At 44.8% G+C, this 573,304-nt stretch overlaps 15 protein-coding genes, 1 long non-coding RNA gene and 1 pseudogene across 54 annotated transcripts in view; 8 read left to right on the top strand and 9 right to left on the bottom strand.

Moving 5' to 3' along the window:
- Positions 1-3,902, top strand: part of SHROOM1 (shroom family member 1) — a 9,471-nt gene extending 5,569 nt beyond the window's left edge. For 10 of the 11 annotated variants that reach the window (XM_008954665.6, XM_055112638.2, XM_055112636.2 and 7 more), the window contains 7 exons: positions 1-897; positions 987-1,042; positions 1,239-1,445; positions 1,641-2,210; positions 2,296-2,437; positions 2,538-2,810; positions 2,932-3,902. The exon at positions 1-897 is cut by the window's left edge and continues 123 nt beyond it. In XM_008954665.6, the coding sequence (XP_008952913.3) occupies positions 1-897; positions 987-1,042; positions 1,239-1,445; positions 1,641-2,210; positions 2,296-2,437; positions 2,538-2,810; positions 2,932-3,264 (2,478 nt within the window). In that variant the 3' untranslated portion in view covers positions 3,265-3,902. The remainder of the gene's footprint in view (positions 898-986; positions 1,043-1,238; positions 1,446-1,640; positions 2,211-2,295; positions 2,438-2,537; positions 2,811-2,931) is intronic. The other variant, XM_055112639.2, reaches the window with a different exon arrangement.
- Positions 3,903-9,250: 5,348 nt separating this feature from the next.
- Positions 9,251-13,014, bottom strand: SOWAHA (sosondowah ankyrin repeat domain family member A). The gene has a single exon (XM_024928949.5). The coding sequence runs from the start codon at positions 12,420-12,422 to the stop codon at positions 10,773-10,775; it is 1,650 nt and encodes a 549-aa protein (XP_024784717.2). The 5' UTR covers positions 12,423-13,014; the 3' UTR covers positions 9,251-10,772.
- A 35,143-nt stretch (positions 13,015-48,157) lies between these two features.
- On the top strand, positions 48,158-75,708 carry SEPTIN8 (septin 8). 11 transcript variants are annotated; one of them, XM_063604613.1, is made up of 10 exons: positions 48,158-48,272; positions 60,365-60,485; positions 61,475-61,670; positions 62,009-62,189; positions 63,248-63,409; positions 63,997-64,093; positions 64,267-64,435; positions 64,629-64,761; positions 64,902-65,092; positions 74,341-75,708. In XM_063604613.1, exons 3-10 carry the CDS (start codon positions 61,504-61,506, stop codon positions 74,504-74,506), a joined length of 1,266 nt encoding a protein of 421 aa, XP_063460683.1. In that variant the 5' UTR covers positions 48,158-48,272; positions 60,365-60,485; positions 61,475-61,503; the 3' UTR covers positions 74,507-75,708. The 11 variants fall into 11 exon arrangements, with proteins under 11 accessions (XP_063460683.1, XP_063460684.1, XP_063460682.1 ...); XM_063604614.1 differs by lacking the exon at positions 74,341-75,708 and adding an exon at positions 67,689-70,505; XM_063604612.1 differs by having other exon boundaries at positions 48,205-48,272; positions 62,003-62,189.
- A 132-nt stretch (positions 75,709-75,840) lies between these two features.
- On the bottom strand, positions 75,841-83,460 carry CCNI2 (cyclin I family member 2). Of its 2 annotated transcripts, none has more exons than XM_055112633.2 (3): positions 78,601-83,460; positions 78,050-78,181; positions 75,841-77,181 (listed from the first exon to the last, which is right to left on the bottom strand). In XM_055112633.2, the coding sequence occupies exons 1-3, from the start codon at positions 79,027-79,029 to the stop codon at positions 77,062-77,064; spliced, it is 681 nt and encodes a 226-aa protein (XP_054968608.1). In that variant the 5' UTR covers positions 79,030-83,460; the 3' UTR covers positions 75,841-77,061. The 2 variants fall into 2 exon arrangements, with proteins under 2 accessions (XP_054968608.1, XP_034816381.1); XM_034960490.3 differs by having other exon boundaries at positions 78,050-78,178.
- A 5,444-nt stretch (positions 83,461-88,904) lies between these two features.
- Positions 88,905-133,659, top strand: KIF3A (kinesin family member 3A). 3 transcript variants are annotated; one of them, XM_003829296.5, is made up of 18 exons: positions 88,905-89,139; positions 92,073-92,346; positions 100,190-100,334; positions 100,476-100,560; positions 105,937-106,042; positions 109,670-109,809; positions 110,212-110,409; positions 110,723-110,897; positions 115,566-115,664; positions 120,156-120,164; positions 123,000-123,156; positions 123,551-123,731; positions 123,948-124,058; positions 124,404-124,529; positions 125,586-125,639; positions 126,002-126,070; positions 126,990-127,114; positions 129,600-133,659. In XM_003829296.5, exons 1-18 carry the CDS (start codon positions 89,134-89,136, stop codon positions 129,646-129,648), a joined length of 2,109 nt encoding a protein of 702 aa, XP_003829344.1. In that variant the 5' UTR covers positions 88,905-89,133; the 3' UTR covers positions 129,649-133,659. The 3 variants fall into 3 exon arrangements, with proteins under 3 accessions (XP_003829344.1, XP_008952919.1, XP_008952920.1); XM_008954671.3 differs by lacking the exon at positions 120,156-120,164 and adding an exon at positions 117,642-117,713; XM_008954672.3 differs by lacking the exon at positions 120,156-120,164.
- A 9,882-nt stretch (positions 133,660-143,541) lies between these two features.
- IL4 (interleukin 4) lies at positions 143,542-152,083 on the bottom strand. Of its 3 annotated transcripts, none has more exons than XM_003829298.5 (4): positions 151,887-152,083; positions 151,566-151,613; positions 146,191-146,367; positions 143,542-143,734 (listed from the first exon to the last, which is right to left on the bottom strand). In XM_003829298.5, the coding sequence occupies exons 1-4, from the start codon at positions 152,019-152,021 to the stop codon at positions 143,633-143,635; spliced, it is 462 nt and encodes a 153-aa protein (XP_003829346.1). In that variant the 5' UTR covers positions 152,022-152,083; the 3' UTR covers positions 143,542-143,632. The 3 variants fall into 3 exon arrangements, with proteins under 3 accessions (XP_003829346.1, XP_003829347.1, XP_024784616.1); XM_024928848.4 differs by lacking the exon at positions 143,542-143,734 and adding an exon at positions 148,200-148,300 and having other exon boundaries at positions 145,776-146,367; positions 151,887-152,021; XM_003829299.4 differs by lacking the exon at positions 151,566-151,613.
- A 12,889-nt stretch (positions 152,084-164,972) lies between these two features.
- Positions 164,973-169,921, bottom strand: IL13 (interleukin 13). 5 transcript variants are annotated; one of them, XM_055112632.2, is made up of 5 exons: positions 169,444-169,844; positions 167,715-167,785; positions 166,604-166,657; positions 166,247-166,351; positions 164,973-165,897 (listed from the first exon to the last, which is right to left on the bottom strand). In XM_055112632.2, exons 3-5 carry the CDS (start codon positions 166,634-166,636, stop codon positions 165,793-165,795), a joined length of 243 nt encoding a protein of 80 aa, XP_054968607.1. In that variant the 5' UTR covers positions 166,637-166,657; positions 167,715-167,785; positions 169,444-169,844; the 3' UTR covers positions 164,973-165,792. The 5 variants fall into 5 exon arrangements, with proteins under 5 accessions (XP_054968607.1, XP_054968605.1, XP_054968606.1 ...); XM_055112631.3 differs by lacking the exon at positions 167,715-167,785 and adding an exon at positions 168,830-169,008 and having other exon boundaries at positions 164,976-165,900; positions 169,444-169,921; XM_008954673.5 differs by having other exon boundaries at positions 164,976-165,900; positions 169,444-169,837.
- Positions 169,922-183,509: 13,588 nt separating this feature from the next.
- RAD50 (RAD50 double strand break repair protein) lies at positions 183,510-270,745 on the bottom strand. 4 transcript variants are annotated; one of them, XM_034960466.3, is made up of 25 exons: positions 270,610-270,745; positions 267,710-267,793; positions 249,896-250,047; positions 246,345-246,530; positions 245,781-245,985; positions 238,180-238,308; positions 237,781-237,946; positions 236,988-237,181; positions 236,024-236,230; positions 234,455-234,637; positions 233,826-233,983; positions 230,824-230,999; positions 230,058-230,295; positions 222,386-222,575; positions 221,829-221,955; positions 220,879-221,072; positions 217,146-217,256; positions 216,662-216,754; positions 216,473-216,586; positions 209,702-209,829; positions 207,535-207,759; positions 188,860-188,945; positions 187,831-187,973; positions 185,252-185,385; positions 183,510-183,880 (listed from the first exon to the last, which is right to left on the bottom strand). In XM_034960466.3, exons 3-25 carry the CDS (start codon positions 249,961-249,963, stop codon positions 183,694-183,696), a joined length of 3,642 nt encoding a protein of 1,213 aa, XP_034816357.1. In that variant the 5' UTR covers positions 249,964-250,047; positions 267,710-267,793; positions 270,610-270,745; the 3' UTR covers positions 183,510-183,693. The 4 variants fall into 4 exon arrangements, with proteins under 4 accessions (XP_034816357.1, XP_003829350.1, XP_054968603.1 ...); XM_003829302.6 differs by lacking the exon at positions 270,610-270,745 and adding an exon at positions 269,623-270,251; XM_055112628.2 differs by lacking the exon at positions 270,610-270,745 and adding an exon at positions 270,067-270,094.
- Positions 270,281-285,670, top strand: IL5 (interleukin 5). The gene is made up of 6 exons (XM_034960481.3): positions 270,281-270,409; positions 282,014-282,220; positions 282,507-283,778; positions 283,989-284,021; positions 284,972-285,100; positions 285,206-285,670. Exons 3-6 carry the CDS (start codon positions 283,635-283,637, stop codon positions 285,302-285,304), a joined length of 405 nt encoding a protein of 134 aa, XP_034816372.1. The 5' UTR covers positions 270,281-270,409; positions 282,014-282,220; positions 282,507-283,634; the 3' UTR covers positions 285,305-285,670.
- Positions 285,671-330,209: 44,539 nt separating this feature from the next.
- Positions 330,210-337,996, top strand: IRF1 (interferon regulatory factor 1). The gene is made up of 10 exons (XM_003829304.7): positions 330,210-330,488; positions 331,543-331,634; positions 333,002-333,101; positions 333,897-334,073; positions 334,206-334,255; positions 334,364-334,493; positions 334,677-334,799; positions 335,359-335,408; positions 336,578-336,713; positions 337,000-337,996. The coding sequence occupies exons 2-10, from the start codon at positions 331,548-331,550 to the stop codon at positions 337,122-337,124; spliced, it is 978 nt and encodes a 325-aa protein (XP_003829352.1). The 5' UTR covers positions 330,210-330,488; positions 331,543-331,547; the 3' UTR covers positions 337,125-337,996.
- Positions 337,997-345,013: 7,017 nt separating this feature from the next.
- On the bottom strand, positions 345,014-411,932 carry IRF1-AS1 (IRF1 antisense RNA 1). Of its 3 annotated transcripts, none has more exons than XR_010112125.1 (3): positions 401,133-401,229; positions 371,314-371,353; positions 345,014-351,007 (listed from the first exon to the last, which is right to left on the bottom strand). XR_010112125.1 is itself a non-coding variant. In XM_034960479.3 (3 exons), exons 1-2 carry the CDS (start codon positions 410,487-410,489, stop codon positions 401,153-401,155), a joined length of 543 nt encoding a protein of 180 aa, XP_034816370.2. In that variant the 5' UTR covers positions 410,490-411,932; the 3' UTR covers positions 345,014-345,387; positions 401,133-401,152. The 3 variants fall into 3 exon arrangements, 1 of the variants encoding a protein (XP_034816370.2); XM_034960479.3 differs by lacking the exon at positions 371,314-371,353 and adding an exon at positions 410,045-411,932 and having other exon boundaries at positions 345,014-345,387; positions 401,133-401,250; XR_010112126.1 differs by lacking the exon at positions 345,014-351,007 and adding an exon at positions 362,905-364,050 and having other exon boundaries at positions 401,133-401,183.
- On the top strand, positions 394,237-401,657 carry LOC134730375 (uncharacterized). 2 transcript variants are annotated; one of them, XR_010112124.1, is made up of 2 exons: positions 394,237-394,782; positions 395,443-398,396. XR_010112124.1 is itself a non-coding variant. In XM_063604221.1 (2 exons), the coding sequence occupies exons 1-2, from the start codon at positions 394,586-394,588 to the stop codon at positions 401,535-401,537; spliced, it is 411 nt and encodes a 136-aa protein (XP_063460291.1). In that variant the 5' UTR covers positions 394,237-394,585; the 3' UTR covers positions 401,538-401,657. The 2 variants fall into 2 exon arrangements, 1 of the variants encoding a protein (XP_063460291.1); XM_063604221.1 differs by lacking the exon at positions 395,443-398,396 and adding an exon at positions 401,324-401,657.
- A 13,545-nt stretch (positions 411,933-425,477) lies between the features above and the next one.
- On the bottom strand, positions 425,478-451,380 carry SLC22A5 (solute carrier family 22 member 5). 2 transcript variants are annotated; one of them, XM_063604219.1, is made up of 11 exons: positions 450,724-451,370; positions 442,836-442,907; positions 442,590-442,693; positions 436,768-436,922; positions 435,570-435,741; positions 433,929-434,055; positions 432,059-432,159; positions 430,192-430,406; positions 428,481-428,663; positions 427,284-427,419; positions 425,478-426,910 (listed from the first exon to the last, which is right to left on the bottom strand). In XM_063604219.1, exons 1-11 carry the CDS (start codon positions 451,114-451,116, stop codon positions 426,823-426,825), a joined length of 1,746 nt encoding a protein of 581 aa, XP_063460289.1. In that variant the 5' UTR covers positions 451,117-451,370; the 3' UTR covers positions 425,478-426,822. The 2 variants fall into 2 exon arrangements, with proteins under 2 accessions (XP_063460289.1, XP_034816355.1); XM_034960464.3 differs by lacking the exon at positions 442,836-442,907 and having other exon boundaries at positions 450,724-451,380.
- Positions 450,648-475,376, top strand: LOC112439801 (uncharacterized). Its single transcript, XR_008625433.2, has 3 exons — positions 450,648-451,245; positions 454,308-461,004; positions 471,101-475,376. It is a non-coding gene; the product is annotated as an uncharacterized LOC112439801 (long non-coding RNA).
- A 1,208-nt stretch (positions 475,377-476,584) lies between these two features.
- Positions 476,585-529,580, bottom strand: SLC22A4 (solute carrier family 22 member 4). 2 transcript variants are annotated; one of them, XM_063604220.1, is made up of 10 exons: positions 525,693-529,580; positions 508,504-508,607; positions 507,000-507,154; positions 498,439-498,610; positions 493,373-493,499; positions 488,943-489,037; positions 485,876-486,057; positions 484,775-484,957; positions 480,069-480,204; positions 476,585-477,012 (listed from the first exon to the last, which is right to left on the bottom strand). In XM_063604220.1, the coding sequence occupies exons 1-10, from the start codon at positions 526,083-526,085 to the stop codon at positions 476,937-476,939; spliced, it is 1,623 nt and encodes a 540-aa protein (XP_063460290.1). In that variant the 5' UTR covers positions 526,086-529,580; the 3' UTR covers positions 476,585-476,936. The 2 variants fall into 2 exon arrangements, with proteins under 2 accessions (XP_063460290.1, XP_003829361.1); XM_003829313.6 differs by having other exon boundaries at positions 485,843-486,057; positions 525,693-529,576.
- Positions 529,581-529,923: 343 nt separating this feature from the next.
- LOC117980377 (short transmembrane mitochondrial protein 1-like) lies at positions 529,924-534,279 on the top strand (annotated as a pseudogene).
- A 12,930-nt stretch (positions 534,280-547,209) lies between these two features.
- PDLIM4 (PDZ and LIM domain 4) lies at positions 547,210-563,056 on the bottom strand. 2 transcript variants are annotated; one of them, XM_003829314.5, is made up of 7 exons: positions 562,870-563,056; positions 557,926-558,077; positions 554,135-554,216; positions 549,576-549,754; positions 549,203-549,366; positions 548,761-548,878; positions 547,210-548,644 (listed from the first exon to the last, which is right to left on the bottom strand). In XM_003829314.5, the coding sequence occupies exons 1-7, from the start codon at positions 562,960-562,962 to the stop codon at positions 548,440-548,442; spliced, it is 993 nt and encodes a 330-aa protein (XP_003829362.2). In that variant the 5' UTR covers positions 562,963-563,056; the 3' UTR covers positions 547,210-548,439. The 2 variants fall into 2 exon arrangements, with proteins under 2 accessions (XP_003829362.2, XP_063460288.1); XM_063604218.1 differs by having other exon boundaries at positions 547,210-549,366; positions 562,870-563,051.
- Between the last annotated feature and the right edge of the window lie 10,248 nt (positions 563,057-573,304).

Here is a 573,304-nt window from a genome sequence, read left to right as displayed (position 1 = left end):
CGCGCGGACTCGGCCTACAGCTCTTTCTCCGCAGCCTCCGGCGGCCCCGAGCCGCGCACGCAGTCGCCGGGGACAGACCTCCTTCCTTACCTAGACTGGGACTACGTGCGTGTGGTTTGGGGCGGCCCGGGCCCCGCCCCGCCCGACGCTGCCCTTTGCACATCCCCGCGGCCCCGGCCCGCGGTTGCAGCCCGCAGTGGGCCGCAGCCAACAGAGGTCCCGGGGACCCCGGGGCCACTGAACAGGCAGGCCACCCCGCTGCTGTACGCGCTGGCGGCCGAGGCGGAGGCCGCGGCGCAGGCTGCCGAGCCGCCCAGCCCGCCGGCCTCGAGGGCCGCCTACCGCCAGCGGCTTCAGGGCGCGCAGCGGCGAGTGCTTCGGGAGACGTCGTTCCAGCGCAAGGAGCTCCGCATGAGCCTGCCCGCCCGTCTGCGGCCCACTGTCCCAGCGCGGCCCCCGGCGACTCACCCGCGCTCCGCCTCGCTCAGCCACCCGGGCGGGGAGGGGGAGCCGGCGCGCTCCCGGGCTCCCGCGCCAGGAACTGCCGGCCGGGGTCCCCTCGCCAGCCAGCAGCGGAAGTGGTGCTTCTCAGAGCCAGGAAAGCTGGATCGTGTGGGTCGGCGCGGTGGGCCGGCGGGGGAATGCCTGGGTGAGGCCTGCTCCAGCTCTGGCCTCCCTGGGCCCGAGCCCTTGGAGTTCCAGCATCCGGCGCTGGCTAAGTTTGAAGATCACCAGGTCGGATGGCTGCCCGAGACGCAACCCCAAGGCTCCATGAACCTGGACTCCGGGTCCTTGAAGCTCGGTGATGCCTTCAGGCCCGCCAGTCGGAGTCGGAGCGCTTCAGGCGAAGTCTTGGGTTCCTGGGGAGGATCAGGAGGGACCATACCCATTGTCCAGGTATGGAAGTCAGGAGATGCAGGCTGGTGAGGGGAGCATCTGGGAAACAAAACTTGAGCCACATTTCAGTCGACTGTTCACCCTTCCAGGCTGTTCCCCAAGGAGCAGAAACCCCCAGACCATTGTTTCAGACCAAACTTTCCAGGTGAGAGACACGGACCACTCTGGACCAAGTTGGGGGGAAGCAGCTTGCATAGCTTTTGCCCAAAAAATGAAAGGGCTTCCTACCTACCCTCAGTCTGAGCCTTCTGGTTATTTTGCAAATACCCTACTGTCTCCCTGGTGCAACACCAAGAGCTTCCTTCCTTTCACTGTGGTCACTATGGGGTCCCTGCCTCCAGGTTCTTGCCTCAGAAAGAGGCTGCGGTGATGTATCCTGCAGAGTTACCCCAGAGCAGCCCTGCTGACGGTGAACAGAGGGTCTCAGAGACCTGCATTGTGCCTGCCTGGCTCCCCTCCCTTCCTGATGAAGTGTTCCTAGAAGAGGCCCCACTGGTCAGAATGAGATCACCACCAGACCCCCATGCCTCCCAGGGGCCCCCAGCCAGGTAATTCCCTCTTGCTTCCAAGCATCGTGAGGCACCCCCTGACACACACATCTACAAAACGCTAGAGGGGTGGGAATGCTCTCCTAGCTGGAGCCTGGGATTCCAGGTGATGGGGGTAGGGACAGATGGCCCTTGGAGGCCACCATTTGTTTGTGGCTGGAGCTTTTTCTGATTCAGTGTCTTTTCTGCTTCCAGTGTCCATGCCTCTGACCAGCCGTATGGAACTGGCTTAGGCCAAAGAACTGGCCAGGTTACAGTCCCCACAGAGTACCCGCTCCATGAGTGTCCAGGAACTGCAGGGGCAGATGACTGCTGGCAGGGGGTGAATGGTTCTGTAGGTATTTCCAGGCCCACAAGCCACACCCCCACTGGGACTGCAAATGATAACATCCCAACTATTGACCCCACTGGACTGACCACCAATCCCCCCACAGCTGCAGAGAGTGACCTCCTCAAACCTCTCCCAGCTGATGCCTTGGAACTTTCAGGCAATGATACTCCAGGTCCCTCTCACAATACTGCCCTAGCCAGGGGCACTGGCCAGCCTGGTTCCAGGCCCACATGGCCTAGTCAGTGCCTCGAGGAGCTGGTTCAGGAGCTGGCCAGATTAGATCCCTCTCTATGTGACCCTCTTGCTTCCCAGCCCAGCCCAGAGCCACCCCTGGGCCTGCTGGATGGACTGATTCCTTTAGCAGAGGTCCGGGCTGCAATGCGGCCTGCCTGTGGGGAGGCTGGAGAGGAGGCTGCCAGTACTTTTGAGCCAGGGTGAGTGAGGTGTACTAGGGATTCTGGACACTGAGCCCCTGAAGTTGGGGACAGGAAACCCAGGGAGCTCTGGTTTTGTTCCCAGGTCCTATCAGTTCAGCTTCACCCAGCTCCTGCCAGCTCCTCAGGAGGAGACAAGGCTTGAAAACCCTGCCACCCACCCAGTGCTTGACCAGCCATGTGGGCAGGGGCTCCCTGCACCAAACAACAGCATCCAGGGCAAGAAAGTGAGTGGAGAAGGGCTGGTGGAGGCTGGGGGTGGGTAGGAGTCCAGAGCCTGGGCAGGGAAGTCATGAGCCTGGCCCCAGCCTTGAGCCTTCCCTGTAGGTGGAGCTGGCTGCCCGCCTCCAAAAGATGCTTCAGGACCTTCACACGGAGCAGGAGCGGCTGCAGGGGGAGGCACAAGCGTGGGCCAGGCGCCAAGCGGCTCTGGAGGCTGCAGTGCGCCAGGCCTGTGCCCCTCAGGAGCTGGAGCGGTTCAGCCGGTTCATGGCCGACCTAGAGCGCGTGCTTGGCCTTCTGCTGCTGCTGGGCAGTCGCCTGGCGCGCGTGCGCCGCGCCCTGGCCCGGGCGGCCTCAGACAGCGACCCTGATGAGCAGGTAAAAGGGGTTCAGGTTGCAAGCGAGTAGGGCGGTGAGGGGCCTGCTGTCTCCGGCTGGAACCATTCCGGGAGCGGCGGCGCCCTCACCCGGCTCACGGCGCCTCTTCCTGCGGCTCAAGGCCTCCCTGCTGCAGCGACTCCGGCTCCTGCAGCGGCAGGAGGAGGACGCCAAGGAGCTGAAGGAGCACGTAGCGCGGCGCGAGCGGGCCGTGCGGGAGGTGCTGGTGCGAGCACTACCGGTGGAGGAGCTGCGCGTCTATTGCGCCCTGTTGGCGGGCAAGGCCGCCGTCCTGGCCCAGCAGCGCAACCTGGACGAGCGCATCCGCCTCCTTCAGGACCAACTGGACGCCATCAGGGACGACCTTGGCCATCATGCCCCGTCTCCCAGCCCGGCGCGGCCCCCAGGGACCTGTCCTCCAGTTCAGCCGCCCTTCCCTCTTCTCCTTACATAGTTATAGGTGGAGAGGGTGGGGTGCACCGCCCCTATCTCTCACCCACGTAAGTGGGGTGATGCTGATTTAGTCTCTGCTTTTCCCTTGAGGGATTGGGGAGGACCCAGTCCAGGCCTTTCTAAGATACTCCTCCAGCCGGGCGCGGTGGCTCACGCCTGTAATCCCAGCACTTTGGGAGGCCGAGGCGGGCGGATCACAAGGTCAGGAGATCGAGACCATCCTGGCTAACACGGTGAAACCCCGTCTCTACTAAAAATATAAAAAATTAGCCGGGCGTGGTGGCGGGCGCCTGTATTGCCAGCTACTCGGGAGGCTGAGGCAGGAGAATGGCGTGAACCTGGGAGGTGGAGCTTGCAGTGAGTGGAGATCGTGCCACTGCACTCCAGCCTGGGCGACAGAGCAAGACTCCGTCTCAAAAAAAAAAAAAAAAAAGATACTTCTCCAAAGTGTTCTCATGTGGCCTCACCCAGGTCTCGTGGATTATTTGGTAATTAATTTATGGATCTTAAAAACTGCAGTATTCCCCCATTTTGTGATGAGAGTGTGGGGCTGGCAGGGGTTGGTTGGAGGGAGGAGAGAAGACAGAGGAGCACTTAAGGTGCAAAGCAGCCTATTTTTTCTTCAATAAAAATTGTTAAGAGAAGTGTGTGTGTCATCTGCAGCACAGCTGTGGGAGGAGTGAGAGGGGTCTTGTTTACACAGTCACCAGCCCTGGCTGACTAGAGCAGAAGAGGGATTTGCTGGCAGAATATCAGTCAACCCTGCCAATGTCTAGTTAGTCTGGAGAACCTGGCTTGAAAACAGGAGGGACCAGGGGAATACTGCACTTTCAACTCCACTGTCACCAGTATTTCCTAACTGTTCCAGTGACTGTGTCACAGCCACAAAGGCCTAGGTCTGATTGGCTGAGTCCGGATTCTGTAGCTGGTTTCTAGCCAACATCTCAGCTTCAGTAGAGAAGTAGGAGTCCTGTCTCCTTTCAAGACTCAAGCTACTGAAATGGGCTCAGATGCTGTGCTGCCTAAATGCCCTGACAAATATTCAGAATACTTGGACATCTGGGGACATTCATTCCAAGACCCAGAAAGCACTTTCTTCTTCCAGTTATGTTATCAACACTGTTTATCCTCCTCTCCTTCAGAGATACCACTGGGTTAGCCAGGCCTGAGGCGGGCAGTCGAGGGTGGGAGCTGAAGGTGAGGGGTGGGAGACCTCAAGACCCTCCATGCTGGGACTAAGGACCTGGAGACATAGCAGTGGTTGTAATCTGAGGGTGGGCCATGGTTGGGCGTGGGCAGTTGGGGGCTGGAGTGGTATGACACATAGGACTCCTCAACTTGTGTATCCACCCCATGTATATAGAATCAAAGTTAGGTTCTCAGATATACACATTGAAATCTGCTTCAGCCTTTGTAGCTGCAAATGCTGGGGCCAACAACATTGTTCCACAAATATTCAGTGTATTTTTGGAAGTTGGGCACATTAAAAGGCATGTTTATGTGCATTTATAGCCAACTGACCCCCAAGTGAGAAATCTGTGCTCCTGGGCTTGTTTTCTGATGCGTATTGTCACCAAGTGCAACTGGTTGGGAATTTTAAATGGTTGTATTCATACCAAAAGCGTTTGTTATAACAGTTGTGCTATTGAGCACAGAACAATGCTCACATTATGCCTTTTTATAAAAAACATATGGGGCTCCTGCTGAGGCCTTTGCGGGTTCTAACATTATGCTTTGCTTTGCCCCTTTGAACACAGTGGGCAGGGCCTCTGCTCCAAGGTCTTTAGCCTAGTAAACACACCCAGAGACATGTTCTGGATGGAAGCTACTAATTTCTGCGTTTTGCCCTGTATGCACCCTACTGCATTATTCCGTTGTGGTATTCTTAGAAACACAGCTACTTGGGAGGCTGAGGTGGGAGGATCACTTGAGTCTGGGAGGTGAAGGTTGCAGTCAGCCGAGACCGCGCCCATACACTCCACCACTTCAGCCTGGGTGACAGAGTGAGACCCCTGTCTCAAAAACAAAAACAAAAAACAAAAAACAAAAAAAAAGAAGAGAAAAAAGAAACACAGCTAACATGTCCATTCAGCCAATGGGAATTGTGTATTTCAAACAAAGCATCCCCAGTCCGGCTGGGCGTGGGGAGCACAGGGGTAGGAGTAGGGGCATCTTCCATCTTCCCATTAAACTGGACGTTGGTTGTGCGCTGGGTTTTTCCGTGGGGAAATAAATATGAGGCTTTTGTGCTCGTCCTTGCCAGATCAGAAGAATCCCAAAAATAAGGCCACACCTCCTGCAATGGACCTGCTATCTTCCCTCGGTCTTCTTGCCCCAGTTTTCTCCCTTCCATATCGTTATTTCTCCAGAGGGCAAGAATGAGCTCACCACATTTGTTCCGTATCAGCACCGCAGACTTCAAGACTTTGCGGGGACCAGAAGCCCGGTGAACTGACCCTTCAGGATACTGCCAGCAGAGGGCGCTGTCCTCACGGTGAAAGCTGGTACCTACGCTTCGCCATTCGCAGCTTCTCCAGCTTACCAGGCCCTCTGGGCCAGCCACAGGGACTTTGACTTGCCCTGCTGAGCAGTTAGGCCCGAAAGCTGGAGCTGAGCCTTTTGCTTCTTTCAGAAAGAAACTGACCAGCCAGGCAGGGAAAGGCTGGCTGTCTTTGCCACTGGGCCTTTGTTGGAAAGTTGCTGGCCAATGAGAAGTGGGAGAGAGGGCAGTCGGGGGGAGGGGTGTGGGGGGATTTAAACGGTACACTGATTAAATCATATCCTCCTAATACGGATTTGATCAGTGCACTTTTTGATTTCGAACATAAGTATCAAAAAAAACAAAAAAAACCAAAAAAGCCTTGCGTAGTCTCCCAGGGTGAGAAAGCGGGTTGCATGGGTCCCTATAGGGGTTTCTGCGCCCCCATCTCCTTTAGCCGCCGGCACCCCTGCCCCATCCTCCTTCCTGGCTGCCTGCCGCGGTGCTTTCGGGCTTTTGGGGGAGCACAGGCTGCGGCTGGCATCGTTGCTGGGCAACAGGCAGCCCCGCGGCCGCCTCCCCAGCTCGCTTATTCCGCCCCCGCTGCTCCTCCTAACATGGATTTAATCAGTGTACTTTTTACCTTCAGGCTGTAAATTAGAAACGGAACAGGGAAGCCATGTTCGGCGGTACCCGAAACCGGCGCGCAGTCTGTCTTGAACATCCTGCTCGGCACAAAACTTACCCCTGAGAGCGGCTGGCGCAAACCTCAGGGCTCCTCATTGGAACAAATTGCCGTGCTGTGCATTCACATGTAAACCAGGAGCTCAGGAAATTTAGGTCCAATGTGTTTGAGGGCTGCAGAGAGAAACAGGTGAAAGGGGCATTTGGGGGCGCAGGAAGGCGGGAGGCGGCAATTGCTGAAGACCCCATAGTGTTGCTGTCAGCCTAGCTACAGCGTGGAAGGTCACAATGGACGTTTACCTGTTGTCTTTGATGTTTAAATCAGCACCCACTTCCCACGAGGAGGATTTTTTTTTTCTTTGAGGAGAGAATCTAGATCTCGATGTCTCTGCTTTCTTTTCTCTTCCCTGCAGGCACACCTGAGGCACCCCGGCCCCAGGTTGAAGTCCGGAGGTGTGGCAGTTCCAAACAGGTGAGGCGGGTTCAAGGCAAAAGGCTATCTGGAGAGCAAAAGAGAACCTAAGTATAGGCCAGGCGCCTATAAATACAGGGTGACTGTCGCCTGTAATCACAGCAGTTTGGGGGGCCGAGGCGGGCTAATTGCCTGAGCTGAGGAGTTCGAGACCAGCCTGGCCAACATGGTGAAACCCCCGTCTCTAACAAAAGATTAGCCAGGCGTGGTGGTGCACGCCTGTAATCCCAGCTGCTCGAGAAGCTGAGGCACGGAAATCGTTTCAAGCGAGAATCGCTTGAACCAGGGAGGCGGAGGTTGCAGTGAGCCGACATCCCACCATTGCACTCCAGCTCAGGTGGCTGAATAGCAGTGGTTAGGTCTGGAAGGTAGGAGTAGGAATGCTAGAGGAATGTGAGTTTAGAAAGACATTATTTCTATTTTAACTAAAGTGATATCATGTACAGAATATGGGATAATTTCCCTCTTGTGGGAATACATTTTTCCTAGTAGAGTCGATTATTACTTATGTATACAATCACCAACATGTTAAAAGAATGGTGATCATGGCAGGGCGCGGTGGCTCACGCCTGTAATCCCAGCACTTTGGGAGGCCAAAACAGGCAGATCACCTAAGATCAGGAGTTTGAGACCAGCCTGACCAACATGGCGAAACCCCATCTCTACTAAAAATTCAAAAAATTAGCCAGGCATGGTGGCACGTGCCCGTGATCTCAGCTACTTGGGAGGCTGAGGCAGGAGAATCGCTTGAAGCCGGGAGGCAGAGGTTGCAGTGAACTGAGATTGCACTACTGCACTCCAGCCTGGGTGACAGAGCGAGACTCCATCTCAAAAAAGAAAAAAAAAAAAAAAAAAAAGAATGATCATGTAAAGCAGATCCACAAATCAGAGCTATTTGGTTTTGGGATGCAGCCATTTACCCCCTGGAACCAAGTCGGCACCCCACATTGGTGTTGCAGTTCATAAAGAGCTCTATCCACTCATTCTACGTGCTCTTCCTTCCCTCACAGCCTGTGAAATAGGTACAGGAAGCCTTTTGTCCCATAGACAGGGAAGATGGAGTTTGGGGAGCTGGGTGACTTGCCCAAAGACACTAAATGAGTAAAAAGGGCTGAGATGAGCCCACCCTGCTTCCTGCAATAGGATAGCAGACAGTGTCATGAAAAAGAGCACCAGGAGACTATTCCAGCTCTGCATTTACTAGCTGTGAGGCCTAGACAAGTAACTTATGACTTCTCTAGGCTTCAGTTTCCTCACTTTAAAATCAAGATACAAATAGTACATACCTTATAAACTTGCGATTAATACCTGCAAAGTGTTTAGAATTGTGCCTGGCACTTAATCAGCACAGGTTATACAGTATATGCATTACCCTGGATCTCCATTAGGTAAGGGAGACATGCTTAAGAATAACCTCCAACCTCCATTAAAGGATATGTAAAACTTTACTTAAAAGCTTGCTATGGATATGACTCATACCCATCTACATCAACAATTCTCCCTCATTAAAAGGCGTGATTTCGTCCCTGTGACAATTCTTGTCAGCTAAATTGCCTTCACAATTATTTTCTGTTAGTGTTGAAAATACCCTTCTAACGGTGTGCCTCCTGCTAGGTGATATATGATTCTTAAAAACTTTCCCTATGCGTATGAAACTATAATTTCTTATCGGCTTACCTTATAGTTGCAGAAAGCTTTGGCCTGCAAGGAAAAGCAGTGTTTTCTAACACCTGAGCTTTAGGTATATTGATCCTAAACTCTTGCTAAATGTTTTACTTCACTTGGAAGGCTTGCAGCACACTCTTCTGAAACACATAGATTCTTCTGGCAGTTCAAATGACCCTCCTCTGATTTAAGTGTCCAATAAACATTAGTTATTGTTATTACTACTTTGCTGGTTTAAATGTTGTCTTTATCAAGGCAGGTCATACCTGTGTCTGTGACCTTTGTCTGAGGCCCTGTCTGAGTCAGGTGTCTCTTTTACCATGGAAAATCTCTAGTATTTTATTCTGTTTTCTAGACTGTCAGCTACTCCAATTGCTATAATTGTGTCTCCCACAATTTTTCGGCGAGGCAGAATATTTAATTTGCATTTTAAAATAATTTATGCAGAGTTCCAGGCAAGGAAGGTGGGAAGGTCACATCAGGGCCCACATTTATCTACAGTTCGCCATTACGATATCCATGTGTGGTTGACTCCTTTACTTTGCAGAGCAATCCAACTTCTTTCAATAACAGAATGCTTGAAAGAGGCAGAAGAATGAAGGAAAAGAAATTAGATAAAAAGAAAAGAAAAATACAATAGCAAAAACTGTAGAAGTTTTAAGGGAAGTACATCACCACTCAAGCAGAAACAAAATGGAGGACTGTTTATTTCATTGCTCAATCAAAACATTCCATGAAAGACTGCCTTAAGTAATTTCAAAGGCTTCACTGATACATATGGGGGTGGGGAGGGAAGCTCCACTACCCCATGCCACAAAACTATTTGATATAACTAATGACATGCAAACACAATTTGCAAAAGCAGAGCATTATCACAATATGACATTTAAAAAATTGGTTGAGTAAATAGATTTCATATCTTTAAAACAAAATAATTACACTGTATTGAGCCTGGGAAATCTTGGCAATATCTACAAACTTTCTCATTTACAGATAGGAACAAAGGCCCAGAGAAGTTAAGCCACTCATCCAAGCTCACTGAGCAGAGATTCTGCATTTGCTATTTTGGAATAAGTTGTCTACTTTCAAATGGTTTTTTAAAATGGGTATTACATACTTTTTGTTTGTACAGAACAGTCATATAAAATAGTTGCTCCTTAATTGTATCCATTACTATTTAATCGCTCATTTTTCTGTCATAATACTATTACTTTTTTCTTTTAATAGTCACCTATTTCACTGAAAGGCTCCACTGGATTTGAAAACCAGATTCAGAAACATGGCACAAAGGTGCAATTCACAAACCACAATTTTTAAAAAAAATTAAGTAGTCATGCCAAATCAAAACAGCCACCCACAAGTGCCAAACACGTTTATATTTCATGATGGAGACAACCACAAATTAAAAGTATCTGTCAAAATGTCTCTTTTCTCTAAGTCACCTTTACTTTCAAGATGTACTTGTTTGCAAATATTTAGCATTCACAGTACAACTGAAATTAGTTACATTCATAATGGTCACAATCGTTATTCTGTGTTCAAGACTCTCCAGAATCTTGATTGCCTAAAACGAGGTAGATAAACTTTTAAGTTTGTTGGTTGGGATTAATTTCCTTTAGATCTTGATCATCTATTTTTTAAATAGAATTCCAAAGTATTTAGCAAAAAAAAATTGAAAATGTCTAAGCACTTTGCCTAAAAGTGGAAAAATATAATTCCAAAAGGTTATTACGAAAGTTGCATTACCTCATTTCAATTTAAAAACAGAATAAAAGCATCAAATTACAAAACCACCACATATCTTAAAGCTGACAACCTAACATCTTTCAACATTTAAAGAGACCCTTGCTCTAGTTCTGTCTTGGGATTGTGTAGCTGCAGAGGCATCAGGTGAAGGCTTTCAGGGGCCAGACCAGCTGCTGCCCCTTAACCTTTGACCCTGGATTTCAAGTTCCCTCTAGAGTTCAGGCCTGTCTCCTGGAGTTCTTTATAGGAAGCTCTCACTGATTTCTCAAATCCCACCTCTGGAGATGGGTCATGCTTCAGAAAGAAGCTGGAGGTGCAGGCCCATCTGGGTAAAACAGGCTGCCCTGGACAAAGCTGGAAACAGAATGAGGCTCCAGGCGTTGATTGGGCTGCAGTCTTGGGCGGGTTTGGACTGCGACGAGCAGGCCACGATAAATCAACCAGGTGGTAGCCCCAGGGACCTTCAGGTTGTTGGAGGCAAACTGGGCACTAGACCAGCTAAAGGCCCCGGAGTAGGTCGACGAGAGATTTCTGAGAAGGCTGGCAGACCACCGCGGATCTTTGTCTTTTTACGTGGAGCCATGGGCGAGGCGCTCAAGAACTTGCTGAAGGAGCTCGACTTCTTCAAGCCTCGGGCCAGGTCCTGGAGCATGAGGTCGTCAGCCAGGACGCCCAGAAATGCACTGGTGGTGGAACTGAGGATGGTGGCGGCCACCTGTACGGGGCGCCTGGCAGCAAGACTGCCACTTCCACCACCGGTCGCATCTGGCTCCGTGGTGCCTCGCAGGCCTGGATCGCCAAGAAGGCGGCGCAGCGCGTACGAGGAGCCGGGCCGCAGGTACTGGTAGGCGCGACGCCCGCTGTGATCACGCACGTGCACCTGGGCACCCAGACGCACCACCAGCAGCACGGCAGCGTCCTCGTGGCCGTGCAGCGCAGCCAGGTGCAGCGGCGTGTAGCCGCCGTGGGAGCGTGCGTTCACGTCGACTGGTGCGCCACTGCGCCGCGCGACCTCCACCAGCTGCAGCGCCATCTCGCCGTCGCCGCTCTTGGCGGCCCAATGCAGGGCCGTGAAGCCAGACATGAAGTCGCGCTTGGCCGCCAGGCCGCGGTCGCGCAGCAGCAGCCCGTGCAGCTGGTGGGTCCAGCGGCCCCCGGCAGTCCGCACGAGCCACTCGTGCTCGGACGGCTCCAGGGGCACCGCGGACGGCGGCGGCGCGGCGGGCACCTCCTCGGCGTCAGGGCTCAGCAGACGCGGGCCGGCGCGCGACAGGCGCCTCAGGTGCGGGGAGCGGCCCGGGCCCAGGCCGAGGCCCAGACCGGACTCTTCCACCGAGAGCCGCCTCAGCAGCAGAGGGGAGCTCCGCGGGCTCGGCTCCTCCGACAGCTGCCGGCGCAGGCCCGGCTCCTCCGCCCGGAGGCGGAGCGTGGCGGGGGCCGGGACGCAGCGCACGGGCAGCATACAGGGCTTCTGCTGCGGCGGCCCTTTCGCTGCCCCGGGCCCGGGCTCCGCGTCTGGCGGATCAGAGCAGGGCGATGCCGCCTCAGAAGGGGCCCTAGGCGGTGGGGCCGCGTCTGCGGAGAGTCTCTCGGTGGCCTGGGCTAGCTCAAGGGCTGGAAGCGGTGGGTCGGCGGACCGCTCCCCGGGCGGCTGAGCGGGCTCGGAGGCCGGCCCCCCCGGGGTGTCCTGTGGCTCTGTTGGCAGACCCAGGTCCCCTGGCGGCTCCACTGGTCGCGGCACCGGGACCAAGGGCGGAGCTCCCGGGGCAGAGGCGCTCCGCGGCAAGACCGTCGAAGTGGGTTTCGACGGCTGGGCCGCTGCCCCCGGGGGGCCGAAGGGTGCGGGCTCGGGCTCCAGGGGCCGGGGCTTCTTCCTCAGCACCACGAACTTGACGCCGTCGACCTCCTTCACCACCGCCACGTTGTTGACGAACTGCTTGAAGCGGTCCCTGCGAGCGGCGCGGCCCCGCGGGTCGCCGGCATCGAGCAGCGGCTTGAAGCGACTCAGCAGCTCGGAGTTGCGCACCTTCCCCCCGTGCTCCTGCAGGAAGCCCAGCACCGCCGCCTGGCTCACCCCGGCAGCCGCAGCGGCGGCGGCGGCGGCCAGCGCCATGGTGGGGCCCTGGGTTCCTGGCTCCCGGGGCGGGTGGGCGCCGCGTCGCCGCGGGACGCGCGCGAGCGGGGTTCCGGGAGGCGCGGCCGCGCTCACCTGGTGCCTTCCCCGCGGCCAGCCGGGCGTGTCCCCGAAGCTGGACCTCGGTCGCGCCGGTGCCGCTGGGCCGGGGCGTCTCGGGGCGAAGGGCGCCGGGGGCCGCGGGGAGCGCCCACCCCCAGCGCCCCGCCGGGCCCCGGCTTTCGGGGTAGGTTTCTGCCTTTGTATTCTGTCCAATGGGCGCCTGCTTCCATCCCCCGCGCCGCGCTCGCCTTACAGGTGACAGCTGCCCCCGCGATGCAGAGGGAGCCGGAGCAGAAATTCCCGCCGCCCCCCGCCCGCCCCGGAATTAAAGGCGCAGCGCTCCAGCTCTGGTCTCGGTTGCTAGGTGGGTGTGTTCCCTAGGGACGCCGCGGTCCGCCAAGGAGGAATGGATTTTTATTCCTTTAATAAACATTTAACCACTGCAAAACACCAAGCGATGATTTCAGAACAATCTTTTTTTTTTAAAAGGTCGTCAATACCACTCCAGTTTTTTTTTTTTTTTTTTTTTTTTTTACTGTGTTTCATGCAGGAAAACGGCTTCATGAGATTTACAGCAAAACCAATTCACTCTGCGCGGCAATGCACGTTACTCTAGGTTTAGAGAGACGTTTTCAAAAGCAATTTTCTCATGGTAAGAGAATACATTTTCACGTAGGATTTGGGGTATAAAACCACAGGAAACATAAACATAACAGGAAAACATAGAGGAAAACATAAAGAAGGAAAAAAATCACTTGAAATCACCATTAACATTTTGAAATATCCTCTCCCTCTCTCCCATGTGTGTATGTATGTTTATGCTTTAAAGTAAGAAAGCAATGTGGAGTCATGCCATGGTTTTAAACCTTCGTTTGTTCCACAGATAGGTATTGAGCACGTAGTTTGTGCCAGGACTTTTTTTTTTTTTTTTTTGGCTAAGATGCATCAGTTAGCAAGACAGATTTAAAAACCCGTGACCTAGTGGGGCTCATATGTTGGAGGAGAACAGAAGCATATGGTGAATCCGAAAACTATATGATATACTAAATAAATGCTATGAAAAAAGCACAGCGGGGTAAAACGGATGAGGGTCAGGTTGCAATTTTGATCTGGGCAGTCAGGATAGTACTCGTTGTGAAAGTGACATTTAAACAAGGACTTGAAGGAGATCAGGGAGTTATGTAGATGGGGAAGAGGTTTCTAGTTGAGGGAACTGCCTGACAGAGGTAGAATCAGTTCCTTAATTTAAAATGCAGGCCGGGCGCGATGGCTCACGCCTCTAATCCCAGCACTTTGGGAGGCTGAGTTGGGCGGATGATCTGAGGTCAGGAGTTTGAGACCAGCCTGGCCATCATGGTGAAATCCGTCTCTACTTAAAAATACAAAAATTAGCTGGGTGTGATGGCACGCACCTGTAATCCCAGCTACTCCGGAGGCTGAGACAGGTGAATCGCTTGAACCCGGGAGGTGGAGGTTGCAGTGAGCTGAGATGGCGCCACTGCACTCCAGCCTGGATGACAAGAGCAAGCCCTGTCTCATAAATAAATAAATAATTGCAGTACTACAAATATATCTAACCAGAAGCAGCATATTGTAGTAGCTAAGAAAACAAGACTCTGGAGTCAACATTCTACACTTGAGTTCTGGCTCTACCTTGGGCAAATGCCTTGACTTCTCTGTGCCTCAGCTTTCTTGTCTGTGAAGGAATGATGAAAATAGTACTTACCTGCTCAGATGGTTGAGAGGATTAAGTGAGAAAATAAACACAAAAGACTTAGCATAATGCTTGGCTTACAGTAATCATTTGAATTATTATTAATAGTATAGTCACTACTATTAGTATTACTGAAAAGGAAAACAGAAGACTAAAATGTAAAGGGTCCCCTTTCCCCAATCCAATCCCCAGGGGCAATTTCTGAGTTCAGCCCTGTCCCCAAGATGCAAACAATTTAAACATTTCCCCCTCACTTTATATTGTGAGCATTCTTCCCAATGACAATAGCTAGTCTTCAAAAACATACAACTTTTAATGATAGCATCAAATAAATGTAGTATTATACTTTGTTTTCTTGTTCTTCATTGTTTATATTGTTTCTAGTTTTTAATTCTTATAAATGATGCTGTTGATATATAAGACTTTGTGCACCTTTCTGAGTAATTCCTTAGGATAGGCTCCTAGGAGTAGAATTCGTAGGGCACGCACCATCACACGCAACACCATCACACCCAGCTAATTTTATTTTTATATTGCCCAAGCTTGTCTCAAACCCTTGGCCTCAAGCGAGCCTTCCACCTCAGCCTCCAAAGATTACACGTGTGAGCCACTGCATCTAGCCTTACCCCCCCCCCCTTTTTCTTTTGAGATGGAGTTTTGCTTTTGTTGCCCAAGCTGGAGTGCAATGGCACAATCTTGGCTCACTGCAAGCTCCGCCTCCCGGGTTCAAGTAATTCTCTTGCCTCAGCCTCCCAAGTAGCTGGGATTATAGGCATGTGCCACCATGCCTGGCTAATTTTTTATTTTTAGTAGAGACGGAGTTTCACCATGTTGTCCAGGCTGGTGTCGAACTCCTGACCTCAGGTGATCCACTCACCTCAGCCTCCCAAAGTGCTGGGATTGCAGGCGTGAGCCACTGCGCCTGCCCTACCTTACCCATTCTTTAGACTCACCTCAAGGCCCGCCCCTGTAAAGCCTTCTGCAACTGCCTCAGGTGTATCGTGCTCTGCATTCCTCAATAATTTATTTCAACAAACATCTATTGGATATCTTTGGGTGCAAGGCTGTAAGCCAGATACTCTGGGTAGAAGATACAACCTGCCTTTGAAGAGCTTACTGCTTAGTGGAGAAGAGAAAAACATTAAGTACAATTAATTATGTGACATAGCCAAATGAAATGAATGCTCCAGGTACTTATCAGAGCACGTGGGGGATGGGGGGTGAAGGGGTGGGGAAGGATAGGGAAGAGGGAGGACTGGGACATCTCCAAGAGGCAGGCTATGAGAACAGGATAGGTGAAAGCTTGAAAGTGGGACTGTGGGCCGGGTGTGATGGCTCACACCTGTAATCCCAGTACTTTGGGAGGCCGAGGTGGGCAGATCATGAGGTCAGGAGATTGAGACCATCCTGGCTAACATGGTGAAACCCTGTCTCTACTAAAAATACAAAAAAAATTAGCCGGGCATGGTGGCGGGCACCTGTAGCCCCAGCTACTTGGGAGGCTGAGGCAGGAGAATGGTGTGAACCCGGGAGGCAGAACTTGCAGTGAGTCAAGATAGTGCCACTGCACTCCAGCCTGGGCAACAAAAAAAGAAAGTGGGACTGTGAAGGCTGAATTCAGGGTAAAGAGTGTCCAGTGTGTTTGAAGTTCAGGGTGTGTGCCAGGGATATAGAAAAATATAATGTTGGAAAAGTCATCTGGGGTGATGGGTGAAGGGCCTTAAATGGTAGTTTGGACTTTGCTCTGTTTGCAGTAGAATGTCATTGAGAGCTTGCTTTCTTCTTTTTAAAAAGTGGCTTTATTTTCTGATTATAGAATTAATAATAATGTTTTTTCCAATTCTCAATAGTTTCTAAAATATAAAAAGAATATGTCACATGTTAGAGAGCCACTTGATATTTTTTAGTTTATGCTGTGAGGAGTTTTTCTCTGTACATCCATAGATATATACACAACCATCTACACCATTTGGTACACATGGGATTAGACCGCATGTTGCTAAGAACCCATGTTACCTTAGTCAAGACTGGTGTGGCGAATGGGCATAAGAGGGGACCCTGGGGAGGTAGTGGCAGGGTCCAGTGGAAGACGGTAGGGCTTATCAAGCTCGGACAGTGGATGGGTGCCAAAGATACTTCAGAAACAGAACTTGCATTATATTGTCTTGTTTTCACTTTTAAAGTTATATTCCCTTTGTTTTAATTTTCATTTCAATAGCTACTTTTTATATTTTATTTTCCTACCTTTTTCTGGGCCAATTGTTGTGTTCCTTGAAAAGTCATTTCCATGATCTCATAGGTAGTGAAGCCTCAACTTGGACTTTTGTTACCATCTCTTGTCTCCAAGAAGAGAGATGAGGGAGAGCACTCTCTGTTAAAGATCATTATTGATTTATGTGGTTTGAACTAATTTTGACTATGATTGTAACCCCCCAATGGATTTATTTACCTTGCCCACTGCCTAGACAGAGCCAATTTATCAAGACAGGGGAATTGCAATGGAGAAAGAGTAATTCACACAGAGCTGGCTGTGCAAGAAGACCAGAGTTTTATTATTACTCAAATCAGTCTCCCTGAGAATTTAGGGACTGGAGTTTTTAAGGATAATTTGGTGGGTAGGGGGGCCAGTGAATTGGGGCTTCTGATTGGTCAGGTCAGAGATGAAATCACAGGGAGTTGAAGCTGTCCTCTTGCACTGAGTCAGCTCCTGGGTGGGGGCTACAAGACCAGATGTGCCAGTTTACCAGCCTGGGTGGTGCCAGCTGATCCATCAAGTACAGGGTCTGCAAAATATCTCAAGAACTGATCTTAGGCTTCACAATAGTGACGTTATCCCCGGGGCAATTTGGGGAGGTTTAGAATCTTGCAGCCTCCAGCTGCATGACTTCTAAACCATAATCTAATCTTTTGGCTAATTTGTTAATTCTACAAAGGCAGTCTAGTTCATTTTGGGAAAGGGCTGTTACCATCTTTGTTTCAAACTATAAACTAAGTTTCTCCCAAAGTTAATTTGGCCCATGCTCAGGAATGAACAAGGACAACTTGGAGGTTAGAAGCAAGATGGAGTTAGTAAGATCAGATCTCTTTCACTGTCTCAGTTATAATTTTGCAATGGTGGTTTCATGATCGCTAAGAGTAGACAAGGATTAAATACTGATTGAACAGGAATTGCTAGTACAAGCCGTTTATTGACAGTGCTTAACAGGCTTCAGGCTCTGAGCTACATAAGGAAACTTGGCCAAGGTCACAGTTAACAATTGGCTGAGCTCAAACTGGAACCCCAGGCTACCTGCCTATGCTCATTTACCATGCAAAGTTAGGTCACTGATGCTTTAAAATTGATGTTCTGAATGTTTAATAAATAAAGCAGGGAAAAACTCCTCACAAATACCTCACTTAAACTTTTATTTATGCTTGTGCTTCTGAACATACTCTGCTTTAATATTTTAAGTGATAAGTTTATAGTTTGAGCAAACATTACAGTGAGGATGCCAATGACATCCAGTTCCCCAGGCTGCTTTTCAGTTTTGATGCCCTGTTGCCAGTGAGGCCAGAGAATCAATTCTTCCAGTGACCCAGCAGTTTGCCCGCAACATTAGGAAAATCAAATATAAAATGTATATTTATAGCAAGGATAAAATTCCATGATGTGTCTTGAACATGGAGAATGAAATAGGAAGGCTATTTGTTCTTATCTCAGTATCTTAAATATGAAGCAGATCAGGGTAGAGGCCCTCTGTAATTTTTAAAGCTACAATATTTAAATATAAAATAAAATAATTTCATAATCTTATGCTATGTTACATTACATTTATATTATTATTATTTTTGAGACAAAGTCTCACTCTTGTCCCCTAGGCTGGAGTGCGATGGCACGATCTTGGCTCACTGCAACCTCTGCTTCCTGGGTTCAAGTGATTCTCCTGCCTCAGCCTCCTGAGTAGCTGGGATTACAGATGCCTGCCAATGGTATTTTTGTGTTTTTAGTAGAGACAGGGTTTCACCATGTTGTTCAGGCTGGTCTCAAACTCCTGACCTCAGGTGATCTGCCCACCTCGGCCTCCCAAAGTGCTGGGATTATAGGCGTGAGCCATCGCGCCTGGCCTATATTCTGTTCTGTTCTATTCCTTATTCCAATCCACACTACCCTCTGAACCCCATGCCTAGGCCCCACCAAGAGCTGTGGCGGATGCTTAATGTTTGTAAATGTCTTCTCCCCTACCATGGCAGTGCAAATCAGCTCCTTCCATTGCGTTTATCCAACGCAGCCTGCCACCTCTGCCCCCTGGTGTCTCACCAATACATCTCATCTGTAAAGAAGAGTTCCTCCGGTCCCAGGAGGCAGGAGCTCCAGGGACTTGAGGGGGATGGGCTGCCCAGCAGTGGCTGTAAAGGGACTTTGCCCAGATATCAAGCTTTTGCGGTCAACTTCCGGAACAAATCGTGCTTTGTTCTTGCTTCCAGCCCAGGGGAAGCAAAAGGGACCTCTCTCATGCCTGCAGCTTGTTAAGCCCACTTCTCTCTAAGGTCAAAAGAACTTTATTTCTAAATCTGAGTGAAAGTGTCAGCTCACGTGTTTCTGCTGTAGACTGAGTTTTTGACTCTGCAGTTCATTTTTCAGGCTGCTGCTTCTCTGATTGCTCAGACTATTGCTTGGTTGCTAAGTAGGGAGCCACAGACCTGGTCCACGGAGACTTGGAAAGCTGTGTCCTGGCTTCATGAATCTCCAGCAGTTGGTGCCCTTTGCTACCCATCTTTAATCATCCCTTTCAGTCCCTTGCCTTCTCAGGTATGAGGTGTTTTTTGTTTGTGGTTTTTTTGAGACGGAGTCTCGCTCTGTTGCCAGGCCGGAGTGCAGTGGCACAGTCTCGGCTCACTGCAACTTCTGCCTCCCGGGTTCAAGGGATTCTCCTGCCTCAGCCTCCGAGTAGTTAGGACTACAGGCGTGTACTACCATGCCCGGCTAATTTTTTGTATTTTAGTAGAGACGGGGGTTTCACCATGTTGGCCAGGATGGTCTTGAACTCCTGACCTCGTGATCCGCCTGCCTCGGCCTCCCAAAGTGCTGGGATTATAGGCGTGAGCCACCGTGCCTGGCCTGAGTTTTTATTTAAAAGAGTATACCTGATCCCCTACCCCTGGGACATTTGGGGGGTCAGTTTTTCTTTTTCTTTCTTTCTTTCTTTCTTTCTTTTTTTTTCTTTTAATGGGCAACACTTCATTCCATAAAATAGAATACGTGTTCCCTGGGGTCAGCTTTTCTTTCATGTGGGACACTGTCTGAATTAGGAAGGGCCTAATCTGAGAGGCCTGCAAAATGCTAGTCTTTTATTGTTGTTGTTGTTGTTGTTGTTGTTGTTGTTGTTTGAGACAGAGTCTTGCTATGTTGCCTGGGCTTGTCTGGAACTGCTGGGCTGAAGTGATCCCCTGCCTCAGCCTTCCGAGTTGCTGAGACGACAGGCAGCTGTCAATGTGCCTGGCTCAAAGTGCTGTTTATTTTTATTTTTATTTTTATTTTTTATACTTTAAGTTCTAGGGTACATGTGCACAACGTGCAGGTTTGTTACATAGGTATACATGTGTCATGTTGGTTTGCTGCACCCCTTAACTCGTCATTTACATTAGGTATTTCTCCTAATGCTATCCCTCCCCCTGTCCCCCACCCTCTGACAGGCCCCGGTATGTGATGTTCCCCACCCTGTGTCCAAGTGTTCTCATTGTTCAGTTTCCACCTGTGAGTGAGGACATGTGGTATTTGGTTTTCCGTCCTTGTGATAGTTTGCTCAGAATGATGGTTTCCAGCTTCATCCATGTCCCTGCAAAGGACATGAACGTATCCTTTTTTATGGCTGCATAGTATTCCATGGTGTATTTGTGCCACATTTTCTTAATCCAGTCTATCCTTGTTGGACATTTGGGTTGGTTCCAAGTCTTTGCTATTGTGAATAGTGTCGCAATAAACATACATGTGCATGTGTCTTTATAGTAGCATGATTTATAATCCTTTGGGTATATACCTAGTAATGGGATGGCTGGGTCAAATGGTATTTCTAGCTCTAGATCCTTGAGGAATCACCACACTGTCTTCCACAATGGGTGAACTAGTTTACACTCCCACCAACAGTGTAAAAGTGTTCCTATTTCTCCACATACTCTCCAGCATCTGTTGTTTCCTGACTTTATAATGATCGCCATTCTAACTGGCGTGAGATGGTATCTCATTGTGGTTTTGATTGGCATTTCTCTGATAACCAGCGATGATGAGCATTTTTTCATGTGTCTGTTGGCTGCATAAATGTCTTCTTTTGAGAAGTGTCTGTTCATATCCTTTGCTCACTTTTTGATGGGGTTGTTTTTTTCTTGTAAATTAAATTATTTGTAGATTCTGGATATTAGCCCTTTATCAGATGGGTAGATTGCAAAAATTTTCCCCATTCTGTAGGTTGCCTGTTCACTCTGATGGTAGTTTCTTTTGCCATGTAGAAGCTCTTTAGTTTAATTAGATCCCATTTGTCTATTTTGGTTTTTGTTGCCATTGCTTTTGGTGTTTTAGTCATGAAGTCCTTGCCATGCCTATGTCCTGAATGGTATTGCCTAGGTTTTCTTCTAGGGTTTTTATGGTTTTAGGTCTAACATTTAAGTCTTTAATCCATTTTGAATTAATTTTTGTATAAGGTGTAAGGAAGGGATCCAGTTTCATCTTTCTACATATGGCTAGCCAGTTTTTCCAGCACCATTTATTAAATAGGGAATCCTTTCCCCATTTCTGGTTTTTGTCAGGTTTGTCAAAAATCAGATGGCTGTAGATGTGTGGTGTTATTTCTGAGGGCTCTGTTCTGTTCCATTGGTCTATATCTCTGTTTTGGTACCAGTACCATGCTGTTTTGGTTACTGTAGCCTTGTAGTATAGTTTGAAGTCAGGTAGCATGATGCCTCCAGCTTTGTTTGTTTTGCTTAGGATTGTCTTGGCAATGTGGGCTCTTTTTTGGTTCCATATGAAGTTCAAAGTACTTTTTTCTAATTGTGTGAAGAAAGTCATTGTTAGCTTGATGGGGATGCCATTGAATCTATAGATTACCTTGGGCAGTATGGCCATTTTCACAATATTGATTCTCCTATCCATGAGCATGGAATATTCTTCCATTTTTTTGTGCCCTCCTTTATTTCATTGAGCAGTGGTTTGTAGTTCTCCTTGAAGAGGTCCTTCACATCCCTTGTAAGTTGGATTCCTAGATATTTTATTCTCTTTGTAGCAATTGTGAATGGGAGTTCACTCATGATTTGGCTCTCTGTTTGTCTGTTATTGGTGTATAGGAATGCTTGTGATTTTTGCACATTGATTTTGTATCCTGAGACTGCTGAAGTTGCTTACCAGTTAAAGGAGATTTTGGGCTGAGATGATAGGGTTTTCTAAATATACAATCATGTCATCTGCAAACAGGGACAATTTCACTTCCTCTTTTCCTAATTGAATACCCTTTATTTCTTTCTCTTGCCTGACGGTCCTGGCCAGAACTTCCAACACTATGTTGAATAGGAGTGGCAAGAGAGGGCATCCCTGTCTTGTGCCAGTTTTCAAAGGGAATGCTTCCAGTTTTTGCCCATTCAGTATGATATTGGCTGTGGGTTTGTCATAAACAGCTCTTATTATTTTGAGATACGTTCCATCAATACCTAGTTTATTGAGAGTTTTTAGCATGAAGCACTGTTGAATTTTGTTGAAGGCCTTTTCTGCATCTGTTGAGATAATCATGTGGTTTTTGTCATTGGTTCTGTTTATGTGATGGATTATGTTTATTGATTTGCATATGTTGAACCAGCCTTGCATCCCAGGGATGAAGCCGACTTGATCATGGTGGATAAGCTTTTTGATGTGCTGCTGGATTTGGTTTGCCAGTATTTTATTGAGGATTTTTCGCATCGATATTCATCAGGAATATTGGTCTAAAATTCTCTTTTTTTGTTGTGTCTCTGCCAGGCTTTGGTATCAGGATGATGCTGAGCCTCATAAAATGAGTTAGGGAGGATTCCCTCTTTTTCTATTGATTGGAATAGTTTCAGAAGGACTGGTACCAGCTCCTCTTTGTACCTCTGGTCCTCAGCAAATGTAAAAGAACAGAAATCGCAACAAACTGTCTCTCAGACCACAGTGCAATCAAATTAGAACTCAGGATTAAGAAATTCACTCAAAACCGCACAACTACATGGAAACTGGACAACCTGCTCCTGAATGACTACTGGATAAATAATGAAATGAAGGCAGAAATAAAGATATTCTTTGAAACCAATGAGAACAAAGACGCAATGTACCAGAATCTCTGGGACACATTTAAAGCAGTGTGTATAGGGAAGTTTATAGCACTAAATGCCCACAAGAGAAAGCAGGAAAGATCTAAAATCGACACCCTAACATCACAATTAGAAGAACTAGAGAAGCAAGAGCAAACAAATTCGAAAGCTAGCAGAAATAACTAAGATCAGAGCAGAACTGAAGAAGATAGAGACCCAAAAAACCCTTCAAAAAATCAATGAATCCAGGAGTTGGTTTTTTGAAATGATCAACAAAATTGATAGACCACTAGCAAGACTAATAAAGAAGAAAAGACATAAGAATCAAATAGACGCAATAAAAAATGATAAAAGGGATATCACCACCAATCCCACAGAAATCAAAGTGCTGTTTTAACCATTTCTTTAGTTATGAAATGGAGTCCCTGCTTGGTCAAGGTGGATGAATTAGCAACTCAGAGGTCAGACTTGTATTCCATGCAGCTTCCCATTGTATTAGTCTGTTATCACTCTGCTGATAAACACATACCCAAGACTGGGTAATTTATAAAGAAAAAGAAGTTTAATGGACTTACAGTTCCACGTGGCTAGGGAGGCCTCACAATCATGGTGGAAGGTAAAAGGCACGTCTCACCTGGAGGCAGGCAAGAGGAAACTTGTGCAAGGAAACACCCCTTTATAAAACTATCAGATCTTGCGAAACTAATTCACAATCACAAAAACAGCACAGGAAAGACCCACTCCCATGATTCAATTACCTCCCACGGGGTGCCTCCCATGACATGTGGGAATTTTGGGAGCTACAATTTAAGATGAGATTTGGGTGGGGACACAGCAAAACCATATCACCCATGCAGATGGGCTTGGAGATTACAGCACCAAATGTCTGGAAATGTGAAATCCACCAACAACATTCCTTGTTGAAACAACCTTGTCCTGGCTTTAGAGATGACAGGTAGAAATAACTCAATTATCCCCTAAACTCTTGTTGTACTAGTGTACCATGTTTGCTTGTCTTTAGAGATGGAATCTTACTATGTTGCCCAGGCTGGGTTTGGAACTCCTGGGCTCAAGTGATCCTCCGGCCTCAGCCTCTCAACTAGCTGGCACTACGGGCATGTGTCACTGCACCAGGCTTAGTATACCATGTTTAATTTGCCCTCTATTTAGCAACTTGGTTAAAGGTAGGAAAAAATCCTTAAACATCAGCTTATCGGGTTTCCTATTCAATGATTCCAAGAGCTAATTCACAGAGAGCTTAAAATAATTTGAAGTAAGCAGTAGTAAAAGACTGAATGTCAGGTGTTGATTGAGAATCTCCTTTCTAGAGGGGAGGTGTTTCGGGGAGGAGTCAAGCTAGGTCTGTGTGGTGGAGGGAGCAGGACATGAGGTGGGCGGCAGGGTGGGTAGGCAGCCAGATGGTCTAGAGATTCTCAGAAGATCTGCTTGCTTGCCACTTTGAGACCATCAGCTATGTAAATATTGGAGAGTTTTATTTACAGCCTTCAGAGGAATAATTTGTGATACTGAACAACGAGCAAGAAACAGGAAGGTGAACTCTACCTTTGAGGGTGTGTGGTCTGGGGAAGAAGTCATTGATAGTACTGATTTTACTTACCTAACTAAGCATCAGTGAAATATTGGCAATGCTAAATTAAAACAGGGATGAATACAGGTCTCCTTTCAGCTACCTATTCCCCGGGTGGCCCAAGTTCCAAAGAGTAAGAGTCTATGTCCTCATGAGTTGGGGTATGGCTCTAAATATTTGATAAATATTTACAATGATTAAATGGCAAGAATTTGTCACATAGTAGTGACTGTGGTCACTTTGAGTTTTTTTTTTTTTTTTTTCAGAATGAGGTCCCAGGTTACTGTCTATGTACCTTATGTTCAATAACTATTGATAATGACAAAACAGTAACAATTCTTCACATGGCAGTGACTCTCATTGTATCAGAAGGCAGCTAGGCACACCACTATAACCACTATAACCATTACACCACCAATGCCACTCTCATCACTTGGATTTTTCCTTTTCAAAGTGGGATCAGAGGTTACTGTCTACATACCTGACTCTCATCCTAGGGTGAGAGTCAATTAACACCTTGGATATGTTACAGTAGGTTGAAGTGGTTTGAGTCTCATGATTTCAGGAGCTAGAAGTGGGGCCGTGGAGAGGGATGTTTTTCTGGAAGTTTTCAGAATGTAAACTTCTGGTTACCTGTTACCTTCCCAGATGTTGATGAATGGAAGTAAGCGTAGCACAGTTAGCAGCACAAACATTTCCACTACTAACTTTAGGCAGGGAAGGTTTCTCCCCTAGAGCCCTCAGAGGGAGTGGGACCCTGTTGACACCTTAATTGGGGACCTCTGGTCTCCACAACTGTAACAGAGTAAGTTTCTGTTGTTTTAAGCTACTCGGTTTGCAGGAATTTATTATGGCAGCTACAGGACTTCAGTTCCAGATAAAAATGGCTGGAGCAAGAGCAAGGAACAGCAACAACAACAAAACACAGATTATGCTGGGGGCACTCAGCAGGAGGAAAGGCTCTGCTTCCCCCAGAATAAGTTTCTGTCTCTAAAACACAAGCTCTTGAGCATTTGTTTATTAGTGGTAAGAGGCTAGAGGCTGCAGCTTGGTTATTTATGCATGGCACTGTGTTTCTTCCTCTCTTCTTCCTTCTCCAATCTTTCTCTTCATTAGCAATGATGATAGAATTTCCTGGGCAAAATAATCCTTTATTTTTTAACTGGAAAATTTTGGCAAAATGTCACAATGTTCTAGTGTCCTAAAAGCTCAACATACTGGGGCTTAGGAACTTTCCAGGGGAGAGACAATAAGACCACAGTCTGCACAGAGCCTTCTGTGTGGCTGTGACAGCGAGGACAAAAACAATCACATTAATGTTGTTCGTTAGGATGGGGCTTTTTTGCTGCTGCTTTTTCGTGGTAGTTTTTCACTATTCAGTCTAAATTTGTAAAGGCCATTGTTTGTTTCCATTAAGAGAAACTGTTTATGTCTCAAAGTTAACCCATCCTAGGTACTATTTGTTATTTTCCATTCAGAAGATGTAGTGAGTTAGATGGTAGTCCCCTAAAGATATGTCTATGTCTTAGAACCTGTTAATGTGACCTTATTTGGAAAAAAGATCTTTGTAGATGTAATTAAATTAAGGATCTTGAGATAAGAATATCCTAGATTATCCAGGCAGGCCCTAAATCCAATGACAAGTGTCTTATAAGAGACAGAAGAGGAGGGCCAGGCACGGTGGCTCACACCTGTAATCCCAGCACTTTGGGAGGCCGAGGCAGGCAGATTATTTGAGGCCAGGAGTTTGAGACCAGCCTGGCTCACATGGTGGAACCCCGTCTCTACTAAGAATACAAAAATTAGCCGGGTGGTAGTGGCGCACGCCTGTAATCCCAGCTACTCAGGAGGCTGAGGCAGGAGAATCACTTGAGCCTGGGAGGTGGAGGTTGCAGTGAGCCGAGACTGCACCATTGCGCTCTAGCCTGGGCGACAGAGTGAGACCCTGTTTCAAAAGAAAAAAAAAAAAAAAAGAGGAGAAGACACAGTGGGAGAAACGGAGAAGGCCAAATGAAGATGGAGGCAGAGATGGGAGCGATGCTGCCAAGAAAGCCCAGGAACATCTGCAGCCACGTAAAGCTGGAAGTATTGAGGAGGGATTCTCCCCCAGAGCCTTCCGAGGGACCGAGACCCTGCTGATACCTTGATGTTGGACTCCTGGCCCCAGAACTGTGAGAGAATAATTTTCTGTTGTATTAAGTTACCCAGTTTGCAGTATTTTGTTATGGCAGCTACAGGAAACAAATACCGAAGGTTAGAAGGAAATGGTGGGTTTACTCAAATCTTGCTGGAATGGAAGATTCTATCCTGAAATATGAGTGGCATTCCTCAGGCCTTTGAACTCAGATGACCTGAGGCTGTGAGGAGATCTGGCCCAGGCATGTCTCAACTAAAGCTATGGCTTTGGCTGCATGTTGGAGAGTCTTGATGTGTGGATCACATTTTAGGAGCAAAACTTCCCTATAGCATAAAGGTATTCAGACTCCAAGGAAGGCTCCTCATTCTACAAGGTATTTGATGTGATAAGACAGGCCAGTAGTCACCTTTTTTTTTTTTTTTTCTGAGACAGAGTTTCACTTTTGTTGCCCAGGCTGGAATGCAATGGTGTGATCTCAGTTCACTGCAACCTCCGCCTCCCGGGTTCAAACGATTCTCCTGGATCAGCCTCCTGAGTAGCTGGGACTACAGGTGCATGCCACCACGTCCGGCTAATTTTTTGTGTTTTTAGTAGAGATGGGGGTTTCACTATGTTGGTCAGACTGGTCTCGAACTCCTGACCTCAGGTGATCCACCTGCCTCAGCCTCCCAGAGTTCTGGGATTACAGGCATGAGCCACCACACCCGGCCCAGCAGTCGCTTTTTACAGCCCTTGGGAGGGGTGTTTCTTGTTAGTTCCTTTGAAAAACTCCTGGTCCCTGCCTCCTCCTTCACCCATGCACTTTCTGGCACCCCACTACCACTCTGCATGGCCTGCATCTTTCTGGAATCATCTTCCATGTGGCATTCCAGGTAGCCATCACCAAGCTGATAGAGTTGACAAGATGAAACACCTTAGTACTTCCAGTTCAGAGCTAAAAATACAAAGGATAATAGGTGGCAGCTCTTGTTTTCTGTAAAACCATTTCCTGATGGAGAAGATACATATATAAACAGAGATCTGCGGGAAGATGTGCTCATGGATAGACAGTAGGGTTGGTGGGGGTGCAGTGGCTCACTCCTGTAATCCTGGCACTTTGGGAGGCCAAGGCAGGTGGATCACTTGAGGACAGGAGTTCGAGACCAGCCTGGCCAACATGGTGAAACCTCGTCTCTATTAAAAATATAAAACTTAGCTGGGCGTGGTGGTATGCACCTGTAATCCCAGCTACTTGGGAGGCTGAGGCAGGAGAATCGCTTGAACCTGGGAGGCAGAGGTTGCAGTGAGCTGAGATCACATCACTGTACTCCAGCCTGGGTGACAGAGCAAGACTCTGCCTCAAAAAAAAAAAAAAAAAAAAAAAAAGAAAAGAAAAAAAAAAGGATAGATGGGGGATCTTTTAGCTGTCTGGGACACCCAGAGAAGGAGCCCTTTTCCTTGGGAGAGTCTGAAAGCACTTTGAGAAGACATGACCTTGAAGCTGAGACCAGGAGCTCTGCAAGCTGAGATGGGGGAGGAAATCATTCCTGGCAGAGGAGCATAAGCAAAGGCATATAGTGTGTTTGTGGAACAGCGAGAAGTACAGGGTAACAGACCAGGGATGAGGACTGGGGGTGAGTGAGTGCAGAAACAGGTTGAAGAGGGTGGTTGGTGCCAGACCATTAAGGGCCTTACACATCCTTGATGACTCAAGCTGAACATGTCCCAGCTGAACTGGTTATCTTCTTCCCTAACCCTCCTTTCCCTCCCCCAGGGTTCCCCAGCTCAAAAAAAGGCACCATCACCCACCCAATCTGGGTCTGGCAGAGACCTGGGCATCTGTCATGATTCTTCTTCACCCTCTTTAGTACCTCCTGAATTCCTCCTGCTCTCTCCATTCTTATGCCAGGCCATAATCAACTCAGCCTGGACATCTGCTGCAGTCCTCCCTCCCCTCTCCCTGTTGTACCCAATCTCCTTGCTCCCAGTCTGGCTTGCCTCCACACTCTGTTTTCTGCTTACAGCCGGAGCATTCCATTTAGAAAACAGATTTAACCATATCACTTGGCTGTCTGTGTAAAACTCCGTAAGCTACTTTCAATGGCTCACAATGCCCTCTATGATATAGCTTCTGATCAAAACAATGCATTCACAGAGGAGCTTGGAATGAAAAGTGGTAGTGTCCTGACACTGTGATCCCCACTTCCAGGCTTCCTCTCCATAGTACTTCTTTTGGCCAGTTCTGTGTTTTAGTACTCCTGGTGATGATCTCCATATCCTCCAATAGTATACTTATACTGATGTTTGTTGATTTATCAACCTTGGATAGCCTACTCTAACAAATAAGGGTTTTTGTCTCCCCTTTTTTTTTTTTTTTTTTTTTTTTTTGAGAAGGGTCTCTCTCTGTCATCCAGGCTGGAGTGCAGTGGTGCAGTCAAGGCTCACTGCAACTTCAAACTCCTGGGCTCAAGTGTTCCTTCCCTGCCTCAGCCTCCCAAGTAGCTGATAGAGGCGCACATGATGATGCCTGGCTGATTTTTAAAATTTTTTTAGAGATGCTGTCTTGCTATGTTTTCCAGGCTGGTCTTCTCTGGCCTCAAGTGACCTTCCCACTTTGGCTTCCCAAAGTGTTGGGATTATATGCATGAGCTATCGTGCTTGGCTTTGTCTCTCCAGAGGATTCCTGGTTCCTCCTCAGGTCTCTTCTCAAATTTAAAAAAATATACTTAAACCTCAATGTCTGTCTTCATCAGTCTTGAACTTTTGACTTACCATTTTGTAAGATGGAAACTTTAGTGCTCCTACCCTCCCATCCACCTTCTGTGACCCAACCATTCCTTGTCTATATCTTGGCATACATTATGGAGTTCAATAACATTTACATTTCGTTTAGCTATAGTAAAATCCTCCGTAAGTTCTTCCTAAGTTGATTCTGAAAGAAAAAAAAGTTAACTTCGTAATAACCATGAAAAATGGTGTTGGCTGGGTACGGTGGCTCATGCCTGTAATCCCAGCACTTTGGGAGGCCAAGGCGGTGGATCACTTGAGGTCAAGGGTTCGAGACCAGCCTGGCTAACATGGTGAAACCCCTTCTCTACTAAAAATACAAAAATTAGCAGGGTGTGGTGGTGCATGCCTGCAGTCCCAGCTACTTGGGAGGCTGAGGCAGGAGAATCACTTGGACCCAGGAGACTGAGGTTGCGGTGAGCTGAGATCGCGCCACTGCACTCCAGCCTGGGCAACAGAGCAAGACTCCATCTAAAAAAAAAACAAAGAAAAGAAAAGAAAATTGGTGTTTACTCCAACGACCTCTGTGCTGTGTTTCGGTTTGCTTCATGTTTGGGTTTGGCCTTTCTTGTCTATTTTGTTTTTCTGGGAGTGCAATTAATTGCCTTTCTTCTTTTTTTGCATTCTATAAATTTGCCAGGCCATCAGTTGTACTATCTATTCTGTTGAATGCTCTGCCCCAACTCCTCACCTCTCTCCAAGAGCCTTGGAGACAGTCTGGCCTGGTTGCTCTCTTGACTTGCTGCACAGCTCTCAGCTCTCCTCCTGGGATTTCCTACAACTGCTGTCCTGGGTTGGATGCACTGTTTCTGAATGATGTATCTTTTTCTTTTGCTTTGGTAGCTTTAAAGCATGCTATCAAGTAACTTCCTAAGAAAAGGTCCTTAGGGAATAATTTTTTTTTAACCTTTTTGTTATAGAAAACTTCAGCCCAGGCACATCCCAGCACTTTGGGAGGCCAAGGCAGGAGGATCTCTTGAGCCCAGGAGTTTTTATTTTTTATTTTTCAGACCGAGTTTCGCTCTTGTTGCCCAGGCTGGAATGCAATGGCGTGATCTTGGCTCACCGCAACCTCTGCCTCCCAGGTTCAAGCAATTCTCCCACCTCAGCCTCCCGAGTAGCTGGGATTACAGGTATGCACCAACACACCTGGCTAATTTTGTATTTTTAGTAGAGATGAGGTTTCCCCATGTTGGTCAGGCTGGTCTTGAGCTCCAGACCTCAAGTGATCTGCCTGCCTCGGCCTTCCAAAGTGCTGGGATTACAAGTGTGAGCCACTGCGCCTGGCTGAGCCCAGGAGTTTGAGACCAGCCTAGGCAACATAGTGAGACCTCATCTTTACAGATAATTTAAAAATTAGCTGGGCATGGTGGCACGCACCTGTGGTCCCAGCTACTCAGGAGGCTGAGATGGAAGGATGGCTTAAGCCTGGGGGATGGAGGCTAAAGTGAGTTGTGATCGACCACTGCACTCCAGCCTGAGCAACAGAGTGAGACCCTGTCTTGAAAAAAACAAAAAAAGAATTTCAAACATCTATAAAAGGAGATAAAACTATACCATAATGAACCCTTATATATCTATCCACCATTCCAATAATTATCAACTCTCAGCCAACCTTATTTCACCCACACTCCTAGCCACTGCTCACCTCTCCTGGATTATTTTTTCCCCCAGATATCATATCACCAGAAAATATTTAAGTATATGTCCCAGAAAGATAAAGAGTCTTATAAAAAAACATAATAAATATACCATTAACACACCTAAAAATTCTCAATGATTTCTTAATGTCATCAAATAACTGATCAGTGTTCAAATTTCCCTGATATATATATAAACATTTGCTTGTGTGAATTGGAGCCAGTTGCAATTGTTCGATATGTCTCGAGTCTCTTTTAATTTATGGTTCCTTCATCTCATTTTTTCCCTTGCAGTTTATTTGTTGAAAGAAACTGGGTTTTTTTTGTTTTGTCTTGTAAAGTTTCCCAGAGTCTGGGTTTTGCTGATTGCATTCCTGCTGTGACATATGGCATAGTCCTTTATTCCCTATAGTTCCTGTGAGTTAACAATGATATCTATAGTATTGATCAGATTATGTTGTGTTATTTTGGGGGTACTTTCATAGGTAGTATTGTGTGCTCCCAAAAGGAGGCACATCATGTCTACTTCTCTGTTTTTTATGATGTGAGCAGCCATTGATTGTCCTTGTATAGATCCATTGTTTTATTAATGATTATGACATGGTGATGTTCTAGTTATGTTATCACTCATTTATTAGCTGCAGGATTCCTATGTTAGAGAGAAATTTCCCATTATTTACTATTTAGTTATCTTGAAGTCCCTATGGGAAAGGTAGAATAAATGCTTGATTCTTTCCCTTTATTTACCATTTTAAAAAATAATGAGTCCCTATCTCTTCCAAAGGCAAACTGTGAATTTTAAAATTTTTTCTCAATGTTTATCTCTTCTTTTGCCAGTGGAAACATTTTTTAGTTGACTCCAAGCCTCCTGCCTCAACTCTTCTTTGATATCTGAAACTTTAAGATGTCCCACTTCTATTTTTTATATTTTCCATTGTAGACCTGGAATAAAGTCATTGCTCTCATTTGTTTCTCATTGTTACTGGGTTCGTCATTTTTCTAGGCCTTTTCAGTAGACTGAGCTAGAAATGCATTTCTTTAAAGATAAGATATATCATTAACTCCTACAAAACTTCTAAATCAAATTGAAAACTAAGGAATTTTACTTAACCTCATGGATCTTATTTTTCTTTTCTCTCACACTCAAACATGAGGTAAGCTTTATACCTTTTAAGATGTCTGAGGAGGCTGGGCGCGGTGGCTCACACCTGCAATCCCAACACTCTAGGAGACCAAGCTGGGCGGATCACCTGAGGTCAGGAGTTTGAGACCAGCCTGGTCAACATGGTAAAACCCCATCTCTACTAAAAACACAAAAATTAGCTGGGTGTGGTGGCAAGTGCCTATAGTCCCAGCTGGTTGGGAGGCTGAGGTGGGAGAATCGCTTGAACCGAGGAGGCAGAGGTTGCAGTGAGCCGAGATCACCCCGTTGCACTCAGCCTGGACGACAGAGTGAGACATTGTCTCAAAAATAAAAATAATAATAATAATAATAATAAAATAAAATGTCCGAACATTTCATTATTCTCCCTTATGAATTGATGGCTTGGTGTAGAATTCTGGGTTGAAAATAGTTTTCTCTGGGAACTTTTAAACCATTGCTCCATTTTCTTCTAAGTAACCAATGTTACTAATGAGAAGTCTAATGCCATTCTGAGTTTTGTTTTTCTTGCATGTGGCCCCTTTTTTTTTGTTTTGTTTATTTCCACTTGAGGGAGCTTTTAGGATCTTCTATTTATCTTGCAGTTCTAAAATTTCACCATGGCATGTTTAGGTGTGGGCGTCTTAAAAATAACTGTGAGGCCAGGCTGGATACAGTGGTTCATACCTATAATCCTAGCAACTTTGGAGGCTGAGGTGGGAAGATTGCTTGAGCCTGGGAGGCAGTGGTTGCAGTGAGCTGAGATTGCACCACTATACTCCAGCCTGGGCGACAGAGAGAGACTCTGTCTCAAAATAAATACAAATAAATTAAAGAGCATTAACCCTGATCTACTCCTAGTTGGGGAGATATAAGGGGGAATATTCAATATGTGGGCAGTCAATTCACCTCTTTCTGTTCAGTCCCCTTCTGCTGCCGGGTCTCCATGGCATCTGTGATCTCTGCATACAGAGGGAGGGGTGTCTGAATGGGTGGATACAGCCCCTCTGTGAGGGTTCTGAGCTCCACCCAATCTGCTTTAACCATGAATAGTCACCTTTCCACTTTCTATCTCCTAGAATCCTGTTGTAATCCTTTATCTTCAGATCTCTTCTCTTCTTTTCTGTGCTATTGCAAAAAGGAATATACTTTAGAAGTTTTCCTAGCAATGTCTGTCATGGCATCTTGGAAAGACAGGAGATGATCCTGAGCTGGGAGGCCCTGGCCCTGTCTCTCAGTACTCATCCTCTACCCTTAGCTCTTCTCACTTCCTGGAATGGGTCTCCTTTTCTCTTACATTGGGACCTTCTCGAATTCTGTTCCTTCGTCTTGAAATAGTTCTCCTTTCCCACCTCCCATTCCATACAGACTTTGTGCCTGGTTAACGCCTGCTGCAGTCTGTGCCCCTTCTTCAAGGGGTCTCCTCTGAGCCTCCACTAGATCAAGTCCCTCCTTATGTGTGCTTCCATCACATTCTCTACTTTCCACATCACCATGCCTCCAGCTATTGCAGCTACTTGCTCAGTGCCTCTCTGCAGACTCTCAGCACCTTGAAGGCAGGATCTCACCTGCCTTGTTCAGGGCTATACTCCTGATTTGAAGGAGCTCTATGTAGTCAGCCAGGAGTCAATGTGTGGCTGACTCAGCTTCTAGGAAGCTCCTGGTGGCAATGTGGGTGATGAACAGGAGAGATCCATGTCAGGGAGACCTCTGAGGAAGTACTGCTGGAGTCCACAGGAGATGAAAAATTCCTGGATGAGGGTAGTGCCGGGAGGGGTGGGGGAGAGAAGAGAGCCTGGCTCAGGAGATGTTTCTAAGAGCACAATCAGGAGTTGGTGACCCTTCACAGATGGATGAGGGAAAGTGAGCATCCAAAAATGACTCCATAGTTTTTGTCTTGTGAGAAGAGGAAAACTGTTTCTGTTTGTCAAGATAGGAAAGATAAAAGAAGGAGAAGGTGCAAGCTGAATTTGGACAAGTTAAGTTTCTAAGGTAAGAGGGGTATTTGTGGATCACCTGAAAAGAAGCTGCCCATGAGGGTCTGGAGCTCAAGAGAGACATCTGGGCTGGAGCCAGGGGGAGTCCTGAGCTTTCAGTTGGTGGCCAACTAGGGGGAAGGTGTAGCAAGGGCCAGAAGGGACAGGAAGAACCCTGAGGAATCCCAGTCCCAAAAAGGCAGGCGAAGGAATAGCCATGGAGCAGAGGAGGAAGGAATGGGCCTCTGTAGAGGCAGAAAAGCCAAGGGAGGAAATAATTTCAAGATCTAAGGAAGGGCTAAACTGTGCTATGGCCACCCCTGCGGGACACATGAGGAAGAGCTGTATGTACTGACAAGGAGGAAAGTCCATGCATGAGGTTTTCTAAATAAACCCAGCAACTTCATTCATTTGCCTTATGTTTATTGAGGGCCTGCTAGTGCTGGGCACTGTTCTAGGCCCTGGGGATTTATTAGTGAGCAAAACAGCAAAATCCCTGTCCTCATGGAGCTCACAATATAGTAGGGAAGACAGAAATAAGATAAATAAATGAAATACACGGTACATTAGAAGGTGACAAGTGGTGGCCGGGCACAGTGGCTCACACCTGTCATCCCAGAACTTTGGGAGGCAAAGGTGGGCAGATCACCTGAGGTCAGGAGTTTGCTACCAGCTTGGCCAACATGGCGAAACCCTGTCTCTACTAAAAATACCAAAATTAACTGGGCATGTGATGTGTGCCTGTAATTCCAGCTACTCAGGAGGCTGAGGCAGGAGAATCACTTGAACTTGGGAGGCGAAGGCTGCAGTGAGCCGAGATCGTACCATTGCACTCCAGAGCAAGACTCTGTTTAAAAAAAAAAAAAAAAAAAAAGAAAGAAAAAGAAAAAGAAAAAAGGTGAAAGTGGTAAGGAGAAAAAAATAAAGCAAAGAAAAAAGATATGAAATGCAGGGAGGGTTGAGATTTCACATAGGGTGGCAGGGAAGGCCTCACTGAGAAGGTGACTTTTTTTTTTTTTTTTTTGAGACAGGGTCTTGCTCTGTTGCCCAGGCTGGAGTGCGGTGGTACAATTCTAGCTCACTGCAACCTCAACCTCCTGAGTTCAAGCAATCTTCCCACCTCAGCCTCCCGAGTAAGCTGGGACTACAGGTACGTGCCACCACACCTGGCTAATTTTTCTATTTTTTTTTTTTTTTAGAGAGGTGGGGTCTCACTGTGTTGCCCAGGCTGGTCTCAAACTCATGGGCTCAAGTGATCACCCACCTTGGCCATCCAAAGTGCTGGGATTATAGATGTGAGCCACTATGCCTCGCCTATAAAATTTTTTTAAAATTAGCTGAATGTGGTGGCATGCACCTGTGGTCCTAGCTACTCAAGAGGCTGAGGTAGGAGGATTGCTTGAGCCTAGGAGGTCAGGAGATTGAGGCTGAGGCTGCAGTGAGCTATGATTGCCCCACTAAACTATAGCCTGTGTGACAGAGTGAGACCCTGTCTCAAAAAAAAAAAAAAAAAAAGAATGAAAAAAGCCAGGATGAAGAGGTTATTTGTGACCTCAACAAAAACAGTTTCCTTGGAGTTGTGGAGACAAAAGAAAACTGACAACTGATAACTGACAAGCATCTTACATGAGAGAGTTGAAAGTAAATAACTGTTTCGATTAGGACAGGAAAGGGAAGGAGAGATAAGGAGGACCCATCAGGGGAGGAGGACTCCAGACTTTTTTAGATGGAGGATACTTGATGGTGTTGGCCAGATAAGAGGGTAACTGAAAGAGGAGAGAGAGTTATTAAGATGTGGCAAATAGAAAAAAAAAATCACTAAGGCTGTTAAAGGGAATGCCCAGGGAAAGAGTTGGGCACTTCTTGGAGCCCAGAGGGAAGGTTGTCCAGGCAGAGCTGTTGGCACTTGGCTGGGTGAGGGCTGGGGGAAGGGCTTTGGAGGCTGGCCAGTGCCCAGCGGCTTCAGTTACAGAGTAGCCAGCTTGTCCTGGTATCATGACCATCTGTACTTTTCTGAATTCCCACTATACTGTGAGGGCAAGAACCACACCTGATTTATCCCCCTGGTGCTAGCACACAGTAGGTCTTTAATGTTTTTTTGAACCAATAAATAGGTTTTCTTTGTAATAAAAGAGATCAAGGCCGGGTGCAGTGGCTCACACCTCTAATCCCAGCACTTTGGGAGGCTGAGGCAGGAGGATCATTTGAGGTCAGGGGTTCGAGACCAGTCTGGCCAACATGGCGAAATCGCATCTCTACTAAAAATTAGCTAGGCGTGATGGTGGGTGCCTTTAATCCCAGCTACTCAGGAGGCTGAGGCAGGATAATTGCTTCAACCCAGGAGGCAGAGGGTGCAGTGAGCTGAGATCGTGTCACTGCCCTCCAGCCTGGGCGACAGAGTGAGACTGTCTCAGAAAAAAAAAAAAAAAAAGAGAACAAAGCATCAGCTGAATGTGAAGGGGGCTGGAGGCAGGGAGAGTGGTTAATATTTGGGGCTGCTGCTGTGGAGAAGGGACAGGATGGTGGCCAGAAACAAGTGCAGGATTTCCAGGCAGCTCTGGGAGGCCTGCTGAGCAGGGAAGCATCAGGATGTAGTGCTGTCAGGCACCAGGGCTGGTGATACTTTTTTTTCCTCATGAAACTCTGGGCAGCTCAGGAGCATGCCGAGAAAGCAGATGGGTTTCGTGTAATGTGAGTTGACCTGCTGTCATTCTCTCAGTGGTGGCCTGGAAGAGCTAATGTAGCTCCCCAAGGCCCTGGCTTCATTCCTGGAGAGTGTCTTTGCCTTGGGTGGGCTCATCTTTTGTGTTTGAAACTGTTGCTGACCAGAGCAAATTAGTATTTAAGCCTCAGCTCAAATGTCATCTCCAGGGAAGATCTCCCTCCTCTCATTCTCCCCTGGATCCCTGGCAGGGGGTACCAGGCCAGTGTGCTTCCTGATTTGTGATGGTCTGGGTCCCACCAAGACAGCCTGGGCTGGGGGCGAAGCATTTGCTCGAGCAGAGCACACGCTGGGAGGGTGAGAGCCAGGTTGAGCCATCAGGTGTCCACCAGTATGCCTTCAGTAGGATTGCTGAGGCAAGGAGAGCAAGAACAATGGGGATGGCCAAGACACAGGGTTCTGGAGGCCAGCAGAAAACTAAAGGAATGTCACCCTGGGCAGGCAAGGTAAGTGAGGTGAGAACAAGGGAGAACTAGGTAAAAGTTGGCAGTGAGAGACCGCAGCGGGCTGATGGTACCAGGTGGCTCAGGATTTGGGCTTTGTAACGCTGGTATTTTGCCCTTTTATCTTATTCTTAGCATATTTTGCTTGACTGAAGGCAGATTTCTTAAAGGGGTGGTCAAGTTGGTCTGTGTATTATTATAATTAATACTTTTTATGTGTGCTTGCCTGTTGAACTCTGAACTCTGGCAGGCAGCATCCATGCCTTCTTTACCTTCATGCCCACGGCACACTGTAAGCGCTCAGTAAATCTTTGTTGTGTAAATGACCCCAGTGTTCAATTGTTGAGGAACTTCTATAGTCATAACCTGGGCCAGCAGGATCCTGAGAAGTGAACCAGCCCTTCCCCTCCCCTCCAAGTGGGACTTCACAGATAAGAACAAATTCTACAGGCCCCAAATCCATAATTCACCAGAAAAACAGACACTTTCCTTTATCTAAAATGAACTCAGCCTGCCTGACCTGGAGTCAGAAGGCCAGACTAAGTGAACTCTTGTGCCTTCAGGCACCTACCCAACAGCCATTCTCTTTCTTTTCTAACAGACTCCAGTTTTTTCAGATAGCAATGTGCCCAGCCCTAGAGGCAAATCATTGTTTTGTCATGTGGGAAATTATCTTAATGCAATGTAGCTTCCAAGTACCCTGTCAGGTAAGCTGTCTGGAGATCATGAACAGAAAGACTCACAGACCAATTTAAGATACTTAAGTCACCCTGCTTATTGATCCAATTTAAAGCGTACAGTGAGAAGCTAGGGGAAAGAGGTGGGGTAGGTTAACCCAGTTAGGGTATGGGGTAAGCAAGTTGGAGGGAGCACACTGCCTGAATCCTGTGTTCCAGGGTTCACATACTATCCCTCTATATCCCCCCCAACCCCTGTCTCTCTCTCTCTCTCTCTCTCTCTCTCCCCCATTATCTGTCTACACTGACAATGTGATTATGAAAACAAGAAAATAAGAGTTAGCTGGGTGCGGTGGCTCAAACCTGTTATCCCAGCACTTTGGCAGGCCGAGGTGGGAGGACTGCTTGGGCCCAGGAGTTAGAGACCAGCCTAGGCAACATGGTGAAACTTCCTCTCTACCAAAAAGATACAAATTAGCCAGGCCTGGTGCACACACCTGTAGTCCCAGCTACTTGGGAGGCTGAGAAGGGAGGATTGATTAAGCCCAGGAGGTCGAGTCTGCAGCAGTGAGCTGTGATCACATCACTGCACCCCAGCCTGGGCGACTGATGGAGACCCTGTCTGAAAAAAAATAAATAAATAAGTAAAGTGAGAAAGATAAAAGAAAACAAGAGTTAAGGTTGAACAAAGGGGCTCAGCAAACAAGGTGCCTAGAGCTAACAGGCTTTATCAAAGAAGCCTAGGGGCAAATACACTGGCTAGACCCATAGCATATAATTTACCTGCCAAGCAGCTGGGAAAGAGTACAGGAGGGACCAGGATGGGATCAAAGTGGGGGTCTCTAAGGGGACCAATTTGAGGATGACAGTTGTCCATCTGGAATTAGCATGATCCTTGCCTTATAACTGGCGGTTTCCATCCCTTTCTATCTCCAAGTAATACTCTTGTGTGTTCTATCCTTTTAAATCTAAGCCTGACACCCATATGTTTCATGTATTCTATGTCTCGCATGTCTCTCAAGTTACCAACTTACTATCTATTCTTAACACAGCTTTTGAATTTTGCCTACTGTTTTTTGTTTTTTCTTGCCTGCTACAGTAAATTTAAATATTCTCAGTAATACAGCCAACACACATTCCATTAGTCCAGGCCAACCTTTGGCAATCCTTTATATTCTGTGTGGTCAAATGACTCAGTTCTGGTCACTGAGATCTCAGGGGGCATTTTTAGTGGGGGATCTGGAAAGATTTTCTTCCTTGATGAAAGGAAGAGCAATGCAAGGAAGAAGACCTTTGTCCCCTTTCCTCTCTTCCTGTGTCTTCCACATCTGAACCAGTGGCTGGCACATAACAGACACTCAACAAATACTTTGTTGAGTGAGTGAATGATGGATGCTGGTGCCTAGTCTTAACAGCTGTGACATTGAACTTGTCCTTCATCTTCTGATCAAGCTTCATTTCTGGGTCCAGGGTTGGGAAGGTGAAAGCAGGGTGGTGGAAATAAATCTTGTGATGGTAATTTATAATAATAATAATAATAATAATAATATTAGCAGCAGTTAACATTTATTGAAAAGCTTCCTCTGTGTCAGAAATAGTTTTAAGCACTTCACATGTAATCCTCACAATAACCATATGAGGTAGAAATTATTATTGTCCTCATTTTGCACATGAGGAAACTGAGCACAGAATATAAGTTTACTTACCTGAGATCCCTCAGCTGGCAAGTGATGGCCCTGGAATTAGAATTCAGACAACTGAGTTCAGAGAGCACACCCTTAGACACAGTGCCATTTTTATTAGGGGTCTATTGCTGCCACAAACGTTGTGGCTTAAAACAGCACAAATTCATTGTCTTACAGTTCTGGAGGTCAGCAGTCCCACAGTCTTCCTGGGCTGAGATCGGGGTATTGGCAGGACTATGCTCCTTCTAGAGGCTGTAGGGTAGAATTCGTTTCCTTGCCATTTTCCGTTCTAGAAGCTGCCCAAATTCCTTGGCTGGTGGCTGCATCACTCTGATCTCTGCTTCTCTCATCACATCTCCTTCTCCGACTCTTCTGCTTCCCTATTATAACGCAGCCCTATTGCAAGGGCCCTTGGGATTTCACTGGGCCCACCTGAATAATCAGGGATAATCTCTCCATTTAAAAATCCTCAATTCAATCATATTTGCAAAATGCCCTTTGCCATGTAAGGTAAGATATTCACAGGCTGTGGGGATTAGGAAGTGGACGTCTTGTGGGGGGCCACTATTCTGACCACCATACCATCTTGCCTGTGGGTATGGGTCCCATAACCCATACCGCGCTAGGTCCTGGATCAACAAGTCCCAAGTCCTGCAGCAGAAGTTCTGCCATGAATGGAGGTGTATTCCCTTCAACCTTCTTCCACTTCCCCAAAGGCTTCTGCCTGGTTACCACTCCTTCACAATCCAGCCCCCCTGCTCCCCACCCCAGCAGGCAAGGAACACTTAATAAACAGGTGATATGAACCAAGCAGATGAGTGCTGGGCCTTGGCCTCTTGTTCAGGAGTTCATCTAGACTGGATTCTGTATGTTAATCAGGTCCTTAGCTTTCTCCATTTTCATTCCCCAGTCAGATGGCCTCAGCCTTGTGGTGTGTGTTTTCTTTATTGTGAATTTACCGTCATTTCTACTTCTAATTCAACTTAGAGTAATTTCTCTTAGCTCCCTTGAATCCTTTCTTCCAATCTCCCTGGCCAACCCCTTGGTTCTAGGTAAAACTCTACCTCTCAGCTGTCTGAACTCGGACTCAGTGGTTTCCCTGGATTCCTCCCAGCAGCAGCCTTTTCCAGACCCATTTTGTCTGTCTGAATACATTTCCCCCAGAGAGGTGGTTTGTCAGACTTATTTTTAGCTGCGGAAAAACCCTTTGTTGAAATGAAAGCCTTATATATGAAGCAGGCGGAATGGCGCTGTTTGGGGAGGTTGTAGAGCTCCACCAGATGAGTGTTTGTCCCCCATGGCCCCTTTTGACCCAGTTTGAAAAGCATTGCTCTGCAGACCCCTCTCGTTTTAAGTCTTGCCTTGCTGATTTGCCTGTCCTTAGTTAACTGTCTCCTTTCCTGATGGCTTCTTCTAGCGCCTTAAACAGCATGAAGCATTCTTTCTCTCTCTCCACTTCCCTCATGCCCTCTGAAGGTCACATTTTTCCAAAAAAGCAAAACACTTTAACTTCCTCATCTCTGCCTAGTGGTGTCACTATGTGGGGCTTCCTCTCACCTGCTTGTATCCCACCTGTTCATGGCTGCAGAGATGGAGACCATGCTGATATGAGCTGGAGCTGGGTGGCCTCTCTAATGGGAGCATCTTGAAATCCTCCACTTCTATAGATTGTAGCTGTTTGGTTACTGGACAGTTGACATATTTTTTTTCCAGATAATTTTTTTTCTTTTTAAGATGGAGTTTCACTCTGTCACCAGGCTGGAGTGCAGTGGCGGGATCCATGCTCACTGCAACCTCCACCTCCCAGGTTCAAGCAATTCTCCTGCCTCAGCCTCCAGAGTAGCTGGGATTACAGGTGCACACCACCATGCCCAGCTAATTTTGTATTTTTAGTAGAGATGGGGTTTTGCCATATTGGCCAAGCTGGTCCCAAACTCCCGATCTCAGGTGATCTGCCTACCTCAGCCTCCAGAAGTGCTGGGATTACATCCATGAGCCACCGTGCCCGCCCCCCCCCCCCCTTTTTTTTTTTTTTAAGAGACGGAGTCTCTGCTGGAGACTCTGCTGGAGTGCAGTGGCTTGATCATAGCTCACTTCCGTTTCAATCTCTCAGGCTCAAGTGATTCTCCTGCCTCAGCTTCTTGAGTAGCTGTGGCTACAGGAGTGCACCACTATACCCAGCTAATTTTTAAAATTTTTAGTAGAGATGAGATATCTTTATGTCTTCTGGGCTGGTCTAGAACTCCTGGGCTCAAGCCATCTTTCTGCCTTGGCCTCTGAAAGTGCTAGGATTACAAGTATGAGCCACTGCACCTGGCCCAGAGAATTCTTTTTGGCCACAACTATGTTAAAAGAGCAGAATGCTTCCACCTGGGAGAGGCCCAGGGTTCTAGGGGAGGCCATGGGCAGAATCTTTGAATAAGTTTTGTGGAGCTCCTTGTAAAGCTGCTGTCAATGCCCTGTCCTTAGACCCTCCGGGCCAGGCTTGGAGTGGGGTCTGCTCCCCTGCTGGCAGCTCTGGACCATAGAGTTGCTGCAGGGATCCCTGTGGACTCAGGGACTGGAGACCTGTGGGTGTCTCTGGCCCATTCCCTGAGGGCACCCTGGACCTCATGAAACTTGAGGCTTACATTTCCAGGTCACTCACTTGCTTGTGTCCCTTCTAAGTCCTGTTCTTTTCTCATTCTAAATAAGTAATTACATCCATATCTAATTTTGTCTTTATAACTGTGTATTCTTTTAAATTAAAAAAAATTTTTTTTGAGACAGGGTCTCGCTTTGCCACCCTGGCTGGAGTGCAGCGGCGAAATCTCAGCTTGCTGCAGCCTGGATCTCCTGGGCTCAAGTGATCCTCCCACCTCAGCCTCCCAAGTAGCTGGGGCTACAGACCTGTGCCACCACACCCGGCTAAGTTTTTAATTTTTCATAGAGATGGGGGTCTCACTATGTCACCCAGGCTGGTCTCGAACCCCTGGGCTCAAGCAGTCCTCCCACCATGGCATCCCAAAGTGCTGGGATTACACATGTGAGCCACCATGCCCTGCCAGTGTATTCTTTTCCTAAAAGAAAGGCTTCCAAATCCCACAAGCTTCAGGCTCCACAAAACCTGGCTGCATCCCTGAGAACCCTGGATTCAGGACTGTCTCAGGGAACCCAGGGACTCGTGGGCTAGGCGTGCCTCTTCTATGAAAAAAGGCAGAGATTCTCATCTCCAGGGCTTTCCAAGGTGTCCCTGGTGCTCTGTCTCCAGGACATCCATGCTAAATGCTCTGGTAGAAGGCAGGGAGGCATCCTGCAGCATGAGGGTACACTGTGGAATTCCGAGGCACAGGACAGCTATAAACCCATGAGGCCAGGGAAGGGCTGCTTTCTGCTGGCTGTTCCTTCTGTGCCACATGGCTCCCTGTACCCAGCCTCAGTACAAACTCTTGCCAATCTTTCTGGCAGGCATAAGAAAATGGTTCCTTCTCTCTAGGCTAACTTTTCCATCAGGCCAGGACTCCTGATCTAGGCCTCAACCTGGCAGCACTGCCATGAGACTGTAATTCCTCAATCTGGCTTTTAAGAATTCTGGTTTTCAAAATGGGAGAGTTTGCCTGCCAGCCGAGACATCTCGGGACTTTGGAATTCAGTAGGCTCTTCGAGTCTGTTCTTGTTTTGTATTGTTTCAGCAGTCATTGGGACAAGTCAGACCTCAAAGCCAGAAGTAACATGTGCTGCTTTAAAAATGTGCAGAAAGCCAGGCATGGTGGCTCACGCCTGTAATCCCAGCACTTTGGGAGGCCGAGGTGGGCAGATCACTTGAGATCAGGAGCTCAAGACCAGCCTGGTGAACATGGTGAAACCCCGTCTCTATTAAAAATACAAAAATTAGCTGGGCATGGTGGCGGGTGCCTGTAATCCCAGCTACTCGGGAGGCTGAGGCAGAAGAATTGCTTGAATCTGGGAGGCAGAGGTTGCAGTGAGCCGAGCTCAAGCCACTGCACTCCAGCCTGGGCAACAGAGCGAGACTCTGTCTCAATAAATAGATAAATAATAAAAATAAAAATGTGTAGGGACACTGCTGCTTACAGATTATGGATGAATGCTTCCCCACAGAACTTCTCTTTCTCAATTCCTAACAAAATCAAAGAAAGTAAATAAAACAAGGGAGTAAAATCTATTGCAACCAAACAATAAACTTCCAAACTGACATCTAAAGAAAGACATAGAGGATTCTGGAGTGGCAAGGAATGGCACCACACGTCTCTGCTCCCTACCCTGTCCCAAGTGCCCAGAAATGGACCAAAACCTGAACATTCTTCCTATGGCTCCTGAATCTGAAAGGAAGCAGATGTGAGTCATGCCCTGTCTTCTTCCTCTTCTGAATGAGCTGTATTAAAAAGCATGCCGGGGGGAGATGGGGAAGCAGGGAGCACGAGCCACCAAGCTGACTTGGCTGATGGAAATAAAGTCTCCAGAACAACACTCCCCATGGGGAAACTGATCCTGAGTTCTGCCCCTTCCTCAGAAAAGGTGTATAGAGTCCTGCTTTCCACCCCAATTAGGTGGCATGAGCCCGTACAGGACATTAAAAAGGCTCTCAGGACAGGAGCATGCTGAGGCATTCCAACAAAGACCGCAGGCTGCTTCAGCTCAGCTGTCCCATCCAGACTACCAAAAAGCGTAGAGAACCTAAATACTCAGCCTTCTGCTTAGCTCAGAGGGAAAAATAGGGTCTCAAACAGTGGGGAGACGTCAGTAAGCTCTTCTCCCTGCTGCTGTGTTACAGTGGCATAAAGAAGGTCTGGACAGAGCCAAACCAGAAAGAAAAGAAATGGATGTAAACACATGGCAGCAAAATATTAATGATAAATAAGGGGAAAAACAGAGAGTGAAAGATGAGGGCTCCTCCCCACCCCTAAAAAAATCTTAAAGAATTTCTTGCAACTGCTTCATATTATGAAATGACTTAAGAATGTGAATTTAATAAAGTGGGGGCTCAACGATAGGATGCTAGAACACAAGAATGGGATGGAAAGGCAACAAGTTGAGGACAAAAACATATTATTATAGACAAACAAATTAGAACTAACAAGAAAGAGAATGGGCCCCACTGAAACTCAAATTACTGAATTAGGGCAGCTAAACTAGGCAAAGAGATTAAAGCAATTAGAATTAGTAGAAATGAAAGACAGACAAAGCTGATCTGATATAAAAATTAATTAAAATCCCTGAAGAAGGAAAACCAGAAACAGAACCAAAAGAGAATTCCTTTAATGGAGAAACAAACGAGTAAATTTCAAAACTAAAGCTGCAGATTGAAAGAACACACTATATTCCAGAAAAGCTTGATTTGAAATGTTTACTACTAAGACATCTTAGTTAAGTTATTGAACCTAAAAAAAAAGATGAAGAATGACTTCTTTAGGCATTCAAGCAGAAAAAAATGTCTCCTATAAAGGGGAAAATTCAGGCTGGCCTCAGGCTTCTTCCCAGAAGAAAAAGAGGCAAAACCTACCACATTCAGTGGGAAAGATGAGACTCAAGGATATAATACCCAGCCAAGATATGGTTCCAGTATCGAGGCACAGACAGATACTGTTAAACATCGAAAATACTTCCTGGAAAAACAGCTTAACGATTAATTTAGTCCATGAAGAGATGAACAAAAATAAAGAACTTGCAAATGGAAAAAAAAGCCTTGGTAAGAAGACTAATGATGACCATTGAATTCATTTTAATTCAGAATATTTATCAACTAACTATGAAGTTATGTTTACAAAACATAATATGAGTGTTATAAACATGGATAATGTAACAATAATATGTAACTAAACTTAGGAAGCAGGTCAGTCAGAGATGGAAAGAATCATGAGAGCTAATTTTTCAAAGCAATGAACACACTGAACACACATACACACACACTCACACACTCATATGTCATTGAAATGTGCATTTTAAGAAAATAACTCTAGCCTGAGTGTTTTTTACAATTTTTGTTTAACCTCAGAGGTATCTTTTAGGAAGTAATATCTCTTGTGGTCAAGAAACATTCTTTGAAGTTCAACTCTTTCTTCAGTTTCAACTTCTTTGTCTTCTTTTAAATTCAAGTAAAATTAAGTACTTTTAATTTAAATAGCATCTGTATTATGGCCCAGATTCCTATAAAGTATCTCTATTATCTTTCCTCCTATCAGTAAATATACATAGAAAGTTTTCTGGAATGATATAAATGTAGTGTTCATGATGGTGATTTCTGAGTGGTGGGATTGGGATAATTTAAACTTCTCTGTATTGTTCAAATTATTTAAAATGTACATATATCACTTAAAAACATGAAATTTTTCTTTAAAAGGGGTGGAAGGCTAAGAAATTATCTGTGGCTGATTCTGTTGGTGTATGGCTGATTATTTTCTTGCTTGTCATTTTTTATATTTTAATTTTCTAATAAACAAGAATTTCATAGTATTAGAAAAAAAGATTTTCAGGCATCTCACTGGAATGGATAGTCCAGAAACAGACTTGGCAGAGATGGCTGCAGCCTCCCAACATCTGCTCTCCTCTAACATTTTATGGACTTTTTAGCTGTGCACATGATAGCCAGAATAAAGACCCCATTTTCCAGCTCTGGCCTATAGCATGTAAGCAGAAGTGCCACATGGCAGCTTCTGGAATCCTCTGAGAGTTGGCTCATTTGCACTGTATTACTATCATTGCCTCTTGCTGCCTGGAATGCAGATATCACCATATTGGACCATGAGAGCCAAGACCACGTAAGGCCAAGCAACAAGAAGAAAGTGTGCGTAGAGAGTCGCATAAGCCCTGGACTACCTACCTGGACAATGTAAGAAAGGAAGACATTTCTATCTTGTTGAAGCAGCTGAACATAATCCTAACTGATGCACAACCTGCACACACATACAGAAATGTCATCTGTGATACCATTTGCATTGTACATCAGAGGGGAAAGATGAAACAACTGGTTTGGCATACACATACACAAATTGCCTAGATGTGAAGGAGTTAAAAAAAAGTTTTTAAAGAAAATTTATTCTTTTCTCACAAACACAATATCTTTGTGAAGTTAGGGAAGGGTCTTTATTTTTAGAAGACAAAGTAAAAATAATAAATAAAATAACAAGTACACTTGACAACATCAAAAATTTAAACTTCTACATGACAAAAGAAAGTATAAACAAAAGTAAAAGACAAGCAAGAGGCCTGGAGGGCAGCATTTCCTGAAGCGAAGTCTTGTCATGTTCAAGTTCAGCGTGGTGCTGGGTATGGATGCAGGGTAGAGACAAGGGGCAACAAAGTGTGGGTAGAGCTGTATATTCCCCTTTCTTTTGCACAGAAAATGCATATTAGCTGATCAGAAGCTCTGAGGACTTCTACAGAACCCTGCCCGTGTATGGAACTCAGCATTCCCCAGTTATTTGACGGTGGGACCAATCTTTTTGTGGTAAAATCTATGAACTAACCTCTAGGTGTATACGAAACACTCAGAAATGCTGCCATAAGAAATAACACTTTGCCGTGTGAGAAATGATCGTTATATTCACCTTTTGAGCCCTCATAGATAATTCTCACTCTTTTATAAGTTCTGACCAGCAGCAGCATAAAATGAGAGAAATTTCGGCATTGTGGAATAGGAGGAAATTCTCCTGTTTACTCCTACAGAGCAGAGTGAATATATCCCAAAAGAAGGAAGTCACCTGTACTCTGAGATTTTCCTTCTGATAGCCACTGGCCGGGACTGTAAGAAGTACATGTTTTGAAATATTTCTGATTAGAGATAAAAGACCATTTTAAAGATAATTTAGGGCTAGTCCCAGACAGTTGTAAGGCAGAACTGCCATACGGATGGCAGTTGGTCGTGATTTCTTGTTAGTTATAGGGAAAGAAAAAGGAAACAGTAGATACAGTCTAGGATGATCAATTCAGTATTGACCACACATTCTCTGGGCTCTGACATTAAGGCCCTTGTAGTCTAGAGAGGGAGATTTTATTTAATATTATATTTTAAGTACAACTTAAAGCCCTTTACTTATGTTATTTAATCCTGTAACATAGGTGCTATACTTGTTCTCATTTTTAGGACCAGGGAAGTTAAGTAACTTGCCTAGCTAAGGTTAAAAAGCTAGCAGGATTCCACCAGGAAGGTTTGCCATAGATCCAGCTTCCCTAACCACTGCTCTGCTCTATTTCTTGTAGATAACTTTAATACAGCATGGGAAACAGCAACATAGAGAGAGGAGCAAAGTGAAAACATTGTCAGGAAGGTCCAGCGGGAAGTCAGTCCACCTTGGGGACAAGCTACAGTTTGCCTGGGAGAGTGAGGAGGGGAAAGCCAAATCAGGGTGACAAGGTCAAACAGCAGAGAGGGGGCTCCTCTTAAGCCAGGTGTGCTAAGTCGAACGTGGTCTTTAGGCACCTCCAGTCAGCACAAGTTTCTGAGTAGGAGAAACAGGTCAGGTTGCTTCTCAGCATACTGGGGTGAGGGGTGTGTGTGGAGGGTGGACCAACCTGGGATGAGGCCAGTGGGGGGTAGGGGGCAAACCTTGCCACATTCCCAGAAAGAGCAGAGAGAAAGGCAGAGGGAAGAGAAAGAAACGGGGTTTCAGAGGATTTGGGAGCTGCTTTTGTATAGATTGTCAGTGAGAAGGATACAGAACCTCCTGAGGCCTCCGACCCTGGCGTAAGTGTTAATTTTCTGAACGTTTTGAGCAGTGACATTAGCGGAGAGAACGTGAACGCATTGGGAGCGGTCATCCTCTTTGCACAATGGGGGGACTCCATTAAGACGTTGTCCCAAGCCCTTGGGACAGGCAGGGTGATGGACACTTGCAATCTGATGCCTTGACCGTCGAGCTCCGCTTTTCTATTGCAGGAATCCCAGCCTAAACTGCGCATCCAGCTCGTTGGTTGCACAAGGAGCCGAAGTCTGGTCCCTTGCCCGGGAAGGCCGCCTGGCCGGACGCGCGGGTCCCGCCGGCGTTCCCGCCCTGGCTCCGGTCGGAGCATCAGGTAGGGCCCAAGACACCCGCAGACTAGGCTGCCGCGGCCTCTCCCGGATTCGACGGGTCTCCCGCAGCTTGTCCACACTCTGGTTGGTGGTCCCAGCACATTTGCAGGCTCCAGCGGGTGGAGACGGCTTGGTGGAGGAGATCTCTAGGGCGCACGCCGTGCCCCACTTCCCCCTTACGGGAAAGGCTTCCCAGCGCGCGGACCCAGGAGACTCTCACCTAGGCTCGGCCCCAGGCTCCAGGGGACACGCAGAGGCCCGCCGGGCACCAGCCCCGAGCCCCCCGACACTGCCGTCCCGGTCCCCCAACGCGCGGACTACAAGTCCCAGCAGTCCCTGCAGCTGGCACCTCCCGCCTCGCCGCGGAGACCCCCGGCCGTCCAAGCGGCGGGGCTCCGGCTGCGCTCGTGGCCGGGCCGGGCGGGGAGGCCGGTCCCGCGGGCGGGGGCAGGGGCGGCTCCGCGGCTTCTCCCGCCGCCGCCGCCAAGGGGAGTTTCCAGGAAGTGGCCATATTGGATCCATTCAGCCGCAGCCGCCCGGGCGGAGCGCGTCCCGCAGCCGGCTGGTCCCTGTCGCTGCCCCTGCGCTCGTCCCAGCCCACCCGCCCGGTGCGGAGCTCGCCATGGCGGCCACCGACCTGGAGCGCTTCTCGGTGAGGGCCCCGCTGGGCCACGGCGCGCGCGGGAGGCGCGGGGCGCAGGAGGGGCCGCCCTGCAGCTGGCGGGGGGCGCGAAGCGGGCTGTCAGCGCCTCACGGCCGGGCCTCGACACCGGGCCAGCTCGAGGACTCCGGCGCGGGCTCTCGGCCGCGCTTTCGGGGGGTCCCGGAGCGTCGGGCGGCCTGCCTTGCCGGGCGGCTGGTCGGGGTCGCTTCCTGGGGCGCAGGCAAGGCAAACCCCTTTCGCGGGAAGGAGCAAAGACCCGCCTGGCTCCGGGCAGGTGCGAAGATAGAGTGGCGCCCGCGGGGCCGCAGGTGAGGGTCCGGGACACTCCGGACCCTATTGCCCAGGGTGTTTCTTTCTGCACACTTGGGGAAGAGTCCTAGCCGCACAGGTGCTGCGGGATAGGTACAGCCGGGGAGGATGGAGGCCCCAGGATCCGAGGGAGTCTCCCACACGAGCCCAGGACAGTTGCAGACTTGAGTCCTGAAGACCCTTGGCCTGCTTTTCCTTCCTCCCCCGCTCCCCTCTGCCCCACTCCCCACGCCGGAATCCTGGGTGCGACTCCAGGCAGGTCAGGCCTCAGTGGTCGGGTCTGCGGCAGCCATTCGCCAGGAGCTGGAGGGATTCCAGACTCAGCCCAGTGGGCGTTTATTTGGGCTCCAGTCCAGGTCCTCAGAAGGTTGACGTCCCTGGTGGTCCCTGCAGGGGTCTCACTGGGCCTGAGCCTGCCGACAGCCAACTTACTAAAGGTTTTCATAATTCACTCGCGGGAGGGAGGCCTTTGGGGGGTTGTATCTGGACATCCCCTGCTGTCTAAGGCTGGATCTGGGTGTGTCTGGGAGGCTAGGCTGTGACAGTGAAGGAAGCTGTGTCCTCTTGCCAGCATGTGAGGCCCTGGTCGGCTGGAAGGGGGAGGAGGGGGAGAAGGAGGAGGAGGAGGAGGGAGGCCCAGCGCTGTTGGAGGGAAGGGGGAATTCTGAATATGTGAACGATAACGAATTGGTTCTGGGGCTAAATAAGGGAGCCAGGACTTACGTAATTAATGCTATAAATACTGTCATCCCAATTTATATATGTAAATTTTCCATTTAATCTGAAAATACATTTCTTATTCTACTTTGGAAATGTGCATGACTAAAGCAGGAGCTCTTGGTTTCATAATTTCTAGACTTGGGTGTTTTATTCCCATTGGAGAGGGGGACGTATGTCAGTTAAGTAAGTTTAAATACATGAGGAACAGATTCAGAGGCTGGGCTACTCAGAGATTCACTTCGCCCCGTATTATAAATTGGAATTTATGTACCGGAGGAGGGCAGTGCCTGAATCCTAACAGACCTGCTGATTAGCTGGAGGCCAAGAGACCCGTGAGTGCCTGGGTGTCTCTGCATGTGTGTCTGTGTGCATTTTCTGTGCCCAGCTGACCAGAAAGTTATGTCTGGGTCTTGTCTGTGGCCAGAGGTTTAACAGTTGATCTTGCAGGTGGGAGAGGTATGTAGAGAAACCAGAATCAAACAGCCTGATAGGAATCCTAGACACTCCTTGTTGGCCATGTGACCTTGGGCAGGTTATTTAACCCCTTGGTGCTCTCATGCGTATAATGGGATAGAAATATTTCTTCCCTCATAGGGGTATTGTGAGGATTCAACAAGAGAATCCAGGGGAGGTACTTAGCCCTGTGTCTGGCACATGGTAAGGACACAATAAATAATATATGCTACCTATTGTCCACGTGGATGTGAGGACTGGCCCCCTATGTAAGAAGGGAGCAGAGGATGCATTTGCCCTGTTCATGGCACTCTCTGTAGAGCTTCCATCCCTGCTCGTCCAGAGATGGTCCTCAGAGGGTTAGCTGAGAGGCCAGGCTGTGGGCTGGTCAAGCCTTCCCCTGGGGTCCTATGTTTGCTCTCGGACCATTCCTGTGAGGAGTTTTGGTATTAGCTGCGGGGTGGCCAGGGCACAGAGAGGGGACTGACTCAGGCAAGGGCGTAGAGCCTGAGCGCAGGGCCTTGGTTGCTATGCCAGCTTCAGCTGGAGGGATGGACACCTTCCACACCCTCTGCACTTTGGGCTGTCAGCCTCCTGGAAGGGCTTGGATAGGGTTGGATTTGGGTGGAGACCTTGGGTGGAGTTTGGCCTGAATTTAAGTCTGGACTCCATTCACCCTTCCTGGCTTGTCATCTTGGGAAAATCATTTCTGCCTTTATCTTGCTGTAAAATGGGCAGAGCCACACTGGTTCCTCAGAGAGTTTATGGAGGGTTAATTGCAGTCCGTGGCATGTTTGGAAATATGCTGAGGTGTCTTGCAAGCCCCAGGATGTGATGGTGCCATGACAGGTCTACACTGTCCCTCTGGCCAGCTCAGTGGTCAGTCTAGCCCTGCAGGCCTGAGAATTGTCCTGACCTGGAGCTTAGACGGCATACAGAGTTGTAGTTTGAGATGGATGTGTGCTGGGTTCCTGTGTCCTCACATAGCATGGTGTACACACCACAGGCCAACAGCCTTGGCATCCTGACTGGGCTCTGCTCCACCCTAGATCAGTATTGGGGTAAGGGTTGGCATCCCCTGTGTGTGGGTGTGTGGAGCAGCCCTCTGAGGAGGGTGTGTTGCCCCTTGCCTTCCTCGGGCAGCCAGATTCCTGTCCACTCTTGCTGTGCCCCTCCTCCTAACTGGAACCTTGACTCTGGGGCTCAGCCCTTTCTTCCCCGAGGGCCAGCTCTGGTGTTTTCTCCTGCCAGAATCTCACAGGTTCAGACCCCGTGGTGAGCAACCCTTTAGGGCTTGGGGAAAGTGAAGCTGAGGGGGAGAGGAAGAAACGTGCAGCATGCAGCCTCACACTGGCGTTCTTCCCAGCCAGTCACTTACCCCCATCTCTGCTTTATCCCCAGCACCATCTGTCACTTCCGTTGTCACCCCCGCAATCTTGATACTTCCCCAAGAAGCGGGCTCTTCAGGGAGTACCTAGTCCCTCCTGAAGCAGGAATTGAGAGCCCGCACCCAAATGGGGCTCAAGGTCTCTGTCAGAGTGATATCTCCCCATCTTGTAAAAACGGCCAGTAGCCTCCTTGCTGAGCCATGCCGAAGAAAAACGGGAGCTGAGCAAGAGATGCCCGTGCAGCTCCCAGGGCACATGTGAGCACCACCTGCAGAACTGCAGCTCTGCCCTCTCCCCCAGGAGGTGAGTCTGCCTGCCCTCCCTCCCTCTTGGGCATCAGACCATGCTATGTGTGCCCACCTTAGGAAGGTCTCCTTGGGGTCTTGATTGCAGTGGGTCAGAGCTGCAGGGCTGATGGGAAGCATTGGGCATCCCAGGGAGCACATGCTAAAAGACTGACCATGATAGGAACAGAGAGGATGGCAAGGAGGAGACCAAGCTCAGGGCCAAGGAGGAGGGAGAATGGATGGAGCCTGGGAACCCAGGGTCTGACTTGTGTCAAAAACCTTGGATGGCAAGGAGGGCAGTGGGTGCTTTGAGCGCATTATCTTGTTGATGCCAACAGCCCAAGGTTGGGTGAGGATGCAGACTTTGGTCATTGGCTAGCAAAGGTAGGGGGAACAAGATCCAAATTCCAATACCAGAGATGACAGAGAGGGTGGATACCTTGGCGTTTTGAGCCCTCGGATGGGCTAGGTGGAAGCATATATTATATTTGGGGCAGTAACTACCACGAATGTCTCTGTGGCTCAAGTCCAGCTACCAGAGGCGAGCAGCTACAGGATGGTAGAGCAAAGGGCCTGAGGGCCAGCTGGCCTCTGTGTGTCCCTTGCAGCCTCCCCAGCCTTCCTGCCTCTGTGCTGCCAGCTTGGGTTTCAGGATCCCCAGGCATGGCCCCCAAGGCAAAAGCTTTGCCAGATAACCAGATGCAGAGCTATGCATGCAGGAGGGAGACACATCTGTCTGGGGAGGAGACGCCCTCCCAAGGTCTCCATGCCCTTGTGGTAGAGCTGGGGCACTCTGTTGGCTTCTTTTGGAGCCATCTGAACCTTCAGAGCTCCTGAAAGAACTGGCTGGGAAGAGGCAGCGGAGGACGGGGCAGGGGGCATCTTGGCTCTGCGTGCAGTTGCCCTACATGTTCTTGGGGCAAATTAGATATTCTCCTCAGGATACACGGCTTTCAGGTGTTCCCTATCCTAGAGGTCAGATTAGAGGGACAGAACCAGCAGAGGAAGGTACAGGGGCCCATGTCTGCTGGCAGGTGGCTGGCTGTTTTCTGAGGGGGCTCCAGGGCTTGGGCTGCCTGATGCTTGGGGTTCAGGAGGGGCTGTGGGTATGGACCCAAGCCCACTTGCCAGACATGGCTCTTGGGCCTGGGTACAAACCTGACATTCTGCCTGGTGTTGGAGTGAATGGACAAGCAGCAGAGAAGTATAGCAGTGCCACCCCCATACCTCTGCCAACCCGTATTGGTGCCCATGCATTCTTCCGTCCCTTTCCAGCACTGGCATCCCTCCTGGGGTTGGACAGAAGGCGGGGCACCTTTGCTGCCCACATTCTCCCTCCAAGGGTTTCATTTGCTGTGAAACAGAGGCTGCCTTCTCCTGCCAGTGATACCCAGACCACTCGTGGCTTTCCCTGTTACAAGGCAGTGGTGGCTGCCACTGGAGTCCCTGAGCTAAGTAAGAAAATATGAATGCCTGGAGTTCTAGTACATTCTGCAGCCCAGAGCACCTTCCCCATCTCCTCTGTGGTGGGATAGACCACTCCCTCTCAGGCAGCACAATAAAGGCCAAGAATGTGTCTGTCCTAGGCCTGGGGGTTGGGGTGGCGAGTACTGGCCCAGCTACCAGTAACTGTGCTCTTAGCTTCCTGAAAATCTGATTTTGATGGGAAAAGCTTGAAACACACTATCCCAAATTAATAAGCTCCAGCCTGGCTGGCTGTGTGCAGAAAGGAAAGACAGTGCCGCTTAGTGAGACAGAGAAACAGAGAGAATGGAGTATTGGGGTCAGGGGATGGTTTTGCTCCCAAAATTCCTTCTCTTCCCAGGATGGGTGGAGTAGGACTGGCCTTGTGAGGATGATTGGCTTCCTGTTACCTTGACTGCCATCATGTTGGGACCATGGCGGGTGATCCTTGCTTGAATCTTCTCTCAAATTTTCTGTTGCCACTGTAGGAGAAAGATGCTTTGGCTCCCAGGTGTCCTCTTGATTTGGGACAGGTATATCCTGCCTCTATTCTTCCTTCCTGGCCCTGGGTAGCAGCATCCCACCCCCACACTCCCACATATGTCTCCTTGGTTATTTCCCGTAACCTCTGACCTGGGCTTAGAGGCTTGCTGTGGAATCCTGGGACCAGAGCCGAAGCCTTTCCTGGGAAAATTCCTAGGATTCCTCTCAGGCTCAAGGACAGTTGTGCTTATGACCGCGACCACGGGTTCTGGCTAGAGGCCTCTGCTCTGGCTATTTAAGGCCCAGGATCCTGGGAGGAGCTGGAGCTGGGGCTAGCATAGTTTGTGCCAGGAACATGGGTGGAGAAAGCTTCCAGTGGTCCATTGACTCCTGGGTCCATTGCTCAGTTACTTAATAGGGCCACCCCCAGGGCTGGAGCTCCCCTGGGGAGTGGGCTTCCTGTCTGCCTGACTGGGTGTACAGGTGAGTGGGTGCTAGGCATGGGAGCCCAGAGGAAGAAAAGCATCCAAAGTCCAAGGCACTGGAGAACTCTGGAAGGCCTGAGGTCTGGGGGCTGCTCTTTGTCCATTACTCAGTAGCCAATCCACCTATGGTGGGGTATCCTTTCTACTCCCACTGCAACAACCAGCCTAGTTTGGGGGTTTGGATCACAGGGGTCTTTATTTACCCACAGCTTCCCCGGCTCTGTTGGTTTAGAGATTCAGTAGATTTCCAGTTCCTTCTGGATAAAAAACCTGTTTTTGTGTGTTGGCAACCATGAGATGCAGTTTCTTCCCAGATCCCACCTTGTTTCATGGTAAAAGGGACAGCTCCTCTTGGCTGGTGATGAGGGCTGCTCTAGGAGGCTCAGACAGAGCATTTCCTATCAGGAAAAGGGCGTTCTAGTTATCCACTGGGCTGCGTAACAAAATGCTGTTCTCTACTTTGCCTTGGACGGCCGGGCATGGAGGCACGCAGCCGGCCTGAGAAGTTATTATTTTGGTTGTTGTCTTTGATGTGCCAAAGAAATGATGACACAGAAGCCTGGGGCCTGGCTCAGGAGCCAAAAGCTTGTTAGTGATTAGAGAGGGGATAATGGCCCCATGGAGTTTCTCACTGCATATGTAGAGCTCAGAGCTGCCAACTCTCTCTATCCTGGGACTTTGAAGACATATACAACGCTCACCCCTGTGTGAGCACCTCAGGGAGCTGGGTGTGTGGAATGAGCCAGAGGCTTTGGGTCCACCTCTCTCTGGGGTCCAAGTTAAGTTGTCCTGCCTGAAGGCTCCTCCCCACAGAGCAGTCTGCCATGGGGCTTCCTGACTTGAGAATGGAGCCTGGCTGCAGGGTCCGTCCAGCTCACCCTCCCACCAGAGCCAGCTTACAGACCAGCAGGCCTTTGGCCCACACCAGCACCCTGACATGTTGTATTGGGCCCTCATGGTATTCTCAGTTTGTATTGGTTGTCAATCTTTAAAAATTACAGAATTTCACATAAAAATATAGATTTCTGGGCCAGGCATGGTGGCTTACACCTGTAATCCCAGCACTTTGGGAGGCCAACGCAGGTGGATCACCTGAGGTCAGGAGTTCAAGACCGACCTGGCCAACATAGTGAAACCCCGTCTCTACTAAAAATACAAAAATCAGCCAGGCGTGGTGGTTGTGTGCCTGTAATCCCAGCTACTGGGGAGTCTGAGGCATGAGAATTGCTTGTACCTAGGAGGCGGAGGTTACAGTGAGCTGAGATCACACCACTCCAGCCTGGGTGACAGCGCCAGACTGTGTCTCAAAAAATACATACATACATATATATACATATATATATATACACACACACACACACACACACACACACACATATATATGTGTATATATATATATATGTATATATATAGAGAGATTTTTGGGTTCTCTTTAAAAACGGGAAGATTTGGCAACACTAGATCTGTGTTCCCACAGTTGGCTGGCGTTGTGGAACTGCGGCCACCATGGATTGAGCATAAGCACAGGCTCTCCAGTTCTCTGCCATTCCCACCTCTCCCCAGGAACCCCCACGCTTGGCCAAGTTAGCGGCTGTCTTTCATCCAGCAGGCGGGGAGTGATGTGACTAGAAGTGTGGGTTTCACAGTCATGTTGTCTCCATTCAGATCCTGGCTTTGCTCTCCTGAGCAGTGTGGTCTTGGGCAAATTACACACTCTCTTGATGCCTCTATTGTCTCATCTAGACAATGGGGAGGCTGCTACGGCCTATGTCATAGGGCTGATGTGTGGACTAAATTAGATTAAATTAGGGTTGCGCAAAGCAAGCATGCAGTACATGTTAGTTATGTCTGTTGTTGTTGCCATTGTTATTAAGGTGCTGCTCCCCTTCACCTATATATGTTACCTGCCTGGCTTCTAAAGGCATTTGAGTTTAGGCTTAGCCCTCTGAGGTCAAGGATCTGATGTCCTCATCTTTTCATTGGCAGCCATCTCAGTTCCTGGCACACAGCAGACATGTCCAGTGCGTGTGTGTTGAGTGACTGAATGAATGAGTTGGAAGCCTGCTAAGAACAGGGGAGGCAATGTAGCAGAGTGGTTTGGGACAAGAGCTTGGTCTGTTCTCAGGTCCCTGCTCTGCCCTGGTTAGTTCCCTAGCTTCTGTGTGCTTCAGTTTCCTCCCCTGTAAAATGGGGATAATCATGGAGTCTGTCATCCACAGTGAGGAAGGACCAAGTGAGAGCCTGGGTGTAAATCACTTGGCTTAGTTCACACATGGTGGTCCTCAGTGAGGTGTTGGTATCATCCCAGACGTCCCTTCCTTCCTTTGGTTGTGAATACTGAGATGTTTTACCTTCCACACTGTCCCTCCTTTCCTGGCTCTCCTCGCTTTCTCCCTGTTCCTCTGCATCCAAAGAGTTTTACTTTGGATCCTATGGCACCGAAGATGTTTCAGTTGAAAGTAATAGATAATACCACTCAACTAGCCTCAGTAATAAAGAGGATATGGCCAGGGGGAAGGGGAAAAGCCCAGAGATAGGGTAGACTCTGGCTCCCTCTTTTCTCTGTGATTTTCTTGGCTCTGCCATCCTGTGAGTAGACTGCAGCCTTAGGCTAGCTCCCCTAATGGTCTCAAGATGGTCATAAAGGCTCAACCTGCGTCACTTGCCTGTACCTGCACCGATCATGGCATCACGCTGATGGGCTCCCACCCTGGGAGTTGGAGCTGTGGTCTCACCCACCAAATTGCAGGGCTGGTAGCCACTGGGACACCTGACTTTATTTCTGAGTCATGGTAGCTGAGATGTGCAGGAGGTCCTTCAGGGGCTGCTGGTTCCTCCTAGGTTGTAACCCCACTCAGGTTGGTAGAGATGCCTGGAGCAGGCACCCTGGAGTGAGCAATGCAACTTAGATCACATGTCGATGCCAAATCTATGATCAGGGAGTTGGCATTAGTGAGAGTTACCCCTCGGTAAAGCCTGGAGGTCAGATCAGTCTCCTGGGACCAGGTAACAACACTGCCTCCATCAGGGCCAGTGGCCATTCTGTGTGTGTACGTGTGTGTGTGCAGGCATGCTCCATAGACTCATACCCCTGACTGGTCCCCGGGGCTCCTAAACAGGTATTGCCCCAGATGTGTGGCCCCTGCGATAACAGAGTGTAGCCTGGGTAACAACTTAGGGATGATGACCTCCCTGTACCCCACACTTCCACAGAGAGAGCCAAGCTGTGTGAGAGGAGGCCACTCTGCAGTTGCTGTGTGTGGATAGGTGGTTTATGTGAGACCCACCCCAAGAACCCCCAGTGCTACACTTAGCCTCTGGAGCCTAGAACTGTAAGAAAGTGGGGGAAAACAGGAATGGAATGGCCTCTGCTTCTCAGTAAGTGCTCTGCAGCTGCGTGTGTGTGTGTGTGTGTGTGTGTGTGGTTTCCAGACACAGCTGACTTGGTGGGGTTTGGCGGCAGACTACAGGATGTTGGATTGCATCCTGATTGTGTCACCCCTTGGAAGAAGAGGATGAATAAACACATAGCCTTCTCTGCAAGCACAGCACGCCTTAAATTTTGGAGATTTTCAGTCTTGCCTGAAAAGAAAAAAGCTCTAGACCGACTGTTGTGTCCTCCATTTGATCCTCAAGCTGACACAAGGAGGTGGAACAGAGACTAAATAATGAAGCCCTGTGTAAGGTGGGCAGGTGCTCTGATGCCGTAGCAGTTGGAGGCTGTGTTCAGTAACTTATAAATGGTAGCATTGTCCAGCATGTTGGGCATAGTAATGGGAGGGAAGGAAGAATAGAAAACCTGACCTCCCCAACCTGCAGCCAACATCTAGAAGCTTATAGAATAGGTGGAGAATCAAGACGCATTAAAAAAGGATAACCAGTAGTACTAGGAAACAGGATAACTGCCAAGTGAGGGGTCTGGAACGTAAGTGCTTGGGGGCCAGGTGAGAGTGGGTGCCAAGGAAAAAGTAGAGTAGCTGTAGAGCCCAGGGGAGGGGCGGAGTTTGAAAAGAGAGCTCAGAGTTACCAGCTGGGCTGGAACCAGGCCAGTGAGGAAGGCCTGGAACACCATGCTAAGGGCTTTGGACCTGACCCAGCACCTCCTAGGCTTCATTAACTACTTTTATGTGGGCACCAATGAGAGGAAACTGCCTTTGGGACCTCCTTGTCCAATTATGTTTGCAGCCCTAAGGAGATCTGGGCTTGAGTGGGGAGATTGGGACATGATGCTTTGGGGCTAGGTGATGGGGAGAAAGGGTCAGCTATAAGAAAAGAGGCTCCGTTGAGAGAGAGTCATGGGAGAAAGCAGGTTTAGGGGTAGCCCTGACTTGTTTGAGGGGATGGTACAACTGCCCAGAGGGGCCATGTGGGGTCTAGGTTGCCAGCACCCACACTTGGGAGTCACTGATGCAAGGCTGCTGTGGGGAGGTAGACATCAGTTGTGCAGAAGGTTGGGTTTGAGTGCCAAGGTTCTCTGGTTGGGAGGGAAGGATGGCCAGAGGGGTTCAGGCCAAGGCAGTGGGCTGCGGCACAGGTCAGCTGCTCAGGTGCTGAGGAGATGCTTCTGTGGGGCAGGAGTCAGGGCCCCCTGTCCGTTCCTGACCCCGAGCCTGTATCCACATCTGCACAAGGGCTGCCACTGGCCCTATCTCCTGGGCTGTCCTTAGCTGGACCTGCTTCACCACCCTGCGGCTATGGGCGGGAGAGACTCTGAATCCGCTGCCCCTTCCTCTCCTTCCTCTTTCTAGCTGTCTCAGGGCAGTGGGGCTCAGGAATGGAGGAGGCATGACTCTGCACAACATGGAGCTGCCTAAGGTCTGCCCTCCAGAGGGGCTGAACCTGGGAACCTTCCCTCGGGCAGCATTTTACCCCATTCCAGGGAGTCAGAGAAACCAGCCACACAAGTTGGAGTGTGACCATGACCCTCTGCTTTGGGTCCTCGTGGTTTCTTTTTATAGAGCGGTGGGCCAGCTCCAGTGGCCCCAGCTCACTCGGGGCCTGCCGCTCAGCTCTCTGCTAAGGCCAGGCCTCCACATTCTTACCCGGAACCTTCTGTCTAGACAACCAGGGCTGAGATGGGGGTGGAAGGGTGGCAGGAGTCAGGAGCCAGGAGCTGGGGGTCTCTAGGGAATACCACTGAGGCAGAAGGGAGGAGGCCTCAGAGTCTCAGTCCCTTTGGAACCCACCCCTGAGCCCCACGGGGGGGTTGTGTGAGTGAGGGCCGGCTCCTTTAGCAGGGTCCATGCATGAGTCCCATACGTGGGTGTGTGAGGAGCAGGGGTGAACATGGAGGGCCACGAGCCCAGCTGATAGAGAAGGCTCCTCTGAGGGAGCATGCTTGTGAGGGGGTTGGACCAGACGTGGCCCTGCTTGAGTCCTGCCTCAGTGGGAGGGCCTGGGAGGACTAGGCAGGGGCAGCATCCCCCCTCTCCTAGAGCTGGCTGCAGGAACAGACACACTTTCCAATCTGGTCCTCTGGGACCATCTGGGGCCTCCTCCTGAGTAGGAAAACAGGTGGGCCCTTATGGGTAGCAACCACAGCCCCTGGGGCCACCTATGCCAGGAGACATGGAGCCCTCAGCCCAGGCATCCCTGGCCATCCCAGGTGGAGCAAAGCTACAGAGTGGAAGGGCCTTTCCCCCTGGGGGCATCGGGCTCCCTCTGGGGAAACTTGGCCTGGAGTTGGTGCTCGGGTGTACTCAGGGTGTGTCTGAGATTTGTTGAGAATTCAGACATCGGGTGGGGCTGCTTCACTGTTTTAACTCAGATTTAGCGCCCGCCCCGCAGCTTGACCTTTCTTCCCCAGTGGGCTCATGTCTTGCTTTATTTCTCTCTTGGCAGAATGCAGAGCCAGAGCCCCGGAGCCTCTCCCTGGGCGGCCATGTGGGTTTCGACAGCCTCCCCGACCAGCTGGTCAGCAAGTCGGTCACTCAGGGCTTCAGCTTCAACATCCTCTGTGTGGGTGAGTGTCAGGGCCTGGCCTCAGACAGAGGGTGGGTGAGAACCTCCTGGGAGAGGGGGTGCTTCTGGCCCCCTGTTGAGCTGCAAGGGGGCTTCCCAGGCAGAGTGAAACTTTGGGGGTGTCAGGACGAGGATTTGGTTGGTGTCTCTGCCAGAGTCAAGGATAGAGTTAGAGCCAGGGCCTGACACAGCATTATCATGAAGAGTAAACCGGATCGGGCACATGAAAGTGCTTTGTAAACTGTGGGTGTTTATCACAGAGATTTAGGTTCATTTATTCATTTGTTTGTTCATTTAAAAAACATGTACTCATTTACTGCTTCCCACCCTGTGTCAAGGACGTTATGGTAAACAGCTCTGCCCCTCATCACCTTATCCTATGGTAAGTGCTCCAGCACGCATGTGAACAAATAACAGCCCCAAGCAGAGAGGCTCTCGGAGGTTCCCTGGGACTCCCAGAAGGACACAAAGTGCTCTTCTGGTCCCTCTGCAGGTGCCCTTCGGGAAGCAGCCCATCCTGAGTTCCCCCAGCTAAAGCCATGTGGAGCTAGGGCTGTCCGGGGCGCATGAGTTGAGCCACTGGTGGCTTTAGACCCTGGCCCTCTTGGTCCCATGACCACCCTGGTCCCGGGAGGGGTGTTGTGTAGAGCAGGTTATGTGTGAGGTGATTGGGTCTGCAGTGGTGTCTACACAGCTGCCTGGCTCTGTCTCTTCCCTGCTCCCTGAGGAAATACATCACATATCACACACAGCTATGTCTTCTGTCCAAGTCCACCTTTTGGCTCTTCCTTCCACAGGTTATTTCTGAGGCCACAGGAAAAGATAGTTCCTGGGGAATGGGGGTGATGAGGGATGGGGTGGGCGGCCTGCCCCTTTCTCTTATCCAGGGGCCATGGATGCCTGAGCCCTGCCTGGCCTAGCCACCAGTCAAGGACAGCCCATTTCCAGCCTATGACACCCACTTCTTCCCCTCCTGTCCTCACTGCCCAGGGGAGACCGGCATTGGCAAATCCACACTGATGAACACACTCTTCAACACGACCTTCGAGACTGAGGAAGCCAGTCACCATGAGGCATGCGTACGCCTGCGGCCCCAGACCTACGACCTCCAGGAGAGCAACGTGCAGCTCAAGCTGACCATTGTGGATGCCGTGGGCTTTGGGGATCAGATCAATAAGGATGAGAGGCAAGAGGCGGGAAGGGCGGCCCCACCCAGCCTCCTCCCACCCCACCTACATTGGCCCCCATACCAGTAGCCCAGCCCTCACACTGCAGGGGGCCAGGGAGGGCCTCTTGGGGAATATCTGAGGCTCTGTGGTCACCAACAGACCAGTTACTCCTTTAGGTGTCTGGAGAAGGGGTCAGCTGCCTGTATCCAGTCAGGGATCTCAGGCAGAAGCTGTTCCCAGAAAGAAAAGGCCAGGGGGCAGCCTGGCTTGGCCCCGAGCCCTGAGCCCCCCCAAGCCCCAAGCCCCTGATCTCAGCTGGCAGCCTCCTGGGTGATGGAGCTGTCTGTAGTTACAGGCCCATAGTTGACTACATCGATGCGCAGTTTGAAAATTATCTGCAGGAGGAGCTGAAGATCCGCCGCTCGCTCTTCGACTACCATGACACAAGGATCCACGTTTGCCTCTACTTCATCACGCCCACAGGGCACTCCCTGAAGTCTCTAGATCTAGTGACCATGAAGAAACTAGACAGCAAGGTATCCCTGTCCCCACCTGCTGTCACAGGCTCCATAGTCTTCTGCTGCGATGCGATGTGGTGGCTGCCTCATGCCTGAACACCATGGTCCTCAGGGACCTGGTCGGGGGCTTGTGGGTGGCCCCCCATTGGCTCGGTCCTCTCTCTGTCTTGCGTCTGTCCCTCCTGCTCCAGTGGCCCCCAATGCTCTGGGCTCGTTCTCCAGAGTCCTGTGCCCTGGGTCTGACCCTGAGCCCCTTGCTTGCAGCTGAATCATTCTCATTCTCAGCCCCTCCCGCTCCCGATAGTGTTTGTTCCCCTTCGCTCCAGGGAACCTCCCTTCCCATCTCAGCCTCTTGTCTGCTCATTTTCTATCTCTCAATTCCTAATTTCTAGCTCCTCCTTTCACTTCCCCCTTCCTCCCTGACATAAATGTCCTTTGGCTCCTTCTGAGCCCATCAGGGAGAGGAGAGTTAAGGCCCAGAAATGGGATGTGAATGAGGGGTGGGTACTGTAGGGGTAGAGAAGGGAGGCAGCTTCATGGGAAGGACTGGAAGTGCTGTGCATCTTGAAGGCATGTGACCCCACATCCCTTGTCAGCTCTCACGTGACTGCCCTCCCATCTCAGGAGTTCATTTTTATTGTGAAAAACGGGATAGCCTGGGCCTGGGAGATTTTGGGATCTTCTTATGGCTACTGCTGATGGGTCCTTTTACCTGCTTAGTGGGAAGCATAGCCCCCCACCACTCCTTCTGTCAGGCCCCAGGCCAATTAGGACCTTCAAAGGATTCTGGGTCAAAGCTGGGTATGCCTAGGGGGACCAGTTTTGGGGCTGGATGGTGATTTGGGGGAACCAGGGCTGTAAGAAGCACTGCAGCCAATTGTTGAAACTCATCAGAATGGCCACAGGTGGCTGGGTTTGCACTATGGCTGCCCGTGGGAGTGGCTCCATCTCTCTGGCCTCCTTCCCCCTGCCCAGGGATATGGCCTGGGCATGGCTATCCATATCCTGGGCATGGCATGGGAACCACTGCTCAAAAGAGCCAACCAGCCTGCTGTCCCCTCCCCTGATCCTGGCAGGTGAACATTATTCCCATCATCGCCAAGGCTGACACCATCTCCAAGAGCGAGCTCCACAAGTTCAAGATCAAGATCATGGGCGAGTTGGTCAGCAACGGGGTCCAGATCTACCAGTTTCCCACGGATGACGAGGCTGTTGCAGAGATTAACGCAGTCATGAATGTGAGCGTTGGGCGAGGGCCTCAGGGCCCTGGGGCCAGAGGGCGAGGAGCCGGCACAGATCTGACACAGCCCCAGGAGACTCTTGTTCCCCAGGATTCCAGCCTTAGCTTCTCCAGGACAGAAGGGTGGGCATCTGGAGCTGGCCAGTCCTACATCTGTGGGCAGGGGACAGGAGGAATCTGATAGTGGGCCTACACTGGGGACCCCAGGTTTGGGTGTCATAAGATCTGGACTCATGGAGGAGCCTGGAAATGGAAGGAGTTGAGCAGGCTTAAGGGTTTGGGAACCTGGAAGGGAGCCAGGCTCACAGGTCCTTTCAGGAAGCTCTAATGGCCCCTGGGAGGCCCGAGTGCTGAAAGAACAGCTTGGAGAATCAGGAGCACCAGGGAGGGGGTTGAGGGTTCAGCCCACTCCCCTGTTTGGAGTTCTGGGACATTTCTCCAGAAGAGAGCCAGGAAGTAAGCATCTGGCCCTGGAGCCTTTGTTCAGGTCTGGCTGCCCCTCCCTAGGACCCAGGGGCAGGGAGGGAGAGTCTGCCATTAGTCTGTGTCAGCTCAGGGCTTATGCATACCCGGGCCCCTTTCCAGGCACATCTGCCCTTTGCCGTGGTGGGCAGCACCGAGGAGGTGAAGGTGGGGAACAAGCTGGTTCGAGCACGGCAGTACCCCTGGGGAGTGGTGCAGGGTGAGTGTGGACGGGAAATGCATCCTGGGGGTAGAACTGAGTTCCCTGGCCTGCCCTGCTGCCTGTAGTACCCTGTGCTGTTTCCTCCTCATGCCCACCTGCGTGCCTACCCTGACTCTGGAGTGTGCCCGCCTGCATGCCTGCCTGATACCCCACCGGCCCTCTGTTTTCAGTGGAGAATGAGAATCACTGCGACTTCGTGAAGCTGCGGGAGATGTTGATCCGGGTGAACATGGAAGACCTCCGCGAGCAGACCCACAGCCGGCACTACGAGCTCTACCGGCGCTGCAAGTTGGAGGAGATGGGCTTTCAGGACAGCGATGGTGACAGCCAGCCCTTCAGGTGACAGCCTGAGCCAGAGTGAGCCTGTCTTCACAGCTGTGGCCAGACACACCACCCTGGCATCTGTTCCCTGAGGGACCCCAGCATCCTCTTACCCCTCGTGCCCACATGATTCTACTTCTCTGGCTCTGCCCTGCCCTACCCCATTCCGTCATAATCCCATCCTTGGCCTCTCTTCTCTGGGTCTCCACAGCCTACAAGAGACATACGAGGCCAAGAGGAAGGAGTTCCTAAGTGAGCTGCAGAGGAAGGAGGAAGAGATGAGGCAGATGTTTGTCAACAAAGTGAAGGAGACAGAGCTGGAGCTGAAGGAGAAGGAAAGGGAGGTATGTGCCAGGCTGGGGGCTGGGATGGGGAAGCTGAGGGAGGGAAGGCCTGGCTGAGGGTAGAGGTGGGGGTGCCTTCCTGGCCCAGGCTCAAGCCCTCCTCTTGCTCCCCGCATCTTCTGCCCCCTTTCTGATGCCAGCTCCATGAGAAGTTTGAGCACCTGAAGCGGGTCCACCAGGAGGAGAAGCGCAAGGTGGAGGAAAAGCGCCGGGAACTGGAGGAGGAGACCAACGCCTTCAATCGCCGGAAGGCTGCGGTGGAGGCCCTGCAGTCGCAGGCCTTGCACGCCACCTCGCAGCAGCCCCTGAGGAAGGACAAGGACAAGAAGAAGTAGGTGGCAGGCCGTGCCTGCGCTGGCTCCTCTTGCTCCTGTGGGCTCTTGCTTTCGTTCTTGTCCCTCACTTCCCTTCTCGCTCTCTTGCTTGCCCTCTCTTACCCCTTTCCTGTTTGGTTTTCCCTCATCTTCAGTGGCTCTCCCCCCAGCTTTCTTGGTTGCCTTTCTTTTTCTTTCACTAGTGATCCAGTGTCTCGCCGTCTGGATTGCTCTGATACTCATGCAGTCTCACTTGCACAGGCAATCTTGTGCTCCCCCTCCCTCTCCCTTCTCCCTTTTTCTCTCCTTCTCTTCCCCCTTCTTCCTCTTCCCCCAACTTTCTTGCTCACCCATTCGCTCTCCCATAGCCCCCTTGGCAGCTGTGGCCCTGTTGCAGCGTGGTGAAGGTGGGGCTGCATGGGCGAGGAGCAGCGTGGAGAGGGCGAAGCTGCAGGGCTCTGGGAATGCTGGGAATGGTCTTTCAGGCCAGGGGCAGGACAGGACCTGGGAATGTCAGCATCTCCAGCCAGATTCCAAAAGCCGTGGTGGTTTCTGCTTGGATTCCAAAAGCCGTGGTGGTTTCTGCTTGGACAGCTGTGGCGCATCCCTCCTCAGTCTGTGGGGCAGTGGTGTGGAGCCCGTATTGGCTGGCAGGTGGTGATGGAGAACTGCGGGCACTCGCGCCAGCCAACACTGGCCTCCTGGAGACTGGTCACCACACAGCTATTCTGAAGGGCCCGCAGGGCTTAAGGGAGGAAAGCGGCTTCCCACAGGGGCTCTGTGGGTTCTTTTGGGGAGAAGAGCTGCCCCTCAAGTAGAGGCTGGAGTTGTTCCTGCAGAGTGGAGAGAGGAGAGAAAGACTGGATGGCAGGGAGGCCTTTCCCAGCACCAAGAGTGCAGTCAACGGAGTAGTCAGGTGGGGACAACTCTGAGTCACTTCTCCCTGGCGATCTTCATAGCCTGTTTCCACACCCTTAGCTGGAGTCCAGATGTCCTGGCTTCTTGGGCTCACCCTCGCCCACCCACCTCATTCACAGCCATGCTATGTCACACTGTGGGGATCCCATCCATCCCTGCTTCTCCCTGCCCCGGCCTATCTTGGGTACCATCCTTCTCTTGCCAACCTAGGAACTAAGCAGGTGAACCCAACCTGGCCGTCATTCTCGGGATCCATTTCCTCCTGGGATATTTGGGGATGTGTATGCCCAGGCCCTTCCTTCCTTGGTGGCAATGGAGCCTAGCCGTTAGGGCCATGAAGTGCATAGTTAGCTGTGGCCCTGGGCTGTTGCTTCTGGTGTTAGCCCTGCCCCTGCCTCACCCCCAATATGGCATTTCCTAACCACATGTGCACACACATGTGCACGCACACTGTCTTTCTGTCCTGTCCCATCTCACATACACAGTCTCAGGCACATATCTGCCAGCACACAGTACACACATGCACAGAGGCACACAAACACATACCAAGGAAAAAAAACTCAAAGGGCTTCTTGCTGGGGGAAACAGGGGGACAGAACCAGGTATTTCAGAACTGGTTGCCAAGTCTCACTCCTAAGGTCTGTCCTCTGCTTCAGGACAGACCCTCTTCCTTTTTGTAGTCTCTCTCATCCCGATGCCCAGTGGCCCCACCCCAGCTGACAGTGCTGGGACAGATGTGCCTCTGCCTGTCCCCAGGGAGGACCCCAGCCCCACACTCCCCTCAGCCATGAATTTCCCCTCTGCTCTGCGTTTGCCTCCAGTCCCGCTCCCACGCCCATCTTTCGTCTTGGTGAGCGTGGGGGCTCTGTGAGTTGGAACCTGTGTAGATTTCAAGCTGGCAACTCAGAAATCGGGATTTTCCTGGGACGGGGCGGGAGTCTGTGACCCAGGTACTGGCACCCAAAGTGACTTTGCCCTGCTTCCTGCCATCTTGTTAAAGAAAAGGTAGCCAGGATTCCCTAGGAAATAAGCTGTGGAGAAACCACTCAGCAACTGCAGACAGGGGTCTGTGGCCAGTTCAGGGTCTGAGGGCCGGTGAAGGTGGGTGCAGGCAGGCTGAAAGGACACCAGCACAGCCCTCGGGGTGGGGGCTTGTCACTGGTGTCTGGTCTCCCTGCTTTTCCCATGTGGCCCGGGCTCCATGATACGTTCTCCAGGCCTGGGCCTGGAAAACAGGTCTTTCCTGTTTTCTGGACCTGCTAGAAAGCTTCAGTCAGTTTGGTCCCTGGGAGAGAAAACGCTCTTCCCATGACGGCTCTGTGGAGGCCAGGAATGGGGTAGGTGGGTACTCCTTCCTGCCGCCCTGGTCAAGGGACTAGTGTGAGTCGGGAGTGCATTTTTGGAATGGGGGCAGGGGTGTTTTTCATGACCATTTATTTGAGTGGTTTTGATTGGTTATGCATACTCTTTAAATTTGAATCCAAATTTTTTGCAAAATTACTTCCCAATCAGATCTTGACCGTTAGCCTGGGACACCACAAACTGAGGTGAATTCTCTGCTTTGCTCGTCACAAATGCCAAACTGACTGCCCTTTCACGGTGTCCATCTTGCTGTCTTTTGCTTCTGTTTGATTTGGTCTGCATATCTTTTAATGTGTCTGTTTTTGTTTTGTTTGTTTTATTTTTATTTTTCAGTTAACGCACGCACAGACTTACATGTCAAGAGTGGACTTTAGACTTTCATGTGTTAAGTTGCTTGAGTTACACCTTGTGACCCTTCTCCCATAACATGGTGTGAGGACGGACTGGGAGCCGGTACAGACTCCAGTGTTTACAGCCTTGCTTTCCCCCAACCGACCCTGGCCCCAGGCTGCCCCGGGCCTGGCGGGCCACCCCTCTCTATGCAAACACGTAAAAGCCATGAATGCTGGAATCCAAAACTGACGAGGTTTATTTTTTTCAGAGCCAGTGGCTGGTCTTCCATTTACAGTGTCACTATTCCCTGATGGAGCTGTTATGTGCCGCTCTAGCGAAGGCCCCAGCCGGGATGCTAGGCCTAATTGTTCAGCGTGGAGATGGCAACTCACGTGGTGCCCTAGGTGCAGCTGCGTGGTCTGGTATACATGCTGCAAAATTCACCCAGTTCCCCTCATTTTAATTTTTCTAACCTACAGCTTAATTTTAATAACTTTAAAACACTTCTAAATATTTATTTTGGCACCAGCGTCAAGACAAATAATATCCTCTCCCATTATTTTCATAAGTAACACAGATTCCCTGATTTTTAAAAACTAAAAATACAGCTAAACCTTTCTTATGTATAAAGTATGCCTATCATATACAGGGAGAGGTGGGTAATAAACTTCCTGTAATGACAGTGTTTGGCATTTCTTTATGGATGGAATTGGAACATGAACAAGACCATGTCCAGCGTTTTTACTGTGAATGTAAATGGAACAGCAGCCCAAAGCTGTTGTCTGTGCCCCAGAGGTGCTACCTGTAGACAGGGACCAACTCCGTGTGTGTGTGTTAAGTGTTTGACTCCAATTAAGACTCCCAAGCGAATCCTGCATATTCCAAATGTAAAGAGTACTCAGTGGGAAAAAGGTTGTTACCTCAAAGTCATTGCTTCTTTCCTGGCTGGGTCACAGGGTGAAGAGATGAAGGTGTCTGATGTATATAGACAATTAGGGAAAAATGAGCGGCAAAGGAGCTTTCCCCTTCAGCTGCACTCTAAAGGGGAACATTTTAAGGAAGTACTAGCAGCTTTGATTCTTCTGTGCTCCTGTTGGTTTACAAGCCACCAAGAATGTCAGTGTTGAGAATATGGCCTGGTAAAATGGGAGATGTAAAATGACTAAATGAAAGGAAGGGTAGTTTTAATGTTGAAGCACCGTGCTGGGCACTGGAGCTACCCAGAGGAATGCACAACGCTCCCCTCAAGGAGCTCACAGTATAGCCTACTCCCTGGCTGGAAGCCTCAGGAAGACGTGCTAATTTATTGTGGAATTGGTAGTTTGCTTTTCATGCCCCTGTCTTCCTTCTCATGACCATTTCCCCCTTTCTGTCTGGCTTGCATTATTGATTTCCAGGACCAAGTCCTGGCTTCCTCCTGCCTTCCTGAGATGATGTTCTGCTCAGGGAGAAGCGGAGGGGTGAGCTGTGTGTGTCCACCGAGGCACGGCCAGGAAGAGGCAGCCTTTACCTGTGAGGGGCTCCATGCTCCAGCAGCAGAGCAGGTTCTAGTGACAATTCAACTTTTTATGCTATGACCAGGGGTGGATCTAAATTTTATGGGGCCGAAAGCTTGAATTATTTAGAAAGACTTCTTTAAGAAAAACAACGTTAATATAAAATTAGGTACAGGGTCTTGGAAGGGGCCCTGAAGATTAAGCTTCCTTAGCGTCACAATAAGTCCATATCTGGTTGCAATTGAAAACTGATGCTTCAGTGAGGGTATCTAAAAAGGTAAACTGGCATATCCAGGGCAAATGTGGGCTGCCAATGGCTCATCTCTAGGGTAATTTTATGTCTGAAAGTGTATGCAGTTGGGTCAGAGCATGACCTTTAAGATAGCCTCTCTCAGCTAACATATTTATGAAGATGAGGCCTGGTGACCCAGCAGGTTCATTGGATACATAAGAAATGAGAATTCCTGGTTCATGGGCCAACCTAGGACTCTGGAGTATGCAGACTTGGCCATTCGTCCATTGTGGCCTGCGGGTCGCACCCCGGGCATACTGAAAGGCCATACTCGTGGCTGGCTGCCTGTGGGCCTAAGCCTTCCCAGGATCTTCAGGGACACTTGACAGACTTGTGTTTTCTGGTCTGAGCTGCCTCCATAGGTCCCTCCAGCAAGCCTCACTGCACCTCTCCCCTGCTGTTTGTGTTTGGAATTTTGTCTTCTTTAGCTGAGACCAAATTAAACCTTGGTGCATAAAGTGGGCTTAAAACTTGCCACTGTTTAGTAAGTTAGCCCCCATAGAATGTGACCCTGTCTGCAGAGTCTCATTTACCCCTCTTTTTCTCATTGTCATTTGTTGGCGTTATTAGGGCTGTCTTACAGGATCATGTTGGCATTTACTATCATGTCTTTCATAAACCATGTTTGTTTGAGGTAGAAGAATCACCATATAATTTGTTGCCCAAACTGGGACTATTGAGAGAGAAAGGGGATGCTATTAATTACACCAGATCAAAAGGCATAAACCAGACCTGTCCCAGGCCAATGTGGAAATATGGTCTTTCTAGTTGTGGGTACCCTGATCTAGGTGGTTTGTAATTGTGCATACTGACTGCATATGTTTGTGTATGTGTAAATGTGGGCTCCGTTAAGTGGGGCTCATGGATACGAGGCCCGAGGAAGTGTGGCTTGCTAGTCTGTTACGTTAACATGCTTTTCTAAAATTGCTTCACGTGTTAATTCATTTACTCCTGCATTCATTGACTGTTTTTGTTCTTTTCCATTCACTTTGTACTTATTTTTTTCATTAAATTTTGCATTTATTTTGAGTTTTTGTGGTGTCTTTTTTGGGCAGTAGCTTTTCTGATTTAACAAGTTTCCTGAGCCCATTAATCTGCTACAACTGTGGTAAAATACAGCTTGTCTGTTCTTTGAATTTTGTGGAGGTTGATCTACTTCTGTAGGAATTGTTTTAATAGGAAACCCTGCTACAGGCATCTGTGAAAGGCTCTTGCATAGGTGGGGGATGGAGGGAAGAGTCACAGGAAAGTTACAGGAAGGTAAAGGGGCAGCCTGTGGTCCATGAATCTTTATTGGTTAACTGGGTGCAGGACATGAGAAAAGGGGCACCTGCCCTTGAGGAGTGTTCCTCCTTAGCAAAAAGGCTTGCCATGGGACTACTAATATTCGAGTGCCAGGACTGCTCGGAACCACATTACATGCATTAACTCCTCTAATCCTCATCCTAATCCTATGATTAGGGACCATTCATCCCCATTTTATAGCTGAAGCACAGAGGTTTAAGTAATTACCCAAGGTTACATGGCAAGTAACTGGAGAAGTTGAGATTTGAACGCTGGTAGTCTGTACCCTTAAATCCTGAGCTACACCTGCTCCTTGGCATCTCAATGGAATGATGGAAGAGTAGTGAAAGTGTGGCTAGTGTTAAAGTACGCAGCCTGATGGTGTGGGCTGGTGGACCTGAGACTGTTTTTTAGAGGTAGAAAGCCCTAGGGGACAGGCAAAAGTGGCTGAGGAAGAGCAGACTGGTGAAAAGAAGTGATAAAAAGTACGTGGGTTTGTTTTTTAAGGAGCTTTCTCCATTGAGCACTAGGTAGGTTTGGGAAGACCAAAATGAGAAAATGGGGACCCCTGCAGGGAGAGTGGTATGAACACATCCCTAATGCAGGCATAACTCAGCTCTACTTGTGGGAAGGCAGGCAGCAGGGAGGCAAAGTAAAGTATTCACCAAGTTTTGAAGGACAGAGACTCTCCAGGAAGCCAGGGGGAGGAGGGCCTCCTAGGTGGTGGAAACATCATCAAATGACTTGGCTCATTCATTTCAGGGAAGTACTGTTTGGACAAGTTTAAGACAGGTCTATGATGCTCCCCCTGCCCTGTTCCTCCCTGAGCCCACCTACCTTTCTTTCTGCCATAGCATCTGCCTCTGAGCTTTTTCCATCTCCATTTTCTTCAGCCTCATTCCTTCACCAATCCCTGCCTTTCAATAGGTGGGGTCAAAAGGAAAATGGATTGTATCCATATTTCTCCCAGAGAAATGTTTCCCAATCTCTGAGTTGAGGTGGGATAGGAGTTCCTAATGTCAGAAAAGAATATTAGAGGGAAGTAGGATGGGACCTGGGGCCCCACAGCAAGCTTGAAAAGCACATAAGATTTTTAAAAATCCACGAGTGGGACTTCGGCAATACAAAAGTGAGCTTCCCTATAGAAGAGTTCTATCATTTATAGAAAGCCAGAGCAGAAGGTTGTCTCTTACCCCAGTCCTAGGACTCACATGTCTACCCTCTGCTTTCTCCAAGAGGTTTGAGTTGGATCAGCTCTCAGAATCTAGCTCACATCCATAGCCACCTGGTTAAGCAGCAGATGTCTTCCAGCAGTTCCCCTAAAGCCTGGGATGCCTAAACTGGTATGAGCCCTCAGGATGTCCTTCTGCCTCATGCACTGTGGTCCCACTTACACTGGAAGGAAGGAGGCAGAGGGCACTCATGGCCACCACTGGAAGCTGTGAGCAGCATGGCCTCAGCATCTCCATCTGTAAAATGGGTTCTGGACTAGAGGAGAGTTCTTGATATGACCTAGGAGATAGTGTTCCAAATGTATCTGACTCTCGCAAGGCTAAATGCATGGTAGCTCAAAATAAGACTCATACAGGATCGGAAGCAATTAAAGTGTAATTTTAACGAAAGCACCAACAAGCAAAAGTGTGTCAAGAAAAAATACAGATGTATACTAACTCTATAATATAGACAATTATAGTATATCTGGCCCTTGACCACTTTGCACCTAGTAAATCTTTCCCCTCCCACCCCATGGCTTAGCACATTTACACAAACACACCAAAAAAAAAAAAAAAAAAAAAAAAAGAAAACCATAGTTCACAGTGGAAGACTTCACAAACCACCTCTGAATGTGTGGCTCAGTCATTCATACCCCCAACACAACTTACACAACCCCAGCTGGCATCTTTGTCAGCTGCACTCCCCTGCTTAGAGAATGGCTCTGTGGTAGCACAGCATGAGAGAGGCAGCCGGCTCCTCCTCCTGGCAGCACTGTGGTTGGAGCAGGCTTGGCCTCAGAACCTGCTCATCCCAACAGAAAGCATTCAGAGCTGTGCCTCCCATCACAGGTGTTAGCCTATAATACCCATTCATTAGCACAAAATCCCTCTAGTTAAACTAATAACTGAAACCACTTTGCTTAAGAGTAACAAAGGAAAGATATGCCTAAATCTTGCTCAAGTTACATTAAACAAAGCATACTTTATAATCCAGTCCTTGTAAAGGGAAGACATAAGTCATAGCCATGGTTGGGTAAATGCATTTGCAGAGACTGTCCCATGTGAGGAGTGGCAGGCAGGGTAGTTGGGACTGGAAGCACCACATATGTGTTTGGGATAAGCCTGGGAAGTTGGAAGGACCTGGCCAGCTCTGGCAGGTAGAGCAGCAAGAACTGGTCAGAACTAGCCCCAGCCCTTCAGCCCTGAGCCAGGCCTGCCTCTTGGTTTCATATTCCAGCGCTCCCAGGGGCCAATGCCAACCCTTGCTGGAGAAGGAAGGTAAAACAAGCTGCCATTTGAACATTCATTCATACTCCCTGGCTTCAGGCCCAGAGGAGAAAAAGGGAAGACAGGGTCATAGTCTATCAGACCACCCTGACCTCTACTGACCTCAGCCTGCCTTTCCCCTCTCCCCTTTATTTTTTTTCCAAGGGCTCAGTTGGGAACTTTTTCTCAGTTGCTCTTCCAGAGCCACCTTCCCTTTTTACAGGATTCATAACAAGCCAAAGAACTCATGGTAGTCCAAGCAAGGAGGTTTCACATTATGCTCTGAAAGCCCCGGGGTGGAGGCAGAGGGGCTAGTTGGCAGGTGACACAAAGTTGTCTGTGCAGGAGGATGACTGAAAACTTCTCAGTTGCTGCGTTACAAGTTCCTTGCAGCAGCTGTACTGCATATCACCAACCTGTATTAGAATAGAGTGGCCATCTTCAAGCAGAACCATCATACATTCTAAGAAATTGGCAATTGAGTGCCAAAATGTTAGCATGAAGCAAGTTCAGGAAGGTCCAACCACCCAACTAAGGACCACTAATCCTACCATCTCAGGGACATCCATTTCCAACCTCAGTAAAGTTGTCATTAGTCTAACTATGCATTCCATCCTAACCTATCTGTTCTGAGGGATTCTGACACACCCCTCTCCCCCTTGTGCCCCCACAATGCTTGCCTCATGGTACCCCTGTACCTGGTACCACACACTCATACAAAGGAGAGGTGAAGGAGTTTAGAATTTATGCTCCTCAGTATTAAGCTCAGGGTTGCTTCCTCCTAAGCCAGACATACCCCTGACTCCCCACAGTCCTCTTGGCTACAAGGGCTCCCATTGAGATAAAGATTCTCTCACTCTCAGAGACCACCCCCATTGGTCCAGTGAAGGGAACACATGTCCCATCTCAAGTGCATAGAGCATGACCAAGTGTGGAAAGCCTAGCCTTTGGGCAGACTCTTTCCAGGGTTATGGCCAGAACATTTTCCAGAGGCTGCAAGGGCAAAGGGTACCCCTTTGGGGTCAGAGTGCATCAGCTAAAGGGGCAAAACACAGAGCCTGGTCTGGGGCAAAGTTGATGTCTACCTGTGCTTTCTTTAGCAGATCAGATATAGGAGCACACCAGCCGGGCATGAGCCTCTCCAGCTCTAAGGTGATGATGACCAAGGCCAGTGTGGAGCCCTTGAACTGCAGCAGCTGGTGGCCCGCCATACAGTGCTGCAGCTGCCTGGTCAGGGATGCGACGTGGAGGGAAGGATTCCTCTGAGGCAGCAGCTCCAACACATGGGGCCAGCTCAGGACCACCAGGGCATGGAACTGGAGACCATGGTTTTTAATGTTAGAACAGAAAGCCCCATACTTTTCCTATATCAATGACCAAAAGTGCAAACAATTCAAATTTCCATCAGGGAACATCAAATGTTGCCCAACCCTTTTCATTCCTATCCATGGCTCCGTAAGGGGCTTGAGGCTTAATGCCCATCCTGTGGCCAAGCTGAGCTTCCACTCCGGGACAAAAAAAAAAAAAAAAAAAAGTCTGCTTTGTGACATCATCGTTATGAGCGGAAAGTACCTAGATGACAATGTTTCCATTCTAAAAAATAGAAACATACTATTCAAGACCAAGGTAGCAGAAAAGTTACTTGTATCTGCTTATCATAAGACGAAACTCTGCAACTTGGCAACGGTGGCCAGTTTTCATAATGAAACAGTCTTTAGTAATTTAATCTTCATGCTTCATAACAAACCAAAACCCCATGAGATTTCCACATTGCATAATTTTGCCTTACTAACAGAATCATATCCTTAAGGATGACCATCATTCCCCCAACTAAAACAAATACAAACTAATGTATGATATTTTTTTAAGTGCCAGATCAATATGGTCTAAAGCTTCAATAAGGATTGTGTGTAGGTGAATAAAGACAGCTAAGTGAATGTGTGTAAAGTGTAGCAAAAGCAGACAGATATTTATGTACAGTATTCATAGAATGGAAAGTTAAATATTTTTGCAGTGTGTATTTAAAAGAGAAACTCACCATAATAGTGCCGTCTAAAAATCTTTGTAAAGTTAATTTAATGTCCTTTAGAAGTGGGAGTCTGGTGGAACTGTGTTGGATTTAAGATACCTTTTCACTCTTCCGTATGTCATGAGCCTTGTGGGTCACCTCACTGTGGTGCATGTGCAAGGGCGTGTGCACGCCTGTGCTTTGCCATCCCATGTTGTAAACAGCTGTTCCAAAGGCACACACGAGTTTAGGGTAGACTCTGTAAACACCTCCTTACTCACTATAGTCAAGAAGTCCAGCGGCGTCCCAATATAGAGGTCCCAGTGCAGTCTGTCCAGAATAGCCAGCTCCATCCTCAGCAGCTCATTCGGGGAATAGTCAGAGCCATAGTGCTTTGTGAAGTCTTTTACTTGTGGAATAAACTGTAAAAAGAAAATAAAGAGGCCAAAGCCCTACATCATGTCATAGTAGCTTTTGTTTTCTTACCCATGGGGACTGGGCATTCATGACCTTAGTGGAGTTGTCTTCCTGTGGCCTGCCACAGAAAATGCTTCTGAAAGAAATACTAAACCAGATCTTGGCTATCTGTCAAATCCTCAGGTAGTTATGTAGTGAACATCACATGGTCCCCCTCTGAAACCGGGTCTTGATCCCCCAGCTGCATGCTAGCTCATACCCAAAGGTGCTTTGGAGGCTGGGGCTGTGCCATCTCCCCTGTTCAGCTGCAAGAACTCACCCCAAGCTTTCCAGGAGCCATGGGTTCTGCCTCTCCCTATTCCTGATCCCTACCATGGGTACTGGGCATAGAGAAAAAAAACTATGCTTTTGAGCTTCCTAGTCTGTACCAGACACATTGATAAAACCTCCTATGGGTTTTTTAGCATCGCAACTGCAAACACATTTCCTTCAACCTTGATTGAAGGTGGTTCAGTTCTGGAAAAACTATGGCTTTTCCCACAGAGGGACTAATGAGGCTTGTCTATGAGTAAACATTCGAGTACCAAGTACATTAAAGGCTTGATCCTATGTTTTTAGATAAACAGAAGTATTACTATAACCTCCAGAAAAAGGGTCACTTGATTTTTAGTTGGACAAAAGCAACTTGGGCATTAATTCTATTCTCATAAACAGGAGTTTAAAACATTTTTATTGAAGGTTTGGAACTGGACACACAACTTCTTCCCTGCCTCCTCAGACCCAGAGATCAGCTAAGGGTGACCCCTGTGGCAATGGCAGTGATTTCACCATCCCCAAACTGGGAGAAGTTGGAGGGAGGTAGGAAAGCTTGGAAAGGGTATTAGGAGATGATCTCCTCCTGAACAGATGCCACAGTGAAATTCAGCCATCCAGCCATGCCTGAAATGCTCATGGGCCCCTTGTACTTTACCCCCAGCACATGGCCCTCCTGTCCCTCTCAGGGGTCCCAGAGTTCCCAAGGACCAGCTTCATTGACACAGCCAAGTCCTCAAGTCTCAAGCAGCTTTCTTAGACATAATTGCTTGGGGTGGAATGTTAAGTCACATGGTTTGGGAGGCCTTTTTCCTTGCTCAACAGCAGATGCCCCTGTTTAGAGAGAGGTAGCATCTGTCATCAACCAGTGAGGCCAGATGTATCTGTCAAGAGTTCAGGTCTCTAGGTTTGGTGGGCCAGGACAGTTCAGCTGCTCTACTTGTTCATTTGTGGGGTCTCAAAGCCTGACAAGCCGATGGAAGGGATAGCAGAGATGCTGGCAAGTTGGTGACTTTTCCAAAACATCCACCATATCTAAGGGCACAGACCTATCAGGAAACTGGAGTCCTCCAATGTTACACCCCTATACCTCAAGTGCAGCCCAGTGTGGACTTCCAAGGATGCATACCTCCTCTTCTTCATTAACTTTTGCAGCAAGCCTCAAGGAAGTAATTGTGGCGCAATGCAGGTATTTCTCTTTTACCTGCAGTATGGAACAAACACATTTGAGCAGAATATGAATGCCAGAAACAAACTGAAAAGCATCTGTGTTTGTTTTCTTTTATATACTTTTTTGACATGGAGTCTCACTCTGTTGCCCAGGCTGGAGTGCAGTGGCATGATCTTGGCTCACTGCAACCTCCACCTCCTGATTTTGAGCGATTCTCCTGTCACAGCCTCCTGAGTAGCTAGGACTATAGGGGCGGGCCACCACACCTGGCTAATTTTTGTATTTTTAATAGAGACAGGGTTTCACCATGCTGGCCAGGATGGTCTCCAACTCCTGACCTCAAGTGATCCACACCCCTTGGCCTCCCAAATTGCTGGGATTACAGGCGTGAGCCATTGCACCCAGCCGTTTGTTTTAATAAGCTTTTTTTCCCCATTTTTAAAAGGCTCAATTTCTCCACAAGACAGAATGTTAGTGCCGTTTTTAGATCTGACCAACGAAGATGCTCCTGATTTCAGAACTGCAGATGACTGGGCAGTATTCCTTCATTTCGGGACTGGAGGTGGGAAATATGGCACCTTCTCAGGGAACCCAGTCTCATCCTAGCCTCAAGCTGCCCTCGACAGGTTAAGACAAGCACATCCTACCTCATTACACAGGAAGCCCTTTCCCAGCTAGGTCCTCTCACGCTCCCCAAGTCCAATCCTGATGACCACATGACCCTGAGACAGCCAGTGTAGGATGTGGAGAGGTTCCAACACCAGCTCTTCCACTCGGAGCAAGTTAGTTTATACACCTTGGTTTTGAGCATCTGGAAACTCTCACCTCTCAAGCAGGAATGGGGAGCAAAGGTTAGTTTCTTCTCTCACCATCTGCCACCGTCCCTCAGAGGCCTCCCTACCTTCACTGAAATCAGGAGGCGGCCGAAGATGGTGAGGGCCAGGTTAAAAGTGGACCGGGAGAAGTAAAAGGTGTTCTGAAGCCGCAGGAGCCACAACACGACTTCCTCGAAGGCGTCGCAGATTTCATCCTGCTAGGAAGAAGAGCAGGTGGGGCGAGGAAGGTCGCTAGCGGCCACTCCTGGTCCCCCAGCAGCAGGAGCCTCCTGCTTAAGGTGCGGGGGGTGGGGCAGTGAGAAGTCCCTTCCCCCGCATGCCCGCTGGGAGCAAGCGCCCCCCGGCGCAGCGGCTCACCCATCACCCCCACCCCTCGCGCCCGCTTTTCGTCGTAGGCTGAGTTCCTTGATTCAAACAGGCCCTCTTCCGAAGGCCCTGCTAGCAAGACGCCCTCCTAGAGAGAAGCTGGTGGATCTAGCCTCGTGCCTCTCGTGAGGGGCCACACCTGGGGAAGGGCCCGGCCTCCAGTTGCAGAACACCCCAGCGCGGGTGCAGGTGGAGGCTACATCGGCCTGCCGTGCACGCGCGAGGAGGGCCACGCGGCAGCGACGGGTACCTGGGGTTTGCCGCCCCGCCACAGGCGCGCCTCGCGGTCCTGGGCCAGCTGCAAGTGGCAGAGCAGCCGGCGCTCGTCCAGGTCGCCTTCCAGGTTGCGCGGCTTGCGGGACTGTGGAGCCGGCCGCGGAGCTTGCTCTGCGGCGGCGGCGGGGACCGGGTCTGCGGTTTTCCCGGCTGGCGCCGTACCGCGCCGGGGCCGCACGGGGACTGCTGCGGACGCCGCGTGGAGGGAGGCCGCTCCGGGCTGGCGGGTCCCAGGGCACCTGCTCCGGTTGCTCCGGGGCAGAGGGGCCTCCCCCGGAGACGGCGGGGGAGGAACGCCCAGGGCTGTTTCCTCCAGACCGGCGCCGGGACGCCCGCCTGGGCTCTGGACGGCGCTGACCTCTGAGCTCGACGGCTGCGGCGGGAGCTGAGCCCCCGAGGCCATGTCGTGAGCGGGATCCTAAGTCTGAGTTGCCGCTTACCCCGGCATTTTATAACCCAGCTCCCGGAACACTGCAGCCTGGAGCGCCGCCGGGGGAGGTGGGGAGGCGGGCACGGCGGGCCCCACCCACAACGCTCGCGGTGGAGCTACCTCTGGCGCACCGGGCCGCGCCTCGCCTCCTGGGCACTCGCCCCGCGGGTGGGCGGCGCGCACCCAGGATGCGGCAGGACTGGGCGCGCACAGGCGGGTGGCGGACCCCCCCCCTTCCCTCCATCCCCGCTGCTGCCTAGCGCACGCCTCTTCCCCCCTGCCGGCCGTGCTCCCTGAGCAGAGCCCCCAGCCAGGGGTGGGGCGGCTGGAGACTGCGCCCGCCTTGGGCCAGGACTCCCGGACACAGACCCCGGGTCTTACCTCACATTACACACTTGGGGACACAAGACCAGGTAAAGAAGCAGCGAGAGCGCCCTCCTCAGACAGGCTTGAAATGGAATTCCAGACGCGCTGTGTGATCTCATGCATGTGTCGTGACCTCTCAGAGCCTTGGCTACCTCTTCTCCAAAAACAAAAGTGATAATACCTCCCTCACAAGGTGATTCATTCATATATATATATGTTTATGTATCTATACATACATATATAGCTATAAACGTATAATAAGGAAAATCATACAAATCATATATATGTATACACATACATACATAAATTTTAGGGGTGGATCTTGCTATGTTGCCCAAGCTGGAGTGCAGTGGCTATTCTCAGGTGTGATCGCAGCACACTACAACCTCAAACTCCTGGACTCAAGCTACCCTCAACCTCAGCTTCTCAAGTAGCTGAGACTTACAGGTGCACACCACCACGCCTGGCTCCTAAATTATATTTTGTTTAAAAAATTCATTACATTAAATGTATATTAAAAATATATGGGAATACCAGAAGGACAAGAAAGAGAGGAACAGAAGAAATATTTGAAACAATAACGACTGAGAATGAATATTTCCAAATTAATGCCAAACACCAAACCACAATTCTAGGAAGCTCTGAGAACATTAAGCAAGATAAATGCCAAGAACTACACCTAGACATTCCTATTTAAACCGTAGAAAATCAAAAGAAACTATCAACAGAGTCAGCAGACAACCTATAGAGTGGGAGAAAAGTGTTAGCAAAGTAAGCATTCGACAAAGGTCTTAATATCCAGAATCTGTAAGGAATTTAATTAAACAAGCAAAAAACAACCCCATCAAAAAACAGGCAAAAAGACATGAACAGACTTCTCAAAGGGAGATATACAAGCGGTCAACAAACATGAAAAAATGCTCCACATCACTAATCATCAGAGTAATGCATCTCACACCAATCAGAATGGCTATTAAAAAGTCAAAAACCAACAGATGCTGGTGAGGCTGCAGGGAAAAGGGAATGCTTATACACTGCTGGTGGTAATGTAAATTAGTTCAGTCACTGTTGAAAGCAGTTTAGAGATTTCTCAAACAACTTAAAACAGTACTATTCAACCCAGCAGTCCCTTTACTGGGTATATACGCAAAAGGAAAATAAATTGTTCTACCATAAAGACACATACATTTGCATGTTCATCACAGTACTAGTCACAGTAGCAAAGACATGGAGTCAACCTAGGTGCCCTTCAGTGATGGACTGGATAAAGAAAATGTGGTACATATACAATATGGAATACTATGTAGTCATTAAAAAGAATGAAATCATGTCCTTTGTAGCAAACATGGATGTAGTTGGAAGCTATTATTCCAAGCAAATGAACACAGGAACAGAAAATCATATACTACATGCTCTCACTTTTAAGCGAGCATTGAGTACACATGGATGTAAAGATGGCAACAGTAGACACTGGAGGCTACCAGAGCGGGGAGGGAAGGAGGGGACAAGGGTTGGATAACTATGGGGTACTGTGCTCAGTACCTGGGTGACAGGATCATTCATACCCCAAATATCAGCATCACACAATATACCAGAATCTAAAATAAAAGTTGAAAAAAGCCTGCAGAAAATCAAGATTAAAAAAAAAAATCTCAAAAAAAGCTGGCCTGTAATCTCAGCACTTTGGGAGGCTGAGGTGGGCGGATCACTTGAGGTCAGGAGTTCAAGACCAGCCTGGCCAATATGGTGAAACCCTGTCTCTACTAAAAATACAAAATTAGCCAGGTGTGGTGGCACATGTCTGTAGTCCCTGCTACTCAGGAGGCTGAGGCACAAGAATCGCTTGAATCCAAGAGGTGGAGGTTGCAGTAAACTGAGATCATGCCACTGCACTCCAGCCTGGGTGACAGAGGGAGACTCCATCTAAAAAAAAAGAAAAGGAAAGAAAAGAAAAGAAAAAAGAAAGAAAGAAAGAGCAAGCAAAGCTGGGAGCAGGAGCAGGGTAGGATGAGGTGGAAATAAGATAAGGTGGGATAAGGATAAGAATCACATTGGACTTGTCTTCGGAAATCATGCAAGCAAGAAGAGAGTGGGGTGAAATATTTAAAATTTTGAGAGAAAACCCCCACCATCCTAGAATTCTGTATTCAGTGAAATTATCCTTCAGAAGTGAAAGAGAAATACTTTCACAAGCAAAATTGAAGGTATTTCTCACCAGTAGACCTGCTTTGCAAGAAATGTTAAAAGAAATTTTTCAGAGAGAAGGAAAATGATATAGGTCATAAATTTCGAGCTACATAAAGAAAGAACTTTAAGGAATAAGTGAAAGTAAAATAAAACTTTTGTTTTTCTTATTCCTAATTGATCTAATAATCATTTATTCAAAATAATAATAATGTATTTGATGATTGTAGGTTATGGATAAGTTGAATGAATGACAATAATGATACTAGCCATGAGAGGGAAGAGTTAAGAATACTTTGTTTTAAGTTACCTGCATTACCTGGAAAGCAGTATAATGTTACTCGAAAGTGGACTTGAATTAGTTATAAATGTATATTGCCAACTCTAGGGCAACCAGCAAAAAAAGTTTTTAAAAAGTATAATTCATATGCACTAAGAAAGGAGAGAAAATGGAATCATATAAAATGCTAATAACACCAGATGGTAACTTGAATCCACAGGAAACAAGGAAGAGAACGAGAAATAATAAGAAGATTAATATTACAAACTATAAATATAAACTTGGCTCTGTTTTCTTCTCTCGGCTACTTTGGAAGATTTAAAATACTTAAAATTTTATAACATAAAGTTATAACAAAGTATTGTTTGGTTTATAACATGTAAATGTAATCCATGTAACAATAATAGCACAAAAAGAGGAGGAGGGAATAGAGCTATACGGGAGTTACATTTATATATGTCACTGGAATTCAATTATTATAACTCTGAAGTATTATAGATTCTGATAAGATCTATATTGGAAGCCCTAGAGCTTTTTTTTTTTTTTTTTTTTTGAGACGCAGTTTCACTCTGTCACCCAGGCTGGAGTGCAGTGACGTGATCTCAGCTCACTGCAACCTCTGCCTCCCGGGTTCAAGTGATTCTCCTGCCTCAGCCTCCCAAGTAGCTGGGACTACAGGAGCCCACCACCATGCCCAGCTAATTTTGTATTTTTAGTAGAGACGGGGTTTCACCATATTGGCCAAGCTCGTCTTAGACTCCTGACCTTGTGATCCGCCCACTTTGGCCTCCCAAAGTGTTGGGATTACAGGCATGATCCACCGTGCCCGGCCTTTTTTTTTTTTTTTTTTTTTTTTTTTTGAGACGAAGTCTTGCTCTGTTGCCCAGGCTGGAGTGCAATGGTGCGATCTTGGCTCACTGCAACCTCCGCCTCCTGGGTTCAAGCGATTCTCCTGCCGCAGCCTCCTGAGTAGCTGGGATTACAGGTGTATGCCACTGTGTCTGGCTAATTTTTCTGTTATTTGTAGAAATGGGGTTTTTCTATGTTGGCAAGGCTGGTCTCGAACTCCTGACGTCAAGCGATTCACCTGCCTCTGTCTCCCAGAGTGCTGGGATTACAGGCATGAGCCACTGGGCCCGCCAAGAAAATAACTTTGAAAAATAGTAAACCAATAATTAAAGAAATTCAAATGTTAAACTATAAAAGATTCACATAATGAAAAACCATTGAAGGAGGAACAGAAGAACAGAAAGACAATATGATGTATTAAAAAACAAAAAGCAGGCTGGGCATGATGGCTCACTCCTGCAATCCCACCACTTTGGGAGGCTGAGGAGGGAGGACTGCTTGAGCCCAGCTGTTTGAGACCAGCCTGGGCAGCATAGAGAGACCTCGTCTCTACCAAAAAAAAGAAAAAGCAGGGTGTGGTGGCACACACCTGTGGTCCGAGCTACTTAGGAGGCTGAGGCAGGAGGATGGCTTGAGGCTTGAGCCCAGGAAGTTGAGGCTGCAGTGAGCCTTGTTTGTATCATTGCACTCCAGCCTGGGTGACAGAGTGAGGCCCCATCTCAAAAAAGGAAGGAAGAAAGGAGGGATGGAGGGAGGGAGGGAGGGAGGGAGGGAAGGAAGGAAGGAAGGAAGGAAGGAAGGAAGGAAGGAAGGAAGGAAGGAAGAAAGAAAGGAGGGATGGAGGGAGGGAGGGAAGGAAGGAAGGAAGAAAGGAGGGATGGAGGGAGGGAAGGAAGGAAGGAAGGGTGGAAGGGAAAGAGGGAGGGAGGAAGGAAGGGAAAACAAAAAGTAAAATGGGAGACTTAAATCTAATATTATCAATAATAACATTAAATGTGAATGGGCTAAATAATTGTATTAAGTCTGCTAGGGCTGTGTTATGGACGGAATGTTTGTGACCCTCCCAAATTCATATTTTTTTGTTTGTTTGTTTTTTGTTTTTGAGACGGAGTCTCATTCTGTCGTCCAGGCTGGAGTGCAGTGATGCCATCTCGGCTCACTGAAAGCTCTGCCTCTTGGGTTCAAGAGATTCTCCTGCCTCAGCCTCTCGAGTAGTTGGGACTACAGGCACATGCCACCATGCCCAGCTAATTTTTGTATTTTTAGTAGAGACAGGGTTTAGCCATGTTGGCCAGGCTGGCCTTGAACTCCTAACCTCAAGTGTTCCTCCCGTCTTAGCCTCCCAAAGTGCTGGGATTACAGTAGTGAACTACCACACCCTGTTGCAAATTCATATTTTGAAACCCTAACCTGCAATGTGATGGTATTTAGAGATGAGGCCTTTGGGAGGAAATTAGGACTCTCAGACGTCATGAGGGTGGGACCCTTGGGATGGAATTAGTGCCCTTCTAAGAAGAACTTGCTCCCTATCGCTCCCTATCCTCAGCTTATTCTGTGAGGCAAGTATCACCCTGATGCTCTAACCAAGAAAGAGAGAGAGAGACAGAGAGAGAGACAGAGAGACAGAGAGAGAGCCAGAAAAGAAAACAAGGTTGGTTTTAACATCTAAAAATCAATATGTATCTGATAAAGGACATAAACACATTATATCAGAAAAAGCATCTGACAAAATCTGACACTTTTTCATAATAAAAAACACTCCACAAACTAGAAAATGTTCCAGCGTAAAGGGCATTTATGAAAAACCTGCAGATAACATCAGACTTAATGGTAAATGAACAAATACTTTCCACCTGAAATCATCAATAAGACAAGAATGTCTGTGTTCACAGCTTCTGTTCAACAATGTACAGGAGAGTCCAGCTAGGGCAATTAGTCAAGAAAAAGAAAAAGCATCCAGGTTGGAAAGAAATCATATCATCTTTATTTGCAGATGATATGACTTTGTATATAGAAAATCTTAAGGAATCCACTAAAAAGAAAGTTCAGGAAAGTTGCAGAGTACAAGATCAATGTACTATAAAAGTCAACTTTATTTCTATACACTTTAATGAATAATCTGAAAATGAATTTTAAAAGAGTTTCATTTACAACAGCATAAAAAGAATAAAATATTTGTTACAAAAATTAGCCGGGTGTGGTGGCACGTGCCTGTAATCCCAGCTACTCGGGAGGATGAGGCAGGAGAATCGCTTGAACTCGGGAGGGAGGTGGAGGTTGCAGTAAGCCAAGATTATGCCATTGCACTCCAACCTGGGCCACAGATTGAGACTCCATCTCAGAAAACAAACAAACAAACAAAAATAAAGTATTTGGGAAAAATATTAATATAATCAAAAAATGTAAAACTTATACATTGAAAACTACAAAACATCACTAAAAGAAATTAAAGAAAACCTAAATAAATGGAAAGACATTCTGTGTTCATGGGTAGGAAGACTTAAATTGTTAAAATGGCAATACTCTCCAAATTAATCTACATATTTTGCATAATCCCTGTTAAACTTCCAGCTGTCTTTTTGCAGATATCGACAAAGTGTTCTTGAAATTCTTATAGCAATTCAAGGGATTCAAAATGGCCAAAACAATCTTGAAAAAGAAGAAAGTTGGAGGCCCCACACTATATAATTTCAAAACTTACTACAAACATGTAGTAGTCAGGACAGTGTGGTATTGGTATTAGGATGGACTATACATCAATGGACTAGAATTGAGAGTCTAGAAATCAATGCTCACATTTACGATCAGTTTAACAAAGGTGCCAGTTCAATGGGGTAAAGAATAGGTTTTTCAGACAAGATCAGGCTCTTTCAGGGTGGTATGGCTGTAGACAAGAATAGTCTTTTCAGCAAATGGTTCTGGGACAGCTGGATATTCACATGCAGAAGAATGAATTTGAGTCCCTCCATCACACTCTATACAAAAATAAAATAGTACCGGGCATGGTGGATCACGCCTGTAATCCCAGCACTTTGGGAGGCTGAGGCGGGTGGATCACCTGAGGTCGGGAGTTTGAGACTAGCCTAACCAACGTGGAGAAACCCTGTGTCTACTAAAAATACAAAATTAGCCGGGCATAGTGGCGCATGCCTGTAATCCCAGCTACTCAGGAGGCTGAGGCAGGAGAATTGCTTGAACCCGGGAGGCAGAGGTTGCGGTGAGCCAAGATCGCGCCACTGCACTCCAGCTTGGGTGACAGAACGAGACTCTGTCTCATAAACAAAAAACAAAAAGCAAAACAAAACAAAACAAACAAACAAAAAAACAAACCCCGGGCCGGGCACGGTGGCTCACGCCTGTAATCTCAGCACTTTGGGAGGCGGAGGCGGGCGGATCACGAGGTCAGGAGATTGAGACCATCCTGGCTAACACAATGAAACCCCGTCTTTACGAAAAATACAAAAAAAAAAAATTAGCCAGGCGTGGTGGCGGGCTCCTGTAGTCCCAGCTACTCAGGAGGCTGAGGCAGGAGAATGGGTGAACCCAGGAGGCGGAGCTTGCAGTGAGCCGAGATGGCACCACTGCACTCCAGCCTGGGCGACAGAGTGAGACTCCGTCTCAAAAACAAAAACAAAAAACCCTGAAAAATAGGTTATAGACCTGAATGTGACAGCTAAAACTATAAAACTCTAGGTAAATCTTCATAATCTTGGGTTAGGAAATGGTTTCTTACTTATCAAAAGCATAGTGACAAAAGAAAAAATATGTAAATTGGACTTGATCAAAATTTAAAACTTTTGTGCTTCAAAGGACGATATCAATAAAGTAAAAAGAAAACCCACAGAATGGGGGAAAATATTTGCATGTCATATACTTGAAAAGGGCTTTGCATTCAGATTATATAGAGAACTCTTACAGCTTAATAATGAAAAGGCAAATAAAATGGGTAAAGGGTTTGAATGGACATTTCTCCAAAGAAGTTATACAAATTGCAACAGCACATGAAAAAAAATGCTCAACATCATTATGATCAGGGAAATGAAAATAAATAACTACTCCAGCAAGATACTACTTTACACAAAAGTGAGTGTTGGCAAGGATGTGGAGAAATTGTAAACTTTACATGTTACTGGTGGGAATTTAAAATGGTGCACTACTGTGGAAAACAACTTGGCAGTTCCTCAAAATGTTAAACATTAGCATTACCAAATGATCCAGCAATTCTACTTCTACATATGTAACCAAGAGGAATGAAAACATAGGCTCATACAAAAACTTGTAGCAGCATTATTCACGATAGGCAAAAAGTAGAAACAACCCAAATATCCATCAATGACAAATAGGTAAAAAAACATGTTATAGCCATGCAATGGAATATTATTCAGCCATAAAAAGTAACAAATTGCTGATATATGCTATAATAGGGATACAGCTTGAAAACTTTGTAAGTGAAAGAAATTACTCACAAAAGGCTGCATATTGTGTAATTTCATTTATATGAAATGTCCAGAATAGGCAAATCCGTAGAGATAGAAAGTAGATTGGTGGGTTGTCTAGGTCTGGGATGTTGGGAGTGGGATGGGAGGAGGGTTGCAGAGAGCAAGGGGGAGTGGCTTATGAGTATAGAATGTGTTTTTGGAATGATAAAAATGTTCTAGGTTATGGTTGCACAACTCCATACATAGTAAGAACTATTGACTTGTACAATTTAAATCGGTGATTGTATGGTGTGGTGTGTAAATTATATCTCAGTAAAGCTTGTATGTGTGTATATATAAAATATTGAATGGTGATAGGTACTATGGAGAAATATAAAGTAGGGAGGGAAAAAAAGAAGAGTTTGGGCTGAAGGTTGAAATTTTAAATAAGGAAATCATGTTAGGGTTCACTGGGGTTATGTGAACAAAGACTTTCTGGAGGAGGTGAGTGGTCAGGTGGTTTTTTAGGGAAAGAGCTGTCTAGGCTGCCTGGGTTTGGACCTGGGCTCTGCCATTGTTTATATGTATGACCTTGGAAAAGTTATTTAATGGTCCTGTGCCTCAATTACTTTATCTGTAAAATAATAATAAATAGTATCTATTTCAAAAGGTTATTGTGTGGATTAAATGAATTAAAAAACGAAAGCATGTAGAACAGTACACTGGCACTATGTAAAATGCTTTATCGTTATTTCTATCAGTTCCTACTGCAAGCTCACAGCCCTTGCATGCTAAGATGGAAGCACGACGGGAATGTTGGATGAAGCAAGGAGGCCAGGTGGGGCTGGTGCAGAAGAAGCAAGAGGGAGGATTGTAGGGCTTGTGGCTTTAGCTTTGTAAGATGGGAAATCAATGGAGGGTTTTGAGCAGAGAAAAGAGAAGATCTGATTCATGTTTTAGCACCAGCACTCTGGCTCCTGTCCGGCACACTGAAAAGGGACAAGGACACAATCAAGGAAACCAGTTCTGAGCGATTGTAGTAATGCACGTGAGAGACGATGGTGGTGGTAGAAGTGGCCAAATTCTGGTTCCACTACAAAGATAGATACAACAGGCTGTATTTAAAGATAGAATATTGTGTATGAGAGAGACTGCAATTTTGACCTGAGCAGTTGTCGGAATTAAGCTCCCACATATTGAGATGAAGAAAGTCTGAGAGGGATGAGAGAGAGCCCTTTTACATTTTTTGATGGGGGTGGAGTGCGTAGTGGGGCGATTGATGGGGGATCAAAATTTCAATTCTGGACATGATTAACTTGAAATGCCCATTACACATTCAAGTGGACTAGAAAGAGGATGGACGGATCACTGGTTCTTTGACCAACACGTATAAAAATCCCACTCTGTGCCAGGCTCTGTGTGGGCTCTGGAGATACATGTGAGAATACTAACAATCTCCTTAAGAGCTCACTTTCTAATGGTAAGACAGGTCATGAGGAAGTTAGCAATCAAGCGAGGTCAGGTAGGTAAGGTCTTCAATTCTTCGGATGAGACAAAATGTACAATTGCTATTACTGATTTTAATATTCCGGGTATTGCAAGGGCCAGAAGACGGGCCTAAGAGCAGCTCCTCCTCCCAACCCCGGGCTGCCAGGTTATCTCCGCCTCAGTGCGTGCCACATTTCTAGCGCAGCAGAATGGCAGCATTGCGCACGCGCGGCCTCAGTCTGGCGTCCTAGGAGATGGACTCGGAAAGCCTCCGCGCAGGCGTAATTCAAGGGCCGAGAGAGCCTGAGACTGGGCTTGGGGCGGGGCGAGCTCGGAATGCGGCTGCGCACTGGGCGCTCTCGCCCGAGAAGCCGCAGTCTCGAGAGCGCCAACGAGGTGTTTCGGTAGTCTCTGGCCATCCTTTCTGCGCACCCGGTGTCGCTGGGCTGCACCCCGGGCGGGGACGTCCGCCGGGCACGGGAGGGGGCCAAGATGCCGGTGAGGAGAGTCGCTTCGCTTCTGGGGTTTCTTCTCATCCTAGCGGCCTGGCCCGGGGGCGCGGCCGTTGCCATGGAGGCGCGGAGCAGGCAGGCGGCCTGGGTGGGGCGGGGCAGGCTCGGTCGTGCGTTGGAGGTGGTTGGAGAGCCTGGCTGGTCAGCCCCGGGGCCGCGGGGGTCCGGCCGGCCTCGACAGGGACCTGGGGTCAGGCCCTGCCGCCCTCGTCGCTGCTGCATCCCGTGGGGCCTGCGCCGCTTATCAAAAAGGCGCTGTGCTGGAGGATGCGCTCTGGCTCGCAGCCCTTCCTGCTGAGCGGGGCGTCTGGGGGTGGCCACGGAGGGGCTCTTTGGATGCTGCACACCTGGTGAGGCCTTTGCGCCTCGGAGCAAGCGCAGGGAGGCAGCGGAGCGAAGGCTGCCTGCCCCTATTCCAGGCCCCATACTCCGAGTCTCCTAGCCTTGAGCTGTCATTGCTCTTGTGGCGCTTTAGCTTATGATGCAGAATGAAACCCGTAGGTGTCTTTGTGTGTGTGGCGGTGTTATGTTTATCTTCCAGGATTTCACAGATTGTTATCGTGAACTTAATAATGGGGCCTTCTAAGACCCCTTATTAGGGGTCATGGAGGAAAATTGAGCCATGGCCGCTTATTTAGTGGTTGTGAGGCCTCGGATATTTAATCTGTCTGGGTCCTTAGTTCCCATGTAAACTTTACCTTATGGGGTTGTTATCCGCGTGAAATAATACACAGGAGACTAGAAGGACAGTGCTTGACATTTAAGATTAAATGTTCTATATTTGTTCTGTTCACTGCTTTCAAGTTTTAATTCAGTAAATATTGGGCACCAGCCACATGCTAGGCCCTGAAGATACAACATTGAGCAAAACCAGTCAGGTTCTTGAACTTGGAAAGAGAGAGGCTTGCCTTCTTGGGCAGAGGTGAAAATCATACATATTTACAGACGTAAGACACAAAACCTTAATAATGAAGTGGGTGGGTATCCTACAATAGAGAGAAGTAGATTCTGGTGAATTGGAATGTATTGCCATGTAAGAATGATGGTCTGCAGATGATAACAGGTCATTTTTTTTCCTCCCAAGAAGAGACTTTAGAAATTATTTTTGTGAAATTTCTCAATTTTAGCAACTAATTCAAAAGCTCTTTAAATACTATGAACCAAACAAAAGAAATCTGTGGGCTGAATTCAGCCTCTTGACTACCTGTTTGCAACCTCTGGTGTAGACAGAAAGACATTAATCTAATAAGGAACAAGCAAAAGTAAAATTTGTGTCCAGGAAGGGGAGAGCAGGGTGCTCTCTGAGCCTATAAGAGTATTTGACCTAGTCAGGAAGTCTTCCCAGGTGAAGTGGCTGTTGAGTTCTGAAGGATAAGTAGATGTTAACTAAGTGAAGAGGGGATTGAAGATGGTTCTAGGTAGAAGGAACAGCACATGGAAAGGCCAGTGGTGAGGAGCATGGTGACAAGAAAAGGCCAAGCAGCTCAGTGTGGCTGTGGCATGGATGAGCCAGGCAGAATATCTTGTGAAATAAGCCCAGTGAAGCAGACATGGGTGGAAGCCAGACCTTACAGACCACCTTAAGGATTCTGGTTTTTGTTCTGAGATCTATGGGAAACCACTGAAGAATTTTTAAGTAGGAGAGTGACATGATTAGATGTGTGTTGACACTGACTGCTATTTGGAGAATAGGCAGTAGGGCAATCTGATTAGATTCAGGAGTATAGTTAGGAGGCAGTAATCCAGGGCCAAGATGATGGTGATTTAGACTAGGGTGATGAATAGATGAGATGAATAGGATGAGAGATAGATAGAAGTGTATTGTACTGATATAATCTGTTACTTGTCAGTGACAATGTCAGAGTCAATGACAATGACTCATATTTGTTTCTCTTCAATGCTTAGAAGAGAATCTGAAACAGTAGGAATTTAACAAGTATCTGTTCAACTAAACTGTCCTTTTTCACTTCAATAATAGGATTGTGTTTCATTGTATTTTCTTAATCATAAAATTTCAGAAATGACGGGGTGCGGTGGCACATGCCTGTAATCTCAGCACTTTGGGAGGCTGAGGTGGGTGGATCACTTGCGGTCAGGAGTTCGAGACCAGCCTGTCCAACATGATGAAATTCCGTCTCTACTAAAAATACAAAAATTAGCTGGGCATAGTGATGGACGCCTGTAATCCCAGCTGCTGGGGAGGCTGAGGCAGCAGAATCGCTTGAGCCTGGGAGGCAGAGGTTGCAGTGAGCCGAGATCACGCCACTGCACTCCAGCCTGGGTGACAGGGTGAGACTGTGCCTCATAAATAAGAAAAAAAAAAATTCAGAAATGGAAACTTTACATATACAAATGCTTATAAGGTTAGGTAATACTAAGGCATTTTTCTTTGCCATTAGACTTTCATTTCTGTCTTTATCTTATTATTGTCTTCTGTAGAGAAGATAAGCCATGTATGGATATATTACATGATAAAAACCATTTTACAGATGCGTGATAGGAAATAAAACTAAAGTCTCAGGGGAAACAAAGGACCTACTATTTTCTTGAGTTAAAGTTGTTAACCATGTTCACATGTGTTTTCCTACAGGCAGGAAACGCTGGGTCAGAGACTTTTGTGCAAAAAGACAATCTATAATATACTGGTTCAGTTTCTGCTTGTACAGCCTTTGCCACAAATGTGAACTAGCTCTTCTCTCCCTTTTACATTTTAAAAGAAACGATTTTCCTTTTTGTATCTTTTAATAAACTTTTCACCTATATGTAAGATCTTTAATTGCATTTAACAAATACCTGTGAAGTGTTTAATGTGTGCAAGGCACTGAGTTGGAAAAGTAGCCTTTTAAAATTTATAAATTTAATCTGTTGAGGGTAAAAATTAATGTTCTTTTCATTATTTATAAATATTATCTCCAACAGATCAATAAATCAGAGAAGCCAGAAAGCTGCGATAATGTGAAGGTTGTTGTTCGGTGCCGGCCCCTCAATGAGAGAGAGAAATCAATGTGCTACAAACAGGCTGTCAGTGTGGATGAGATGAGGGGAACTATCACTGTACATAAGACTGATTCTTCCAATGAACCTCCAAAGACATTTACTTTTGATACTGTTTTTGGACCAGAGAGTAAACAACTTGATGTTTATAACTTAACTGCAAGACCTATTATTGATTCTGTACTTGAAGGCTACAATGGTAAGTGAATCTTTACTTTTTAAAAAACTCCCTTATTGAGGCATAATTAATGTGCCATAAATTCACATATTGCAGCTGTGCAGTTTGATGAGTGTAGTAAATATATACAGTTGTGAAACCATCATCACAATCCAGCTTTAGAACACCCTTGTCATCCCCAAAATTTCCTTTATGCCCATTTGCAGACCCACCCCCAAGCAACTATTGATCTGCTTTCTGTCACTATAATTTTGCCTTTTCTTGAAATGTCATATAAATGATGTCATATAATATGTCACCTTTTTTTATCTGTTTTCTTTCACATCAAATAATGTTTTTGAAGTTTATCCTGCTAGGATTTTCATAGGGATTGTGTTGAATTGTCATTCTGACAATATTGAGTCTTCAGTCCATGAACATGATACTTCATTTAAAACGTTGAAACATTAATTAATTATGGACAGGGTCTTGCTCTGTTGCCCAGGCTGGAGTGCAGTGGTGCAGTCATAGCTTACTGCAGCCTTGAACCTGGACTGAAGCTATCCTCTCACTTCTGCCTCCTGAGTAATGAGAACTACAGCTGTGCACCACCACACCTGGCTCATTTTTTTGTTTTTGTAAAGACTGGGTCTTGCTGTGTTGCTCAGTCAGGTCTCGAACTCCTAGGCTCAAGCAATCTCCTACTGAGGCCTTTCAAAGCCCTGGGATTTCCCACGTCAGCTACCATGTCCAGCTTCTCTCCATTTATTTATATCTTAATTTTTCTCATCTGTATTTTGTAGCTTTTAGTGTACAAGTATTGCACTTGTTTTGATTAATTTATTCCTAAGTATTTTTTTGATGCTATTGTGAATAGGATTGCTTTCATAATTTCAATTTTGGATTGTGTGTTACTAATATATAGAGATGAAATTGATTAGGTAGCTTTTGTGATAAAATTCAAATATCAAATTTATGATTTTAACTATTTTACACTTTATAGTTCATAGGTACATTTACAATGTTGTACAGCTGTCACCGCTGTCTGTTTCCAGAACATTTCTGTCACTCCAAAAAGAAACCCTGTATCCATTAGCAGTCAGTCACTCCCAATCCATTACCACCTCCCTTCCCCCAACCCAGCAACTACTAATTTACTGTCTATATCTATTCTATGAGTTTGCCTATTCTGGACATTTTCTATAAATGGAATTATATGCTATGTGGCCTTTTGTGAATAACTTCTTTCACTTACAGTGTTTTCAAGCTTCATCCCTATTGTAACATATATATCAGCAATTCATTACTTTTTTTTTTTTTTTTTTGGAGACGGAGTCTCGCTCTGTCGCCCAGGCTGGATTGCAGTGGCGTGATCTTGGCTCACTGCAACTTCTGCCTCCTGGGTTCAAGTGATTCTCCTGCCTCAGCCTCCTGAGTAGCTGGGACTACAGGTGCCCACGACCATGCCCAGCTAATTTTTTTTTTTTTTTTTGAGACTGAGTTTCGCTCTGTTGCCCAGGCTGGAGTGCAGTGGCGCGATCTTGGCTCACTGCAAGCTCCGCCTCCTGGGTTCACACCATTCTCCTGCCTCAGCCTCCCGAGTAGCTGGGACTACAGGCGCCCGCCAATACACCCAGCTAATTTTTTGTGTTTTTATTAGAGACGGGGTTTCACCGTGTTAGCCAGGATGGTCTTGATCTCCTGACCTTGTGATCCGCCTGTCTCGGCCTCCGAAAGTGCTGGGATTACAGGCGTGAGCCACTGCACCTGGCTAATTTTTGTATTTTTAGTAGAGATGGGGTTTCACCATATTGGCCAGGCTGGTTTTGAACTCCTGATCTTGTGATCCACCCGCCTCGGCCTCCCAAAGTGCTGAGATTACAGGCATGAGCCACTGCACCAGGCCAGCAGTTCATTATTTTTTATGTCTGAATAATATTGTATAGATATATCATATTTTGTTTATCCATTTATTAGTTGGTGAACATTTGTTGTTTCTACTTTTTAGCTATTACAGATAATGTTACTTTGAACATTCTTTTACAGATTTTTGTGTGAACATATGTTTAGTTCCTCTTGGGTATATACCTAAGAGTGGAATTACTAGGTCACATGGTAACTTTGTTTAATGTTTTGAGGAGCTGCCAAACTTTTCTACAGTAGCTACACCATTTTATATTCCCATCAGCAATGTGTGAGGTTTCTGATTTCTTCACATCTTTGCCAGCACTTGTTACAGTCTTTTTGATGACTGCCCTCTTAGTACCCACAGTTGATTTTTGTATATTGACCTTGTATCCTGAAACTTTGCTAAACTTACTAATTCTAGTAGTTTTTTTATGTTTTGGGTTTTTTGTAAATTTTGTAGGATTTTCTACTCGTAAGAATATGTTGGCCAGGCACAGTGGCTCACGCCTGTAATCCCAGCACATTGGAGGCCGAGGCAGGCAGATCACGAGGTCGGGAGTTCGAGACTAGCCTGACCAACATGGTGAAACCCTGTCTCTACTAAAAATAAAAAAATTAGCCAGGCATGGTGGCACGTGCCTGTAATCCCAGCTACTCGGGAGGCTGGGGCAGGAGAATTGCCTGAACCCTGGAGGCGGAGGTTGCAGTGAACCAAGATCGTGCCATTGGGTGACAGGGCAAGACTGTGTCTCAAAAAAAAAAAAAATGTTGTTTGCAAGTAAAGACAGTTTTTACTTTGTCCTTTCCAATCTCCTTTAATTTATTTTTGTTACCTGATAGCACCTGGAGGCTAGAACCTCCAGTAAATTAGAAGTGGTGAGAGTGGACATTTTGGTCTTGTTCCTGATCTTAGGGAAAATGCATTCATTCTTTCACCAGTATGATGATGTCTCTAAATTTTAACAGATATCCTTTGTAGGTTTGAGGAAGTTCCCTTCTATTCTTAGTTCGCTGAGAGTTTTTGGATTGTATATTGGATTTTGTCAAATATAATTTTTTTCCTCACCTATTGAAATAATCTTTTTTTTAAGGTTTGTTAATATGGTCAATTACATTGATTGATTTTTGAATGTGAAACTAGCTTTGCCACTTGGTCATGATGCATTATTCTGTTCATGTATTGTTAGATTTATTTGCTAAATTAAAAAAACTTTGGCATCCATGTTCATGAGGGATGTAAGTATATCGTTTTCTTCTAATGCGTTTTTCTGGTTTGGGTATTGTGATAATGCTAGTTTCATAGAATGGGTTAGAAAGTATCCCCTTCTTTTCAGTTTTCTAGAAGAATTTGTCTAGAATTGGTATTATTTCTTAAATGTTTGGTAGAATTCATCAGTGAAGCCATCTGGGCTTGAAGTTTTCTTTGTGGGAAGGTTTTCAACTATTGATTCAATTTCTTTAATAGACATAAGACTATTCAGATTATGTATTTTTTCTTTTTCTCTTTAAATCAGGGTCTCACTCTGTTACCCAAGCTGGCGTACAGTGGCATAATCACAGCTCACTGCAGCCTCGACTTCCTGGGCTTAAGCAATCCTCCCACCTCAGCCTCCCCAGTAGCTGAGGCTACAGGTGTGTGCTACCACACCTGGCTAATTTTTTCTATTATTATTATTTTTTTCTTGAAACAGGGTCTCACTCTGTCGACCAGGCTGGAGTGCAGTGGTGTGATCATGGCTCACTTAGCCTCTACCTCCCGGGCTCAAGCGATCCTCCCACTTCAGCTCCCTGAGTAGGTGGGACTGTATGTGTGTGCCACCACACCATGCCCAGCTAATTTTAATTTTTTTTTGGTAGAGATAAGGGTCTCACTATGTTTTCTAAGCTGGTCTTGAACTCCTGGACTCAACCAGTCCTCCCACCTCAGCCTTGCAAAGCACTGGGATTACAGACATGAGCTACCGTGCCCGGCCAGGTTATCTATTTTTTCTTTTTTTTTTTTTTTGAGACAGAGTCTTGATCTGTTGCCCAGGCTGGAGTGCAGTGGCGCGATCTCGGCTCACTGTCTCCTCTGCTTCCCTGGGTTCCAGCGATTCTCTCGCCTCAGCCACCTGGGTAGCTGGGATTACAGGCACACGCCACCATGCCTGGCTCATTTTTGTATTTTTAGTAGGGACGGGTTTCACCGTATTGGCCAGGCTGGTCTCAAACTACTGACCTCAGGTGATCCGCCTGCCTTGGCCTCCCGGAGTGCTGGGATTACAGGCGTGAGCCACCGTGCCCGGCCAGTTTTTTCTTAAGTGAGGTTTGGTAGCTTGTCTTTCACGGAATTAGTCCGTTTCATCTAAGTTGTCAAATTCATTGGCAAAAGGTTGTTTATACTATTCCCTTATTATTCTTTTAGTATGTTGAATGTAGTGGTATAACTTTTCTCATTTTTGATATTGGTAACTTACATCTTTTCTTTTTTTCCTGATTAGTCTGACTAGAGGTTTATCTTATCGATCTTCTCAGAGAACCAGCTTTTGGTTTTATTAATTTTTCTTTCTGTTTTTATGTTTCCTATTTCATCTATTTCTGCTCTGATCTTTATTTTTTTTTCTTACTTACTTTGGGCTTAATTTCCTCTTTTCTTTCTACTTAAAATGGAAGCTGAGGCCATGGTTTGAGACCTTTTTTCCTTTCTAATATGGGAGTTTAATGCTATAAATTGCCACTGAGTACTGTTTTAGTGTCATCCCACAGATTTTGACATACTATGTTTTCATTTTCATGTAGTTCAAAATACTATTTTACCTCCTGATTTATTCTTTGATCCTGGGTTATTTAGAAATGTGTTATTTAGTTTCCAAATATTTTTAAATTCTCTAGAGATTTTTCGTTATTGGTTTCTAATTTAATCTCAATTTAGAGAACATATTTTTTATGCCTTGAATCTTTTTAAATTTATTAAGACTTGTTTTATGACCCAGAATATAGTTTTTTTGTTGTTGTTGTTTTTTGTTTGTTTTTGTTTTTTTCAAGACAAGGTCTCACCCTGTCACCCAGGCTGGGGTGCAGTGGCACTATAACGGCTCATTGCAGCCTCAGCCTCCTGGGCTCAAGTGATTCTCTCGCTTCAGCCTTCCCAGTAGCTGAGACTACAGGAGCATCCCACCATGTCTGGCTAATTTTTTTTTAAATTTAGTTTTAATTTCAATAAGTTTTTGGGGAACAGGTGGTGTTTAGTTACATGAATAAGTTCTTCAGTGGTGATTTCTGATATTTTGGTGCACCCATCACCCAAGCAGTGTACACTGTACCCAATGTGTAGTCTTTTATCTCTCACTCGCCTCCCACTCTTTCCCGAGTTCCCAAAGTCCGCTGTATCGTTCTTACGCCTTTGCACCCTCCTAGCTTAGCTCCTACTTGTAAGTGAGAACATACGATGTTTGATTTTCCGTTCCTGAGTTACTATTCTTAGAATAATAGTATCTAGTTCCATCCAGGTTGCTGCCAGTGCCATTATTTTGTTCCTTTTTATGCATGCCTGGCTAATTTTTAAAATTTTTTATAGAGATGGGGTCTCACTGTGTTGCCTAGGTGTTGCCTAGCTGGTCTTGAACTCCTGGGCTCAGGTGATTCTCCCACCTCAGCCTCTCAAAGTGCTGGGACTATAGCAGGAGCCACGGCACCCAGCCCAGAATATAGTTTATTATATTTATTTATTTATTTATTTATTTATTTATTTATTGTATTTTTTGAGACAGAGTCTCACTCTGTCACCCTGGCTGGAGTGCAGTGGTGCGATCTTGGCTCACTGCAGCCTTCGCCTCCCAGGTTCAAGCAATTCTTGTGCTTCACCTTCCCGAGTAGCTGGGACTACAGGCATGTGCCACCACACCCAGCTAATTTTTGTATTTTTAGTAGAGGTGGAGATTCACCATGTTGGCCAGGCTGGTCTCAAACTCCTGACCTCAAGTGATCTGCCCTCCTTGGCCTCCCAAAGTTCTGGGATTACAGGCATGAGCCACCCCGCCTGGCCATAGTTTATTATCTTTAAATAATAGTAATAATAATAAATAATGCCTATCTTTTAGGATTGGGGTGAAAGTTAAATAAGAATGCAAACATAGCTGGGAGGTGCACCTGTAATCCCAGCTATTTACAGGTGGATTACAGGCAGGAAGATTCTCCTGAGCCCAGGAGTTTGAGGCTGCAGTGAGCTATGATCGTGCCACTGCTCTCTAGTCTGAGTGACAGGGCAAGACCTCATCTCTTTAAAAAAAAGCATGTAAAGTACATGACCTAGCACATAGCAAATGATCAGTAAGTGACAGCTGATGTCCTTATAAAGCTTATTTTTTATTTAATAATTTAATGTGTCTATTCTGAAATGCAGTCTATGAGCTCATGATATTTTCCGCTTCAAGTGCAGTGTTATATTCCTAATAGCAGAGTTTGAAATACTTAGTCAGTTTGAAAAAATTAAGACTTTTTAATTCCCATGTGTAAAAAATGGCTTCTGGTATGATTCATTTATTTTCATGGAAAAGTCTGAAAAGTGTGTTATGGTTATTTTCACAAAAAAAAAGTCTGAGAAAAGTTGAGGTTAACTGAATAGAGTAGTAATAGTTGAGGAACCGTTTTCATATATGCCATCACATCCAAGGCAATCTTCTCTTACTACACTGTGTCCTGACCAACTACTCCAGCCCTCTGTTTGCCCACATCGACCCTTGGTTTTCTCCAATTCTTCATCCACAATATAGCCATAGTGATCATGATGTCACTCCTCTGATTGAAAAATCATTCTATGGCTTCATATTGCTTTTAGGATAAGGTCTGAAAAGTTTAATACCGTCCTTATTATACTGTGTGATTATGGCATTGTCAGTTTCTCTAGCTCTGCCTGCATCCATCTTCCCTTTCCATCTCTGTTTCTTCCATTCTGGTCTCATTTCAGTCCTCAAAATTTCCATTCTTTTTCTTGCCTCTTGCTGTCCACACTGTTCCTATCTGATTCTTACTTGTATTTCAGATCTAAACCTTACCTCTTCTGGAAAGTCCTCCCTGACCCCCTCTCCTTTTTCCCATTACAATTCCTGTGCCTAGTTGATGTCCCTGACTCCCATCTAGAACTCCCTGTTTCTCATTCTGAATACTCATCATCATGATAAACCCAAGATTATACACATCATAAGATTAGGGATTGTGTTTGTCTTGTCACTCTGTCTCTAGTGCCTAGCACAATGCCAAACTCAGGTGTGTGGTAAATGTTTGTTGAATGAATGAATTTGGGTATTTAGAAAGTTGAGATTTTATCTTTAGTTACCTGTAATAATTGTATTGTCATCTTTCTGTTAACTCTGTTTCTTACAGCTGTTACTTTAAAACAATTGTTTAAAAACACACTTATTTTAGGATTAAGAAAAAAGCTATCATTTTACTGATACTTTCTATGAGGTGTTGTGTTGGTCACTTGAAGGAAATTGTCTCATTTGGTTCTTACTATCAATGGCGAATTTTCTTATCCCCATTTTACGGTTAAGGAGACAGTCTCTAGGTAGATAACTTGTCCAAGGTCAGTGGCTAAAAAGTGGCAGATGTGGTTTGAGACAGGTCTTCCTGCTCTAGAGCCTGTATTCTTTTTCTGTGCTTATACTGCCTTCTCCAGTTTAATGTCCACAATAAGTACTTTATATACACATGACAAGAAATGTCTCATAATTAGATATACTGGAAGATTTTTGCATTTAGGGCTTGGGATGCTTTTTATTAATTCTTAGGGATATCTCTCATTGACTGCTGTAACAGTGCTTTGTGCTTGTACAGAGTACGCATTGTAATTGTTGATAATAAAGGTGAAACTTGTGCTAGAATAAATTTTGAATCCAGGGGAGAAATTACATCACAGTGTCAAAGGAATTAATTTTAAGAGCTATTGTTCTGTAGCATTAGACTTTAAGAAGTAACTGATTCTCTTCATCATTTTCAGGGACTATTTTTGCATATGGACAAACCGGAACAGGCAAAACTTTTACCATGGAAGGTGTTCGAGCTATTCCTGAACTTAGAGGAATAATTCCCAATTCATTTGCTCACATATTTGGTCATATTGCAAAAGCGGAGGGTGATACAAGGTAAAAGGGAATTCTTTTATTTTCTGATATTGAGAAGTACAAACACTGGAAAGGCACATAGGTATAAATTTTATAAACATGTTTTAAAACCATTCTTATGAATATTTCACTCTTTGACTTTTTAAAAATGATGTTTTATAGATTTTTGGTTCGAGTGTCTTATTTGGAAATATATAATGAAGAAGTTCGTGACCTTTTGGGCAAGGATCAGACACAAAGGTTAGAGGTAAGGATAATTGAAATTGGTGGAGTACTTTCTTCCAAAGCAATAGAATATTTACTAAATTAAGGTCCCCCTTCTTTTTTTAAACAAAAGTTGCTTTTTATATTTTAAGTAATCTCGTACATATATAATGTCGTACATCTGCAGACATATCTGGGGATAAATTACTGAAGCAGGATTGCTGAGTCAGGTGGTAAATGATTGGTAAATTTGATATTGCTGCATATTTTAATATTTTAAGATGTGAGACATACAGCAAGGAAAAGGTTAATACTGGAATTTTAGTTGGATTGCATCACCAGTAAAATAGAGGAGAATAATGTATGTAGAGTAACATGTAGAACAGCAGTAGCTGCCATTGTAGAATAATATAGAGCATTTGTAGAACAGCAGCCAGCATTACTGAGCTCTTGCAATGTGATATAGGCATTCAGTGCAGTAATTGATGGTTGTTGGTAGTAGTAAATAATTTATTTCATTTAATCTTCCCAGCAGTTCGATTTTACTGATGTGGGAACTGAAATTTAGAGGGGTTTCTTGACTTGCTCAAGGTCATATAGCAAGTGAATGGCAGTATCATCTAGGATTAAGAAGGTGGTTCTAGCAGTCTACCATCTTAGCTTGAATTCTGGCTCTGATCTTGAGCAAGTTACTTAATCTCTGTGAGTCTTGATTTGGTCATAAAAATGGAAATAATAATGGTATCCACTTCGTAGGATTATTACCAATACTAACAGATGAAAGTGTTTAAATCAATGCTTGACATAAAACAATAAATATTAGCTTTTTTTTCTTTTTAAGTTTACTGCATAAACTGAGTTTTTGGAGCAGTGTATTACAGTGTTAAGGATTGTTTGTGCTTGTTGGACCTCATGAAGCCTTATTCTCTGATACCATTTATATAGCAAATATAGAAACAAATTTCTTTGTTGCTGGTTTTCAACTTTAGTTCTGATTAATTCCGTGCTTTCATGTCCTAAAAAATTTGTTGTGTTATGCAAATTCTAGGAAAAAATCATTTGGAAAGAACATTTCCATTTTTGTACCAGTAATTGTAGATCAGATTTATTCTCAGGAACATTCTTGTCAATGGTTCTCAACTCTGTTAGACCCAGTGCTCCTTTTTTTTCTTTTATTTTAGGAAAGTTTTTTTTATTGTTGTTATAGTTTTTAGGATTTCTTATGTTCCATTGCTTTAATTTTAATTTAGGGGATTCCTGTTATGCCAGGGAGTTTTGAACCTCCATTGAAGATTGTAATCCCTTTCTTAGAATATATATATATATATAAAATTATACTTTAAGTTCTAGGGTACATGTACACAACGTGCAGGTTTGTTACATATGTATACATGTGCCATGTTGGTGTGCTGCACCCATTAACTCGTCATTTACATTAGGTGTATCTCCTAATGCTATCCCTCCCCACTCCTCCCACCCCACAACAGGCCCCAGTGTGTGATGTTCTCCTTCCTGTGTCCAAGTGTTCTCATTGTTCAGTTCTCACCTATAAGTGAGAACATGCGGTGTTTGGTTTTTTGTCCTTGTGATAGTTTGCTGAGAATGATGGTTTCCAGCTTCATCCATGTCCCTACAAAGGACATGAACTCATCATTTTTTATGGCTGCATAGTATTCCATGGTGTATATGTGCCACATTTTCTTAATCCAGTCTATCATTGTTGGACATTTGGGTTGGTTCCAAGTCTTTGCTATTGTGAGTAGTGCCGCAGTAAACACGTGTGCATGTGTCTTTATAGCAGCATGATTTATATTCCTTTGGATATATACCCAGTAATGGGATGGCTTGGTCAAATGGTATTTCTAGTTCTAAATCCCTGAGGAATCGCCACACTGACTTCCACAATGGTTGAACTAGTTTACACTCCCACCAATGGTGTAAAAGTGTTCCTGTTTCTCCACATCCTTTCCAACACCTGTTTCCTGACTTTTTAATGATCGCCATTCTAACTGGTGTGAGATGATATCTCATTGTGGTTTTGATTTGCGTTTCTCTGATGACCAGTGATGATGAGCATTTTTTCATGTGTCTGTTGGCTGCATAAATGTCTTCTTTTGAGAAGTGTCTGTTCATATCCTTCACCCACTTTTTGATGGGGTTGTTTGTTTTTTTCTTGTAAATTTGTTTGAGTTCTTTGTAGATTCTGGATATTAGCCCTTTGTCAGATGAGTAGATTGCAAAAATGTTCTCCCATTCTGTAGGTTGCCTGTTCACTCGGATGGTAGTTTCTTTTGCTGTGCAGAAGCTCTTTAGTTTAATTAGATCCCATTTGTCAATTTTGGCTTTTGTTGCCATTGCTTTTGGTGTTTTAGACATGAAGTCCTTGCCATGCCTATGTCCTGAATGGTATTGCCTAGGTTTTCTTCTAGGGTTTTTATGGTTTTAGGTCTAACATTTAAGTCTTTAATCCATCTTGAATTAATTTTTGTATAAGGTGTAAGGAAGGAATCCAGTTTCAGCTTTCTACATATGGCTAGCCAGTTTTCCCAGCACCATTTGTTAAATAGGGAATCCTTTCCCCATTTCTTGTTTTTGTCAGGTTTGTCAAAGATCAGATAGTTGTAAATGTGTGGCATTATTTCTGAGAGCTCTGTTCTGTTCCATTGATCTATATCTCTGTTTTGGTACCAGTACCATGCTGTTTTGGTTACTGTAGCCTTGTAGTATAGTTTGAAGTCAGGTAGCGTGATGCCTCCAGCTTTGTTCTTTTGGCTTAGAATTGACTTGGCAATGCGGGCTCTTTTTTGGTTCCATATGAACTTTAAAGTAGTTTTTCCAATTCTGTGAAGAAAGTCATTGGTAGCTTGATGGGGATGGTATTGAATCTATAAATTACCTTGAGCAGTATGGCCATTTTCACGATATTGATTCTTCCTATCCATGAGCATGGAATGTTCTTCCATTTGTTTGTATCCTCTTTTATTTCATTGAGCAGTGGTTTGTAGTTCTCCTTGAAGAGGTCCTTCACATCCCAACTCCTTTCTAAATAACATACGTTTTGTCCTGAAATAAAATTCATATGTGACATTAATAAAATCTACCTATACACATACTTTTAAAAAAATTCGTATACTACCCTACTGTAATATAAAGGAGAATACAAGTAATTAAATATAAATGCTAGTATTTAGATATGTAAACACTTAGATATGACCACACTTGATGACATAATAAAATAGAAGCATATAGAATCATCAAAATTGTAACAGCTACAAATGCAGTGTCAACAGGTATGTTGTATTGTTGATCTAAACCCCTTGATTGGTGTTATTGCCAATGACATGGTCTTTTACAATAGTGACTAGCTCTTGGTAGAGTTTGGAGCGAAATAAAGCACAATTCTTCCCTCAGTTTTTCTGTGTTCTCATATTATTGCTATATGGAAAAGCACTTTGTCTTTATATGTGAAATAAAGTTACATATGACAGGCTCAGATATAATTATCTGGGTCTAGACTCAAATAATTATAAGTAGTTTTTTTACCATGTGAATATCTGGTAGGACATTCAAAATTCTGTGGGACAGTTCTTCGTTGGGTGAGACTGTCCCACTTATTTCAGGATGTTTAGTATTCCTGGTCCCTGCCTATCAATAACTACAGTGTCCTCAAGTGAACCGGAAACTCTTGCGCAAATTTCTAAAATATTCTAGGACAAGAGGGTAACTGCTTCCATTCAGATCCATTGTTATAAACTGTGTTTGTCATAGATATTGAATTCCTGTGTTTTTTTTGATAAAAATTCTTTGGTAGCATTTCCATCCAGTTTTTTAACTTTCACACATTTGGAATTATATTTTCTTTCTTCATCTTTCATATCTAGTCAGTTATTAGTTGAATACACTTATTAATTGAATTTTGAATTAATAGCATGTTGTGATTGGAAGACCACTAGTTTGCAGACAGATGTCAGTTTGAAGAATGTCCATTTTCAGTCTGCGGTGAGAATGAACACAAAAACTGAGAGTAGTTGCTTAAAAACTTCCATAGCAATTTGACATTGCCAAGGCATCCAAGTGCATGATTTTTGTATTTTACAAAATTATCATATTACAAATATGTACATCCTTTATCAGAGATTTTTTGAGAAGCATTGATATAGACCAGTAATTTTCAAACCTTTTAAAAGGTGTAAAGCATTTCAACACTTTCATCAAACCAAACCTTATGTGGAAGCTCAATGTGTAAAATTCATGAAAGCGCCCTTCTCTTTAGAACTTCTCTGGGCCTGAAGACCCCTAAACTCCTACAGTGGCCGCCTCAGTGCCACCATGGACCCTCTAGGGCTTTTCAGAGCAAGGTCTGAAATCCACTGGCTTATAGAGATCATCACACTCTTTTTTTTTTTTTTTTTTTTTTACTACTAGTAGAATTAGGGCTTAATTTATATCCCATGACAGATAAAGGATTTTTCCTAATTTGTAAATTTATCTTATCAATTGTTATAAAAGGCGCATGCACACACACACAACATTGAAAATCAACGACTGGAATGTTGAGTGTCTACCTTTATAACGTTTTCCCCTGGAATGTTTATCAGATTTTCATTTGTCTTCGATGTCTATGAGGTCTTCCTACCCGTGGAATGGCTTTTCCCACTGGCAACCACAGGCCTCTGCTTCAGTTTCACTTTTTATTCTTTTGGTTTGTAGAGATGACTCTGAGCCTTCCAAAGTGAATTTTGTTTATACAGTGCCACTTGTATTTTAGGTAAATCCATCCTAAATACATTTTTCAAATTTGGTTAAAATTTCTCATAAGGTAATTCACAGAAAGATCATATTTTAATATTGATACTATAGATCTGATTATTTCCCTCAGTTGCTTGAAATTCTCTAAATTATTCTTACCATAAAGACCAAAAACTATTCTAAACTTGTCTCTGTCTTCCTATATAACCAGATATCTCACCTATTTTTCCCTGTTTCCTGCTCTCTCCAGCCACATTGTCTTTTTCGGTTTGTTATTTTTTTGTAAGTGCCTAGTTTTTTCTTATTTCAGGATTCTTGCACATTTTCTTCTTCTCCTACCTCAACTGACTAACTGCCTCCTTTTTATTTAAAGAAATTTTAGCTTAAACATCATCTTGGGGAATTTTATCCTATCTCCTTCACTAGCTTAGTAGTGTTCTGTACTTTTTCTGTATTTTTCTTCATGTCATCACAATTGAAATAAAATAATTTTTATGTGTAATTCTTCATTTGTATGTTCTTCCTATAGACATCTCCATGCGTGTAGGAACAGTGTCTATCTTATCAGTATATTCCCGCTATCTAGTAGAGTGTCCAACACATAGGAGATACTCAATAAATAATTGTGGAAGAGTTATTGATATAGTATAAAGTCTTAATTTTTTTTTAGGTTAAAGAAAGACCTGATGTGGGAGTTTATATCAAAGATTTATCAGCTTATGTGGTAAATAATGCTGATGATATGGATAGAATTATGACGCTAGGCCACAAAAATCGTAAGTATAGTGTGTAATTGTGATTAAGCATCTGTGTGTTGAGTAGGCTGGTTTAGAAGCAAATTTGGTATGGCACTTTACCCTGTAGAGACTGGATTTTTTAGAAAACCATTCCACTTTGATTATTTACCATGTAGAGAGCATATATGAATGAAAGATACCACAAATCATTTTCCATGCCAAGCAAAATTTTGTTTCTTTTTAGTAGCGCCAATCTATGCAACTCTCATACGGCTGTCTCTTGGTAGCTATAATAGTAAAATTGGTAATGTTTATTGAGCTCTTAGTGGAGAGTGCTTGTGCTAAGTGCTTCATAAAGATGCTCTCTTAGTCCTCACAGGAGACTAGGAAGACATTAAATTCTTACTTTATGAATGAAGAAAGTGAGACTTAGTTTAAGTAACTTGTCTAAGTACTATAACTACTAAGTGGTAGAGTGAGTGATCACACCTAAGCCATAGCCACGCACAGTGGCTCATGCCTGTAATCCCAGCAACTCGGGAGGCTGAACTGGGAGGATCATTTGAGGCCAGGAGTTTGAGACCAGCCTGGACAATAGGGAGCCCCTGTCCTAAAGAAACCCACCTGGAAGAAACCCAAAAAACCTAGGCCAGTAGTCTGCATTAACTAGGCACTGTAATGCTTCCCTTTTGTTGACAAGAAAAGCAAAACAAAATTTAAATTAAAAAATTGTATTCTTTTTAGTAATTGTGTCACGTTTTTAGTCTAAAGAGTAGGAAGCTTCAGCGATATTATACAGATGCCTCAAACCTAGTACTGGTGATGCAGCTAATAGCAATTAGAAATTAGAGGTGAAAAGTCTGGTCACGGTGGCTCACACCTGTAATCCCAGCACTTTGGGAGGCTGAGGTGGGTGGATCACTTGTTTGAGACCAGCCTGGCCAACATGGTGAAACCCCATCTCTACTAAAAATACAAAAATTAGCTGGGAGTGGTGGTGGGTGCCTGTAATCCCAGTTACTCGGGAGGCTGTGGCAGGAGAATCGTTTTAACCAGGAAGGCAGAAGTTGCAGTGAGCCGAGATCGCGCCACTGCACTCCAACTTGGGCAACACAGCAACCAAAAAAAAAAAAAAAAGAAAAAAAGAGGGATTAGAGGTAAAAGATGAGAAATAGGAAATGAAAAATTTTTATAAGTTTCTATGACTTGACGATAGATATATCAAACCCAAGGAAATCAAACAACAAAACTTCAAAAATCAATTACATTCTTATGAACCAATTAATAGAAAAAGACCAAATCTTAATAGAAAAATTAGCAAGAAATATGTATGTTATTCGTAGAAAAACTAAGCACAGCAATAAGTATGTGAAAGGCTGTTTAACTTCACAACTAATCAGGAAAATGCTAAAACAAGATAGAGAGAGATGTTTCACCCATCAGATTAGATGAAGGATATGTAGGTTGGTGAGACTTTGAAGAAATGGGCACTGAGGATGGAATATAAATTGGTGCAGCCTATTTGAAGGGCATTGTTAACAGTATCTGTTGACATTTTAAAATACATTCCTTTTGACTCTGTGTTTCTAATTTTAGACATTCTGGAAAATATTTTTAGATGTAACAATCTAAATAACCTTCAATAAAACCCTGATTATGTAAATGATGACACAAAAATACCATAGACTGTAATAAAGCTGTTAAAAACAATGAGTTAGGCTGGGTGTGGTGGCTCATGCCTGTAATCCCAACACTCTGGGAGGCCAAGGTGGGCAGATTTCCTGAGCTCAGGAGTTAGAGACCAGCCTGTGCAACATGGCGAAACCCCTTCTCAACTAAAAATACAAAAAAATCAGCCAGACATGGTGGCTTACGCCTATAATTCCAGCTACTTGGGATGCTGAGGCAGCAGAATTGCTTGAACCTGGGAGGCAGAGGTTGCAGTGAGCCAAGATAGCACCACTGAACTCCAGCCTGGGCAATAGAGGAAGACTCTGTCTCAAAAACAAAACGAAACAAAACAACAACAAAAAAACAACAAGCTGAGTGTGGTGGCTCATGCATATAATCCCAGCACTCTAGGTGGCTGAGGCGGATGGATCACTTGAGGCCAGGAGTTTGAGACCAGCCTGGCCAACCTGGTGAAACCTCGTCTCTGCTAAAAATACAAAAATTAGCTGGGCATGGTGGTGCGCACCTGTGATCTCAGCTACTCAGGAGGTTGAGGCCGGAGGATCACTTGAACCTGGGAGGTGGAGGTTGCAGTGAGCCGAGATTGCGCCACTGCACTCCAGCCTGGGTGACAGAGGGAGACCCTGTCTCAAACAAAACAACAAAAAAACCCAGTCAGGTAAATGTGCCTACACAGACCTGGAAGATTTTCAAAGTATGTTTGTCAGTGGGGGGAAAAAAGCAAATTGTAGAACAGTATGTATGTACTGCCTTACCCCATTTATTTATATGTGAAAAATTGTTAAACCATATATTTATTTGGGCAGTGTGTGTGTGTTTGTGTCTACATGTATGTATATAAAATACAAAATGAAAGGACAGATTGTAGTGGTTACCTTTAGAGAAGGAGAAATAAAATTGGGGAAAAGGAATGTCAGGAGCTTTCACTTTATGCTTTCTGTATGCTTTTATTAAAAAAACTTAAATACCAGAAATATGTTAATTATTGGTTATTTAATTAAAAATTTTAACACAAGATTTCATTCATAGAATGAAATTAATTTAATTCTCAGGTAGTTAATTGGAGCTTTTGGTCACTTCATTAAAGACTACCCTTTTAATGTTTCAATTCTAAAATCAAAGCTTGCACAGAAAAATGCTGCATGAATGTATAGTAGGAAGATAATTTTGGCATTGAGTAAAATTAACAACTTTAAAATACTTTGGAATTTAAGAAAAAACTAATACAGGTCTATTGTAAAAAAATGTTTTTTGTTTACACAATATATTCATATATTTACACATATGCAAATACTTTGCATATTTTGAATGGATTTTTTTTTACAGAAGTAGGATTATGTTATGTATTTCTTTCTAACTTGCTTTTATTTTTAATTTATATGTTATGGGCATTTTTCCACGTTTTTAGATCTACCTTATTTTTTTTAATGCTGCACTGAATATTGTTGTATTGTCTAACATACGTGTGCAAGTATTCCTGTGGTTTATATGTTCAAGCTGGAGTGCAGTGGCGCAATCTCAGCTCACTGCAACCTCCACCTCTCGGATTCAAGTGATTGTTGTGCCTCAGCCTCCCAAGTAGCTAAAATTCTCTTTATTATTATTGTTTTTTACTTCCTACAGTACACCAGCATGCATAATTCTCTTTAGATAGCTAAATCAGCAATAATTTTTCCAATTAATGTGGTTTTTTGGTGTAAATTAGTTATTTTTTAGGCAGTATTACTAGGGATTGAAATTATTTTTTGCTAAAGTTATGTCTTTAATATGAGAAACCTTACAAATTTGTTATCAACAAAGTATAAGAGAAATTTCATGTAGTGGCTAAGTACACATGCATGCCTTTATGGTTTAGCCATGCTCTCTGGCTTTTGATTGTGATAAAATTAAGTGTTTTAAACTGTTCAGGATGTTTAATTATTTTTAAAGGCACTCTCTGTTACACTTTTAAAGGATTTCGTTTATTTATTAAAGGTTCTGTTGGTGCAACTAATATGAACGAACATAGTTCCCGTTCCCATGCCATCTTTACAATTACTATAGAATGCAGTGAAAAAGGCATTGATGGTAACATGCATGTCAGGATGGGGAAGCTCCATCTTGTAGATCTTGCTGTAAGTAACAGGACACTGCTTAAGGAATAACTCTTTCTTGTGATCCATTTATTTTATAAATGAATGAAAATTAAAGTGAAAAGATATGATTTACATATGATTTTTAAGGTGTTACTTGTGTATGTTTATTATTTATTATGGAACATTGCAAATGTATATGAAAGTAGATAGAATAGTATAGTGATCCCCCATACACTGATCACCCAACTCCCAACAATCAGCTCATGGCTAATCTTGTTTCATGTACTCTCACCCACTTCTTCCTTTCCTATATTATTTTGAAGTGAATTCAGGCATCATATCAGGTTTTTTACTGTTACATTACTTTTTAATAAAACCTTGGGAAGAATATTCTATTTTTAAAAAAATTTTAGCTTTACTTTCATCTCTGTTTATTGCTAGGGTTCAGAAAGACAGGCAAAAACTGGAGCTACTGGACAGCGCCTAAAGGAAGCTACAAAAATCAATCTTTCACTTTCCACCCTTGGTAATGTAATTTCTGCCTTGGTTGATGGAAAAAGCACTCATGTGCCTTATCGTAACTCTAAACTGACTCGTCTTCTTCAGGATTCCTTAGGAGGAAATTCAAAAACCATGATGGTAAGACTTAATTGGTGATATAGTTAACATCAGGCAAATTTAAGATTGTAATTTATGCCAATAATTGATACGTATCACATTTTTTAAACTTGATTATTTTACTTTTTTTGACTTGTGGTTGTCCTTTTTGTGGTACACTCATGTATTAGCCCATAATAGTGTCCTTTGGAAACTCATGTGGTTGACACTCTCATTTTCGAGAAGGCCAAAGGTGCATATGTGCTTTAAATGTTTTTGATGTATTTGTAATGGTAGTATTAATTTTAACTCTGTCAAGTGTAAAATGATTTGTTTCATATTTCTAATTCAATAGTGTGCAAATATTGGGCCAGCAGATTACAATTATGATGAAACTATCAGTACATTACGGTATGCCAATCGTGCTAAGAATATTAAAAATAAAGCTAGAATTAATGAAGATCCAAAGGATGCTTTGCTGCGTCAGTTCCAGAAAGAAATAGAAGAACTGAAAAAGAAGCTTGAAGAAGGTAGCTTTTCCTCAAAATATTAATCTTTATGTTGGCTAAAAATACATTGTTGAACCACTAAGTGTTCTAACAAAAGCCCTCTATTAAACCTTTTTTGAGCCTCTAACATTGGTAGTTAAATGAATATTTCTAGAAAGTGACTTGGTACTTACATACTTTCGCATTTTCATATTAAGCTTAAGTAAAATTACATAATATTTGTGTATGTGGTTTTTAAAAAACATTTGCATGATGTTTTGTAGATTTCATATGACCACTTGTTAAGGAATGAATGTTTATTTGTCTCTGTATAAGAGCAAATTCTGCAATGTATGTATTTAGGTGAAAATGACCAGAATTCTGGCATTGCAATCAATATCAACTAACTATTGTTTGAAGTAAAGCAAGATATTAGACTGTCATGAGTAAACCAAGTTTGCTATAAGGAAAAATGCATTGCATGACCTTTAAAATATCCTTTCATACCTAAATTTGAACGTGAGATTGTATTTTGGAAATTCTTTTCTAACAATATCATGCTAGAAAGTTGGAAAATTTGAAGATCTTATTTATGAGAGTGAGACGCTTCCCAGTCATTAAGTGCTGAGTGAGTCCTTGCACCTTAATGCAAGAAACAGATCCTTTCTGATTGGTACAGAGCTCCTTTGTGAACCACGTAAACAGGGCTTTGGTTTCAAAGCACCTTTGTAGTCTGTGAGGAGACTGACTAGATCAGAGGTGAAATTCAGAGGCGCCAGCATCACAAATGTTTAGAGAAGGTACTTATTTAGTAAACAAGTAGTTATTGAGGAAAAGCAGTAAGAGAACTGTTAGATAATGAAATTTGGTGTTTTAAATGTGACCACTAGGTGGTATTTATAGCCAGTATGTTTTAAAGATTTTTAATTTCTTAGCGATGTTAACGGTGAGTGCATACTTTTATTTTGCTGACTTTATGTTTTACATTTTTTTGTTGTGGTAAAATATACATGACATAAAATTTATCATTGTAACCATTGTTAGTTAAGTGTACAGTTAGTGGCATCAAGTATATTCGCATTGTTGTGCAACTATCACCACTATTCATTTCTAGAACTTTTTCATCATCCCAAACAGAAATGCTGTGCCCATCTAAGTAGTAACTTCCTATTCTTTTCTCCCCCAGTCTCTGGTAACCACTATTCTACTTTCGGTCTCTATGAATTTGACTATTCTAGGTACCTCATATAAGTAAAATCATGGAGTGTCTACTTGTGACTGGCTTATTTCACTTAACAGAACGTTGAAGTTTCATCCATATTGTAGCAAGTGCCTGAATTTTATTCCTTTTTAAAAAATTGTGGTTAAACTTGCATAACATAAAGTTTACCATTTTAATCACATTTAAGTCTACATTTCTGTGGCATTACATTCACATTGTTCTGCAGTTATCCGTCTTCAGTTTTCTTCTTGCAAAATTGAAACTTTGTACTCATTAAAAACAGTATGTACCCATTCCTCCCTTCCCCTAGTTCCTGGCCAACAACCATTCTGCTTTGTCTATGAATTTGACTGCTCTGGGTATCTTACGAAAGTGGAATTGGTGGGGCGCAGTGGCTCACGCTTGTAATCCCAGCACTTTGTGAGGCCGAGGCGGGTGGATCAGTTGAGGTCAGGAGTTCGAGACCAGCCTGGCCAACATGGTGAAACCCCATCTTTACTGAAAATACAAAAATTAGCTGGGCATGGTGGCTCTCGCCTGTAATCCCAGCTACTTGGGAGGCTGAGGCAGGAGGATCACTTGAACCCAGAAGGTGGAGGTGGCAATGAGCCGAGATTATGCCACTGCACTCCAGCCTGGGTGGCAGAGTGAGACTCCCATCTCAAAAAAAAAAAAAAAAAGTGAAATACAGCATTTGTGTTTTTGTGACTGGCTTATTTCATTTAGTATAATGCCTTCAAGGGTCATCTGTGTTGTAGAATGTATCAGGACTTCTTTTTAATTCTGAATAACATTCCATTGTGTATATACTACATTTTGTTATCCATTCATCCACCAATGGACAGTTGGTTCTTTCCACCTTTTGGCTATTGTGAATAATGCTGCTATGAACGTGGGTATACAAATACCTGTTTGAATTCTTGTTTTACCATTTTTGGGGTATGTACCCAGCAATGGAATTGCTGGATTCTATGATAATACTGTTTTTAATACATTTCAGTTTATTTTTGCTCTTATGACGTTTCTTTTTATAATCTAGTTAATGGAGTTGATCATATCAACAATAAAAAAGTAGGCAATAGCATTAAAATAATTTTTAAACTTAAAAATTATTGTAGGCTATATGCAACTTGCAAACATGATATGGAGAGTTCCTATCTACCCTTCACCCAGCTTCACCTCATGTTAACATCTTTTATAAGCATACAACAGTTATTGAAACCAGGAAATTTACATTGATATAGTCTTATTAACTAATCTGTGGACTTTATTCAAATTTGGCCAGTTTTCCTTCCAGTGCCTCTTTTTCCTGGTCCAGGATACAATCCAGGATCACACACTGCATTTATTTGTCATGCTTTCTTTGTTTTTTTGTTGTTGTTTGTTTTTTGTTTTGAGACAGAGTCTCACTCTGTTGCCAGGCTGGAATTCAGTGGCACAGTCTCAGCTCACTGCAACCTCTGCCTCCCTGTTCAAGCGATTCTCCTGCCTCAACCTCCTGAGTAGCTGGGACTACAGGCACATGCCACCACGCCCAGCTAATTTTCGTATTTTTAGTAGAGACAGGGTTTCACCATGTTTGCCAGGATGGTCTTTATCCTCTGACCTCGTGATCTGCCCGCCTCGGCATCTCAAAGTGCTGGGACTACAGGCGTGAGCCACCATGCCCGGCCATGTCATGCCTTCTTAATGACGATGTCTAGCACACTTGTTCTTCAGTCTAATTCCCCAGTCTTTCTTGATTTTGACATTTTTGAAGAGTACTGGTCATATATTTGTTGAATGTTCATTAATTTGGGTTTGTCTACTTTTCTTTTATAATGACCCTGCAAAGTTTCTCCACTGCAAATCTATTGTTTTATGTTTCCATTCGTAATTAACATGTATCTTGTGGGGGATACTTTGAGACTGCAAAGGTCCTGTTTCTTGTCATACTTTCTTCTACTATTTTTAGTATTCATCAATAGTTCTTGTCTGCAACAATAATCCTGTGGCATTTGCTCAATGTTATTTTCTATTCTCATCATTTCTTCCTTGTTTAGTGTTTAGGATTCTATTGTAAGGAAGAACAGCCCCTTCATTCCCATTTGTTTATTTATTCAAGTATTTATCTTATTTAGATCATGGATTATAATCCAGTGTTATCATTATTTATTTTGTTCATTGAATTGTTCCAGCTTTGGCTATTATGAGATCCTTCAGAGTAGTTCCTGTATTCTTTCAGCATGTGCTCATCAGTTTTTTTGAGCATTTGATTACTTTTTGGCACTACAAAAGGTTTTAGGTTTATCTTGTGTCTTCCTTGCCCAATCTTAGAATCATTCACTTCTCTCTGGTCCCTTCTGTAGGAGAATGGTATTTAGAAACCCAGTTTTGGGCACTAGCTGTGCTCATTACTACCAAGATGTCATTGTTTCTAAGCCCGAAGAAAAAAATATTTTTCAGAAATTTCTTCTCCCAAGACTCTGTGTTCCTTTCCATCTTGTACTTACAGGTACAATTATTACCTGGTTGTGATTAGAGTATATTTTACTTTTTTCTCCTCTATTTTATTTTGTTAGACATTTCATATGTAAACAGTGGCATTTAAAAATAGCTAATTTGAAGATGATATAGTGCTGATCTGTTTTATTGGCTTCATCATTCCTTTTTTGTTTTTTATCTTTAAGTTAATGTGTAGTTAACACTGTCTTTGTACAAATAAGCACTTCTTTTTTTGAAAATATCTTGTGATACAGTCCTAAAAGTGGGATCATTGTTACGTGACAGTTCTGTGTCTCTTAAAAATACAGATTGAATGAATTTTTTGAAATCTTAAACAGGAAGCTGTTTTAGAAGAAATTGTTCCTCAAAAGTGATCACATTTTTAAAAGACTGAATTAGTAACTCTACCACATAATTTATATATATATTTAAAATTATACATAAAGAAATGATTTGAATATTTTTTTTTTTTGAGACAGAGTCACTCTGTTGTTGAGGCTGGAGTGCAGTGGTGCCATCTCGGCTCACTGCAACCTCTGCCTCCTGGGTTCAAGTGATTCTCCTGCCTCAGCCTCCCAAGTAGCTGGGATTACAGGTGCATGCCACCAAGCCCAGCTAATTTTTGTATTTTTAGTAGAGATGGGGTTTTGCCATGTTGGCCAGGCTGGTCTCAAACTCTTGGCCTCAAGTGATCTGCCTGCCTCAGCCTCTTAAAGTGCTGGGATTACAGGCGTGCGCCACCTTGCCTAGCCAGAATGGTTTGAAATTTTAAGTGGGTCAGAATTTAACTTCTCTTTAGAGACTTTAAAAATAAAGTCTTTTTGGATATCTCATCTGTGTCTGAGATTGCCATATCTGTTATACTTTCTAGGAGCATTTAAATAGTATTTAAATTTGTTGTTTGCAGTAACAAAAATCTGAGGAAGAAAGCTGATATAGGTATTTCCTAAATAGCTAATGACTTGGTACAGGATAAAAAACATTGTATTAAATTTCTGTCCAAGGAGAAGAAATATCAGGCTCTGATATCAGTGGGTCAGAGGAAGATGATGATGAAGAGGGTGAGGTTGGAGAAGATGGAGAGAAAAGGAAAAAAAGAAAGGGTAAGTTCTGTTTAGTAATCTGATTTGTAGAAATTAGGTGGTTTCACAAGGTGGTAGAGTGCATGACTTTTATTTTGCCGTTATCTGTTTAATATATTAGATAACAATTAGAACAGAAGATGTATGCCATTTACCTGGTTAACTTTGCATTTTTTCTCCTGTATTGATCCGTTTATAGCTGACTTTGAATATATGTTCTGTTTTTTTAGAATTTAGAATTATAAGACTCTATAATAGTGGGTATGCCATTTTAAAATTTCCTGTGTGTTTTAATTTTATATAGGGACTTACATCTGTGTTAGGAACCTAAGTTTTTTTGTTTGTTTGTTTGTTTGTTTTGAGACGGAGTCTCATTCTGTCGCCCAGGCTGGAGTGCAGTGGCGCGATCTCGGCTCACTGCAACCTCCACCTCCCGGGTTGAAGCGATTCTCCTGCCTCAGCCTCCCGAGTAGCTGGGACTATAGGCAAATGCCACCTCGCCCGGCTAATTTTTTGTATTTTTAGTAGAGACGGGGTTTCACCATGTTAGCCAGGCTGGTCTTGATCTCCTGACCTCATGATCCATCTGCCTCGGCCTCCCAAAGTGCTGGGACTACAGGCGTGAGCCACCATGCCTGGCTGGAACCTAAGTATTTTAAGGAAATTAGGATAATGTGGAGTTTTTCCACAAACAAGATTAGTCTTTAAAAGTCATTGAATTTTTAAATAGTAAATTTGTATGAGGAATTCCATTTTTAAATTTAGTTCTTTTTCTTTATAAAATGTATTCTCATTCTCACCCTGTTGTGGGGGATTTGTTGCCACGTGTGAATTAAGACTGTTTATTATGATAAGAATATAGATGATATGCAAATGAAATGGACATATTATAATGGCCTACATTTCAAACCTTTTTACCATAAATATTTATTTCAGAACTCTCTTCCATTAATGTGGTCATTGTTTTCAAGCTGGTGCATATTTTGTTTGTCTTATTAAAATGATTGTGCTAAAAATAAACCCATCACTGCTTGATTAGGAGTCCCAAATTTAAAAACTATAAAGATTTTGTAACTTCAAAAGACAGAAAAATAATGATTTATAGCAAAAATTGGCAAAATGTCTGCTGGCTAAATCCAGCTCACCACCTGTTTTTGTAAATAAAATTTTATTAAAACAGCCATGCTCATTTATTTACATATGCTCTATGGCTGCTTTCACATGAAGCCGTATGGCCTGCAAAGTCTCAAACACTTATCTGTCCTTTTGCAGAAAATGTTTGCCTGATTTAGAGAAATTTTTTTTTGTTCACACCTAGTTTTTCACAGAGTAGATTATTATTTTCAAAGCTAAAGCTGATAACAGATTTGTTAAAAATAAAATTTTAAATAGAAAAATGCCAGTAATATGTTAAAATATTTAACAATAATGTATCTTCCTTCCAGGCTTAGAAATTTTAAAATTTTCAGTGAGCCTTTTGAAAGTTTTGCTATCAAACCTTAAACATATTTGATAGTTTGATATTTTGGGGGAGGGAGAGACTGAAAGTGGAGATAGACTAACCTATTATGAAGGGTAATTTATCACTCCTATAATATTTATTGTGTATGAGTTTGAGTTTTAAAACTCCATTCCTTTAACTTATCAACCTAAATAGTTTCAGTAGACTAAAATCTCACCAAATGACTTCTTTATTTTTTATTCTTGTCATTTCAACCCTTTGAATGATTAGGCTTTAGGTGACCAGTAGGATCTGCCCACAGTAGTTGCTTAAAGCAGTACACTTTCTAATTCCTCTGTATGGCTTTGTAAAGTAGAGAATATTGGATAAACTACCAAGACTGGTTTTTAGGAAAGTAAATTTTGGTTCTTTAATACAAAGCTTGATTGTCCTTTAAAATTTTTTTCTCTGAAAACTGAATTTTTCTCTGTGTGTGTGTTCATTTTCTTGTTTCCTCTTTCTTTGGTTCCCGTTGGGCTCATTTCTTTGTTTTCCAGGCAGTAGCAGCAGCAGTAGTTCAGACTCCACATGTTCTGTCATAGAGAAACCTCTGGATAAGTTCTTGCCTAGTGAGTGGTAGCTCTTACATTCTCTAACAGAGCTTTGGCTTTTCCATAACCCATGGGCTTCATTTGAGCAATGCTGCACCACTCCCTGTCATTACCTAAAGAATACATGTTGGATTCCTCAGTAGAACAAAGCATGTGATGATTCCTCCACCCCCTTTCATTGCTTCCAGTTAATCATAATTGTTAAAACATAGGCTTTAGCTTATGTTTGAGACAATGGAAGAGAGATTCATGCTTTTGCAATTGAGATAATGTAAAGAGAGCTAGTAAGCTGTGTAAAAGAATAATTCTTATGCTTATTTTTTAGGTTTCATGACACATTTCTAATCCTGCTCAGAATAAGGGACACGTAACATCAAATCTTGTATTTCTAAAAGTACAAATTATATTTGAAGTACACCAGTGCCCATTATAACATGTCGTACAATTACAAATTTTTTACACTTTGGTGTCCTATTCTTAGTGGTAGCTTAAGATTAAAGGCTCCCAAATAAAGAAAAACATAAAGCTCGAAGCAAGTAAAGATGAATTGAATAGTGTTTTATTTCAAATGGACATTTATCCATATTTCTGTATGACCTGATAGATTTTAAGAAAATTTCTTTCTTTTTTTTTTTTTTTTTGAGACGGAGTCTTGCTCTTTTGCCTAGGCTGGAGTGCAGTGGCACAGTCTTGGCTCACTGCAAGCTCCGCCTCCCGGGTTCACGCCATTCTCCTGCCTCAGCCTCCCGAGTAGCTAGGACTACAGGTGCCCGCCACCACTCCTGGCTAATTTTTGTATTTTTAGTAGAGACGGGGTTTCACCGTGTTAGCCAGGATTGTCTCGATCTCCTGACCTCATGATCTGCCCGCCTCGGCCTCCCAAAGTGCTGGGATTATAGGCGTGAGCCACTGTGCCCGGCTGATTTTAAGAGATTTTCTAAGGTATGATTAGAGAATGCAGAATCACGTGAATTTTATGCAGGATCCATCTAGACTTATTTCAAACTTAAAGGCTTTTGTTAAAACAATTAAGTTGAAAAGTGTTATTTAATTTAATTTATTTATATTTTATTTTCAGAAGAAAGGGGAGTAGTGTTGCTTTCTTGTACCAGCCTGCAGCTTACTGTCTTTTAAAGCATTATCTATATACTTACCCTTTCAAAACTAATGACAAAAATAATTGCTTATTGTTCTTATGCTTTTAGCTTTCTAGAAGAATAATTCCAAGAATATTAGAAATCTCCTTCTCTATTGACAGTTTGTAGGCAAGTTACCAAAACAATTCATTTCAAAGGATAATTTGTAAAATACTTGGAATTGCATTAGAAACCACATAGAGGTATTACTTTGTATAATAAACTGTGAAATATGAGAAAATATTTGAGTGGGAGGCGTTGCAATTTAGTTTTCTGTTTTAAAACTTAATTCTTAAAGAGTAGTTATATGAAAGTAGGTTATGAAATGAGTTGTACTTTGTTCAATTCAAGAAGTTTTAATTCCTATTTGCGTACCTAGCACATAATTTTTTTCTTGTAATGTGGGCGTGTTGGTGAAGTGGAGAGATGGTTGTCCTAGCATGTGGTTGCTGTGTGTACCCTCCCTTTTAAATATCTCAATGGCCTTTTTAAAAGGTGTTTCTTGCTTGAGTCATTAATTGGCAGTGACTCCTGTAGAATCATTGTTTATAATTACCCTTAAAAATCTACTAATAGAAGGAATGTAAGTTTGTTACTGTACAGGTATACTTCATTTTATGTAATAATTTTATTTTCTGGAAGAAAAAAAAAAAGCCCTTAATCCGGTTGGGAAATCGGATGTATTGGGAGAACTTGTGTCTTTAAAAATTCTTCATTAGACCTTTCTGTTAATCAAATAATCAGTGGAAATTACTGTAATCTAATTTATCTGTTGGATTGGTTCAGGTTTTTGTGTTAGATTTTCTTAAAGTGAAGCATGCCTATAATAGATCCATATACTAAAAGAAATATTGAATTGGGACATTTTTGATATGGACAGTGTGAATTTTGTCACTTTAAACGTACTAGTTGTTAAAATTGCCTTAATTTTCTGTTTTGCCCTTTTAGATTACTTCCCAGATCTTAGCAGGTTCCTAATTCCATGTCTTCTGTTAGCATAACCACATGGTGTTGAACTGTGACCTTTGCAGGACTTGGGGAATCAGTGTGAGATCTTGAGATTGACTTGAGTTATAATCTAAGACTAAGTTAACTTTAATATTCTTGCTTAAATGACATCTCTCGTTGTGTTGAATATGCTTTCTTTTTACGTGGGCTCTATTTCAGTTTTGATAACGGTTTGATTTTTATTTCTACACTTAAATGAATGCTATTATATATTTTTCTTTGTTTCACAAGAGAAATAATGTTTTCCTTTTTTTCCTCCTCATCTCTGTGCGTATTGCTTCCTGTCTGCGATTTGCTTACTACTTCTTATTGCAAGATCAAGCAGGTTGGTGTGATTGATTTGCACTCCACATGGTACAATTATTTATCCTATAAAGAACTATGTTATTTAAATACATTAAATTTTTAAAATTTAGTAGTTTTTTTTACCAGGTAAGTATCTATCTTTTGTATTTTTAACAATCTTTCAACTTTAGCTTTTAAAAAGAACTTCATTTTTTTCCCTAAATTCTTAAAGACTCATTAAGCCAAAGTTTGGAAATACAAGTGTAAATTATTTCACATTCAAACATTTTTCTCCTTTTTTCTTAAAGCCAAGAATCAAATGCCTGGTTATGCCATGGTTGCTTATGTAATAAAAATGAAATTAATTCAATTAAGACTGCCCTGAAGTTCTTCCCCTTTGACTTACCCTGGCCGGTTAACGTTCACAATATTGGTTAGAGCACATGGCAAAGGGCAATAAAAAAATGTTGCTACTTATGTCTGGTTTAGTTAAATACTGTTTATGGCATTAACTTTTAAAAATATTTATTTGCCTGAAATTTTGTGCTGAATTTTATCATGCATTGTTAGAAATAGATTTCTTTTTTGTTTGATTGGTTTGTTTAAGAAGGTTTTTTTTAAAAAAAAGTCCTTTGAAAAATGCATATAAAAGTGACTTTTACTGATGTCACATTTTTAAATACCTGGTTAGGAGAGTTAGCACTCATTCACATTTAGCTTAAAATATTATTTGTGGAGAAATATAATGATTTATCAGAGTGATTCTGGCTAAAGTAATATGTTACTTAAATATTAGGCTTTTGAAACTAACCCTGGCTATATATCTTTGATTGTCTTCATGAAAGTGTTACAAGACCACAATAAGATTTTTGCTGCTAAAGTATCAGTTTGGAAACATACCTGAATGGTTTTAAATTACTAATGTAATGCATTAATGCATGAACAGTTATGTGTCTTTGTATTTCCACATGTAAAATCTTTTTATTTAAAAAACTTTTTATTTTACTGCTTCTTAATGGGTTTTGAAACTGTTTTTAACTATTGAAACAATTAGAACCCTTGAAGCCTGTACATACTACTGTTCATATGTTGATTAGATCATTTCCTCTATACTGTTAGCATCAGTGTCTTCATGCATTTATTATTTTTGTCTTAACATATGTCCCATTTTGTCTTTAAATATTTATAATTCTGAGGTGGAAAGGAAGTTACACTTTTTTAAATGCGTATACTTACTATATACCTGAACTGATACTTTTCTCCTTCAAATTTCTAAGACATAGTATGACTGATGGGAAGTAGTTTGGGAATAGTAGTTAAATTATTTTAAAGTTATTTTTTAACAGCTAATTCAAAAGATTCAATACAGATGACTGTGCCAAACAAGCCAGTAAATAGAATCAGTCTACATCCTGACTTTTGGAATGCAATGAATCACACCACACCAAAGCATGAATTTGGATCAGTGCTTTTATTTACTCTTTTATTTCATTTGTCTCGTGCCTTAGGTTTGCTCTGGACTTACAGTTCTATACAAATAATGTATTTTAAACCCTAGAGTTTTTTACATAATTTTGTCATAAAGAGTTAAAGCCTATTAATGATTCTTCATTTCATAGTTCCTGAAAAAATATACTCAGTTATATATCTCCATCATAATTATTTTTCAGTTCTTTTTCCTTGTTAGGTGGTGGGGGTTAGCTTTTGGGTGGAGACATTAACAATTTATACACTCTTATGATTTACACTCTTCTTCTGTAGTTCTTTGGGAAGGAAGTTAAGAATGACGGAAAGGTTCTAGGAGAGCCTCAGACCAATTCTATGAAAAGTGTTATTGGTTTTCTGAAGGAATGTGTGTTTCTAAGAAACTGTATGACCAGAAATGAATTGTCTTTGATTCAGTTTCATCACCAGTTTAATAAGCTAGTTTTATTTTCTCTTTTTCATTTGGATTTTGTTATTTTGAAATTCATTAATAAACTTTCTTTGAGCACCTATTACATGTATGTAAAATACTTTATTAGACATTATTAGCAAAAATAATCAATTGGAAGCCATATTCCAGCTTTATTATTTGGTAGTATTTCTACTTATATTTGACACTTGGCATGTTTACTCTGACTTAGGGAGTCTTTGGGTCCTGAGTTTGACATAATAACAAGCTATTTTAGTTGTTCCTTTAGTGTATGATGATATATCTTGACAGCTCAGCAACTGTGAAATGCTTGGTTAATTACTGTGTATGTAACTGTTACATAATTACATAGTATAGAATTTTTTCCTTTAAAAGTATGCTGTGAAATAAAATACTTTAATGTTATTAAACAAAAATTTTAGAAAAACTCTGAAAAATATATTAAAACTACTTGATGTAAATTCTGCCTGATATTTTTATCTGTGCATTTTATACCTATATATGACTTTTATTCACTTGTTTTATGTGAACTTGGGGAAGATATTTTAAGGAGTCGCTTGATTTTATACTTGGTTATCAGGAAAAAGTAACTGAAGAATCATGTTGCTTTTTTTTTAACCTATATTTGTTATCTGGGGACATATATATTTTTTAATTTGGCTTTCCTGTTAATCTTTCTTTTCCTATTATTTAGCTCATCTATTTTGCTTCTCTTTCGCTTTTGTTCTTAGTTATCATTGTACAATTGGACAACAGTTTGAATTTAGCAATGAGTTATAAAGTTCTAGGAGCATAATAAATGGAAATGCATGATATTATTGGTTTGATTTCCTTAAAATATTGATAATTGGTTTTGTATTATTGAGGAGTGTAGGCATTTCTATATTGAAGGAGGTAATTTATATAAGTCTGAAACATTGATTCATTTTAGTGATTGTTGCAATTAAATGATTCAAATAGGAAAAAAGAAAGTCTCCCCAGACAAGATGATTGAAATGCAAGCAAAAATTGATGAGGAGAGAAAAGCACTTGAAACAAAGCTCGACATGGAAGAAGAAGAAAGAAACAAGGCTAGAGCTGAATTAGAGAAACGGGAAAAAGATCTTCTTAAAGCCCAGTGAGTATTATTGAATTGAGATGAATTCATGATTTAAATTTCTGTTTTTTTCATAGGATATATAAAATAGGAAAATTGAATAGTAATTAAAAGCTTGGATTTTTGTCTCCAGTGTAGCTATTTTGGATAGAAGGGTCCGATATAGTGTATTTCTAAAAACTAGATCTATTTTGGTTATTTTATTTCCGTGTGATAGGAAAACATATCAATGAATTAGAATGAGTTATAAATTAAATTAGAAATCGATACTACACAGTGGTATAATTTGGCAGAGATGTTACATAATTATATTTCTATTTTGAAATTGTATATCCAAATTTTAAATTTTGGGAAATGATATTAGTAGAATAATAGATCATCAGTGAATATAGAGTATTCTCATTCTAATCAACAGACAAGAGCATCAGTCTTTGCTGGAAAAATTATCTGCCCTGGAAAAGAAGGTAATTGTTGGTGGGGTTGACTTGTTGGCCAAAGCTGAGGAACAAGAGAAACTTCTTGAAGAATCTAACATGGAACTGGAAGAAAGGAGGAAAAGAGCAGAGCAACTTCGCAGAGAACTTGAGGAAAAAGAGGTAATGTGACTTTCTGTTTTTAGTTTGGTATTTTGCCAGAGAGATTTAACTTTTCTAGTGGAAAGCTAAATATCTATAATTGTATTGAAATTTTAAAGCATATTTATGGATTGCTTTGAAGATCAGAGTTGCTAAACATTTATGTCATTTGTTAAAGAATTAGATATTTGATTTTACAAAGAAATTTATTCTGAAGTTTACTAATTTTTGTCATAGCAAGAACGCTTGGATATTGAAGAAAAATATACCAGTTTGCAAGAGGAAGCACAGGGAAAGACCAAGAAGTTAAAGAAAGTTTGGACTATGCTGATGGCTGCAAAGTCAGAGGTTGGTTCTCTTAGAAATTACCTACTAATGCAGTTCTGGATTTTTTAAAAAGGAATTCTTTGATTAAGAATTTATAAATAATCATAATGTAAGCTTATAATTTAAAAGAAATAAAATATTTCTTTATGTGCAATTTTTAATTTTATCTATTAGGCTAAATTGTTTCTTTTCAGCCTTAACAAATAGTGTAGAATAGATGCTGATAGTGTCACGCTGTTTATCATTTTTATAAAAGAACTAGGTAAGCTCTCACAAGGTTTCTTAGACAAGCATCCTATGTGAGATGGTGCTGTTTTGTAGTTAAAGTCTTGTTTGTTCATAATATTTTTATGGATTTTCTGGTAGATGGCTGATCTCCAACAAGAACATCAGAGGGAAATTGAAGGCCTACTGGAGAACATTCGGCAACTTAGCCGGGAGCTTCGACTTCAGATGCTTATTATTGATAACTTTATACCTCGGGATTATCAGGTAAAAAGGAAGTTCTCTGACCGAGATAGTCGCTTGACTGGGATTAAGGAACAAAGATTTCTAATTTAACTGATGATAAATACTTAATACTTCAGTTATTGAATGTACAGTTTTTTGAACAAATGCCATCACATTTCACTTTAGTTGTTAACTTTTAATACATAATCTCTGTTTGAGTATCTAGCCTTTTAGACGAACTCAGATTCATGTATATGTGATCAGAATCAAGGTGTAGGTCCCATTCCTTCATTCAGCGCCCATTATCATACAAGTTGAAGTGAAGGTTGCAGGGAGCCGAGATTGCACCATTGCACTCCAGCCTGGGCAACAAGTGCAGCCGAGTGATTCTCATGCCTCTGCCTCCCGAGTAGCTGGGATTACAGGCGTGTACCACCACACCCAGCTAATTTTTGTATATTTAGTAGAGATGGGGTTTAGCCATGTTGGCCAGACTGGTCTTGAGTTCCTGAGCTCAGGTTGATCTGCCCGTTTTGGCCTCCCAAAATGATGGGATTACAGGTGTTAACCACCATGCCTGGACAATTTTTTAAAAATCTGTTTTGAATCTCAATACAGTTTTAAGAAATTTGTCTGAAAATAAGTCTTAGTCATTTTTTTTTTTTTTGGACCTCAGGTACATGGAATTAGTCCTGGGTTCATGGTACATTCTCCTTATTGGTCCTTGGATGGCCTGCTTTTATTTAGTTATTTTGTAATGAACTCATCACCCAAAACAATATCTAGGACCCTGATAATAACTACTTCTAACCAGTTTCCCCTTCCCTTATTTCATTCCTTTGCCTCTTCCAATCCAAGGTAATCATTATCTTAATTCCCAAGTTTCTCATTCTGTTGTTTTTTCATTTTCGTTTAGTTTTATTGCATCTGCATGCATTCCTAAGAAATATGTATTTTAGAATTTATAAAAAGGTTATATCAGTATATAATGTTTTGAGACTTTTATTACTCAATGTTATTAAGATTTTAGTTTTATGACTTCAATATTTTAGATGTTATTAAATATTAAAAATAGGCTATCTTTCACCCTTTTAAAAGGAAATGATTGAAAACTATGTCCATTGGAATGAAGACATAGGAGAATGGCAGCTAGTGAGTATTACCTTCATTCTTTCACGTAATAATCAAAGAGTACTTCCTATGGTCTAGAAATTGTGCTGGCTACAGTGGGGAGGAACGTGGTCCAGTAGATGAATCAGATGAGAATCCAGTAGGGCAGATAAAATATTTTTCTAATTCCATGTAATTAATCGTAACATACAGATCATGGTCTGGGTGGAAATGGTCAGAGTTAGGGGCTGTGTGGGACTAAGTGACCTCTGGGGCCCTTTCTGCTCTAGCATTCAAATCGTGTTTTACTAGTGTAATGTTAGGATTTCTCAGTTATTTGCCTAACTCACAGTATTGATTACTAATTAAGACATTTCTCTCTCTCTCCCTTTTCTTTTTTTGAGAAATGTGTTGCTTATACAGGAAATAACATGAGGAAGCAAACCCCAGTACCTGATAAAAAGGAGAAAGATGTAAGAGTACTTAAAAAAAAAAAAACACACACAAAACTACTGTTGTTTCTTTATAGGAATATGAGTCATTAAATTGTATTATCAACTTGATATCTGTTAATCAGCTCTGCTGAAAAATGGGCTGATCTTTTGGGAATAAAGGCTCTAGGATGGGGTGCTGAGGAGGACAGTTCTGCTTACCATCAGTCTTGATGTCAGGCTTATTCCCACCACAAGAGGGGCATGGACTCACTCTTTGGAGTCCTCTTTTCACTACCACTCTGGGTCGTAGGATTATGGGTGGAGACTAGAATGTGTCTTTCTTTCTCTTCAAAGCTAGTTCTAGTCCTAGGTCAAGAAGAAGAGGGAGTGGGCCGGGCGTGGTGGCTCACGCCTGTAATCCCAGCACTTTGGGAGGCCGAGGTGGGTGGATCACGAGGTCAGGAGATCAAGACCATCCTGGCTAACACAGTGAAACCCCGTCTCTACTAAAAAAATACAAAAAAAATTAGCCGGGCGTGGTGGCGGGTGCCTGTAGTCCCAGCTACTCGGGAGGCTGAGGCAGGAGAATGGCGTGAACCCAGGAGGTGGAGCTTGCAGTGAGCCCAGATCGCGCTACTGCACTCCAGCCTGGGCGACAGAGTGAGACTCCGTCTCAGAAAAAAAAAAAAAAAAGAAGAAGAAGAGGCGGCAGCTTTAAGAAAAACAGCAACAGTTTTTACGTCCAAGGAAATTTATAGTGTGTCAGGGCTTCTTACTCACCAACCTTTATTAAGTACATTTTAGATACTGGGATTAGAAGATGATGTCATTAGACATTTCTTTGGTTTTAGCTTCTGTGGGTTTGATCAAGGAGTTTATTCAGTATTTTAAATCTTCCCCCAAATCTGGCTTTAACTCTTTGCCTTAAGAGTGCTTTGTGTTTGTTTCTTTTACTTAGCCCTTTGAGGTGGACCTTTCTCACGTGTATCTTGCCTATACTGAGGAGAGTCTGCGTCAGTCTTTGATGAAACTAGAAAGACCACGAACTTCAAAGGGGAAAGCAAGGCCAAAGACAGGGAGAAGGTAAGGACTGTCCTTGAATCTGGTAAAACGAAGGCATTGAGGTATTCTAATTAGATACATGTACAGGAAGTTAAAATTTATTTAGTTAAAACATGATACATATTTTGGCTGATTTATTAAAAATCAAATTCCTGGCTGGGCACAGTGGCTCACGCCTGTAATCCCAGCATTTTGGGAGGCCGAGGCAGGTGGATCATTTGAGGTCAGGAGTTTGAGACCAGCCTGGCTAACATAGTGAAACGCTGTCTGTACTAAAAATACAAAAGTTAACCAGGCATGGTGGCGCATGCCTGTAATCCCAGCTACTGGGGAGGCTGAGGCATGAGAATCGCTTGAACCCAGGAGCCGGAGGTTGCAGTTAGCCAAGATCATGCCACTGAACTTCAGCCTGGGTGACAGAGCAAGACTTGGTCTCAAAAAAAAAAAAAAAAATCAAATTCCTTGTGTATTAGAATTTGAGTAAATAAAATCTGGCCAAAGAATTAAGGTCTTCCAACTTCTTAGGCTCCTGAGTAATAGAATTTATTTTTAATTCACTCTGTTATTTCCAAATGTATAATGGGTTTAATTCCTTAATTCTTAGACTAATTCTTCTTATGAAATGCTAATTAATTTGCCTGTTTGGTCTCCCAAGGTATTGTATTCAGCTGGTTAGTTTTTCTGTCAGGTGCCCCAAGAACCTTGATTTCCTCAGTCACCAGCTAAGGAGAACTTCCTTGGACATTTCCCCCTCTCCTTTGGGCACTGGTTTTGACTGTTGGGTAGTCTGCATGTATCATCACATAAGCTCAGGGAAATCGGGATATGGGAGTCCTGGGCTGGAGCTTATTTTTTTTTCCTTTCCCTTTCCTACATCAAGGACTGTTCAGTTTATTTAAGCTGATTTTAAGACTCTGGGGCTCCTGAAATGTAGGAAATAATAAGCTGCTTTTTTCCCTACTTTGAGTGCATGGACTTTCAAGTTACATGTGGGATGAAGTTGTACGGTTTTGATATCTTTGTGTTACATAATCTCATAGACATGACTTAACACTTATAAATTTGGGATGGTTGAACTCAGGGTTGGGCAAACAGTTGAATATTAAAAATGTACAAATTTTTACATTCTTTAGCATTTAGGTGAGGGGTTAAAAACTTTCCTATACCAACACATGCCAAGCATATTGTAGTGAAGCAAATCAGTTCTAAGAAACACGAGTCCCTTTAGATGTATCTTTTTTTCCATTTTTAATAAAATGACAATGCAAGTGTGATGATAAATGGTAAGACATTTGTCCCCAGCGTAAGAGAAAAATTGGCAGTGATGAGCAGTCCTGTCTAAAGTGAGTGGCTGCTATTCTCTTCCTAATTATCTATGGAAATAGAGGGCTCATTGTTTCTGGATCTTCTGTTTTCTTTTCTTTTCTTTTTTTTGAGATGGAGTCTCACTTTGTTGCCCAGGCTGGAGTGCCCTGAGTAGCTGGGATTACTGGCACCTGCCACCATGCCCAGTTAATTTTAGTATTTTTACTAGAGATGGGGTTTTGCCCTGTTGGCCAGGCTGGTCTCGAACCCCTGACTTCAGGTGATCTGCCCACCTCAGCCTCCCAGAGTGTTATGATTACAGGCATGAGCCACTGTGCCTGGCCTGGATCTTCTCTTTTCTAAGGAAAAGCCAGAAATTCGAATTATTTACTTGAGATCTGTCAATTTTAGTTACTTTTTTTTTTTTTTAACTGTATGGACCCTAAAGCAAACGAATAAATAATATGATATTTGAATACGTTTCCCAGAACATCCATTTTAAGATACGTCATTTTTTTAGTTTAACATTAAAAAAATCGTGTGGCCCAACATTATATGAGCCAAACTCACCATCTCTGTATACTGGAATTGGCCTGCTATAACCATGGAAACCCTAAGAAAATGGTAGCCATAAACATGGACAAATACATGCATTAAATGGTTTATTGATGTTATGTTACATTATATGATATGTTCAATGTGATGTTCCTCGTTAGAAACACATAGTTAGATGGGCTAGGCAAAATTGCAATAAATATAATACATTAATGTAGCATTTCCATAAGTCCCCTACATATGCATCAGGTATTGCCTGAGATGATTTGTTTCTGATTTCCTCTGAATCCACTTGCACCTTTTGAGTACCTCAGAAGAGATAATCAGGAAGTTCAAATCTGGCAAGCATGCAGCTCACTTGGCCTGGCCACATGACCTAGTCTAGTCTTGGAAATTATCACCTGTCCTATCCTTCACTATCTGGCATAATGGGGTGGGCTGCCATCCTCTTGCATTTACTTTAAGTTAGCTTCCCGTAGCCTGAAAAGGCAAGCATTAATTGAACACTTACCATGGTCAAACGTGTCAAATTTTGGCTTGTTTCCAGACTATACAGGCCACCCCATAGTTTCTATATAATGTTAAATGTTTGCATTTCAGTCTTTTAGGAAAGCATTCATGCTTGCTTTTTTTCTTCTCCAAACAGAAAGCGTTCTGCAAAGCCTGAAACTGTAATTGACTCTTTACTGCAGTAAATGTTACAGACTTAAAGTCACAATAAAAATTAGTGATATTCTCATGCCTGGACAAAATCTTTAATTAAAACAGTGAAGACTTCTCTATAATTTCAATTAATGGAAGTTGTAGATCAATGAATAAGACTGGAAATAATAATTTGCTTAAGAACTTTTAGTCTACATATATTAATATAACATATTAAAATTGTACAACTGGTGATTGTTCAAATTGTTGTACTACTACTCTTCAATTGTACTGTGCAGGGAAGTTGGGGGAACAGTTCATACTATAGAGAGTTAAAGTTTAGATGTATGTGTAAATCGATTAGCTATTTATCCAACTACTGTATATTTAGGTAACTAGAATTTCAAAATAGAAAAAAAAAAACTGTGTCCTGTTTTGCACATAGAAAGAAGCAGATCAGATTGTCCTATGTTGCGCTGTTATATATGAATGTTTGGACTGTACATCTAAAGAATGATTCCGTCCTAACACCCACCCAGCCTGTTTGAACACATTCTAATTGTCTAACATTTGTTGCATTTTAAGTATGAGATGACTGATCTTATGAATGTTTTGTAGAAAATGTTATAATTTAACAATCTTTGCGAGTATACATGTTTTTTAACAAGTTGAAAATGTTTCATCTGAACCTTTCCTAACTTTTTTTTGCCAGTTTGAGTTCAAATCAAATACACCTTAAGTTCTGGTTTCATGTTCTCTTGAAACATTGAATTGTACGTAAATATAAAGGATCTACTGTTGCGGAAAATTAAGAAGCTAAATACTGCTCAGTTATCTTTGCCTGCGTGTATGTTTTTAAAAATTCACTCTGAAGTGTTATGGATGCTTTTCTTTGAGTTCTAAATTTTGGTGGGAATTACTTTATGTCTCCCAGTTAAGAAGAGTCTCCATTTTCCAGAAAATACAGCTAAGCAAGAAAAATATCTTTTAAATACTTTGCCTTTAAAACACTTTTTGTTTTGTTTTTCTATTTTAAAAATAAAATATTATTTTCTGAATTTCTTCTATTGGGTAATCCAGTTAGACCATATTCGTCTACAAATAAAAACTATGTTGATTTCATAGTAAAATAAGTTGTAATAGAGATAATTATTTTTTTCTGTTGTTAGCTGCTTATGAAACTTTTATTGTATTTTTTTAAAGTTATGCTACTCCTGGCCGGGCATGGTGGCTCACGCCTGTAATCCCAGCACTTTGGGAGGCCGAGGCAGGTGGATCACTTGATGTCAGGAGTTCGAGACCAGCCTGGCTAACATGGTGAAACCCTGTCTCCAGTACAAATACAATAATTAGCTGGGTGTGGTGGCGCACACCTGTAATCCCAGCTACTTGGGAGGCTGAGGCAGGAGAATCGCTTGAACCTGGGAGGCGGAGGTTGCAGTGAGCTGAGATGGCATCACTGCACTCCAGCCTGGGTGACAGGGTGAGACTCCACCTCAAAAAATAAAAATAAAATAAAAATAAAGTTATGCTACTCCTAAACCACTTAATATATGTTTTGTGGTTTTCAAAATTATGTAATCAGCCCTGAAACACATTGGTTGAAAATATTTTGAGACTTTATAAGTTAGTATTTATTAAATTAATATTATTTTAATAAGTTTTGTTAAATCCTAGTTTAAATGACAAAGCTGTGTATAGAGTAGGGGTGAGTGAAGGTGGAGTACTCGTGAGGTGGCGATAAAAATGTACCCATAAATTTAAAGTCCATTCTGTAATTGGAATACTGAATGTCCTGTGTGTGGTGAACATTTTCTAGGTGATTAGAATTGCATTTCACTGGCTGCATTTATTTGTGGTATGTAAGATAGCTAGAAATTTATTACTTAACTCTGTGGGGCATTGTTTAGATACTGTGAAGAGTTGAGGTAAATATGTGTCTTGTAAAAGCTTTGTGTGGTCAGAATATTTTGGTAATTATAAAATGTTTTTGATGATACACATTTAACTCTGTTAGTAATTACTCTAAAGAAATCTTAATTTTACCAGTTAAAAAAAACGCTTCTTTTTAAAAGTTCATGTTTCTAACCTTTAACAATTCAGTTAATAGGAAAGGAGTAACTTTTAAATCAAGCTTTAAAACATGGAAATTTAAGCCAGTATGTTAGATATTTTTTCTATCCCACCCTACCATGATAATAAAAATAAATCTATAAAAAGTCAAAATAAAAAGCCGATCTGTAAAAAGTCAATTGAGAAGTTCTAAAAGCAGGCTACTATAGCAGGGGTGTTTGTTTTTTGTTTGGAGACGGAGTCTGGCTCTATTACCTAAGCTGGAGTGCAGTGGGACAATCTCGGCTCACTGCAACCTCTGTCTCTTCAGCCTCCTGAGTTGCTGGAACTACAGCTGTATGCCATCATGCTCGGCTAATTTTTGTATTTTTTTGTAGAGATGGGGTTTTGCCATGTTTCCCGGGCCTGTCTTGAACTCCTAGAGCTTAAGTGATCCACCTGCCTCAGGCTCCCGAAGTGCTGGGATTACAGGCATGATTATAGGCCTGAGCCACCACACCCCGCCTACTATAGCAGTTTTTTTAAAAAAGCATTATGTTAAAACTGATTATACCAGATGGACATTAAATATCCATCTCAGAAATACCAAAATTTGATACATAAGCCTGGCCTGAATATCTTTTTTTTTTTTTTTTTTGAGACGGAGTCTCACTCTGTCGCCCAGGCTGGAGTGCAGTGGCGCGATCTCGGCTCACTGCAACCTCTGCCTCCTGGGTTCAAGGGATTCTCCTGCCTCAGCCTCTTGAGTAGCTGGGATTACAGGTTTGCGCCCCCACACCCAGCTAATTTTTGTATTTTTTTTTAGTAGAGACCGGGTTTCACCATGTTGGCCAGGCTGGTCTCACCTGACTTTGTGATCCGCCCGCCTCAGCCTCCCAAAGTGCTGGGATTACAGGTGTGAGCCACCACGCCTGGCCTCAAGCCTGGTCTGAATATCTATATGCAAATATGGGACACTGACTTCAGAGCTATTCATTTAGCTCCAGTCATAGCAATTCTGTAGTTTCCTCTCATTTACTGTGTCTTTGTCCACAAATGAAATATGTTGTAAGGTCAGTGTTAATTTCGTGAGACGATATAGATGAACACACTTGCTCATTTTTTGAAATAAATATGCAGATTTAAAATGAGTGGCACATATATATAAATAGGTTATTGAATGGGTATTCTCTTTTCCCTTTAATTTAAAAAGTGATATTTATTTATTAAAAGGAGCATTGGTAGAATTATTGGTTTATAGTATCTTCTTTAATAATCCTTACAATTACATATACTAATAGGATGTTAAAATTATCATCGTGTTTCCTATTTGTGTTTAGATTCTTATAAAGCATGAGATGAGTAATCAAGGGAAGGGTCGCATCTCCATGTTTGCCCCATGAATAGAATCCATTTGACAAGCCATTTCATTTCCTTTCTGGAGAAAGGGAGTTGTTTCTTTTTTTTCTTTTTGCAGCAAAAATTTAAGGTTTTATTGGGGGAGGGGGTGGTGCTACTTCCTCTGTAACATGTTTTTAAAACTATGATTATGGTTTTTGGTTGTTTTTTGTTTTGTTTGTTTCCTTTTAGTCTGTTTTTAATATCCTTCCCCTTAACTCTTAAGGAAAGTCTTCTTCTTTCCTACAGGGCTGTGAATTAAGGAATGGGTAGCGTTTACATTTAAGTACACCAATGTCTGCCCAATTTCCTAATGTATACATTTGTTTTATTTTAAATTATTTTTTGTTCTTAAAAATACTAGAAGAAAACATAGATGTTTCTAGTGCCTTTGAACTTATACTGTAGTCTGACTAATTTAATGAATAACTTCAGTAGCATTACTATAATACTGTATGCTGGCCAAAATTACAAATTACAGTTTGTTGCATCAGTTTCAAAAGCCATGCTTTCATTGTATTTTATGTATAAATTGTATTTGTTCAAGTTGTATATATTGGTATTGTATGTATACATGCAGCATGGTTAAATAAGAATAAAAATCTTTTACCTAATGCCTGTAGTAGTGGTCTGCTGCTTTTCTCAACTATCTTTGTGCTTACTTCCACCCTGATATTAATGAGCAGGTTCGTTGTGCTTGGCATCTCAATTTGTGGTTAAGAGAGGCCTGTGTAGTTTCACACCCAGAAACGCTTAATGTTGTGGGTCTTTTAAGCAGAAATCATGAAGCAAATCTGGGAGAGATGTTATTTACATCTTTAAACTTTTAGGTTTGGCGGTACATGTGAAGGTTTGTTACATAGGTAAACACATCTCATGGGGTTTTGTTGTACAGATTATTTCATCACCCAGGTATTAAGCCCAATACCCAATAGTTATCTTTTCTGCCCTTCTCCCTCCTCTCATCCTCTCCCCTCAAGTAGACTCCAGTGTCTGTTGTTTCCTTCTTCGTGTTCATAAGATCTTATCATTTGGCTCCCACTTATAAGTGACAACATGCGGTATTTGGTTTTCTGTTCCTGTGTTAGTTTGCTAAGGATAATAGCCTCTAGCTCTATCCATGTTCCCACAAAAGACATGATCTCATTCATTTTTATGGCTGCATAATATTCCATTGTGTATATGTACCACATTTTCTTCATCCAATCTGTTATTGATGGACATTTAGTTTGATTCTTTGGAGAAACTTTTTTTTAAATTAAATTAAATTTTATTTTATTTTAAATTTTATTTTATTTTATTTTATTTTATTTATCTTATTTTTTGATACAGAGTTTTGCTCTTGTTGCCCAGGCTGGAGTGCAGTGGCACAGTCTTAGCTCACTGCAACCTCCACCTCCTGGATTCAAGCAATTCTCCTGCCTCAGCCTCCTGAGTAGCTGGGATTACAGGCATGCACCACCATGCCCGGCTAATTTTGTATTTTTAGTAGAGACGGAATTTCACCATGTTGTTGAGGCTGGTCTCGAACTCGTGACCTCAGGTGATCCACCCGCCTCAGCCTCCCAAAGTGCTGGGATTATAGGCCTGAGCTACTGTGCCCAGCTGGAGAAATGTTTTTAAATGTGCTTCTTCTCATTGATAAACTGTATTTTTCACCAAAAATACTTTTTTTTTTTGAGATGGAGTTTCGCTCTTGTTGGCCAGGATGGAGTGCAATGGCACGATCTCAGCTCACTGCAACCTCCGCCCCCCAAGTTCAAGTGATTCTCCTGCCTCAGCCTTCAGAGTAGCTGGGACTACAGGCATGCACCATCATGCTTGGCTAACTTTGTATTTTTAGTAGAGACGGTGTTTCTCCATGTTGGTCAGGCTGGTCTCAAACTCCCAACCTCAGGTGATCCACCCACCTCGGCCTCCCAAAGTGCTGGAATTACAGGTGTGAGCCACTGTGCCTAGCCCCAAAAATACTTCTATCTGAATTTTGTTATCCTTTTCATTATGTGTTTGAGAACAGAAACCAATTCTCAGGTCATAACTTAAGGAAGTGTGTATGTAGAATGTATTCTATGAAAGGTACCATTACTTAGTGGTAACAGTGCTATGATCTCATTCAGAAGCTTAAAGTATCTCCAAGACAGTAACATTACTTTGGTTATTGTTAATCATGTTCTTTTGACAAACATTGATTACCAGGCACTGTGACTGGCAGGCTTAAGAACTTCAAAGTAGAAAATGAGAAATTTTGATTTGTCAACAAGTTTCAAAGGACTTTAAATTTTTATTTTTATTTTTATTTTTTTTTAGAGTCTTGCTCTGTTGCCCAGGCTGGAGTGCAGTGGCACGATTTCAGCTCACTGCAAGCTCCACCTCCTGGGTTCACGCCATTCTCCTGCCTCAGCCTCCCGAGTAGCTGGGACTTTAGGCATGTGCCACCATGCCCAGCTAATTTTTTGTATTTTTAGTAGAGATGGGGTTTCACCGTGTTAGCCAAGATGGTCTTGATCTCCTGACCTCGTGATCCGCCTGCCTCGGCCTCCCAGAGTGCTAGGATTACAGGCATGAGCCACCGCGCCCGGCCTGAAATTTTTATTTTTTAATTGACACATAATTATATTATGAGATATATCGTGATGTTTTGATACAATATATGATGATAAGATCAGAGTAATTAGCATATACATCTCAGACATTATGTCCTTGTGAACACTCAGTATTTTCTAGCTATTTGAAAATGTTGTTGTTTACTATAGTCATTCTACAGTGCTATAAAAACACTAGACCTTCTATCTAGCTGTAATTTTGTGTCTCAAATGACTTTGTTTTTAAAGACAGGGTTTTGCTCTATTGCCCAGGCTTGAGTGCAGTGGTGCGTTCATAGCTCACTGCCCCCTTGAACTCCTGGGTTCAAGCAATCCTTCTGCCTCAGCCTCCTGAGTAACTAGGACTACAGGTGCATGCCCCCACACCTGGATAATTTTTTATTTTTACTTTTTATTTTTTGAGACAGAGTCTCACTCTGTTGCCCAGGTTGGAGTGCAGTGGCGCAATCTCAGCTCACTGCAACCTCTGCCTCCCGAGTTCAAGCGATTCTCCTGCCTCAGCCTCCCGAGTAGCTGGTACTACAGACGCAACACCATTCTCGGCTAATTTTTGTATTTTTAGTAGAGATAGGGTTTCATCATATTGGACAGGCTGGTTTCAAACTTCTGACCTCGTGATCTGCCTGCCTCAGCTTCCCAAAGCGCTGGGATTACAGGCGTGAGCCACTGCACCTGGCGTCAAGTGGCTTTTTTAAAATGTGTTTTTTGTAGGGGTGGAAACTCCTCTGGTCATTCCAGGGGTCTTCCTCTCCCCCACTTCCAGCTTATGTAAAACTCTTACCTGTGTGTAGAACATGAAGACAAAATTAAAGGCCTGCCCTGGCATGTACAAGATAATAAATCGTGCTGCCTTTTCCCCCTTTGCCCCTCTTCTGCAATTGAGTTCTGGAGCTATGGTATCCAGTTTCATCAAGCGATACCACTGAGCCACTCCCTTACAAACGCGTCTGTTACTGCCTGTGTTGTCGGGATGCTGCTGAAGACATTGTCCATCCTATCATCTTGTGAAGACTCTCAAGAGAAATTTCTTTTAAAGCTAAGTACCAGATTATTATATCAGACTATTTTCTCCCTGCATATATAAAAAGAGTGAGGTAAAATAATGCGTTTTCCACTGTGCTTTTGCTGATAGGACTATAATATCTGATGACCTGCTTATAGTCTTATTTTTCTCTGGATCATCATTTCCTCCTACTCCCTTTCTGCTTTGGTCCTAATAATGTTATTTTCTGTCTTAATCTTTTCCAATAAATCACTTTGAATCCATTTTTAAAACAAGGTAGAGTAAAAATCACTGAAGACCACCGTTAGCCTGTGCCTTTACAGAAGGAGTTAACACAGTTCTGAAGCCACAGCCTGAACTTAAAGCGAGCTGGAGGAGCCTTCCAAACACATTTATTAATTATTATCTCAATTTCTCTGTCTTAAGCTGTTTCATTTGCAAAGCAAATCAGGTATTCAGTCCTTTTTCGGAAGTTGAACAAATGTGTGGGAAAATGATTACGAAGAGGCTACTTCAAAAAGAACCTGTTTCCTCTCAGCATTTATCTTGGGCTTCCTGTGACCCAATCTTCAAGTGACTTTTATCAACGTTATCAGAACATCAGATTGTCTCACCCAAACACGTTTATGGCTCTGACTAAAGAATATGACAGATCAGATATTCCTCTCCACCTGCTCCCCTCCCCCATCCCTTTTTAGAGGGCTGGGGAAATTTTAGTTTTTAATCAAAGGCTTTATTTCTCCAGTTGTGCAAAGGAATTTAACTGGGACTTTACAACTGAATAAAGTATTTCTCAGAGTCGATACTAATCTTAGCAAGAGGATATTGCCTAACCCAACCTAAAAGCAGCAGAGTCATTACAGAAATATTATGTTGGCCTTGATTTCTACCCCACCAGGAGTTATGCTACTCACCAGGTAGCCTGTTTTGTTTTTCATTTTTAGAGACAGGGTCTCACTCTGTCACCCAGGTTGGAGTGCAGTGTCACAATCATAGCTTACTATGACCTCAAACTCTTAGGCTCAAATGATCCACCTCAGCCTCCCAAGTAGCTGGGACCACAGGTGTCTGCCACTACACTTGGCTAATTTTTTAATTTTTTGTAGAGATAGGAGCTTGCTAAGTTGCCCAGGTTGGTTTAGAACTCCTGGCTTCAAGCAGTCCTCCCGCCTTGGGCCCCCAAAGTGCTGGGGTTACAGGCGTGAGCCACTGTGCCCAGCATGTGCCCTGTTTTAAGTGTATCTCCTGCTGTAGTCCGTTACATGTGCACATCTCTTCTGTGTTTACTGTGTACCTGCTCTATGCTGAGAAGAATGTCTTTTCAAAACTCACACTCTCCCTTAGGAGAGAGAGGTGGCCACATGAATGGAGAATGACTGCATAGCATGCTGAGGGCTGTGGTAAAAGAGGCCGAATGGTGAGCTGCCAGGTACGGCATCCTTCCTGTGCAGCTGACATGGTGCCTGACACATGTCTGCCTGACCAAAGGGGCAGAAGAGGCTTCTCAGGGGAAGTTCTGTTTGAGGTCTTCAGCAGTTCAACAGCTGGGGAAAGGTATTCCAGGAGCGAGTGAGTTTGGATGCCATGTGCGTTGGTGGTGTGCTTGAAGTAGAGCAAACGGGGTGGAGGCAAATGAGCCTGAAAAGGAAAGAGATGGGACAGGATCCTACTGTGGAAGAGTTTTCTGTAAGCAGTGGGAAGCCACAGAAGGATTTTAAGTAGGCCATTCACATTGTGTTTTATTTTGAGACAGGGTCTCACTGTCACCCAGGCTGGAGTACAGTGGCATGATCAAGGCTCACTGAAGCCTCAACCTCCCAGGCTAAAGCAATCCTCCTGCTTCAACCTCCCAATTAGCTGAGAGAACAGCTGTGTAAAAATTTAATTTTTTTTTTTTTTTTGTAGAGACAGGATATCCCTATGTTGGCCAGGCTGGTCTCGAACTTTTGGGTTCAAGCGAAGCTCCCATCTCAGTCTCCCAAAGTGCCGGGATTACAGGCGTGAGCCACTGCACCTGGCCTATTTGTGTTTTAGAAAAACAACTGCTGGGCCGGGTGTGGTGGCTCACCCCTGTAATCCCAGCACTTTGGGAGGTTGAGGCGGGTGGATCACGAGGTCAAGAGATTGAGACCATCCTGGCCAACATGGTGAAACCCCGTCTCTACTAAAAATACAAAAAAATTTACCTGGGCGTGGTGGCATGCACCTGTAGTCCCAGCTACTTGGGAGGCTGAGGCAGGAGAATCACTTGAATCCCGGGGGCGGAGATTGCAGGGAGCTGAGATCGCACCACTGCACTCCAGCCTAGTGACAGAGTGAAATTCTGTCTCAGAAAAACAAAACAAAACAAAAAGAAACAACTGCTGGAGAGTTTGTGAAGGATTAGAGGGAGCAAGACGGGATGCTGGTTGGGATGGTGGTTGGGAGAGCAGATGCTATACACACCTGTGTCCCGGAGGTGGAAAGGGTCATCAGCCACAGGAGTAACCGCCCTCTCTTCTCAGCTGTTTTGCTTGCACTCGTGATTGGTATAAACTGAGGGAGCAAATGTGTGTCCTCTTATTCACGTTGCCTAGTAAGTACCCAGATGTGCAGTGAGCATACAAAACATCAAAACATATTTTCGTTTGGCTGAACTCTGGCTAATCAGAAACTAGAAGGAGCAGACAGCTTAGAGACTTAAAGTTGGACTAGGAAGAAGTTGACAGGATGGATTAGAAGATAGCCACTTTAGGCTGGGTACAGTGGCTCATGCCTGTAATCTCAGCACTTTGGGAGGCCGAGGTGGGTGGATCACCTGAGGTCAGGAGTTCAAGACCAGCCTGGCCAACACAGTGAAACCCCATCTCTACTAATAATACAAAAAAATGAGCCAGGTGTGGTGGCAGGCACCTGTAATCCCAGCTACTCAGGAGGCTGAGGCAGGAGAATTGCTTGAAGCTGGGAGGTGGAGGTTGCAGTGAGCCAAGATCTCGCCACTGCACTCTAGCCTGGGTGACAGAGCGAGACTCTGTCTCATTTAAAAAAAAAAAACAAAAAACACTTTAGAGAGCCAAGGAGAGGGTGTCTGGGTACTTAGGGCAAAAGCCCAGTTGAGGAAACGCTGGGCGTGACAGCTAACTGGGGATTTTAGTACTCCACCTGGGAATGGAACTCAAACTTGAGCTAATAAATTGAATCTAGAAATCAGCCCCAAGGCTAGAGAAAGTGCCTGCCTTGCTCCTAGTGGAAGCTACTAGAAACTGAGAAGCCAACCCTGTGTGTCATAGGCCAGGCTGTGCCTAGCTCCATAAGGAAGCTCTGCGTTGTGCTTAGCCTTGAGATTCCCATCCTTAGATAATGTGGGCACGCTGAGATTATGTGAAGGAGGGCAGAGAAAAACCAAGAGCAGGGTCAATGACATGGACAGCAACAAGCAGAGCCCCCTTGGCATTTGTAACAGAGGTGACCCTTTGTAACTGTAGCCCAACAATGTTTCCATAAAAGACAGCCATAGATTTGAGCCAAATCATTTTTTGATTCATTTTTCCAATAAATAATTATTACCCCCTAGATGCCAGTTACAGATAGTTTATTCATTGGCAAAAGGTGGAGGTATGATAGCCAGGAGGGAAAGGTTCAGACTTACTGTCAATGTCATATTCCACACACAGACAAAAGGCATGTCCCATGAAGCAGGCACGGGCTGTGGCTGAGTTTGCTACATAAATGTGCTCAGATGACAAGCATCTTAACTTTCACTTAATCCTGAAGGTTTTTCACCTACTGTTTTTTTTTTTTTTTTTTTGAGACAGAATCTCGCTCTGCCGCCCAGGCTGGAGTGCAATGGCACGATCTTGGCTCACTGCAACCTCCACCTCCCAGGTTCAAGCGATTCTCCTGCCTCAGCCTCCCGAGTAGCTGGATTACACGTGTGCACTAGCATCCCCAGCTAATTTTTGTATTTTTAGTAGAGACGGGGTTTCGCCATGTTGGCCAGGCTGGTCTTGAACTCCTGACCTAAGGTGATCCGCCTGCTTCAGTCTCCCAAAGTGCTGGAATTACAGGCGTGAGCCACTGCGCCCGGCCTCACCCACTGTTTTTATAAGTATCCCCCTCAATTTGTGTTCTCATTGTCTTCGGAAATTCAAAGGCTTCTTGTTGTTGCATGTTTGCATCCAGAGTCCAGGACTGCCTGACTGGGAGTAAATGGAAATGTGAGTTGCATCTTGCCTAATGAAGCTTATGTGACGACAGACCTGCTTAGAGTCTGCATGTGTCCTTTCCATGGCGTGCTCTAAATCTTCCTACTTTCCTTTACCATCCTGTCCTCATATACAAACTGTAACCCACTACCCATATCCTGTGGCAGACTACAACTCACATTAGCCATTGAATGCAAATGAGCCTCAATCAAAGAAGAAAGGAAATTAAAATTTACAGTATGTGTCTTCTCCGGTTGGCCTGAGAAGCCTCCATGACTCTCATAGCTATTTATTGCCCTTGGCATGCTGGTATTTTATGTGGGCAGGGTGAAACTGGCTGTGGTCAGGGTGAGACTTGAAGCTTTTGATTTGTTCCCTTATTTTGAAAGGGTTAAAAAGATGTTACATGTTTTGGTGTAATTTTAGTACTCATATTAATTTTGTCACATCTCTGTAAGCGAGGATGAAAAGAGAGTGCTCAATCACTGTTACTAGATCCATATTCTTGCAGAGAACAAGTCTTCAAAAGGCAAGTTTTGATGACACTTGGGTTTTTTTCCCCCTTTTAATTTCTTTTAAATAACAGCTTTATTGAGATAGAATTCACCTACTACGAAATTTATCCTTTTAAAGTGTACGAGTCAGTGCTTTTTAGTATGTTCATAGAATTGTGCAACCATCACCATTATCTAATATCCGAACATTTTCATCACCCCTGAAAGAAACCCCACCCCCCATTATCAGTCACTCCCCATGCCTCCACACCCGCCTCCCACCCGCAGCCTGTAGCAATCAATATTCTATTTTTGCCTCCGTGGATTCTCCTGTTCTGAATAATTCATATCAGTAGAATCATACCATATGTGGTCTTCTGCATTTGGCTTCTTTCCCATCACATACTGTTTCCAAGGTTCATCCGGGTTGTGGCCTGTGTCAGTACTTCATTTCTTTTTATTGACAAATAATATGCCATTGTATGGATATGCCACTTTTTGTTTATCCATCAGTTGATTGACATTTTGGTTGCTTCTACTTTTTTTTTTTTTTTTTCTTTGAGACAGGGTCTTATTCTGTCGCTCAGGCTGGAGTACAGCAGCACAGTCATAGCTCATTGTAGCCTCAACCTCCCAGGCTTGAGCCATCCTCCCACCTCAGCCTCTCCAGTAGCTGGGACTACAGGCATGTGCCACCATGCTCAGCTAGTTTTTTATAGAGACAGGGTTTTGCCTTGTTGCCCAGGCTGGTCTTGAACTCCTGGCCTCAAGTGATCCTCCTGCCTCGGCCTCCCAAAGTGCTGGGATTACAGGTGTGAACCACTGTGCCCAGCCACTTCTACTTTTTTGCTATTATGAATAATGTTGCTATGAACATTTGTGTAGAGGTTTTTGTGTGGACATGTGTTCCTAGTTCCCTTGGGTATATACCTAGGATTGGAATTGCTGGATCGTAAACTATTTTATCCTTTTGAGGAACTGCCAATTGTTTTCCAAAGTGACTACACCATTTTTCAATCACTCCAGCAATGTAGGAGGGTTCCAATTTTTCTACATCTTCGCCAACAGTTACTGTCTTTTAAATGTTATTTCTTTAATGAAAAAACTTCATTTATGCACATCACACACACACACACACACACACACACACACTTATAATGGAAAGCCGAAAGTCTCCAGCCCTGTTTCACCCCTCTTTAGTCCAAGTCCCATTCCCAGCAAACCATCTTCCATTTTTGTTTTTAGTTTTTCTAGTGACTATCATTATAATTCCAAAGATTGCTTGATTCATTCATTATTTTTTCTTCTCTTTTTATTATGAAAACTTTCAATTATGTATAAAAGGAGAATAGTATAACCAATCCCCTGTACACATCCCCAGCTGCAACAACTATCAACCCATGACCACTTTTACCCACTGTTTTTTGCTTTATCAGTGTTAGATATCATACATTGATTTCCCTATTGAAGAAAGAGAATTTACCTAATTTATTCTACCACTTACAAATTTTTATAGTAAATTATTTTTAGTTCTTCTATTACCTTTGTGATTTTGATAAATCCCTAAACCTTGTGTTCTTGTTCCATCCACTGTGGACAGTGTTATTTAACTGCCCTCTTGTCCATGCAAGCTGGAGATAGCAATGCCCACCTCTCTTTCTTTTCTTCTGCTTTCACCTCCCAGCCATTTCCAGCTATAGCTCTTATATTATTCAGTGGATAGCAATTTATAGTCTGTTCTCCAACCATCATCAAGTCTTCTGTGCTTTGTCTATTGGTTGGTTCTAAGACTTGAGAATCAAGAGAATTTACATTATTATGACTTTAAATATCGTTCACTGTAGAGCCATGTGGTGTACTGAGGATTACTTCTCTTTTCTGTAGACTCAGTATAACAATCCTTGTGCCAATGGGGGAAGAACGTTTTAGATATCCAGTTGATACCTTTTCTGTTCAGAAATATATGGTAATCCATAGCACTCTTGGACCCAAGGTGTCTTATTTACATCTTGTGTGGCCTTGTATTCTTTAATTATCTTGTGCGTTATGTCCCTAACTCGAGAGGGAACCCCTCGAGGGGGAAGTGGTCTCTCCTATTTTGCTCCCATAGCATTTATAGTCTCTTGGTAAACTAAATTGATTTCCCTAAAAGTTGCAAACCATAATTTCATTTGTCAAGTAAACATAGCCAATACATTAAATGCCATTGCTGTTAGATTCTATATATACTTTATTTTATGATGAGTTATAAATATATAAATATTTTAAAAATAAAGCTATCAAAAACTCATAAATTAAAATATTCAGCTCGAACACTTTGAATATTTCTCTCTCATGATCGTCTTTAGCCTTTCCAAGAAGTCTTCCAACGTACTCTGGTTGGCTTCCTTCACAGGACAGGAATTCTGCAAAAGAAACATTTCATTAGCTTGCATTGGTAAGCATTTGTCTTGCCTGCCTGTCTACTTGATCCAGCCTACTCTGGCACTTGTCACCTGAACACTTATAAAACCAAGGCCTCCAGTCTAGCCTGACTGGGAGTTGTCTCTATCACTAGGCCAGCAGGTTTTGCCTATTTTGGGTGCATACTACTTACACTTCTAGAAATGGTTACTGTATACCATTACCTATCTGCTTTTGGGGTGGGTGGGGCGGGGGGGAGTGCAGTCTCTGGAGAGGTGTGTCACAGCTAGGTGCTTGCTCAGAGGGTGGAACTTGAAGATGCTGGCTCAGACCTGCCCGGTGCTCTACTGGGCCTTCTGCATGACTGCCTGGACTGCTGAGAGAGATTCAGTCATGTGGCCCTCCTGCCATTAAACAGCAGCACCGCAGCACAGCAGCCCTAAAGGTGGGAAGGATTCCAGATGCTACCCCCAGGCCACTGCTTCAGTTTGAATCTCAGCTCTACCATTTATTAATTGTATTGCTTAGGATGTACTACTTAATTTATAAAAGCTTCAGTTTCTTTTGTAAAGTTGGGACAATTGTTTGCCTACTTGCCTGCTTCATAAGATAATGGAGAGAATTAAAAGAGAGAACATGTGTTGTGCCAAGTTCCTATCCCATGACCTATCCCATTGTCTACAAGGTGATAGGCCCAGAGAGGGGATACATGTCCTTGTTCTCCTCTAAAGCCAATTAATTCCTCCACTCGATATTAGATAACATCCACTCTGGGCTACAAGGACTTCTGCCCCCTAATGATTCTTCCTCTTTCTGCTCTCTTCAGTTCTTCCTGCTCCACTGGACCATTCCCCCAGGTGCATTAACATGCTGGGTATACCCCCAACCTTAAAAGAGCTTCCCTCACTCCATAACCGCCCTGCAGCTGTGGGTCAGTTTCTCTGCAGCCTTATAGCTAAACATCTTCAAAGAGTGTTCTGCCCTCACTGTTCCTTCTTTGTCTCCTCTCGCCACCCTATCCTTGGTGAGCCCACTCCAGCTGGGCTTTCCTTCCTGCCTCTCCATTTACATCAGCCTCACCCGTGGCCTCCATCAGCCAAACCCAGGGGCCTTTCTTGGTCCTCACCTGACCTGTCCTTTCAGTACATTTGACACAGTCAACCCTCCCTCCTTGAGTGTCCTCACCGGCTTCCTGGGGTACCGCCCACTCTCCAGTGTTCTCCTGCCTCACTGGTCACTCCTCCTCAGGCCCCTTGGCTGGATCCTCCTCTCCTGACCTCCATGTGTTGATCTCAGGCTCAGTCCTTTGATCTCTCCCTTTCTGTCATTCAGACTTTCAGCAGTATCTATCTAAGGACTCTCCTTTTTGTATTGCAAGTTCTGACCTCTCCCCTAAGTTCCAGACTTTTCTAACCATCTTCTCAACACCTTCACTTGGCTATCCAACAGCCACCTTACATGTATGATGTACAAAATTGAACTCTTGATCTTCTGCTGAACCTCCAGCCCTGCCTTGCCGCCAGTCTTTCATCTCTCTGTAAACAGTACTGACCATCGCCAGAGGGGTTTGGGCAGGAACAAAGAGGTCATCTTTTCCTCCCCTGTATCTTACCCCTTACAACCGATCTGTCAGCAAATCCTTCTGGTTTTATTTTTAGTCATATCCCAAATCTGTTCACCTCAACTGCTCCCATTCTGTCCACACCACCATCATCTCTAGCCTGGTTTACTGTGGTAGCCTCCCAACAGGCCATCTTGCTTCTATGCTTTCCCCCTTTCAGCCTATTTACCACACAGTAGCCAGACTGACCCTTTTAAATCACATAAATCAGATTGTACAGTCTTTGTCCTGCCCAAAGCTCTGCAGGTGTTCCCTGCCATACTCGTGGTGGAATCTAAAGGCCTTGTGTGATCTGCTGTCCTGGAAACTACCCCTCACTCACTCTGATCCAGCCACACTGGCCTTCCTACTGGTCTTTAAATACAGGAAGTTAGTTCATTTCCATCCTAAAGCCTTTGCATACCTCCTCCTTCTGCCTGGAATGGTCTCCCTAGTTAGTCATGTGGCCTGCTCCCTCAATTCAAATATCTGCTCAGATATTGTCACCAGCTCCTAAGTCAGCCCCCTCCCCCATGACTCTTATGTTCTTTATTTCTATGTTTTTCTTTGTAGCACGTATCACTACTGGCCATCATTTTACATGTTTGTTTTTCTAACTCTCCCATTAGAACATTCCATGAGAACAGGGACTCGGCCTGCGTGTCTTTAGTGACACGTCCTCAGCACCGAGAACCACACCCAGCACTTGTGGAACTTCAGCAAATACTTATTGAATGAGTGAATGAATGAATGGGTTGACCAAGGGTGCTGCAGCTCCTAAGGAGGAGTGTTTAGAAGTGAGGCTGCTGTCCACCAGGAGCCACGCGGCCAGCTTGCCAGGAATACAGTGCAGCTTACCAAGCCCGCCAGGCCCCAGAGGTTCCTGTCGAGCCGTTTCAGGAATCGGATCAGCTGCTTGTGCCTGTGGAACTGCTGTGCAGTCGCACCCAGGCAGCGAGTGTCCTTCTCATGGTGGCTGTAGAACTGCCGGAGCACAGTCGCAGCCCTGCAGAAGGTTTCCTTCTCAGTTGTGTTCTGGAAAGACAAATGCCACAGATAGCAATGTGCCAGCTCCATTTGGAGGATGGGAGAGAGATTTTTCCTCTTGATTTCTTCTTTCCAGGAGGACAAATGGAGGTGAGTTTGCTCAACTACAGACCTGTCTTCAAGTATTTCACTGAAGGAAGGCTGCTTGCCACAGACATAAACCTCTGTCAACAACCTCTCCCAATTGCAAACGCAGCAGCCTTCTCCCCAGAACCTCCCAGTTTCCTTTCTCTTGGAGGATTTTGCCGAAAGGGTACCTGAATAAAGTCATCCCATGAGGAAAAGGCACAGTGGGGACTAGAATGCAGGACCATCTGTCGCTACAGCCCACGTTCTGCGTCCGTGTCTCTATACCTCATGAGCTATTCTGCTATGGAAAGTGCCCACGTGAGCTCTCAGTCAGGTTCTGCTCTTGTTCCCAGAGGTTTTAAAATCCAGCTTTCCCTGGAAATCCTGCATGCCTGTTGAATAAATGAGTGCACATCCTTTGGCCTAGACTCTGCTGCTTTGGGCAGCACTCTCCGTTTGGCCCTCCCCATGGGAGAGGAGAGCAGCACATGGTCCAAGTGAGGAGCTAAGACATTTCGCCAGGCAGCAAGAGATAAGTGCACAGATCAGGGAAAGGTGTCCTGGGAGATCAGAGGAGGCTCTGGGAGCAGGTGCCATTGAGCTGAGCCTTGGGCAGAGCTTCTGTAAGGGGCCTTTTGGCCCCAAATGGTGCGGAGTGAGAATCTCCTTGGAATGCCAGCAACTGTGAGGGTCTGGCCACATGGCTCTTCCTGGGGGCCCTTAGCCTTAGAGAAGGGAATGGACAAGAGACAAGTCATTGGGAACCCAGGAGAGGGATTGTGTCTCAGTCTGAACCTGGCCTGGTGTGTCCTCTCATTTTTCACTGAAGAACAAAGATGCAGAACCTGGAGAGGGTTCTTAGCTTGAGCCCAGTTCCTTTATCCAGTTCAGATAAAGAAAGCTATCCCCAGCCTCTCCCCCTACATGCTCTGGTCCCTTGATACTCAAAGTGTGGTCCATGGACCAGCAGCATGGACATCACTGGGAGCTTCTTAGAAATACAGAATCTCAGACCACTCCTGCCCCACCCAGACCCTCTGAATCAGAAGAACAGTGACAAGATGCTCAGGGGTTTCTGTCAGCAGCACTGTCCAAGCAGCTTTCAAGTTCTTACATATTTTTTTTTCTGATGATCAAGATAACATATATTTACTATAAAGGTAACATATATTCAACAAAAATACATTCACTCATCCCACCAGCCAGAGGTAACTACTGCTGTTAATATTTTGGTAAATATCATCACACTTTTAAAAATACTTTTTAAAATAGGGGTCAACTATTGATACTGTTTTGTAACTTTTTTACTCTTTACATATACCATAAGCATTTCCTAAGCCCTTCGGTGGTATTAGAGAACATGGGATTGAGAGCTGCGTAGAAACGCATTGCATAGTGGTACTGTCATTTGTCAGGCCCCTATCGTGGCAGATTTTTGCTTCTGTAAATAAGCGGCAGTGAGTAAACTATATAAATCTTTGTGTTCATCTCTTATTTATGTAGGCTAAATTCTAGGAATGCAGTTCATATTTTAACATTTTTTCAGGAAAGTCTAGACCCAGACTGAGGCACCAGAATCCCAGGCTACAGAAGCTTCCCCTTTCCCCTGTGGGGCGTGATGTCCCATGGGCAGAGCGGTTAGAAAGACATTTACTTAATGAACTGACTGAGAGTCACTCCTCGTTCCTGATTCTAGTTGGAAATGTAAGAGTGTGTCAGTATCTTTGGGCTCTTGGAGCCAAGAAACAGACCTCTCTGGGCTTTGTAGGCGAGTCGAGGTGGAAGGGACACGGGCTGATGGGGGGCGGCAGATGGTGCCTGTGTGTCTGGAGGTGGGCAGACATGCATGCTGCTGCAGAGGGAACAGTGAGATTCAAGAAAACCAAAAAGCCCTTTGCTTCTTTTACCACAAACCTTGGTGAGATTTTTCTGAAACGCTGGCTTGGGGCCTGGAAATTAAACTTAATTTTGACCCGTATATGGCCACATAGTATAGGAAAAAACCCTCTAAAGATATTTTTCAAAGGACTTTCTAAAGGAAACAAGGATAAAATAAGAATTGAAAAGAGTCTGCATTAAATGGAAAAACTTTAAAAGAATGCATCCTAAGGGCAGCTTTAGTGCAAGGCCTTAACGTTTTAGTTGCTCTGGTACCGCAGCGAGGGGGCGACACTCCATCCCTGCCGTGGCCCTGGACTCCTTCCACCTGCCTGTCTAGCTCTGGCTGCTGAGTGTGTCTGCCAGTGGCTCAGGGAGTGCACTTGGACAGCCTGGCTGACCTCACAGTTCAGAACTGCTTAGGGAGTGACTCAGAAGGAGGTCTGTCCCTCCCGGGAATGTCAGGAAACAGCCACTTGGGAGATTTCTTCTGTGGCAGTGACTCTGTGAGAGTTCTAACTCGGTTCTTGACCAGCCTCACTGAGGACCATATAAATCCAGCCCAATTGGCACTGCATTCATTATCTCCCATCCTGCCCAGGATAGTCAGCTAGTGCTGTATATGAGAAACTCCTTCAAAAAACAGAGGTATTTGAGGTTCATTATGGAACTCTCTGTAGAATTATGAACTTTAGCTCTCTTTGGTAAATAGGAAATAGCTCCAACTACTTGTCCACCCAAGAAACCCTTCATCAGCCAGCCAGCTTGCTTCTTCCCACTTTGCTGTTCCTCAGACAGCCTTGACTTCATAGACACCCTGACAGGTGTTACCTGTGAAGCCCAGGACCTAGACCAGTGCCTTCTTTCCAGCAACTGCCAAGAGTAGAATGCTACCCAACTTAGAGATACTAAAATTCTTGTTCCCCCGAAGAAATAAAATCAATAGGCTGGATTTTGGAAAGATGTTTTCTTTGGGAACACAAAGAAGTACCTTTTCCTCTGCATACCACCTTTGTAGGTTTTTGAAAATAGCAACATTTCACTGTTCTGAAATATCTTAACATGTAAGTAAGCAGTGCTGAATCTTCGAGGGGAAGAAAAGAGTGAAGAGTGAGATCGTGAACTCCAGGAGGATGAAGTTCAGGGAAGGCGAATGAGACGGGTAAGAGTGAAGGCAGGCAGTGGGGATTATTCTAGGAGATGTCTGTGTGTGTGAGAGGGAGGTGAGTGAGGACTGAGTGAAGAGGGGAGTTAAGGACGGGAGGGCAGCAGTGTCCTGGCCTGCACCCGGGAGTCTTCCAGAAACAGCCCAGATGGATTGCCCCAGCCTCGGCATCCTAGATGGTTTGATCCTTTCCAACCCGGTCCCCTCCTTCTTAGAATCATCACTTCTCTGCACCTGTTCTTGCTTTTAATCATGGTTATATCATCTCACAATAACACTGCACTAACTCAAGAGCTGGATTCCAATCAACCTTGCAATCACCTTCAGAATCACTTTCATATCTTCACATGTGGAAACTGAGGTGCAGAGAGGTGTGAAGATGTGCTGAAGGCCAGCCACACAGCTAGTCAGTGGCAGAGCTGGGTCTAAAACCACAGGCAGTCTTACCTCCAGGCCCTCAGCCCTCACCCTTCCTCCAGGCCTGGCTTCTAGTGAGGTGGCCCTTCCCTTGGCTTTGTTAGAGCCTTCTCAGCAGTGCCACAGGCCTCCAGAGACCCAGTGCTCAACCCAGTGGACTCTTGGCTTCTAGTAGGAGCCATCTCGGTTGGATGGACTTGGAGATTTTATATAAACACACACACACACACACACACATATACACATATACACACACATATATACATACACACATATATATACACACATACATATATATATACACACACACACATAAACTGTTGCCCAGGTGCAGTGGCTAATCCCAGCACTTTGAGAGGCCAAGGTGGACAGATTGCTTGAGCTCAGAAGTTCGAGACAAGCCTGGGCAAAATGGCAAGACTCCATCTCTACAAAAAAATACAAAAATTAGCCAGGCGTGGTGGTGCACACCTGTCGTCCTGGCTACTCGGGAGGCTGAGGTAGGAAGATAGCTTGAGCCTGGGAGGTGGAGGCTGCTATGAGCTGAAATCGCACCACTGCACTCCAGCCTGGGTGACAGAACAAGACCCTATCTCAAAAAAAAAAAAAAAGTGTGTATTTGCCCTTCAGAATCTCATCCTATATCGGACTCCCGGGATAACTAATGAAATGAGATAGTCCAGCTAAAGGCCCGAAGAGCAGTTTCCCTCATGAAGCAGGATGGGCCCTGTTCTATGGTCTGGGTGCTGGAGTGTGACCCTGCCCAACACACAGGGCTTCACTCCTGGCCATATCATCTCCCTAGTTCGCATGGAAAGCAGGTAGTTAGGAGACCACTGTGAAATTGAGGCTTTGGGGCTTTCATTCTCAGCCGTGTGTTTCCATGAAAACAGGAACTGAAATGCACAAAACTATTGATACGGCTGTAGTCATGTGTTTGTCAGAGAAAACGCACTATCAGCTGTCAAATCTATCTCCTCCCACTACAGATAGAGGGGTGGGGGTGAGGCAGCACAGGAGGCAGAGAGGCGAGGTGCCCAGGCAGCCCGAAGCAAGGATGTGCTGGACGCTGCCCAGCAGGATGGTTCCAGACTGAGCTGGAGGGGAGGTCGGCCGGCCAGAGCAAGCTGAGGAGCTCTGGACGGCCAGCCCCGGAACCCAGAGGGCTGTTAGGTGGCCAGGCTGTGGAAGAGGAGGGGCTCTGGCGATACCTTTTCTGTTGCCATAGGAAGTCTCTTAGACAAAATGAAAGCTCCCTCAACCTGTCATCTCAATATCTGTTTCTGTGAGAGTATTTGGTTTTTCAGAAATGTATGGGCCAGAAAAATTCTCTCATTCAACAGGCATTTATTGAGTGCCTCCTACGTTCCAGGCACTATGCCAAAGCTAAGTAAAACCCAAGAGGGCTTTTCTTTGACCAGGATCTGAGTCAGGACTACAGCATGTAAGCTTTCTATTACACATCTTCTAAATCAAGTGAAACCAGAAAGACCAAAACATGCTTAAGAGTAAAGATCAGACTTCTCGTTCTTTGAAAACATCTAACACCTTAGAGTTAATTTGGGCCCGCTCGTTTTCCATTAGACAAGTTTCTTGTTCAGACACTTGGGGATGGATCTCCCCATTTGCTAAAACAGACCGTGGGACGGCTTCTTACCTTGGAGGCAGCAAAGATGTCCGTTACGGTCAACTCGGTGCACAGAGTCTTGGTCCAGGCAGAAACGAGAGAGCAAGAGACAGAGTTAACCTCCAACCGGACAGAGAAGTCCTTGATGAGCAGCTCTCACTCCCTCCAACTGAGGAAACTTCCTACAAACCCTCAGAAAAAAGAGTGGCAGGGGAGAAGCCTCGCTGTGTGCCCTGGACTGCCACCAACCACCAGTTCCAACTTCTCTAGCAGCTGTTAACGTTTTCATGCCTAGAAATACTGAGAGCATCACCAGAACATCTGGAGAGATGGTGCCAGATAGGTACTCACCTTCTGCTCTGTGAGGCTGTTCAAAGTTTTGATGATCTCCTGTAAGGTGATATCGCACTTGTGTCCGTGGACAAAGTTGCCGGCACATGCTAGCAGGAAGAACAGAGGGGGAAGCAGTTGGGAGGTGAGACCCATTAATAGGTGTCGATTTGCAGTGACGATGTGAGACAATTAGTTTATCAGGAGAAGCTAACGATGCAATGCTGACAAAGATATCTCTATATATAGATTTAAAATTGCTGAAACCGAGGGAAAATGAGTTTACATTGGAAATTTTCGTTACACCAGATTGTCAGTCACTTGGGGCCAATCAGCACCTCTCTTCCAGGAGAAAAAATGCCTCACAAACAGGTAAAACGTTCCTGTGAAATCAGACCAATAGGAAAATGAAACCTTTTTAAAAAATTAACTACAAAGTTTCAGCATAGGAAATTACACCATAATTTGCTCTTTAGATTAATCTTATCAGCTTGGGGCTGCTGCTGGCTTTTTGCTTTGCATAGAAGGGAGAGGCCACAGGTGTCCGAATTTGTTGTAATGCAGTCCTCCTGGGGAAAGATAGAGTAATATCAAGAAAGTTTTACTTGAAAAGTATTTTAACCTGGCTTCTTCCAAGTACAGGTGGCATCTTGGAAACTGTCCTGTCATGGAAAAGCTGATCTGGGGCTCCTTCTCTGCATAGAGGGAGAATAACAGGCAGACTCTCCTACCCCAGCACTGGGGGACAATGTTCTCCCAAGTTTAGGTGTTTTGAGAAGGACAGGTCCTATCAGGTGAGGCCTAGTTTGGGTCCCAGCAGGTCCATAAGGTCCTTACCCATAAGGAAGCCCTTGGCAAGGTAGGTCTATTCTGAGGTTTCAGGAATGACTTTTTTTTTTTTTTTTTTTTTTTTTTTCTGAGACAGGGTCTCACTCTGTCACCCAGGCTGAAATGCAATGTTGTGATCAGGGATCACTGCAGCCTCAACCTCCCAGGCTCAAGTGATCCTCCCACCTCAGCCCCCCTAGTAGTAGGTGCGTGCCACTGCACCATGCCTGGCTCATTTTTATTTTTATTTTTTGATAGAGATAAGAGTCTCACTATGTTGCCTAGGCTCATCTCAAATTCCTGGGCTCAAGTGATCCTCCTACCTCAGTCTCCCAAAGCTCTGAGATTACAGGTGTGAGCCACCATGCCTGGCCAGGAATGCCCACTTTTTGAATGGAACCTAAACACATCCTCAGCTAATTAGGAAAAAGAGCTACAGTCTTACCAACTTACAAATCAGCCCTCCTAGTCAGTGCCCCACCACCCGCCCTGCTTGTTTTTTATTGAATTCATGTGGACACAATAACGTGCTCATTGCCTCACCCCAGCAGTGAACGTAAGGACCCCACCACTCACTCAGGTTCCTGGGCCCTGTGCAAAGCCACCCCACCTCCCAGTAAGGACTCACAGGCAGCAGGATTCTTGGGCCCTGCCTGCCCCCTGCTTTTCTCCCAGAACCTTCCCTTCCCTTGGTCTCTGACCTTCTTTTCCCTATGAATTTCTTTTTTCTTTTTTTTTTTTTTGAGACGGAATCTTGCTCTGTCACCCAGGCTGGAGTGCAGTGGCATGATCTTAGTTCACTGCAAGCTCTGCCTCCTGGGTTCATGCCGTTCTCCTGCCTCAGCCTCCCGAGTAGCTGGGACTACAGGCACCTGCCACCACACCCGGCTAATTTTTTGTATTTTTAGTAGAGACGGGGTTTCACCGTGTTAGCCAGGATGGTCTCAATCGCCTGACCTCGTGATCCGCCTGCCTCGGCCTCCCAAAGTGCTGGGATTACAGGCATGAGCCACTGTGCCTGGGCCTCCCTATGAATTTATTCTGGAAGATCATCTAAAAATGTGTGTTGCTAAGGTTTTGCCTCTGTTCCACTTCCCCGCCCCCCCTCACCACCCCCTGCCCCCCATACTCTGTCACCCAGGCTGGAGTGCAGTGGTGATCATAGCTTACTGTAGCCTTGATCTCCTGGGCTCAAGGCATTCTCCAGCCTCAGCTTCCCGAGTAGCTGGGATTACAGGCACATGCCACCACGCCTGACTAATTTCTGTATTTTTTTTTTTTTTTTTTTTAGTAGAGATGGGGTTTCAGCATGTTGGCTAGGCTGGTGTCGAACTCCTGGCCTCAAAATGATCCACCCACCTCAGCCTCCCAAAGTGCTGGGATTATAGGCGTGAACCACCATGCCCGGCCAAGGTTTTGCCTCTGTTTTGGATCTTTTCTTCCCTTATTATTATTATTATTAAATTGACAAATAAGTATTGCACATATTTGTGCTGTATGATATAATGTTTTGAAATGTGCATGTTATGGAATTGCTACATCAAGCTAGTTATACAATACTTCACATATTTATTTTTGGTAAGAACATTTAAAATCTACTCTGTGATTTATTTATTTATTTTGAGATAGAGTCTTGCTCTGTTGCCCAGACTGGAGTGCAATGGCACAGTCTCAGCTCACTGCAACCTCTGCCTCCTGAGCTCAAGCAATTCTCCTGCCTCAGCCTCCCGAGTAGCTGGGATTACAGGTGCCTGCCACCACGCCCAGCTAATTTTTGTATTTTTAATAGAGACAGGGTTTTACCATGTTGGCCAGGCTGGTCTCGAACTCCTGACCTCAGGTGATCTACCCACCTCAGCCCCCGCAAAGTGCTGGGATTACAGGTGTGAGCCACAGCGCCTGGCCTGTCTTCATGATTTTTAAGTATACAAGACATTGGTATCAACTGTTGTCACCATGTCGTACAATGGCTCTCTTTAACTTAACTCCTCCCAGTTGAAATTTTATATCCTTTGACCAACATCTTCCTGATCACCACCCTCCCAGCCCCTGGTGACCATCATCCTACTCTCTGCCTCCCTGAGTTTGGCTTTTTTATATTTCACATATGCGTGAGATCATGTGGTATTTGTCTGTCTGTGCCTGGATTTTTTCACTTAGCATAATGTCCTCCAGGTTCATCCATGTTGTGGTGAATGACAGCGTTTCCTTCTTTTTAAAGGCTGTATAGTATTCCACTGTGTATATATAGTTTTGGATCTTATCACAGTGCCTCAAGTTCTGTGAAGGAGAGAATCTGGATAATTGTATCAGGAGGTCCTTAGACCATATTTAGGATCCTTCCATTGGGACTGGGCAGCAAGGTTACCAAACTAAATGCAGTGGCTTCAGATGCCAAACCACCTGAGATGAGCCACACCTCACAGGTGAGGGGTATGGTCCCCCACAACACTGCCCTCGCTTCAGACGCCAGCTGCACATTCAGGGGTTCCCAGCCCACCCTCACTGCTGACTGGCTGCAAATCTGGGAGTTTCCACTACCCCTCAGGTTCCAGAATGCACTAGGATGACTGACAGAACTCAGGAGAGTGCTATACGTAAGGCCACAGTTTTATCATAACAAAAGCATTCAAATCAGAACCAGCCAAAAGAGGAGACACAGGGGCGAGATGGAGGAGGGGCCCAAACACAAAGCTCTCATTGTCTTCCCCGTGTGGCGTCAGAGGCATCACCTTCTCAGCACTTTGACGTGTGACAAAATGCTGACTATTTCTAAGCAGGGAGGCTCACTTGAGCTTTGGGGTCCAGAGTTTTTATTTGAAACTTATCATATAGGTGTGGTTGATGGACTCATTGGCCACTGGGTTGAACTCATCTTCCTGGTCTCCTTCCGGGAGGCCAGGCTGATATCACAGAACCTCAGTGGCATGGCCAGCCCCTCTATGGTCGTATTGTCAGCAAAAACTACTTAGGGCCCACCATGAGTCACTTCACTCGCATAAACTCTCAGAGACCACCATGAATAATAAGATACTCCTATCACTTGGGAAATCCCTAGGAATTTGGGGCTACCTCCTGGGAACTGGTGACAAGGACTAGCCACATTGTTTACTCCAAGGGTTTGTAGCTGGTAGGACCTCCCAAGAGCCAGGACAAAGGCCAGACTTCTTGGATAAAGTTTGATTCTTCACTGCACAAACTGGAGGAGAGTTATGAGAAGAGCAGGTGGTTGCTTCCAAGGCAGGTGGGGACTTTGGATCCGATGAACTATTATGTGGAATGAAGTACAGCAGCGGTTCCAGTTAACACAGGAGGGAGCTCATCAAGCTGCGGACTTGCTGGGTGGAGGGCTCCTGCCAAATAGGTTCTCAAGGAGAGTCGGGGATGCAGAAGGGGAGCTGGTGGGGAGGGCGGGGTTCTGGGGTGTCTGGGGGGGCAGTGGAACAGCCATTTATGTGTCCATCTGGTGTTTTTCTAAGCACCCACTAAAGGGCAGACCCTGGGCTTGAGGCTCTGAGGGCAGAGCTGGTGAGTGAAAAGGGAATATTAGGTGGGCACCTTCAGCTCAGAAGCAGAATCCAGCTTGTTTTGTTTGTTTCAATGGTGAAATGAGGCCAAAGATGAAAGGATAAACTGTCCAGAACATTCGAGAGTGACCAGGAGTCTCCCCAGAGGGCAGAAGTGGGGGATGGGCCATCCTCGCCTGCAGGGACAGCACCATGGCAGCTGCAGGTGCGGCAGGTGGGTAGAGATGGGGAAGGTGGGTGCCTGCATTGTCAGGGACAAAGAGGAGGGCAGTGATCACCACCACTACCACCACTGCGAAGGAGTCTCCGAGCCTGCAGGGCCCTGGGCAGTGCCTTGGCGGGGTGTGGTGGGCCTGACACCAAAGTTCAGGAGGGAGGTTGAATACTGCTGTCTCTGGCTGTGTCGGTCACAGGCCCCTTCCCCTCCCCTGTGTGAGAGCTGAGAACCAGCGCCGGCCCCTCCGTGGATGCAGAGTTTTTCCTTCAGGCCCTGGAACGTAGCAGTTATGAGCACTGCGTTTGGAGTCCAGCAAATGAGCCCTTATCAACTCTGTGACCATGAGTAGATCATTAACTCTCTCTGGGTCTCGATTTTCTCGCCTGTGAAATGGGAATAATGTGGCTCTTCCTTGTGAGGAGCAAGTGAGTGGTTCCATGGAAAGTAATTGGCCTGTGTCATCCAGAAAGGGGGTCTGTTAACAGAGGCTGCTATAGTACACGGTGGCTAAGAGAGCAGACGCTGGGCCCAGGTGGTCTGTCAGGCCTGGCTGCTGTGCCTCCTGGCTGTGTGACCTTGGGCACACTACTCAGCCTCATCTGTGAAATAGGGGTCATAGCTGTCCCTGTCTCATGAAGTTGCTCTGAGGAATGAATACATTTAAAGTTTTCAAGTATTTAGAATAGTGCCTGGCACACAGTGAGTGTGATGATGATAATGATGACTCCTATCTTGAGTTGCTGAAATGACTGATGCTTCATCTATTAGGCAAGCCCAAGTCTGGACAGGGCAGTGGAGATCTGGCCAGACGGGCCCTCCGCACAGGTTCCTCCTGGATGTGCCTCCTCCGTCTTTGAGTTGCCGTCCTTGTTTCTGGTGGGTCACGGTCTCCACACTATAGCCCGCCTACTTTAGTATCTGGATTCATTACGGGGAACAGACACAGCTGTGGGTGCTTTAGTCAGGAAAGGATTTCATGCAGGAAAGTAGGTGCTTCTAAGAATGTCAGGAGGGCTGGAGGGGCAGGCTCCAGGCTGGGCCCAGAACCCTAAAGACCTGACCCACTCAGCGAGCCACCCCTGAGGCTGCAGTGCCGGGATTCCAAAGCTGCTGCCTCTGCTGACCCCCTACACTGTGAGTCTGCTCCAGGAGACCCCCGGTCTGACTTCCACACCATGAGTCTGCTCCAGGACACCCCTAGTCTGAATGACCCGGTACATGGTATCTGCCGCCCTCCCCTCCACAGCTTGTCAGCCTTCATCTAATTGGAAAAGCCAGATGCTCGCTTCAAAGGAGTCAGAAACGCGGCATTCAACTAGGAGAAAGGAATACAGGTCACACAATGCAGCCCAGTCTCCACGGGCCTCGTTCATTGATGCTTGCTGTCCCAGCCATTCCTGTGGTCTGAGTCGGGTGAATCTCACCTCCCTCCTCTTCTGTCAGTCCTGCAGGCCAGCACCCAGGAGAGTGCTTTCCAACCCCCACAGGCTTAGTCATGGAAAAAGGTGAGACTTCTCTGAGGGAGGGGCACTTAAGCAGAGTTAGGGATGAGCCGGCTTTAGCCAGGAGCAGGGGCTGCAGGGTGGGGTGAGTGCGGGCAAGGGACAGCAGGTGGAAGGCCCCGAGGTCACTGAAGAGAGGGCTCCCAGGAGGGGAGCATGGGCCGAGGGGACCCAGCCAGAGCATTGCAGGCGCCCATGACAGAGGCAGCTGGTGCGAATCGGGTGGGACGGTGGCAGGGAGAGCTGTGGGCTCTTGAGTCATTTGGCCCAGCACAGTGTCTAGGTTAAGACCTGGTGTCTTGGTGCCCACGGGACCTGGCTGGTTCTGAATCCCAGCTCTGGGTGACCTTGGAAAAGTTCCCCCGTCCAGCCTTCTCTGTAAAACTGGGCTGATTACAGGGGCGAGGGAATACTATAGAAGGTGACAAATATGAAGTGTTTGGTGTGGTGACTGGCATATTGCAAGCCCCCGGAAAATGCCAGCAATCACCATCACCACCACCATCATCATTAATAGCACTTGGAAGTGACTGAATGTGGGGGTGAGGGAGAGCAGGAAGTCGCAGGTGGCCCCAGGTCTCTGGCTTGGGGAGGAGGCAGGGGAGAGGGCAGGCGGCGGGTGGGAGCCACCAGCTGAGGGGCTGCTACGGGCCATACTCTGAGAACAGGGGAGGGTCCAGCCTGCAGGCAGTAGACATGGAGGGTGACTAAGCCAAGGGGAAGAACACAGTGTTGCTGGAAAAAGGGGTCCCGATTCAGACCCCGAGAGAGTTCTTGGATCTCGCACAGGAAGGAATTCAAGGTGAGCCGTGGTGTGTGGTAAAGAAAGGATGTAGAAAACGACTCAGAGTAGGGTGTCCTCAGAAAGCATGAGCAGGAACACCTCGTCTGCTTAAAGCTTTTCTTATATAGGGGTCTTGTCTATACAAAAGCCAAGCTACATTATGTCTATGTGCAGGTGGGCTGACAGTGTCACAAAATTTAGTACTTTGTTGATTTAAATAATGTTTTATCCTTGGCCTTTTAGTGAGTAAGTACATCAAAGCATTACTGTAAATAACTTGAAAGCATATATTGTTATGAGACATCAGGACACCCAGACATTCTGCTGTTGTAGGAGTTTGTCCTTGCGGGCGTGACTAAACTGCTTCCTTGGCGTAAACATCTCATGACCATGGGTAGTGACTGGCAAGGAATATGCCTAGCTAGTTTTAAGATGGAGTTGATTTTAAAATGGTGTCACCCTGGCTCTCCTCCACTCCTGTTGACCTAACAATATGGCCAAGGGGTGAGAGAAGACAGGGGACAAGAAATGAGCCAGGACACTCCTGCGACACTGGAAGGTGGTGAGGCAGGGTGCAGAGTCCAGGCATGAGAGAGGCCCAGGGAGGAGGAGCAGTGGTCAGCGGCAGCGATGTTCCTCGTAGGTGAGGCTAGATAAGGGCAGACATGCGTTGCTGCACGGAGTGGAGTTGATAATCAGTGATCTCATGAGATATCTGAGTGCAGTTGGGGGCACAGGAAGTGGCCAGATGAGGTGGAACTCAGTATGGGCATCTGGGAGGGCAGCTGTGTTGGGCTGCAGGCTGCGTCGTTGGTTGTCAGCTGTGTTCTGAATGGGACACAATCAAGCACAGGCTGCCCCAGCTCAGCGAGCGGCAGCTTCATCCTTGCAGTTGTTCACACACAACACGGGAAGACCTCACACTCTCACATCCAGGCCACCCCAAAGCCTCTCCTTTCACTGATGTGACATCTCGGATTGGTGGTGGTGGGGAAGGGGCGGGGGTAGAGATGGAACAAAATTGACAAAATTGGCCATGAGTTGCTCATTGTTGATGCTGGGCAATGGACGCTTGGGAGTGACTTTCGTGTATATTTGAAATTTTCTGTAATAGAAGATTTTAAAATTGTAATTGCATAGCAAATGTAAATATTAACATATATGCACATTTATATATTATATATTTATATCTACACTTTATGGATTATATAATATACTATTTAAGTAAATAATATATACGATAGCAGTATAATGTATACATGTATCTTACACACACGCCCCTCTCCAGTCCTCCACTACCACAAGCACCATCGCTCCCCACCAGCATCTCTGCAGGCACCTTGGCGCTCATCTCCCTGCTCCGCCCTCGCCCTGCGTTGCGTTCTCCACACAGCAGCCACGGTGACTTTGTTAAAATGTGAGTCAGACCACATCACTCCATTCCACTTAGAATGAAGCCCAGTCCTGGCCTCTGAGGCCCTGCTGGGCTCCTGCTGCCCTTGCCGTGGCCTCTGCTCCAGCCCGAGGGCCACCCGTGAGTGCTGGGAAGGGCATCCCCAGCTCGCTCTTGCTCAAGACCTTAGCACCTGCAGTTCCCTTTCCCTTGATGACTTTGCCCCGATCTGTGCATGGGTGTCCCCTCCCCTTGTTTCGTCCCGATCTCTGTTCTCATCTTATCTCATGGGGAGGATTTCTCCAACCTCCTCGCATAACACAGCACTCTCCCTGCTGTGCAGCCCTGGACCGTTCTATTTCCCACAGTAGCGGTTACCACCGCCCGACACACTGAGTGTTCTCTCGTTGGCTTATTCTGTCTCCCTGCTAGAAGCAACCTTGTTTTGTTTAGTGGACCCCCAGCACCTAGAGCAGGGTCTGGCACCTAGGCAAGGCCTCAATCCATACTTGTTGAATGAATGAGTGGAGCTCCATTTCCGCGGAGCCACTGAGACGTGGCTGAAGTAACAACACTAGAAGTCAGGGACACAGCTGGGGCTTGAAGCTAGGACTAGTTTCACCCTGAGCCCCCAGCTATATGTTCTGCCTGTGTTCCTGAGAGGGGAGGGGATGGGACCCAGAGCACAGACGCATGGAGGGCCCCATCCAAGGGCACAGGGACCGAGGGGAGGAGAGAAACGAGGCTGGCAGGCAGTGGCATAGACTCCGCTTTGCGGAGCTGTGGGGAAGTAGCTCTGCAGGCTGTTGGCTTCTCTTGCCTTTCAGAAGCAGGTGGAAGGTCCTTCTCCCAAGAGAGGCAGAGCTGCTGAGGAGTCTGCAGGAATGCTCCATCTGTCCCCATAGTGTTAATGTCACTTCGGCCTCAGAGCTAGATGGGCGGCCTACCCTTTCCCTTCCCACTCCCACTGGCTCCTGTGCCCTGGCAGGCCAGGGCCTAGTGAAGACCCCCAAGAAGGCAGCACCTTCCTCTGTCTTTGGCAATGTGGGATCTGATGGGTCCAAGAGTGCCCAACCCATGGGAGGAGTGGTGCTAGTCCTGTCTGGCTGAGGGGCTGCCTTGCAGGCCCCTGCAGACCCCCACCTCCTCTCCCGAGAGGGCCGGCTCCCCAGGGAGGACTTAGGCTGGTCTGAGGGGTGCTGATGCTGGTCCAGCTGGGGGATGCTGCAACCAGGTCTCCTCACTGGCCTGTCTCGGTCCACATCCTCCACGGAGCAGACATCACGTTCATGTTCTTTTTGCTTTTTAAAAATGAAATTTATCCTTGTCTCCCATTGGAAAATGAATGCATGCTCATTATAGAAAATGTGGAAAACAGATCAGAAGAAAGAAGAGTAAATAAAAATTGCTTTTTCCAATGTGGCATCACCACAGCTCCTCTGGCACAGGGCCCTGGGCTGGGCAGGGAGTTGTGGACTGTGTGGCCAACAGGCCATCGGGCTGTGGGTCTACAGGGGATGCCATTGGTGGCTTGGGCCTTCCTCCCTTGAGGGTTTGGGGAAATGGTGTCCAGCCCCCGCACAGTTGTCCATAGTGATGCAGAGAGTGGAGCTGACGAGAGTTGCTATATTTAATTTTGGTGCCTGCGTCACCTCTGACCACACAGCAGCGTCTACCCAGGCAGGCAGCACATGGCTGGGGGTGTTTCTGAACGACGCTGTGAGAGAATCACTTTCCACAAGAAAAGGTATAGCAGAGGGGAAGGGAGAGACAGCAACAGAAAGTGAGGTCGTAAGTAGAAAATTGCTTCTGGGATTTCAAATGGCTTTGTCATGGGGCCCTCCCTTGCTGCCGAGAAATCAGTTGATCTGGGAAAGTTTGTTGCAAACCCTTGCCCTCTTGCTTTTGGGTGGAGCTGAGAAATGAATGAAGATAATGGGGCTTTATGAGTGTGGGGGAGGGTAGCTGAGGAGACAGCCACCAGTCCTGACCCCAGCTTGGACCCCTAGAAAGGCCAGATAGGAGCTGGCCAGTGTGTCCCTGGCCAGGCTGTCCTGTCTGGAACATAGTCAGCCTGGCCCCAGCCGGACCTTCTTAGAAGGGAGGCAGGCGAAGTGGGAAACAGGTTTGGAGTGTGTTACAATGCGCCAGCTAGATGAAGGGCATAAGCAGAAGACATTTCTCTTTGACCCTAATGAAAAAGCGATAAGCCGCTGGGCCAGGTGAAGGCCAGGCTTCAAGCTGCTGCCTCGGTCACAAGGAAATAAGATGCGGGCCTGGTCCCCCTGGGGCCTGCTCCTTCTCGTCCTGCGCAGGACAGGGGGCCAGCCTCGGAGAAACCCGCCAAGTGACTGGGAGCATTTTCTGACACCTCATCTGAGCAGCAAACTGAGGTGTTTGGTGCCGAGTTCACCGGAAACTCGCGTGTGTCTCACTTCTCACTCAAGCCCAGCCTCTCTTCCAGTGAAACCTCCTGGGCTGGGGTTCCCGAGGTGCCAAGGGGCTCCCCGCCCTGGGCCCCATGGCCAGCATCTTCCTCCCACTCACCAAGCACTCTTCTCCCTTCTCAACCCCCTTCTCTCTGAGTCCTGCTGAGGGCTTGCCTTGTTTATGAAAGAACTTAGGCCACGTGGTTAGAGAAAACTCCCAGCAAACACCACCAGGGCTCAGTCCCCAGGGAGGGAGGTTCCCAGCCACAGTTGCAGTGCTGACACTTACCTACCTTGTTCTGTCTTCCTTTCTCATTCTTGGCAGGGCCCCTTCCCTGTCGCCACCAGCTGCAGCTCGGTTCTGTGGCTCAGTAAGGTGTCACTCATCCCTGGAGAGCCCCATGCCCTCTCCAGCCCAGGGCACACTGCCAGTGACTACAGGTCCCCCTTCCTGGGGAGCAGCCTGGAAGGTGTGAGGGACAGGAGCTCGGCGGTGGCTGAGGAAGTGGCGAGCTGCAGACCCCTAGTGGGGCCCGGGACGGCCATCCACACTGTGCACCTGCCTCGCAGGCTGTCCTGAATGTGTGGCTTAGAGCACGGCCTTGGAGGATCCCGAGGAACCCTGCCCCACATCAGCCTCAATTCCAGTCTTTGTTCTTGAGGGAGTCACGTGGAATTTCACTGGAAGGGTTTCCATCTTTCTGGATAGGCAGGGCAATACTTTGGCTGGGCAGAGAGGACATGGGTCAAAGATGATGCTACTGGGAGATAGATTTCTAGGTCTTGTTTACAAAGTCATTACCCTCCGTAAATATCCTTCCAGCCTTAAACCCTAGGCTCTGGATGGAGAAGAATGCCGAGACCCTGACTCCCACCCACCTCCCCTGGCTTCCAAGACTCTCTCGTCCTTTGCGGAAGCAGCCACTGCTCACCTCCAGAGGGGAGGCCCTCCCGAGGGAGGACATACAGCTCCCCCAACCCGACCCTCTGTTGTTTCTACAGAGTTCTTTCAGGGGCTAAACCTTGAGTGCATGTGGTGTCTTGGTTGTCACTAGCCCAGGTGTCTGCTGTGGGGTGGTCCCCCGCAGGTATTTCCTCAGCAAATGTGGCAGGACTTAATAGGCTTGGCACCAGAGAGCCGGTCCTGTCTCCTGCCCGGGACAGCCTGCTGGAGACCCAGCTCTTGCACCATCACCCTCTTCACCCCCACAGTCTTCTCTCCTCTAGGCCAAGTGTCCCCTGCCCCCTGCACTGTCAGGTTTGCCTTCTTCCGTCGCCTCTCCCTGGGGAAAGTGAGTGGTTCTGGAGTGGCTGGCCACCGTCATCAGCCCCCTGGCCAACTCCCTGCCATGTCCTCTGCTGTTGCGTGAATGACACAGCCATGAGCAGTCGAGGGCAGCTGCCTTCAGGGACTTCTGAGCATCACTGTGGTGTTCCCATGGGGCTCTGGGCTCCCCAGGGAGGGCACCTGCCTGTCACTACAAGTTTGAGACTGGTTCTTGGAGACCATCACCCACTGCAAAGGCATCCCATCCTGGAGTCACCCTCTGCCCTGGGCACCTCCCAGAGAGTCACAGTGAAAAGTGTTGCTGATGGGCATGACCTGGAGCTGTGGCTTGGTAAGGCCCGCTGGTCTGTGCACTCCAGCTGCTGGCCAGGGCCATGGGGAAGCAACAAGAGCTGCTGAGGAGTGGCCTAGCCAGAGCCCTGTTCACAGAGGTGGTGCGTGTGTGCACCCTAATGGCGAGAGCTGTCCAGAAATGCAATGGGCTGCCCCTCAAATATAGGTAGGGAACTGCCTGTCAGTGAGAGGGCCCGAACAGGTTGATGACAGTTGTACAGGGGGAAAAACTCCATTCAGGACAGGTGACATTTGGACAGAAATAGACAGGGTGGTTAAATGTGTGGGCTTTGGAGTTAAAGTGAGTTTTGGGCCCCAATCCCAGCTTTGCTCCTTTACCTCAGATGAGGCTCTGAGGCCCCAGGACCCCAGTGAGGAAGTAGCTACGTGACCTTAGGCAAACCGCCCACGCTTTCTGAGCCTCACAGTTCTCATCGGCCTCCTGGGTTGTGAGGGAGACATGGATGTGTGGGTGGTGCCAGACACAGCTGGCCAGTCCTCAGGAGATGTGATTGTGAGACTTCCTGGGTCTCCGTCTGCTCCTGATGCCCTCCTTGAACCCTGACAGTCTGGCCCAAGCCTCTCCGTCCTTGCTGGTGCAGCAGACAGAAGGTGGGGCTTCCTTCAGGCCATGTCCCCACCCTCGGGAGCTAGCTTGCTTTCAGCCCAGGTCACTGCACCCCACCCTCGCTGTAATCCATCCCAGTCCCCTCCTCCAACCCACCAGCCTCCCGAAGAGCTCCTCAGAGTCTTCAGACCGCAGACCAGTGTCCCCAAAGGCCAAAATGAAAGACAAATACAATCAGGCCTATCTGTCACCAACTTTATTTCTGGCTTCAGTTTGACAGTCAATGAAACAACTTGTTCAATGTCCCCTCCCCCAGTGTTCAAGGTACCCTTCTATATATTAACTCTTTGCTAACATATTTAATATTTAAATACAAGGAAAAACAATAAATTACTCGTTGGCTGAGAGCTGGCTGCTGGCTGGCAGACAGGAGCGGCTGTTCTGCCCCTCTCCTGACCCTGCCTCGGATGAGGCTCTGAGGCCCCAGGACCCCAGTGAGGTAGCAGAATTCTGTACACAGTACTTATTACCAGGGACTCCTGGTGTCCACTGCTTTAGTGCTGGGGCCCTGAGTCTCTGAACCCTTGGCTCCAAGTGCCAGCAGCCACAGTCTTCCCCAAACCCCAACGCTGACAAACACACTCATTTAAATAACACACAATAATAAATAAGGCCAAGAAGAAGTGTGCCTGAGCTGCTGTCTGCCTCAGTTGCCTGTGTGTGAAGTGGGTCCCTCTCCCACCACATGTCTGGCAAGGGGGGCACCCACTGTAATGCTACAGTGTGCTCTAGGGCAGGGGAGGGGTGTAGGGACATGTCATCCCTGGGTCCACCGAGCTCAGGGCCCTGGACAGAGGAGGCCCACCAGGCTGAGCCCTGGGCAAGGGGAAGGCTGGGGTCGGCTAGGCAGCACAGGCTGAGGTCTAAGCTAAGGAATTTTACCCCTCCCTAACCCTCCTTCCCGCCTACCCAAGACATTTTTGACATCAGAAAGAAAAATGAATCTGCAACTTCAATAGTCAGGTCCTGTCTCTGCAAATAATGATGCTTTCGAAGTTTCAGTTGAACCGTCCCTCGCGAAAAAGTTTCTTTAAATGTAAGAGCAGGTCCTTTACAAACTGGGCCACCTCGATTTTGGTGTCTCGGACATGCAAGCTGGAAAACTGCTGCAGGACAAAGAGGCCAGCACATGAGTGGAACGCCAGAGGCCGGGACGACTCGCACAAACCAGGGGCTTTCCAGGGACTGTCTCATTCAGTCCTCACGGAAGTCCCCATGAGGTGGGTACTGTTAGTACCTCTACTATACAGATGTGGAAATTGAGGCCCAGGTAGGAGTTAGGAGCCCTTGAGCCCAGATCCTGTAAATCCCGAAGGCCACGTCCCTGCTGCCACAATGGCCCCACCCCTGGGTGGACACACACCATGGATATTCAGCCAGCTTCCCTTCAGTGAGCCCAGGGTTGGCAGGAGGGGGTGCAGGGTGGGCGTGAGAGGGTGGGGGATGCCTTACCCCAGCTGAGACCTTGTGCGGGCAGAATCCGCTCAGCATCCTCTGGGTCTTCTCGATGGCACTGCAGCCTGACACGTTGATCAGGGATTCCAGGGCTGCACAGTACTGTGGGGAGGGGACACCGAGGGGTCAGGCCCTGCTTGGGCAGCTGCCTTTTGTGAGTCTGCAGGAAGATGGGGCTGAGATGCCTGGTGCAGGTGAGTCTGGGTGGTGGGCGGGAAGGGGCCAGATTATGGCGGGAGGGAGGAGAGCACTTGAAGCTTGCTTGGGACCCCAGCCATGGAAGGGAGGCTCAGAGAAGATAAGCCCAAGGCCTGGAGCCTCTGCCCCATCCTCCCTGCACCCAAAGGTCCTTACCACGCCAGCTGTCAGGTTGATGCTCCATACCATGCTGCCATTGCAGAGCGGAGCCTGTGGGAGCAAAGTGACAGTGAGCAGAGTGCTGGCAGGGGTTGTGGGCCTGCCCTGGCAGCCCAGGCCAGGTCTGCACCAGCACAGGCCCCACAAGCATCCCTGGTGTGGCACAGAGGCAGGCCTGGCAGCCCCTCAGCATTCCTGAGCTTCGTTTTCTGCTTTGAACAGCAGGCATAGGGGTGAGGTCCCACGGTTTAGGGTCTTGGAGCTGAGAGAAAAAAATTGATACCACTAGTAAGGGACAAGCTGCATGCAAGGCTTGCCATAGTCAGGGCAGGAGGACAGGGGCCTGCGGGAAGGGCCAGGGTGGGGACGAGTGAAGTAGGAGTGGCCTGGGCCACTGTTGACCAAGACAAATCAGATGGGAGGTGGTGGGGATCTGGTGTATTAAATGCCCTGCCTTCTGATGGTGAGGGAACACTGCAGTTAGGAGCATGGACACTCTGGTGTTGGCCAGGCCTGGCTTGAATCCAGCCTCTGTCACTTAACCTCACTGAACCTTAGCAGAATGGGTTCATCGTACCTGCCTCTTGAGGTGGCTGGCAGTGATGAAATGACACATAAAGCACGTGCACCAGGCCTGGTGTAAGCAGTGCTCAGACATGTGAGCTGTTACTAGTGGGGCAAGGAGCGGACTCTACTAACGAATCCTCCTGTAAGGGCGGGCCTATTACGGTGCTGGGGAGAATGGCTGCATTGTTATGGTCAAAATCCAGTTGGCAAATGCCACATGGTTCTGGGAGGGTGCTGGCCCTTCTCTGCTGTCCTCTGTTCAGGAATGGCTGAGTAGGAGCTGGCAGTGGCAGACAAGGCCAGGCCAGGAGAGCAGGTAGTCCCTGGGGAGTCTGCCAGACACCTTCATAGGTCCATCCACAGTGCTGAGCCCCCCAGCCCAGCTCCTCTCTCCCTCATGGCTGGGCCGGGCCTTGGTCCATGGAGATTTTTCCTGACCTACAGGCATCTTAGGACCAGGCCCAGCCTGCTCATGACCTCATCTTGGGAATCACCCACCCTGGAGCCCTCATAGCTAGGACCCTGGCTAGCCGACACTCACCTTCTGGTTCTGGGTGATGTTGACCAGCTCCTCAATGAGCTCCCTGAGGGCTGTAGAGGGAGGCACAGGGCCTGGGGAGGCAAAGCCGCCAAGGCAAGTGAGAGCAATGACCGTGGTCAACAAAAGCGCCATGAGGCCCAGTGCCAACAGGAGAGGATTGAGGAGCGGACGCATAGGCTGGGTGGCTTGTGGCCTTGGCGTCTTGTGGCAGCTTTTATAGGCCCAAGTGGTGACGCCTGACACCATGGTCTCTGCTTTTTCAGGCACTATCTAGAAACCACATCTTTACTCATCTTGATTTTACTTTGTGGAAAATCCAGTGTCGCTTAAAGGAAAGAGTTTGATTTCTCATGGACTTATTGAGAAGGGTCCAGGGCAGAGTTTCCAAGATCTGGGTGGGTTTAATTCCAGCGGCAGGCAAGGGGCCCTGAGAGCGGCGTGGCATTTGCAATGCTGCCCTGAGTTCCAGCAGTTTTGCCTGTGACAACCCTGAGTACCTGGACAGCTGACCCAACTCTGAGCTCCTGTCCTCAGACCCTTTTGGGTCACCAGAAGTGCTGAGCAGATAGTCTTAGTGCACTGTGGCTGTGACCACAGTCTACCAGCTATGGGAATTTGGGGAGTTTTATTTTTTCGATGAACCAGTCTCTTAAATTACTTAAGTAACACTTGCTTGGATACAAAATTCAAACAGGCAATAGAAGAGTAAAGTTCACTTCTTTTGGCTTGCCTAATTCCTCCTTGGCCCCACTGTGAGAGGGATTGTCAAAGTTCAGATTTCCAGGTCTCCACTGAGAGATCCAGAAAGATTCAGAGGTCTTTCTGGGACCTTTTTTGGTGTTTTTTGTTTTGTTTTGTTTTGTTTTTTTGGAGATGGGGTCTTACTATGTTGCCTGCCTAGGCTGGCCTCCAACTCCCAGACTCAAGCGATCCCCCCACCTCAGCTTCCAGAGTGGCTGGAAGTAGTGTGCACGTGTCTGGCCCCTTTAATTTAAAGTGTATGGGCCATCCTTCTGGGAAACTCTTAACTGGGCCAGGCTGGCAGCCTTAGTCCAGGTCAGAGATTGTAAGTGTTCCTAGTGCCACTGGGGCTTGGGGTGATCCCCTTTGCTCACCAGTCTCTGCAGGATCAACCCCTGCCATCTGGGGGCCTCAAATTTCCCTTCTGCAGAATGAGTGCTGTGGAGGGCGGCTCCTGGGACTGGCCCCTGCAGCCATGTCGCCTTTTCCTGCTCTTCCCTCATTTTCCTAGAAGTCCTCCAGAAACCCCCACAGCAGAGGCCACGGCATTTGCCTGTTGGGTGTTGATGTCAAGATTTCTCCCCTACCCACTTCCTCCCCGAACCAGCACCTCCCCAGGCCCCCTCTCTGCCTGCTCAGGCTCCCTCCGTCCTGTCCTCGATGGGGCTCAACCTCCTCACAAGGGTGTGCTTGTGACCCTCCTCACAAGGCATGCTGGATTCCCGCTCAGAGGCATCCCAGGCTTGCCCACCCTCTCTTCCCACAGGGAACGTCATTCCCACCCTCTCTGTCCACACTCGAAGCTTCCCAGCCCAGCTGCTGGCTCTGACTCCCAGAAGTCTGCCCCTTCCCCTCGAGGGCCCCCAGTGCCTGGAGAGCCGCTACTTGGCCGGGTGACCCCTCTACGGGCCTGTTTCCTAATCTGTAGTAGAGGGCCCACGGCATCTCCCACAGGGTCTCCGTGATGGGGGAAGGAGCGGGGAACTACCTTGGTCTGTGCAACTCCCGGAGCCCCGCCCGGGTGAGTCAACGCCCGTTATCCCCCATGGCCACCAAAAGCCCTGCCGGGAGCGGTGGGCAGGGGCGCCCCCGCGCGTGGGAGAAGGCGCTGGCGCGGTGGTTGCGGCGGCGATGGCCCGCGGAGATAGGGGGGTGGCCTTATGTAACGGGAGATGGGCCCGATAAGCGGGATCTGCGCGGCCGGGCCCTCCTCCGCGGCCTCCGGCTGTGGCCGGTCCGGGAGGCAGGGGTGGGCGCGCAGACCGGCCAGTCTGGAAGCTGCGGAGGCTGGCGAGGGGGCGGCAAAGGTGGCGGTCCGAGCGCCAGGCAGGGCAAGGGCCGGCTGGACACCCGGGCCAGCGGCTCCCCGAGCGCCGGTGCGCACCGGCGAGGGGCGGGAGCGGCCGAGGGGCCGAGGCGCGCACGTGCCGCTCCAGCACCGGCCATGTCAGGCCGAGGGACCCCGCGGGCCCGGCCGAGCGGCAGCCCCTGCCCTGGAGGGTGGTCTCCAGGGACCAAGGCGTGGCGGGCTGTGCGGAGAGGCGCGGCACAGATGGCTACATCAGAGGGTCTGTTGCTTGTTTCTAGATTGTCAGCGGGGATCCACTCCCGTGCGGGTAATTTTAATTAACACTAACTACCAAAGGGCCGCTCCGGGCACTTGGCGCATGTGGCTCGCACCTGCCTGCAATGCGCTGCGTGGGACGCCAGCTTATGGCCATGGGGAGCCTCTCCGCTTTGCTCTGGCCCCGAAGCGCTGGGATTGGGACCTCCCTTCCTCCCGACCAGCTCATCCTGGGAAAGCTGGGGTTGCTTTTTCGGGTTTCTCTGGACTCTGGGTCTCCGTTGGCAAAGACATGATGCCCAGTCAGAGGGAGTAAGGCCTGAGAGAGTTGTTTTTGTAAGTGAAACGATTTAATTTTTTAGATTTTTATTTTTAGGAAAGTTACGAATGCAGATAATTTTAAAAATCAAGAAGGCTGATTATGTAAAACGGCAGCGCTGGGAATCCGTGCTCTATGGGCCTCTGGCATTGCTGCTCCTCTTGTGAGTGAGGCACTTACTGCCCTACTGTGTCCCTTACTGTCTTTTAAAGGTTGTTTATAGGCCGGGCACGGTGGCTCACGCCTGTAATCCCAGTACTTTGGGAGGCCGAGATGGGCGGATCACGAGGTCAGAAGATTGAGACCGTCCTGGCTAACACGGTGAAACCCCGTCTCTACTAAAAATACAAAAAAATTAGCCAGGCGTGGTGGTGAGCGCCTGTAGTCCCAGCTACTCGGGAGGCTGAGGCAGGAGAATGGCGTGAACCCGGGAGGCGGAGCTTGCAGTGTGCCGAAATCGCGCCACTGCACTTCAGCCTGGGTGACAGTGTGAGACTCCGTCTTAAAAAAAAAAAAAAAAAAAAAAAGGTTGTTAAGAAAATCACAAGGAAGGAGGAAAAAATGTATTTCCTGTTCATTAAGTGGAGGTGGAACATCACAAAGGTCTTCAGCGTCACTGTCTTCACGTTGAGCAGGCCGAGGAGGAAGAAGAGGAGGGGTCGGTCTTGTCATCTCAGGGGTGGCAGAGGCAGGAGAGAATCCGTGGATAAGTGGATCTGTGCAGTTCAGAACCTGCTGTTCAAGGGTCAACTGTGTATGTAAAAAATTCAGTGGAATCTCCACCTTCCCTCACAAGTAACTATTTTTCTTAGGTGTTTTTTTTTTTTTTTTTTGGTATCCTATTAGTTTATGTAAATACAAGCAACTGTGAATATATGGTCTTATTTTCCCTTGTCCCTACATGTGAAGTGGCATCATATACACCTTTTGCACTCTGTTTTTCTCACTTATTATAAAAATAATATATTTTTGTATTCACACTTAGATTGGGACATTTTATGACTTTTCTTCTTTGTTCTCTCTTATTGGAAGTGCCATTTTTTTGACTATATACCTCTTGGACTTGTCCTTTAATTTTCTTCTTATTCTATTTTCCATTTAAAAAATTTCTCTTCTCTGGGATATTCTCATAGCTTTATCTTCCTGAGGGTATTTGATTCTTTGTGTGTGTGCGCGCATGTGCACATGCACGCTAACAGCACTATGTTCTTGTTTCATTGATATCTTCTAAGTTTCCTTTTTCATACATAATCTTTATTTTCTCCAAGTTTTCTTTAAAAAATTGTTTTGAACTGGGCGCGGTGGCTCACCCCTGTAATTCCAGCACTTTGGGGGGCTGATCGCTTGAGCCCAGGAGTTTGACACCAGCCTGGGCAACATAGGGAGACTTCACTTCTACAAAACATAAAAAAAACTTAGCCAGGCATGGTTGTGCATACCTGTGATCCCAGCTACTTGGGAGGCTGTGTGGGAGCATCACTTGAGCTCAGGAGTCGAAGCTGCAGTGAGTTGTGATCACACCACTTCACTCCAGCCTGGGTGACAGAGCCAGACCCTGCCTCAAAAAAAATTTTTTTTCCATCTTATAGGCTTTCCTTGCACGTTAGGTAATCCTGGATTTCCTGCACATGTTAAAACAGGGATCTCTGAGGGTAATTGTGTGGGAGGGGGCTGTTTCCTATAGGGCAGGTGGCTGACTGTTTTCACTTGGGGAACCTCCTGTGGCAGTTTCTTTGTCGTTTTTTGGCAGGCAGGTCAGCTCGCGCAGAAAAGATTCTCCCTGTCTCCAGCATTCCAGCAGCAAGGGTGGAGAGAGGGCTGGGGTGGGGGCCTCAGCATCTGTTGACTGTTCCTGATTTCAGCATATTTCGACCGCCCTCTACTGTGTCTAGTGTTTCTTTGTCCAGATATCCTATCCAGAGAAAACCCTGCTGCAGGAGAGTCACTCGACTTTGATGAACAAAAATGGATATCTAACTGTTTCTTAAACTGAGTTTCAACAACTTTCCTTATTTTCACCCCCTTCTCTTCTGATGTCCTTGGTCTTCTCCCAGTTCCTGAGCATTCTTGGGATTCTGTAAATCAACATAGGTCTCAGCTGGCCTAGGATTCGGTTTTCTTGGGTCAGCCAAGTAGTCTGCCCACCGTCCCTCCACTTTCCACCTTTCAAACGCTGGTGCTGTCATCCATTTCTCCCATTTTGGTGGGTTTAAAACTTTAGAAAATTCAGTTACTGTCATTTTAGTTGGTTATAAAGTGGGAGTTTGTGTTTATTCCATTGTTTTTACTTGGAATTTATATTTTTAATGTAGAGAATTTATAAACAAGACAAGAAATAAGAGGCAAACACTAGTCTTGCACCCCTTTTCCCTGGCACTATAACACCTCTGTATCTTTGCTATGCACATTTACATTTTGTTAGAAAAATGAGATAATACATTATATAGTTTTTACTCCTTTTTCACTTAAAATATATGAAGAGCATTCTCCAATGTCAGTATTCTGCATTTAAAAAAAGATTACACAAAATGTTATTGTGTAAAGTACAGATATGCAAAAAAATAAAAAGCCCCATAGTCCCAGCATCCAGAGATAATAATGATTGTAATATTTTGGTATCTGTCATGCTAGTATGTGGATATGTACATGGTAAGTACCTTATTCCTAAAATAAAAGGGAAATAACTTTTTTTTTCTTTTTTTTTTTTTTTGGGACAGAGCCTTGCTCTGTCACCTACGTTGGAGTGCAGTGGCACCATCTTGGCTCACTGCAACCTCTGCCTCTCAGGCACAAGCAATCCTCCCACCTCATCCTCCTGAGTAGCTGAGACTACAGGTGAGCCACCACACCTGGCTAATTTTTGTATTTTTTGTAGAGACCAGGTTTCACCATGTTGCCCAGGCTGGTCTCATACTCTTGGGCTCAAGCAATTTGCCTGCCTTGGACTCCTGAAGTGCTAGGATTACAGGTGTGACCCACTGTGCCTGGCTGACATATTTTATTTATTTATTAGTATTTTTTTTGAGATGGGGTCTCACTCTGACACCCAGGCTGAGGAGCAATGGTGCAAACACGGCTCACTGCAGTCTCGACCCCCTGGGTTCAAGTGATCCTCCCACCTCAGCTTCCTGCATAGCTGGGACTACAGGGCACCATCATGCCCACACACATTGGCTGATTTTTAATTTTTTTTTGTAGAGATAGGGTTAAACCTTTAGATACCACGGTTTTACTAATACCAGATCAAAGAGGTGCAAGATAAATGTTTGCCTTTTATTGCTTGTCTCTTTTATAAATTCTCTACATTAAAAGTATAAATTCCAAGTAAAAACAATGGAATGAACATAAACTCCCACTTCATAACCACTCAAACCATAGTAGCAACAACCTTATCCTGTTGCCCAGGTTGGTCTTGAACTCCTGTGCTCAAGTGATCCTCTTATCTTGGCCTCCCAGTGTGCTGGAATCACAGGCATCAGCCACTGCACCTGGCCTATTACTTAATCTAATACATTTCTGCGCCAAGCCCCAGAAGACAAATAATTACAAATAATTCCCATAACAATGATAAGTTCATACATTCATTAAGTAAATGTTTATTGAGTGCTTACTGTGTAGGTGCTAAACAAAACAGCACAGTCTCTGTCCTCTTAGAGATACATTCTAGTGGGTAGAGATAATGAACAAACACATGATACATAGTATGTTAGACAGTGAAAAGTACAGTGGAGAGGGAAAAAAAAGAAGCCAGGTAGAATGAGTGAGTGCACTATTATATATGGGATGGTGACGTAAGGCATCACTGAGAAGGTGTTATTTGAGCGGAGACCTGAAGGATGAGAGGAAGTGGCCATGCAGATATTTGGGGGAAGAAATTTCCAAGCTGAAGGCACAAGTAAGTGCAAAGGCCCTTTTCTTATTTTGTTCGTGCTGCTGTAACAGAACACCTAAGACTGAGTAATTTATAAATAATAAAAATTTATTGCTTACAGTTCTGGAGGTTGGGAAATCCAAGATCAAGGCTCCAGCAGAATTCGTGTCTGGTGAGGACTGCTCTCTGCTCCCAAGATGGTGCCTTCTTGCTGTGTCCTCATGTGGTAGAAGAGCCAAAGGGAAGAACTTTCTCCCTCAAGCCCTTTTATGAGGGCATGAATCCCATTCCTCCATGGCCTAATCACCTTTTAAGTACCCCACTTCTTAATAGCATCACCTTGGGGATTAAGTTCCAATGTATGAATTTTGGAGGGAAACATACACTCAAACTATAGAAGCACCAAAGCAGGAAAATGCCCACTGTGCTGAGAATTAGCAAGGAAAGCCAGAAGGAGTGAGGGGAGGCATGGGAGAAGATACTGTCAGAGAAGTATGTCCAGAGCATATGGAGACTTGTAAGCCATTGAGAGGACTGAGGATTTCATGATGAGTGACATAGGGAGCCACTGGAGGTTTTGAGCAGAGGAGTGACATGACTCAATTTACTTTTCTTTTTTTAAAAAAATTTGAATTAATGTTATATTTACAGAAAAGATACAAAAATAGTACAGACAGTTTCCATATCCCCTCCACTTACCCAGCTTCTCCCAATGGTAACACATTACATAATCATAGTGCAATGATCAAAAACAGAAAAATGAGCATGGATTTATTAAGTAAACTGGATCCTATTCTAATCTCACCAGTGTTTCCATTCACATCCTTTTTCAGTTTCAAGATCAACCCAGGATCTCACAGTGCATTGAGTTAATTCTCTTTGGTCTCCTGCAGTCTGAATGGTTCCTCAGTCTTTCATAACTCTTACATTTTCCAGGAATACTGATGAGTTATGCTGTCAAATGTTCCTCAGTTTGGTCCCCTTGGTGTTTTCTCCTAATTGCACTGAGGTTCTACATTTTCACAGAGATGAAGTTGGGGCCTTCTCACTGCATCAGGTCACAGGGTTCATGAGGTCCATGCCTTCTTATTGGTGATGTTGACCCTGACCACTTGGTTAAGATGGTTTCTGTCAGGTTCTTCCATGATAAAGTTACTATCTTTCCCTTTTTAGTTAATATATTGGGAAAGATAGTTTGAGATTATATAAATTTTTTCTCAGATTTGTGCCTACTAATATTACCTTCATCAGTGACTCTTGTCTGAAATGATTTTTATTGTGGTATTTGCCTAGTGATGACTTTTCTTTTTCCCTTTCCTTCTACATTTATTACTTGTAATTCTACTATAAAGAAGTGCTGTCCTTGTCCCTCATTTTTTTAAAAGTAAGTACTTGTGTATAGCCACATAAGTTCATGAATATTTATTTTACTCTATCGGTTATAATCCAATACTGTCTTTATTTTGTTTCTCAAATTGTTCTACCTTTGATCATTGGGAGTTACTTCAGGTTGGGTTCTGTGTTCTTTGAACAAACTCTACTTTTTTAAAAAAATATTTTCTTAATTTCTGGCACCACAAAAAATTCTAGGGTCATTTTGTATTTTCCTTGCCTCAGCCCTGAAGTCAACCACTTCACCAAGGAGCCAGAGTTCTTTTTATTGAAGAGCGTGTTTTAAAATCGAGATCTTGGAAGTAGGTGTCCTCATTATTACTGGGGTGTCATCACACTGGGCCCTCTTTAAATAACTTTGTTACTTTCACTATAAGTTTTCATTATTTTCTTAGTGGTTACCCTGGGGATTACAAATGAACACCTTAATTTAGATGAATGTCAACTTAATTTCCATTTCAAAAGTTCCTATATAGCTCTGCTGCCTCTCTTTTGTAGCATTATTGTCATATAAATTATATTTTTATACATTATAAGCCCATCAACAGTGTTAAAATTCTTAATGCAGTTCCCTTTCAATCATGTAGGAAAAGAGTTACAACCCAAAATACTTTTTTTTTTTTTGAGACCGAGTTTTGCTCTTGTCACCAAGGCTGCAGTGCAGTGGCGTGATCTCAGCTCACCGCAACCTCCGCCTCCTGGGTTCAAGAGATTCTCCTGCCTCAGCCTCCTGAGTAGCTGGGATTACAGGCGCCCACCACAACGCCTGGCTAATTTTTTGTATTTTTAGTAGAGACAGGGTTTCACCATGTTGGGCAGGCTGGTCTCAAACTCCTGACCTCAGGTGGTCCGCCCACCTCGGCCTCTCAAAGTGTTGGGATTACAGGTGTGAGCCACTGCTCCCAGCCCCCAAAATACATTTATGCTTTTATATTACCTATATATTTACCTTTACCAGTACTCTTTATTTGAGTATTCATGAGCATTTGAGTCTAGTTTCATTTTATCCTAAAGGATTCATTCTCCTTTTATATTTCTTGTAGGGCAAGTCTGGTGAAGACAGATTATCACAATGTTTGTTTATATGGGAGTGTCTTCATTTCTTGTTTTTGAAGGACAGTTTTTCTGGATACAGAATTCTTGGTTGAGGCTGGGCACAGTAGCCCACACCTTAATCCCAGCACTTTGGGAGGCCAAGGTGGGAGGACTGCTTAAGACTAGGAGTTTAAGACCAGCCTGGGCAAGACAGTAAGACCCCGTCTCTTAAAAAAAATTTTTTTTTGAGTGTGGTGGCACATGCTCGTAGTCCTATTTGAGAGGCTGAGGCAAGAGAATTGCGTGAGCCCAGGAGTTTGAAGCTACAGTGAGCTATGATTGCACCACTGCAAAAATAATTCTTGGTTGATAGTCTTTTTCATTCAGCACTTTGAATATGTCATCTCACTGCTTTCAGGCCTGCATTATTTCTTATGAGAAGTCACTTCTTAGCTTTACTTGCTTCTTTCGTTTGAGATCTCTTTTTCAACAATTTGACCATGATGCATCTAAATGTGAATCCCTTAGAGTTTACCCTACTTGGAGTTTGTTCAATTTCTTGGATACGAAGATTAATGTTTTCATAAAATTTGGGAAGTTTTGGGCTACTATTTCTTCAAATAGTCGTTCTGCTCCTTTCTCTCTCCTCTCTTCTGGGATTCTCATTATGATTGGTATACTTGGCATTTTGGTACACTTGATAGTGTCTCAAAGGTCTCTGAAGCTCTCTTCATTTTTCTTCATTCTTCTGTCTATTCCTCAGACTGTATAATATCAATTGACCGGTCTTTGAACTCACTGATTCTTTCTTCTGCCAGTTCAAATTTGCTGTTGACCCCCATCTAGTGAATTTTTATTTCCATTATTGTATTTCTCAACTCCAGAATATCTATTTGATTCTTTTTTATAATGTTTGTCTCCTTACTAATAGTCCTGATAATTTGGTGAAACATCATTCTCATAATTTCCTTTAATTCTTTAGACTTTGTTTCTGTTAGTTCCTTGAACATGTTTATAATAGCTGATATCTAAAGTCTTTGCCTAGTAAGTCTAACGTCTGGGCTTCCTCATAGATTGTTTCTATTGACTGTGTTTTAAATTGCTGTTTATGGCATGGGTCAGATGTTCCTGTTCTTTGTGTGTCTTGTTTTAAATACTATATCAATTATTGAAGTCAGATTACCTACTCTCCAGGGTTTGCACCTGTTACTATTTCTTATTGTTGCTGCTGTTGGTTTGTTCTGTGTCTTTCCTGGACGAATTCTGCAAATTCTATATGCTTTGTCATGTTTGGTTCCTGAAGTCTCTACTCAGCCTAGTGGGTAAGCAAATAATTGGACAGATATTTCTTTCTAATGCCTTGAACCAATAAATTTTCTAGCTTTTGTCAAATGTGTGCATGTGTGTGTATTTGTAGAGTCATGTCATTGATGTGTCAGCAGGCAGTTTACAACTGCCTTTATCTTCATTTCTGGCATGAACTGAGTTTCAAGGTCAGCCAGAGATGAGAGCTTAGGACCCTCTCAGGACATGCATACATCCCTGCACATGCACATGGACTTCTAGATTCCCAGGAATATGCTTGAGCTTGTCAAAGCTCCTGTGGACATCTTCTTCCCAGATTTTTCCTTTTAAGTTTCTTGGTCAGCCTTTTGTTAGCTCCACCTGGTAACGTTGCCTCAGGCAGCCACAGGGTTAATCAGTTGCCACTGATTATTCTGCAGGAAGGGCTGTTTTCAGAGTGAGCTCTGAGTTAAGTCAAATAAAGATAGGTCCTGAAAATGGAGCTTTTCAGTGAGTTGCCAGACAAGTCAAATAGAGGCAGTTCTCTAGTAGTGGAGATCTGGGGGACCTCCAAATCTATTCTGTCTCCTCCAGTGGTTACTAGGTTGCTGATTTTCACAGATACTAAGAGGGCTGTTGGTTTTCAAGTTACCATGGATTAAGGGAGAAGGGCATGGGATTAGGGCAACTTAAAATGCCACTTTCTGCTCTGAGATTCAGCTGTTTTCCTTTAATAAACACACCTCAGTTTGTCGCTATCCATTAGTTAATTTCCAAAGTTCTGAAAAAGTTGATTTTGACATTTTTGCCAGTCTTATTGCTTTTATGAAGAAGCAGATTTTGGATGGCTTTTACTCCACCCTTATGGAAGTAGAAATCCTTTAGATATTAAAATTATAAATTTATACAGATCCTTTGGATTCAATCAACACCACAGGGTTCTTTTTATGGCCTCCTTTCCTGATATGCAAACACCTTTTTCCAACAGTGAGAAACTCAATTCGTATTGTCTACAACACAGGTATGTATTTGTTTGACTTTAGCATATACATAAAAATTTTGAAATTGCTAAGCCACACCCCTGTGAGAAACACATTTTCTTGAGTTACTTTTTAAAAAGATCACTGGCTGCTGTGTTGAGAACTACAGGGAGCAGGCCCCAAATCAGTGGGAGCAGTTACGTGGTTACTCAGATTATTCAGGTTAGAGATGGCAGTGGCTTGGACCAGAGTAATGATGGTTTAGATCAGGGGTCCCCAACCCCTGGGCTGCAGACCATTACCTGTCCTCAGCCTGTTAGGAACAGAGTCGCACAGCAGGAGGTGAGTGACAGGTGAGGGAGCATTACCGCCTGAGCTCTACCTCCTATCAGATTGGTGGTGGCATTAGATTCTCACGGGAGTGCAAACTCTATTGTGAATTTGCACATGAGGGATCTAGGTTGCGTGCTCTTTACGAGAATCTGACTAATGCCTGATGATCTGAGATGGAACAGTTTCATCCCGAAACCATCCCCCTCCTCACCCCACCCGTCCATGGAAAAATTGTCTTCCACTAAATCGGTCCCTGGTGCCAAAATGGTTGGGGACTGCTGGTTTAAATGGTGAGGCATGGTCAGATTCTGGATGTGTTTTGAAAATTGAACCCATAGTATTAAACTGATGAATTAGATATGAGATGTAAGATAAAGAATCAAGGATAATGCCAATTTTTGCCTGAGCAATTGGAATAATGGAGTTGCCATTAACAGAAGAGATTCAAGTTCTGGGAGAAAGACTGGTTTTGGTCATTTTAAGTTTTAGACGTTTATTAGATATTCAAGTGCAGATAGATGCCCAGTTATCCACAGGCAGCTGAATATATCAGTCAAGCATTTAGGAGAGATCTGGATTGGACACAAACATTTATGAGTTATCAGTGTATAGTTGGTGGTTGTAGGAGTGGTCAGTGCCCTGCCTATATCCTATGATCCTAGGAACTGCCAGTGTGCTCCTGCCAACTTTCAGCTGCTGCTGGTTTTTTTTTTTTCTTTTTAGACAGGGTCTCACTCTGCCACCCAGGCTGGGGTGCAGTGGCACAAATCACAGCTCACTGCAGCCTTGAACCCTCAGACTCCAGGGATCCTCCTATCTCAGCCGAGTAGCTGAGACTACAGGTGTGCACCACCATGCCTTGCTAATTTTTAAAAAATTTTATGTAAAGATGGGATGTCACTATGTTGCTCAGACTTTCTTTTTAAACTGTGGAAAGCAGCTGTGCCGGTACACATGGCAAGCCAGTAACTAACATGTGCTAGAATAGCCCTCACTCAGTAACCCTGGCAAGTTGTTATATAAATACTCCAGGTCTCTTGCCCCTTAGGTGCGATAATTCTGAGGTATATATTTTGCCAAACTCCCCAGAGTCTCCCTGGGGCACCAAACTCTAATTGCCCACTTACCGTAGCTGGCTTAATAGTAAACTTTTCATTGGCTGCTTTCTCTTTCATACACAATTTCCCCAATTTCCTACTGATTACTTTCACATGAAGCATTGTTTTACGCTCTGCTTCTGGGAGAACCCAAACTAAGATAATTTAAAGCTATGAGACTGGATGAGATCACCAAATAAGTGAGCACAGAGAAGAAAAGAGGTGCAGACTCTGAGTACTAAAACCTGTGACATTGAGGGGCCAGGGAAATGAGGAGGAAACAGCAAAGGAAACGGGATGTGCAGGTGTTGCAAGGAGGTTGCAGGGAGGAGGCAGAGCTGGATTCCAGTAGGGTTGGGGATTGTCAGGACAGTTTGAGGACAATGCAGTGGAGGGTGACATAATGATGAGCCATGGAATTTAAGTTGAATAAGGAGAGAAGTACAGGCATCAGGGAAACAACCTGTGAAAAAGCCATAGAATCAATGGATTGAAATCTCAGTGGGGTCAAAGAATTGCTGGGGTTGAGGACCACAGGAAAATTGTAGACACCATGGGGTTATTGGAGAGTGAGATGCTTAAAACTGAGATTTTGGAGGGGTGCAGTTATTGTTATTAAAAGGACCGGGCTCTAGAATAAGACCATAGAATTGAGTATCTTCTCACTGGAGGAAACAAAAAGGGGCTGAGGGAGGCCGAGGCAGGCAGATCACTTGAGGCCAGACGTTCAAGACCAGCCTGGCCAACAAGGCGAAACCCTGTCTCTACTAAAATACAAAAATTAGCCTGGTGTGGTGGTACGTGCCTGTATTCCTAGCTACTTGGGAGGCTGAGGCAGTAGGATTGCTTGTATCAGGGAGGCAGAGGTTGCAGTGAGCTGAGATGGTGCCATTGCACTCCAGCCTGGGTGACAGAGCAAGACTCCACCTCAAAAAATAAAAAAAGACTGAGAGGCCAAGGAGTTGTATTAGACCATCACTTGGATATTGAAATCAGCAATGATTATTAGTAATGGGGTGACACTGAACCGGGAGCTAAACTCTTCAACAAATAAGAGGGAGTGACCAAGCTGGGGATGAAAGATAACTGCAACAAGAGTGAAATGAAGACAGCTTTTTCTTGAACACTTACACAGTATTTAGTAGGTGGCAAGCAGTTCTAAGCAGTTTGTAAATAATGTCATTCAATCTTCATAACAACCCTACAAAATATGTACCATTTTACCCACTTTAACATATAAGGAAACAGAAACAAAACAGGACATATAACTTGCTCAAGGTCCCCAGCTAGTGAGTGGTGTGCTAGGATTTGAGCCCAGGCAGTCTGGCTCATTCTAACCTCCATCCATGCTGTGATGGCTATTCATTCCAATGTGGGGAAGGGGGATATTTGGAGACTGATCTAGAAGCAGCAATGAGAAGCCAGAAAGGCACCTATCCCACCTCCAAACCCATGGGCTTCTTGGAATGAAAGCAGCCACTCTCAGAAGTGCTGCCAAGGATGCCACATATTCAGGGGGAAACCAGATTTAAAATTGGGAAGTCTGTTTTAACTTGCAAATGATACTTTTGTTTCACTGCCTATATTGATCTTGTATTGCCTTTGTTATTCTTTGCTGCAACAACTAGCACTTTCATTAACATGTTGATAGAAGGTAACTGGCTTTAATATTTACTGAGAAATGTTTTATTTTGCAATTAAGATGACTTTAATTTTGTTTAGCAACAGATAACATTAAGAAAATATTATTTGCAAACTGTGAGTTTGCTAAAGCTAGGAGATGTTGAATTTTATCAAATATAGCTGCTAGAATTTTTTCAGAATTTTTTTCCCCTTCGGTTTTATTATAGTGATGGATTTATCAACAGATTTTTCATTTTCTGAAATCTTGCATTCTTGGGATAAAAATATCTTGGTTATTGTGGATGTTTAATATATGACTAGAATTGATTTGCTCTTAATCTTACTCGTGATTACATTTAGGACCCCCCCCCCCCCCCCCCCCCAGGATACTCTGTCTTAAGGTCCTTAGCTTTAATCACATCTGCAAAGTTTCCTTTGCTGTATAAAGTAACAGTCACGGGTTCTAGAAATCAGGACCTGTCTATCTTTGGGGGCCAACCATTTAACCTAGCACAGATAGATGCCTTAGGACCTTAGGGCTTAATTCTCTTCTGGACCCAGTTGAGAAAAGCTGTCTAGGCAAACATGCTCATTATAGCTACAGATGGCACAAAACCATGCCACGTGACTGAATCAAGACCCGGTATGGTCCTGGCTGACTCTGAATGACAAAACTCTACAAAGCATAATTCAAAAGCGTGTGACTTGGTTGCATTCTGTGTGGAATGAAAGGATTCAAGATGTCAGCTGGCAATTCCAGGAAAAACTGTGATTAGGCTTTTCTTAGAAATGGCATCTGAAGAGCAAATGGAGAGGCCTGCTCTTCCAGGTCTGGTTGGACCCTACAGGGAGCAGGCCTTGACTTTGTGAGTGAGCCTGGCTTGCCTTCCACATGGCAATGCCCACTTGGAGAGGAATCAGGATTGATGGTGAAGCCAGTATGCTACACAGGATAGACGCAGAGGAGTGTTACAGGCTTCTCCATGATGGGCAGATCAGGCCTCAAGTGGTCAGAGCTTTCCAAAGGTGGGTGTGCGGGTGTGCACAGTGGAGAATTTCCTCTCTGTAGAGAGAGCTCTGAGTCTGGATGACCATCTGGAAGGGATATGTAGGAGAAGAAGGTGGTGGGTACTGACTTAGATGATTACTTAAGGTTCCTGTCAAACTCTGAGACCCCATTCAACTACTTCAAATTTTAGTTGGGGAAACCAAGTCCCAGAGAGAGAGGTCACTGGATTTATAAAGTTAAAAGCAGAGCCAAACATACATCTCACCATTTCTGGTCATCCTCAGATATTAATACTCAGTTTTTCAAACCACATGCAAGGAAATAAATTCAGAGGTAACATTTAACTATGATTTAAAAAAAATACCAAAACCATAAATTTTCAAGGCAGTAATTATCTCCTTCTCAACAGTGCTTTGAGAAGAAGCATGCATTTGCACTGGGGAGGGAGGCACAGAGTCGAGTCTCGGCTGTACTGCTGAACCCTGAAAGCCTGTCAGAGGCTGCCTGGAATGGGATGAAGAGCAGCAAATCAGAAACAGGCAATCTGTCCAATTTTCAGTGAAACAAACAAGTTTAATGATTTTAGAACCGCTCAACATCCAAAATCCTAGACACAATGTTCTTTTGAAAGAATATATTTTCTTATTGACTAAGTTGATATCAGAAATAAGTTTCTTATTATACACTTTCTGAGGACCTACATTTCTAGGGCACTTAAATCTTGGATATTTTTAATGAACATTGAATCCCAGGGAGCTAACACTGCATTTCACAATCTCTGAGCACTGATCGATGTTCTTTTTAATCCTGTAGAATTTCTCCACATATTCAGAACGTCCTAAAAGCTCCACAAAATCTTCATCATGAGTGATTACCAGAAGCTGGAAGTTACGCTGCTGTGAGCGACTTTTTATTATCCTGAAACAATATATTCAGAACATATTATTAGTAAAGAGCATAACCCCTTCTTTGATTTGAAAAGTCACCGCAAACCTTGTCAGACACATGAACTTGTGCTGGTGTCAGGGCCCCAGCTACCCTGCAGGAAGTGGAGGGGTGGCCCCAGGCCTTCAGGCCAGCCAGGCAGGAGTCTCTTCTCCTCTCCAGACAGTAGGGACACATGGCCTGACTCCTCACTTAGGTCTGGCTTAGGGACTCACAGGAATACAAGAACTAGTTTCTTCCAGATCAGAAGTTCTCACTAAAGCAGGTATAAATATTTTATTGAGTTTTCCTTAATATCCAAACTGTTCAACTATAGAAGGCTTACTCCTTCGCCTGGGATTTTCCTGACCTGTTACTACTTTTCTCTGGAAGAAAAATTTAAAAGTAATAAAGACAAACTACAGGTAAGGGGAATAACACTGCTTTCTTAAGAGCTGGGTCTACTTAGAATTTTGCCACCACCAGTCACTAGATGCATCATTACTATGACACACAGGGACCTGAGTGGGTGTTCTGGGAACATTTTGCTGAGGTAACCAGCAATGTGACTGAAACCTGAAAGACTTTTTCTTTTAGCTAGCCACTTATCCCCTTCCTGGAGCTGGATGCACTTGAGGTTTCAAAAGCACTCGCCCTTACTTGTGATGATGGCTGCAGAAAGGTGGCCCTGTGCTGCTCAGCTCTCCTTCTGGCCCTCTCTGCCAGAAAGGGACTGTCTGGAGCCAGGAGTGCCTGAAACACCTCCTTTGACCTCAGGGAAACTGCCTTTTTCTCTGCCAGCATAGTCCTTATGCAAGAGCTGCTTGACAACCTTGGCGTCTATACTGACCCCAGGTGAATGTGGTAAAAGGTGTGCAATTTTACCCTCACTGGATTTTACCTAATCTTGAATAAGCTTTTTGAGTAAGAGCTCTGTCATTCCTCACAGTTGTCTGACACATGTGGAAAGCTGGGGAGACAGTCCTAAACCCACTACCACTACCTGCAGATGTCTTAGCAGGGCATGCTAATTGCTGTGCATGACATGTGGGTTCCTCTGGTAGGTTTACAGGAAAACCAGGCCAGGAACCCCTCACAGTGACTCTCTCCCTGTGAACACACTTGGGGAGCTGCAGGATGTGTCTGGGGCTGCTGTTCACCATCTAGTTCCTTTAGGAGGGATCTGAAGAATTACTATCAAAAGGTAAAGCCCAGGGCCTGGCACCAACTGGCTTCCCCAAGAAGTGGGGAACACAGCTAGAGAACGTTTTCATCACAGAACTCTCTTGGTTTTGAAGAACTATCACAACCTGTCCCCAAATGTGAGATACTTACTCAACCAGAGCATGTGCAAGAGATACTTACTCAACCAGAGCATGTGCAAGAGATTCAATGTTTTCTCGGTCAAGGTTTGTTGTTGGCTCATCTAAGGCAATGATGCCACAGTTGAGGCAGAACGTTTCAGCCAGGGCCAGGCGAATGATGAGTGAGGCTAATACCTGGAAAAAAGCCCCTATGTGAGAAGCCCAGCACAGACCTTCTCATCTCATGGCAGGCAAGCAGTCCTGACATGATCTTTTCAGCAGGGAAAAGTGGGAAACGTCACAGGTTCACTGTCAGGTAAAGCACTGCCCTCTGGGAGAGCCCAGCACTGGGACCAGATTCTTATGTCCTCCAGAAGGAGAACCTGCATGATCTCAGCCTATCATTCACCACAAAACAAAATGCTCAGAACAATGCTGATGCTCTCACATAAAAAATTACATCAGCTACAACCAACTTGAGACCAAAGGCTAGAAACAGAGACAATGCCATTTATCTGTAATTTTAATAATCCTGTAAGATAAGCAACCTTAACAATTCTTGACCTGGCTATTTGCCTGATAATGGGATCTGTTAGAAAACTTCGACACGTTTTCTAGAGCCTCTCACTTTTTCTCAGCTACCTTTAAATTTCCACATTCTTGTGTATAATCCTGAGACTGAGAAAATAAAAAAGAAAATCCTAGGTCAAAGTATCAGGAGTATAGAAATGTGGTTTCAGTTAAGCTTACCTGTAGCAAATCCAAGTAACTGGAACTGTTAGGCATTTTCGTGGTTACTAGAAACCTAATACTAAAACCCTCAGACCCACTGAAACCATCTGAGGATACAAGACACACAGAATTGAGAGAGTAGGGCTATTCTGGGAAGTATAAACTACTCTGGTGTGAGCTGTAAGTCCCCTTTCCCCCTCAGTTTGTGGGTGGGTGCGCACACATCAGTGAGTTGGTAATTTTAGAATAGTTTATGTCTTTTCTTTAATGCCTAGGCAAGCCAGAAGACAGGGCCACAGGTTGGCCCTGTGAGGGACAGGCATTTCCTTCCTGTCTTTGAATCCAAACTGCTGTCAACTCTACCACCACCCACTCACATGCAGAGCCCCTGGTTGGCTGCTAGAGCCTCAGCAAAAGCTAGTGTTAGGTAGGCTGGAGGCCCACCTCCATTATTTGTTCTCTCCCCTCACACCAAGGAGACAATTATTGCTAATTAATTTTCATAACTCAGAATAGCTACAAAAAATCTTTTTCCTCAAGATATTTTTGAAAGTATTTTTAATTCAAAGAGACCATGTTTCAAACTCTGTATTTTCTCATTTATAATTACCACTAAAAATCATCAAAGCACGTAGGGATACTGATTACAGATCACAAGTTTGTCATTTTTGTAGACTATGATTTAGACAGTAATCTGCAGATGCTTTAAATTGGTATCAGCTGTCTAGGCTGACAACATAATACATATATGCATGGCATGTTCTTTTTTTTTTTTTTTGAGACGGAGTTTCGCTCTTGTTGCCCGGGCTGGAGTGCAATGGCACGATCTTCGCTCACTGCAACCTCCGCCTCCCGGGTTCAAGCAATTCTCCTGCCTCAGCCTCCCGAGTAGCTGGGATTACAGGCACATGCTACCATGCCCAACTAATTTTTGTATTTTTAATAGAGACGGAGTTTCACCATGTTAGGCTGGTCTCGAACTCCTGACCTCAGGTGATCTGCCCGCCTCGGCCTTCCAAAGTGCTGCGATTACAGGTGTGAGACACCATGCCCAGCTGCATGGCATGTTCTTTAAGCAAAAATTGCAAACTATGAAAATGATTTAGATAATGTGAGCATCTATTTCTATGATTTTAGAATTTTATTAAAAAAAAATCAAGGGCCTAGAGGTGTTATCAAGTGTAATCTTCTGCCTTGATCTGAAAGCAGAAAGCTCAAGTATCTGTGACATCTTTGTTACAAACCTGTGCACAGTGAAGGACCCAGCCTTGTTCCCCAAGGATGCCATATTCCTGACTCTTTAAAACTTCATTCCTCTTCCTGATTTCCAATGTAGGCTGTCCTCACAGAGCCTTACCTGAAGCCAGATGGCCTGACCCAGCAGCTAAGTCTTTGTGTATGCTGTGGTAGGGACTTAGTTCTATGAGGGGCTACTTTCTTAATGAGACTCCTTACTATACTGGAATATTCATTCTAGCTTAAGCTAGAATCTGGTTTGCAATACTATTATGTCATTGATTCTGAAACATCTTATGGTTATAATTGCATTTTTTCATTCCTGCTGGCACATAAAATAGTGGTATGTCTTATAACTGATGAGACAGTGACCTTATTCTGATAAGGAGTGCCATGAAAACTCTAACGGGTCTTCAGCTTCTTGTTCTACATTTAGCCTATCCTGCGAGAATGCTTCAGGCCCTTCTTTTAAAAGTCTACATAATGTTGCAGGAAATGTTGGTTAGCTTCAGGAGAGTGTATTAATAGTAGCTGAGCCTGATTCATTTTATATAGCAGCAAAGAGCTTCCCACCATTCAGGTGTAGCCTTGGGTGCTTCCACTGCACTGATGTTTGTTTCTCTCTTTCAGTTACTTGGGTGAGTTGGCTCCCCAGGCTTTTGAGATACCTGCCTTTTGTCCAGCACTGCATCGTCCTCGCATATCCAAGGCTGTGTCTCCCTTCAGCATCACCACTCGGTAGTTATAACTCCGCCTTTTATCAGAAGCTGATACATTTTCATCGGCATCAGACCGTATTTCTATGTATTCAATGTCTGACACAGGAAGAAGAATATTTTAGAGGAACCTATGCTCTGTAGCCTTTTGTCATTTACAAACATATTAAGTAAGCCTAGGAACAACAGATGAGGCTGACATTACCAGGGGAAAACAATGGCTGGTGTGGAAACTCTTTCTCTGGCTGGGAGGATTCAAGAGCCTGGTGGTCTGGCCAGAAGCAACCCAGATGCCCCAGTTCCTCAGCCTCAACTCTTTCTTAGTTTCCCTGTTAAGAGTTTCCTCCAGGCCAGGCACGGTGGCTCACGCCTGTAAACCCAACACTGGGAGGCCAAGGTGGGCAGATCACCTGAGGGCAGGAGTTTGAGACCAGCCTGGCCAACATGGTGAAACCCCGTCTCTACTAAGAATACAAAAAATTAGCCAGGCGTGGGAGCGCGCACCTGTAATTCCAGCTACTACTCGGGAGGCTGAGGTGGGAGAATCACCTGAACCCAGGAGGTGGAGGTTGCAGTGAGCCAAGATTGCACCACTGCACTCCAGCCCGGGTGACAGAGAAGAGCGAGACTCCATCTGGAAAAAAAAAAAAGAAAAAAAAAAAAGAAAAAAAAAGAGTTTCCTCTGGATGGTTTTTCTTATCGCATTTTGGCTTATCCCTATCTACACTATGACAGAACCTATTATGTCATCAGCTAAATATAATGCCTACTGCAGTCAAACATGTAAGTCCTGTTAGGCTCTGGAACAGAAAACTTTACATTTTCTTGCTACAAGATGTTGCCAAGACAAGAATTCTTAGAAAATCTCAAAGACATGCTTAGAAAGGGGTCCAGGGAGGTAATGCTGGCATGATGAGAGGTCATAAGGGGAAGAGCTGCGGAGAGGGCTTTGGAAAGAGCATTTGTGATACACCATGGTACTCACCTTGTCCACGATAGGTACTTCGCCACAGGTCACGTATAATTTTATTGATTTCTTCCATTTTCATACTGTGAAATTTCATTATTGCTCTGGAAAAGGAAGTCATTGGTACTTTATATATATAAAAAATAATTATGTGTAATAGTAATATTAAAATACATAAAATATATGATATATAAAAAATAGAAATATAAATAACTTCCTCAATATTTTCAATGGTAAAAGTAGAATATAGTAAGAGCTAGAAAAAATAAACAGCAGCAAAACTTTGCTGCTTGGCTAATACTGAAAATTGGCAGGCTTATTTCTAGTGCTGCAGGGGTACCCTTCTCCATATTCACTCTCTAGGATACAACAAATACTCCTTTACGTAAATACTTAAATACTGTGAAAACTTCAGGAAACATAATTTTTTAGACTTTTTTCTTAGGCCGTGGTAACTTATTGGAGGGAATGCTTCCACTGATACTCACGGGTCACAGGAAGGCCTGCTGAATGGACGACAGGGAGTTAAAGGGTAGAAGGTTTACGGTTAGCCAAGGGGCCTGCAGTCTATGGGGAAAATAGGAGAATCGAACTGCCACCTTGTCCCTCTTCTATCACTGTTAAGGCTTACCAAAAGTCAGCTTCTTATGTTGCTTTTATTCCTCAGATCTTACATTTTTACCAACTGGAAGCTTTGGTTCAGCGAGAATGATTTAGAAGCTTAAGCTGAACTGACATCAAAACTTTATTTTACCTTTCTATTCACAGATTCAGAAATCCTAATTCTAAATATTAACTTCCATATTTATATTCCAAATCCTAACTCTAAGCACTAAATTCCACTTAGTCCAGACATGTCCCTGTCCTCAACTCTCTTTTAAGGTAGTAGTTTCTAAACACTAAAAAGAAAGAGGAGAAATGTTTGTAAAAGCAAAAGTAGCCTGTCAAAACCTGACATTGTTCCCACCACAGTCACCTTTCATCAAAAAGCCCTTAGGTTCTTTGGAAGCGGGTTTATGAACTAATAAATGTTGCACCAGTGGTAAAAAGGCAAACATTACTGCGATCATCATACAAAGGATGTGAGGCGACTTACTTCCATTTGCAGGCCTCTTATCTGATGCATACAAAAAAAGAAACTGAACATAATGCTACTGCCTCTGTAGAATCATTTCGTGATCTTCTGGTTCACCAGCAAGAGAGAAAGAAATGACTCAACATAAATACATTTTAAATATCAGATGAAGGACTGTGAAGTAGTAGAAGACTGGAAAAAACCATATTCTGCTTGTTGATGAGAATGCAACAAGTCTCCATTTTCTACCTTATACATTTATCTCAGCCTAACATTTTATGCTCCTTTCAAAAGCAGACAAAACATCTAAGTATTTCCTAAAAACAAAACAAAACTGATGGAATGTTAGACCAAGCATAGCTTATATATCATGATCCTGATTTTTCAAATGACATTAAAAAAAAGTTATCTTTCCATTCAAGTTAAAAATCTTCAAAAACTAACATAAGCATTCTAATGTGGAGAACAAGCTCCAGACAAGGCAGGGGTGGCCAAGGCGCACACGTGCAGTCTGCCTTGGCTCCCTTATACAACACAGGTGGTGCATCCTGTCCCATGGCCAGGTCTGCTGAGACACAGCACTGCGGGAAAAAATCTAGTTCAGGGAGAGGTCTCAACCCACCAAAGAGTGTGTCGGATGGAGTTGATGACTACCACTGTGGGATGGACCATTAACTCATCTTCGTATCCTCTCTGTCTACTGTGGAATTTACAGCTGTACTGTGTAAGAGATGGGGATGACTAAGGTCGCTACAGTAATCTACATAAGGGAATAACAATGATAATAATGATTATTATTGATGACCATTTACCATATGCGAGACAAAACTATGCTAAATAATCAATTTCATTTAATCCTTACGACAATACTGGGAATTAGATACTGTTATCTCTATTTACCATTAACAAAACTAAGATTCAATGAAATCAGTGTCTTGTTCAAGATCAGAGAAAAGTGGCTAGGATATTAACAGCCCTTGAATATGACAGTTAAAATTGAAAAGGCAGTCAAAATTCCATCTTTTAAAGCCACCAGACTCAGTTTTATGAGGGAATGTTATCAAATCTTCAAGATACACCTAGCTCCCAAGTATATAAGGTATGACACAGCAAGGAGAAACATAAGGGGAAAAAAGTACAAGGCTATTTTTCTTATGAATATAAACAGTCTAAATAAAACGAAATTTAGTAGTAAGGGTAGTAAAAAGAATATATCATGACCAAGTAGTGTTAACAACAAGAAAGAAACAGTAAAACTGGGGAAAATAATTCAACTAATGTAGTAGCAGATTAAAAAGAAAAAAATAATTTTTCAATAATGTCATAAAAACATTTGATACATTATAACACTGAATTTTGATAAAATATCTTAAGTGAAAAATCAAAGAACGTTTTCTTAACTGGACAAAATGACTCCCTCAGATATCCACAGCAAGCATCAAATTTAATTTAAAATCTATAGAAGTGTTCCTCCTAAAACTAAGAAGAGAAAGATGCCTCCTATTATGGCTGCTCTAAAATAAGGTCCTGGAAATCCCTAACGACTCAGGGATTTCACGATTCAAATCCCTACCTAAAAAGAAATGAGAAATGAAAAAAAGAGAGAAAAGCCTGTCATTATTTTTGCAGGTGACAGAATTGTATGCTTAGAAAATCCAAGAAAATCAACTGAAAAATTATTCAGACTAATGAGATAGCCAGAGATAAATATATAAAAATGAAGTTTTATTATCTAGAGGCAAACACCAATAGGAAAGGCAATAGAAAAAAAAAGGATCCTATTCACAGTGGCGATAAAAACCCTAAAATGCCTAGGAATAAGTCTAACAAAAGGGTATAGGAGCTAGAGGAAAAAGCTGTAAAACTTTACAATAGGATAAAAGGAAATGATTGAGAAGAAGATGCATACTAAGGAGTCCAGAATGGTAGATGTGATATTACAAAGATGTCCGTTCTCCTCAAATAATCCATAAATTAAATGCAATCCAAACAGAAACCCCAATAAAATTAAAAAATGCTTAACAGAATCCATAAGCTGACTCTAAAGTTCATATAGAAGAGATAATACAAAAGAAAAAAAATTTTTAAAGTTGGTGTACAAAGGAAAATCCAGAAACAAACCCAAATGCATATAGAACGTTAGTTTATAACTGCAACAGTTCAAATCAACTGGAAAGTTTTCAATAGTGTTACAAAAGATTAAAAAAAAAATTATTACCCGTTATCCAACCTCAAAATAAAATCCAAATGAATGAAAGGATTAAAAGCTAAAGTATTTGGGCAGCTGAGGTGGGAGGATTGCTTGAGCCTGGAGTTTGAGACCAGCCTGGGCAACATAGTGAGATCCCATCTCTACAAAAAAATTTAAAAATTAGCTGGGTGTGGTGGTGAGTGCCTGTAGTCCCAGCTACTTGGGAGGCTGAGGTGAGAGGATCAACTGAGCCCGGGAAGTTGAAGCTACAGTAAGCTGTGATCATGCCACTGCACTCCAGCCTCGGTGACAGAGTAAGACCCTGTCTGAAAAAAAAAAAAAACAAAAAACAAAAGCTAAGGTAAAATAAAACAATCAGATGAAAACATTTTGATAATTTTAGGATTGGGAAGCCTTTCTAAATAAGGAACAAAATTGAGAAGCCATAAATCAAAAGACTAAAGATGTGACTACCTAAAAATTAAAAGTTACAAAAGATACCATAAAGAAAGCTGAGGCAGCTGGGTGCGGTGGCTCACACCTGTAATCCCAACACTTTAGGAGGCCAAGGCAGGCAGATCACTTGAGGTCAGGAGTTTGAGACCAGCCTGACCAACATGGTGTAACCCTGTCTCTACTAAAAATACAAAAATTAGCCAGGCGTGGTGGTGCATACCTGTAGTCCCAGCTACTCGGGAGGCTGAGGCAGGAGAATCACTTCAACCCGGGAGATGGAGGCGGAAGGAAGTAAGCTGAGATTGTGCCACTGCACTCCAGCCTGGGCGACAGAGCTAGACTCTGTCTCAAAAAAAAAAAAAAAAAAAGAAAAAACGAAAGAAAGTTGATGGACAAATGATAAACTGGGAATAGGTACTTGCAATGTATGTGAAAATAATTAACATCTAGAATCTATTAAAATGTGACAAATCAAGAAAAAGACAACCTAGTAGAAAAACTGGCAGAGATAATGAATAGGTAATTCTTGGAGAAGAAATACAAATAGACAACATACGAAAAGACATTTAACTTCACTAGTAAAGAGGGAAATGTAAATTAAAGTGCAAGCTTTTTTTGTGCAGCCAATAAAATGTCAGTAACAAAATCCAGACATGGAAATGGGCACTTTCATATACTATTGGTGGAAATTTTCTAAGTGTTTTTAGAAGGTAATTTGGCATTAACTAAAAAATATACATAACATCTGAGCCAGTAACTCCATTTCTAGGAAGCTGTCTTTTTGACATATCTGCTTTAGTGTGCAAAGACACACTCTGCAGCATTATCTGTAGTAGCACATATTTAAAAGCTTTCTAATATGTTCAATAGTGGTTAAATAAAGTAGATATCATGCATTTTACAGAATATGCAGCCATTAAAAATACAAGGTACTTGAATATATGAATGTAAAAGATTATCACCACGTTAAATGGAAAAAAAAACTCAGAAAAATATCTACCTTGTGATAATGCTCACAAAGAACAAAAAAGATGTATTTGGGTGTACTACGTGCAAAGCCATTGTGAGGGAAATGAAAATATGTCACCAACTTAATAATTCTTAAGGGCTGAATCAAAGTTAGCCATTGTCATGGAAATGAGCCTAAGTCTACCTTGAAGTGTGTTCTGTGGTTTGCAGTTATGGAGCGTGGGGAAGCCCAAATATCTGTAATACAAGGCTGAATGGCTTTAGTTGTATAAGTGGTACAAAATATTATTATAAGTACAAAGGTAGGAAAAAAATCACATATGTTTGGGAAGGGCTTAATCAACATAACATTCCAAGGATGGGAGATAGCACAGGAAAATATGGGACATATTAAGGGAACAAAATTGTTTGGTTAGAACACACTTGGTAGTAGGAATTGAAATGGGAAAGCCCAGGTATGGAAGTCTTTCCTAAAATTAGAAGGGAATAGGGACCACCAGCTTTAGGAAAATTAAGCTGGCAGAAGTATAATGGGTGGAGGTGGGGGTAGGAAGGACAGTAAGAGATAAGAGGTGGGAAAGCTGCCACGGTAATAGGTGAGAGTTACTTAGGCTAAAGCCATGGAAAGAAAGCAGCTCTGGGCTGGGTGCGGTGGCTCACACCTGCAATCCCAGCACTTTGGGAAGCTAAGGTGGGAGGATAGCTTGATCCCAGGAAGTCGAGGCTGCAGTGAGCTGTGATCATAGCACTGCACTCCAGCCTGGGTGACAGAGTGAGATCCTGTACAAGAACCCTATAGGAGCTATTGAGTGACATATAGTGGCCCAATTAACTTAACACGCTTTTATCACTTGGACTTCACAGGCATTTAACATCAAATAACTTACAGAATGACCTTGAAAGTCCATGACTGTCTGGTGAGGCAAAGATTTGAATTTCATGGGCTGCAAACTGTTATGGTCAAGTAGCCATCTGGCTAGTGTATCAGCTCCACCACCTGCCTGGAGTATGCACATCTCTCAGTTAAATGCATATACTAACTCATGCGAAGTAGTATGATTTCTTTGTGAAAACTGGCTCTTAAAAGAAAGTGAGAGGCCGGGTGAGGTGGCTCACGCCTGTAATCCCAGCACTTTGGGAGGCCAAGGTGGGTAAATCACTTGAGGTCAGATGTTAGAGACCACCCTGGTCAACATGGTAAAACTCCATCTCTACTAAAAATACAAAAATTAGCCGGTGTGGTGGTGGGCACCTGTAATCCCAGCTATTTGGGAGGCTGAGGCAGGAGGATCGCTTGAACCTGGGAGGTGGAGGTTACAGTGAGCCGAGTTTGCAAGAATGAACTCCAGCCTGGGTGACAGAGCCAGACTCTGTCTAAAAAAAAAAAAAAAAAAAAAAAAAAAAAAAAAAAAGTGAGACTCTCTCGGAGCTCAGAAAATAATGATTTATAAATTACTTTAGTCTGATATTTAAATACTCATTAAGAGTCTGAAAGATTTCATTAAAAATTTCAGTAACAATCGATTGCATTTTATGAGGAAAAATGATGGCTTTAATGGCATTTATATTTCTGGTAATCCATGAAAGTCTTAACAAGCTTGTCCAGCCTGCCTTATTTTGTTGTTCTGTTTTGTTCTAGGCTTTTAGCAGACTGAAGCCATGGTTTTTAGTTTTGTCTCTAGTGATGAGCAGAAAAGAGGGATGAGGAAGAGGTTTTACTGGTCCAACCAGAAAGAGAAGCTAAGAACCCATGACTGGATTCTCTCCCTTGGACACCCCATAGACCAATATCTCACCTTCCAGGAGAAGACCCTTCCAGCTCTTGCTTCTTTAAACCTATTAACTTAGTTTTCTTTAGCTAGACTCCCAAACATCAGCTTTTACAATTCAGCCTATGGTTCAATCACTATGGCAAGATAAACATTTGTTTAGGTGTGAAACACCACTGGCTATCTTTGGGTTTTGTAATCTACCCTCTTGAGGTTGCAGGAGCTACTGTGAAACCTTACTGCATCCATGGTCATGATGGAGATGGTGACTATAAGGTGAGCCCTGAATAAAGCCCTCATCTGAAGCTCCCCTCGAATGCAGGGACCCAGGCTCTGAAGAGCCTCACAGAAAGCTGGCTACCTTGGATGCAAAACTGTAAAGGTTACGTGTTTACAATGAGTCTTAAAAGAAGCATGACCTGGCCAGGTGCGTGGCTCATGTTTGTAATCCCAGCACTTTGGGAGGCCAAGGCAGGTGGATCACAAGGTCGAGAGATCAAGACCATCCTGGCCAACATGGTGAAACCCCGTCTCTACTAAAAATACAAAAAATTAGCCGGGTGTGGTGGCAGACGCCTGTAATCCCAGCTACTTGGGAGGCCGAGGCAGAAGAATTGCTTGAACCCGGGAGGTGGAGATGGCAGTGAGCTGAGATCGCGCCATTGGAGTCCAGCCTGGGCAAAAAGAGCGAAACTCTGTCTCAAAAAAAAAAAAAAAAAAAAGAACTATTGCCTAATATGCAACCTTCCACATCTGGGGAAAAATGAGAGTAGAACATTTTGGGCATGGGGTAGAACACCATATCTTGAGTGATATATTCTAAAATCATTTAAATTGGTATATTGTATTAGTATGGGGTAATACATTCCAAATGATGGATAATTTCCCCCTTTTCATCTATGTGTCTCTGACCATTGCCAATGCTTATACTTAGTGATGTTTTTAGATGATTACTAATAACAGATGGTAATCAGCTTTTCTTGAAAATGCACTGCTGACTTCCTGTGTTACCTTAAATAGACAGCTGAACGCAACAATTACACTGACTGCATGCTTTATTCTAAGACGTGAAAGAATGAGGGAAATTTTGTACCTTACTTTCTTCTGGGTGAGAAGGCAAATTTAGGGCTCACCATATAAATCTTGAGAAGGCCACTGTTTGCGAGCATAAGCCACAAAGACTCAATTTTGGGGAAATTTGTATCACTTCTTTTCATTTAGAAGAATCCATCTGAGTACCAGGTAAGAGAACTCAGTAAACAGCCTGGCTTTGTTCCTTAACAAGCCTAAATTGCTAGAAAGCACTCCTGTACCCCTCCACCCCGCCAGGCTCCACCAAGCTCCCTCATAGGTCCTCACTCTGCTCAGCATGCCTCTGTGACTGAGGCACTTTTCTCTGCTGAAAAGCCCTTCCTTCTTATCCCAGGCCCAGGTCAAAAACAGACTATGGAGCACCTACCAAGGTCTCCATCAGACAGACTGTCAGCCGTTTGGAGGAGGGACAGGGAAAGATATTCCTGTTTTCCCAGAGCCTGACAAGAAAGTGGCAGAGCAAGGGTTGTTGAATTCTTTTCTCTTATAGCCTAATCTTGGAAGTGAAGGGAATTCTTATTCCTGCTGCCACTGGTTCTCAGGGTATGCAGGGATAGCTGGAGAGCTCCTACATATGTTTTTCTATTCAGTGAATACATATGAAACCCCAGGTCTGCAGGTCAATGGGCTGTAAGAGCTGACCTTGCAGCAAAATACTTACAAGTAAAATTGAAAACAAAACCAACTTGCCTATTTAACTTGGTCCCTGGTCCACTCTAACCATTGCCCCATTTTTCTTGCTCCCCATCACAGGAGAAGTTGTTATAAGAATTATCTATATTCTCTGTCTCCATTTCTTTTTCTTTTTTTTTTTCTGAGACAGTTTTTTTCTCTTGTTGCCCAGGCTGGAGTACAATGGCACAATCTTGGCTCACTGCAACCTCCGCCTCCCGGGTTCAGGCGATTCTCCTGCCTCAGCCTCCTGAGTAGCTAGGATTACAGGCTAGGCACCACCAGGCCCAGCTAATTTTTGCATTTTTAGTAGAGACGTGGTTTCCCCATGTTGGTCAGGCTGGTCTCGAACTCCTGACTTCAGGTGATCCACCCGCCCTGGCCTCCCAAAGTGCTGGGTTTACAGGTGTGAGCCACCGTGCCCGGCTGCTATCTCCATTTCTTACTACCCATTCTCTCCCCACCCAACTTGACCGGGCTTCAGTTCCAACTGTGCCACTGACTGCTCCTCAGTCATTAACAACTTCCATTTTGTCAAATTTAAGGGCCACTTCTTAGTCCTTATCTTATTTGACTCCAAATAGCATTAGATTCTTGATATATTTGCTTCACTTGGTTTTCAAGATACCACATCTTTTAAAATCTTTTCCCACATCACCAGCTGCTTATTTACTGGATTTGCAAACATAACTAGTGGTGGGACCTTTCCCTTCTCTCTCTATGCTCATTCCACATGTGATCTCATCTCATGGGTTACATGCCGTGGATATGCTGATGACTCCCCAGTGTACACCTTTCCCTTGAACTCTAGGCTCGAGGTTATATATCCAACTGCCTGCTTGACAGCTCTGCTTAGATATCTACAGGCACTTCAAACTTAAAGTGTACAAAACGGAACTATTGATTTTCTCTCCCCAGTCCCACCCATTTTAAGGAATGGCAACCTGTTCTCCCAATATCCTGTTGTTCAAGTAAAAATATGTAGGAGCAACCTTTGGTTATTTTACTTTCCCTCCCTTACACTCAATTCAAAAGCAAGGCCTGTCAACTCTCTCTCCAGAACAAATCCCAAGTCTATCACTTCTCTCCATTTTCACTGCTACCACCTGATCTAGCCCACCACCATCTCTTGGTTACTACAAGTCTCCTCATCAGTCTCTGCTTTTACTCTTGCCCTTTACAATCCATTCTCCACACCCAGCAGCCAGTGCAATTTCTTCCAACTAGAAATCAGATTATATTACTTCCCTGCTTCAAACCCTCCAGTGACTGCTCAATGCAGTTAGAATGAAATAAAACTGTTTACCACGGCTACAAGGCATGACATACTCTGGGAATGGTCTATCTCTGACTATATTCCACCCATGCTTGCCTTCTTCCTGGTCCTTGAACACTTTCTGTTCGTACTGGTCTTGGCTGCTGCATTAACTATTCTCTCTACCTGGAACGCCTGCACCCCATTTTTTGCATATCTTGCTCCCTTCTCATCAATCAGGTCCCAGCTTAAAGGCCCATCTGTTATGCTCACATTGTTCATTTTCACTGTAATACCTACCACTACTACCCATTTTGTTATTAATTTATTTCTTAATTTTGTTTCTTCATCCTTATATACTTAGTATCTAGAACAGTATCAAGCATTTATGTACTCAAATTTTTATTGAACAAAATCCTAATATACAACTATGTATTATGTACACAAGCACCTCACTGAAGAGTTACAAAATATATAGAAATAAGTTATGGTTCTAAACCAGGAAGTATAAGTAACAGTTAAAATGCTTTTATATAAATACTAGTTTTTTAACGGTTATAAAAAAAGGTCATGCCCGTAATCCTAGCACTTTGGGAGGCTAAGGAGGGTGGATCACTTGAGGCCAGGAGTTCAAAACTAGCCTGGTCATCATGGCGAAACCTCGTCTCTACTAAAAATACAAAAATTAGCCCAGTGTGGTAGCACATGCCTGTAATCCCAGCTACTTAGAAGGCTGAGGCACGAGAATCGCTTGAACCCAAGAGGCAGAGGTTACAGTGAGCAGAGATCACGCCACTGCACTCCAGCCTGAGAGAGCTGAGAGAACCAGTGAGACTCCGTCTCCAGAAAAATAAAAAAAAAAGCAGGGGGCCACTATGGTAGCAGCATGTCACAGTGGTTCTGATATCTAATTTTATCTCTACCATTTACCTGGGTAATCTTGGGTAGCCTGCTTAATCTCTCTGATAAATACTTGCCCTTTAAAACAGAGTTAGATACAATAATTAAATTGATTATGCTATCATGTAGTATTCAATTGCTATTATTGTCTTCTACGCACAGCCCTCAACCTCAAAGAATGTTTAAATGGGAACAGAAACCTACGTTTTCTTAATGAATTTAGTTCTTTAGTGCTATTAAAGAATAGAGAATTTAAGAACTTACTTACATTAAAGAATGGAACATGACAAAGAAAGCTGGACTAAATCGCCTCTGAGCTTTTCTGACTCTATACTGAATAATAGTATAGATTTTTAAAAATTCTATTTTATAGATGAGGAAACGGAAACTCAGAGTGTCTAAATAATTTGCTAAATATCTTCAGTCAGGACTCAAAATCACTATGGAGAATAGTATGGTGGTTCCTAAAAAAACTAAAGACAGAACTACCATATGATTCTGCAATCCCACTTACTGGATATTTACGCAAAGGAAATGAAATCATTAGGTTGAGGAGATATCTGCACTCCTATATTTATTGCAGCACTATTCATAATACCTAAGATTTGGAAGCAACCTAAGTGTCCATCAACAGATAAATGGATAAGGAAAATGTGGTTCCTCTCGGGCACGGTGGCTCACGTCTAATTCCAGCACTTTGGGAGGCTGAGGCAGGTGGATCATTTGAGGTCAGGAGTTCGAGATCAACATGGCCTACATGGCAAAATCCTGTTTCTACTAAAAATACAAAAATTAGCCAGGTGTGGTGGCAGGAACCTGTAATTCCAGCTACTCGGAGGCTGAGGTGGAGGTTGCAGTGAGGTGAAATCACACCACTGCACTTCAGCCTGGGAGACAGAGACTCCGTCTCAAAAAAAAAAAAAAAAAGTTGTTCATATATACAATGGAGTGCTATTCAGCCATAAAATAAAATGAGATCCTGTCATCTGGAATAACATGGATGGAACTGAAGGACATTATGTTAGGTGAAATAAGCCAGGCACAGAAAGACAAACTTTGCATGTTCTCATTCATTTGTGGGAGTGAAAAATTAAAACAATTGAACTCATGGAGATAGTGGAGATGATAGTTACCAGAGACTAGGAAGGGCAGTGGAGATGGTTAACGAGTACAAAAATATAGTAAGAATAAGATCTAGTAGTATATGATAGCACAACAGAGTGACTACAGTCAACAATTTATTGTACATTTAAAAATAACTAAATAGTATAATTGGAATGTCTGTAACAAAAGGAAGGATAAATGCTTGAGGTGATGGAAACCTCATTTACCCTGATGTGATTATTATGCATTGTATGCCTGCATCAAAATATCTCATGTACCACATAAATATACTGGCTATATAGCCATAAAAAATAAGAATAAAACTTTTTTTAAAAAAAAGAATTCAAAATCTGGACATCTGTAGTGTTCAGAGACAGCACTTTTAACCATGTATTATGGACTTCTGAGGCTTTTTTAAAAAGGTAAAACTTATCATGTTGGACTTTTATACAAAGTCCAATGTCTTGCTTTTAATATCCATTTTTATTTTTCCATCACAACCAACTTATCTTATTCCAAATAGAAGTTTTGTTTTTTTTTTGTTTTTTTTTTTTTGTTTTTTTGAGACAGGGTCTCTTTCTGTCACCCAGGCTGGAGTGCACTGGCACAATCTTGGCTCATTGCAACCCGCCACGGGCTTCTGAGTAGCTGGGATTACAGCTGTGTGCTACCACGCCCAGATAATTTTTGTATTTTTTTGTAGTGATGGGGTTTCGCCATGTTGCCCAGGTTGGTCTCAAACTCCTGGACTTAAGCAATCCACCCACTTTGGACTCCCAAAGTGCTAGGATTACAGGTGTAAGCCACTAAGCCTGGCAAAATAGGTTTTTACTGACAAAAATCTGTTTTGATTTGTGTCTCTTCAAATAAACTATAATATCCTTGCTAGAAGTTACTGGATCTCCTATTCCTTAATGCTCAATGAACGTTTGATAAGTCTATTGGATACACAGCATCTGTTGTTAAAGAACTAAGAAAAACTAAAAAGTCCCCTAAAGGCATAAATGAGGTAGCTGAGAAGACTAAAAAGAATTATTAAAGGCAAAAAAAAAAAAAAACCCAAAAAACAAATATATGTATGTGTAGTCTACTGGGCAAGAATTCCTTAAGTTTTGCTTATGTTCTTGTTTCAGCACCTTAAATTCCAAGACTAACCACTTTAAACTGCTGGATCTAATATCTAGGAGAGATGGCAATATTCAAAGAGGTTAAAAAACAAAAGTTCTCATTTGGTGCAGGCATACAATTCTATGAGCCATTTTGGACCCAGGGAACATTGTAATGTTAACGTACCCACTCACAATGAAATGGGACAAAAGATATATCCATGGAATACTCTCAAAAAATTGTTTTAAAAGTTAAACTTAATCTAACAAAAATCTTAGTATAATTTATTTTTAAAAAATAACATGTTAATTGGCTCACTCCCAATATTTCACAGTAAATGGATCTAATTTGTCTTACATGATTACGTACTTCCTAAAACTTGTATATGCCAAAAATATGCCTAGGCACTTCTGGGACCACCTTTGTTATCATCACTAACTAAAAAAGTCCTCATACTGAAACCAGAGTTCTCCTGTCTTCCTGAGCCCTGTGGTCTGAATGCCACTGCTCAGGTTGGTCTGTTGACTATGCTGTATCTGACCAGAAGTCTTAGAAGAGAAGCTCTCTGTGTAACTCTCTTAGTGCTAAGGAAGATATTTGCCATTCTGGAAAAAACAACCACCACCAAAATCTAAGGTAAGTAATAATTCTCCTGCCACAAATGAACAGAACTGCTAGATAGACTTATAACAAAACTTATTTTAAATTCATAGTTGAGCTCACAAGAAAGAAAGGGAAATCCCTACATAACAGAAACGAAGATAGAAGTGAAAACCAGACCAGTCAGTATGTAACCTGACAGACAAACTAAACTTGGGGTTATTATTATTACTGTTATTGTTAGTTTTGAGACAGAGTCTCGTTCTGTTGCCCAGGCTGGAGTGCAGTGGTGCAATCTTGGCTCACTGCAACCTCTACTTCCCAGTTCAAGCGATTCTCCTGCCTCAGCCTCCTGAGTAGCTGGGATTACAGGTGTGCACCACTACACCCAGCTAATTTTTGTATTTTTTTAGTACAGACGGGGTTTCACCATGTTGGCCAGGCTGGTCTTGAACTCCTCACCTCAAGTGGTCCGCCCACCTCGGTCTCCCAAAGTGCTGGGCTTACAGGCATGAGCCACCGTGCCCAGCCATGAACTTGGCGTTATTGTTTTTATAACCTAGGGATTGGTTCTTATCATCCAGGACAGAAGATGAAGGATAGGACCCAAGTAAGGAAGAAGATTATAAGTGACTCCCAACACACAAAAAATGGGACTCTTCAAGAGCTATAACATCAATCCTCAATGAAAGAGTGGAAAATTGATAAGTTGAAAATTCAAAGTCTTGGGCAAATGCTTTATATAGTTTTGGGGTTCAAAGTTATGCTACCAGTGAGTATAGTCTAGGAACCTACCAACTAAGAAATTAACAAAAACCCTACATGCAGGCCAATGTTTTCTCTGGAGCTCTTAGTTAATATAAAACCAAAATTTCTGTGTAGATGGACCTCTACAAGGAAAGGTCACAAGGGAGTCTCACAGAAAAAAACAACACTACTAAAGATAAGCGCACAATTAAATGTTAATAAAACACAGAAACTTCACTAGGGGATAGAATCAACATACAAAACAGCAGAAGCAGACTCCTCAAAATGTGAAATTAAAAAATAATAATCTGAAAGAGAATATAAAATGTGTATAGTTAAAATGAGTAAAGACACATTCAAGAAGGAATCAAAATACTAAGGAAGAAAATACATCATAAGCCTGGCACAGTGGCTCACATCTGTAATCCTGGCACTTTGGGAGGCCTAGGTATAAAATGTGTATAAAATGTGTAAAGACACATTCAAGAAGGAATCAAAATACAAAGGAAGAAAATACATCATAGGCCTGGCGCAGTGGCTCGCATCTGTAATCCTAGCATTTTGGGAGACCTAGGCGGGAGGATCGCTTGAGGCCAGGAGTTCAAGACCATCTGGGGCAACATGACGAAACCCCATCTGTAATAAAAATACAAAAATTAGCCAAGTGGTGGCATGCATCTGTAATTCCAGCTATCCGGGAGGCTGAGGAATGAGAACTGCTTGAACTCAGGAGGTGGAGGCTGCAGTGAGCCGAGATCATGCCACTGCACTCTAGCCTGGGCGACAGAGTCAGACTCTGTTTAAAAAAAAAAAAATTATAAAAAAACCATGTGAGTTTCTGAAAAAGAACAAAATAGAACTTATAGAAAAAAATGGAGGAAAAAAAATGACAACTCAATAGGCAGTATAAAGTAGCAGCTAAATAATTTATGAACTACAAGATATTTACCCAGAGCCCAGTATATGCAAGAGGGGTTAAGCAATGTAGAGGAAAGAGGAGGTTATGTCTAATAAAAAGTGAAGAAGGGGAAAATAGTGAGAAATGGAGAAAGAATAATATTTGAAGAGATAATGTATGAAAAATCCCCAAAATTGATGGAAGACATCAATCCTCAGATCAAAAAGCACAATTTATGAGCAGAAGAACTAAAGCTGAGTCTAGACACACTATTATAAAAATACAGAACACTGAAGACAAAGGGAAAAATCCTAAGAGAACCAGGGGAAAAAGGCAGATTACTTTTAAAGGAATAATTAAAATGATTTCTCAACTGTAACCATAGAGGCCAACAAAAAATGAAATATTTTCAAAGTGCCAAGAGAACAAAACTGTCAATCTCGAACTCTATGCTCAGCTAAACTATCAAATTAAGGGGAAAAACTTCTCAAAGACTGATTGTTTACCACTAACAGTCATTCACTGAAAAAACTATTGAAGAATATACTCCAAAAAAAGAAAACTGAACCTAAAGAAGGGAGGAGTGGGATTTAAAAAGCAAGAATGAACAAAGAAATTGGTAAACATGTGGGCTTATGAAACCACCACAATAATTATTACTCATTTGTGATGATTTAAAAACAAGGTAAAACTAAAATATTAGACAAAAGAAATAATGCAGATGAGAGAAGATAATTAGTATTCAGGAAGAAGATAAAACAATTCACATTAAAGCTATGGTTTTTAAACTTTGATGTGCATCAGAATCACCCAAAATGCCTGTCAAAAATAGACTGCTGGGCCCTACCTCTCAAATTTTTGATCCAGGTCTGGGGTAGAGGCTGAGAGGCATTTCTAACATGTTCCAAGGTGATACTGATAATGGTGCTCCACGACCACTTTGAGAACTAATGCATATGATTTTAAGTCAAATAAGTATGTTAAAAATTAAAAAGTAAACACTCAAATAACTAAAGTAGAATACAACCGATCCTTGAACACAGGTTTGAACCGTGTGGGTCTATGTTTATGTAGATTTTCTTCCACCTCTGCCATCCGAGACAGCAAGACTGACCCCTTCTCTTCTTCCTCCTCCTCTTCAATGTGAAGAGGACAAGGATGAAGACCTTTATGATGATTCATTTCCACTTAACAGAAAATATATTTTCCCTTATAATTTTCTTTTTTTGTCTCCAGTTTATTGTAAAAGAATACAGCATATAATACACATAACATACAAAATATATGTTAATCAACTGTTTCTGTTATCAGTAAGGCTTCCAGTCAACAGTAGGCTATTAGTAGTTAAGTTCTGAGGGAATCAAAAGTTATATGTGGATTTCTGACTGCGTGGGGGGCTTAGTGTCCCTAATCCCCATGTTATAAGGTCAACTGGATAACCCAAAGAAGGGAAAAAGGAGGAGTCAAGAAAAATAAATCCATCTCAAAAAGGCAGGAAAGGAAAAAAAGATGGCAGAAATAAATCCAACTCAATTGAGTAATCAGAATGAATATGAAAGGCCTAAATTCACTGGTTAAAAGACAGACATACACTGGATAAAGAAAATTCTGCTATATGTAATTAAGATGGTATGAGAAATGGCACAGAGATAGACAAAGTGATGAATTAAGTAGAACAGAGAACCCAGGCCAACCCAGGCACATAAGGAATTCTGATATATGACAGAAATGACACTGTAGGTCACTGAGAGAAGGATAGTCTATCAATAAATAGAGCCAAGACAACCAGTTATTCATAACGGAAAAAATTCAACTTAGAATTAAATACTTAAATGTACTTACATGTGAAAGGCAAAATTTAAAACTTTTAGACAAAAATATAGAAGTAGGGCGCGGTAGCTCACGCCTGTAATACCAGCACTTTGGGAGGCCAATACAGGTGGATCACGAGGTCAGGAAATCGAGACCATCCTGGCTAACACGGTGAAACCCCATCTCTACTAAAAATGCAATAAAATTAGCCGGGCGTAGTGGCGGGCACCTGTAGTCCCAGCTACTCAGGAGGCTGAGGCAGGAGAATGGCGTGAACCTGGGAGGCAGAGCTTGCAGTGAGCCGAGATGGCGCCACTGCACTCCAGCCTGGGCGACTGAGTGAGACTCCGTCTCAAAAAAAAAAAAAAGATATATATATATCTTTATATATATATATCTTTATATATATCTTTATATATATATCTTTATATATATATCTTTATATATATATCTTTATATATATATCTTTATATATATATCTTTATATATATATCTTTATATATATATCTTTATATATATATATATATAGAGAGAGAGAGAGAGAGAGAGAGAGAGGAGTAGGGAAGGATTTCTTAACAAGACACACAAAGAGCTAACCAGAAAAGGCTGCTAAATTCAACTAACTCAAAATCAAATCCAGTGTCATCAAAAGATGCTAAGTAAAAAAGATAAGCATAATGTTTGAAAAGACATTTGTAATACATATAACTGAAAAGGAATTGAAATGCAGAAGAGATAAAGAACACATTTAAATCAATAAGAAAAGACCAATAGGGCCAGGAACAATGCCTCACACCTGTGACCCCAGCACTTTGGGAGGCCGAAGTGGGAGGAATGCTTGAGCCCAGGAGTTTGAGGTTACACTGAACTATGATTGCACTATTGCACTCTAGCCTAGGTGACAAAGAGAGACTCTGTCCCAAAACACACAAAAAGACAAGACTAATAATGTATAAACAACGATTCATCATTTTAAACCTATGAGGATGGCAAACATTAAGAAATTTATAAAACCAATGTCAGAGGATCCATCAAAGAAACCCTTATATACTGCTAGTGGTATAAATCAGTAGTCATTTCTGGAAAACAATATTATTTTGTAAAATTGAGCATACTCCACAATGCACTCCCACAAATATAACCTTATACCTTTCCTCCAGAAGACATGACAAGACCTGGAAAAAAAACCCCCAAATGTCCATCTGTAGGAGAATGAATGCATTGTGGTCTATTCCCGTAGTAGATTATGTATATCAGTGAAAATGAATCAACTATGACCATAAACAACATGGATAAACAAAAGCAAATCCAAATAAAAAAGCAAGTCCTAGAATATCATATCATTTTTAAAAAGCTCAAAATATGACATATATATGATAAAACTTTTTTAAAAAAGCAGAGAAAGTAAAAATCTTTGTCACTGGTTACAGGGAATGGGGATGACAGAAGGTTGAGATAAGAAGGGAGCATCTAAGTGGATGCCAATCAGTGATAATGGTAGATTGGTTAGAGGGAGGTAGTATCATGAATACTCCTAGATATTAATATGCTTTATATCTTAACTTCATAACTTAAGCTAGTGTGTGTTTACATACATACATACATATATTTTCCAATCCATGGTATACATAAAATACCATATTTAAAAAGAAAAAATGAGGGGCTGGGCGCAGTGGCTCATGCCTGTAATCCCAGCACTTTGGGAGGCCGAGGCGGGTGGATCACCTCAGGTCAGGAGTTCGAGACCAGCCTGACCTACATGGAGAAACCCCGTCTCTACTAAAAATACAAGATTAGCCCAGCGTGGTGGCATGCACCTGTAATACCAGCTACTTGGGAGGATGAGGCAGGAGAATCATTTGAACCCGGGAGGCAGAGGCTGCAGTGAGCTGAGATCGTGCCATTGCACTCCAGCCTGGGAAACAAGAGTGAAACTCTGTCTCAAAAAAATAAATAAATAAAAAAAGAAAAAAATGAGAGAAAAGATTACTAAAGTATGTTAGTTAATATTCACTGCAATAAGAAAATCCCCAGTCTAATACTTACTGGTCAAGAGTCTTATAATAAATATCCAGATCCTTGTTCACAAGTTCTGTTGTCCTCATAACAATCATCATTTCTCTATACTTTTCCTCAGCATCCCGAAATTGTGGTTCTCGAAGTTCTTTCTTAAAATGAATAATTTCTTCTTCATAACCTTTCTGTCGCCCTAATGCCAAATTATGATTTCTTTTTATATTGTCTATGTTCTCTTCCAACTTCTGATGTTCACTGTAAAAAAGAAAAATGACAAATGAGGACCATTTTTTAGCTTTTAACAACCTGAAGTGGAAAAGTCATAGATTTCTTTAGATAGGTTAAGTATCATTCTCCTTAGCAATCAGTATATTATAACAGAGTCTCTCCTTGCTTATTATTTAGGGCTTTGGTACTAAAGAAAACCCCTCTCTTCCTTCCATATCTCTGCCCCACATAGGTTGCTAAATAGCTAATTTTGTGTGTTACAGAACCCTCATAGCATGTGATCACTGATAAAGTTCCTGGCCTTTAGACGCTAAGTAAAGCACTCTGATGATTAATATTACAAATTCACAAACTTCTGATTGTGAACTGAGAATGCACAATTATCAACACTAAGAAGTTATGGATAACAGGCTTCATCATCATTTTGCTCATGTCAAAGGCACAATATGAATTAAATCATATATTAATTTTCTGCAGTAATACTAAAAATTTAGATTCCTCCATGAAAACAAAATTTCTCTTGCACAAGTGTAAAAACCATAATAATGACCAAAATGAAGTAAAATATTCAAACTTTTCTGATAATTTGGCAGATTATACAAATTTCAATGTATGCTTTAAAAATCTTCATTTATTTATTATCACTTATTAAGCATCCTCTTATGTGTCAGGCACTACTCTCAAGCTTATGGGCATCCTTACAGAGTCGACTGGATTACATGTCTTGTTGGCATTTCTGTTATGTCCTGGTTGAAGAAACGTTTGAAAAATAGTTGTACTTAGTAATGTGAATGAATGTAAAAAGTACTGTTATGTACCAATTACAGAAGAAATTTTTTAAATATCTGGTTTTGGTCTTTAGTAGCCACTAATATATTATTTTATATCAAAATTTCTTCTAGAAGCATTACTTTTCCAACTTGCCATGGAGAGTATCGTGTAAAAGAACTGAGGCTTGGGAACTAGGATATTAAGGTCACATTCTTGGCTTTCATCATAATTTCCTCTGTGATTTTTCTGGGTCTAAGTGTGCATAATGCATAAAGAAATGAAGACTCTGAAGATGATGAGCTCTTCTAGTTAAAAATCTGATTTCCCTGATATAGGAAAGAGATTTTAAATAGCTAAGAGTACTTAACCAAAACACAGGATTAACCATTTGTTAGGCTTTATAAATTAAGTTAAAATTCACTTTACTATATCCTTTAGAAAAGCCTGGGCATTTTTTCATTCAGATTTCTGTATAAATTCAAGAAAACATGAAAACTCTACAAGGAAGGGTTTAATAAATGAGAGGCCTGGATTTAACCATCTGAGGTGGTTGACAATCTAAGTATTTGCCTAGTACAACCTTTTATACCAGTCTAGTGCCTTAGCATCAACAAGGTTCTTACAGAATTCCTAAGGCAACTAACTCTAAGGCAGTCAAGGCAGGAATAAAATCTTTTCTGCTGTACCAGGAAGGTAGCAACTACAATAAGTAACAATAAGACCAGATAAAGGAAGAATGAGGCTCATCTTTCAAAAGAAATGCTCTGGTGGACACATAATTACAAATGAGAAAATCTAGAATGAATCTCTGTGGATAAATCACTCTGGCAACAACTCCATTGACAATATTATAGACTGTACAAGCTCTGACCCAGACAAGGTCCACAGCTCCATATTCTTTATGCTTAGTACCACTATTCTGTGCAGCAGGCTAGCAGATGTATGGGGACTAAGCATGTTCAATACTGAATAACTAAGGCCCATCACTACAGTGTGATTACCAATTCTGTATCACTTCTTCAGTAATAAAGTTCTTAAGGCCATGAAATATAATTGTATCAAAACACTGTTCACCTTCTAGTAACTCTCAAAGGATACCAGGCTGAGGCTAAAATTCTTTTAAAACAGGTATTTAATATTCTTCACATTCCAGTAATAAAGACATTTATTTAAACTGAAGATTATTTTAAAAGCATACCTTTTCATTTGCAAAACCTGCATTTGACCCATTTCCTTCAAATGTTGTTTTCTTTCTTCTTCAACTTCTTTTAGTTCCTCATTTCTTTTTCTTAAAGTAAGGTTATCTTGTAGCCACCTTTCTTGTATCTAAAGGTAAACATTAAATTAGTTAACAAAAATAACCAAGTTACTAACATGAAATCCGTAACAGGCAACTGGTGACAGCAAGTGCCATTTCTGTCTTACTTAGAATCATGTGAAATTCAACAGAGGGAGAATAAGCCAGTGTGAAGGAATCTACAGGTCTGGGGCAATCTGGATGGCCCATCCCCATCCACAGTCACAAGTGTAATATCTCCTGTAGCGCAGCTTTTACTGCTCTTTCACAACCATAATCTAAAAACCAGGTCTACTGTTTGATGGGGAGTCTCATAAAGATTTGAGCATATATCTGTGTACTTATTTACTTATAAAGTATTAAAATATTTAGTAAAAATGCTATGAAATGTTGTTCACTTAAAAACATACAAAACAGACATTTTAAATGGTGAAATTAAAAATATAACTAGATATTTGAATACCTACATCCCCAGTGGATCATTTTGCATAGGAACCCCATGATAAAGCCTACTGACCTGAAAGATTATAAGAGATCAATACTACTACTGAAGTCTTCCCCAACTTTTTCGTCCTAGTTCTGTCTCCCAACATGTACCAAGACCATTAGAACCTGTTAGGTATATGTTACCTACAACTTCTACCTTTAGGTTGACAAATAGTAATCACTCAAGGCAGTAAGAAGTGCCACAATAGTAGCATATATCTATGAACTTGGTACCTTCTTAGCCACTGAAATGAAATTTCAAAAAATTGGCTGTTCTTGTTGAGTTTTGTCCTTCAAAAGAGACTCAATAACACTTAGCAGCAGCAGCAACAACAACAAAATTATTTCAGTGGTTTTCCTGGTGATTAAAATGAACTATGTTGTCAAGAGACAATCATTAGAAAACAGTTTGTAAGTTGATTCTTTGGAATTTAGAGGAAAAAAAATTTCCTGCAGAAAGAAGGGTGATTTGGCCCACAAATCATGTGTATAGAAAACTTATTCCGAATTTGGAGTAAGGATTTCTCAAAGAGGGAGCTGGGACCCTCCTGCAATAGCCCTTGCAGCTAAGCTAAACTCAGTGACATGGGAAGTGAGAGAGATGGACAGACATGTGGCAATATCTTGCACCAACAGTAAAGGCCAGGGACTGGTAGATGAGAGAGGGAAATCAAGGATTTCTCTCACATGCTTAATGTTCATATCCAATCCTGCCCATCTATGCGTGACTATTTTTAGAGTTTTTTTTTTCTTTTTTAACAGTCACAAAGTAAGGCTACTTTCATTTTTCCTGGAAATAATATAAACATACAATTTATCCACAGGGTCCACATCTACGGATTCAACTAACCATGGATCAAAAATATTGGGGAAAAAAAATAAAAAGTAATAGTACAATAAAAAATACAAATTTAAAATAATACAATATAAAAACTACATATCATTTACATATTAATATCAAAAGCAATCTAGAGATTAAAGTATATCAGAGGATATGGATAGGCTATATGCAAACACTAGATATGCCATTTTATATAAGGGACTTGAGCATCCTAGATTTCGGTATCTGTTTTATCGGGGGATCCTGGAACCAATCCCTCCCAGAGATACTGAGACAACTGAATATGTATCTACTAAAGGCATTATTATAGGCAGTTAAAGGTGACTAAAATGACATGGTTATAAATGTCCTTTGTTGCTAAAGCAATCTAATGTACCACTGTAGCTGCTGTGACTTACCAAGGTTCTACTATGGGGTACTATGCTTGTTGTTCCTTATTAGGAACAAGGGAATGTGCTACTGCTTACTTTCATCTAATACCCCAGAACATTTGAATTTGTTTTCACGATTGCATGAAAGGACTCTTTAAAGTGCTATCACATTTTTAGATGAGATTGATTTTTGGCACAAAATATTGTTGCTGGTCTGTCTACCTGCATTGTTACCAGACAGCTAGGCATTTCTTTCTTTTAGGTCAGCTTCCATTATTCTTCTAGTTTTGAAAGACAGTATATACCACATCAAGAGTGTAATGCTTTGAAGTCAGATACATCTAGGCTCAAATCACAGTGTTATTACTTTTAAACTGGATAACTTTGGGCAAATTAGTTTAAATTCTCTGAACCTCAGTTTGCTTATAACATGGTCAATAATAATACTATCTATCATAAAGAACTATTGTGTGGCCGGGCGCGGTGGCTCATACCTGTAATCCCAGCACTTTGGGAGGCCAAGGCAGATGGATTACTTGAGGTCAGGAGTTCGAGATCATCCTGGCCAACATAGTGAAACCCCACCTCTACTAAAAATACAAAAATTAGCCAGGCCTGGTGGCACTCGCCTGTAGCCCCAGGCAGGTTGAGGCAGGAGAATCACTTGAACCCGGGAGGCGAATGTTGCAGTGAGCCGAGATTGTGCCACTGCACTCCAGCCTGGGTGAGAGAGCAAGACTCCATCTAATTTAAAAAAAAAAAAAAAAAAAAAAAAAAAAAAAAAAAAAAGGACTATTGTGAAGATTAAAGGAATGAGTGTATATAATCAGTATAGTGCCTGACTCAATAATTGCTAATAAAATGCCTTTTGGGTCAAATTTGTCCTTTGTACTGTAAGCAGTGAGAATTCCAATTATAGTCTACAAAATGTATCAGAGAAAGGAAGGGAAAAAAAATCAGATGCAGTTATAGTATACCACAAATGTTTTTCCATTCTACTAGAAATTTGATAGTGTAGGGTCCAGTTCTACCTGTTACTACTTTTTGTGACCTTGGACAAGTCAGGTCACCTACAGTTCTCTTCATATATTCCTTCAGCTGAAAACTGAGAAAGGCGGTTAAGTTTCCAAATTATTTTATTCTGTGGACTAAATTTAGCAGGGCTTAAATCAGTACGTAAATAAGTGACTGTTAGGCTCCTCAGCTCTTAAATATTAACCCCAATCATCCAACTCAGATGACAGTTAATGCATGCAGCTGGTCACCTATGGAAACATAAAAATTAGCTGCATTCTAGATACCTGTGAGAGAGTGGCATGCTGAACAGATTACAGTCCAATGTCCACCAAAAGTCTGGCTGGGAATAACACCACTTCTAGAAGACTGCCTGAAAGCTATGCAGTCCATCCAGTGCTGGCTCAGTTATTTACAGCTAAAGGGATATATTAGAACCTCTAAGGAATTTCAACAAAACACACATATCTCTACCCAAACCCCCAAGATTCTGATTCACTGGTGTGGATTGGAGACATAGACATATATATATATATTTTTTTTTTTTGAGACAGGGTCTTGCTCCGTTGCCCAGGCTGGAGTGCAGTGGCGTGGTAAGGGCTCACTGCAGCCTTGAACTCCCCAGCTCAAGCAATCCTCCCACCTCAGCCTCCTGAGTAGCTGGGACTACAGGTGTGCACCATCACACCTGGCTAATTTTTTTGTAGAGATGGGGTTTCGCCATATTGCCCAGGATAGTCTGGAACTCCCAGGCTCAAGCAATCTGCCCGCCTCGGCCTCCCAAAGTGCTAGGATTACAGGCATGAGCCACTGTGCCCGGCCAACACATGTATTTTTAATAACCTAAGTCATTTTTTAAAAACTGAGATGTAATTAATATTCCACAAATTCACTGTTCAAACGTGTACAATTTAGCAGTTTTACTTTATTTACAAGGTTATACAACCATCACCACTATCCAATTCCAGAGCATTTGATCATCCCAAAAGGAAATCTCATATTCAATAACAGTCACTCTATTCCTTCTTCACCTCTAGCCCCCTGGAAACATTAATCTGCTGTCACTGGATTTACCTAATCTGTGCATTTATTGTAAGTGGAATCGTACATTATGTGACCTTTTGTGACTGGCTTCTTTTGCGTAGCATGTTTTAAGGGTTCATTCATGTGGTAGCATGTATCCTTTTTATGGCTGAATAATATTCCATTGTATGGGTATACCACATTTTGTTTATCTGATCATCAGTTGATGGCCATTTGGGTGTGTCCATATTTTGACTATTACAAATAATGCTGCTATGAGCATTCTTGTACAAGTTGTTGTGGGAACATATGTTTTCAATTTTCTTAGTTCTATAGCTAGAAGTGGAAAAACTCAGACGATTTACAGGTGCCCCTAGCTAAGAACCTTTGCTTTCTAAACATTAACATTTACTTCAGGCTTCAATCATACCACCCTCTACAGAACCTCGTATCAAGGAATAATGATGCTGAGATACACTGTATTTTTTTTAAAGCCCTGCGAAGTCTGTTGAAGACTATACATGTCTTCCTTTCTATGAATAGAGACATTTTCCTGTAGTCAGTATAGGACACTGGTTTTCTTTTAGCATTGACACAATGTGAATCTTGACTAATTGTGACTTCTTTTTTTTTTTTTTTTTTTAAGACAGAGTCTGGCTCTGTCACCCAGGCTGGAGTGCAGTGGTGCGATCTCGGCTCACTGCAAGCTCCGCCTCCCAGGTTCACGCCATTCTCCTGCCTCACACTCCTGAGTAGCTGGGACTACAGGCGCCGACCACCAGGCCTGGCTAATTTTTTGTATTTTTTAGTAGAGACGGGGTTTCGGCGTGTTAGCCAGGATGGTCTCGATCTCCTGACCTCGTGATCTGCCCGTCTTGGCCTCCCAAAGTGCTGGGATTACAGGCGTGAGCCACCACGCCTGGCTGTTTTTGTTTCTGTTTGTTTGTTTGAGACGGAGTTTCACTCTTGTCACCCAGGCTGAAGTGCAATGGCGTGATCTTGGCTCACTGCAATCTCTGCCTCCGAGGTTCAAGCGATTCTCCTGCCTCAGCCTCCTGAGTACCTGGGATTACAGGCACGTGTCACCACACCTGGCTAATTTTTCTATTTTCAGTAGAGATGGGGTTTTACCATGTTGGCCAGGCTAGTCTTGAACTCCTGACCTCAGGTGATCCGTCTGCCTTGGCCTCCCAAAGTGCTGGGATTACAGGCATGAGTCACTGCGCCTGGCCTCCTCTCTTTACTTGATTACTAGAATCTTTAGCAAGCACATCAGACTTCATGCATACTTTTTATACACTTCTCTCCTGGTTTCATTACTTTCTTGCCCTTATTTCTACACTGCCTTGTTTTCCCATTAACTTGAAATACATTTATCTTTGCTCTATTGTATATAACTAAGTAAATAATTTCTGGAACAAGGAAGGTTACAAAGTAAACTAATACCATCAGATCCACTAAGTTTAGACCATCACTTTAAAAGGGGTCATAGATCATTAATCTTAACAATTTCGTATATATATACAGAGAGCTGCTGCGAATTTACAGATTGTGATTTTTATATAGGCAACTACATAAAAGCTAGTGATAATTATTTTGTTATATATGCATCATAAATTTATACAGTTATTCAATATGTATTAGGCCAGGCAGAGATCTGATCTCCCTTTGACTGATATTTCATATATTTGAAATTCTTGGTGGTACAGAAAGAGACCCAGCAGAAAACTAATGTAACTAATCTTCCAAATGATTTTAAGCAACCACTTATAACCAAGTGGTTAAGGCATTCAAATAGTAAATTTTGTTTAAAACAGTAAGAACAGAGAAATGGTATAGTTTTTAAAGGCATTAACTACCATGCTTGCATAAAGCATGTGATGATGGCTTCTTAATATGATTTTGATTATACTATAGAAATTAATTTCTTTAATAGAGAAAATAAATGATATAGGAATCAACTGGAAAATGACTTAATATATAAATATTTTCCTTACAGATTACTTTCAAGATTATTAAACCTTAATCCGTCTTTTGTGAATTTATGCTACATAAAGATATGTTAGAATAAGAAAAGATACAGATACATGTTAAAGATGTTCACTGTCACACAGTTTGTGATAAGGAAATGAAATCAATCTGAGTAAGTGCTGGTATATACACAAAATGGACTATTTTATAATCATTAAAAAGAATGTGATATATCTGTGAGTTGATAGGTAAAATCAAATTATGTTAAGTGAAAAAAGGTACAGAATAACATGATACGACCCCATCCATAAAAGTAAATTTAAATATATATATATACACACACACCTAAATTTATCTACCTATCTGCTGGTATATGAATAAAAAACTCCTTTAAGAACAAATAAGTGTAACAGTTAATGACATGTAGAAGTAAGATTGAGAATTAGGAGAAGGGGAGGAACACTTTTATGCCTTTATGTTCGAACTTTTACCACGAGTCTTTTAGTGAAAATAAAAATAAAAAATAAATGAAGTAAGAATGTTATTGGAATTATTTTTCTTTACTTTTTGCATTTCTTTTTAGAGACAGAGTCTCGCTCTGTCGCCCAGGCTAGAGTGCAGTGGTACAATCGCAGCTCACTGCAACCTCTGCCTCCCAGGTTCAGGTGATTCTCATGCCTCAGCTTCCCGAGTAGCTGGGACTACAGGTGCGCGCCGCCACGGCCGGCTAATTTTTGTATTTTTAGTACAGACAGGGTTTCACTGTGTTGGCCAGGCTGGTCTTGAACTCCTGGCCTCAAGTGATCCACCTGCCTCGGCCTTCCAAAGTGCAGGGTTACAGGTGTGAGCCACCACGCTTGGCCTCTTTCCTTTTTGCATTTCTATTCAATGGATCTTCTATTGAAAATAAAACTATATAAAAGAATGTCATAGGTGTAAGTGATATCATAAGCAAAACAAACCTACCTTCTGTGTATCAATATCTTGTCTCATGATTCTCATATCTTCATTTATCTTTTCTTTGTGTTTCTCGCATTCACTTAGTTGAGCTATTACTTTATTAAGTTCAGTTTCTTTTTGCTACAAAAAAAGAAAATTCTTTAAGCACATGAAATAAAAATACAATCAAATAAATAATTTTAAGTTTTAAATTACCTTCTTATAGTCGTCTTTCCCATCTTGAATATAATTCTCAATGTCTTTCATATAGCCATGAATATTTTTAACCTTCTCTTTAATATCATTCAGCTGTAGAAAAATATTCATTAAATTTACACTGGTTGTACTTAAGGGCACATAACAGGAGAGCACAGTAAAACACTGGCTGGGAAGTTATGAACCTTGGGTTCCAGTTTCCACCACTACTGAATTTTATGATCGCAGACAAGTCCCTTTCTCACCTATAGGAATTGATTAATTAGTCTCATTTCTTAACTTCTATTTTAGATCAAGCAGCAAAATAATTTACATCAAATCCTTGTTCTAACAAGAATTTCTAATGTCAAAATTATACCATGAATCTGAAAATACTATTTATCTTATGCTATTTAATTTCATGTGAAATAAGTGTCCGACATGGTGCTATGAACATAAGTTTAATACAGACATTTGATAAGTAAATATATAAATGAAATCTTACTTTATCCTGTGCTATTTTGTTGCTTGTATTTTTTTTGTTGATTAATTCTTCTTTTTCTTGCTGGAACTTTTCCAATGTTGTTTCCAAAGGGCTTACCTGCTCTTTAGCATCCTAAAAATATAAAAAAGATAAAGTATTATATAATATTCCATTATCTTACTTTAGGTGTCAGACTTCACAGTCTTAATGAAAGCACTTTCTATGTGCCAGGCTCTAAAAGTCAACTCGTTTGCTCCTTTCAATGACCCTATGAGGACAGTATCATCATTTTCAGTCCTATATTTCAAATGAGCAAACAGACACAGAGAATGATTTGTCCAGGGTCACAACAGCCAATAAATGAAGCAGCCAAGATTTTAACCCAGTCCAGCTCCAGAGTTCACGCTCTTAACCACTACGCATGCTATACTGCATCAACCACTAATTTGATTCTTAATCTAGGCCATGTGCTCCCAATTATATTAGCGTGTGGCTTCAAGCATGAGTTTTCATGATTTTACGGGTGCCCGTCACTGCTGCATGATCAAAGAATAGGAAAGCTCATTCAGTCCAGACTTTTCTTTTTCAGATGAAAACATGATGGTAAAAACACTTCTGTCCTTAAGCTTAGCCTGCTAAGGCTACGCAGATATTTCATGGTAATAAAAGCATACCGTTAAACTAATGTTGGTGTCTCCACATCTATTTTGGAAGGAACGGGGCTTTCAAGTAATAAACTATTTTACTAAATAGAAGTCCCCATTATTTAGCCTTGTAACACTAAATCTACAACATAGTTATATGATAACCACAGTTCAAAACAAAGGTCCTCAAGCACTTTAAGATTCTGAGGTACTGAGTGAATCTATAGAGGGAGATACAATTATTTAGTAATTACTTCAATATAGGTCTATTTTATCATACTGGGAAGTGGTATGGTATGTTAGGAAGTCAAATGCCTTCAGTGTCAGAAGATCTATCAGAAAATCAACTCTGCTTCCTATTAGCTGCATAAACTTAGGCACTCATGAGACATTTGTAAATCTCAATTTTTCTATAAAGAGATTTCATCATCTAAATAGGGTTGCTGAGGCACTGAATGGTTCAATGTCAAAGTGCTTTATAAATAGTAAAACATTATACAGATGCAAGTACTATTTTATATTATATTCTGAACCTCTGATATTTTGTAATCTAAAATTATTTAATAAAAATTTATAGTAATTATTCAGTAATATACTTAGTGCTTATTGAATGAGTACGCATAATTATATAAACCTAGGTAAGATTGTTTATAACTGTTTATAACTGGTTGAGTCTTAGATGTGATTAATCTATATAAGGGATGTCAAATGCATTCCAGTGGCAACTGAGTGCCTGCTCACTGTATTGGTAAGGGTTCTGAAACCACATCTGGAATCAAATGGAAAGAGTGCTATGACTGAGAGTGTCCGCCATAGATAAAGGATCTGCAGATAAGACAAACCTCCTGTACAAGCAGGAATCCTTATACAGAATTAACCAACCACCACCTGACCACCTCCAATAACATTTACTACTTAACCAGGCAGCCAGTTCTTCCTTATTACGGCAAACTCCTTCTTCCAGAAATCTTTACTTACTAGTACAAGTTCTATCACTTAGGAACCACACAAATAATTATTATACCATTTTCATTTGATCCTCATAATAGCTGGTTTTCAAAGGGAATGCTTCCAGTTTTTGCCCATTCAGTATGATATTGGCTGTAGGTCTGTCATAAATAGCTCGTATTATTTTGAAATACATTCCATCGATACCTAGTTTATTGAGAGCTTTTAGCATGAAGCGGTGTTGAATTTTATCGAAGGCCTTTTCTCCATCTATTGGGATAATCATGTGGTTTTTGTCTTTGGTTCTGTTCATGTGATGGATTACATTTATTGATTTGCATATGTTGAACCAGCCTTGCATCCCAGGAATAAAGCCGACTTGATTGTGGTGGATAAGCTTTTTGACATGCTGCTGGATTCGGTTTGCCAGTGTTTTATTGAGGATTTTTGCATCAATGTTCATCAGGGATATTGGCCTGAAATTTTCTTTTTTTGTTGTGTCTCTGCAGGTTTTGGTATCAGGATGATGCTGACCTTATAAAATGAGTTAGGGAGGATTCCCTCTTTTTCTATTGTTAGGAATAGTTTCAGAAGGAATGGTACCAGCTCCTCTTTGTACCTCTGGTAGAATTCGGCTGTGAATCTGTCTGGTCCTGGATTTTTTTGGTTGGCAGGCTATTAATTACTGCCTCAATTTCAGAACTTGTTGTTGGTCCAATTGGGGATGTGACTTCTTCCTGGATTAGACTTGGGAGGGTGTATGTATCCAGGAAGTTATCCATTTATTATTTTCTAGTTTATTTGCGTAGAGGTGTTTATAGTATTCTCTGATGGTAGTTTGTATTTCTGTGGGATGGGTGGTGATATCCCCTTTATCATTTTTTATTGCATCTATTTGATTCTTCTCTCTTCTTCTGTATTAGTCTTGCTAGTGGTCTATTCTGTTGATCTTTTTAAAAAACCAGTTCCTGGATTCATTGATTTTTTTGAAGGGTTTTTTGTGTCTGTATCTCCTTCAGTTCTGCTCTAATCTTAGTTATTTCTTGTCTTCTGCTAGCTTTTGAATTTGTTTGCTCTTGTTTCTCTAGTTCTTTTAATTTTGATGTTAAGGTGTCGAATTTAGTTATTTCCTGCTTTCTCTTGTGGGCATTTAGTGCTATAAATTTCCCTCTACACAGTGCTTTAAATGTGTCTCAGAGATTCTGGTACACTGTATCTTTGTTCTCACTGGTTTCAAAGAACATCTTTATTTCTGCCTTCATTTCGTTATTTAACCGGTAGTCATTCGGGAGCAGGTTGTTCAGTTTCCTTGTAGTTGTGTGGTTTTGAGTGAGTTTCTTAATCCTGAGTTCTAATTTGATTGCACTGTGGTCTGAGAGACTGTTTGTTACGATTTCTGCTCTTTTGCATTTGCTGAGAGTGTTTTACTTCCAATTATGTGGTCAATTTTAGAATAAGTGCGATGAGGTGCTGAGAGTTCTGGCCATTACACTAATAAAGAGCATTTCATATTAAAGAAACATGGGCTGGGTGAGGTGATGTATGCCTGTAATTTTGGGAGGCCAAGGCTGCATTGCTTGAGGCCAAGAGTTTGAGACCAGCCTGAACAACATAGTGAGACCCTGTCTCTACAAAAATTTTAAAAATTAGCCAGGCGTGGTGGTGTGTGCCTGTAGTCCCATCTACTTGAGAGGCTGAGGCAGGAGGATTGCTTGAGCTCAGGAGGTCGAGGCTGCAGTGAGTGAGCTGTGACTGTACCACTGCATTCCAGCTTGGAAGACTGATGAAGACTCTGTCTCTAAAAAAGAAGAATAGGGCAGGGCATGCTGGCTTACGCCTGTAATCCCAGCACTTTGGGAGGCCAAGGTAGGCAGATCACCTTAGTTCAGGAGTTTGAAACCAGCTTGTCCAATGGCGAAAACCCGTCTCTACTAAAAGTACAAAAATTAGCCAGGCATGGTGGTGCACGCCTGTAATCCCAGCTACTCCGGAGGCTGAGGCAAGAGAATCACTTGACCCCAGGAGATGGAGGTTGCAGTGAGCCGAGATCGTGCTACTGCACTCCAGCCTGGGTGACAGAACGAGACTGTCTCAAAAAATAAAAATAAAAATAAAAAAATAATTAAAATAATTTTACAAAAAACATGTATGGATATTCTTACCTTTATCTCTCTGTACAAAGACTGAACTTCAGTGGATAATTCCACAGTCTGCTCCTCCAGTTGCTGACGACGTTGCAAATTAGTGGATATCTGAAGTTTCTCAGATTTTAGCTCATTTGTTGTACTTTTTAGATGTTGAATCTGTTCCTGCTGGTCCTGTATAAGCTTACGATTCAATTCAATCTTACTAGAAACTACACAAAAACATATTATCACAATAATTAATGTAAGGGCATAGAAAATACTATTTGTATCATTCTTCCCATTTTTATCGGTCTATGGAATCCACAAATGCTATTTCTGTGGGCCCCACCCACTGCAACAAAAATATAATGAGAACCCTGCTAGTTCTCAAATCAGCTTTATGTCCCCTGCTGGCCACTCACAGGGAAAGCTTACAGGGCAGGTATGAATGAGAAAGAATACAGCTCATGGCCAGGCGCACTGGCTCACACTTGTAATCCCAGCACTTTGGGAGACTGAGGCAGGTGGATCACCTGAGGTCAGGAGTTCGAGATCAGCCTGACAAACACAGTGAAACCCCATCTCTACGAAAAAATACAAAAATTAGCTGGGCGTAGTGATGTGTGCCTGTAACCCCAGCTACTCAGGAGGGTGAGGCAGGAGAATCACTTGAACCCGGGAGGCGGAGGTTGCAGTGAGCCAAGATTGCACCACTGCACTCCAGCCTGGGCGACAAGAGTGAAACTCTATCTTAAAAAAAAAAAGAAAAGAGAATACAGCTTATTTCATACTCTCCTACTGTTCAAAATCTGTTGTGCAAAGTAAGAGAAAAAAGAGAAGTGATGCTTTTCAGAAAAAAAGAGCGAATATACTGTGGACTGGAAGGAACTTCGTTGTCCATGTAACAGATATAAAATTGACTGTAAAAGGCATGTGCTCGCAATGTCAAAGTCTCTATGAGTACAGAAGGACACAGACTGTATTACCTGTGTCTAACTTGTGCTGTTTCTCTTGTTTCTCCTGGTTGACTTGTTGGACAGTTCGATCTAAGTCTATTCCTTGTAGCTTAGCTGCTTGTTGTGCAATTTTTCTTTCAACATCTTTAAGTTCCATCTTAAGAATATAACAAAATTATTTCCTTTAATAAACTTACTGCATTATTCAAAATCTTTAAAAATTAATTGCTCTTATCATTTATTTTTTAAATCTAAACTTATAAACCATTTTCAGATACAATTTTAGCAAAGTTTAATAGGATAAAAGTGAAATTAATTATCAGCAATTCAAATGATGTAAACAAAAGGAAGCTGACTAAAGATGAAAAACAAACAGAACTGTCTTAATTTTTAAATTTATGAATTAAAAAGTTTAAACCCAGGGATGTAAACTAAGCAGTTGCTCCCTGAGGGTATCTGAAATTCAGGATGGGGAATTCTAAACACAACCTGTACCTGAATACTAGCTACTATTTTTAACTCTCACACTTCAAATTCAAGCCACCATGGAACAAGTTTTATTCTGCCTTAAACTACAATAAACTTACCTGGAACCTCTCCATAATTGTAACATCTGTCAGGCATACTTTAGCACTTTCTTCTTCAGGCATTATTGTACCCAAGAGTGTTTCTTGTTCTTCTATGTCGTTCTTTAGGCGCTGTATGTCTCTATTGACATTCTGCAGTTTGTTTCTTAATTCTGGTATTTCCTTCTCCTTCAAATCAATTATGCTTTGCCTAAATAGAAAACACAATTAAAAATAAAGTATCTGATGTTTCTCACAGTTAGACTGAGGTTATGTATTTTTAGGAAGAATACCACAGAAGTGACATTGTGTTCTTTTCAGGGTATCATATCAGTGGATATGGAATCATGATATCAATATGTCTTATTACTGATGATGTTAATCCTTATTCACTTGGCTTAGATGGTGTCGGCCAGGTTTCTCCACTGTAAAGTTACTGTTTTGGTCTTTGTAATTAACAAGTATCTTAGGAGAGAAATGTTGAGACTATGTAAATATCTTGCTTCTCAACTTTCTGCCTACTGATTTTAGTATCCACTGACAGATCTTGCTTGCAATAATTATTACTGTGGTGTTTGTCAAACTGAGAAATATTCTACGAATGAACTGGTCATATTGACCAAAAGTGTTAAGGTCATGAAAGATAAAGACAGATTGTTACAGACTGCAGGAGCCTAAGGAGAAATAACAACTAGATGCTATGTGGGATCCTGCATGGAACCCTGAAACAGAAAAGGCATTGATGGAAAAACTGCTAAATTCGATATGGTCTGTAATTTAGTTAGTAGCATTATATCAATGTTAGTCCTGGTTTTGATAACTGTATTATAACAGAGTACATAAATTAACATCAGGAGGAGCTGGATGAGGGATATATATGAATAATTTGTATTATTTTTATAATTTTTCTGTAATCCTAACATTATTTCAAAATAAAAATTTTTTTAAATTACAGGAAAAAAAGGAAGGAAGCCAGCCACTAAGTGAAATGCTACATGGGTTTAAGGTACAAAATGTCAACCCATTTTACTGGTACTCACTACTGTAGCTAATGAATTACCACCTCCATGGCAGGTACTGACAACTATTTTTGCTGATGCCTCTGAAACAATAATATGTATTTAATCGTTTAAAAAAATTTACTTCAGAAATATTCCAAATTCTTATTTAAAATTATATTGAATTAGTATGACAAAGCAGTAGAATAAATTAAACTGGTCTCTAATAGGAGTCTTATTATAAACTTAAAGAATAACCAGAAACTCAAGTGGCTATTACTTAATGATTTTTTAAAAATGCAAACTATGACCAAGAAATGCCAACCTGACCTGTGGCAACAGACCTATAGTTTTTTTAAATTTTTTTATTATTTATTTATTTTTATGCTTTAAGTTCTGGGATACATGTGCAGAACGTGTGGGTTTGTTACATAGGTATACACGTGCCATGGTGGTTTGCTGTACCCATGAACCCATCATGTACATTAGGTATTTCTCCTAATGCTATCCCTCCCCTAGCCCCCCAACAGCAGACAGGCCCCAGTGTGTGTGATGTTCCCCTCCCTGTGTCCATGTGCTCTCATTGCTCAACTCCCATTTATGAGTGAGAACATGCAATGTTTGGTTTTCTGCTCCTGTGTTAGTTTGCTGAGAATGATGGTTTCCAGCTTCATCTATGTCCCTGCAAGGGACATGAACTCATCCTTTTATATGGCTGCATAGTTACTCCATGGTGTATATGTGCCACATTTTCTTTATCTAGTCTATCATTGATGGTCATTTGGGTTGGTTCCAAGTCTTTGCTATCATGAACAGTGCCGCAATAAACATACATACGTGTGCATGTCAGACCTATAGTTTTTTTTTATACCACAGAAATAGGAGGTATTCTTATTCCACATAATAAATATGAAGGTATGCAGATTATGAGTAATTCCATGCCAATGTTTCCTCTTGAACACTGTTGTCACCGATTAGTAGTTGGCCTTAAATTACGTGCCCAATATCTAAAAAGTGACACAGCTATGACAGCCTAATAATGATGGCCAAGCATTTATTAAACTGGGGACATATCTGTGAAGAACTGTAGGTATACATACAATTTTAACCCTATTTTTACATTTTCATACACACACACAAAATCTTTCATCAATATGGTCTAGGTTTTGGTGCCTTCTTTTTTGATGATTACATAAGATGTTAAAAGAAGTTTTCTGGCCGGGTGTGACGGCTCACGCCTGTAATATGAGCACTTTGGGAGGCTGAGGCTGGTGAATCACCTGAGGTCAGGAGTTCAAGACCAGCCTGGCCAACATGGTGAAACCCCATCTCTACTAAAATTACAAAAAATCAGTTGGGCGTGGTGAAGGGCGCCTGTAATCCCAGCTACTTGGGAAGCTGAGGCAAGAGAACTGCTTAAACCCGGGAGATGGAGGTTGCAGTGAGCTGAGATTGTGCCACTGCACTCTCTGGGTTTGTTTTTCTTTTTTTTAAATTTATGACATTTTATTTTTTATTTTCAAGAGTTAATTTTTCTCACGATTCACAAGGTTTTTAAAAATTATTTTCAATAGATAAATCATAATTGCAAACATTTATGGGGTACAATGTGATGTTCTGATATATGTACACAATGTACAATGATTAAATAAAGTTAATTTAACATATCCATTACCTTGCCTGCCTATCATTTTTTATAGACAGACATTTGAAATTTACTCTTTGGATTTCTGTTTTTTCAGAAACCCAATTCACCTATTTTTAGACAGCATTCCTTTTCTAAGGGGATTGTGTGTAAAAAGGCTCACACAGATATGGTACTGAAAAAAACCTGTGGGAGAAATACCAATTGAGTTTGTATTTAAATGAGGTGCTATAATAAATGAATCTGAGTCCGCACTAGACAAAATGATAAACAGGTACATTTTCAGCTGAGATCTCAGTCATGATGTTAGTTTTGTATTAGGTACTGGCAAATTTGAGGCTTTAAATGAAAATATTTCCCGCAAAGAAGATAAGCAAGATATGGCTCCCCACTACCTCTCTGAGCTCATCTTCCACAACTTTTCCCTTTGGCCTTCAGGTCAAATGTGTCTCAGAGATTTTGCACTGCCTAGAATATTCTTCTTCCGGACAACTGCATGGCTGACTCCCTCACTTCTCTCAAGTTTCCACTCCACTGCCACCTTCATCAAGTCCCCTCCTACCACCCTTCAGCTAGTCCCTATTCCCTTATCTTGCTGTATTTTTCTCAATGCCCCTGATCATCCCCTGGCATATTATGTATTTACTTATTTGTCATCCATCTCCTCCCCACTGGGATATAAACTCCATAAGGGCAGGGACTTTGTCCATTTTGTTTACTGCTGTATTACCTGCACTCCAGTAGACTGCCTATATTGGTTGCATGAATAGACAGTTCTCATGATAGTGGTGGCATCAAGGGCATATTCTAAAGGTGAAAAAGCAAATGGCGCACAGATAAATTTAATCTTGTTACTTTACCCCTCTTCACCAATAACCTTCCACCTAAGTGACTATCATAAATAGACCTCCACAATGTCTCTGAAAGTGACCCCACGGGATATCTGAAAGTACTATCCTAACCAGAGGTGGAAGGAAGCTTAATGATCATGTAAATCAATCCCCTCACTTTATGTGGGGGATACGAAGGGCCAAATGGGCTAAGTAACATCCCTAAGGTCACCCAGCAGAGTTGGAATTTGAAATCAACCTGACTGCACTCTTAGGCAATTGCTTTCCCATATTTAAAAAAAAAAAAAGTCCTCTTGGTTGGGCATGGTGGCTTATGCCTGTAATCCTAGCACTTTGGGAGGCTGAGGTAGGAGGATTGCTTGAGCTTAGGAGTTCGAGGCTTCGATGAGCTATAATCAATCACACCACTACACTCCAGCCTGGGTGACAGGAGCAAGACCCTATCTATCAATCAATCAAGTCCTCTTAATTCATTATTGACCTTTCATTTGTGGATTTATTTAGACTTAAAACAAGTGTTTTATAATGTTATTTCCTACTATTGGGAAGAAGACTTCCTCTCTCATTTGTCCCAAACTCATCCTTCTCCAGTTTTCCAGAATGGCCCACTGACATTCTGTTAGAGCTTGCTAAAGAAACAGGGGTTCATCATTTCCCTGCTCTTCGGGTCTTCAAGTTTTGGTTTCTTTATAAAAATGGTTTCCTCACACACGTGTCCTCACTTAGCAGCCCTGCCAGCATCTTGGTCCATTTTCAGTGCTTCCTCTAGGCCTTTTCTAGCTTCAGGTTCTCTTAAAATGTGTGGTAACCAGCCATTTACCTGGCTAACCTAGCTGAGCCCAGTCATCCCATGAAACCATGAAAAACTAATCACTGCGAGACAGTTTTGAGGGGGTTTGTTACACAGCAATCAATAACGGGAATAGACACTACAGTTCTCATTCATTCAGCAAATAGTTATCAAAGTTACAATATGGAATATACAAATGTGTGGTTGCCTAGTCTCTAGGTAACCAGAATGGCACACAGATGCTACTGCAGATATAGGGTTAGGCAGATTCAAGTCAGCCACAAGTACTTTGACACTCTTCCCATCAAGAGATACAGTATCCTCCCTCACTGAATCTTGGGAGTTTCTGTGACCACTCTAACCAACAGAAAAAGAAGTGTCACCATGCCAGTTTCTTGGTCTAGGCCTTAAAGGACTTGCAGCTTCTACTTCCTGTTCATGGAATACTTACCCTTAGGATACTCTGTTTAGTAACCCAGTCACTATGCTGCCAAAAGCCCAAGATGCATGCAGAGGCTATGTGAAGATGTCCTATTCTGACAGCCCCAGCTGAGCTCCCAGACAACAGTGAGCATCACTGTCAGTCATGTGAGCCATCAAGAACATCCAGCTCGGTTACGCTTTGAGACGACTGCAGCCAACATCTGACTGCAACCGTAAGACCCCAAGTGAAAGCCACCTAGCTGAGCCAAGTCATACCACAGAACCATGAAAAATTATTGTGAGACAGATTTGAGGTTTGTTACATAGCAATAAATAATTGGAACAGACATTATAGTTCTCATTCATTTAGCAAATAGTTATCAAAGTTGCAATATACAAGGAACTGTGGAGATACAACAATGAGTAAGACATGCACCTTACTCTTAGAGGGGAAACTGTGGCCCAGCACGGTGGCTCACGCCTGTAATCCCAGCACTTTGGGAGGCTGAGGCAGGCGATTGCCTGAGATGAGGAGTTTGAAACCAGTCTGGCCAACATGGTGAAACCCTCTCTCCACTACAAATACAAAAAAAATTAGCCGAGCCTGGTGACGTGCGCCTGTAATCCCAGCTACTTGGGAGGCTGAGGCAGGGGAATTGCTTGAACCGGGGAGGTGGAGGTTGCAGTGAGCCAAGACTGCGCCACTGTACTCCAGCCTGGGCGACAAAGCAAAACTCAGTTTCAAAAAAAAAAAAAAAAAAAAAAAAGGAGCCGTGACAGCTAGGGTCCTAAAATATAATACGATGTTAATTTCTGCCATTTATTGTATAACAGTCTAACACAGAACTAAGCTCACATTTCTACTACGTGTACTTTCTACCAATTTCAAATTTTATCCATTTGATCTTTTTCTTTTCAAGATACTACCTTATTCCTCTCCTTCCTTTTTATTCTCAAACTACTGCCTCTGTCTCCTCATCTCTGTGGCCCCAATAATCTGGTTTTCACCCTTGATGCTTGTGTTGGTTATCTATTGTTGCATAACAAAGTATCCCAAAACTTAGCAGCTTAAAATAACAGCACTTATTATTTCTCAGAGATATGAGGATCAAGAGATACGCTTCTGACTCAGGGTCTCGCATGAAGTCGCAATCAAGCTGTCAGCCAGGACTGTAGTCATCTTAAGGCTTGACTGCTACAAAGTCTGCTTCCAAACTCACTTGCTCAAAGGCCTCAGGTCCTTGGCATATGGGCCTCTCCAGAGGGCTGCTTGCAACATGGCAGCTAGCTTCCCTCAGACAAGAGACAGAGGGAGACAGAGTGAGTGAGAGAGGGGAGGAGTGGGGGAGAGTGAGCGAGTTCACACGAGGGCACAAGCACATTGCGAGAACAGAAGAAGCCATAGTACCTTAAATAACCTAATGTTGGAAAGGCCATGCTATCACTTCTGCCTGTTTTATCAGTTATATAGACCAATCATGCAACAGCATGAGAGGGGACTATACAAGAGTATAAATACCAAGAGGCCAAGATTACTAGGGACCATCTTAGAAGTTGGCTGCCACAAACCACATCTTCTTAGGCCTTTCTTTCTCCTTTTCCTGAAACTCCTCCTTGGTTTTCCAGGACAATCACTTTCACTCTCCTGGTTTTTCTGCTTCCTGAGCTTTTCTCAGCCTGTTTCAGTCAATATATTAATATTAGATTAATTTTCCTAAAATACATCTTTCACTAAATCCCTTAGGTTGGCTCCTCATCACCTATCAGAGTTACAACTAGACCTGAATATAATGTAGCCCTATCTCCCCAACATACAGGACTCAATCCCTATAAATAATTCCCCAAACTCCAGATAACATTTCTACTGCAGCATAGGTCATACTCCTCTTCCCTTTGCACCGTGTTCTGACTTCCGTCTCCTCTCAGTTGAGCTGAATGAACTTCTCCAGGTCTTATATTCCTCTTCCTGCCTCATTCTCAAAATATTCTTCTCATTCTGTATCCATTGGCTCCTCCCTTCTTACCTAACACATCTGTTTGAATCATTTTTTTAAGCACTTTATTAAGCCTAGCTTTCTAAATGTTGAATTCTGAGAGCTTGTCTTCTTAATCAGACCATTAGCTCCTGGAGGGTCATGTCTTAGGTCTCTGGCACTACCCTTGTTCTCTATGTTCTGGGAGACACTAAGGCAATCATCACATATTTCCTGACTTGATTTTTGTTTGTAAACAGAACATAAAACGAATTTCTTGTATAAGTGATGGAAAATATAAACAACTGAAAATCATCTATGATTCATTCTTCTAGAAAGTGGAAAAGACATTAAAAACATAGTTTAAAATCTGTCTTCTGGGAGAACTTTTCAGTACTTAAAATTCTTTTGCTGGGTTCAGACAGTAGCATGTCAACAGACAGTCCTAAATCTGTGAAAATCTATGCCCACAAGCTAAGTCTTGGGAATTAAACACACATACAAAAGAACATAAAGACTGTCTACCTCATAGTTTAAGAAATAAGCTTACTGGCTATGCACGGTGCTCACACTTTGGGAGGCCGAGGTGGGCCAATCACTTGAGGCCAGGAGCTCGAGATTAGCCTGGCCAACATGGTGAAACTCCGTCTCTACTAAAAATTACAAAAATTAGCTGGTTGTGGTTGTGCATGCCTGTAATCCCAGCTACTGAGGAGGCTGAGGCATGGGAATCGCTTCTGGGAGGTGGAGGTTGCAATGAGCCAAGATCATGCCACTGCACTCCAGCTTAGGTGACAGAGAGAGACTCTGTCTCAGAAAAAAAAAAGAAAAAAAGACAGGAAACAAGCTTACCTTTAAACAAAATAATTGAATCTTCTTATCATAGAAGTGATATAAGACAGGGCATACCAGCTCAGAGTCCTTACTGAGTAACTACCATCTGCCCAGGAATGAGATGGGTACCTTTTACAATGTGCTGCTACATGTACAGTGAAGGTAAATCCCATTCTTACCTCATGGGCACAAGTCCCAGCATTTCATCACGCCGCTTTTCCTTTTTTTTTAGCTCTGATTCTGTTGACTTGAGTTTATCTGGAGCAAGTCGCAGTTTAGACTGCAAATCACTGATGACTTCTTGTAACTCAGCCTCTGTCTGAAAAACTCTCTGACAAACGGGGCAACATGACTGGTTTTCGTCTGTTAGCTGAGTAATGAACTGGGAGTAAACTGCTGTGGCTCCAGCCAGCATGGCTATTTTAAGAAAATAAATTATATCACCAATGAGAAAAAAACATAAAATACAGTATTGTGAATACGGTTGTATCTTTTTCTATAAATATATGATTATTCTTGCTTTATAAATATATTATAAAAGAAATAAAAATTCTGATATTTAAAATTCCAATATTCTCTTCCAAAGAGCATGATACATTCAGATTTGTATAAATATTTTTTGGTAACACATTATAAGTATAACAAAATGCCTACTGAGAGCTTTCTATGTGCCAGGCACTGTTCTAAGGGCTTTATAACTACAATCTCATTCACGCCTCAGTACCACAGGTGGTAGTTGTGTCCTCATTTTATAGACAATGAAACACAGGAAGGTTTCAGTAACTTGCCTAAAGTCACATAGTGAGTAAGTTGTAGAGCCAGGACTGAAATCCAAGCCATTAGGCTCCATAACCAGGTTTTTAAATTCCCCATCCTTAACAGTTACCTGTGAATGAAAATTCAAAGGTGTCAAAGTATCCTGATAATATAAAGTAGACAACTTACCTCGCTGTTTTGATGATTTTTCAATTTCCTCTTTAAGCCTGTCTAAATCACTTTCAAAATCCTGGCTACCACAAACATCAAACAGCTTGTCTTCGTAACTGGACAACTGCTCTTCCTTTCTTTTTAGTTCATTATTTATATGATTTTTATTCTGCTCAGATGAAGCTAGTTCCTTGCTAAAATAAGAGCAAATATGGATTTTCATTTTAAAATAGGAGAAATTAGTTTGAAAGTTTGAGTAGGCAAAAACAAGACAAATTCTGCCAACAAATCATTACAAGAGTTTGGTATGACCAAATAATTTTTTTCAGAAGTTGAGGGACTAGTCCACTTCTGCCTTAACTCTCCCCCTAGGACACTGACTCACCTGCCAGTCCTACTCATGGGCCTGCTCCCAGAAAAATGTACACAGAATTCTGCCTGGTTTCTGGGGGTTCATGGTCTTTGATCCCAGGTTAAGCCTCAGCAAGATGCTTGCTAGGACTATTGGACAGAAAGAAGACAAGAGAACATCCCCGTAATTCCCTTTAGTCCTTTCACAAATACTACTTCCTTACTCTCCTGTAAATACTGTTTCTTTTGTATCCTCCCCCTCCTTGTTGCTGTCATCCACTTGCGTTCAGATCAGTCATTCCCTCTCATTCATCAAAGATTTTGCTTACTAGTACAATTTATCTCCACTTTAACTCTTAAACATCATCCTAGCCAACCTCAATACTCACACATAACATGGTTTTTCAATTTGCAGGTTTCGATGCATTAGCTACCATGTAATCAATTTAATGTATTCAGCATATTTTTAAAAAATGAAACAGAATAGACGGTAATATATTGGAGTAGGCTGTATGTATATGTACTACTTTGAGAAATTTGTTTCAGATAAATGTGTGTGACTGCACACATGCTTCTTCATCATGACTACCCATCCTGAGTCACAGTAAACATTTGGAAAAAAGTAACTAATATGATGATATTTTCATTATCCTAGACTCCCTTGAGCACTTCTCATCAAGATCACCAGTGACCTAAGTGCCAAGTACAGTCTTCATCTTACTCTACCTCTACGTAGCACCAAACACTGTTGACCTTCTCCTTGAAGACTATTTTCCCAAGGCACCTAGACACCACAGCTATCTGGCTCTCACCCTGGTTCCCTGGGCACATCCCAGTTTCCTTCACTTGCTCCTTTTCCTTTGCCTGCTAACATTTTAAATGTTTGTGCTTCCCAGGAATCTAATTGTAACTCCTTCCCTTTGCATAACTCTCTCAAGGTGACATACTAATGACTTTGAGTATCCCTTACATAGCAACAACTTCCAATCTCCTGAATTTCAAACTCCAATATTGTATTCCCTCACAGATACTTCCACAAGAAACACAGATTAAACACCACCAAAGCCAAGTCCTCTACTTTCCTCAAAAATCTGTGTGGAATTTTTGACCCGCTTATCCAACCACTATCCAAGGTAACATCTGAGAAACATGATCACTTTTTATAATGGATTACTCACAGAAATGAAAATAGAATTTTTAAATTTTAATCTTCATAGGTCTACAAATTTTCAAGGGACAAGAGGCCTAAATTACTATCCGTTACCATTTTACTTAATTTGTAAAATATGAGGGGTCTTCAAAATGTTCATGGAAAATGTGTATTATAAAAAAAACTATGCATGAAGTTCAAAATGTTTTGCACTGAAACAAACTCATACTAACTTGTTATAACATGTCTGAATAGGATCTAGTTTAAGGCACTAACAAGGTTAAGACATCAGTTTGAAAAGAGCCCCAATTAAACTGAAGCAAGAACAAATATCAAATTTATGGTGAAGTGTGGGTGGAAGAATGGTGAAATCATTGATACTTTACAAGTTTATGAGATCAATGCCCCAAACAAATCAGCAGTTTACAAATGGATAACTCAGTTTAAGAAGGGATGAGACGATACTAAAGATGAAGCCCACAGTGACAGACTGTTCACATCAATTTGTGAGGAAAAAAATCATCTTCTTCATGCCCTAACTGAGGAAGATCAATGATTAACAGCAGAAACAATAGCCAACACCATAGACACCTCAATTGATTCAGTTACACAATTCTGACTGAAAAATTAAAGTTGAGTAAACGTTCTACTTGATGGATGCCCAAAATCACTGCTTCCAGATCAGCTGCAGACAACGGCAGAACTTCCCCAATAAGTGGGATCAAGTTCCTAAAGCATTTCTTCAAAGAATTGTAACAGGAGGTGATGGAATGTAGCTTTACCAGTACAATCCTGAAGACAAAGCACAGTGAAAGCAATGGCTAACAAGTGGTGGAAGTGGTCCAGTCAAAGCAAAAGCAGACCAGATAAGAGCAAAGGTCATGGCAACAGTTGTTTGGGATGCTCAAGGCATTTTGCTTGCTGACTTTCTGGAGGGCCAAAGAAAGGTAACAACTGCTTATTATGAGAGTGTTCTGAGAAAGCTAGCCGAAGCATTAGCAGAAAAATGCCCAGGAAAGCTTCACCAGAGAGTCCTTTTCCACCACAACAATGTTCCTGCTCATTCCTCTCATCAAACAAGGGCCATTTGCAAGTTTCGATGGGAAATCATTAGGCATCCATCTTACAGTCCTGATTTGGCTCCTCCTGTCTTCTAGTTTCTTAATCTTAAAAAAATCTTTAAAGGGCACCCATTTTTATGCTAACAATGTAAAAAAGACTACACTGACATGGTTAAATTCCCAGGACCCTCAGTTCTTTAGGACTGAACTAAATTGCTGGTATCACTGCTCAGAAGAGTCTTGAACTTGATGGAGCTTATGTTGAGAAATACAGTTTATTTAAAATTTTTATCTTTTAATTCCATTTTTCCATGAACTTTCTGAAGTCTCCTTGTATGCAAGAACTAAAGTTTATCAATATAACATACCATTTCATGACAATAAATTATTTTAAAACAATTAAACAGGTAAGCATGAAATAAGAGATTTCTATTACATCTCCAAATGTTGCAACTTACTTCAATTTGGCAAGTCTGTCCCTGGTCTGATTAATTTCTTTTGATTTACTATGTAGCCAGTCTTCAAGCTGTTTTTTGTTGGGAAAATATCCCAACAGTGAGGTTAATTCATCACTGTGCCTAGATTTTATTTTTCTGATTTGTTCATCTTTGTCAGCCTATAGGTAAAAAAAAACATCTTTTAAAAATAAAGTCTATATCTCCACACTATATCAAGAACAAAAATAAATGCTAGACTGACTAAAGTTCTAAGCTTAAAACTATAAAAATATGAAAATAAAATATAAAATTTCTTAAAGTTCTTAAAGTCTTCAAGTGGGGATGGTCTTTCTAAGCCTTAAGAGTGGAGTACCAAGTCGAACAATATAAAATTTTAAAACTTGTGTATGTTAAAAGTTAACAGTAATGTGCATGTGTGTATATACATATATATACATTTCTGTATTAACTTTTTGTAATTAAACAATAACTTTTAAGCTTCAAAGTCTATTATATAGAGTACTAAGCTCACTTAGCCTCTAAAATATAGTCAATACCAACTTAATACCTTATAGTCTATGACTTATGAGTGCAAGGTAGGCTATTTTAAGTACCAGACAGTATAATTAGAACAAAAAGAAAAATCATACTTTGTCTTTGGTCAGCATCTCCATTTGGGTACGTGTTGTTGTATGATGGTTTAACTGCTCCATCTCCTGGTCAAGTTTACGCAGGGTCCTGTCTAAGTCTGCTTTTTCATTTTGGAGACTTATTACTTCCATTTTTAAGGTTTCTACATTGCTGTTTTTCTCAGCCTTGCTTAACTCACGTTCCTAGTCAATAATTCATACAAATGCAAAGGTGTTATATATTTTGTGCAAGAATTAAAATAATGACAAAGTGTATTAGAAATTAACTACTCCTCAGAATGTTCCAAATATTACTGTTTGTATCCAACAAGAGAAAAAAACATAAGGCACTATATACGCTCTAAGGTATATCTTATGAAAGTGACCTTACTATGTTATAATGGTAGAGAATTAGTAAATAAACCTAGAAGGGTCAAACAGGAAAGAAATGTGAGAATTAGTGTAAAATTAGGAGACGTGTCTAAGTACACAGATTAGTGAGTCCTCAGTCAACAATTAAATATTTATTATGTCCCCATGTAATTCACTATATTGCCTGGTATGTAGAAACTATAAAAATAGTGTGATGTGGTCCCTGACCAAGTATCTCCCCACCCCAACAAGACAACACTGATGAAGTGCTAAACTGACAAAAACGTATGCTACAATGGTGAGTTATGGAGCAAAAATAAATGTTTACATAAATTATCAAGATGGGCTTTAAGAAGTTTGCCATGCTTTAGAATGCTTACTTTGGTAATGGAGATGTGAAGAAGGAGGACAGACTAGAAGCAAGAAAGAAAATATGGAAATACCTGAAAAGATTGGCTAAGAAAGTTTTTAACACAGAAAAAGTAATAATACAGCAAAAATCATCTAGAATTACAACGTGTGTGACCTAGAGGAAAAATACTTGCTTTTTTAAAACTTTGGCAAGTGTTCTTTTTCTTTTTTTTTTGAGATGGAGTCTCACTCTGTCACCCAGGCTGGAGAGCAGTGGTGCGATCTTGGCTCACTGCAACCTCTGCCTCCCAGGTTCAAGCGATTCTCCTGCCCTGGCCTCCCAAGTAGCTGGGATTACAGGCACACGCCACCACGCCCAGCTAAGTTTTGTATTTTTAGTAGAGACGGGGTTTCACCATGTTGACTGGACAGGTCTTGAACTCCCGACCTCACGTTATCTGCCTGCCTTGGCCTCCCAAAGTGCTGGGATTACAGGTGTGAGACACTGCACCTGGCCTGGTAAGTGTTCTTAATCAAGGTGCTCATAAGAATTAGCCAGTTTTGTTGTGTTTTGAAGGTACATTTCTATGCCCCATTCTCAGAGATTTTGATTTGGAAGGTCTGAAGCTTTAAGGTCTCAGTACAGTATCTTTAAAAAGCTCCCTATGTGATTCTAATTTTCAGCCTATCAGGTTGTAGAACCAAAGAGTCAGAAGATCAAGATATTCAGATGAATTCATTTTACATGAGAATAAGACAAAGTTGATGTTTTTATTAAAATGCTATAATCTTAGGATCAAAAATAGACAAAATACTTCTAAAAGTATTATATCTTAAAATTATTAGATTATTCAAAGAATATCTTACAGCTTTTATGAGCTCCTGGTCCAGTTCAAGAATCCTGTCTGAAGATCCTTCCAACTGCTGTAATTCATACTTCACATTTTTCAGCTCATTCTGCTTCTTACTTAGGATTTCTGATTTTAACTCAATTATTCTTCCCAATCCAGTTTTCTTATCTCTTATCTCATCTATCTGTTTTTGTTTCAGAGTCTCTTTTTCTGCAAAGTCATTCTAAATGCGTATGTAAAGAATGAGCATTAGTAATTTACTAAACAATTTAAGAAAAAGTTTTTTAATTGCAAAAGGAATATATGTACACTGAAGAAAATACAAAAAAGTACAGTCATGTGTTGCTCAGCAGGGATATATTCCGAGAAATGCATCATTAGGCAATTTTATCATCGTGTGAACATCAGAATGTATTTACATAAGCCTACATGGTATAGCTTAATACACACATAGACTATATGGTATAGCCTATTGTTTATGGGCTACAAACCTATACAGCATATTACTGTACTGAATACTTTGGCAACTGTAACACGATGATAAGTATTTATGTATCTAAACATATCTAAACACAGAAAACATACAGTAAAATACAGTATTATAATTTTATGGGACCAATGTCAAATATGTGGTCTATCACTGACCAAAACATGTGGTTCAAGACTGTATTTTAAAAACAATCAAAACCATTACCCAGAGATAATCATTAACTGTGAGCAAATGTTTTCTCTGCAATTAGTTTTTAAAAATTTTTACTTAAAACCAAATAAAAAATGTAGGTTTACATTTTCTTCATATTTTTATCTTTATACACTTAAGAACATTTGCTTCAATAAAGGTTTTTCTGCCTTGTAGCAGATTTTATCCTAACACTAATAGAAAAATATGCCAAAATGGAGTCCAACCAAAAATTAACAACAATTCAAGTAGAGAATATGATGCAAACAAAGTAACAAATACTGTATTTCAAAATACTTGCCATCAGTTGGTTGGCAGTTTTTGCTTCCCCTTCTTGTCTCTCTCTCACAAGTTTGTGAAAATTTTTAATCTGTCTTTCACTGAATGGTCCACGCTCAAAGCCATCCAATTCTAGCTGTGTTGCCAAAGACTGAATTAATGAATCTCTAGCTCGGATATGTTCTTGATGGCGATCTGCTTGCAGCTGTAGACGACCTTTTAAAAAAAAAAAATCTCATAATTTTTTTTTCAACTGGTGCTTAAAAAGTTGAGATAGCTGTAGATTCACGAGTTATAAAAAATAATGCAGTGTCTCTCTTGAACATTTTGCCCAGTTTCCCCCAATGATAACATTTTGCAAAACTGCAGTAAAATATCACAACCAGAATACTGATATTGATATAATTCATCAATCTTATTCAAATTTCCCCAATTTTATTTGTACCCCTGAGCATGTGTATGTGTGTGTATTAAGTTCTATATAATTTTATCACCTGTGTCGGTTCATATATCCACTATGGCAGTCAAGATACTGAACAGTTCCAATACTACAAGAACTCTCTTTTTGTTCTAATCATAACCATACCTAGCTCCCTCCTGTCCTTTCTCTTACCCAGTATCCCTGGCAACCATTAATTTCTCCACTATTTCTAAAATTTTGACATTATAAAAATGTTATATAAATGGAAACATACTGTGTATAGCCTTTTAAGATTGGCTTTTCACTCAGCATAAGTCCTTGGAGATTCTTCATTCATACAGAAAATGTATAATATCATAGTAGGAAAAACGACCAAATAAACATTTTATCCTACCCTGTTCAACAAGCAGTTCTGATTTTTCCTGATTGAGAAGCCTAGATTCTTTGTTTAGTTTTTCCAGTTCACGATGACAATCTACCAATTTCCTTTCTTTCTCCCTTACTGTTCTCTGGTGATTGTGATATAAGTCATTTAGTTGCTCATCAGTCCCTTGAAAAACCTGTGTAACACCAAAATAAAAAGCTTTAACGTACAAACATAAGAAAATATGATCACTTTGAGGTACCAAATATAAACCAAACCTTATTCAATATCCTTCATTTTAACGTATACATAGAAGTAACAAGATCTGTATTTGTTTTTTTCCAATGTGGATGGCAAAATGGATTCAAATAAAGTTCATTACAATAATCCCAAAATTTTGAAGCAGAACAAAATTCTACCACCACAAACCTTTTCCATTTTCTCTTCCAGTTCACTATTATCTTTCTCCATTTGCTTCTTTCGGCTATCCAAGGCTTTAATTTCATTGTCAAGTTTCATTATTTTAGAGAGATTATGTTCAATTTCTTTTAGACGATTCTGAAAATAAAGAAACATTACATAAATAAAACTCACTATAGCTTACATGGTGATAGATGAAGACAAGTAAGATACTCCAGGTCCAGGCATTTAGTAAAAGTGATCTCATTTAAGGCTAACAATAACACTGTAGAGCGGGCCTAGAGAAACTGAAGTTCAGAGACATTAAGTAACTTGGCCCAAGTCCTCACAGCTAGTAGAGAGAAGCAGGAATTAAATTCCACTTCTAACTCCAAACACCATGTCCTGTCCTCAACACCTGCCACAAAAGTCATTATTCATTCATTGGGCATTTAGAGTTACTTAATCCTTAAAAAGGTAACTATTTAATGTATTTTTTTAAGTCAGGACTACTGAGAAGGCTAGAAATTCATGGTGAGTTACCAATGCATTCTGAGCCTATAGGCAAATTTACATGAAGAGTATAGTTTAATCCAAAGCTTGCTCAACCACAGAGGACTCTGAGCAAGTAAAGTACAACAAAGGAGCTCAGTGGCCTGCTCTGAGGCTCACTTCCAGAGACAGCTGGTTGCCTCATCTCCCAGGAATACTGGGATCTGGTTCGGGGCATTCTCTTATTGGATGATGCTGGGGATATTCTTCTAGTGTTTGCCTCTATGATTCCAAAACTGACCAACTCTTCTTCTAAGACATTTTTACAACCTACTTTTATTATTATTATTTCAAATGCAGAGACAAGGTCTTGCTATGTTGCCCTGGCTGGAGTGGCTATTCACAGGTGCAATAACAGTGCAATACAACTTGAACTCCTGGGCTCAAGTGTTCCTCCCACCTCAGCCTCCAAGTAGCTGAGACTGTAAGTATGTACCACCATGCCCAGCAGAACCTAATTTTAAACTAATATATTAAGTTATTGGAATGCTTAGACAGCAATTGCAAACTTTCATAATTGCACCAAAATGCATCCTCGACTTTAACATAATTTATTAAAATTATACTAATAGTATAGCTTGTGATTTGTATATGAACGTAAACGGCCTAAAAACAGAAACTTTGTTTACTTTGTTCCCTAATGTATCCCCAGAACATGCAATAGGTGTTCAATGTTAGCTAAACGAAAGAGAGATTTGAAAAAAATAATTTTACCAAGAACAACTGTCACAGGTATCACTGATTGAATGTCTGCTATGTTCCAGACATTGTACTAGGTGCTGCTATAAATTCTCTCTAATCCTCACAAAAGTATATACTAAGCAGGAAATTCAAAGGACTTAACTGTCTTGTACAAAATTGTATAGTTAAGATTGGGAGACAAGATGACAGTAAGATTAGGAGGCAGGGTATCATAATGACTAGGCTCTGGGTGCTAGAAGTGGACATCTGTATGTAAGAAAGTAAACCTCAACTTTTACATCATATCATATTAAGATTCTGAAATGAAGCATGTACTTAATTGTAAGAACTCAAACTATAAAACTTTTAGAGGAAAACACTGAAGAATATTTTTGTGACACTAGGTCAAAGACTTCTTAAATAATAAACAAAAAGTATAAACCATAAGAGAAAAAAGTTTATAAACTGTACCTGATCAAAATTTAAAACTCCTGTCCTCTGAAAAGCAGTTAAGAAATATCTGCAAAACCAATATCTGATAAAGGGCTTGTATCCAGAACATATTTAGAACTCTCTGCCTGGCACTGTAGCTCACACCTGTAATCCCAGCACTTTGGGAGACTGAGGCAGGCTGATTGCTTGAGCCCAGAAGTTTGAGACCAGTCTGGGTAACCTGGTGAGACCTTGTCTCTACAAAAAAATTAAAAAACATTAGCCGGGTGTGGTGGTGTGTGCCTGTAGTCCCAGCTACGTGGGAGACTGAGGTGGAAGGATCACTTGAGCCTGGGAGTCAGAGGTTGCAGTGAGCCAAGATCACACCACTGTACTCTGGCCTGGGTAAGACAGCGAGACCCTGTCTCAAAAAACAAGAAAAAAAAAAAAAAAAGAACTCTCACAGCTCAATAATAAAATGACCAATAAATAAATAACATTGAAAAATAGGCAAAAGACTTACATTTTACTAACGAAGATATTCAGGTGGCAAATAAATACATGAAAAGATGCTCAAAATCAATAATCAATTGACTGATCAACTAGGAAAACACAAATGAAAAATATAAAGAAATACAACCTCACAATGTCACAATGAGACACTACCACACCCCTACTGTTATGGCTAAAATGAAAAAGACTGACAGTACTAAGTGGGGATGAGAATGCAGAGCAATTACATTCCCATAAATTGTTGGTAAATTGTTGGTAGGACTATGAAGTGGTACCAGATGGTACAGCCATCTGGTAACTTATAAGGTTAAACATATATTTACCATACGACCTAGCAACCCGAGTCCTAAAGTTATCCAAAGACCTGTATACAAAAGTTTATAGCAGTTTTATCTGTAACAACCCAAATCCGATAACAACTTATTTCTTTTTATTATACTTTAAGTTCTAGGGTACACGTGCACAACATGCAGGTTTGTTACATATGTATACATGTGCCATGTTGGTGTGCTGCACCCATTAACTCATCATTTACATTAGGTGTATCTCCTAATGCTATCCCTCCTCCCTCCCCCCACCCCACAACAGGCCCCAGTGTGTGATGTTCCCCTTCTTGAGTCCAAGTGTTCTCATTGTTCAATTCCCACCTATGAGTGAGAACATGTGGTGTTTGGTTTTTTGTTCTTGCGGCAGTTTGCTGAGAATGATGGTTTCCAGCTTCATCCATGTCCCTACAAAGGACATGAACTCATCATTTTTTATGGCTGCATAGTATTCCATGGTGTATATGTGCCACATTTTCTTAATCCAGTCTATCATCGCTGGACATTTGGGTTGGTTCTAAGTCTTTGCTATTGTGAGTAGTGCTGCAATAAACATGCGTGTGCATGTGTCTTTATAGCAGCATGATTTATAATCCTTTGGGTATATACCCAGTAATGGGATGGCTGGGTCAAATGGTATTTCTATTTCTAGATCCTTGAGGAATCACCACACTGACAAATGGGATCTAATTAAACTAAAGAGCTTCTGCACAGCAAAAGAAACTACCATCAGAGTGAACAGGCAACCTACAGAATGGGAGAACATTTTTGCAATCTACTCATCTGACAAAGGGCTAATATCCAGAATCTACAAAGAACTCAAACAAATTTACAAGAAAAAAACAACCCCATCAAAAAGTGGGTGAAGGATATGAACAGACACTTCTCAAAAGAAGACATTTATGCAGACAACAGACACATGAAAAAATGCTCATCATCACTGGCCATCAGAGAAATGCAAATCAAAACCACAATGAGATATCATCTCACACCAGTTAGAATGGCAATCATTAAAAAGTCAGGAAACAACAGGTGCTGCAGAGGATGTGGAGAAAGAGGAACACTTTTACACTGTTGGTGGGACTGTAAACTAGTTCAACCAAAGACAACTTAATGTCCATCAGCCACAGAATGGATGAGGAAAAAAATTATAATACATGCATACAATGGAAGGAATGCTCCTCCACAATAAAAAGGAATGAATTGCCGGGCACAGTGGCTCACACCTGTAATCCCAGCACTTTGGGAGGCCGAGGTGGGCAGATCATCTGAGGTTGGGAGTTCGAGACCAGCCTGACCAACATGGAGAAACCCCGTCCGTCTCTACTAAAAATACAAAAAAAAATTAGCTGGGTGTGGTGGCACATGCCTGTAATCCCAGCTACTCGGGAGGCTGAGGTAGGAGAATTGCTTGAACCTGGGAGACGGAGGTTGCAGTGAGCCGAGATCATGCCATTGCACTCCAGCCTGGGCAACAAGAGCGAAACTCCGTCTCAAAAAAAGAAAAAAAAGGAATGAATTACTCACACATGCAGCAACATAGATAAATCCCAGACACAAAAGTCTGCATACTGTATGATTCTATATATGTGCCACTCTCTGGAAAAGGCAAAACTATAATGACAGAAAACAAATTAGTGGTTACTATGGATGGGAGCAGGGGGAGAGGACTGACTGCAAGGACTTTGAGAGAACTTTTTGGAGTGATTGAAATATTCTACATCTTCATTGTAGTGATGGTTATGCTACTGTATGCATATGTCCTAACTCATAGAATTTATACTCTAAAGAGGGTGGATTTTACCATATATATATTATACCTTAATAAACTTGACTTAAAAAGAAAAAAAAGTATAAACTTAGGAATCAGAGGACTCAAATCCTACCTTTAACCCTTATTTCCACTGTGAAAACCTGTACCTCAGTTTTCCTGCCTATACAACCTCACAGAGTTACTATGGGGTTTACATTATACATTTTAAAGCACTTGGATTAGTGTTAGGCAGTAAACATTCAATTAATGAGACCATTTGCACCACTTATGAAAAAAATTCTGTACTCAGAAAATACCTTTTGAGTAGAGTCTAACAAACATAACTGGATGGATACTTAAGAGCAATGAATACTAACATCTCTACTATGATACTCTACAAAGTGCTCAGTTTCTTTCCATCAGTGTTTTCACTGCCTCTTGGTAGCACAAACATTATGATAATCATCTGGGCTTGGATCTTTCATGACATCTCTACCTGTTTCATTCCTTAAATCCAGCCAGTCACCAGATCCCCTGAATTCCTTCTTTGACATCTGTGTTTTGGTTCTAATCTCAGAGCACAAAACATAGGTTCTATCCCCAGAGTACACATGTAGTAAAAGGAGCTAGGACAAGCAGGCAGACAACAATAACAAAAACAGCCAAGGGTTTAAAGCTTAGGTGCCAGTGTGAAATGAGATTAAAAAAATAGAGCAGCTGGGCTATCAAGTATAGAAGGACCATGAACTTGTGTGCAGAAAAAAAAAGTTAGAAACATATTCCTCTAGCAATTCCCATTTAAGGCAAGAAAGGAAAACAGATCTAAGTAGGCCAAAAAAAGAGGACAGGATATGGTGGGATGGTAATAAAGTAGTTCATGAGAGAGTGAGAGTTCCTGAAGATGAAGGGAATCAGTAAAAATGGGAAAGGATGCATTCTAGTGCATGGTTGAAAGGACGTAGTCTTTTCTGGGAAGGTGATTTGACCCAAACTTTAATTGGGTTCTATGAAGGGAAGAATCTTCACATGTCAGAGCTAAAAAAAGGACTTTGGAAGTCATCTACTTAATAAACATTTATTGAACCACCTGCTATGTGCCAGGCACTAGGCTAGGCTCTGAGGATACAGAGAAGAATATTAAACCCTTGGAGAATTACTCACAATTAAACACAAACAAGTAAATAAATACCTCAACCTCTGCTACAGCCTTGGTTAGAATCTTGGCACCACTCACTAAATCCTAGGTATTATCATTTAGCCCTACCTTGACATCATTTCCAATATAAATGCTTCATTTCAACAATATGGATTTCCTTGACAGTGTTCAAAGACAGCTTGGATTTTACTGTCTCTATGTCTCCAATGACTTACTCATTTATGATCAAAAAAGTCATGGCCAAATTCAGTCCTATGAAATCCTCTCTGGCTCCCTCAGATAGAAATTCTCTTTCTTTATCCTCAGAGCTCCTACAGCTCTTGTTTTTTTCTCTGCCTTACCATTACATGTGCCTGTCATCTCTCCAACCAAGATGTTCCTCAAGATAAAATGTGGAGTGGGGCAAGGGGGAAAGAAGAAAAAAAAAGGAAATCTGTTCTAATATCTTGGTAATTACCACGGGACCCACACAGAGTTATCAGGACAACTCATCCTAAAATATAACATAGTCTTCCACTCTTCTGTCTATTGAACTAAGTCTGAAATCCATTAGCTTTCTATAATCTGACCCCGATTCATATTGATCATTTACTCCTTTTATATTGATTTACTTAACCCAGACTCTTCCTCTCACAATCCTGTTCTGATTAAGCTTGTAAAGGTAAATATGCACATACATACAAGTGAATGTTTGTATATACATATGTATTGTATATATGCAGTTAAAAAAAGTTGCAGGTAAAATATACTCTGGAAGGTCAGAGATGAGAAATGGAAGACTATCTTTTACTTTTCACCTAATATCCTTTTATAACTTTTTTACTAGGGGCACATATTACTTTTAAAAGAAAAGTCAAAATAAATACAAACACTTCCAGGCGCGGTGGCTCACACCTGTAATCCCAGCACTTTGGGAGGCCGAGGCGGGCGGATCACTTGAGGTCGGGAGTTCGCGACCAGCCTGACCAACATGGAGAAACCCCGTCTCTACTAAAAATACAAAAAATTCTATTTTTTTTTTTATTTAGCTGGGCGTGGTGGCGCATGGCTGTAATCCCAGCTACTCTGGAGGCTAAGTGGGAGAACTGCTTGAACCCGGGAGGCAAAGGTTGCAGTGAGCCGAGATCACGCCACTGCACTCCAGCCTGGGCAACAAAAGCGAAACTCCATCTCAAAAATAAATAAATAAATAAATACAAACATACATAAAATGTCTTCTAGTTTGCTGACTTGATTTCTTCCCATTCTTCAAGGCCCACCTCAGCCCTACCTCCTCCCAGAAGCCCTTGCAATATATTTCTATGCATGGCCATCATTAAAAATATATATATTTTCTACTTCACGATTCAAAGATCTATACTGGTATTTACAGGTGAGTTTTTTAAAAACCAAATCAATAAATTTTTTAATGACTTTAAAAAATCTACTATCTAAAACATAGCAAATAGACATTTTTAAGAATGTCTTATTTAGACTAGGAATACCTTAAGGACAGGGGTGCAGTTGTAGTCCTCTTTGTACCCAAGCACAGTATACCCTGGTACAAAGAAGACACCCAATAAATGCTTATTAAATGAATGAATGGAATTTCCTGTAGGCCTTTCTTATAAATCACCGGGTTGAGGAAGGTATACTCATTTGCAAATATATCAACATGTTATGGATGAATTCCAAATTCTGTGCAATTTTTGAATGCTTCAAAAACTTTCTGCAAATTTTAAAAATTCTCTAGAAAGATGTCAATTTTAAAAAATCTTAATACAGAACTGTAAGGTTGGGTAATGATATTGCTATTTAACACCTAGTGATCTATACTACTAATTTAGTGTGATGCTACAAATTTGTTTTCTTTCAAATCCAAGCTCTTTGAGCAATTTAAAGACTAATATAGACCTAAAACATTAGCTCCCTGATAATTCAAGAAATATACAAGCCATTCAGTTTCATATACAAATAAGGGGAGAATGCTACTATAGCAAAAAAAGGACTACCTATTTAGTATACAAGAAATTAACTACTGTACATCACTGTGACTTTAGTTAATAACAATATATAATTGCTAAGAGAGTAGATTTTAAGTGTTCTCACCATAAAAAAATTGAAGTAATGCACGTTAAATAGCTTGATTTAGCCATTCCACAATGTACACTTATATCAAAACATCATGCTGTATACCATAAAGATATACAATTTTTGTCAATTAAAAATAAAATCAAGTTACCTTCAATGGATCAAGTTCATTCTCATAGGATTTGACAATTTCCTTTGAAGATGTTAACTGGGCTTCCTTACTTGTAATCTGATCACGAATCTCACAAGCTTTTTCCTTATATTGCTTCAGATATTTTAGTTCCATTTGATATTCTTTTACTTTCTGACCTTGTGTCTGACGTACCTGCCGAAGTGTTTCCAAGGCTTTAATGTATCTTTGAAGATATGAAACAAAAATCAAATTTCTGGCAAAGTAAATTATGGTATATATTCATACAGTGGGATATTATGCTGTCACTAAGATTACAGTTACAATGAGTTTTTAATAACTTGTAAAATGCCTATGACATAATCGTAAGTGAAAAAAATTACATTTATACTGTCAATCAGGTAAATAAATATACGCACAGAAAGACAAGTGAAAGAAAATATGCCCAATGGTTGCTGCTGGGTGAGAGGTAGTAACTGATGACCTTTCTGCTTTTTAAATTTTTTCTGTTAAAAAGAAGCATCCAAATTGCAAACACAGTTCAATAACTTAATGGACTACAAAGTCTATTTAAGGGTTACAAACCTTGTTGCTGAAAAAATCTCATCAAACTTTTGCTTCAAAGCCTTTCCTTCACTTAAAGGCCAATTAGAATCTTCTTGATGACAGAAAATGACATTATTTAGCACAGCCTTGGAAACCCCAAGAGAACTGATCATTTCTCGGTCAATTTCTGCACACTTAGAGCTCAGACTGACCTTTTCACCATGCCTACAGAAAATGAAAATAAAGAACATACGTAAAATAACCTTTAGTGTATCTATTCTATTGCTTAATCAATTCATACTGTGCTTCTTTAAAAAAAAAAAAAAAGGCCCTTCACCTATCCCGTTGGAAATGGCTTCATCATGCTAAAAAGTGTAACTCTTAAACTATTTAACGGTTCACAGATGAAAAGATATGTAAAACAAAGTAGTTCAGGAAAGGAAGCCAGAATTTATTTTTTACATATTTGGACTTTTAAATATAATAATTTAGAATACTTAGAGATAATATATAGAGCATTAACTGTCTTAAAAATAAGAGACAAAGAATAAAACAAAACATGATGATCAATAGCAGACAGGCAAAGGTAAGTTAAAAACATCTTAGAACGGGGTTCTTTCTTCAGTAACAGACTGCTCTGGTGAGCAGAGGCAATATCTGTCTTTACTGTTTTTTATACATTTCAATTTGTATTTTGAAAATATTACACTGGGCCAGGCATGGTGGCTCATGTCTGTAATCCCACCAATTTGGGAGGCCGAGGTGAATGGATCACCTGAGGTCAGGAGTTCGAGACCAGCCAGACTAACATGGTGAAACCCTGTCTCTATTAAAAATACAAAAAAATTAGCCAGGTGTGGTGGTGGGCACCTGTAATCCCAGCTCCTTGGGAGGCTGAGGCAAGAGAATCGCTTGAATCCGGTGAGGGTGCAGTGAGCTGAGATTGCATCATTGCACTCCAGCCTGGGAAACAAGAGCGAAACTCTGTCTCAAAAAAGAAAGAAAAAAATGTTATACTGAATATATTAAGAATGCTTTGTAGAGGGCTAGAATAGACACAGATAAATCAATAGGTTATCACATGAGGTCATGGAAAGACAATGGTAGCTTGGACTAGGACTAGAATGGTGGTTGTAGAGATGGAAACAGATTCAAGAGACATTTAGATTAAATCCATAGGTCTCAGTAATAGACTGGATATGGAAGGCAAAGACATATCAAGACTTAGGTTCTTGGTTTTTGTCACTGGACGGATAGTGGTATCATTCACCAAGGTGAGGTATACTATAAGACCAAGTTGTTGGAGGTTTTTTAAGGGGGGAGGTCAAAGAGAAAGGACTGTGAGTTTGGTTTTGGAAATGTTGAACCTAAGTTGTCTTTGAAACAACTGGTAAAAAAAATCAGAGATGGGGCCGGGCGCGGTGGCTCATGCCTGTAATCCCAGCACTTTGGGAGGCTGAGGTGGGCGGATCACGAGGTCAAGAGATCAAGACCATTCTGGCTAACATGGTGAAACCCCATCTCTACTAAAAGTACAAAAATTAGCCAGGCATGGTGGTGCACGCCTGTACGCCCAGCTACTCAGGAGGCTGAGGCAGGAGAATCGCTTAAACCCGGGAGGCGGAGGTTGCAGTGAGCTGAGATTTCACCACTGCACTCCAGCCTGGGTGACAGACAGAGCAAGACTCCATCTCAAAAAAAAAAAAAAAAAAAAAATCAGAAATGGGTAAATAGATCTGGGTAAATGGGTCTGGAAACAGAGGTCTGGTTTGGAGATATGACATAAATCTGTGAGTCATCTATGAACACAGAGTAGTTTGAGCAATGGATAAGAATGTGATTACCTAGGAAGAAAATACAGAGCAAAAAAAAGGAGAAGATATAGGACTGAGCCTAATGAGACTTCCAACCTTTATTGATGGGGTGAATGAAGTAGTATGTAGCTGTGATAGAAAGAGAGAACAGTATTGTATCATGGAGGTCTAGAAAAAGAAATTTTCAAATAAGAAGTGATAAACTAGCATTTACTCAGCTATGGTACATGGAACAATGGTCCTCCAAGATGTCCACATTTTAATCCCTTGAATTTGTGAATGTTACATTGCACAGCAAAAGAGAATTAAGATTACAGATGGAATTAGGGTGTTAATCATTTGACCTTAAAATAGATTATCCTGGATTATTTGGATGGGGCAAATGTAATCATATGGGTCCTTTAATGTGAGAGAGGAAGGCAGAAGAAGAGAGAAGAAGAGGTCACAGTGATTTGATATGAGAAGAACTCTGCCCACTATTGCTTGCTTTGAAGACAGAGTAAGAGGGCATGATCTAAAAAATATGGGTGGCCTCTAAAAGATGGAAAGAACAAGGAAACATATTCTCCCTTAGAGCCTCCAGAAAGGAACGTAACCCTGCTAACATCTTGATTTTAGCCCAGTGAGACCCAATTCAGACTTCTAAACTACGTAAGTGTAAGATAATAAATTTGTATTGTTTATGGCACTAAGTTTGTGGTTTGTTATAGCAGTCATAGAAGACTAACACATGAACTCTTACTACATGTTAAGCATTTTATATGCATTAGCTCAACCTTGACAACATCTAAGATACACACAGTGAAAATGAATGCCTACTTTACAAATGAAATAAACAGAGGCTCACTCTTAGGTCTACTTTGTATAGCAGCAGCTTTACCCTAATTAAAAACAGAGTTATTAGTAACTTTAGTCAGAGGTGTTTCAAAGGACGAATGGGACTGCAATTGGAGTGAAGAGGAGGTGAAGAAATGGAGACAGTATCAACAACTCTTTTGAGAGACTGGCTATAAAGGAGAAGAAGGAGACAGGTAGTAACTGGAGTGGAATGAAATCCCAGGGTATGAGAGATACTTGAGTGTGTTAAAATGGCAATGATGAAAACCTGCTTGAGAAGCCAGTATAGTGCCTCCAGCACACAGTAGATGTGCATTATTGGTTAAATAAAGGAATTACTTAGCTAGTTAAATAAAAGGGAGGAGAAGAAGCTGAATAGTCAAGTAATTTGCTCAACAAAGACAGAGACTTGAATCTAAGGTAGTCTAATCCCCAAATCCATATCCATTAGAAAATGATACCTGCCTCTAACAGAATGATAATGGTTGAAAGGAACAATTTATCATTCTTTCCTACTTGTCTGCTTCTCATCTCACCCATTCTTAAACATGACACTAGAATTTTTTACTCATTCAACCTGTATTTGAGTGATTATGTGCTTTCAATTCAGCAACTGTTCAGAAATCACTCAAGAGAATGGAACATAACCCTAAGTCTTTCATGGGATCATTCTATTTAACTGACAAATAGTATCCACAAAAAATCAAATGTTGATAGTGGAGGAGGCTGTGTGTGTGTGGGGGTAGAGAGAAAATGGAAGCTCAGTACTTTCTGCCCAATTTTGCTATAAACCCAAAACTGCTCTAAAAAAATAAAGTCTAAAGTCTATTGAAAAAAATTTAATATGCTCCCCTAAACTTATAGTAGAAAACAACCATCAACTTACAGACCTAAAAGACTGAAAATGAACAGAAATTCAAATATCATATAAACACCTACTTTGTTCTAGTAATGACTCCTTCCAGAGTTTTAAATTCTGTCTTTTTGCTTTTCTGAGTACACACCATAGATCTTTGTACAGCTATAAGTTCTCCATTGACATCACGAAATTGCAGACGGATCTGGGCTCTCACATCTGTTTCTTGAGCAACCTTTGAAGGAAAACACAGAAAAAACTTATGTTACTTTAATAAGCACCAGTGTTGGTTCTGAGAGAAAACGCATAAGCAATCTTACCCAAAATGAGGGAACAAAAAGAAAAACATCCAAAATGAGTGATATTTTTACATGCTATCCAAAATATAGAAGAATACTGTTTAATTAATTTACAAAAATGATATATTATCTACGTCCTTTATTCAGCATCATTAGGAGATCAGGTATGCAGGTTTTTCAAATAAATGAATTTTATCTCTGTAAGCATCAAAAATGTTTTCTATCATTAAAAGTTGCAAGTTTATAGAAAGGTAGAATGATTCGGTTTGTCCTTGTCTCCACCCAAATCTCATCTTGAATTTCCACATGTTGCAGGAGGTACCCAGTTGAAGGTAACTGAATCATGGGGACAGGTCTTTCCCATGCTGTTCTTGTGACAGTGAGTAAGTCTCACGAGACCTGATGGTTTTATAAGAAGGAGTTTCCCTGCACAAGCTCTCTTTGCCTGCTGCTGTCCATGTAAGATGTGACTTGCGCCTCCTTACCTTCCACCATGATTGTGAAGCCTCCCAAGCCAGGTGGAACTGTAAGTCCATTAAACCCTTTCTTTTGTAAATTGTCCAGTCTCAGGTATATCTTTATTAGCAGTGTGAACACGGACTCATACAGTAAATTGGTACCAGGAGTGGAGTGCTGCTGAAAAGTTATCCGAAAATGTGAAATCGACTTTGGAACTGGGTAACAGGCAGAGGATGGAACAGTTTAGAAGGCTCAGAAGAGAGGAAAATGTGGGAAAGTTTGGAACTCCCTAGAGATTTGTTGAATGGTGTTGACCAAAATGCTGATGAGGATATGGACAATGAAATCCAGGTTGAGGTGGTCTCAGATGGAGATAAGGAACTTGTTGGGAACTGGGGCAAAGGTGACTTTTGTTATGTTTTAGCAAAGAAACTGGCAGCATTTTGCCCCTGCCCTAGGAATGTGTGGACCTTTGAACTTGAGAGAGATGATTTAGGGTATCTGGTGAAAGAAATTTCTAAGCAGTAAAGCATTCAAGCGGTGACTTGGGTGCTGTTAAAGGGATTCAGTATTAAAAGGGAAACAGCATAAAAGTTTGGAAAATTTGCAGCTTGACAATGTGATAGAAAATAAAATCCCATTTCTGAGGAGGAATTCAAGCCAGCTGCAGAAATTTGCATAAGTAACAAGGAACCAAATGTTAATTACCAAGACAATAAGGAAAATGTCTCCAGGGGCATGTCAGAGACCTTTGTGACAGCCCCTCCCATCACAAGCCCAGAGGTTTAGGAAGAAAAAATAGTTTCGTGGGCCAGGCCCACGGTCCCTCTGCTGTGTGCGGTCTAGGGACTTGGTGCCCTGTGTCCCAGCCACAACTAAAAGAAGCCAAGGTACAGCTTGGCCTGTTGCTTCAAAGGGTGGAAGCCCGAAGCCTTGGCAGCTTCCATGTGGTGTTGAGCCTGCAGGTGCACAGAAGTCAAGAAATGAGGTTTGGGAACCTCTGCCTAGATTTCAGAGGGTGTATGGAAACACCTGGATGCCCAGGCAGAAGTTTGCTGCAGGGGTGGGGCCCTTATGGAAAACCTCTGCTAGGGCAATATGGAAGGGAAATGTGGGGTTGAAACCCCACAGAGTTCCTATGGAGGGGACTGCCTAGTGGAGCTGTGAGAAGACAGCCACTGTCCTCCAGACTGGTAGATCCCCCAGAATAATAGATCCACTGACAGCTTGCACTGTACACCTGGAAAAACTGCAGGCACTCAACACCAGCCTGTGAAAACAGCCAGGAAGGAGGCTATACCCTGCAAAGCCAGGAGTGGAGCTGCCCAAGGCCATGGAAGCCCACCTCTTGCATCAGAATGACCTGGATGTGAGACATGGAGTCAAAGGAGATCATTCTGGAGCTTTAAGATACACTTGCCCCACTGAATTTCGGACTTGCACGGGGCCTATAGCCCCTTTGTTTTGGCCAATTTCTCCCATTTGGAATGGCTGTATTTGCCCAATGCCTGTACCCCCATTGTATCTAAGAAGTAACTAACTTGCTTTTGAGTTTACAGGCGCATAGGCAGAAGGGACTTGCCTTATCTTGGGTAAGACTCTGGACTGTGGACTTCTGAATTAATGCTAAAATAAGACTTTGGGGGACTGTTGGGAAGGCATGATTGGTTTTGAAATGTGAGGACATGAGATTTGGGAGGGGCCAGGGGTGGAATCATATGGTTTGGCTGTGTCTCCACCCAAATCTCATCTTGAATCCCCATGTGTTGTGGGAGAAACCAGGTGGGAGATAACTGAATCACGGGGGCAGGTCTTTCCTGTGCTGTTCTCATGATAGTAAGTCTCACGAGATCTGATGGTTATTATAAGGGGGAATTTTCCTGCACAAGCTCTCATTTGCCACCATGTAAGACATGACTTTCACCTTCCACCATGATTGTGAGGCCTCCCCAGCCACATGGAACTGTAAGTCCATTAAACCTCTTTCTTTTGTAAATTGCCCAGTCTTGGGTATGTCTTTAACAGCAGTGTGAAAATGGAGTAATACACAGAACTACAGTATACATAGCTTTCCTGCCCCCCAAACCACATGAGAGTAAGTTGCTGATCTGATGTCCCAACACCAGTATTTCCTACAAAACAAGGACACTTTCAACAACAAAAATCAGGAAACTGATACTGATATATTACTACCACATGGTCCACAAATCCCATTCAAGTTTTGCCAGTTGTTCCAAAATGTGATAAGTTACCATTAACTCAGCTGTGGCATATAAAATAATGGTTCTCCAAAGATGTCCACATTCTAATTCCTTGAATTTGTGAATGTTACATTACACAGCAAAAGAGAATTAACATTACAGATGGAACTGGGGTGTCAATCACTTGACTTTAAAATAGAAAGTTTACCCTGGATTATCTGAATGAGGCAAAGTATCTACAAAAAGTTAGATGCTGATAGTAGAGGAGGTTGTGTGTGTACAGGCAGGGAATATACAGAAACTGTACTTTCTGCTCAATTTTGCTATAAACCCAAAGCTGATCTACAAAATAAAGTTTGAAGTCTGTTGAAAAAAATTTAATATGCTCCCTTAAAGTAGTAGAAAATGACCATCATCTTATAAGACCTAAAAGACCAACAATGAACAGACATTCAGATATCATATAATCACCTATTTTTTCTGATGTCTTCTGTCTTATATTAATATGGTCACTTCAGCATTCTTTTCATTAGCTGGCACGGTATATTTTTTCCATCCTTTTGTTTTAAACCCATCTATACTATTATATATAAAAACACTGTTATTCCTTTTACTTTATTTAGGGTTTTTTGGTTATTGTCCTCCATTTTTCTCATGTTTTTTATGTTTTTATATCTATGAACACAGTTATAAGATTTATAATAAGATTTTAAGGTTCTTATCTACTAATTCTATCATCTATTCAACCCTAGGGTACTTCTGTGGATGCCTTCCTCACTCAGTCCTACCTAATGGCTTTTGGACTGAATTAATCAGGAATGAATAACTATTCCTCCATTAGTTATGCTGAGAGTTTTTATCATGAATGAGTATTAAATTGAAAAGTTTTTTCTGTATCTATTGATGCTCATATGATTTTTCTTCTTTATTCTGTTACTGTGGCAAATTATACTGATTTTTTTTTCCTTTTCTACAGCCTAATTCACTTGTCCCAGTACGTCCTTTAGAGCAAAAGGATTCAGTTCAGAATTACACTTTGTATTTGGTGGTTATGTCTCTTTACTTTCTTTCGGCCTGAAATAGCTGCTCAGATTTTCCTTGACTTTCATGACTGATAATTTTGAAAAGCACAGACCATTATTTTGCAGAATACCTCCCAAAATCTGGGTAATATTTCCTCATGACTAGAATCAGATTATGTATCTTTGGCAGGAATATTATACAAGCGATGATGAGTTCCTTTTACTGCATCTCATCAGATAGGACATCATTTCCATTTATCTCATTACGGAGGGTATTAACTTCAATCCCTTTATTTATTTTTTTGAGACAGGGTCTCACTTTGTCATCCAGGCTGGAGTGCAGTGGCATGAACACAGCTCACTGCATCCACGACCTCCGAGTCATAAGCAATCCTCCTACCTCAGCCCCCCAAGTAGCTGGGACTATAGGTGCATGCCACCACACCCCGCCAATTTTTGTAGTTTTTGTAGAGATGTGGTTTCACCATGTTGCCTAGACTAACTTCAATCTCTTGATAAAGGTGTATCTCCTAGCTTCTCCACCAAAAAATTTTTCTTTACAATTAATTAATAATTTGAGGGAGAGATGCAGAGACCATATAACTATCTCATACTTCATCAAACTTTCTTCCATTAGTTTTAGCATCTACTGTTTCTTACCTGAATGAATTATTATTATGACAGCTATCAAATACAGGCATACCCCATCTTATTGTGCTCTTCAGAGGTTTGTGGCAACCCTGCATCTAACAAGTCTATTGGTGCCATTTTTCCAACAGCATGTGCTCACTTTGTGTCTCTGTGTCACATTTTGGTAATTCTCACAATATTTCAAACTTTTTCATTATTATTGTATCTGTTATAGTGATCTGTGATAAGTGATCTTTGATGTTACTACTGTAATTGTTTGTGTGCCACAAACCATCCACATATAAGAGGTGAACTTAATCCATTAATGTGTGTGTCCTGACTGCTTTACTGCCATTCCCGTCTCTCTCCCTCTCCTTGGAACCTGATTGCCTGAGACACAATAATATGGAAATTAGGCCAATTAGTAACCCTACAACAGCCCCTAAGTGTTTAAGTGAAAGAAGAGTCAAAAGTCTCTTGTTTTAAATCAAAAGCTAGAAATGATTAAGCTTAGTTGAGAAAAGCATGTCAAAATCCAAAACAGGTTGAAAGTTAGGCCTCTTTCATCAGTTAGCTGAGTCGTGAGGGCAAAGGAAAAGTTCTTGAATAAAATTAAAAGTGCTACTTTAGTGAACACACAAATGATAAGAAAGTGAAACAGCCTTACTGCTGATATGGAGAAAGTTTTAGTAGTTGGGATAGATTAAACCAGGCACAACATTCCCTCAGGCCAAAGCCTAATCCAGAGCAAGGCCCTAACTCTCTGCAATTCTATGAAGGCTGAGAGAAGTAAAGAAGCTGCAAAGAAAAGTTGGAAGCTAGCAATGGTTGGTTCATGAGGCTTAAAGAAAGAAGCTGTCTCCACAACATAAAAGTGCAAGGTGAAGCAGCAAGTGCTGATGCAGAAGCTGCAGCAAGTTATCCAGAAGATCTAGCTCAGGTAACTGATGAAGGTAGCTACACTAAACAACAGATTTTCAATGTAGACAAGACAGCCATCCATTAGAACTTAACCTGCAATATCTAAGGTATGCCTATAGTAATTTTCTAGATCCATTATTCCTTTTATATTAGTTAAGGTTCTAGTATAAGGGGCTTTGCTCTTTCTCCATTTTTCCACCCATTTTCTTGTATCAGTATAAACTCATAGATTCCTTACTTGGGCTCCAATCCCCCACCAGGCTGTCACAGCTTGTTTTTGTGGATGCCTTCCTCAGTCAGCCACACCTAATAGATTTTGGACTGAATTATTCAGGAATTAATATTCCTCCATTAGTTATGCTGAGGGTTTTTACCATGAAAGACTATTAAATTGAAATGCGTTTTCTGTATCTATTGGTGTTCATATGATATTTCTTTTTTATTCTGTTAATGTGGCAAATTATACTGATTGGTTTTTTTTCTACCGTATCTCTCTAAGCATTATCTAGCTGCACCCCACATATTTTTACATGCTATATTTTTGATTCATTTCAAGTATTTTTTCTAATTTCCCTTGTGATACCTTTTTTGATCCATGTAATATTTAGAAGTATGCTGCTTAATATTTCAATTATTTGGGGATTTTCCGGATATTTTTCTGCTACTGATTCTGGTGTAGTCACAGAATACATTATCTATGACTTTACTCCTTATAAATTTATTGACACTTGTTTTACAGTCCAGAATGTTGGTCTATCTTACAGAATGTTCCACATGCACTTGAAAATAACGTGTATTCTGCTGTCGTTCAATGGAATGTCCTATAAATGTCAATCAGGTTGATTTGGTTAACAGTGTTGTTAAAATTTTCCATATACTTACTGATATTTCATTTGCTTCTTCTTTTCTCTACTGAGAGGGGTATTGAGATCTCCAATTGACCTTGCAGATTTGTGTATTTCTCCATTCTGTTCCATAGGTTTCTGCCTCATATATTTGGAAGTTTTACATTTAGAATTTTTGTGTCCTTGCAGTAAATTGACCTCTTATCATCATAAAATGTCTCATTTTCCCTAGTTCTGATGTCTTCTGTCTGGTATTAATATGGTCACTTCAGCTTTCTTTTCATTAGCTGGCAAAGTATATTTTTTCAATCCTTTTGCTTTTAACCTGTTTGTACCATTATATACAAAAACACCGTTATTCCGTTTATTTGGGTTTTTAAAATTATTTTCCATTTTTCTCATTATGCTTATGTTTTCCTTTATATCTATGAGCATATTTATAAGAGTTATAATAAGGTTTTAGGGTTCTTATCTACTAATTCTATTATTTCTTTCATTTTGGGTCTGTTCATATGATTGATTTTTCTCTGATTATGGGTCCTATTTTCCTGCTTCTTTGGATGCTTGTTAACTTTTGATTGTGAATTTTGTATTGTTGGGTGAAAGATTTTGTTTTATTCCTTTAATGAGTATTGAACTTTGTTCTGGCATGCAGTTAAGTTTTTTGAGCAACAAACAGTTGGATTCTTTTGAACCTTTGTTGTTAAGGTCTGTAAAGGGGGACCTAGAGCAGCTTTTACTCTAGGACTAATTTACAGTCATTTTCGACATTTTCCTTTAGCCTCAAAAACTTTCTTTAACAATTACTATAGTGCAAGCCTGTCTGTAACAAATTACCTCTACCATTTTGTTTTAAATCTGAAAATGTTCTCCATTTCACCTCCAATTTTCAAAGAATATTTTTGCTGGATATAGGAGTTTAACTTTTATTCCCTAACACCTTAAAGGTGCTGTCCCACTGTTTCCAGGTTTAGATTGCTTTTCCTAAGAAGTAATCATACTCATTATTCTTTCCCTCTGCATGATGTGTTACTTTTTCCTCCACCTGTTTTTAAGATTTTATATTTAGTTTTGAGCAATTTGAATGTAATGTACAACATAGGTATGTTTATGCTGCTTGTGATGCATTCAGCTTCTTGGGTCTTTTTTTATAGTTTTTATTACTCTGTTTAGATGTCTTCCCACACATTATGTCCATCTTTTCCTTTAAGTCCTTGAGCTTATCTACCATAGCTTTAAAAAAATCCGGTTGGGCATCGTGGCTCATGCCTGCAATCCCAGCACTTTGGGAGGCCGAGGCAGGTGGATCACAAGGTCAGGAGTTCGAGACCAGGCTGGCTAATATGGTGAAACCCCATCTCTACTAAAAATAAAAAATAAAAATAAAAATTAGCCGGGCATGGTGGTGGGCACCTGTAGTCCCAGCTACTCGGGAGGCTGAGGCAGGAAAATTGCCTGAACCTGGGAGGCACAGGTTGCAGTGAGCCGAGATCGTGTCACTGCACTCCAGCCTGGGAAACAGAGTGAGACTCCATCTCAAAAAAAAAAAAAAAAAAAAAAAAAAAAAAAAAAAAAAAATCCTTGTTTGCTAATTCCAAAATCTGTCATCTCTGGATCTGCTTCTACTCACTTTTCCCTTCTCAGGTATAGACCACATTTTCTTTTGCATATTCTCATTAATTTTTAAAATTATATTCTGCACAGTGTAGATGCCACATTGAGAGCTTCGACTGAGTAGGCTTCCTTTAAAAAGTCTTGAGTTTTGTTCTAGCAGCCAGTTAATTTACTGGCAACTCAGCTTGATTCTATCAAAACCTGGTTTCAGTATTTGTTAGGTGGGCCTTTCTGAGGTCTCAAGTGAACACTGGAGAGTTCCACAAGGTCACTCCATTCTGGCATATCAGGACTCAAATGTCTCACAGCACTGTGTGACCTTTAGAATACAACACTCACAGCCCCACTTGCCACCTTGGTAGTTGTTCTCTACTAGCCCTCATTAAATCTCATCCTATACATGGATAGCTTAGTATTTGGCCAAAGACTCAAAAGATCCTTATGCAGATTTCTGGTACACCATCTCTGCACAACAACCCTACTTCAGTACTCTACTCTACAATTTCCAGTCACTTTAGCAAATCCAAAATCCTATCTTTGTTTCATCTGCCTAGTGATGCCCAATTCTGCCCAACTCTCTACTGGATTCCAATTCCATGTGCCAAAGTTTACAAAGTGTTCCCAGGTAGAAAGCTGGAATGAATGCAGAATCACCTTTTATGTTTCTCCTTTCTCAAAGAATATAGCCCTGCATTATCTGTGGTCCAATGCCTGAAAATAGTTGTTTCACATACTTTTCCAGTGTTACAGTTATTCACCTTGCGAGTATAAGTGTGATACTCATTATTTTGTTGCAACCCAAATCAGAAGTACTGGATTCTGCTTTAAAAAAAAAAAAATCATTAAAGATCCTTTGTTGACTTTTTAATGACTTCTTGGCATGAATTTAACTTTGATACTAATTCAATTAATCATTCAACAAATATTTACAGGCGCTTTGTAGGTTTCATGTGTTGTTTTGGTTCAAAATGACAGACTTTTTTTCCTTTGAAGCATGCAAGATAGGTTAAATGTAGACAAGGTATGCTAAACACCATCATAAGTACAGGATAATCTGGGAGTACAAAGCAGGAGCATCTAACCTATCTAGGACAGCTCAGGGAAGGTATTCTAAAGGAAGTGAATGTTTAAATGAAACTTCTACCCATCTGGGTAGAAGTTAACCAGATGAGAAGATCTGAGTCACTACGTGACTACAGAAATTTCAGAATGTTTGGCATAGAAAGTAGGGAAGAGTATCACCCTAAAACGTTTCAGAAATTAACAGCCTTCTAAACATGGTAAGGCTTTTGGATTTAAGGTGATGGCACTAAATGGTTTGAACCAGGGGAATTGCATGAAGTAGATATGCATTTTAGAAGAATTATTTTGTCTTTAGGGTGAACAGAGTGAACTGAGACAAGACATGAAGCAGGGAATAATCGAGGAGAGATAGGAAGGCAGCCTGGACAAGGGTTGAGGATGGAGTTAAAGAGGAAGAAGTCGCTGAACTGGCTACTCAGAAACAGCCTCTTAGGATACAGACATTTCAATGAGGAGGTGGCCAGAGGTCAGTATAAAGCTTTGAAAGCCCAGACTTGACTCTGTCATTTCATCATAAGGAGAGCATTCTGCTGAAGTTTTAATCCACAGTACTTGAACTAAGGAGCTATGTATTTATGCACCAAAAAATTAATTTGTTTACAGTGTTCCTGACTAGCAAGCCAAATACACATACTCATTCTCCATGGCATCTACTTTTCGAGGACCTAGCTACCCGGCAAACATCAAATTAGTAAACAGAATTCAAGCAAGGGCTATCTTGTAGCATTTCTATCACTATATTGTTGTTGACACTCTTATTGAAGAAGAGTCACTTCAAAAGTGAAGTGTAATTTAGACTGAATTATTAAAACAAAGAAATGTGTATTAGACTTCAGAACAATTTCTATCAAAAAGAATAAAATAAAAAATAAGAAAAACCCTTCTTTCTCCAAACAATCTCGTCGTAAAACCATTAGGTGGGGCAGAAGAAGGTGCGTGTTCATGCCAGCTGAAGGTTAAGGCACCTATAACTCAGCCTAGAGTGGAATAAATGAGCTTGAGTAGGCTGAGAAGGGTACCCTCATGGGGAAACAGCTTGGCATAGACAGAGTTTCAAGAGTCCAATGGTATCGGAGTTTTAGCAGGATGAAAGAGGAATCCACAAATAGGGGGGATCCAGCTCAGAAGCAGAGTGTCCACGCCAGGGAATAGTGTGGGGATTCAGAGCCTGATAATGAGAAGGGGGCCCACCTGAGGGTTAAGTCGGCTAGGGGGAAGTCAGATCATAGAGTAGAGACGGCATTCTTGCAAGAAGCCATCTGGTATAAAGTATCAGACTGAGAAGAGTGACCCTCTCAGTGACACAGATCTGGGGAGATTCAGGTCAGAGTACAGTGGGCATCCCTGCAAGAGGCCACCTGGTATCAGAGAAGGGCAGGGAATGAGGACATGATCCAGCACCAGAAGTCAAAGTGTATACAGAATGGGAAAGCATCCCGTGAGGGAGTCAGAATGAAGAGTCAGAGCCTACGCAGGATAAGGAAGACTGGCCATACAGGGATGGAGTCAGCCCATATGAGGTGCTAGGGCCCTGATGCAACGATGAGACATTGATTACATACAGGAGGATTGATTAAGTCAATATATTAAGATTATAGTTGTATAAGTACATTCTTGCACTGCTATAAAAAAAAACCTGAAACTGGGTAACTTATAATGAAAGGAGGTTTAATTGGCTCACAGTTCCACATGCTATACAGGAAGCAAGACTGGGGAGACCTCAGGAAACTTACAATCATGGCAGAAGGCAAAGGGGATGCTGGCACATCTTACATGGCTGGAGCAGGAGAAAAAGAGTAAAGGGGGAATTGTGACAGATTTTTAAACAACCAGATCTCATGAGAATTTACTCACTATCACGACAACAGCAAGGGGGAAATCTACCCCCATGATCCAATCACCCCAACCAGGTCCCTCCTGCAACACCGGAGATTACAATTTGACATGAGATTTGAAAGGACATAAATCCAAACCATATCATTCCGCCCCTGGCTCCTCCCAAATCTCATGTCCTTCTCACACTGCAAAATACAATCATCCCTTCTCAAAAGTCCCCCAAGTCTTAACTCATTTCAGCATTAACTCAAAGGTCCACAGCCCAAAGTCTCATCTGAGACAAGGCAAGTCCCTTTGGTCTATGAATCTGTAAAATCAAAACAAGCTATTACATCCAAGATACAATGAGGATACAGGCATTGGGTAAATACACATGTTCCAAAAGGGAGAAATCAGCCAAAACAAAGGGCTACAAGCCCCATGCAAGTCCAAAACCCAGCTGGGCAGTCATTAAATCTTTTTTTTTTTTTTTTTTTTTTTTTTTTTTGAAAGAGAGTCTCACTGTCACCCAGGCTGGAGCGCAGTGGCGTGATCTTGGCTCACTGCAAGCACTGCCTCCCGGGTTCACACCATTCTCCTGCCTCAGCCTCCCAAGTAGCTGGGACTACAGGCATCCACCACCATGCCCAGCTAATTTTTTGTATTTTTAGTAGAGATGGGGTTTCACCAGGTTAGCCAGGATGGTCTCGATCTCCTGACCTCATGATCTGCTCGCCTCAGCCTCCCAAAGTGCTGGGATTACAGGCGTGAGCCACCGTGCCCAGCCAAATCTTTTTTTTTTTTTGAGACGAAGTCTCGCTCTGTCACCAGGCTGGAGTGCAGTGGCGCAGTCTAGGCTCACTGTAACCTTCACTTCCTGGGTTCAAGTGATTCCCGTCTCAGCCTCCCGAGTAGCTGGGACTACAGGCATGCGCTAGCACACCCAGCTAATTTTTTGTATTTTAGTAGAGACAGGGTTTTACCATGTTGGCCAGGACGGTCTCAATCTCCTGACCTCGTGATCTGAAATTTTAAAGCTCCAAAATAATATCCTCTGACTCCATGTCTCATATCCAGGCCACACTGACCCAAGAGGTGGGATCTCAAGGCCCTGGGCAGCTCCACCCCTGTGGCTCTGCAGGGGTCAGCGCCCATAGCTGCTCTCAATGGCTGGTGTTGAGTGTGTGCAGCTTTTCCAGGCACACAGTGCAAGCTGTTGATGGTTCTACCATTCTGGGGTCTGGAGGATAGTGGCCCTCTTCTGGAGGCAGTGCCCCATTGGGAACACTGTGTGGGGGATCCAATCCCACATTTCCCCTCTGCGCTGCCCTAGTAGAGCTTCTCCATGAGGACTCTGCCCCTGCAGCAGACTTCTGCCTGGACATCCAGGCATTTCCATACATCCCCTGAAATCTAGGTGGAGGCTCCCAAGCCTCAACTCTTGTTCTCTGTGCAACCCCAGGCTTAACACCATGTAGAAGCTGCCAAGACTTACAGCTTGCAGCCTCCGGAGCAGCAGCTTGAGATATATCTGGGGCCCTTTTAGCCATGGCTGGAGCTGGAGTGGCTGAAACACAGGGAGTAGTGTCCTGTAATGGGAGGAGCTGCTGTGAAGATCTCTGAAATGCCTTCTAGCCATTTTCCCCAGCGTCTTGGCTGTTAAACATTCTGCTCCTCTTTACTTATGCAAATTTCTGCAGCCGGCTTGAATTCCTCCCCAGAAAATAGGTTTTTCTTTTCTACCACATGGTCAGGGTGCAAATTTTCCAAAGTTTTATGCTCTGCTTCCCTTTTAAATATAAGTTCCAGTTTCAGATCTCTTTGCTCGCACATATGAGCATATACTGCTAGAAGCAGCCAGGCTACATCTTGAAAGTTTTGCTGCCTGGAAATTTCTTCCACCAAGTACTCTGAATCATCTCTTTCAAGTTCAAAGTTCCACAGATTCCTAGAGCAGGGGCACAATGCCGCCAGTCTCTTTGCTAAAGCATCGCAAGAGTGACCTTTACTCCAGTTCTCAGTAAGTTCCTTATCTCCATCTGAGACCTCCTCAGCCTAGACTTCATTATTCATATCACTGTCAGCATTTTGGTCAAAAAAATTTAACAAGTCTCTAGGAAGTTCCAAACTTTCCCTCATCTTCCTGTCTTCTTTTGAGCCCTCCAAACTCTTCCAACCTCTACCCATTACCCAGTTCCAAAGTCACTTCCACATTTTCAGCTATCTTTATAGCAATACCCTACTCTCGGTACCAACTTTCTGCATTAGTCTGTTTTCTCACTGCTACAAAGAAATACCTGAAACTGGTTAAAGAAAAGAGGTTTAATTGGCTCACGGTTCTGCAGGCTGTACAGGAAGCATGACTGCGGAGGCCTCAGGAAACTTACAATCATGGCAGAAGGTGAAGAGGAGGCTGGCACATCTTACACAGCCAGAACAGGAGGAAGAGAGTGAAGGGGGAGGTGCTACACACTTTTAAACAATCAGATCTCATGAGAACTTACTATCACAAGAACTGCAAGGGGGAAATCCACCCCCATGATTCAATCACCTCCCACCAGGCCCCTCCTCCAACAATGGGGGTTACAATTTGACATGAGATTTGGGCAGATACAAATTCAAACCGTATCGGTACTCAATTCCTTGCTTCTCATTACCTTTATAGTATTTACCAAATCCCCAACCGTGGATAAATGCAACTTTCCAATTTATTCAGTGCTTGGGCTGAACAAGACTGAAAAAACATACATAACCATGATGGCTGGTCTCTCTTTAAATTTTCACAAAACCCCTGACACTGTCATGTAATCCCAGAACACCTCCCTTAATCAATTTACTTACTGAGGTTAAAAACTATTCTATGTTTTCTAGGCTCAATCAACCCTTTCTGCCACTCTCAACCAGTAACTTCATTTCTTTTTTCATTTGAGAATATAAAAGCAATCAAAAGAGAACTTACTCATTCTTTCACCACTAAAGTTTCCAATCATATACTCTGCCTAAATCCCTGTTACAATGGATAACAGTGGATGTTCCTGGTATCCCCTCCGGTTGGGCAATGGATCTTATCTCTTTTTGCCTACTCAAGAATTGTGCTCTGTAATTATCCCCTCTCCTGCATCAATGTTTCTGTCCAGAGTCATTCCCAACAGTCTACAAATGCTCTAGTATATCCCACTTTTAAAAACACAATAAAACAACAACAACAAAACTTTCCTTTATCCTGTTAACCTCTTCAGCTACTGTCCTATGTCTGTGTCCACTTACAACAAAATTCATAAAATAATTCTGTTTCACTTCTTTATCTTTTCTCTGATTACCGGAACTGGTTTTGTCGAGAGCAACAACGGACTCCACATATCCAAACACTCCTCTTCTTTCTTGAGCTATCAACATATTTGACACAGTTGATGATTTCCTCCTTATAACACTTTATTCTCTTGTCTTCCAAGACACCACTCTCTCAGTTTTCCTTACTTAACAAATTGCTCTTTTACTAGCTTCTCCTCCTCTTCCCAATTTCTAAAGGCATCATCGGCTCTAGTGCTCTAGGTTAAGGTCTTGAATATCTTTTCCATATTCACTCTCTATTTGATCTCATCAGGCTTTAAAAATTAACTATGTGGAACTACCTGTATACACTAATGATTCCTAATTTTCTTTCTCCAGTCCTAATCTCTTTCCTGAACAGACTTCTGTTTGCCAACTGGACATCTCCTTTGGATATTTAACACATATCCCTAATTTACATGTTTAAACCAGATCCACCCAAATTTTTTTTCCATAGTGCCCCTATTATAATAAATGACAAAACTATTTTATCCAGTTGTTCAAGCCAAAAACTTTGGAGTTATGCTTGATGCTTTTACTTCTTTCATACACCATAATCCAAACCATTAGCTAATTTGTTGGTTCTATCTTCAAAATACATCCTAAATCCAAACATTTCTCACCATTCTACCACTACCTTAATCCAGCCACCTATATTTCTCACCTGGATCATCACAAAATCTTCTTAATTTGTCTCTGCCCTCCTATCTTTGCTACCTACAGACAGTCTTCTCTCAGCAACCAGACTGAGCACTTTAAAACATAAATCAGACCATGTCCTTTCCCTGCTCAAAATCTCCCAATAGACAGATTCCTATTTAAATAAGACTAGAATCCAAGGACCTACAGGATCTAGTCTCTCCTATCTTTCTAACTTTATTTTCTACCATTTTCCCTTGTTCTTCCTTGTCATTCCTTGAACACACCAACCATGCTCAGGGACTCTGCAACTAGACTGAATGAAATGTTTTCCTCCCAGATTTTGAACAACTCATTCCCTCTTGAATGAATATTTAAAAGACAACTCTGATTACTCTGTGAGAAAGAGAGAGCTTCAAGAATGAGGGCAGGAAAACAAGTTAGGAGACGATTCTAATAGTTAAAAGGGAATATGATGGTGGCTTGGAACAGGAACACAGTGGCCGATGGAATGAAGTAGACAAATTCTGACATATTTTAGAAGGGTAGGTAAGAATTGCTTATGTATGGATGATGACATCATTTACAAAACTGGCAGGGGTGGGGTACTGAGGTAGTAACAGAGCTGAGAATGTAGGCAGGAAGTGGGTACAAGGAATCAAGAGTTCTGTTTTGAACATGTTAAATTTGAGATGCCCATTAAATATCCAAACAAACAGCTAGACATATATGTCTAGAGTTAAGGAAAGAAGTCAGGGTCAAATACATAAATGTGGTAGTTACCAGCACATAACCAGTACTTAAAGCCGTTAGACTGAATAAGCTCATCCAAGAGAGATAGGGAAGAGGGTTAATGCAAGATGGCCAACTCTTGTGTCACACTGGCTTTTAGAAATCAAGCAGATTGGGTGCAGTGGCTCACATCTGTAATCCCAGCACTTTGGGAGACTGAGGCAGGTGGATCACCTGAGGTGAGGAGGTTGAGACCAGCCTGGCCAACATGATGAAACCCCGTCTCTGCTAAAAATACAAAAATTAGCTGGGTGTGGTGGCACACCCGTAATCCCAGCTACTCAAGAGGCTAAGGCACAAGAATAGCTTGAACCTGAGAGACAGAGGTTGCAGTAAGCCAAGATCATGCCACACTGCACTCCAGCCTGGGCAACAGTGCGAGACTCCGTCTCATAAAAAAAAAAGAAATCAAGCAAAGGTAGACCCAACAAAGACTAAAGTATAGCCAGTGAGAAAGAAGGAAACTATGAGATTATAGTGTCACAAAAGCCAAGAAGGAAATATATTTTAAAACAGAAATAGCCAACTGTGTCAAATCTGACAAGATGTTAATAAGAATTAGAAACTGACCACTGTATCTGGCACATTGAGATTACTGGTGACCTTACAAAGGCACTTTTAGTGGAGGAAAAAAAGAAAACCTGAATGGAGTAGATTGAGGGAAAAATGGGAGTCAATAGTAAAGGCAATGAGGACATACAAATCTTATGAATTTTGAAATATATTGGAACAGAGAAAAGGTAATGGCTAGAGGGTAAATTGGAGTAAAGGGAGAGTTTTTTGTTTGAAGACTAGAGATACCAGAGCATGTTTATATGCTGATGTGAATGATCCATCAAGAGAAACTGCTGATCCAGGAGAGAGATGGAAAAACTGAAGGGCAAAATCCTTGGGTGGATAAGAGGGATCAATGAGATCTAGCCTCCAAGGAGCTGGTTCATGTTTAGATAAAACAACAAATAATTTATCCAAGAAAAAACAGTATGGGCATGTATGTACAGTAGTTTCGTAGATTTGATGATTGGAAAATAAGGGAATTCTCATTTGATTCTTCCTATTTCTCAATAAAGTACAAAGCAAGATCATCAATTAAGGAAAGTAGATTGTAGATTTAAGGAGAGAGAAGGTGGGAAACAGTCATTATAGAGAGGACTCAGTAAATGTACTAAATACTATTACATTTCCAAGAGGAAAATTCATAAATATTTTCATAATTACAGAGTTATCTTTAATCACGCTAAGGTAGAAACAAATAATCATCAACAGGGGGTCAGTTAATAAACTATAGGATATAAACTCAATGGAATACAATTTAGTAATTAAAAACAATAAAATAGAAGTATAAAATTAATGTGCTAAAATATGTATGTGTGAATGCATTTATGTGCTCACGTAGGCATGGTTTTATAAGCAGAAAAAAGCTTGGAAGAATACGTAACGAAAACATAGTGGAACTGGGGTCAGGGAGCGGCAAGAGAGGCACATGACCCCACCAAAAATAACTAAACTATATATATATATATATATATATATATGTATGTATGTATGTGTGTGTGTGTATGTATTGTTGTTTCACTTCTATATGTGCAAAAACAAACCTATAGACCAAATTCTATGTCCTTTACACACACGAATAGTATAAACACCATAATTCAAACAATGATTCATACACAAAGATTTTTATCATGATACTTTTTTTTCTAGACAGTGGGTCTCACTATATTGTCCAGGCTAGCCTTGAACTCCTGGGCTGAAGCAATCCTCCCATCTCAGCCTCTAGAGCTATCTGGGAGTACTGGCACACACCCCCAAGCCTGGCTTATCATGGTACATTTTAATGAAAAACTGAAAGCAATCTAATGTAAGAAAATTACATAATTACTAAAGTGTTCATGCACTTTAAGTAGAAAATATCTCAGACATACAAAACAGTATAAAGATTAAAAGAAACACTTACATACCAAACACCCAGATGATAGTTTTTTAATGACATGGGACTTCATGATAATGTTAAGTGGGGAAAAAAACCCAGAATACAAAATTAAGAGTATGACATCAGCTGTATAAAACAGTATTTAAAGGAGGAGGAAAATACATGAAAATGTTAACAACGGTTACTACTGGGTGCTAAAACTGTGTGGGGCTGACTTTCATTTCTCTTTATACTTTTCCAGTGCCAAGTTTTCTATAATAAGCTATTATCATTTTTATAATTATAAAAATACAAAATTGTACTAGCACCATTACCTTGGGATCGTGTACAAATGTATTTCCTTTGGTTCCAGGAGGGAAATCTCCAGTACAAATATATTTTAAACATTCAATGATGGTCTAAAGAAATAGAAAATTACATTATTTCGTTATAAGAGAACCACAGAAGTTTATCATAAAATATGAATTCATTACAAAAATATTATTTATCATGGAAACTATAATAGATAAAATCTGACATTATAAAACCTGTAATAAAAATATGATCAAGTGTTAATGCTGTAAGTTCACAGAAATGCTATATAACTAAGAAGTTATCCTAATATGAAGAATTGTTACTTGGGAAAAAATAATTATTTTCAACTGAAACCCTTTAAACTAATTTAAGTTAATAATAAGAATGGCTAACAATTAAGTACTGAATTGTACTAAGCACTCTTACGTACATTTATTTAATTCTCACATTAACTCCAGGCTGTAGGAACTTTTTGTTTAAGAGACAGGGTCTCATTCTGCTGCCCAGGCTGCAGTGCAGCTGCATGATCATGGCTTACTGCAGCCTTGACCTCTCGACCTCCTGGGCTCAAGCAATCCCCCAGCCTCAGCCTCCCAAACGGCTCGGATTACAGTCGTCAGCCACCATGCCCAGCCTGAAGAAACTTTTTTTTGTTGTTGTTGTTGTTGGGGGAGAGAGTCTCCCTCTGTCACCCAGGCTGGTGTAGTGCAATGGCGTGATCTCGGCTCACTGCAACCTCCACCTCCCCGGTTCAAGCGATTCTCCTGCCTCGGCCTCCCCAGTAGCTAGGATTACAGGCATGCGCCACCACGCCTGGCTAATTTTTGTATTTTTATTAGAGATGGGGTTTCGCCACGTTGGCCAGGCTGGTCTCGAACTCCTGACCTCAGGTGATCCACCCGCCTCGGCCTCCCAAAGTGCTGGGATTACAGGCGTGAGCCACCGTGCCCAGCTGTAGAAACTATTTTTAATCTCCATTTTATAAATGAGAAAACTAAAGCACAGAGCAGTGAGGTCACTCGCCAACAGTCAGACAACTAATAAATGAAGCGAAAAATCTGTATTGAGGCAGCCAGTCCTCATAAACACTATACAGTACTACTCTCCCTTCTGCTAGTATTTAGTACAATGCTAAGTACATAACAAGCATTCAACAAATAACATTTTTACAAAAACAACAGTAAACAAGTTTGGCATTCAATTCTCAACCTTCTCTCTTTCTACACTCTTCACAAATCCTTCCTTTAGACTCTTCTCCCTGCTATACTGACATCGTCTTGCTTTTTCTTAAGCCACTATTCCTGACCAGAATGCCTCTTGGTTATTCTTTCCATTCAAATTTATAAATAGTCCCACGGCTTAAAAAAAAAAAAAAGTCAGTCGTGCACCAACGTTAAATTTTTGACTGAGTTTTAAGAAGAGAAGTTTTCCAAGTTAAGCCCCACTACATCAGTTACATTTTGAAGTTAAGTCATTTATTTTCCATGTATTATGTTTGGACAGTTGGCATACTTGGGAACTCTTTAGTCATGTATGTATCATTTTATAACTTTTAAAGGAATTCTTGTATAGGACAACTACTGGGAAGTGAATGCTATGCTTTGAGAGCAAGGAGACAGCGTTAAAAACATCAATACAGACCAAAGGGCATCCAGTGGGAACTGAACTCTGAGTGAGCGGCGACAGCTCCCAGTATCGTGGGATTCTTAAGTAAACCTTGTCCCCAGGCCAGGTCCGGACATCCTTCCGGGACTGCTTCAGGCTAACTCCTAAGGTCGCTGTAGCCTGCAGGCCACACCCCAAGGCACTTTAAGGGCCTACACCTGTGGAGCCCTAGGGACGCTTCTGCTCCTAAGGAGAGTTCTGAACTTCCCATTTTATTCTCCGAAAGATGTAGCGACCTGTAAACTGAAGGCGGCTACTGAAGACTTACCGTCTTTCCCGCCCCATTGGGTCCAACCAAAATTGTAAGGGGGCTGAAGAAAGTGATAATTTGCTTATCTTTGTCCTCTATTCCAAAACTCCGCACGCCCAGAATGCTCATCTTTTCGATCCGGGACATGTTTGCAAACGTTTCTAATCTCACCAGGGACCTGGAGCCCACAAAGGCTTAACTGAGGCCGAAGCAAGGCGTGCACGGGACGTGAGACCCGCGAATCTCAAGGTCAGGAGGATCCGGGCGGGGAGCGAGGCCACAGGACTGCCAAAAGATCCTGCCAGCCAACAGCGGGAGAGAGGGGGCGGGGGATGGAGCCTTTCCTCCCACACCAGCTGCTTTCCCCGCCGGTGGGGAGAGCGGAGGCGGGGACCAGCCTGGGGCTGCCCGCCGGGGACGCAAAGCCGTAGCCACAATGCGACCCCGCAACCGCGCACTCACAGCTTCCTGCCTCGGCCGCCCTGCGGATCACGTGGGCCTCTAGGCCCGCACGCGTCCACGCCGCTCTCCTGGGGCATGCCGGGAATTCAGAGTCCCGCGGTGCGTGCGCAGCTCCGACTTCCGGGTGCGGTACGGCGAAGCAGAGGGCTAGGTGCTGGGTGCTGTTGCCAGGGGCAGCGGACTTCCGGCTTCCGGATCTTTGCTGGGGATGGGCAGCCTGGAGAGGCACTGACTTTTGGAAGGGGAGACCAAGACCTGTGACGGATGGCGCTTCCCAAAGCTTGATCCTGGGACTCCTGGAATGGGGGTAGTGGTGGGGTGGATTGGAGACCCAGGAAGCGGGGTCAGTTCATGTCAAAACTATTTTCCTTTTCATTCTCATTCTCTCTCTAACGTTCGTGTAGTAATTTCCAGTGATCACAAAACATGTGATGACGCCATTGCAGTGGCGGTTAATGGAATGTGCGCATGTGTTTTCTTGCGCTTAGAAATACCAATTTTAATTTCTAATTGAGTAAATGTTGATAATTATAACTCACGTACACGCTCTTTGAGGTCCCCCGAATTTTTTAGTGTAAAGGCGTCTTTAAGACCAAAAGTCTGGGAACTAAAACTAAAAGCAGTCTGCAAATATGAAGAATGTAGAGGTAATCCATTCCGATCAGTGCTCCCAGCAATAGATATCTTTAAAAATAAGGGAAAGAGAAGTTACTTGTCTCAGAAGTAACTGAGAATATTGCTTTCTTGGAAACAAACTTAATGGAGGGATATCACATTTAAGGGCCTAGAGGAACATACATAAAAATTACTGAAACAATAGTGGAGGACATTTAAATGAAACACAAATTTGGAATTACTGTAGTGGTATAATTTGCCTCTGCCTGCCTTGGAAAAATGTAGGAAATGTTTCTCCAGCCATACAATCCCAAGCAAATAATTTACAGAACCTAATACATAAATGTATGTGCCAAAGGATGCAAGTGGGGAAGACCAGTGAGAAATAGTCTCTTGCTGTACCAGGTTAAAAAAACCGGAAAGTGTCAGTTATTACAAAATACTTAAAATAACTAATGGAACAAAACATTAAAATTATATAGGAATGTCTTACTTGGCAAAGCAAATGTAATAAAACAATGGGAAAAGACTAAAGACCTTTTTTCATTTTAAAAATTGTAAAATACACATAAAATTTACTGTCTTGGCCAGGCGCGGTGGCTCACGCCTGTAATCCCAGCACTTTGGGAGGCCGAGACGGGTGGATCACGAGGTCAGGAGATCAAGACCATCTTGGCTAACACGGTGAAACCCCATCTCTACTGAAAACACAAAAAATTAGCCGGGCATGGTGGCAGGCGCCGATGGTCCCAGCTACTCAGGAGGCTGAGGCAGGAGAATGGTATGAACCCAGGAGGCGGAGCTTGCAGTGAGCCGAGACCGCACCACTGCACTCCAGCCTGGGCAACAGAGCGAGACTCCGTCTCAAAAAGAATTTACTGTCTTAACCAAGTGTACATTTCAGTGGTGTTAAGTATACTCACGTACAACCGTCACCACCTTTCAACCTCTACAAATCTTTTCATTTTGCAAAACAAACTACCCATTAAACAATAACCCTTTCCTCCCCACATCCTCCAAACCCTGACAACCAACATTCTACTTACTGTCTCTATAATTTTTTACTAAGTACCTCATATAAGTGGAATCATACAGTATTTATCTTTTTGTGACTGGCTCATTTCACTTATAATGTCCTCAAGGTTCATCCATGTTGCAGCTCAGTCCCCAACCCCTGGGTCACTGACCAGTATGCATACCTGGCCTGTTAGGAACCTGGTGGCACAGTAGGAGGTGAGCAGCAGGTGAGTGAACATTACCACCCGAGCTGGGCCTCAGATCAGTGGGGGCATTAGATTCTCATAGGAACACAAACCGTATTTTGAACTGCCCATGAGAAGGATGTAGGTTGCCCCATGCAAGGGATCTAGCTTGCCCATTCCTTATGAGAATCTAATGCCTGATGATGTAAGGTCGAACAGTTTCATCCCAAAACCATCACCCCACTCCTGTCTGTGGAAAAACTGTCTTCCGTGAGACTGGTCCCTGGTGCCAAAAAGGTTGGGGACCACTGTAGCATATATCAGAATTCAGGTCGTTTTTAAGGTTGAATAAGATTCATTACAATACACATCACATTTTGTTTATCCATCTATTGATGGACATTTGGGTTACTTTCACGTTTTAGCTATTGTGAATAGTGTGGCTATATATATTGGTGTACAAATGTCACTTCTGGACCCTGCTTTCAATTCTTTTGGGTATATACCCAGAAGTGGAATTATTAGATCATATAGTAATTCAATTTTTAATTATTGGAGGAACTGCCATACTGTTTTCCACAGTGGTTGTAACATTTGACATTCCCACCAATAGTGCATAAGGGTTTCAATTTCTACATATGCTTGCCAACACTTGTTATTTTATGTTTTTTTTTATGGTAGCCATCCTGATGAGTGTGAAGTGATACCTCATTGTAATTTTGATTTGCATTTCAATAATTATTAGTAGCATCATTTCATGTGTTTATTGGCCATTTGTGTATCTTCTTTGAATAACTGACTATTCAAGTGGAGACTTTTTTTTTTTTTTTTTTGAGATGGAGTCTCGCTCTGTCACCCAGACTGGAGTGCAATGGTGCGATCTTGGCTCACTGCAACCTCCACCTCCCGGGTTCAAGTGATTCTTCTGCCTCAGCCTCCTGAGTAGCTGGGATTACAGGCACGTGGCACCACACCTGGCTATTTTTTTGTATTTTTAGTAGAGACGGGGTTTCACCATGTTGGTCAAGCTGGTCTCGAACTCCTAACCTTGTGATCCACCCGCCTCGGCCTCCCAAAGTGCTGGGATTACAGGTGTGAGCCACTGCGCCTGGCCAAGACCATTTTTTAAGTCAGATTTATTGAAGCATAATTGACATACAGTAAAATTCACCCTTTTCCAGGGTACAATTCCATGTGTTTTGGCAAATATAAACATTTGTGTAAACCACCAAGACTTTTTTTTTTTTTTTTTTTTTTTTTTTAAGACGGAGTCTCCCTCTGTTGCCCAGGTTGGAGTGCAGTGGCGCGATCTCAGCTCGCTGGAAGCTCCGCCTCCCGGGTTCACGCCATTCTACTGCCTCAGCCTCTGAGGACTGTAGCTGGGACTACAGGCGCCCGCCACCGCGCCCGGCGCCCGGCTAATTTTTGTATTGTTAGTAGAGACGGGGTTTCACCGTGTTAGCCAGGATGGTCTCTATCCCCTGACCTCGCGATCCGTCCGCCTCGGCCTCCCAAAGTGCTGGGATTACAGGCGTGAGCCAGCGCGCCCGGCCACCACCAAGACCATTTAAATGAATACTGTGGATACTTGGATATCAGTAGGAAGAAAAAAGCAAATCTACACTTTACTTACCACTGTAAGTTCTGGTGGATAAAATTTCAGAAAGATATTTCTGGAAGCAATAAAAGAAGCAGCAAGAAATGTAATTACCTCTACTTTTAAAGGGGAATTTTATGACCCAAACAAAGTAGCATAAGAAATTAGCAATCACTGAGATAAGATACTGCTTGTCTCTGGTCTTAGCATGAAGTACCCAACATTATCTCTTATGCAGTTTTGCTTTCTTAAAAACGGAAAAAAGTTGAACTTCAATCTAATCATACCTTTAGATGTAACTTTCAGTTCACAGGAATTACAAGGATTAAGCTAACTGCAACACAGGGTTGGAAAAGGCAAATCCAGAAGCTAGAAACTGTTACAAGACACTGGCACAGGCTCTCAGGAGATCATTATCATTAAAGCAAAGACGATTGTAGATTTTAAAAGACTTATTAAAAAACATACTGTTGCAAATTAAGAGACTTGAGATACATACCACCCCAATGGAATGCATGGTCCTAGTTTGGAAACTGGTTTTGCCATAGATGTGTGAAGGAAATTTGGGAGATATGTAGGAAAATTTCAATGTAGACTGGAAATTAGATAATAAAAAAATTATCTGAGGCAGGAGGATCATGAGGCCAGGAGATTGAGACCATCCTGGCTAACACGGTGAAACCCCGTCTCTACTAAAAATACAAAAAATTAGCCGGGCCTGGTGGCATGCACCTGTAGTCCCAGCTCCTCAGGAGGCTGAGGCAGGAAAATCGCTGAACCCGGGAGGTGGAGGTTGCAGTGAGCCAAGATCACGCCACTGCACTCCAGCCTGGGTGACAGAGCAGGACTCTATCTCAAAAATAATAATAATAATAATTCTTGTTAATTTCATTGTATTTGGTGTGATAATATTTTGCTATGTAAGAAAATGATCTTCTTTGAGATGCATATGGAAGTATTAGTGATAGTGTGTCATGCTGTCTGTAATTTAAAATACTTCAGAAAAAAAATAGTGAGTTGAAGGAAAAAAATGGACATGCCAAGGTAACCAGGTTCCATTACAAAAAAATTTCAACTTTGTAACAATGGAAACTATAAAACTAAGATAAAAGCTCTAGGATTGGGGTGGAAAAGATTTGTAATCAAAATGATTAATCCCTAAAATAAAAAGGCAAATCAGTGAAGTCTCCACTTCTTAGTAAACTACTACTTCCAAAAAATATTTAGTTTCACTGGTGCTAAAATTAATGAAATGAAAAATAAAACTACTATGAGATACTGTTTTATACCTAATAGAGAACTTCTTTATTCTTTGTTTTTTTTTTTGTTGTTGTTGTTGTTTTGTTTTGTTTTTGAGACAGAGTCTTGCTCTGTTGCCAGGCTGGAGTGCAGTGGCGCAATCTCGGCTCACTGCAACCTCTGCCTCCCGGGTTCAGGCGATTCTCCTGCCTCAGCCTCCCGAGTAGCTGGGACTACAGGCGTGCACCACCAAGCCCAGCTAATTTTTGTATTTTTAGTAGAGACGGGGTTTCACTATGTTGGCCAGGATGGTCTCGATCTCTTGACCTCATGAACCACCCGCCTCGGCCTCCCAAAGTGCTGGGATTACAGGCTTGAGCCGCTGCGCCCAGCCTGAGAACCTCTTTATTCTTACAATACTTTCTAACATAATTCTCCCTTTTTTCTGATATTAATATTGGTACATGAGCTTTCTTTTGACTAGTATGGATTCGTTCTTAGAAATTGCAATTTAAGGGAAATGAAACCAATTTTATCATAGGCTAGTTGATATAAACAAGAGACAAGTTCGTAGAACATATTTTTGGTCATAAAAATATCAAACTTATAAATAAAGATGAAAACACTTCTATTCAATATTAAACATTGAAACAAATGTGAGCAATAGATACATTTAAGAAAGATTCATAAAAGCAAGTAAAATAAGTATTTACCCAACTATTCCAGTTCAAGTTTGCAGGTGGCTGGAGCTTATCCCATCAGCTCAGCGTGCGAGCTGGGCACCAACCCTGAACAGGATGCCATTCCATCACAGAACACACACACACGCATGCACGCACACACACACACACACACATGCAGACTGGGACCATGTAGACATGCCAGTTCACCTCACATGCACATCTTTGGGATGTGAGAGGAAACTGGAATACCCAGAGAAACCCCACACAGACATTAGGAAATGTGCAAACTCCACACAGCCTGGCCAAGAATTAATTATTGTTTTCTCGTGAATGTTATAACAAAGTTATTCTAGGACCTGCTATATATCTTTGCATCCAAACTTCCTATGTTGTTTTGCATTGTGTATCTCTTGAAAATAGCTGATAGATGATTTCTAATGCAATTTTATAGTATTTGCCTTTTAATAAATGACTTTCATCTGTTTTCAATTACTGTGATTGCTGGTAAATTTAGGCTTATGTCTTATTCCTGTGCTTTTTCTTTGTTTCTTTGTCTCCTTTCCTGCTTTGTAGAATATCCAAGCTTTCTTTATTCCTTGTTTTACTCTACTGATTTGGAAGATACACATTCTATTTCTATTCTTTTAGTGGGCACTCTTAAATTTTTCACATTACTATTTTGAAGTCCAGAGTTAATATCATTAGGATCCTTCTGAACAATACAAGGACTGTAAAATGTGCCAGAAGATCACCCCCCACCTTCCACATTATCACTATTTAGCATTTTTGTTCCTCATTGTCTTCAAATAAGAAACAAAACAAATGAAATCAGTTATTTTTAAACCAGCATTATTCATTTAGCTTTACCAGCATATTTATCAAACTCTTTGATTCCCACTGCTTCTGCGTCACTTCTTCCTTCTGGGTTCATTCGCTCTCCATTAGCAAAACCTTTAAAGCCTGGTGCTAATGGAACTTCAGAGAAAGAAATCTATCTCCTGGTGCTAATATCAAGATTAAACAAAGCTATTTTTGTGAAAATGCTTTATAAATTGTAAAACCCTGTGAAAATATAAGAGTTATTTTTTCTGGCCAGGCGCATTGGCTCACGCCTGTAATCCCAGCACTTTGGGAGGCCGAGACGGGCAGATCACGACGTCAACAGATCAAGACCATCCTGGCCAACATGTTGAAACCCCGTCTCTACTAAAAATACAAAAATTAGCTGGGCGTGATGGCGCGTGCCTTTAGTCCCAGCTACTCCGGAGGCTGAGGCAGGAGAATCGCTTGAACCCAGGAGGCGGAGCTTGCAGTGAGCTGAGATTGTGCCACTGCACTCCAGCCTGGCGACAGAGTGAGACTCTGTCTCAAAAAAAAAAAAAAAAAAGATTTCTTTTTTCTGCATTGAATATTTTCAGAGGGTAATCTGGTAAAATGTAACAAAAGCTATAAACATGATTATACAAGTTCATTAGCATAAGGAAAATTTTTAAAATTTTACACAGGTGTTTATAGTAGCATTGTTTAAAATTGTGGAAGGCTAGAAACAACCCCAGTGCCTAAAAGTTGGGAAATGGTGATGGAAACTATGGTACATCAGTTTCATCTAATAGCAGGTTATCACTAAAATAATAAGTAGGTAAATTGTATAGATATGTGAAAAAGAAATACTCATAAAAAAGATAAATACAAACTGCATATATTCACTGATTAAAACTGTAAAACTGTCTATGTGTTAGTAAGGATTAGAAGATGTTTTCAAAAAACTGATAGTTGCTATACCAAGAAATTCTGTGTTTATTTTCCTATAATGTTATTTATTCAATTAAAAAATCATATTAAAGGGAGATTGAAAGGATAGAATTTCGAATAGAGTCAAGAAGAAAAAGAGATGTTATCAATTTACATTTAGTCATCATGAAAATTGCGAGGCATCATGCCCAGTTGATTAGAATCAGTTCATGGAAAAGTCATTTGACCTTAAGGACTACACAGTAAAAACCACAGTTATCAGTTTTAAAGACATGTTGCCAATGTGTTACCCACTAATAGAGATAAAAGTTTTAGGGCAAAAGGATGGATGTTACCCACCAATGTAACTTTTCAATATTAATCAAAGTGCTTTTTTTAAATTATAAAATTACCAACCAGTAATTATTTAAAAATCAAAGTACTAATTGTTTATTTCTTTCTATTTCCCTAAAATAATGTGGATTTTAAAAAATCTAAATGGTAGTTCACATTGCCTCCGTCTCTGTAGCTGAACTTTAAAGCTTTGCTCTCTTTTGCCCAGGAGTTCTGCCAAAGAACTCCTGTTGTTTGTTACTTTGGGCTCCTAGCTGCAGGTAAAAGACTCCTTGAGGCCGGGCACGGTGGCTCATGCCTGTAATCCCAGCACTTTGGGAGGCCGAGGCGGGCGGATCACGAGGTCAGGAGTTTCAGACCAGCCTGGCCAAGATGGTGAAACCCCGTCTCTACTAAAAATACAAAAGTTAGCTGGGCGTGGTGGCAGGTGCCTGTAATCCCAGCTACTCAGGAAGCTGAGGCAGGAGAATCGCTTGAACCTGGGAGGCGGAGGTTGCAGTGAGCCGAGATTGCACCACTGCCCTCTAGCCTGGGTGACAGAGCAAGACTCTGTCTCAAATAAAAGAAAAAAAAAGACTTCTTGAGTTTCCACAGTATAGTAATCCTCACTTAATGTCATCAATAGGTTCTTGGAAACAGACTTTAAGGGAAAGGATGTATAACAAAACCAATTTTACCGTAGGTGAATTGATATGAACAAAGCTTACATTCCTATGGCATATTTCTGGCCACAAAAATATCATCACACTTCTAAACAAAGACCAAACACTTCTAATATTAAACATTGAAACAATTATGAGCTATATGTACATTTAAGAAAGATTCATAAAAACAAGTAAGATAACTTACCCAACTATTCCAGTTGAAGGTTGAAGATGGCCGGAGTTTATCCCAGTAGCTCAAGGTACAAGGTGAGCACCAATCCTGGATAGGGCATCATTCCATTGCAGAGCACACAGACGCACACACATACGCACACACACACACTCACAGACTGGGACTGTGTAGACATGCCAATTCACCTCGCGTGCACATCTTTGGGATGTGAGAGATTGTGCAAACTCCACATAGACAATGGCTTTGGCTGGGAAGCGATTGTTTTTCTTATCAAAGTATAATGAAATAACGTGGAACTAAGCAAAGTTATTCAAGGACCTGCTGTATTCACATTAACTCAACGAGTACAACAAAAGATAAAGTTGTTGTAAGTGCCTGCTTGTTCATTCCGTTATTTATTTAACAAATCTTTATTTTACTGTCTACAATAGGCTAGTCCTCAAGGATAAAGAGATCAATTCAATAAAAACCTTATTCTCAAAGAGCTCATAGTCTACTGGTGAAATAAAAAGGTGCCAACTGCATTATACTCATGGAATTCAAAGTTCTGCTTTTTTTTTTTTTTTTGAGACAGGGTCTCGCTATGTTGCCCAGGCTAGTCTTAAACTCTTGGGCCCGATTGATCCTCTGGCCTCAGCCTCCTGAGCAAAGCCTTTTAAATAATAATGGTAAAAACAATCATTAACTTTTTCAATGTGCAGTATTATTTATTTATTTATTTATTTATTTGAAATGGAATCTCGCTCTGTCACCCAGGCTAGAGTGCAGTGGCGCTATCTCAGCTCACGGCAACCTCTGCCTCCTGGGTTCAAGTAATTCTCCTGCCTCATCCTCCCAAGTAGCTGGGATTACAGGCGCCAGCCACCAAGCCTAGCTAATTTTTGTATTTTAGTAGAAACAGGGTTTCACCATATTGGCCAGGCTGGTCTCGAACTGCTGACCTCAACCAATCCACCCACCTCAGCCTCCCAAAGTGCTGGGGTTACAGACCTGACCCATCACGCCTCGCCGCAGTATTATTTTTAATACACTTTTTATTTTAAGTAGTTTTAGATTTATAGAGAAGTTTCAAGACTGTTAGAGAGCATTCCCAGTGTGCCCCGCACCCAGTTTCCCCTGTTGTTAACATTACTATGGTACAATTGTCACAACTAAGGAACTAATATTGGTACATTACTAAACTCCAGGCTTTTTCCAATTCCCTTAGTTGTGCCCGTTGTCCTTATTCTGTTCCTGAGTGTCATCCATGATACCACATTGTATGTAGTCATCATGTCTCTTAGAGGCCTCTCTGGCTGTGTCAGTTTCTCAGACTGTGCTTGTTTTTGATGACCTTAACAGTTTTAAGGAGTACTGGTCAGGCATTTTGTCTTTCCATTTGGGTATGTGTAGTGTTTGTGTCATGGTTAGGCAGAGGTTACTGGTTTTGGGGAGGAAGATGACAGGGATAAAGTTCCTTTCTTATCACATCAAATCAAAGGTACATGCTGTTAACATGATGTTTCACTGCCACCATTGACTGGGATCACCTAGCTGAAGTAGTGTTTGATCAGGTTTCTCCACTGTGAAGTTATTCCTCTTATTCTCCCCTTTCCATACAGTTCTCTTTTTTAAAAAGTCACTCTGTGTATCCCACTCTTAATGAAAGGGGGTTGTGTTCCATCTCCTTGAGGGTGTAGTAGCTACATACATTATTTTGAATTCTTGGGCACAGGAGATTAAAATCATTAACTTTATTTGGAGTTTTGCATTAATAAAGCTCTTTCTTTTTTTTGAGATGGAGTCTCGCTCTGTTGCCCAGGCTGGTGTGCAGTGGCGTGATCTCAGCTCACTGCAACATCCACCTCCCAGGTTCACGCCATTCTCCTGCCTCAGCCTCCTGAGTAGCTGGGACTACAGGCGCCGGCCACCACGCCCAGCTAATTTTTTTGTATTTTTAGTGGAGATGGGGTTTCACTGTGTTAGCCAGGATGGTCTCGATCTCCTGACCTCGTGATCTGCCCGCCTCAGCCTCCCAAAGTGCTGAGATTACAGGTGTGAGCCACCACGCCTGGCCAATAAAGCTCTTTCAAATACATTATTTTACAGGTCCAACTCCGAGACAGTTTACAGTCAGGTTGGGGAGATCACACTTACAGAGGAAAAGTTAATGACATGAAAACTTTATAAGAAATTTAATTTTGTACACCCATGTTCATAGCAGCATTATTCACAATAGCCAAAGGATGGAAGCAACATTAGTGTCCATCGACAGACCATGGATAAACAAAACATGGTATAGACATCCAATGAAATATTATTCAGCCTTAAAAAGGAAGAAAATTGACACATGCTACAAAATGGATGAATCTTGAGAATAGACATTATGCTAAATGATATAAGCCAGTCACAAAAAGCCAAGTACTGTATATCAGGTACCTAAAGTCATCAAATTCATAAAGACAGAAAGTAGAAGCGTGGTTGCAAGGTGCTGGGAGAACGGGGGCGGGGGTTGGGAGCTGTTGTTTAATGGGTACAGAGTTTCAGTTTTGCAAGATGAAAAGAGTCCTGGAGATTTGTCACACAACATTATGAATGTACTTAAGGCTACTGAGCTGTACACTTAAAAAAATGGTTAAGATAGTAAATTTTATGTGTATTTTGCCACAATTAAACATTTCTAAAAGAAATACAATTTTGAATAAGAAGTATTTTTTATAACTAGCCTTCCAATAAGAACCCACAGTTTTGCTGTAAAACAGAGGCTGCAAAATGGTACATTATACAGTTGCCAACATTTGAAAAATCCAGAGATTATATATAATAAGCAGGATTTCAGCCTTCCTTTTTTGTTGTTGTTGTTATTGTGCTTTTTGTTTTTTTGTTTGTTTGTTTGTTTTGAGACAGAGTCTCACTCTCTTGCGCAGGCTGGAGTGCAGTGGTGCAACCTCAGCTCACTGCAACCTCCGCTTCCTGAGTTCAAGCAATTCTCCTGCCTCAGCCTCCCGAGTAACTGGGATTACAGGCACACACCACCACGCCTGGCTAATTTTTATAAAGGCTTCTTTGAAAAACAGAATGATCGGGTAATGTGAGCCCAGGTGTGTCACCTGGCAACCATCACCTGGAGCTGAGCAGCACCTGCCACCTTTAGACAGATCATGCATGCTATAGTTTCATGTGACCCCCACCAGCTTTGATGTATTACACCCTGCCCATTTCACTCACTGGTCTTGAACTCCTGGGCTCAAGGGATCCACTGCCTGGGCTTACCAAAGTGCTGGGATTACAGGCGTGAGCCACTGTGTTTAGCCCAATTTTTTATTTTTTCTAGAGATGGAGTCTCACTATGTTGCCTGGGCTGGTCTCAAACTCCTGGGCTCAAGCAATCCTTCTGCTTCAGCCTCCCAAAGTGCTGGGATTACAAGCATGAGCCACCTTGCCCGGCCTCCTATGATAGAATTTAAGCACTCAGAACTTTGTGTATTTAAGGTACTAAAATAACAAGTTATTTGGCAATTCCCCTGAAACTTTCACCTAAGCCCTAACTTCCTCAGTGTATCACAAAGGTGTCAGGGGGAATCAGAGAGAATGCTCTCATATTCTCTGGGAAGAGAAAGCTCCTGCCAGAACTCAGCTTCTTTTCTGAAAATACCATTTTAAGAGCACTTTGACCAAGCCTATTGTGATTCCTACCTCACTCCCGATAGATTTTCTGAAGTGAGCCAAACTTCTGCAGTCTCAAGGAAACATTTCTCAAGGAAAACATTTCTCAAGTGCGCAAATCAGACACATCTAACCAAGAGTCCAAAACTTCAGCACAAACAAAACCAAACGTGGTACAAGAAGGCCGCCACTGAAATCCAAGACTGTCTTTATCTTTCCAGTGCAGAGCTGGGATTGCGTATGTATGAAAGGTGTGTCTACCTCCCAGCTGCCTCTACTTCTCATACACAACTGCACCTAGCTTTGGAAAACTGTTCTGGGCAACAATTTGTGTTTGGTACCATCTGTTCTTGATGCTCAAGACAGGCCTGAAGTCAGGCTTCTAGGCTGCAACATAGAGCCACTCTGGGATGCTCACTGAAGCACTCTATTAAAAACAATGAGCCACATACACCTCCATCATATGTGTTCAGGCCAGGGAAAAAGGAAGTGTGTGATCTAGGAGGGGGCCTCATTTGTACCTTTCTGGGATTACAGGTCTGAGCCTAAGGAACAAAGGCTGATTCCCCTAATTTCATGGCCCGCCCAAGGTGTGAAAGGACACCTCCACCCTTATGGGACATAAAGGAGAGGACACATCCATGTATTATGTATCTGTGACAGGTATTTATTGGTTGCCTTCCTAGAATCTGTGTCCCCTTTACTACTGGGACCCCACATTTCTCAGCTATGCAGTTGAGGTGGGATTAGGGTCACCTCTAGCTCCAGGGAGAGCCAATCAGTATATACTACACCCTAGTCACAGTTCAAGGATGAACATGCGACCCTTGTCAGAAAGAGACTGAATTTGAAAGCTTTTGATTAAACAATCAGAAAAGCACAGCTTGCTTTTTCCTGCTGCTCATGAACAGAATACATATAGATCCAGGAGTCTGGACATCATCTTGAGACCTCAATGGGAAAGGTGCCCAAGGATGGAGTCAAGGAAGAGTCACTGAAGCCATCAAAATGTAAAAGAGCCTCCATTCCTGGACTGTTTGGTTCTATGAGCCAATACCTTCCCTCTTTATCTTCAACAACTTTAGGTTAGGTTTTTAGTCACTGGCAACAGAAAGGATCCTAATCAAGACCCCAGTGAACAGAACTCGACCCTGCCAAGGCTTGGCAGTTTCCATTTCAATCACTGTCTTCCCACCAGTATTTTCAATTTCTTTTAAGACAGATTAATCTAGCCACAGTCATGGTAGAACATAGCCGATCTGAAAAAAACATTCCCAATATTTATGTATTTTAGCATAAAATTCTGTTTAGTGGTCTACCTTATACTTCGTTTTGCACACATCTTTTAAGAGGAAGTTAATTTTCTGATTTTAAGAAATGCAAATGTGGGGCAATGATGTATCAACCCCAAGATTCTTCGTAATAGAAAATGTTTTTAAAGGGGGGAAACAGGGATTTTTATTATTAAAAGATAAAAGTAAATTTATTTTTTAAGATATAAGGCATTGGAAACATTTAGTTTCACGATATGCCATTATTAGGCATTCTCTATCTGATTGTTAGAAATTATTCATTTCCTCAAAGACAGACAATAAATTGACTGGGGACGCAGTCTTGTACTATGCACTTTCTTTGCCAAAGGCAAACGCAGAACGTTTCAGAGCCATGAGGATGCTTCTGCATTTGAGTTTGCTAGCTCTTGGAGCTGCCTACGTGTATGCCATCCCCACAGAAATTCCCACAAGTGCATTGGTGAAAGAGACCTTGGCACTGCTTTCTACTCATCGAACTCTGCTGATAGCCAATGAGGTAATTTTCTTTATGATTCCTACAGTCTGTAAAGTGCATAGGTAATCATTTGTGATGGTTCCTTTACTATATATAGAGAGATCTGTTATAAATAATAAGATTCTGAGCACGTTAGTACATGGGTGATAACTACATCACCAGCAAACATTCTGTTAAAAGTTATGAATGCTGGTGTGCTGTAAAAATGATTGTATTTCCTTTCCTCTCCAGACTCTGAGGATTCCTGTTCCTGTACATAAAAATGTAAGTTAAATTATGATTCAGTAAAATGATGGCATGAATAAGTAAATTTCCTATTTTAAGCTGTAAATCATTAGTTATCATTGGAACTATTTAATTTTCTATATTTTGTTTTCATATGGGTGGCTGTGAATGTCTGTACTTATAAATATGAGGAATGACTTTTTATCAAGTAGAATCCTTTAAACAAGTGGATTAGGCTCTTTGGTGATGTTGTTAGTTTGCCTCCCAAGGAGCATCGTGTCAGGGATTCTTTCCAGAAGGATTCCACACTGAGTGAGAGGTGCGTGCTAGTCTCCGTGCAGTTCTGACTCTTTCTCACTCTAACGTGTTTCTGAAAGTATTAGCAACTCAGAATTATATTTTTAGAACCATGATCAGTAGACATTAAAATATATAACAAATGCCCTATATTAATAATTTCTGCATACTTAAATAATTATGACTATATGATGGTGTTGTATGCATGTGAATATGTCCTGGTCATATTAAAATGTAAAATATATAGTTTTATTAGTCTAAATAGAATAAAACTACCAGCTAGAACTGTAGAAACACATTGATGTGAGTTTAATGTATAATGCATTACACTTCCAAAACATTTTTTTCCAGTTACATAATTAAGTTATATCCTTTATAAAACTCCTCAGTAATCATATAAGCTTCATCTACTTTTTGAAATTTTTATCTTAATATGTGGTGGTTTGTTGCCTAGAAAACAAACAAAAAACTCTTTGGAGAAGGGAACTCATGTAAATACCGCAAAACAAAGCCTAACTTTGTGGACCAAAATTGTTTTAATAATTATTTTTTAATTGATGAATTAAAAAGTATATATATTTATTGTGTACAATATGATGTTTTGAAGTATATATACATTGCAGAATGGACAATGGACCAAATTTTTATACCTTGTCTTGATTATTTGCATTTTAAAAATTTTCCTCATTTAGCACCAACTGTGCACTGAAGAAATCTTTCAGGGAATAGGCACACTGGAGAGTCAAACTGTGCAAGGGGGTACTGTGGAAAGACTATTCAAAAACTTGTCCTTAATAAAGAAATACATTGACGGCCAAAAAGTAAGTTACACACATTCAATGGAGGCTATATTTGTCTGGCTGTGCCTATTTCTATGGAATTGACAGTTTCCTGTAATACCTATTGTCATTTTTCTTTTTTCACAGAAAAAGTGTGGAGAAGAAAGACGGAGAGTAAACCAATTCCTAGACTACCTGCAAGAGTTTCTTGGTGTAATGAACACCGAGTGGATAATAGAAAGTTGAGACTAAACTGGTTTGTTGCAGCCAAAGATTTCGGAGGAGAAGGACATTTTACTGCAATGAGAATGAGGGCCAAGAAAGAGTCAGGCCTTAATTTTCAGTATAATTTAACTTCAGAGGGAAAGTAAATATTTCAGGCATACTGACACTTTGCCAGAAAGCATAAAATTCTTAAAATATATTTCAGATATCAGAATCATTGAAGTATTTTCCTCCAGGCAAAATTGATATACTTTTTTCTTATTTAACTTAACATTCTGTAAAATGTCTGTTAACTTAATAGTATTTATGAAATGGTTAAGAATTTGGTAAATTAATATTTATTTCATGTTATGTTGTGTTCTAATAAAACAAAAATAGACAACTGTTCAATTTGCTGCTGGCCTCTGTCTTAGCAATTGAAGTTAGCACAGTCCATTGAGTACATGCCCAGTTTGGAGGAAGGGTCTGAGCACATGTGGCTGAGCATCCCCATTTCTCTGGAGAAGTCTCAAGGTTGCAAGGCACACCAGAGGTGGAAGTGATCTAGCAGGACTTAGTGGGGATGTGGGGAGCAGGGACACAGGCAGGAGGTGAACCTGGTTTTCTCTCTACAGTATATCCAGAACCTGGGATGGTGCAGGGTAAATGGTAGGGAATAAATGAAAGAATGTGCTTTCCAAGACTGATTGTAGAATTAAAATGAGTTGTAAGGCTTCCCCTGGAAGAAGGGCAGTGTGGGAACCTGTAACTAGGTTCCTGCCCAGCCTGTGAGAAGAATTTGGCAGATCAATCTCATTGCCAGTACAAAGAGGAAGCCAGAAACCCTCTCTGCCAAGGTCTGCAGGGGTTCTTACCCCACCTGACCCTGCACCATAACAAAAGGAACAGAGAGACACTGGTAGGGCAGTCCCATTAGAAAGACTGAGTTCCGTATTCCCGGGGGCAGGGCAGCACCAGGCCACACAACACTCCATTCTGCCTGCTTATGGCTATCAGTAGCATCACTAGAGATTCTTCTGTTTGAGAAAACTTCTCAAGGATCCAGAAAATATGCTCTTTAAAATATTTTAAAACTGATATAGACCCAAAGGAAAGACCCAGTAACAATATTCAGCTATATTATCCATTCTCTCTTTCTTTCATTCAACAAATCTGTATTGATCACAGGCCCTCTGCTGGGTGTGGGATGCAGCTGTGGGCCTGTGCTGGAGGTCCTTAGAGGCCAGTACTCCTAGCCTGGGCTTTATCTGCATGGATTGCTGCAGTGTTGGGCTCCACTGCTGTGTGAAGCAATTGCTCCTGCTCTTTCTGGGCATGGGAGAAGGGTCAGAGCAGTCGGACACAGATTCCCAGGCAGGAGAATGGAACTCCTTCCGAGGAAGAAGACGTGTTTTCCTTCCAGCACACACCCAGGCATGGTGGTCAGGACCGTGGACCAGGTCCCCAACTTGTGCATGCACCAAGCCCCAGGATCAGGAGCAGAGCTAGTGAGGCAGCAAGATGGATGAGGACAGCACGGTGCTGACCACTCTAGACAAAGACAGGAGACAGGAAACAGGAAACTCAACTTGCAAAAAGACTGAATCTCAACTTGATTCAATTAGGCAGATACTGAGTTCCAGTATACTCCAGGACTATTCTAGGGGCTAGGATTCAACAGTGAATAAAACAGACAAAATCCTTTCCCTTGTACGCTTATATCCTCTCAAAAAAGCTCCTTTCCCCTCTTTCTTATCAGGGTCTAATATAGTTAATAAGGACTTAAGACTGGAATATCACATCTAAATCCCCAATAATGAGCCCTCACCAATCTGCCAGGTCCCAGAGAAGCTAAAAACAATCAGGGCTGTTTGCAACTAACTGAAATAAAACTTGATTCGAACTCGTCGTGTCAAGCCTGTTGACAACACACACACACATGTCCACGTGTCACTGCTGTGCATAGAAACCTCTGACTCACTACCATCTGAAGTCCAGGCTCCTTCAGAGGTCATTCGAGGTCGACCTCTGCCCCCTCTGACCCCTGACCTACAGAAATACAGGCATCATCCATGTAACAACCTTGGCAAGAAAACATTAACCAGGTGCCTCATTCCCATTATTTTAAGTGGGAAAAATTTTAATGCATTATGTCTCAACCCAAAATCTTCAACCAACTTCTTAAAACATAAAACGTAGTAAAATTCCTGTATATAAGGAAAAAACACATTAGGGTGTAAAAATTTAAACAAAATATTTTGTATTTATTTATTTAATTGTAGTAAAATAAGGATATAAGATATTTAAAACAGTACTTCCTGATCACTCAGCAGTTAATATAATGGTTGCTTTGTCTGTATAACATGCTGCACGTCCCCTTAGTTAACATTCAGAGCCTTTCCGATTGTCTTCTGTGAACGCTGATTTGCTACTAATCATATGTGGAATAAACCTAAAGACTTTGTCCATTGACTCCCCTCATCACTTGGTTAAAGAATTTCTTATGTTTAGGGGACATAAATATTTTTCCAATATAAATATTAGTGGGAAAGCATTGTATTGAGAGACACATTCTATGAAGAAGAACTGTATGTGGAAAACATTAATTGTGGAGATGTTCAGGCCAGGCATGGTGGCTTATGCCTGTAATCCCAGCACTTTGGGAAGCTGAAGCAGGAGGATCACTTGAGTCCAGGAGTTCAAGACTAGCCTGGGCAACATAGCAAGATGTCTCTACAAAAAGAAAGAAAAGTAGCCAGGCGTGGTGGTGCACATCTGTAGTTCCAAATACTCAGGTGGCTGAGGTGGGAGGATCGCCTGAGCCCAGGAGGTGAGGCTGCAATGAGCTCTGATTGTGCCACTTTGGGCAACAGTATGAGGCTGTTTAAAAAAAAAAAAACAAAAAACAAAGAGATGATCTGTAAAGAATGCTAGCTTTTATTCTTCACAGAATATCCATGAATTTTCATACCTCTGTGCCTTGGTCCACACTATACCCTCTGTCTCAGTATCTTTTTTCTTTCCCACCCAACAAACTTGTAATTGCCCTTTAGATGTTTTCATTCACCATAGCCTCTTTCTTTTTTTTTTTTTTAGAGACAGGGTCTTGCTCTGTCACCCAGGCTGGAATGTAGTGGCGTGATCATTGCTCACTGCAGCCCTGAACTCCTGGGCTCAAGTGATTCCCCTGTTTCAGCCTCCCCAGTAGCTGGGGCTACAGGCACTTACTACCATGCCTAGTTAATATCTTTTAAAATTTTTTTTTAGGGATGGGGTTTCACTATGTGACCTGGGTTGGTCTTAAACTTCTGGCCTCAAGTGATCCTCTCACTCTGGCCTCTCAAAGTGCTGGGATTACAAGTATGAGCCACCACACTGCCCTCTTTTTATTTTTATTTATTTATTTATTTATTTATTTATTTATTTATTCATTTATTATTTTTTTCGAGATGGAGTCTCACTTTGTCACCCAGCCTGGAGTGCAGTGGCATGATCTCGGCTCACTATAACCTCCACCTCCTGGGTTCCAGTGATTCTCCTGCCTCAGCCTCCTGAGTAACTGGGACTACAGGTGCATGCCACCACACCCAGCTAATTTTTATATTTTTAGTAGAGACAGTGTTTTACCATGTTGGTCAGGCTGGTCTTGAGCTCTTCACCTCAAGCAATCCACCTGCCTCAGCCTTCCAAAGTGCTGAGATTATAGGTGTGAGCCACCGTGCCCGGTCTTTTTATTTATTTATTCATTCATTTATTTATTTATTTTTTGAGACAGAGTGTCACTCTGTCACCCATGCTGGAGTGCAGTGGCATGGTCTCAGCTCACTGCAAGCTCCGCCTCCCAGGTTCATGCCATTCTCCTGCTTCAGCCTCCCTAGCAGCTGGGACTACAGGTGCCCACCACCACACCTGGCTAATTTTTTTGTATTTTTAGTAGAGATGGGGTTTCACCATGTTAGCCAGGATGGTCTCGAGCTCCTGACCTCATGATCTGCCCATCTCAGCCTCCCAAAGTGCTGGGATTACAGGCATGAGCCACCGTGCCTGGACTGTTTTTATTTTTTTAAGAGATAGAGTCTTGCTATGTTGTCCAGGCTGGACGCAAACTCTTGGGTTCAAGTGATCCTCCCATCTCACCCTCCTGAGTAATTGGAACTATAGGCAAGTGCCACCATGTCCAGCAGTTTTTTTAATCTCAATGTACCTGCCTGTGGCCAGCTGACCTACTGCTTTCATGGTCTCATATCATTGTGTACATTTACCATCAGGATCATGACATAGAGAGAGTAAAATGCACAGGCCTATAAATGTAACGAGCTGTTACAAAAGTTTCAAAGCCACAGGAAGGTTCTACCAGGTGCTTAGAATGTTTATTCCATTTATACAATAAAGAACTAGAAAAACAGTCCCAGAGTATAAAAGACTCAAGCCTAAGAGTCTCCATTTTTCACTTGTCCGATGGAAGTCCCATTCTTACCAAAGAATCATGGCAGATTTAGGTTTTCCTGGTGTCAGTATTAGCTCAGACCTCATATCTAACAATGTTTGAAAAGTTTGGGTATCTCCTATACTAGTGTGTACTTATCCTGATGAATGGCTCCAGATCGCTTTGGTAAAGGATTAAAGAAAGTTTACTGCATGTATATGTAGTGGGATTATAGAGTCCTCCTGTTCAATCAATGGACACTGGGTTTATGAATGCCTTAGATGTGGGAACTGGATGAAGAGCTTGCTTTTCCACTGTGGTGGCTGATGTCAGCCCTTTACCACCTGATTACATATACATGCTAATTGATTATCAACGTTTCTTGTCTCTAGGATCACTTTAATTTCTTAGCCACCACAATAGATCCCTGAAGGTTAAGAGTCAAGGCACCCTGGCTGGCACCATGGCCTTGCTGTTTGTGGTGGTAATTATGTCCCCCTTGCCTCTAATGTTTAAGTGCTTCCAACCTGAGCTCTGCCATTCTAGGGATCTCATGTTGCCTATTGATATTAGGGAGTCCATGTCATTGGCAGCATCTTTCACCTTCAACCCAGCTTACAGGGGACATCCACCACCAATGTTTGCAATGATGCCTGCTTCTCTTCACTAGTGTATCTGTTGCTGTGTTAGTAAAAGGAGTATATTCTGTGTCCTCCAGGAACATACTCAGATAGTAGGTTCTCAGGCCAGATACAAAAAATCCATTTTAGTATTCCTGCTTCTCTGAGCTATCTGCTCTTTTCTTCAATACTATGGGAGGAAGTTCAAGTGTCTCCACTTCATATTCTGTACACCATCATCAGGATCAGGCTTCAAGGAGCCACTCCAGCAAACTATTACGACTAACTCCAGTTGTTCTTGCGAAAACTTAATTCTGAGTCGTAAGTATACCCACACCAATAAATCCAATCCCATTCAACTCTATATTCTTCTGGACAAACAGCTGCAGGATGCACTCGATTCTGGATTCTGACAGTACATATTAGTAAACTCCTGCACACCTTACACTTCCCTGCCAAGACTGTATGTCAGCTGTGAAGCTATTGTCTCTCAGCTTCAAGCCCACTATACTATACTCTGCTGCAGCTGGGATTCTGCAAACCAATTTCTCCTTTGCCAGCTGCAACCCTGTTAGGATCTGTCAATGGAGGGTGTAGACTAGGAGGCTGGAGGAAGAAAAGGGGACTTGTTTCTTCCTGTTGCTTCCTATTCTTTGTTTTTGTTTCCTGTTCCTGTCCTCTTATATTCCTATTCCTAATCCTAATCCTAACATTAACCCTGGCAGCAGTAGTTGACTCTAGTAGCAACATTTGATTATAGTTTGCAGTTTTTCCACCATTCATAGAACCGACCCTAGCACACCTCATTTCCCTCTGAGACCCCAGCAACAGCCAACCAGCATCCCCTCAGAGGTCTGGATCCCATTCCCAAAGGACCCCTTTTCTGAGCTCAGGAACTGCACTGCATGCAGAGCAGTGTGCCCTCTACAGATGTCTGAGTTTCAGGTCCACAAAGCCCGTCCTCCAAATTTATAAGTTTTAATAATTTTCACCTGTTCCCTTTGCTTCCCAGACATAGAAGTGCTAGCTGCTTCCCACAATTGCCACCTCCTTGATACCTTATTGTTCCCTTTTTGCCTGCCTAGTTTTCCAATACCTGGCTAACAGTTCTTTATATTTAATTCTGCGTATTAAAATAACTGGTATAGTTTGTGTCTCCTGGTTGGTGCCTAGTTAACACAAGATGTTCTTAGATCTGACTTTAATTATTGGCCTTGAGGCAATAAGGGGTGTTTAGGGAGGGTTGTGGGCAGAACAAATGTCATCTTGTGAAGTATATGTTTCAAGTGAAATAGTTATTCTGTTTCCAGGCAAGGAGAAGTTAGTCTACTCTGGCAAGGGGGAAAGGTCTGCTTCTACCAGTTAAGGAGGGCTCAGAGAATTTGGAGGTTCAAGAGTTTTAGGTTTGTCCACCCAAATGTTTCTGTCCCAGGTCTCATGGTCCCAGCCTTTTCTCATAAGAGCCCTGACTTTGACACAGAATGTCCAAAATCCACTCTTCTCCTTTGAAGCTCTTCAAAGGCTGCAAATAATCAGATCCTGAGCCTAATTTTCAGATCGGTTTGCCCTGCAGTTGCTGGAAATAAGAGTCTTCTCTAAAGTTGCCATGGGAGTTGTCAAGCATTCCGAGAATATGATAAGTTAGAATTAGATTGCCGTGAGCCTATCATTTTCTTTTGGTAAGGTCTTCAGTGCTGTCAGAAGAGTCATTGTACTCTGCAATCTTTATAATTAACATTGTTCTCATATAACCCTGCCATTTTATCTTTCATTGTCTTGCTGTCCACCTGCCCCTCATCTAAATTAACCAGAGCTAAAAGCTTAAGAAATTGCAAAGCCACCGCCTGCCAGAAGTTATTATCAACCTACTTATATTCAGCAATAGGTTCATATTATTTTAAAATAGTGAATAATCCAATGTCAATGTTTCATTTCCAAGTGTTTGTTACCTAAAACTACATCTGATACTAATTGTCATAGCCAGGTCTCTTCAGAAAGCAGAGCCTGAGGTCAGGCTCTGCTTGCCTTCTATGCCTGGAAATTAAGGGTGCTGTGTTGGTGTTGGTGCTGACAAAGAGACAGATAGGAGGCAGTGAGGGCAATCTGAGAAGGCACACAAATATGTATCCAATACAAACATAAATTTCCACAACTGATGCAAGAAGACATAGAAAAATCTAAACAGATCTAGAACCACTAAAGAAATTAAACCAGTCATTTAAAATCTTTCTTGAAAGAATACACCAAGTCCAGATAGTTTTCTAGGTGAGTCCTTCTAAAGTGTCAGGTCACATATAATTCCAAACATATATAAACTCTTATAGAAAATAAACAAAATGAGACATTTCCCAGCTCATTTTGTGTAGCTAATATGTAGCATACGAAAGTCAGAGGAGGAAAATATATGAAAGAAAAATTATGATCCCATACTCACTCATGAATATGGACATAAACATTGTTATCAAAGTTTTATAAATCCAAATCCAGCATGTATAAAAAGACATTACATAACAACTAATGTAATGTCTTTCTTTCAGGAATATAAAATTAAGTGTCAGGAATATGAAATATTCCTTTATTTCAGGAATATAAAAATAAATGTCAGAAAATCTATTAATGTAATTTACCACATTAATCACTTTTTAAAGAGAAGAATCAGGCTGGGCACAGTGGCTCACGTCTGTAATCCCAGCACTTTGGGAGGCTGAGGCAGGTGGATCACCTGAGGTCAGGAGTTTGAGACCAGCCTGGACAACATGGCGAAACCCTGTCTCTACTAAAATTCCATAATTAGCTGGGCATGGTGGTGGGCACCTGTAATCCCAGCTACTCTGGAGGCTGAGGCAGAAGAATCGCTTGAACCTGGGAGGCGGAGGTTGCAGTGAGTTGAGATCGTGCCATTGCACTCCAGCCTGGGTGACAAGAGCGAAACTCAGTCTCAAAATACAAAACAAAAAAAAGAGAGAGAGAGAGAGAAGAATCACATGATGATATCAATGCAGAAAAAGCATTACTGAAATTTTACATTCATTTATTATAATTACTTTTTAACAAAGTCAAAATAGAAAGGAACTTTTTTAACCTGATAAGCTTACAGAAAATACTGTGCTCAATGGTAATATGTTCAAATCATCTCTTTAAAAAAAGAATAATGCAAGAATACCTGCAGGACCACTCTGTGCACTGCACAATCCCAGGAAGCACCATTTACATCAGAGACATTATATATTTGAGTATGTATGACAATTTCATACCAGATAGAAGTATCTTTTTCCAATTTGCACAGAGGCTTTATATGATGTACTAGTGTCCCTGGAGACTAACTTTATTTCCATTAAAAACTGACCAAAGGTCCCAGCCTTTGCAAAAAGATCATTCATATTAATAGAACTAATAAATATGAGGATTATAAAGGAAGAAACAAAAATCATATATATATTTGCAGATGATACACTATGATAAAAATGGAACTCAAAAACACGTAGAGTCAGTCAAATGATTATAAGGAATAAGAGAGTTCAGCAAGTTGCTGGATAAATATGCAAAATCAATTACAAATTATACATTACCAAAAAACAGATAATGTAATTTTAAAGAAGACATCATTACAAATAAGTATAAGCATTATTATAATACTTATAAGACTATAAAGTGCCAAAGAGCAGGGTATGGGGGCACGTGCTTGTAATCTCAACTACTTGGGAAAGGCTAAGGCAGGAGGATCATTTGAGGCCAGAAGTTTGAGGCTGCACTCCAGCCTAGGCAACAGAGTAAGACCCCATCTCTCTCTCTCTAAAAGAAAAAAAAAAAGAAATGTAAAGTGCCAAAGAATAAATCTAACAAAACATGGAAAACATTTAAAAACTTTATGAAAGATAGTAACAACGCAAATGCAGAGACCTAGTATGTCCACAGATCAAGACTTGACACTGTAATTTGCAAACTGATTTATACATTTAATGTGACTCCTATCAAAATCCCAAGCATTTTTTTCATGATCATACTATGCTGATTCTAAAATGTACATGGGAAAATGAGAGTCCAAGAATAGCCAATACAATTCTAAAGAAGGAGCTGAAAATGGGAGAACTTGGCCGGGTGTGGTGGCTCACACCTGTAATCCTAGCGCTTTGGGAGGCCAAGGCAGGCAGATTGTCTGAGCTCAGGAGTTCGAGACCCCAATGTGCAATATTGCAAAACCCCATCTCTAGTAAAAATCCAAAAAAATTAGCTGGGCATGGTGGCATACACCTTTAGTCCCAGCTACTTGGGAGGCTGAGGCATGAGAATCGCTTGAGCCGGGGAGGCAGAGGTTGCAGTGAGCTGAGGTTGCACCACTGCACTCCAGCCTGGGCAATAGAGTGAGACCCTGTCTCAAAAGCAAACAAACAAACAAAACAAAACAAAACCCAAATGGGAGAACTTGCCTTGCTAGATATCAAGCCTTAATAATTAAGTGTGGTTTTGACAAGGGGTTATAACAGTAGTTCCCAACAGAGGGTGATTCCCCAACCCCAGGGGAACATTTGGCAATTTGGGGTTGTCAGAATTGGAGGGGAAGGAGGGGATGCTACTGGCATCTACTGGGTAGAGGCCAGGGATGCTGCTAAACATCCTACAGTACACACAACAGCCCTCCACAACAGAATTCTCCCATCCAAAATGTCAGTAGTGGCAGGGTTGAGAAATCCTAGGGGTAGACAGATAGACCAGTGAAAAACTAATTTAAAAACAGAAAATATGACCTGGGAGTGGGCTTATCCAGCAGGAAACAGATGGGACACTCATATTGAGTAACTTAAGGCAGTTTATTTAATAAAGGGACCATTATAAAAGAATAGAGTGTAGGGAAAACAAAGCCCTTGGCGACTGGTAACAGGAACTGCAACAGGAGAGGGACTATTTACTGAAACTCAGAGATACAGAGCACTACAGAGGTACAGAGCACTACATGCAGACGGCCAATTGGCAAGAGCTGGGACCTTAAGTCAAGGGACACAACCAGCTTGCAGCAACCTTGCAAGGAGAGAGCTAAGGGCATACATACCTTGCTTCACGCACCTCCTACCTTTTGATCACCTGTCAATGCTCCCATGGTCAAACCCAATGGGAACCTGTGGGCAAATAAGCTATTAATGTAGTTCATACTGGTCAGCCTCCCAGGACACAGAGGCTAAAAGGGGGTGGAGAGCAGATCTGGAGAGGCAAATAGGAGCTTTCCAGATGGAATGGAAGGATTTCATAAATAAAACCCCCAAAGAGCAGAGCACCAAGGAAAAGACTGATACATTCAATATTCATCAAATTTACCATAAGGAGAGTGAAAAGACAAACCGCAAGCTAGGACAAATATTTGTTTCATATATAAATGACTAAGGATTAGTTTCAAGAATGTCTAACAAAATCCTCTTAATCAGTAAGAAAAAGATAAATTACCCACTAGAAAAAAAAAAGGTAAATGACATGAATAAGTATTTCTTAGAACAGGAAACACAAATGGCCAATAAACATATAAAGAGATGTTCAACCTTGTTAGTAGTCAGGAAAATCCAAAATTAAACCACAATGAGATAACATTTCACACCCACCAGACTGGCAGAAATTAAAAAGTCAGACATTACAATTCTTGCCCAGGATGTAAAGTAAAAGGAATTCTTACACATTGTCCATAAAAGAGTAAAATGGTACTTTTGAAATGTAGTTCTTAGTAAAAAATTGAACGTGCACGTACCTTATGACCCCGAATTTCAACCTAGTGCATATTCTAGGGAAATTCTTGCCCATGAACGTCAGGAGAGATAAACAACCACAATCATAGTAGACTGTTTTCTTAAATAAACTTATTTTAGGAAAACTTTCAGGTTTACAGAAAAATGGGGAAGATAGTACAGAAAGTTCCCACGTACTCCATATCCAATTTTCCCTATTCTTAACATCTTTTTTTTTTTTTTTTTTAGACGGAGTGTCCCTCTGTCACTCAGGCTAGAGTGCAGTGGCACAATCTCAGCTCACTGCAATCTCTGCCTCCCGGGTTCAAGCAATTCTCTTGCCTCAACCTAGCTGGGATTACAGGCATCCGCCACCGTGCCCTGTTAATTTTTGTATTTTCATTTTTTAGTAGAGATGGGGTTTCACCATCTTGGCCAGGCTGGTCTCGAACTCCTGATCTCATGATCCACCACCTCGGCCTCCCAAAGTTCTGGGATTACAGGCGTAAGCCACAGCGCCCAGTCCTTAACATCTTACATTAGTATGCTATACATGTCACATTAATGAATCAATATGGATACATTATTGTTAACTAAAGTCCATATCTTATTCAGATTTCTTTAGTTTTACTTACTTTTTGCAGCATGTTCTTAACAACTAAAACTTTTAAAACCCCCAAAATGGGCCAAGAGCGGTGGCTCACGCCTGTAATTCCAGAACTTTGGGAGGCCGAGGTGGGCAGATCACCTGAGGTCAGGAGTTCGAGACCAGCCTGGCCAACATGGTGAAAGCCCGTCTCTACTAAAAATACAAAAAAAAAAAAAAAAAAATTAGCTAGGCATGGTGGCACATGCCTGTAATCCCAGTTACTCGGGAGGCTGAGGCAGGAGAATCACTTGAACACAGGAAGCAGAGGTTGCAGTGAGCCGAGACGACACCATTGCACTCCAGCCTGGGCAACAAGAACAAAACTCCATATCATAAAAAAAAAAAAAAAATCTGCAAAATGTCCATCAGTAATAAAATAGATAAATAAATTATGGCTTACTCATTTAGAAGATTATAGTAAAGTAAATACAGTAAATAAACTACAGTTATATGTATCAACATGGATGAGTCTGAAAACATTTTGTTGACCAGTAAAAGCAAATCTTAAATAAATACATCCAACATGATTCCATTTATAAAGAAGGCAAAAATAGGAAAAATGAAATCATATATAATTAGAGGATATTTATATATATAATAAAACAAGAATAACAAATAAATGACTTACCAAAAAAATAAGGATAATGGTTCCCTTTGGTGGGGAGGGACATGGAAGCTGTTGGAGGGACACCTTCATGGGGAGAGGGAATGTTCCCTTCAGTTGGGTGGTGGACACATGGGTTTTTGTTATGTTTTAAACTATACATAGAGATTATAATTTTTTTTGTATGTATGATGTTTCATAATAATAATTTTAAAGGCTCTGATCCCTGCTCTTTTCTTTCCCCTTGAAAGCAGGTTGTCTAAATAGTCCTCATCCTCCAACATTCTGGCTTAAGGGAAAAGGTGACACTTTAGAGTCAGAGCAAACAGGAACCCCAGCCCTCTGTGCCCCAACCAAAGAAATGTGATTATGTCTCTTATCATCTTCTTCAAGCCCCACCACACATCATGATGCTTCCTGTTTCTCAGAAGCTGAAAAAGGTGCTGACATAATGTAATGAGTAGAATAGAGGCAGTATACACGGATCCACCCAGAGCCATGTGTGTCACCCGAGGGGCAGGTTGGACTCTCAGCTGTGGTTGGGAACATAGCCAAATCTCTGCCTTTAGGTGGGAAATGACCCCAAATTTGAAGATTCATGGAGCAGGGTGACTCTTGCTGTTAAGAATGAGAGACTCACCGTCATCAGCCCCAAGAGATGCCTTCTGCAACACGAAAGGCCACCTCTTGGCAGATCCCTTTACATGGGTACAGCTGGACTGGGCACTGGGATCCATCTGGGGCCTGGGAAACTGCCACACTGGCACCCCCTATTCCTCCACAGTCATCCCTCACTTGTCTGTTCATTTGGTTGTTTATTCATTCACTCAGCAAATACTCACACAGCTGAAATGTGCCAGGCACTGTTCTAAGTATTGGTGACACAGCAGGGAGCAGGACATAGCCCTGCTCTAGCAGCATCATACACATTTAGGAGGGTCAGACAACAAACAAATAAAACAACTATAAATTGTGGTAAGTGCCTTCAGTGAAAGTAGTAGAAGCAAAACAACCCAGTGTTAAGATGCTAAAGTCAGGCTACCTGGGTTTAAGTTCTGCTTCTACTGCTACCTGCCATTGGGCAAGTTAATTAATCTTTCTAGGAGTCAGTTTTCCTTTCTATAGATTGGAAGTGATCATCAAACCTACTGAATAGGATTGATTGAAGATTTATTCTTTCCAAAAATATTTACTGAGCACCACTATGTGCCAGGCACCATGCCAGGCACTAAGGATTAATAGTGAAGGTGACAGACAAGGTTCTGCCCTCCAGGAACATACATGATAGCAGAGGAAGAGTCACTGGACAAGCAAAGGCCATGCCGGATGTGATAAGGGCTAGGGACTAACGTGATCCAGGGAGATTCAGGAAGTGCCAGGGAGAGAGGGCCACTTTATATGTCTGACAAGGTGATCAGGGAGATTCAGGAAGTGCCAGGGAGAGAGGGCCACTTTATATGTCTGACAAGGTGACATTTGAGAGCTAAATGGTGAAAAGGAGCCATCTATGTGAAAGCCTGGGGGCTGGCGATAGTTAAACAGAGGGACAGCAAGTGTGAAAGTATAGTAGCAGGAATGAAGTTGGTGTGGTTGAAGAACAGCAGGAAGACAGATGGCTGGAGCACATTAGCAGGGAGGTAGGAGATGAGGCTAGGGAGGGAAGAGAGGGCTCATGCAGACTCATGCAGGCCAGAGAAAGGACTTTGCATTTCATTCTACTAATGGGAAGTCCCTGAGGGTTTAAAGCAGAGGAGGGTCAGATGACTTACTTTTTTTTTTGAGACAGGGTCTCACTCTGTCATCCAGACTGGATTGCAGTGGCACCATCACAGCTCACTGCAGCGTCAACCTCCTGGGCTCAGGTGATCCTCCCATCTCAGTCTCCTGGGTAGCTGGCACTATAGGCATGTGCCACCATGCCAGGCTAATTTTTGTATTTTTTGTAGAGATGGGATTTTTCCATGTTTCCTAGGCTGGTCTCAAACTTCTGGGCTCAAGCAATCTGCCTATGTTGGCCTCCCAAAGTGCTGGGATTACAGGCGTGTGCCACTGCACCCGGCAACTTACATTTTTAAAAGATCTCTAGCTTTTGTGTGGGCACAGATGAGGTTGTAATGTTCGACCAGAGAAACAAGTTAGGATGCTATTGCTCCATGGTGAGTGACATGGTTATACAGGGTGAATGAATGGTGCAGGGTGGGCTGGAGAAGACAGAATCCTACAGTGCAGGGCATTGTAGTGGGCATCTGATCTCTCTCTTCTCCCACCTCTATGCAGCTGCTTCTCTCTCCTCAGAATCCAGACCCAAATTTTACCTTCTGCTGGGAAAGCCTTCCTTCCCTATTTTTTGTTTGCAGGTGGCGGGGGCTCCCTGGACCTGGGATTCCCACCTTCTTCCTCCTAACTTGCTGCCTCGTGGCCCTAGACCCCTCTTGTGTAACACAGACATCAGTCAGGCTCTCTCAGGCTCCTAAGACCTGGACGACAGGCTCAAGCTCCTATTTGCTCACGTGCAAGTGGAAAGCTTTTGCCAGGGTGTTTGCAAGTTCCCTTGTGCATGACTGTGCATGACTAGCACTGACTCTCTCCTGATACAGCATGGTTAGATCTGTGTGTGGCCCATCAGGACATTCAACAAGTAATGCCCCTGTTCTGCACCCCATAGAAGGCAGTCCTTTCCACTGAGTCCCATTCACACAGCCAAGCTGACCATCACCCGGATCTGCCTGTGGCAGAAGCAACTTCAAAGTGAGCGCTAGTGCTCCTATTCTTGAAGTCCTGTGGTCACGCTACAGTGATAGAACTTCTTCTTCTTCACCCCCTTTCCATTCTGTCTGCAGCTTTGTGCCATCTTGCCAGTTCCCCCTCTCTCTTCACCCAATTGCAGTTTATTTCTAATACACAGAGCAATTTCTGTAGCCCTTTTGTAACAATTCATTGCTCACCTACGGACCCAAGATCTCAGCTTCCTACCTCCCTCTAGTGGCTGATGCAGGTATTTCCAAAAAAAAAGTCCTAGAGCAGGATCCTGGCTGGCCACACGGCTGTCCAGTGCTGCTCCTGCCCACAAGGTTCTAAGAGGTTAAGGCTTGACATATCAGAAAAGGAAAGGAAGCCTGTGTGACACAGAAGCCTGGGTTGAGGGAGGCTACGCTCTGTGTACTGTCCCCGGGCAGAGGCGGTTTTCTGGGTCACCTGCATGTCCCAACACCGGCCTCTGGTGGTCGGCAGATGTTAATCCTAAAACCCTTCTGTCCCCACCTCAGAGGTGAAGTACCTGTGCCCTAGCCTTCCCCGTCTGGATCCCCCAAGGCCCCCACACTGGGCGCACAGGGTACAGGGAGGAGCCAAGCCCTCTGCTCCAGTTCTGCCTTCTGCGCAGGAGCCCTTTGACTTCTGGGAGTCAACCCCAGCTCACCCAACAAGGAGATAGGGCAGGTGGGAGACACCCTAAGCTCAGAAGGCCTACAGGAGATGGAGAGCACCCATCCTCCACCTCTACTCCTTCTCCAGACCACTCCACACCTCGCAGCTTCTTGCTCCTCACCCTCGCATTTGGCCCAGTGGGCACCAAGAACAAGCCAGGGTGACTGGCTAAGCTGGGGCCAAACTCACTGAGAGAATTGGAATTGTGTCAAAACACCACTTTTATGTCCTCACCTTTCAGGCCGGCATCAGTGTGAGCTCTGCAGAGAAAGGGGCCTGTCTTACTGAACCCTCAGATCCCAGCACGCTGCTGTCCTATGGAGGCATCTATGCATATCAGCAGCAGAATGAATGGATGGAGGGAGGAATCAATGTAATGAATGCTGCTCTTTCACTGCCACCTGCCTTCTCACCCTGCCCCTAGAGGGCAGAATACTATGGCTTTTCTTTTCTTCTTCTTCTTCTTCTTCTTTTTTTTTTTTTTTTTTTTTTTTTTTTTTTTTGATGAGGTCTTGTTCTGTTCCCAGGCTGGAGTGCAGCAGTGTGATCATGGCTCACTGCATCCTCCACCTCCCAGACTCAAGTGATCCTCCTTCCTCAGCCTCCCAAGTAGCTGGGAACAAAAGCGTGTGCCACTCTACCTGGCTAATTTTTTAGCTTTTGTAGAAGGGTGTCACTATGTTACCCAGGCTGGTCTCAAACTCCTGGCTTCAAGCCATCCTCCCACCTTGGCCTTCCAAAGTGTTGGGATTACAGGCGAGAGCCACTGTGCCTGGCTTGCTATGGCTTTTTAGAGGTTCTCACCCAATTACCTCCTCTACTCAATTTCTAGCTCCCATTTTTGGTTCCTCCATGGCCTTTGTCCCCCAAATCTGCCCTTGTTGTCAGAGCACTGGACTAGGAGTCAGGAGTACCAGATTTGTCATCAGTTAGCCCTTTGTGTCTCATGGCCCCATCTGTAAACTGGAATGGGGTTTTCTCTTGATCTCAGGATGTAAGTGGGATGGAAAAGTGCCCAATCTCACTTAAGACTGTGGTTTCCTGACCCAGAGTTTCAGTTCTCTCTTTTCTTTTTCAGTATCAGGAGTGTTACATGCCTGTTATCCTAAACACACACTCACACTCATAAAGGTATAAAACTGAGTCCTCCCAGAAGCATTATCTGTCAGTTGGGTATCTGTTGTTATGTTACAGATGATTCCTTCACTCCTTACACCAACCCTGGCAGTTGGGTATGTGGATTACCCAAGTGTATGAGTTCATTCTCACACTGCTATAAAGACATACCCAAGACTGGACAATTTATAAAGGAAAGAGGCTTAATTGACTCACAGTTACACATGGCTGGGGAGGCCTCAAGAAACAGTCATGGAAGAAGCCAAGAGAGAAGCAAAGGCACATCTTACATGGCAGCAGGCCAGAGAGACTGCAAATGGGCGAAACAGGAACAGCCCCTTATAAAACCATCAGATCTCGTGAGAACTCACTTACTATCACGAGAACAGCATGGGGGAAACCTCCCCCTGATCCAATCACCTCCCACCAGGTCCCACCCTCCACAGGTGAGGATTATGGGAATTACAATTCAAGATGAGATTTGGGTGGGGGCACAGAGCCAAACCATATCACCATGTTTCATATGAAGAAAGTGAGAATTAGAGAGGCCAAGGAACTTGCCCAAGGTCACATGCTGTGAATGGTAGGCTGCTGTACCGCAGGAAGACATAAGATGAAATGCATGAAGAACATTCTGAAAAAAGTGAAGTTTTCTCCAATGCTTGGCTTTATCGTGAGCTGATCTTGTGATTTCTGTCACTCAGGCTGTGGATGCAAGTTAAAAAGCATCAGCTGTAACCAGTCACAGGAGGATTTCTGAGTTGGGCAGGGGTAGGGGAGAGAGATTTCTGCTTTGGGTCCCCATAGTTTCTGTAACTCTGGTTTAGTTTCCTTGTCACTGGATCCTGCATTCCTTGAGGGTAGACATTGTATTTTATCTTTCAGCTTTACTAAAGTATATGAAAAGCCAGGCATGCTAAAGTGTACAATTCAATAAGTTTAGAATATGTATTCACCTCTGAAACTATCAGAACAATCAAGATACCGAACACATTAATCACCTCCAAAATGTCCTCATGCCTTCCAGCAATCCCTTCTTCCCAGGCAATCACTGACCTGGTTTCCGTCACTATAGATTAGTTGGCATTTTCTAGAATTTTATAAAAATGGAATCATAGTCTAGTTTCTTTCTTTCTTTTCTTTTCTTTTCTTTTCTTTTCTTTTTTTTTTTTTTTTTTTTTTTAAGAGTCTTGTTCTGTTGCCCAGGCTGGTGTGCAGTGGCGCAATGTTGGCTCACTGCAACCTCTGCCTCCCAGGTTCAAGCAATTGTCCTGCCTCAGCCTCCCGAGTATCTAGGATTACAGGTGCGTGCCACCATGCCTGGCTAATTTTTGTATTTTTAGTAGAGACAGGGTTTTGCCATGTTGGCTAGGCTGGTCTCAAACCCCTGACCTCAGGTGATTAGCCTGCCTCGGCCTCCCAAAGTGCTGGGATTACAGGCGTGAGCCACCGCGCCCAGCCAGTCTGCCTTCATTGACTTGGAATAATTATTTTGAGATGTATCCATGTTGTTGCATATATCAAAACTTTATTCCTTATTTGGTTTATTATATTTTTAACATATAGTAAAAATAACATCCTTTGGTGAACAGTTCTACAAATGTATAGATTTGTGTAACCACCACAATCAGGATACAGGGCAGTTGCATTAACCCAAAAAACTCTCTCATGCTATCCCTTTGTAGTCCTACTTCCCTCTACCCAGTACCGCGACAACCACTGAACTGTTTTCCACGAATATAGTTTTGTTCTCTCGGAATATCATATTAATGAGACTGACTTTTTTACTCATCATAATGACTTTGGAAGTCTCCCAAATTGTGTGCTTGCTCCTTTTTTGCTGAGTAGTATTCCAATGCATGGATGTATTACAATTTGTTTATCCATTGGTTGAATGATATTTGGGTTGCTTCCAGTATTTGACAATTAGGAATAGAGCTGCTATACACATTCTTACAGGTATTTGTGTTATCATATATTTTTATTTCTCTAAAATAAATACCTGGAGTAGGACTGCTGGATCACATAGTAAGTGTATGTTTATAAGAAACTGCCAAATTGTTTTCTAACGTGACTGCCAGCCTGGTGCGGTGGCTCACACCTGTAATCCCAGCACTTTGGGAGGCTGAGGCAGGTGGATCACCACTTTGAGCTCAAGATTTCAAGACCAGCCTGGGCAATACGGCAAAACTCCGTCTCTACAAAAAAATACAAAAATTAGCCAGGCATGGTGGTTCATGCCTGTGGTCCCAGCTACTCAGGACACTAAGGCTGGAGGATCCTTTGAGCCTGGGAAGTGGCAGCTGCAGTGAGCCAAGATCAGCCTGGCTAAGTGAGACTGTATCTCAAAAAAAAAAAAAAAAAAAAAAAAAAGGGCGACTGCCATTTTGCATTTCCATCTGTAATGCGTGAGAGCTCCAGTTGCTCCATAGCCTTGGCCTTGCCAATATTTTTTATTTTAACCATTCTAATAGATGTGTAGAGGTATCTCATCATAGTTTTAGTTTGCATTTGCCTAACAGCTAATAATGTTGAAACGTTTACATTTAATGTAATGGTTGATATATTATGGCTTGAGTCTGCCAGTTTATTTTTTGTTTTCTTTTGTTTTCTCATTTCTCATTGCTTTTTCCTGCCTTCCTAAGAGTTACTTAAACATTGGTCATTCATATATCTTCTTTGGTAAAATGATTATTCAAATTTTTTGCCCATTTAAAAATGAGTTTATTTTTCTTATTATTGAATTGTAAGTGGGCTGGGTGCAGTGGTTTATGCCTGTAATCCCGGCACTTTGGGAGGCCGAGGTGGGCAGATCAACTAAGGTCAGGAGTTTGAGACCAGCCTAGCCAACATGGTGAAACCCCCTCTCTATTAAAAATACAAAAATTAGCCTGGAGTGATGGCATACGACTGTAGTCCCAGCTACTCCGGAGGCTGAGGCAGGAGAATTGCTTGAATCCGGGAGGTGGCGGTTGCAGTGAGCCAAGATTGTGTCACTGCACTCCAGCCTGGGTGACAGAGTGAGACTCCATCTGAAAGAAGGAAGGAAGGAAGGAGAGAGAGAGAGAGAAAGAAAGAAAGAAAGAGAGAGAAAGAGAAAGAAAGAAAGAAGGAAGGAAGGGAAAGAAAGAAAGAAAAAAGAAAGAAAGAAGGAAGGAAGAAAGGAAAGAAGAAAGAAAGAAAGGCATTTTTTATGAGTCCTTTATCCATTATAGGATTTGCAAATATTTTCTCCCAATCTGTGGCTTGACTTCTCATTTTCTTGATGTTGTGTTTTGATAAGAAAACATTTTAAATCTTGAAATCCAATTTGTTAATTGTTCACATATGAATTATGATTTTGGTGCTGCAGCTAAAAAATCTGTGCTTAACCCAAGGTCACAAAAATATTCTTCTATGTTTTCCTCTAAATATCTTACAATCTTATAGCATTTGCTCTTGCATTTTTTATTCATTTGGAATTAATTTTTGTGTATGATGTAAGTGTATAAATTCTTTTTATATGTAGATATTCAATTGTCCCAGCACAATTTGTTGAAAATACAATTGAATTGCCTCAGCATCTTTATTGAAAATGAACTGACTATAAATGTGAAGGTTTATTTTGGTACTGTCAGTTCTGTTCCATATAAATATATCTTTATGGTACTGCCACACTGTTTTGATTATTATAGCTTTATAGTAGGCTTTTAAATAGATGAGTGTGAGTCCTCCAGCTTCGTTCTTTTTAAATATTGTTTTCGCTATTTTGGATCTCTTTCACAGGAATTTTGTGATCAGCTTGTTGATTTCCATAAAAAGCCTACTGGGATTTTCACAGGGATTGTGTTAATTTAGGAAGAATTGCCAACTTAATAATATTGAGACTTTCAATTTTTAAACATGAAATGTCTCTCCACTTATTTATGTCTTCTTTAATTTCTCTCATCAACATTTTGTAGTTGAGTGTATAAATCTGGTATCTTTTTGTTGTATTATTCCTAAGTAGTCTCCTTGATACTATTACGAATGGAATCACTGTCTTAATTTCATTTTTGATTTGCTAGCATATATAAAAATATAATTGATTTTATATATTGATTTACTATTCTGAAAACTTGATGAACTTGTTTATGGTTGTAGTAAATTTTTTCTCGTGTATGAATGCCTTAGGATTTTCTATGTACAGGATCCTGTTGTCTGCAACAGTTTTACATCTTCCTTTCCAATCTATGAGGCTTTTATTTCTTTTTCTTGTCTTCATGCACTGGCTAGAACCCCCTGTATAATGCTGAATAAAAGTAGTGAGACATGACTTCCTTGCATTGTTCTGAAACATCCGGCAAATATGATGTTAACTATAGGCTTTTCATAAATGCCTTTTATCAGGTTGAGGAAATTCCCTTCTATTTCTGGCCTGTTGAAAGAATTTTTTTGTTTCATTTTTGTTTTTGCTAAATCATGAATGGGTATTAGATTTGGTCAGATGCTTTTTCTGTACCTAGTAAGATGATTTTTTTTTTTTTAAAGACGGAGTTTCACTCTTGTTGCCTAGGCTGGAGTGCAATGGTGTGATCTTGGCTAACTGCAACCTCTGCCTCCTGGCTTCAAGAGATTCTCCTCCCTCAGCCTCCCGAGTAGCTGGGATTACAGGCATGTGCCACCATGCCCAGCTAATTTTGTATTTTTAGTAGAAATGGGGTTTCACCATGTTGGTCAGGCTGGTCTTGAACTCCTGACCTCAGGTGATCCACCCCCTTCAACCTCCCAAAATGCTGAGTTTACAAGCTTGAACCACTCTGCCCAGCCCAATCATATGGTTTTTGTCCTTTATTCTGTTCTATTAGCATGGGGTATTAAATTTCCTTAAATTCCTGGGATAATCCCATTTGGTCATGGTGTATGCTCCTTTATATATGTTCCTGGATTTAATTTACTAATGTCTTATTGAGGATTTTGCATTTCTATTCAATAAGGAATATATCTTAGTCTGTTTTGTGCTGCTATAACAGCATACCTGAGACTGGGTAATTTATAGTGAATGGAAATTTATTTTCCCATAGTTCTGGAGGCTGGGAAGTCCAAGATCAAGGTGCCAGTAAGGCACCTGCTACATCATCATGTCACAGAAGGTGGAAGGGCAAAGAGGCAAAAGGAGCCCAAACTTGCTCTTTTATAATGGTGTAAATCTTATCTTTGATCAGGTTGAAGAGTTCCCTTCTATTTGTAGTTTATTGAGCATTTAAAAAGATTATACCCAATAATTGGATTCTGTCAAATGTGTTTTCTGCATTGATATCTGCATCAGTCAAAGGTAAAGAGATTTTTCCTCTTCATACATTTAGCATGGTGGATTACACAGATTAATTTTTGTATGTTTAATAACTCTTACGTTCCTGGGAGAAATCCCACTTTGTCATGGAATATAATCCTTTTAATACGTTGCTGTATTTGGTTTGCTAGTATTTTATTAAGGACTTTTTCATCTATGTTCATAAAGTATATTGGTCTGTAGTTTTCTATTTTCTCTTGAGTCAGTTTTGGTAGTTTATGTGTTTCTAGGAATTTGTCAATGTTATCTAAGTTATCTAATTTTTTGGCATACATTGCTCATAGTATTCTCTTATAATCTTTTGTTGGTAAGGTCTGTAGTAATGTCCCCACTTTCATTTTTTATTTTAGTAATTTGAGTCTTCTCTCTCTCTCTCTCTTGGTCAGTCAAACTATAGGCTTGTCAGTTTTTAACTTTTCTATTGTTCTATTCTCTATTTTGTTTATCTCTGCTCTAACTTTTATTATTTCCTCTCTTCTTCTTGCTTTAGGTTTAGTTTGCTCTTCTTTTTCTAGCACCTTAAAATGGAAGGTTAGGTTATTAATTTGAGATCTTCTTTTTTTAAAATGCAACTGTAAAGGTGTAAATTTTCCTCTGAACACTGCTTTTGCTGTATTCTATCAATTTGGGTACATTGTATTTTCATTTTCATTCATCTTAAAATATTTTATAATTTCCCTTTTGATTTCTTCTTTGCCCTATGGGTTCTTGAAAAGTACATTGTTTAATTTCCACATATTTGTGTATTTGCCAGATTTCTTTTTGTTGTTGCTTTCTAATTTCATTCCTTTTTCATAGGAGAAGATATTTTATTTGATTTCTTTTTTTTCTTTTTTTTTTTTGAGATGGAGTTTCGCTCTTGTTGCCCAGGCTGAAGTGCAATGGTGTGATCTCGGCTCACTGCAACCTCCACCTCCTGAGTTCAAGCAATTCTCCTGCCTCAGCCCCTCGAGTAGCTGGGATTACAGGCATGCACCACTACGCCCGGCTAATTTTGTATTTTTAGTAGAGGTGGGGTTTCACCATGTTGGTCAGGCTGGTCTCGAACTCCTGACCTCGGGTGATCTGCCTGTCTCGGCCTCCCAAAGTGCTGGGATTCCAGGTGTGAGGCACCACACCTGGCCCTGTTTGATTTCAATCTTGTCTAATTTATTGAGACTTGTTTTGTGGCCTAACACAATGTCTCTTCTATAGAATATTTCCATGTGCAGAGAAGAATAATATGTATTCTGCTGTCATTGAATGAAATGTTATGTAGATGTCTGTTAGGTTTGGTGGCTTTTATTGTTGTTCAAGTCTTCTATTTCTTTGTTTACCTTTTGTCTAGTTGTTCTAGCTATGATTGAACATGAGTATTAAGTCTCCAACTTTTTTTTTTTTTTTGAGATAGAATCTCATTCCATCATGTAGGCTGGAGTGCAGTGACACGACCTTGGCTCACTGCAACCTCTGCCTCCTGGGTTCAAGTGATTCTCGTGCCTCAGCTTCCTGAGTAGCTGGAATTACAGGTGTGCTTCACCATGCCTGGCTAATTTTTGTATCTTTAGTAGAGATGGGGTTTTGCCATGTTGGCCCAGCAGGTCTCGAACTCCTGACTTCAAGTGATCTGCCTGCCTCAGCCTCCCATTGTGCTGGGATTATAGGCGTGCGCCACTGCACCTTGCCTCCGACTATTTTTTAACTTTTCATTCAATTCTGTCAGTCTTTTGTCATAGGTTCTTGGTCTCTGTTGTTAAGGGCCTATTTGTTTATAATTGCAATATCTTCTTAATACATTGAGCATTTTATCATATTAATGTACTTCTTTGTTTTTTGAAACATTTTTGTGTCAATGTCCATTTTGTCTGATATTAGCATAGCCACTTCAGCTCATTTTTGGTTACTGTTTGCATGGTATGCTTTCCATCTTTACACTTGGAAATTATTTGTGTCTTTGAATCTAAAATAAGTCTCTTATAGACAGCATATAGTTGGATCATGGTTCTTTTTAAAATCCATTCTGCCAATCTCTGCCTTTTCATTGAAGAGCTTAATTCATTTACATTTAATATAATTACTGATAAGAGAGAACTTAATTCTGTCATTTTGCTATTTGTCCTCTATTATGTCTTTTATCCTTTCTGTTCCTCAGTTCCTCCATTATTGTCTTCTTTTGTGTAAGATAGATTTTTGTAGTATACTCTTTTGATTCCTTTCTCATTTATTTTACTACATATTATATTCTTAGCATTTGTCCTGGGGATTACAATTAACATCTTAATTTACAACACTCTAATTTAAATTAATAACAACTTAGTTTCAATGGTATACAAAAAAGTTACTGCTGTATAATTTCATCTCTAACTTTTGTTGTTAATGTCACAGATTACATCTTTATGTAATGTGGCCGGGGTGGTAGCTCATGCCTTTAATCCCAGCACTTTAGGAGGCTGAGGCAGGCAGATCACTTGAGGCCAGGAGTTCAATACCAGCCTGGCCAACATGATGAAACCCCATGTCTACTAAAAATACAAAATATTAGCTGGGCGTGGTGGTATGTGCCTGTAATCCCAGCTACGCAGGAGGCTGAGGCACAAGAATTGTTTGAACCTGGGAGGTGGAGGTTGTAGTGAGTCAAGATGGTGCCACTACACTCCAGCCTGGGTGACAGAGTGAGACTCTGTCTACAAAAAAAACAAAAACAAAAACCCAAGAAACAAAAAACAAAAACAAAAACACCAAACCATCTTTATGCAACCTATGCCCATCAACATAGTTTTAGGATCATTGTTTTATGATTGTATTTTAAATCATATAGAAAATAAAGAGTTTAAAACAAAAAATGTATCATTAATGCTAATGTTTATATTTACCTACATAGTTATCATAACTGGTGTTCTTTATTTTTCATGTGGATTTAAGTTACTGCATAATGTTGTATTAGTTGTATTAGTCAGGGTTCTCCAGAGAAGCAGAACCAGCAAGCTGTATATATATATATATATATATATATATATAAAATATGTATATACATACACATGTTTGTGTGTATGTGTGTAGAGAGAGAGAGAGGAGATTATAAAGAATTAATTCTCATGATTACAGAGACTGACAAGTACCAAAATCTCCACGGTGACTTGGCAAGCTGGAGACCCAGGAGAGTTAATGACTTAGTTCTAGTCTGAAGGCCAGCAGGCTCCAGACAAAGAAAGAACCAATGTTTCAGTTTGAGTCTGAAGGCAAGAAAAAGCCAATGTCCCAGTTCAAAGATAGGCAGGCAGGAGAAACTCTCTTTTACTTGGGGAAGGGTCAGTCATTTTGTTCTATTTAGGCCTTTAACTGATTGAATGAGGCCCACCCATATTAGGGAGGGTAATCTCCTTTACTCAGTGTACCAATTTAAATGTTAATTTCACCTGTAAATATCCTCACGGAAACATCCAGAATAATGTTTGACCAAACATCCAGGCACCCTGTGGCTCAGTCAAGTTGACACATAAAATTAATCATCACAAATGTTCTTTCATTTCAGCCTGAAGGACTCCCTTTAGCAACTTTTGTACAACAGGCATACTAGCAAAGAACTCTGTTAGTTTTTGTTTATCTGGGAATGTCTTAACTTCTCCTTCATGTTTGAAGAATAGTTTTGCCACATATGGAATTCTTGGTTGACAGTTTTTCTTTCAGCTCTTTGAATATGTCATCATATTACCTTTTGGCCTCTGTGGTTTCTGATGGGAAATTAGCCATTAATCACATTAAGTATCCTTGTATATGACTCATCACTTCTCTCTGACTGCTTTCAGGATTCTCTCTTTGTATTTACCTTGACCATTGGATTATAATGTATCACAATATGAATATCTGAGTTTATCCTACTTGGGGTTTGTTGAGCTTCTTGCATGTGTAAATTCATGTCCTTTACTTTTACCAAATTTGAGAAGTTTTGAGCCATTATTTCTTCAAATATTCTTTCATCCCCTTTCTTTCTTTCCTCTCCCCCTGGGTCTTCTGGTATGCATATGTTGGTACCATCAGTGGTATTCCACAGGCCACTTACGCTCTATTTGTTTTTCTTCATTCTTTTTTCTGTCCCTCAGACTGGGTAATCTCAATTGACCTGTCTTCAAATTCACTGATTCATTCTTTGCCTACTCACATAGCTGTTGACCCCTTCTAGTGCATTGTTCATTTCACTTATTTTACTTCTTAATTCAAAATTTCTAAGTCCTTTTTTATAATTTCTATTCTTTTACTGATATCTGCTATTAGGCGAGACACTGTTTTCATGCTTTCCTTTAGTTCTTTGCATATGGTTTCTTTTAGCTCTTTCAGTACATTTAAAAATACTTGATTTAAAATCTTAATCTATTAAATTCAATTCCTGGGCTTCCTCAAGGACAGTTTCTATTAATTATTTTTGCTGTGTATGAACCATACTTTTTTCTGTCTTTTCATGGCATGTAATTTTTTTTGTTGAAAACTGGACATTTTTACTGTTATAATGTGACAACTTTGGAAATCACATTCTGCTCCCCTTTCAGGTTTGTTGTCATTGTTTGCTGGTTGTTTTTGTTTTTTTTTTGTTGTTGTTGTTGTTTACTTAGTGACCTTTCTGAACTAGTTTTTTAAAGTCTGTATTCTTTGTCACGTGTGGCCACTGAAAAGACTTTTCCATTAAGCTTTTCCACTAGTGATGACTGAAATTTCCTTTATACCTAGAACAACATAAAAAAAAAATTCCCAATATCTTCAGATGAGCTCTGTATGTGTTTTGAGGTGTGGCTTTTAACACTTAGCCAGGCTGTTTACAACTCTGCCTTAACCTTCCTTTTCTGCTCGCAGAGTCTGGAGGTCAGTCAGAGGTGAGAGTGTAGAGTCTTCTAGGATATTTTCTGAGCATATGTGTGACCTTCTTAGATATCCAGAAAGCTTTTTAAAGCCCTTATTTCTTAAAGCGTTTCCTTCTCCAGCCTTTTTTCTTAAGCTTTTGGTTTGTCTATTATTTCCCTAACTGTTACCATTAGTGAATGCATTTGTTTTTAACTCTGTGCATGTGTGTGTGGTTTGTTTGTTTTTCCAAATGCCCCAGGTAGCTGCTTCAGCCCTGGGAGAGTTCTAAGTTAGGTGAAATTAAAGTAAATCTTTTGTGCTCATCCTTCAGGGAGCCAACAGACAGGTCAAAACAGGCAACCACAATCCTTTGAGAGTAAGTTCCATTCTGCTCCCTTGAACACTAAGAACCTATATCAAGAATGCAGGCTGTTGTCTTCAAGGCTGCCACCAAGCTGGGAAAGAGGAGAATGGAGCCCAGGTATGTTAAAAACACCACAGTGTTTTCCCACTGAGAGTTAGCCGTTTTTCTTCTTGATTAAAATTTATTGGCTGGGCATTGTGGCTTATGCCTGTAAACCTAACACTTTGGGAGGCTGAGGTGGGTGGATCATTTGAAGTCAAGAGTTCAAGACCAGCCTGGCCAACATGGTGAAACCCTGCCTCTACTGAAAATACAAAAATTAGCTGGGCATGGTGGAGGGCACCTGTAATCCCAGCTACTCAGGAGGCTGAGGCAGGAGAATCGCTTGAACCCAGGAGGTGGAGGTTGCAGTGAGCCAAGATCACACCACTGCACTCCAGCCGGGGCAACAGAATGAGACTCTCCCTCATATTAAAAAAAAGAATTTATTTTATTTATTAAACTTTTTATTAGTCTCCAGAGTTCTAACAAAGTTGATTTTGCCAGTTTTTTTCACTGTTTTTATGGAAAAAGGAGTTTTGGAATTCTCTATTCCATTTTTGCTGATACCATTCTTAGATCATTTACATTTAATGGAATTACTGATATGGTTGGATTTATGTCTACCATTTTAAGGACATTTATTGTGTTTTTAACTTTATCTGCTTGTATAGTTCTGTTTGTTTTTGTTTTTGTTTTTAGTGGTTGCTCCAGGGATTACAATATACGTCTTTACCTTTTCATGGTCTACTTAGAATCAATATCTTACCATTTTAAGTGTAATGTAAAACTTTAGTTTCTTTTATTCTACCCTCTTTATATTGTAGTTGTCTTATGTGCTATCTACATATAACATTGAAAACACCATCAAAAAATGTTATAATTTTTGTTTTAACCGTAAAACGTATTTTAAAGAACTCAAGAGCAGCACAGAATGTTGCATTACCTCAGATCTTTACCATTTCTGTTGGTCTTTTTTTCATTCCTAATATTCCAAGTTAACTTCTGGTATCATTTCTCATCTGTCTGAAAAACTTCCTGTAGCAATTATTTTAGGACAGGACTGTTGTCAAAGAACTCTCTTAGTTTTCCTTCATCTGAAAACGTCTTTATTTCACTCTCACTCCTGAAGCATATTTTCATTGAGTATTCTTGAAATTGTGAAGAGAATGGTGGGTTGACGGTTCTTTGTCTTCATTTTAAAGATGTGATTCCACTTCCTACTGGTCTCTACGATGAGATTTCCTTCTCTCCTCATGAGAAAGCTGAAGTCATTTGAATTGTTCTCCTATGTGTGATGTGTCATTTTCCTCTAGCAATGGTACATGTATGCTTATATGTATGTATGTGTGTGTATATATATATGTACATATATTCTTCAGTTTTATGTCCCTTTCCAAATTGAAGATGTTTTTAGTCAATATTTCCTCAAACATTTTTGTCTTCACTACACTCTTTCTTCTTTCCTTCTGGAACTCTAATGACATAAATATTAGACCTTTGGTATTGTCTCACTAGTCTCTGAGGTTCTATTCATTTTTTAAAAATCTTTTTCTCACTGTTTTTCTGTTTGGATAATCTCTGTTGGTCTGTCTTCCAGTTACTGGCTTCCTCTTTCCTCTCATTTATATTCTGCTCTTGAGTTACCTAGTGAGCACTGAAATTTTGGTTCTTATATTTTATTTATTTATTTATTTATTTATTTATTTATTGAGATGGGGTCTTGCTTTGTCACTCAGGCTGTAGTGCAGTGGTGTGATCACGACTCACTGCAGCCTCGAACTCCCAGGTTTGAGCTATCCTCCCATCTCAGCCTTCCAAGTAGCTAGGACCACAGGTTCATGCCAACACACCTAACTTATTATTTTTTTTTAGAGACGGGGTCTCACTTTGTGGCCCAGGCTAGCTTCGAACTCTTGGGCTCAAGTTATCCTCCTGCCTTGGCCTCTCAAAGTGTTAGGATTATAGCATGAACTACTATGCCTGGTCCTTACATTTTTAAGTTCCAAAACTTTTACTTCCTTATTCTTTATATCTCCTATTTCTTTGCTGAGACTGTCCATCTTCCATTCATTCCAAGAGGGTTTACTTGGAGCATTTTCATAGTAGTACTTTAAAGTCTTTGTTACTTAATTCCAACATCTCATCATTGGTCTCTTTTGATTGTCTTTTCCCATGCAAAATGAGATTTTTCCTATCATAGGCCAGGAAGATCATACTTTGGTTTTGTATCCTGGACATTTTAAATTTTATGAGACTCTGGGTATTATTTGAACATTGTGGAGAGTGTTAATGTTTATATTTTAGCAGGCAATCAATGCAGCTGGGTTTGGGCCACAAGTTCCGACCAGCCTTCTGTGGATTGTAGTTTCAATGTTTGTTCCATTTTCAAAGCCTTTATAGTGCTGTTTAGATCTGTCCTGTGTGTGCACCCTCCAGTGGTCAGCTTGAGAAAAGGGTGGTAGTTTATCCTTAGGTTCAGTTCTCAAGTCTTTGGTATGCTAGATCCATGCAAGCTCAGTTTGGAGTTGAGCCCAGGAATTCATAAACAACTTTGTGGGTTCAGTTTCCAGCATTCCTCCCTTTCCATGATCTCCCTGGTACTTTCTGATTCCCTGGGTCTCCTCCTTTTGGTCCTCTGGCCAGAAATCTGGAGTTTTAGCTACCTTGCTCTGCTGTGTACTTCCTGCGACTGTGCCCTCAGCTAGGGTCAACTGGCAAAAGGAGAGAGATATTGAGAGAGAGAGAGAGAGAGAGAAGGGGGGAAGGAGGGAGACCCTCATGGGGCTTGTCCAACAGACAGTTTTCTCTCCCTTAGAATTTTAGGTGCCTTTAGTCCTCTCATGCCATTGCAACAAGAATGCCAGGGGTCTGAGGCATGAGAGAATGGAGAAAAGAAAAACAGGTGGCGTGGGGGTGGTTATTTTCTCACTCTTCCTGAGCATTAGGAGTTCCCTCCCCACTCCTCAAAGGAGAACTAGAGGGCTCTGGGATTCCCACTGTCTGTGCCTGCTGCTCACTTCCAGGTTTCAGGCTGTTTCGAGTCTAGCCCAGGGAGTACTACAGGGAAAAATGGGAAACTCCTCCAATTCCGTGGTACTCCAAATTCTGATTTTTCGTTCCTAATTCATCTGCTGTTATTTACTCTTCAGAGTCCTTCATACATTCTGTACAGGTTCTATTGCTTCACTTAGTGGAAGAGACAGGGTGGAGTATGTTTACTTTATCTTACCTAAACCTAGAACCTGGTGGCAATCCACTGCGTAGATACCATAAGCTATTTATCCACTGTCTTGTGGATGGTCATTTTTGTTGTTTCCAGGTTTTGGCTATTACAAATTAAGCTGCTGTAAGCATTCATATCCAAATCTTTGTGTGAGCACACACTTTCCTTTATTGTGGATAAATACCTGGAATTGAATGGCTAGGTTGTATGACAGGCATATATTTAGCTATTTAAAAAACTGCCAAATTGCTTTCCAATGTAATCATGTATTGCTTAGTAACAAGGATACAGTCTGAGAAGTGCTTCTTTAGGTAATTTTGTCCTTGTGTGAATATCATAGAGCGTACTTACACAAACCTAGATGGTATAACCTACCAAACACCTAGGCTATATGGTATAGCCTATTGCTCCTAGGGTACAAGCCTGTACAGCAAGTAACTCTGCTGAGCACTGTAGGCGGCTGCCACACAAGGGTAAATATTTGTGTATCTAAGCATATCTAAACACAGAAAAGGCACAGTAAAGATACAGTATTGTAATCTCATGAGATCATTGTCGTATATGCAGTCTGTCCTTGACCAAAAATCATTATGTAGCACGTGACTGTAGTTGTATTATTTTACCTTCCCAGCTGGGCATGGTGGCTCACGCCTGTTATCCCAGCATTTTTGGAGGCCAAAGTGGGAGGATTACTTGAGCTCAGGAGTTCAAGACCAGCTTGGGGAACATACTGAGACCCTATCTCTACTAAAAAGTCAAGAAAAAATAAATATTTTACATTCCCACCAGCAGTTTAGGAGCATCCCAGTTGTTCCACGTCATTGCCAACACTTGGCACAGTTAGTCTTTTTCATTTTAGCCATCCAGGTAGATGTGTAGTGGCATTTCATCGTGGTTTTAACTTGCATGTCCCTAATGACTAATGATGTTGAGCATCTTTACATATGTGTATTTACTATTTGCATATCCTTTTTTGGCGAAAAATTCATTCAAATCTTCTGTCCATTAAAAAAGTTGGTTGTCAAGATGGGTGCAGTGGCTCACGCCTGTAATCCCAGCACTTTGGGAGGCTGAGGTGGGTAGATCACCTGAGTTCAGGAGTTTGAGACCATCCTGGGCAACATGGTGAAAATCTATATCTGCTTAAAAGACAAAAAATTAGCTGAGCGTGGTGACACGCCTGTAGTCTCAGCTACTCAGGAGGCTGAGGCGCAAGAATCGCTTGAGCCCCTGAGGCGAAGTTTGCAGTGAGCTGGGATCGTGCCACTGCACTCCAGTTTGGGCTACAGAGTGAGACTCTGTCTCAAAAAACAAACAAACAAACAAACAAACAAACAAAAATGCATTGCCTTATTGAGTTGTAAGCATTCTTTACATATGCTAGATACATACCCTTTACTAGATATATGTTTTGCAAATATTGTCTCCCATTCGGAGCCACCACATTTTATTCATCTCTGTGTGTCCTCCCCTCTATACTCTGCCTGGGTTCATTCCCCATTCTCATCATTGCCACCACCACCACTCTAGTTCATCCCTCCTACTCCAATCTCCCCAGTGGTCTCCTTATTTCCACACTTGCCCCACTGCAGCCCAGTCTGCAAACAGCAGCCAGTGAGCTTTCTAAAATGCACACTGAGCCAGGCACAGTGATGAGCACCTGTAATCCCAACTACTCAGGAGGCTGAGGCAGGATAAATGCTTGAGCTCAAGAGTTCAAGACCAGCCTGGACAACATTTTTCCATCTAAAAAAATGAAAAACAGAAAACTTAAAAGTTTAAAAATAAGTAAAATGCACACTGGCCCATTTCACCCTGTGCATAAGGCCCAAGCCCCTGATCAGAGGCCCCAAATGCCCACCTTATCTGACCCCTTCCTACCTTATGAGCTGCATGTTCTATCATTCATCGTCTATCATTCACCTCCTTGCCCACCATGCTGCAGCCACACCAATCTTTTCCTGCAAACAGACTGAGCTTGTTCTTTTCCCAAGGCCTTGGCACTAGCTATTCCCTCTGACTGGAATGCGCTTCCCCTTGTTCTGCACATTGTCGCCCCTTCTGTCACTTAGAGAACTAAAATGTCACCTCCTCAGATAGACAGTCCTAGAGTGCCAAATCTAATGTGACCACCTCTGTACTCTGTATGATATCATGCTATTTTATTTCTCAGAATAATTATCACGATGTGACACTTCCTTGTTTATTTGTGTGTTGTCTGCCTCCACCGGTATATGAGTTTCATAAGAGCAGGGGTGTTGCCTTATTCATTTCTATATCCCTAGGGTCTAGAGCCATGTCTGGCACATAGTATGGGCTCAATAAATTCTTGTCGAATGCCTGTGCCCATAGCACCTACTTCTGTGCCTAGCATCTGGGCACAGAGTAAATGTGAATGTGTCAAGTAATCCACTCCCAATAGGCCACCAGTGGTCAATAAGCATTTCTGGGCTAGAAGAGAGAGGGAAAAGATATACATACAGGAAAATGACAAGAAAAAATGAGCAGAGAAGACTAAAAAAGAAGATTGATTCCTCCAGAAGTGTCTTGGGAACTTTATGACACAACTGCCACTTCTCTGGTCCTAGTGTTGGCTGCCACCCAAGGGAGGGCCAAGGGGCTTCCCTTGGCCGCTGGGGCTGTTAGGTTCACACAGAACACACACAAGAATACAATACAGTTGGCAGTGCAGCTCAGAGGCCTTCTTGAGGCCTGCTTGTCCAAGGAAATTGGACCCTTTTGACCTCAACTGTTGTTTACTCTGCTCCTGTACTTCCTGGTGGCTGCAAGTTGATTTTCCCACCCCATCAGCCTCAGCATGGCAGCCCAGCCCTCCCATGCCTGATGACAGCTTGTTGCATCTATGGCTCCCACCTGCTCTCAGGCTGTGTGGCACCAGGGCTGCTAGCTGAGCATGGCATCTAGGGTGCGTGGGCAGTTTTGGCAGCCAAGCCACTTTTTTCTCTTTGTGGACTCTCCGGGAGGCCTCATCTCTCCCTGAGAGCCCGATAGGTGAGGGTCTGAGGGTGGTGTGTGGAGCTCACATTGTCCTGGTGAATCAAGATGGCTGCTGAGCTCACATCCAGGGCATGGGAAGGAGCAGCTCTCCTGAGCACCAGGCCCACACTGAGTCATAAGAGAACAGCAGCCATCCACACCATTGGCCCGGGAGAGAAGTTTCCCTGGGGTAGGGCAAGGCCCTGGTTTTCACTGTAATCAAGAGCCATGATGTGAGTAAACTCCTAGAACTACTGGCTTCTTATCTGAGGTGAGGACTCCAGGTGCCAGGGTCATGCAGGGCAGGGAAGGCCACTCTCTCTGTTTTTCGGCAGAAACTTTTCTGGGAAGTGGCTGCCCAGGGCATGGCCCTGCTTGTGGCTGTGTCTGCCTGGACTTCCTGGCTCACAGCTGAAGGGTCAAGGTGGCATACACTGGGTCCTCTCACTCCTCTGTCCACTGGGCACCTCATCCAGCACTCCGAGGTGGTCCTTGTGCCTGAGCCATGGGCCTAGAGCTCAGGAGAAGTGTGTGTCTAACCAGGTTTGCATCTGAAGAGCCAGGCAGCTGCTCAGGGACGCTCTGAGATTTTGTTCTGCTGATGTGTCCCTGCCTCTATTCCTAGCCTTGGACAGTTGCGGGAGGAATTTTAGGGACAAATCCTCTTTTTGGGGTGCCTGGGGCACTACCCTGTCTCAGGCCTAGCTCTCAGCCTTCAGTCCTAGGCCAAATCCTCTGTGGGGCCAGGTGGCTTGCTCAGGGGGAATCTGAGGGAGTTCCTGAGCCCACCTGAGGAGAACAGTGCTCAACAGAGGATGCAGGCCTTCCTGGGCCATGATGCTGTAGGAGAAGGCAGGGACTCCCACGAGAGCCAGCCTCGCTCAGCAGTTACCTTAGAAACCCCCATTTCTGCCTTTGCTTGTGTCCTGGCCTCTCTGGCATCTGTTCAAAGGCTACTGATCAGGAAATAGGTGCTCTGTTTACCAGGTGGCACCTGCTTATCTGCCATAGCCAAAGTCCATCCTGAATTCCTGCCCCCACCCTTTCCCGCAGCATTGTACCTGCACCCTTCTCTTTCCCCAAGACCCCTAAACTTCCGCCTGCTAGAGGAGGGAAAGGGGTTGGTTTTCCATATTAGCCAGCAGGGGGTGCTGTTGCCATAGGGTCAGAGCTTCTAGGGGTGTGGGCTGGGGAACCAAGCTGCTAATCCCCTGGGGAGCACCTAGGGGTGACCCCTGGTCTTGCTGGGCAGACAGCAGGGGGAAGATGGACTGACAGACACGCCCCATCCAGCAGTGGAGGCACCCTTATCACTTCCTTCCTGCTGTGCCCAAGCATCCAAAGGGCAAGGCCGAGCAGTCTCGGGACATGGTTGTAGGTTCTAGCTGTGGTCTCCAGTGGCCTGGGCCTTCCTGGGGCAGCCTGTGGCTTTTTCACCTGCTGCCCTACTCTCTTTAGCTTAGTGTCCTTGGTTCCCTAGACTCATAACCTAGGACAGAAGCCAAGGCCTAAGATCTTGTTTTGGCCCTGGCTGTGGACATATAGACTCCTAAGCAGAGTGGGGGGTCTCCTACACTTCTCCCAGAATGGGGCACCCAGGGAGGGGGGATGGGTCCTGCTCCAGCCAGTCTCATGTCCTGGCAAATCCTGTCATCTGATTCTGCTCTCAACTAGGCCTATCTGTATCCCCTGTGGCCACAGCCCTAATATGCCTGGATCACTTGAGCTGCCTCTAGTCTACCTCCCAGCCTCCAGTGTGCAGAAGGGACCAGATAGGGTGGAGCAAGCAGGCAGGGCAGGTGCTTAGGGTGAAACCTTTAAGGAGGCACTCACCGTCAGACTCACACAAGTATAGGGTTGGCCCCTGAGAGCGAGTACCTCCTTAAATGTTGTGCCTTTAGGAAACTATCTCACCCTAGTCTTGCCCTGGTGTGCCACAGGCGTAATCCTCTGTAGCAGCCAAAGAAAGTTTTCTAAAGCATAGGTCAGGCCACCAGTGGCCCTCACAAGACCTGCCCTAGCATTTAATTCAACAGACACCTGATGACAGACCCTGGTCTGGGCCTTGGCTCCAGAAAGGAAGGCAACATCAGTCCAGCCCTAAGCGGCCTCTGTCTACCAGGATAGAGTCCACTCTTGAGCACAGCATCCAGGCTCTTCAGAGTGTGGCCCCTACTGGCTGGTCCAGCCTCAGCTTCTGGGGCAGCTACTCCAGGCCACACCAAAAGCGAGATCCGTTCTGCACTTCTGAGCTGCCAAGCCTTTCCTTGGGCTGTTTTCACATTCTGGAATGCCCTCCCCTACTATTAGCCTATTAACCTTTGACTCATCCTTTGAGGCTTTGCTGAACTGTCCCCTCCTCAGAGTAGCCATCTGTGAACAATGACTGAGATAACCTGCTCCATCTCCATACTCCCAGCATCTCTGCCTCTTTGCCTCTTACTCGAGGTATGACATACGTCTGGCACTGCAATCAGAGCACACTTACTAAGTGCCTACTGCCTGAGAGCAATGTGCTGGGTGCCAGAGTGGGGGTGTGGGGGTGGTTCTGAGCATCCTCTGTCCTTGGAGAGCTCACATGCAGGTTAGTAGTGGAGACCACGGTGCTTACTTCTAAGTCCCCTCACAGGGCCCAGCGTAGGCCCAACGCTGAGAAGCATTCCAGGACCATCAGCTGTCCCTAAATCTTTAGCCTTCTGGAGTCACCTCCTCCACTAAAAGCAAAGCATAACACACTCATGCCCCAGCCCATGGGGCTGTGAGAAGCCCTCTCCAATATTCACGGGGATTCTCAGGGAAGAAATAACGGCTTTTGCTTCCTGGAGGTGACTAGCCACCAGAGGCCTCCTGGCTTAGAGCTCCCAGCATACCCTTGTCCATTTTGCTCCCAATTATGCACCCAGACCTTTAAACACTCCCAGTGCAGCAATTCATGCTGGCTATCTGATGTGGTGACACATTCACTGTGATTTGTCACCTGTCAAGGTGGAGGGCAGTCATGCTTTCTCCCACACCATCCAGGCAGGTGGGTCTCTGCTGACCCTTTGCTCCTCTTGCCAGTCAATCAATCAGTTGGTCAACAGATGCTTTCCCAAGGATTTACTCATGCAGAGAAGAAAACTGGAATCTTTCACACCTGGCTGAGGTCCTACCTAAATTTCTTTGTGGACCTACTTTCCAGGAGAGGAATGGAACAGCCAGCTAATGTTAACAGCTCCTTTCCCCTGTTCTGTGTCTGGGTGGCCCTTGCCACTGGGCTCCCAGTCTCTGCAGGACTTTGAGGGGCCACACATGTCAACAGGGCTATGGGAAAGGGAGCAGAGGTCCCCTTGGAGAGATAGAACCTGGCAGAAACAACCACAGCGCTGCTTGGAGAAGCCACATTCTTCCTCCCCTCCTTCTGGGGCACCCACCAGTTTCTGTGGAAATTGTCTTATTGCAAAGACCATCGTGGGGAAAATGTGCATGCTGCTGAGGCCATCTGAATCCACCATCCATATTCCTATCTATCCATCTGTCTGTTCGTCCATCCATCCATCCATCCAACCATGTCACACTGGTTCATGGGGCACCTGCTCTCTGCTCAGCTGAGGCTGTCTCCTGAGGCTACAACAGTGAACAGGGCCGAGCACCCACAGGGACACCTGTTCTCCTGTCTCTGCCCTGCTTTCCTTCCATAAATATACCAATAACTCAGCATTTGCTGAGTCCAGACCACAAAGACACATTCCTGTGGGTATTTATTAGCTTGAGCTACATCTACCATTTCTAAGATGTAACATCAAATGGAGCCCAACACAGACATTCTGAGGACCAGGTCCTCTGCCAGGTCAAATTTATGGGCTAGGATTAGAGTTGGATTCCCTGGATCAAAAATACTATTTGGACTGGGCAGAGGACCAGCATCACTGTTTCTAACCCTGGGCCACAGGAGAAAGAAGGGACAACAACCTATTTGATCTGTGGCCTCACTAAAAGCTGCCACGGTTGGTGGGCCCCTCCATGGCACTCCTTCACTGTCCTGAGCCTCATTTCCAGGGCTGCCCCTGGAGTTGGGATTCCCAGGTTGAGTCACCAGGGTTGCCAGGCGCTCATGGCACAAGCTCCACTCTTGCAGTATTTGGACTTTCCCTGGCCCTCTCCCAGGCCAGCCACCCTTATCCTAAGCCTGGGCTGGTGAAAGTCAGTGTTGGCCCATACAGGGATGCTAGGGAGGTCTTGCTGCCTCTCCTTCCACTGGCTAGCTGGCTGCTTCCAGAATAGCCACCACTGCTACCTGCCCCAGCCCCAGCTCTTCTGGGCTGAGGGAGCTCCATTTAGTCTGATTTATGTCTTTCCAAGAGCCATAGTCTCAGGGCCATAAGGAAAGAGATCCTTACCATAGACTTGTGGTCTCAAAGGCATGCATTTAGGAAACATGGGCTTGCCAGTGACACTGTCCACCTTGACCCCAGGTACTGCTGTGGGCTGCAGAGATCAGGGAGGGTACTGGACTCTCCTTCTGCAGCCCAAACTCCCAGCCTTCTTGTCTCAGATCCAGGGCCAACCCACCATAATCCCTGGCCTGAGCTCCAAGCCCTGGGGAGGGAAGGAAGTGGCTGACCCCACGGCCAGCATTCCTCTGTGATGACTACAGTCCGCCTTCTGCCCAGCCATCCCAGCTGGAAGGCAGTTCTCAGGGAACTACAAGGGAAGCCCCTCCCACAAAAGCCAAGGCATCTTCTGCAGAGTGGGGCTTCCTTCAACTGGGGACATGGCAGGACCTGAGTGGGCTAGGGGTCCTGTGGGGGAGCAGGTCAGAAGGCATATGGACCTCACAGATGCCTCGAACTCACCCTACTCCTTTTCTCACTTACTAAACAGTCACAAGCCCCCCGTGGAGGTTGGCGGGTTCTAGATCCAGGAGACTAGACGCAGACAGTCAGGGCTCACTCTCAAGGGCTCCAAGTCATGTTCGGGGAAATCCTCCAACAAATAAGCAAAAGAGGACACTACGGATATGATCTCAGTAAGGAGACCTCATCGTATAAGGACAATAAGATGGGATGTGACAGTGAGGGGACAGCTGGGGACCTCAGTCATTTGAGGGGATATCCCAATTCCTCAGATCCCACCTGCCTGCGCACAGTCCCCTCTTTCCCCGCGTGCACACCCTCAAACCCCTTAGCTTGTAGAACTCCTCCCTCATTCCCCAAAGGCCACCCTGCAGGCAGGTCCATCCTTCACACCCCCACCCTCAGCATGAACACCATCCGGAGAGGGCTGGGCAGGTGCATTCAGGTGGGGCTTTTCCGGGGCCGGTTTTCCCCGGCTCCCGCTGGAACTTCCAGCTGGCCACTGGCCGGTAACACTGGACGCCCGCCCGTCCCCCGGCCCCCGCCGCTGCGCAGACCTCAGCGCTCCCAGCGTGGTTCGGTTCCCGGAAACTCCTCGATTTCCCTGTTGCCGCCGCGTTTGCAAGAAACCGAAACCCAGGCTCCGCCCCTTCGGCGCGGCCCCGCGGAACCCGGCGATGGGGCTGACCCCCACTGGATGGCCGGACCCAAGCCCTCCCCTACCCGGCCCCTGCGCCCCGCCCCATCGCCAGCTGCAAGGCCCAGGCGGAGGTGGGAGCCATCTGAGTGCCTGCGCGCCGACCCCCGGCGGGCAGCATCCGTCCAGCCACTCAGCACCACCCGCGCCTCCAACGGGAGAGCCGCAGGTCTATCCCAAGTCTCAGGCTGCAACGGATGGCAGTGCCCCGGCAAGGGACGCAACGCGGCCTTCCCCTGCGGCAATTTACAAGCGGGCGCCTTTTCTGTGCATCCCCTATGTCCCTGCCAAACCGAGCGGAAGGGGAAGGTGGGGGGGAGCAGGGAAGTGCAGAGGTGTTCGCGGAAAGCTCTGCACCCCGATTGTTGCTAGCTCCATCTCGCAGGGTGAGATAATGGGCACAGAGAAGTTTAGTAACTTGCCTGAGGTCACACAGCCTGTAGCTGCTGACCCGGCTGCAAACCCATGGCCTATAGCAAGAGGCTGGGCGGGGAAGGAGGAGGAAGTGCCTTGGTCGCGGGCAGGTGAGCCGCCTGGCAGGGGCGGGGCTGCCAACTTGCTGGGGGTAGGGGTGGAAGTGGGGTGGGGAGGAATAGGTAGGGAGGAGGCGGGCAGCCACCAGGGCTGGGAGGATCTGCAGTTCTCCTGCTGGCCCTCCCTTTCCAGGAAGCCGGCCAGCCTGGAGCCGGCTGCTCACCCCGACTCACCCCCCGCCTGGGCGGAGCAGGAATGTGGAAGTTGGCCCGAAAGGACTGTGCCCCCTCCCCGTCAAACACCCCCCCCCCGCGTCCCCCACCAAGTTCTGGCCGGGGCTGTGGAGCGTGGGTCACCTGGGGGCGAAGGACTCCACATCACGGTGAAGTGGAGGTGCTGCAGCCCCCACAAAGACCGAGAAGCCTGCCAGGGGCGCCCCGGGCGAACGGCAGTGGGCGTGGGCCGTTCTGCAGCACCCATTGGCGCGGGGGAGGAGAGTGCTGATCCCATCAAGCCCCGCTCCAGGTCGCGGCCGCTGGGCCTGGCCCAGGAGCCTCCCCCGGCCTCGGGGCCCCATGGGACTGACAGGGGGCTGAGTTCTCTTTCCTCCCAACGGCGGTGTTTATAAGAAATGAAGCTCCGCAGCGGCCATCAGCGGCAGCCCATAATGTCACCCCGCCCCGCTCTCAAGGGGTTCCGGAACAGCCCTGAGCACTGGAGCAATTCCTTGGCTCAGTATTCTATCATGACCCCCTAGTGATTTTCCAGCCAGCTTCAGCCCCACATTCTGCATTTAGGAATTTTATAACAGTGCAACGTTTATTCTGCTGTGTCATACAGCATATTTTGCCAAACCTTTGAGAGGGGAGGGGCTGGTCTGGTGCCCCGGTGTATCTCCAGAACCAAACCTGGGGTTGACCAAAAAGCAGGCCTGCATGATTCATATGTGTTGAATGAATTAAGGGACTTTCTTTCTCTCCAATTAGGCTCCTTGCAGGCAGGGTGATGACCCTTGGATTCTGCCTTCAAGCTTTTGGATGCTTTTATTTCTGGCTTGTGTTCTGCAATTCACAGTTTAGGACTGCCTGCCTCCCAGGTTTCTGTGAAAATAGAGATGAAGGCTTTGAGCATTTCAGAGAGCCCTACTACTTCTAGACCTGGAACCTGGAAGGCATGCTGGGGAGTTTGTCTGCTTTGGGGACTGTGGCCCCCTCTCTGGGTAGCAGGCTCCACAGGTAGCAGGTCTCCCAGTCAAAAACCTAGTTCAGGTCGGGCGCCATGGCTCATGCCTATAATCCCAGCACTTTGGGAGGCCGAGGCGGTGGATCACCTGAGGTCAGGAGTTGGAGAACAGCCTGGCCAATGTGGTGAAACTCCATCTCCACCAAAAATACAAAAATTAGCTGGGCATGGTGGCGGGTGCCTGTAATCCCAGCTACTTGGGAGGCTGAGGCAGGAGAATTGCTGAACCCCTGGAGGTAGAGGTTGCAGTGAGCCGAGATCACGTCACTGCACTCCAGCCTGGGTGACAGAGCGAGACTCCGTCTCAAAAAAACAAAACAAAAAAACACCTAGTTTAAACCTCACTGGCACCTGCACCTCAGCTCTCACAAACTCTCATTTCTGAGCACACACTCATCTCTATCAGCAGAGGATTTAACCACAGGTTGCCAAGAAATGTCTGTATCTGAGAGAATTCATAATCTGAGATAGAAGGAACACTAAACTCCAGAGGAAGAGGGGTCACACATCAACTTAACTAGGATTTACTGAGTGCCTACCATGGTAGCCACTCTTCGGGGGAGTGCAAGGATGGCAGCATCACCTTAGTGTGGTCCGTGTGGCCCTGTGCATTGATGTGTGTGTGCATGGTGACATGTTGGGAGCCATGCTTCTGGGCTTCAGGACTAACTGCAGCCCACTTAGGGGGTGAACAGTGTTTTGAGAGCCTGAGGGAGGAGACTGGGGACAAGAATTGTCTGTCAGGGTAGAGGCTCCCACAGGGTGTGTGAATGTGTGTGTGAGATGATCTTGCCTTCAGCATCCTGATTGCAGAAGTCACTTCAAAGAAGCCCCTGCCAGCCAGTTAGCCTCCTCTTGCCAGCACAGAAAAATCCAGGTCCCAATACAGAGAGGCCACACAATGAATTCACCCTCATTGAGTGAGGCTATGGATGAGAGGCATCTGTAAGGAAGACCTTGCACAGTGCAGGGTGCTGGCTACCCTCAGCTAACCCCTAGCTCGCTTCAGCTGCTGGGCATGAGGAACCTGCTTAGATTTCTCACAGAAAACATGGAGAGTTCTTTTTCTCACAGAAAAAATGTAGAGTTTGTTCCCCAGAGTTTGTTCCCACCACGTAGAAAGTGACCAGTGGTGAAAAGGAAACATAGGAAAGTTAAGGACCAAAGGGTCCAAGGAGGGAAAAGAAAGGACTTCTGGTTGGTTGCTTTGCGGGCATTTTGAAGAGATCAGGCATATGCTCTGGGCCTTAAAAAAAGACACAGAGATTGAAGTGGTGGGGTGGGCAAGGGAGAGAGAGATGGAGAGAGGGTGAGTGTTGCCAAGTATCCTGAGGAGACAGGGATGAGGGGACAAACAGTGTGTTCAGATAATGGAAATACAGTGAAAGGTTCATGCGTTCCTGTTCATACATTTCATTTGACTTATGTCTTACAGTTTGGAAATAATTTTGATAGTCTAATTTTACAATTAGGAGAGATGGAGAGAGATTATCTCTATTTTACAGATGAGAAAACTGAGCCCCAGAGAGGGACAGTAACTTGCTAAGATCACATAGCAAGTGGAAAAAGCACAATAAGAACCCAGGCTTTCAGACTCAAATCCTGTGTTCTCTTTTCATCCCCCTTTAGTTTCATCTTCCCTACTGCCAAGGGTAGGGAAGCTGTCAGGGACAGAAGGTTGGAATGGGACCCCAGGACAAGACTGAGCAGAGATTTGAATGTGGGGCTGAATGTAGGGGAGCTCAGAAGGCTCCTGGGTGGCCCCGAGTGTTAGGGAGATCATCCGAGTTAGGGAGATCATTCCAGTGCAGAGGCACCATCTTCCCCATCTACCTGGGCAAGGCAAGGAGGCCCAAGGGGAGGTTGGGGCAACAATAGTCTGGTCCTGGACTATGAAATCACAACCCGATACAGGGAAGGAAGACCCAGAAGACCAGGTGGGAAAGAAAAGGGCTGGCTCCGAATTAATAAGAGCCTACAGGAGCCTATGTGTTCTGCTGGGGATCACAGAATGTTCTACATCTTAGAATGTGATTCATCAAAAGCCATTACAATAAAAATGTTGGGTACTTAAACATGGCTTAGCTTTATTTCACTGATTTGGAGTATAGCACCCCTAGTCATAATAAGCATATTCTTACAGGCTTCAAAATAAAGTAAGAATCCCTAAGGTTAAAAAAAAAAAAAAGGTCAAAGATGTAAATGTAAATGACAGTTTCATTGGTAAATCCTAACTGGGGAATTTCTCCTAAGCAAAAAATTATTGATGTGCACAAAGATTTAGCTAATAGTGTTGTTTGTATTACGAAAAAATGGAAATAACCTAACTGTCCTACAATAGGGGATTAATTGGGTAAATTTTTATTTATCCTTGTGAAAGAATAATGTATACCTATTACAAATGACATTGCATAAGTACATTTCATGACATGGAAAGATGCTCATTATGGCTAAATATACATATGCATATACGGGTATATTTATACCTGTATCTGTGAATTAAAATTAAGTTTTTGTTTTAAAGCATTTTTTATAGTGTCCTGTTGCCTTCACAGGGTCACTGTGGTCAACTTATCAGACCACAAGGATGCAAACTTCCTTTCCCTAATCTCATCCTGAATTTTCCAGTGGATGTGTCAGGTTCTCAGGGGAAGGACAAGCATCTATTTGCAGTACCAAGAAAGGATCCCACCACTCAGGAGTCACTTGTTTTCTCTTATTCTTGCTCAGAAGGTCTTGGTCCCTGTAGCAAGTCCCCACTTCCATTTGTCACTTAAAGTACCCCAAAACCCACCTTTCCATTCCAGAGTGTCATTGCCCTCCACTTTGCTTAACACTCAGTTCGGTTCCTTCCTCAGTTTCTCCTACCTCCTTTCCTCTCCTAGCTCCTGACCCACCTCTATCTGGTAGACAGTTTTGCCCATTCCTGCTGGTATCCTGGGAACCAGGTTTGGCATTGGTCACAGCACTCAGATTGCAATGCGCCAGAATGGGATTAACCCATGCATTTCCTCTACGGGAGGGAGGTAGAGTGACTGGCAAGTCGAATGTTGCATGGGTGTGTCTATTTATAGCCTGCAAAATGGGGTGCTGCCCTGGAGGGAGAGCTGGGGTGAAGGAAATGACACGCCTGGGAGAGTAACTTACTTCTGCAGGAGCTTTAGGGAGATGAAGGAAGAAGCCTCCTGGGCCAGAGTTTTGGATGGAAAATGAACACCCAGTCAAGTCTCTAGGACTATACGTGGGGCGGGGACTAGTTGTGCGCGAGAGTTAAGTAGGGGCCCTTACCAAGGAGCATGGGACCTGGGCTCCCCAACCCTTTGGCTAGCCCCATGGCGTTGATCAGCCCTGAGCTAATTCCTCCATGCTGCCCAGAACCTCTCTGGGCCAAGCCCTGGGGACTCAGAGATGACAGCAATGCTTCCATTGCGGAACTCCCATACGCGGGCCACAGGGAGGCTCTGGAGGCGGCCTGAGGCAAGAGTGCTAGGAGGGATCAGAGCTACCCCACCCCTACCCTCACTCAGCCGTCTGGGCTTCTCTGAACCCCTTCTCCTCCTCTGTTCCCTAAAGCCAGCCAGGGGGAGTCCCAGGGAGGCAGACCGAAAAGGGGTGGGGTGTCATCCTGGTCACTATTAGACCCTGCAACGGCGACCTTGAAAACTACTCAGCGTCTGTTGCCCGAGTGGAGCATAGTGCTTTACAATCTCTTCCCATGACAGCAAACCATCAAGGTAGGGCTACTGTTATTTTATGGTTGAAAAACTGAGGTCCTGCGTCCCTTGGGGGCTGTGCCAGCAGCGGCCAAGTTGGGATTTCCCCTGGTCCAGCAGCCCCAGACAGCACACGGGGCAGGGTAGGCTTTCTGCCTCCTTCACTTCCCCAGGGCAGGTGAGTGACCTGGAGGGAGGGGGTCACCCCTAAAAACAGGGGTAGTGCTAGGACTGAAACCCTCCCTTCTTGATATCCCACTGGCAAGCTTGAGGAGCCAGGCTGCCAGTCGGGAGATTCGGCCCAGTGTTCCCACTGGAGAGGGCGGCAAGTGCCCGGGCGATCCCCTCACCTGCGTTCGGGAGATATACCCCCGCCCCCGCCCCGCCAGGAGGGTGAAAAGATGGCCCCAGGAGCCAGCCTGCTGGGACAAGGCGGAGTGAGAGGACAGGCTGGGGCCGGGGGCGCTGGGCTGTCCCGGGCAGCCCTCCTCCGGGCAAGCCGGAGCAGGGGTGGATTGGGAGCGCTCGGGGCGGGCCCGCGGTGGCCCCGGGGCGGTGGCGCCCGGCCGGAGAGGGTGGGGCGGAGCAGCCGCCCTGTACTTCCCCTTCGCCGCTAGCTCTACAACAGCCTGATTTCCCCGAAATGACGGCACGCAGCCGGCCAATGGGCGCCCGCGCGGCTGTCCGGGGGCGGGGCCGGCCAGGGCTGGGGAATCCCGCTAAGTGTTTGGATTGCTCGGTGGCGCCGCTGCCCTGGCAGAGCTCGCCACTCCTTCGTCGAGGCAAGACGTGCGCCCGAGCCCCGCTGAACCGAGGCCACCCGGAGCCGTGCCCGGCGGCCTCAAGAACCCGGCAACCTCTGCCTTCTTCCCTCTTCCACTCGGAGTCGCGCTCCGCGCGCCCTCACTGCAGCCCCTGCGTCGCCGGGACCCTCGCGCGCGACCGCCGAATCGCTCCTGCAGCAGAGGTGAGTACGCCTTTGAGGCGCGGGGCACCGGCGGCGTCGAATAAAAGGCGCGCGGGGCACCAGGAAGTGGGGGGTCGAAAGCTCCAGGCTGGAGACTCGCCGGCGCGCGGCGTTGCCCGGGCCTCCGCGCGGGCTCCGGGGGGCGCCGGAGGAGCTGCGAGCCGCGGCGCGGGGAGGGCGGGACGCGGCGTGGACCGCCCACCCGGACGAGGCTGCCGGCGCCCGGCAGCTTTCGCAGATCTGCGTGCGCGCAGCCGCCAGGGGCCTGTAGGTGGCCCGCTATGTTCGTCCCGCGCATCCACACGCCGTGCCGGGGACCGAGTGTCAGCCCACGCGTGGGCGCCCAGTGCTCCCGGCTTTCGGCGGTCCCAGCTCCGCGCCCAGGCGCCAGGTTTTGGGCTCCCTGTGCTGGTGGCAAGGGCTGGCTTACTGCCCAGGTGGCTGGAGGGAATCGTGACCTACGGAGACTGCGGGAAGAGGCGCCACAGGTGTTCCTTGGGCCACTTCTCCAGAGGAGGGGAAACCGGGCCGGAAGGGTTAGCGTCCTGGTCTTAGCGTTGTGGGCGCTGTGGCTGTCAGGAAGGCGTAGAATGGATTCAGGGGGGCGGGAGGGGGCTGTTCAGGGTGACGGCTAGCCCTTTGCTAGCTAGTGGTTACAACTCAAGTCAAGGGAATTTCTTCTTGGCATCAAGCAAAAGAAGTCCCTCCCTTCCCAAAGGATTTGAATTTTGAGCGAAAACTTCTGAAATTAGGGTATCTGTGCATTTTGTCTCTTTTCCTGCATATGAGTCCTGAAGCCATCACTTGCATGCCTGTCTCCTCCAGAGACTGGCTGGGAGGGGCTGAAGGAAGGGGCAAAAGCATTTTTGCCTAAGATGCTGAAAAAATTTGGAGAGCAGTTTTATTCCAGCGCAGCTCCCCTCCGCACTGAGTGTAGTACCTAGTAGCTGGCTGAGGGGAGGGGAGGGTAACTAAGTGACCTCGGGTGGGGCAGGTCACTGCCCAGGTACTGTTCAACAGATTCCAGACTGGAGCCTCTGTGTTCTCTTTACAGCCAACATGCCCATCACTCGGATGCGCATGAGACCCTGGCTAGAGATGCAGATTAATTCCAACCAAATCCCGGGGCTCATCTGGATTAATAAAGTGAGTGTAACTCTTTGGGTTTTCCTGCCACTGTTTTAACCCATGTACTTCTGGAGGGACCAAAGCTTCAGATGCAGCTCAAAAAGGGAAGTGATAACGGGACAAGCAGGTGTTTCTCCCAGTGGGTCCTGCATGCAGGGAGTGTGCACGGCCCAGCCTGGGCCTCACTTGCATGACTCCTGCCTTCTTCCCTTCTTGAGGTAGGGCACCCACCTGAAGGCACTTCCAGTTTCCAGCAGCAAGACTTTCCAGCATCTGCAGAGCTGGAGTTCTGCTCTCCTCTAAGTGAGACCCTTACAAACATACACAGCACTCTGCAGGGCTCCAATCGAACAAATAGAAGACTGAGAAGTGGATGCTGCTGGGCAGAAACGTGGCTGGCTTAGCAGAGGACAAACGAATTAATCTTGCACCAGTCACTCTGGCCCAAGAAGCCTATAGCTGGTGCACTTGGGGCAACATAGACCCTATAGACTTAGTAGCAATGATAGTATTCATAATAATAGCTAATGCTTACTGAACACTCCCTGTGTGCCTGGCACCTGCTAAGTATGTTATTTACATTGTGTCATTAATCCTCGCAGTAGTCCTGTGGGGTAGATCTTACTAATGTCATCATTTTCAGATAAGTGAACAGAGGCACTGAGAGGTAGATCATAAGATCACACAAAAAGTGATGAAGCCAAGATTTGAACTTGAACGGTCTGACTCAGAAATCTTTACTGTTAACCATAAGTGATATAATAACAGTAAGACTTTAGACTTCATATTTGTCACTGTGTCCTTACACATCCTCTGGTTTTTAATCCTCAAAATTTTGTTGGATATATTTTCTCATTTCCGAGAAGAGAAAACTGAGGGGCAAAGAGACACAGTGACAATGCCAGGGTTACACAGTGTTCACCATCCAAGTCTAGCCCAGAGCTCCCTCAGTGGTATGACCAGGACCCCCTGTGTAAGAGCCCATGCTCCCAGGTGTCCTGAGGAGTCCTTTCTAATGGAAGAAGTTCTTACTTCCATGTGGGTGCTTACAAGCCAGAGAGAAACATCCCAGAGTTTCAAAACCAGGGCTTTGGGGGAGGGTGCCCTGTGTGGGTCCTAGCACATGTGTAACAGGCAGAGGGAGGTCTTTGTGAGCTAATAATGCTGCAGCTCATCCAAACTAGGTGTCCCTCCTGAGAGATCCAGAGTGGTCTGTTTAAGCCAGCCTCAAGATGGGTCAGTCCAAGCCAGATGTCAGGGGAAAAAAGGGGAAGTCAGCCTTTTCTCAGACCTGTCTGGCTGGGCAGGCCTGGGTCTCAGACTCAGCCCCAAAGTCTGTGGTCTCTGACCTGACACAGCCTCATGTGTATGTGTGTATTGTTCAGGAGGAGATGATCTTCCAGATCCCATGGAAGCATGCTGCCAAGCATGGCTGGGACATCAACAAGGATGCCTGTTTGTTCCGGAGCTGGGCCATTCATACAGGTGTGTGCCTGGGACTCAGGCCTAGGAAGCCCAGGGTAGAGACAAGAGGAGGCACTCACGTTAACACAGAGGCTCTTCACTGGGGTCCCTGAGCTCCCTGAGACAACATGCAGAATTACTGGGAAGAGGGGCTGGTGGCAGACTTGTGTTTCTGGAGAAGAGAGTCGATCATCTCAGCAAATTCTCAAAGGGAAAAGCCAAGATCTTAGAAAGTGTGTGGCTTCAGGGGGTTTGTGGCTAGATGAAAGTTCTCCCTGGCAAAAGCATCTGTGAAAAGCAGCTGTAAGCCAGAGCACTGAAAGAGACCCAGGTCTGCCTTTTTCTTCGTGTTGACCAAGGCCCTTGGTCCAAGCCTCATGTGGTTGGTGGCCTCCTTTATCCTTGAGAGATGGAGCTCTAGGCCCATCTCAGAACAGTCAGCCCACCCATTCAGTAACTGTTCTCTGCTGCCCAGTCTGTGCCCACTCTACCCTCTGGCTGCTGATAGCCCAAGGAGGAAGACTGGGCATAGTCTGAGACACAGATAGTACACTTTGGGGATATGGGGACTCTAGTGCTTCTGGCTGGGCCTTTCACTGAGGCCCGCTAGGTGTGTTTAAGCCAAGCCTGGGCATTTGAGAAGGCCCAGGGCCTAGGACCTGCAGAGTGTCACCGGGAGTACCTGCTGGTTTGACCACTGTGGCTCTCTGGTAGCATGAGAGGTCAGGGGTACCTTGCCTTCCTCCTTCAGGCCAGGGGCAGCTGAGGATCCCTACCCATGGCCCTGACGATCCTCTTTTTTCTCCTGCCCTCTAGGCCGATACAAAGCAGGGGAAAAGGAGCCAGATCCCAAGACGTGGAAGGCCAACTTTCGCTGTGCCATGAACTCCCTGCCAGATATCGAGGAGGTGAAAGACCAGAGCAGGAACAAGGGCAGCTCAGCTGTGCGAGTGTACAGGATGCTTCCACCTCTCACCAAGAACCAGAGAAAAGGTATCCAAGGACTCTGGGTCCTTGGGAAGCCCTCAGGGAGGGAGGGTAGAAGAAGGTCAGCTGGGGCTGGAGAGCCTGCACCAAGGCTGACAGCCCGCCTGCACCAAGGCTGACAGCCCGTCTGCCCCACAGAAAGAAAGTCGAAGTCCAGCCGAGATGCTAAGAGCAAGGCCAAGAGGAAGGTGAGTGTGGTCCTAAGCAGCCAGGCCTTTGGTCACCTGTGGGCCAGGGTGAGCAGTGGAAGAAATGCTAAGGTGGGCCTGGGCCTAAGCTGCTTTCTCCCTCGACAGTCATGTGGGGATTCCAGCCCTGATACCTTCTCTGATGGACTCAGCAGCTCCACTCTGCCTGATGACCACAGCAGCTACACAGTTCCAGGCTACATGCAGGACTTGGAGGTGGAGCGGGCCCTGACTCCAGGTGAGCTGGTCCAGGTCTGGCAGGGGACCCCACAGGTCAGTGGGATGACTCTTTCTCTTGGAGGCATGGTGCTGGCACATGGTGGCCCATTAGTGCAGGCTGCAGGGATGGTCGGGGGGCGCTCGATGTCTTGCAAACTAAGAAAGCACACAACCTTGACCTGTGGCTTCTGCTGTCCCCCAGCACTGTCGCCGTGTGCTGTCAGCAGCACTCTCCCCGACTGGCACATCCCAGTGGAAGTTGTGCCGGACAGCACCAGTGATCTGTACAACTTCCAGGTGTCACCCATGCCCTCCACCTCTGAAGGTTGGTGCTCCTGGGGCCTGGCCTGCCTGCTTGACTGTCTGGGTCCTGTGAAGGGCTTCCTGAGAGAGAAAAGATGCTTAGAACTCCACCTGGCACTGAACTGATTGAGTTGGGCATTGCCCAGTCTTAGCCACCATAGGGGGAGGCAAGCGATGGGGACACTAGGAAGGCAGTTCAGAGTGGGCTGCAGTACAGTGGGGGCTAGTGAGAGGAGGGAAGGGGGCCAGGGGCTGCATTTTGGGGTGCTGGTTCTCCTTCCTCCTCTGTAGCCCAGCATCTGAGGGTGAGGAAGGAAGTGGGGTAGGGGTGGGAAGTGGCGTGGCTTCAGGGTTTGAGAGGCTGAGTCACCAGGCCAGGGTCCTGTTCTGGAATCTCTATGGCAGACAGGTCCACCTGGAGGGGTGTGTGTGTGTGTGTGTGTGTGTGTGTGTGTGTGTGTGTGTGTGTCAGAGAGAGAGAGAGACAGAGAAAGGGCAGGGGGATCTGGTGGGCTAGAACTGGAACTGCAGGGTGAGTGTGGCTGACTGCCAGCCAACCTCTCTGCTTTCCCCATCCACAGCTACAACAGATGAGGATGAGGAAGGGAAATTACCTGAGGACATCATGAAGGTAAAGCCCCTTCCTAGCTGGGCACTCTTGAAGTGACCGTTTCTCAGTGAGGAGAGAGAACCAGTGAAGCTTCCAAATCAGAGGATGGGTAGCTGCTGTTGTCACCTGGCTGCTTGCATTGTCCCACAAGTGCCACATTCACGTGGCTTGACTGGTGGGAAAGCCACCATGGGAAGGGAAGGCAGGTGGGAGGCCTGGCCTCTGACAGGCCATCCTGAAGCAAGCCTTGGGGCATCAGACAGCTCTGTGAGTCAGGCACTATCAGCGATGGGTCCCTGGCCTGCATCCTCCGCCCCAACATGCCCCAGCCCTGCTAGTTCGGGAAATACACATCAGGCTTCAATAATCAGCCTTTAGGATCCGTTAATATGATGATGGCTTTATAGAAAAAGTTAGCAAATTATCCTCCAGGTTTTTTTTTCTGCTTCAGTTTTGAAAGTGAATATAGTTTTTGCAGCCGGGGGCAGTGGCTCATGCCTGTAATCCCAGCACTTTGGAAGGCGAAGGTGGGTGGATCACCTGAGGTCAGGAGTTCGAGACCAGCCTGACTAACATGGTGAAACCCATCTCTACCAAAAATATAAAAATTAGCTGGGCCTGGTGGTGCATGCCTGTAATCCCAGCTACTCTGAAGGCTGAGGCAGGAGAATCGCTTGAACCTGAGAGGCGGAGGTTGCAGTGAGCTGAGATTGTGTCATTGCACTCCAGCCTGGGCAACAAGAGCAAAACTCCATTTCAAAAAAAAGTTTTTGCAGTAGTTGTACGCCAGCTGTTCCATTAGCCCAAAAAATTGAGACATGGATGTAGTTCCTTATCTCTAGCTTTTCTAGTCATCTTTTCTTGATTTGTTATGCTAACCTTTGTTTTAAGCCACATTCCCTCTTACTATGTCCTTACACAGTTGAGAGGGAAGTCGTGGAGATGCTATACCAGAGAGTGGGTGTGAGAGGGGTGGGAAAATGAATTGAGGACCAGTGCCAACATGCATTTCTGCCTCCTCCCTCCCGGGCCCTTGTCCTGACTGCAGTGCACTTCTGCATCCTATCTGAGATTGTGAAAATGGCCAAGGGTGTGATACTGGCTGAGAGGAGCTGGCTCATTGAGGGCAGGGCCACAGGGTGAGTCTGCACTGGAAGGGAGTTGATAGCCTCTTGCTCTTCTGTCCCCAGCTCTTGGAGCAGTCGGAGTGGCAGCCAACAAACGTGGATGGGAAGGGGTACCTACTCAATGAACCTGGAGTCCAGCCCACCTCTGTCTATGGAGACTTTAGCTGTAAGGAGGAGCCAGAAATTGACAGCCCAGGGGGTAAGAAGGCCCTGGATCCTTATGGCTTCTTAGATGAGGGAGAACCACGTAGGGATGGAGAAAGCTTGGGGGCAGGGCCAGGGAGCAGGGCGGTAAAGCATCTGGGGTACTGACACATTGTGAATTAGCTACTGCTGCCATGCCTTAAGGTTTGCCTGAAGCTGAGTGGATGTTTACTGCTGTGCTGGGAAGAGCAGAGGCCATGTCTATGGCCTTCAGGGGTAGGGGGAAGCACACCTGATGCCACCGTCCCCTACCCTCATACAACCTTCTTCACATCTTCTAGGGGATATTGGGCTGAGTCTACAGCGTGTCTTCACAGATCTGAAGAACATGGATGCCACCTGGCTGGACAGCCTGCTGACCCCAGTCCGGTTGCCCTCCATCCAGGCCATTCCCTGTGCACCGTAGCAGGGCCCCTGGGCCCCTCTTATTCCTCTAGGCAAGCAGGACCTGGCATCATGGTGGATATGGTGCAGAGAAGCTGGACTTCTGTGGGCCCCTCAACAGCCAAGTGTGACCCCACTGCCAAGTGGGGATGGGGCCTCCCTCCTTGGGTCATTGACCTCTCAGGGCCTGGCAGGCCAGTGTCTGGGTTTTTCTTGTGGTGTAAAGCTGGCCCTGCCTCCTGGGAAGATGAGGTTCTGAGACCAGTGTATCAGGTCAGGGACTTGGACAGGAGTCAGTGTCTGGCTTTTTCCTCTGAGCCCAGCTGCCTGGAGAGGGACTCACTGTCACTGGCTGGCTCCTAGGGGAACAGACCAGTGACCCCAGAAAAGCATAACACCAATCCCAGGGCTGGCTCTGCACTAAGAGAAAATTGCACTAAATGAATCTCGTTCCCAAAGAACTACCCCCTTTTCAGCTGAGCCCTGGGGACTGTTCCAAAGCCAGTGAAATGTGAAGGAAAGTGGGGTCCTTCGGGGCGATGCTCCCTCAGCCTCAGAGGAGCTCTACCCTGCTCCCTGGTTTGGCTGAGGGGCTTGGGAAAAAAACTTGGCACTTTTTCGTGTGGATCTTGCCACATTTCTGATCAGAGGTGTACACTAACATTTCCCCCGAGCTTTTGGCCTTTGCATTTATTTATACAGTGCCTTGCTCGGCGCCCACCACCCCCTCAAGCCCCAGCAGCCCTCAACAGGCCCAGGGAGGGAAGTGTGAGCGCCTTGGTATGACTTAAAATTGGAAATGTCATCTAACCATTAAGTCACGTGTGAACACATAAGGACGTGTGTAAATATGTACATTTGTCTTTTTATAAAAAGTAAATTGTTTATAAGGGGTGTGGCCTTTTTAGAGAGAAATTTAACTTGTAGATGATTTTACTTTTTATGGAAACACTGATGGACTTATTGGCATCCCGCCTGAACTTGACTTTGGGGTGAACAGGGACATGCATCTATTATAAAATCCTTTCGGCCAGGCGCGGTGGCTCACACCTGTAATCCCAGCACTTTGGGAGGCCGAGATGGGTGGATCACCTGAGGTCAGGAGTTTGAGACCAGCCTGGTGAAACTCCATTTCTACTAAAAATGCAAAAATTAGCTGGGTGTGGTTGCGGGTGCTTGTAATCCCAGCTACTCAGGAGGCTGAGGCAAGAGAATCGCTTGAACCTGGGAGGTGGAGGTTGCAGTGAGCCGAGAACATGCTATTGCACTCCAGCCCGGGCACCAAAAAAAAAAAAAAACAAAAAACCTTTCATTTGGCCGGGCATGGTGGCTCATGCCTGTAATCCTGGCACTTTGGGAAGCCAAGGTGGGCAGATCACCTGAGGTCAGGAGTTTGAGACCAGCCTGGCCAACATGGTGAAACCTCATCTCTACTAAAAATACAAAAATTAGGCCGGGCGCGGTGGCTCACGCCTGTAATCCCAGCACTTTGGGAGGCAGAGGTGGGCGGATCACGAGGTCAGGAGATCAAGACCATCCTGGCTAACACAGTGAAACCCCGTCTCTACTAAAAATACAAAAAATTAGCCGGGCCTAGTGGCGGGTGCCTGTAGTCCCAGCTACTCGGGAGGCTGAGGCAGGAGAATGGCGTGAACCCCGGAGGCAGAGCTTGCAGTGAGCCGAGATTGCACCACTGCACTCCAGCCTGGGCGACAGAGCGAGACTCCGTCTCAAAAAAAAAAAAAAAAAGAATTAGCCGGGCCTGGTGGCGGGTGCCTGTAATCCCAGCTACTGTGGAGGCTGAAGCACAAGAATCACTTGAACCCGGGAGATGGAGGTTGCAGTGAGCTGAGACTGTGCCACTGCACTCCAGCCTGGGTGACAAGAGCGAGACTTTGTCTCAAAAAAAAAAAATCCTTTTGTTTATTTTCACATAGACAATGGCAGAAGGAGGGGACATTCCTGTCATAGGAACATGCTTATATAAACATAGTCACCTGTCCTTGACTATCACCAGGGCTGTCAGTTGATTCTGGGCTCCTGGGGCCCAAGGAGTGTTAAGTTTTGAGGCATGTGCCATAGGTGATGTGTCCTGCTAACACACAGATGCTGCTCCAAAAAGTCAGTTGATATGACACAGTCACAGACAGAACAGTCAGCAGCCCAAGAAAGGTCCTCACGGCTGCTGTGCTGGGTAGCACTTGCCATCCAGTTTCTAGAGTGATGAAATGCTCTGTCTGTACCGTTCAATACAGTAGGCACTGGCACTAGCCACATGTGCCAGCTAAGCACTTGAAATGTGGCCAGTGCAATAAGGAATTGAACTTTTAATTGCATTTAATAAACTGTATGTAAATAGTCACATGTGGTCAGTGGTTACCATATTGAACAGTGCAGGTAGATACTGGACGGGGCAGATCTGAGGGAGAGGGGTTTGAGTAGTGGGAGGACACTGGGGATAGGGGCTTGGGGCTATTTACCTGCCATTTTGAGTAGTTTGCTATTTTAGCAGCCAACAATAACTATTGGTGCTGAATACCAGCCCTGCAGTGTAGCATGAGACAGGTCCATGCACACATGCATTAGGAAAACACCTTCATGAAGCAGGATTCTGCCTGGGCTGATGCACACAACCTCTATGGAGGGTACGGTGTTTCTGAAGACCGTAGTTTGGGAACCCCTGACATATGACAATGCCCCCTTCAGATAAGCTCAAGTTACAGGAATGTCTGAGGGTGGAAGGTGTGGATATGTGCTTTTCCTGTCTCCCTCTTCAGTGTCTGGCCATGGGGCATAAACACTACCCAGCAGTAGGTAGGCTGGCCAAGAGAAGCCAGCTTGCATCACCAGCATCATCTAGGGAATGGAATCATGGCAGTAATACATTGCTTAGGAAACAGAAGCTCTATGGACACATCTTCCACCTTCTCAGTCCCAGAAACCATATGGACTGTGACCCTGCTCACTAGGCCCAGCCCTCTGGAAGAGTGTGGGCCCTTGAAAAGGGAAGACTGAGAAAATGATGAGAAAACTACAAAATGGGCAGAAGTCAGTCTGACACATTCATTCTCTGTCAAGCTCGGGAAGTACTGGTCCCTGATCTTGGAGATGCTGTGTGAGTGGCAGGTGGACTCCTGCTGGGTAAATATTCTATATGTGGATGCCTGGACAGGCCCCCATCCCAGGCCCTGCTTGTCAGAAGCTCCCCTTGGGCCGAGCGCGGTGGCTCACACTTGGGCCGAGCGCGGTGGCTCATCTTGGCACTTTGGGAGGCCGAGGCAGGTGGATTGCCTGAGTTCAGGAGTTCGAAACCAGGCTGGGCAACATGGTGAAACCCTGTCTCTACTAAAAAAAAACTAACCAGGCGTGGTGGTGCATGCCTGTAATTCCAGCTACTAGGGAGGCTGAGGCAGGCCAATCACTTGAACCCGGGAGGTGGAGGTTGCAGTGAGCTGAGATCACGCCACTGCACTCTAGCCTGGGCAACAGAGCGAGACTCTGTCTCAAAAAAAAAAAAAAAAAGTTCTACTTGGAAGCTCCACTTGGATTTCTCAAGAATAGCTTCACCTGGGAACAGAGGGATAGACAGGATGGACTTTTCCAGCTCCTTCAGGGACCAGCCCTTTTTAAGATTTGGATTGAGGTGGCTAGCCACCTGTGGCTTCCATCTGGGTTCTCCTAGTGGGTGATGGCAGGTGGTGCAGAGCAAGGTAGAGTGGACTGACGGGAGGAAAGTGATACCACCCAGAACAAGCAGCAGCTCTGACTTCTTTTTCTCCTGCCCTTCAATCTAATCCCTGATGGAGGGTAGGCAGTGAGTATGTGAAGTCTTAGGCAGCTGTGGAAATCTCTCAAGTTCTAAAAGCAAAGTTAATTGCTTGTAAATTACCAAAAAGAGAGAGGAATTATGTCCATCAGCTTCCAATCTCCACAACCAAGATGGAGTCCTCAATTTCCCCATCCCTTCTGATCCCAGGAGTCCTAAATGATTGGTAGCAATTGCTTGGAATCTCCAGGGAGGGACCTCAAAACTCTCCCCTGGCCCCCATCACAATGGAGCTGGGTCCTAGGGACCAAGCCTGGAGTAGTGTGGGATAGAGCCAGACCTTTCAGGATGGAGAGCTGTCCCATCACATCCTACCAAGACTTCAGCCTTTTCCTAGGAAAAGAAACTAAATAAGGTCTGACAGCTCACCTAAAGGTGATGGCAGCTGACACTACCGAGTCATTAGCCAAACAATGCCTGAAACGGAGCAGTATTAGTAAGATCTGAACCAAGTTTGTGCTTAATAATTAGATCATTCTAAGGACCTGACAGTGCTTCTGTGGGTCATTCTCAAGAGTTTCAGTATAAGCACTAATGGTAGAAGTTCTAGGTTGAGGGAGCTAGGAGGTTGTTGAAAGATCTGTTTTGCTGGGGTTGTGATGAGATAACTGTCATCAAGGACCACTTTCCACTGGGGTAAACTGACAAAAGTGGTGCTCAGCCACACCAGCTAGATTTCTCATGTTGGGCCAAGTTTACAGACATTTGCGGGCATTTGTGGTTAGTCATGGGTTTCCTTGCCTTAACTCCAAAAGGGTATAGCTGGCTGGTCACTTTCATTGGGCTGGTTTATTCATTCAGCTCACTTGGCAATAGGAAGAAAGCTAGAAGCTAATATGCAAACCATCCCTTCTTGGTGTGTCAGCTTTCAACATCTCTCAGTGCACTGTGTGCAGGGTGTTGTGACCATTACAACTCCAAAGGAAAGAGCTTTCTCTGATTTTTCTGGAAGTCTCCAGTGGGGCCTGCCAAAGTGGGAACTGAAATCCTGGGGTAGCCCTGGGAAGTGGAGTTTTTTTCTCTAGGAGTGATGTCTCCTGGTTGGTGGGGCTGGGAAACAGTCAGGTTGTCATTCTCTGGGACCACTTGATCTTTCACACTGTGTACAGATCCAAAACTCTGCCCTTATACTTGGAGGGGAAAGGGGGTACAGATGTCCTCCAGGCAGTCCTGTTGGAGCACCCAGGGCTAATATAGTGACCCTATAGAAAGCTTTTGTCTCTGTCAGATGTAATGCTGTTCCTTAACTTGGGCACAACTAATCTTCCAATTCATCAGAACTCAGTACTAACCTTTCCCCAGTTCTGCTGGCTGTCACAGAGGAAGGAGGCCTGGGGTGGGAGAAGGGGAAGCTGGTTCCCTCCTTTTCCAGGGGTGAAAGTACTTGGCAGGGTGGAGCTTGGCTTTATCATCTGGAGCTCCCTTGTGGGGCCAAGTCTAAGGCCTCAGAAGGGTATAGCTGGCTGGCCGCATAGTTTTCCTAGCTCCAGGCAGCTCTCAAGAGACCCATTTATGCTGGTTTTCTCAGGGTAAGGAGTTACAGAAGTCCACCTCTGCTGGCTCAGTGGTAAGACACAGGCCTGCAGAGTCTGCTGAGTGAAACTTCAGCTGGGGAGATACTGGAGGCTATGGAGCAAGGAAATGGGGACTGAATGAAAGAGGGGAGGCAGACGTCCAGCCCACCATTCCTCACCCAAGGAGATGATCCCACAAGCTCACAAATGAGCAGAACTGGAAAAGACCTCAAAGTCTGGCTGGATAATGGCAACACAGGCCTCGAGTGCTCACTTTGTGCTGGGTGCTATGCCAAGCACCACGTGTGTACCACGGCACTGGCACCCCACCACGGCCCTTGTTCACAGACCAGGAAACCAACTCTCACCACCTAATCAGTATGGAGCCTTGGTTCCAACCCACATCATCTATCTGTGCCCAGAATCCAGGTTGGTTCCGTATCAGGCTGCCTGAGAGAAGAACACGGAGGCCTGCACAGGAAGCTGGGGAGAGCTAGCAAGGGGCAGGGCCCGAGCGCCTTATGCCAAGCAAGCACTTGTGGATGCTGAGGGAAGGCGGCAAAAGCTGCAGCTGCTGTGCTGCCCTGCCTTCAGCTCTCCTCCCTTCCCCCAGCACACACACCTTCCAACACCCCTGGCAACATGGCTCTGCTGCTACAGGCCCCGGGGCCCCAACAGGGTAGGGTTTGCCCCACCTATGCCCTGGAGGCCACCTGCAGTTTCGAAGGGTGGGGCCCCAGGGGGCCAAGACACAGACAGGCTTGTAACTTGGCCTCAGTGCAGGGGGCAGATTGGCCACACCAGGCCTGTTTGGAGCAAACGGGGGACTCTGGCCTGCTAGGCCTTATCTCAGCTCCCAGGATCAAAGAGGACTTTTTAGCCATGTTTCTATCTCAGCAAGACAACCTAGTCTCCTGTTCTGCTTTAAACCAGACCCTCTGTTGGGTCCTGGAGTTCCTCAGAGGTCTGGACCCTGGGTGGCTGTGAGACTCAGGACCATGCACAGATGCATTCTCATTCCCAGCCACCAGGCTCGGGTCAGACCCTATGGCTCTGGTGGGCCTAATTCCTGGTTTCTTGATCCCTGAGAACACCTGGCACCTCTGGCAGCTGGCCAGTTGCCGCCTTACATCAGGCGGGCGCTGGGATTCACCTGCAGGCTTCCTTTAGGGAAGGCCCTCCCCTGCCCTCCTGTGCCAGCCCAGAGGGGCAGCCTGGGTGAGGTCTTCACATCCATTTCGGGCCAAATGCCTTGGATTGGCTGGGTCCCCTCCTGTTTCTGCCCTCCTTTCCTTCAAAGCAACAAGGTTGTGGGGGTGTCCAGTTCTGCTACCACCTCTCCCTCACACTATCAATCTGGAATTTGTCCAGAATTGGGGCCCAAGTAGTGAGTTCTTACACAGTGGTTAAACAAACAAACAAACAAACAAAAACCCCACACAACTCAGCTACACCTTGGCTCAGAGAGGCCATGGGATATACCGAGGATCTCAGATCAGGAGGGAGGCCCCTGGAGAGGTGTGGCGGGGATCATGTGCTTCTCTGGTTTCTTGGAGAAAGCTGACTTTGTGTAACAAGGGAGGCATATGGACATGGAGTTGGTGTTTGGGGATGTGGGAACCATTAGGCCAGAATTACAAGAAGTCCTGTCATGTCGGCCACACTAGGGCAACAGTGGACTGGGGCAGGGGCTGATGACCTGATTGTGGAGGCAGTGGAGGGCTGTTTCTGCTGGGGACCCAGGGCTCCCCTCCAAGTGCTCCTGCTTGGCTTGTTGGGATGGGGAGAGGAGCTGGAGTTGGGATGGGTCACAGCGAAGGCTACAGCCTGGCATTCCCATATGGGGTAGGGGTGGGGTGGGGTGGGACAGGGAGGAGGACCTGAAGGGGTGTCCAACTTTCCGAGACTTGGAACAGCCTGGTGAGTGTTCATCACCATTCTTCTGTCATAGGTGGTGAGCAGCCAGAGTTCTGGGCACAGGAGACCATCTACCCCCAAGCTTGTGCGGCCTGCCTCAGGTCACTGAAGAGGACCCCATTTTTGGTCTTTGGCCATCCTAAGACTTGTACAATGGAGCCCTGGGGCCCTCCCTTCTGTGACCAGTGACAGCCCTCACAGGCAAAGCCTCACCCTCTAGGGCCTGTCCCTTCCTGTCTGCCAGTCCCCACAGGGTCTGCAGGGTACCCAATCTCGCCAACCAGACTGGAAGCTCCCCAGGGGCAAGCAGCTCATCTCTTCCATATTCTCACAGTGTTCAGCCAGGATTGGCACTTCAGAGCATCTCCTGCTGCTCAGCAGAGATGTAGTTAGCATCTCTCTATAGTAGCACTTTCTGAGTCCCTCCCCTGGGGGAACCAGGCTAGACTCTGGGGTCCAGAGGAGCAGGCAGGCTGAGAGGCAAAAAGGGCACAGAGGAATAACCAACCCTGCCCCTGCAGTAGAGCCCTGGGCAAAACAGGCCATGACCAACCAGCAGCCAAGGTCAAAGTCCCCAGAACAAGGGCCAGTGTGTGCATGACATGCAGCATGACCGCTTGTCTCTTTCGGCAGGACTGGAGATAGAAGGCTGAGTCATTAACAACTTTCTTTTATTAAAAATGTACATAAGTAAAAGGAACATGGTTTAATTGTGCAAAGAGTAAGAAATACAGATGAGCAAATAACACGTATTAAAGCCACCTACAATATACCACCCAGAAGTAACCAGGCTGTTGAATTTTTAGAGACTGAGGTGCAAACACATTTTTTCACTCCCTTGTGCATATATCTGGGAGCTCTGCCATATACAGACACAGACGCGGTGTCCACAGGCGATGCCTCTGCTGGGAATGCTGCAAGCAGGAGTCTATCCTTTCCTGGTACTGGCTCGGGGGCTCTCCTCAGCGCCCAGATCACTCTAGCATCCAGGAGTCCAAAGGCCCGGCTGTGCAGGCTGCAGAGGTGATCTAGAGTAGATTAGGAGGTGCAAAAGGCTTGGAGATAGGCTGACCAACTGTTCCAGTTTGCTTAGGACTAGGAGTTTCCCAGGATTTGGGACTTTCAGTGCTAAAACTGGGAAAGTCCCAGGCAAACCAGGGCCAGTTGGTCACCCTCCCTGAGGGCCAAAGGCTTTGTCCTGCCCCTCCTGCCCTGTGCTCCCCATCTGCCCTCCTGCTGGGGTTCTGGATCCCCCATCCCCACACCAAGCAGCCCAGGGACAGAGGCCTGGCTGGGGCCTTGCCTTCCGTGGAAGCTCCTGAAAGTTCCAGCCTGAGGCCTAGGGAGGGACAGGGGAAAGGGAATAAATTAAGGCAGACAGTCTGTCATCACCCAAGAAAAGGGCCAGGTGAACTGTGGCTGTTAAGGGCAGCTAGGGATGTACAAGCAGAAGGGTTCCAATACTTGGCTGGCCACCCCTCCAGCCCTGGAGCTGAGTGTGTGGTCCCCAGAGGCCCCAGAGCCAGAGAAGTGCAGGGTGTCTGGATTGAAAGGCCTCAGCTCCCTGGGCTCCCAGAGCCCTGGTGCCTCAGGCCTTACCTTCCCCCTCCTCCATCTCCACACCCCCTGGCACTTCCTGCTCAGCTCTTCTCTACCTAAGACTGGGAGCAGAGGATGAAGGAAGAGGAATCCAGGACAGACCGAGCTGAAAGAGGAGCAGGCAGGTGGGAGGGGACTTGGGCAGAAAGGACCTCTCTGATAGTGGCGGGAACATCCTGACTGTGGTCTGGCCCAGCCGGCTGTCTATGCCTGAGGATGCCTGAGGATGGGGGGCCCTTGGAAAACTCAGAAGAGAGGCTAGGTGTGGAAGGCAGAGTATTGGTCCACAGTGGAATAAAGAGGTCCACGTCCTAATGCATGAGCCTATGAATATGTTGCTACATGGCAAAGAGGAATTAAAACTGCAGATGGAATTAAGGTTGCTAACCAGCTCACTTGCAAATAGAGAGATTACCCTGGATTATTGGTGTGGGCCCAGTGTAATCACAAGGGTTCTTAAATGAAGAAGGAGGAGGCAGAAGGGTCAGAACCAGAGAGATCGCATTGTGAAAAACCTGACCAGCCAGTGCTGGCTTTGAAAGTGGAGGAAGGGGTTGCAGGCCAAGGAATGCAGGCAGCCTCTAAAAGCTGGAAAGGGAAAGGAAGGAAAGGGATTCTCCACTAGAGCCCCCAGGAAGAAATGCAGCTCTGTTGACACCTTGAGTTTAGCCCAGTGAGACCTGTTTTGGACTTCTGACTACAGAACTATAAGAAAAGAAACGGGCCAGGCGCAGTGGCTTACACCTGTAATCCTAGCACTTTGGGAGGCTGAGGCAGGCAGATTGCTTGTGCCCAGGAGTTTGAGACCAGCCAGGGCAACATAGTGAGACCCTGTCTCTATAAAGTATACAAAAAATTAGCCAGGTGTGGTAGCACATGCCTTTAGTCCTGGCTACTTGGGAGGCTGAGGTAGGAGGATGGCCTGAGCCCAGGAGGGAGAGGTTGCAGTGAGTCAAGATTGAGCCACTGCACTCCAGCCTGAGTGACAGAGCAAGACCCTGTATCCAAATAAATAAATAAATAAATAATTGTGTTGTTTTAAGCCCCTGTTTATGATAATTTGTTAGAGCAGCAATAGGAAACTGATCCACTGGGAAACCATTTGGGGGATGCAGCTGCCCAAAATCCCTGCACGTGGGTTGGACTCAGCCTCACAAGGCTCTACAGCCTCTCTGCGAAAGACTCCATTCCCTCCGGGAGAAGCTCAGGCTCTAAAGCCCTGGGCAGGGAATGGGCCTCCATGGCATGGAGGGGGTCAAGAAGGATGCCCCCCAGGATAGTGCCTCTGCTGGACCTCTCTATAGGAAGCAGCTGCCTCTTTGAGCCCCCTCCCCAAACCTCAATGAGCTGAGGTGCTGGCTCTGAGTGGTCATGGAGGGGCTTCCCTGAGGTCAGGCCACCTAGGACAGCTAGTCAGAGGCCACAGGGCTTGGCTTAAGATTCCCAGGAAGGAGTTGCATGGCCCCTCCACACATCCACAATACTCATAACACTCTCAGTCCTTGGCCTTACTAAGGGGATACTAAGGGGACTCAGTTTAGCTCTGGAAAAGCTAGGACTACTGGAAAAAAAAGTATAGAGGAAAAAAAATAGTTACTGGATGCCAGCCAGATCTGCAAAAAGTCCCCACTCTGCCACTTACTAGCTATGTGGCCTCAAATAAGCCACTAGACCTTTTGTAGCCTCAGTTTCTTCATCTGTAAAATGGGTATAACATCATTTGTCTTATCTGTCTCACAGGTGTGTGAGTCTCAGGTGAGATAACACACGAGAAAACATTGTGCCGCACAACTTGAGATGCAAACAGTAACGATCACAACCCCACATGCCTTTTGATAGGGTGAATGATCACAGCATCCTGTGTTAGGGAGGAAAGGGTGAGCACAGACACTTCAAAACTCTGTCTTACCCATAGGCAGGAGGGTGTAGCCTGGCCAGGGGAGAAAAGGACCCAGCCACTGCCACCGCCCCGCAGCTCACACCGGATGTGCGACAGAGCCACCATGCAGCCCCACAGGATGTCCTCCAACCACTGCAGACTGTGGGGCTTTGCTTTTTTTTTTTTTTTTTTTTTAAGAAAAAGGTTTTCTAGTTTCTTCTACATTAAAAACAATCCCTCCTTCTCATAAAGCACAATTTTACAGAGGAAAAGGGAGATGTGAAACTATACACAATTCAAATCTAATTAATATATAATTTTTTTGTGGAATACATATGGAGGGAATACATCACAATACTAAAGGTGATTATCTTTGGATGGTGGGATTACAGGTGATTATATATTTTTTATATTTCTATAGTTTAAAAATATTCCATGATGACCTATAATTACTTTTACTTATTTATTTTTTGAGACAAAATCTCACTCTGTTGACCAAGGCTGGAGCGCAGTGGTGCAATCTCGGCTTAGTGCAATCTCGGTGTAGTCTCGACCTCACAGGCTCAAGTGATCCTCCCACCTCAGCCTCCGGAGAAGCTGGGACTACAGGTGCATACCACCACGCCCAGCTAATTTTTTGTAGAGACAGGATTTCGCCATGTTGTCCATGCTGGTCTCGAACTCCTGAGTTCACATAATCCTCCTGCCTCGGCCTCCCAAAGTACTGGGATTATAGGTGTGAGCCACCTTGACTGGCCTATAATTACTTTTATAATCAGAAAAAAAATTATAAATAAATATGAAAAGTGCCAGGAACTTTCTTTTGTGGAGCCACACACTGGGCTCAAGGAATCATTTGAGCTGGGTTCTGCAGGGGTGGGAGTCTTGGCGCGGGCCCTGGTCCTTGCTGTGTGACCCTGGAGACTCACTACTTTCCCTCCCTGGCCTTTGTTTGCCTGGTAAGACAAGATGCTCCCTAGGGTCCTTTGCAGCTTAATAAGTAAAGTATTCGCCTTGGTCTCATCCATCCCAGCTCTTTGCCCAGCTTCCAGTGACTCCTCTGTGCCTGGAGAGAAGGGCAAGCGCCTTACTCATGCCTTGAGGTTGCTGACCACTTCCGTCACCAGCCTCGCTCCTTCCAGACCTGTCCTGGGAGTCCCTGCCTCCTGGCCTTCACCTGCATCACGGTCTGCACTTCTCAGAGCCCTGCCCTTCCTTGAAGAACAAAGCCTGGCCAAATTGTGTCAGCCTGCTGGCCTGCAGTGACCCCTGCTTACATCGTACATAACAATAGCTATAACTTATTGACATTAACTTCAGGTCACATAGCAAAAGTACTCTCATTTAAATCTTAGGCCACCAGAGGATCCATAGACTAAAATGTTAACAGCATCTCCTGGAGTTGTGGAGTGTGGTGACCCTATGTGATCCTCCTGTGCCACTGAGATATATTATTAACCCAGTTTCACTGATAAGATAACTGAGGCTCAGAGAGGTCAAGTAACTCGCCCATGGTCACACAGTGGGTCCATGGCAGAGCTGGGAGGTGATCCCTAGTCAGTTCCCTCCAAGTCCAGGATTTTCTCACTCCCACAATGGTGTCTCCCTTAATGACTCTCACATTCCAGCCTCTGAGGGCAGGAAGGGTATGTTCTGAGTTGAACACACAGAGAGCACTCAATGATGTCTGGTGGTGAAGATGTTAATCATGAGCTCAATCAAGGTTTATCATTAAATCAACAAGTCTTCCTAGCGTGTCTGGGAGCTCTGGGGCCCAGGGACAGGCCTACTGTAGTTCAGTGTTGTATTCTGGCACCTGGTGGTTTCTGGCACATAGCCCATGTTCATCAAATGACATGAATGATTGTCCATTCAAATAATAAAACAATAAATAAATAATACTAGCTAACAGGTATGGAGTGCCTACAAGCCAGCCACCTCAGGGAGTTTCCAGGACAGTTGAGGAGAAACATAACACTGTTGACAAGAGCTACAACGTAGGGTTTTACACCAAAACAGTGTCTATGTAAACAGTGTCTATCAAAGAGAGAAAAATGATGGGCAGACACCCTGATCCTTCCCACAGTGCTAAAGGCCATGCCAGCCACTGTCCCCATTACAACTTGCATATACTGACTGCCGAAGCACACAAACCTGAATTTTCCGTCTGCATCCATCGTTCTGTCTGTTCGGATCACATCTGGATACTACTGTTCCCTCTCCAGACTGGATAACCAGTCTGCTGAGGGCCAGAAGATGGTGAGATGGAAACTAGTCATGTTTAGCTTGGAGAAGAGAAATGAAGACCGTCTTTAACACCTGACAGGTTGCTCTTCCCAAGAGGGGCCAGTGGGCAACAGCCGTGGTCAACAGCTCCAGGCACCCCTGAGGAAGCCTGCTCCAGCTGGCAGGGCTGTCTGGCAAGGGACCAGTCCCTCCTCTGGAGAAGTGGTGAGCCCAGTGGGCTGCCTCTCCAGCAGGATCCTGTAGAGACCTTACTCTCTACAATGCACACTCCACACACTTGCTCACTTGACAAACACTTATTATAACTGTCACCCTAGGCCCATTCCAGGTTAGGGACATAAGGATGAATAAAACAAGGTCTGTACCAGTAGAGAACATCAGTCCCCTAGGGGAGAAAGTCAGGAAAGCCTCATCCTGAGCCTTGGACTCCTTACTGTCCATCCTGTAGGCTCCTGTCTCAGCTTCTGCTGAAGGCTATTTTCTTCCTTGTATTCTGCAGTGACCAGGCATATGGCAGATAATCAACAAATACAGGCATCCCTGAAGAGGGTATCCTGGGATAAAAGCCCCAGCTGGATCAGTGCTATACAGGGGCCAACTGGGGGTGGGTCCCAGGCAGGGTCATTTGCAGGGGTCCCTCTGCCCCTTCAAGTCCTGCCAGACAGGCCTTGGCCATGGTTTCTTCCTGCCCCTGTCCCCTGACCACAGTTGATCTCCCCTGGCTGTTATGAAATGTCAAAGAATGTCCTGCAATCCTAAATTCCATAATGATCTTTATCTTCTGTTCCCTCTGAGGCTCCTCAATCTGCAGTAACAGCTGTGGTTCAGCAAGCAGTGCGGCACTCTGGAGTGCTGTTCTGAAACAGGGCCGGCGTGGGGCAGAGCTCATCTGCTGCCCTGTCCATTCACTGTGCTGTTCGGGGCTAGAGAAGATTCATGTGTGTATATGCTTTTTAAAAATTGTGAAACAATAATTATGCAGAAAAATACACAGAATATATGTTCAGTTTAACAAATAATCATAAAGCAAATCTCTATAAAACCACTGCTGCTCTGCAGTGACCCCTGCTTCCCCCTAAGTCGTGCATAACAATAGCTACAATTTACTGACCATGAAATTCAGGTCACACAGCAAAGGTGTTCTCATTTAATCTTTGGCCACCAGAGGCTGCATAGACTAAAATGTGAACAGCGTCCCCTGCAGTTGTGGAGTGTGGTGACCCTATTGGATCTTCTCACGCCACTGAGGGATATACTGTTTTCTGTAGAGAAGTCCAGCAGAGTCACTGTCCTGGGGGGCATCCTTCTTGATCGCCCCCATGCCATGAAGGCCCATTCCCTGCCCAGGGCTCTAGAGTCTGAGCTTCTCCAAGAGGGAATGGAGTCTTTCGCAGAGGGGCTGTGGAGCCTTGTAAGGCTGAATCTAACCACGAGCAGGGATTTTGGGCAGCTGCATATCCCAGATGGTTTCCCAGTGGATCAGCTTCCTGTTGCTGCTCTAATAAACTAACATAAACTTAGGGGCTTAAAACAACACAAATTTCTTTTCTTATAGTTCCGTAGGTCAGAAGTCCAAAACAGGTCTCACTGGGCTAAACTGAAGGTGTCAGCAGGGCTGCATTCCTTCCTGGGGGCTCTAGTAGAGAATCTCTTTCCTTTCTTCCCCTTTCCAGCTTTTAGAGGCTGCCTGCATTCCTTGGCCTGCGGCCCCTTCCTCCACCTTCAAAGCCAGCACTGGCTGGCCAGGTCTTTCATATATTGCAATCTCTCTGCTTCTGCTTCTGCTTCTGACCCTTCTGCCTCTCTCTTCTCCATTTAAGAATGCTTGTGATTACATTGGGCTCACCCACCCCAGTTTCTACCCAATAATCCAGGGTAATCTCCCAAAGTTAAAGAGAGAAAACAATACTAGCACCCCCAAAGCACCTACGTGTTCCCCTACTAATCACAACCCCAACCCTCCCTTCTGCATAAGTAAATAGACATTTGTAATAATTCTGTGCTTTTTGTAGTTTGACCTCCTCTGCATGTATCCTTAACAATACAGTTTTGCCAGCTGTTAGATTTTTGCTAAAAGGAATTATACTGTATGCATTCTTTTGTAGGTTTTATTCATTGATGAGTCATTTGTTATTACAGTATTATTATCCAATATGACAATATTACAGTTATTGCAAGTTGCTGTAGTTCATTTCACTCCAGGAACACTGCACAATTTATTTGTACTCTCCACTTTTGATGGTCATTTGGACATTTTCTGGTGCTGTGTGGGTATTCTGGTGCACATGGGTAAGAGTGTGGTTAGAGAAGATTCTGAGGAGTGGGACTCTTGGGTTACAGGGTATATATATGTTTTGATCTTTTAAAAAAATTTATATTATTCATTTTTTTAAAGACTAGTCGCTGGGCGCGGTGGCTCACACCTGTAATCCCAGCACTTTGGGAGGCCGAGGCCGGTGAATCATGAGGTTGGGAGATTGAAACCATCCTGGCTAACACGGTGAAATCCCATCTCTACTAAAAATACAAAAAATTAGCCAGGCGTGGTGGCAGGCGCCTGTAGTCCCAGCTACTCAGGAGGCTGAGGCAAGAGAATGGCGTGAACCCAGGAGGCAGAGCTTGCAGTGAGCTGAGATCGCGCCACTGCACTCCAGCCTGGGTGACAAAGCGAGACTCCATCTCAAAAAAAAAACAAAAAACAACAACAAAAAAAGACTAGTCAAGGGCAGTAGTGAGAAGGGGGAAAAGAGTAGAACAAGGAGTTCGATCTGTAACTGACTGTGAAGTCAATTGAGATAATTCACTACCTTCAGATCAGCCATGTTTTCATCTTTACCAGATCACTTATGAGCTTTATTTTCTTTACTTATATACTTTTTAATCCTGAAAGTGTTTCTCAGGGAAACAGTGGTATTACACCCAGTTGTTTAGGTAGAAGAAATGGGGTATGTCTGCCCTTACAGTGTGACCTTCCCACCTTCCGTCTTCAGAACCCTGTCCCCTCCATCCCAGATAGCCCTGTGCCCTCTGGAACCCACAGGCTGGCCCCTCAGTAGCCTCCCTACCTTGCAGTTGGGTGGGGGGTGGGAGGAGGTCAAGAAAGAGGAAGTGAAAACCAAATACAAGGGCTACAGAGAAGTCCGGTCCACAAACCTCAATGTTTCAGCAGCACACGCTGTGAGAAAGGAATGTGCAAGCTGTTTGTGGAGCATGCCTTGGGGGTGCCAAGGCCACTGGTGCAAAGGTGTGCTTCTGGACATAAGTCACTCCACACAATGCTCACCCCAACCCTGTGAGGTACGGTACTGTCATCCCCATGTCACAGAATGAAGACACTGAGCTGCACGGACATTGAGTGTCTGTCAATACAGTGCAATGATTAATAGCATGGGATCTAGGCCTGTTTAAATTGGGTTTAAATTCTGACTTCCCCACTTACTAGTGGTGCAGTCACCTGGGCCATTACTGACTTCCTTTGGCGTCAGTTTCTGCACCTGTAAAATGGGGCTAATTGGCTCACAGGGTTGTTGAGAGAGGTAAAAGATGTAATGTGTAGAAGGAGCTTAGTCAAGTGCCAAGCACAAGGGAGAACCCAGTGGAACTAAAATGAGCAGAGCTATGAAATGATGACCATTATAGAGTTCAAGGTTGACAGGGTGGAATGGGGGGTTGTCCTGGCAAGCTGGGACCAGGCCACCAAGGTGCTGGTTTGGTGCTATGTGAGAATGGAATGCTGGCCAGGTGGACTCTGAAACGTGGACACCTGGACAGTCCTCCCACTGACCTTGTCCACCTTTGTCCGGAGCTCTCTACCTATCTGTGGCTGCTTCCAAGGACGGTGATTTCTGACAGAGGCAGCTGGACCTTGGCACATGCAGAAGTTTCAGCTCAGCATCAGTGCTGGCCTTCAGGAGGCCGCATTGGCAGGCGGCAGCAGTGACAGCCAATGGGCAGCAAAGCTTGTTGCTAAGGTCACTGTGAGCCTTATTTGGTGACACAGGGCTGACCCTGCATTCACCTCTGAGAACCCTGGGAAACGCCAACCACAGATGTGAAATATGAACATCTCAAAACCACAACTGCATTTCCTTTGAGAAAAGATTCGGCTGTCCTCCTCTCCAGCCTGCCTCCCTCCGCTGGATGTCTTTTGTACAATGGCTCACTACTGCAAGAGGCAAGAGCCTAGGCTACAAGAAGAGTCTGCTACAAGCTAGTCCTGGGCAGGCCTGGACAGGGAGAGGGCAGGGGCTGCTGTGCAGGCGGCCCCAGGACCTTCAAGGACCTCCAAGACTTCCGTTCACACCCAGCAGCTGCCAACCCCTGCCCAGGCCTCCCCCAACACAGCCGGAGGGCCTGTTCCTGGCCCCACTTCCTGCAGCCTTGGGAAGCCAGCTAGCTTGAGGAAGGCGCGTGGCACTCATGGAGGAAGTGGGCCGGCACTGGGGCTCTCACCATCTGCACCAGCCACACCGCTTCGGTGCAGCCTGGAGCTCAAACGGTTGGCGGTTTCAGTTTTTCACCTCCCTTTGGTGCATCTTCCAGCTTATCATTAAATAAGTAAAACTGTTGCTCCACCCCAGACAAATGTGGGAGGGAAGTTGTGTCTTCAATATTTCCCAAATAACACTCACTGCTCCCTCCCATTCATACAGCACCTTCGGGTCTGGGAGCTGTGCTCACATCTGCCATCTCATTACATCCTTGCAACCGTGGCAAAGGTAATGACTGAGCTCACACCGTGTGTCAGGGACATGAATGAATTCACAGAATTCACTGTAATTGTCCCCATTTTACAGAAGAGAAAATGAGACAGAGAAATTCAGTCATTGGCTCAAGGTCACCACATAACTAGGATTTTCTCCCAGATGGCTGAGTTCCAAAGTCTGCCCTATTCTCTTCTGCTACATTGCCTCCATGGCACATACACAAGAACGAGTTCCATTTACTGATGAGAAAGTGAGGCTGAGGTGAAAGGGTGGTGTGGGGCCTGAGGTCAGCGTTGCTTCCTCAGTCCACATCTCCCAGAGGATGGTCCACCAACGTCCTTCATCTGCCCTCCCCCTTTAAAAACCACTGTCAGCCTGGCACGGTGGCTCATGCCTGTAATTCCAGCACTTTGGGAGGCTGAGGTGGGTGGATCACCTGAGGTTGGGAGTTCGAGACTAGCCTGAGCAACATGGAGAAACCCCGTCTCTACTAAAAACACAAAAATTGGCTGGGTGTGATGGTGCATGCCTGCAATCCCAGCTACTCGGGAGGCTGAGGCAGGAGAATTACTTGAACCCAGGAGGCAGAGGTTGCGATGAGCCGAGATTGCGCCATTGCACTCCAGCCTGGGCAACAAGAGTGAAACTCCATCTCAAAAAACAAACAAACAAACAAAAACACTGTCATGCCCCCACCGCCAGCTTGTCTCCCTTTCTTTTTAGGTGTGGCCCACAGAGCTCAGTGCCCTGCCTATCTGGAAGAGGCTGTGAAGCCCATCTATGTAGGTAACGGGGGCAAAGCAAGGGCTAGGGAGAGTGTGCCATGTGGGACACCTCCCCCTATCACCTCCCCACTGCCTGCACACACTGGGGACAGTCAAAGCATTCCTCAGGCTGGGGGTAGGAGCTGTAGGTGGAAGAGCTGGGGCATCTGTTCACAGAATCCTCCCCTGAAGTTGCTCGGAGGGGCTGGGATGCAGTCCAGACACTGGGGAGCCTGATGCAGACGCCTCGCTGGAGCACTGTCCTTCTCTTGGGCTCTTCAAGCCTGCCCTCACTCATGAACACATATTTTTTGTGTGTACTTCCTGCATGCCAGGCACTACCCAGGCACTGTGGACGCACAGTGAACAACACAGACCAGGTCCACGCGTCACAGACTTTACTTCCCTGAGGGAGGCAGACATTAGGCAAATAATCACATGGATCTCTGAAAAACATAGCTCCTACGAGAGGGTGCAACTTCAGGGGTCTTAACCTACAAAGGAGTGTGTGGGATTAGGGGGTTAGGGCAGCTGTTCCTAAGGATGAGACATTTCAGGTGAGGAGAGGAATGGGGTGGAGTTGGCAGGGGGGCTGGTTCTCGGCTCTCCCCGACTGCCCTCCTTCCCCGCATTCCAGTCGCTTCAGGAAATCTGCCGCTTCCATGAGAGCTTCTTTGGTGGTGTCTTCCAAGCTGCTACCAAGCGATGGCTTTGCCAGCTGTTGCTTTCAGTGTTTGTGCCTGGGTGAGCACAGCCGGTATGAAATGGCCCACATTAATCGAGAGCCAGGCCCCTCCTAAAGTACCTCTGAAAAGAGTTTTTCAGCATAAGCATGACATTAGCTTTTCCTAGAGAGGAAACCACCCCCGGGGCTGACAGCAAGCAGGCCAGGCTTAAAGGAAGCAAGTGCAGCGCTGGGGCCCCTGCATGCCCTGCTGCAGACAGGACACCCTCACTGCCTTCCCCCAACATGCTCCCCCACTCCCACTCCTGCTTCTTTCTCCCTGGGGGACTCTCCTTGTGGAAAAGAAACCCTAACAGTAGGGGGAGCGAGTGAAACTGGAAAATGAAACTGTGATTTCCAGTTTCATTTTCCAGTTTCAATTTAGAAGCAGCTCTGCCAGCTTTCCAGTGCCCGTGCCTCAGGGCATCACAGAGGAGCTGAGGGGCAGCAAAAAGTGTTCCAGCCAGCAAGCACCCTGCTCCCTGGGCACCCTCAGAGGGCGGGTACTGGACTGGTAGAACCCACTGAGCAGGGAGTTGTTGCAATGCCGATTCCTGGCTCTCCAGGCTCTGAGGCCGTACGTTTGGGCCCTTCGGTGATTCTGATGCAGCCTGTGGACCTCACCATGGCAGTCGTGGCCTCAGAGACCATCAGAACAGCTAGAGCACACCTGAGGCACGGCCTCATCCTCTCCAAGTTACTTCCTGCCACAGATGCTCAGGAAGTGCTGCTTCTCTGTGCAGCATCTCCTGCCCTCCTCCATCTGGTGTTGGAGGCATCTTAGATGTTCTCTGGGACCTGAGGTCTGTAGGAAACCCCGGCTGTGGACTTCACACAAGGGTCTCTCTTTCCCACACTCCAGGTTTCCCTTTAAGCTGCTAATTTGTAACAGGCATTCATAGAAACAGAATAAGACAGAGAAATTCTATTAAAGGACCTTATGTGCTTTTGCTCTGTCTGTTGCTCCATTTATTTGCAATTTATAGCCTAATCCAAGAGGATTTAAGGACAATTAAATATTTCTTTCCCCTCAGTGTGTGTGTGTGAGTGCACATGTAAGAGTGTGTAGGGGTTGGGTCTTCCAATGTACCTTTGCCCTGGTTTGACCGTGGTGGGAGAGGGTGGGCAGGTCTCCAGGCCTGCCAGATGTAGACCTTTCCTAATGTCTACAGCAAATTTGTTCTTCAGTGTTTCTAGTATCAGTTTTTGATCAATCATTAATCAAAGTTGCAATAAAAAGATAATCTTCTCAGGACTAGGCTATAAAGGTCCTGGCTGCAACCTTAAAAAACCCTTCTGTGGAGGCCTCAGAGCCAAGAGAAAAGGGCCATGTGTCTGTGGCTGGATTTGGAGGTAAATGAACGTGCTGTCCCTCTCTAATTGGTGTGCACGAACATGAACTTCAGTCACTTGCGTGGCTATGGCCTCTTTCTTCATCTCTCCCTGCCAACGAAGCTGGTGGTGCCCTGGCTCCCAAGCCAGGTGGCAAAGCTGGGGAAGGAGGCTGTAGTTGGGCCCAAATATGGGGGTCTGGGGGCACCTCCACAGGTTGTGACCACTGCAGCATGCTCTGGGGCCAGGCCTGTGGCAGTGGAGGCAGGACAGCCCCCAGGACCACAGAGCCCCCATAGTGGAGGGAGCCACTACTTGGGCGGCTCAGCTCATTCCTGCTGACTTGCTGCTGTACAGGGCAGAGGGGTGCCTGAGACAAAGAGGAGACACACTTCTCCCACGAGAAATAAAGCAAGCAGCTGTTCCTCTCTTGGGCCCAGCAGGGGTCAGAGGCTGTGGGACCATCACTCCTTCCCTCCTTCCCTCTCAGTGGAGAGGGCAGATCTGCTCTTTGGGGTGTGAGGGCACAGCCTCCTGACAAGCTGGAGAAGCAGGATTTAAGAGCTAGAATCAACGGAGAATGTGAGGCCCAGCATCAGGTTCAAAAAGCAAGGGGATCAAGGTTTGGGGGGAGGCAGGGAGCCTGAGCCTAGCGCAGCCCAGACCAACAGACTGAGGAGTCCAGAGAGCCAACATGCTCACTCGGCCATCGCTAAGATGTGTAGTGTGTGAGAAGGTGTGAGAGGCACTCGCGTTTCTCTCCAACCCCTTCCAACATATTATTGGGTCGTGGGTGCCATGTTTTTAGTAGACACATAAAATAAATGAGTATTTTCAGAGAAGTGCAACCCTGGAGGTGCAGGGGAGTGAACTCAGCATTGAGAAATCGTTCAAAGGATTGACCTATGGAACAGGGATAGACTTGCTCTCCATGGCTCCAGCAGGGAAGCAGCAGAGAGGGGAACCTTTCCTGAAAGTCCAGTGTGACATCTGAAGACACACACACACACTCACACACTTTTTTGAGAGAGAGAACGAGAATGAAAAGATACACACTGATCTTTCAACAGTCGTTGTCTCTACCTGGTGATTGCGAATGATTTTAATTTTTTTCCTCTTGTGCTTACAGTATTTTCTAAAATCTCTAAAATACACCCAAATTACTTTCTTGTTATGGCAAAATAGACATAAAATGTCTACATCCATTTTAACCATTTTTAAGTGCAGAGTTCCATAGTATGAAGTACATTCTCACTGTTGTGCAGCCATCACCACCATCCATCTCCAGAACTTTTTCATCACCCTCAACATAAACTCTGCATCCACTAAGCAGTATCTCCCTGTTCTTCCTCCTTCCAGCCCCTGGCAACCATCCTTCTACTTTCTGTCTCTATGAATTTCACTATTCTAGGTACCTCATATAAGTGGGATCATCTGGTATTTTTCCTTCTGTGTCTGGCTTATTTCACTTAGCATAATGTTTTTAAGGTTCATCTATGTTATAACATGTACCAGAATTTCATTCCTTTTTAAAGCTGAATTATGTTCCATTGTATGTATTCACCATATTTTGTTTATCCACTCATCTTGTCATGGACATCTGGGTTGTTTCCACCTTTTGGCTATTGTGAATAATACTGCTACAAACACTGGTGTACAAATATCACTTTGAGTCCCTGCTTTCAATTCTTTTGGGTATATTCCTAGAAGTGGAACTGCGGGATCATATGATAACTAAGTTTTTGAGGAACCACCACATTGTTTTCAACAAAGGCTGCATGATTTTACGTTCCCAATAGCAATGCACAAGGGTATCTATTTCTTCACATCCTTGCCAACACTTATTTTCAGGTTGTTTTTGTTGTTTTAAAATAGCCATCCTAACAGATGTGAAGTGGTATCTTACTTATTATGGTTTTCATTTGCATTTCCCTAATCTAAATTACATTTTAAAATCCAATCCTCTCTGAATTGAACCCTTTGTTCTTTATTTCTCAATAAAATGGACCTTGCCCCCTTTTTTTCCTTCTTTGTACCTATGCTCTGCATTTTAAAAAATTGTGGCAAAATACACATAACTTAAAACTTTACCATCTTAACCATTTTCAAGTGTAGAGTTCAGTATTAAGTATATTCACATTGTTGTGCCCTAACCCAAATATAGTATATAATGGCAAAAAGAAACAAAAGGCTCTCTAAAGAAAAAGAAAGCCGTGAATTCTTGGACCCCAGAGATGTTCACAAACAGATTGGATCAATCTCAGCAGGGACTTTCATTCATCTTCTGAGCATCTCTGCTGGGCTGGGCTCTGTGCCAGGCAGGGGGCTCCGAGGTGAGTGTGGCCTGGACTCTGCCCTCGGGGTTCAGCCTCTGTGGGGAACAGTTATACCCAAGGGCTGCTGTGGGCACAGAGGGACACCCTGTTGTGTGGGTGCGGCATTGGGAAGGGGCATAAGTGAGGTGGCACATGAGTTCAGGTGGGAAGGATGAGCAGACATGTACATGTGCAGAGAAGGGAACTGGCGTGTGTGGCTGGGCTGTGGCAGCACACCTCACAACCGCCATTACAGGAGCATCTATTAATCATTTATGTCTGTCTCTCTACTTGATTATAAGCTGCATGAGAGCAGGGCTGGTGGTTTTGTTCACTGCTGCATTGCTGCCATGCCCAGCACAGGCAAGTGTAAAAGAAACACTTGCTGAATAAATGAGTGGTTGATGACGAGGAAAAAGGAGACATTTCTTTCCAGAATCTTGGCTGTAAGCAGCAGACAGCATGGCTGTACTCCACGGGGAAGGCAGGATGGCAGGAAGCATTATACAGGTGATGGAGACAGGAGCACAGCAGAAGCCAGTGGAGAAGAAGAGTTTGAAGATTCCCTGGTTGAGAGAATGGAAGGGCATAATTGCTGGGGAGAGGTCCCTGAAGAAAGGGGAGAGGCTGGGATGCAGGCTCAGTGGAAGGAGAGGAGTCTCCTTATGAGACTCAGATGGCCAGTGTGAAAAAGACAGAAGATACCAACTGCTGGTAAGAATGGGAAGCACACTGCATGGGGAACTCTCCTACACTGCTGGAGGCGTGTTCTTCCTGTTATTCTAGATTCAGACAGCACTCTGGTCGCTGGTTGGTGCAGGCCACCATTTGGGCCAATTAGAGGCACCCCAATATCTGCACTTGGACTATCAGAAATGAGAGCTCTACGCCCAGAGCAATTTCCAAGATGGGCCTGAATCCATGAGTCATGGCACTACATGGAGCCCAGGGTTGGCTCTGAGCCTAACAGCCTCCAAAATGTCAACTTTGTTCACATGCCACTTTGTCCCTCATCTCATGCCATGCAGCTGGCAGGACTTCAGTTGACAGAAGGTAGACCCTGCTCTTTTCAAAAAGCACACAGGACAGGTGCTGATAGGCCAGCCCCTCCCACTGAGCTCTAGTTACTGCAGTGAACTTCACCAGGAGGTTCAGCGCCCACTATGGCTCTGCCTGAGGGGCCTCTGTGCACACTCAGTCAGGCACTAGCATCCCAGCGCCCGGCCAGTGGTCCAACTCCAGACTCACTGCACAGAGCCCCTTGCAACCGATGTGTGCCAACATGGAGCTCACACAGGGCAGCTCAGCATGACACCTGCACAGCTCAAGACTGAGGGAAGGAAATGCATCTTCTTTCTCAAGTTGGAAGAGGCTATACTGAATTACCAAATGGCATTATACTCTCTGTGGGGGAGCACAGATGAGTGTCCGGCAGTCCCTGGGATGATGTTACAGTCCAGAGGTGGGGATGAGATGAGCCCAGATGATGCAATGGGGATGCAATCAAGACACGATGTCATTAGAAGCCACAGTGTGTTCTCTCATGCCACGTGTTTCCCAGCTTAGAGGAGTAAGGGGTCAAGGAGGGGTGGGGTGGCCCCCTGGGACCCTGCTCTAGGACGCATGCATAAGGACCCACATGCAAACGCACAGAATTCAAGAGCTAGCCAGGCCTGGACCCATGTAGGAGAGCCCCACTGGCTGATTTCCAATCTGGGACAAAGGCCACAGACAGGAGGCCTCCCTTGGCCACACCCAGGTCCCCAGAACATATGCTCCACTGTCCCCAGTCTAACCACAACCCCATATGAGCTGTGTCCCATTCATGTTGGCCTAGAAACTGGGAAGTACCTGGCATGGGGCCCTCCGCTTCCTCCCCATGACTGCCTGGAGCTCTGGGGAGACCACCAAGGGGCCATTTTTGTGGTTAGGAAATGTCTGTGGCAGCTGTGGACACCACAGGCCCTCCCTGGACCCTTCTGAAGTAGAGGTCACATTCCTAAAGATTCTTAACTGCCAGCTCCAATTGCTTCTTCCTGACAGGCTCATCTTAGTAGGGAGTGAATATAATCTTTTCCCAGTTCCACGAGGTCCTCTCAGATCCAAAATGCTCTAAGTTCAAAGGCAAATCATGAAGAAAGGGAGACGCAGATACTAATTTGTGGTTTTAGTTCAGTGGTTTTCCACCTTGGCTACACAGTAGAGTTACCTAAGGAGCTTTTTAAAAATACTCACGTCCAAATATTCCAACAGGCACTTTGCAAAGAGAAGATCTAAATGGCTAACAAACATATGAAAGGTTGCTCAGCTGTATTAGTCATCAGGGAAATGCAAATTCAAACCACACTGTGATACCACTACATACCTGCCAGAATGGCTAACATGAAAAAGATAGAAAATATCTATGGTTGGCAAAAATGTGAAGCAACCAGAACTCTCATACATTGCTGGAGGGAGTGTAAATGGGTACAGCCACCTAGGAACATTATTTGGCATAAGGTACTAAAGCTGAACATACTCATATCCATGCTTCCCCAGCAATGGATATACATGTACTCCAAAAATACACACTAGCATGTCATTGCAATAGTCAGAATAGTTCCAAATTATAAATAACAACTCGAATATCCAAAAATGCATCACAGTAGAATGGATAAATCGAGGAATATCCATAGAGTGGAATACTCTATAGCAAGAAGAGTGAATAAACTGCAGCTCTAAGTAACAACTTGGATGAATCATCTCACAAACATAACAAGAGGATATATACTGCCTGATTCCATTTACATCATATAAAGTTTGAAAACAGGAGAAATGACTGTACACCATTAGAAGCCAGAATGGACATTAGCCTTTGGAGCCAGGTAGTAAGTGGAAGGGGTACCAGGGGTTGCTGGTGATGTTCTGTTTCATGATTTGGATGCTGGTTACTCGGGGTAAATTCATTTTGTGAAAATTCACTGAGCTTTACACTTATGGTTTGTGCTTTTTTTTTTTTTTTTTTTTTTGCATATATGTCATCCTTTAACAAACACTTACAAAATGTTTGAAAACCACATCAATTCAGTCAGACTCTTTGGGTGGGAGCAAGATCCAGGCATCAGTATTTTTTAATATCCCAGATGATGGTAATATGCAGCCAGGATTTAAAGTCACTGGTTTAATATCTTGGGAAAAGCAGATCCACTCAAGACCTCACAGGGTCCTGACAAAGGCCACTTCCAGCTCAGTGGAGTGAGACACTGGGGTGGGAAGATGTCCATTTTTTGGATGTGGGTCAGTCTCTTGCACAGGCAGAGGTATTGCAGCATGCTGTTGTAATGTGTATCTTCCTTGGCAGTGTCTGTTGAAAGCTGGTTGCGTCAGTTTGTAATGGGGTGTAATGGCAACAAGGTGGGCCCAGCCCCCCCCCAGGAAGTGGATCACTGAGCACAGCTTCTACAGGGCCATTTGTAGAGAGGTGGCAGCTGGGCTTCCCAGGGGCTGCCACCCAGGGCAGAGCCAGTGCTGAGGCTCTGACAACCTCGGCAGGGTGGGGAGAAGGCCTGACTCAGGGTGTTTATGTTTGTGGGTAATGACAGTCAGCTCTGGGCTCCAGATGATGCTTACTCCCTGGCCTCTGTGTTCAGATTAGGAACTTGCAACATCTTGCTGAGGACCATGTCAGGCTCAGCTCTAAGTGCTGTGGCTGAGAATTTTCCTTCCTCTCTGTGTGGTTAGTGGCAGCCTCCCTAGCAATGGCTGACCTCTAGCATACTCTGTCAAACTACAGGCAGCTGCGACAAGACAGGACATGGGGCTCACAGACAGGTATTCCACAACCTGGGCCCTGTCAACCCTCCCAGAAATGCATGGGCCATGAACCTCCTGCTGTGGGAGGGGCAGTGCAGAGAAGTCTCAATAAGCTTCTCTTGGCCCTCTGGGATCTCCACCATCCACAGTGTGTAGGGCTGAGCTGCAGGCTGGGTCTTCAGGTGGTGTCCCTGCACATCTGCTTTGCAGCGTGGCGTCTATAGAGCAAGAGTGAACAGGAAGGGGCCTCGGGCCTCCTGTAGCTCTGCTGGGCAGGGACGCTGCGGGGCCTCAGCTGGGCTTCCTTGGCTAAAGGGCACAGAGTGGCGTAGGCTGCAAGAGGACAAGCTAAGCTGATGAAGGCTCTATCACTCAAGGGTATCCATGTAAAAAAAAACCCTACAGGTAAAAGAAGCATGAATAAGACAGGCGGGGCATAACAGTGTCTCCCCACTGAAGCTGCAACTCTCTGCTTCACTGGCTTCAGCCTCCTCTCTGTGAAATGGGGGCAATGTCCCCTAGGCCTTTTCCTCCTGTCCAGTAGGGCTGAGGGTCTACAGGCCAGAGGGAGGCCTGGGCTCTGAGGCCTGTGCCTGTGTGGCCTCTGGCTGGGACCTCAGCCCCCATGTGCCACGTCACCTCCCTTGTCTGTGAAATACCACAACAGCAGCTCTTGCCAGCCAGTGACACTACCCCTTCCTGTTGTCTTCTTTACAAAGCATTTATGAAATGTTTCCTTTTCATGCTTCAGGAAACCGGTGGCCAGGAGGAGTTCTTGATTTCATTTTTTTCCCTAGAGATATGTGTGCTTCGAAATACACAAATTAAACAAAAACGAGGGCTGACTGGGACCAGGAGAGTGAGTGATCCTGGCTTCCCTTGATTTACATGCTTATTTTCCTTCTCAAATCACTCCAGTAAGTACAGAAGTCACTAATCTATTGCCCTCTATTATCTGCATTATAGTTAAAAACATCGACATGAACAAACAAAAGCCCTTGCGTAGCCTAGAGAAGTCACAAAGCTCACACCCAGACTCTCGCCTAAGAGAGTCTCTCAGGGCTCACTCAGGGACTATTTATTCTTGTTTTACTTTTTTTAAATGTTGATACCCTCTCTGCTTGAGTATCCTTGTTTTAGATGCAAATCAGAAAAGGTTGCTGTATTGATCACAGTCCCAGCAGGAAACAGATGCACACTCCACTGGTAACAGGAGAGACTGAGGAAAGGACCGTTTCCAAGGGTGAGCAAGATGAAGAGAAACCCTCAAGGAAAGGTGAAGCATCCTGCAGCCAGCAACAGTGGGAGCTGTGACCACCAATCCCCGGGGAGGAGGTGGGAGGGCTCCTGGAACCCAGAGAGACCTGTAGGAGGGGACTGCCGGCAGGAGCTGTGGTTTTAGGGTGAAAAACACAGGCACTATTGACCTGAGACCTGGCAAGGGAGGGAGCTGGGGGGATAAAGCACCTCCCATTTCCCCTCCCAGCCTCCAACCTCTGGTCAGGGGAGGGGTCTTCAATTGGCCAAACCCAACTGGAAGCTTGGGGACCTGGAGCCTGGCTGATGGAATCCACAAAGGTCAAATCCTGGGAGGAGTGGGAAAGAGCAAAAAATCAACAGGAGCAGGGATGTGTAGGGGGGTGGCAAACAAACAATGCCCGGCAGAGTCACCGGGGCTGGCCATTTGAAAAGAGTACATCAGAAGCTAACGTGCTGTAATGTGGCACTCTCACCACAAATACATAGGATGAAAGGCAGCCAGGGACAGAGGCGGCCACGAAGAAAGGTTTAAAGAATCCCAGCAAAATGACTGGGGTCCTCATTATGGAAGAACAAATAGCTTTACTTAATAATTCCAAGGTAATAGCTTAATAGCTTAATAATTCCAAGGTAAACAAGTATTTTCACAAGGAGGACTCTGAATGATCAACAGAAGGTTAAATGTCACTGTACTGCTTCACAGAGCTGTTACAGGGCAGGGAAGACTATAACACAATGTAGAGATAGATCCATAGAAGAGAGGTACAACAGGGTTTCCAGTTCAACACATCAGTTATTTACACTCCTAGTTTCCTTTCTCTCCTGAAGCACCACTAAAATGCTAGTCTAGAAATCAAATGGGGCCAGGTGCAGTGGCTCACGCCTATAATTCCAGCACTTTGGTAGGCCAAGGCAGGAGGATCATTAGAGTCCAGAAGTTCAAGACCAGCCTGGGCAACATAGCAAGACCCTGTCTTAAAAAAAAAAATTGGCTGGGTGTGGTGGTGTGTACCTGGAGTCTCAGCTACTCAGGAGGCTGAGTTGGGAGGATCACTTGAGCCCAGGAGTTTGAGGCTGCAGTGAGCTATGGTCACACCACTGTACTCCAGTCTGGGCGATGAAGTGATACCCTGTCTCTTAAAAAAATCAAATGGGGCCAGGCGCGGTGGCTCATGCCTGTAATCCCAGCACTTTAGGAGGATGAGGAGGGTGGATTACTTGAGATCAGAAGTTTGAGACCAGCTTGGCCAACATGGTGAAACCCCGACTCTACTAAAAATACGAAAAGTAGTCAGGCATGGTGGCACATGCCTGTAGTCCCAGGTACTCGGGAGGCTGAGATATGAGAATTGCTTGAACCCGGGAGGCAGAGGTTGCAATGAGCCAAGATTGTGCCACTGCACTCCAGCTTGGGTGACAAGGCGAGACTCTGTCTCAAACAAACAAACAACCAAATGGTATTAACTCTCAAAGGCAAAGAGAATGGTAAAGGAGACATGAGTGGCTGAAAGAGTTCCCCAAACTACAGGAAGCTGGGAGGCAGGTGGAGGAATAATGACTGACATGGAGGAAGCTAGGCTCTGAAGGGCTTGCAGAGGGGCACACTGACAGGAGGCAAGCCACTTTACCCCTGGAACCCTGCAGGAGGAGCTCAGACTTGGGGAGTCCAGGTGTTGTGGCTGGTGGGGCTGAGGTACAGCAGCCAGTGGGGGTAATGAATGGAGGAAACTGGTTGAAATCCTCCCCAGGTCTCACCTCCACACCCTGCCCCACACAGCTGGAGACAAAGACACTGAACAGGAGAGAGACAGGCAGGAGGGAGGGCAGATGAATACAGGGATGAAAACAGGGAGGTGAGGGAAAAGTCTGAAGAATGAAGCATGGGACTCAATGTCCCACCCACTTACCTTGCCCCGCCCCACCCCAGGTATATATCACTCTGGATGAGGGTATGGTGAATTTAAAAGATGGTTGCAAATTCTTTGACATTTCTCCGATGGAGAGGTGGGTCTGTGTCTCCTTCCCTGAACCTGTGTGGATTTCTGACTACAGTGGAAATGAGCTATGTGACTTCCAAGGCTGAGACATACACAGCCATGCAGCTTCTGTCTTGCTGGCCAGAACACTCACACCAGAGACTTGAGGTGCCTCGTAAGAGGTCCAATGACCAGGCCATGGTGCTGGAGACATCATGTGTAGTCTCTCTGGTCAACAGTCCCAGCTGAGCCCAGGCTTCCAGCTCTCTTTGCCAAGTGAACAACCATCTTACAAGTGGACCCTTCAGCCCCAGCTGTTCCAACTCCCAGTTATTCCAGTCACCTCGAGTCATTCCAGTCATCCTAGCCATCGTAGAGCAGAGAATTGCCCTTCTGACTCCTTGACAGTGGCCCAAAAAATGGTTGTTGTTTTATGCTACTAAGTTTTGAGGTGGTTTGTTATGTAGCGTTCAATAACTAGAACTAGGAGTTAGAATGCTTCTCTTGAGGAGCTGAATGGCTTCAGGGTGGTGGTTCTCAACAGGGTGATTTTGTCCCCCAGGGGACATTTGGCAATGCTTACAGACATTTTGGTTATCACAACTCTGGGAGGGGGGTTACTACTGGCATTTAGTACGCAGAAGTCACTGGTGCTGCTAAACATTCTACAGTGCATGAGACAGCCTCTGACAACAAGGAATTCTTTGGCCCAACATGTCACTAGTACCAAGGTTAAGAAACCTAGCTCTAGAGAAAAGGTGCTCATTGGAGGCTTGTTAACTAAAAGACTGGCTTGCTTCCTGTAGTGAAACCCCAGTTGATAAATTCTCCCCAAGCAGAGTTTAGTTCAGCCTTTTATTGCTCCATTAATAAATACCAACAGATAGCTGAGATATTTGGCACTTAAGGAAAGCCTCCAACAAGGAGAGATGGAGAGACAGAGAGAGGGAGAAGAAGAAGAAAGAAGAAGGAAAAAGGAAGAAGAAGAAGAAGGATGACGACGACAACAACAACAACAACAAGATGCAGCCACCACCGCCGCTGCCACCTCCAGGTAGAAACAAAAACAAAATAGAGACTAGAAGACTATTAAGACAAATGGACAAATGAAAAATAAATAGTGCCTCAAGAAGAATAGGATGGAGATAGTATATGCATAAAAAAGAATGTGGTATTTTTGAAAAAGAACAGGAAGAACAAGAATGAGTACTAGGATATTAGAAAAAGAAAGCCAAAATAAAAAAAAAAAATCAACAGAAGGGTTGGAGTATGAAGTCAATGAAGGTTTCCCAAGAAAGTAAACCAAAAAGGCAAAGAGATGAAAAGTAGGAGAGAAAATATAAGGAAACTAAAACATTAATCCAAATGATCCAACAGATAAAATACAGGGAAGAAAATTATTAAAGAAATAATATAAGAAAATCTTCCAGAACTCAAAGATGCTACATAACTCAGCAGTGACGAATATGTCCACATTCACTATTGAGTTAACCACAGATTGTGTTATGTTCTTATTGGAAGGATGGAGGGAGGAAAAGTGGGGATGGTTCTGTAGGAAAGTTCAATCCTCATCTATCACAAGAAGTCAACAAATGCCTAAAATCAGTAGATCAAAAAATAGTATAAACAGAAATGGAAACTAGTAAATGGTTGAAAGAGGAAGCCTATAGAAAGGGGGAGTGAGAAAGGTGGGGAAGGGATTTTTATTATGGGCTTCTCAGTACAACTGATATTTAAACCATATGCATGCATTATTTTTTATTTTGTTTTTAATGGATACATAATAATTGTAGATATTTATGCAGTGCAGTGTGATGTTTCCAGATATACATACAGCATGACATGATCAAATCAGGGTAATTAGCATATCTATCACCTTAAACACTTGTCATTTCTTTGTGGTGACAACATTCAAAATCATCTCTTCCAGCTATTTTGAATTTGTGCATTATTTTGATAAATTTGATAGAATAGAAATTAATTTAAAAGAGTACAATTTTAAAACTGCAATGCGATGGGATCAAATTTAATAATTTGGAAAATTTGCTTATGTAGAAGAGTCATGCCTCTCTAAGAATGCTCAATGAACTGGCATAGGTGGGCACAAGCACCATCAGCATGGAAGGGTTCCTCCTGATGTCACTGGCCACTAAGGCAGTTGGTGGGGTGAGGGTGGGGATGAGAGCCAGGCATGGCAGCCCTTAAGTGGTCACCGTTTCCCTTTCCTGGCAGCCTGTATTTGCTTGGGAGACCTATCTCTTGGGTATAGATCCTACTGGGCTGCTAAAGAAGAGAGGTGCTAATCCTTTTAGGATGACTTCTGGGAATTCACTAGGATGCCCTGCCTCTCCTACTCCGGACATGGAAAACAATGCTGGGTTTACCAAAGGTGGATGAGCCAGGCCCAGGACTAGAGCCACGGGGCCTCTCCCTGGACGTGCCATAGTCAGGCTGTCTCGGCAGCTAAAAGAGGCTACACACATTTATTGTCATCAGAAGCTGGGACAGATGAGCCTTGGGTTACAAGATCTCCTACCTGGAGCTCTCCCGGGAGGTGCCAATCATAGGGGATGGGAGGACAAACACATGCTTGGTGGGGCTCCAGTGTTACCACCGAGGTGCATCTCCTTGGCCACTAGCCCTGGGGTCTGAGCTCCCCTTCTCTTTTCCTTCACCCATTGTTCTCCCTATTCCCTTTCTTTCCCACCTCTCTCTCAGTTCTCCAGAGCTCTGTGCAGGGACTACTTAGCAAACTTACCTGCTGAAATGCACTGTTTGTTTTTTTTTTAACCTTTTAAATTGTCACTTTTTTTTAAACTATACCATCCTTAGATAAGCAGGAGATATTCCTTGTAGAAAAATAAGAAAATATTAATAATCACCCATGATTCTATCAGTCAGAAAACTCCACTGCTGGTGTATGAATTTCCAGAATGTTTCCAGGCTTATAAATGGGTAAAAATACTATCACAGTCCATGTCTCATCTAAGCACCCAGCTACTGAGCAATCACCACCTACTGGGCTGTGCTGAGGCCTTTAGATGTGTTAATCTCTCTTAATCCTTCCAACTTCACAAGCTAGGTGTTATTGTGCCCCATTTACAGGCAGGAAACAAGTTCAGGGAGATCACATTACTTGCCTGAGTTCCCAAGTTGGTTAAGAGACTAAGCTCGATTTCAACCCTTCAGGCTGAATCCAAAGCTACTTTCCTTGAATGGTTTGTAAGATTTTTCCATTTCTTTTTTTAAAAAATGGTATGTTCAAATATCTTTCTCATCAATAAATATTTATCTTCATCATTCTTCCTAATGACATTCCCTTGTATGAATGTGCCAATGTGGAATAACCAGTTCCGTCTTGTTGGGCTTTCAGATGTTTTCTTTTTGTAAATGATAAACAATGCAGTTATAACTATCTTTATATATAAACTTTGCACAAGTATGAGTATTTTCCTAGAATAAATACTGGAAAGTGAAATTGCGTGGTCAAAGGCCAGACACATTTTTAAAAGCTGCCTCTTTCCCAATCACACATTTCCCACATCCATTTATTTGCTGAGGATCTTCACAAAATTTGGACTGAGATTAAACACAGAATCAGAGAAGCCCTATGCTGGAAAGATCTTAGTATATACCTCTTGAACTAAACCAGTCTTACTTTAGAAAAAAAAAAAAAAAGGCCAGGCGCGGTGGCTCATGCCTGTAATCCCAGCACTTTGGGAGGCCGAGGTGGGCGGATCATGAGGTCAAGAGATTGAGACCATCCTGGCCAACATGGTGAAACCCCATCTCTATTACAAATACAAAAATTAGCTGGGCGTGGTGGCGCGTGCCTGTAGTCCCAGCTACTTGGGAGGCTGAGGCAGAAGAATCACTTGAACCCGGGAGGCAGAGGTTGCAGTGAGCCGAGATTGTGCCACTGCGCTTCAGTCTGGCGACAGAGCGAGACTCCATCTCAGAAAAAAAAAAGCCCTAGACCCTCTGCAGCAGCCTGCTATGCCTTCAGTGGACCAGGCAGCACTTCTGGGCAAGTGAGGAAGGGGAGACCCGGAGGGAGGTAGGGAAGTGAGGGCAGGAGGGCCATGCTGTGGGCCCACAACCAACTGGCTTGGGGGAGGCTGCTACATTTTCCCAAGTGAAACACTGTCTTCCTGAGTCTAAAGACCTCACAGCCATCACTGACTATACTGAGCTGCCTCACTGTCCCCAGGACTCTCACTCTATCCAGGAAGTCAACACAAAGTCTCTTGGGCCTTCCCTTTATCCAGCTGCCAACACTTAGCACCCTGGTCTTCCTTGGACAGTTTCCAAGGCTACGTTGGGCAGTCCCAAACAAGATGTGGTCTTATTGTTGTCTTACCTTGGTGTGTTTTCCTCCAATAGGCTACAAACTCTGGCACCTGCAAGAAACAAGGAAAGTAAATGATTGAAGCAGGGCACTGAAGGTGGGCCTTTGAACAAAGCAAGCCTGGATGGAAGCTGAAATATGAGAGCCCATCTGTGGTGAGTTCTTTGAAAGCTGCTGAGGTGTGAGTTGGTAGGATGCTGGCCCAGGGCAGACACGGGCACAAGCTTCCACCCAGCGGCATTCTCCACTCAGAGGGTTTCTTTCTCATTCGGCCTGTTAATGCTCCTATACTGGCAGAAACCTCAGTGCCCTTCCCACTTTGTCTCAAGGCCTTGTATAAAAAATAAGTTGTCCCTTCATTCATTTCCATGGATATATCCATTCATCAGCTATTTACTGAGCACCTACTATATGCCAGGCACTGTCCTAGGGCTCTGGGAATAGAGCATTGGACTAAAAAGGCTAACACCCTGCCCTCATGGAGCTTGAAGTCTACTGGGTAGGGGGGTGGGGCGGTGGTGGTAGTGAAGAGACCAAAAACTAACAAGATACATAAATTAAAAATATAGGAATCAGAAGTGGTAAATCCTAGGGAGGAAAAAATAAGGCAGGAGAGAGAGGTAAGGAATATTGGGGCAGAAGGTGAGAAGGGGTGTAAAAATTCTAAAATGTGTGTCCAGAGAAGGCTAGACACCTGAGAAGGTAAATTATGAACAAAGTTACCTGAAAAAAGTGAGGACATGAGCCCTGAGAATTAACGGGGAAGAAGCTTCCCAGGTGGAGGGAATGGCAAGTGCAACAGCCTGGCAGTGAGGGCCTGTCTGATGTGTTAAGAGATAAGTGAGGAGGGTGGTGTAGCCAGAGTAGAGAGAATAAGGGAGAAGCAGGAGAGGGATCAGAGAGGTAGCGAGAGGCTCCACAGTGTTCACGGCATTCAAGGGAGGTCCTTGTGTGAACTTGGGCTCTGATTCTGAGACAGGAGCCACTAGAGGGTTTTTTACAGAGAAGTGACATGATGTGACTCACATTTTAACAGGATCACTCTGGATGCTGTGTTGAGAATAAACTGAGAGAAAGAGTAGAACCAGTTAGGAGGCTATGGCAGAAATCTTGGCAAGAGACAATGGTGGCTTGGACCAGAGCAGTAGCATGGAGGATTTGCTGATGGATTGGAAGTGAGAGATTAAAAAGAATGGGATTAGAACCTGACTGGAGCAGGTTAAAAAGAAAGGAGCTGAAGCTGTGAACTAGGAGACAGAGTTGGCTGGGAGCAGCAGGAAGATTCCCAGTTTTGGCCTGAGCAACTGGGAGGATGGAATTGCCATTTTCTGAATGGAAGCCTACAGATGGAGCATGTTTTGTGGGGAGATAAGGAATGCTGTTTTGGACGTAAGTGTGAGATGCCTTTTAGGCACTTAAGTGGAGAAGACTGTAGGCAGGTGGAACTGTGAATCTGGGGAGAGGTCCAGGCTGGAAATGAGTATTTGTGAGTGCTCAGCACATAGTTCTTTAAAGCTGTGACACAGGATGAGATCATCAAGAGGGTGGATGTCAATAGGGACGCTGTCAGCTGGGTGCGGTGGCTCACGCCTGTAATCCCAGCACTTTGGGAGGCCAAGGCGGGTGGATCACCTGAGGTCAGGAGTTTGAGACCAGCCTGGCCGACCTGGTGAAACCCCGTCTCTACTAAAAATACAAAAATTAGCTGGGTGTGGTGGTGGGTGCCTGTAACCCCAGCTACTCAGGAGGATGAAGCAGGAGAATCACTTGAACCCAGGAAGCAGAGGTTGCAGTGAGCGGAGATTGTGCCATTGTACTCCAGCCTGGGTGACAGAGCAAGACTCTGTCTCAAAAAAAAAAAAAAAAAAAAAGGAAAAAAAAAAAACCAGGGAAGCTGTGCAAGGGGCTGAGCCCCATTCAGTAGCTCAGCAAAAGAGACTGAAAAGGACTAGCAAGTACAGTAGGAGGGAAACCTGGAGAAAGACTTCTGAGGAGGATGGCATAGTCCACTGTGATAGATCAACTATTTAATAATATGAAGACAGAGATTTAGCATCTTGGAGTCACAGGTGATCTTGGTCAGGGATGATGCAGTGGAACAGTTGGAGTGAGAATCTGACTACAGCAGGTTCTAAAGAGAGGAGCTGAATTTGGGAGCTGAGGGATGGAGTTGGCTGGTGACAGCAGGAGGGCTGGAAGCAGAGGGAGAGGGATCTAACCTACATTGGTTCCACCTTAAGAGACAACACAAAGCTAGTACTTCCTCAACACCTGTACGTGGTCGCTGTTGTTACTAACACTGGGCCAGGTCCTCCAGCTTGCTGAGCACCACCCAGGTCTGGTCCTATAAGCTAGCTCTCCACCTGTTTCTAGATTCCTATGAAGTTATTTCCTTTTTCTCACTGCTGTGTGTAGCCTTAGGATAAATGCCCATAGCTTGGGGCTGCTGAGCAAGTCCTCAGTTGCTTGTTGACCAAGATCTGGCTTGGGACCTTTCTCCTAATGGGAAGTCAGAGTGAGCAAGGGACTCTGCTCTTGGAGAGCTTGCCTTCTGTGCAGGAGATAAATAATCACCAAGGAAATGGATATGCAGGCAGGTAACTTCAGATGCAGATGGGTGCTATGAAGACAGTAAGCTGGGGTGAAACATACAGAGTAAGTGTGGGAGCGACCTCCTTTCGCCAGGCTGTGTGGTCAGGTGCCTCTCTGGGAGGTGACATTTAGGATGACACCTAGACAGCGATGCCCAGCTTATTCTCCTCAAGCTGGCCTCTCCTCTGCTGCTCCCAGCCTTCCCCGTGGCTTCTACAATATCTGCACTCTTGGAACAAGGCCAAGGCCTTGGGCCATCTAAGTGCAAAGCCAAAAGGAAACAATCCTTCTCTTCTCTCGCCAATACACACCATGGGAACTTTTTCTCCATGATTACAAAATACATGCATTTTCACTGAAGGAAACTTGGAAATATTGAAAACAGGAGAAAACGTGTCATTCTACTACCCAGAAATAACTACAATTAACTTTGGATGCATCCTTCTAGACATTCTTCTATGCATATATATAGGTATTTTTTTTCTTATTCCCTTGGGTTAAAAATGAGATCATGTACATTGTGTTTTATGATCTGAATTTTGACTAAATCTGTTATAAAGCACTCTTCTCATGAAATTAATTTTCTTCTACATAATGAGTTTAAATGGCTGCATTAAAAGTATTTCATTATATGTAGATTTTTACCATATTTTATTTAATTCCTAAACATTGGCCATTTACATTGTTTCCTATGATTGTTACTACCAGCAAATGCTCTAATGAACAATCCTGTATTTTTTTCCTTGGAGACGGGGGTTTGCCAATCTCTTATTTCCTTGGGTTAAAACAAAATGTCACTGCCCAGTGGCAGTGCCATGGGTCTCATGGCAGCCTGAGGCTGAGGGCATGGGAGGGCAGGAATGAGCCCCAAGCCTAAGGAGCCACTCAGATGCCAGAGGCTGATTTAGTCCTATGACGTACCAGGTCTTGAGTTTTCCTCCCCTGAGGGCCTGATCAGTACGAAAACAATAGGCCTCTCCCATAAACCCAGAGAAATCCAAGGGGATTCCCCACCTCAGCAGGAAGAGGGTGTCACTCTCTGACCCCAGAATAGAGACCACCTCCATCCTCCCTTGAAATCCCCTGGGGAAGCTTCTCCTGCCCTCCCTCCCTGGGGAAAACATTGGCACGGTCAGGCCTTCAATCTCTCTTTGGGGAGGGGCTGCCAGGGAATGCTCAGGAAACAGAAGGTTCCATAGGAATAGCAGGGCCTGCCCTATCCCTGACCCAGCCTTTTCCCTAAATCCTCAAATTCCCCACAGGGGCTGGCAGGGACAGTCTATGCTCCCCGTAAGAGGATGTCCTGAGGGCTAGTGAGTTCTAGGGTAAGGTGGGAGGCCACCAGATGAGGGTTTGAATCCAGGCTCTGACATTCCAGCCTCGTCTTGGGCAAGTGACTTCACCTGTGGAATGTGAGCTATGAGGAAGGAACTTAGATTTGCGCCCCTTAGCATTCAACAGGGGCTCTATAAATACCAGACCAGGCCAATGCATGATCCTTTCTGAGCCTCAGCTGCTCATATGTGAAATGGATGACACCTATCTCACAGGTTTGTTGTAGGGACTAAATACAACTTAATACAGTTAACACTCTACTGTTTGAGAAACATTAGAGTCCAAAGCCCTGGAGGGCTACTTCCACCACGCCCCATGCTTTGCAGTCTCCTCTTTTTGGCAGAACTAGTTTACCTCCACACTGCTACTACCACACCCCAGACATACCTCTGGTGTAGTATGCAGCACATTGTGTGTGTACTTGTCCAACTCCTCCATGAAGCTTCAGGGCAGTTAAAGACAAGAATTTTGCCTCTCTATCGTCTGTGCCTCTGAATGACACTATGAAGTAAGCAAGGGCATTATTTCCATTCTACAAATGAGAAAACTGAGGCTTAGAAAGATTAGATGCCTTGCCCAAGTCACACAGTGGAGAGTAGGAGAGCAAGACCTAAACCTGGTTCTCATTTCTGGGCCTGTGTTCTGTAAACCAAAAAGAAAATTCCAAGGCACCCCCAACCGTCTGAATAGACCCCTCCTCTTGGCCAAGGGCATTCCAAAGTTAACCTGAAAAACTAGTTTAGGCCATGATGGGAAGGGGGAGCCAGACATGCCTCGTTATACCCTCTTCCCTTTTGGAATTACTGACTCTTTAAGACTGATAAGAGATATTTACAGTCCATTCTCTCTGAAGCCTGCTACCTGGAGGCCTCATCTGCATAATAAAACCTTGGTCCCCATAGCCCCTTATCATAACCCAGACATTCCTTTCTGTTGCTTTTTATTGATAATAACTCTTTCAACCAATTGTCAATCAGAAAAATCTTTGAATCCATCTATGACTTGAAACCACCCCCACTCCCCAACCTAGTTGTCCTGCCTTTTTGGACAGAACCAATGTACATCTTATATGCATTGATTGATGGCTATGTCTCCCTAAAATGTATAAAACCAAATTGTGGCCTGACCACTTTGGGTACGTGTTCTCAGGATCTCCTGAGGGTTGTCTCACAGGCCATTGGTTACTTATATTTGGCTCAGAATAGATGTCTTCAAATATTTTACAGTTTGACCAACAACTCTATTCTAGATGTTTCTCTTGCAAAAGGGAGTTGGAGGTGAGAAGGAAGTGAGCCAATTCTCATGTCCCTGAGAAAAAGGCAGGCAGAGCTTCGAGAGGAAGGAGGTGCTTGGGGAGGCAGCAGGACACTGCACTTGCCTCAGCCCCATCCTGACTCCCCGTGGATCATCGTGCATGCAGCAGCTGTGACCCCCAGAGGCCTCTAGTTCGGCATAGGCTGAGGCAAAGGGGGCCCCCAGGTTCCCTCTACTGGTGTGGAGCCCAGCCAGCAAGGGGACTGGGGATCGGTGGCCCAGAGTTGATTGTTGTGGCCCCAGCAGCAGGATGATGGCTGTAGAGCACCTGCTCAGGAGCTGGCCTATCTCCAGCTATGGGGCGGGAAGGCTCCCTACCAGACCACACACATCTTGATGTACTCACCCCGTGAGCCCAGGACCCCTGTGATACCTGCTGAGGTGAAGGCTGAATGAGTGAGAGCTCCCAGCCTCCAGCATCAGGGCATTAGGGAGAAGAAGCAGCTAGACTCAAGCCAGGGATGCAGAGGGAGGGAACAGGCATCAGGTAGTAGGGTTTTAATGTCACTCACCTCTTATTATGTTGTATGTTTCTGGAGGATGGGTCCATGGCTGATCCATCCTTGTGTCTCTACTACAACCAGTAGATTACTTTACAGAGAGTTGATACTCAGTAAGTACAGCTTATTGAAGGTGTAACCAAAAGCCAGTAGGCAGGATGACAGATGGCATCCGCCTTGCATGTCTGGGTCATCAGGGAAAGGGCCAATGTCCAGTGTGTCCTGACCAGGATGGTTCTGACAAGGACATCCATAGCATCCACAGAGGGTGCTCCCTCCCCAGGCAACAAACTCTCCCTCCCTCCTTTCTTTCTTCCTTCCCTTTTTTTTGAGATGGAGTCTCACTTATTGCCCAGGCTGGAGTGCAGTGGCACAATCTCGGCTCATTGCAACCTTCGCCTCCTGGGTTCAATTGATTCTCTGGCCTCAGCCTCCTGAGTAACTGGGATTACAGGCATGTACCACCACACCTGGCTAATTTTTGTATTTTTAGTAGAGATAGGGTTTTGCCACGTTGGCCAGGCTGGTCTCAAACTCGTGACCTCAGTTGATCTGCCTGCCTGGGCCTCCCAAAGTGCTGGGATTACAGGCGTGAGCCACCACTCCCAGCACACTCTCCCTTTCTTAGCCAAAGAGACACCACTTGGAGGAAACTACCTGGATCTAGGTGCTTCCCTAGTGACAAAAATGGACTGGGGATGTGGTATAAATCCTTGCCCCTGGGAATCTGGAAGGGACCTACAATATGAGAAAAAACAAACAAACAAACAAACAGACCAATTATCTCTTTATTGAGACCAAAACTGCTGCTTTTGCCTGAATGGTCAGATTGACTGATTCCTCTTCCACTTGCCATCCCCACTGCATGCATGGCTACAAATAATCCTGATGGTGCACATTTAAAATAGTGCCTTGCTTCAATTGCTTCAGTCTATCAGTGTAAACTGTGTCTCCCCTGGCAGGTATGCTGTGGGGGACAGTGCAGGGCTTGTCTCTGTAGGACCAAACTCAGTATGAACTTATCACCTGCCTGTGCGTACAGCTTTAAGCTTCAGGTAGAGGGTGTTATAAACCCTGGAGTAGGACTTCCCTAGAGAACAGGTCATTACACTATGTCCATCTATTGAGGCCCTAAATTAAGTCTACAGAATTAGGCCTAAACTCTGCAGACAGTAGCCAAAGGTCTCAGGCTCTGGCCCACTCCACCTGTCCATCCACACCTCCCTCTGGCCCACTCCACCTGTCCATCCACACCTCCCTCTCATCTTGCCCTTCACTCACTTAACACAGTGCCCAAAGGGAGATGCAGTTGCCTGGACAGGCTGGCTTTGGCTTAAGCTAGGGGTTCTTAAAGAATAGTCCCCAGACCAGCAGCATCAGCATCACCTGGGACTTGTTAGACCTCCTGAATTGGAACCTGTGGGATGAGACCCAGCAAACTGTTTTAATGAGTCTTCTAGGTGATTTTGGTTGCACTAAAGTTTGAGAACCACTGGGTGAGCCATTCCCTGAGCCCAGGTTGCCTTTCTCAGCCATTTTCTGCCTATTGTAATCTCAACCACCTTTCAAAGTTCAGCTCAATACCATCTCTTTTGGGAAGCCCCCGTAGTCCCCCAAGTACTTGTGAAGGCCTCTTCCTTGAACCGACAGCTTCTTTGTCACCCCATCCCCCATTCTAGTGAAAGACCTTCATTTCTGCTTCTCTTTGCATCATGTATTTTCTGCTTTGTTTTATAGTAAACTTTGAGCAGTTGTTAACTGCCTTCCCACACTGATTCCCCTCTAACACACAAATGTTACTCTGTAAAGGCCATGTCTTACTTCACTCATTCTTTTTTATTTTTTATTTTTGAAACAAGGTCTGGCTCTGTTGCCCAGGCTGGAGTGCAGTGGCATGATGTTGGCTCACTGCAACCTCTGACTCCTGGGCTCATGTCATCCTCCCACCTCAGCCTCCCAAGTAGCTGGGATTACAGGCCTGTGCCACTGCGCCCGGCTAATTTTTGTATTTTTAGTAGAGACAGGGTTTCCCCATATTGGCCAGGCTGGTCTCGGTCTAGACTCAAGTGATCCACCCACCTTAACCTCCCAAAGTACTGGGATTACAGGAGTGAGCCACTGCGCCTGGCGCAATTTGCTCATTCTTTGAATAAATGTCCACTGAGGATCTGCTCTACATGGCGGGGGCTGTGCTAGGCACTGGGGTTCAGACAAAGGTGCACCCTTATACTTATCATCCAGGAGCCAGTGGGGTGAATGGCAAGGTGGCTGGCAATTGCAATACTTTGAGTAGCACTGAGACAGAATGCTTCCAACCACAGGGGGCCCCCTCATGCCCCTTCCTGTTGGGACCCACCCAAAAAGTAACCTCTGTTCTAACTTCCATCACCAGAGATTAATTTTACCTGTTTTTGCCTTTTGTTTGAGACAGGGTCTTGCTCTGTCATCTAGGATGGAGTGCAGTGGTGCGATCACAGCCCAGTGCAGCCTCAAACGCCTAGACTCAAGCAATCTTCCCGCCTTAGCCTCTTGTGTAGCTAGGACTACAGGCATGTGCCACCATGCCCAGCTATTTTTTTTTTTTTTTTTAAAGAGACAGAGTCTTGCTATGTTGCCCAGGCTGGTCTCAAACTCCTGGTCTCAAGCATTCCTCCTGTCTTGACCTCCCAGAGTGCTGGGATTACAGGTATAAGCCACCGCACCCGGCCAATTTTATTTGTTTTTAAACTTCATATAAATAGAATCATACAATGTACCTTTCGGGTGTCTGGCTTCTTCCCACTAAACATTATCTGTGCTATCCATGTATGCTGTTATGTATAGACACAGTTTGTTCTTTTTTAAGATTGTTGTGTTGTATCCCATTGTGTAGATATGACACAATTTAACCATTCTACTGTTGATGGCCATTTGTGTTGTTTCTAGTTTGGGGCTCTTATGGAGAAAGAGACTATTAGACATAAGACAAAAACATTTTGGTTTATGTCCGCTGGTGGACATTCTGGACATTCGCACTCATTCCTCTTGAGTATGTACCTAGAGGTGAAACTGATGGTTTATGGAATGGGTATAGTCTTAGCTTTAGTAGATACTATCAAATAGTTTTCCAAAGTGATTGTACCAGTGTACACTCCCACCAGCATATAAAAGAGTTTGCCAACATTTGGTATTATCAGTCTTCAATTTTAGTCCTTCCTGTGGGTATAGAGTGGTATCTTTTACATTTTAATTTGCTTATTGGCTATTTATATATCCACTTTTAAGATGTTCCTGTTTAAGACTTTTGCCTATTTGCTTTTTTCTTATTTACTTACAGGAATTCTTTGGACCTTCTGGATATAAGCCCCAGTCATCTGTCGGATATGTTACAGAGAATATCCTCTCCTCTCCCAGTCTCTGGCTCACCTTTCCACTCGGTTTTTTTTTTTTTTTTTTTTTTTTCTGAGACAGAGTCTCGCTCTCTCACCCAGGATGGAGTGCATGGCATGATCTCGGCTCACTACAACCTCCACCTCCCGAGTTCAAGCAATTCTCCTGCCTCAGCCTCCCGGGTAGCTGAGGCTACAGGTGCCCACCACCATGCCCAGCTAATCTTTGTATTTTCAGTAGAGACGGGATTTCACCATATTGGCCAGGCTGGTCTCGAACTCCTGACCTTGTGATCCGCCCATCTCAGTCTCCCAAAGTGCCGGGATTACAGGTGTGAGCCACCGCACCCAGACGCCTTTCCACTCTTTAATGGTATTTTTGATGAACAAAAGTTCATAAATGTTCAATTTACCCATCTTTTCATCTATGGCTAGTGTATCCTGCTTAAGTAATCTTAATTCCAAGAAGTCCAGTTAACAGAAATAACAAAAATTACTAATATTAAAAAAGACAAAGAAGTGAAGGAAAAAATTGGATGGTGGGTGTGGGAGAAGGACTGCATCAGATCATGAGAGTGTGCTCACTTGACTGTGCTGTGCAAAGCCCGGGCCTTGTCCTGTGTTGTGGTATGGATGGGAGCTGAACCCCCAGGCAGTGCAACAAACATGCGCCCTGTTTGGATCAGATGCTGCGCCAGGTGGTGGAAAGGGCTCTGTAGGGTGTAGAGGGACCCTGGCTCAATGGCTTAAGAGAAAGATCACTCCTTTTCATGTGTGTTAAGCTGGGTCTGACCCCCAAACCCTGGAGACTCCCTTTAGTCCAGGCCCTGCTCCTCTGTGCCAGAGCCTGCAAAGACAGCAGTGCTGACACTTGTCCAGCTGGCTCACAAAGGGGAAATTCTCCCCTCCTTGAGTCACCACATAGACAGGAGGAGCTTCAAATAACAAGCGCTCGACTCCAAACGATCCCTATGCTCATTTCACGATGCTGCATCACTTTCAAAATCCCCTGTGATGCTTGTGTATGAAGTCTAGATCCAGAAACTTTCCCCATGTTTTCCCCAGTTTGAGTAGAACAATACCCTGGGAGTCACAAGCTACATCATACAATTGACTTCCCTAAAAAAAAAAAAAAAATAGATCTTGGACTCAAGGTTATGAGTTTGCAGTGTCCTTTGCAGGGTCTTTTAAATCCCTTAGTGGCATATGAAACTCTGGATGTTTGTGAATTTTCCTGGGGAAAGGGTCTATGTGTGCCATTAGATTCTGGAAGGGGTGTGTGACCTCAAAAAAAGGTAAGACCCACTGGACCGAGTCCTCTTTAAGGATAGTTTGCAGTCCTCTTCTGCTGGGAGGTGATAGTAGTAGGCTTGCCAAGAGGACCTCAACCTACCAGATGGATGCGATCTGCCATCCACCTCCCCAGCATAAAGCCAGCTCATAAAGCCAGCTCCAGCATCTCTGGGGCAGTTTTCTTCCCATCCAGGGTCAAGCTCTTGGCGGCTTAGAGATGCAGTGTGCCAGTCCCAACACCATGGCTGTGTGTCACTGCAGATGAAGGCATACTTTTTTTCTAGGACGTGCAGTGACCCCACTTGGCAGCAGACACTCATTTCTGATATTTTTGTATGCCAAGTCTTGGGTAAAACAACTAAGTGATCTCTTAAGGACCCAGGTTCCTTTTTTGTCCCTGTTCCTTGCCCCTCACCACCACTTTTTCCATGTGCCACCCTCTCTTAAGAACTCAGAAGCCCAGGGTGGAGTCAAAGGGGTCTTTTAAATCCCCTAGTGGCATATGAAATTCTGGATGTTTGTGAATTTTCCTGGGGAAAGGGTCTATGTGTGCCATTAGATTCTGGAAGGGGTGTGTGACCTCAAAAAAAGGTTAAGACCCACTGGACCGAGTCCTCTTTAAATGGAAGTGCATGGATCAGTTTGATAAAATTAATTTATAGTAATGAGCTAGGTATCTTTAGCTAACTGCACTTCTAAAAAGACATCTGGGAAGGGAGAACGCTTAACTAAAATTATTATTATAATTATTATTTTTTTGAGATGGAGTATTGCTCTTGTCGCCCCCAGGCTGGAGTGCAATGGCACGATCTCAGCTCACTGCAACCTCTGCCTCCCGGGTTCATGCGATTCTTGTGCCTCAGCCTCCTGAGTAGCTGGAATTAGAGGTGCCCACCACCATGCCCAGCTAATTTTTGTATTTTTAGTAGAGACAGGGTTTCACCATGTTGCCCAGGCTGGTCTTTAACTCCTGACCTCAAGTAATCTGCCCACCTCAGCCTCCCAAAGTGTTGGGATTATAGGCATGAGCCACTGCACCTGACCTAAAATTATATTTCTAATGACAAAACTGAGGTACAGCTCATACCTAAATAGGGGAGAATGACATTAAGCCACTCCCATCACTAAAAAAGACCAATTTTTCTGGTCTAGATGGCTTTTTAGAGGCTCCTGGAGCAGGAACAAGGGGTTAGTGACTACGATGTGTCAAAAGAGACATAGGCATTTCTCAGATAAACCTCAGCTCTTCCGGCTTGAGAGAAGGAAACATTCCCAACATGACTTAGGGGCCCAGGGACCCTGTTTCCACCTCATATCAGATTGTCAAATGGGAAGGGTGTGCCTAGAGCACACACTCCCTCCCGAAAGGGCTGAGTCCCCAGAAGACCTATGTCTGCTCCATCCTGGGTCCCTGCTCTCTCCTGGAGACAAGATACAGCTGCCTGTATGAGTAGCAGTCTGGGGCCTCCTCCTCCCTCCCTCTGCCCCACCCCACTCCCCCCACCCGCCTGCCCCCATACACACTGGGTTCTTCCTCCCCTGCTCTCTCTCAAGAAGCCAGGCCCCTGCCCCCACTCACAGTCAGAAGGAAGTGATTCTGCAAGGCCTCCCAGGGACTCCCAGGACTGGCTCAAGGCATCAGACTGTTAAATAAGTGGGATTTTTTCAGTGTTTGTAGAAACTGTTGTTTAAAAAGATGTAACCATCCAAACTGTTTATGTAACCCTTGGGAAGTCTCAACAGATATGGTTCCCTATTTATAACTGTGGCCAGGACTTAAAAAATACAAGTGGAGGGGGACTGTCAAAATCAGAGAGGTTGTCACGTTACAGTTGTATGCTTGCATAACTGAATTCAGTATTTTGCTCTAATTTGAGAAGTTTCTTTTTATTCACTTTTCTCCTTTTCTGGTTTTCTCTTCCTTTGTTGTCCACTGCTGTGCACCATACACTCCTGACATTTTCTGAGAACATCAGAACTATTTCTCTGAAGTGAAGGTTCAAAATAAGGGTTTTTAGAATGACCAAATAATAATAAACACTAAAATTCATTTCAAAGCCTAGGACTAGTCTATTCATACTGATATTCCTAGTCTACAAGGGTAAACATAGCTGTCTTCTCGCCGCCAGCCCCTACACCTGCAGGGGCCTGCTCTGTCTCTGGGTTGTCCGCTCTGGAGGTAGGTGTCAGACCACCCGGTCTCACTTTCCTAGGTCCAATCTCTGAATCTATGGCAACAGAATCCACAGGTCCCTATTCCCATACAGGGGGAATGCAAAGTTGCTGGGGGACAATCACAGTGCAAAGCTGAGATCTGGGCTTCTTTCTAGAGCCATTCTGAGGTCTTCATCACTCACACTAACAATCCAACTAAAACCTAGCTCTTGTAGGAACACATCCTCTTCTTTATTAGGGAGGCTGTTCTCTGAGTTAACATAGTAGCAGTTTCGTTCACAGATTTTTCTGGCAAAAAAGAATCCGATAAGAGCTATGCCTCCACCAAAGGCACAGTTTGATAACACTTTGGGGAAGGATGGTTCATAACTCCTGAAGAAGAAAGAGTCTGTGATAAGAACCTCTGGCCCACAGGCTTCTTCACACTACACAACTTCCAAAAATCCCTAACCACTGCTAATAGCTAGAAGGAGGATAGTGACTGTTCCCAACACAAAGAGATGACAAACATTTGAGATGGTGGATATGCTAATTACCCTGATGTGATCACTATACATAATATGTATTGAAACATCATTATGTACCTTGTAAATATGTATAATCATTATAACACACAATAATTATGAGGTCCCAGACAATGATAATACATAATAATTATACATGTTTATGGGATACATAGTGATGTTTCAATATGTATAAACTGAAGTGGTTTGAATTATGTATACATTTTAACTACATTAAAAATTAAAGAAAAATAAATTTTAAAAAACAAAACAAAAAAAATTCTTAACTGCTGTCAAGCTAGCACTGACAACCGAAGCCTCAGCCCAGTACCTCCCTGCTTCCACCTGTGCTGACCACCCTAAGAGAGAAGGCAGAGGCACACAGCCCTTACATCTTGGTGGGGAAACCCTAGGGTTTCCTCTGAGGGCCTGACAGATTGAAGGGGTTGAAAATGAGTGGAGGGTGTGGCCACCTCAGCTCTAGCCTCCTTCTGCTGAGGGACAGTGGCCAAGGAACATCCTCATAGATCCAAAGGAAGGTGGAGAGTCCCTCTCTGTCCTCTCCACCCACCTCATCCCCACCACGCCCTGATGTCACTCCCTGCTGTACCCACCCCGGAAACCCTTAGCCACTTCCCACAGGTCCACTCCCAGGGAAGTTCTTTAATTGGTGGATGTGGGAAAGAGGAAGAGGAAAAATATCATTTCTACCTTCCCAACTCCCTGAATCCCATGAGCCTCCAGTCTGAAAATGATTACCCATCTGACCTGGAGCTCTCATCCTAGGTATCATAATGGCTCTTCTTTTACCCATAAGGAGAATGGGTAATGAAGAAATGCAAAATCCCAACTCATGAAAATGTGGTTGAAAAAGGGAAGACCCATAAAAGTTCTCATTTGTTGACCAGAGACAATAAAATGATTACTTAAAAAAAAAAAAACCCACCTCTGGGGTCTTTCCAAATCATGGAGAAAAATAAAAACAGGGGAAGACATGCTCTAGTCTTAAAACTCCAATGTGGCCCCAGACTGGTGAGCCCCAACAACAGTAAATACCCACCCTCAGCAGCCTTCTGCCCACCTCACCCCCCCAATACTAGGTCCCAGACAAGTCAACAAACACTTATTGACCATGTACTGTGTGCTTCCAACCATTCCGGGAGTTGGAATTCTGCAACCTCAAGGTGCTTTGCGAGGAGCAGGGAAACAGCTCAGTCAACATTTACTGTGTGCTGACGTTTTGCTAGGTTTAGAGGAGGCAAAAATCTGAGAAAAAAACAGCTAAGAATACTCCAACCTGGGAAGTACTAATCTACACATAGCACCATAGGAGCAAGGAACAATTAATTCTACATGGTGAGGTCAACCAGAGAAGATGATTTTTAAGTTGGGCCTTGAAAGCACATTAGGATTTTGCTGGGTATAACTGGAAGGAGTGGCATTCCAGGCAGAAAGAACTGAGTGAGCAAAGGTCAGGGTTGGGGTTGGTATGGGCAGTTGGTCGTGTGTGATACGGCGTGTAGTCAGGCCAGTGTTGCCAGAACACGGGGTCAGAGAGCAAGAGCAAAGGAGGTAAGGCTAAAAGGCAGGCTGCAGTTTATGGCAGCCACTAACACATGCCATTCAAAGGACCTGTTGCATGGAGTGCAGACAGCTGACAGGCTGCAGCCTCGGATCCACCACACCATTCAAGTCAGACCATGTTGCCTCCTGGGTGGCCCCCAGCCAATGACAGAACATGGCAGGGTTGCTCGGGCCTGTCCATTTCTGCCCAAAGTGGGACTCTTCCCCTGGGCAATCTTTGGCTGGAACTCCCCACTGGGCTCGTTGAGACATTCTTACAGCCGCATCACAGTCTGATGCTCTTTCAACAGAATTATCCTTCCCTCTCTTGCGTCCCAGGAGTTAGATCTGGACTGCAGTCTGAAAGCTGTCTTTTCTCTCCGTACTTCTGCTCCTTTCTCCTTTATCTTTCATAGGCATTAGCTCTTCTTACCCCCAATAAATCTTCTGTACTTTTCATTCTGTTTTGGTGTCTGCTTCCCAGAGGACTCAAACTGAGAAGGAGCTTAGATGAATGTTTGGGTTTTGCTGGCAGTGAGGAGCCACTGAGGTATTTTAAACAGGGCAAGCCATGGTCAGATCTGAGTTTCATAAAAGCAATTCTAGCACTAGGGTGAAGAGCCGGGGGGTGGGGAGACAGGGAAGCAACAGGCAATGAAAAGACCATTTAAAAGGACACTGCACTGATTGGTACAAGGTTTCAACAAGGGGCAACTGGAAGTATATACAACTTACTATGTATATACCCTTTAACTCAACAGTCTCAATTGTAGAAATCTATTTTATAGAAACACTAGCACAAATGCATAAAAGTATAAAAATGAGGATGTAGTGGCCTATAAATATTATCAGGACATTGAAAAACTTTGTGGTCATCTGTAGGGGAGGAGATGAACTAGCAGTACATCTACGTGGTGGAATACATACCAAGCAGCCTTTAAAAAGAAGACAGCAGGTCTCTATGTACTGTCATAGAGAAATATACACAATAGACTGCTATTTGTAAAAAGCCAGTTGCTAGCCGGGAGTGGTGGCTCACGCCTGTAATCCCAGCACTTTGGGAGACTGAGGTGGGTGGATCACCTGAGGTCAGGAGTTTGAGACCAGCCTGGCCAACATGGTGCAACCTTGTCTCTACTAAAAATACAAAAATTAGTTGGGCGTAGTGGCGGGTGCCTGTAATCCCAGCTACTTGGGAGGCTGAGGCTGGAGAATCGCTTGAACCTGGGAGGTGGAGGTTGCAGTGAGCCAAGATTGTGTCACTGCACTCCAGCCTGGGCAACAGAGTGAGACTCTGTCTCAAAAAAAAAAAAAAAAAAAAGCCAGTTGCTGTACAAAGTATATAGCATGCTCCCATTTTCATGAACAAAGCTGTGCATATGTATATTTATAAAGATCCACATTTGTTTGTATAAATAAGTCTGGAAAGAGATATATCAACTGTTGACAGAGGTCACCTCTTGAAGGTGGTAGGGCTTTCACTTTTTACTTTCTATGTTGTTTTTATTTTCTTTGGTGCTTTTCTATAATATATTTTCTACTTCTTAAAATGATGAAAATGGTTCATTTCTCTTATCAGAACACAAAATTTTAATTTAAAAAGCTTCATATCTACTTGGAAAACCATATAAAAATTCTTTATATTCTATTTCCAGGGAAGAAATAACAAAAATCTCCTAGAATCGTTGAGAGGGCTGTCAGCGGCCTGGTCTCAGTAAAGAGAAATTAGAGATGAGTTGGAATAGAGCCGAACACAGGGTGGTGAAGACAGAAGTTCCAGAAGAAGCCAAGAGTGCTCTCTTGAGTAGTGGGCAGGTGACCCACAGAAGGGCGGTGGGTGGGAAGTAGGAGTGAGAGGGGTCTGTGCTGAATGTGCCAGCCTTCAGGAGGCTCAGGCCAGGACAGGGTGTATAAACAAGAGGTGACGCTGGCTCCCGCTTTAGAACTCAGGAGAGTATTTAGGCCTAAACACTTATGACCTACAAAAGATTAAAAACTTACCAACAGTACTCACCAATGGACTAAAATGCTAATTGTAAACAGTGAAGTCATTGAAAAACCAGAAAAATATTGGTGAATACTTATCTAAGGGGGGAAGAATTTTGGATAAAAGAGCAAACAGCATTTTAAAGAAATTTTAGCCATATTAAAAACAAACACCAATACTTTAAAAACAGAACTCATAAACAAAATCAAAAGACAAGCAAAAACAAGGGATTATATTTACAGCAACACTGATAGAAAGGACATGTCCTTCATATATAAAAAACATATGGTTGGGTGTGGCTCATGCCTGTAATCCCAGCACTTTGAGAGGCCAGCATGGGTGGATGGATCACTTGAGGTCAGGAGTTTGAGACCAGCTTGGGCAACATGGTGAAACCGTGTCTCTACTAAAATACAAAAATTTAGCTGGGCATGGAGGCTTGCGCCTGTAATGCCAGCTACTCAGGAGGTTAAGGAAGGAGAATCGCTGGAATTGAGGAGGCAGAGTTTGCAATGAGCTGAGATTGCACCACTGCACTCCAGCCAAGGAGACAGAGTGAGACTTCATATAAAAAAAAAAAAAAAGCAAAAAACAAAACAACAACAACAACAAAACCCAAAAAACACAGATGAGTTTGTAATCAGCAATAAAAATACACGCTCCAAAGAAAAACGGCACTGGAGCTGGGCATGGTGGTATGTGCCTGTAATCCCAGCTACTCAGGGGGCCAAGGTGGGAGGATTGCTTGAGCCCAGGAGTTCAAGACCAGCTTGGGTAACACAACGAGATCCCATCTCTATAAAAAATAAGTTAGCTAGGTATGGTGGTGCACACCTGTAGTTCTAGCTACTCTGGAGGCTGAGGTAAAAGGATTGCTTGAGCCCAGGAGTTCGAGGCTGCAGTGAGCTATGATTGTGCCACTGCACTCCAGTCTGGTTGACAAAGCAAGGCCCTGTCTCTTAAAAAAAGAAAGAAAAAGAAAAACAGCATTGATTATGGTATTGTGTATTATAAACATTATTTTGTATTGGTTAGAATTTTGTTCAGTTACATAAAACAGAAAACAATAGTGGCTTAAGCAAGATGGGATTTTCTTTCTTTCTCTCACTGAAAAAAAAAAGGTCTAGAAATGATCAGTTCAGGGCTGGTTTGGTGACTTCAGGTGTCACCAGGGACCTATGCTTCTTCTGGCTCATCCTGCCCCTATTCCTAAAGTACAGCTCTCATTCTCATGTCTTGTGGTGGTTGCTAGAGTGATAGTCACCACATCCTCATTTAAGAAAGTAGGATGGAGAAAGGAGGGTGAATAAAGGGCACACCCCCTCCTGTTAAGGAGCTGGCTTCGAAGTCCCATATGACACCCACTTGCATCCATTGTCCAGAACCCAGCCACATGATCACACTTTGCTGCAAAATTGCCAGGGGAACGTAGTTTTCAGCTGGGTGGAAAAGGGATCAGCAAAAAATTGGTTTTGTTACTAAGAAAGAGGGAATGGATACTGTAGAGCAATGAGCAGTTTCTAACATACATGTGAACAAAATTATCAAAAGAAATACAAATGTAAAAGATTTCAGGGTCAACCTTACCAACAGTCAAATATAAGTAAAGCAGGTGGCCTTTTATGGTCTTGTCTGGCTAAGGTATTGAAGAGCTGGCCAGACAAGTCATGAAGACAGTCAAGAATTGACTGTCTTCATAAGAACCAACTGTCTTCATAAGAACCTTGGGACAATGCACGTGAACAGAACAGAGTTTCAGGGTAAAAATGGCTCTTTCTCCCCAACTAGATGGCTCAAGGACCCAAGGGCCACTTCCTGGCTGTTCCCCCAAAGTCTCCCTCCAACTCCCAAGTGACATCAGATTCTGTAAATGCTGGGAAGTAGAGAAAAATTCTGTACCCAGGGATTCTCTAACTAAACTATGGCTAAAATTAAATTTTAGGTGTTTTTGAAAGTTCCTTAAAAAAAGTAATATCCTCATGCAAACTGAATCAGCAGTTTCAGAACTTAAAAAAAAAAAAAGAACCTCTGTCGTACTCTTGGGGTATCACAAACTAAACATGAAAACCAGCCACTAAAATAAGGACCAGTGTTTGGATACTACATGGGGGTGATGTTAGGCAACCTCAAGTTATGTCTTTTGGCAGATTCAGGACTTTATGTGAGCTCCCACAGATGGTGATGTCAATGCCACCACCCTTCAGAAGGCACAGAGAAGGAAAGTGCAGAGGACACGGCAAGTGTGGATTCCACAGGCTTCTGAAGTTCATAGGCCTATTTTGAATAGTTATTGTGCCTTTCTCAATCCAGACCAGCACCAGTTACCTCTCACGATTTATTTGAAAGCATTTACTTCTAGTGTTTGCTCTTTTTAAATGGTTGCTGATTGGGAAAAATACCAGAGTAAACTGATGTTTCATGAAGTCTGGGGGAGACGATCTTTAGGGCATGGGAAGCAATATGATATAATGACGAAACGTGCCCATACTTTGGAATCAGAAACACCTGGATTTGAGACCTAGCTCTGTGGTTTACCAGCTGTGTGTTCTGGGACAAGTTATTAAACTTCTCTGGGGCTCAGGTTCCTTGTCTTAAGATGGGCTAATACAGTGCTTACCTCATTGTATCATCAAGTTGGGTAGGAAACAGATGGTGAACTTGAACTGGGACTGTTTACAAAGGTGTGGGGAGGGCTCAGGGAAATCAAGATGAGACAGTGAAGCATATGGGGGCTAGCAACAATGGGGAGCTGTTACCACTTGTAACCTGAAGGTATGAAGGAAGGGAATAAATGGGTAAGGGGACCCAAAGGAGGCAGCTATTGGAAGGGTGTCTGGCAGGAGCTGTGGGCTCCAGTGGAGGATGCAGTTGGCCTAAAGCGACCTGATAGGGACCCGGGGGAATAACTTAACCACTTGCCCTCCTCGGGGAACTCCTGACCTCATCTTCCTGAGTCCTTCCATCTCTTGCTAATGCTCCCCATGGACCAAATCTAACCAGAATCCAGAGGCAAGACAGATGAGTGATGTGGCCCATTCAGGTCAGCCTCCCAGCCCAGAGCAGGTAGAGAGGACGGAGAGTGGATCTGCAGGAGCAAATAGAAGATTAATCAAAATAGAGACTGTGATGAGGTTAGCATAATGCCTGGAACATAGTAAGTCCACAAGTCCTCAACAAATGTTAATTTATTTTGGACTTTGGACTCTCTGTCTGCCTGTTTTGCTTATTGCTTACTTCCTGGTTTTCATCAGCTCATGTGTAGTTGAGATAACTTCCAAATAATCAAGTATTGTTATCTATATTGGAGTGTTTTGAAGGAGTAATGAGTGTATAAAAAAGATAACCAGATACTCTGGGGATTAGAGATGACAGAGGGAAACAGAGGAAGGGGAGTAAGTAAGAGAAAAGGATGGAGAAAACTGTATGTTCCCTATGAGGCTGGAATGAACGCAAGATTATCTTACTTTAAAATCAAATCATGCACTTACTGGGATGTGATAACAGTGCGTTTGCAATTTTACAGCCCAGTGAGACTTGCCAGAAAGGGATTTTGCAAGGAAGGTCTTCCTGCCCTAAAAGAAAACCTAGTGCTTACTTCCAGATTAATAGGTCTTAACCCATCATGCCTGCTCCCCCAAAACCAAGTAGTCAAATGTGTTAACCTGGATGTTTAAATACCTGCATGTTCCTGCCTGGGTGCCTGGGTCAGGTGAATGTTCTATTCTGATTTGGGAAATGGCTAGAGTGTGTTGGTCGTCGCCTGAGATAGCTCCCAGGTAGGAAGGGAGCCCAGCCCCAGAGAGTGGTCTGAACAGTGACTCATAAACTCAGTGTCCTTTCCTCCAGCCTTTACCAGCTGCTGACTTGGCCCCTTAGGAATCTGTCTTCATTCCGCAAGCTATTCTCCAGTGTCTGGTTCAGGCTCTAGAGCAGAGCATTCCAGGCTTTCTGTGATTTGTCCTGGCCACCTGTTCCATCTCCAAGACCCTCCAGCATCCTTCTCTCATTTGCTTACCCTACCCTCCAGGCCTTTGCACAGGCCATTCTCTGTGCCTGGGACACACATTCTCCTTCTGGCTAACCTTCCGCAGCCTCCAGGACCTCTCAGGTGTCCTCTCCTCTGGGAGCCCTGCTGGACTGCCCACGGGGAGTTGGGAAGCCCTTCTGTATGCTCCTGTTAGCCCTCTTTGATTCTCTCACTCACAGCACTTCCACACTGTCTTGGTTTCCTGGCTCATCTCTCCTAACACACTGGACACCCCTTGAGAAGAGACTTGACATATTCATCTTGATTTTAATGCCATCCGGCAAAATTCCTGGCACTCAGAGGGCATGCAATAAAACTTTACTGAATGAATGTTTAGCGCGTAATTCAGAAAATAAGCAAGAAAGTGTCACAAACACCAAAGCAAGTTAACCAAGCTATATGTTCTAGAACATTCTTCCTCTCCTCCTGTCACTCTGGCTCTCCTGCGCCTACAGCAGACAGGACAGAGTCTGCTCTTTCACCTGCTCTTTTCTAGTCTTTTCTTTCAGGTATCCCCTGAAATGCCACTTCCTCAGAGGCTATCCTTGACTACCCAATCCAAAGCAGTCACTCAGTCACTTGATTACACTTCAGTCTATTTTAATTTGTTAGAGAGCACTTACTGCTAGCACCAATGTTTTATTTCTGTGTTTTCTTTCTATCTCCACCATTATGCTGTAGCTCCATTTGAGCAGGGACCTTGTCTGTTCACTACTGTATGCCCAGCATCTAGTACAGTGTGTGGCAGAGAGTCAAGTGTTCATTAAATACTTGTTAAATGAATGCATGCCACTGTTACTGCATGCTGAGTTAATTTGATGTATGGCTTCTATCACTGCTATCAGATTAGGTGCTCTAGAGAAACTCAGAAAGGGCTGAGTCTCCTTATGACATTGCAGGGTGGGAGGGGGACCTCAGTTCCCTTCCTAGGCCAAAGCGGGATATGCTGCCTGCTTGCAGCTTCCTTGTGGCCTGGACTTCCCCATGGAGGCCAGATGCTGAGCAACCCCAGCCCATGTGTCTGAAGGCTCTGAATACCGAAATGTTCCTCTAGCTTTCTGTGAGAGTAGCTGGAGCTGCCCATTGCCTACACTGATAGACGAATGTGCCCAGGGCTCCTGGCTGGCCTGGCACCCAGCAGGAGGCAGGCACAGTGGCCAGCACAGTGAGGACACATCACACTTCTTCCTTTTCCCATATCCCTATGCTGAGAGTGCATGCAGCTGCCTGGCTGGGAGCAGAAACTGGCCTCACTTTCTGGGGCCTGCTGGGCAGACAATGCAGCTCTCTAGCTGTGCCACAGAACAGGGCAAATCTTTACTAGCTGTGGACTCACTCCCTGCCCCTCCCATTCCTGCAGAAATTGCTCTACCAGCTCAGCAGAGGGCCAGGTCTGGAATCTCTCACCTGTCCCTGGCCCTTCCTTTAAGCCCTCTGGTTTACTGGAAATCATAAACTGTGAGACACAGCCTTTATCACACCCTGAACAGTTCACTCTTAATATTTAATGCTGGAGGCTAAAACAACCAGGGACACTGGAGGCCTCCTGCTTACTCTCAGTGACTGATGTTTGCACCTGGTAATTGAGGTCAGGTTGCTTCTCTTAAGTCACATGATTTGCGTCAAAGCAGGAAGGTGTCGGGGCCACTTGTTGCAAAGAGACCAGGAGGCGATCACAGAAACGCTGCAAACCAGCTTTGGCAGCAAAGGCTGTGCTTTCATGGGAGCCAGCCCTAGGAGTGTGGAGCTGGGCTGGCAGCTGGTAAATGACCCTCTCGGGGCCTGAATAAACCCTAGCTTTTCACTCACAGCAAACTCAGGATGCCTTCCTCCCTCTAAAAGACCTGCTGAATTGAGTCACTTTCAATCCTTTCTGGAGTAGGATGGGGCATTAGTTAATTAACAAATTAATTAAGCATGCTAAATAGTCACCCAGAAGATACTGGTCACTTTAGGGTCTCCAAATCACAGTATAGGTCCCACCCTACCCAGACACCTAATCTTGTTTCAGGGTTTGCTTGACCTCAGGCATTTATCTCCTGGTTGTCATGGAATCTGCTCAGATAAACAGCAGCACACCAACCTGGCCCCTCTGCCAGCCTCAGATCCTTCTAAGAGCAGTGGAGCTCCCTGGTGGCCACCAGCCACCTGGGCTCCAGGCAGCCCAACACACACTCCCATGCTGAGGTCTCTCGCATGACCTCTCTAGGCACACAGTAGGTGCTCAGTAAATGCTTGTGGCATGAAGGACCCTCCTGGAGTGTGTGAGTTCTCAGGCTTCAAGGCCCCTAGATAAGCAGATTTCTCTCCCCTATCACCATAGTCACCCCAGGGACTGCAGGGCAGGCCGAAATCAGCCAGTGACTCAGCTCCTTGGGCAATTCAGCTGGCCCACAGACCACTTCCTCTGCTCCCCAGCGCCGGATGGATGCAGATCTGTGAGGAAGGAGCCAGCTGCAGGCAAGCAGCTCGAGGGCAGGTGGGCATGATGTCTGGCTACCACTCGCACTGGACGCCACACACACAGCCAGGGTGGCAGAAGGCCCCACCTGCCATGTGCCAGTGGGACACCATCCTCATGGTCTGCGTTTCCAGGTTTCCAACTAAGGACTGAGCACACTCTCAACATGGACCTCCTAACTGCTCTCGAGGATGGACAGCTGGCCTCAAGGGAACACTGCAAAGTGGCTCTAGGAAGAAGCCACTGTCCCTCCAGACCACAAAAATGGCTACCAAGGGCAGAGCCAGCAGCTTTCGCTGTAAAGTTTCTCAAGAAAATCACAGATATTCCCCTCTGTGATGTTCAGCTCAGCCTGGAAAGGAGGTAAGAAAGACCAGACTACCTGATCTCTCAAGGTCACCAAATTCAACCACTGTCCTGTTTAAAAGCGGGTAGTACAGAGGCCAGTGTGGGCTCTGGAATGAGACATGTGAAGCCCGGGTCTGCTGCATGGTAGCAGTGTAGTCTTAGGCATTATTGAAACTCTGTTTCTAAATCTGGTTATGTGAATGAAAGGGGCTAATTTATGTAACACTTTTAGTATACTAAGCCCTCAATATAGTTTAGCTACTTAACTATTGTCTTCTTTGAAGGACGCTGAACTAAACAGAAGAGAAACAGGGAAATAAACAGCATGGCAACCTACATCAACAGAAACTTAATTATTCACCCTGGATAACTGAGTGTGTGAGTGTGACTGCAAATAACAATATAGCAAAGAGAAGTTTGAGATCTTTGGCTCAGTCATTCTAGAATCCTGAGTCACAGCAAATGCACAGCCTCCATGAGGCTGAGCCACACATGAAAGCTGCTTCCACCCACAGACTGGTAGAGGCCGCTGACATGCTTAACGATGATGATGATGATAAAAATAGCTACCACGGGCTACCACGTGCACACACATGTTAAGCAATTCAAACAGGTTATTTTGTTTAATTCATACCACAAATCTTTGAGGTAAGTATTCTTGTTCCCATTTTATAGAGGTAGAAACTGAGAGTTGAAGAGGCTGAATAATTTCTCAAGCACACTCCCAACTCGACCACCCACAAGCAAAAAGGCAGAGCTGGGATTCAAACACAGGTATGACTGTGTGTGGACATCTCCCCTGTGCTATGCTCCCTGAAGGAAAATTCTAAGTGGTGTTGTTTCTGGGAGAAATCTACCTGTGTGGTCTTTAAACCTACTCTGACAGGAGCAAGGGCCACCACTCTGTATCTAAGACCACTGGGAACAGTCTTCAGGCAACAAGGTGACCAGGGCAGCTGCAGAGGGTATCTATGCCCCTGCCCCCTAGTGCAAAAGTCTGTTTCTCTTTCCAAATGGCCTGCTGGGAGCAACTATTTAGGGAGACCATACCTCCTCCCACACTCAGTTCCCAGGCCTGAGCCACAGAGTCCTGCCACAGGAGGGAGGACCTGCCTGTCCTGCTCCCTCCCCACTCCAGGTTCCTGGAGGCCTCTGTGATGATTCCCCAGGAAGGACTGCAGGATCTGGCAGGCAGCAGGTGGCGGTGGGGGGAGGAGAGTCCTGGGAGCACAGCACTCCTAACCCCCTCTGCCTCTCACAGAACAAAGAGGGAGTCATGCCATGTCCCCTGCTCCCACAAATGCCCCACCCAGAGGGGCTAATGCCTAGGATTGAGGGTCTTGTGTGCTGAGGAAGTCCTGTCCCCCAATCCCCTACAAAAGCCAGAACCAGCTACTAAGGGGTTAGACACAGACAGAACTGTCTATATTAACATTTCCTCCTAAAAAACAACAGGAATCCTGGGGAAAGACCACTGGCCTGGGACTCCATGAGCCCTGGCTTCTATCTGTGGCTTTATCAGGTGACCATAGGCAAGTCACCTAGCCTCCATGGTCTAGGCTCTCCTGCCTGTTGGGTGGGAATCATTACATATCACAATCATTACAGCTGACCTTCAGGGAGGCTGTACTCTGGGCCAGGAATTGTGTTGGGTGCATTATCATATTTATTCTCACAGCACCCTTTGCAGTAGCTACTATTTTCATACCCATTCTCAGATGAGGAAACTGGAACAGGCTGGTTAGGGGACATGCCCAAAGTGACAAACTTAGCAAAGGTGGACCTGGCACTCAGTACCACATCTGTTTTTCCATGCTCTTAACCACTGTAACATACAGAGCCCTTTTACAGAGATCAAGGACAGAGGTAAAAGTGTTTTGAAAGCAAAAAAAAAAAAAGTGGGGAGGATGCATAAAATAAACATAAATCACCCCCCGCCCCGCCCAGACATAATTCAGGGAAGAGTCCTAACCCCCAAGAAGCTTCTGTGGAACTTATTCGCAACATCAGAGACCTCCAACATAGAAATGACCCTCAATAAGTCATTTCTTTCTTCCTCTTTCCCTTCAGGCAGGAATAATATAACTAACTGAATTATACAGGTGAGACCACGAAGGTCAAGCAAGGGTGACCAGCTTAGGCCCCTGGCTGGCAGGTAAGGAGGAGACTGACCCCAGCCTCCTGGCTCCTAGGGGAGGAAACAGTGATGACAAAGGCCCCTTTGCATGGCCAAGGTGGAGCCCTTTCTACCAAAGTTTAAACGTTTTAGTATAATATCCAAGTGCATCTTTTCCAACCTTAAAAACATATTTAATTTCCCTATAAAGCTGGTTGGCACTCTCCTCCTCCTCCAAAGCTCTGTATTAGGCAGGGTTCATAGTTGTAGACAACAGAATGAACAGTGGTTAGTTCAGCCAGAAAAGGGATGATATAGGAGGATACTGGGTTGATCAAAGGCTCTCTGGGAGGGCTGCAGATTTAGAGCCAGTCAGCCAGGAACGATGCCTGAAACATACCTTAGAGCTGGAGAAAGAACAAAACCCTACCTTTCTTCAATAGCTGGCAAGGTGGCAAGGTCTGGCCCCATGCAGCCTGGGCTCTTCCCACTCTCCTCTCTCCCTAATGCGTCGCCCTACTCGCTGCTTCCCAGGCAATCCCACCTCAGGTCTATGAACTTGCCATTCCCTCTGCCTGCAACCTAGACATTCACATTGCTAGCTCCCTGGCTAGCTCAAATGCCAGGTTTCTGCACAAATGCTCCTCCTTAGAGAGGCCTTCCTGGACCTCTAGGTCTCTGGCCCTAGTACTCTATCCCCTCTCTCTGCTTTCCTCTTCTACTTCACTGCTCCTTAACATTGTGTTATACATTGTCTGTCTCCCCGACTGGAATGTAAGTGGCACCAGGGCAGGGACTTGGGTTGTTTTATTCCTTGCTGTAAGCCCAGGGCCCAGGGCCAGACCTGGAACAATTAGGTGCTAAGTTATTTGCTGAATATTCTGTGAAGGAATGACAAAGGAATGCATAAAGAACTTCAAAGTTCAACTCCTCGAACTTCAAACTTCAAATCCCCAACTCCTCCTGCCTATGCTGGACGATTAGGGCAGTAACAGGAGTCAACTTGTGCTGTGCTGTCACCTTGCCTGGATCCGCATCAGCCCTGCAGCTCCCACTTTGGAGGAGACTTGCCCAGGGACCTACAGCTCTGAAGCTTCTCTGACAGCCTCTGCAGCTCTTGGAACTTATCTGGGCTGCTGCTGTGCAGACCATGGATGCCTAGCTGAGTTCCTGCCCCTGATTTCCTAGAGTCTCAGAAAGACAGGGAAGTGACTTACCCAAAGTCCCCTTTCACCCTATAAACAGTTCAGCCCAGGGAGTGAGGCTGACACGCAAATGCAGCTATGTATAGACTCAGAGTCATCCAAGGTCAGGGCTGGGTGGAGCCTTGGTCACACGCAGGCCAACCTGTGTCTGGAGATAATGCAAGCCAGTGCAGGGGTTAGCGTGTACATGGACTCTGGAGTCTGGCAGATCCAAGCCCCACCCACCAACCTGTGACCTTGGAGAATTATTTGAAAAGACATTATTTGAAAAGCAGATGTAAAATGGAAATAAAAGTTCCTATTTAAAACAGTCAGTTGTCCCCCATTCAGAAGGCTATTACAGTTGTCCCTCAGCATCTTCGAGGAATTGGTTCCAGGACAGCTCCTCAGATACCAAAAGCCACGATGCTCAAATTCCTTATAAAAAGTGATGTAGGGCTGGGTACAATGGCTCGTGCCTGTAATCCCAGCACTTTGGGAGACCGAGGTGGGCGGCTCACTTGAGGTCAGGAGTTCGAGACCAGCCTCGCCAACATGGTTAAACCCCGTCTCCTCTAAAAATACAAAAAATAGCCGGGCTTGGTGGCATGCACTTGTAGTTCCAGCCACTCGGGAGGCTGAGGCATGAGAATTGCATGGATCCGGGAGGCGGAGGTTGCAATAAGCCAAGATCGCACCACTGCACTCCAGCCTGGGTGACAGAGTGAGACTTCATCTCAAAAACAAAAAACAAACAAACAAAAAATGTGTAGCACAGTCAGCCCTCCGTATCCACAGGTCCACACACAGAACCTGCTGGTATGGAGGGCCAACCGTGCTTCCTATTCTTTTTTTTTTTTCTTTGAGACAGAGTCTCACTCTGTCACCCAGGCTGGAGTGCAGTGGCACAATCTTGGCTCACTGCAAGCTCCGCCTCCCAGGTTCACGCCATTCTCCTGCCTCAGCCTCCTGAGTAGCTGGGACTACAGGCACACGCCACCATGCCTGGCTAATTTTTTGTATTTTTAGTAGAGAAGGGGTTTCACCATGTTAGCCACGATGGTCTCCATCTCCTGACCTCGTGATCCACCTGCCTCGGCCTCCCAAAGTGCTGGGATTACAGGCGTGAGCCACCGCGCCCGGCCACTTCCTATTCCTTATGGTATCAAATTCAAACTCCTTGGCTTGATAGTCAAACTCTCACCACCACTGAAATCTGGTTAACCAACCTGTCCAATACAATCTCTCTGCACTCCTCCAAATAATGTTCAAGTTGGACCTAAGTGCTCCCTAGTCCTTCTCACACCTGTGTGCCTGGAAACACCACCCACCTTCTTTTCTCTCATCTGAATTTACTAGAGCCCCAGAGGCAGGTCTCATAGTCTTCCCTGACTTGGGTTTTTTTGGCACTGACTACTGAGCATTCATGATGGGACCTGTCCCTGGGGCTCTAGTATTTGGTGTTACAGGGAGGAACACAGTTTTGATTCCCCAAACAGAACAAAGGATCCTTGAGGGCAACTGTCTGTTGTTATTTCATGTCTCCCCCAACCAGGCATTAAAACACGCATAGAAATTCCTGCTGACGGGCTCTTGTGAAGTTACAAGTTACAATTTGGTGAAAATGCCCCCAAATATTTCCTCTATTTCCCAAGGAAAGGAAAAGAAAGATATAGAAATTAAATTAAAGACAAATTTAAATCATTCCCATTTCTGCATGCTTGGTCTGTGTGGGAAAAAAAAAAAATCATTTCATCTCTGTCTCCAACACAGACTTGACAAGTTGAGAAACTCCCTAAAAACAATGCATACAAAAAAAAAAAAAAAATCATACCAATTAGTCTCACTTAAAGGTTTCAGGAAGGAAAACACAGTTAAACTGAAAACGGTTAACTGGTGTTTAAAAAAAAGAAACCAGCCCGGAAATGTTTTTAGGACTGCGTCTATCGAAGTCCCTTAGGGACTGATTTGTCCTTCAATATATTCATAGCACCTGCTTTCACCAAAACCCAGCAGCCCAAAGCTAGAGCTTTGTGAGTGAGATGCAGAGTGGAACTGGACATGGAGCTACACAGCTCTGAATCATGTTCCCCAACAGCAAGCAACAGCCACATGAAGGATTCCTGGCAGTGCCCTCTGGCCACTACAGTGGGCCATGGGAAGCCGTACAAACAGCAAATGGCATCCTGCAGCCCCAGCTTCTCCTTCTGCCTCATTCCTCTCTCTGTCCATGCCTCTGCTTCCCCATTGGCCCACTGGCCAAATACACTCAGAAAAAAGTCCATGCACAAGCCTCCACCCAAATTAATTCCACATTCTTTCAAGAGAGGCCTTGAAAGGTACTGAAATTCAGGGAAGCTCTTCACTAGACCCCTCACTGGAATGCCAAGAAGTGATGTAGTGGCCCTTGACATAAGGGCTTATTCCCATTTATGAAACTGAAATTATTTTATTCTAAGCACAAAGCTAACAAATGTGATCAAAACAGAAAATAAACAATCCTCATTCAAGTGCTCAGAATGTAGCACAAATAGGATCTTGGGATAAATGAGATAGAGCTGTGAAATTAATAGGGGTGAGAAGAGGGGAGGGTCAGCGGGAGAAGTCCACCAAGGGGCTGCAAGGCCTGCGCAGGCAGACGGAAACTCTGGGTTCTTAGGGGCCAGGCATGACAGTGCAGAATAGTCCACCCTGGGAGTGACTGGAAGAAGGACTGCAGGGTCCCTGTGAAGAACACCTCACACTCCCAGCTTGCCACACACTTGTTGAACTATTCTGGGTGGATACCTCCTACCTGGATGGCAAAGGAGACAGGCCCAAGATGCAGAAGGGAAGGGAAGTCACACTTACAATGCAGAGGATGCGCCCTTGTCCCTCATACTCTCTGAAACATTGCAGGAATAATTCTGGTTTCACTGCTATTGTTTGTTGTTTTTGTAAATAAACCGCAAAAATCAACAAATGGCCTCAAAATTGAACACATGTGATTTACACCAATTCATATATCAAAACACAAATAATGCAGAACAAATTAGAGAAAAACTCCAGTCAGGCTCTCCACTCACCCATGGCTGGTGCCTGGCATTCAACTCTCCAGCAGCCAGGGAGTCCATTTTCTTGTTTCTCTACTGGCCATCCTCAGGACTTGCGGCGGGGAGTGGGGGGCCCAGGGTGTGCTGCCACCTGCAGGCCAAACAAGGAAAAAACATAAGCAACGGCCCCAATCATCCGCCTGAAGCCCCTCCTATATCCTCAGGCCGCTGGAAGACCTGGATGCCTGTCGTGGGACAAGAGCCAGAAGCACTCACCCAGTGCCAACACCTGCTGGGCCACAAACAGTTTCTGCTTGGGATCTCAACACAGGCAGCAGAGTCAGCAAAAACTCTAAGATATCAAGAAGTCAAGCATTTCTTAACAACAGCAGCAAACTCTTACACAGGGCTGTGGTTACCAGACACTGCTCTAAATAACTTACACTTGTTTACTTATTTCATCCTCACAACAACGGGTAAATATTTTAGGTCTCTGCCAATTTGCCTTATTACTGAATTAGGTTGAATCATTAAAATGAATAACTTGATAATACCCAATTTCAAAGAGGGGTCACATATGAAAACTCTATGAGAGATTCTCAGCATCTTGCAGACATTCATTCCCTAAATATTCATTGAGTGTTTGTTATGGACGAGACACTGTTCTAGGACCTGGGAAGAGAGGAGCGAACACACAAGACAAAGTCCCTGTTATCACGAAGCTTCTGTTCCAGTGCGGGGAGGCAACAGTAGAAAAGGAGACAAATGCCATGCAGAAGAAAAAGCAGGGAAAAAGAGATAGAGCACAATGACAATGCTGTTAATACCCATTCATTTATTCACTTATTTCCAAGGACTTACTAACCATGTCATTTCTTGCCCACAGCTGCATGCCAGGCACTATGCCAAGGATGAAATTGTGGGTAAGAAATAGACATGGTCTCTGCCTGTATGGAGTACTTACATAAGAGGAACATCTATTATTAGTCAAATAATCACCTAAATAAATGCAAAGATGTTAATCTGTGATAGGTGTGATAGCAGAATTGCATGTAGTCCTTGTGAGAGCATCTCAAGGAGGCCTGACCTTGTCTAAGGGGAGGCCTGAAATGGAGTGTGGGGAGGAGCAATGTGTTAGTCCATTTTGCATTGCTATAAAGGAATATCTGAGGCTGGGTAATTTATAAAGAAAAGAGGTTTAAGGCGGGGTGCAGTGGCTCACACCTGTAATCCCAGTACTTTGGGAGGCTGAGGCAGGTGGATCATCTGAGGTCAGGAGTTCGGGACCAACCTGGCCAACATGGTGAAACCCTGTCGCTACTAAAAACACAAAAATTAGCTGGGTGTGGTGGTGCACGCCTGTAATCCCAGCTACTTGGGAGGCTGAGGCAGAAGAATTGCTTGAACTGGAGAGGCTGAGGTTGCAGTGAGCCAAGATCGTGCCACCGCACTCCAGCCTGGGTGACAGAGCGAGAATCCGTCTCAAAAAAAGAAAAAGAAAAGAAAAGAGGTTTGGCTCACAGTTCTGTAGACTGTACAAGTGTGGCACCAGCATCTGCTTGGCTTCTGGTCAGGCCTCAGGATGCTTACAATCATGGTGAAAGGTAAAGGGGGAGCTGGCATGTCACATGGCACAAGAAGGAGCAAGAAAGGGGAGGAGGTGCCAAGGCTCCTTTAAACAACCAGCTCTCGCCTGAACAGAGTAAGAACTCACTCATTACCTCGGGGAGGGCACCAAACCATTCATGAGGGATCCAGCCCCATGACCCAAACACCTCCCACCAGGCCCCACCTCCAATGCTGGCGATCACATTTCAACATGAGATTTGGAAGAGACATGCATCCAAACCATATCAAGCAGTGTCCCTGTCAAAAGCACACCCTGTGCACAGGCTGGATCATGGGTAGTTGGCAGGGACAGGAGGCAGGGTGAAGCTGGAGAAGCAGTGTAGGTGACCCTTGCATGACACTCCCAGCCACAAGAGGAGTTCGAGCCTTAACCCTGGAGAACTGGAGCACCACACAAGGGTCTTAGGCAGAGGAGTAATGCATTTAGATGTGTACTTTTAAAAGATTATCTATGTAGACTGAGTAATGGCCCTGCCAAAGATGTCTATGTGTGAATCCCTGGAGGTTGTGTGTATGTTCCCCTATATGGCATAAGGGACATTGCAAATGTGATCGAGTTAAGGGTCCTGAGAACTGGAGATTATCCAGGTGGGCCCAACATAATCACAAGTGTCCTTATAAGAGGGAGGCAGGGGGAGATCTGACTTCAGATGAGGAGCCTCAGAATGATGTGGCACGAGAAAGACTTGGCTTCGAAGAGGAGGAAGGGGCCCTGAGCCAGGGAATGCAGTGGCCTCTAGAAGCTGGAAAAAGCAACAAAACGATTCTCCTCTAGAGCCTCCAGAAGGAACGCAGCCCTGCCAAAGCTTTAATTTCAGGACTTCTAAAAGAGTAAATTTGTGTTGTTTTAAGGCACTGATTTTGTGGTAATTTGTTACAGCAGCAATAGGAGAATAGGACATATTAGCTCCTGTGAAAAACCAGACTGGACGTAAGGGCGAGGGGAGGCAGGGACCAGCTAGAGGTCACTGCTGTGGTCCAGGCAAGAGGTGTGAGAGCTTGCACCACAGTGGTGGCCGTGGGGATGGAGAGGAGTGGTGCAGTTGAAGAACCCCAGCAGGGGAAGAGCTGACCAGTCAAAGGTCTCGCTGCAATCTGGCAGATGTTACTGGAATGCCACAGCAGGCCTCTTTCAGGCTCAGGCCCTGGCTGGCTCACCCTGGCTAGAGCCCAGCAGCTTTACAGAAGGAGGAAGCTCACACCAGGGCTGTAGACCACTCCCAGGCAGATGCACCATTTACTCACTTAACCTGCCAACCCCATTCCCACAAAAAAGTTCAAGAGTCTCCAGGAACAAGCCCTAAGAAAGAACACGTGGGGAATTTTTACTAGGCAAAAAGTAGCAATTATTTCTGCCAAGCATTAAGCCTTGCAGCGAACTTTTTTTTTTTTTCCATGAACAGAGATTTTGTAATTCTGGAAGAGAGGGGTCCAGATTTAAATATACACATCTCCAACACAGGTGATACAGAACCATGATTAAATCCAACATCTAAAAACTTCATGGTCAGTAGAAAATGCAGAAATTAAAGAAAGACTAAACAAGAAACTAGGAGACTCAGCGTCTACTCTATTCTTGCTTAATAATCCAGACCTACTTAAAAAATGGGATCCTAATTTGGTCCTGTTTAATGGAGCTGTCAAGAAGAAAAAGCAATAAAAATTATTCGAGAGAATTTTAGAAACATTCTCCCATTCTACTCCAAAAATATAAATATGCACACTCCAAAACCAAGTACCTTGGACTGTACTGAGAGATGACAATGACGTCTTAACCGTACTATTTCCCCATGATGTTGCAGCAGGCCACAGGGACCTAACTGAATTGTAAGAACATGAAAGGACCCAGGAATGCCTGCAGATGACAAAATACCAGGTAGTCCTGTCAGTGTAGGAGCATGTTAATTTAAAAATAGATATATTTTTCTGGTGACAAAAGTGACATGTCTATTATTGGAAAACACAAACAACTCCTGTAGTCCAATGATCCAGAGATAACCCATTTGGAAATATTTTCTTCCAGTCTTTTTTCCCCATTGATTTCGGCGCGCGCATGCGCGCGCACACACACACACACACACACACACACACACACACACACACACACTCATACTTCATTTTTAACAAAATTACAATACTGTATATACTTTTATAACCAGTTTTATATAACAGTATATAATCCTCCATGTATTAAATACAGTTTTTCATAATGCTAGTATTCCATCATATGAAAGTAGGAAAATCACTTAACCAATCCCTAATTGCTGAACAACTGAGTAGTTTCTAACTTTATGGTAACATAAGTCAATGGGAGGAACCTCCTCATCTACGGGAATATCCCTAGATATAAATCTATGTCTATAGCTCTGATTATTTCCTTAGGGTCCTATTTCCTACATCCATGCATTGCCATTACTATTTTGCTATAATTAATTACCATCTGTAATGTACTTAACATTTCTCTTTACATCAACTCATTTCTGTCCTTAAACAAATGTATTTTAAAAGCAAACCTGACTCGGTGTAGTGGCTCACACCTGTAATCCTAGCACTTTGGGAGAACAAGGCAGGCGGATTGCCTGAGCTCAAGAGTTCAAGACCAGCCTGGGCAACATGGCGAAACCCCGTCTGTACTAAAAATACAAAAAATCAGCCGGGTGTGGTGGTGCGTGCCTGTAGTCCCAGCTACTCAGGAGGCTGAGGCACAAGAATCGCTTGAACCTATGAAGCAGAAGTTGCAGTGTGCCAAGATCATGCCACTGCACTCTAGCCTGGACAACAGGACAAGACTCTGTCTCAAAAAACAAACAAACAAACCTTATTTAAGTGGAAAACCAACATCATATGCCATAAATGAAGGCAATCATAATATGTTTTATTGGAATAAAAAAACACTGTGGTTAAAATATAGTCAAAATACTGCTACCCCTTTGCCCATTCTTTTATATAAAATGGGAGATTAGAGAGGCTTAGAGAGGTGTTAAAGGTATGCTAGCACCAAGCTAAAGTTTTTCACCTTCCGTTGATCAGAAGACTGAAAAGGAATTGAGCATGGGAATAACTTTCTCACTGTGAGTCAGTGTTAGACAATGTGGCAAATGTGTCCCAACTAGAATTACCCTGCGCCACCTGAAATAACCTCATATGAAAACATGCCTTAGGACATATTCCTGGAAGTAGAACTGGGATAAAAGGTATGGACACTTTAAGCAGCTTCTGATAACCAGAGCCCAAACACCATCCAAGTTAGTTTTACCACAGTTTTACTATGACTGTGTCCATTTTACTTCACGTTCACAAATATTAAGTACTATAAACAAAATATTAAAATAGTTAAAACGTTTCAGCTTTTTGGTGTAAAATATCCAGCAGCTGAATCTTCAAAGGCTATTTTCATGCTCTTCTAGCTAGTCCCTGACCCTAGGGCAGGGCTATTTTATGAACCTTTAGTTAGTGGTAAGCTTACAACAAACTGATACTGCACTTGGTTTCACCAAGCTGAAGTAAACTCTGTAAAAGATGAGGAAGTGACTTTAGCATTTGCAAATATTTCAGAATGCCTTTGTGCCAGCAAAGGTCAAACAACGATCAGAATTGCATGGATTCCAAAGTATACTTTTGGGAAATAAGAGACTCAGAGAAGCATTACTCAAGATACAATTCACTATGAATTTTCAGCAATTCAATGAAAAGTCTAAAAGAAATACATGTTTAAACTTTCCTATCCTGGTATAATATGCAATTGCACAAATAGGTTAGATTGTAGATTAATGCAATTGTTAATATTTCTAACATAGAAAAAGGAAATTGTATTTTGAAGCAAGAAGAATTAATAACAATTGGAATTGTTCAGGTTATTTTAATAATTCCCAGGCAGATACCTATGTGTATATGTGCCTGTGGGGAAAAGGTAAGGAAAAAGAGACGTGAGAAAACATCCTTATGTAATTCCAGCACTTTGGGAGGCTGAGGCGGGTGGATCACTAGGTCAAGAGATTGAGACCATCCTGGCCAACATGGTGAAACCCCGTCTCTGCTAAAAATACAAAAATTAGCTGGGCATGCTGGGACCTGTAGTCCCAGCTACTCAGGAGGCTGAGACAGGTGAAGTGCTTGAGCCCAGGAGGTGGAGGTTGCAGAGAGCTGAGATTGTACCACTGCACTCCAGCCTGGGTGACAGAGCGAGACTCCATCTCAAAAACAAAAACAAAAACAAAAAATAAAAAAAAAGATTTATTATGTTTGTAAGGAGGTTATAGGTTCTGATTAATTTTTGCCAGAGACAAAAATACAAGTTTATCTAAGCTTAAGAACTAAATGATGGCCTATTGTAAGATATAGAACTTCCAACTCACTGAATAAAAAGAAGGAAAGAAGAAACAGGGGACAAATACACTTTGATGAATCCATAGAGTCACAAGGAAAAAAAAAAACACACATGATAAATACATGGCAAAACAAGATGGCAAAAATAAGACCACATTTATCAGTGATCAAAATAAATATGAATGAATTAAATTCCATTACTAAAAGACCAAGACTTTCACCCTAAATGCCCATGAATGGAAAATGGATAAATTATGGTATGTATTCCATTTTAATGGATGTGTATGTGTGTGTATGTATGTGTATGTGTGTGTATACACCACAGAAAGAGGCCCATGAGTTTCAGTTTAGAAAGATGTAGAAATATATTTGTATAAGCATAGGAAAGGGTCCAGAAAAACACACCAATATGATATCTGTGGTTGCCTATAAAGAGCAGTTTACCTATGAGTTTCAGTTTAGAAAGTTGTAGAAAAATATTTGTATAAGCATAGGAAAGGGTCCAGAAAAACACACCAATATGATATCTGTGGTTGCCTATGGAGGCTGAAGTGGACTTTCCTGTCTCACTTTACAAATGTCTATACTGTTTGAATTTATTACAAAAGCATATGACCAAAGAAACATGAAAAAATGGAATAATAAACATAAGGGAAGAATCAGCAAAATAGAGGACATAGAGGACCAAAAAAAAGGTGGTTAACAAAACTTGAAGTATTTATTTGAAAGTAGACAAACCTCTAGTGAGACTGATCAAGAATAACTGACAGAAGATTTTTTAAAAATGAGATTACAGAAAAAGGAAGAAATGACAAATAAAACAGACATTTAAAAACTTATAAAGGAATAATATAAACACATGATAATATATTTGAAAATACAGATGAAATGAATAATTTCTAGACAATAAAAATGGCCAAATTTGGCACAAAAATGTGAATAACCACTTAAGAGACTCAAATAATTTTGAAACCTCTTCCCCATAGAGTTTCAGACCCAGAAGATTTTACAAGTGCCTCCTACTAACTTCCAAGGAGCAGAAAATCTCTATCTTAATGGAGTTGCTTTAGAAAATAGAAAAAAAGAGAAAACATTGCCCAATTTGTTACTTAATTTTGAAATGTTAAATATGGACTGTACAAATAAAGAAAAATACACGATAGTTTCACTTATAAACATAGATGTTAAACTCCTAAATAAAATATTATCTAATCAAATACGAAAGTGTATTACAAATACATCATGATAAAGTAATTCACTACATTAGTCGATTGTGGAAGAGGTTACTAGTGCTCACCAGTCTCTCGTTCTTTTCCTCCTGGGAACACCACCAGGCTACATTTCCCAGCCACCTTACAATTAGGTGAGACCCATGAGACTAGTCCATGCCAATGGAATGTGAACGGAAGTGCATCTAATTTTCTGGCTCATGAAAACAGCAGCATTTTCTCTATTTTCTTTTTTTCTTTCTTTTTTTTTTTTTAGACGGAGTTTAGCTCTTGTTGCCGAGGCTGGAGTGCAGTGGCGCGATCTTGGCTCACTGCAACCTCCGCCTCCCAGGTTCAAGCAATTCTCCTACCTCAGCCTCCCAAGTAGCTGGGATTACAGGCATGTGCCACAATGCCTGGCTGATTTTGTATTTTTAGTAGAGACGGGGTTTCTCCATGTTTGTCAGGCTGGTCTCAAACTCCCGACCTCAGGTAATCAGCCCGCCTCGGCCTCCTGAAGTGCTGGGATTACAGGCGTGAGCCACCGTGCCCGGCAAGAGCAGCATTTTCTAAAAGCAGTCACTACTCAACACCATCCTGCTGAGGTAGGGCAGAGGCGGACCCCATGTTTTGAAACTTAGGAACTTAGACCATCTTTTGTCAAATTCAGATGGTTTTCTCAAAGTAAAGATCATTCAAGTTTTGTTTCAGTAATGGGCCGTATGATCAGATCTGTGTGATTAGGCTGAATTCATTATTATTGAGACAAAAATTGAGTTAAAGGGGATTCTTGGTATTGGCCTGCAAAACCTGTCATAACTTTAATGTAAAGTTTCTGATGATTTAGTCACTTTACTCTCAGCTCTTAGCTCTTTCACTCACCTGTCCTTGTTCTACACAACCGCCTGATGGGTAACTTGAATACATATTTTCTCTCCTCAGGGGATGGGAACGCCCTAAGGGCAGGGGCTGTTTCCACAGCCCTGGGGTGGAACCCCCTTCCTGCATACCAAGAATGAGTTGGCTATACTTGACGAAGGGCAAAGACAAGGTGGCACGCATCTTTCATGCTTCTGCTGGCAGATGCAGTGGACTGGAAATTTCCTGGTCTGGGAAGGACTCGGTCTGTGAGTGCACCTATCCCTGACATCTATGCTAGCCCCGGGATGGGGGCCCCAGCAGAGTAAGGCCCTGACTTCACATGGACAGGGCCAGGGCAAGGGGGCCACATCCTGGCCTAGTTGCTCTCCATGCCCGTGATCAAGGGAGATGAGCTGCCAGCTTGCTCGGTCAAGGAACACTTGGAAGGCACTCCAAGTGCCCCCAGGTGCACCAGATCTAGGAAACTTAAGCAAACTACATGAGGTATGGGGTGGGGCCCAGTGGGAAAAATGAGTCTGACAGGTCAGAGGGAGTAGATTATGAGCTCAGGTTAGGCATTCTGCTCAGCATTTTACGTACACCCTCCCACTTTTGATTTTTACCAACACCCAGGGAGGTCGGTGCTCTACAAAAGGGAAAGGCGTGCTCAGGTGGCCCGACTTGCCACGGTTCCAGCTCGACCCCGGGCTGCTAGCCCCTTGGCACGCTTGTCTGAGGCCTCCCAGGTCTTCCAGCCTGGCCTGGAGGCTCAAAGCCACGAAACCCAAGGGTGCCGCTTCTCAGGCCCTCCCCGCCCCCACGGCAGAACCCCCGACCCTGCCCGGGTCAAACGCCTGGCGTCGGGCCCGCTGGGTCCGCAAGGAGGAGCCCGCGAGGCGGCCGCGAAGGGGCTGTGCTTACCTCGCCCGGCGCGGGCTGCGGCCCCAGGGCCCGCGCTCCAGGCTGGCGGCCGCTGCATTCTGCGCCCCTCGCCTGAAACGGCAGCTGCGCCAGTCCTGGCCACGACCGCTTTCATTTTCCTCAAAGACATCGGCAGGAAAGCGAAAGCGAAACCCTCCGGGAGGCGGGACCGGGGCCGAGCGCGCAGTGAACGCGGGGCGCGCGGCGGGCGCGGGCCGGCAGCCAGAGGCGGGGGCCCCGGGCTCGGGTCTGCGCGTGGCCTGGCCCGGTGGCGTTCGGGGTGGAGCTGGGCCAGCCGAGTGCCCGAGAGATAGTCCGCCACGCACACCTGCCTCGGCGGGACCCGGGCCCGGGCTGGGCGGGAGGCTGGGCAGGCCCGCCGTAAGTGGAAAGGCGCCCGCGGCGCTTCGGCCGACCGGGACAGGTTCCTCCATCTGCCCTTCATTCAGCGTTTACTTGGGCCTGTGGCTGGCAGCTGGCCCGGGACCTGACCGCTGGCGGCGCCTCGGGCTCTGGCCTGAGGAGGCAGATGGCAGCCTGAGCAACTGGGACCAAGCCTCTGAGGAGTCCCCGTTGGAGGGGACTTGACCATGAGGTACCAGGCATCTTATCTGGGGTCAGCGGAGAACCCAAAAGTCAATGACGTCGGTGAAATGGGGGTCCCTTCATCCGATAAGAGAAACTGGAACAGCAAGCCTATGGTTTGGACTCCCTGGTCTAAGCGGTGCCCATCAATATCTAAACATTTAGAGATTCCAGGTTTCAGTGTCTGGCCGTCTCTTACTGTCAGTGATTTGGGACAAAATATTCAAGTAGTTAGACTTAATTACTTCCCCTGTGGGATGGGAATAATAATAATCATACCTACTGCCAGAATTTTAGGAATGAACAATAGAAGGAAGAAAATACTTAAAATTTTCTGCCAGCCTCTAAGTGGGTTCCTTGAGGGCAGCAACCAAGTCATTATTTACCTGGATGCTTGATAGACATTCTCTAATGGCCAGTCCATCAACTTGGAGCTATCTCCATGATAATAGGTTAGTTGTCAAAGTTTGGACAATATTATCTGGAGTTTAAAGACTGAGGAAGCCCTGCAATTTTTTTTGGAAGGTGTCTCAAACTTAGCCTGACAATTAGCCCCCACAATTATGCCACGGAACCAGGTTTTTGTTAGAGTGGAGCATGGCCACAACGTTTGATGGACATTCCTACAGCGGTGTTCAGCGCTGGCCACTGAGGTCTGAAAATACTTTTGCAAGCATTTCTATTCACTTGCTTTTAGAAAACATTGGTAAGACACCATACTCCAAACACAGTTTGCCCTGTCTGTACGTTTGTTGCAAAGCAAACATAAAAGTTTTTGCCATAGAGCAAACATAGAGCAGTCTGTTATAACTGGAACAAGAAACCAAAATGAGCTATTAAATCTGCCCAGAGTCACTTTGGTTTACCTGTTTGTAATTTGGGCACATTCCCTGCAAGATGGAGGCCCTGGTCTGTGACTGATGTAGGGGCTTGTATGTGTCCTTGCAATAGTTCCCTCAAGAGCAGGTGGGAAAGTGGGGCAGGCCAAATGATGACCTTAGAAAAACAGCAGCCTGTTTCTCTGTCCAGAAGATGCTACTTTTAGTCTGTAGTATGAAGGAAAAAGAAAAAACAAAAAAGGCAAGCCTTGGAGCCTCTTCCTCCTTATAGGACAATTCTTGACTCCAAGATAGCAAAGTAGAGTTAAATCTGCTTCTGCATGAAAACTATGTTTGGGAAGATGAAGATCAGGAAAAGACAGGAAGAGATGTAAGCAGATAAGCCAAATCCTGGTTACCTTTTATAGACATCACACATGTGAACAGAGAGCATCAGGAGGTGAAGGCCGGCCTGATGTTTTTCATCTTGGCAACTTCCCAAGGTCCAGGTTTGGTCCTTGACTTTGTGGGACCAAAAATCTCATCTGACTTCCAGTGTTCCAGAGTCGATTAGCACTGTTGCATAAAGTCAGAATGACAACTGACTGATTTCATTCACTATTTGCTAGAGAAGTGCTATGCTAAATGCATTACATGCATTATTACCTCATTATTTCTCCCTACTATCATGTGGTATATTATACTCTATTTATTTTTCATTTGGGAGAAAAAAAGATGAAGGAAATCCCAAGGTCACATAGTTACTATGTATGTTAGTGGCAGGGTTTGAATCAAGGCCATCTGACCCCAAAACCTGAAGCTTATCCATTCCTGTTAGAAGCAAGACTGTCAGAAACACTGGACTCGAGGCCACCTGATGAGCACATTCTCTTCTTGTAGCCATGCAGTTTGGAGCCCCATAGTCAGAAGGTGGCTTAGTGAGCCTAAAATCAGAATCAGAAGAGTGAATTGTCTGACTTAAATGTTTGATGATATCAGGCTCGGGCAATGTGGGATGTCTCTTTCCGCAACACAGGTCAAAACCTATAGGAAGTACTGTTCACTCATCCCTGCTGGCCTGGCCAGCCCTTCTCCCTAGATGGGGCCTGGTGGACACCATCTGTTTGTGTCGATGAGGCTCTCTGTATTATGGTACCCAGGCCGCCTCTCCTCAGATGAACATTTTTAGATAGAGCAAGGCGTTACTGAGTAACATTACTCAGTAAGGTCTTGCAGCCCTTATTTTTCTTTATGGAGACATTTTGTATCTTTGCTCTGATTGGCTTGATTTATAATTTAACTTCTAAAGGACAGCTTTCTATCCCACCTTTTGGAGACTGCTCTGTTTTCCTTACTACCCTTCCTGATCTAACCCTGGAACAAAAGTTTGTGCAGTAGCAAGTTCTGCAACAAGAACTTTATCCAGGCCTGCACTGATAGTCAGTAAAGACACAAAAGAAGCAAAAGTCCAAGTCCAAGGCCAATCCCAAAAGACTTTACTACAGAATTGGGCAATGGAGGGTTGGGGGGCAGGGCACAGCTGATGATCACGCAGCACAGCTGAAGAATGATATAAATGGAATGAAAGCATGGTGCAAGCAGCATCTAACTTAGGAGTCACTGGTTAGGAAAAAAAAATACCTGATGTGTGATTCAGATAAAAATGAAAAAAATAACCCTTTTAGATATTTCATTCAACAAATATTCTGTGGCAACTACAAAATGCAGCCACCCTGCTAATGCTGGGGATTCAGTGATGAGCAAAACTAAATGTGGTCTCTGCCCTTGGGAAACACACTTGAGTGAGGTAATAAAGCAATCAAATAATTGGTCAAATATAGAATGCCATCCTAAATACTACAAGATGCATTTGACGCTGTAAGAGGGAATGCCAGAGGCAAAACTCCTCTAATAGGCCACCTGTACTCTGGGGCTTCCTGTCAGTCTGGCCAGCACTTTCTCAGAATGGCTCTGCAGTCTGAGGCTCTTCCTATCTACTCCTCCATCCTTCCCTCTTCTCTTTCACAGGGGTCAGACCTGCATTACGGTGTGGGGCTCTCTCTGCTTACTCTTGCTTCTGCTCCTCTTTATTCTTCATAGGCATTTTCCCCAATAAACTCTTCCAGGTTTAATTCCATTTTGGTGTCTGCTCTAGGAGGACCCAAGCTCACACAATGATGCCCTTCATTGACTTGGAGAACCTTGGAAGAGGCCCAAGTTTTGGAGGGCTCCAATTCTGCACATGTTGGCTTAGGTGTCAGGTGGGCAAGCAAATCCATATCTGCTTTCCCACTCAGAAGATAGTGCTTGTGCTTTGGTACTAAGCTATCAACCATGTCCTCTGTGGGAGCTAGGGTCTGGTCTTGTTTTTAAAATGCTTGTTCCATGGATAATCAGCAATTCTCAGTTTAGATCTCAATACTAGAACTATTTCCCTCTAGAAAAGCACAACCTACCAATAGCAAAAAACATTCCTTAACTTCCTTGAGGAGGAGTTAAAAGTCAAAAAATCGAAAGGAGATGAGCAATTGTTCCTGAACAGCCAAAGGGAAATAATTTTGATGTAGGGGGCCCTTAGTTTTCTGGGAAAAGGAAGTCTTTTTTTTTTTTTTTTTTTGACATGGAGTTTTGCTCTTGTTCCCCAGGCTGGAATGTGATGTTGTGGTCTTGGCTCACTGCAATCTCTGCCTCCCAGGTTCAAGTGATTCTCCTACCTCAGCCTCCCAAGTAGCTGGGATTACAGGCACCCACCACCACACCTGGCTAATTTTTGTATTTTTAGTAGAGACGGGGTTTCCTTATGTTGGCCAGGCTGGTGGCGAACTCCAGACCTCAGGTGATCCACCCACCTCAGCCTCCCAAAATGCTGGGATTACAGGTGTGAGTCACTGCACCCGGCCTGGAAGTCATCTTTTATAAGTGTTCCTTAAGGAAAGAACTTACATGTTTGGCAGCACAGATGGAAATCTGTCATTGTTGGTAGAAAGAAGCTAGCACTCCAAAAGGCACTTTTGCTCTGAGCTTAGCCTCCCTGAGCAAGGTGCCCTTGGAGAGCTGGGTGTCAAAGGATGACCCTGTCACTGAGGTTCAGTCACCAGCAACCTGTTCTGAGTGAATCATCTGTTTGAAGGCAGAGCTCTTCAGGTCCGCCGCTGGTTCTTCCCATGGAAGGAGGCTTGAACACAAATCATGAGTACTACATGAATATTTGAACACGGCACTCAGTCATAGTCAAGTATAGCATTTCCCTCACCAACTGCACACCCCAGGGAGCCCATATCCATCTCATGGTGGTGTGGAGGCTGACAGTAGGCGAGTTTACATGCTTTGTTCCCAAGCTGTCAGGAAGCCCAGATACTATTAGTCTGCTTGGTCTAAAAAGAGAAAGAAGTAGGTGTGGGCTTCATGAAGGATGTTTTCCTGAGGGCTGTGTCTCTCATTCAAGGATGAATGAGTAAAAGTATTTGTTAAGTTTTTTTTTTTAAAAACTACCAAATGTACAGTGAGTGTACTACTTAAGCACCTTAGGGATAAGCCTGTCTTTTCCGCCAAAGGTAGTTACAATTTCCCTCATGGAACCAAGCATAATATGATAAGGACTAATTATTTGTAGAGTCAATAATTACATTATAATTTACATGCATGATCTAATTTAATCTTTATAGAAACCTGATATAGGTAACGAATTTTACAGTTGAGGAAACAGTCTCAGGAAAGTTAAGTGACTTCCCCAAAGTTATAGAGCTAGTAAGTGAAGACATCTACTTTTGGACCATATACTTTATCTGCTCTGGATCTGGGCACTTAGCCAAAGCCATAGTGCCTCCAAGAAAGAGGATGTCATGGGGTAAACCTTGAACATGAATAGAATTGGGATAATCAGAGATGAAGCAGGACAACGTATGGATGGAGGCAGGAGTGTCAAGGAGAAATCGAGAGCTAAAAGTGTGTCATATCAGGAGTTGAAATGCATTAAAAATATGTGAAGTTTGGACCCTTTTATCGTAATATAATGACCTTCTTTGTCTTGTTAAAATCTATTTGTCTGATATTAATACAGCCATTCAAACTCTCTTTTGGTTATTTGTATGGAAGAGCTTTCCAACCTTTTAATTTTCAACCTATTTGTGTCTTTGAATCTAAATTGAAACTGTTGTAGACATCATAATAGTTGCATCATGATTTTAAAATCTATTTGGTGAATCTCTGCCTTTTAATTGAAGAGTTACATTTAATATAATTACTGAAAAGGGCTTACTCCTGCCATTTTGCTATTTGTTTTCTATGTCTTTTATCTTTTTTGCTCCTCAATTCCTTCATTACTGCTTTCTTTTGTGTTAAATCCATATTTTCTAGGATAATTCTAAATCCGTATCTTTTTAAAGTATATATTATTTATTTATTTTCTTAATAATTGCCCTAGAGATTACAGTTCATATATTAATTTGTAACAACCTGGTTTAGATTAATACCAAGTTAATTTCAATAATATGCAAACACTTTGTTCTTATTCAGCTCTACTCCCTTTATATTGTATTTCCACAAATTACATCTTTACACATTGTATGCCCATCAACCTAAATTTTTAATTATTGCTTTATGCAGTTGTCTTTTAAAATTATATAGGAAAAGAGAGGTTAGGAAAAAAATTAATACTGCCCTTTATATTTACTTAGGTAGCTACCTCTCCCCATGTTCATTATTCCTTCATGCAGATTCAAGTATTCAAGTTACTGGCCAGTGTCCTTTCATTTTAGCCTGAAAGACTCCCTTTAGCATTTTTTTTTTTTTTGAGATGGAGTCTCCTTGTTCTGTTGTCCAGGCTGGAGTGCAGTGGCACAATCTCAGCTCACTGCAACCTCTGCCTCCCAAGTTCCAGTGATTCTCATGCCTCAGCCTCCCAAGTAGCTGGGATTACAGACATGTGCCACCAGCCTGGCTAATTTTTGTATTTTTAGTAGAGGCAGAGTTTCACCATATTGACCAGGCTGGTCTCAAACTCCAAACCTCAGGTGATCTGCCCACCTTGGCCTCCCAAAGTGCTGGGATTACAGGCGTGAGCCACTGCGCCTGGCCCTTTAGCATATTTTTTTAAGTACTTTAAGTTCTAGGGTACATGTATACAATGTGCAGGTTTGTTACATAGGTATACATGTGCCATGTTGGTTTGCTGCACCCATCAACTTGTCATTTACATTAGATATTTCTCCTAATGCTACCTCTCCCTCAGCCTCCCACCCCCTGACAGGCCCTGGTGTGTAATGTTCCCTGCCCTGTATCCATGTGTTCTCATTGTTCAATTCCCACCTATGAGTGAGACCATGTGGTGTTTGGTTTTCTGTCGTTGTGAGAGTTTGCTGAGAATGATGGTTTCCAGCCTCATCCATGTCCCTGCAAAGGACATGAACTCATCCTTTTTTATGGCTGCATAGTATTCCATGGTGTATATGTGCCACATTTTCTTAATCCAGTCTATCATTGATGAACAACTGGGTTGCTTCCAAGTCTTTGGTATTGTGAATGGTGCCACAATAAACATACGTGTGCATGTGTCTTTATAGTAGCATGATTTATAATCCTTTGGGTATATACCCAGTAATGGGATGGCTGGGTCAAATGGTATTTCTAGTTCTAGATCCTTGAGGAATTGCCACACTGTCTTCCACAATGGTTGAACTAATTTATACTCCCACCAACAGTGTAAAAGCTTTCCTATTTCTCCACATCCTCTGCAGCATCTGTTGTTTCCTGACTTTTTAATAATCGCCATTCTAACTGGCGTGAGATATCTCATTGTAATTTTGAATTGCATTTCTCTGATGACCAGTGATGATGAGCATTTTTTCATGTGTCTATTGGTTGCATAAATGTCTTCTTTTGAGAAGTGTCTGTTCATATACTTTGCCCCTGTTTGTTTTTTTCTTGTAAATTTGTGTAAGTTCTTTGTAGATTCTAGATATTAGCCCTTATTCAGATGGGTAGATTGCAAAAATTTTCTCCTGTTCTGTAGGTTGCCTGTTCACTCTGATGGTAGTTTCTTTTGCTGTGCAGAAGCTCTTTAGTTTAATTAGATCCCATTTGTCATTTTTGGCTTTTGTTGCCATTGCTTTTGGTGTTTTATTCATGAAGTCCTTGCCCATGCCTGTGTCCTGAATGGTATTGTCTAGGTTTTCTTCTAGGTTTTTATGGTGTTTTTTTGTTTGTTTGTTTTTGTTTTTTGAGACAGTCTCACTCTGTCGCCCAGGCTAGAGTGCAGTGGTGCAATCTCGGCTCACTGCAACCTCCGACTTCTGGGTTCACACCATTCTCCTGCCTCAGCCTCCTGAGTAGCTGGGACTACAGGCACCCACCACCACGCCCGGCTAATTTTTTATATTTTTAGTAGAGATGGGTTTTCACCGTCTTAGCCAGGATGGTCTCGATCTCCTGACCTCATGATCCGCCCTCCTCAGCCTCCCAACGTGCTGGGATTACAGGCGTGAGCCACTGCGCCTGGCAGGTTTTCATGGTTTTAGATCTTAACGTCTAAGTCTTTAATCCATCTTGAATTAATTTTTGTATAAGGTGTAAGGAAGGGATCCAGTTTCAGCTTTCTACATATGGCTAGCCAGTTTTCCCAGCACCATTTATTAAATAGGGATGCCTTTCCCCATTTCTTGTTATTTCTTGTTTTTGTCAGGTCTGTCAAAGATCAAATGGTTGTAGATGTGTGGTGTTATTTCTGAGGCCTCTGTTCTGTTGCATTGGTCTATATATCTGTTTTCGTACCAGTACCATGCTGTTTTGGTTACTGTAGCCTTGTAATATAGCTTGAAGTCAGACAGCCTGATGCCTCCAGCTTTGTTCTTTTTGCTTAGGATTGTCTTGGCTATGCGGGCTCTTTTTTGGTTCCATATGAACTTTAAAGTAGTTTTTTCCAATTCTGTGAAGAAAGTCATTGGTAGCTTGATGGGGATGGCATTGAATCTGTACATTACCTTGGGCAGTATGGCCATTTTCACGATATTGAGTCTTCCTATCCATGAACATGGAATGTTCTTCCATTTGTTTGTGTCCTCTTTTATTTCACTGAGCAGTGGTTTGTAGTTCTCCTTGAAGAGGTCCTTCACATCCCTTGTAAGTCGGATTCCTAGGTATTTTGTTCTCTTTGTAGCAATTGTGAATGGGAGTTCACTCATGATTTGGCTGTTTATCTGTTATTGGGGTATAGGAATGCTTGTGAATTTTGCACATTGATTTTCTAACCTGAGACTTTGCTGAAGTTGTTTATCAACTTAAGGAGATTTTGGGCTGAGATGATGGGGTTTTCTAAATATACAATCATGTCATCTGCAGACAGGGACAATTTGACTTCCTCTTTTCCTAATTGAATACCCTTTATTTCTTTCCCTTGCCTGATTGCTCTGCCCAGAACTTCCAACACCATGTTGAATAGGAGTGGTGAGAGAGGGCATCCTTGTCTTGTGCTGGTTTTCAAAGGGAATGCTTCCAGTTTTTGCCCATTCATTATGATATTGGCTGTGGGTTTGTCATAAATAGCTCTTATTATTTTGAGATACATTCCATCAATACCTAGTTTATTGAGAGTTTTTAGCATGAAGGGCTGTTGAATTTTGTCAAAGGCCTTTTCTGCATCTATTGAGATAATCATGTATTTTTTGTCATTGGTTCTGTTTATATGATGGATTACGTTTATCGATTTGTGTATGTTGAACCAGCCTTGCATCCCAGGGATGAAGCCAACTTGATCATGGTGGATAAGCTTTTTGATGTGCTGCTGGATTCAGTTTGCCAGTATTTTATTGAGGATTTTTGCATCGATGTTCATCAGGGATATTGATATAAAATTCTCTTTTTTTGTTGTGTCTCTGCCAGGCTTTGGTATCAGGATGATGCTGGCCTCATAAAATGAGTTAGGGAGGATTCCCTCTTTTTCTATTGATTGGCATAGTTTCAGAAGAAATGGTACCAGCTCCTCTTTGTACCTCTGGTAGAATTTGGCTGTGAATCTGTCTGGTCCTGGCCTTTTTTTGGTTGATAGGCTATTAATTATTGCCTCAATTTCAGAGCCTGTTATTAGTGTATTCAGAGATTCAACTTTTTCCTGGTTTAGTCTAGGGAAGGTGTATGCGTCCAGGAATTTATCCATTTCTTCTAAATTTTCTAGTTTATTTCCGTAGAGGTGTTTAAAGTATTCTCTGATGGTAGTTTGTATTTCTGTGGGATTGGTGGTGATATCCCCTTTATCATTTTTTATTGTGTCTATTTGATTCTTCTCTCTTTTTTTCTTTATTAGTCTTGCTGGCGGTCTATCAATTTTGTTGATCATTTCAAAAAACTAGCTCCTGGATTCATTGATTTTTTTTGAAGGGTTTTTTATGTCTCTATCTCCTTCAGTTCTGCTCTGATCTTAGTTATTTCTTGCCTTCTGCTAGCTTTTGAATTTGTTTGCTCTTGCTTCTCTAGTTCTTTTAATTGTGATGTTAGGGTGTTGATTTTAGATGTTTCCTGCTTTCTCTTGTGGGCATTTAGTGCATAAATTTCCCTCTACACACTGTTTTAAATGTGTCCCAGGGATGCTGGTGCATTGTATCTTTGTTCTCGTTGTTTTCAAAGAACATCTTTATTTCTCCCTTCATTTAGTTATTCATCCAGTAGTCATTTAGGAGCAGGTTGTTCAGTTTCCATGTAGTTGTTCAGTTTTGAGTGAGTTCCTTAATCCTGAGTTCTAATTTGATTGCACTGTGGTCTGAGAGACAGTTTGTTGTGATTTCTGTTCTTTTACATTTGCTGAGGAGTGCTTTGCTTCCAATTACGTGTTCAATTTTAGAATAAGTGTGATGTGGTGCTGAGCAGAATGTATATTCTGTTGATTTGGGGTGGAGAGTTCTGTAGATGTCTATTAGGTCCACTTGGTGCAGAGCTGAGTTCTAGTCCTGGATATCCTTGTTAATTTTCTGTCTCATTGATCTGTCTAATATTGACAGTGGGGTATTAAAGTCTTCCATTATTATTGTGTGGGAGTCTAAGTCTCTTTGTAGGTCTCTAAGGACTTGTTTTATGAATCTGGGTGCTCCTATATTGGCTGCATATATATTTAGGATAGTTAGCTCTTCTTGTTGAATTGATCCCTTTATCATTATGTAATGGCCTTCTTTGTTTCTTTTGATCTTTGTTGGTTTAAAGTCTGTTTTTATCAGAAACTAGGATTGCAACCCCTGCTTTTGTTTTCCATTTGCTTGGTAGATCTTCCTCCATCCCTTCATTTTGAGACAATATATATGTCTTTGCTCATGAGATGGGTCTTCTGAATACAGCACACTGATGGGTCTTGACTCTTTATCCAATTTGCCAGTCTGTGTTTTGTAATTGGGGCATTTAGTCCATTTACATTTAAGGTTAATATTGTTATGTGTGAATTTGATCCTGTCATTATGATGTTAGCTGGTTGTTTTGCTCATTAGTTGATGCAGTTTCTTCCTAGTATTGATGGTCTTTACAATTTGGCGTGTTTTTGCAGTGGTTGGTACAAGTTGTTCCTTTCCACGTTTAGTGCTTCCTTCAGGAGCTCTTTAAGGCAGGCCTGGTGGTGACAAAATCTCTCAGCATTTGCTTGTCTGGAAAGGATTTTATTTCTCCTTCACTTATGAAGCTTAGTTTGGCTGGATATGAAATTCTGGGTTGAAAATTCTTTTATTTAAGAATATTGAATATTGAATAGTGGCCCCCACTCTCTTCTGGCTTACAGGGTTTCTGCAGAGAGATCCGCTGTTAGTCTGATGGGCTTCCCTTTGTGGGTAACCCAACCTTTCTCTCTGGCTGCCCTTAACATTTTTTCCTTCATTTCAACCTTGGTGAATCTGACAATTATGTGTCTTGGGGTTGCTCTTCTTGAAGAGTATCTTTATGGTGTTCTCTGTATTTCCCGAACTTGAATGTTGGCCTGCCTTGCTAGGTTGGGGAAGTTCTCCTGGTTAATATCTTGAAGAGTGTTTTCCAACTTGGTTCCATTCTCCCTGTCACTTTCAGGTACACCAATCAAACCTAGGTCTGGTCTTTTCACATAGTCCCATATTTCTTGGAGGCTTTGTTCGTTCCTTTTCATTCTTTTTTCTCTAATCTCGTCTTCACGCTTTATTTCTGATATCCTTTCTCCCACTAGATTGATTCAGCTATGGATACTTGTGTATGCTTCACAAAGTTCTTGTGTGTGTTTTTCAGCTCTATCAGGTCGTTTATGTTCTTCTCTAAACTGGTTATTCTAGTTAGTAATTCCTCTAACCTTTTTTCAAGGTTCTTAGCTTCCTTGCACTGGGTTAGAACATGCTCCTTTAGCTCAGGGGGTTTGTTATTACCCACCTTCTGAAGCCTGTCATTTCGTCAAACTCATTCTCCGTCTAGTTTTGTTCCCTTGTTGGCGAGGAGTTGTGGTCCTTTGGAGGAGAAGAGGCGTTCTGGTTTTTGGAATTTTCAGCCTTTTTGCACTGGTTTTTCCTCATCTTAGTGCATTTATCTATCTTTGGTCTTTGATGTTGGTGACCTTCGGATGGGGTTTTTGTGTGGACGTCCTTTTTCTTGATGTTGATGTTGATGCTGTTCCTGTTTGCTAGTTTTCCTTCTAATAGTCAGACCCCTCTGCTGCAGGACTGCTAGAGTTTGCTGGAGGTCCACTCCAGACCCTGTTTGCCTGGGTATCACCAGCAGAGGCTGCAGAACAGCAAAAATTGCTGCCTGTTCCTACCTCTGGAAGCTTCGTCCCAGAGGGGCACCCGCCAGATGCCAGCCAGAGCTCTCCTGTATGAGGTGTCTGTCGACCCCTGTTGGGAGGTGTCTCCCAGTTCGGAGGCTTGGGGGTCAGGGACCCACTTGAGGAGGCAGTCTGTCCCTTAGCAGAGCTCAAGTGCTGTGCTGGGAGATCCGCTGCTCTCTTCAGCACCGGCAGGCACAACATTTAAGTCTGCTGAAGCTGCACCCACTGCTGCACCTTCCCCCAGGTGCTCTGTCCCAAGGAGATGGGAATTTTATCTATAAGCCCCTGACTGGGGCTGCTGCCTTTCTTTCAGAGATGCCCTGCGCAGAGAGGAGGAATCTAGAGAGGCAGTCTGGCTACAGCGGCTTTGCCAGACTGCAGTCCCTGGGGGCTTTGTTTACACTGTGAGGGGAAAACTGCCTACTCAAGCCTCAGTAATGGTGGACGCCCCTCCCACCACCAAGCTCAAGAGTCCCAGGTTGACTTCAGACAGCTGTGCTGGCAGCAAGAATTTCAAGCCAGTGGATCTTAGCTTGCTGGGCTCCATGGGGGTGGGATCCGCTGAGCAAGACCACCTGGCTCCCTGGCTTCAGCCCCCTTTCCGGGGGAGTGAATGGTTCTGTCTCACTGGTGTTCCAGGCATCACTGGGGTATGAAAAAAAACTCCTGCAGCTAGCTTGGTGTCTACCCGAATGGCTGCCCTGTTTTGTGCTTGAAACCCAGGGTCCGGAGATGTAGGCACCCAAGGGAATCTCCTGGTCTGCGAGTTGCGAAGACTGTGGCAAAAGCATAGTATCTGGGCCAGAGTGCACTGTTTCTCATGGCACAGTCCCTCATGGCTTCCCTTGGCTAGGGGAGGGAGTTCCCTGTCCCCTTGCACTTCCTGGGTGAGGCGATGCCCCACCCTGCTTTGGCTTGCCCTCCGTGGGCTGCACCCACTGTCTAACTAGTCCCAACGAGATGAGCCGGGTACCTCAGTTGGATATGCAGAAATCACCCACCTTCTGCGTTGATCTCGCTGGGAGCTCCAGACCAGAGCTGTTCCTGGGGCTTTTATGTTTCTAGTGCTCATTTGTTTGGCATGGGGTGGGGGGCAATTCTATGAGGACATTTAGAATTTTCAGAACTATTTTGCTCATAATCAGGGGTTGCATGAGCATTAAGTTTCAAATCTCTTCAGTAGACAAACCATGCAAAATACCAATATCACTGTGTATTAGTATTTAGCAGTCTTATCCTTGATGTGGAGTATATCCTCACACTTCCTCTATGAGAAGTCTTTTATGAGACTTATTCCCAGGTAAAGAGCCAGTCAGGGGCCTGGCTGCTGCCCTCTGGCTGGCGCAACAGAGAGATGATGTGCCAGTGTCTCTGGCGGCTTCTTACAGAACTCTGTCCCTGAGGTTATGTCCCTTCTTCATGAGGTGACACCTTCAGGGGTGGGTCTGCCTGAGAGCTCCAAAACATGATTTCTGCTGAGAAACCTGTGTCTGTCATCAGTGCATCCTCTGTTAATCTCATGAGATTTTATTTTCCAAAGTGCTTTTAAAGCAATGGCATAGAACATAAGGTGTTGCCAGTGCATTGCATCAAGCCTCTATCAGCCTAAAAGCCCTTTAGGAAAAGAATTAAAAGACAAACCCCCAGACGAAAGTTCTATTGTGCTATTTACTACCTGGCAGGGAATAGGGTCTTGTGCCCACCTCATTGACCATCACTTAGACCAGGTATTAAGCAGAATAATTCTCTTTGACAAACAACAGCCTTATGGAATCCATGAGAATGTTCAGGGAACCCTGACAGAGATAAGAACTAGTTTCCAAGAATAGGAAAAGATGGTATGGCAAATCTTTGCCTTTACTTTGATCTGTGGCAGGAAACTGGTTTTTAAGAAAATCTGGGTTGTTCCTCCACCTCCTTTTCTTTGTCTTTTATATTTCTGTGGGTATGCTGGTTTCTAGTTATACACATTAACTGAACACCTCATCACTCACCAACTCTGCCCCTGTGGCTACAGTTTGTGTATGCCTCTCTCCTGGAGCAGAGGAGATCCTTGGTCTGATAACACACTCAGTCTTCCCAAAGTCATGGCTCTAAGGGAAACAAGCCACACATGAATCCAACAGGCTTAGACAGAGGATTTGGAATTCCACATGCTTGGCTCAACCCTGGAAGTGACTTGGGCTATTGCCTCACCACATGAAGAGCTCTAAGCATTCAGGTAATTATGGTTTTTGCCCTCAGAAGGCCACAAATGACTGGAATCAGTGGCATGGAGAATAAGAGAGAAAATGCAGAAACTATTCATTCCTGCTACAGGATAATGGGTAGACAGAACTGCAATTCAGATTCTAGAGCCCCTGGGAAGACAGTTAATCAGTAATCCAGCACAGAACCATGTTTGAGGAGAGTGGAGAAGCCAACAGTGTTCCAGAAGACGTGCTGCCTTCCTTCTCCCCCAAGTTTGATGCTGCTTGTTTTGTTATGCAACATGCCCTTGAGTTTCTATCCAACACTGGAGCTTTTTACCCAGGTCCATCCACACCTTCTAGCCCAAAATGCCCTGTGCAAATTGTATATAGATTAAGACACCTCTTGTGCACCACACTCAACCCCCAATCCTCTCAGCCCACCACTTACTCCAGCCACTGTTGCAGTGACCAGTTCTGATGGGCTCTGGCAACCCCTACTTCAGCCCTGCAATGTATTCTCTCTTGCTTTCTACCCACGGGACAGAACTTATTTGGGACTCATGCATGTGCAGCCTGGAAACATGTGGAGCTGACACCTGTGGGCTGCCTTTACAAATGGATGCCAGCAGAGAAATGCTTCCCCCTTTTACTCAAAGTACAGATGGTGTTGAGATGCATTTCATAAGCTTCTTCTGAAATCCTTGCTGGATGGAGCATCCCTGCCTTTGGTGCTAGTCAACCTGAAAATGCATCTTTGTATTCAGCCTCCCTCCTTCCCTGTTCTCCTCCTGTCCTTTACTGCTGCTCCCTGGAATCTTGTCCCCAAAGCATAAACTGCTTAACTGCACAGAAGCACTTGTCTCAGTCTCTACTTTCAAGGGAACCCAAGATACATTTGTGCAAGAAGGCTGGCTCAGCCCATAGTCAATTAATAAAGTGAAGAATTCTAGTGCACAAGAATCAAATCTTAGTCTTAGAGATTAATCCCAACCATTGCTAGAATTAGCCCAAGCTGATACAGAGAAAAGGCAGATGACAGTGTGGCACAGGCTCACTAAATTCTAGAAATAAAGATTCTAGGCAGTTGCTGTTATTTAAAAAATCATTTTACTTATTAAAACTTTCTCATTTCCCAAGGCACTTCAGTAGCTTTCACAAAAACATGTTTGTTCTTTTTTAACCAGGTGAAGCATATGCTTTAGGAGTACCATGGTAACATAATCAGCAAAGAGAAGACAATTACACTGAACACAAAATATCACCCAATAAAGTTACAGGACTAAAGTGAGCTACTCTGAAAGACTATGAACATAATTTAAATTTCTTTTGTGTAATATCCTCCCATGACTAAGTATCAAGAAAGGAACACACACAATGACACTGTTTTTGGCACTTAGAGAAGTGCTAGAGGCTAGGGCTGGTAAGGCCTTGCACCAGTGGCAGCTGCAGACAATTGCCAGAGTGATTCTGTGTTTAAAAAAAAAAAAAAAAAAAGACACAAACCAGGAGGCTAAGGAACCAGCCTTTCCCAAGTGCATTCTGAAGGGCAAATAACTTAAGGAGAAAAGGATACAACAACAAACAAATAAACAATAAAACAAAACCCACATTACAGCTTTGAGAGAAAAGACAACGTTGCTCATCTCTCTCACCTGATAAATTTCCTTTAAACCATACATAAGACGCTATAGTAGCAAGGAGGTTTCCACAGCAGTGGAAAACAAGAATAGTAGATTCAATGGAGCATTTAGTATGAGCCTGGACAAGCCCAGTGCTTTGATCAGATGTAAACAAGTCTACTCAGTCGTCATGCTGAGTGGTCTTAAGAGCTCACACATCAGTGCACTTGCTGGTGATCTGCATCTGCTCATTCTGCTCCATCTTCATTACCTTTCGCTTTCCCTAGCTCTGCGCTCTCCTGCCCTGGGGAAGCAATGATCCAGTTAATGTCCTCTGTAACTGAGAAAAGGTAAGAATCAAACTCCTTGTGCAATTACTTCCTTTTCCTCTAAATTTCACCACTAGAGGGGAGTGGGGAAAGGGGTGGGGGACTTAGACCTCTAGCCTTATTAGGGGTCTTTTCAAGTAGTCTAAAATTAAAATGTACATTTAGCATATGCTTCTCACATTCCTCCAGATCTCACTGGTTCTAGTGAAAAATTAACTTCTTTGGAGGTGCTGAGTCCATCATTGTAATAGTTAGGACTTAGATGAAGTTGTCTGTAGGTAGCCACAGTGTCCCTAGAGGAAGGTGGTGCTCTAGGGCCATATGTAGCCTCTGAGTGTGGGTGCCCATCCAGGAGCAAGTCAGACACAGGTCAAGAGGACAAACAGCAAAGGCCTTTGTCACTGAAGGACTCGGAGTCTGCGCAAGCTGGCCATTTCTGGCAAGACAGTCTTTCCTCTTCAGTTTCTCCCTTACTGGAGGCGATGTTAGAAGGCTGTGCTTTTAAGGATTGTGGGCCTTTCTTGACCATCTTTTAACATCCTTGTGTGACTTGGAGTTTTTCTGTGTTTCATTCTATAAAAACAAGCAAAAATATGTCAGTAACACATTTTAAAAAGATGCCTCCCAGTCTCCAAACAAACAAGAACTGAGGATATCTTCCCTGGGAAGAGAATCCTGCAGCAGATTCTGAAAGGTTTCTTCTAGCCTCTGAGTTATCCAGTGCGGCTACTGCCATGGAGATGTGTATAGTGACATGTCCACACAGGAACAGACCAGAGAGGATGGGCTATAAGTAAGCACCTTGCCATTTACAACCCTTTAATGGCTAAACTAGTCCATGGTGTCTGTGAGAGGGAGTTTGCGAGTAGCTCTATTGTGAGGGGCTCCTGAGACCTGGCCAGACCCAGACCCAGTGCATCAACACTGACGGAGGAGGTCTTCTTACCCTTTGACTCTTAGCATCTGGTCAATGGTGTCCGGGAGTGGGGTACCGAAGCTCTCTGGGAGAAACAAGGTGAGGATGGCTGTCAGGATGGTCAGACTTCCCATGAGAATGTAGGGCAGGAAGCGGTCGTAGGCACCTATGGCAAAGCAGACAGAGCCTCAGGCCCAGGGCTGCAGTTAGACTTGGTCTCTCATCTACCCCTTTATGCTCCCAGGACTCTGGAAGGGGATCACTTTCCTTCTTGGTCTCACATCTCCCACAGTCTGAGCAGTCAGATTAGAATCTGGCATCTAGACAGGTTTCAGAACCCAGAGCTGGCACAGACATGCCCAGAGCCCAGCAGTGTTCCACCATGCAGGCGAGGAGTACAAAGGGGCGGTTACAGGAGAAGAGCTGGGCCATGCTGATTATTCCTATTTCTGGGCCATGCTGATTATTCTTATTTACCAAGGTTGGGTTTCCAAGGAACCCGAGGTACTTGTCCAGGGATGGAAATAACTCTTCCACCTCTGCAGATGTGTCCCAGCCCATGTGATCTGCCTTCAGATTAGGCAGGGTGCTTTTGCTTGCTTTGAGATCTACATAGCATGTTCACAAAGCACTCTGAGTACTCTCAGGTGGGTGCCACCCTCCCTAAAGAGGTACTGGCTAGGGATGTGCAGGGAAACCGCAGGTGCTATGAAGACATAATTCTGAGAAAAGAAAACTGGAGACCTGCTACATAAAATGGCATGGGGTGGATCTTCACACAAGATAAAATCACTCTATAGTGCTCTAGGTTATGATAATTTTCAGTTCATCAGACCTCTTGCATGGACATCTTTCCCCTCATGTTCCTTTTAAGCTCTGATTCCAAGAAATTTCTCCAACTAAGCACACTGGCTCCCTAAACCACTCTGTAGGTTCTTAGGATAAAGGAATTGTAGTCTCTGATGGAAGGCCTGGGATGGCTAAAACAGAAACAAACCCTCTAATATTCTCATCAATTTCTAGGTAATCTATAGGTTGTTTTCCATTTGAAAGTGAGGGCCAGTGCACTGGGACAAGAACCCTTCCCGGCCAAAGATCCAGTACTGGATGGAGCCCATGTACTGTATGAACTTGTTTTCCTGTTAACACGCAACCTCCAGCTCACATTCAAGCCAGTTAGTACTTCCATCCCGTTGCTCTAGTGTGCCCTTGGCTCATGGGACTTACCAAGGTAAACGAAGTAGGGAGACAGGATGCTGCCCAGGCGGGATGCTGTGGAGCTGACTCCCACACCCATGTTTCTCACCACTGTGGGATACAGCTCGGCTGTGTACACGTAGACCATGGAAAAGGCAGCCGTGACTCCAAACTTGCCCACCATCACCAGGACTGTAGCCAAATAATACAAGTCTGGAGAAGCAAAGGAAAGAGGGTAGGAGTAGGTACCAACCCATGGCATGCAGCTATTGAGAGCAAAACAAACATACTTTCTTCCCAAATTTTTTGGGGAGTCAGTTTCTATCACTTCCTATTGTGGGGGAAGGGGCTATAGCCAAGACTTCCCTCCAAATTGATTGCTGAAAGGAGGCTGGGACCTGCAGCTATAAGGACATGCACTTTCCTCAACCTGGAGACCACCAGAGTAAGCTCCTTAATAGTCCAATCAACCTGCTTCCCAGTCTATAAGTCATTAAAGACATGTCTGTCAGGGATTAACTGTCACCCCAGAACCTCACACTGCAGGCACTATGGAATTAACTCATGATGTTTAGATGAATGGAGAATTCAGTTCTAACTCATTTCATGCTTTCCTCCCACTCAGACCTCAAAAAAATCATAGGTCATCAGAACCTCGAGTTGATCTTCTAATCTCTCTGTGCTGTGCTGATGGGAGAGCTATGTGTGACCTGAAGGTCACTCTGAGCTCAGCTGTGAGCCTCTACGTCAGTTCTGGGCTCCTCCTGCCACATCCCATGGGGAGCTGTTCCCGTGCAGTGTTCTCAGCCTGATGGGCCCAAAAGTGACCATCAGAGGCTCCCAAATCTACAGGTACACTGAAGACTCTGGGCACAGTGATGGAGAGGGAGAGATGAGGTCCCACGAACTGTTCTATAAATTATTGGACATGGCTACCTCCCACCCATCTGTGGGATACTAAGATAGTTTCAGAAATAAAATCCTGCTAAGGGACTGTGAGGCCCTCTCAGTGGCCTGGCCCCTCCCCTTCTCCTTCCTCCTCAAACATGCCAGGCTCATCCCCTGCTCAGGGTCACTGCCTTTGCCATTTCTTCTTCCTAAAATGTTCTCCTAGACTTTTTCAGGGCTTTCTGTCACTTTATGTACATTTCTACTGAACTGCCCCCTGTTCAGGGACACTATCTGTGACTATGTAAACTAACTCGGCATTGTCCTTCATTTGTATTCCTAGAAGGTAACACAGTCTGAACTATATTAAGCATTTTATTTACTTGTTTGTTGTCTGTCTGCTCATCTAGGGTGTACGTTCCATGAGGGCCTGGGGTTCTGCCTGGCTTGTTTTCTTGTGTATCGTTATCACCGAGCACAGTGCCCAGCCCATGGTAGGCATGCCATAGCTATATGTTGAATAAATAAAGAAGACAGGGCCAGGAAAAAAAGGAATGGGATAGCTATTTCTTCCCTCTTCTTCTGGAGTGGAAAACAGTATGAGCACATTAACTTGGGTACAGAGTAAAATTAACCAACAGCCCCAATGGCTGCTTTTTCCCACTCCCTCAAAGCCCAGGCCATAAGTGTTCTAGTCTCAGAAGACACTTTCTATTGATTTTTAGGCCAAGAATGTATATATGCAAGGGAGCTGTGATGGGCTTGATTTTATTCTCTTTATTAATTGAGACAGCCTGGTAGACAGTAAGAGACTCAGTGAAGACCCCAAACCATAGATGCACATGGTCCCTACCTGGGGGTACCAGCTGCACGAAGAGAAGGACACTGCCACCCAGGAAGAGGGCAGTGGCCATGGAATAGCGCCGGGGCAAATATTGCAGCAGCAGCCAGGCCAACACATATGCTGGGACTTCAACCATCGCTGAAAGGAAGCAGTTCACAAAGATGTCCCCATGCAAGTTAGGAGTATCAAGCGAAAGCCCAAAATAGCCCACTGATATGGTCATCCTGAAACAGAGTGCAGAAGAAAGCTAGAAAAGCAGTATCCACATCTTTCCCAACCTGTACAACTTTTACAATGCAATTATTTCAGTAAATTCCAAACCATCTTTAAGCAGAGACTAGTAAGGCAGCAGTAACTGTAACCCTGCATCTTACTTCATAGATCAAAAGATAATTTTCCCCAGCCCAAGTGGTACAGTGTAAACCCTGCGCCAGTGCGCTCTCAGAGCCTTCCATATAGACAGTGTCCCAGCAAAAAAGCTTGTATAATTCAGATAGATTTACTTCATTGAAAAGAAAAATTCCAACCTGCCTTTCAGCTTTAAAAATCCTAAGCTGAACCTCCTCAAATCCAGCAACTGCAGAAGGAGCTAGAGAATGAGTCAGGAGGCAGACATCAAGTGAGGTGTGATAGGATTTGGGGGATAAGATAACAAAAGGAACAACATTAGGTCAAACACTTGGAGAGAGACCCTCACACACTACCTGTGGTGACCAGTCAGGAAGAGGCTGGTCAGAGACAGCTGACACCAGCCCCGCGGTACTTGTGGAGCAGACAGGTGGCTCCCAATGGAGGGGCCACACTGCCTCTCATCAGGATGCCCTGCAGTACCCCTGACCTGGGCATCCCCAGTAGGCATTCTCTCTGTTGATGACCCACACTCTTTGACAAACCAGACCTTTATGGATTCGACTGTTTTGACTCATCTGCAGGTGGAACACACAGCTGGTACAATAAAAAGAGTATGTGCATGAGTCCCCAGGAAATCCAGAGCAGGGAGGAGAGCCTGGGTGAACACAAAAGTGGGTGACTCATCACAGGCTTGCATGTCTGTGGTGCAGGCTACATGCTGCTCCTGTCTTGAGGCCAACTCAGGGAATGGTGAACTGCCTGGAGGGATCCTGGGCCATTCCTTGGAAGCGGGTGACTCATAGCACTCCCTCAGTAGGCACAGTGGCTGACTGCCTCAAAGCTGGATGAGACTAGTAATAAGGACTCTGAGATGAAGTCTGCTCTCCTCGCCCATCTTCTCACCGCTAACCCACCAGGCTCCAGAAGTCGCCTAGAATCCCAGGGTTCGGCCGCTGAGCAAAAGCTAGCGATGTGCACTTGGACATGTTTCCTCTCCCTGGTAATTCACAAATCCCTTTCTGACATACTTTGCCTCATTAGTGGGAACCTGGTAAGGACATCTAGGCTATAGCCCTGACTCCAGGACCGTTTATGGACATCCCAGGAGGAGCACATCCCAAGTAACTGGCAGCCTCTGCAGCCTACAGGACATGGTGTCTTCACTCAGATCCTTCTTAAAAGCCCTACCTGGCCTCCTCAGCCACTGTCAGTAACTGGGTAGGAGACGGAAACTAAATGACCCAAATTGGGCAAGGATTCATCTTAAGATCTGGAGAGATTCCCCACAAGAGTCCATATTTCCCACAACAGCCTCCACAATTGTTTTCATTCTCCTTTTCTGAGGTTCCATCCCATTAAGAATTGTGACATGCCCATTTTTTCCATCTAACACAAGACATATCCTTTTCACTCTCTGATGACATAGGCTTTGAATTTTGGTCTGAGGCATGTCTGTAAACAAGAGGCCCAATGGCCACTTCAAGAAGCTTTGTCTGGAAGCCTCAGGCAGGTCTCTTTTACATACCACAGCATTACGGACATGATGGTGACCATCCGGATATTCCAGGTTCGAAGCAGATCCAGAATGTTGTGGGACTGCTGCTTCTTGGAACTTAGGTCTTGTAACTGCAGGAACAACATGATAAGTGTATGGGAAGAAGAGGTGGTCAGAGACTCAGAGCACACAATAACATACTTGAATCCCTGGCATCTTAGCTGTCTGCATCTCAGCGTCGGGGAGTGTTACGTTTCTAAGAACAGTAAGTATATTGACTGTGTTTTAGGCTGTGAAAACTTCCCTAGGCCTTGTCAGTAACAAATCAGAGTGAATGAAAATGAGGAAAAGTAAGTGACCAGTCCCTCAAGGGTACAGGAAGACAGAGGCCCAGGCTGACAGCTTCCTCACTGCACCCCCACATATTCCTGTTGGTGGCCACATTCCAAGGAGGCCTCTAAGTATTCCTCCCGAAGCCTGGCTCCCTGCCCTCTGGGTCAGAGAGAGTACCTGGCTGTGTGGTTTATTGGTCTGATATTTTTTAAAAGTTAATGTTTTGAGTCCTTATACTATGTAGTTACTGGTGTGCTTCCAGGGAAAAAGAATTCAAATAGAAAAACAGGAAAATTGACCTGAGCTTCACCCAGAGTGACTTCCTATGAAATTCAGCACAGCCAAGGCCATTAATAAACCACACGTCTAAACACACTGATGTTGCTTTCTTAAGCAAACCCAGGTTTGGAGCTTGTTTTTCCAGAGTTAGAAGTTCAACAAAAGGTCAACTTTGGACTGAAAGGATCCCCTGAAATAGCCTCATTTCCTCAAAGATGCCAGTGGGGCTTATGCATTCACCCAGATTGACCCCTCACTTAAAAGCCCCCAAAACCACCTAACTTAAAAGCCCTCTGCCACACTCCTGCCTGACCTTTGCGCACAGGACCCCTTTCTGGTGCATGCTGACAGTGGCTGCTGGGCCACCACTCACTGGCAAGTCTGCAGGGCTGGCAGTGGCCATTGGCCTCCGCTGTCTACAATAACTGTTCCCTCTTTTCCAAGCCCAACCATGCCTGCCTCTCACACTTCAGCATGGCTGCTTGTGGCTGTTCCCACACCCAACCCCTCATCTTCCAGTCAGACCACAGACACATTCCAGAACCCCACCAGGCAGCATTTACAGCTTCTAACCTCTCATAGTCACGAGACCAAGGAAAACTGCCTGCTACAGAAATGGTAGGAGAGGGAACGGGAAGGAAAAGCAAGAACCAGGAACTAGGTAGAGCCAAGAAATGAGTCATGGTGTGTGAGAACAGGGCTGATGGGAGGGGTGGGGTAGGGGGAAGAGGTGGACATCAAAAAGGACCTGACTCCAAGATGATATGCAATAATTAACCATTGGAGGGCAGAAAGAGACTAAACACTTTTTTTTTCTTTTTAATGAATAATTGCTAATACTCAAGAGATGAAATACTTCTAACTCCAAATCTATTTGTGCTTTACATTTTACGTTTGGGGTTAGCTTTGTAAGATGACAAGCCACCTTAGGTATAAGAAACAATGATTTTCCCAAATGCTGACTTTATGAAAGGCCTATTACTCAAAAAGAGTATTTATTGTTAGAAGTAATGGTTAAAATATATGATTGCCTAGAAAGGAAGTAAAAAATTAAAATCTGAAACCCGTGGTGAAAAGAGTGAGGCAGCTGTAACCTATTCCTCAACTTCTGAGTGTTAACAGGGCCTGTGTGGGGGTGGGGAGTGGGGGGATGGGGGGAATGGGCAGTTGGGGCTTGGGCAGAGAGAGGGCTGGGCTGCTGTGAGCAGGGAGGACTTCAGGGCTGGGTGCTGCTGCTCTCAAATCACGGTCAGTCTGTCCCTCTCACCCACACCCACATGGTGCTTACCTCACTCGGGTCAAAGATAGTGGAAGGCACAACAATCCCATTGGCTTTGGCAGCCTTGCGGATGATCACCTCTGCCTCTTCAAATCGTCCCTGAGAGATGAGCCATCGGGGGGACTCAGGGATGAACCTGGCAGTACAAGGTCCGATCTCAGTGAGGCCTCCCTGCCAACAGCAGACCCACAGACCAGGCAGAGCACAGCCATAGGTGGGAATGAGGTTGCAGAACCAGAGCTTGTGGAATGTTTGGTGATCACAAGCCAGAAGCAAAGAGCTGATCCACACGCAGCAATAACCTGGGGTGGATGAGCTTATGTGTACCCCACACCGCACAAAAATGGGAGAGCCCTGCACCCCCTGACGGCATCCCCATGCTGGCTGGCCACCTCCATTTCTGAAGAGCAGTGTTGCCATCTGCTGGGCTGAGGAGATGGGTGCAAGATGGGCTCCGGAAGCCTGGCTTCTGTGCATGTCTATGTCAGCCCAGGCCCTGCTACACTCTCCTCCCTGTCCCCGGCACCAACAGAAGCTTCTGCACTGGCCTCTTAGCTTCTCTTCTCTCCTCACCCTACCCCTGATTTATCCAACAGATTAGTCAGATACTCTACCTAAAATAGCATGTTTGGCCAGGTGCAGTGGTTCACTCCTATAATCCCAGCACTTTAGGAGGCCAAGGCCGGTGGATCATTTGAGGCTAGGAGTTCCAGACCAGCCTGGCCAACGTAGTGAAACCCGTCTCTCCAAAAAATACAAAAAAGTTAGCCAGGTGTGGTGGCAGGCACCTGTAGTCCCAGCTACTCGGGAGGCTGAGACATGAGAATCGCTTGAACTGGGGAGGCGGAGGTTGCAGTAAGTGGAAATCACGCCACTGCACTACAGCCTGGGCAACAGAGACTTTGTCTGAGAAAAAAAAAAAAGAAAAAAAAAGAAAAGAAAAAAAGGAAAAAAATTAGCATGTTTATCAAGGCACTTGAGTGCTCTATGGATATTATTTTCCACCTTGCTGGGACCAGGTAGCCACCCCCCACCCTCGGTCATGACTGGGCCCCATGATGTGCGGCTTACTCTCCCACTATGCCCTGAAATGCTCTCTGCTCCACTTGGGCTGGTGGTCTCACCTTCTCCACCTGCAAGGGGTGATTCCCACCTTAGCACCTCTGCAGTGTTCCCCTCTTGGTCTGGAATGGCCTCTTCTCTGCCTGTTCAACTCCTCTACCTTGGTGGTGCAGAAGGAGCCTGGCTTCCTCCATGTGGCTACCCTGAGGACTCTTGCTTTTGGTGCCAGTGCCTGTGGCATGAGGCTTCAGCAGCACACAGCCAGAACTAGGGCCTACACTGTCCTGCCCTGAGGCTTGGGAACTTCCTACAGGGCATGCTGGACCCCATCTTCTCACAGCTACTGCTACTTTTCCCCACACTTGGGGCAACCCAGCACAGGGCTGAGAGCAAGTCTGTTGCTGTCATGGGATTCTGTTTTGTTTTGGCTCTTTTGAGTGTGGAGAAAACATTCTGAAATAATTTATAATCTATGCTTCCTGTCTCTGGGAGACAAAATAGGGATTCATGGGTTGTTGCTGCCCTCTAGTGAAGGCCAGACAGAAATCATCCTGCCAGTGGGCACATGGGGCACAGGGTCACACTCACCACCAGAGTGCCACGCACAGCACCCCCGGCATCGTCAGCGCCACCAGCAGCATCCGCCAGTCTCGGATGAAGTAAGCAAACAGTGGCAGCACCATGTAGCCAAATGCATAAAATATGCACACTCCTAACGTAGAGAATATTATACGAACTGACTTGCCAAGAATTTCTGTCCCTGTTCAAAACAAGGGAGGTCGAGTTAGCAGTTTAATTTGGGTTCCTTCCTTATTAATTTTTTATGGTATCTTTGTGAATACACAGACAAGAAAACAGCGAGAACTCTCTCTAAGTTCATGGCGCTAGGGAGCGGATGGCGTTCTGAACCCCTCCTGTCTGACTGTCTCCTGGGGGTGCATCCCTGTGGCCTCTCAGGCCCCCAAGCAACAGTTCTCTCTTGAAAATTTCGCCATGTTCTGAAGCCATGTGCTAAAGATGCCACGGTAGGCCCCCTTTAATCCTCACATGAGGAAGAATTTATTAAAAGTGAAGTCATTACTAAGTCAGCACATGCTGACTTAAGCCTCAAGGAAAGAATATTAAATATGAAAAGAAAAAACAACCCTTTCAACAATACAACCCAAGGAACTCAAAGGCCTTATCAGCTAGAGTCAGGTTCCTCCAAACACAGGCCGGCCTGGCAGCTTCTCAGTGACAACAGGCTGGCACATTTGAGACAAAGCCCTGCAGTGTGCACTCTGAATTAAAACCCTGAAGGTGACGAAAGCCCCTTCCTATCAATTTATTCTTGTCCATAGATATCACCAGCCACAGTGCTCTGCAGACAAGGGGTTCTCTACCTTAGCAAGCTTGCCAGTCACGGCCCCTCCTCCTCCAACCATGCCGCCCTCTTTCCGGGGCTGGCTCAGCCCTGTGCAGTGGCAGGCCCTTTTTGTAAATGGAGGATCTCTGGCAAGTCCTAGTAAATTGACCATCAAGTACTAAGACCAAGGAGCCACAGCTCAGAGGCCAGAAAAGAACTGGAAATCAGAAGTCAGGCCATTGTGCTGCTGGGGACCCCAGGCTGGTCTCATGTCTGGCTCAGTTTCCCTGCCTGTAAGTAGGGTTCACCAGGAAGCTCTGGCTAGTTTTGTTAGAAACCCTGTCCCCCTTGAGGGACATCACAGCTGTCTCCAGAAAGGTAGGTGATGGGATGATGGTGAAATACAGGATCAAGTACTCAACTCCAACATGATGGCCATACCCAGGACAAATGCTGCCACATAGTTGGAGATCTGGCCCATGCCTACAAGGACAAACAGCACGACAAACATCTCAAAATTCTTCGAGAAGATCTGCAGGAAGCTGAAGCCTGTCTGCATGCCCATGGTCACGAACAGCACATTCTTCCGGCCAAACCTGGGAAGAAAAGGAGAGTGACAGATAACCAGCTGGAAAAGGGCAGCAGGAATGGGCTCCACCAAGTGGGGCTTTCCCAAGATCCATCCAGTAAGTGGGTGTGAACAGTGTTGCCAGAATACTGGCTGCCAGGGACAGTCTCGGTCTCACAGTGCCCATGCTATTTCTCCCCCTCCCCACTCCCCATGACAAATGTACAGCCTGGGTACCAGGGTTGCCTAAAAAGCAATGCTACAATTATGATAATGATTGCAAGAGACTGAAATACATCAATTATTTAATCCATACATTCATAATGATATTTTTTTTAAAAAAAGAATCTGCCAAATTTGGAGAATAACAGAGAAACAATTCATTATAAATGAAAACTGGCAAATAAAGAGAAAGAAGCATTTGTCCTGATTTTCCTTTGTAAACTATGTGAACAGCAACCAATAATAGATAAGAGGTAGTATCACGTACAAAAGTATTCTAACTTTTAAATGAAAAGGTAATAAAATTAGAATAATACCATTTATAGCCCCCAATGGATTAATAGATCTATGCATTATATACTAATTACTGTTAACATCATAAAGAGACAGTCAGGCATTGCATGCTTCCTATGGTCTTGCCAAAAGGACTGAACCTGAATCAGAACCTGAATCTCAAGTCTCTGGATCCAACTGCCAATTTTGAGGAAATGCAGAGCATAGAGGAATGTGCTGAACTGCATCATCAGTGTGCAATCAACAAATCCAGACTGAGAAATTCTATAGGTGGAACAGCTCAGGTTCTTCATAGATAATCAGTAAGGCATAGAAGGCGATAGAAGGAGAATCCATAGATTAAGTAGACTAAAAGACATCAAATATATTAAGTGGGCAACACTAAATTTGTGTCAAGGATGCATATTCCGATAATAAAACTAAAAAAACTCACAAGGAAGTGATTATTACAGGAGTCAGGCTAGTGGTTACTTAATGGGGAGAGAGAGAGAGGATGCTGTAATTGGGATGGGGCACATGGACAGGGCTTCTTAGTGGACAGCAAAGTTCTACTGCTTGACTTCGTGGTGGTCATAAGGTTATTTCTCTGAAAAAAATTCATTAAGCTACACATTTGTTCTGTGTGGTTTTCTGTATCCGTGCTCATTTTAAAAAGTTTTTAAAATTGGGTTTATTTTGGTTTGTTTTAAAGAGAGTGCCACAAACAGGAGGAAAAAGTCAAGCTAGTGGGAAGCAGTGGGTTCAGTTTGAGTCTGGCCAGTACTGGCTGACACCCATTTTCACTCAATGTTTATTGAGCATCTATTATAGAGGGCACTTGGATATCAATAAATGAAAAAAGATGCTGTTTCTGCCCTTAAGGAGTGTCATAGTATAACTTGTGAAACACATATTAACCACATTTTAATCTAACAACACCCTACTGAATATACAATTACACACTGAGTCAAGTGCACTGAAGGATCAGCATGCAGGTTCATGAGAGGCACAAGGAAGGAAGCTACCCTGGACTGGGGGTAAGTGTTGGGGAACTGGACATTCAGGGAGGGTCTCCTTGATCATGGGACACTGAGATGGGAAAAAATAGTTGACAATGGGGGATTTAAGGTGTAGGGACCAAGCTCTCAATGATATTCACAGTATAGTGGGGAAGACCAACATTAATCCTATAATAACACTTCTTTTCCCCCAATTTCTGGTAGACGTTATAAAGGAAAGTCATAAGGAACTAGGGATCCTGAATTAGCCAGCATGGTTAAAGAAGGCCACAGGGGGTGGGTTGGGGTGGGTGGGGAATGCTTCAGACTCTGAGAAGACCACACACCCCCATGGCTGGAGGGGGCATGGTGAACATGAGGAACCAGTGTGGTTGGCAACAGGCGTGCAATTCAAGAGTACAGTGGTGGCTAGGAGGCAAATTGCACAAGGTCTTGCAACTATGTGGAAGAGTTTGGTGTTTTTCCTCAATATAAGAGGTTTTTTTCTGTTGTTGTTTTTTTTTTTCCATCACTTGGGGTTCACTGGCATCTAATGAGTAGAGGCCAGATATGTTGTTAAATATTCTAAAATGCCCAGGAAAATGCCCTAGAACAAAATTATTTGGCTCAAAATGTTAATAGGGTCGAGGTTGAGAAACTCTCGCCTGGTAGTAGACTCTACTTTCCCCTGCATGGTTTTTTTAACAAGCGTGTTCTATATGCCAACCAAGGGGTGGTTCCTAACCACAAGGCAGGCTGGTATAATCTCTATGCCCTTTCCCTTCCTAAGAGCTCCCTGGGATGGTAGGGAAGAGACAGATCCAGAGAACCCTTTACATAGCACCAGTCCTTGGCAGTTCAGGGTTGGGGCCAGAAATGTTTGCTTTTAAAGTCTGTCAACAAAATGGCAAACACACACATACCTGGAAACAGGATACAGCAGTCTACTTCTTCCTAGAGTTGTGCATCTCTTACAAGTCAGACGCATAAAGATAACTCAATAGTGTCACATAAAGGGCTTTGACAACCCAGGAGTACTTTAATTGCTCTTGAATTTCAGACATATTCATAGGCCAGAAAGAAGGTGAAACCTTTATACTATATAAAAAGTTACATTGATGTCCTAGACAAGTTAGGGCATGAATTGATTGCTTTCAGGTAATCTATTTAGCTTAGGTTTTAGAACTGGTTTACTCAGAAGTAATGCACTCAGAAGCTGTCCATCCCACAGGGCCCTGGGCCTTCCAAGGGGGCACAGACAGGCTTGAGGCAGGGCATTGGGAATTGAAGGCAGGGGCTGCAGGCAGAACAGCCATACTTTTAGCCACTTAGGGTGTATTTCATTTACTAGACTTAAATTATCCTACTTTAATGAAAGTTCTGTGGCCAAAATGTTTAGAAAGGTTTGAAAAACACTATATTAGCCCTTCTGTAGACTAAAGTGGTCCTAAACACACTCACAAATTTTGTTTCCAGTTTCCCTGGGAATAGACCTTTTGGAACTTAAATGCTTTCCTCAGGTAATCATTGTGTCACATGGCAAGAAGGTTCTTAAGCTGACCCATGACACAGCTGACCCAGAAAAATACACTGCATTTCTACTCTGAACTTGGGGTATCTCCTTTTCACATCAAGGGCATTCTTCTGAGCCGTAGCTGTCACTTAGCTCCGTGAGAAGGAATCTCCCATGTCCACTCAGGAGGCCTCTAAGCATAGCACAATCCTCCCCCAGTTCCCCCCTCCCCTCCCCACTCCCCTCTCCCCAGGCAACCTCATCCCTATCTGGGGCTCTGCTGAGGGTTCTATATGCTGACAAATCCTACATGTGTTTCTCTAGCCAAAACCTCTCATGCAGTACCATATCCATACAGCCAGCTTCACACTCTACTTCTCCACTTAGGGGTCTCATAGTCACCCCAAATTTAGTACACACAAATTGAACTCAATATCCATGAACGTGGTTCTTTTCCAGCATTCTCTGTCTTAGAGAAGTGTACCTTCACTCACCCAGTTACCCAGGCCAGAAAGCTTTCTTCCCTCAATTCCGACATCCAGCCCATCGGCAAGTCTTGTTGATTTTACCTCTTACCACTTCCCTCCATTTCTACCACCGTCATGCTAGGCCATGCCACCATCATCTCTGGCATGAACTACTGTGACAACCTTTTAATTGGTCTCTCTACAACACCTTTTGCTTCCCTTCAATTCTTTCTTCACAAGGTTGTCAAAGCATCTTTAAAAAAAAAAAGGACAAATCTGATTGTCACACTATTGCTTTAAAAAATCTCAGTAGCCCACCGCTGCTCTGTGGCTGAAGCCCAAAGTCCTAACTGTGATCCCCTAAGCCCTGGTTGCTCATCTGCCCAGGGCTCTGCCTGCCTCTCCCCTTCATCTTAACACCACTCTCCGCACCTCTACCACACGGACTTTGTCCTGCTCCCATGCCTCTTCATGAGCCCCGGCTTTAGCACTTGCTATTCTCCCTGCCTGGATGTTCTTTCTCCTCTCTACCCCTCAGCTGGCTACTTTTGACTCATCTTCCCACTCTCAGCTCATGCTTCACCTTCTCAGGGATGCTGCCCCTGACCTCCTCTGTTAGACACTCCTGTGGCACCCTGCACTTCTCTGTATCTCTTACCATGGCCAAGGACAACAACGACTTCCTCACTTGGTTGTTTAATACATTCCACCTTGCTAGAAAGCAAGTTTTAGGACAGCAGGGACCTAGAACAGTAGTCCATACACAATAGAGGAGCAAGACTACCTGGGTCCAAATCCTAACTCTGCCACTTGCCAGCTGTGAAACCTTGGGCAAGTTATTTAATCCCTCTGTTTCACTTTCTCCATCTGTAAACTAGGAATAATAAACAGGTTAACCTGCTTTTTAAAAAAAATCTGGCTGGGCAGGTGCAGTGGCTCGCGCCTGTAATCCCAGCACTTTGGGAGGCCGAGGTGGGTGGATCACCTGAGGTCGGGAGTTTGAGACCAGCCTGACCAACATGGAGAAACCTTGTCTCTATTAAAAATACAAAATTAGCTGGGCATGGTGGTGCATGCCTGTAATCCCAGCAACTCGGGAGGCTGAGACAGGAGAATCTCTTGAACCTGGGAGGCAGAGGTTGCAGTGAGCCGAGATCGTGCCATTGCACTCCAGCCTGGGTAACAAGAGTGAAACTCCTTTTCAAAAAAAAACAACAACAATAAAAAATATCTGGCTGCGCATGGTGTCTCACGCCCGTAATCCCAGCACTTTGGGAGGTTATGGAGGGAGGATTGCTTGAGGCCAGGAATTAAAAACCAGGGAAGATGCTGGGACTCCTTCCCACCGGCTAACCCACCGATTTGTGGGGTGTTCTCACATGTGCCATGTGGCCAAGGACTTGCTGAAGGCTGCTACTCTCTTCACAGTCTTCTCTGACAGACCCTGAAGCTCCAGGGAAAGAAGACACAACATAATGGACCCCTCTAAGAACTTCATGAAAGCTATGGACCTCTCTCCAAAAAAATGCTCACATGTAGTCTCTAACATTGTGCATATAATTTCGAGGGGTTTGGGATTCTCTAAGCCGTTAATGTTTCCTTGAGTTAAAAGCTTTAGAATTATACAAATAACCTGCTTATAAGAAATGGATCAAAACACTGTTCTCCCTCCTGTCATAAAGTAAATGCCAAAACCACAGGCCACTTAGCTAAGGGGCATCAGCCTTGTGGACAAAAGAGTTCTGCTTTTCATACCACTAGTGGCTGGTGAGAGCTCCTTTCACTTTGCAGAGAGAATGCTGGTCTTCTTGGGACTACAGAGGCAGACACTGTGGCACTACTACAGATCTACAATCTAGCACATGTGCATGTGTGCATGATGTCAACCTCTCCCATGCTCAGGGGCATGACAGAGTCACAGTGACCCAGGGGAGGCAAGCCAGGCTACTGCAGAAGTGAATCATGGCATATTACCTAGTCAACCGGATCACAGATACATTCAGCTTAGACAGCTCAGGTTTCTTTACTTAGCAAGAATTACGGAGTCAGATTTGTTGGCTCTTCTTACTAGGCATGGAGTCTATATCACAGACATAGCTTCCTCTTCTTTAAAATACAGGGCCCTGCGCTGAAAGAATACTACCAACTGAAATCAAGGGCCAGGCACACGCTTCTTCCTCAGTGCTGAGGTCCCCTGGTGCTCCAGAAGACAGACACCTTACCTGTCTGACAGTTGCCCTGAAATGAAGGAGCCCAACAGCACACCCACGAAGAACAAGGAGATTGTGAGTGGGGCCTTCCAGTCGTCCTCACACACCAGGTTCCACTGCAAGATGAGCAAAGGGGGTGTATCATTCACTTCTTTTTAAAAGGTTTTAAAGCAAAGGCATCCTGGAAAATGAAGTCAGAACATCCTGCCATCCCCGCACGCTCTGAGTGTGAACTCACTTAGTCAGGTGATGGCTCACCTGGGCAGGAAGGCAGAGAGCAGGCTTCCTTCCCATCCTGTTTTTCATAGCATTGTAGGCCCCACTGTCTTGCTTCCATTTTGAGGAGGAGAGACAGGCAGAGAGTAAGTGTTCTGTCCACATGCTGACCCTGGAGAAAGCAAGGCCTCTAACGCTTGCTCCTAAAAATCTGAGCGGAGCCCAGGGCTGTGGAAGAGGCAGGGCACCCTCGCTCAGTGGGGTTCAGGCCATTGGCATGAACGTCACTGGAGTGGTTCTAGAAGCAGGGCTCTGGGGCTCTACGGGCCAGAGCATCCAGCAAGAAACTAAGGCCAGGGCACAGAGTGCACCATCTGGACCTGCTCTGCTCAGGTTCCCACCCTGGGCCAATGACCCCCGGGTCCTTTTTGTGACCTTTAGAGCTGGAATCCCTGATGCTGCACACCAACTATACTAGGCTCAATTACAGCTGAAAGCCCTGAGCTTGGAGGTAAGAAACTGGGTTTTAGCTCCCACTCTACTATTAACTCTTCCAACCTCAGATAAGCATCACCCCATGCTGTGCCTTGATTTCCCCATTTGTAAAACAGGGATTGGGGTAAGGAACAGGCTGCACCGCTTGAGTTTCCAGCTTCCAATGTGTGGTTCCATCTATAGTCACCATGAACAGAAAAAGAGGTCTGAAGACCTGGGGAAGCAGCCAGACGCTCGGATCAGGCTGCGCCTGCCTAACCAAGAGCCAAAAGCAGGAAGAAAGCCCAAACGGGAAACTTAGTGGTTCACAGAAAAATGAAAAATGTTTTTCAGACAGAGAGATGGTGCTCAGTAGTAACCTTTGCAGACTTCTCACATGAGCAACCACCCTCCTAGGAACTCAGACCCTTGCCTCCCTGGCGCCAGGCTGCTAGCCTGCCCTCCACGGAGCCTGCTGGCTCCTCACCAACAATGCAGGCAAGGGGACATGCGGCTCCCTAGAACAAAGCATCTCTTCCAAGCCAGTGACAGGGAAAAACAAGCCTGCTTCTCCGCACTGCTGGGCAGTGTGGGCGCACAGCCTCCGGGCACCTCTCAGAGGGGTTGGCAGGCAACCCTCAGGCTGGACACGGAGAACTCCCGCAGCAGGCAGGCTGCTGGTGCTCCGCTTTGGAATAAGCGTGAACCTGGATGGGCTGGGAGTAGGGTGGCAATCCCCAACCCAGGGAAGAACTGGAGCACCCAACCCCTAATCAGGAGGCAGCCCAGACTAGCAGGAGTCAAGAACATGGGAGGACCACAGCCTGATTGCCCAGGCTGCCACAGCCTCCAACCTCCACAGCCTCAGAAGGGCCAGCACCCACAGGCCATCTCTCTGGTAGGTGGGTAAGTATCCCTGCAGTGGCCCCCACCCACACATGGCTGCTAAATCTAGGACTGGGAGTGGAGGCGGAGAAAAAGCTGAGGGAATTGATGACAGGGTGCCGGCCTCTGTGTGTGAGGCCAAGCTTCAGGGGCCAGGACCTGGCTCCTGCCACTCTTGAGTATGATGGGCTCTATTTCCCAGCTAGCATGTCTTTTATAGTGGAAAAGATGAAAACATGAACAAAGGGTCAGCAGCGGTTTCTCACAGGACTATCACGAGGTGAGGGTTGGGGACCCATATGGCTGAGCTAGACTAGCAATCCACGTGGGCTTCTGCAGTGAGTTCTGGGGTTGTAGACCCCAGGACAGGTCTCCCAATATCAGGCTTCTAAAGACTCCTTGGCTGGCAAGGTTGGGTGTGACCTAAAACCAGGTCAGACAATCTCTGCAGGGGACAGGGTGACTGTAGTGCTCATTTTGAGATAGGCCCCAGAGCATCTCTCAGGCTCCCTTAGCCCCACCCTCTCTACTTGGTCCAGCCTGTCCTTAGTCTAGGCAGGTGTGTAACTCCTTGGTTAACTCTGCCATCCACCCACCACTGACCGCCCTTGACAACTCTCTGGGCCTGGCTTTGGGCCCTCCAAAAGCAAATATGCATTAACACTTCTTTCCTATTGGCCGCAGGGGGTCTGTGAGCAGGATCAGGAAAGGTGCTAGGTCTCAAAACTGAACACAAGGGCAAACATAGATTGGGTCCCAGCCTGCCAATCCGTCCACATATCTGTCAACCACCAGATGGACTGCAGTAGGTTCCAGGACTTGGCCAGAATCTCCCTGAGAAGAGGTGGATGAGAAGCACATAGAGTCCAGGCTAAGTACCCCCTACTTAAATTGTTTACAAAGGAGTCTAGCATTCCTTAGCTCCTGGCTCCCCAGCTGTGATTAAAGCTGCTATAGACCAGCTTATTGATGCCTCCGCCTGGCACATGGGATGGGCTATACTGGCTGATGATCACAGGTATCAATGTTAAAATGGAATGTGTGGGTTTAAGATTTGGGTCACGAGTCTAATGCTGTCACCCTTCAGCTGGCTGAGCTGTGAATGCAGGCCCAACCTGAAAACATTCTGGGAGCAACTCTGGCAAAGGGCCTAGACTTGCCCCTCTTCCTGGGGAGAAATGCACCTTTCTAGTGGTGATGGTTTCAAGGGTGTAGAGATACATGTGTGCCAAATTGCATGCTTTAGCTACATGCAGTTTTTATGTCATTTACACCTTAATAAAGCTATTAAACATTTTTAAAAAGAGGGAGAATTGTGTCTCCTATACCTCATACATAATTGGCACTGCTTTTTCAGTTATGAGAAGTAGAGAGATGACATAGTTCCCTGGGACTAAATGTTCTTACCTGTGAATTGGCAGGAAGGGAAAAAAGATAGGGTGTGTGCCCCTAAGGCAGAAGTTCTTCCCTGAGGGGATGTACCTAGCCTGACCGTATCAACAGTCAGACATGCTGCTAGGTACCACATGTTACTGATTGCCATGTATTCCTATATTCCTACACACATTTTATCCTGCCTCCTGCTGAAATCAATGATGAATCCTTGCCCCACCGTTGTCAGAGCAAAGAGAAAAGGTATTTCCTATCTTTGCTATCACATCCTCTACAACTCCTGGCAGTGCCCCCTGTATAGAAGAGAGGCTCAGGAGCTCTTTGGTACATAGGTGAGTGAATGAATCGATAAATAAAAAGGTATCAACCTTCAACATCTTGGTATACTTTAGTTCTTGCTTGGCTGCCCAAAGTCGAGATGAACCCTGAACTCCTGAACTTCAATCTCCAGAATATTCTTTTTTTTCTTTTGAAACAGAGTCTTGCTCTGTCGCCCAGGCTGGAGTGCAGTGGCACAATCTCGGCTCACTGCAACCTCCACCTCCCGGGTTCAAGTGATTCTCATGCCTCAGCCTCCTGAGTGGCTGGGACTACAGGGATGCACCACCAGCCTGGCTAATTTTTGTATTTTTAGTAGAGACGGGGTTTTGCGATGTTGACCAGGCTGGTCTTGAACTCTGACCTCAGGTTATCTGCCCACCTCGGCCTCCCAAAGCCCTGGGATTACAGGCAAGAGCCACCACACCTGGCCCTTTTTTTTTTTTTTTTGGCTCCCTGACCCCCTGCTTTGTGTCAACTGTCAGAAATTTGACCCAGGATGACAGGTGTCAGCTAGCTAGAGAGTGGCTCAATCTGACCACTCATGGCCAGATGTGTCTACTATGTATGTGCATAGTGGGCCACGGGACCCCGCAAGTGGCTTCTCTGCCTTGCCATATAGCTGCAAAAGCCTGGATGAGGGTCTGTGTGTCCCCTGAGTGAGAGAAATCAACAAAGGCGTAACAGTGAGGTTCAAGCTCCAGGTCTCTCGGGTCTCTGCTGCCCAGAGTCAGCCCCGGCCGCAGCTCCCAGGTTGCTCTGGCTTTTCCTCCAGGCAGCTTTGGGGATAACAGTGAGGGCTCTCCCATCTTCTAAGACTATCTGTCTCTACACAAGATAAAGCTGATAGAAAAGCTAGTCCAGGACAATGGGGAGGGAGTGGGAGTCCCACCCAGGACTGGGCCGAGGGCTTCTCAGAAGCAGACAGGTGGAGAGCAAGGCGATGCAGAGCAGCTTGGAAGTTTCTTTTCTTTTTCTTTTTTTTTTTTTTGAGACGGAGTCTTGCTCTTGTCACCCAGGCTGGCATGCAATGGTGCGATCTTGGCTACTGCAACCCCCGCTTCCCAGGTTCAAGAAATTCTCCTGCCTCAGCCTCCCTCCCGAGTAGCTGGGATTACAGGCACCCGCCACCACGCAGGGCTAATTTTTGTATTTTTAGCAGAGATGAGGTTTCACCATGTTGGCCAGGCTGGTCTCGAACTCCTGACCTTGTGATCCACCTGCCTCAGCCTCCCAAAGTGCTGGGTTTACAGGCATGAGCCACCACACCCAGCCGGAAGTTTCTCAAGGAACCTGTCTGTCCATAGGCTGGACAGAGCTGTGGTGAAACCAAAGAGCGGACAGCCCAGACAACCTCAGAAACAACCCAGGTTTCCAGCACATGGGGCAGTCCATGGCCAAGAAGCACTGCATGATGGGTTGGCTAATTCCCCAGTACCCCAGGGATGACTGAGGGTCCAGAGGAGAGGCCAGCCGAGAACCATGTGGACCACCAAACTATTCCTGAAACATGGGGGCATAAAACTCTTTTACCTCATAAATCATTTTTATTTATTAATATTATTATTATTCTTTTGAGATGGAGTCTCGCTTTGTCGCCCAGGCTAGAGTGCAGAGGCTCGATCTCGGTTCACTGCAAAGCCCGCCTCCTGGGTTCAAGCGATTCTCCTGCTTCAGTCTCCCAAGTAGCTGGGAATACAGGCATGTGCCACCACACCCAGCTAATTTTTGTATTTTTAGTAGAGATGGAGTTTCACCATGTTGGCCAGACTGGTCTTGAACTCCCGACCTCAAGTGACCTGCTGCCTTGGCTTCCCAAAGTGCTGGGATTACAGGCGTGAGCCACCACGCCCTGCCAATATTTATTTATTTATTAATTGCTAGCAGATTCCCTCTGCCAATCCCAACACCTCATTCCACATCCATGTGGCATCAAAGCCCCAGTCAGTGGGCAGGGGGAGTCACATTTCCTTTAAAAAATTCCAGTCAATCCTTTTCAGCCACCCTCAAGTTTCCCTTCTAAGAACTGAACTATTTTTCTTTAGTTCTCAAACTTTAGAGATGATTTCTTAAATTATTCATTAACTCATTCAATAAAAATTTTCCTGAGAACCTCCCTCTGCATCCAGAATTGTGTCAGAAATTGAGGAAGACGCAAAGATCTAAATCCACCACAAAGTTTGGTACTACATGTATGTACTTTAACTTGAACAAATTAAAAAAATCCAAACAGGACACCTGAGGTTCCAGTCTTCAGTGGAAAAAATATGACTAGTAATTCAATACCAGTGTACTTACAAACACCTTTATGTATGATTTGGGGCAGAGGGCAGGCTTAGAGACATTTAGCAGGCATGGGACTAGATGCAGTGGTCAGCAGGCCAGGTTTGGGTTGAAAGACAACAGGCCATAGAAAAAGCCATTAGAATGTTGATGCAGCAATTTCCAGCAGTAGCTGTTCACCTGGGAACAAGCAGCTCTGAACTTCAAGTCAAGCATTCCAGTAGCCCAAAACAAAGATCTAAGCATTAATCTGGCCTCCCTGCAAAGACTGAAAACATATAAGTAGGTGAAAGGGCACATAACTCCTTTGAAACTGCTAAGACAGCTAAATAAATAGTCTAAATATTAAAAAACAAAAGGCTGACATTGGCAGCAAGATAAGGTCAGACCCCCTGGCACAGCTGGCCTTTGGGAGCTCATCAATGCCACCACCACTCAGCCCAATGTGGGATGGAGGCAGCAAAGCAGGAACAAGTGACTAGAGTAAGCCGGGGAACCCTCAGGGGTCAATGTAAAACTCCAAGAGATGCCATGAGCTTCTTCTTGCTTCACTACTTCCCTCTTCTTTAGGCAGCCCCAAGTACAATTTGTAGGGATTCCTGTGTCATGTTCCCCTCTGTGGCCTCTGCCTGCAACCTCAGGGACAGCCTCTGCTTTCATAACACTCACTGGCTTCCGGGAAGGTAACACACCCACCTGTGAGGCTAGGACCCAGGATTTGTGGCAACTGAAGGTTCCAATTTCCTGTGGATTCATGGGCCAGAAAGCACAGTTGGCTACCTCCAAGGAGTGCCTCTTTTGTCAAGCCATGATGCCTCTGGACACTGAAGCTATGTCACTAGCTAAGAAATCCCAGTGGGGCTCCGGTCACACTCCCACTACATATATGTGGAGAAAGCAGGTCCAAATGCTGGGGACATCAAATTTCCAAAAAGAAAAAACACACACATGCACACACACTTGAATCTCCCAGGGTAGCTCTCAGACTCCATTGAAGGGTGATGACGCCAAGAAGCAACACAGTTGGGATCTCCAGAGCCCCTGTAAGCCCCTCTGAGGCTCCAGGAGGGGAGGCTCAGCACCAACATCCAGCAGGGCTTGAAGCTGTGCCAGGGCCTGTGGCACTCTCCCTCTCTATGAACTCTCCCCTCTCTGTGAACTCTGCCCTCCTGCTGGGTGGTTTCTTGCTGCTGCATTGGGGCCTTCAGCTCACTATTATGCTGAGCTGAACACCCTAGGCTCACTGAGAGGCCTCCTCCTCTGGGAAGCCTTCTCTAACCTGTGAATTGGTCATCTGCACATTTAGTGAGCCTATCTATCAATGAGGGCTATTCACTGGCTACTTACTCAATGCTGCTGAAACTTCAGGGAGCTAGAGTGCCAGTGTCTAAAAAAGACACAAAACACATACATCATTAACATCATGTTCCTACATCCAGCTCCAACAACTGCTCCAACAGGTTCGGAGGGGACAGACAAAACCACCCAGAGGGAAAATCCAAGGGGATGAGAAATGAGAAAGGCTCCCCCACACCCTATGACCTAATGCTGTATGCTTTAACTAAATCTGGCCAACAGTCTTGCCTCATAATACCTGAGAAAATATTCCAGGTCAACAAGTCACCCTGAACCCATCTTCAGATGAATGGATCTTAAAGAGTGACAACTGACGGCCTTGCGTGGTGGCTCACGGTTGTAATCCCAGCTTTGGAGGCAGAAGCAGGCAGATCACGAGGTCAAGAGATCGAGACCATCCTGGCCAACATGGTGAAGCCCCGTCTCTACTAAAAACACAAAAATTAGCTGGGCGTCGTGGCTCACAGCTACTCGGAGGCTGAGGCAGGAGAATCACTTGAGCCTGGAAGGCGAAGGTTGCAGTGAGCCAAGAACGCACGACTGCGAAGGTTGCAGTGAGCCAAGAACACACGACTGCGCTCCAGCCTGGTGACAGAGGGAGACTCTGTCTCAAAAAAAAAAAAAAAAAAAAAAAGACTGACAACTGACCATGGGAAAAGGCAAACAATTACTTACAGGGCATGACCAGATTGTCATTTTTGGGTTGTGGACGGTAGGGGAAGGAGTAACTAGAGGAAAAAGGGAAGAGGCAGTTGTATACACATGCTTTATTTAACTTTTAAAAGTTCAGGAAAGAGAAGTATTTCTTCTCTTCTAAAGAGAAACCAAGAGACTAGAGGAAAAACGGGATAGCCCCTGGCCCAAGCCCTGGCTCTGCTACTTACCACCCCCAACCCCAACTAGAGTAAGTCCTGGACACACAGGGCCATAGAGCATCGCCCAGGGACCGCCAGGACCTTCCTGGTACCCTCTTCAAAGTGGCCATCAGGACGGGAGGCCAGACTGACCACCTGTGCAGGGAGGAGCACACTGTGGCTGGAGGTCACCTCGTGAAGCGTTCCCAAGCCACCTGGCTGGAGGGTCTCCATCGCTAGGGTGTTGACCGTTGGGGGAGGGGGAGTGACAGCGTCCAGTGCGCATCTGGGAGAGAGGAGCTCGGGTTCAAGGACCGCGACAGGTCCTCCGCGCCCTGGTCTCAGCCCCAGCAGGGGCCGGCACCCACCTCAGTCACAATGGTGGACAGGTAGACGTCCTGACTGAACTCCCAGCCATCCAGACAGCTCTCCTGCTCCAGCTGCCCCAGGTCCACGTCGCGCCCCGGCTCCAGCCCGAGCGCCGAGAAGTTGGCGATGGTGGCGAGCCGGTAGCGGCGGCAGCTGTGGGGCACCTCGCGGCCGTCCCGCAGCCGCAGCGGGACAGTGTGGTTGCGCCAGGCGCTGCTCAGGTTCGCGGCGTCCGGCACCCGGCAGCGGTGCTCCGGGGTCGCTATCAGGAACACGGAGGACAGGCCGGTGAAGCCATTGGGGATGATGCTGGCGCTGAGCAGGAAGAAGATGAGGCGCTGGAAGGGCCCCCACTCGCCCAGGAAGGCGGTCACCTCGTCGTAGTCCCGCATGCCGCCCTCAGAGGCCCACGGAGCGCGGCCTGGGGTCGGGAAACGCGGCGGGCTTTGCGCGTGCGCGCGGGGCACCCGCCGCCGACCAGGCAAGCCAGGCAGCAAACGACCCGAGACGGTCCGCGGAGGGTAGGCTCGCGAGCTGACACCGCCGCCTTGGTCCTGCCGCGGCTGGCCTTACATAGGGCGCACGACCAGGGAGGGTTCCGGGCCTGGGCCGCAAGGCGCGCCCCGCTGGCAGGCAGAGCGGCGCCGGCGAAGGCGGAGCTTGGGCGGGACGCGAGGGCACGGGGTGGGCCGGGAGTGCACCTGAGGCCCGGGCGGGGCCTGTCCTGGGGACCTGGCGAGGCCCGGCCTCTGCCAGCCAAGCCTGCTGGGGACGACCGAGGTAGCCCGGGCTCGGCTTAGGAAGGCAGCCGGACTCGCGGCCTTGGGGTCCGAGTCCGAACTCGCTCCTCTAGCGCCGGGCGGGGAGCGAGTGGGAGAGCGGCCGCGAAGCTCCAGTGCGCACCCCTCCCAGCTTTTTGCAAGGCCTACTTGGGGGCGGGGGTAAGGAGAAAGTCACTAGCCCAGGGTCTCACAGATAGTTGCTCTTGACACCGCCTATCCTTATAAGAGGGACAGGGATTATTTTGAACCTGGGACTGTTAACTACCCTAGTAGAGAGGCTGGGAGCTATGACTTTTCATTCTAGTCCAGATGCCCTTTCCACATTTTCGTCTGTAACAAGCCATTTTGTTCATGCAGATGTAAAAATTTAACTTCACGATTAACGATCCTAGCCTAGGATTAAATATTCCCCACAGATTAGTTATTTCCGTGCAGTTTTTATTCAGAAGCTAACTGGAAAAAAAAAAAAAAAGCAGCGAGGTGATTCTAAAGCAGCAATGTTCCATAGGATAAGGAGCTACATTTGTTAGGTTAACTTTTCTAGTAGCCATATTAATAAAATTGCCAGATTTAGCAAATAAAAATATAGGACTCCTAGTTAAATTTGAATTTCAGATATAGAATGAATAATTTTTAAATATTATGTCCCAAGCAGGAATATATAAAATAAAAATGTAACTGGTTGTCCTGTATTTTATCTGGCAATGCTGCATATTTAAAAAGTAAAAATAAAAGATGAAATTAACTTTAATGGTATATTTAATCAAGTATATCCAGAACATGATCATTTCATCATATAATCAATATAGAAATTATTGGTATTTTACATTGTTATATGTAAATCATTGATCTTTTTTTCCCTCCTCATACTAAATCTTAAGAATTCAGTGTGTTTCACAGGTTCTCAGGATTTGAAAAAAAAAAAAAAAAAAAGGAATCCAGTGTGTATTTTACAGCACATTTCAATTTGGACTAGCCACACTTTTTATTTTTTAATATTTATTTATTCATTTATTTATTGGAGACACGGTCCCACTGTGTCACTCAGGCTAGAGTGCAGTGGCACAATCATAGCTCACCGCAGCCCTGAACTCCTAAGCTTAAGTGGGCCTCCTGCCTCAGCCTGCTGAGTAGCTAGGACTACAGGCACATGCCACCGTGCCCAGCTAATTTTTTTTATTTGTTTTTATTTTACAGAGACAAGGCATCCCTGTGTTGCCCAGGCTGGTCTCAGACTCCTGGGTTTAAGCAATCCTCCCACCTCAGCCTCCCAAAATGCTGAATTACAGACGTGAGCCACTATGCCTGGCCAGACTCATTTTTTAAGTGCTCAGTAGCCACATGTAGCTATTGGTTATCTTATTGGACAGCACCATTCCTAAGGCCTTTAAGAATTTGGGCTGCTAAACTTAACAATGCAAGATATTCCTTTTTAAAATAGTAGTGGCTTAGTGATAGAAACAGAACTAAGTGTATATTTTTACAATATAATGTGTTGGGTAAAGAATATTTAATAGTCACTATATTATGAGTTGAAAATAAAGCTACAGAAAGGGAACCTAACCTTGCCAGCAGATTTCTAACAAGGAAATCTAAACATTTGCATAAAGCATAATAGACTTAAAAAAATTATGATAAAGATGTTCTCACAGGACTTGTTTGTTTCTTTATACTTACTATTCACTATTCTTACTTCCTGAAGATGGATGGTTATACCTTCAGCAATGTACTTAAATCCTTCTAACATCTTATGTGAAGTTATAGTTCTTATCTAGAACTAACTGAAAAAGAAAGCAAAGCTTCTTGAAAATAAACTCCTTTTTTGTGTGTTAAAATATTATTTTAATGCTTCAAAAGAAATGAAAGCTTTTATGAGAAGAATGTTGACCCGTGTCCAGACCAAACAAGATGAAGAAGTCTTATTTTAACATTTGAGAAATATCAGTTGGGCATCAGATAACATTCCTGAAAGGGACTGAAAACAATGCAGTATACTACAAAAGAAGCTGCATATCCTTAGGAAGAAAAGAAACTATTAGTCATAGATGGCTTGTCCACATGCACAAAGCAGAGATCAACCTAAGATGGTGCCGTCCAGTTCCAGGTGCACTGTGATTACTATCTGAATGCCATTACTATTTAAATTTCATTTTTTTTTTTTGAGACAGGGTCTCCTTCTGTCACCCAGGCTGGAGTGCAGTGAGGTGGTCTTGGCTCACTGCAGCCTCAACCTCCTGGGCTCAAGCAATCCTCCCACCTGAGCCTTCCAAGTGCCTGGGACTACAGCCACGCGCCACTACACCCAGCTAATTTTTTTGTATTTTTGGTAGAGACAGGGTTTTGCCATTTTGGCCAAGCTGGTCTCAGATTCCTGACCTCAAGTGATCCCCCCGTCTTGGCCTCCAAAGTACTGGAATTATAGGTATGAGCCACCATGCCCAGCCTTAAATTTCATCTTTTAAAAGAGAAAGAGAGCTTAGAATCTGAATCAGTTACCTGAGGCCCTTTATCCTGCAATATTCTGAATTGGGATGTTCCTATTTTACATATTAAAAATGTAAAACTGATTTATATGGTAGATAACCCTACAGTTCAGGGCTAGAACTTTAGATTAAATGCATTCATACCCTGGCAGATGTGGTAGCTTGCCTCCAAGATGGCACCCAATGAATGATCCCTGTACCAGGATTGGTCTATGTGACCAAAAGCATACAGCATTAGTGATGATACTTATATCACTTGGGTAATTACATTATAAAAGATGTCCATCATGGGTGTTCTTTTCTCTTTCTCTTGCTCAGAGACAAGCAAGCTGTCATGTTATAAGCAGCCCTTTGAGGGGTCCATGTGATGTCAAGGAATGAAGTCTCTAGCCAACATTTAATGAGGAACTGAGGCCCACCAACAATCTTGAGTGAGCTTGGAAGTAGCTCCTTCAGCATCAGTTGGGTGTCGAGATGACTACTGACAGCTTGACTGCAACTTCATGAGAGTCTTCTGGACCAGAACCACTCAGTTAAGTGGCTCCCAGATTCCTGATCCTCAGAAACTCTGAGAAATAATGAATGTTGGTTGTTTTAAAATGGTAAATTTTGAGGTATTACGTTATGTGGCAATAGATAACTAATATATAAATTATTTGAATCAAACAATACATTAAATTAAAGCTCAGAAGAATAAACATCTGTAATTCCTTAATTTGTTTTCCCTTCTATTCTACAGAATAGAATTTTACAGATGAACCTTGTAGTTACTTGTGCAATAAGAGACAGTATGTTGTATTGATTAAGTGCATAGCCTCTGGATGTATGATAGAAGAAAGACCAATATTCAATTGCTTTCTTCTTCAATTCCAAGCTTGTGAGCTTGAGCAAATTTTAAAAGTGTTTTAAGCCTCAGTTTCCTGGGATGGTAGTGCTTAGCTCGAGCTCCTAGCATATATTAACTACAAACTAAATATTAGCTATAATTATTAGTTTTACTTTGATTATTGACTCTAAATAAATACCTTAAGAGCTTTGTGTTCTCCACAGATTTGGATATGTCTGGACGTTATGTAGGCTGGAGTAGTCAGCAATTACTTGCCTGAGGAAGGGAAGGCCTCCTCCTTTAAGAAAAGAATAGGCTGGGTGCGGTGGCTCATACTTGTAATCCCAGCATTTTGGGAGGCTGAGGAGGGCGGATCACCTGAGGTCAGGAGTTTGAGACCAGCCTAAGCAACATGGTGAAACCCTGTCTCTGCTAAAAATACAAAAATTAGCCAATTGTGGTGGCACGCGCCTGTAGTCCCGGCTACTCAGGAGGCTGAGGTGAGAGGATTGCCTGAGCCTGGGAGGTGGAGGTTGCAGTGAGCCGAGATCGCGCCACTGCCCTCCAGCCTGGGCAACAGAGCAAGACTCCGTCTCAAAAAAAAAAAAAAAGAAAGAAAGAAAAGAGTAGAAGGCCCGAGCTTAGTCCAATATTATAGCTTCAGCATCAGAGTAGAGAATGATTCAGAGCGTCTGTCCAGTGTCTGCTGTAGATCCCGCAAATCCGTGTTTGGACGCTTCTGGTAAGGAGTGTATGACAGATGCACCCGACAGATGCACTTGGCAGCAATAACTTATGCATACCTGAAGAATGACCCTATGGTCTAAGAAGAATGTGTGTTCAGAGCTCCAAGCTAAGGAATCTGGGAGTGGCCAACCCAGAGATTTCATTTCTTATCTATGACGAACTTCTGAACTGCTCCCACCCCCAGCCCATCCTGTAGAATGCAGGCCCTATGAGGTGATCAAAGCCCTTTGTTTTAGGTTAAATGAAGGTTGTCTGGTGGAGGTTGCTAGGGGAAAGGTGTTAAATAAAAATGTTATATAAACTGCATGGTGTTTTTTGTTTGTTTTTGTTTTTTTGAGATAGAGTTTTTGCTCTTGTTGCCCAGGCTGGAGTGCAATGGTGCAATCTCGGCTCACTGCAACCTCCGCCTCCTGGGTTCAAGTGATTCTCCTGTCTCAGCCTCCCAAGTAGCTGGGATTACAGGTGCCCACCACCAGGCCCGGCTAATTTTTTGTATTTAGTAGAGTCAGGGTTTCCCCATGTTGGTCAGCCTGGTCTCAAACTCCTGACTTCAGGTGATCCACCTGCCTCAGCCTCCCAAAGCGCTGGGATTACAGGTATGAGCCACCACGCCTGGCCAATTGCATGCTTTTTACAAGGAGTTTTGGTTCTCCTGCCCAGCCCACTGCCACTGGACTGCCCTGTATTGTAGGTCCCCTCAATAAACCTTATGTCTCAGTTTCTGGTTCTAGGTCTCTTCTTCAGCCTCTTGAACATGGTGCCATCCCTACTGAAGTCAATGGGGTCTGACATGACTAGGGGAACTTGAACAAAATCTGAAATAGCTGTTTTTTTCTTGCCAAAATCCCTGTAAGACATTATTTGCCTCAGCCCCAGAACATTGAATTATATGACCCAAGAGTGGAGAAACAGAGAAGTCTGTCTATGTCATCAGACAACATCCCAAGTGGGATGTCATCACCCCAATGCATATTGGCATTTGGGCAGAGTAGAGCAGCGTCAGCCTAGCAAGACTTGGCACAATTCTGTTGGATTGCACAATAGAATGAGAAATCACATTTCTGCTGTTATGTGATTCTGCATTTTAACTCCAGTTTGTTTGGCCTGGACAGACAGGTAACTAGCCATGAAGACAATGGACCTTGAAACATTCTGAAGACTAGAAAAAGTATGTAATAAAATACTTTGAACAACTCTTTAAGGACTTAAATGTCCAGACTGTTTCTTTAGATGAGTGTAATTTCCAATGTGAAACCCCACAATTTGGCTTCAAGAGGTACAGGACAGTTTTTGAATTCCACAGAAAAAATTTTGCATTGCAACAAACTTGACCATCCTATTTGTGGTAGTAGAAATGTAAATTCATTCCCTTCAGAGATACCTGCAAAAATGAAATGTGAAATATTCTGCTTGCATTTTAAAGACTGGTTATTGCATTCTAGAATAGATGGAAAAGACATTAGTGAGGGCCAATATAGAAATATGAGTTTTCCCAAAAGACTTTTATGTATATGTATGACATGGCAGGAAAATTGGGTCACTAGTGGTTTTTACTTCTTTGTTCATTTGGCAAACATATGAATAGACTGATGTGTGCCAAACACTGTTCCGAATTCTGGGAACTGAGGAAAGAAACAAGCTATCTGTTTCCATGGAGCTCGTATTTTACTTGGAGGATGGAGAGGCTGACAATAAACTTGTACAAATAAATACAAACTTCAAGTAGTGGTAATTGCCAAGGTGAAAGAAAAGAGAGTAATGGTATAGAATGACAGTCATTGGGTAGCTGCTTTAGATGAATGGTAAGTGAACATGTTTCTAAGAAAGTGATATCTGAGCTGAGAGGCAAAGGACGAGAAGGAATCTGTCATGTGAAGATCTGGGAAGCAGGTGTACTAAGCAGAAGAGCAGCAAGTACAAAGACTGTGAGGTAAGGGATGTGCTCGGGGTGACTAAGTAACAGAGAGAAGACCAGCGTGACTAGAACATAGTGATCAAAGTGAGTAATGTTGGAACATAAGTCAGAGACAATGGCAGGAGGCCAGTTTTTATGGAAGCCAAATTGTCTAGTGCCTTGTAGATAGTGGCAAGGAGTTTGGATTTTATTCTAGATGCAACACTACCAGAATATTTTTTCTTTTTTGAGACAGGGTCTCACTGTCACCCAGGCTGGAGTGCAGTGGCATGATCTTGACTCTCTGCAACTTCTGCCTCCTGGGCTTAAGTAATCCTCACACCTCATCCTCCCCAGAAGCTAGGACTACACGCACCACACCTGGCTAATTTTTGTATTTTTTGTAGAGATGGGATTTTGCCATGTTGCCCAGGCTGGTCTTGAACGCTGCCCACTTTGGCCTCCCAAAGTGCTAGGATTATAGGCGTGGGCCACCGTGCCTGGCCTATCAGAGTATTTTCAGGCAGAGAAAAGCATAAGGTCTTACTTCTAGCATAAAAGGAACATTCTGGCTGCTATATAGAGAAGGGACTGTAGAGGACAAGAATGAAAGCAGGTTGACTGATTAGAAAGCATTGCAGCATTATAGGCAAGAGCTTATGATGGCCTGAACTAGAGTGGTAACTGTGGAAGAGATAAATGGATGAATTCAGAATATTTTTGGAGGAAAAAGGTGACATAATTTACTATTGGATGTGGGCATGAGGGAAGGAAATTAAGGATGACTCCTGGATTTTTAGCCTGAGCAACTTTATAGCTTTTCATGTTTGTTTTTGAAATGGGGAGATTTGATGGGGTGGGGGTTTGGGAAATTAAGAGTTTTTTATTTTTATTTTTTGCTTTTTAAAAATTGTGGTGAAATACACATAACATAAAATTTACCATTTTAACCACTCTTAAGGGCATTAAGTACATTCACATTGTGCAACCATCACCATCATCCATCTGTAGAGAACTCTTTTCATCTTGCAAAATTGAAACTCTGTACCTATTAAACACTAACTCCCCACTCCCCTCCTTACCCTAGCCCCGAAAACCATTCTATAATACAGAAGTCTCTATGAATTTGACCACTCTCATATAAGTGGAATCACATAGTATTTGTCCTTTTGTGACTCGCTTTTATTGTCACTTAGGATAATGTCTTCAAGGTTCATCCATGTTGTAGCATATGTCAGAATTTCCTTCCTTTTTAAGACTGAATAGTATGCCATTATATATGTATACTACATTTTGTTTACCCATTCATCCACTGATGGACACTTGGGTTGCTTCCATCTTTTGCCTATTGTGACTAATGCTGCTGTGAACATGTATGTACAAGTATCTATTTGAGTACTTGCTTTTAATTCTTTGGGTGTATACCCAGAAGTGGAATTGCTGGATCATGTGGTAATTCTATGTTTAATTTTTTTAAGGAATTGCCATACTGTTTTCCCCAGTAGCTGTACCATTTTACATTCCCACCAACAGTGCACAAGAGTTCCAGTTTCTCCACGTCCTCTCCAATACTTGTTATTTTCTGTGGTTTTGCTGTTGTTGTTGTTTTGTTTGTTTGTTTTTGTTTTTTTACAGAAGCTATCCTAATGGGTATCAAGTGGTATTTCATTGTGGTTTTATTTGCATTTCCCTAATGATTAATTATGTTGAGCATCTTTTCATGTGCTTATTGGCAATTTATATATTTTCTTTGGAGAAATGTCTACTCTTTTGCCTATTTTAAAATCAGGTTTTTTGTTGTTGTTGTTGAATTGTAGGAGTTCTTTACATATTTGGGATATGAACCACTTATCAGATACGTGATTTGCAAATATTTTCTCCCATTCTATGCCTTTTCACTATTGATTATATCCTTTTACGCACAGAAGTTTTACATTTTTGATGTAGCCCAATTTTTCTATTTTTCCTTTTGTTGCCTGTGCAAGAGTTTTATTTTAAATGCAATTTTGGGATGTCTATTAGACATCCAAGTCAAAATGTCAAATAGACAGCTGGATATATGAGTCTGAAGGTCATAAAAGAGATCAGAATGAGATATAAATTAGGGAATCATCCACATATAGATGGTATTTAAGGCCATGGGTCTGGACAGAATCACCCAGGAGAGAAGTCACATAGGAACACATAGGTTTCCCTAGGGAATACAGTCATCTTAGAGTAAAATTCCATCGAAGGAGATCAGGAGGTCTTGGCTGAGTTAAATTTGGATAATATAAGTTATTAACTATGTTAATGTGTTCTAAGCTAGATGCCAGGTTAAGGCGGAAATTAGGAGGTCCTGAGCAAGTATCAATTTGCTCTGCTATTGTATTATTACAAGAATAATACTAACAATAGTGCATGACCTCATTTCATCCTCACAATAGCTTTACGCGATTGATATTCTTGTCTTCACTTTACAGGCAAAGAAACAAAAGAGAAGTAAAGTAATTTACCCAGTTGCTATAGTTAGCATGTGGTAGGTCCATATTAGAGATCTGGTCTGTCTGCATGATGGTTAATTTTATGAGATAGCAAGTAAAACATTATTTGTGTCTGTGTCTGTGAGGATGTGTTCGGAGAGGTTCACAAGCATTTGAATCAGTAGACGGAACAAATAAGGTCCGCCCTCACCAATGTGGGCAGGCCTCATCCAATTCACTGAGGACTCCTGCTCACACAGAACAAAAAGGCAGAGGATGTGCCTATAGTTCCAGCTTCTTGGAAGGCTGCGGCAGGAAGATGCTGGGGCCCAGGAGTTTGAGGCCAGCCAGGGCAACATAGCAAGACCTTTCTCTTTAAAAAAATTTTTTTGGCCGGGTGCGGTGGCTCATGCCTGTAATCCCAGCACTTTGGGAGGCCGAGGCAGGCGGATCATGAGGTCAGGAGATCGAGACCATCCTGGCTAACATGGTGAAACCCCGTCTCTACCAAAAATACAAAAAATTAGCCGGGCGTTGTGGCGGGCACCTGTAGTACCCGCTACTCGGGAGGCTGAGGCAGGAGAATGGAGTGAACCCGGGAGGCAGAGGTTGCAATGAGTGGAGATCGCACCACTGCACTCCAGCCTGGGCGACAGATCAAGACTCCGTCTCAAAAAAAAAAAAAAATTTTTTTTTAAGGCATAGGAAGGGCAAATTCTCTCATTCTCTCTCTTCTTGAGCTGGGACATCCATTTTCTCCTGCCTTCAGGAAATCAGAGCTCCTTGTTCTTGGATCTCCCGACTCTAGGACTTACACCTTACCCTTTTCCCCTCAGTCTTTCAGACTTGGACTGAATTACACCATCACCTTTCCTGGTTCTCCAGCTTGCAGATCGCATGTCATGGGACTTCTTAGCCTGTGTAATCATATGAGCCAGTTCATATAGTAAATCTCCTCCTATTGATCTATACCTATATCTGTAATCCTATTAGTTGGGTTTCTTTGGAAAACTCTAATACCCCTTTATCCACAGTTTTTTTTTCTGCAGTTTCAGTTATCTGCGGCCAACTGGGTAAACCAAATAGGTGAGTACAGTACAATAAAATATTTTGAGAGAGAGACGCACATTTGCATGACTTCTATTACAGCATATTGTTATAATCATTCTATTTTATTATTAGCTATTGTTAGTCTCTTATTCTGCATAATTTATAAATTAAATTTTATCTTAGGTACGTATGTATGTATGTATAGGAAAAAACCTAGTATATATAGTGTTCAGTACTATCTGAGGTTTCAGGAATCCCCTGGTGTTCTTGGATTGTAGCCCCCTGCCTTCAAGCCTGCACTCTCAATTACTGATGCTACATCTCATTACCCTGAAAGATGAAATCTAGCCTTGAGCCCTTACCAACTGGCTGCATTAGATCATTTTAGATCTCCATGTCACCGCAGTCACATTTGTGTGTGGTGAATGGTCCAGGAGAGATGGTGCTATTCTTGCCACCTTCATTAGCCTGGCTTGCATTCTCTTCTGAACACTTGGGTCTTATTAACACTGTGCCAGGTTCTCATATACCCCAAATAAAGAAAAAGAAAGTAGATGGATACAGTGTACATACTAGGCCCAACAGAAGTTATGCTTTTACTCCCTTTCCTCTTCAATTTAGATACTACTATGGTCCTTTGCTTCAGTCTATCTCAGTTCCTTCGTTGTCTTATCATTCCATTCACCTCTACTGCAAGGCCCTAAATCCAACCATTTGGTCACTGTACTCCTACCCTGGGTCACTGGAGGAAATCACACAACCATGTGAGTTGGTGTCTTGACACATTTACATTTCCAATCACAATTGGACCCTCAGCCCACTTGTTACTCTCTCAACCCATGTTTCCTTGCACCCATCAACAGCCCCCCTTCTGTCTTGTATCTTAAGTCAGCATCCTGGATTGAGAGTGAAGAGTAAAATGGTTTGACTTATTGTGAGCTTAGACTTTGCAAGACTAGTAAACAAAAGGACTGGGGTAGTGGCAAGAGTATGAATGGGCTGGAGGGATCACAAGGTATAAACTGAAAGGGAAAGGAAATGATATCAGGTGAGAGCTGAAGAGTTGGGAGGAAAACAAAGGTCCTAGAGTGAGATGGAGCTGTTGTGACTGATGAGAGGCCCAGGGTGTGTCCTCAGCAGCCAGAGTGTGAAGTATAGGTGAAGGTCAAGTACTGCGAGGCTAAGGTGTAGCACTACTCATCTTCCTGAGCACAAAAGTCACCAGCACCTTGGGCTGGGTGTCAGAGAGCTCACAGAATGTGGATAACCAACCAGGCAGATGTTGGTAACAGCAACCAGGAGGGCACAGCACAAACCTGAGCAGGTCTTTTATGTATGTGAAAGTGAAGGAGTTATGATTTAGAAATGGCAGTGAGAAGCAAGGAGAATGCTGAGAGCCTGCTCAGCTCTTGGCTTCCAAGATCATGGATAGTGCAAAATGAGTAGCCTTCATTTGAGAGACAGAGCCATGAGGCTAGTGGAGTGCTCAGAAGGAAGCCAGATCTCTATCAAGGAAAGGAGATGGAGAGAACAACCAGGGATGTACTTGAAAGAGGAGAGTTGCATGTCTACAATGGAATATGTGTTGCGGAGGACTCAGTCACAGGGAAGACAACTGCAGGAGGGTGAGCTGGAGGGCTCTGCAGGGGCAGGAGCACAGTAGGGCATTAGAATGGGAGTTTTAGATGAGAAGGATTACATTTGCAGTGCTGGAGGAAGATCATCTCAAGGTTCACAAAATCAAGCTTTAAACTTGTCTGTGTCAACAGACGGAGGCATTGGGTGATAGTTCAAATCCCCATAATTTTTTATAATCCTTTCAGCAGTCTGTTAAATATAACCTTGGTGATAAGCTAAGTTACCTCAGCATAGCAAGCTTGGCTTGGTCTAAATCAGGGTAGAGGTGATTGCTGCTCAAAGGAAGTGAGAGAGACACCCAGCTCTGGATTGGAGAACATGACTTTGACCTGGGTTTCAGCCTCCACAGGGCTTAGCCCCAGGGGAGCACTGGGCAAGTTGCTAAGGCCACAAGCAGGAGTTTATAACCAGGCTAGACTAAGCCCACTGATGCAAGAATTTTTTTTTTTTTTTTTTTTTTTGAGACAGAGTCTCACTCTGTCACCCGGGCTAGAGTGCAGTGGTGTGATCTTGGCTCACTGCAACCTCCGCTTCCCTGGTTCAAGTGATTCTCCTGCCTCAGCCTCTCAAGTAGCTGGGATTACAGGCACCCGCTACTATGCCTGGCTAAATTTTGTATTTTTTTAGTAGAGACAGGGTTTCACCGTGTTGGCCAGGCTGGTCTTCAGCTCCTGACCTCAAGTGATCCACCTGCCTTGGCCTCCCAAAGGGCTGGGATTACTGGCTTGAGCCACCATGCCCAGCCTGATGCATGAATTTGCATTCTTCATGCTCTTCATCTATGCTTCTGAAGACCTGGCACTTAGTCAACACTCAGTAAGTTTTTATTTTTTAACTGCTTTATGATTATAAAAGTAATATATGAAGCATTCGTAAAGTATGGAAATCTGGAAAAAATAAAACAGAAGTCATCTATAATCTGACCATCCAAACATACCTACTGTTAATACCTTAGTCTACGTTCTTTCTTTTTTTCCTTTTTTTGAGATGGAGTCTTGCTGTGTTGCCCAGGCTGGAGTACGATGGCATGATTTCGGCTCACTGCAACCGCTGCCTCCCAGGTTCAAGCAGTTCTCCTGCCTCAGCCTCCCAAGTAGCTGGGCTTACAGGCATCCACCACCATGCCCTGGTAATTTTTGTATTTTTAGTAGAGATGGGGTTTCGCCATGTTGGCCAGGCTGGTCTCAAACTCCTGACCTCGTGATCTGCCCGCCTCAGCCTTCCAAAGTGCTAGGATTACAGGTGTGAGCCAATGCGCCTGGCCTTTTTTTTTTTAAGACAGTTTTGCTCTTTTTGCCCAGGCTGTAGTGCAGTGGTGTGATCTTGGCTCACTGCAACCAGGTTCAAGTGATTTTCCTGCCTCAGCCTTCTGAGTAGCTGGGACTACAGACGCCACTATGCCCAGCTAATTTTTTTGTATTTTTAGTAGAGATGGGGGTTTCACCATATTGGCCAGGTTGGTCTCCAACTCCTGACTTTGGGTGTTCCGCCCACGTTGGCCTCCCAAAGTGTTGGGATTACAGGCATGAACCACTGTGCCCAGCTGAGCCTACTTTCTTCTGGTCTTTTTCTCATGCCTCCCCACCACCACCCCAGCCCCCCGCCATTACATACGTATATATGTTTATTTTTTTTAAAGAGATGAAGTCTTGCTCTGTTGCCCAGGCTGGTAGGCTGATCTCAAACTCCTGGCTTCAGGTGATCCTCCTGCGTTGGCCTCCCAAAGTGCTGTTGTTACAGGCATAAGCCATCACACCTGGCTATTTTTCACGCTTTAAAAACTCACTTTATTCATTCATTTATTCACTCATTCTTTGATTAACACTCATATACTGGTTTTATTTTATTATTTTATATTTTTAGCTACAGGGTCTCACTCTGTGCCCGAGGCTGGAGTGCAGTGGCATGATCATGACTCTGCAACCCCGAACTCCTGGGCTCAAGGGATCCTCCCAACTCAGCCTCCCAAGAAGTTAGGATTACAGGCACATGCTACCACACCCTGCTAATTTTTTTAAATTAATTTTTTTCTTCCTTTTTTTTTTTTTTTTTTGTAGAACCAGTGTGTGTTAGGCCATTCTTGCATTACTATAAAGAAATACCTGAGACTGGGTAATTTATTAAGAAAAGAGGTTTAATTGACTCACGATTTCACAGGCTGTATAGGAAGTGTGGCACTAGGCATCTGCTCAGCTTCTAAGGAGGCCTCAGGGAGCTTTTACTCACGGTGGAAGGTGAAGGGGGAGCAGGTGTGTCACATGGTAAAGACAGGAGCAAGGTGGGGGGAAGTGCCACACCCTTAAACAACCAGATTTCTCAAGAACTCACTTATTATGGTGGGGACAGCTCCAAGCCATGAGGGATCTGCCCCCATGACCAAAACACCTCCCAGCAGGCCCCACCTCCAACATTAGAGATTACATTTCCACATGCGATTTGGACAGGGATAAATATCCAGACTATATCATTTTGCCTCTGGCCCTCCTAAATCTCATGTCCTTCTCAAGTTGCAAAATACAATCATGCCTTCCCAAGAGTTCCCCAAAGTCTTAACTCATTCCAATGTTAACTCAAAAGCCCAAAATTCAAAGTCTCATCTGAGACAAGGCAAGTCTCTTCCACCTATGAGCCTATAAAATCAAAAACAAGCTATATACTTCCAAGTTACAATGGGTGTATAGGCATTGGGTAAACATGCCCATTCCAAAAGAGAAATTGGCCAAAAGAAAGGGGCTACAAGCTCCATGCAAATTCAAAACCCAGCAGGGCAATTATTAAATTGTAAAGCTCCAAAGTAATCTTCTTTGACTCCGTGTCCCATATCCAGGGCTCACTGGTGCAAGAAGTGGGCTCCCAAGGCCTTGGGAAGCTTCGCCCCTGTAGTTTGCATAGTACAGCCTCCACAGCTGCTCTTATGGGCTAGAGTTGAGTGCCTGTGGCTTTTCCAGGCACAGGGTGCAAGCTGCCAGTAGATCTACCATTCTCAGGTCTGGAGGGTGGTGACCCCCTTCTCACAGCTCCACCAGGCAGTTCCCCAGTGGAGACTGTGTGGGGCCTTCAACCCCACATTTCCCCTCCAAACTGCCCTAGTAGGGGTTCTCTGTGAGGGTTCCACCCCTACAGCAGGCTTCTGCCTGGGTACCCTGGCTTTCTTGTACATCCTCTGAAATCTAGGTAGAGGCTGCCAAGCCTCCTTCACTCTTACAGTCTGCATGCCTGCATGCTTAACACCACATGGAAGCTGCCAAAGCATATGGCTTTTGCCCTTTGGAACAGCAGCCTGAGCTGTACCTGAGGCCCCTTGAGCCACAGCTGGAGCTGGAACAGCCTGGATGTAGGGAGCACTGTCCCAAGGAGGCTGTGCAGAGCCATGGGGCCCTAGGCCTAGCCCACAAAATGATTCTTCCTCCTAGGTCTCTGGGCCTGTGCCTGTGATGGCAAGGGCTGCCTCTTAGATCTCTGAAATGCCTTCAAGGCCTTTTTCCCATTGTCTTAGCTATTAGTACCTGGCTCTCTTTTAGTTATTCAAATTTCTCTAGCAAGTGGTTGCTCCACAGCCTGCTTGAATTCCTCTACTGAAAATGCTTCTGCTTTCTCTATCACATGGCCAGGCTGCAAATTTTCTAAAGTTTTACACTCTGCTTCCCCTTTAAATATAACTTCTAACTTTAAGTCATTTTTTTTGCTCTCACATCTGAGTTAAGCTGTTAGATGCAGCCATGTCACTTCTTGAACACTTTGCTGCTTAGAAATTTCCTCTGCCAGATACCCTAGGTTGTCACTCTGAAGTTCAAACTTCCACAGATCCCTACAGCATGAACAAAGTGCAGCCAAGTTCTTTGCTAGGCCATAATGAGGGTGGCCTTTGCTCCATTTCTAGGTTCCTCATTTCCATCTGAGACCTCATCAGCCACGCCTTCACTTTCCATATCACCATCAGCATTCTGGTTACAACCATTTGACCAGCCAAGTACTATTCTAACTTCTGGGAATACAGAAGTGCTCCTCATGGAACTTACAGTCTAGTGGAGGAAGAAGGACAATAAATGCAACAAAGAAGTAAATTAGTCAGGATGTCAGAGAGTGATAAGTCCCATGGAGAAAAATGAAGCAGGGATGCATAAAGTTAGTTCAGAGAGAGAATAGGATACAATTTTAAATAGTGTGGTCAGATAAGGGTTTATTAAGGAGGTGGCATTTGGGCCAAGACACTAAGGAAGTAAGACAGCAAGCTATGTAGATAGCTGGGAAGAGCATTCCTAGGAAGAGGGAACAAGTATCTAATAGAGAAGCATGTCTGGTATATTCAAAGAATAGCAAAGCCTTGGTAGCCTTAATGAAGAAAGCAATGGAGAGAGTAATAAGAGATGATATCAGCGAGCTAAAGGAGGGCATGAAGATTAGAGTAGGGCCCTATAAACTGGGTGACCACTGTCAAATGAAATTAAGGCTGTTGAGGCAGAAATGATTTGATAAAAGTTTATTGGAAGCCAAATGTGAGGATGAACCCAGGAAAACACACCAACAAAGTTGAGAGTGTTCTGGAGTCTGTTACAAGTTGGAAAGTTAGAAGACAGGAGGGGGACTCTTCATACAGGAGTTGTCCTTTTTCACTGGAGGGTACAATACAAAGGTTACAATAATTGGCTACAGATTGCAACATGCAGACTAACATGTCTACATGCAAGACAATCAGTAAAATGTTATGACTCAGAAATAAATCAGTGTCCTTTTCAGTGTCAGTAGGTGGTGCATTGATCAGTACATCAACAATTTGAGGAACTTCTAAGATTCCTTACTCAGGACAAGGTATCGCCATGAATCACAAGACCTTCCCAAGATGGGTTAATTTGGAAGCTGTTTACTTTTAAAGTAAACTGTCAAATGTGACTTGTAGGTTATTGCCATATATAATTTGTCATCCAAATTGGGAGACTTCTAGAATGAAAGTTGGAGGTGAGGGTTATTAATCATTAACACTAGGGCTGGTTGCCGTGGCTCACGCTTGTAATCCCAGTACTTTGGGAGGCCGAGGCAGGCAGATCACGAGGTCAGGGGATTGAGACCATCCTGGCCAACATGGTGAAACCCCGTTCTCTACTAAAAAATACAAAAAAAAAAAAATTTAGCTGGGCATGGTGGAACATGCCTGTAATCCCAGCTACTCAGAAGGCTGAGGCAGGAGAATCACTTGAACCGGGGAGTCGGAGGTTGCAGTGAGCTGAGATCATGCCACTGCACTCCAGCCTGGCAACAGAGCGAGACTCTGTCTCAAAAAAAAAAAAAAAAAAATTAACACTAGTTCAATGGAGAGAAGCCAGGACTGTGCTGGACAAACTCTGACGTGTAATCATTCTACTTATAGACCATTGTAAGGACTTGGGCTTTTAAAAAATCTGACTGAGATGGGAAGCGATTGGAAGGTTTTGAGCAGAAAAGTAACATGATGTAATTGAGATATCCCTGACTACTATGCTGAGAGTAGATTGAAGGAGCGTAGGAGCAGCCTTAATGAAGAAGGATTGGCTGGGGGCTAACAGAATGCAGGCAAGAAACTGGATTCTGCATATGTTGAAATTATGGCAAAAGACTTTATTGACAGATTGGATGTGGAGTACAAGAGGAAGAGCAGCCAGGAAAATAAAGTTTCCATTTACTGAGTTGGGGAGGACTTCAGGAAGAGCAGATTTGGGATGAAATTAGGAGCACATGTTAAATGTGACATGTTATGTTTGAGACACCTATTATATATCCAAGTGAGGATATCAAGTGGGCAGTTATTATGTGAGCCTGGAGTTCACTTCTCTCTATGTGTTGGTGGTCATCAATGCAGAGATGATATTTAAATCATGAGACTGGATTTTTTAAAAAGGAAGAGGACTGAAGACTAAGTTCTGGGCACTCCAATTTTGGGCAGTAGCGGAGATGAAGAAAAACCAGCACACTAGATGGTAAAGGAGCAGCCAACAAGGTAAGAGGAAAACCAAGCAAGTGTCATTTTTGTTGATTTTTTTGATACAGAGTCTCACTCTGTCACTCAGGCTGGAGTGCAATGACACAATCTCGACTCACTATAACCTCTGCCTTCTGGGTCCAAGTGTTTTTCTTGCCTCAGCTTCCCAAGTAGCTGGGACTACAGGTGTGTGCCACCACGCCTGGCGCAAGTGTCATGTTGTAGAAAGCAGTTCAAGGATGAAAGAGAAATGAGTTTGTCAAGTGCCTTGAGAGGTCAGGTAAGATGATGACTGTGAATTGACTATTGAATTCAGAAACATGCAGGTCACTGTGGACCTTGATAGAGGTGCTCTGGTGAAAGGTGAGGGCTAAAGCTTAATTGTAGTGGGGCCAAGTGAAAATTGGAAGAACAAAGTTGAAAGTAGCAAGTAGATATAGCAATCTTCCAAGGAGTTTCACTGCTAAGGGACAGGGAGAAATGGGGCAGGAGCTGACAGCAGAAACTGGGTCAAGAGAGAGCTTTTACAGCCTGTTTGCATACTGAATGGGAAAGATCCAGTAGAGAGGGAAAAGATTTATGATGGGGGAGTCAGGAGAATTGCTAGAGCAACATGTGCTCCTAATTTCATCCCAAATCTGCTCTTCCTGAAGTCCTCCCCAACTCAGTAAATGGAAACTTTATTTTCCTGGCTGCTCTTCCTCTTGTACTCCACATCCAATCTGTCAATAAAGTCTTTTGCCATAATTTCAACATATGTAGAATCCAGTTTCTTGCCTGTATTCTGTTAGCCCCCAGCCAATCCTTCTTCATTAAGGCTGCTCCTACGCCCCTTCAATCTACTCTCAGCATAGTAGTCAGGGCTATCTCAATTACATCATGTTACTTTTCTGCTGTTGGTAAGTGGGTAGAGGTTGGGGGTGGGTAAGAAGTATATAAGGCTGGGGCCAGGCACAGTGGCTCACACCTATAATCCCAGCACTTTCAGAGGCTGAGGCAGGCCAATCACTTGAGCCCAGGAGTTCAATTCTAGCCTGGCCAACATGGCAAAACTCTGTCTCTACTAAAAATACAAAAATTAGCTGGGTATGGTGGTACATGCCTGTAATCCTAGCTACTTGGGAGGCTGAGGCATGAGAATCGTTTGAACCTGGGAGGCAGAGGTTGCAGTGAGCCACTGCACTCCAGCGGGGAGGAGAGACCATTCAGGAGAAACGGGAGAAAAGACAGAGGGTGTGGGTACAGATGGAGTTAGGCTGGTGGATTATGCTGCTTGTAGAGGTTCTCTCCATTGCTTCTATTTTCTAGGTGAAATAGGAAGCCAAGGCACAGCTGAGGGTGAGCATGGGGGAGGAGGTGATGGAGTTCTGAAGAGAAAGAAGGTCTTCCAGGATAGAGAATGAACCAGGGCAATTAGGATCCTCTTGAAGTCACTGATGGTCAGTTTAAAGTGAAACCAGTCAGATGGAATATATTTTCCATCTACATTTGGCTATGCAGGTGCTAGCAAGAAGTAGGAGGGAGGTTAGATTTAACCAGCTTTATAGTTTCCCCCAAAAGCAAGGCAGATAAGAAAGGGGCAAGGAAGATGATTATGATGATTAAGCATGGAATTTAAGCTGGCCAAGAAGGGGTGTGAGGACATGAGTAAGATGAGAGATAGCAAAAACGTGGACATCTTTGCCAGGTATGGAGCCAAACACAGTATGCATTGTCTCATGTAATCCCCACCCAAATGGAATTGTTATCATCCCTCTTTACAGATGAAGAAGCTGAGTTTTAGGGAAGACTGTAACTTGCTCAAAGTCACACAGCTGATAGAGAAGTGACACACCCAGCATCAGGTCCTGGAACACTTGTCTCCAAAGGCTATGTACTTAGCCCTGTTTGCTTTAACTGGAGTATTAGTGGCCATTAAAAAAATTGATGCATATGTACAAAGCATGGTAATTTTGTCCAGTATGTTTTTGTTAATACTTTTCCAACTTGAGTTAATTTTAAGATTTTCTGTTGTACAGAATTCTTTAAAAGTTTATAGTAAAATCTATTTATCTTCAATTTCCTATTCATCTTAAACTTAAATGTCACCTATATTTTCTTCTAGCTTTTGATTTATTTACTCTTGGCTCTATTTTATTTACATTTATTACATTTGGCTCTTTAGTTGATCAGGAATTAATTTGGTATGTGGTTTATGGTGGGATACTATTTATTCCCCCAGTTTTTCCATTTTTACCAGTTTTTCAGCTTGTCAATTGTCCCAGCACCAGTCTTCAACAATGTATCATTTTCTTGATAATTTATAATTCACCTTTATCATATGTTACAATTTTTTCAACACTTGGGTCTGTTTCTGCGATACCTCTTCTATTTCGTTGATTGATTTATCTTTTGTGTGTGTGTGTGTTTGTGTGTGTGTGTGTGTTTTCCAGGAAACCCAGAGTAGTCATTGTGTGTTTTTATATATGTAAGAGAACATTTCCCCTTATCACTGATCTTTCTCAAAAATTTCTTAAACATATTACGTATTTGTTTTTTCAGATGCTCTTTACAATTATCTTTTAACTTCTTAAAATATCTCATTGAGGATTCCGTTCCAAGATGGCCAAATAGGAACAGCTCTGGTCTGCAGCTCCCAGTGTGATTGACGCAGAAGACGGATGATTTCTGCATTTCCAACTGAGGTACCTGGTTCATCTTACTAGGACTGGTTGGACAGTGGGTGCAGCCCACAGAGGGTGAGCCGAAGCAGGGCAGGGCATCGCCTCACCTGGGAAGCGTAAGGAGTCAGGGGATTTCTTTTTCCTAGCCAAGGGAAGCCGTGACAGATGGTACCTGGAAAAACGGGACACTCCTGCCCAAATACTGCGCTTTTCCAAAGTCTTAGCAAATGGCATAGCAGGAGATTATATCCTGTGCCTGGCTTGGCAGATCCTATGCCCATGGAGCCTTGCTCACTGCTAGTGCAACAGTCTGAGATTGACCTGCAAGGCAGAAACCTGGCATGGGGAGGGGCATCTGCCATTGCTGAGGCTTGAGTAGGTAAACAAAGTGGCTGTGGAAGCTCGAACTGGGTGGAGCCCACCACAGCTCAGCAAGGCTGACTGCCTCTGTAGTCTCCACCTCTGGGGCAGGGCATAGCTGAACAAAAAGCAGCAGAAACTTCTGCAGACTTAAACATCCCTGTCTGACAGCTCTGAAGAGAGCAGTGGTTCTCCCAGGATGGTGTTTTAGCTTGGAGAACAGACAGACTGCCTCCTCAAGTTGGTCCCTGACCCCCATGTAGCCTAACTGAGAGACACCTCCCAGTAGCCGACTGACATCTCATACAGGCAGGTGCCCCTCTGGGATGAAGCTTCCAGAGGAAGGATCACTCAGCAATATTTGCTGTTCTGCAATATTTGCTGTTCTGCAATATTTGCTGTTCTGCAGCCTTTGATGGTGATACCCAGGCAAACAGGTCTGGAGTAGACCTCCAGCAAACTCCAACAGACCTGCAGCTGAGGGACCTCACTGTTAGAAGGAAAACTAACAAACAGAAAGGAATAGCATCAACATCAACAAAAAGGACATCCACACCAAAACCCCATCTGTAAGTTACCAACATCAAAGACCAAAGGTAGATAAAACCACAAAGATGGGGAGAAACCAGAGCAGAAAAGCTGAAAATTCTAAAAACCAGAGCACCTCTTCTCCTCCAAAGGATCACAACTCCTTGCCAGCAATGGAACAAAGCTGGGTGGAGAATGACTTTGACGAGCTGACAGAAGTAGACTTCAGAAGGTCAGTAATAACAAACTTCTCCCAGCTAAAGGAGGATGTGCTAACCCATTGCAAGGAAGCTAAAAACCTTGAAAATAGACTAGACGAATGGCTAACTAGAATAAACAGTGTAGAGAAGACCTTAAATGACCTGATGGAGCTGAAAACCATGGCACGAGAACTTTGTGACGCATGCACAAGCTTCAATAGCTGATTCGATCAAGTGGAAGAAAGGGTATCAGTGATTGAAGATCAAATTAATGAAATAACTCAAGAAGATTAGAGAAAAAAGAGTAAAAGGGAATGAACAAAGCCTCCAAGAAATATGGGACTATGTGAAAAGACCAAATCTACATTTGATTGGTGTACCTGAAAATGACAGGGAGAATGGAACCAAGTTGGAAAACACTCTTCAGGATATTATCAAGGAGAACTTCCCCAACTTAGCAAAGCAGGCCAACATTCAAATTCAGGATATACAGAGAACGCCACAAAGATACTCCTCAAGAAGAGCAACCCCAAGACACATAATTGGCAGATTCACCAAGGTTGAAATGAAGGAAAAAATGTTAAGTGCAGCCAGAGAGAAAGATCGGGTTACCCACAAAGGGAAGCCCATCAGACTAACAGCGGATCTCTCGGCACAAACCCTACAAGCCAGAAGAGAGTGGGGGCCAATATTCAACATTCTTAAAGAAAAGAATTTTCAACCCAGAATTTCATATCCAGCCAAACTAAGCTTCATAAGTGAAGGAGAAATAAAATCCTTTCCAGACAAGCAAATGCTGAGAGATTTTGTCACCACCAGGCCTGCCTTAAAGAGCTCCTGAAGGAAGCACTAAACGTGGAAAGGAACAACTTGTACCAACCACTGCAAAAACACGCCAAATTGTAAAGACCATCAATACTAGGAAGAAACTGCATCAACTAACGAGCAAAACAACCAGCTAACATCATAATGACAGGATCAAATTCACACATAACAATATTAACCTTAAATGTAAATGGGCTAAATGCCCCAATTAAAAGACACAGACTGGCAAATTGGATAAAGAGTCAAGACCCATCAGTGTGCTGTATTCAGGAGACCCATCTCACGTGCAGAGACACACATAGGCTCAAAATAAAGGGATGGAGGAAGATCTACCAAGCAAATGGAAAGCAGAAAAAAGCAGGGGTTGCAATCCTAGTCTCTGATTAAACAGACTTTAAACCAACAAAGATCAAAAGGGACAAAGAAGGCGATTACATAATGGTAAAGGGATCAATTCAGCAAGAAGAGCTAACTATCCTAAATATATACGCACCCAATAGAGGAACACCCAGATTCATAAAACAAGTCCTTAGAGACCTACAAAGAAACTTAGACTCCCACACAATACTAATGGAAGACTTTAACACCCCACTGTCAATATTAGACAGATCAATGAGACAGAAGGTTAACAAGGATATCCAGGACTTGAACTCAGATCTGCACCAAGCAGACTTAATAGACATCTACAGACCTCTCCACCCCAGATGAACAGAGTATACATTCTTCTCAGCACCACATCACACTTATTCCAAAATTGACCACATAGTTGGAAGTAAAGCACTCCTTAGCACATGTAAAAGAACAGAAATCACAACAAACTGTGTCTCAGACCACAGTACAATCAAATTAGAACTCAGGATTAAGAAACTCACTCAAAACTGCACAACTGCATGGAAACTGAACAACCTGCTCCTGAATGACTACTGGGTAAATAACGAAATGAAGGCAGAAATAAAGACGTTCTTTGAAAACAATGAGAGCAAAGACCCAACGTGCCAGAATCTCTGGAACACACTTAAAGCACTGTATATAGGGAAATTTATAGCACTAGATACCCACAAGAGAAAGCAGGAAAGATCAAAATCGACACCCTAACATCACAATTAAAAGAACTAGAGAAGCAAGAGCAAACAAATTCAAAAGCTAGCAGAAGGCAAGAAATAACTAAGATCAGAGCAGAACTGAAAGAGATAGAGACACAAAAACTCTTCAAAAAAATCAATGAATCCAGGAGCTCATTTTTTGAAAAGATCAACAAAATTGATAGACTGTTAGCAAGACTAATAAAGAAGAAAAGAGAGAAGAATCAAATAGATGGTATAAAAAATGATAAAGGGGATATCACCACCAATCCCACAGAAATACAAACTACCATCAGAGAATACTATAAACACCTCTACACAAATAAACTAGAAAATCTAGAAGAAATGGAAAAATTCCTGGACACATACAGCCTCCCAAGACTAAACCAGGAAGAAGTTGAATCTCTGATTAGACCAATAACAGGCTCTGAAATTGAGGCAGTAATTAATAGCCCACCAACCAAAAAAAGTCCAGGACCAGACAGATTCACAGCCAAATTCTACCAGAGGTACAGAGGGGCTGGTACCATTCTTTCTGAAACTATTCCTAGCAATAGAAAAGAGGGAATCCTCCCTAATTCATTTTATGAGGCCAGCATCATCCTGATACAAAGCCTGGTAGAGACACAACAAAAAAAAGAGAATTTTATACCAATATCCTGATGAACATCGATGCAAAAATCCTCAATAAAATACTGGCAAACCGAACCCAGTAGCACATCAAAAAGCTTCTCCACCATGATCAAGTGGGCTTCATCCCTGGGATGCAAAGCTGTTTCAACATATGCAAATCAATAAACATAATCCATCACAGAAACAGAACCAATGACAAAAACCGCTTGATTATCTCAATAGATGCAGAAAAGGCCATTGACAAAATTCAAAAGCCCTTCATGCTAAAAACTCTCAATAAACTAGGTGTTGATAGAACATTTCTCAAAATAATAAGAGCTATATATGACAAACCCACAGCCAATATCATGTGGAATGGGCTAAAGCTGTTGACCTGATAGATATGGGTTCAAGAGGACACAGCTGAATACTGTGCTTAGGAAAAGAACAGTTTCAAAGGCTTTCCAGATTGTCAGATTTGATGATATCCTCCTTGGTGCACACCTCTCTTGGCCATGGGGCACATAAACCACCTCTACAAATCTAACTGGTTTGTGCAGTTTTTCTGATTTTGTATCTACCAGCAAAATATATCTTAAGCCATTTTTAGGAAACAGGAGGTTTAGTCACGTGCTCAACAAAAGCACAACAAATGGGGAGCATTTAATGGTGTAAGGGCTGTGAGGTGTAGCTGCTGAAACTGTAGCTAGGAGCTGCCTTGCTGCCTTCTTGCAGGCAGATTGGCCAGATGAGCCAGGCTAAAATACAATTAATATCTACCATTGTGGTTTAATATGAACTATGGATACCTGGTCTTTGTCTCAGTTCTTGTCATAGAGTTCCCCAAACCTCTAGAACTTCCTGAGTGGCAGGAATATCTCATTAGTCATAATGAGCCCCTTTGATTCGATAACTCCTGAGTTTATGCTAATGAGGTTACTTAATGTGGGGCCCTAGATATTCTTATGATGGGGCTAGTCCCCGGAAAGACCAGGTCATTTGAGGATTAGAGGGTTGGAACTTTCAGCTCTACCCACTGATCTCTGGGTGGGGAAGGTGTTGGAGATCAAGCTCTCTAAAAACTCTTGAACAACAAGATTTGAGGAGCTTCCAGTAAATGCGTCCACAAGCTGGGAGGGCACTGCACCCCAGTTTCACTGGGACAGAAGCTCTTGCACTTGGAATCTTTCCAGACTTAGCCCTACATGCTGCTTCATCTGGCTGTTCATCTGTATCCTTTATAATAAATTGGCAAATGTAAAGGTTTAGCTGAATTTGGTGAGCCTTTCTAGAAAATTAATTGAACCCAAGAAGGGGGCTGTGGAAACCCTGGTTTGTAGTTGGTAGGTCAGAGGTGCGTGTGGCTTGGATGTTTGAATGGCATCTGAAGAGGGACAGAGCACACAACCTGTGGGATCTGACACTATCTCCCCGCAGATAGGGTCAGAGCTTAATTCTATTAGAGAACACCCCATTGGTATCTGCTGGAGAATTACTTGGTGTATGAGAAGCCCCCCACCACATCTGGTCACAGAAGTATTGTGGGTTGAGTGTGACAGTACAGGGTAAAAAGTGGTTTGTTTTTTCCTCTAACAGTGATTACTCCCTCTCAAAGGAGTGTGGAAGGTTTTCTGGATAGGAATACTGCATATAATCATTTGGTTCACTTCAGAAACTACTATAATTTTGAATGTGCTGGTTCACTTCCACATGTACAAACACACACACACACACACACATTGTTGTCACCTAATATTTGCGTTAATACAATGATGTTATTTTTATTTGGATAGTATTTGTATGATTGGAAAGGAGTGTTAATCTTTATATGTATTTTACCAGTCCTTGACTAACATGTTTTCAAGACATCTTACCAATCCATTTCATTGAATTAATGAGTAAGGAGACTCTCTAGAAATGGTTTGTAAAGCAAGGACATTATCTGGAAGAATCATCCAGAGTTTACTGTATGACGAGCATTTCTTGATAGCAAGGTTCATTTTGGTGCCAATCGTTACAGTCAGTCCATTTCAGTGGGAACAACGAATTTCTCCACAGGGTCTTATTTTTCTGTTTTTCACTTCACCAAATGGGGTAGATATTTTTTTCAGAATGCAGTTATTAGAACCTTGGGATTTTCTTCTGTCTCCATTGAGTCTCTTGTTTTTTTCCCACATCTGAACCTGAAAATAAAATAGATGCTAAAGAAAATTAAATATTCAAGACTTTCCTCCTCAAAATGCTCCAAATTGACATTGAAAAATATTTCTCCAATCAATGAACAAGTAACTATTTGAACTCTAATGAGAACCTCATGGTGTAGATCTAACATTTTATGCTTTTAAACATCTGAGGCCACTTTCTTAATTAAGCATAGAAGCCAGAATTTAAACTCTTTCACAGTTTTCCCAAGCAAAGGATAGAGAGGGAGGCATGAAATTCTTGGCAATTAAAGTTGATACTGAAGTAGTTCTATCATTAGAAGAAAACAACTTATCAAAAATGGGCACTTTTTGCTGTAAATGTTCTGTCAGGGATCAGAATTAATTCATATGCAGAGTTACCTTTATCAAGGCCAGGCACTGGGAACAGTTTATCTTTTATAACCTCAAAATAGCCATATGAAATATCCCATATAGCAGATGGGAATACTGAAGCTTAGTGAATATTAAGTGATATGCCCAAATTTTTGCAGTAGATTTGGGATTTAAAGCCAGGCAGTGTTACTCGAAACTCTAAACTTCTACTAAATACCACTAATCTTTTAAATGTTTGCTGTGGTGTCATAAAAAGATACTGGTCTTTGTCCCTGGCTCCTAACATGGAGATCCTAAATCTCTTATAATTTCCAGAGTGATAGGGGGTGATAAAGGCTTCTTTTGTTCTAATGAGGCAACCCTTGGCAGGGCCCTTAGATAGCTTCAGGGTGGGGGCTGGTCACCAGAAGACCAAGCCTGGATTAGAAGCCTGGAACCTCTGGGGAGAGGAGAGAGGCTGGGGATAGACTTAATAATCCATCATGCCAACATGACTAAACCTCCATGAAAACCTCTAAATGATGGGGTTTGGAGAGCTTCCGAGTTGGTGACCACATCCACGTGCCAGGAGGGCAGTGCACCTTAACTCCGTAGGGACAGAACCTCTGCACTCAGGACCTTTCTAGACCTCTCCGTATGTACCTCTTCATCTGGCTGTTCATTTGTATCCTTTGTAAGAAACCGCTAGTGGCCAGTGTTCTGAGTGCTGTGAGTCATTCTAGCAAATAATCAAACCCAAGGAAGGAATTTGTTGGAACCCCAGACTTGGTAGCAAAGTCAGAGAGAAATGTGGGTAACCTGGGGACCTGACATTTGTGAGTGGCAAGTGAAGCAAGGCAGTATTGTGGGACTGAGTCTTTACACCTGTGGAGTCTGATGCTAACTTTAGGTATTGTCAAAATTGAACTGCATTATAGGACACTCAATAGGTGTCAGAATTGGTTTGCGTCAAGAAGAAAAACCCTTGCGCAATCTCATAAGCCAAAAAAAGATGTTGAATTGTTTTATTTTTGCATTTTCTTATTAATGTGGACAAATAACTTTTTTCATGTATATATTGGACACTGAAGTGACTTCTTCTGTAAACTGTCTGTTCTTGTCCTTTGCTGGTTTTCCTACTGAATTGTTTGTCTTTTTCTCACTGGTTACTATGAGCTTTTTGTATATTAAGTGTATTAGCCTTATGTTTAGGTTTTGTGTAGCAAATATTTTCTCCTGGCTTATTGACTTTTGTCTTTGTGGGTGGTTTCTTTTTGCCTTGCCAATAATTAAAAAAATGTACAATCAGATATATCAATCTGTTCCTTTATGGTTCTTTGATTTTATGTTATGCTCAGTAAGATCTTCTCTAAGGTTATAAAAATGTTTGTTTCCTCCTGGTACATTTATGATTTTACATTTTTAGGCCTAAATTTTTTAACTGTCTGGATTTTATCTTGATGCGTTTTTTTTTTGGAGACGGAGTCTCGCTCTGTCACCCAGACTGGAGTGTAGTGGCGCGATCTCGGCTCACTGCAACATCCACCACCCTGGTTCAAGCGATTCTCCTGCCTCAGCCTCCCGCGAGCTGGGATTACAGGGGTGCGCCACCATGCCTGGCTAATTTTTGTATTTTCAGTAGAGATGGGGTTTCACCATGTTGGACAGGCTGTTCTCGAACTCCTGACCTCAAGCAATCTGCCTGCCTCAATCTCCCTAAGTGCTGGGATTACAGGTGTGAGCCACCATGCCCAGCCAATGCATTTTTTAAAGAGACAACTTTTTAATTTATTCAAAATGTCTAGCTGAATGTTCTAATACCTTTTACTGAATAACTATTCCCCCTTGACTTTGCTACTTTTTATTACATATTGAATTTTTATATTTTCTTGGGTTTTATCCTGAACTCTATCCTATTCCATTGGTTTCTATTCCTATACCATTATCACATTGTTTTAATTACTATTGCTCAACAATATGCTTTATTACTATTATTATTATTTTTGAGACAGAGTCTAGCTCTGTTGCCCAGTCTGGAGTGCAGTGGCATGATGTTGGCTCACTGCAACCTCCACCTCCCGGGTTCAAGCAATTCTCCTACCTCAGCCTCCTGAGTAGCTGGGACTACAGGTGTGTGCCACCATGCCCAGCTAATTTTTGTATTTTTAGTAGAGACAGGGTTTCACCATGTTGGCCAGGATGGTCTCGATCTCTTGACCTCATGATCCGCCTGCCTCAGCCTCCCAAAGTGTTGGGATTACAGGCATGTGCCACCGCGCCTGGCCTATTATTTATTTATTTTTTTTGAGACGGAGTTTTGCTCTTGTTGCCCAGGCTGGAGTGCAGTGGTGTGATCTCAGCTCACTGCAACCTCTGCCTCCTGGGTTCAAGCAGTTCTCCTGCCTCAGCCTCCTGAGTAGCTGGGATTACATGTGACTGCCACCACACCCAGCTAATTTTTTGTATTTTTAGTAAAGATGAGGTTTCACTATGTTGGCCAGGCTGGTCTCAAATTCCTGACCTCAGGTGATCCACCTGCCTCAGCCTCCCAAAGTGCTGGGATTACAGGCGTGAGCCACTGTGCCCAGCCAACAATATGCTTTATTATCTGATAGAGCTAGTCTCTACTTATTACTCTTCTATTTCAGAACCTTCCTAGCTATTCTTCCATGCTTATTCTCCCTAAGGCATTTTGGTATCATTTTGTTAAAAGTTCTACTTACCATTTCACTTTCTGCATCTGCTCTAAGGTTTCTGGAAGAGTAATTCCCAAACTTTCAGGGAAAAAAAGGGTGAGGATTCCAATCAGGACAGTCAGACTACCCATGACGATGTAGGGCAGCATTCTGTTGTAAGCACCTGTAAAGCCCGGGACATAAGAACATCAATCAGATAGGAGGACTCTCTGGGCACTCTTGAGCATCATTTTGTGAAGTTGGTGAACAGTATAAGAGAATGGATTTAAATCTGAACATTTTCAGAGAAAAAAAAGTAAGCAAAATATCAGTTTCTTTTTGGCAGATGACATTGTGCATGTCTATAATCCTTTTGCATTATCATAAGGCTTTTCATTCTTTCCTGTCAACTGGTATCCTCTAAGCTACTACTCAGTCATGTGTGACAGATGTTCCTTTGGTAGAGTTCTTTGCCTACCAGAATTCTCCTCTTAAGGTGGAGGTAATTGGAAATGGGGGATGGGAGGACATCAAGGAGAAGGAGGTTAACCAGGATGTTTCAGGGATAGGTTTTGGCCATGATAGGTCTGGCATGACTCTGCTTTTGCCCAAACTAGTAGGCTGCAGTGGAAAGTTAGGTCCACAGGGCTATGAGACTCAAAAAAAAAAAAAAAAAAAAAAAAAAAAACAACTAAGTATTATGTTCACTTCAGATTAAGTCAGTAAATTATAAGTATCAGGCACATTCTGTAAAGGCACTGTGTGCCTGGATTTGGCTTCTTTTTGCAGCACTTACATGTCTTGGGTTAATATGTAATCTCTTTGTGAAGCTTTACTCACACAGGAGAAAAACAGATCCTCATCTTGCTTTGCCCCTGTATACATACAGAGCTTACAGAGGAACAGCACACCCATGGATTTCATTTGACCCAAAACATAAGGAAAATATTGTTATTGCAGCTTCTCTGAGGCCTCTGTGTCACTAACAGGAGTAGCTGTGTGGAGTAGGAGACTCTTGGACTCCCTGTCTTATGTACCAGTGTCTGACCACTGGACCATCTGAGCATAGTTTGAAATAGTTTGAAAGTACAGGGAAGGACAAAGGGAAAAATAACACCACTCTGTATAATCTGCTATCTCAGGTGTGGCACAGGGCAGCTGTGCAGAATATGTTTGTTAGGAAAATGTTTCTCTTTCTCTGTAAGGGTTTGGATTATACCTTTCCTGAGAATTCATACATGTTTTCAGGTGTGTGTGTGTGTGTGTGTGTACGTGTGTACCAGTAGGTAACCAATTGCCCAACTGATGAGGTGTGTCTGCATTTCTCACCAGTAGAGTCCTTAATGAGGACCAGGCATGGGGTGTCAGATCCTACATCAGATTGAACATGCCGCTGAAACACCTCTGTAGTGTCATTTCAGATTGACACCTTTGAGTATATAAAAACTAAAATTGTCTTCATTACAAAGATATCATAAAGTGAAAATACAAATGGTAAACTAGAAAAAATATTTACAACATATATACAAGGGGCTAATTTCTTCCATTGCAAAGGGTTTGCACAAGTCAAAAAGAAAAAGATGAATACACCTGTTGCAGGAAGTTAGGGACCCCGAAAGGAGGGACTGGCTGAAGCCATGGCAGAAGAATGTGGATTGTGAAGATTTCATGGACATTTATTAGTTCCCCAAATTAATACTTTTATAATTTCTTACGCCTGTCTTTACTGCAATCTCTGAACATAAATTGTGAAGATTTCATGGACACTTATCTCTTCCCCAGTCAACACCCTTGTGATTTCCTATGCCTGTCTTTAATCTTTTAATCCCGTCATCTTCATAAGCTGAAGAGGATGTATGTCGCCTCAGGACCCTGTGATGATTGCGTTAACTGCACAAATTGTTTGTAGAGCATGTGTGTTTGAACAATACGAAATCTGGGCACCTTGAAAAAAGAACAGGATAACAGCAATGTTCAGGGAACAAGAGAGATAACCTTAAACTCTGACCGCTGGTGAGTCGGGCAGAACAGAGCCATATTTCTCTTCTTTCAAAAGCAAATGGGAGAAATATCGCTGAATTCTTTTTCTCAGCAAGGAACATCCCTGAGAAAGACAATTCGTCCCTGAGGGTAGGCCTCTAAAATGGCCACTTTGGGGGCAGCTGTCTTTTACGGTTGCAGCTGTAGGGATGAAATAAGCCCCAGTCTCCCGTAGCACTCCCAGGCTTGTTAGGATGAGGAAATTCCCGCCTAATAAATTTTGGTCAGACCGGTTGTCTGCTCTCAAACCCTGTTTCCTGATAAGATGTTATCAATGACAATGCGTGCCCAAAACTTCATTAGCAATTTTAATTTTGCCCCGGTCCTGTGGTCCTGTGATCTCACCCTGCCTCCATTTGCCTTGTGATATTCTATTACCTTGTGAAGCACGTGATCTCTGTGACCTACACCCTATTTGTACACTCCCTCCCCTTTTGAAATCACTAATAAAAACTTGCTGGTTTTATGGCTCAGGGGGCATCACGGAACCTGCCAATATGTGATGTCTCCCCCGGACACCTAGCTTTAAAATTTCTCTCTTTTGTACTCTGTCCCTTTATTTCTCAGACCAGCTGGCACTTAGGGAAAATAGAAAAGAACCTATGTGAATTATCGGGGCTGAATTTTGCCCGATATTCACCATTAAAGAATGGGCAAAGAAGGCCAGGCACAGTGGCTCATGTCTGTTATCCCAGCACTTTGGGAGGCCAAGGCAGGTGGATCACCTGAGGTCAGGGGTTTGAGACCAGCCTGACCAATATGATGAAACCCCATCTCTACTAAAAATACAAAAAAAAAAAAAATTAGCCGGACGTGGTGGCATGCGCCTGTAATCCCAGCAACTCAGGAGGTTGAGGCAGGAGAATTGATTGAACCCAGGCGGCAGAGGTTGCAGTGAGCTGAGATTGCGCCACTGTACTCCAGCCTGGGTGACAGAGTGAGACTCCATCTCCAAAAAAAAAAAAAAAAGGGGGCAAAGAACATGAGCAGTCAGTTCACTGAAAAATAAATAAAATGGCCAAAAAATACACAAAAACATGCTCAACCTCATTCATAATTAATAAATAGGAATGAAAGTAACAATGATATCCATTTTTCACATAACAGATAACCAATGATTAAAAAATTAGGTAGGCCAGGTGCTGTGGCTCAAACCTGTAATCCCAGCACTTTGGGAGGTTGAGGCGGGTGGATCACTTGAGCCCAGGAGTTTGAAACCAGCCTGGGCAAACTGGCAAAATCCCGTCTCTACCAGAAAAAAAAAAAAATTAGCTGGGCTTGACGGTGTGCATGCCTGTAGTTCCAGCTAGTTGGGAGTCTGAGGTGGGAGGATCTCTTGAGCCTGGGAGATTGAGGCTGCAGTGAGCTGGGAATCTAGGATCGCACCACTACACTCCAGAGTGAGACCCTGTCTCAGAAAAAAAAAAAAAAAAAAAAAAGAATTAGGTAATCTTTATTGTTGGTGAGATTATTGAAAACCACTCTTACCTATTAATAATTAGATTATAATTGGCACAATATGTAGAGTTCAATTTGGGAATATCTATGAAATTTTTTAATGGCTCTCTTTGCTCCAGGAATTTTACTTCTATGAATCTACCTGTAAATCCAAATATACGTAAGTAAATTCACAAAGGGTGTAGGAGCATAGGAGAATGTTCGTTGTAATGTTATTTGTAATAGCAAAAACCTGGAAATGACCTACATGTCCTCCATTCATTGGAGCCTGGTTAAATAAATTATGTGTTTCAGTATAAAAGTAAGATTTTCATTGTGAAAACTTCAAATGGCATGGAATGTACTGGAAAAAAGTACAAGTTCACCTCCCCTCTCCCAGGAGGATCCCTAGAAAACCAACATGAACTGTTTGGTGAGTAGCCCTACAGACATTTTGTTTTGCACAACATTATGTACACACACACATATATATATAATTTTTTAACGGCACTCTTTGCTCCAGGAATTTTACTTCTGTGAATCTATCTGTAGATTATACTAACATATACTTATTTTAAAATGTACTTATATACATTTTTAAAAGGAGGTACCTATTTAAAAAGAAGGTAAAGGAGCAATATGTAACTATTTGGAAGGATATTCTGATACAATGTTAAGTTTAACAAGTTTTAACATATATAATGTTATTTGTGTGTTTATTCTTTTTATTTTTTATTATTTTTATTTATTTTTGAGACAGAGTTTTGCTCTTGTTGCCCAGGTTGGAGTGCAATGGTGCAATCTTGGCTCACTGCAGCCTCTGCCTCCTGGGTTCAAGTAATTCTCCTACCTCAGCCTCCAGAGTAGCCGGGATTACAGGCACCTTCCAGCACACCTGGCTAATTTTTGTATTTTTAGTAGAGACAGGGTTTCACCATGCTGGCCAGGCTGGTCTTGAACTCCTGGCCTCAGGTGATCCACCTACCTTGGCCTCCCAAAGTGCTGGGATTACATGCATGAGCCACCACGCCTGACTTGCTTGTGTGTTTAAAAAATTATATACATACCTGTGTACATGACGTTGTGCAAAACAAAATGTCTGTAGCGCTACTCACCAGTTTGTGATTGGCTTTCTAGAGCTCCTCCTGGGAGAGGAGAGGTGAACTTGTACTTTTTTCCAGTACATTCTATGCTATTTGACGTTTTCACAATGAAAATCTTACTTTTATATTGAAAACTAATTTAAAGGAAGAACAAATGCACAAGATGCAGCTCACCGAGGTAAACAAAGTAGGGGGCAATGATGCTGCCCACTCTGGAGGCCGTGGATGTGACCCCCACCGCCATGTTCCTGACCAGGGTTGGGTAGAGCTCAGCAGTGAAGACATACAGCATGGAGAAAGCAGAGGTGATCCCAAATTTTCCCAGCATGACCAGACCAATGGATAAGAAGTAATAATCTGGAAAAGAGACCCGGTATAAACAATGGTGCTTTTAGAAGTGATACTTTCTTATATCAGTTATTTTTATTGTCCTTTTTGCTTCAGTGGGAGTACTTTTATTAACATAAATATATTCCCAAAATAGCATTTTCTCTTCAAATATCCTAATATTTGGGCATGGACAAAGATGGAGCTCACGTGAGGGGTGGCTTTGTACTTTGTTCTACTGTTATTCTAGGTCATTAATGCATTCAGTGACCTTTGTCCACTTGTCTTTTGTTTGTTACAACAGTTTCATGGGTGAGCTATTAGCATGTTAATATAGTTAAGTTTTATCTTCAAAGAGGAGGACCAATCCTTTCTATCCTCTTTCTTATTATTAAGAAATATGTATTTCTATTACTATCAATAATTTATTGACATTTTAATATTATGAGAACGTCAGACACAAGGGGAAAAGGGAAGCACATATCCTTTTGTGTGCTATTTAACTACTTAAAGATTCAGACCAGAAAACCACTGAATGTATCCTGGAACCGACATGTCCTACTCACTGTAATACTTGAATATACACCCAGGGAAAAGGTTTGAGAGTAGCCAGAAATTAGGAATCATGACTATGAGTTAAAGGGAGATGTTAGGTGAGTCTTTCTGTGAAGGGGATGACTGGGAGAGTTACTCTTCCTCTTTGGTGCTTTCTGCTTCTCTGAGACTGTCTCTTCTGTTTGGGGTAGTTGTTTTGAACACAGGAAACAACATACGTAGTGAGCAATCACCTGTCTAATTGACTTATGAATGGCTTATGATGTAAAGGCTGAATAAACATGGAGCAGTGACTCAGAAGCAGCCTAGTCAATATGTGGGTCTTTTCTGGTAAGCTGTTCATCTTGGTTAACTTCTTACCCACAGGTACCAGTTGAATGAAGAGAAGCACACCTCCTCCCCAGAACAGTACTGCAGCTATGATATAACGCCTGGGCAGGGTTCGCAATAGCAGCCAGGCTGTAATGTAAGCTGGAATTTCAATCAAGGCAGAGAGGAAACAGTTCAGGTAGGCATCTCCATGTAAATTAGGAGCATCCAGAGACAGAGCAAAGTAACCCACTGAGGTCAGCATCCTGAAAGAAAAAGGTAAAAATGACAAAGGGATGGTGTGAATCGCTCTAAAATTTTATGATGGTCAAGAAATTCTCTATATCTTGCTGTCTTATAAGTAGCCACTACCCTCATTGGCTACTTAAATTTGAATAAATTAAAATTAAATAAGATTACAAATTCAGTTCCTTAGTTACACTAGCCACACTTCAAGTGCTCAATAGCCACGTGTAGCTAGTGGCTACTATATTGAACAACATAGATATGAAACATTTCCGTCACTGCAGAAAGTTCTATTGGACAGTGCTAGTCTAGATATACCAATATTCAACAATAACTTTTCTCAGCTAGTTGATTTCAAGTTTTCCTATTTCCTGAATAGTTTGTACCTCCTCAATCTCTTAGAGCTATTATTTGAAGAAAAAATATTAGTCACATCAGTGAACATAAAATCCAGATTTCATTCTTTAACAAAAAAGAGATACAAGGGTCATACTGTGGGATTCACTTAGAATAAATTCTGATTCTCTTTAGGGAAAAGAGTGAATGTCCCCTAATGCTTCAAAGTATCACAGACTGCAGTCTGTATATTCTGTCATTATAGTTAACTTCCATGTAGAAGCTTCTCTGTGGGCCATGCGTGGTGGCTTATGCCTGAAATCCCAGCACTTTGGGAGACCGAGGCAGGCAAATCACCTGAGGTCAGGAGTTTGAGACCAGCCTGGCCAACATGGTGAAACCCCGTCTCTACTTAAAAGACAAAAATTAGCCAGGCATGGTGGTGGCATGTGCCTATAATCCCAGCTACTTGGGAGGCTGAGACAGGAGAATTGCTTGAACCCGGGAGGCGAAGGTTGCAGTGAGCTGAGATCGCACCATTGCACTCCAGGCTGGGTGACAGAGTGAAACTCTATCTCAAAAAAATAAAAACATAAATAAAATAAAAAAAGAAGCTTCTCTGTGGAAAAAATAACTATGTAACTGAGTACCCCCATTTTTCTAAGAGATAGTTTATTTTCTCTCTCTCTTCTTTTCTCTTTCCTCCTTTTCTGCACTTTCTACTTAGCTCTTTAGAAGTGCAATTATAGCCTTTTAACCTCCTCTTCACTGGACACTCCCTGCAGGGCAAATTCATCGAACTATGTGCTTAGAAGCTCCAGAGTGGAACTCTCACCCCCCAGATTTCCTCAAGCGATATCACTCAATTTCCAACTCAAAGTATGCCTGCTAGAGTTTTTGGCCACCTATACAACCTGTTTCTGCCCATGAAGGCGCCAACTCAACTGCCCAGTAGATAAGGCAGCAAGCTAGCCCTCTGATCCCTCACCTGCTCGCGTCCTCCCCTGCCTTTTAGAAGTGCCTGCTTTCCACTTCAAAAAGAGGAGCGGTACCCTTCAGGCAGGAAGCCGATACCTTTCTCCCTAGGCTAGCTTTGGAATAAAAAGTCACTTTCCTTACATCAGACTTTGCTCTTGTTAATTGGACGCTGCAAGCTGTGAGTGACTGAACCTGAGTTTTTGTTACAACTGCACTATGCAGACACCCCTGTGTAGAAATTTGCTTATTATTAACATGACTGAGAAGCAGAGGATATCTGAAAAATGATTTCAGGAACACTAGTGGATCTTTTTACACATACTAGACCCAAATTAGATAATACAAGGACTAATTCATAAACAAAACAAATAAGTATGCTCAAGGGATCTTAGTGATTTTCCCATTTAGTAATAGGAGTAGCTTAGATAGAACTAGTGACTAATTTTTTATTAGCTTAGTAGCACCACTACCCAAGAACATTTGCATCAGGGATATATGCTGAAATGTAAGAACTAAGAAGCCCATGTACCTAGGACACACTTGCTTAATTCAGACGCATAAGCTCTGTCATTGATCTCTTTTAATTGCCAAGTAGGATGGCCCTTAAAAATAAACTTAGATTAGCTGCAGCCTAAATCTACCAGTTCTGACGATCATCGTGTGTGTGTGTGTGTGTGTGTGTGTGTGTGTGTGTGTGTGCGTGCTGCCATCATAGAGTAGGAATTTTCTTTTTTCCTTTTCCTTTTTTCTTGGCAGATAAATTATTAAATCTAATCTATAAAGCCAATTCAGTATTTCTGCGCCTGAAAGCCACTTGTTAGTTTGCTATTGGCACGTGTAAAAAGCTGATCAAGGCTCCAATCCAGGCAATGGGGATCTAGGTTATTCTAGCCTCAGTGTTCAATTGCCAGGTCAGCTTCAGGAAGCAGGAGCTGAATTAGCATCTCTGCCTCAGGCAACACGGACATCATTAGTTTTAATCTCATAATTTTTGGTGGGGAGGGAACCATTACCCAGGGACATCAATGATCTCAATCCCATAACTTTAGGAGGGGGAAGGGAATGCTTTCCCTTTGGGTCGCAGTACTGCAGACTTAAATACTGTACCCTGTGACATTTTTTTTTTTTAGATGGAGTCTTGCTCTGCTGCCCAGGCTGGAGTACAGTAGTGCGATCAAGGCTCACTGGAACCTTCACCTCCTGGGTTCAAGTGATTCTCCTGCCTCAGCCTCCCAAGTAGCTGGGATTACAGGTATGTGCCACCATGCCCAGGTAATTTTTGTATTTTTAGTAGAGACGGGGTTTCACCATGTTGGCTAGATTCGTCTCGAACTCCTGACCTCAGGTGATCTGCCCACCTTGGCCTCCCAAAGTGCTGGGATTACAGGCGTAAGCCACTGCGCCCAGTGACATTTTTCAATATCTAGTCCCATGAACTGAATAGAGGCATTTCAAAATAATTTAGAATTTTATAATCTTAATTTTTCCTCAGGAAAACCCAGTCGTTGTCATAATGTTCCTCTGAGTTAAAGAAAATCAATTGCATACTTATGTGCTGGATATCTGCATTTCCAGGTCACTTATTACTTACCATAGCAGCAAAGACATAATGGTCATTATGGCAATATTCCGAGTCCTGAACAGGTCCAGAATGAAAGCTTTCTGCTGCTTCAGGGGATTTAGCTCCTGTAACCAAAATAATGCAAATAACCATGAGATTAAGAGGTAGTAAGGAAGTATCTTTGGCTATGATGCATGGGGAAAACTTAGGCATGCAACTCTCACTTCACCTTGACTATGCTTAGAAGTCTGGTGATTGGAGGCAATAGGGCATCTACACATATGACACTTACTCTGACACTTTAAAATGTTTGTAGCCCATTTTACACAGAAGCCTTTTAAATATATAACACCCCCTTCCCTGTCTCGTTAGACAAAGCCTGTTGGCTAACATAGCCTTTCTCTGACTGACAGTCAGAGAATGGATGTCATTTACCACACTAATCTGTGATCCTCAGGACTGCCTATTGAAGGGTAGGGCCATGTAGTCCCTTCCTTGAGGCCACGTCTGCTTTTTACGCTTCTCTGTTTATTTGTTTATTTGTTTTTTTTAGATGAGTCTCGCTCTGTGGCCCAGGCTGGAGTACAGTGTTGTGATCTCAGCTCACTGCAACCTCCACCTCCCAGGTTCAAGCGATTCTCCTGCCTCTCAGCCTCCTGAGTAGTTGGGATTACAGGCGAGCACCACCGCATCTGGCTAATTTTTGCATTTTTTGTAGAGACTGGGTTTCACCATGTTGGCCAGGTTGGTCTCAAACTCCTGGCCTCAAGCAGTCTGCCCACTTTGGCCTCCCAAAGTGCTGGGATTACCCAGCCTTGCTTTTTACACTTCTCTTGTTGTAGTCTTTTAGCATCAGAACAGACTTCAGTTTACTGGCGGGCCTTGGGCAAGTAACGATCCTCTCTGAACTTCAGCTTACTGCTATATAAAATGGGTATATTAATTGGGAGTTGAGAGATTAAATGAGAACATATATATATAGCTTAGCACAGTGCTTGAACCATGGTAAATGTCCAGTAAATTAAAACTATTATTATTATTACTGTATCATTGAGGAAAAGAGGCTAGCCATCAGCGGTCAGTGACAAATCCTTACTGCTATCAATGGGTTTATACTCTTTTACTTTTATTTATATTTATTTTCTTGTTTGTTTTTTGAGAGGGAGTTTCACTCTTGTTGCCCAGGCTGGAGTACAGTGGCGCGATCTCAGCTCACTGCAACCTCCGCCTCCCAGGTTCAAGCAATTCCCCTGCCTCAGCCTCCTGAGTAGCTGGGATTACAGGCACCTGCCACCACACCTGGCTAATTTTTGTATTTTTAGTAGAAATGGGGTTTCGCCATATTGGCCAGGCTGGTCTCAAACTCCTGACTTCAGGTGATCCATCCACCTCAGCTTCCCAAAGTGCTGGGATTACAGGTGTGAGCCACCGTGCCCGGCCTATTCTTTTGCTTTTAATTTGCTGATATTAACTTGCTATGAGTTATGAATCAAGGTAACCAAGCTGATTAGAATTGAAACTAACATAAAAGTTATTAGGCTCTGAGGTGGGGAATCTCTCAGGGATGAAGTACCAGGACTTTGTGACTTTGTGGCCCCACAGTGCATGCGCAGTAAGAGACTGATGGAGGAGTTTTTATTATGAAGAAGTGGGAGTGCCAGGCCTGCCTTCACAGCAGGTCCTCTCCAAATGTGAGTGTCCTTTTTTCTAGGAATGATCAGACACTTACACAGCTCACAGCCACATTGCCTTTTCTCTCTTGCACTATTTGGATTGTAGAGCCCCAGAACATGCCCCCAGCAGACTAACCCTGGTATTATAACAAAGCAAAGCCACTGCATAAACTAGTGGGAACCAGACATCCTCTTGGAGGGTTCCGGGGTGGTGCACATAGACAGGACCTGTGGACCAGTCCTGTGCTAATACTTGGTGGTTCCACGGGGCCCTTCTCAAATGCAGGTTGCCAGGTTCCTCCCTGGGCTTGCCTACTTCGACTCTTTTAAACAGAGGCCTGAGAATCTGTATTCTGAAAGCACTTGGGTGATTGTGATGAGCAGCCAGGATTGGAAACCTCAGAACAAGAATATGCTTGTATCCAGTGGTTGTCCCTGGCCTGGGTGGAGCCACCAAAATGTCTTTGGATCAGGTACCAGGAGCAGGTTGAAGGCGCTTCTTCTGAAGCCAAGGATGCTTGAGATTGCTTTCTAAGGCAATACTCTACTCTATATCTTTTCCTATCCAAGTTAATGCTACTGCCTGTAACATGAAGTGAAAAATCACAGTTGTTAAGAGCATGTACTTTGGTGCCTGGGAGAACTAGGTCACAAATCCCAGTTTAACGTCTGTGTGATCCTGGGCAAGTTACTTAACTTCGCTGTGCCTTAGTTTCTTTTTTTGAAAAAAAAAATGCATGAGCAATGAGCAGAACACAGTGCCTGGCATTTGGTAGGCTCTTCAATATCATTCTAAATAGGGTGCATTTGCTGGCACAGGGCTCTGCATATCCTCCTAAAGAGGATCCTACGGGAGGTGAGCAGGGGAGATGACCAGGCCTCAGGAAAGCGCAAGCCCCCTTTCCCTTAATGGGTTTGTCCAGTTCAGGCTAGATGTGCATCATAGCAGGAAGAAAGAAGGCACTGTCAGGCTGAGAATGATGGCTCACATCTGTAATCCTAGCATTATGGGAGGCTGAGGCAGGAGGATTGCTTGAGCCCAGGAGTTTGAGACCAGCCTGGGCAACATAGTGAAACCCTGTCTCTACAAAAAAAAATACAAAATGTTAGCTGGGTTTGGTGGCAAGTGCCTGTAGTCCCAGCTTGGGAGGTTGAGGTGGGAGGATTGCTTGAGCCCAGAAGGTCGAGGCTACATTGAGCTGTAATTGTACCACTGCACTCCAGCCTGAGCAAAACAGTGAGACTCAAATTTTTTTTAAAGTGTGTGTATATATATATATATATATATATATACACACACACACACATACACACACACATATATATACACATTTATATATGCGTGTGTGTGTGTGTATATATATATATATATAAAGGCACTGCCAGAACCATGTGTTTTAACACTGAACTATATTCTTATTTGTCCATAACTATATATCTCATATCTATTTTATGATTGCTGTCATCCACATAGGTAGATCCCTACAACTAGACTATAAGTTTCACAGATAGGAATCAGGCCACCTAGCTGATAAATACCAATAAACACCCCAGCACAGCCCTGAAGGGCAGAAGTGTTAGACACTCCCAATGTTGTTGTTGTTGTTGTTGTTTTATCCATTTAAATTGACTGAGACTTGAAATGGACTTCTTGATTTGAAGGGCAAAGGATTAAGGGATGTTTTGTCCTGGCAGCCCTCTGAGAGCTTGAGTTCATGGCCAGTCTAAGCCTCTAGCCATAGCCAGAGTATCTGCTTCTGGAAAAGGTCCTGAAGGCCAGGGATCGGGGAAGCCGTGGGGGTGAGCAGTGGCATGCCCACCGTCCTCTACAGAGTTCTGCTTTCCGTACTACAGGCTTTGGTGCAGGGCATGTATAATGTTACTGAAGCCACCACAGTCTTTTTTAGGTGTCCTGAGCAGACTCCTACCTATCTCCTAGACAGGAATGCCCTGCCCCATCCTCTCCACTCATTTAAGTGAGTCCTGCTGTCCTCCCTGGCTTGGACCTGCCTCCAGCCATGGGCCACCCTGCTATCTTTCTCTGTATTGCTGGCACACAGTGTCTCTACTTGGATACTTACCATTTCCTCCCTTATGCCATTCTTTATCTTTTTATCTAATCCTCTTGCCAATCTTAGTTACATTCTATGTTCCTTTAGAATTTGGGCTGTGTCTTTTCTTATTTCCTCTAGGAGCCAGCACAGGGCATGGCACACTGCATATCCTCACGAACTGTCAGGAGGTATGGCTGCTTCCACAGAATATCAGCTTTTCCTTGTGGCCACCAGCTTTCAAGGGTGAATCCTCAAGCCTGTGCTTTCAGGCCTTAAGGTTCTAGACATGACACAGAGTGAGACTAAAGACATGCATAGCTTCCTCAGCAGTCTGTGGTAAGATTCAGGGTACAGTGGAGAACCCAGGGTGGACTAGCCCTGAAACATATTTTTCCACTTAATCTGGACATTTAAAAATCATCAGTACATAGCTGTGTCAGTGGTTTGGAGCAATGCCAATAGAAAGTTGATGATAAACTTGCAAAATAAAGCAAACTAATATTTAATGAACGCTTGCTATTTGCTAAGCAGTTTACATATATTATTGCATTTAATTCTTATAAACAGCCCTTTAAGGTGGATTTTATCTTAGAATTTAATCATGATTGTGTTCCTAAGGCCTAGTGCAATGCCTGGTACATAGTGGGCACTTAACAAATATTGAATTAGGTTAAATTCCATAAAATCAAGAATGCATAGCTGATCTCAAGAGGAAACATCTGCAAATGCTTACCTCCACAGAATCAAATATCACTGCTGGTACAGCTATGTTGTTCATTTTTGCAGCTTTTTGGATGATATCTTCAGCCTCTCTAAATCTTCTCTGGGATATCAGCCATCGGGGAGATTCAGGAATGAACCTATAATTTATTTTTAATATTTAATAATTTTTCACAACAGCAGGGCTGGATACTATTAAATCTGAGTTTCCCCCAAATAGTTTTAATTTTGTAAAATTCTAGTTTGTCTTTTTAAAGGGAGTCCACATAAGATTTCTATTGGAGCATAGGAATAAATAAAAGTACCTTCAAGTTTCAAACTTCTGATCAAATTATAAGACCGATCATCAGTTGTGCTTGAGACCAGGACCAGACCATAAGGGGTGACATTAACTATGGGCATGTTTGAGCCAGGGCTCTGGAGAAGTTCATCCAAAACTTATAGGTAGTGTGGCTCATAAAAGAAACATAGCTACTAGACTATAAGTTCCCCTAGAGAAGAGGCTGTCTTTGCAGTGGGTCCATCCTAAGGAGAATTCCTGGTGTCCCAGCTGGTGATGTTCACAGTTTATTGGGAAAAGGATGGCCAGGGCACCTGTGTTCTTGATCGTTTCCTTTAGTCAAAAGAGAAAGTGAGGGCACTGACACCCGCCTGTGTGGGGCCCCCATGGCTTTCAACAGATTCCCAGATCAGCGAGTGCCCAAACCAGCTTTTGGGAGATGAGCCCCAATGTTGTCTTTTTGTTAATGTCTAAAAAAGCTTATTGTTTTAAATTACATAGTCTATTCCCATTTATAGCTGATGCTCAAACACAGTTGCAAATAATAGGGCTTCTATTCTTTCTAAATTTTTATTTCTCAAAGTCTTTTAGCCATTCTCCTGTCAGCTCTCATTTTCCTTACCTATTGTCAGTACAGATGGTCCCTAACTTATGATGGTTCGACTTATGATTTTTCTACTATAGGAGAAAAATGATATGCATTGAGTCGAAACCTTACTTTGAGTACTCATACATACAGCCATTCTGTTGTTCACGTTCAGTACAGTATTTAATAAATTACATGAAATATTCAACACTTAATTATAAAATAGGTTTTGTGTTAGAAAATTTTGCCCAATTGTAGGCTAATGTAAGTGTTCTGAGCATGTTTAAGGTAGGTCAGGCTGAGCTATGATATTTGGTAGGGATGCAGGGCAGGCAAGCTCCAGAGTGGGGTTTGGCCCATGAGGGTTCTTGGCTTTGCCCAGGAAAGAATTCAAGGGCAAACTGGAGGTGGAAGAAAACAGCTTTATTGAAGAGGCAATGTTACAGCTCCGTGACTGCTCCTGCAGAGCAGGGCTGCCCCACAGGCAGAGAGTAGCAGCTCAGGACAGTTTTGCACTCATATTTATAACTACTTTTAATTACATGTAGATGAAAGTTCAGTTTATGCAGAAATTTCTAGGGAAAGGGTAGTAATTTTTGGGTCATTGGGTCATTGCCATGGAAAGGGGCAATAAAGCCTGAGTGTTGTCATGGCAACAGTAAACTGACATGGCACACGGGTGGGCGTGTCTTATGGAAAGCGTCTTCTGCCCTGGCTCTGTTTTAGCTGGTCCTCAATTTGGTCCGGTGTCCAAGCCCTGCCTCTGGAGTCGTGTCTGGCCTCCTACCTCAGTAGGTTAGGTGTATTGACCTAGAATATTCTCAATTTACAATGGGCTTATTGGGATGTAACCCCATTATAAGTCGAAGAGCATCTGTACTTACTTAGCCTAGAAAACAAATTATAAGTAGCAGACACAGAGTCCTGTGTAGTTAATTGGCCCCAAACCCACACTAGGAATTAGCTCAGAGCAAAACAAATGACCAACCAGCAGGTCCCCTCTCCAGCTTAATAGCACATGAGTTGAAAAATGAGCCTAGTTTGCATTTTTCAGAATATGCCTTTAGTGGGTCCCTATAGGAACTACAATAATGTTAGGTCACTGACTCTCAGTAATTAGAACTGTGCTGTCCGACAGAAACTTCTGAAATGTTCTGTATCTGTACTAAGACAGCACCCACTAACCACATGTAGCTATTGAGCTAGTGTGATTGAAGAAATGAAAATTCAATTTTATTTACTTTTAATTAATTTTAACTTAAATAGCTGCATGTGGCTGGTGGCTACTATATTAGTGCAAAATTAGAGATCTTACTACACAGCCACGATATACCTCATGGATGGATGCTTCTACTTTGGGCCAGTATCTTTCTCCAATCAGATTATGCTTAGAAATATCCTACCTTTTTTTCTACAGACCACTGGCCTCAGATTCTTAATGTTTAATCAGCTAGAAATTGCATAGCTTTCCTCACGTTGCATCTATGTCCTGCTTCCCTACCCCATCCCCACCGCCTATACACATACTCCATTCACACCTGTGGCCACTTACTGCCAAGCCTTTTAAAGGAAACTTGGGACATAAAAAGTCCCCCAAACCACCAGCAGTGCCTCTATGTAGGTTTACCTCCCATTTCTAGCCCACTGTACTCAGGGCCACTGGTATCTCTAGTTTTGAATTGCTTTGATTTTTTTTTGGTGCACATAATCTCAAATCTAGCTGATCATTTCAAAAGTCAATGGAGTGCCAAATGAGGTAGCACACTATAATCTCTCTGTAGATTGAATTCAGACTAAACAGCAGTGAGGTGTTGCTGGAGAGCTTGTCTCATACTGAGCAGGCGGCAGGGTCCATGTCAGCTCTAAGCATCCCTCCATACCCCAACCACTAGACTGATGAGCATCCCTTTGGGAAGACCCACCTGCAAGGATGGGATGTTCAGAAGAAAGCTATTTTCTTTTATAGGAAAATGGTAAGACCACTGGTAAATGTTCAGGGGGAGCACTCAGCTTGTCAGTGCTGGTCCCAGGCTGGCCTCTGTCTGGGGCAAGTCCTGTCCCTGGTACAGTATGCCCACAGCCAGGAGCATTCATGGACCGGCTCCTGGGGAATAGAAGAAAAAGCTCTCCTTAGGGCAGAGTGAGCAGGCTCCCTGTGGGATGGACCTTCTCTGCTGGAAACTCTGGAGGCTGACTCTGGAGGGCTAATGGATCAGAGCTGTTCGTTCCTCGCTGTGACATATGGTCCCGAGGCAAAGACCCCATCCCTACTAATCTCTGTACAGCCCATCAGAGGCTTTATATTGTTATTCTCTCTCTCTCTCTTTCTCTCTGATAGACTCATACCTTAATCAGATTGATTATAACTTTTTTTTTTTTGAGACAGCATCTCATTCTATCTGGGCTGGAGTGCAGTGGCATGATCATATAGCTCACTGTAATCTTGAACTCCCGGGCTCAAGGGACCCTCCCACCTCTGCCTCCTAAGTAGCTGGGACTACAGTGCTCACCACTGCACCCAGCTAATTTTTTATTTTTAGTACAGACAGGGTTTTGCCATGTTGCCCAGGCTGGTTTCGAACTGCTGGGCTAAAGTGATCCTCCCACCTTGGCCTCCCAAAGTGCTGGGATTACAGGTGTGAACCACCATACCTGGCTAATTATAACATTTTGAAAGTACTGGTCTCTTAGGTCAAAATGACAACTAGAGCCAGAGAACATAGTTTATTAAAATCATTCAGCTGAAGAGGCAGAAAAGAACCTTTGAATAATCTTGTCTTGTGTCTTGAGAGAACCTTAGTCACTAACATCTTTTCCAATAAATTCAGCTAGCAAGGGAGTTGTGGAGAGAAGGACAGATGATGATGATGATAATTACTCTCATTCAGAAAATTGCTCTGCTCTTGTAAGTCTGGGATGCTTTCCTTGGAGGCACAGCTATGTAGATAATGGCCAGCCCTTATTCACTGCTCCTCAGGCTGGGTTTCCCGGTCCTCAGACAGGGTTCCAGAGGAATGTTGCAAATCAGAATAATACATAACCTTTAACAAACTGTCAACTCCCCCTGCACACTTCATGCCAATAATTTACACTAGTAAATCACAGCACTCTTACAGGTCATGAGAATACAGGGGCTTAGAGTGAGCCCACCTGACCTGCGCTATCTCGTCAAACAGGTGGCCTGCCTGTCAACCTCTATGACTGCCTAACAGCTGCAGTAAGATAAAGGCCTAGACAGCTTCCCAGTCAGGAGGTATCCAAAGGACAGGGCAACCATGAGGTCTAGTCTAAATTGTGAGTTCCAAAAAATGGTCAAAGAAGCTTGTGTTATGTGTAAGCAGGTAGAAGTTATGCAATTCGGTGAAACCAGTCAGTGCTGGAAGATTTGACTTTGATATAATGAAATCAAACGAAGAAGAATTAATGAGAGAGAAAGAGAATGAGAGAGAGACAGAACCAGACCCACCAATGGAAGGAATCTCCTTTTCTCTTGCTTAAATATGAAAAAGCAAAGGAACAGGAAATCTCCAAAAAGAGGGTATGTCTGACACCTTGTTCTATGATTTTTAATTTATTCTTTCACCTGAAATCCCCCAGATAGTCATATTGGGCAAGACTGAGGCCAGAATCTTCAAACTTTGTTATTCCTATAACTGTTGTGTTAAAACTGAGTTGGGAGGTTGTGGGAGGAGAGACGAGAACATTTCTCTAACAATTTATTAAATAAAAAGTAATTTTCTCACTCTTCAAGACATAGCAGATAAATAGGCACACTATCATAGTGCTAATAAATAGGCTTCCCTTTCATAGATGCTAATCGTTATATGATAGGGAAGCTTGAAGAATTACATTAGTTGGAGAGAGTGAGATTTTTCTAGAGAGAGAAAAGTGATGAAAGAGCAGGGGGCAGAGTTAAAAACAACAAAATCCAACACCACCAGCTCCACAAATAACAAGTAGCAACAGACAGGAGTGGCTGGTATCAAGGAAGAGATTGGAATCCTGAGAATGTGCTTTTTAGGACAATGGAGACTCAAACTCCAGCACACAGGCCCACCCACAATGAGGCAAAAACTCTCCCGGCTTGGAAGCTGGCCTCCGCGAGTTCCGTGGAGGTCATGCAAGCCCAGGCTAGGTCAGCACCAGGCTCCAGGTGTGTTCCAGGTGTGCTGACCCGCAGCAGAGGGCCTGTCTGGGGACGAGTCACACTCACCACCACAGCGGGACACACAGCACTCCCGGCACCGTCAGCGCCAGCAGCAGCATCCGCCAGTCTCTGATGAAGTAAGCAAACAGTGGCAGCAGCATATAGCCAACTGCAAAAAATGTGCACACTCCTAATGTAGAGAATATAATACGAACTGACTTGCCAAGAATTTCTGTTCCTGTTCAAAACAAGGGAGGAGTATTAGCATATTAACTCACTTTAATATTTGCTTTTTATATCATTATGTAGCAGTTAGAGTTCAAACTATCACCACTTAGAAAAGGGGAAAGGCATTTGCCTCATGGCCCAGAGCAGGCATGGTCAGGGTAGAGGAAGGTGGGACGTGATCCAAGACTTGGCAACTTATAGAAGGTTGAATTTCTATGAGATTTTAATGGAGCCATAGATTTATTTATTTATTTTTAATTAATTTATTATTATTATTATTATTTTTGAGACAAAGTCTCCCTCTGTTGCCCGGGCTGCAGTGCAGTGGCGTGATCTCAGCTCACTGCAACCTCCGCCTCCCGAGCTCAAGTGACCTTCCCACTTCAGCCTTCCGAACAGCTGGAACTACAGGCGTGCACCACCACGCCTGGCTAATTTTTGTATTTTTAGTAGAGACAGAGTTTTGCCATGTTGGCCAGGCTGGTCTTGAACTCCTGACCTCAAGTGATCTACCTGCCTTGGCCTCCCAAAATGTTGGGATTACAGTCATGAGCCACCGCGCCTGGCCAACTTATTTTAAGGCTATTCCATGTCATAAAAATATCATGCCCAGCCCCAAGAGCTAATCCCTTCTGAGAATGCCACATTTCCAAAATAAGAGCCCCAACATGAGAAGCAGAGAGAGCATTTCAGGAGACAAGCAGTGGCTCTTCTGAGGGGCCATGTGGGGTCAAGGTGTGTGTAGCCTTTCCAACAGTTCTGAACTGTAAATAAACAGACATTGGCCCATCAGGAAGCAGTGGAGAGTTCACCATTTCCAAGACCTCAGGGCACACTTACCCATGCCTGAGCCCTGAGAAGTCAGCTGGAGTGAGCTGGCTCTGGAGGTGCACAGACAGGCCTTCCTGCAGCATGCTGTGCCCAGAGATCAGCCCAGGCAGACACAGTCCATTTGGACCAAGGAAAGAAAAGCAGGCGCTGTTCTGCTGCCCCTGCAGGCAGCAGCCCTAGACCTGGCCACACACCCATTGAACTCACAGTGCTTTCCCTGAACAGCAGAAAGGCCCATGACTGCTTGGTGCGGGCACTGCTTTTTGGGAAAGGACATGCAGGCGACTATTGGCCTCTGCTCTGCTCAGTGCCACAGTGGATCACTCGGCACCAGATGGGAGTCCAAGAACAAAGCTCCTTCTCTTGTCACGGAGCTCTGGGCCCTTTCCACAGAGTCTGCCCTTGGTTCACTACACCTGGGGCGGAGATGTGACCAATGGCAATGGCTCTGCCTTTTGTTGGGGATCTGCCCATGCTATAGAGAAGTGGCCTGGAAGATACAAAACAGATAATTCAAAGGTCATTCATGCTTGCCTTTTAAGAGAGATTTTCTCAGTCATGTTTATATGCCCTAGGCACAGGCTAAGGGATTAACAGCTAATTCCAGAGAAGCAGCAAAATTACTATGTTGGCTGGTTTCTCATTTTACCACCTACCTGTTCCCATCCCACCCCACTCATTCCCCTTCACTGTTCATAACTGAGAGATCTGCCTCAGTGGGTCCCTCTCAAGAGGCCATTTAAAAACCCGGACTGATAGAAACAGCCAGTACTTTGTGCCTCCTGCATCCCATGTTGGAGACAATTGCCCTAACCACCCAGAGCATTGCTCAGCCTATAAACCCATTTCCAAGGATAGGGCCTGACTTCTTTGAGGATCATGAGTATGATTTCCAGGTCTTTTCTGACCTCATTAATGACCTTCCTGCTATGCACTGGTTTCTAAACCCCTTGGCCGTGATTGTGATGTGGAAATAAATAGAAGGTGCTTTATTCTTAGGCAGAGATTTAGTGGCAGAGGGTTTGATTTTGGAAAAGAGAAAGGGCGCAGGATCAAGTGAGAATCTTGTAGAATTGTGAGGCCAGAGGAGCTTTCTCCTACCTTCATGACCTTGTTAAGAAAAGAGAAGTTACACTACTGGGTTCCTGGATAATCTCCCTCTCTAAGCATGGGTCCCAGACCAGAACAGTTATATAACTTTGCAGAGTGCATGTTGGGGACAGAGACTTTGTAGGTCTCTCTCTTTGCCTTCCTGTGGACAGCATGGATGGTACAAATTGAAATAATTCCTTTTTAGTCCTACTTTCTGCTCTCTTTTAGGCAGTCACCCTTCCTTAAACAGGATCACCATCTTCACAGCTAGCATTTTTTTGAGTAGGTACTTTGAGACAGGTTCCAGGCTAAGTGTTTACATATATTATCTCTTTGACCCTTCACACCAGTTATATAAAAACTAATATTCCAGGCCAGGCACGGTGGCTTATGCCTGTAATCCCAGCACTAGGGAGGCCAAGGCAGGCAGATCACCTGAGGTCAGGAGTTTGAGACCAGCCTGACCAATATGATGAAACCTGTCTCTACTAAGAATACAAAAATTAGCCAGGCATGGTGGCATGCACCTGTAATCCCAGCTATTCGGGAGGCTGAGACAGGATAATCGCTTGAACCCAGGAGGCAGAGGTTGCAGTGAGCCGAGATCATGCCACTGCACTCCAGACTGGGCAACAAGAGCGAAACTCCATTTCAAACAAAAACAAAAACTAAAACAAAAGCTAATATTCCTCCTACTTTACACATAATTAGCTGAGACTTCAGAGTTAAAACCAATTGCCTAAATTCATGCACATAATAAGTGGTGCACCAGGATTTAAGCCTTATTTGCTCTATGGATACTGGTCTACCTTCCAAGAAAAAAATTACTGGGGGCATGACTTGGCCTTATAAAGCAGTTCTTCAACTGAGATTCCAGTAGAGACATGAGGGGAGATGGGTAAGGCCATATCCTGCTGTCATTTTTACAGTTTTTCTTTTTTTCTTTCTTTTTTTTTTTTTTTTTGAGACAGACTTGTGCTCTGTTGCCTAGGCCAGAGTGCAGTGGTGCAATCTCAGCTTACTGTAACCTCTGCCTCCTGGGTTCAAGCGATTTTCCTGCCTCAGCCTCCCAAGTAGCTAGGACTACAGGCGCTTGCCACCATGCCTGGCTAATTTTTGTATTTTTAGTAGAGACGGGCTTTTGCCATGTTGGCCAGGCTGGTCTTAAACTCCTGACCTCAGGTGATCCACCCACCTTATCCCCCTTTCAGAAGTGGATTTACATTTTCCCTTCCTTGGCTTGTCACTGGAAGCCAGCCAGACCCCTCTGAGTAATGCTAGGAGAGAAGCCTGATTACACAGATCTTTTATGGCCTGCAGCTGCCATGAGCTTTCCATGTGGCAGTGAAACATGACACAGCAGTGACTCCTGCTGTGCTGACGGGGGATCCCTGTCCTGGCCCCCTATGCTCTATCTGCCTCTTCTGCCTGCTTTGCTTCTAGGGCAAAGCCTGGTTGGTCTTGGTTTGGCTGGGCCTCTGAGTTTCTCCTGGGAGTGAAACTTTGACATCTAAGCCAAAGGGACATGACCTGGCTAGGATGAGGGCCAGCATAGCCCTAGGAGTATTGCCCACCACCTGTCACACCCATCTGAATCTGAGCACTCTCTCCAAGAGGGAGTGACTCAGAGAGGGCCAGGCTGCCTTCCATGTAGAGCAGTACCTGCCCCAGGAACCGCTGGGCCCATTCCACACAGAGGCAGGACATGCACCTTCATAAATGACCAACATAGGCTCTCAGTAGACCCCAGCTCAAGAAACAAGACTGTAGTGCAGCTGCCAGGATATGAGGTGAGACCCAGGAACCATGGGCTAGGAGTGTCCTCCATCTGGCATGGGGAGAACCTGGGTTCCTTGATGCTGAGTTGCTACTAGAGTGACTGTGATAAGCCGTCCTTCATGGAGATATTATTATGAAGACTGAGATCATGTATGTAAAGTGCCTAGGAGGGTGTCTGGCATGTGGCAGGTGCTCAGTAATAGTTATTCTTTATCCTGATCAAGCAGTTGAAATGTGCTACATATCAGGGGAATGATGGAAAGTACAATGCTTTTGATCCAAAAAGGCCCAGTGGAAGACAGAACTCCTCTTCAGGGCTTAACAGATGTTCCCTTGCTCAGGGCTTCCCCTCTGTCTGCACCAATCACTCCAGTCAAAAGTAACATTTCCTATCTCTGTGTATACCCAGCAATATGTGCCCCACTCCCTTGACCCATGTCCCCATGTCCACAGTGACAGCTGCATTGGCTGCAGAGGCACAACCAGGCAGTGAGCTCCTTGTGAATAGACAGGAGTAAGTTCTTGCTCTTCCCTGGGTCTCCCCAGTTCTTCCCTCTTACGGTGCAATGCAAAAAAGGTATGCCAGCAAATTTCTGCATCACGTTTACGTATTTATATGCCAGCTCATCCCTTGGAGATTTTGAGGCAACTTCAAATTTAAATACAATAAAATAATGGTAACATTAAAGTAAGATATAAAGAAAAGTAAAAAGTTGTGCCTTGGTGAAAAGATCAAAAATATGCAGCTGACTATTTTGAAAACAGTTTGGCAGTTCCTCAAAAGGTTAAATATAGAATCACCATAGGACCCAGCAGAGGTCCTACCTTATACCCAAGAGAATTAAAAACATATATCCACAAAAATACTTATTCTCCAATGTTCATAGCATTATTCATAACAGCCCCAAAGTAGAAACACCCAGATGTTCAATGACTGATGAATGGATGACTGAAATGTGTTGTCTTCATCCAGTGGAATACTAATTCATGTTACAACATGGATCAACCTTGAAAACAAGTGGAGTCAGTCACAAAGGCCACATAATATATGATTCTGTTTATATCAAATGTGCGGAATAGGGAAATCCATTAAAGGCAGAAAGTAAATTAGTGGTTGCCAGGGGCGAGGGGAAGAGGGAAATGACTGCTAATTCATATAGGGTTTCTTTTCAGGGTGATGAGGAGTTAGATAGTGTTGATGGCTGTACAACTTTGTGAATATGCTAAAAACCACTGAATTATACACTTTAAAAGTGTGAATATCATGGTATGCAAATCTGTCATGGACTGAATGTTTGTGTCCCTCTATTATTCATTCATTGATCCCCTGACCTGATAGGGTATAGGATTAGTGTCCTTACAAGAAGAGACACCAGAGAGTGAGCTCTCTATGGCTCGCTCTCTCTTTCTTGCTTTCCCTCTTTCTGAGCACTTGCGCAGAGGAAAGACCATGTGAGGACTTAGGGAGAAGGCAGCCATCTGCAACCCAATGGGAGAACCCTCACCAGACACCAACCCTGCTGGCACTTTGATCTTGGACTTCTACCTTCCACAACTGTGGAAAATAAATTTTGGTTGTTTAAACCACCCAGCCTATAGGATTTTGTTACGGCATCCTAAACAGGCGAAGACAAAATTATATTTCAACTGTTCAATTTAAAAACAGTAAAATATATATATATGTGGCTGGTAAAAGCTGCATCATTGATGTAGTTAAATTTCAAATTTGCCTGAGCTTCCTGGTAGCCAGAGTTGTGAAGGAAGATGCCATCACTTACACACCTATCAAAAGGAGGAACCTCTAGACATCAGAGGAAGCAAAGCTTTAAATGGTTCAGCATGCCCAAAGAAATGTCACATGGAGGTTGATGTTAGAAGTACTGAAAAATACTGAATTAATGAATCAGTCAAGAGTTTTTTTGTGTTTTTAAATACAGAAACACTTTTTGTGTTTAAGCAGCTAGTTATGGGGGATAAGAGAGGATACTGATGGCATTCTACCCAGAAGGCTATTGACAGGTGGAGGCCATTATTTCTGGGCAACAGTAGGAGATTGTGAGGGGAGCTGGAGCGTGGGTAGGGTTAGTGTCCTTGGTCCCGAGTGGTCATTTCCTCCTAAACCAGCATCATTCCGGCAACACCATCACTTCCAGGCATGTCTGCTTTATGCTGTGTAGGGTAGCACTGTTCTTTCTTTCTCTTTTCTAGTCTGCTACGACTGTGGCAGCCTTGATCATTTTTAAAAAGCAGCACAAAACAAGGACTCATTTCTGCACTGCTTTGACAGTGGGAGTAATTTGGCTTCCCAAGTTAATGTGAAATTATCATGCAGAGCTTTGCCAACCCTTCCTTAGGGCCAGAGGGTGGAAGCGAAGGCGCCTACCAAACGCCTCAGCCCAGACCACACCCTTTGGTTTATTTTAGTCAAATACAACCTGGAATTCAGCTATTTTATCCCAGAAACACCAGAGAGCGCTGCTGCACTGTAGGGAAGCTAGCAGCCACCTTGCCTTTGTACTGTGTCCCCCAACCCCAGGTGCTGACTGGGGCGTCCAGCCATTCCAGAGCAGGCTGGTTTTCAGGGACACTTAAACTTTCAGACCTGAGAACCCAACACAACGAGTCTCATACCAGGATACAAAAGCCAGCAATTTCCTGCAGAGCACAATGGAGTAAAACTACCACGAAGAGGCTCCCAGAGCACCCTATAACAGGCCTGGCCCCAGGCTGATGGCAAGCCCTGAGAGGCTTGGATCCCAGCTGATAGCGAGGCTGCTGCACCCAGGGTCTTACCTACTGACTGGCTGGCTTGACTGATCTTCCATGGCCTTACTTTCCCCTTGGCCCTCTTACCCTTCTTCACCCTGCATGTGGGACCACACGCTGCATGGGAGCTGGGAGGAGAGTAGATGATAGTGTCAGAGCCGGCAGGGGAGGGCAGCCCTTTCCTGTAGGAAGCCTGGGGTATGCTCTCCCTGCCTCACCCACTCACACAGGGGAGGCTTGGAGGCCCCAGAATCACCCTGTGCCACTGAAAAGGCAGATCTCAGTGCTGCCCATTCTATAGAACTGGGGATGCCACCACCTGGCACAAGTCCCACCTTGTTCCCATTCCCATGGAGAGAGCTTCTCTGGCTTCACCGTGACTCTCTGCCCTTCTGTTCCAGATGGTCCTTCAGGTCCTCCTGGGATATGGGCCTGCTGGTCAGAGTCCTCCGTTTTGGGGAGGCCTGTTTGGCTTTTGGTATGTGTCTGGCCCAAGGTTTTTCAGGCTTAGGGAGGATCGTCACACGGAAGATGGATTCTGGGGACTTTGAACATGAAGACAATAGGCTTTGCCTTGTGTTCTTGGAGCCACTGGGGACTAGGAGGTTGCAATTTCTATCCTAAGTTCCTCCAACCTCCAGTTTCCAACAACACTGGCCTGAAGCTCCCTGTGCCCTCTACACAAATGATCTTCAAGAAAATCTTGCCCCGCTCCTTCCCCCTGCAGGAAGGGGAGCAGCCTCCTCCTGCTGGGGCCTGCTGAAGAGTGTGCTACCTGCTGGGACCATGTGGCTCCAGCATGTTCTTCCCACCTTGTCTCCTCCCTTCTCCCCTCTGCAGACACTGAGGCTGAGCCCATGGCACGGGGCTCTTCGCAAATAATTAAAGGAGTAGAGTTGGAATATTTCCATCCTGGCAACTTGACAGAAGGTGTACACACCATCAATTAAGACAGTACAGCATCTCCAAAGCCAACGAGTCCTTCAGACTCTTAAAAAGCAATCAGAGTCACCTAACCAGATTCGGACTTTTGAGGCAAGAAGAATCGTTAGACTTCTATTAAAGGAGTATTATTAATAATGACACTGTGACAATAGGGACAAATTGGGATGGTATTGAGCCACCTAGAATATATTATCACCCTAGAGATGATGGGAACTGGTGTCTACTGTCCCAGGGATACCCCTCACCTCTGCTTCTCTCATTTGCCCATTCGCTGGGCTCAAGAGAACACACTCTCTCATTCCTGTGGATGACCCTCATCAACTCGCCTGGAGCTCACCTAACTCCCTCCCAGGAAAAGCTGCTGAGGGCCCCAGGGACCTCTTCATGACCTTGTAGCTGATGAGTCTTCCTCATGCAGCCTGACAGGAGATGGGGCTATCAGTGTGGCGAGGCTTGTCCTGTGCTTAGCTGATAGGCTCTGGGGTGGGCCCTAACTCAGGGTGAGGCCAGATAGGCCCAGTGATGGCGGGCTGGCACTGAACTCCCCCTGTCTGACATGAGCCTCCCCACCTGTGTACTGGCCACAGTGACTACCCTAAGTCTCTTCACAGGCAACCAGGAAGAAGTCTCAAGCCTACACAACTCAGATCAAAGACATCCTCAGGCTGCCCTTCCCCTAAACTGTCCTCCTCTGTGCCTCTCTTAAGCCCTGTGCTCCGGAGAATGTGTCTCAGCTGTTGTGCAGCTGGTTCTTAATGGCTCCTGCTCTTCTTCTCCACCACATTTCAGGGCTCAGCACAGAGGTGGCTCCCTGCGAGTGCCTGCCCTGCCCCTGACTTGCTCCAAGAGCTGTGGCTACGGCTCCCTCCCAACACACATATATCCAAAGGCTTTGGAAGCACAGCCCAATGGCCCAATGATTTCCACTTTCTGGGCCTTTCAGAGGGTTAGAGGGAAGCACCCCATGTCCCAGAAGCCATTCCTACCTAGTATGAAGGCTACCACATAGTTGGAGATCTGGCCCATGCCCACGATGACAAATAACACAGTGAACATCTCCCAGCTGATGGAGAAAATCTGCAGGAAGCTGAAGCCAGTCTGTACAGCCATGGTTGCGAAGAGAACGTTCTTCCTGCCAAACCTAGAGAATGCAGTATAACACAAAACATGAGATGTGTAGGTTGCCAAGGTGTGTTGCAAGCCCTGAGTCAGGCATCAATGCAGACTTAGTGTTTTTTCAGGGCTCTGACAGACTTTTTTCCCTGTCACATCCTCCCATCTTCCTCCTTGGTGAGGTCTCAGGCATCCATCTGCTCAGGAGATAGCTTTTGAGATTCTCAGCTTCCTGTGGAGACACCATGTCTCAAAAGCATGGAGCAGTGTACGCAAGGACCTTGTGGAAATATGCTCTTTAGAAGGAGCCACAGATAGATGCTACCAGCACATTTCTGGAAAGTGGGTACAGCACAGATTGCAGATATTTCTTGAATCAGCAACATGAAAATTCTGTAAATCCAGAACTAAGAGTCACTCTGCAAGTGGTTTTTAACCTTGGCTGCACTTGGAATCACCTGGAGAGCTTGGAAAAAATACTGATGCCAGCACCCCACCTCCCAAGATTTTGGGATACAGTTTGGGTATTAGGATTTGGGAAAGTTTCCCAGATGAGTAGCGTGCAACCAAAATTGCAAACCACTACTCTGTGGGAAGGTGTAGCTTTCAGCAATGTCTGTTGGTGACACTGAAGTTGGTTTAAGTATTATCTTCACATTCTGGTAGTGACCAGTGGATAGAATGGAGCACAGGTGTGAGCAGAACAGCCTTTCCCGCCCCATTTTCCAAACTCATGTCTCTGGCTGTTGGCTTGGGCTGGGAGGCTTTCCCCTGCACTGCCATTTAGTACCCCCACCTTCCTGCACTGGTCACCCAGCACATACAGGGGCCTGTGGAATACTGTCTCCCGGTGCTGTGATGCTGCCTTCTCAGGCCTGTAAGCTCTATGAGGCTCAGAGCCAGCGTCAGCTCTGTGGCCCCAGTGCCTAGCCCAGGGTCCAAGCCACAGCAGCAGTGTGTGCACAGTTGGGGCTCACTGTCTGGCTGCTGGCTGTTTGCAGACAGATCCTGTGCCATCCACCCCTACCCCTGAGGTGGTGGTGGAGCAGGGAGGGCAGTGGTGATGGCAGCGTCATGTTTTGTCAAGGAGTCTGTGGTATGAGGACCCCACTTTCCAGTGGGGTCAGTGGCCCCTCCCCACCACTGGCCAAAGCCCTGGGAGCATGAGGCTGGGAGAATGGAACAAAAGTGTGTCCAGGTGAAGGGGACTGAGGGCAGGGTGAATAGGAGACATTGGGGCTCCTCCTATCACTGAATCAGTGGCCTGAGGGTCCTCCCTTTCTCTGGGTAGAAATACCCTGAATTCAGTCCAGCCCCAAGATAGGCAGTGATTGACAAGGGGCACCATCCCACCTTCCTCCCCTCCCATGTGCTTACCTGTCTGACAGCTGCCCGGACACGAAGGAGCCGAGGAGCACGCCTACGAAGAACAGGGAGGTGGTGAGGGGCACCTTCCAGTTGTCCTCACACACCAGATTCCACTGCCAAGGAAGACAGCATGAAGCGTGAGCCCAACCCTGAGGCAGACCTCAATCCCAGCCCAGCTCTGAGGGAATATTAGCACGGCTGGCGGGCAGACTCTCCTCCCCTGGGCCAGGATATTGCCTTTGTACAAAGGGCATAGGCCTTGCAGGCCTGGGTTTGACTGGCCTGTGCCGGGACTGGGGAGAGTAACCTGGGGCAGGTCACTGCCCTCCCTGAAACTCAGGATCCTCTTTGGAAAGGGAGGGTGATGCTCCTACTCTGCTCGCATTACATAGCAAGAAGCCAGCCAAGGCCATGGCTGTGACTGGTGACCCCTCAGCTGTGAGGCAGTCCAAAGTAAAGGTGGCACTGCATCTTCAGAAGCCAGCCTAGTGCGGAGGGGAGGTGTTTGAAAAGCCCAAAGGGCAGGGCAGAGGGCATGGCCACTTGGTCCAGGCGTAAAATTTCTTTTCCCTTGTTGAAAAGTGCAAGTGGTTCCAGGAGCTCTGTGACTTTATTTTCTGAGCAGGCCCCTCTGAGAAATCATGTGGTCCCTGGTCCACTCACGCCTAGGCCAAGCTTGTGGCCTGATTCGGGGCCCCATCGTTCTGGGGCCTACTTACTCCTCTCAGGGCTCCCTAGCTCCCCTCCTACATCCCTACACCCTCCTTCCCATCCAGTCTTTCCAGAAGTGTGGTCCCTCCCATTCCCTAGGGCCTGTGGGATGCTGCTGCCCTAACAAGTCCCTGCCAGTGCATCTACAAAATGAGTTTCAGCCAGAGTTTCAGTTTGACTTAAGTCAATTAAGCAACATCTCAAGGGAGGTGACAAAAATTTCAAAGTGTGTTTAGTGACCTTTCATTTATTAAAAACAAATAAACAAACAGATGCCAATGAGCACTTTGGGCTTGGGTTTTGGGGGCTGCTGTCTGTGGCGAGATGATCCAGTCTGGAGGAAAGACCCCTGCCTCCCACCCAGCCCTAGCTCCATCTTGGATGGGGCTGCTTTTACTGCATTTGCCAAACAATTCCTTCTGAATCCTCACAACTCCCTTGAAAGTATGGTGGATTTAAGCACAAACTTGCATATTTATATCACACCTCATTCTGCAGCAGACAGAGGTGTTTATAAAGACACACACAAGAGAAAAATGTAAAACAAAAAGCTAAGGGAATTGGGGCAAATGGAAAATAAAGAGGAGGGAAGTTGCAAAAACCAAGCCTGGGGTAAGACTGACCCTAGACTATCCTGTCCACGGGCCTGCCTGCTTGCCAGACGGGGCTCCAAAACTGGCTCTGCGTATCCCAGCAGCTCAGCTCTCAGAAGGGTTACAGTATCCGAAGTAGTCCGCTTATTCGCAGAAGCACAGTTGTTCTGAATACTGAGATCCGAAAGAAGTGTCTCCTATGTACTTCTTCCACAAAGGAGCCACTCTGTGATGCTGAGGATAATGTCCTCAAGAATAGTCCTGACCTAGAGACAATAGCAAGATTCATGAGGCCGCCTGTCACAGTGCTCACAATGCTGGCCACAGGCAACGCCCAACACAGCTCTGCAGAAGAAAAACAACTTGGGCCAGGAAGTTAGCGCTCTGCTGCTCAGGCACAATCCAAGGATAAATCTCAGACTGTACCCAGAGCAGGATTGCCTCACCTGGGGCTCTTGCATGGGCTTCAGGAGAAAGGGAAATGAATCCTCTAAAACTGTATGGCCAGATTAATGTGTTCTGCCAGTCCATAGACCGGAAGTGGTAAACAGGATGTGTGCCTGCATTCATGGCCATCTCCCTCCAAAAATAACTGTCCAAAGCTTCAGATAAAAGCTTGGGATCTGCTTCTGACTTAGAGAGATGAGCAATTGAGGCCCAAAGCCTCATGATGTGGTGTGACCTATTTTGCAGAAGATTAAACTGAGACTGTGAGAATGGGATTTGTCTGAAGTCATAGCAAGTAAATGAGCATGATAGATACCTACTTGGGCCTCAGAACCCAATCTTGTACCAGTGTCCTGCTTTGGACCTATACTCCCTAAGGCAGGACAAAATGAGCTTATTAAATATGATGCCCTACACTTCTTCAAGGAATGTGATACCAGGAGACAATTACCCAGGACTGGGAGTAGAAGGCCTCCATCACAGCCTTTAGCCTCAGACTGAGCCAAGAAGAACTCAAGATTGGTAGAGGCATTAACATGCCAACCATCATCATTCCATCTGCAGTTGAGCAGAAAAGCTCTTTCAAATATAATGTGCTCTCCTTTGTAGTCTGTCAAATATTTTTCTGTCTGGACTTTGCCTTAGGGCAGGATAGATAGGATTTAGAGATAGAAAGGAAAGGAAGGCTGTTAGATGTGGAGCCAGGCATTGCATGAGCAAAGGGTAGGACTGGGAACTGGCTACCTAATTTGCAAGGTCCAGGGCAAACTGAAAATGCAGAACTCCTTGGTCAAAAATTATTAAGAATTTCAATACAGCAATGGCAAAGCATTGAAACCAAGTGTGGCGCTTTGTGTGACTGCACAGTTGCATGCCCATGAAGCTGGCCCTGGTAGGGGATCAAACCTGGTCTCCAGGAAATGAAGCAGATGCAGGAGTTCTGAATGGGGACACTGGGAAGGGGGGTGAGGTGAGGGCCATCTCCCATCATTCTCCTTCCTGTAGGCTCTGCATCGATGGCTTTCGGTCCCATTCCCTCCCTGAAGAGGGGCCCAAGAAGCCCTGTCAGCATCATGCAGCACAGGAAGAGCCATGCACACGCAGTGGCCGTTTGCCCCAAGCCCATGAGGGGTGCCATCTGCCTTTGGAGACCCTGCTTACAACCAGCAGGGGAAGGCAGCTAGACTGCATGGCTGCCCATGGTTAACTCTAGGGCTGGGCTCTCCTTTGGGGAGTTATGGTGCCGAAAGTGTCTTTTTGGAAAGCTGTGAGGGGCCTGGTATTAGGACACAGGATTGGCAGATGAAGTTCTACCTGGAGCGAAGGGCTAGAGTCCAGTAAATCAGCTGCCAGTCCTAAGAGGGGTCCTTTAGAAAGGGCTTTTCTTAGGAAACCGGCCCTGCCTGCCCCTGGGCCCTTCAGGTTTGAGGGATATGTCTTGGGTCTCCGCTAGCCAGGGCCACAAAACCTCCCTGTGGTTAACAGTGACATGGCGGGCCCAGTGGGAGACAGTGTTTTCCTTGATGGGACAGACCTGTCCCTGTGGGTCCCTGCACATGTTTGTACATACATGCACACACACATACATACACATGACCAGCTCAGAGGCTAATGGCAGATGTCCTGGTGAGGAGCTGGCTGGCATTGCTTTGGGGGTGTGCTTTCAAGTCAAACCCTAACATTTCTGAAACATAGCTTACCTCCCCTCTCCCTGCCCCTCTGATGGGGCCTCCCGGGGTTACTATGTCTGTCCCATCAGCAGGGTCCCAGACCAAAGTTCTCACAACAGAGCAGAGTGAGCTCCATTTAGCTGGGCCACATGGCCTTCAGCTCTAATTTAAGAAACAAAAATCCAGGTGACAAGGTAATAGGGGATAGGAGGTCACTCTTGGCATAGAAGGATGTGCCGCTTCCCATGGCTCCCTATAGTAAAGGGAGTAATGGGAAAGACAGTAACAGTGTGTGGAGTGCTCACTGAGTGCCGTGTATTATCTCAGGGGATCTCAGGGTTGCCATGTGAGATGGGTACTCTTATCCTTGTTTTACAAATGAGGAAATGAAGGCACAGAGCAATAAAGCAACCAGCCCAAGTTCTCCTAGTGAATTGGTAAAAAAAAAAAAAAAAAAAAAAAATTGCTTAATCATTGATTCAACTGACATTGAGCACCTACCTGCTCCAGGCCAGGCTCTGTGTGGGGCACAAGAAAGACATGGTCCCTGCCCTCACAAAGCTCAAGGTCAAGCATACTTTACAGGACAGATGTGCACATGTGCATGCATGAGGCCAGCAGCCCTGGGTGGGGTGGGCCCTGTTCTGGGCCACTTCACCCTTGCTCTTTGGCTAGAGAGGAAAGAGGCACCCCCTCCTCACCATTCTCCAGCAGAAGGACAGAGTTCTAAAACCTGAATAATCCGTATAATCATATTTTAGATGACTAGTGTTTGCACAGTGCTAGGCACACAGTGGGTGCTTAACAAATTGTTGAATGAATATTGAACAATTAATTAGGAGTCATAGAAAATCAGCCTGGAAAATGTGGTTCTTGGGCTGAGGAGTATCACGCATTGCACTTGGAAAATCACCCTCAGCCTTGAACTAACTCTCCAAGTAGCCAAAGTCTGGCAGTTTTAGTTTTTACCAGAGCTATAAAGGACCATAAAGATAAGTGAACCCCGTCTGACCTGCACGGAACTGAGAACGCTGGAAGGTAGCCTGGTGTTCAGCAAAGAACACAGGCTTTCTCGGGGTCTGCAACTTTGGACTGTGTGATGTTGGGCAATCCATTCACCTCTATTAGCCTGCTTCTTCACCTTCAAAAAGATGACAATAATACCTGCTCCTAGGTTTGTTGTGTGCATTGGATGGGAAATATCAGTGGAGCGTCTGACACATTACAGGCCTCATTAAATGGTAGTTCCCTTTCTACCAGGCTCATACTAGTAGAGCATTTTATTTGTCCTGAGCAAAATCATGACTTGGAACACATGGACGAATAAGCAAAGCAGGTTACACTTAAATCTGACTAAGAGAAAGAAATTCTAAGAAATAAAAATTATTCCAGTCCATTACTAAAAGCTAGAAAAGCTCTTATAAAAGGGATTTTATAAATGGAATTCAATCCCAGAGATGACTGTGAGTGAAAAATTAGCAATGGTCCTTTTAAGAATAAAAGATTGATTTCTATAGTATCCTCTCATAGTTATCCTTTATTCTAGAGAAAAGTAAGAAGTAGTAGTTAATAATGGACTATACATCCACCCCAGTTCTATCTTTGTCACTTGATTGTGACTTAAAGCTGGGAATTCCTTGACCATATGAAAAAACAAAACAAAGAAAAACAAAAACAAACATGGCTAGTTAATTACTTTTTTGTAACAACTTTATTGAGATATGATTTATACACCATAACATTTACTCTTTTAAAGTATACAAATCAGTCATTTTTAGTGTATTCACAGACTTCAGCAACCATCAGCAATGATCTGATTTTAGAATTTTCATCACCCTTGAAAGAAAACCCATACCTGTTAGCAGTCACTCCTCATTCTCTACTTCCTCTAGCCCCTGGAAACCACTAATCTACTTTCTGTCTCTATGAATTTGCCTATTCTGGACATTTCATATAAATGGAATCATACAATATATAGTCTTTTATGACTGGCTTCTTATACTTAGCTCCTTTTCTAAGTCCATCCATGTCATTGTGCAGTGTATCAGCACTTCATTACTTTTTATGGTTTAATAATATTTCATGGTTTGGGCTGGGTGCGGTGGGTCACATCTGTAATCCCAGCACTTTGGGAGGCCGAGGCGGGTGGGTCACCTGAGGTCAGGAGTTCAAGACCAGCCTGGGTAACATGGTGAAACCCTGTCTCTACTAAAAATGCAAAAATTAGCTGGGCACGGTGGCACGTGCCTGTAATCCCAGCTACTTGGGAGACTGAGGCAGGAGAGTTGCTTGAGCCTGGAGGTGGAGGTTGCAGTGAGCTGAGATCACACCACTGCACTCCAGCCTGGGCAACAAAGTGAGACTCCATCTCAACAACAACAACAACAACAACTATATATATATATATATATTTCACAGTTTGGGTCTACCACGTTTTCAATGATCTGTTCATCAGTTGATAAGTAGTTGGGTTGTTTCCACTTTTTGGCTACTATGAATAATGCTGCTGTGAACATTCATGTACAACATTTTGTGTGTACATGTTTTCATTTCTTTGGGGTATATACATAGTAGTGAAATTGTTGGGTCATATGGTAAGTATATACTCAACCTTTTGCAGAACTCCTAATCTGCTTTCCAAAGTGGCTACACCATTTTACAATCCCAACAGCAATGAATGAGGGTTTCAATTTCTCCACATTCCTACCAGTACTTGTTATTGTGTGTCTTTAATTTTAGTCATCGTAGTGGGTGTAAAGAGGTATCTCATTGTGGTTTTGATTGCACTTCTCTAATAACTAATGTTGAACATCTTTTGCATTGAATCTATTGATCAATTTGGAGAGCACTGCCATACTAACAATAAGTCTTCTGCTCCATGAACAGAACATGGGAAGCTTTTCCACTTGTTAAGGGCTTCTGGAATTTCTTTCAATGACATTTTATAGTTTTTAAAGTATACATTTTGCAAATTTTTGGTTAAATTTATTTCTGAAGTGCCTCCTTTAATATTTCTTGTAAGACATCACTGCTAGAAACAATTCTCTCAAGTTTTGTGTATTTTTGAATTTCTTTATCTCAGTTTTGAAAGACAGTTTTGTTGGATGCATGATTCTTGGTTGACAGTTTCTTTTTTCCTTCAGCACTTAGAATATGCCACTCCACTGCCTTCTGTCCTTTATGGTTTCTAATGAGAAGTCAAACGTTGATCTTATTGGAGTTCTCTTGTATGTACCTAGTCATATATTTGCTGCTTTCAAAATTTTCCCTTCATTTTTGTCTTTTTTTTATTTAAGCAGTTTTACCATGATATATCAGGGTGTGGATCTCTTTGTGATTATTCTATTTGGAGTTTGTTGAGCTTCCGAAATGTGTAGATTAATGTTTTCCACCAAATTTGGGAAGTTTTCAGTCATTATTTCTTTGAGCATTTTTTCTGCCCTTTTCTCTCTCTCTCCTCTCCTAGTAATTCCATTATGCATATATTGCTATGTTTAATGGTGTTCCCCATTTCTCTGAGACTCTATACATTTTCTTTATTCCCTTTTTCCTCTCTGTTCTTTGGATTGCATAATTTCCAATCCTCTATCTTCAAGTTTGCTGATTCTTTCTTTTGCCTGTTCAAATCTTCTGTTAAGGCCCTTGAGTTACTTTTAAATTTCAATTATTGTATATTTTTACTCCAGAATTTCTATTCAGTTGTTTCGTTTGTTTAAGAGACAAGGTCTCTTTCTGTTGCCCAGGCTGGGGTTGAACTCCTGGGCTTAAGCAATCCTCCTACCTCAGCCTCCTGAGTAACTGGGACTATAGGCACATGCCATCATGTCTGGCTCAGCTTTTAAAAATATAAATGTAATTTTTCTCTCTTTATTGCTATTCTCTATTTGATGCAATATTGTCATCATACTTTTAAAAGCATGACTTCCTTTCATTCTTTGAACATATTTATAACGGCTGCCTTATGCCTTAAAGTCTGTTAAAATCTGACATGTGGACCCTCTCAGGCAGTTACTGTTGCCCATGTTTTCCCCCCATGTATAGGTCATATTTTTCTGTTTCTCTGCATATCTCATAATTTCTGGTTAAAAACTGGACATTTTAGATAATATATTGTAGAAATTAGGTACTGTCACATTCTTCCACCCCCATTTCCCTGATCTTTCTTCTTCTTCTTTTCTGAGATGAAGTCTCACTCTGTTGCCCAAGCTAGAGTACAGTGGCATGATCTCGGCTCACTGCAACCTCCACCTCCTGGGTTCCAGCAATTCTCCTGCCTCGGCCTCCTGAGTAGCTGGGATTACAGGGACCTGCCACCATGCCCAGCTAATTTTTGTATTTTTAGTAGAGATGGGGTTTCCCCACATTAGCCAGGCTGGTCTCAAACTCCCGGCCTCAGGTGATCCACCCACCTTGGCCTCCCAAAGTGCTAGGATTACAGGCATGAGCCACCACGCCAGTCTGATCTTTCTATTAAGCTGTCTGTGTCTGCTGGTATCACACCCAGTTGTTAGCCTCACTAATTGCTAGCCAGTTGCCTCATTCATTTCAATAATGCCCTGGGGGCATATATTGTCCCACAGTCTAATCCAGTTGACGTCAAGCCTCTTTGCAGTGGTAGTTTCTGAGGCAAATCTATAAGGTTTGTTTTGACTCCAGAAGGGCTGCTCTTAGCTGTCTCTTTCTTGTTTTGTTTGTTTGTTTTCTGTTTTTTCCTGGTAAACTAGCTGCATTATGGGTTCATTTGTTGCTCTAATGGAGTTACCAGAATCCTTTTAGTTGCTTACCACTAAATTCTCCATTGTTCTTGAGAGCAATCTTAGGCTGTCCTTTCACACACTCTATTTCAAATAAAGTTCATTCCTGTGGGGACAGCTTTAGAACTCTGTTCTTTTGGATTATCTCTCCCCCCTGGGCAAAATATCTGAGCTCCTGTTGTAGAGAGGTAGGCAGGGAAAGTGGCCCATTTATCTCAGAATGACACCCCTACTTTATGAGTCAGACACTGAGTGGAAGTGGGAGCTTGGTGTGGAATCTCTGCCGTATGAATGAGCTGGGATAAGGGCAATCAAGGCTCTAATATTCTCAACTTGTGGCACCTGGAGTAGAGTCTCTACTATATGAATAGGCGGTGGGTGGAGGATGGGAACCTATGATCCCCTGGTTGCACTCACGAGGATTTTAGCTTCTGTGGTTTGGAGCTAAGAGAATACAGGGATGGGTGGGGGATGGGCATTGGTTGTCCCTCTTGGTGGGCTGCTGTAGCCCTTCCTTGGAAGCTGATGGGAGAGAGAACAGTATTTTCTTGGCCATACCCACCTAGAGTGGAACTTCCATTTTTCTTGTGCTGGGAGGAAGGGGAAAGGGAGGGCTGAAGGAGTTATGACTCAAATATCATAGACTTCCACTGTTCTTGCCAAGATATAGTCGACTTTCTTGAATAAATATATGTCCTTAGGACAACTTCCAGAGACTCTAAATGTGTGTGTGTGTGTGTGTGTGTGTGTGTATTTTCACCAGTTATGGCTGTTTCACTGAGGAGCTGGTCTATGGCGCTGGCGCTCCTCACACTGCTATCTTCGAAGTCTCAGAATCTTTTCATGTGCTAATTGATTTGTATTTCTTTGGCAAAACATCTGTTCTCCAAAATGGGCAAATGATTTTATCCATTTTTAAATCAGGTTGTCTTTTTATTGCTGAGTTATCAGAGTTATTTTTATATTCTAGATACAAATCCTTTATCAGATATATGATTTGTCAATATTTTCTCCCATTTTGTGGGTTATCTTTTTGGCTGTTTAATTCTTCTACTCATATTTTCATTTACAAACAACTAAGCCAGAAGGCTGCTAAACCTTAAAATGTTCTCAGTATCTTTCTTTCTTTATATTAGAAAAGCTACCACGGATGAAAAAGCCTCACTGACGAGTTCTGTGATCATTGGAGGCTAAACCAAAGCAGAAGAACCAGTGAGTGTGAGTGGGAAGATAGGGATGGGAGTGGAGGGGCTGTGGGAAGGAGAAGGCTCACTCAGGGACCTGGCTGTGCCCCTTGCATCCTGACAATGGATCCACCACAGCTCTACCAGTCTGTATTAGGGGAACATGAGCAAATGGCATCGTGTCCGTGCCAGTCACCAAGCACTGAGGGGAAGCTCTGGAAGTTGCCGCCTGAACCTGCCCTCCAGTCTTGCAAACGCTGAGCAGGAGCCACCAGCCTTGGACTGTCTGTGCTTCTTGCTAGAGCATGTGGGTCATTCCAGCCTTTCCCCAGAACGTCCATTCTCTCCACACCTTCTTCATTCCAAATGGGGATCCTTGCCTTTCTTTTGGACTCCAGAGACATGCATAAAACCACAACACAGCTTTAGAAAACAAGGCACACCTGTATTAGCCTTACACCTAAATTGAATGCAGCCTGCCATAAGGGAGGAATTACAGTCCTTCTAGAGGCCCAAGGTACCTGCAGCTCCCCCTGACCAGTCCTGTCAAAGCCTTGTTTTTGTCAAAATGCCAATTTGGACTCTGTCTGAGAGTTCTGCTGCCCACCAAGAGGGATGGACAAAGTTTGTTTATCCAGAAACTTGGCAGGAGGTGCAGGTGAAGCAGCCTCTGAACAAAAGCATATTCTGAGATCCTGGTGGCTGTTGTCAGAGGAACACAGCAGAGAGGCAAACAGTTTGGGGTGAGGCAGCTGATAAACAAACAGGGAAGCACATTCAGGCCAGAGCAAGGGGAAGCCCCTGAGTCTCCTCTATGTGCTCTCTGGCAAGATCTACTTTCTGAAGCATTGACTGGAAATAGAAGTCTCGCCGGGCTGGCTGGAGCCAGAGGCCCCCACACCTTATCCCCTTTGGAATCTGCCAGAGGGCAGGTCTGAGTATGGACTTGGATGATCAACTTGGTTAATATTCAGGCTATCTTGACAGTCTCCACACCCGTGAGCAATGTCCCAGGGCAGCCTGCAGGCCTGATAGAAAGAAACTCCACAAACCTGCCTATCACGGAAGGTTTTCCCCTTTTGTCGGAGCCTACCCAGACCCCAGGGGAGGTGCATCCTTGAGAGCCGCTATGTGAAGTCCCACATAGTGGCAGCTGCACGTGAGGGTTAGTCTGTTTCATTATTCCCTTGCTTGCTGCTCTCAATGCCTCCCAGAAGTTCCCTGTTAGCAGGGTCTGAGGCCCTATCCTTCGCCACATAACCTGGCTCGCCTCTGGGTTATGGGTGGGGAATCAGTAAGTCCTACTGCTGTTCAGGCCCTGACCCCAGTTCCCAGGAAAGCACAAGGCTAGTGCCACCAGAGGTCCAGGCCCTTTGCTGGAGGCTCCATCAACTCCACTACCAGTGGGCTACCAGCAGCTCCACTAGGGTTCCTAGAGGAGGCAGCCCAGCTGCAGAAGAGGACAGGAGGATCTACGGTGTGGCAGCAGCCCTGTCTTAGATCACTGGTGGCCTGCAAAGAAGGCTGGTCCTTAACACACAAGGTTCCCCCAGGGCCTCTGGAGCACAAGACCTGGCAGAAGTGGTATCCAGCTTAGAGGTGACTGCCTCAGTTTTCCCAGCCCATGGACTGATGGGAAGGTCAAGACCCTAATGATGCTCCATGGGAGAAGAGGACATGCTTGAGGCAAAGGCCAGCCCATGCTTAGCCCCTGGCCACGAGCCAGGATTGCCTCTGCTGCTTGCCCTGTGGCCCTGCAGATGAACTTAGGCCCTCTCCAGAGCAGGGCATTTGTTGCCCTTCCTGCTCCTTTAGCCTCAGGGCAGGAGGCTGCTGGGTTTCCTCACATGCAGGGCCTCTTCTCTCTGAGGTCTTGGCCCTGAGGGCTATATATGAAGGGCCATGCCCATGGAGACTGAGATCTGACCCCTGCAGTAGGTCTCAGGGATGAGGACCCCAGCATCAGACACTCTGGGTTGCTTGGGGCACTTCCTTCCCCAACAGAAGCTTCAGTCCCAACCCAGGTCCCACCAGTCCCTGCTTGCGTTCCTGCTCAACTGCTGCCTGATGGAAAACTTAGCAACGAGCTGTGACTGGCACTCCTCCCGCAGGGGTAAACACAGACTCCTCTAGCCCTGACTGCAGAGACAGATAAAGGCCCTTACCCTGGATATCTACATTCTCTATCCTTAAAGTGAAAAATAACTTGGTTTGAGCTAGAATAACTGGAGCAACAAAATAAAGATGGATAGCATTAGTTTATAACTGATGAAATAAAATAAGTATGTATGAACCTGTACTGATATAAGTTAACAATTGCATACATTAATAAATAGATGTGGAGGGGAAGCTCTTCTTCTCAGAAGAATTCCAATTAATAAATGTTGAAGGAATCAGAAAATGCAAAATCATCACTAGGCAAACTGCAGTAATAATTGTTTCAGTCAAGACCTAGTGATGAATGCCAAAATCAGTGAATAAAAATTTGAGGAGACACAGGATTTTGTATAATCTCGAAGAACCTCCCTTAAGATATTTATTAGTGACAGAGGAAAAAATAGTACCTTTACAGCAGAGAAATTCCACAGACACCAACTTGACAAATGATCAAGGTTAACATCACCAGTAAAAAGACACATCAGCATCATGTACCCACTGGTATGATGCCCAGAGAATGCATCACTTCTAAGGTATCATTACCAAAAAGTGCATAACGCAATCTAATTGTGAGAAAAATCATGCCAACCCAAACTGAGGAGCATTCATCAAAATACTCATAAAAATGTCAAGATCATGAAAGATAAGGAAAGACTAAGGAACAATCACAGATTGGAGACTGAGACATGACAACTAAATACAACATGGGATTTTGGATGGGATCCTACGATAGAAAAAGGGCAGTAGTAGAAAAACTGGTGAAATCCAAACAAAGTCTGTAGTTTAGTTATTACTATTGTAACCAATGTTAATTTCCTGGTTTGGATAAATGCATAACGCGTATTTAAATTGTTAACATCAGAGAAAGCTAGATGAAGGGTATATGTGAAATCTCTGTACTATTTTCAAACTTCTCTCTAAATCAAAAGTTATTTCAAAATAAAGTTAAAAAATAATGGCCAGGCGCGGTGGCTCACGCCTGTAATCCCAACACTTTGGGAGGCCGAGGCAGGTGGATCACCTTAGGTCAGGAGTTCGAGACCAGCCTGGCCAACATGGTGAAACCCTGTCTCTACTAAAAATACAAAAAACAAACAAACAAACAAACAAAAAACTAGCCGGGCATGGTAGCAGGCCCCTGTAATCCCAGCTACTCGGGAGGCTGAGGCAGGAGAATCGCTTGAACCAGGGAGGCAGAGGTTGCAGTGAGCCGAGATGGCACCATTGCACTCTTCCACCCTGGGCAACAAGAACGAAGAAAGAAACTCCATCTCAAAAAAAAAAAAAAACAAAAAAAAAGAAAAATAATTTGACTCTTAGTAACTGCACAGGTTGAAAAACTTGGACCTCACAATCAACCCCTGAAGAAGGAAACTACCTTATACGCATGTACACACACAGACGAATGCACTCATGCAAACCCCAACTCAGACACCTTATTGCTACCTCCTGGCATACTATGAAAGGCATTTCTACAGCACAGCATGCCATCCTTGGTTCCTGGCTAACCCTGTCCTCCTGTGAAGAGGTGTTGGGGGGCAGTTCAGGCAGACTTGTCTGTCCCCAAAGATATGCCCATTGGGAGATCCTGGCACGGCAGTATAAGACAAAGACACAATCTGAGGACAGTCCCACTACCTGTGTTGTGCCAACTGGGATGCAGAGAACCTTCTCAGGGGCCCTGGGCTTGGCCCTGTCCACTGGCACTGGCCAAGTCAGTATGGGTTTGGACTTGTGTTCTATTCTCTGAGGCTTGGAACTGCCACTGTGGGGAGAGGGGCTCAGCCTCCAGCAAGTCCCATCACCTATTACACAGGCCACAACCTGGACTTTAGAACAGCTCCCACCATGCCCACTGTGCCCAGCCAGTGGAGAAGGCAAAGAAGGTGCTGAGCTTCTGCCTTTACCACTCCTCACCACCACCTAGGAAGCCCATTTGCTGGTGCCACACTCTTTGCTGGTGCCACACTCTGTGCTGGCCACCACCGGATGGGGCATGGGGCATTATCTCACTGAGTCCTCCCAACAACTCAGATAAGGTGGCTTCTCTTATTATCCCCATTTTGAAAACTGAGATAAAGTACACATAATATACAGTTTACCATCTTAGCCATTTTTAAGTGTACAGTTCAGAAGCGTTCACACTGTTGTGCAATCAATCTCCAACACTACTTTCATCTTACAAAACTGAAACTCTATACCCATGAAACAACGACTTCCTACTCCTTCCTTCTTCCAGTCCCTGGCAACCACCATTTACTTTCTGCTTCTGTGAATGTGACTACTCCTGTAGTGAAATCAGACAATAATTTGTCTTGTGACTGGCTTATTTCACTAAGCGTAGTCTCCTCAAGGTTCATCCACGTTATAGCATGTCCTTCCTTTTTAAAGCTGAATAATCGTCCATTGTACGCATATACCACATTATGTTTATCCATTTGTCTGTGGAAGGACACTTAGGTTGCTTTCACCTTTTGACTATTGTGAATAATGCTACCATAGATATGGTGTACAAATATCTCTTTGAAACCCTGTTTCAATTATTTTGGACATATATCCAGAATTAGTATTGCTGGATCATATGGTGATTCTATTTTTAATTTTTTTAGGGACCACCACATTATTTTCCATAGTGGCTGCACCATTTTACGCTCCCACTAGGAATGAACAAGGGTTTCAATTTCTCTACATCCTCACTAACACTTGTTATTTTCTGTGTTTAAAAACAACAACGACACTTTTTTAGAGGCGGGGTCTTGCCCTGTCACCCAGGCTGGAGTGCAGAGATATGGTCATAGCTCACTGCAACCTCAAACTCTTGGGCTCAAGTGATCCTCCTGCCCCAGCCTCCTGAGAAGCTGGAACTACAGTCACATGCCCTCATGCCTGGCTAATTTTTTATTTATTTTTTGTAGAGATGGGGGTCTTACTATGTTGCCCAGTGCTGTCTTGAACTCCTGCCCCCTAGCAATCCTCCTGCCTCGGCCTCCCAAAGTGGATTTCTGGGTGTTTTTTTTTTTTTTGTAGTAGCTATTTTTAAGGGTACAAAGTGGTACCTCCTTATGGTTTTCATTTGCATTTCCCTAGTGATTAGTGATGTTGAGCCTCTTTTCATCGCTTGTACCCCCGATTTATAGACAAGAAAACTGAGGCTTTCATCAGTGATGTAACCTGCCTGGAGTCAGCCAGGTGGTTGGCAGTGGAGTCAAAACTGGCCCTCTACTGAGTCTGACTCCAGAACTCTGTGTGCCGCCGCCCCTCTGGGGAGAGCCATCCATCCATCCTGCTCACCCTGGTACTTGCTTCCTTCCCTCCTCCTCCCAACCACCAGAGCCCAGTTTTTTGTTGTTGTTGTTTGTTTGTTTGTTTGTTTTGAGACAGAGTCTGGCTCTGTCACCCAGGCTGGAGTGCTGTGGTGCGATCTCAGCTCACTGCAACCTCCGCCTCCCAGGTTGAAGTGATTCTCCTGCCTTAGCCTCCCGAGTAGCTGGGACTACAGGGGTGCACCACCACTCCCAGCTAATTTTTGTATTTTTAGTAGAGACGGGGTTTCACCATGTTGGCCAGGCTGGTCTCAAACTCCTGACCTCAAGTAATCTGCCCGCCTCAGCCTCTCAAAGTACTGGGATTACAGGCGTGAGCCACTGTGCCCAGCCCCTAGTTGCTTTTTATTTTACTTCCACCACTCAAAAAGGAAGCCAGGAAGGGAAAAGCTGCCAAAAAAAGCAAATCCTGGTGCATGTGTGTGAATGTGTGATGATGTACATCCTTAGAGGTCCCTGTGAACAGCGTACAACATGAGTAGCTATGGACTTGGAGGCCAGCAGCTACTCACCCCTCACGCCCTACAGTGAACAAAACCAGTGAGCAATGGAAAAGCAGACAGGTCAGCCCAGCTGCCAGGGAAGGCTGCCACTCATGGGTCCAGCCTCCATAACAGGCACTGATAACACTTCCAGGAATCGACGTGGGATGAGCTGGCCCCCAGTCTCAGCTGCTCCCAGGCCATGCTGTGGGCAGGGAGTGGGCAAGCACTAGAGCCCCTGCTAGGGAAGCAAAGCCAGAGAAGCATGGCCACCTTAGGGCCCGGGGTAGGTATGGTGCCAATGCTGGGGGATCCAAAGGCAGTCCCTGGGCTGAGCCCACTTCCCACAGGTGCCACAGATTCAACAACCACCACGCCTGGCTGGCCACCATTCTCTTGCAGAGGAGAGTTTCAAAACTTCCTCACTGGTCTTCTTGTTTATCATAGCAGCTAGAGTGAGCTCTTTCCAAAAGCACGAACCTGGCCTTAGAATGCTTACTATTTTCTCACTGTCCTCCGAATAAAGTCAGCTCCTCAGTATACATAGAAGGCCACTATGAACTAGCCCTTGTGGCCATTTCTAGTCTCATTTGTCATATCTGTCATCCCTTGAGTTCCAGCCACTCTGATATATGAGAATTCCATTACCTGAATTTCCCATACTCTTGCCTAGACAGGTCTTGCTCACATTTTCAGAATCAGCTAAAATCATATCACCCCTTCTTGAAGTATTTCCTCCACCTATTGTCCCACAGAGAGGGTGATTTATTTATCCCAGGTCACATAGCAAGCAAGGCAGGACTTGAATTTGGGTTCCAGAACCCTATTGCTAACCAGGGTTAATGTTAGCCTTCTCAGTAACACAGCCAGTGTGCCCCATGGGCATCTGAGGGTAGGCTCCACACCCCAGATGTCCACACCTTAGTGCTCAGCACAAGGCCAGACACAATGTCTGATGACCGCTATACCGTGCTGAGGGAAAGGGATAAGGGACTAGCAGAGGCCACTCAGGTTTTTCTTGGGAGGAGCATGAGGCAGAGGAGGGACTAGCAGCAGGGAAATCCTACCTGCCTGACCAATAGCAGGCAACGGCTCCATGAGGATGCTCTCCTCAAAAGAAAGGTGTATCCTGATCCAGGTCCTTACCAGATGTGAAGCAGCAAAAGCGGGAGAAGTGTGTGTGCATCCTCATTCCTGGAACTTAGAAAACCTGCCACTAACCACGCAGGGTGCTGAGGGGCTACGGCCCCTGCCTGCCAACTCACCCTGTGCTCAGAGAGGTCTCTGAGGGCCAGGGCTTCCAGCTGGGGTTTCGCCTTCTGTGCTTCCTTGCACCCAATGAGCCTCAGGAGGCCATCTGCTGTCTTAGAGAAACTGGGGCCTCAGAAAAGGACCCCAAACCTCACAAGTATATGGTACAGCAGTACACCTCCTGATGCCTCCAGAAGTCTGTGGCCAGGGAACAGACAAGATTTGGCCCCGCCCTGCCCAGTAACAAGGTCCCTCACACCCCTCCTCCCATGCCTGGCAGGAAGGTGACTCAGGCAGTGCGTCTGGGTAGCCTGGGGCTGCGCTTCCCTCAACGCAACATCTAGGTTCTTAGGAAACTTCATTTGTTGTGAAAATCGGAAATGAAAAGACAGTTGGTGACAAACTCTTTTCTCCATCACCTCCTTATTGGACAGAAACGACCCAGGAATGCGCCTCGCGTGAGTCCTATTCTTTCTTGGGGTGCACACCCGCTGCTGGAAGTATGAACAGCAGGTTTGAGGGGGAGGGGAGCGCTGACCCGGGCACTGCGCAGGGAGTCTCAAGGGGGGCTGACGCAGAGGGAGGGTCAGGCACTCCCGGGTCAACGGTCTGGGCCTGGCACCCACCTCGGTCACGACGGTGAACAGGTAGACGTCCTGGCTGAACTCCCAGCCATCCAGGCAGCTCTCCTGCTCCAGCTGCCCCAGGTCCACGTCGCGCCCCGGCTCCAGCCCGAGCGCCGAGAAGTTGGCGATGGTGGCGAGCCTGTAGCGGCGGCAGCTGTGGGGCACCTCGCGGCCGTCCCGCAGCCGCAGCGGGACACTGTTGTTGCGCCAGGCGCTGCTCAGGTTCGCGGCGTCCGGCACTCGACAGCGGTGCTCCGGGGTCCCCGCCAGGAACACGACTGACATACCATTGAAGCCATTGGGGATGATGCTGGCGCTGAGCAGGAAGAAGATGAGGCGCTGGAAGGGCCCCCACTCGCCCAGGAAGGCGATCACCTCGTCGTAGTCCCGCATGCTTCCCACTGCCGCTCCGAAACTTGCAACTACGGGTGATGACAGCGTTCTCAGGACAGTGTCTTGTAGCTGGGGCGCTCCCCAAGGATGTTAGAACGTTCCCGGGGGACAGGCAGGCTGTTGGAAATTGGGGCGCGAAGCCGGGGACCGGTCCTGGGAAACAGGCTGAAGGCGTTGGAGCGTTCCCGGGAGCTCGCGCTGAGCTTGATGCCACTGTACACTTGGGACCACACCCCCATCCCCGGCCCGGCGCGGGGAAGGGGAGGGCGGCCCAGCCCGGGAGGCTGGGCTCCCGGCTGTCTCCGCCCTGTGCTTCGCGCGCCCGCCCGCCCCCAGGGACCTGACGGGGGCTTCCAGGCTGGGCTCAGCCATTCCGCCCGCGTGCCGGGGAAGAAGCTCGTTCTCGGTTGTCCCCAGCCACCCCCGAGCGCTGATTCCCAGACCTGGGCCCCACGTGGGAGGGCGGGCGCAAGGGAGGAGCCGAGGCCAGAGAGCAAGGTCTCGGAGGGGTCGGCCCTCGATCTGCTCGGGCCGCGTCGCCCCGGGCCCAGACCCCAGCAGGGTTCCCTCCGCGGTCTCCTCCAATCTGGAGGCTGAGCTCAGGCTGCCACGCGTGGGGCGCGGAGGGGCGAGTCAGTGGAGTCGGTTCCCGGGAAACTTCTGGGGTCGGCAGAGCGACAGGAGCGCGCCCTCTCTTGTGGCGCCTCGCGCAGGCGGCTGGTACACGCCGACAAGGAGCTCATTTCCCACCAGTCCTAGCAGAGCTGAATTCGGTCACCCCTGGCGGCGCCCGGACAGCGTCCTCAGGACAGCCAGGACCCTCATCTTGCACAGGGAAAACAGGCCCACAGCCTGGAAGGGATGAGCAAGGTCACACTACGTCAGAGATGGGCCCGGATCGGAGGGAGGGGCGGGGGCAGGAGACAACCGAGTGCCCGGGAGGCGAGTTTCCTCCCCAGCACGCCGGCGTAATGGCTGAGCCCAGCCTGGAAGCCCCCGCCGGGTCCATGGGCGGGCGGGCGCCAGGACATGGAGCCTGCGCATTGCGGGAGCACAGTCATGGAGGCACTGTCGTCACGCTGGGTTCTGCTTTTGAGCCCCTTGCTCTCCTCACGCCCCCAGGGCCCTTTATCGCGGCAGGCTGCCAGAGCTTTCTCCGACTGGAAGGCTTTCTGTTAGCAGAAGGGCCTGCCCCCAGTCCAGGAACAGAGGGAGGGAGGGAGAGAGAAGTAGGGGATCCGATTTGGCGCTCAGACCCGGCAGGGTAACCAAAGCAGGGACCACAGCCTCCCTTTTTTTGGCTCAGTGCCCAGACCTAAGGCCCCTCTGCTGTTGTGTGAGCTAGCCCGGGCCTGGAGCCTGAGCCCTGGGGTTCACGAGGCAGATAAAATTGACAGGGTGAAGAGCTCACCTCTTTGGAGATTTTGCACGAGTGTGTTTGTTTCCCCAGGCTCCGATTAAGAGGCGGAGGGACATTTCTGCCTCTTTTTGTGTAGCTTCCAGTCTGACCCCTCCTCTTAGGAGGACTTCCCACCCCCTTGGAACCTCAGTTTCCTACCTGTAATAAGACTATACATCCTGATGTGCTAGGACAGCTCTGATTTATGCCTATTAATCCAGTGAAATTATTAACAGAGCCTCCCTTTACTTTCACAAGTATCCTTCTTCGAATGATATATTATGGTCATTATCTTACTTAGCTTGGGTTTCATCTCCCTACTCCACCCCATATAATAGAGCAAAGTTGGAGACAAGAACGTATATAAGGTCGTTTATTTTGAGTAATGATACCATAAAACAGAAGTGAGGGACTAGGGAGGAGAGTGAACAGAGAGGGAGGTAAAGCCAACATAGACTGTGAAATTGAGATGGTTATTGGCGATGACCAAGATCAGTAACAGTGTTGTGTGGAGCCCTAGTGGAGCCTAAGAATAAAGGGAAAATTAGCAATACTGAGCCTGTCTTTATTTAAAATTTTGATATTGCGTTCATCATGGGTATTTGTATTAATTTCTATTTTTAAAAATATTGCATTAAAATATAATTAATCTTGGTTACTGAATTTCTTGGTGCGTCCTTAAATTTGCACCAGAGACAAGTGCCTTGCTCTTTTTCCTCGCCTCAGCCTTGTCTCAATCCCCATTGCTATGGGTTACTGAGGTTTAATCCCACTGGGGGCTTCTAAAGAGCCATATAGAATGAGGAGGTATTTGTTTCCTAGTTCTGTCTCCATTGGTCAACTGCTTGCACTTCCAGATTGCACATAAGTGAGGGCTGAACAGGTACCACTCGACTATTTGCCATTGCTCACAAGTGTATGTAAACCTCTATCTGGAATTGTTTTGTCCTCCATACAAAATGAATGAACAAGTATACTGCTTACAGCTTAGCCCACTGGGGGAATTTCCCTTCAAAGTTGTTTAGGGCTACCCCCTAAATGGAGCTATGTTACAGGAACAATCTCTTATTATTATTTTTTCTTTTTTTAACTAGTATCAATGTCTAAAGCTAATCCATCTGTGAGTAAGGGCTATTTTCCCCTCCATCAGTTGGTTACAGAGAACTACCTACTAAGGCTGTAGGTCTGAGCTAAGACAGAAGGGTTGGTATAGCCGATAGCCGAGGTAGGTGTCATAGGAGTCTGAGCCACCTTTTGTTGACTTACATGCACCCTATTGACCTGCTTAGTCCTGATCCTGAATTTACCATTCCTGTTCTATTATTATATGATAGATTGCTGATAAGTCTGCTTTTTTTTTTTTTTTTTTTTTTGAGAGAGATTCTCAGTCTGTCACCCAGGCTGGAGTGCAGTGGCACAATCACAGCTCACTGCAGCCTCAACCTCCCTAGGCTCAAGCAATCCTTCTACTTCAGCCTCCCAGGTTGCTGGGACTACAGGCAAACACCACCACACCCAGCTAATTTTTTTTTCTTTATTTTTTAGAGATGGGGTTTTGCCATGTTGCCTCCTGGGCTCAAGTAATTCTCTGGCCTCAGCTTCCTCCCAAAGTGCCGGGATTACAGGTGTGAGCCACCATGCCTGGCTTAAACCTGCCTAATCTTATGACTTGGTAGACTCTGACAATACCTGGCTTACAATGGGTATCTCTGGTTGCATAGACCCTTGATGTCCCATTGCTAGGCTCTTGGTTTTTATTGGGGCCAAACAGCTGCTTTTCAAAAGTCGAATCTCTCTCTGCTGCATGGCCTTGCTCCAGAACTTTAGAGATCTGTGCTGAAACTCTTTTATTAGGGCATGTCAGAGACTCTGCCCTGTAGCCTTATTCATCATATATGCCTCTAGCCCCATTGTATCTGCTGGATAATATGAACCAAATGGTAGAGAAGCTTGTACTCTAGTTGGACACACTGTACAGCTCTCTCCTGCTCTGGGTTTCACCTGAAACTGAAAGCCTTCAGGGGCACCAAATAGATGGGTCAGAGGAATACTCCACCAAGCACTATGCCTTAGTGTTGGAGGATACAGAGCTCAATAACTTGTCTTTACAGGGGATAACCTGGCATGACTACTGATCCCTGATAACTTTACCCATTTGTTTCAAAATAATATGGGATAGAAGAAGTTGGTGGGGATATAGATGAAATAATATGGGCTGTGAATAGTGGTTCAAGGGATTCGTTTTACTAGTTTGTCTACTTTTACATCCATTTAACTTATTCTAGAACAAAAAGGTAAGAAAAAAGTTGAACAATATGAATGTCCTGAATCTTCATATTTTTATCTGCTATCCTTTGGCATACATGTGTCTTTACTAGGACATCTAGAGTTCTCGCTTCTTCTTGCTTACTAGGTCAAATTAGCATTAGGTCATCAATACAGTGGACTACCATGATGTTCAATGGAATATTGAGACAATCAAAGTCGCTAGATACTGTGTTGTGCAGAGAGGAGAACTAACATAGCCCAGAGACAAGAGAGTGAATATGTACTGCTATTATTCCTACATAAAAGCAAACAGTTTTTCATCCTCCTGACTGAAGGATATTGAGAAGAAAATATTTGATGTTGAAATTAATCTCTGCAATACCACCCAGGATGTGGTTTTACTTCTCATTTAATAAATCAGTAAGAAAGGTGAGGGTAAGTGTCAGGGGCTTTCATTTGGCCCTTTCTACCTTAATGGCTCTTAATAAAATAGGGAGTAAATGTTAGTGTACTGCCAGTTGCTAGAACATCTGTCCTACTTATTTACTTAGGGATAAGGAAATTAGTACAGTGTGGATCTTCAGACTTCTGGATCTGTTTGCAAGGGTACTCCATTTACCTGGCTTTCACGAGCCTCTGTCACGGGGGGACCATGATAGTGTTTCCCCCAGCATTGATGCCAGCTCATACTCTGTACCCAATAGCCTTTGAAAGTCTGGTTCTTTTTCTTCCCCCTGACCAGAGTTACTATGATAAAGGGCCACAGATCTCTCATGTGGAAAGATTGGGGAAATAATTATCTTGTATACCTTTGGCAGCATTGGAGGGCTCTTCTATAAAAAGGCTTGGCCTTTCCTTAAATCAATAGGCTCTGAGCCTGAGAACTGGCCTAGATCAAGGAAATTTATGAGGAAATACTATTTTCCATTATGGCAGCTGTCATCTGCCTTCTGCTCATGAGCCCTTGATTTTGGGGATTGCTGTTGTTACAGTCAAGTAATACCCAGTCATCTGCCAATTTAGTTAACTCTAGGGACACTATGGTCTATTAGCCATTGCCATAGATAGACCCTATGGGTCAAAGCACTTAGCTGCCACTTTGGTTTTATGGTTATTATTATTATTTTTAGACGGAGTCTCACTCTGTTGCCCAGGTTGGAGTGCAGTGGTGCGATCTCAGCTCACTGCAAGCTCCGCCTCCCAGGTTCATGCCATTCTCCTGCCTCAGCCTCCTGAGTAGCTGGGACTACAGGCACCCGCCACTGCGCCCGGCTAATTTTTTGTATTTTTAGTAGAGATGGGGTTTCACCGTGTTAGCCAGGATGGTCTCGATCTCCTGACCTCGTGATCCAACTGCCTTGGCCTCCCAAAGTGCTGGGATTACAGGCGTGAGCCACCGCGCCTGGCCATTTTGTGATAATTTTTATATCTACCCTGCCTCTGTTGATTGTTACCCATCTGGTCTCTGCAATTCCAGAGTCCTACCATCCCCACTGACACTAAGAATTCCTCACCTTTACATGTTGTGTTGCCTCGGTGAAAAGAGTGGCCTCTGGACTTCCCATGGGAATGTAGTCTTCTAGTAGGTTCTCTGGTCTTGCATAATAACTACAATCTAACATGCTAATCCCTCTGAGCCTTCTGACTCCTTCAGTATTCTGCCAAGGAAGTTTCTGGCATCTCTACTTCATTTCCGAAGGTCGTAATTGTGTCCAAGTTTCAAAGAAGCATCTCAGAAGCATGTGAAAATGGTTTTATGTATCCTCGATTGGATGTTAATCCCTGAATAATGAGAGTGCCCCCAGATTGATACATTCTTACAACCCTCTCCTCACACCCCTGTTATCCCTGTTCCTGCCACAACATAGGTCCCGTAATTTTTTCAATGTGTATGCTATTTGCTTATAAATCAGATACTGTATTTCTCCACTTAGGCTGTGCTGAGACCTAACCCTAGTTATTGGTCTGCAGGCAATGAAGGGAGGTAGGGGATATGGAGGAGAATAAGCATCATCGTTGGGGCCACTTGCCTTAGGAGGAGTCTTGGCAGGATTCCAGGCAAGGAGAGGCTTGTCTCCTATAGCAGGAGAAAGATAGCTGCTTCTGCTGGCCTTGAAGGTTTAGGAGAATCCAGGAATTCAAAATTCTCACATTAATCTATTCAAATGTTCCCATTCTTTGTTCCAGGGTTCCATATGTTTCCTATCAGGGCCGTGACTCCATTGTAGAAAGTAGAGCCATCACAGCTGTGAATCCCTTCCTTGCAGGTCTGCCTTCTAGGACCACTCTTATGTCGACTGTCTTAGCCCAGGTTTCCTCCTGAAAGCAAAGCCTGAGTCAAGAGTTTGTGTGTAGGTGATTTATTTGGGAATGGATCCAAAGGAACAGGAATAAGTGACTGGGGAGAGTAAAACAGGAAAGAAGGGAAGCCAATATAAGAGTGCAGAGGCCAGATGTGGTGGCTCACACCTGTAATCCTAGCACTTTGGGAGGCCGAGGTGGGTGGATCATGAAATGAGGAGTTCAAGACCAGCCTGGCCAAGATGGTGAAACCCCGTCTCTACTAAAAATACAAAAATTAGCCAGGCGTGGTGGCACACACCTGTAATCCCAGCTACTTGGGAGGCTGAGGCAGAGAATTGCTTAAACCTGGGAGGCAGAGGTTGCAATGAGCCAAGATCGCGCCACTGCACTCCAGCCTGGGTGACAGAGCGAGACTCCGTCTCAAAAAAAAAAAAAAGAAAGAAAAAAAGTGCAGAGTCTCAGACCAGCCCGAAGAGCTGCAGCCGCCTTTTGCGCCCTCCCTGCCTTCCCCATCCTCCCTGCCGACATCATGCTCCAGTTCCTGCTTGAATTTACTTTGGCAATGTGATTGGAATGTATCTGGCTCAGAACTATGCCACGCCAAACCTGGATAAAACACTTGATGAAATGAAAAAGGGCAACGCCGAGAAAAAACCCCCTAGTTCATGAGGCCGACTCCAGCACTGCCTTCTGGATACACGGATTCCACCACTCTTGAGGGCCTCCTTTACCATCTCAACCAAAGGCTTTTGTTTTCATCTCCAACCTCAGCGATTTTTATCTTGGCTAGACCCGGTGCTGCCTTAGGACAAAAATAGGGCCACAAGTTAAGAACTACCTATGTAGTGTGACAGATCCCCTGCCAGGTTATTTAAGGGTACATGTCCACTGCCTGAACCCTGAAGGCCAGGCAATGAGCCAAGGCCATGGTGTATAGCTGAGGAATAGGTGTCCCTGGGAACCCAAACATCCTGGAGAATAGCTGAGAACCTACCAAGGGAAACAGTCCCATCACACACACATAGTAGGTAAAGAGACAGAAAATTAGCTTAGAGATGGGAGGTGGCACAGATCTCTAAAGCTGTCCCACTGCCATTCAGGAGTGCCTCATGCATAAGTCCTAATAAACTCATCTACTAGCCAAGCTGAACTTGTCCCAGACATGCTTGGTCTCTTTGCTCCCTCCCAGTTTGGGGTAAGGTTTTTTTAAATACAATTCCAGGTTTTTCTCATTACAATTGCTGTCATGAGCAGGATCTGAGAAACCAATGGATGAATTAGGAAGGCGCATCTGCAGGGAGAATCCTAGGGTGGTTGGCAACATGCATGTGGTGTGGAGTTGCCCGACTGCTCAATCTTCACAGGCCACCGTGGACTCTGGGAAAACACTGGCAGAAACTGAATCACCTATTGTAAGAAGTTAAGATATTAAAATACGATAAAGATAATAAATGTGCTATTGTTGCAATAAGGGTAGCTACTGAGAAATCATGAAAGCAGGAAAGGGAGAAAGGGTAAAAACTCCTGCAGAAGGTGAAAGGCATGCCAGGTTTTCTAGGACACCAGCAGGTTACATATGATGGCCTATTCTTGTGCACGTTCTAAAACTGATGGGCAAATAACAACAACAACAAAAAAGAGCTCAAATGGTTAAGCTGCAACTATAGAGTTAAATAGTATCTTCATATGCTCTCTGTTTCTCTCTTTCTTTTCCCACATGCTTTGAATCTGCTGTTATTAAGCCACCGTGTTGAGATAAAACTCACTGTTTATGGTAAGACTAATTCAAGGTTATTTGGAGATTTTGTTTTTCTTATACAATTAAGCCAGTTCTAGTTAAAATGTAAACAATAAAACTCATTTGAAACCGAAAAGGAAAAAAGAGGTTTTTAAAAATCAAACTGCCATGGAAACTTCTTTCCCCCAAATTTTGATCCACAGCTTTCCTTGGATTACCTATCAGTGAAAATAGAGCTTAGCCATAACAGGTCCTAATTTTGTCAAAAGTAATTTGGGTCCAACTGTCTTTTGTAAAAATAACAAATCTATTATATTGTCTCATGGCTAGAGTTCTGAAGTAAAATTATCAGATCTTTGTGTATGTATGTATATACATGTTTAAATATATTATATATGTGCATGTATTATATGTTCTAACATGCTACCAAATAAAATTATAAATAAATGGGTATAAAGTCCAAATGCTTTTCAAGTTCACAGGAATTCAATAATCTTTGCTAAATAAGTTGGCTTTTTAATTATTAGTAAATAAAAATAAAGATATCTTCAAAAGTGTCAGCATACATTTTTGTCTGAGTCTTCTGATAAAATACATTTTATATTTGCCTCTGCTAGATACTTTAAGGGGTCAGGGTTTTACATGAAAGTTAGAAGACTGTAAACCCAGCCAAAAATAAAATGATCTTTGTCTGTATGATTTTTTTGATAAGCAAGACTAATTCAATATTGTTGGTTTAATGAAAACAACTGAATTTTCTGAGTTATCAGCAAGAATCCCCATGTGTTTAACTTTAAGGCTCTTGCTTAGATGAACACCTGATATTCACAAGCTATGAAAATGGTTAACAGGGAAATAACTTGCAATGATGATTAGCTTTGTTGACTGTCTTGGTTCTCACAAGTAATCTAGATAAACTGCTAAAAATGAATAAACTGAGTACATGTAAATGAGATAAATGTGTGTAGGTTAAAATTCTGTATAGTTTAAAATCTTAAAATTATTTTAGGTACTCATTGAATGTCGAGGTCATTTCCAGTTTAAAAAGCGTTATGATATGGGCGAGGTATTTGTGGACCTTAATGAGCTAGATAAAAACAAGGACCGGGCCGGGCGCAGTGGCTCACGCCTGTAATCCCAGCACTTTGGGAGGCCGAGGCAGGCGGATCACGAGGTCAAGAGATCCAGACCATCCTGGCCAACATGGTGAACCCCCGTCTCTACTAATAATACAAAAATTAGCTGGACGTGGTGGCACGCGCCTGTAGTCCCAGCTACTCAGGAGGCTGAGGCAAGAAAACCTCTTGAACTTGGGAGGCAGAGGTTGCAGTGAGCCGAGATCATGCCACTGCACTCCAGCCTGGCGACAGAGTGAGGCTCTGTTTGAAAACGAGGACCAAGTCTAGGAAATAATCAAAGAACAAAAAGGGGATGGGCCAATTGAATGCACACTTGCCCTGGTATAGGCAGGCAATTAACACGAAACAATACCACCTGCCAGGGGGATGCTTTGAAATCATCTGAACAATCCAGGAATAACATAAGGCACAAATAGTCCAGAGCACCTATAACAGCCCTATGTGGCCTGCGAAGAAGCCATATGATACCTAGAAAATGACAGTAAACTGCCGTGAGCTAAACAGAGTGATGCCCCCTGTACCTGCAGCTGTACCCGGTATTGCTCAGCTGCTAGAGCAAATGGTCCTTAAGCTGGGAAATGTCCATGCTGTGATTAATTTGGCTAATGCCTTTTGAAGTATTTCTTTAGCAGACGATTCACAGGAGCAGTTTGCGTTCATTTGGGAGGGCAAACAATGGATTTTCCAGGTGCTACCACAAGAATATCTGCGCAGCCCCACCGTCTTTCACGATATGATTGCACAGGACCTATCTAGATTCTTGCCTACCTCAGTCTTCCTGTTTTACCATACTGATAATATAATGTTAACCTCAGAATCTCTTACAAATCTGGAGACTGCCCTGCACACCATCTTAGACAGCCTAAAAAGGACAGGGAATGGGAAGTCAACCCCCAAAACATACAAGGGCCCAGTGTAGCCATCAAATTCCTAGGAATTACCTGGATGGATAAGACACGAAACATACCCAGAGCTGTTATTGATAAGATAGCACAGTAGCCTATTCCTCAGACAATAAAGCAACTTCACGTTTTCCTAGGTTTATTAGGCTACTGGAAAATATTCATCTCTCATTTGACACAAACCCTCTGGCCTTTACACACCCTAGTAAAAAGGGATGCAAAATGGGACTGGACACATAAAGAGCAAGAGGCATTTGACAAAGCAAAAATGTTGGTAAAACAAGCCCAAGCATTAGGTGCCCCACAGCCACAGCACCCTTTTGCATTAGAAGTCACTAGAGACACCGCAGGGATGAAATGGTGTTTGTGGCAAAAGCAACCAACAGTAATGGTACTTGTAAGATTTGGTCTCAATTATGCAAGGGGGCAGAATCCCACTATATAGTCCTGGAGCAACAACTCTGGCTGTATATAGGGCATTGCAACAAATGGAGGCCATCGCCAGAAAGCAAACCATCACAATAAAAACTGCCTCTCCTGTAAAAGGGGAGATGGAGGGCCTTCTAGCCAAGCCCACCTCTGGGATGATACTATAACACACTGCTGAAGTGGCATGCCTATCTACAACAGAGGGTGTCTTGTCCATGAGTCCTGTAAGTCAGGCACCACAGAAAATGCTCAGACCCATCCACTTTGAACAAGTGGAAGGGGCCGACATGGCAATGAATCTACCTACTAGGCCAACCATCATATATGAAGGGATTCCATTGATACCCACTAGGGCCTAATACACTGATGGGTCTAGCAAAGGCACCCAACACCAATGGTTGGCAATCATGGGGAATATGGACACTGACAACATATGGTTAGAATGGGAATTAGGACAAAGCAGTCAATGGGCCATGCTACAGGCAGTTTGGATACTCATCACCCACAAGCCCTGGCCATTAGTCATTTGCACAGATAATTGGACTACATACAGAGGCCTTACCATGTGGATCAATCAGTGTGCCACAGACAATTGGCAAGTTTGGGGCAGGATCCTCTGGGGAATGACCATGTGGCAAGACATCCACATCAGGTTACAGGAAAGGGATGTCCATCTTGTGATGTACCATATGGATGCACATAGCCCAAACCACCTTCTGGAAATCAAAAGGCGAGTGGCCTTACTCATTCACGTGCAGGCAATTTGCCCAAGCCCATCTGAGGAAATGCCGTATGTGCACATCATAAAAACAGCCACCAGGGGCAATCACAGAGTGGCCCATAGCAAAAGCAGCAGGCATCCCTATCCAATACGCAAATGTTTTGGCAGCTGTTCAGAACCATGAGATCTGCTCACAACTGTGACCTAGAAAGATTCCCTCCACACCAGGTCACATACATCGAGCCATACAAACTATGTGAGCCTGGCAAGTCAATTGTATTGGTCCCCTGCCCCAGAATAGAAAGAAAAGGTATGCCTTAACTTGTATGGACACAACGGGGCTGCTACAGGCCTTCCCAATAAAATGTGCCACTCAACTGGAGATCATCAAATGTCTCACTGCTCTTTTGTGTGTGTGTGTGTGTGAGACAGAATCTGTCCCCCAGGCTGGGGTGCAGTAGTGCGATCTTGGCTCACTGCAACCTCCGCCTCTCAAGTAGCTGGGATCACAGGCGCCCACCTGTAATACAAAAATGCCTGGCTAATTTTTATATTTTTAGTAGAGATGGGTTTTCACCATGTTGGCCAGGTTGGTCTCGAACTCCTGACCTCAAATGATCCACCCACCTCAGCCTCCCAAAGTGCTGGGATTACAAGCGTGAGCTACCATGCCCAGCCCTCACTGCCCTTAACGTCATGTATGGCATACCAAAAAGGATAGATAATGATCAAGGCCCCAATTCACAGGCCATAATATCAAACACTGGGCATCAGAACAAAACATAGACTGAAAGTTCCACTTACCATATAACCCAACAGGGGCAGGCCTTACATGCATTGTCTTAGGACTGGACTAAGAATCTCCCTGTAATACAAATTTTAAATGTCACCCACTACCATGCATGGCATCACTTCCTGTGAATGGTTGGCAAGGTTTGTAAACCAGGCCCCACAAACTCTTGGGGTTACCTCTGAGACTCAGATCCATTATCCTGAAACAAATGGCCAGACTTTGCCCCTGAGCACATCAGTGGATCTACCAAGTGGCGATGGCTACATGGACCCAAAGTTGAGCTGGAAAATGCCCCCGTACTAGATCGATTTTATAGCCCTGGAGGACACCATGAAGACTGACTGAGGGGAAATGGTCCCAGCCGTGCTCCTTGATGGAGATCCGAGATACTGACGTTATCGACATGCAGCAACACCAACACCTGCTAGATGCGTTAAATGTGGATAGCACAGGCAAGGCCAGAAATTTACCAATTGGCTTTATGCCCACCCCTGTGGAGGGAAACCCTATATAGTACTGTAAGCCAGGCTCGAGGCCCAGGGCATCTGCCCTAATAGGGCCAATGGGAAAAATGATTATGTTAGCAATAATTAAGTTACAAGGAATAGATACACCTATGAGGGTTTCTACTAAACGCCTGTGTTTATGCCCAAAGGCCATGGCTTCTGCTACCCATGGTAGCTAGTAATGTCTTCCTGGACTGGGCTGCAGCTGCAGCAACAGTCAACAACCAGCCCTGTTACTGGGTATAGGGATACCTCCCCCTGTCAAATGATAACAGTATGCCTTGGAATATTCTGCCTTTCTCCCAACAGAACTGGAATGATTGGTTCAACAGCATCAATAAGGCAATCCGGCTCACTGGGGACTGCCTCCACCTGGAGGCCAAATTGCCAACATGACAGAGACCAAACAACATACGTCCTCATAGGCACTACCTGTTATTTCTCTGATAAAGAGAATCATGTCACAGATGCTTTAAATCATTTGTCAATTCAGATCCATGATATAGCTCAATTAGGTTACTTTGACTCATTCTTAAATTAGGTACACAGCTTACCTACTTGCTGGAATTATGTTTTGCTAATAGGCATCATAATTATAGATAGCTTCTGCTTTTTATGCTCTTATGTATACCATGGAAGTGGCCTGTATCCACAAACTGTGGCTATACATTATAGACCTCTATAGCTCTTCCCCTCGTTTCCTGCTCAGGGACTCTCGAGCAAGGTTGGTGGAAAGAATATAAGAGCTGCGGAATGGGATAAATTGAAGTATGACAGGTTCCCCGGCCAGGTGACTCAAGGGTGTATGTCCGCTGCCTGAACTCTGAAGATCAGGTGATGACCCAAGGCCATGGTACCCAGCCAAGGAGCGAATGACCCTGAGGACCCAAACATCCCAGAGAATAGCTGAGAACCTACCAAGGAAAAGAGTCCCATCACACACACAGAAGAAGCAAGGAGCCAGAAAATTAGCTTAAAAGCAGCTTAGGGATGGGAGGTGGAACAGATCTCTAAAGCTGTCCCGCTGCCATCCAGGAATGCCTCGTGTGTAAGTCCTCATAAACTCATTTGCTTACCAAGCTGGACTTGTCTGAGGCACTCTTTGGTCTCTTGGCTCCCTCTCAATTTGGGAGAAGGTATTTTTTTTAAAAATACAATTTTGGATTTTTCTTGTTACATTACCCTTATATTTCTGACATCCTTATCTCTTTCCATATCTTCCTTTCAGCCGTTTGGGAGGTTCTAAGACTGGAATTACGGTGCTAGATTAGTGAACATGACCTTTAATGAGTAGTCTTTCCCTTATTCTTTGGGATTTTGACTACCTTTTGTCAGATGAAAAATTGGTGAGTTTTGTGTAGCTGATTGGATGCAAATAATGCTGATTTCACATTTTAGCAAAGATGCTTGTTAAACATTTGGTACGAAATTGTGTTGTTTCTAAGTAATTAAAATCAATATTTAGAAGCCAAAGAAGAAGAAGAGGAAGAGGAAGAAGAGGAAGAAGAAGAAGAAGAAGAAGAAGAAGAAGAAGAAGAAGAAGAAGAAGAAGAAGAAGAAGAAGAAGAAGAAGAAGAATGCAGCAGTAGGTTGTTTACAGATGTAAGAAATTTGGGTATGGGTCTCAGAAATGTCCGTCTTTAAGGTTCGGAAGTAGGGAATATTTAGGTCTGGGCTGGAGATACCTATTTGGGAGTGGTCATAACTGCAGAGTTCCTGAGGCCCTTGTTGTGACAGCAGAGCCAGCCAGGGTTCCTGGTTGCAAGCATGCTCACAGAATTGATGGGAAAGCTGATGTCCTGCTGAGATAAGCAGAAATCAGCTGTTGGAGATGGCACCCGCCTGGGAAGTAGACAGACCAGAGTGGAGCCCTAACAGGGCAGCCTGCTTCAGACTGAGCCTGAAGGGGAGGAGTGGTTCCTTGACTGGGCCAGGTGGCCTCTGATCACTGTCCTCCCAGAACAAGTCCAGTGTGGCTGGAGTAAGAACACAAAAGGAGGGTAGGGACAGTTTAGAAGGGATGTGGTTATTAGACAGCGCAAACAGCACAAACAACCCTAGACAATGAGCATCTGGGGAGGAATGGAGGAGCTAGGACAGGGCCTTGAGGGGTGGTGCCTCAGGGGCAGGCAAGAGAGTGGACAGGAACACTGGCTGGGAAGGCACAGGGTGACAGGACTGAGGAGTAAGAGACTTCTTCCACCCAGAAATCTCTTTCTGGGTGGTGAGACAGTCTCCAGCAATCGGAGAGAGAGCCCTGGGGGCTGGGAAGGGGCCAGTCCAGGCTGTCTCTCAGCAGGCTCCTGGAACCACGGAGGGTCAGCGAGTGGTGGGGATGACCCATTTAGCCGGGATCATGACCAGAGGAGTGAGTCAAGCAGGCATGGTGGTAGGTTCATGCATATCAGAGTTGGTGATCAGGTGCTGTGGCACCAGCCTTGTCCACACTCAGATCCAAAGCTTCAGGGGTCACCTTCACTTTGCCCAGCTTCCACCATTCCATGCCCCATGCAAAAAGTTGGTAAGGTTGAGCCTGCACTCTGGGCTGTTCTGGGGACCTTGCCAAGTGGAAACAGATCAGCACCCTTCAGAAATGGCTTGGTCAGAGTCACTAAACCATTGGTAGGCAGGCAACACTCTCCATGGAAGACTGGTATGTGCCGTTACTTTGGTTGCCCCTGCCATGGAGATTTGCTAGGGTGTGTGTGACCTTGGCAAGTTTTTTAACCTTTCTGAGCTCATCCATAAAATGGGGATAATAACCATACTTCCTTTCTGGTTGGTATGAGGATTAAAAACAATCATATCGTTCACTAAGGGCTTGGAGATGAAGGCCTGGGACACATTAGCTCCCATAATAGTTATTATCCAACTCCCTTCCCTTCTTCTGAGACTGTGGGTGTGCTCCAGCTTCCCATGAAAATTCAATTACAGACCAAGAACACCCTGGATGGCAGCTGAGGGTTCTTGCACTGCAGCCATTGTCAGTGAAGCTGGTGTGTGTGTGTGCACATTGGGTGTCGGGGGTGGTGCATCAGCCTCTGAGCTTGGCTCACCGGGCCTGACAGACCCACTTAAGGGCTGGTTAATGGGGTTTCTGAGCCCACATGGCTGAGACTGACTCCAGACCCTGCAGGACCCAGTGAGGTCTCTAGCAGCCTCTCCTGGGATTTCTAGTCTCTGCATTCCAGCCACAAATGGATCTATGTCAGACACTAGCAAAGTTGAGGTTTGGTTTCTGTAGGGACCCAAATAGTTTCCCACTTGTGGTAGAGGGGACACAGGAGGACAGTGCTTGCTTATTAGAGAAACCTCTTCACTACCCTTAAACCTTTTTAGAGGTTCCACCTCCATTCAGAGGTGCTGTGGGAATGTTGTTAGAAAGACAGATTATTCTGTGAGAAAATGATAAACCAGGAAGTTACATGAAAAGCAAGTCAGGGGTCGGCCTGGGGTGCAAGACAAGAAGTTGAGTAAGAATGAGTTGTCCAGGATAGCACTGGAGTGCACATAGCTGGACAGGGGCACCCAGAGGTGGAGGGGAGGTGGGGCACTCCCCAGGTGGGGCAGAGGGACTCAGGGCCCACAGCCCAGGCTTCTGAGCATCATGGTGTGGTGCAAGTCACAACACTGCTCCCACCCATCCAACTCAGCAGTTCAAGGGCTGTGAGCCCAGGGCCAAGCTAGCACACCCCCTAGAGGGGCTGAGTCCTTGGCCATGAAGGGAGGGCTGGCTTGAAGCTGCATCTGGGCTCTGCCTACCTTCACCCCTTTCTTTGGTTCTCTAGGAGGAAAGTATCAAATAACAAAGCTTGTCACTCAGAGAACCAGAAAGGACTCCATTTGTGTTTCAACCTCCTTGGAGGGTCAAGGAAGCCTGCAAGAGTCTTGAGGAGAGTTTGATGGGGCTGAACTTACAGATAAGCACAATGAGAGTTACAGAGGCACAAGTTGTCCACAGAGGCCAGCAGGGGCTGTGTACCTCATGTGGCCCTGTGAGCTGGGATTTGGAATTTAGACTCTGTCCTAAGAGCAGTGAGGAGCCATGGAAACTATAATAGGCAAGATTGACAGGGAATTGCACTTGAAAAACCTCCTTTAGCTGTTATGTAGAGAAAGGATTGAGGGAGGGGCCAGGCAGGAGACAGAGAGACAAGGCAGAGGCCGTTACACTGTTCAGCATGAGACAGTGGCATCTGGACTGGGGAGAGTGGGCTAGTTTGGAATTAGTTAGGGATGAATGCAGTCATGCTTGCTAACTGGTTTTACTGTGTCTACCTTTGCCCCTTAGGGCCTATTCTCCATACAGCAGACAATGTGATCCTAGTTAAAACATAATTCCAGGTCATGCCGCTCCTCTGGCTTTCCATCTCAGAGTAAAAGTCAAAGTCCTTACCATGGCTGTAGGAGAACAGCCTGTTGCATGGCAAGAATGATGCTTTTTTTTTTTTTTAACAGGGTCTCACTCTGTTGCCTAGGCTCGAGTGCAGTGGCAAGATCATAGCTCACTGCAGCCTCGAACTCCTGGGCTCAAGGGGTCCTCCCACCTCAGCCTTCTGAGTAGTTTGGACTATAGGTGCATGCCACCACATCTGGCTATTTTTTTTTTCATTTTTATTTTTTGTAGAGAGGGGGGTCTCGCTATGTTGCCCAGGTTAGTCTCAAACTCCTGGCCTTGAAAGATCCTCCCGCCTTGGCCTCCCAAAGTGTTGGGATTACAGGTGTGGGCCACTGTTCCAGGCCACTTGATCCAAAACCACCGTAATGACCAATGTTTGACCCCTAGATGCCAAGATATTCATCAGCAAGATCTTTAAACAATGCCTGTAGAATAGAAAACTCTTCATAAAGATGTTTATTTAACCTCTCCAGTGGTCACGAGTCTTGGCAAGAAAGTCTGAAGACGGGACCAGCTGCACATGTTTTACCCTAAGAGCTTGCTATATAAAGGATACTTTCTGGAAGGCTGGTTGGTGTGAGGATTCAGTCTTGCAGCCACTCGAGACATCACTTCTGTTCGTAAGTCCCTCTTATATATTTCTCTCTGAGAAAATGGATTTGTCAACCTCTTTCTTTGGCTTCTCAGCTCTCTCGGACTTTGGGTTTGCATAGTCCTGCTATCCATGGAAAAATGGCTCACAAAGGCCAACACAGCCTTCTCTCCCTCACATCTCTCTGATGACCTTATCTACTACTTCCAGCCACCTCACTTATACTACTTCAGTCACTGCTTGCCTAGGGCCTTAGGATTTCCTGTGCCCTCTGCCTGGAATGTAATCCCCCCAGATACCTGCACAGATGATATCTTACCACCTCAGTTCTCTGCCCAAATGTTACCTTATCTGTGAGTCCTTTCCAGATTCCATATATGAAGAGAATCCCTTATGCTCTACTGTAATGCCTTCTTTATTTCCTTGATAGCACTGCTTATAGCCTGTAGTTATTTTACATGATCGTTCAAAATGTTTTCCTAGTGTGCAACACAATGCCTGGCATATAGAAGGTTCTTAATAGGTATTTTTGTTTTTTGAGACAGAGTCTTGCTCTGTCACCCACGCTGGAGTGCAGTGGCATGATCTTGGCTCACTGCAACCTCCACCTCCTGGGTTCAAGCAAGTCTCCTGCCTCAGCCTCCTGAGCAGCTGGGACTACAGGTGATTGCCACCACACCGGGATAATTTTTGTATTTTTAGCAGAGACGGGGTTTTGCCATGTTGACCAGACTGGTCTTGAACTCCTGGCCTCAAGTGACCCCCCCCCCCACCTTGGCCTCCCAAAGTGCTGGGATTACAGGCGTGAACCACTGTGCATGACCTTTTAATAAATATTTAGTTGACTGAGTGAGTTGAGGTTGAGGATGCAGGAGGGAGCAGGTGCCCTCCAGGACAGCAGTCCCCAACCTTTTTGGCACCAGGGACTGGTTTTGTGAAAGACAACTTTTCCATGGATGGAGGGCAGGGATGGTTTCAGGATGATTCAAACACATTACACTTATTGTGCGCTTTATTCCTATTATTATTACATTGTAATATATAATGAAATAATTACACGACTCACCATAATGTATGGTGAAGGAAGCCCTGAGCTTGTTTTCCTGCAACTAGATGGTCCCATCTGGGGGTGATGGGAGACAGTGACAGATCATCAGACGTTAGATTCTCATAAGGAATGTACAGCCTAGATCCCTTGCTTGCACAGCTCACAATAGGGTTCATACTCCTGGAATCCTAGAATCCTAGAATCCCTACTCCTAGAATCCTAGAATTAGAGAATCTAATGCCACTGTTGATCTGACAGGAGATGGAGCTCAGGCGGTAATGCAAGCAATAGTGAGCAGCTGTAAATACAGATGAAGCTTCACTCGCTTGCAAGCCACTCACCTCCTGCTGTGCAACCCAATTTCTAGCAGGCCATGGTCTATGGCCTGGGGATTGAAGACCCCTGCTCCAAGACTTACCTCCCACTGAGAACTTAGGCAGGATGCTTGCAGAAACCTGATGTGGGAGGTGAGGTGAAAGGTAGTGGGAGGAAGGGAAGCCCAGTGTATGTGTGAGTGGGTGTGTGTGCTTGTGTGCCTGAGTGAGGGTGGGTGCTTCTCCAGGACCCCTGTACCTCCCATTTCCTGGCCTGGGTGGAGGCTGGGCAGGACAGAGGTAAATCTGAGCCAGGGTCTGACCAAGGAGATAACAGGTTGTGCCAGAGGCACCAGGCAAAACTGGAAGGGATGGGATGGAGGGCATGTGGATGGAAACTATTAACTCTCCCTGGGGATGGGAGGGCCGAGGCTTTGCTCTAGGGGAGGGGGCAGTAGAGTTGGGCCTTGAAGAGTGAGTAGGAGTTTGCTGAGCCATGACAAAAGAAGAAAGGCATTTTGAGCTTCAGAGGTCTGAGGGCTATGAAAAGGTGGACTAGCTCAGAGGATGCTGGACTGGACTGTCTGCTGTAGCAGAGGAGGTGAGACAAAGTAGTCAGCAGCCCGAGGTCAGAGAGGCTTTAAATGCTAGTGGGAGGACCAGGGACTCCATCCTGAGGGCCCCAAGGTCAGAGAGGCTTTAAAATGCTAGGCAGAGGACCAGGAACTCCATCCTGAGGGCCCTGAGGTCAGGGAGACCTTAAATGTTAGGAGGAGGACCAGGGACTCCATCCTGAGGGCCCTGGAAGAGTTGAAGCAAAGGAATGAGAGATTCCTTCAGCTGCCTGAAATGGGTCTAAAAATGCTTGGGAGGCAAAAATCCTAGACACAGTGCTGGGTAGGATGTTATGGCTGGCATGAGGGTGTAGAGGATGATATCCATGTCTTTGGTCTGAAAGCCCCTGTGGTAAGGAACTGGGCCCTGGGGTTCGAGGGATGTAGCAGGTTTGGGGACAACAATGAAAGTTGGTCCTAGCCAGGTAGGCTGGAGCCTGGAGCACTGTGAATTGGGGATCCTGGATCTGGTTCCCCCTCCTGGAGAGAGACTCTGATGTCCCCTGTCTCAGTACTGGGACCCTGGGCCATACAAACCTTGTCCTATGAGGACCCTGTCCCAAGCTTTTCATGGTCTACTACACTCAGGGCCCCTGGGCAGACGAGGTGGGCTGGGGGACTGGGTAGAGGCTGGGCCTTGAAGCTGGGGAAACGACAAATCAGGCTGTCAGCTTTGAATGCCACTCCCCTTAGCTGCCCTCCAAGCCACCCCCAACCAGGATGCCCAGGCAGGGGCTGCTGTAGTTGCTGCAACCCTGAAGGGGTGGAGCTGTTGATCTCGGGGTAGCCTATGGTGGCAGGGAGCCTCTTGTTTGGTAGTTCCTGCTGGGGGAAGGAGTTATTGCATGTCATGGGATTAAGGTGAGTACCAGCGGCTAGTGGATCTGTGGTGGCCAGTGGGAGAGTCGAGTTTCTGCGGGTGAGTGGGAGTGAGAGGTGGGGGCCAGGGCCCATGGCTCCCGGTATTTTTCCACCCACTCCTGTGCTTAATAATGCTTCCCTGCTTTCCTGGGTGCCAGTCATCCTCTCCTCTCCCACCTATGACTGGGTGGGGCTGGGACCAAGTCAGCAGAGGCAGGGTGGGGAGGCAAGGGCAGACTCCTCCACCACCCCACCCTATTTGGGTGTGGCTGCAGGGAGCGTGTGTGCATGCACACCTGCGCAGCGCTACGGTGGGGCGCCCTCAGGGCCTCAATGCACACAGTCTGACCCCTTGGGAAGCAAAAGGAGACAAGGGCCAGACATGATCTGGGGTCACCAGCAGGACCAGGACGCCGCCTTGCCTCACTGCTCTATCAGCACCTGCCCATTGCCCTGAACTGTGCTCCTTCAGGGAAAGGAGGCGGCAAAAGGAGCCTTAAGAGGGAATCTCTAGCACAAATTTAACCATGAACAGAAGATCTATGAGAAGAAAGGAAAATAAAAACTTAAGCGAAGACAGACACAACATCTGAATAAATGCACAGTAAGTGCAGATCACAGTCCTCTCTGGAGGAAAAGACTAATGCCAGTTCTTCCCAAGTGAGTCTCTAGATTCAGGGCAACCTGGTCACAGTTCAGAGGTTTGCTTTTCCAGAGCCTGAAGCATGCAGTCTCAACTTCTGACAACTGGAAATGTAGAGGAATAGCTTTGACAGGTTTGTAAATGACCAACAAGGAGGAGAGATTGGTTATTAAACTCCAACACAGTAGTAATTATACATTAACAGGGAAATAGATCAGATGACCAGAATCCAGTAACAAAGATTCGTACAAAATTAGGAAAAGTTCCTACCAATCATTAAGAAGAAGTTAAATAAGCCTTGGAAAAAAATCATGAAGGGTTTGGGGTAACTTACACAAGAACTGCTCTTTTGAGAGTGAGGACCACTCTGTTCCCTTAGTGCTAGGCACCCAGCAAACACACCATAAATGCTCAAAAATTGAATGTTCAGCACTGGTAATCAGAGAAATGCAAATTAAAACAAACGCATATGACATTTTACTTAACAGACTGGCAAAAATGAAAAAAGAAACATAATATCCTGAGCTGGCAGGAGCACAAGGAAATGGGTACTGTCTCGTGCTGATGATGAATGTGAATTGATAACAGTTTTTTTGTGATTTGCGATAGCACAAAATTGAAAACAGCACAAATGTACGTTACTCTGGGCTCGCTAAATAGGCACTAAATAAAACGAGTCAGTTTCTTGTTCCGAGCAAGTAAACTAGAGGGTAGATCCACGCGACCCGGAGTCTAGGACACATCCTCGGGAGTGAACAGCCACAATTCACAGACGATGTGTGCAGCCGGGGCATGAAAGGCCCAAGGCAAACCCACCACGAGGTAAACGCCGGGACTCTGAGGAGAGGGGTGGAAGCCGGGACTTCGAGGAGGGGTGGAATTGACTTAGAGACAGGAGGGAGCCTCTTGGAGGGCAAAGCTGCCCTGGGCAAGTGTTCTTTTCTTTCTAAACCTTCCTTCTGGTCTCTGTCTGGAAATTTAAGCGCGCCCCCTGGTGGGAGAGAGAGGAAGGGGAAGAAAAGGGGGTCTCGGAGGAGAATAAAGTGCTCGTGGGTGGAAGAAACCTGGAACAGAAAATGCCAGAAAAACCTGGAACAGAAGTGCAGACGGCCCGCGGCGGCCCCGGAGATCTCCACACTCAATCACCCTCTCCAGGGGAGCGATCGCTCCTGAGGCTGCCAGCACCCCGCCACCACCCCCAACCCGCTAGTGCCGATGACGGCCACAGAGGCCTTTCTCGCCCCCAGCTCACCTTTGCACACACAGTTCCCCCGTGCAGAGTTTGTGCCTCCCTCATCTCTTAGTTCTCAGCTAACACCTTCCCTGACCCCACCCAGGTCATACCTCCTGTCGTCGCGCCGCACGCAGCATCCCAGACCTCACCTTCGTATTACTAGAGCTGGCCCGTTGTGATTCAGGTCTGCCTTCCACCCAGGCTGTGGCCCCCTTCAGGGCAGCATGGTGCCCGTCCTGCTCACTACTGCACCCAGAGCCTAGGACATGCCTGGCACCTGAGCAGATGCTACTGTACTCGGGAGCCATGCATGGCCTGTGCAGGAGGGTGGCAGGCCAGGTGACAGGTTCAAGGTGGAGCAGAGGAGCTTTATTAGAGGGACAGGGTGAAACATATTTACACCGGCCGAGCAGGGACCTTAAGAAGCAGGGGTGGGAGCAGGGTCCCAGCTCAGACGAGTTCCACCTTGGCATTGGGGTACACCGCCACCACGTCGTAGCCCTCGGGCGGCTTCACGCGCGCCTTGGCGTGGCTCTCACAGTAGAGCCGCTCGTCCAGAAAGAAGTAACCACGCTGCTTGAGGTTCAGGCCGCAGTCACTGCACATGAAGCACTCGGGATGGTAGAGCTTGTCCCGTGCCTTGACGATGGTGCCCCTGATGGGGGGAACGAGACAGGACAGCGTCGAGTAACTGATGGGTTCACGACTGCGCCCGCATCCAGGGCCCTGGAAGGCTAGGGTCCGGGAAGGGCAGCGGGGGCGGTTACTCACACGATACCGTGGCCGCAGCGCGTGCACTCGGGCAGCCCCTGCAGGCCGCTCAGCGGAGCGCCCAGCTTGCTGGCCGTGGGCTTGAGGTTCCGAGGGCCGCCAGGCCCGGGCCAATCCCCTGAAACCCGGAGCGTAGGTGGCATGAACGGGGTGAGGAGGTCAGAACTCCATTTCTGTGGGGTGTTTGGTTGGGCGCCAGACTGGCCATCGGCACCCGAGACTGGGGAACGGGTTTGGCGGGCGTGGGGTGAGGCGCAGCGACAGGGGGTGGAGCGGGAATCAGGAAGCCAGGGCGTAGCAAGGTTGTAGCAAGGGCGTGGGACCGGGCCGCAGAGACCGAAGAGGGCAGGTGACTGCGAGGCGGGACGTGGGGTCGCTAGGGGGCAACCTGGGCACTGCAGGGAGTGGGAAGGCAGATGGGGACAGGTGGCAGGCGTCTTACCGCCCTCGCCGGCCTCTAGCATGCCCTGCAAGTAGCGGAAGGAGCCTGACTGCTTGGGCTCCGCGGCCACGGGCTCGGCCGGCTCCCGCAGCATCCTGTACACCTCGGAGCCCAGGTCGACTCTGCAGTCCCGGCTCCGCGGGAGGCCTCTGGCTGGGTCAGCGCTGGGAGAGAGAAAGAAATAGAGGAGGAAGGGATGCAGTTCCAGCCTTCACCCTGTGGACTCGGGGTCTGGTAAGGCTTATGAGTCAGAATGCAACCAGCTAAGACCCAAGGATCAAGTGTCAGGGGTCAGAGTGGGACTGGGTGAGATTTGAGGGATCAAGGGTTAAGATGGGTTCTGGGCATGGCACCGAAGGCATCTCTGTGCTACCTGGGGGGTGGAGACACATGCAGGGTGCTCATCTGGGCTGGCAGGGTGGCCTCGCTGCTGCCATTGTGAGGGACTGGAAAGCGAGGGGGTTGTCCATATGGAGATCCCAGGCTTGGTCTGCCATCTTCTGGCCCAGTCCCGGTGCCTGAGGGCCGCCTGCTGGTTGTTGGGCTGCCGTCCTATGAGAGAGAGGCCTAAGGCACTGGGAGACCCTCTGGCCTCCAGCCATTCCTTGTTCACCCCACCCCCACCCTGCTGTGCTGTGCCAGGTGGTGGATGTCAGTTGGCTTCCTCTGCTTCGGCATCTCTGGCCTGTGGTGCTCAGCCAGGGAAGGGATTTCTGGGGAAGGGCTGGGCCTGGGGACTGGCTATGCCCCTGCAGAAATGAGAAATGTCCTTGGAAAGTCAGACACAAAAACCTGGGCAGCTGAGACTCACCCTGGGCTTGTGAGCCCTGCAGTGGTTCTGCCCACCACCACTCAGGAAGGGACAGTACTGGGGCAGGCCTATCCCAAGAAGCCTAAGGTCTGTGTGGCTACAGCAGAGTATGTGGCCTCCTGACAGAGGTGGCCCTGGTGCCAAGCCTTCTCACCTTCCTGAACTGTGGTGGGTACTGGGTAGGCCCATGGCTGAGAACTCAAAAAAGGTAACTCCTGTCCTACAGCCAGAAAGGGTCCTTGACTGTCATGTGTCCAAGGCCCTTTGGGCAGGCTGAGGCTCAAGAGTGCCATTGTGAGGTCAGCCCCTTCTGGGCCTACACCTGTCCCCCATTTCCTGCTTTCCAGGCCACAATGAGTAGCCTTCTGCAGGCACAGCAGATGAGGGGCAGAGACCAGGCTAGGGCTCAAGGCTCTCTGCCCCACTACCCCACAGCCAGCCTGGTGCCCATGGCTGAAACATTTTGGGTGGGAGTGTCCTGAACCTGCCCCCTCAGCCATGAGGAGAGGGCAGTATCTCTGTGTGTGTGGGTCTGAGTGGGGACTGGGGATCTTTGTCCCTGCAGAGTCCAGAGCTGTGCTGTTCCCAGCTTGCAAGTGCACACAAGCACCCCACAGCAATGTAAATAGGGGCATGCACACTCTCGCAATTATGCTTTAAAGACACACACACACATAAGGACAACACATATGCACCTACCAATCTCCCTACATACAACTAACTACATGTGCATGGTTACAGAGACTTGGAGCCAGCACTGGTCACCCTGGGAATGGCCATAGTGGCCTCCATAGCTGAGACTGGGCTAGTAGCCAGAGCAGCCTGATTTTAGGATGATGTCTGAGGCCAGGCCATGGGGTAGGTCTTAGCCTCAGCCTAGGAGTGACGTGTAAACCTCCTCTGCTCTACAGTGTGGACAGACAGCCCAGTGTGGACAGACAGCCCAGTGTGGACAGACAGCCCAGTGTGGACAGGAAAGGATGCCTATCATAGTGGAAAGAGCCCTGGTTTGGACTTAGGAAGCTCTGAGGCATAGTTGAGCCTGTGGGGTTCTGCCCTGAGTGTCCCCTGCTTTTTGTAGGGTGGGAACCTGGGGAACAGGCAGACCAGCAGTTGGGTGGGCCCCCCTCCATTCCCCCCACCCCAACAGACAAACGGGAGGGTCTTGCTGCCCAGGTGGCCCCCATCAATGCAGCAGCAACAGGAAAACCCCTATCCACATCAGGCCCAACAAAAGCCCCTGAGAAACCTGAGCGCTCTCACACGTGTGTCTGTCGGGCAGGCATGGAGGCAGGGCTGGCCTCTAATGGGGACCAGATGGGCTGTGGCCAGTGGGGGTGGGGCTCAGCCTCCAGGCGGAGGCTTCGGTGGGAGGGAGGAGTTGGAGGGACTGGGACTGGGAGGAAGGAGGCCCTCACTCACCCCTACCCAGCAGGGTGCAGGGGTCCACTGCAGGGCCATCAGAGCCACTGCCCCTCCCACGGTCACCCATGCAGCTGCCTCTCTAGGCCTGAACTCTGTGGCTAGGACACACATGGCTACCTCAGTTTTAGTTTGAGTCCCAGGGTTATCCCCTAACTGGGCAAGTCTCTTCACCTCTCTGAACCTGTTTCTTTATCTATGAGCTGGGGAATGTGATGCTTTCCACATCAGGTTCCTTGTGGAGATGAAATAAGACAATTGCACAGTGCCTGGCACAAAGCACATACTCGTTGGATGAATGGCTGTCAGGGGAATTCCTGGGCCCCTAGTCCTGTATTTTCCCCCTCTGTGGGTGGTACACCTCGTACCATATGCTCCTCTGCTCTGAGAACCAGCCTGCTGCCCACTTGGTTGTTGAAGCCTCAGTGGATTTTTCAGCAGGATGGGGGTAACTACCTGCTTTGGGACACTCAACTTGGATGGAGGCAGGCGCTGAGTCCAGATGAGCAGGTGCCATCTCCTAGAGGCTCAGTTCTAGCTCTCTGCTGGTCTGGGGAGGACAGGCTGAGTGTGCAAGGACTACCTGCTCCACCTGACTTGCTTCTCCCCATCACCTGGTTCTGAGCATAATTGCCACTCCTTCCAGAAAACCCTACTAACCCAGAAGGATAGTAATAAGTTACTATCCTTCCTCCACCCTGGGCTAGGCCAAGTGCCTCCTGTGTTCCCACAAGAGGCCTGAGAGAAGGAGGTTCTCCTATCGCCCCACAGGGAAGGTGGGCCTGAAGTTCCAGCTGGCCCTGTCCCATCCCACTCGGGGATGTGTGCCAGGGCACCTTGTGCTGGTCCTAGGGCCAACTGTGGTTTCCTCCTCCTCGATGGCTCCAGCTAGCTCCACCCCCTCCCCAACACCCCCACTCAGGCAGAGGGTGGGAGCAGCATAGGGACAATGGGCCCTGTGTCTGTGTTAGCAAGGACTCAGCCCTGCAGGGGTGGGGTGGGGGTGTTTTTGTCACCACCCATGGAGCCCATGACCTTTTAAGTACAAAAGTGGGGCAGCAGCTGAGGGGCTGCCCTGGTGCTTGTGGAAACTCCCTCCTTCTCCAGTCTGAGCCACTGGCAGCCTGGTCTTCAAGGGAGTCAATGAGAACAAGTGTGGGGGCAGGGGGAGCTGCTCTACAGTCGCCAGCCTCCCAGGCCCACCAGCCCTGAGCCTCTCCTGGAAGACTGAACCCCTTCCCCACCACGTCATCCTGGCACTGCTACCTCTGAGGGAGGCTGGGCCTCATGCATGAGCTTGGGGCCCACACCCTGCTGCTCCCCTCTGCCTGGCCTGTGGCAAACCTGGCTCATTTGTCTATGGCAACATGTACCCCTACCCCTAAGGTCTGGGGTCCATGGGGCCATCAGAGCAAGTTTCTGAGACACAGATGTGGCCATGAATCCCTGTAAGAACAGCTGAGGTCCAGGATAGAGAAGCCCAAGAGCCTTTCTGTGGCCCTGCTCCACCACCTCATCTCTCACCTCTGTCCTCTCACTCCTTCCATCTTGTCCTCCCTTCCCCTGGACCTTTCTTTTCTCTGAACTTGTGGTGCAAGACCTCACCTCTGGGCCACACTTCCTCTCCCTATACCCCTTTGCCTGCCTTACCATTCCTAGCCCTTCAGGTCTTGGCTTCAATACCCCTTCCTCCAGGAAGCACTCCTTGACTCCTTGTCTGAGTCATGTGACTACTCTGGGCTCCTTTGGCCCCTGGCTTCCCCTAGCCCAGAACTTCTAAGTGCCTTTCCCCTGCCAGAATGGGCACTGCCTGGAAGGTGGTAAGCATCTGGCTCCAGGGATGCCAGCCAGGCAGTGTAGGGAATAGAGCAAGATGGGATTGGGGTAGATAGTGAGGGAGAAGCTGGGGCACATCCTTCCCTCTGGTTCAGTGAAGCCTCTCCCTGCCTTGGCCCCTTTTCTTTCATGTTGAGAGGGTGGACAAAGGCAGGCCCAGGAGGCAATAGTCCCACATGCTGGGTCCCATGGTTCTGGCTCCATCACAGACTATCCCAGTCTCCTTGCCCAAACTCTGTGGCCCAGAGATGGCTCTGGATACCTCAGTCATCCCCACTTGGCTACTTCTTATGCCATGGCAAAACAAGGCCCTAGAACAGCCTGACCCCCTCACTCTTCTTGAGGACAGGACCAGAGATATGACTTCTATCACACACAGAAAGGTGACTGGGCAGACAGGCCTGCAGCCTAAGTTCTGCTAGAAGCACCACAGGATGGCCAGGAGAGAACTTCAGGCTTGGATAGGGCACTCAGAGGAGTGTCCCATAGCCTGAGGTCACTCCACAGCCTGAGACTGCCACCAATCTCCCCCGCTGCAAGCACAGTGACTTCTTCCTGGTCTGGCATCACTGAGCACCAGAGTGAACTCCAGCTGGCTGTGTGATAGCCGCAAACCAAGGCCTAGCCCAGATCCTGGACATCATAGGCACCTTGGTCCAGAATCCAGGATTGCCCGGAGTAGAGACAGAGCCCACACCAGGTGCTCATGATCTGAGGAACATGGGATGGGGTATGGATGTGGTCCAGAGAAAACTTCTGCTTCAGTCTCTGTCTTGGGTATCTGATAGCCCCAGTGAGGACACTCAGTGCAGGTGAACCTGCATGCTCTGAGCCAGGCCAGGCCAGGCAGTGTCTGTACATACCTGGATCTCAGGGTCGATGTGGATCCTGTGTGCCTGAGCCTTGCTGTCATCAGGGGCACTGGGCCAGCTCCTGCCCTCAGGCCTGTGGCAGAAATTGTGATGGTCAGATATGTCTCCTACCATGCCCACCATGCCTGGGAGCCAGGACCAAGAGGGGCTGGGCTCTGGGCTGTGCCCTGCAGGTAGAAGACCACCACTCTGGTGCTTTCCCCTGTACCACAATGGTGACTGTTGTGGCAATGAGCCACAACTCTAGCTGCCATCCTCCTGGGGTAGGGCTATATGCTTCTGTCCCCATCGGCTGCCCAATCCCTCTCTGGTCTGGTTCCTGGAGAGGCTGCAGGAGAAGCCCTGTGTCTTCCCTAATCTTCCACCCTCTTCGTGGCCTACAGAAGCTCAGCTCAAAGAGGCCCAGCTTATAGCACTGCAAGCCAGGCCTCACACATTGACCAGCTAGAAGCCCATCCACGCATCCTCTGGGCATCTACAGCCTCTGGTGGGGTGTGGGGTCAGGCGTCCGTCGGCTCTGGGGTAGGTGGAATGGAGGCTCTGAGGGGTGTGTCTTTCCTCCTGCTGCTGCTGCCGGCAGAGTCATCACTGAGTCTGCCCAGCCCAGATGGGAAACAGGCCATTAGGAAATTCCTGCTTCGCCATAGAAACTAAAAGCCAAACACCACTCAGGAGGGAGAAAAACATCATAAACCTGCCATAAGCAGGGCAGGCAGGCCGAGAGGCTACGTGCCTAAGGCCCAGCCCTGTCACTCAGTAGCCCTGTGAGAAGGCAGGCCAGGAAGGGGCATGGACCCTGGACTGGCAGGTGGGTATGAGGTGAGGCTGGTTAGACCAAAGGGGAATAATGCCCTCCAACTCACCCCACGAAGCCTCCTGAGGCTTCTCAAGGTCTCACTACTGACCTAGCAGCTTGCCCCTGCCTCTTCTGCCCCCTTCAGTTGAGGGTTTTAATAATCTGTCTATGCCTATGGTCCATACTCACTCTGCACTTCCTCGCCTCTGCCCATTCTTTAGTCCCTTGGAGGCTACCTCTCTACTCCAGGCCTTTGGTATTAGAGCTCTGCTGCCCCAGGGCAACACCAGCCCCATAGTCCCTGTCTCTAGCCCCCTCAACCAGGCTCCCAAGTGGGTACCCTAACTCACAGCTCTAACTGTGGCCTCTATCTACTCAGAACTCCTCTGGGATAAAGCTGGGACAACTTGTGTGGCTATTTGGCCTTCAACTTCCCTGAAGTTCTGCCCAGAAGAGCAGTACAAGCCTGACGTCTAAGGTCAAAGGGCACAAAGTACCCAGAGCCATTAATGTGGCCCAATGCATCAGATCAGAATGAAGGGCTTAATCATGTGTCAACCCCCATCCCAGGCTGGGCTCTTTAAACAAAATGACAGGCAAAGGGTAGGCTGTGCAAAGGTACCTTGGGCCACATGTGATGGACAACAGAGACTCTATCAGTGGCCTCAGTGTTGGAGTTGATGTCAGAAAGGTCCTGGACCTATAGAACATGCCCAGGAAGTGTGATTTTGCTTGGATTGTTGGATGCCTGGCTTTGGGCTCAAAGCAAAAGAAGCCCAGTGGGGAAGCTGGGCCTTTGATACACTTTTCATTCTGTGGGGGAGTTGGTGGGGGGATTAGAGCTCTCTGTACACAAGAGGGCAGATAGGGAAGCTGGTCTGGGGTAGAACCCCGGGAGTGAGAGCACAGGGTAGCTCACTCCAGCCAGCTCAACAGGCTGATTTACTGCAGAGCCCTTGCTGTGTGGGTGTGTGTTGTGGGGGCGGGGAGGAGTGTCGTTGGGGGCCAGGCATAGGTCCTGGCATACCAGGCAAGATAGGGAGCAGAGTCAGAAAGCTTGCAGGTGGGCAAGTGTCCAGGAGAATAAATGTTGGCTCAGAAGGTCAAGGTGGCCCTCATGTCTTGATCCCCCAGAGTCTGCATGTGTGAGGGCGGGAGATGGCGGCTGCAGGGCAGGACTCAGGTTTTCACTCTGACTGAGCAGGCCTGGTACATCATCACTCAATGTCCAGAGCGCAAGATGGTCCATATTTTTGGTTGAGGAAGTTATGGGCTCAAGAGATTAAATCACTTTCTGGAGCACAGCATAGTTCTCTCTCCCTCTCTCTCTTTTATGGGTAAAATTATGAGCATAATTCTCAACCCAGCTCTGTAATAGTAGAGAATGTGCTCTCATCTGCTCCATGGCCAGTGACATTTTGGGGCTGAAATGCTCAGAGTGGAACAGGTCAGTGGACCTCTGGCTCCATCCATGCCTGGTTTGGAACAAAGGACCAGGGAAGGAAGGAAGGAAGGAAAGAAGGAGGGGGACCTCCACCCCACCACCCTCCGCTGACATCATACACTCTGAGAAGCTCCTGACTCAGGCCCCCCCTGAGGCACTCCTCCCCACTACTCCACTACCACTAGGGCTGCCCTTGTTCAGCCACACAGAGTCAAGGCTGGAGGTGAGTCAGGGGCCAGGATCCCAGCCAAGTGGGGAGGCTTCAGAGGTCACTCATGGGCAGAGCAATGCTGACATTTCCCCCATCCAGCCTGTATCTCAGTCTGGAGGAGGGTGATGAATGTGATCCATTAATGGGAAAGGAAACCCGGGCTCATAGAGGTCATCTGGGCACCTAAGGCTCCAGAGGCTGGATGAGGACCAGCTTTGCTGAACTCCAAAGATGGAGCATCCTCACCGTGTGCCAGGGCCAAGCACAAACAGGGCTGACCTCACAGGCCTTTTCACTATGTTTAATGGCTCCAAGCCAATGGCTTACCTCCCACCCTGCCAGCTCAGAGGCATGGTTAGCTGTGTTGTGGTTTGGGGAGGCTTTGCCCACGTACTTCCACAGGGGGTCATGGAAGTCCCCTCAGCAGTGAACACGGCAGAGCTGATAAGTTATGCCCGACTTCTGTGGATCGAGGTGGGCAGGGAAGTGGGGAGATCCCACTCAGCCAGGCTTAGGCCAACTGCTTCTCAGAGCTGAGTAAAGACCCAGGACCTGAGCAAGGCTGGGTCCCCCCACCCCCACCCCCAGTGGACCTTCTATCCCAGGATCATTTATGGGGCACAGATGGGCTTGGTAACCCCCTGTCCTCCCCTTCTTGATTGGCTGCAAAGCATTACACAGTCCTTAGTGGGAACTTTTCCCAAATCCAGATTTAACCAGGGCAGAGGTGTGGGCCACGGTGGCGACAGCTGTGGCAGGGCAGCTGAGGGGCTGGTAGGAGTAGTCAGCAGCCAAGTAAAGGGTCTGTAGTCTTAGGAGAGAGCCCCAAAATCAAATTTTGCTACCCCACTCCCTCTCTGTGTGACTTTAAGCACCATCTAACCTTTCTGAGCCTCACTTGTCTCATCTGTGAAGTGGGGACTATAGTAGCCCTTTTTTAAGTTGGTAAATGAGGGTTAAATGAGGTGTTGCACAAGAAACTACTTTGAAATGGTCATCAAGCTGGTCACTCAGGGGAGGGGAAAGGACTGAAACAAATGCCCCAGAGGCTATTCAAGGTCTTATTTCAGTTGCCTGCAACACTTGCCATAAGTGCCCCAACACACTTCTAGTCTAAGTTAAAAGGGGATTTCTTCCCTTCTTAAGCTATAACTCTAAACAGTATCTGCCAGGCCCCCATGAAAGTGCTACTCCTTGGGACTGTTCCTGGATGGGGCACCCAGAAGCTGAGGCAGAGAGGCTGTGTGAAGCTGGGCTCACCCAAAATGCCAGCTGCCCATAACTGCCCACCTCGTCCTTCCATCCTCCCAGCCCAGCCCACCTGTGCATACCTGCTCACAGACAGTGTGAGGTGATCGTGGCAGCCCTTGATGCGGTTCTGTGCCTCCAGGTGTGTCATGAGCTCTGTGCTCTCACCATTGATGGCCTGGATCAGGTCTCCTGGGCACAGGGCAGCCAATGCAGCCTTGCTGCCAGCATGGACCTGCGAGCAGACAAGCCAGATGGCTGGGCACAGTCATGATGTGGCCTTGCTGCAAGCTGTGCCCTAGGCCTCCTCCAACCTCAGAACCTAGCCAGTGTGGCCTGCTACCAGCATGGCCTGTGGATGGGCAAGCCGAGTGGCTGGTTGAGGTCCCCATGTAGTCTGGCTACAGCCTTGCTGGAAACACCTCCAACTCCAGCACCTGGAGGCCTGGCAGGGCATGAGGATATACGAGAAGGGCTTCCTCTGGGCTGGGACAAATGGATGTTGTTCTTGCAGCCTGCGTATGTGCCCAAGGACATGCAGGGGACACAGAGACACATGGAGACATAGGTGCTCACAGATACATACACAGCATGGACATATCACAGATACCCTACACAGACAAGGCCCCAACCAGACAGACTACACACCTTGACCTAATATTCAAACCCTTAGTGACCTTGCCTTCCTACTTGCTTGATTTCAACTCTCATCCCCACCTCCACACCCACACTCTGTCCAGACCATGTGAATGTCTATGGGGTGCTCACAGGCGCCATATATCACTCACCTCTACACTTCTGCAAAAGCTGCTCCCTCCACCTGGAACATTCCTTTGACTCCCACATCCTCATCCTTCAGATCTCAGCATAGAGGCCACTTCCTCTGGGAGCCTCTCTGGGATCTCACTACCCAGTGTGCTCCCATGACCACCTTTTCCCCCTACACTGTTCATGTTAATACTTCATTATAATTAAAATGGGAAGGTCTGAACATCACCTCCCTGAGCAAGTCCAGGGCCATCCAGTTCCAGCTGACAGCCTGCATTTGGGGGTCAGAATTCTACCTCTACTTCCCCTGCAGGACAGGAACTCAGGCTACCTCAGTGCCACTGTTGACCCCTCGGGGTCAAGCAGTGTTCACACCCAGAAGCTCTTACAATGCTGGTCAACTGAAGAAGGCTAGAATGGGGGGTGGAGTTAGACTCACAGAGATATCTAAGTAAGCAACTCAGGGGAATCCAGGCCATGGAGCACCCCTCACCCTGCCTTGACCCCAACATAGCCTTTAGAAATAGATTTCTTACCCAGCCTCTCCAGCCAGTGCCCAGCTGGTTCAAAAGCTGCCAGTGACCCCATTCTTTTGGGTGGGAGCTCCTACTGGTGGGAACTCCTGGAAGCCCAGCTGGGCTCAGTTCAGCCAGGTCTCAGTAGCGAGTGGACAAAGCTGAGGTGCTGGCAGCTCCTTGGCTGGAGGCCTGGTGTTGGCACTGCCCAAGCTGACCTGCCCTGAAGTAGGCTGCCTCAAGGAAACGTTCTTCTGAAGCATGACACCCTCAGCCAACCAGCCCATCATTAATGTTCATTTGTAGGGCCTGGGCACCTGTGCAAGCCTGTCATCCTGGGGGAGACACCCACTTGGCACCATCCCACCCTCCCCTCAAGGCCATCCTCTGCCTCCTCCCCTTCATGGATACCTGCCTTGTGCCAGGGCCTGGGCTCTATGCTTTACCCATAACTAGCTCACAGCAACCCCTCAACCACCTGGTGAGGCAGAGGCTGTTCTCATCCCTATTTTACAGATGAAGAGAAAGAAGCTTGGGGGAGGGATGCCATGCCCCAGTCCCCACACTGGAGAGGAGTCTTTCTTCAGGGGGCGGCTAACTGCGGCAGGATGACTCAGCCAGCACAAGGGGTGCATTCAGGCTTCTGTGGGCAGAGGAAGTTTCTTGAAAGCAGTGGTGGCTGGGATGCTGCCAGCTCTATTGAGCTAGGGGAGTTCTGGTCAGAGAGGGCGTGAGGCCAAGAAATTGTGACTCTCCCAGTCACCTTTACATGCATTATCTCATTAATCCTGAAGGCAAGCCCATTTCCTAGATCAGGAAACGGAGGTCCAGAGAAGTACAGAAGGATAGTTAATTGATAAAAGACTGAATCAAGATTTCAATCCAGGCCACCTGGTTCCAAATTTAAAACTATGCTCTTAACACCTGCATTTTTCTTCCAAAAGGGGTAAGGGAAAAGAGAGTATCTGAGGGAGAGATAGTGTTCCAGGCAGAAGGACCAGCATGTATAATGGCATATCTGGAGAGAAAGAAGAAGGAAGGTTGTATGGCCGGAGCATCATGAGTGAGGGGAGAGTGGAAGAGATGAAGTCAGAGAAGAGGCAGGGACCAGATATTGCAGAGTCTTGTACACCCGGGTGGGAAGCTGGCATTTCTCCTGGGTGGCTGGGAACCATAGAGGGCTCTAAGCAGGGAAGTCACAGGACAGAGTGGAATTCAGGCCGATCCGTCTAGCTCCTAAGCACAGGATAAACAGAAAGAAGGAACAGAGACAGGAACAGTGAAGTCAGGTGGGCGGTGAGGGCATGAATCAGCCCCTCACCAGTAGTGGCTGCATTCCCAGCCCCTGCTCCACCCAGCCTAGATGTGGTGGGCTGGGAGTCCAAGTCAGAACCAGGTGCCACATTGTCCTACACAGTCACAGCAAACTGCAGACTGCCTGGATTCCTCCTGTCTCCACTCTGCTTCTCTGGGTTGATTACATTAGCCTCTCTGTGCCTGGGTCTCCATCTATGTAAGGCCAGAGGGAGTCCTTACTTCTAAAGGCTGTTGTAAGGACTACTTGAGAAAAACAGGGCATGTAAAGCCCCCACAGGAGGCTGGGCATAAGGTGGTGCTCACTCCAGGGACTGGAGGGAGCTGTTACCAACACCCATTAGGGTAGGGCCTGGCACACCCTGGATGCTTGGCCAAGGCCAGCCATCATTACAGCTTGTGGGGAAGGAGCCCCGGATGATGTTCTTAGGACTCCTGGAGGCTTCATGGGCTGAGATTGCAAGCCCCCAGCCCTGCCGGGCCGATAGCCTCCTCCCTGTCTGTGTGAGGCTGTCCCTCCCTACCAGGTCCCGCGTAGGGGAGGTCCTGGAAGCAAGGGAGGGGCTGGATCTTGAGCCCCACTGGTGAAGACACTCCCACATATCTTCAGTCCCTGTAGACCTGCCCCAGAGGTACCTGCTAGGCAAGCTGTGGCCTGTGCCTCCCCAGCGCTGTAAATCTCCCCAGATCCCACCCAAACCCAACCTCAGCCATCCTGGCTCCTTGGGCCTGAGCTGCTGCCGCGTGACTTTGGGGGACAAAGGAGGCTCTTCCTGGCAAACCTTCTCCCAGACTGCCTGCCTGGGGCCTGCATCCCCAGTCAGCTCCAAACAAGGCTGTTGCTGCTGCCGCTGCCACAGCCGCAGCTGTGACGTGTGGAGGCCTTTCCTCGGAGGGCAGGCAGCCGCGTGGGCAACAGATGTCTCAGCTCCCTGCCGCCTGCAGCCGTCAGCCGCCGCCACTGAGCCTGTCAGCGGCCTCACGCCCAGGGTGCCTGGCCAGCCCGCTTAGTGTCCCCACCAGCCCCCTCAGCGGACACACAGCATGACACACACAAGCAGACACAGGCTTGCGTGCGCGCGCGCACACACACACACACACACACACACACACACACACACAGCAGGAATCCTATAGGAAAGAGGAGATGAAAGGCTCCGGGATGTGTTGAAGGCCCACCTCACTCGGCCCCAGGGACCTGGCAGTGAGGGCAGATGTGGGAAGCCTCCTAGGACAGCTGGGCCTGCCTGTCACCCTGGCCCCCAGAAACGGGATTCCATGATTCCACGCTCCACCTGGTGCCAACCCCCTCCCAAGAACTGGAGAGAAGTCTCTTAAAGCCCAGCCGGCTTGGCCCAGCCCCCATGGCAAGAGGTGGCAGTAGGGTGGGGGAAGGTGCTTCTCTGTGCCTCTGACACAGGCCCCCAAAGACAAGATCAGCCTGTGTGGGAGCAAGGGATGGCCGTCAGATGGTTTCAGGTCATCTCCTCTGCTCCTTCCAGACTGAGAGCCGCCAAGGGCAGGGCCTGGGTTCTCTCCTCTTCTGTCCCTTAGGCTGGGGACCCCCAAGGGCAGGGTCTGAGTCCTCTCTTTTGGCCCTCCATCACGAGGACATCGAGGCTGGGCCAGGATCCTGTCTCCCCTAGACAGGCACCCCCTCAAACAGGGCCTGAGTCACCTCCTCCACTCCTCTATCCTCAGACTAGCCACGCTCCAGGGCTGTGCCGGCTCCTTTTCCTTCTCTGTGGGCAAGGCAGGGCCCTGGGAAACTTGAGGAACGGGCCTGAGGCTGTCCTGGCCCCCGGCTTTGTGTCGTCTTGTGGGGAGGGGTCTCACAACCTCACAGTTAAGTCTCCCTTTCCCCTGGAAGCCAAAATTCCTCCTGGTCACTTCCCCTTAGGGTGACTGAGGTCATGAATGAGAGACTGACTCACGCCCAAAGTGGGAAGTGGATGGACCTTTGTCTTCTCAGATTCAGCGAAGACCCCAGACCTCCCTGGGTCACCAAGCTCTGCCGGCAGGGACCCCTGATAGGGGAAGGGGGGCTCTAAATCATTTTGCCCCAGATCTTCAGGCAGGGGGTGAGTCTGAAGAGTTTCTGGGCCTCTGTAGAGCTGTCTAGACCCCTGGCCCATCTCCGCGGGTCCTTCCCGGGTCCACAGTGGCTCCCCCAGATGAGGCCAGCAGGGAGGCGGGTGCGTGAACTCTTGGGAGATTCTTCGCGGGATCCGGCAGACAGGCCCAGCGTGGGAGGAGGGCGGCTGGGGCTGCCTGCTCTGCCTGGAAGCCGCCTCTACAGCATGCGGGGCGCCTAGGCCAACCCTCCGCCTTCAAGCCTCGGATACATAGGGGATCTGGGTCCTGGGCGGACCGCGAGAACCGGGTCTCAGACCCGGGACCGCCCTGCCGCCACGCAGCCGCCAGACTCACCCGTGAGATGGTGAGGGGCGCGCTGAAGTCCCGGCCGCCCACCAGGCGGAAGCCCCAGGGCGAAGGCCCGCGCAGGGTCACGGAATGGGGCATCGCGGGCTGGAGCCGCAGCCGGAGCCTGAGCCGGACTCTGAGGAGCCGCCGCCGCCGCAGCCGCCGCCGCCGCCTGGACGCCGCGCCCCGCCCCCGGCCCGCCCGCCCCTGTCCCCACTCGGCTCAGCCCCCGCCCCCGCTCACTGTGCGCCTGGATTGGCCCCGCGGCCGGCCCGACCCTCCCACTTCGGGGGGCTCTGAGGACCCGCCCTCAGCCCCGGCTGCCGGCAACCCGGCACCCCCACCCAGCTCTCAGAGATCCCCGCGTTCGGACGGCCCCGACGGCCTGGATCCTGCTCGGGCCTTGGATCTGCAGGCCGCGGACCCAAACCCGGCTGTCGACACCGGCCCTTTGAAGTCGCTTTTAGGGGCGGTGCTCCAGCCCGAGGAGGGATGGAGGGCCCACTTGGGGGATGGGGCTGCCCCAGCTCAGATACCTCCTCATGGGCCCGACTGGCACACCTGCGGCCCATCCTGCCGTATGAGGAGCTCTCTGAACCAAGAACCCTATGAACCAGGGGCTTGCGCAGCACTGGGCCGGGGACGCAGACCCAAGACGACAGCAGGCAGCGCCGAGCGTGGGAGTGGACACAGAAAGGTCCTCAGACTAGTTTGTGGAGGCCAGTAAGGCTTCCTGGAAGAGGTGGTCCCTGACTTGTATCTGGAAGCAAGGTGTCCCTGCTTCCCCAGAACATTCAGGCCTTCTCTTGCTGCTTGCAGGCTCCTCGCAGGCCACCTCCCTGTCTGCACAGCCCCCTCCCCTCGTCCTTTGCCAGGAACTTTGTTTCCCCAGGTCTCCTGAGAAAGTAGCAGCTGGAGCGGCTGGGGTCGTGGCTGTGCAGTGTGAAGGGAAGAAATATATGCAGCGCTTCACTTTGGGCCCTTCTCTCTCCAAGGTCTTCTCTCCATTCCCAACCATTATCCTCCGGGGATGTACTTGAACAGCCAATGCAGATGCCATGGCACCACCGACCTCCCTCTGGTTCTCTCGGCACTTCTATCTGGCTACATCAGGGAGACACCGTTTACTTTTCCAGACTCTGTGGAGGTCTCTCATTTAGCCCAAATCCTTAACCTTATGTGTCCTTTTAGTCAAGCTGTGATAAGGACCCTGCTCTTGGGCTCCTCACAGGTGGTGGGATGAAATGTGTCCACTGGGTCTCTGACAACCCGCAAAGAGGAGAACTGCTTGAGAGGCGCAAACCTAGGGCAGTCCAAGGAAGGGAGGGGCCCTTCAGAGTAGTATGTGGGTGCCTCTGTGGGAGGCAAGATGCTGCTATCTGTTCAGCTGGGAGAGAAACAAGTGGTGTGTGGTAGTGGTGTTTATATGGGAGTGTATTTGGGGTGTGTGTGTGTGGGGCGGGGGTGCGGTGTCTGAATCCATTAGAGCACCAGCCATTGGGCTGTTCTCCATCACTTTGTGGTGGAGGAGGTTTCTGCTCAGCCCCTTGCAGACTTGGATCCCAAGTGAAGAAAGGTGGAAGGGCCAGCAGGAGAGCTGGTCACTGCATTGTCTCTCTGAGGTCTGTAGGCCAGAAGCTCCCCAGGACTTAGACCCTACTAAATGGGGTAGAGAGTAAGGGGCAGCCATCACTTATCACTGGCTGTCCTGAGGGTTTGGTGTACAGCATGACTTGTGGTCAGAGGCCTGTCAGCTGGGCTCCAAGAGTCCTAGTGAATGTAAACAGTGCAGACCTTTTCTGGGGGGAAGGGATCCTCAAGGGTCTGTGGAAGCTTCCACCCAATGTATCCCAAAGTGAATTCCTGAAACTCCTCTTCATACATTGCTTGTTTCCCCCGATTTCACATCCCAAAGACTGCCTACACTCCTTGCCTCCATCCTGAAATTCCTTCATTACCCGTTTACTTCTGTCCGGGGGAATGTGAAGTGGTCCTCCTGAATATGACCTTCCTGGCCCCTGAGTCTCTGGGCAGTGTAATCCATCTCCAAAGGCTTCTATCACAAGTTTGGAGGTGGAGGTGGGGTGGGGACTCTGGATGAATTTTTTAGAATCTGGTCCATAAACTTCCCCATTTCACTGGGCAGCATCTGGACAGATTGGAATGATGCAGGATCCGGGTCCAGGCCAGTCATTCCCTCACATGAGCTCATGTTGACATCCCTGACTTAAGAGAACATCAGAGGCTTACTTCTGACTGTGCCTTCCCACAGGGGAGATGCCAGGTCAGGTTCTGTACCTGGAGTTTGGGGGTGGCCCTTCTTAGGGGCCATGCTATAAACCCACTCATAAGGTACCCTGAGTTCTAGGCAGCAGGTCAGACAAGCTGCAGATTCTATGGCTTCTCCAACTCTCCCGAAAGTTCTTTAAGGAAGCCCTCAGATTTCCTTTTCCCCTGTAATGGCCTTGGTCCTGGGAGATTGCTGTATTGCTGAGACCCTATCATGCTGGAATACCAAGTCATAAGGCAGTCACAGGGTCTGGAAGCCCTCTTCAGGGTGGGGATGTGTGGTGGCCAGGTCACACATCACCCCTGCCCTAGTGGCCTTCACGTATTTACTGCACACCCATCAGGTGTCTGTGCTGCTGGGAATAATCAGACTGCTTATTTCATGCATTGTTCTTCTCTGCATAAGTACGTATTGAGTACTCAGGGATGGGTCCAGGCATCATCCATAAGGGCAGAGGCTCTGTCTGTCTTATTTATTTGTGTCTCTCCAGCACCCCGCAGAGAACTTGGCACACACAAGGCATTAAAAAACATTTGCTATTAACAACACCACAGTTACAGGAATTATTATCTTAGCTTACCCTTTGGACATGACCCAGAGGGACGCAGGGAGGGCATGAGGGGGCTTAGGAAGGTGAAGAATTCTGCTTCTGTTGCCGTCGAGGCCACACCCAGTGGCTCAGGGCACGATGCCCAGGCCTTCTGTATGCAGCCAGGTCTGTCCAAGGTCAGGAGAAGTCACGGTGCTCTTTCCTCAATGGGCAGGCAGGGCTGGCAGGCTCCAGCAGGAGCAGACACCCTTGGGAATGCTGTTGGGCCTGAGCCTAGAATAAGAGGGAAGGATTGGGACAAGAACAACCTCAGGCTAAGGGTGAGGTCAACCTGGAGGACAATCCAGGAGAGTGCCCAGAATTGATGTAGCCCTGAGTGGGGAGGTGCGGTGGAGCTGATGAGGCAGCCCATATTTGAGGATACCTTCCCGTGAAGCCCTGGGGGCTAGCCAGAGAGCTCAGCTGCTGACCCGCTCCTCCCTGGCCTAGTGGCCTCAGGTCTCTAGGTAGAGTCTGCTCCATTCTGGCTCAGCTCCTGGAGGCCAAGACATCTCTCCTTCAAGGCCCAGCCCCCTCTCCCCAGCCAAGAGCCTGGATTCCAAGGGGATCTAAAGCCTTGCTTGGGAGTTCCATCTTCCTGGAATGCCCAGTCCACAGTACTGACCACTCCAGGGCCTCAGCAAACAGCCAGAGAGAACTTTAGATGCCTTCATTTCAGTGTGACCTGTCTGGCCCAGCTCCACCCAGATGTTTGCTCTCTTAGAAGCCTGCTGGTCAAGGCCAGGAACTCGAATGGTGGAGAGGAAGCAGTCTGTGGTGGGCACAGCTGGATAGAGGGGGCAGCGTGGGTCTCCTGCAGGGCTAGAACTGCGCCTTAGAGTGACAGGGAGTTAAGGCAGGCCCACTGTAGGCAGGGGTCAAGGGCTCTGCAAGGGGTAGAGGCAGCCACAGGCATGGGCACCAGGCAACATCCAAAAGGAAGGTCTGAGACAGTACAGCCTGTGAGGTGGGCTGGGGGCTGATGCCCAGCATATCCTGGAAGGACAGGACTCAGTCAGGAAGCAACAAAACTGGTCCTGGAGCCGTGGTTGGTTCAGCAGAACACACAGGGGAGGGCGTGCCTGTGGCAAAGGGCGTTTCCCAGCTCTAGTTTTGTGCCATTCAATCCCTCAACAAACACTTATTGAGTGCCTGCTCTATGTCCAGCCCAGACCTGGTCAACTAACCTTGGTGTGTGGTGGGGATTCTCCAAGCTGCCACACCTCTCTAGGGGCTGAGATGCTGGAGGCTCCAGAGGGTGTCAGTCTCTGAGGATCCAAACAGGGGCAAAGCTGACTCTGCCAACTGGGACCCAGTTACTGGCCCTGAGCCAGATTCCAGGGCGGACACAAGAGCAGAACCAACTCTCTTCAGGAAACTGAGCCTGGGGGAGGTGTGTGACCACCACACGCTCACACAGTTTCAAGTGGTAGGTCTGGGGTTTTAGACCCTGTGTTGGTGCCTTTGTGCCATGTGCCTTGCCCCAGGGACAGATGTGTCTCAGCTGGACCTGCAGTCCCCATCAGCACCCCTGTCAGACCTGCTCTTTCTCTGTTTTCACAGAGAAAACCAGTCTGCTCTGGGACCCAACAAAGGGGTTGCCAGGCAGCAGGGCGGGGACAGGTTTACCTAACTGGGCCCAGAGAGGCCCTGGCCCTGAGGCCTGGGTGTAGAAAGGTGTTGGGAGGAGTGGCATCTCACACGGTGGGTGGGGGGGGTGGGAGGGGGAAGGCAGCTGACAGGTGGGAGAGCCAGAGGTGGCTCAGCCCAGCCCCAGCAGGGAAGTGACAGAACAGGCTGTTTGTGGTGGCAGCGAGGCCCATGTGATGGAGCCTTGTGCAACTGGGGCCTCAGGAAGGCAGCTTGCAAAAGCATCACAGCCTCACCTCTGCCTCAAGGAGACCCCCATCCTTTCACCCCTCCCACTTCTCATTCAGGCCAGAGGATTCGGGCAGCCTGCCGGCCATCCCTTAGTCTCCCCCAGCATCAGATGTCCCAAGTCTACCTGTAGTCCATAAATAGAGGCCCAACCCAGGTGTCTTCAGGTTTCCAGTTTCTCCTGACAGCTGGAGCCTTCCCTTAGTCTTGCCTCTTGGTGTCTGTGAGGAGAAGGTGCCTCCATTTACAAATCAGCTCCTCCAGGCAGAGCAGCAGAGGGATTGCAGAGCAACTGTACCATGTGCTCATTCTACGCCCTGGACCTAGAATGTCTTGGCCGTGGCCTGACCATCACTCTGCCTGGACAAAAGCAGGGGTGTAAAACCCTTTCCTTCTCAGCCCGAGAGAGAGAGACGCTGCTATGAGGTGCAGGTAAGGCTTGAGCAAAAGTGCAGGGTTGACAAGAAGGAGACGGACATACATGCAGCCCAGAAATTCAGTTACTGGGGCTCTCCAGACATACTCTGTCACTCATCTGTCAGCTGGGGCCTGGACTCATGGCCCAGCTTTAGCCCTGCCCCAGCGCACACATCCACAGACACTCAAATTTAGCAGTGGCCTGGCCAGGACTGTCTGGTCTCTGGCCTGAGGCCCCTCCTTCTCTTCTTGACCACTAGAACTGACATCCAGGGCTACTCAGAAGGCAGGAGAGGCCCATGCTACTTCCGTATTTCTTCCTCCCATCCTTCTTTTTTTTTTTTTTTAATAGCAGCTAGAACGAGCTTAGAGCACTTTCATATTTCTACGTTCCCAATAAAATAAAAAAGGAAGAAATGTGAAAATAGTGTTTCAAGAATTATGGCATTTGTTACTTCTGCTTTGTTTATTTATTCATCAGATATTTTTGAGAGCCTCCTATGTGTCAGGCACTGTTTTAGGCCTGAGTGTTAAACTATTAAGTTTTATTTATTTATTTACTTATTTATTTATTGTTATTATCTTTTAAAAAGAGACGGGGTCTCACTATGTTGTCCAGGCTGGTCTCAAACTCCTGAGCTCAAGCAATCCAACCACCTCGGCCTCCCAAAATGCTGGGATTACAGGCATGAGCCACTGTGCCAGGCCTTAAGTCTTTATAATACATATTTAAAATGGATAGCCTCATTTGGAAATAACTTCAAAGATTTAAATTCCAGTCTTCCTGGTTCTTCGTCTCAGGAGGGACCCCCATAACTCCTGATGCCCATGATTTTCTCACTGGTATAGATTAGACCTCTGTCTCTTGATCCTGAGGGGTCCTGGGGGCTGTGATTCAGATTGGCAGAGGTGGTGAAGCTCTCCTCAGGAGTCTGGCTAGCATAGGCCTGTCGCTAGCCTATCCTCCCTGCCCCATCCTTTCTATCTCTTATGATTGGCCCTCTCCCCTGCAGTGCCAGCTCCTTTAGTCACTGATTGGTCTTGGTGAAGTGCCCTGCCCCGTGGTGCCCAGCACTGCCCAGTGGTGACTGAGTCACAGGCTGGCGGGGACTGTTCAGGCTGACCTCACCTCCGGGCCTGGCCATAGGATGCCAGCTGTGGCCACCGGGTATGAGCCTGGCCACCTTTGTTGCTGGGAGAGTCAGGCAGAGCCATGTCGCCGAGTCCAGTAGCTGCCAGCTGGCCGAGAGGTCTGGGAATCCAGGTGCAGGGGGCCATAGGGATTAAAGTCGGAAGAGCCAGATCCAGGCCTGTGAGGGTGAAGCTGGGCTGAGGTTGCTGGAGGCTCTTGAGAGAATGGATTGGAGCAGGGCCCATGAGTCAGCCTCATGTCCTGGGTGGCTATTTTCTTGGCTTCTAAGAAAATCAAAATTCTTTTTCACTTCCCCTCCCAAGACTAGGTCCATAGCTGTGTAGATTCAGGATCAGCAGTGTGGAGTTGGAGGCAGAGTTTTCATTGGGAGTGGGACTGAAATCCTCACACTCTGCATCTCTCATACCCACCCGCAATGGTAAGAGCATTCACAGGACTTGAGCTTCCACCAAGAGGATGCCTGATCAAGTTGTTTGCCCCCTGTGAAATCACCATATTAATGGGAAGATAGGCTTGCTTAGGAACAACGGAGTCTGTGCCTCTCCTGCAGGAGAAACCAGGAGCTCTAAGAGAATGTATAATGAGAACTTCTATGTGTGGAGAGTTAAACAAGAAGCTGTCTCATCCCAGGGAAGATGAAGAGAAAATGGCGGATCTGGGCTTGAAGTGCACACAGTGTTGGAAAAGGCCCCACCTAAGGCTCTAGGACCAGCAGTCCCTGAGAAGTAGCTGTGTGTAGGATTAAGACAAGCTGACTGCAGAGAGCTGTGACATTGGGCATTCAAGCATGAAGCACTGTTGGCCCAGAGAGGGTGCACAAGCATTCTCCCTCAGAGAACCATGGTGTTCCAGAGCCAGAGAGAGATGGAGAGCTTCCACAATCCTTGTGAAGATCTGTTATCCTAACACCAATATATCCCCTTTAAGAAAATGGTGGCCCCCTCTAAATTGTCAATACAGCAAATTGGCTCCCATAATATATTGAAACACTATTACCACCTTGGGGATTCTTTTTCAAATTACAAGCTTGATTTAATATAAAACCTAATGATTAATACATTAGATTAAAATGAAGAAAGGAATCTTGTAATTATCTCAAAAGGCATTGACAAAATTCATCAGCCATTCACATGATAAAAGTTAGAAAACCATGAAGAGGGGAAATGTTCTTAACATTTTAAAGAACAGATATAAAAAACCAAAAGCCAGCATTAGATTTAACAGTCTAGAAAGTTCTACTAATGGGAGAATCCAATGTCCTCTTCACTACTGTTGTTCAGTGTTGCTCTGGAAGTCCTAACCAGGACAATAGGGTGAAAAGAAGAAATAAGGGAGAAGTAAAGGAAGTAAGTAATAGAGTCAAAATGATCATTATTTGCAGATATTATGATTTTCCTTTCATAAAATCCAAGAGAATCAATTGAAAAATGATTATGACCAGTAGGAGAATCCAGGAGGATGGAGCAGAGTAGAATAAATTAATATATGTATATAGATTTTAATAGCTTTTAAGAGTGCTAAGTCACAACTGATTGGAAAATGTGATGAAAACAATTTACCATTCACGATAATGGTGAAACATTAAAAATATCTAGAAATGAATTTTGAGTACATCAAAGGCCTATAAACTTTTTTCTTTTTTATTTCCTTTTTCTTATCCTAGTGGTGGTGAGAACAAAGGGCCTATGAACTTTGATCTAGGATAGATTTAAAAGAAGACAAAAGGTATGCAGGCATATGTCATGTTTCTAGAAAAATCAATATTTTTAATTTATTAGTAAATTCAATGCAATTCCAAACAAAATTCGTTTGGGTGGGAGGAATTGACAAGATGATTCTAAGGATCAACTGAAAAGTAAGTATGAAAAAAACCCACAAATATTGGATTAAGAGACTAATAAAGTAAGATTTGCCCTATAAGTATCAAAGTATGCAATAGAGCTAAAATAATTAAGAATGTGATAGCAGCATAGGAAAAGATGAATATGTTAGTGGAACAAAAGAGAGTCCATAGCATGAGATAAAGAAAACATTTTAATTCAGGGAATAAAAGGTAGTTTACTCAATAACTCATGTTGGGGCCATTTACTATTATGCATAAAAAATAAGGCTATAATTCTATATGCTATATAATTTCCCACATTATAAAGTAAATCCCAAATGGATTCATGATCTATATATTTTAATTTTCCCAATGTGAATGCTTTTATAAACTACTCATATGCTTAAACTAAAGAAATGACTGGTAAAAAAATATATAGATTAATATTTTTATAATCATGGTGCTATCGTTTGAATGTGTCCCCCAGAGTTCATGTGTTGGAAACTTAATCCACAATGCAACAGTGTTGAGAGGTGGGCTCTTACGAGGTGATAAGGTCATGAGGGCTCTGCCCCCAATGGATTAATGCCAACAGAGGTGGGTTTGTTATTGTGGGAATGTGTCCTTGTGAAGGAGGAGCTCGGTCCCCCTTTGTCTCTCTCACCCTCTAGCCTTCTGCCATGGAATAATGCAGCAAGAAGGCCCTTGAAAGATGCTGGCGTCTTGATATTGGACTTCTCAGCTTCCAGAATTTTGAGAAGTAAATTTCTTTTCTTTATAAATTACTCAGCTATTGGTATTCTGTTATAGTAACTTGAAGCAGACTAAGACTTGAGGTGAGAAACATCTCTTTCGTGAAGATAAATACTTGAAATATGTTTTCCTGTTACATATAGATTTCAAAAATCAGAGAAATATGCTGCAAACTGTTGGTAGTTTTTATTTCTGGGGATGGTATTTTGGGACATTTACTTTTTCTGAGTTATATATTTGTACAGTGTTTTAATTTCATATAAATAAATTTTACTGTTTGTAATTAGAAAAATGAAGATAATAAAAAGGAAAATAAAGACAACAGAAGGACAAATACTGCTTCTTATGTAAGAACCTTACAATAATACACTTCCATTTACTTCTCCCTTCTTTTTTGCTAATGTTGTTATGCGTTTACCTCTGTATTTGCTATAAACTCCATAATAAATAATCATTATTTTTGCTTTAAACAGTCAACTGTCTTTTAAGTAATTTAAAAAACAAGAAAACCTATTTTCTATTTACTTGTTAGGTTTACTGGTAGCACTTGTTCTTTTGTTTAGAGCTGAATTTCCAACAGGTATCAATGAGCCACCTCAGCAGAGAAATGGCTTATTTCCCTTCAGCCTTAAGAACTTCCTTTAGGCCATGTGCGGTGGCTCATGCCTGTAATTCTAGCACTTTGGGAAGCCGAGACAGACGGATTGCCTGAGCTCAGGAGTTCCAGACCAGCCTAGGCAACAACAGTGAAACCCTGTCTCTACTAAAATACAAAAAATTAGCCGGGCATGGTGGCGTGCGCCTGTAGCCCCAGCTACTCAGGTGGCTGAGGCAAGAGAATCGCTTGAACCCAGGAGGCGGAGGTTGCAGTGAGCTGAGATCACACCACTGCACTCCAGCCTAGGAAACAGAGTGAGACTCCGTCTCTGGAAAAAAAAAAAAAAAAGAAAGAAAAAAAAGAACTTCCTTTAACATTTCCGGTAGTACAGACGGACTGGTGATGAATTCTGTCAGCATTTTTTTAAGATCCCGAAGTATTTTTATTTTTCATTCCCCACCCTGTCCCCCAACCTTTTTTTTTTTTTTTTTTTTTTTTGGAGACAGACCCTTGCTCTATCCCCCAGGCTGGAGTGCAGTGGCACGATCTTGGCTCACTACAACCTCTGACTCCCGAGTTCAGGTGATTTTCATGCCTCAGCCTCCCTAGTAGCTGGGATTACAGACACCTGCCACTACGCCCAGCTAATTTTTGTATTTTTAGTAGAGACGGGGTTTTGCCATGTTGACCAGACTTGTCTGGAACTCCTGACCTCAGCTGTTCCACCCGCCTCAGGCTCCCAAAAGGCTGAGATTACAGGTGTGAGCCACCGTGCCCGGCCTCATTCCCCTTTTAAAGAAAACTTCTCTGGATATAGAATACTAGGTTGCTTTTTTTTCTCATAGATTATTTAATATTTAATATATAATTCCTATAATTTTATTGTTTTCTGTCTTGCATTACTCCTGGTAAGAAATAAATGGTGATTCTAATCGTTGTTT

Source organism: Pan paniscus, chromosome 4 (assembly GCF_029289425.2).
Source record: "Pan paniscus chromosome 4, NHGRI_mPanPan1-v2.0_pri, whole genome shotgun sequence".
Classification (NCBI taxonomy): Eukaryota; Metazoa; Chordata; class Mammalia; order Primates; family Hominidae; genus Pan; species Pan paniscus.
The sequence above is the reverse complement of the archived record's forward strand: the minus strand, read 5'-3'. Positions and strand labels throughout refer to the sequence as shown.

Bases quoted from the DNA above. Each gene is read 5' to 3' on its own strand.
- SOWAHA (XM_024928949.5), bottom strand. From the start codon at position 12,422: ATGGCGCTGGCCGCCGCCGCCGCCGCTGCGGCTGCCGGGGTGAGCCAG.
- SEPTIN8 (XM_034960483.4), top strand. From the start codon at position 48,893: ATGGCGGCCACCGACCTGGAGCGCTTCTCG. The intron at 60,486-61,474 runs GTGAGTGTCAGG...CTCACTGCCCAG, and splicing joins CTTCAACATCCTCTGTGTGG to GGGAGACCGGCATTGGCAAA. The intron at 61,671-62,002 runs GCAAGAGGCGGG...AGCTGTCTGTAG, and splicing joins CAGATCAATAAGGATGAGAG to TTACAGGCCCATAGTTGACT.
- CCNI2 (XM_055112633.2), bottom strand. From the start codon at position 79,029: ATGGCCTCGGGGGCTCAGCTCCCGCCGCAGCCGTCGAGCTCAGAGGTC. The intron at 78,182-78,600 runs GTACCCGTCGCT...TCTTCTTCCTAG, and splicing joins GGCGGGGCGGCAAACCCCAG to CAGGATGAAATCTGCGACGC. The intron at 77,182-78,049 runs GTAGGGAGGCCT...TCCATACTGCAG, and splicing joins GCCTCCTGATTTCAGTGAAG to GTAAAAGAGAAATACCTGCA.
- KIF3A (XM_008954671.3), top strand. The intron at 92,347-100,189 runs GTAAGTGAATCT...CATCATTTTCAG, and splicing joins TGTACTTGAAGGCTACAATG to GGACTATTTTTGCATATGGA. The intron at 123,732-123,947 runs GTAATGTGACTT...TTTTTGTCATAG, and splicing joins GAGAACTTGAGGAAAAAGAG to CAAGAACGCTTGGATATTGA.
- IL4 (XM_003829298.5), bottom strand. From the start codon at position 152,021: ATGGGTCTCACCTCCCAACTGCTTCCCCCTCTGTTCTTCCTGCTAGCA. The intron at 151,614-151,886 runs GTGAGTACCTAT...GCCTGGACCAAG, and splicing joins ACAGCCTCACAGAGCAGAAG to ACTCTGTGCACCGAGTTGAC. The intron at 146,368-151,565 runs GTAAGAAGCCGT...TTGTCTTTCCAG, and splicing joins ACATCTTTGCTGCCTCCAAG to AACACAACTGAGAAGGAAAC.
- IL13 (XM_003829300.5), bottom strand. From the start codon at position 167,960: ATGGTGTCAGGCGTCACCACTTGGGCCTATAAAAGCTGCCACAAGACG. The intron at 166,658-167,714 runs GTGAGTGTCGGC...TTGCTCCCACAG, and splicing joins ACATCACCCAGAACCAGAAG to GCTCCGCTCTGCAATGGCAG. The intron at 165,901-166,246 runs GTAAGGCATCCC...TTTGTCCTGCAG, and splicing joins CGCACAAGGTCTCAGCTGGG to CAGTTTTCCAGCTTGCATGT.
- RAD50 (XM_003829302.6), bottom strand. From the start codon at position 269,751: ATGTCCCGGATCGAAAAGATGAGCATTCTGGGCGTGCGGAGTTTTGGA. The intron at 216,755-217,145 runs GTAAGATTTCAT...ATTTTTCTACAG, and splicing joins ACAAAATAGCACAGGATAAA to CTGAATGATATTAAAGAGAA. The intron at 207,760-209,701 runs GTATGCTTTTAA...TCTTTTTTACAG, and splicing joins CAGGTTTTGCAAATGAAAAG to TGAACATCAGAAGTTGGAAG.
- IL5 (XM_034960481.3), top strand. From the start codon at position 283,635: ATGAGGATGCTTCTGCATTTGAGTTTGCTAGCTCTTGGAGCTGCCTAC. The intron at 283,779-283,988 runs GTAATTTTCTTT...TTTCCTCTCCAG, and splicing joins CTCTGCTGATAGCCAATGAG to ACTCTGAGGATTCCTGTTCC. The intron at 285,101-285,205 runs GTAAGTTACACA...CTTTTTTCACAG, and splicing joins AATACATTGACGGCCAAAAA to AAAAAGTGTGGAGAAGAAAG.
- IRF1 (XM_003829304.7), top strand. From the start codon at position 331,548: ATGCCCATCACTCGGATGCGCATGAGACCCTGGCTAGAGATGCAGATT. The intron at 334,494-334,676 runs GTGAGCTGGTCC...GCTGTCCCCCAG, and splicing joins GGAGCGGGCCCTGACTCCAG to CACTGTCGCCGTGTGCTGTC. The intron at 334,800-335,358 runs GTTGGTGCTCCT...CCCCATCCACAG, and splicing joins CATGCCCTCCACCTCTGAAG to CTACAACAGATGAGGATGAG.
- LOC134730375 (XM_063604221.1), top strand. From the start codon at position 394,586: ATGGACCTCCTAACTGCTCTCGAGGATGGACAGCTGGCCTCAAGGGAA. The intron at 394,783-401,323 runs GTAAGAAAGACC...CTATATCCTCAG, and splicing joins CAGCTCAGCCTGGAAAGGAG to GCCGCTGGAAGACCTGGATG.
- IRF1-AS1 (XM_034960479.3), bottom strand. From the start codon at position 410,489: ATGAAGGGCAGATGGAGGAACCTGTCCCGGTCGGCCGAAGCGCCGCGG. The intron at 401,251-410,044 runs GTAAGCACAGCC...TTTGGCCTGCAG, and splicing joins CGCAGCCCGCGCCGGGCGAG to GTGGCAGCACACCCTGGGCC.
- SLC22A5 (XM_063604219.1), bottom strand. From the start codon at position 451,116: ATGCGGGACTACGACGAGGTGACCGCCTTCCTGGGCGAGTGGGGGCCC. The intron at 442,908-450,723 runs GTGGGTGCCGGC...TCAAAATGGAAG, and splicing joins TGTCCACCATTGTGACTGAG to CAAGACAGTGGGGCCTACAA. The intron at 432,160-433,928 runs GTAAGCACCATG...TTGTTCCTGCAG, and splicing joins CTATCTTTGACCCGAGTGAG to TTACAAGACCTAAGTTCCAA.
- SLC22A4 (XM_003829313.6), bottom strand. From the start codon at position 526,085: ATGCGGGACTACGACGAGGTGATCGCCTTCCTGGGCGAGTGGGGGCCC. The intron at 508,608-525,692 runs GTGGGTGCCAGG...CTTCCTTGGCAG, and splicing joins TGTTCACCGTCGTGACCGAG to TGGAATCTGGTGTGTGAGGA. The intron at 498,611-506,999 runs GTAGGAATGGCT...TGTTTTGAACAG, and splicing joins TGTGGTAGCCTTCATACTAG to GAACAGAAATTCTTGGCAAG.
- PDLIM4 (XM_063604218.1), bottom strand. From the start codon at position 562,962: ATGCCCCATTCCGTGACCCTGCGCGGGCCTTCGCCCTGGGGCTTCCGC. The intron at 558,078-562,869 runs GTGAGTCTGGCG...GTCTGCTCGCAG, and splicing joins CGCCCCTCACCATCTCACGG to GTCCATGCTGGCAGCAAGGC. The intron at 549,367-549,575 runs GTAGCACAGAGA...TCTCTCTCCCAG, and splicing joins CATGTGTCTCCACCCCCCAG to CGCTGACCCAGCCAGAGGCC.